The sequence below is a fragment of the Lepidochelys olivacea genome (assembly GCF_965140295.1).
Source record: "Lepidochelys olivacea isolate rLepOli2 genome assembly, chromosome: 13".
In the NCBI taxonomy this organism is placed as follows: Eukaryota; Metazoa; Chordata; order Testudines; family Cheloniidae; genus Lepidochelys; species Lepidochelys olivacea.
The window spans coordinates 25,547,877-26,113,323 of NC_140423.1; the positions used below are offsets into that span (position 1 = coordinate 25,547,877).

Consider the following 565,447-nt stretch of genomic DNA (forward strand, 5'->3'; position numbering starts at 1 on the left):
TCATACCGTCACCTGCTAAAGTGAAAATACTACTCCCAGAATCCACCTGTGCTCTGTGCACAGCCTCTGCCAGGGATCAAATTGTGATACCCGTCTGTCTGGCAAACTTTTCAAGCATTGTCCTGTATATGTAGGGATGGTCTGACCAATGGGTGAAATGTGACATCTTTCTAACCACACACAACCAATGCCACATAACAGGGGCCTAAGCCAAAGCTCGCTGAAGTCAACAAGAGGGTTGGCTTCAGTGGGATTTGGATCAGGCTCCAGTTAAAGAGCAGAGGATACATTCTCCAGCTGAAACCACAGGGGCTTTTGAGGTTGGCTGGAACAAACTCTATGGCCAGGGAATTAAAGCTAAACGTGGACAGTTCCAGGTGTTGATTTGCACGTCCCTAGCCTTGTGAACAAAATGCATGTGTGCACATACTTGATTTATTCACTCCCCAAACCCCACACAGCTCCTTATTTGCTCCCCACTCGCCATGTGTCTACCCCCATCCCACTGCACGTGCACCACTGCAACAAGGGTAAATGCAAGAGAAATGCCTGCGACCCAGAACTGGGAGAAATTTGTGACCATTTTCTTGCCAAAATTCATTGTATGCTATTAATTACTATTATAGTAGTTCCCAATCATTACTGTTCCCCTCTTGTGCAAACACAGGTAAGACACAACCCCTGCCATGAAGTGCTGACAATCTAAAGAAGGCTGTATCCCTTTCTTTGTCTGCCTGGTCTGTTTAGACTGCAAGCACTTTGGGGCAGGGACCAGCTCTTAGTGTGTACCCATTCAGTGCCCAGCCCAATGGGGCCCTGATCTCAGCTGGGGTCTCTAGGTGCTGCTGCAATACAAGTTGTTGTTGTTATTATTATTAATAATAATAATAGTTAACAATTAATGCAAGTTTTGGTTGTGTGAGACCTTACACACACACACACACATTTTGAAACACTATAGATCCCTGTTAGGGAAGTTTCCAAAAGACTTTTTTGCATGTACTTGGTGCAGACAGCTATGAAGCTGTAGTATCCTTGCTTGGTGCGTGCTGTCCCTTTCCATTTCTAAGAACTCTGCCTGGGGCAGCCATTGTGTTCTCAGAGTTGGTTCCAGCTGTTAGAGAGGAAGAACACATCCCGTGCTCTCAGTTGCTGTTTTCCTTAACTTAGAATAGGTCATTCAGATTGAAAGTATATGGTTGTATATGGAAAACATAAGATTTGCACTTGTACTTCACACTGCTGCTGTTATTCTCTTCTGATCGTGCTGGGGTGGGGGGAAAGCAGCATCAAAGGATAAAGGGAAAATCTGGTATGAAAACAGAAATATTTTTTGTTTTTAGGCTACAAACAAGGTGTCGCAGACAACGAAGTTCAATGAAAAAAATGCTTGGCCTTGGAAGTGACTTTTTCAAGGTCCCAGAAAAGGTTTTATTTGATCTGGGTGAATGTCATATTCCAGAGTGAGGGGAACAGCTCCTCACTGGTCTACATTGCACCCTGGAATGTGACATTCCTTGTCACTTCCTGCCCTGAAGCTGGGGATGCATCACGATGCTTTGCTGCTGTAGCTCCCACCTGGGCCACTTACAGGTCACACCCTGAGTGTCTGTGTGTAGCAGCAGCCTGTCAGCACTCTCTGCCTTTCACCAGCCTGGGTTACCACTTGCAGGGAGAACCCAACACACTCCCAGTCCTGGATCTCCCGCCACCCCCAAAACAAAACAAAACATGGGTTCTGCACTGTCCAGCCATCTCCTGGACAGTCCAGATATTGGAGGTCTGTTGCCCCTGTAAAACAACACTGGATTAGTTTTGACTAAAGAATAAATCAAGTTTAATTACAAAAAGAGAGGTTTTAAGTGAGTACAAGTATAAGGCATTCAAGTCAGAAATGGTTACAAGAGAAATAAAGTTAAAATGCTTTCTAGTAAATAAAACTTAACAAACTTAGACTTGGTTCAAGGTAAAATTGTTACCACATGCTCCCAGTAACCAAATTTCAGGTCAGGATCTATTCCAAAGTCACATGGCTGCTTCTTGTGTTGTCTTAGGTGAAAGAGAGAGATATCATGTTTTGCCCCTCACTTTTATAGCCCAGTCCCCCTTGAAATGCATTTTCCCAAAGTCACCCCTAGATAAAGTTCATTCCTGCTGTGAGGTTGGACTCATGGAGTCTTGTGGTGAAAGCAGTTCCATGCTGATGTTTGCTAAAATGCATATCTGTTTTTTCTCCCTTCCTTGCCAAAGAATGGTCATTTGACAGGTAATTGCTCTTCAACTTTGATGACACCTAGCTAGAGACTTCAGCTTAACTTGTTTCTCAAAGATAAAGGACTATCCACTCCCCAGACTTGTCTGGTAGCCACATTTGTCATAATTTCAGCTTATGTTCATAACTTTATAATGTTGCTAAATACATTTCACCATGATAATATTGACCAGTGAGGCATTAATTTACAAATGATACCTCACAAGGCATAATTTATACAAAGATCATTATATCATGCCATAGTGCATTGGGCGTGAACACAGGGTGCATTTGGTCACAGTGGAATATGTGCAACCAAAGGGATTTATTTTTTTCCATGCTAAATCTGCCTCCTTTTGCCTTTTTGAATCAGGAGCAATTTCACACAAATTTAAAATGTCCTGTTCCAGAAAAAAAGGTGCAAAATACTTACTGGATATTTGCATAAAACCACAAAAAGCAAATTTCACAGCCAACTTTTGAAAACAACCAAAGTGCACAAAACCCACCAGGTCTAGTGACTGCAGTGTAAGACTGAGAGGCAGGAGATCCTGCATTATACAGTTACATTCCCACTGTCACCAATGAGAGACTGTCCATATAGCACATTGCTCCCCTATGTACTGGAAATGAAACTTGGAGAGGGGAAGTGACTTATCCAGGAGCACACAACCAGTTCTACTTAGATCCAGGAGCAGAATCCAGGTCTGATGGCTCCTGGCATGATGGGTAATCCATTAGATGACCATGCATCCCAGGTAAATTGCTTTAAAAGCCAGACAATTCAATGTTTCCATTTGTAAGAGGTGGGAATGATATTTACCACAGGCAAAATCTGAAGATATACTGGATTGAAGACATTCACAGTCAGTGTTATCCCCATTTTACAAATGAATACACAGAGAGGGTGGGTCAGGCATTGGGCTGCCTACTAAGAGACCAGCATCTCAGTCTTGATGCTGACCTGCTGTGTGACCTTGGGCAGGTCCCTGCACTGCTGTGTACAACAGTTTCCTCACCTGCGGTAAAGAGAGTCGCCTATTCTGTAAAGAATGAGGTTTGGAAAGAGTTCCATGAGTGAGGCCATAACTTGGGAGTTTACATATGCTGAAGAGCCAGCAGGGCGTGCAATCAAAGTTGAGTTTTAGGTCCCACAAAAAACTGTGGCAACATTTCATCTACTAGACTGCTGCAGAGATGGATAGACTGGGAAAAAATTAGAGGCCAAATTTTCAACAGGTCTCCTTAGTATCAAAAATCTGATTGTGCGCACGAAACCCCCCCATTCGTGCCTGTGGATTGAGTAAGTGGGTGCTCAGTTACTGCATCCACCTGCCCAAAGTGCACCAGCTGATCTATCCAGAAACATACAATGAAGATGGCTCTTCAATTGTCAGGAATTCCACTGTTGCATTTATACAAGGGACTAAGCGATTTCAAATGTGGCCTCTGCATCAGTGCCAAGTGCCTATGGTCAGATGAAGCAGAAATTCATGGTTGCCTGCAAATCTTTCACTTAATCCCTCCCTCCCTCTCAATGTCTCCTTATGGTTCCAGCACCCGGCCCCTGGAGATTGTACAAGTGAAACAGGAAGGAACAGAAACTCAGAGGGTGCAAATCTACTGGCTTCAACAGTGCAATGCCAGTTTCCACCTGCTGAGGTTCTGCCCCTATGTCTGTAATGCTGTGCACACAATGCAGCTAAACAAAACTACCCAGTGGACTGTCCTGCCCCACCCCCCCCACCCCCGCTGCACTGAATAAACATCTGGCCTAGATCTAACCCTTGCCTAGGCTTTCTCCATTGCACTGTATCAGAGTCCATCCTGGAGCCCGTCTGGGTGCTGGGCAGAAAAAATATCCACCTTCAGGCTGCCTGGAGGCAGATGATAGGGTTGTAGTCACCCCAGAGCTAGCCAGCTCCTGCACAGTACACTGGAAATTGACTAGGTGATCCATGGGGCAAGTAAGTAACCTGGAACTGACCTGGTAAGCTGTGGGAGTGCATAAACCCAGTGGCCTGCCTAGAGTTGTAAATCTGCCTGCGCATGTCTTTCCTGTTGCTTCTCCGTGGGTGAAATTGACCCTGTGCAGAGGGCCAGCATAAGGCCTCGGCACTGCTGCTTCAGCCCATAGAGTTGCACAGGGGTGTTGGTCTCTGTGATCTTCAGGAGCATCATGAGCAGCAGACTGAGCACCGAGCAGGCACGTCTTTCCTGCAACAGAACAAAGATGGAAGTGCCTGGGAGGGGGCATGGGGACAGTTTTCTGTCTCTAAACATTCCAGGAGCTCCTCCAGCGGCTTTGTTGCCTGGCTATGGTTCAGGGCACAGGAGGGGAAGCCCGGGCAGCAAAGCCATTTCCACAGGGTTTGCCATGGGAGTAGCAGCCAGTACACTCGAGTGGGATGAAATGAGGCTGGAAATGGAATAATCTCCCCTTTGCCCCTTGGGGTGGGGCTAACGAAGCAAACAGAGAACCTCAGAGGGAACCTTATTGTGAGCAGAGATGGGGTCGGAGCAAACCCCAGACCCAAGCAGCCTGGGGTTTTTTGGGGGTGGGGTGAGGGGTTGAAATCATACCATGGATCTGAATTTTTGCAGCTTGAGCCTCTCTCTGATTCCAAGGAGCTTCCCCAAAGGGCATTCTGTCCCCTCCCCCATCAGTCAACAAAGCTGGAACTGAGCGATGAGGGGATCGCTCATGGTAAAGTGCAGGATCAAACACCTGCAAGTGTGGAAGTTTCTCTGAAGCTTCTTGGGTTGCACCATTGATTGGGCTGCAGTTTTCTGGGGAGAGACTCCCTCCCAGCCCTTCCCCTTCCAGGAATGGGAGTCAGGACTCCTGGGTTCTGTTCTCAACTCTGCCACTGCACTAACACAACCCCCAAACCCCATAGCTGATCACTCCAGGGGTAAAATCAAAACCTGTATCTGCGCTATTTCAGCCATTCCTTATCTAAGAACATAAGAATGGCCATACTGGGTCAGACCAATGGTCCATCTAGCCCAGGATCCTGTCTTCTGACAGCGGCCAATGCCAGGTGCGTCAGAGGGAATGAACAGAACAGGTCATCATTGAGTGATCCATTCCCTGTCATCCACTCCCAGCTTCTGGCAGTCAGAGGTTTAGGAATAGCCAGAGCACAGGGTGCACCCCTGCCCATCTTGGCTAATAGCCATTGATGAACCTATCCTCCATGAACTTGTCTAGTTCTTTTTTGAACCCTGTTATAGTTTTGGCCTTCACAACCTCCTCTGGCAAAGAGTTCCACACGTTGACACTGCATTGTGTGAAAAAATATTTCCTTTTGTTTGTTTTAAACCTGCTGCCTATTAATTTCATTGGGTTACCTCTAGTTCTTGTGTTATGAGAAGGAGTAAATAACACTTCCTGATTCACTGTCTCCACATCTCCCTCTTAGTGGTTTCTCTTACAAGCTGAAAAGTCCCAGTCTTTTTAATCTCTCCTCATATGGAAGCTGTTCCATCCCCCTCATCATTTTTGCTGCCCTTCGCTTTAGCTTTTCCAATTCTAATGTATATTTTTTGAGTTGGGGAGACCAGAACTGCACACAATACTCAAGGTATGGGCAGACTATGGATTTCTATAGTGGCATTGTGATATTTTCTGTCTTATTATCTATCCCTTTCCTAATGGTTCCTAACATTGTTAGCTTTTTTGATGGCCACTGCACATTGAGTGGATTTTTCAGAGAACTATCCACAATGACTCCAAGATCTCTTTCTTGAGTGGTAACAGCTAATTTAGACCCCATCATTTTATATGTACAGTTGGGATTATGTTTTCCAATGTGTATTACTTTGTATTTATCAACATTGTATGTCATCTGCCATTTTGTTGCCCAGTCACCCAGTTTTGTGAGATCCCTTTGTAACTCTTTGCAGTCTGCCCGGGTCTTAACTATCTTGAGTAATTTTGTATCATCTGCAAATTTTGCCACCTTACTGTTTACCCCTTTTTCCAGATCATTTATGAATATGTTGAACAGGTCTCCCTACAGCCCTTTTAGGGACACCACTATTTACCTCTTTCCATTCTAAAAACTCACCATTTATTCCTGTCCTTTTTATCCTATTATTTAACCAGTTACTGATCCAGGAGAGGCCCTTCCCTCTTATCCCATGACTGCTTACTCTGCAATGCAGTGAAACAAAATACCCCAGAAAAGTGTAATGTTTGAAATCCAGATTCAATTTTCAAGTGACTCGGATCCTTTGTTGCTTCTGGTGCAATATGATGATGTGAGAATCCTCTTGCAAGAAACAGAGAGACATGGCCTTTAAATAGAAAACATTGTCATTGGTTTTTGTGTGTCTGTGGGTGTAACAAACCCAAGATTCTAGATGAATATTTGTGCTTTAAAAGGCTGGATGGTTTGGAGGATATAACGGTGAGCGATTGACTCTTTCACCTCTGGGATGCTCTGTGAATCCAGCAATGACAAAAAGTTACTATCATCCAGTGATTGCTCATTGAAGTGAACAAAATAATCGTAGATTGCCACAGTTCAGGGGTGAGCTGCACCCATGATCTCTCACCTAGTCTCTCCATAGGCCCTGATGTTAAATGATGGGCCGCGCTCTTTCTAGAATGGAGCTCCATGGTCTCAGGCTCCGGCCCTGCTCTGTGCAGGGAGGGTGCAGTCCTGTGACCCAGTGCAGCTTGTGTACCTTGTGGCTGCCAGGGAAGGACAAGGCTGATGAGCAGCCAGTAAACTCAAAATGACTCCCACTGTCCAGCCCGCCTTCCATGCATCCTTCCCTCCTCAGGCTGGTTTGGGTTTCCTGCCTTCACAGCCATATTCCCTCACCACTCGTTCCCCTTGCATGAACAGGAGCACAACACATGGCCCTTGCACGCTATGGAAGTAGGAAGGTGTTTGGCATTTGGAGCCCAGCTCCTTGCATGTGGTTGGGCCGAGATCATGCCACCCGCTGGGCTCCTTTCTAGCTGTGCTGTGGGAATTCATCCCTGTGAGATGAGGCTAAAAACTGCAGTTTAAGGAGCTTGTGGTCACTGAGCTTCATCCAGCCCGGGGCCAGGGTCTGTGGCCTTCGGAGGGGTGTGAAATGAATCAGGGCTCTCGGACCAATCCCCGGTGGCCGTGTCCACAAACAACCTCACCACCGTTGCCAGCACTGATTGGCTCCCTTGTGGACAGGCTCAGGAGTGAGAACAAGGACTCAGTGGGTGCAGGAGCTGAACTCTCCCATCCCTAGGCACAGCCCTTGCAGTGCAAGAGAGAGGCACGTTGGTAGGGGGGTGGCACGGCTACTACCTCTTCTGAGATTAATCAAGGAACGTAGGTCTAGCGGGTTGTCAGTCTGGCCCCTTTTACCAGCATTACATTCACTGATCCTTTACTGAGACGGCCTGGGCCTGGCATTTCCCTGCCCCTGTCCCTCGGGAAGCCAATCCCATCCAGGCACAGTGAGCGCTTGAATGCTACCAAACTCCAGTTCTCTATGTGCTTACAAACATTTCCCAGCTTACAAACAAGTGCTTACAAACTGGCACGAACACAGTCTGCTCTGTGTCCCCCTCTAGTGGCGGGACCACCTCCAGCACTGTGACAGCTGGCCTATTAGCTCAGGCCACTGTGACCCCGGGATCACTCCCTGCAGCTGACCCAGTCGGGAGCATTGCTACAAGTCCAGTGATGACACCACATGTGCGACTGTGGAAAGGGGGTGCTTATTGAAAGGAGGTGCTGTAAACCCCCACAGCCCTAATCCTGGGAACACATGGCACTGGTGCCCTGCATCTGTATTTGTTCATTACCTTCCATTGCTGGTATTCACAGAGCAGCTCCCAGTGCCGGAAGTGCACGTTACTCTTCCATCCCTCTCTCTGCAAGCTGCTGCAGCTGCTAATTGCATGGGTTTTTCTGGGTGATGCTTTCGTCCTGTTTCTGCTTCCCTTGCCAGGGGCAATCAGTGAGGGCCTCTTTTCCTGTTCCACTTTGCTGTACATTATCTACTGCTGCTAGCCTTCATGTTCCGCTCATATCAGCAATACCATATTATGTACACAGGAGAGCCAGGCAGCATGGAGCTATTAATGCCCCAAAGGAGGAGACCTGGGTTCTAATTCCTGCCTCTGTCACTGCCTTGCTTCATGACCATGGGTGAGTCATCCCTCACTCCTACTCCTGTGCCTCAGTTTCCCCATCTGTAATTAGGGATAACAACACTTCTACCTTCCTCAGAAGGGTGTTGGGAAGCTTAGTGATTGTAAGAGGCGTTGAGAGCCACAGGGAAAGGCAACAAATTATTTGGCTTCTTGTGACATAAAACTCACCTGTATTTTAAGAAGAAAACATGGCCCATGGTATCTCATCTCACATTTCTGCCAGGTCTGGGAGAGTAGGGTTCCCAGGCAAAATGGGAATAGGTGGCATCCTCCCCGTTCTGCTTATCTCATAGTGGTGTGGAGGAGAGGATCTGATAGTGAATACAAGAACTGAGCCTTCTTCCCCCTGCCAGCTCCCTCCCACCCCCAGGCTCCCTTGCGTCCCACACAGCACTTCTTTGGAGAACTGGCTATTCTCCAAAGAATATTAGGACAGATATTAGGACAGATATGTCCCTGCTGGAACACCATTATGGCAGAAATGCACCTGGCCCCAAGGGTCCAGGCTGAGAGGTTCATGGCTTCCTGGACTCCTGATTACAACAGGGCTTGTTCCTATCAATTCTTGTCTGTGGCTGTCAGTGGCTTTTTCATTTCCCAAGATGCTCTGCTAAGCAAGAGCAAACTGCCTTTCACAATTAAATGAGGTCAGAGATGTGCTCTAGAAATACAGCTTTTAATACAGATTTTAGAGACAGGTTAAAGGCTGCTCTACTCATCCTGGCTTCAGTTTGGATCAGCATCAGTTTATTCTGATTGGGAGGGTGCTGGGGAGGTCAGCAGTGACCCTCTACCCTCTCCCTACCACCCAGAACTCTTCTTTTACCAAGACTCACAGGTGAGACATGCCTCTTTAATGAGAGATACAACACACAGCAGTTCAGCCAGCTCCAGCTGGCAGTCCCAAAGCCCCCACTTGAAGATTGAGCTTGAGATCAGTAATGTCCAGGAATGAGATAACACTCGGTTCCCACCCAGGCAATGCTGAAGCAGAAAGAGGAAGGCTGGTCTGGTGGTTAATGCAGTAGACTGGGACTCACAAGATTGGGGTTCAGTTTCTAGCTCTGCTACCAATTCCTTGTGTGACCTTGGGCAAGCCTCTTAATCTCTCTCTGGATTCTGTCAAAGAGAGACATGCCTTTATTCAAGAAGGAAGTTGATAAATAAGAGAGGGTTCAGCAAAGAACCATGCAAATGATTCAAGGATTGGAAAACCTGCCTTCTAATGATAGACTCAAGGAGCTCAATCTATTTAGTTTACCAAAAAGAAGATTAAGGGATGACTTAATTACAGCCAGTAATTATCTAGGTGGGGAACAAATATTTAATAATGGCTCTTCACTCTAGCAGAGAAAGGTGTAACACGATCCAATGGCTGGAAGTTGAAGCTAGCAAATTCAGGCTGGAAATGAGGTGTTAATTTTTAACAGTGAGAGAGGGATTAACCACTGGAACAATTTACCCAGGCTCGGGGTTGATTCTCCAGCACTAGCCACATTTAAATCAAGAGCAGATGTTTTTCTCTGCTCTGAGGCAGGCAGGTCTCTGGGCTGTGTGATACAGGAGGTCAGACTAGATGATCACAATGGCCCCTTCTCGCTTTGGAATCTGAATAGTTTGTCCATCTCGCTTGTTTGGATTGTAAGCCCTTCAGGGCTAGGACGGCGCAACTGGTGGGTGGGCTTGCCAGCCAGGGGGTGGAAATATGGTGCCAAGCCTCACTCCTTTAAGAAGCCCGCAGGATAGGGCCTTAAAAGAGTCACAAACACAAAAAGCAAATCAATTGACAACACTGCATCCCAGAGGATTCCCCCCTCTTTAGCCAGCCAGGAGTGGGGGAAAGTGCCCCCTTCCCTTACTGGTATACAGTAACTCCTTGCTTAACGGTGTAGTTCTGTTCCTAAAAAATGCTACTTTAAGCGAAACAATGTTAAGCAAATCCAATTTCCCCATAAGAATTAATCTGGTGAAAAAAAATTTCCTTGGAACCTGACACCCCCCACCCCCCATTTACATTAATACACACACACACACACACACAGTATAAGTTTTAAACAAACAACGTAATACTGTGCACAGCAATGATGATTGTGCAGCTTGGTTGAGGAGGAGTCAACGGGTGGGATATTCCCCAGGGAATGCCTTACTGCTAAGTGATGAAGGAGCACTCGGCTGAGCCCTCAAGGGTTAACATGTTAATGTAGCCTCACACTCTACAAGGCAGCACAAATGGAGGGAGGAGACCCAGCATGGCAGAGAGAGACAGACAGAGACACACAGTGTGTATGTGAGAGAGAGACACACACCCCCTGTGTGTGAGAGAGACGCACATTGCCCCTTTAAATACGCTGACCCCACTCTAAGTACCGTGCCTTTTTAAGTAGATCAGCTGCCAGCTCCCTCCGTCCTGAGAGCCCTGTCCTGTCGTCGTCCCCCCATCCCCCGCTCTGTGGAGATGAAGTACAGAAGTGGGGGGAGGGGGACAACCCTGACATTAGCACCCCTCTTCCCACCCACCCCCCCGCAAGCAGGAGGCTCCCGGGAGCAGCCCCAAGGCAGAGGGCAGGAGCAGCACCTGGCAGTGGTGGGAGGGTCAGCTGAACTGCTGGCAATTGCTAGCCTGCTGGGTGGCTGCTGCACAGGGAACTTAGGGGAGCTGATGGGGGGCTGCTGGTCCACCCTGGCTCCAAGCCCCCCACCCCCAGCTCGCTCCAAAGGGCTGCTCTTGCTGCAGGCAATGGACAAAGCAGGCGTCTGCCAAACGACCTTCTAAGGGAGCATTGCACAACTTGAAACGAGCGTGTTCCCTAATTGATTGGCACCGTAACAACGTTAAAGCAGAGGGCATTAAGTGAGGAGCTACCGTATTCTGCCCTGAGCAGCCCTGTGACCAGCCAAGGCCCTTCCACTCATTCCAGGCTTCAGTGCCTTTCCCTTGTCCCCCATTCACTGTGGGTACATCTACACCGCAGCGGGAGTTCGCGCACTAAAGACAGTGGTGTGGCCACAGGTGGTGGCTCAGGCTAACCCCTGAATATGGACTTGGGATGGGATTGTGCTTGGACAGCAGCCGCCTGTTCCGTCGCAGCCACGCTGCTATTTTTAGCACACCTGCTCCATAGAAGCTAGTGCGTGTCCATCTCCCTGAGCTGGAAATTACACTGTGTGCATGTATGGCACCAGTGTGATGGAGACCCTGATCTTACTTGGGGCTTCTAGGAGCTGCTGTAATAACCAGTTCATGGCTGGATCCCACTTTCTAGTTGATTTTTAATAGCAGATCTATGCAAGCTCTGAGCTCGGCAATTCAGCACCCTCCCCACCCCTTGCCGCCCTCCGTCCCTCCCTCCTTCGTGCCCACATCTTCTCCCATAAGAGGATTCAGAGCTAGAAGCTTGACACCGTGATGTCTCCTGGACTCGCGGGTGTAGAGCAGAGTTTAGGAGGGGAGCATTCGGTGGGATGATGAGAATGCCATATCTTCTATCAGCTAGTGGTAAGAAAGAAGGCTCAGTATGAGTAGGGTTTTAACAGTACTAAGCCACTAAGTCCTGACACCAATGGCTTGACATTAGCCAGCAGGGGCTTCTCTCTTGCCTATGAGTTGAAAGGTAAGGATCCTAGTCTAGTAAATCTGATCCAGAGGGTTTCAGAGATCTGCCGTAAACACCCCCTACCACCAGGAGGCTCCTGAGCACCCCAGAGCCAGTTCAGGACTCATTACCTACCCACTCTGCCTTGTGGTTTCACTGGATTCCGTGCTCGTGAATCGTCACAAGTGGACAGCGCTAGGCGTGCCGTCAGCTCCTAGGACTTCTCTATTGAGCGACAGGGCAGGCAGCAGAGGTGTCCTGCCAGCTGGTCCTATCCCAGAGCTGGAGGCCCTCCACTAAGGATACTAGTGCAGCTGAGTCTCCACGGTCCGTTCAATCTTTGGTCTCTCTGCTGAGGTTGAGCACCAGACTGCCAGTCAGTGCTAAACGCAATGTGCTCACCTGCCCACTGCGCTGAGATTCCCCAACTCCTCTTATACCATGGGAACAACTTTGGGCCACTGCGAAGTTTGGCTGCATTTGAACCAAGCGGGCAAAAGTCTCCAGATCTCATTCTCCCGAGCAGTTCCACTTCCTTCCGAACAGCAAATGCTATGGAATTGGAAGCAGATGTCCAAATTCCATAGGGGGCAAGCTGTCATGTGGACCAAACACCAGCGCTCCCGTTCTACATAACCTGGGCTACATTGTATCATGTGCAAGATCCTTTGGGGTATAAAGTCCCTATGCTGTCTTCTGAGTACCAGTACATTGGTGGCAGCACCTGTTCTCCCTCCCCTGGAGGTGTGTGTGTGTGACACACACACTATTGCGTAAGGAACACCAGAAGCAGAGGCCCTGCTTGATCATTCAGCTTGCACACCAGACTGGAGACACTGTTCTAATTAAAATATCTGTACAGCACAAACAGCGATGACTTGGCCCGCGCCGAAGGTTTCCCAGGTTAGCCAAGCCCCCGCTACCGTAGGCTCTGAGACGTCCAGATGCATTTGGGAGCTTGGCTGAGAAGCTAGGATTACCACCGACGCTATTCAGGGTTTTTCAGCTGATCTCTCTCAACCTCCATGAATCTTGTTTCCTGTTGGGACCTGTGGATCAGAACAGTGCTGCTTCTTACACTGGGGCAGCAAAGAACCCATCAGGATTTCTGTTCCAACCCCGTTTTCACAGAAAGCAGCAAATCCTAGGTGCACCAGTCATGGAAAGGCCAGACTCTGACCAGACAGACCAGACTGAGTGGCATAGGGACCCAGGTGCATTGCATTGCACCTTGCATCTTGGGACTGTTCTCCCCTCTGGTGTGTACCCCTCTGGTGTGTACTGTGTGTCCGAGGTGAGTGGGAGCCCGTAGTAGTTAACGCACTAAGCCCTGGTATTAAGATAAAAGAACTGCAAAGTTTATTGAAGGAGGCCAACTGGCTGGAGGTCTGACAGCAGCACAGCCCTCTTCCCCAACACTCCTCCTGCGTGAGCATGCACAGGGCACTGTGTAAAACCTGGCTTGGACTCTGCAAAGGCAGCATTTCCAGGTCTCTCCACCCAAGTCCTAGTCCAGAAGAGCACAGGATCCTTGACACGTTTCAGAGCTGAAGTGAGGAGCAGAGAGTCCGAGGATGAGCCTTGTGACTGTGAGCCTGCAAAGAGGCGTCTTCTCTCCGGAACTCCCTGCCCCAATACATGGAAGAACTTACTGCTTCTCCTTATGTCAAATCTCGGCTTTCGTTGGCCTGATGGGCCATAGGCTGAGTTGTGGCCTCTCCATCCTCACATGGAGAGCACCCCCTCCCTGTGGATCTGCCAGTGTCTGAGGGAGCCAGCTGTTTGTGGGGCATTGCTCCCTTAACTGCAGAACCCAGGGAGCAACCCACGGGGAGACTTGGGCCCGCATCGTCTCCAACCTGAGGGGGAATGTGAGTCAGGGGAGTCCAGCTCCCCTTCCTCCACTAAATGCAGACCAGGGAATGAAGACAGGCTGGACATGGAGTAAATGCCTGTTTGCCTCTTGTGAAATGCCTCAGGGCCATTCAACAGAGGGAGATTGACAGGCCCCGGATGAAGCATCCATCTACCTTGGCCTCTGCTGCCAAAACCTTCCTGCAGACATTAAATACTAAAAGCTGCTCAGTACAAAGCCTGACGTGCCCCTCTCCGCTGGCACTAGAGGGGCCTCGTCAGGCAGCTGGGACTCATCAGGACGCCTCTCTTGGGTCTTGGTAACATGCCCCCGAGCAGAATGAAACAACAACCTCATCTTCATCAGCGAAGGACATGGGGGAGGGGGCGAAGCACAGCTCTGTGGAACAGGAGAGCTCTCTCCAGAGCAGCGATTTCCCTCCGTGCTGCAGGATGCTATACTGGACACAGACATATGCTTTCTACAGAATAGCTTCACTGCCTCAAACTCTGATCATTTGTGGCCTATGATTGTTCAGACCTGAGCCCTGCCCTCCAGGGCCAATTAAGGCTACCAAACTGCTGTGACACCGTGTCCCCTTGAAACACTGCCCCACCCTCAAGGAGGACAGATCGAGGGAGGTGATTATTCCCCTCTATTTGGCACCGGTGAGGCCACATCTGGAGCATTGCATCCAGTTTTGCCCCCCTTCTCCCCCACTACAGAAAGGATGTGGACAAATTGGAGAGAGTCCAGCAGAGGGCAACAAAAATTATTAGGGAGCCGGGGCACATGACTTATGAAGAGAGGCTGAGGGAACTGGGCTTATTTAGTTTGCAGAAGAGAAGAATGAGGGGGGATTTGATAGCAGCCTTCAACTACCTGAAGGGGGGTTCCAAAGAGGATGGAGCTCGGCTGTTCTCAGTGGTGGCAGATGACAGAACAAGGAGCAATGGTCTGAAGTTGCAGTGGGGGAGGTCTAGATTGGATATTAGGAAGCACTATTTCACTAGGAGGGTGGTAAAGCACTGGAACGGGTTACCTAGGGGGGTGGTGGAATCTCCATCCTTAGAGGTTTTCAAGGTCAGGCTTGACAAACTCTGGCTGGGATGATTTAGTTGGTGGTGTTCCTGCTTTGAGCAGGGGGTTGGACTAGATGACCTCCTGAGGTCTCTTCCAACCCTAATCTTCTATGAATCTCTGATCAACTCGGCAGGATGGCAGAGAGGGGGCACAGCCATGTTCCCACTGTGCTGGGGAGGCTTGTACCTTCGGGCCGCTGGCATGAAGCGGTCTCCACGGTCATGCAGGGATTGGGATTGTGCCTGGGTATAAGATGGACAAGGGTCCTATCCGCGCTCCTCATGCACACACATTAGGGTTAACTGTACCGCAGCAGTGCACGAGTCCATTGCGCTGGGGCCTATGCAAATGCACAGTGAAAGATAGTCCCTGCCTTGGAGGGCTTCCAATTGTAATAGCTAAGATGGGTAGAGTGTGGGAGGGGAAACAGAGGCACAAAGGGGGGCAATGACCTGCGCAAGGCCACGCAGCAGAGCAGTGGCAGAGTCGGGAATGGATCCAAGTTTCCTGAGTCCCACATGCATCCCTATCTGCTGCCTCTGCCTCTTACTATTCACAAAGTGCTTTGAGATCCTCAGTTCACAGGTCCCACTTATTGTGTCACAGCCAGAGAGATGCCCTCGAGTTGCGCGTTAGACCCTGCTTCGCCCAGCCAAAGAGAAATCTGTGACAAGGGGCAGAGATGAGCTCCCCCCTTTGGCAGCTGCATGGAGAAATTCAGCCATGTGGGCTCTCCTGTCTCCTGTAGTGAATTGCCCTATGCTTTCAGAGAAATGGCCTAAGCTCTGCTTTATAGCGAGTCTTGGTGAGACTCCAGTAAAAGGACCCTGTGAGATCAGCCCCTTGCACCTACACATCCCCCTTTCCTGCATGTCCCCTTTGCTCCAGCGTCCTGACGAAAAGGCTGCTTTACTGCAGGGCCAGCTGGACAGGCGGAGAGCTGCACTGTGGTCTGCCCTGCCTCCTGCATCCACCCCAGAGTTCCCGAGACCTTTGGAGCAGGTGATGCTGTTTGAAGCAGAGGGGACATGCTCTGCTGGTCAGATCAGGCTGAGCTACAGGGGAGAGCCTTGCCTGGACTTGAACAGCTTTCCCAGGAATAGCTGATGTGGGAAAAATCGCCAGGTCATTTCCAAGGGGCATTGTTTTGAACTCAGTGGCACTTTACGGTATTATGTTAGTGCTTTGCGGGCTCAGCTGAGCTCAGAGCTCCATTGTGGAAGGTGCTGTACATACCTGTGGGAAGAGATGGTCACTGTTGTAGAGAGCTTGCAGTGTAAGTAGACTAGCTAGAGGCACAGAGAAGTTAAAAGATTTCCCAAGGATGCAGAGAGAGCCTGTAGCAGCATTCAGGAATTGAACCCAAAGTTCCAGCATTGCAGGTTAGCCTCTAGCTGCCCAGCTACTGCTCCTCTCTAATCCAGCATGATGTACGCGGCCTGTACTTGCTGCGTGCCCATGAGCAAGGGGCTCAGGATTTGGCTTTATACTGGTAGTCGATTCTTTCGATAGGTTGGTTCCTTTCACAGCTTTCTGGGACAAAGCTCTTTCCATTTGTGGCGATAGGGTCTGGATGGTTGATTTGCTTAGCTGATACAAGACCATTCCTGTGGCATGTTGGATTTCGATGGGCATTTCTCAGAATTTCCTTGGTGCTGTTCTTCACAAGCTAACTGACCTTCTCCCCGCCATGCTCATTCTCATGTCAGCTGAAACACACATGAGAGTCTGCTGTCTGTCTCATATTTGATTGCTTTTCTTTTGACTTGCATTCGCTTCTGATCCATGCAATCCAGCCCTTGATTGTAAGGCAGCTGTCTAGACAAAACCTCTCACTGACACACATTAAACAAACCAGATGTGAGACAACAAACGTGGACTGATCCCAAAATGGCTCTGCCTCTCCCCAATGGTTAATTCCTAGATTGTCAGAAATGTCAATACAAGTCTTTGTATAGTGTCCTTTTGTCCAGGAACAAGATAGCAGCCAAGGAAATGATGAATAACAGAATAAGGTGTTTTTCTCCATTAGATTACTCCCCCTCCCCCAACAACTCCTGTTTAATGGCAGTAACACTGACAAATCTCTGAATACACTGACAGGATGGTGAATCATTAGCTAGGCAGATACAATACTGATACAGACAGACAACAGCTAGGCAGGTACAAGGTTAGCTAGACAGAGAATTAATAGGTGCAGTCGTTGCTCGGTAGGTGGAAACATATTAAAGATGCTTTCATGGTTCATTTGTGGTGCAATAAATAAGGATCTCACCAGGAGGGGGAAGAGAGCATCTCTCTGTGGGCTGCCGGAATGTGAGTGATACATCTTTGGTAGGATCTGTTTGGAGGGTCAGTGAGGTCCCAGATTAATAAAGTCGATGCCTTTTCTCTCCTGAATGCCTGAACCTGACCATATTAAACAGAGAAAGAAGATCCAAAGAGGTGAGTATTGGTATCTGCAGAAGTGGAATAATTTTTAATTGTGAAATTTCATGCAAACATTTTTGCCATTTCAGGGATTTTTATTCTTTAAATTTGGGCTGTTCCCTGAAGTTCTGCAAAATGGATATTTCCATACTGAGAACATGTGAAAATGTACATTTTTACCTTTTTCTGGTAAATGGGGAAACAGGACCATTTCTGAGCACAAATATTTGCAACGTTTGACAACTCTGTCATGAAAACAGGACAATACTTGCATTCATAATAAGGAATGAAAAAACTCAGAGAGCATTTTTCTATTTCATTCTAAACATTTCTCACTTCTCAAGTGGAAAGGAGAGATGTACAGAAATACAGGGGAGAGGAGGGTAAGAGAGAAGAGATGGATAGTGATCTGAAGAAAAAGAGAAATATGTGGATGGGTAGACATAGGAGAGAGCATGCTACAGGGGTAGTCTGAGAGATAGAGACAGGGTGTACCGTAGAGATGGTGAGCAGGGACAGAGGAATATGAGGGATGATGAACTAAGCTTTAGCAGAAGACTTCTTTGTCAAGCATAGGGAAAAGATTTCCCCTTACATAAGAGCCAAATCCTGTCTATCCTTCTAAATACTGATTGAATGGGATCCCCATCACCAGTACCATCTGATTGGATCAGGTCAGGAATCAGGGCTTTAATTTCCTGCACAGTTTAAAGACCATTCCCTGGCAGAAGGAGTCAAGGGAGAGCAGTGGAAATGAAAACCGGTCTGGGAGTTTCAGTGAAGGTCTGTTTACTCTTAGCGTAGTCGCTGCGTTCCATGAACGATGAATCCCTTCAAAGATGCTTCCAGCCACAAATAACAAAGGGCAGGAAAAAAGCAACTTCTGCAGCACTCCTGTTTATTGAATGATTTCCCCATGACGCACAGGAGCCGATACGTTGTTCAAGAAATGGGTTTCTAGTTTCTAGCTCATTCTGCTGCCAAAAGGCTAATTAGGAGAAAGGTGTGTGTGTGCGGGGGGGGGGGGGGATCTTTGAAATCCTGTGAGGAAGGCTTGGTAAAGTGGAGAGGAGCTAAGATTGCCTCAGATGAAGAATACCTCATTTATAACTGACAGGGTGGAAGATCATACGGCTGGATTGATTCATTACCCTCAGGAAAATACCATAGGAGGGCTGTCTGCAATTCTCATGCTTGAGGCCAAGGGGGAAATGGTCTGATGGCCCAGGTTGACTGCTATTTCTTTTCTTCATTGATTTGTCTTGTCTCTGTATATTGTATTTGTCTTATAATTTGCTGCTTTTTCTTGTAATGTGATATTGTTACTGTAAGGCCTGCAACATGGCAATGAACATCTCGGTCATCTTCAACCTCTCAGCAGCTTACAAGATTTGATCCAGTCGCTCTTCCTGCAGGTGTTGGTAGGTACCTAGGCACTGCAATAGCCTTGAGATGCTCTTTGTAATGGGATATATGGCTCGGAGTCAGTGTATTGTTGGCATCTCCCCATCTCTCTCAATGCTCTCATATGTATGTGGAACAGCAGGGTGGAGGGGGGCATTGTGGGACTCTACAGGGTCTTTGAGAAAGAAGAACAGTCGTCCATCACCTCTCTATGGGTCCCTGCTGAAGTGAACGAGCAGAGCCATTGTAGTTCTGCATGGTCTGCTCCAGTACAGCAGGTCAGCAGAATTAGGTTCCTAAGAGAGAAGGGGAGGCAGAAGGGCCTAGGACGACAGAGGAGCAACAGCCCCCTGCCAGCCTGCCTCCAGGGGACGGTAGGAAGACTGCAATGCCTGGAGCTTAAGGGCTGGTTGATTCGTTTTATGTTAGGTTGATGGACTGGCTTAATGTGAGTTGAATGGAGGAGGGACAGTTTAGCGAAAGTGGGGTGCACCCACAATCTTGGACATGGCCTCATTTTCCGGATGGGGGAACACAGTTGGACACATTCTGCTCTGTTACACATAGGGTGGCCGGGGGGGGGGGGGTCTAGTTTTCAACCACAAAGTCTGGTCTAAAAGGGTACCTGACAGTGTCCAGTCAGATCTAGTGACTGGACACCCAAAGTCCAGTTACTGCAGGTGAGGGAGGTGGGGAGGCACCAAGTCATCACCCGTGCTAGCCCCTACTTATCCGGGGCCACTTCCTCTCTGCATCTGGCAGCTGCAGCTCTCAGCCCCGGCTCTGCGTACGAGTCCCTCCTGACCCACACAGAAAGGGGGAGAGAGAGGAAGAGTAGCGAGAGATGTGGGAGAGGGGGAAGAGGAGTGAACAGGAGGTGGGGCCTCAGGAGGAAGGGTTGGGGTAGGGGCAGGGCCTCAGGGGAGAGGCAGGACAGGGGTGAGGCCTCGGGGAAGGAACAGGGCATGGGAGGTTCTGGTACTCCAGCTGGAGTGTCCGGTTTTTACACATTACAAAGTTTGCAACCCTAGTTACATAATTAAACTGCAACTGGCTCCGTGGACATGATGAGTTTCTTGAGATTTACATCCCGACTGATAGAACTGATAGCTGTAGCCTCTAGAGCTAGATTTAGCATTTATTTTACCTAGCAGTATCACAAGAAACGTACAGGCCTGTATCCTGTAGGATGTTGGCTTCAGCAGTTAGCATAAGGCTCAAGGCCTTTGAACTTTGGCACAGATAAATGGCCCAACAGTCACCCCTGAGTCTTGGGGAACTGGGAATAGAATATTTGAGGGGGAAGTTTTGTATATAATGACACCAGGCAGCCACAGGAATATGAACTAACACCAGCTTTTGGATATTTTAGGATAGGAACATCTGCAGATGTCTTCCCACAAGACTGCCATGGCAACGAATTGACAGATATGATAATAAGTTGAGATACTTAATATACTAACTTATAGGAGAAGGGCACCCAAACATTAGTACGGGGAGGAAATACAAATAAGGAAAGGGGGAAAAATCCCTACTGAATATGCATTAGGCATAGTGACGTCAGCAAAACATATCATAAGAGTTGTATCCCAGCCCGTGTGTTGGAGGACAGAGAGGTGTCGCCCTTAGGAGGCACCAGGATGACCACTGGTGATGGTGAGGAAGGTGATGAGGAAGATAACCTGTTAGGTTGTTCTGCAGGGGATGGTGTATGTGGATGTTCAGATTGTCATGGAGTTCACTCACCAGAATGGCGCCTCTGGCTGGCCATTATGGGAATTAGCTCTCTCAGCTGGTGCATCCTCTCCTGGTAGTGCCTCTCCCATCGTCGTCTCCACCTGCAGACCTGCCTAAGTCCAAATCCTGCAGTGTCCTCTTCATCACTCAGCCCTTGGGTCATGTTTTCCCGCTTCTGATAGGAGTACCTCAGTTCTATAGTCTAGCCACTTCCCCGGTGATGAGTGGAGGGGACCCGGGCCTGCCCACTACTCCAGGTCCCAGCCCAGAGACCCTGTGGATAACAGCCTCTTGCTGCAACTCTCAGACTTCCTTCGCTACTGCTTAAGTTCCTTGGGCCACTTCCCTGTGGCCCCAGTACCACCTTCTCCATCTTCTCAGGGTCTTGAGTCTGCAAGTCCAGCAGCCAGCCAGGAGCTCCCTCCTGCTCCCTGCTGGCAGCTGCTCTGACAAGGTAATCCTATTCTCTTAGCCTTTCAGGGACTCAGTCCTCACTCCCTGAGCACCCAGCAGCCATTGACCCTTCTCTGCCCTGCAGATCTCTTTTATGTGAGTCCACTGGGCCCTGATTGGTTGCTCCATGTAGCCTCACTCTGATTGGCTGCCCCCTGTGCAAACTCCCTAGGCTGCTTTTAACCCCTTTCTTGCCGGTGTGGGGTGAACACCCCATCATACAGATTTACATTCTGTATTATCTCTCTCTACCTTGCTGGATTAGAGTGTTTGTGACTTTGCTAAATGTATTAATAAAACTATTACAAATACAGAAAAGTTCCTAAAATGTGAGTGCTGCAACCATGCACATCAGGGTTCCCAGTCAAACAGTAATTTTAATAATGCTGGGCCTGATATAGGACAAGACCTGTCAAACCTCAAAGTGATAATTGGGAATTTTTAAGTAATCAATATAATTAATACACAATCCATAGATCAGGCCACATAGTAGAACCTGGCCAAGAGAATTTAAATGACTCGCCCAAAGTCACACCACAGGTCAGTGGCAAATCTGGAGTTAGAACTCCAGCCTTGTTCTCAGTCTCCTATATCACACTGCCTGCCAGAATTAGAAGCCAGGGATGCTCGGGTCAATGGCCATAGAGGTTTCTAGGGGCCAGAAGTTTGGTATTATTTTGTTAATATTTGTATTGCAGACATGCCTGGAGGACTCAGCCCCATCCTGTTAGGCACCGTGCAAACACCTAACAAAGAGAGGTCCCTGCTCAAAAGACCTCACAATTGAAGTTTGAGGACTAGTCTACACTAGAAGTACTACACAGCCCAGCTGCGCTGCTGCAGCACGTCTGGTGAAGGTGCTCTGTGCCAGTGGGAGAGCTCTCTCCCATCGGCGTAATTACTCCCCCTCCGTGAGAGGCGGAAGCTAGGTCAGCGGGCGAGTGTTTCCCACTGACATAGCGCTGGTGTGGACAGTGCTTAGGTCGCTGTAACTTGTGTCGCTCACAAACCCCTGGGTGATGTAAGTTACATCGATTTAAGCGGTAGTGTGGGCCTGCCCTGAGATGACAAGTAGGTGTTGGGTACAAAGGAACAGTGAGACAGTTATGACCAGCGGAATAAGCAGCGGTCACAAGACGCTGGCTGCCTGGCCGCTGTCAGGCTGATGATGTGCAGGGCTCCTGGCATAGATGGGTTTTAAGGAGACATGTAAAAAAGAAGAATGCTGGGGCATCGTGGAAGGGTCTCAGCTCCGACTTACACCCCAGAAGCGTCACAGTGGGAGATGCCAGGTGCAGAGCCCTTTTGAAAATCTGCCCCTACTGTGGGTGCGGAGCCCTTGACAATCTGACCCAAGCTCTTTTGAAAACCTGGCTCCATATCACGTAATGTCTCTTGACTGCTCCACACCAAGAGAAAGAGGCCTTGTTTCTGAGAGTGTGGGGGGGGGTGGGGGTGGGGGGGTGATACCATGTTCTTCAAAGCCGGCATTTCTAGCCAGAATCATCAAACGCTGATTGAAATTGCTTTAGATTCTGCAAAATGACAAATCTCCAGGGAGAAACATTGGGCCAGTCTTGGGACTGACAGCGGACTAGGTCTGATGCCACCCTCTTTTGGCTTAACCTTAGTGAGCTACCTGCCAGTACACAATGGAAAGGTTTGCCCTCCTGTAGGCTAGGCTTGCTAATGGATTTGTTTGGAAAGTGGTCTGTCCATTCCATCTCTGGTGCACCAGGCAGTGGAAGAAAAAAAGGCACGGGCATCAGTGCTAGCAAAAGGTAGCCTGGAGAGCACCGAGCTTTGTAACCCTTCCCGTGTACCTGGCACTATATGGAACGCAGCACGCAAGTGATGCACAGAGGCAACAGAAAGGGAGTGTGGTCTGAAGCAAAAGAGGCGTGGCCAAGCTGTAATTTGCTGCACACACTCTCTCTGAAGTCACATCACCATAGCGAACAATGGGGGCAGAGGCCCGTACTTAGTACGTCCTGCAATCTGCGGCCGTAATGGCCAACTTGCCCTATTTGGGCCAGCTGTCACTGAGCAGCCAGGATAGTGCTTGTGACGAGGTGTGTGCCCCACGCTGGCAGAGAGAGAGAGTTAACTGGAGCCCGAGGGCAGTTAGTGCGCCTGGTTACCCTTGGAGGGTGGGCCAGGCCCAATTTAGGGTTAGGCCCATCTAGGGAAGAGCTCGGTGTCTGAGTTAGGGAGGAGCAGGGGACTAATAAGGATAGGACGTCAGGGCAGTAGAAAGGAAGTAGAAGGCAGAGGGGGAGGGTATGCCTCAGGATCCTCTCTAGGGTTGCCAACTTTCTAATGGCACAAAACCCGAACACCGTTGCCCTGCTCCCTGCCCCTTCTCCAAGGCCCTGCCCCCACTCACTCCATCCCCCCTTCTCTCTGTCGCTTGCTTTCCCCCACCCTCGCTCGCTTTCAGGGGGCTGGGGCGTGGAAGGGGGTGAGGGCTCTGGTGGGGGTGCGGGCTCTGGGGTGGGTCTGGGGATGAGGGATTCAGGGTGCGGGAGGGGGCTCCAGGCTGGGGCAAGGGGCTCGGGTGCGGGTGAGGGCTCCAGCTGGGGGTGCAGGCTTTGGGGTGGGGCTGGGGATGAGGGGGTTGGGGTGCAAGAGGCGGCTCTGGGCTGGGCTGAGGGGTTTAGAGTGGGGATGGCTGGGGGTTGGGGTGCGGGTGGTGGTGCGGGAGTTAGGGTGCAGGCGGGGGTTCCGACCTGGGGCAGGGGGGTTGGGGTGCGGGCTCCGGCCGAGCGGTGCTTACCTCAGGTGGCTCCTGGTTAGTGGCACAGTGGGGCTCCCTGCCTGCCCTGGCTCCGCGCAGCTCCCAGAAGCAGCCGGCATGTCCGGCCCTTAGGAGGAGATGCAGCCAGGTGGCTCTGTGTGGTGCATACTGCCCACCAGCTCCGCCCCCGCAGCTCCCATTGGCCGTGGTTCCTGGCCAACGAGGGTAGGGGCAGCATGCGGAGAGGCAGGTAGGGAGCATGCCTTGGGGATGCAGGGACATGCTGGCTGCTTCCGGGAGCTGTGCGGAGCCAGGGCAGGTAGTGAGCCTGCCTTAGCCCCGATGCACCACCAACCGGACTTTTAATGGCCCTGTTAGCAGTGCCGATCGGCACCATCAGGAACCCTTTTCAACCAGCCATTCCAGTCAAAAACTGGACGCCTGGCAACCCTAATCTCTCCTGAGAAGGGAGCTCCGGCAAAAGGCCAGGAGAGAGACTGGGAAAGGACAGGAGTGCAGCGAGTTCCTGTTGTGAGCCTTGGTAAAGGGGCCAGACACCAGGGAGGCAGGGTTTTAGGAGATCACGATCCTGTGGGAGGCAGACAAGGAGCCAGGCCTATGGGAGGTGGCGCTTTGTGCCAGAGCAGGAACAATGCTGTACAGCCAGGGAAGGGGTGAAGAGGATGGGGGGAGGGGATGGTGCGTGGTGAACCCTGGGAGAAAGGGCTAGAGACAGGCTGAGGTACAAAATACCCAAGGAGAACAGAAAGCAAGGAATGTGAGAGAGCAGACTTTAGATAGCTGCTTGTTATAGGGTCCTTGGATGGATCCCAAAATAGAAAGAGGGCCTGGGTTCCTTTAACACCCACCAAGGAAGGTGGCGTGAAAGCCGCTGATATAAGGGGTGTAAGGACCGCTGAGTCTAGAATAAGACCTGGTGTAAGGTCATTGTACTATTGTTTTGTGGGACTCTCTTTTACTCTAGGAGAACATGACCTGGCTGGAGGCCTGAATCAGGAGAAGCAGCAGCCCAGTGCAGAGCTGGAACTGATGTTGGCAGGGGGGAGCCAGAGGAGGACAGCCTGCTCTGCCGTGCCCAGCCACAAAGGGGCACACTGGCTGCAGAGCCACTCTTCTGCAATGTTACATTTCTATGGACAATTCTAGTCACTCATGTTCGAGAACGACTAATTCCCACCGGAACAGGTGCAGGGAAAGGCTCTGCATTTCCCTGCCCATCCTAACAGCCTAGCTTATGAGAGGAGACAAGGCACAGCAAAATGCAGCCTCTCGCTCAGGGTACACCTCAGGGAGGGAGAAGAGTTATTGAAGCTGAAGGACAATGTTGGCAGAAGAACAAATGGGAATAAACTGGCCAGGAACAATAGGCTGGGAATGTGAAGCAGGTTTCTAATCATCAAAGAGGGAGGCTTGGGCACAGCCTCCGGATAGCAGGAGCGGGGGCAGACAACCTGACTCGTTTTAAGATGGAGCTTGGTATATTTATTAACAGGATTATATGACTGAGTGTCCTGCAGTAGCAGGAGCCTAGACTTGATGACCCGGGAGGCCCCTTCCAGTCCAAGCGTACATGCCACTTGTAACCTGTCACCATGGCTATCTTCCCCACTGGCTTAGTGCTGCTCTGATCTCATAGGTAAGATGGGCTCCTGATAAGCTCTAAGCCCTGTTCTCAGTGATGTGCCCTGGGCCACAGTAATGGCCACCAATGGCGTCCTCTCCGCTGGTGCGGTGCAGGTGCAGATGCAGCCAGCAGTGGGGTGGCATTATAGCAGGCTTAGCAGCTTATCCAACCCATTAGGTCCGACTGCCTCTGTTGGTGTGGGTAGCAGCCCACAGTGTTTGCTCAAGGTCTTGTCGCGCTGCCAGGTAGCATTTGGCATGCGGTGCTACACAATTGTGTTGTTTCCATAGTGTTACGAGCACAGGCACCAGACCATTCAGCCCGCTGCACCTTCTGCTGCCTGTGAATGCCTGGAGGCTAGCAGATGCCACAGCAGCAGCTTGTTAGGAGCCAAAAAGGACTCTGATTTTTACAGCCGGACACTAACAGGGTGTTTGGGCCTAGGCCCATCGTCAGACCCAGCTGGGAAGGTGTCAGGTGATCCCTATAAGGGGCAGAGATTGCTCAGTTGGAGGAGAGCTACGAGAGGAGAGTTGGCTCCTGTGACTGGCCTGGGTGCAGAGTCAAAGGCTTCTGACCCCTGCAGCCTGTGTGGGTTGGGGAATAGCTTTGTTTTGTGTTTGTTTGAATGAATAACCCGGACCCTGAGGGGAGGTCATGAAAGAGACTTGGCTGTGGTGTTAGACCTTCCTGGGCTGCAGGGAGAGAGGCCAGCAGGCCTACACGTGGTGGAGAATGTAGCACTGATTGTCCCCTAGAGCTGAGGGGAAATTGAGGCAGCAGGGGCCAAAGTGACAGCAGGTAGGGATTGTCTGGCGGGCCACCCCATGGGGCGTTTTGTACAAATGGGAAAAGCGGAGGACATGCTATAGCCGATGGCGGTGGCACAGCAGCAATGGGAGCAGACAGAAGCAGACCTAGGCAACTCTTCTGCCACTCATGGAGAGCCGACAGCAGCAGCAAGAGGCAGTTTGGTGCTCAACAACAAGAGCGGTTCCCGCTGGTCCTGGGGAGGATAGCTCAGGCCGGCTACTGGGTTGGTGAAGCTGGACCCAGATGACCCTGAGGCCTTCCTCCAAACTTTGAGAGCATGACCACTGCTGCCAGCTGGGAGGAGTTGACTTGGGCGACCAGGGTGGCATCATTGCTGATGGGAGATGCCTGGGCAGCGGACTGAGCCTTGAGTGATGAACAGGGTGGCTCAAATCCTAAGGTAAACGCTGCCATTTTAGACAGACTGCTCTATTGAAACCATTATATTTTTGTCCCAAGTGGCTAGTCAGAAAATATTTGTTACAGGAAATTGGCCTCAGGCTGATCGCTGAATGCACCTGCCATGGGCCCTGGAGAGAGGCAGTTACCTCAGGAACCTCGTTCCATGCTATTGTTCCTTTCACAAGTCTGTCTGACTGAGACGTTCCTTGCTTAGACACCAGCTCAGAAAACTGAGGTTTCAGGCCTGTCAGTTACATAAGCACACATGACTTCAGCCAGACCTGAAGACATCTCACCTGTCACTTCTTGCACACTTAAAGAGCAGGTGGGAACTGGAGGCTTTGCCCACTTGAGACTGAATGGCACTTTGTGCAAGAATTGGGGGCACTAACCTGGTCCCAGAGTCCTGATCAAATGTCAACTTGAGTATCTGCATTCTGCATTCTCCAGTTCTTGCTGCATTGCTGTCTGGAACTATATTCTCCATTTTTTATCTTAAACTGTTTGCAATCCAACAGCGGCTGTCTCCCACCCCAGAGGTAGGTGCAGTGATTTATGTATCATTTGTAAAGTGCTTTGTGATCCTCTACAAATTTAGGGTATTGTTACAATTTTGTCTACCTTTGAAAGTAACTAAAATCCTTTAACCTTCTGTCTTACAGTAACTGGGCCAGATTCTGCTCTTTTCTGTGCAGGGATAGCTCCATGCAGTCAGGGAATTAATCTGGGTTTACACCGATCTGAATGAGAATAGAATTGGACCCAGCATTCAATCATTGCTAACGTAGTTATTGCATTAATTAAAGTAAACATTCTCCAGCCCGCACACTGCGTGAACAAACAACAAATGAGCCAGGATGAGACACGTGGCATTAATTGAATCTCAAGTGCTCTGGTGACATAATAAAAAACTGTTTACGATGTCACAGAACCCCCAGTGCAATTATTTCCTTCTTTCTCAGAACAGCTAGTCTATTGTTCTCTGCACTCCAAGTGATGCTAGGGTGACCAGGTGCCGTCCAAAGACCTGCAGCGCCACCAAGACAAAGGTGTTGCTGTGGGGCTTTGTGTTGGACTCCCCACAGAGAGCTGCACTCTCAGCACAGGAGCCCTACTGCACAGCAGAGATGGGCAGAGGCCAGCAGGCCATTTTCCATTCAGCTGGCTTTTGTTCATATATATGCTAAGCAGGTAGTTGCTGGCTGGGATACGTAAGCCATTCATCTTACCTTGGCTGGGTAGCAATCCATTTCCCTCTGTTGTTTTCAAGGGCTTATGCCAGAAGTCTAGGCTGTTTGTGGAGTTGGGAAAATGCTGATGTGCTATACAGGACCACTCTATGAATCTAGTAATTAGCGCTCACAGCCCCCAGCCAGATGCACACTGCATTCCTCAGCCAGAAATACCCCCTCCACCCCCAACACACCCTCCAGTGCCACCCACAAACATCCTAGAAACTTCCAAGTGCCAGTGGTGTGTTTATTTTTAAAAGGCAAGTGAATGTCCGGTACTAAACTCCAATATAAACTGGGATATGGTTATAATAGCTTTATGGAGGAGGCCTCTGTGATGTTGCACTCTATATGATTTTATGAAAATATGCTAATGAGTGAATATAAAGTAACAGGAATACGCTTCATGCAAAAGGTCTCTTGTAAGGTATCGTTACAAAGCTTATAATCTACTGAGTGTGGTCATCCTATTTGTACAAATGTATCACTCTTGTATCTGAAGCTAGATATATGAAATATAACTCTGAGGTCCTATTGTAGTTATGCAAAGTGTGGGCCATTAATGGTGGTTTGGAATCTTGATGGCTCCCACTAACCAGGACAATTGTCTGTAGATGTTTCTGTTTTACTTGTAAGTCTTCCTGTATACCTGTGGGCTGGCGAGTGGGTAATGAAGTCTTACAGTGACATGTGATCATGTCACCTGAACTGGAATCCATCTTTAACCTGGTGCTTTTCCATTTAGAAGGAGGGGTGGGAACCCAGAGGGACAACGGATTCCTGCCTTGTGCAAAAGATATATAAGTGGGTGGAACAGAACAAAGAGGCGGCAATCATGAGAAATCCCCTAGCTACCACCTGAGCTGGAACAAGGGCTGTACGAGGGGAAAGTGCCCAGACTAGGAAGGAATCCAGTCTGTGAAAGAAATTTATTGAAACATCTCTGAGAGTAAATTTTATCTGTATTCAGTTTTATTACTGTATTAGGTTTAGACTTGTGTGTTTTATTTTATTTTACTTGATAATTCACTTTGTTCTGTCTGTTACTACTTGGAACCACTTAAACCCTACTTTCTGTATTTAATAAAATCACTTTTTATTTATTAATTAACCCAGAGTGTGTATTAATACTTGGGGGGGGGGCAAACAGCTATGCATATCTCTCTATCAGTGTTATAGAGGGCAAACAATTTTTGAATTTACCCTGTATAAGCTTTATACAGGGTAAAATGGATTTATTTGGAGTTTGGACCCCATTGAGAGTTGAGCATCTGAGTGTTAAAGACATGAACATTTCTTAAGCTGCTTTCAATTAAGCAGCAGACTAGTGGGTCTGGCTCAAAGTAGGCAGGGCACTGAAGTCCCAAGCTGCCAGGGCAGGAAAGCAGGGGAAGAAGTATTCTCGGCACATTAGTTGGCAGTTCCCAAGGGGGTTTCTATGATCCAACCCATCACAGCCTCTATACAACTATTTCCTCCTTGTTGTTTCTTTAAATTATATTAAATTAAGTTAAACTACCATTTTTCATAAATGCTCTGGGATACATTGGGGATCTGTGTGTCTTAGGTACTTACCTGGCCCTCATGACTGTAGCCTCCGAGCACCTCACAATCACCCATGTATTTATTCTTACAACACCCCATGAGGTAGGGAAGTGCGAGGATCCCCTTTCTACAGATGGAGAACAGAAGCAGAGAGGCTAAGGGACTTGTACAAAGTCACAGAGGATGTCTGTGGCAGAGCAGAACTTGACCCATGTCTCCCAAGTTCTAGGCTAATGTCCTAACCACTGGACCATCCCTCTTTCCACCTTCCCCCACCCCTCCACCTTGAATCTGGAGAAATTAGCATGACTAAACTCTTACTGCTGATACCTACAAAGGAGAGACCGGTGCAGAAGGCTAGAATCCCAGAGCACTCCCCTGGGCTTCCCTCTGTCCTCCCACTGACACTAGTGTAGAAGTAGTGTTAGAAATGAATGAGGATCCCCCTGGCCAGTAGTTCATTCTTGATGTGCATCTGGAATGTCAAACTTTTCCCTTTTCCTTCTCCTCTGCTGCATGTGCCTCACTGGTTGAGTCTGTGTGCTGAAACGTGCCCCCTTCCAAGGTGATATGGCCTACGTTAAAGCGTGGCAGCGCTTTGGGCTGCTGGGAGGAGACCCAGGTATAACATGGGCATGGTGATGGGAGCTCTTACTGGTGGTGAGGAAAGCTGTGATCTGGAGTGGAGCGGGGAGGGCACTGGGGTTCTCCTGGGCCCTGCAGCTTGAGGGCTTCTTTACACCTATGCAGAGTAGGTGAATGGGGAGTAACAGTTCTACTTTCCATCGGTGTGAAAGATTGCACGAGGGACATCCGTTTCACCCCAGTGGAGCTCCAAAAATCAACGTGGCAAGCATCTCTCTGCAAGCACGAGAGGCTGAAATGTGAACACTGGTGATGTCTGGCTATGGGAGAGGAGCTGAGCCATGGTGGAAGGGAGGAATTAATGCGGCACAGTAACACCTGGCTGTCACCTATACAGGAAGGACCAATGGAGTGGAAAGGTGGGGAAGAAGCCATACAACTCAAAGATCCCAAAGGATCTAATGACATGCCATTCCTGACTAAGGAGGACTGAGCAGTAGGGATACAAATCCTAAATCGTAAGAGTCCAAATAGAGCAAGGTTACGTTAACCAGCCTCTGGATGCGGACAATGATAGTGTGTGGAACTAGTAAGAAAACGAGTTTTTATTTTGCAGGAGCCACTTGGCTAAAGGTTATAAGGACACAGATACAGACATATGACCGTCTGAAGCTGGCCAGGGCAAAGTTTTTCCCAGCAGAAACGAATCGGGTGAAATTTGTGAATAGTTTGACCAAAAAAAGCTGTTTCGGTGAATAAACTGTTCATCTGAAACTTGTCAGCCAGCTCTGCTAAAGACAAAAGTAAGGGAATTAAGGCTGGGCTTTTCAAAAGCCAATAGGATTTAGGCACCCAAATCCCATTGAATTTCAGTGGGATCTGGGCATCTAATTCTCTGAAGTTCTTTTGATGATCCCAGCCTAAACTCCTTAACCTCAGCATGGTGGCTACTTAACCATGCCCTAAGAGAGCCAAAGAAGGCATGCATGCCCCTACACCAAAGGGCAAGGATTAAACAACCAGTTTCAAGAAGTTATTCAAATCAGCATTAGTGCTGATGGGGACCATAGTATAGTCAAGATTTATGTGGCTTCTGGCATTTTTATGATTCTGTGTTTAAAAAAAAAAAAGTTGGATAAGAAAGAAACTGGGAGCAAGAGATTTCGTTACCTGAGAACTGCCCGTGGTGCTGACACCCATTCAGCAGAACTGACGGCTGCAATGGTAGGTAGCTTCTTTTGTAATTTTCCCAAGCATAGACAAGACTTCACAACACCCAGTCCTGGACAGTCCCAAAAGCAGCATTAATGGCAGCCTTTGAAAACTTAAGTGTTGTCCTTTGAAAACTTAAGTGCTGTCCTTCATGCCTGCTGCCCTCCTGGCTAAAGGAAATGTTGCTAAAAGAGCCAGCCATGATGTGAGTAAGGAAAGGAAGAGTTAAATGATAGGAAAAGGCTGCTTCAAGATACAGGTCCTGATCCAGAGCCATTTGATGTCAATGGAAAGCTTCAATGGGCTTTGGATCAGGCCATAGTGCCAGGTGATACCTCTAGCGAAGATACTGGGGTTGGGGTAAGAATGAATGGGGAAAATAGTCTCAGCAGAAGCAAAAAGCACAGCTGGGCTGCCTTCTTTAATCCACCCGATCCCCTACAGGTGGCTCCAGCCGTCAGTAAATTTACAGACTGTCAGTAAAGGCAAAAAAAAAAAAGCGGGGCGGGGGGGGGGAAAGACGGTCAATAAAAATGGCAAGATAATTTAGAAAAGTCTTGTTTTGCTGCCCCTGGCCTTAGTCTGATCAGTCTCTTTAATACAGAATCTGGATTTATGGGCTTTTTTATATTTTTTGCTGGTTGAAATGACGGCTTCTGTAAAAACGGACAGAGATGACTAGAAACAGAAGTTGTACAAGTCTGCAATTAATTTGATTAGGCAAGGAGTTAAAGTCATCTCTCCAAGCTACAGGTCTGCTCCAGCGCTCACTGGAGTCAATGGAAATCCTTTCTCTGCCTTCAGCGGGCGTTGACTCAGGCCCTATAAAGGGGAAATCACTTCAGGACTAATAGAAAGTCCTCTAGGGAAAGGGAACTCATGAGCACATGCATGAATCACACGCACCCCCAGGATGTTCAGTACCCTACAGGTGCCATTGGGGAACATAGAATGCTCTAAGGCATTCCTCCTATGTAGAAAGATTAGACCAGCCCCAAAGAGATCAGGTGTCTGCATTTAGAGGGGGAGCTGTATGGCCCAGAATGGATTCATGTAGGAAGATATTATTAGCCCTGTATAAAGGCTCATCTACTCAGGGAATTTCCAGGGAAGTCAGTGTGAAATAGCTAGGGTGTGAATTTAAGGTGAAACAGCTATTCCACACTAACTCCCCCATAGTCACTTTTATTCCACTTTAGTGTAACTCATTTCCAAAGAGGATTAACTTACCTATACCAGGCTTTTTCGGCGTGAAGACAAGCCTTAAGTGCTTCTAGGCTGCGATTTTCATAAGATCCTAAAAGATGTATGCTCCCAGCTCCCATGGAATTCCAATGGGATTTGAGCACCTAACTCCCTTAGTCTCCTTTAAAAATCCCATTCTTAAATACAGATCTATAATCAACGTCCTCTTTTTTAAAAAATCTGTCATTTTAAAGTGACTATTGTCAGTAACTTTTTATGGTAGGTGACAGAGTGAGTGTACTTGCATCTTTCCTGGTTCAAAGTGGCCCAGCTTATGGACAACCCAAGGAATCTATCCTGGGTGCCAAATTCTCCATTGCTCTTCACCTTGTCTGTTACCATTTGGATTTGGTAGAATTTCCCACCCACTTTGCACTGGTGTAAATAGCTGCACGTGGTGCAGAGCAATGGAGAATCAGACCTTGTGTCTCCGTATCCTGTTTAAAGAGGATATTGCAAGAGGGATCTCCCCCATGGGGATGTACCCAGGCCCCGGCTCTCCTTTAAGGGCCACATTGTGAGTTGCAGCAGTCAGCCCCTCTCCACCATTGCAAGAGTGACTCTGTTGGCTTCTTTTGCCATGTAGGACTGTGAACGGAATGGCCATTCAAACTCAAGGGTCCACAGAGGCCTGATTTCATTAATTTTCTCTCCTCCCCTCTCCTCTCTCTGCAGGGAAATCCCTGATCTCTCCTAGAGCTCCTGGTGGGGATGTTTATTTAGAAATCTAGGCACACAAAGCAGTAGGACCAGCCATGAGACAGAACCAAGCCTGTTGCTATTCCAGCAGGCATCCCATCAGGCTCTGAGTTGAAGCCTTTCCTCTCTCTCATTCGTCCTTGTGGACCCTTTTGCCATACTGAGGAACTCTGGAGTTACTGAAGTGGCTACCCACCTGGCTCCCAGGACAAACCAATCCGGGTAAGCAAGAGTTGGTGTGTGCAGGACTGACCCTAGGTTTGGTGGGGCCCATGTAGGTCTCTCCCTGCCTGCGGCTGGACAATTTTCCCATGTCCCTTCTTGCCAGTCTCTGATTCCCACTTAGACTGTTGTGACCCCACCTTTGCCCCACACCTGTTTGAGGCTCTGCAGCCCCCACAAGGGCTGAGAAGGAAAGAATGGAACCGAAACACCTCTTTCCCAGGCAGAGTGGGGAGCCCACTCTGCAGTCAGCTTGGTGCTCTGGCTGGCAGACACCGGGTGTAGACATGCTGCAGGCCCAAGCAGAAATAAGGGGCCCTGTGTAGCCCTACTGGTTGTATGACAGGGCTAAGGCCAGCCCTGCTTGTGTGTGTGCATGTGTATGCATGTTTGGAGCACAGCCAATGGCAACCTTTAGCCTATGTCACCTATGTAGTTGCAGTGGGCCCCACACTTTCAGGAGGCGTGTGACAACTGACAGCTCTGTGACTCCTAAATTATGATGTAGGATTAGGATACTTCTTTGGTCTTTATAGATAATAATACTTCTTCCCACTGTAACAGACACACCAGGGCCCAAATGTGCTTTCATGAAATATAGTGTCCTGATCCTGCTGAGTTCTGTTAACCATATTCCCTGGGATATTGAATTAAAGTGGTTATGGTCCCTAGCACCCAGCTTCCCTGTAACCCTCACAATCTCACTTAGCTCCTCCCCATTGATAAGAGGTCAGTCAAGGCTGGCTTCTTCCCTGTTTGATTTACTACTTATGGGTCATGAAGTTATTCTCCAATCTCTGTGATGCCTGGTTGCTGTATAGAATCATAGAAACATAGAATCATAGAAGATTAGGGCTGGAAGAGACCTCAGGAGGTCATCTAGTTCAACCCCCTGCTCAAAGCAGGACCAATCCCAAGTAAATCATCCCAGCCAGGGCTTTGTCAAACTGAGCCTTAAAACCTCTAAGGATGGAGATTCCACCACCTCCCTAGGTAACCCATTCCAGTGCTTCACCACCCTCCTAGTGAAATAGTTTTTCCTAATATCCAACCTAGACCTCCCCCACTGCAACTTGAGACCACTGCTCCTCGTTCTGTCCTCTGCCACCACTGAGAACAGTTTAGCTCCATCCTCTTTGGAACCCCCCTTCAGGTAGTTGAAGGCTGCTATCAAATCCCCCCCTCACTCTTCTCTTCTGCAGACTAAATAAGCCCAGTTTCCTCAGCCTCTCCTCATAAGTCATATGCCCCAGCCCCCTAATCATTTTTGTTGCCCTCCGCTGGACTGTCTCCAATTTGTCCACATCCTTTCTGTAGTGGGGGGCACAAAACTGGACACAATACTGCAGATGTGGCCTCACCAGTGCCAGAGGGGAATAACCACTTCCCTCAATCTACAGGCAATGCTCCTACTAATGCAGCCCAATAGGCCATTAGCCTTCTTGGCAACAAGGGCACACTGCTGACTCATATCCAGCTTTTCGTCCACTGTAATCCCCAGGTCCTTTTCTGCAGAACTGCCGCTTAGCCAGTTGGTCCCCAGCCTCCCAGCATGGGATTCTTCAGTCCTAAGTGCAGGATTCTGTACTTGTCCTTCTTGAACCTCACCCCATAGCTGTCTGAAGTCCCCCTTTCCCCCCGCATGAGTGCATTAGTGGGTTATTTCAGTGTAGTTGGTACAGGGAATTTTAATTCTCCTTGAGTTCTTATGGGCTTAACAGATCCTCACTGTGGTTTCCCCTTTTCTTTTTCCCTTAACCCAGCTTTTTCAGCATTGGTTTGTGTCACACTGGCATTGTAGACACTTCTGACAGGCAGCAGCACCCCTTCATCTCTTCCTTCCTTTCTATCCTTCCTATGGAGATCTCACCCATCAGTGTTAGCACTCCAGTTGTGAGAATCATCCCACGAAGCCAAATGCTTTGTGATACGCCAAGTACATTATATAACAACACCCACTACAACTCTTTTGTCTACTGTGGCAGCCAAGACACAAAACTCCAACAAGTTCGTTAAAGGGACATTGTTAAAATGAAAATCATGTCTTTAAAAGAGAGCGGTTCTAACCCATGTTGCAAAGAACCCATGCTGGCTACTGAAATAGATAGAATTGTAAAAATCTAATTCTCTCCACCCTTTATGTTAAGTTTTTTTGCACCTGATTCACCTTAGACTCAGCAGTTGTGCTGGTCAGTTATGCTTTGTTCATCGTTGGTTTCACTCTCCGCTAGGAGAATGCTGCAGGGTTTGGGTTTACAGCATTATAAGGGAATAGTTATTTGGCTTCCTTCTCCTCCTGTGTCAGCACCTTATTCCAAGCTGTCTTCATGCCTGGAACATTGCACCGGTCCCTTCTTGCCAAGTCACTACACGCTCCTTGTTCAAATTCCTCATCAAAGCTCACCTCTGGTGTGCTACTGGGTGATAAGAAGTGAGTTAATTCATCCCCTCCCTTAAAAAAAATAAATTCATTTAACGGAACTATCCGGATGTGCACTTGCAAATGGTCACCATTTCCTGGTCACTTTATTATTAACCATTGTCTTGTCTCACTGCATCTCCCCATGCTGTTCCCCTTGCTCATTGAACTGTGTCTCAAATTGACCCCTGACCCTGGAGCTGGATCCATACTGATGTCCCACATGGTAGCAGGGATCTGATTGCAGGATACTTCCCCGGTTCAGGAAAGCATCACTATTTAGGACAGCCCTTAAATACATGCTTAAGTCCTTTCTTGAACTGGGACCTTCAACTGTGAGACCTTTGGGACAGGGACTGTGAGTACAATGTTCAAAAGTGCCTCAGTGAGTTAGTCGCCTAAGTCCCATTGACTTAGTCTCCTAAATAACTTAAAGAAAAGGAGTACTTGTGACACCTTAGAGACTAACAAATTTATTTGAGCACAAACTTTCGTGAGCTACAGCTCATCCAATGAAGTGAGCTGTAGCTCATGAAAGCTTATGCTCAGATGAATTTGTTAGTCTCTAAAGTGCCACAAGTACTCCTTTTCTTTTTGCAAATACAGACTAACACGGCTGCTACTCTGAAACCTAAATAACTTAGGCACTTGTGAACATTTTACCACATCTCTTTATTTGCTCTTTCAAAAGTGACTGATGAGCATGCTTCTGAATGCTGTAAAAATAATATGGGACCCCCAACATGGCAAAGAGATGATTAGCTGTAATGAAGAACATGGTGTGAGAGCCATGGCAATTTCCTGCAATATCCTGGACAAACCTTATTGAATTAAGTTAATGGATCATTGTGGGCCAGGGATTGTATTCAATTCCAAGGGAGAGGGGGAACACAACCCTCCAGGAACTAAGATCAGTGAGGGATGGTGAGGCAAATTTGCTCAGGTTGTATCATCTCTGGAGAGCTACCACCACCTGGAGAGGCTCACATATACTGGTTCAGAGTGGATTCTCTAAAAAACCAACAGACAAGAAAGGACTTTTGGATGAATAGCCTGAATTTAAACTGCTTCAGGGCCTGCTTTCTGATCCAGCAAATGGGCAGGCACTTCTGTCCGAAGGGCAGGCCCCAATCCTTAGGGAAAGGTTGGAAGGACTGACACTAACTACAGCCCCTATGGAGATGGGAGGCTGATCTCTAGTGAGCTTATTAGCATGCATGTAGGTTCTTTTATTGTCTTTAATAGGTTTTCTCTGTAATGCTTTAAGAATAAATGTACTTACTTAGAAAAGGCTGTGTGGTAACATAAAACTGTGGGCAATTCCGCTGTTTATAGCCTCTGAAGAGAAAAGCAAAGCTGGCCTGTTTAGGCCTTCTGACTTGCTGGGGAACTCACAATGTAAGTAGGGAACCTGGAAAATACCCCTGTCCGGAGGGAGAAAGATGCCTACATCTACATTCTCCCCCCAAGAGAGGTAAAGGAGAACCAAAAGCCTTTGAGTGGGTGTCCTTGCTGGACTGCAGAGGGGGAATACAGGTACATATGCCCTGACCTGTGATATCTAGTTTTAACTGAATTTTAAGATGGAGATTAAACACAATTTCAGTTAGGTTTTTATAATGCCTGTAAGTTAAATTTTGGACCTAGCCTAACCAGCCACTGACATTGTCCCCTTACAACAGGCCATAACATAAGAATGGCCATACAGGGTCAGACCAATAGTCCGTCTAGCCCAAGATCTTGTCTTCTGACAGTGGCTGGTACCAGATGCTTCAGAGGGAGTGAACAGTACAGGGAGCTTTACGAGTGATTCAGTCCCTGTCCTCCATTCCCAGTTTCTGGCAGTCAGAAGTTTAGGGACACCCAGAGCATGCGGTTGCATCTCTGACCATCTTGGCTAATAGCCATTGATGGATCTATCTTCCATGAACTTAACTCATTATTTTATTATATTTTTGGCCTTCACAACATCCCTTGGCAATGAGATCCACAGGTTGATTTTGCATTATGTGAAGAAATACTTCCTTTTGTTTGTTTTAAACCTGCTGTCTATTAATTTCATTAGGTGACCTTAGTTCTTGTATTATGTGAAGGGGTAAATAACAATTTTTCTCCACACCATTCATGATTTTATAGACCTCTATCACATCGCTCCCACTGGCTTAGTTGTCTTTTTCCCAAGATGACCAGTCCCAGTCTTTTTAATCTCTCCTTGTGTGGAAAATGTTCCATCCCTCAAATATTTTTTGTTGCTCTTCTCTGTACCTTTTCCATTTCTAATATATCTTTTTGGAGATGGGGTAACCAGAACTGCATGCAGTATTCAAGATGTGGGCGTACCATGAATTTATATGGTCGTGTTATGATTTTTTCTGTCCTATTATCTATCCCTTTCCTGGTGGTTCCTAACATTCTGTTCACTTTTTTGACTGCGACTGCACATTGAGCAGATATTTTCAGAGAACTATCTATGATAACTCCAAGATCTCTTTCTTGAATGGTAAAAGCTAATGTAGACCCCATCATTTTGTATGTATAGTTGGGATTATGTTTTTCAATGTATATTACTTTGGACTTATCAACATTAAATTCCATCTGCCATTTTGTTACCCTGTTATGTGAGATCTCTTTGTAGCTCCTCACTGTCTGCTTTGGACCTAACTATCTTGAGTAATTTTGTATTGTCTGCAAACTTTGTAACCTCACTGTTTACCCTTTTTCCAGATCATTTATGAATATGTGGAACAGCACTGGTGCCAGTACTGATTCTTGGGGGACTGCCCTATTTACATCTCTCCATTGTGAAAACTCATCATTTATTCCTACCTTTTGTTTCCTATCTTTTAACCAGTTACTGATCCATGAAAGGACCTTCCCTCTTATCCCATGACTGCTTAGTTTGCTTAAGAGCCATTGGTGAGGGACCTTGTCAAAGGCTTTCTGAAAATCCAAGTATACAATATTCACTGGATCACTCTTGTCCACATGTTTGTTGACCTCTTCAAAGAATTCTAATAGATTGGTGAGGCATGATTTCCCTTTACAAAAGCCACATTGGCTCTTTTCCAACCTACTGTGTTCATCTATGTATCTGATAATTCTATTCTTTACTATAGTTTCAACCAAGTTACTTGATACTGAAGTTAGGTTTACTGTCCTGAAATTGCCATGATCAACTCTCAAGACTTTTTTAAAAAGTGTCACTTTAGTTATCCACTAGTCATCTGATTCAGAGGCTGATTTAAGCATTAGATTACATACCACAGTTAATTCTGCAATTTCATATTTGAGTTCCTTCAGAACTCTTGGGTGAATACCATCTGGCCCTGGTGACTTATTGCTGTTCAATTTATCCATTTGTTCCAAAACCTCCTCTATTGACACTTCAGTCAGGGACAGTTCCCCATATTTGTTACCTAAAAAGAATGGCTCGGGTGTGGGAATCTCCCTCACATCCTCTACAGTGAAGACCATTGCAAAGGATTCATTTAGCTTCTCTGCAATGGTTTCCTTAAGTGCCCCACTGATTGTTTGTTTGGCAGGACCTTGCTTCTGAACTACTTAAATTCTTTTTTTGCTGTTAGTTTTTGTGTCTTTAGCTAGTTGCTCCTCAAATTCTTTTTTGGTCTGTCTAATTATACTTTTACGCTTGACTTGCCAGAATTTATATTCCTTTCTATTTTCCTCAGTAGGATTTGACGTCCAATTTTTAAAAGATATCTTTTTGTCTCTAGCCATCTCTTTTACTTCGTTGCTTAGCCATGGTGGTATTTTTTTTGGTCCACTTACTGTTTTTTTTAAAATTAGGGGTAGACATTTAGTTTGAGACTCTATTATGGTGTTTTTTAAAAAGTTTCCATACAACTTGCAGGCATTTCACTCTTGTAAGTGTTCCTTTTAATTTCCATTTAACTAGCCTCCTCATTGTTGTGTAGTTTCCCTTTTTGAAGTTAAATGTTTGTGTTGGATTTCATTGGTATTTCCCCCCTAAAGGAATGTTACATTTAATTACATTATGGTCACTATTACCTAGTGGTTCAGCTATAGTCACTTCTTGGACCAGATCATGTGCACCACTTAGGACTAAATCAAGAATTGCCTCTCCCCTTGTGGGTTCCAGGACTAGCTGTTCCAAGAAGTGACTGGTGTACAGAAATTTTTATCTCTGCATCCCGTCCTGAGGTGATGTGTTCCCAGTCAATATGGGGATAGTTGAAATCCCCCATTATTATTGGATTTTCTGTTTTTGTAGACTCTCTAATCTTCCACAACATTTCACAATCGCCATCACCATCCTGGTCAGGTGGTCAGTAGTACATTCCTACTGCTATACCCTTACTATTCAGACATGGAATTTCTATCCATAGAGATTGCATGGTACTGTTTTGATTCATTTAAGATTTTTGTTATCTTTGACTGTATGCTTTCTTTCTTTCACATATAGTGCCACTCCCCGACCAACATGGCCAACTTTGTGATTCCTATATATTTTGTACCCTGACATTACTGCATCCCATTGATTACCATTGTTCCCACAAGTTTCTGTTATATCAATATCCTCATTTAATACCAGGCACTCAAGGTCACCCATCTTAGTATTTAGACTTCTAACATATGTATACAAGCACTTATAACATTTGTCAATATTGTCTGCCTTCATGTGATGTAACTGAATGGGACTCATTTTCATTTGACTGTTTCTCTTCCATTCCTACCTCTCTCCTCTTTATTAGGATATAGAGAATCACTGCTAACAGATCCTCCCCCACGGGATGTCTGTCTGAACTGTGTGCTCTTCTGCACCTGTCAGATTTTCCTCCAGGCCTTAGTTTAAAAACTCCTCTATGACCTTTTTAATTTTACATGGCAGTGATGTGGTACCATTGTGGTACCATCCTTCCTGTATAGGCTCCTTCTTTCTCCAAAGGTTCCACAGCTCCTAATAAACCTAAATCCCTCCTCCAATCACCATCATCTCATCCACGCATTGAGACCCTGCAGTTCTGCCTGACTGGCCCTGCTCATGGAACTGGAAGCATGTCAGAGAAAGGCCCTCGTCTCCTAAACCCTTGCCTCAGGGTAATGCTTAGTTTCTTTCTCCATGCTTTAAATAATATTGTATTCTTTTATTTGTAATTGAGTTAGTAAACTAGCTGTACTGGATCTGCAGAGGTTTCTAGGCATGGAAATAGCTCGGCTGCATTTGCCAAGGTTCTCCTGTGTTGCACTTTTACGGTCTCTTCATTTTGTTAATTGAACTCTGAAACACAAACCTGTCTGTCTTTGGCTGGAGATTGGGCCAATCCACATTGTTGTATCAAACTTACCTGAACTTCGAGTTATGTTTGGATTGCAGGATTTGAGCTGGGCTCGTTTCTAGTTTTATCCACTCTGTATCAATTAGGTCTCTGTGCTGTCCTTGAAGGGGCTGTTATTTACCAGTCTTTGAATTTAGAAAGTAGCAGAGATGAAAAGAGCTGTGGAATTACTGGTTGGGCAAAAAGGGAGCTGGGTCAGAGTGGACTGGACACAGACTGGTATACAGACCAGGAGGGCAAGAGCCGTGTCAGTAGGACCACAGATCCTATGGGGACAGGTTTGCTATACACAGACCTAGCTAGCCAGAGAAAACAGGCTGCGAGGAGTAGAACGTTTGTGTTGCTTCCATTAGTGGTATTTGTATCACACACACACCTCTTTGCCTTCAGTCTTATCTAGTCTAATGTCATTGTGGTCACTAGATCCCCAGAGAATCCCCCCCGCCAACTGCACCCTCAGTCCTTATACAGCATCAGTGCTTTAATGCCTAGGAGGAGCTCTGCAGTAGCCTCGTGCTATGCAGGCCGTTCCACCGCCTCAGCGGGAGAGCCATCCTGCGCTATCTCTAGACACATCTTGCTTACCCTGAGCTTTGGCAGAGCTCCCAGACAACAGCCAAACAATGTAAATGCCCTCCTGCTCAAAGCCCCAGCCTTCTCCTAGCCTTCTTGTTCCTAATCGGTGCTGCCTAAATGCCCCAGAGGTGTGGGACCCTTGGCAAAAGCCACCTGAGTCCCTTTATTGTTCTGATCTCCTATCCTAACTCTGCAGTGTTAGCTAAGCTAACTCACTGCCATTAATCTCAATTCCATCCCACCTCTCCTTCTGCTTTCTTGGGGCTGTCCCTCCATGTAGCTGGGGGGGGGGGGGGAGCTCTGCCTGTATAACATCTAGGACCCCCCTGCTCCCCAGTGTGTTCAGGAGGGTTGCCAGAGTATAAGTTGAGCCCAGGTGGTTTGGACGCTACATCAGCTCAGTCATGTCTCTGTTGTTCCATTGAGCTCACATTTGTGCAAAAAACAAAGCACTCCATCCTGGTGACATGACTGCCCATGTGCCCTGTGTCAGTGTCCAAGGTAGGCAGCTCCTCTCCCCTTTGCTGCATCACCCCACTTCTCCCAGGCTACTAACCAGCTGATCTATCCTGTCACTTTGAGATCTTGATCCCCCATTCATATCCTCCCCTTACATTGTACGGCACATGGGCAAACACTTGGCCAGGTCACTTTTCATGTTGACAATCAGTGTTTGTTCCCATATGGCGGAGATGTCCCACGTCATCCCCACCAACCTGCCTACCCCCTGTTCTGCACGAGTTGGTTCCAATAGTCCATCCCTTTAGGGATAGTCTATATTTAACTACAGACATAAAATCTACATTAAAAGAATGTTGTTTAGGTTGCAGAGTCAAGCACTCCAAGGTTAGGAAATGTTAGAATTGGGGTTGCCTGTGCAATGTTAATTCAACGCTCTTGTGCATATAAATTAGGACAACAGTCTTTAATTATATTTTTTTTCACAGGACCCCTGCCTTGTTCAGTGCACAGGATGGGCTCAGGGGCTGAAGCAGGGTTGTGGAGTGAAGGGGGCTGTTGTCTGTATGACCCCGTCTCATCTGCTGTAGACGTTGGAAGGCATGTAGTGAATGAGGCAAGGGCTTGCAGGAAGATAAAGGACCGTCTCCTGGTTAAAGCAGTTGAATGCTGCTCTGGAGAACTGAGTTCTGATCCTGGCTAACCTACAGGCCCCCTGTGTGGTGATGAGAATGCCACTTAAAATTTTCACAAGTGGCCACTAACGGCGTGTATTTCATTTCCTGGGTGCCCAACCGGAGATGTCTGAGGCCTGATTTTCACAAGGTGTTGAATACACATGACGGTAGTTGAAGTCAACAGAAGCTGTTCATTCTCTATGCCTCTGGCAGTAAAGCAGCGTGATCTGGAGGAAGGCCAGGGAGCTTAGGCCCTATGTTCTAAGCCTGGCTGTGCTGCTCATTTACTATATGGCCTTAAGCAGTCACTTTGTCATTCTGCCTCAGTTTCCCCCTTTGTAAAATGAGGATAATACTCTGCTTTCTTGCATCAGAGTTGTAAAGATAAATTCATTAATGTGTGGGAAACATTTGGTTGTACATTGCTGCAGAAAAATCCATGAAGAAATCAATAATTCCACAATGTGTGTGTGGTTTGGATGGTGTGCAATAAATAAGGCAAGGACAACACAATGAATGAGGAGGAGAAAAATAAACATTGAACAGCTGCCTCATCCACTGAGCAATGTCCATCCTGTGGAGCAAACAGCAGGTGAGCATGTAATTAAGTATTACATATGCCTATTCAAAAGAGGGCAGAGTTGAGATTGAATGGGAAACAAGGGGTTGTAAAGGTTCAGATTTATTAATGCCAGTCAGTAGAAATGAGTTGAGAAGTTCTGGTTCCCAGTGCAGTGCATATTCCCAAAGGGTACTTTGGTGGGAGGATGATCTCTTTTGTCCTTGTTCCATTGGGATTTTGACTTCCCTGTGGCATGCCGCAATGAGACACTGAGGCTCTGCTTGTGCAGTGGGTTAGAGTGATAAGTATTTTTGTCATACACCTAGAAGCCAACGATGCTGCACAAACTGGGAGTGGCAATCTTTGACAGCTTAGCATCAACTCAAGCAAATCTGGGCAGATTTTTATGAGACCTGAAAAAGACACGTCCTTGACCCCAGAAGCATCCATCTCCGAACACCAAGGTCCTGTTGCTAACCAGGGAGGGGTTAGAGCACTTCAAGAAAAGGGTGCAATCATTTTTTATAATGGAATGGGCCAGGCAACCTAAATATAGAGGTGGCTATTGTTTATCTCTAAATGGCCATAGTAGAGTCTGTATGTCTGTGTGTGTGTGTGTGTGTGTGTGTCCACACGTGCTCAGTTCCATGGTATTGCTAAGTGAGCTGGGTGACACTTTTCATAAAAAACTTTTCTGGCGAAAAATGCAGATTTGGTGACATGAAACGCTTGGTGAATTTGGGTTGGTTTTGCCAAATTGTTCAGCTAAAAAAAAAACCAAAGAACCCTTAAAAAAAATTTAAATATGAAACATTTCAATTTTTTCGGTTTCAAAATTTCCTTAACTTAATTTTTTTTAAAAATCAACATTTAAAAATGGGTAAAATTGAAATAAAAATATGAAACATTCTGTTGGGCCTGAAATGAAATTCTCTTGGATTTTTTGATTTGCTGAAAAATTTGAAAAAAAAAATTCTGTTCTATCCAAATTTTTGATTTTTGATATTTCAGGATTACCAGTGAACCAAAAAATCTGTTCTTTTCACAGCTCTAATGACTAATTCCTTTGCCGCTAGCTGCTCCACTCCACTACCCCTGCTGTGCTTCTCTTTGTTAACAAACCACTGAAACCGACTCATGTTTCTGGCACGGAGAATATGATCCCCTGAGCAGCACAGCCAGTCCCTTTTCTGCCTGGAGGGCAGGCTGAGCCGCAATCATGCCTTTATTCTCATTCCCTCACCTATCAGGGTGGACACCAAGAGCTGTAGGGATGCAGAAGAGGCAGGAGGACAGAGAAAGCCCTGCTCTCCAGAAGCCAAAAGGAGCAGGACTGGCTGGTACCAAGGCTGGGTGCTAGGTGCTCTCTTGCCTTTAACTGAGATGAAATGCGTTCTGCATCTGTGGCAGAAAGTTGCCTTTTGAAGAAGCCCGCACTGTCGAATTCTATTCCTGTCGCTGTAATGCCTCGAGGCCGCAGTCTCCATTTCCAACAAATAACCTTCTGAATGTTCAGTTTCCAAAGAAAAGCCATTTGGAGATGATAGGCAGTTAGGGAGGGTTTTTCCAACTCTGAGGTAGCATTTGTCCCCTAAGGCTCAACAAAGAGATCCAGCCACCTTTGAAACACTGGGGAAAAAATTGCTCATTCTGGGAGAGTGTTTTCAGTGCATGGACAGCGCTGCATGTGTGTGTTGATTACTTTTTCTTGCTTGATTATTCCCCCTTAGGACTGAGCGAAAGCCAAATGGTCAATTCAGTATTCATGGCTCTGAGGGCAGTTGTGCTTTTGCTGAATCCAGACTGAAACTGCTACAGGAAAGAAAATATCTGTAGATTTCCATTATTCTTAGAGATTGGAGCCTTCCTTAGGAAAACCAGGTTCTCAGTTTGAGAAACGCTGGCCTAAAGCAATAACACTAAGAACCGTGTCTGTAATGGCTTCCAGCCCAGGATCTCAAAGCATCAGCAATCTCTATCTGGATTGCTCCATGTAGCACCCGAGTGTTTCTTGGTCAGGCATACAAAGTGGCCTCCCAAACTAGAGGACACTTTTGCAAATGTAGGACTAAGTGACTTACCCAAGATCAAAGAGTGAGTCTGTGGCAGAACCAGGAATTAGGACCAAGATCTCCTGACTCCCAGACCTGTGCTTTAACCATAAGCTGCCCAACTGTTCAACTCTGAAAAAACTGCTCTCTGCACATACTCATATGTTCTCCCAGAACTGGAAAGCATCATGTGAGGGATGTGGGGTGTAGGGTTTGGCCTATGTGAAATGAGCGAGTAGTCTTAATCCCTTTCTGAGCTAGAGAGATGGGCATGGTACAGTAAAGCCACCATTGCAAATGGGTAACAAGAGTGAGGCCAACTGAGGCTCCGTCTGCTGGAGCACTTGGGGAACTGCCCTTCCCGGAAAATAAATTCAAAGCAAAATAAAGGGACTCTTCACCCCAGTGCTGGGCCCCCGACACAGCTGCAGATGCATGCAAAGGAGCCACGTTGGGGCAGCCACTCCAGGGCACCATGGAGAGCTCAGTCCAGGAGGACTTCACCAACTAGCCCAGCAACAGCACTGAGGCCTGGTCTACACCTTAAACTTAGGCTGACCCAGCTACATCGCTCGGGGCTGTGAAACATTCCCATCCCTGAGCGATGTACTTAAACCAACCCAAGCCATAGCATAAACACCACTAGGTTGGCCTAGCTGCCGCCTCTTGAGGGGGTGGATTTACTACAGCGACAGAAAACCCCCTTCCATTGCTGCTGCAAGCATCTATGCTACCCCTAAAACATTGCCACAGACAGGCAGCTGACGGCCAGGTTCCTCCAGGTCAGTAGTTGGGCATGCGAACTGAGCAGTGCCTGGGGGAAGCTTGCACTGTGGTATGAAGAAGGTGGAAAGGAAGGTGCTGTGGTTAAGGGAGGCGATGAGATGACAAAAGATTGGAGTAGGGCAGCCTGATGCAGTGCCAAGGCTGCCTGGGGAATGTGGGTTCAGTTCCTGGTTCGGCCACAGATCACTTGTGTGATCGGGGGCAAGTTCCTCTCTGTAAAATTGGGGTGATAAGTGGGTTGGTGGCTTGCAGTCTGTAGAGTGCTTTGAGATCTCCAGAGGGAAGGTGCTATAAAAGCACCAAATATTCTCTCCCTCCCTTATCAGAAGGACCGCCAGTCTGCGGGGCCGCCAACACGGCACCTGGCACCGACTTCACTTCCCATTGTTAAAACCCGACAGACAACGCAGAACGATAATTGCTCTTGGCATGGAATTTTTCATGCCAGAGCTCACCTCTGAGTGGTGATTTTCCTTTGCAGCCGGCGAGCTATACACCTCTAAAAATAAAGGAGTGTAGCGGGAACATCGACACAGCCTCTAGCAGGGCCTGGCTGCTGCCTGCCTCTTTATATAACCTGCAGCTTCTTCCTGATAACTTATTGAGTGCTTCAGCAGTTCGGGTGTGTTCACTTGGTGTGTGATTCAAGCAACCAGTGGCTGGATAATGCAATGTTCAGTGGCAGCTTGGGCCCAGCTCTGCTCCCTGTCCTAGTTTCCTGGTGTAAAATTCCAGAGTCCTCTTGCAGATCCAGGTCTGGTTTTGGGGGCAGCCTTCCTCCTTTTTTTTTTTTTTTTTTTTTTTGCATCTCTTCCCCCCCCCCTCTCTGCACTGTACTCCCAAGGGGCTCTCAGCACTGCTGCAGCATCACTAACAACCTCAATACAGGGAAAGAGAGGCGGAAGGGGGGGGGGGGAGAAAATCTGAATGAATGGGCATCACATCAGTGCTCGTCATAGGGAGAACGGAGACTGCTGCATAAGGGGGAAAGAGGAGGATTCCTTCCAAAAGGGAAGAGGACAAAAAAAATAAAATAAAATAAAAAAGGAGAGAACTGCCACAGCCGTTATCCTGGGCTCCAGCCAAAGCCTTCTGTGGACAAGTGCTACCTGGGCAAGGAATAGCTCCTTTGTGAGCCACTGCTACTGCCCCCCCCCCCCCCCACGGAGAGCCAGGTGAGACCTAAGCTGCCTTTATTTTTCATTCCTAGCAAGGGGCATCCTGGTGGGGGGTGATGTGATGGAAAAAGCATGCAGGGCCTGGAGACTAAGGGGCTTGTCTCCGCCGGAGGGGGGTGTTGCTTGGGGTAACAAAGCATGTAACAGAGAGATGTCGCTGCTGTTAACATCTCCCTTTGGAGGGGGCTGGGGGGGAAGGGGGAGCAGCCCCCCATTCTCCTTCATGCGGGATTGCAGGTGGAGATGATTCATGGGCTATTTGCGGGCTGTTTGCTTGGATTGGGATCTAGCCCCGGCCAGTTTTTAGGGCTCTCTAGGGAACTAATCAACTCCTAAGTCCTTGAAATGTACCTGCCTGCTCCCCTGGAGTGTCTTGTGTTTGCCCAAATTGTGTGTGTGTTGGGGTGGGGAGGAAGTTGTCATCAAAATGGCACGATCCCTGCACAGCTTTGGTGGTGGGATGATGAGGATTTATTATGCTTCTTTTGCACTGTATAGTCTGTTGGGTTTTATCTTGGCTCAGGTTCAAGCCCATTGACTTAACCCCAGTCCCTGAAAGCAGGTAGCTGTGGCCACAGGCTGGGAGTCGTTAGTTCTGCTGGTGGAAGGAGATGGAGGCTGAATAGTCAAGGCTATATTCCTGCATATACTCCTGCTACATAGCCAAGGCTATATTGCGTAAAGTCATAGCAGGGGCTTTGATTTCTCAATGCAGCTGCAATCAGAGTAGATAATTGCAGATAGAGAAATGTGTGGCGTAGCGGGAGAAACCCTAGGGTATTTGCCACATGGCAGAAAAGCCTCATGTACTGTGCCTTCTGCCTGTTCTTCCCCACTGAGCCTGCAAGAAGGCATGAGAACTGCCCTCCATCCTGCTTCAAAGGTCTGAGATGTTTAGGCCTTCTAATGCAGGATCGTAGCGTGCGTGATCAACAACTGAACGTGTATATGTTTACATGAGAGCAATTGAGTATGTGTGTGTGCGCGCGTGTGCAAATGTGGTGGAGTGACTGAGCATGTGTGAAGCGCGTGTGTGATGAGCGACTGACTGCACAAAGTATGTGTGTGTGCAGGCGTGCAAATGCGATGAGCAGCTGAGTGTGTGCAGAGGAGCATGCCTGTGTCTGCCCACTCCAGATTTCAGGTGTTCTGCCGGCACTGCAAGAGGAGCCCTGAACGCCCCCCCCACACACACTCCCCAAATGAATCGTGGAGCTGGGGGATGAATTGGGAGAGGAGGAGGTGTTTGAAGCAAGCTCATGCTCCCATGCTTGCGGGGGCTTGGCTGGGGGTAACCTTGGAGCGACATGACAAGCACACAGCCTTTCACGGGACTCCCAGCGCGTACTGGAGTAGGAGGGGAGAGGTGGGGATGGAAAACCTGAAGGAGCGAGACTTAAAGCCTCGAAGGAAACCTGTTCTCTTGAAACGTTTCAAGAGAGGTGGGTGGCGAGTGCCAAGCTAAGCAAAGGCGCAGGGGGATGATGGAAGTACAGAGCTGCTATTGCCTGGCCTTGCTTGCTCGCATGCTTTCTCCTCCCAACATGCTTCGTTTGCAGGCTGAGTGGAGCTCAGGTTCTCCGTACTGCAGCATGCCATGAGCTCACCATGTGTGCTAGCAGCAGGAGCCCAGCTATTGTGCTAAAGCAGCTGACAGGGGCAGCAAAAGAGAACAAACTATTTCCTGTCCGCTTCCTTCTCCTGTTTGTTTTATTCTCTTGTATTCTTGTGGCTGGGCTGGATAGCAAACACACGTGCCGTGCCATAAAGGTGCCAGCAGCCGGTGCTGTGGGGAAAGTGCTCTCCTGGGCGGGGAAGGTGGGCGGCAAGGTTTGAAGGTGGTCTGAGACGCTCACAAATCCTAGCAGAGGAGGGTATTGGAGTCTCAACCTAAGATGGATAATGTCTAACCATGGAGTTAGTCTTGGCCGGCATACACCCAGGATTGCTTTGTGGCCTGTTTGGTGCCCTTCATCCCAACCTCTCTGGGCTCTGTGAAGCTGGCAGAAGGGACCAGGAACTGCAGGGAAGTAAAGTGGACGGACTTGCTGGAAGCAAAGCCCAGCGGGCATCCCTCACCCTGGAGGGAAGGCAAGAGAAAGGGAATTCTCTCCGTGTAAGAACATGAGCTCCAGACAGAGCCTGAGGCTGTCCTCCTAGGTGTGGATTTGGGACCAGTTTGGTTCTAAGGGTTTGGGGTTGTGAAATTGTTGTTTATATTTCAGTGGCATATAGAGACCACAGCCAAGCCCCAGGCCACACTGTGCTAGGCGCAGTGCAAAGACAGCAGGAGAAACAGGCATTGCCCCTAAGAGTTTGCCATCTAAACCAGAAGACAGACAAAGTCTGGAAGAAAGGAGCTACCTCGCTGCCCGTTTTGTAATTGGGGAACACAGGTACCGAGACTTGCCCAGAGTCACACAGAGAGCATGGGACAGAGCCAGGAATTGAACCCAGCGCTCTTGAGTTGTAGGCCAGTCCCTTAACTGCCATTCTAAAAGGTGAAAACGGGAATTTCACTTCTCACCCCATGGAAGCAAATGGCAAAAACATACAAGGGAGCATGCTGGGGAAGCAGCAGGATCAAGTAATCTCAGAATAGTTACTTAATAATCGCAAGTCCTTCTGAAATTGCCTCTCCTGGCATGAAACATGACAACAGCAGAACTAACATACAAGCATCACTCTGGGAGGGTATATGCCAGCTGATCATGTAATCCTGCTGCCGTGAAAGGCCTCTGGGTTAGTTTTTTTGTAGTGCTGTCAGGGAAGTGGACTGGGTGATGGAAGAGGTCTTTTCCACATCCAGGGCCAGAACCTCAGCTGGTGTAAATCAGAATACTTCCACTGACTTCAGTGGAGTTATGTTGATTTACGCCAGTAGAAGGTCTGTCCCTTTAACTCCCCTGGGTGTTTTTGTACACAATGTACCAGACACAGCCATGAAATGGAGACTTTGAAGTGCTTAAGGAATTAACTAGTTCAGGGTGAAATTCATGCCTGTGGACAGGGCTAACGTGAGATTTATGTACCCCTGAATTCTGACAGACTGGTGCTGGCCCCTGTGCACAGGGGTGAATTTCATCCTGGGAGAATAAATTTCCTGTGCACCAAAAAATTCAGACCAAACAGACATTAGGAGCAATGTGATAGGTTGATTTGACACCTGAGTGCATTCTGAGCGACGTTTTCTCATGTTAACCCATTGTGCATCTTTGCATATGTGCAAATAACAGCACAGGGGTTTTGGAAATGAGCATAAGGGGCCCACATGAATGTGTCTGCAATCGGCTTCTGCTGAGCACTGATTTGATATCGTGGCCTTCCAAGTTAAATAGGCAACACTGGGGGCCCGGATGCATGTGGCATTCTGCTTTCCCGACGTGCATGGAACTTCCATTGGCACTGGCATGAGGAGAGCAGGATACTGAAATGAAGATGCCTGTGAGGAATGTTTTCACCACAACGTGCCTTTTCAGATGTGTGAGCGTAGGATTTAGCTGCACAGGGGTCATTAGCTTGTGCATAGTGGTGTCAGCACCAGGGACTGTAGCATCTGTTCTCCAGACGCTCCTGCTGACTTCTTATTTGCTTTTTGGATGCTATTCAAGGTGTTGACTTTGATCTATAAATTCTGCATGGTTTCTGTTCTAACTGCCTTCAAGACGAGCTCTGTCCCCAGACACCATTACTACTGCTGTAGTCAGTGGAAGTGGTCTGGTTAACTGCCCCAATAGTGAAATACTGGGGGGCTCAGGGCAGGATGTTTTCAATAGATAGCCCTTAACTTTGGGTTTTCTCCCCCTTGATGGCCTGTTGATCTTCTAGGCATGGTGTAAAGTGAATTTATTCACTCTGGGCAAGGCTGTGTAGCTGGCCCTACTCATTGTGAGTAAAGGTGTCACGGTCTGACCCTCAGGCTTTTGCCAGAAGAAGCCGGGGTGAGCAAAGGGAGCTATTTTGAGTAGGGAGCACATGATCAACTGGAGCATTAATGCAAATAAAGATGTAATTACTCTGGATATTGCTGTTTGTGCTGGAGCTCTGAGGAGTCCAGGTAAACTCTAAATATGAGCCCCATTTCAAGGTGCTGTGTGCTCATGAAAGTGAGTAACAGAGAATGTAAAGCCTTGTTTAAAAAAATTCTTGGTTTGTACGCTTTCAGATGGCTCCTATCACATAGTCCTGTTCAGCTGATTGATCCTAGGAATCCACTGGCTGCTGCATCCAAACCATGACATTTTGCAGTGCGTTTATTTGCATTTGATGCTTTGTAAATGCTTCCCACTGTCTTATTTTGCAGCTCAGCTGGGTGCCTCCATGGATACAATCTCTGGTTACTAGACTGAGAGAATAACAAAACCTAATGAACTCCATGTGTGGCTTTGTATTATAGTTTGTACCCAGAAGAAAACAAACATAGGGCCCATATCTGAACTCTGACTCATCCGGGTGTTACTCAGGGTTTGTCTATACTTAAAACGCAACAGCAGCCTCTGTTGTACTTCTGTGTACTCTACTTACGCTGATGGGAAGGATTCTCCGTCGGTGTAGATAATCGGAAGGCAGTAGCTAGGTTGACGGAAGAATTCTTCTGTCAAGCTAGCGCTGTCTTCACTGGGACTTAGTTGGCTTAACTACACTGCTCAGGAGTGTGTATTTTTCACATCCCTTACTGATGTGGTTTAAACTGACCTAATTTTCTAGTGTAGACCAAGCTTTAGGGAAAGCTCCCAATGGACCAGACCCTGAGGCTTAGACTCTGTTTTTACTCAGACAAGCTTCCATTGAGCTCTTACTGACTTCATTGGGAGTTGGTTTAAGCATGGAGCGTAGACTGATGGCCCATTTGCTTCAATGGGAGTTTTCCCTGAGTAAGGGCTATCGGGCTAGGCTCACAGTGACTCCATAGGAAACTTCCCAGTTCCTGAGAGAGTGAATTACAGCATCCAGAATTATTAGAGGAGAAGTCTGGCTCCTCTAGGTCTGACTCTCTGTGTCATCTTGCAGAGAGCTCCAAAATAGCTTCTGAAACCATATGTTTATCTAGGTATGTCCCAGGTGAGGCGCTAAATGGAAATTCTCCTGTATTTCCTAGATTACCAAGATGCCTCTGTATGCAGAGTATGGCTTTCTGATCCTTCAAAGAGTCCATCCTCATCGTCCATAAACCTTGATGCCATGTGTCTCAACTGTCCCACATTTTGAGGGGCACCACTTCTCTTGGTCCCAAAGCTATGAAAGCTATGAGAGCGATCATTCAGTCTATGTGAATCCGATGACCCAGTCACGCCCACCATTGCAAATTATTGATATTAATAATAAAGACTCTTGAAACTGAGCTTATGGAAAGTTATCCCCCTGCAGGAAGTTTTCTGCTGTAATAATGCTTGTGTTTCGTTCATGATGGGCCTTTGTCATGCAGCACATCCCACACGTGGGCCTGGGCAGGGATGCTCGGAACACTGTAGCTGCTGAAACGTGTTTGCAGACGCTTTCCTGCTTTTAATTTATAAGTTAAGGGCAGGATTATCAAAAGCACTGGGCGTCGGTTTAACGCTGCTCGCATTGACATCAAGGGGAAAATGCCCAATGAGAGCCGGGCTAGGCCAGTACTGAGAGCTTTTGAAAACCCCATCTGTAGAGTGTGCAATAAAAATAAAAAATGCCGTGGCCGTTACTCTCAACGTGTCTTGGCAAGGTGAGCGCTACTCGCACAATCTCCTTGGGGAGATGACAATGGATGGCGGTAAGGGTGGCTCCGACCATTCTCCCCTCTATTTACAAAGCGCAGAGATGGCAGCTGGTACATGCGCAGGCAGATCTGTCCCCGCCGCTTGTAACATTCTGCATGAGCCCCTGTTTATACGTATTTACCCTCACAGACGGGCAGGGGCTTGGGGTAACGTGTTCGAGAAATGCTCCCTCTCCATCTCCCAAGCCTCAGTGTCTTTGTCTCCAGCAGCAGCTCGTGTTTGTAAGTACGCTTGGTAAAGGAGCACGCCCTGGAGCCCATCTGGTTCATCGCATTCAGTATCCTTCCTTTGACAGTGGCCAAACAATAGTGGATGTTTCAGAGGAAAGAAGCCTCCCTTCCATCACAGCATTGCATGTGGCCATTGTGCCATGCCAAACGAGTGAGAAGAGTTTCCTCCTGACTTCTGCAGGGGACTCTCTGCTCCCAGCATAGGCGGGGGTGGGGGGAGGGTGCTGTTTGCTGATTTCTGAGCCCTGTCGTTCTGGAGGCAGTGGGCCCAACTCTTTGCTGTTACACCACTGTAAATCTGCACTGGTGTCACTGCAGTTGGATTTATTCCAGTGTAACTGAAAGCAGAATTTTCCCTTGTGACTTCCTGGGTCCTCTAAGATGCCTTTGAATAAGGAGCATTTATAGGAAAGAATCCATCCTCCCGGCCTGTGACCCTCTTGACCTTGATTCCCCCTGCCCACTTTCCTGCCCTGGAAGAGGCCTAGCTGTGAAAATCGCTAGGAGAGCTCTGCTGTGCTTGATTTAGTATCCAGGTCACATCCTTGCTTTTCTTCCGGTGAAGGAGCTGTACCGTGAGCTCCAAAGCCATTACATGCTTCTCCCCTCCTGTGATAACACTGTCCTGACTTTTATGTCATGCTTTTGAAAGCAATGAATTACATCCCACTACGGTACGGTGAGCCGAGGGACACGTACGAATTACATACCTCCATGCTCTGCTCTGTTACAAGAGCTATGCCTGCGAGCAACATCCACCTGGCCCCATCAACTTGGGCAGCAATACAGATTAGACACAGAGCAGCAGGGACACTATCAGCCAATAGTACTCTTGTTGGCTCCTTTATCACCCATCTGAATGGGGAAGTTGTCTCCTTCTTGAATGCATTTAGAGGGTCCCAGCAGTTGATGGCACTTGTAGCTATTGCGTCATTGTTCCCCTCCCTGACGTCAGGTGTTCAGCATGGGATAGCCCCACCTTTCCATGTTTCCCTTGGAGGTAGTATTCTCCCAGGCTCCCATCCACTCTGAGCAAAGCCTGCCCCACTCCTCAGGACTGCAATGGAACAGAGAAAGGGGAGCTCTCGCTGCTCAATGGGCTCCCACCTCCTAAATGGGCTCCCTGTGCTGGGAGGTGAGGGTGATTTGGAGGGTCAGTTCAGGTTGGATAAGCAGCATCAGGACACTTAGCCTGCTGCTTATTCTGGACATTCAGATTGGTCTGAAAAATCTTGTGAGTTGTTTCTCAGGAGATTTCTAGTATCACTGGGTTATTGTAACCAAACCGACTAGCCCATCCCTGCTCGGGAATATTCATACGCCAACCGGGAAACCTGGCAGCCATGGAACTTGGAACGAGAGCCCTCTGCTCATCCCAGAGGAGTCTTGCTTTGCACTAAATCAGCCTCTAGGATGAGTGTGTCTTCCACTCTGCACTGGCAGTGCCCATGAAGGTGTCTGCATAGCCAGCTAGCCAGGCCAGCACGACTGCCACCTAGGAAATGCCCCAACTAGCTTGTAATGGTTCCCACCATCTCTTCTCCACACTCACTCCTACCACAGTAAGTCCCGCCCCTCCCTCCTCCTACCCTCCCCATTACACAGTCCTTGGCCTCAGCTCTTGTTTGATTCCCTTCTAAGTTTTGCTTGGAGCTGAAAACAGCCAGGTGGCTGCTCACAGAATGGTTGTCCCATCCTGAAGCAGCCTTTCGGCAGTTCATGCTCATGAGATCTCCTGACCAATGGGAGAGACCCAGGACATCCCAATAGCTTGGGCTGACCCTGAGCTTTGCGGAAGTGTCCACATTTCTGGTTGCTTATCTAAACCCCACGGAGGCTGCCAGCGTGGCAGAACTTGTGCTTGGCAAGCCTGGCTCCTGCCATCTCTCTCAGCAAAGCAGCATCCCAGGAGATATTTATAGGTTCACTGATGTTATTCCCCTGCCAAGCTATTACTGAAATAGGCTCTGAGTGTGTCATAGGAGAGAGAATTTTAATGGCACAGTTTCTTTACCATGGGGAATGGAATTTACACTTCCTTGCTAACTAGTTCCTTAATCCAACTCGTCTTTCCCATGGGCTGACACTAGGAAGGCTTGGAGGGAAAGGATGGTCCCGTGGTTAGGGTGCTAGCTTGGGCTGTGGAAAAGCCTGATCTGACATACTCCCTGTGTGACCTTGGGCCATTCACTTAAGGTACGTCTCCACTGCAATCTCAGGTAGGCTGCGGTGCCCAGGTGGGCCCTGAAGCTTTCTCCTTCAGCATGAACTAGCAATGTATCTACCCCGGCAAGGCTTGTACAGCCTCTCCCCGTGTCTTCACTGCTATTTTTAGTTGTGCTAACGACATTAAAGCTAGCCTGCCCCTCTGATTGCAGTGCAGATGCATCCCGAGTCTCTCAGTGACAGCTTTCCAGGGGGATAATAGCATTGCCCTACCTCATCGGAATATTGTCAGGATAAATAGGCTAGAGTGAGGTGATGAGATACGGTGGTGATGGGGGCCATATAAGTTCCTAAGAGAGTGTTTCAGGGACTAAGCCAGGCACAGTAATCTATGGCAACATCCACACTGCGTTGCAACTGGGTTTTTAACTGCCATTTGGGTGGACAGCATTGCTCCTAACTGGCTGGTCCCTTCGTGGAGTGATATGCCTCTTCAACCAGCTGTGCTGTGGTGGAGTGACTAGCTGGGCCTTGACACCTCCTGTGGTTATCCCAGAGTCGTAGCTGCTCTTGCACAAGACATTTGCTAGTGGTTTGATCAGGGATTGGGGGGGATCGCTGCTGAAGCAGCTGCTGACTAGTTATGAGACTTTGGTCAAGTGACTGCAACTTTCTGGGCCTCAGTTTCCTAGTCTGTAAAATGGGGGTATTGACCTGCCTCTCTGGAGTGACTGGAGTAGAACTGGTTGGGAAGTTTTCGGCAAGACATTTTTTCGTCAGAACATGCTGCTTCATTGCAACTGCAGCTGTGCATGGGGAAGGGCCGGTGCAGCAACCTGCTCATTCCAAAGACCAGTTGCGATGGTATCAGCCCCTTTTCTTTCAGTGTCCCCGTTCTGACATGTTTGAAACTGAAAATCTTGTTTTCTTTATTCACAATGACGTTTTGTTCTAAAGTTTAAGCTAATTGTGGTACAAAAATCCCCAAAGGTTGAAATCAAAAAGGGACGTTTTGATTGACCGCAGCTGGATTTTTTTCCTGATTGTCTCTGTGTGAATGTTTTTGGGATTTCAGCTCTTTGTCCTGATTTGGGATGGGAACATTTTCTAAATCTCAAAAAGTTTCCCAGGACAGGAAAATCATTTCCTACCCAGCTCTAGCTTTGAGGCCTGCTGTTTGTGCAGTATTTGGAGCTCTCTGCACAGTGTTTGTACAAAGGCAGGCCTGGCTTTGCTTCTGTTAGCCCCCACATGGTACTGAGTACCCAGCCTCAAGGTATTTACATTGTCACGGCACATGGCTCTTTGCAGCTGCAGATGTCCTCCCCTCTGGTCCCCTTCTCTCCTGTTGCCATGAGCCATAGGACTGAGATGAGCCTGGGTCCAGGTGACAAACGGAGTGTTTCCTCTCCAGAGGCAGAGTGGGGTGTGTCAGGGTTCCCTCCCCACTCTGAACTCTGGGGTACAGGTGTGGGGACCTGCATGAAAAACCTCCTAAGCTTATTTTTACCAGCTTAGGTTAAAAACTTTCCCAAGGCACAAACTTTGCCTTGTCCTTGAACAGTATGCTGCCACCACCAAGTGATTTAGACAAAGAACAGGGAAAGGACCACTTGGAGTTCCTATTTCCCCAAAATATCCCCCCAAGCCCTTACACCCCGTTTCCTGGGGAGGCTTGAGAATAAACAAGGTGAGCACAAACCAGCCTTGGATTTTTAAGACCCCAAAAACCCAATCAGTTTCTTAAAAATCAGAACTTTATTAGAAGAACAAAAAAAAAAAAAATAAGAGAACAACTCTGTAAGATCAGAATGGAAGATAATCTCACAGGCAGTCAGATTCAAAACATAGAGAATCCCTCTAGGCAAAATCTTAAGTTACAAAAAGACACAAAAACAGGAATACACATTCCCTCCAGCACAGTGAATTCACAAGCCAAAACAAAGAAAACCTAACACATTTTCTAGCTAGATTACTTACTAACTTTACAGGAGTTGGAGAGCTTGCATCCTTGATCTGTTCCCAGCAAAGGTATCACACAGACAGACAAAAGCCTTTCCCCCCCACCTCCAGATATGAAAGTATCTTGTCCCCTCATTGGCCATTTTGGGTCAGGTGCCAGCAGGGTTACCGTAGTTTCTTAACCCTTTACGGGTGAAAGGATTTTACCTCTGGCCAGGAGGGATTTTATAGCACTGTATACAGAAAGGTGGTTACCCTTCCCTTTATATTTATGACAGGGTAGAACCGAGAGGGGGAAACAGTGGCCAGAGGAGGCGCAATGCCATGTGTGCAGAGGGGCTTGTCTATGCTGGGGAACGCCCTCTGTTGCTAACACGATGTCAGACCTGGCCGGGCTCAGGGCAGACAGACAGATAGACAGACAGTGTGTGGAATCCTGCCGGCCGGCGGTGACTAATCTGCAGGTGTGTGGCTCAGCCATCACCAGCTGCCGCCATTCCAAGCACAGCAGTCATTCTCTGCAGTGAGTGTGCGCTGGGGCCCTTTCCCAGGCAGAGCAGCCTGAGGGACCGAGCACAGCGGGGTTCTGACCTGTGACGGGGCTTCTTGGGGCTCCAGTAACCCAAGTAATAAATCTGAGGAGCAGATGGAGCAGTACGGAGACTCATTTTGTGACGCCTTCCTGGCCCGCGTGCTCCAAAGCTCCCTCTCCCACACCACAGAGGGCCGGGCACATGGAATACCCTTCGCCAGGCTGTGTATCTTCAAGGCATTGGGACAGTGGAACTTGAACGGCACTGTGGGCCCTCTCAACAGAGGTCAGATGGAGATGGGTGACAAGCCAGGAGCTCTTCCTTCCGCCTCTGATCACTCTGCCTTGCTCCTCCATGTAGCTGAGAGGAGCCGGAGAGGGACACTGCCTCCTTTGAGCCTGGCTGCTGCTTCAGTGTCTCCCCCGCCCCGCACAGGAGATGCACAGGTGTAATGCAAACTCCTGCTCCCCGCTCCCTCCCGTCTGTAGTACCTCCACTCCGTCTGCCTGCGCCACACGCCTTCCCATTGCTTTCTGCCAGCAGCTGCTGAGTGATGGGCCCGCTCACTCCCTGCCTCCCAGCACCCAGTCCTGTTAGCATCGCTTATCAACGCGGCAGCCAGTAACTTTGGAGGCAGATTGAAAACTGGGAATGGATGTGCTAAAGAAAAATGTCCTTCCCACGCAGCCCGGCCTGTCTTCCTCCCCCGGCCAGTGCTCACGTTTGGGAGCTGAGTACTGGCATTTCTGGCTCTGTGGGAACGCTAGGGAGCAAATGCAATGCAGATGGGGCCATCTGAAGACTGAAAGGTGGGTGACAATGGGGACGGGCGGGCTCAGGGGACTGGGAAAGAGAGATGGAACCTGTAGCTCTAGGGGAGGGGTTCCCAGACTTACACGTGGTGCACGCACCAGTTTAATGGCTGATGGTCTCCTGGAGACCGATCCTCCCATTTGGGGTTGGGCAGGCTCCTCCTCCCCTCCCGGGTGTGCCTTTTGCAGCTGCAGCAATTGCTTAGGTGGAACCAACACTAGGGAAGGATCTAGTATAGGATCAACTGTTGTTACTGTGATACCGGTTTGGCCTGGCCCCACGCTGGGCCAGACTCTGCTGACATATTTTCGCTGAAGTCAGCAAGTTACAGCAGCAGAGAACTTGGTCTGCTGTCTCCCATCCCCCTTTGTTCCATCTGTTCCCCCTGCTCCTGCCTCTGTCACCTGGCCCACTTCTCCCCTCTGTGCACCTGCGTCCCCGGCACTCAGTTCCCTTCTCTCCTGCACGCCTGCCTGGCCACCCCTTCTTTCCTGCACATATTGCCCAGCTACCTCATTCCTGCCTGGACATGGTATCTATAGACTCTGAGAGCAACTCTTGTGCCCTATCCTCCTCTTAGGAAGTAGTATCCCCTAGTAGCAAGGCCAGCTCCTCCTCCTCCTTTCTGGCGGCAGTGAGGAGCCTGGACAACTACAGAAGCAATTGGAAACAAGGAGGAGCGGTATCACACTGTAACCAACCAGTGCTCCATGGGTCGCAGTTTGGGAACCACTGCTCTAGCTTGGTGGCTCTCAATCTTTCCAGACTATAGTACCCCTTGCAGGAGTCTTTGTCTTGCATACCCCCAAGTTTCACCTCACTTAAAAACTACTTGCTTACAAAATCAGACATGAAAATACAAAAGAGTCACAGCACACAGGTACTGAACAATTGCTCATGTTCTCATTTTTACCCTATATTTATAAAATAAACCAACTGGAATATAAATACTGTACTTACATTTCGGTGTATAGTATATAGAGCAGTATAAACAAGTCATTGTATGAAATTTTAGTTTGTACTGACTTCGCTACTGCTTTTTATGTAGCCTGTTGTAAAACTAGGCAAATATTTAGATGAGTTGATGTCTCTCCTGGAAGACCTCTGCGTACCCCAGAGGTAGGCGTATGCCTGGCTGAGAACCACTGCTCTAGCTCATCTGTTCACATACGCTGCTGATGTGAAGTTCCTAATGGCCATGGGGTCTGATCCAAATGCCAGTGAAATTAAGAGGAGTCTTTCCATGGACTTCAATGGGATTGGGCCCATAGTGTGCAGTAAAGTGACAACAACAAAGTCTTGATGGTTTCTGATTTGTCCGTATTTGCACACAACCGTGCCTCTGCACTGAAATACAAACAGAGTCTGCACATTGTGGCTGACCTTCAATCATATTCTCTGTGTGATTTAGTAGAGCTCTTAAAAAAAATTGTTCAAAATTTTTTTGTGGTTGAAATGTGGCCTTTAAAAATAACATTTTTGGGTGGACCTTTTTTCATTTGTTGGAAATTTTTCAGTTTTTCAACCAAAATGCCCCAAAACTGAGGAACCAAATTTTGGGCGGTTGTTTTTGTTCCCTTTCCCAATCTTTATCCTTTGTCCATTTTGCCACTACAAAGTGGTTGGAGGAAGAAAAAGAAAAGGGTGGAGGAGGGGGGAGGACTAAAAACAAAACCAGAAACATTTATTTGGATTTGTCAAACTTGAGAAACTTTGAAATTTGTCACTAAACCAACTTGCCCTTTTTCACCCTGCTCTGGTATTGAGTTACATTGTTACAAACAGCCCAATATATCTGAAGGTATCTACACTCTGATTGATTTAGAAGGATCCGCTTTGGGCCCCTGAGATAGCAGAGACCAACATATGGATGCCAAATGCTAAGACTGCCCAAGTACTCCTACGTTTTCAGATGGTGAAATCCTGGTTCCATTGAAGCCAACAGTCAAACTCTCCTTGACTTCCATGGGGCTAGGAGGTCATCCGTAGTCTTCTGCTGAGCAGCTTCATTCTCAGTCACAAGATCTTTAAGTCTTTCTCGCCCAGAATAAATGTTTTTCAATTCCTGTAATTTTATAGCTGGTTGGCTTCAACCCCGACCACCGTGGTTCTTCTGCTGTGTTGCCAGGCCGGGGTACTGAGTGGTGATGGAGCAGCATGCTGTTGAGATGGCGTGTAGCTGTTGCAGTGCATTCAGAGAGGTGTCAGCCTGCAGTCACATCTGCTAGGTAGGGGCCCCTTTCCAGTAGCTCATTGTGAATGTCCAGTGAGGACAGGGCCCATCCCAATTGGGGAGTAGCAGGGTGGGGAATGATGCTGAATTGAAAGAGTCATTCCCTTTCTCCTACAAAAAGGGACTGACTCACTGTTCTCCTGTGCTGTCATAAACAGATGGATGGTTTAATCACCTAGCAACCACACTAACGTCAGGTGTGGAGCAGTTCCCAAACTATTCAGATCTCACAATTCCTTCCTAACAGCAGCAGCAGGGTCCTTGGTGAATCACAAACTGATTCCCAGGCCCATTTAAATACACACTGCAACCCCCCGTAATTATACTGGAGGCACAGAGGGTAACGCAGCATGCCTCACCCTTCCCAAAATACAATGGGGGCCTTGGGGTGTATTTCCTGTATTGCAGTTGGAGCCCTAGTGGATAGTAACCTCCCCCCCCCGCCCCCTGCTAAAAGCCAACAACTGGGGCCCACTGAAATGCAGCTGGATGTGGGGAGGAAAGTCCACTGCTAGGCACTTGGTGGTTTAGAGGGTCAGCCTCAACAAACTACCCAGGGACCTCCCAAAATATAGGGGTGTGATAGGAGGAGACCCCAATAGCACAGCAGGCATTTGGAGGGTTGCCAACTTCTCCATAGCACCGTGGGGTCTTTGGAGGGGATCTCATGCCCATGAACGATGGGGTTGTTAGAGGGGATCCCCATAACAGAGAGGAATCGTTGAGAGGACCTCATGTCCAATAACAGTAGGATCTTTGGAGGCGATCCCCACGACCCAGTGTGGTCTGGAAGGGGGTCTCAAGCTGGGTAACACAGGATTCCCTTCTCTCCCTGCACAACTATGGAGCCAGCCCCAAAGTGCCCTGGTTTCTTCACTGTCTAGTCACCTGACATGGGCTCCTTCCAAGGGAGGGCCTAGCCCCAGCAATTAGTGTCTGTGTGTGTTTGTTTCCTTGTGCCCCTTCGCTGCCAGGGAAGCAGAGGCCCTTGTTAGAATTCGTTTCTTTTGTCTGCCCCCGGGGGAGTGAGGTGCCAGCTCTGAGTCCCCTGGGAGCGGCACAGTGGTCCTGCTCTCGCTCCCTTCCTCTCCAGTGACCCTTGCTGCTGTTAATGAATGAATGATGGGGCCGTTTAGCAGCAGTGCTGGCTGAATCCTTCTCCCACCCTCCTTCCCACACGTGCACAGCACTGCGGGGACAGGCCACAGGGACATTTAGCCACGGTCATTCTTGGGCTAGGGAGCGCTCTCACGAACTGACAGGAGCTGGCCTAGTTACACTCAAAGCAGCACGTGTGCTGTGAACGAAAACGCCCCCTAGCCAGTGAAATGCCTGTGCTCTGCACGGCGGAGGCTGGAAACCAACACAGCAGCAACCACACACATCCCAGTGCTTGGAGCGCCTTTTCCCTTCTCCTTGAGATGGATCTCTCTGTTTAAGCCCCAGGATCGCATGTGAAGCCCCATTTCAGTCAGAGTGCGTGAGGAGTGTTGAATCCAGGAGTGGCGGGGGAGAGTACTGCTCAGCTGGGTCTGGAGACACAGGACCAAAGGGAAGTGAGTCTGTTGAGCTCAACCAGTGAACATGTTTGAAACGTAACAAAAGCATCACTCCGCTCAATGGCATTGTCACGATGTGCTCAGGAGAGGCCCGGAGCTGGAACAGTGGCTGGCATTGCGGGTCAGGGTTCAGGTGCATCAACTGAGCTGCGTGCGAGACCCGCAATGGAACAGCAGCACAGGCTGGAGTTCAGAAGTGAAATGAGCTGGCAGGGCGGCGTTATGGCCGTGGACCGAAACAGAGAGCCCAGGCGCCGACTCCATAGGTGCTCTGGGCCTGGAGCACCCATGGGAAAAAAATAGTAAGTGCTCGGCACCCACCAGCTCCTGCTCTTCGGCGTCACCCCCAGTCAGCTGTTTGGCGTTGCCCCCCAGTTAGCTGATCAGGGCGCCAGCAAACAGGCCTGCGGGAGGGTGGAGAGCGGTGAGTGGATGGGGACCTTGGGGAGGGGGCGGAGCCGGGGCAGGAAGAGGTGGAGTGACAGCGGGGCCTTGGGGAGCGGTGGAGTGGGGGCAGGGCCTTGGCACACCCCTGGGGAAAAGAAAAACTCAGCACCTATGAGTGAGAGACTGTGTGTGGACACAACAGTGGGCTAGCCTGGGGTGCTGCAGGCTGGAACGGAGACACGCTGGTCGTGCTGCACATGGGGAGCTTGCATGGTACCTACCCGCGAGGACTGGTGCTATCCATCCCTTCCTGTCCTTAACTCCGCTAACCGGTGCAAATTCAAAATACACGTCTCAGAGATGGGCAAAGAGAGTAGCATCTGAGCCTCCCTTGCACTCAAAGAGAGTCTCACCAGGGCAGAGAAAATGGTGGGTTACCCTTTGTTATTCTTTTGCACTTGGCTTCTGTCAGAACTCCCACCGATGTCCACGTGGCCTCGTCTGCATTCGGAGACATGACTCACCACCCGTGCAGCTGCAGTGCAGGACTGTCCCTAGTGCTGTCTGACGGGGTCATCCGTGGCACTCTGCCCAAAGCCCTGGGCTGCTGCAGCCAGCGACGTGGGGTGGTTGGAGCGGGTCTCCCTAGCAGGACACAGGACGGGGAAGAGTTTCTTATGAATGGTTTTAAATGATAACGTGAGCGTCAGTTGGGATCGGCACTACAGCAGAAACCACAATGGGATTAGCAATGAGAGTCTGCGAAAGGAGGACACCCACCCACCCAAGTTCCTCTTTGTGAGCTGGGGAGCTGATATCATTATCCACCACCCTGTGTTCTGTGCAGCGTCCTAAGAAACCCCTGTGCTGGTGCTGGTCCAAAGGCAGAGAGCAAGTCCTGTGGTAGCTGGCTGCTTGTAACACTGAAGGTTATAGATTTTCAGCCGAGTTGTACATCCCCTGTTACCACATGCCTTCACTGGGCACAGCTGTTCCTAGAAGTGCGGCAGCAGCCCTGCTTCTGGAGGCACAAGGGCGCACTCCAGGAGGTGTACGCTGTGTTCACTGGGCATTTGGTGCCACAACAAAAGCCCTTGATGAGGTCTTAAAAGCAACGTGTTGCCCTACTCTGGGAATCCACGTGCTGCTGCCGCAGCCACTCAATCGCAGGGAGCAGACAGAGCCACATGCAAGGCTGCTTTTCCCAGAGCAGGACAGTCCCAGAGGTACCTAGGTTCAGCCAACCTGCATGTCTGGGATTCGTTGGCCACTGGCTGTCAGTCACCGCCCGCCAAGTTCCAGTTGTGGGATGCAGACCCAGAGTGACAGATAAAAGGTTAATAACAGAATAGGGAGGTTCGAATTCCAGGCTGCTGGTCCAGTGTGAGGATGTTTCCTCTGCTCCCCATTTTATGATTCTGCATTTCCGATGGACGCTCTTAACAATAGTGCATAGGAGGTCAGTGCCCTGAGTGAAATGGCACTGCCCAGCTCTGAGCTTCAGTGGCTGCGGGAGCCAACAGGGACAGGGTAAAAGGGATCTTGTGTTTGCAGAAGATCCATAAAGCGTGCAGGAGCAAGTCCATGCAGTGTTTGTTGCAAAGCAGCAGAATGCTGGGCTGACTCCTGAAATAAATGGGGAGCCAGTGGAAGGGTGAGAAGATGTGGTGATACTTTATATAAATAAGTAAAGACTGTTAATGTCATTAGCAAAGTATCCCAAATTCACCCCTGTTGCATTTTTATTGCACTGTTTCTCCTAGTCCATATTACTGTCTTTTGGGGTGACTCCGGTGGTGCTGATGCATGGAGTAGCCTTGCTTAGCCTTGTACACATTATGTGGGTGGTGCAAAAGCCCTTGGCTGGCTCTGACCCAGCCTGGATCTATTCTGTGTCTGTGCCAAGGCTTTTCTTTAAACCCATTGTGATTTCTGGTTGGTAACTTGTTGACTGATTAATGGCCACAAAGTAATCCATTCTCAAGCCTATGCACTAAGTGGCAATCGATTGATTTCTGCCCCAAAGCTTCCTGCATATCCCAGAGTGGTTGCATTTGAATGCTGGGTCTCTCCTGGATTGGTCCATGCAAAACAAAGATGCTCCCTGGCTATCCTGGGCCTCCCTCATTGGGTTCCCAATTCAGAGCTGAATGAATGCACAGCAGACCCCCCTGCCCCGCTCCTCCCAGCAGCAGGGAGAGGAAAGGAGGGGAGAAACTGAGGAATGCCAACTTTTCCAAAGCACAAATACCTTCCCTCCAGGCCCTTTCATCAGTTCAGATTTACTCTTAAATATTCCCTACTGGAGGGAATATTTGCTTATTTATTGGCCCTAAAATGCACCTCATTTTCTGTGTGGCACCACAGAGACCAAACTTTAGTAGAGGGGCTCTCGACCTTTTTCTGTCTGAGGCCTGCCTAATATGCTATAAAAACTCCACGGCCCACCTGTGCCACCACAACTGGGTTTCTGCATAGAAAAGCCAGGGCCAGGGTTAGGAAGCAGGGCAATTGCCCGGGGCTCCGTGCCACAGCAGGCCCCGCAAAGCTAAGTTGCTCAGGCTTCAACTTCAGCCCCAGGTGGCAGAGCTCAGGGTCCCGGGCTTCATCTCTGCACAGCGGGGCTTTGGCTTTCTGCCCTGGGCTCCAGTGAGTCTAACACTGGCCCTGCTTGGTAGACCCCCTGAAACCTGCTCATAGCCCACCATGGGGCCCCGGACCCCTGGTTGAGAACTGCTGCTTTAGCAGATCACCCACAGCACCAGCCTTTTGCAGGTTTTACCACTTGGGAGATAATGACCTTAAACCTGAATCCTTCATGACCACGTGCAAATGTGCCATAGGCCTCAAATTACTGACTCCTTGGCTTAGGGTTGCATAAGCCCACACAGTGCCTCTTCTGGAGCGGGACTGTCTTGAGGCCTTCGGTCTTCTCCAGGGCTCCTGCCCAGTGTAGCTGAAATATTCAGTAGCAGGGGGCATCTCTTAAAGAGACAACAGCTTAGCTGATGGGCCTACGATCTCACTGATGGTATTATGCTCATCTGAGTCTGGTTGGTTTTAAATATTTCCATGGTGATGAAACATTTCAGCTCTACCCCGCCCCTCTCAACATTTACTGGATTCTCTTATCTTTGCCCAAATGTGCCTTCATCCCAACCGGTGCCTCACTCTTCAGATGTGCAAATTACTGCTCCTAGAAAGATTTCGTCATGGCTGTGAGGAATGGCAGCCGGCCAGTTGCGCCTCTAGGTATCTGGTTCTGATCTGAGCCCAGTTGGAAGTGATCCCACATTATTACCAGCTGGAGGCTGGTTGGCACAAGTTGATGGGCTAGGTTCTGTTTCTGGGCGGAGGAGGGGAGCTGGTCATCATCATTAGTGGCACTGTTGTTGGCAGTCTCAGGAGACAGACCAAGGACCGAAGGAGCCATGGAGTCTGTTACACTCTCGCCTCTTGATACATTACCGCCAGATCAGGGGTGAGGCACACAGGTGGGGCAGCAAGGAAGAGGGAAGCTTGGGTTGCTGCTGTCTGCATTGTACCTCATCTGTGGATAGTTATAGCCCTGCAATGGAGAACTGAGTGCTGTGGGCCTGATTCAGGCTCGCCATATGGAAACAGGCCATGGTGAAGGAGGCCATGGCATGGGGTGTGTTCTAGGGTCAGGAGCAGGAGTGGCTGGAGGTTCATACTCCCTGGCCATGCTGTGCTTTTGCAGTATTCTAGAGGGCCTTGGCAGCATGGATGCAAATTAGGGCAGGCTTCATTGGCTGATGGGAGAAGGCGCCAGCTGCCTCCCCTCTGTCCCTGCACCAGCAAAGAAGTGAATTTGGGCCCGTGAGCTTTTGCGCTAGGTCAGTGTGAAGTTACTTCGCAAAAGGCCCTTCTGCAATGGCGAGGAGGTTAGGAAAATCCAACGCCTCTCACCTGCCCCCTGGCTGAGGCTCTTGCAGCTGTGCAGTAAAGTGTGAAGCGGAACTGGCTGCAGGAAGATCAGGGGTGCAAGGTTGTTCAGCCATGGAAGGCAACATGTCTGGGGCCAAGCTGTAGCTCTGAGGAGCCCCTCTTCAGCAGGTCACCTGGCAATGTCCCATTGCTCATCCGTGGCACAAGTAATTCCTGGAATGCAGCTCCCTCTTCTTCAGCACCCCTCCCAGCATTCATTAAGCTCTCCTCCTACCAAGCAGAAGAGGGGCCCACAATTTATGCCCGGATCAGATCCCCTTTAAACCCCAAATGGGTGAGACCGCAGGCCAGGCCCGGAAGCACCCGCGGAGCATGGAGTTCTTCCCTGGCAGAACAGGCTGCTGTTTTCCTTCAGACATTTGAATTGTCAGTGTTGTTCCTGTTCTTTACGCTGGGCCCTCCTCTGCTTCGGGAGTGGGGGATAGGGACATAGCAGTGTAGAGAGGGGTTGTTTGTTCCTTATGCTACTTGGAGGTGTAGGTTCTACAGAGACACCAAGGGTGAAATCCCCGCCGTTGTGGAGGGCCGGCCCAGGCCTGGGCATTACTTAAGTCCTACTTCGTAGGGACTTAACTGGTGCCCAAGCTTTGTCTGGGAGCATTGCAGGGGAGGGGGTTTTCACCGGCACCCAAGATCCTTTCTAGCTGCGGACGTCATGGAGTTATCCCAGCTTTGAATTAGGCTCTGATTTGCCTGTTTTCACCCGGAAAGCCCAACTCCTCCTCTAGCTGCTTTTCAGAGCAGAAATTGCTGCACGAGCAGCCACATCCTGGGATCGCTCCCAGGCAGATTCTTTCAGGATCACTTACATTGCATCCTTCAGGGCCAATGCCTTGCAGCCTGCACTGTGCCCCTGAGTGAGCCCTAACCAGCGATTATCTTAGCTGTCTCCCCTCCTTTGATCCCTGCTCGATCCTTCTTGCTCCGGCTGCTGACCTCCTGCTCACTTCCTTTACTCTGGAAGTGTACTTTTACTTTTGCACTTTATTTTTGGTGCTGAAGGCTTTATGTTGGAGTGTGGTATCTAACCTATCATTTAAATCAGCTTCTGCACCAGATGACTGGCAGATAGCTAAAGTGACCTCAATTTTTTTAAAAGGCTCCAGAGGCGATCCCGGCAATTACAGGCTGCTAAACCTAATTTTAATACCAGGCAAATTGGTTGAAACTATAGTAAAGAACAGAATTATCTGACACACAGATGAACACAATATGATGGGGAAGAGTCAGCAAGCTTTTGTAAAGGGACATCATGCCTCACTAATCTACTAGAATTCTTTCGGGAGGGGGGTCAACAAGCATGTGGACAAGGGTGATCCAGCAGATATGGTGTACTTAGTTTTTCAGAAAGCCTTTGACAAGGTCTCATCAAAGGCTTTTAAGCAAAGTAAGCTGTCATGGGATAAGAGGGAAGGTCCTCTCATTGGATCAGTAACTGGTTAAAAGATAAGAAACAGAGGGTAGGAATAAATGGTCAGTTTTCAGAATGGAGTGTCCCCCAAGGGTCTGTACTGGGCCCAGTCCTATTCAACATATTTATAAATGATCTGGAAAAGGGGTAAACAGTGAGGTGGCAAAATTTGCAGATGCTACTAAATTACTCAAGATAGTTAAGTCCAAAACTGACTGCAAAGAGTTACAAAGGGATCTCACAAAACAATGTGATTGGGCAACAAAATGACAGATGAAATTCAATGTTGATAAATGCAAAGTAATGCACACTGGAAAATATAGTCCCAACTATACATACAAAATGATGGGGTCTAAATGGTTACCACTCAAGAAAAGATCTTGGAGTCATGGTGGAGAGTTCTCTGAAAACATCCACTCACTGTGCAGTGGGACTCTAAAAAGCTAACAATGTGAGGAACCGTTAGGAAAGGGATAGATAATAAGACAGAAAATATCATAATGCCTCTCTATAAATCCATGGTATGCCCACATCTTGAATACTGCATGCAGTTCTGGTTGTCCCATCTCAAAAAAGATAAATTGGGATTGAAAAAGGTTCAGAGAAAGGCAATAAAAATGATGAGGGGGCTGGAACAGCTTCCATGAGGAGAGATTAGAAAGACTTGGACTTTTCAGCTTGGAAAAGAAACGACTGAGGGGGGATATGGTAGAGGTCTATAAAATCTAGACTGGTGCGGAGAAAGTGAATCAGGAAGTGTTATTTACTCATTCATGTAACACAGGAACTAGGGATCACTCAATGAAATTAATAGGCAGCAGGGCTAAAACAAACAAAACAATGGTCAATCTGTGGAACTCTTTGCCCGGGGATGTTGTGGAGGCCAAAACTATAACACAGTTCAAAAAAGAACTAGATAAGATAATTGAGGATAGGTCCATCAATGGCTCTTGGCAAGGACGGTCAGGGATGCAACACCATGCTTTGAGTTTGCCAGAAGTTGGGGGTGTACGACAGGGAATGGATCACCTGATGATGACCTGTTCTGTTCATTCCCTCTGAAGCACCTGGCACTGGCCACTGTCAGAAGACAGGATACTTGGCTACATGGACTGTTCGTCTGACCTAGTATGGCCGTTCTTATGAAATTATCCACCATTGCCTTTGCTGATAAGAGCTGAGATTACTTGACACTCACTAGGCTGCACGCAGTTCCCATGTATGCCTCTCTGATACTCCATCACTCTTGAGGATTACTCTGGATTTATACTGGAGAAACTGAGAGTAGAATCTGTCCAGTTCCTGTGCCAGATACGGGGCATCCATTGCCACTCAGCTCACAGGAGTTCAGGAGGCTAGTCTCGAAGGGTACATCTACGCTGCAATTAGACACCCGTGGCTGGCCTATGCCAGCTGACTGAGGCTTGCGGGGCTCAGGCTAAGGGGCTGTTTAATTGCAGTGGAGACGTTCTGACTTTTGGACCCCACGAGGTGGGAGGATCCCAGAGCTCAGGCTGCAGTCCGAGTCTGCACGTCTACACCACAGTTAAACAGCCCTTAGCCTGAGCCACAGTCAACTGGCACAGGCCAGCCGTGGGTGTGTAACCTCAGTGTAGCCAGACCCAAGGACTCTATCTTGACAGCTATCCTTTCCCTAAATATCTGTCAATATTGTATTGCCTGTCTCTAGCTTTGGCTGAATTGGGTTGCATTTGGCACATCTCAAAGTATGTCTATTCTGCAAGCATGAGGGGTGACTGCAGCTCAGGGGGACAGTAGCGGGGTGGTCACCTGCTCCGGCCTTAAAGGGCTTAAAACAGCCCAGGAGAGGGCTGTGGCTGGGAGCAAGCAGTTCCCAGGCTGATTGGGGAAAGCAGGCTCAGCTGTGGCCACTTCCCAGTCAGGGCTCAGCTGGCCCTTATAAAAGGGCAGTGGGCCAGGAGCAGCTGCTCTCTCTCTGCCTTAGGAGTAGGAGTCGGAGTCGGAGTCGGGCTGCTGGGGAGTGTACCTAGGCACCCAAGGTGGAGCAGGGCTGGGGGAAGGCCAGAGGAGCTGGGGAGCTCTGGCCTGGAAACCCTGCAGGCCTAGTGGAAGGCCAAAAGGGGTACTGGGGTTGCAGGGGGCAGCCCACAGGTAGGCAGAGGCAGCAGGTCCAAACCCCCTTTGTTGGTGATGTGTGGCTTATGTACTGCAGTCTGCCCCAGTGAACGGGGGCTAGATGGTGACTGGGCAGTAGCCATATACTGAGGTGAGGTGGGGATAAGGGGTTGGGGGTTCCTCTGGGAGGGGGAGACCCAGAGACTGTGGGGGCACTGCCAGGGGACAGCACCCCAGGGAGAGGGGGTCTGGGAGGGACATGGGGGGCCAGCGGCAAGCGGGACACCGGCCTGCAGTGGGTGTGCAGGATGCTGGAATGCTAATTTCCTGAGAGACCAGCAGGAGGCGCCGCAGGGGTGAGTCCTACCCCATTACATGGACATACCTGAGCTAGCTTTAATCTAGTTAGCTTGGGTGCAGACCAGTGAAGTCATGGCAGCGAAGTCATGTGAATAATTACCCAAGCTCCTGGGTGGGCTGGTACAGTCTGTGCTGAAGCACGTAACTTCCCCAGAAACCAGTCTCCAAGATGGCTAGATTAAAGCCAACTTGGGTATGTGTACCTGATCTTCAGTCACACCTCATGGCTGCAGTGTAGCCATATCAGGTCACACAGTAAAAGGGTCTTGAGGATGCAGTTCTCCAGTCGCGTTGTGGCGAGCCTGGACATTTCCACTAGTTTTCTGCTCTCTCCTGCACACAGCGTGGCTTTTGATGGAGTTCTATCACACAGTCTGAGGCAAAGAGGAGTCAATTCTCAGCTGTGACTGAGATCTGCTAGATACAGTGTGTATGTGGTGGTGGTTTTAAAGGGAGTCAGATGCAGCTGCCTGATTGTCTACTGGGCTTCTGCCATAGTGCAGCCTGTCAGACAGCTGGGGGCTGGCTGGGATACAGCTTCCTCTCCTTGACCCTGAGGCACCCCTGCCTTTCTGCTCCCTTTGCACTGCCTGAGTCTCCCAAAGGGAATGGAGTAGGCCAGTAAATCTGGCCCAGGGCATTCCCTGGAAGAATGGAAGCTGCAGTGTGACACCCCAAGACACGAGAAAGCACTGAGGAATGTGTCTGACTTGAAGTTCAGCAGCCAGTCTTGCAGTTTTGCCCCCCTAAGAGATTTGGTGATTAGAGAGGCTGGGGGCAGGGATGGGGAGGTACATGAGTGTTTGCTGAAAGACTGAGTTAATTCTGGAAAAAGCCACAGGAACCTGCCAAGCGGCGGAAGAGGCAAAATTACCGAGGCAGCATCTGAATACAGAAGATGCCAAGGTAATAGGAGTCTTACAAATACTGGACCTAAGATAATCAAGAAAGCATGCGAGGTACTGCACAGCGGGCACACCGGAGGCATAGAAAAGGAAGAGGCGTACTGAACAGTCAGTGCAAAGAAGAGCCGACGGCCAGACTAGACAACTGTGGGGACTGGGGGAGTGAATAATGCATCGGGGCACTGTCCAGCATCCAGGCATCAGTGCAGATTTTGCCACTGCTTGCAACCATTTGTTCTCCAAGGTGGATAAAACGAACCGGTGAGTGGCGTGAAGGAATCCAGGCTAGTTGCAGTGATGTGCGTGGGATCCAGGCATCACCCACAATGGTCTATTGCATTTAACAGGGATGGCCCACAAGGTGCAGACAAGAGTGCTGAAAGCCACATACTCCCAGCACGACTCTGGTGCAATCTGACAAAGACACCTCTGCTAGTGAAGCAGACAAAGGCCTCCATGTTTACACAGTGGGCAGATGCAATCTCACTCTAATAAGCAGACATACCTTTGTTGTTGTTACAAGGACAGAACACCTATAGAGGGCCGGGAGACAAGCCAAGGGTTGGATCTGATAGGCAAGTGCTTTGCTATACAGCAAGATCTGACAGATTGTCACAACTTCACTAGAGAAATGTGAGGATGTGCTGAAAGGGCTGGAAGGCTACCATTGACCCATACGACAAAGGGAGATGCACAGTCTAGCATATGTGCACCTTGAGGGAAACTGAGGAAAAAACAGTGATGGCTCACATCAATGGATGGAACTGGACAAGCTGAGGAATCTACAAACTGGAGGCAAAGCTTTGGCAATACTGAAGCTCTAGGAGAAGCATGAAAACTGCTGGACAAAGTTGTTCCGAACTTTTGAGACTACTTTGATCCAGGAAGTAATGTGACTTGGGAAAGACACGTTGTCTTTACAAGAAACCAAGGGCCAGGTGAGCCAATTGATCATTCAGGGACAGATCCATTAATTCAGAGGGAGAATTTAATTATTTATTATTTATCCATTTATATCATTTGAGTGAGTCAAGTCATAGCCTAGACACCCAGAGCTTAATTTTGAAAGGTCTACACTCACTCTGCTACAGCAGCACAATAGCGCTTCAGTGTAGACCCTACCTACACTGATAGGAAGTATTCTATCATTGAGCAAGCGTTGTCTACACCAGGGGTTAGGTTGGCTTAATAACACTGCTCTGAGGGGTGGATTTTTCACACCTCTGAGCGACATAATTAAGACGACTTAATTTTCTAGTGTAGACCAGGCCTGTGTCAAAAAGTTTTAATGGGGGGACGTTTCTTGAACTACATTGGTTGGTAAAAGCACTTCTTTGGCTGATGTACACATGGCCTCAGTTGATGAGTTTCACTTGCAGGGGACCTCTGAAGTCACAATCCTGTTAGCTCTCCAGTCATCCATAGACTCTTCCAGTGGGGATGGAGTCAGGAAGAAACTCAGGGAAGACCAGGCCTGAATATTCAATGTGGAATAAGCAAGAAAAAACCCTTCCAAAACAAAATAGAATTAAATGAAGTAAAAAAGAGGAATTAAAGATTACAAATAAAGGAAAAGACATTATTTCAGGCCTCTACAGAGGCCATTTTTTCCCCCTTTGCAAATCACCTTGAATAAGGGAGAACGACTTGTCCATTGCCAAGAAATGTGCAGGAGAGACCTTGCTAGTTCCTGAATCCCTGACATGTTTCTTGCCATAGAAATTGGAACGAGATATATCCCTTACTGCCAGTTTCTCTCGTCATTCCTCAGCCCACCAGGCCCCAATATTAAGAGAGTCTGATAGAATCTAAATGCCTCGGACCACTGACAGCGAGAGTGAGATATTTCTTAAACGCAGGCAGATACTCTGTGAGGCAACTGTTTGACTTTGATACTGCCTGCCACAAAGCTGTAGTCTGGCTATTGCAGTCTCTCCCTCAATCACCCTGGAGGAGATAAAATTGGACTCGATTGTCCTCCCATCAGGGTAGGCAGAAGCAGGTCTCTGACTTAGCTTTCAGTCAGTCCTGCTCAGTCATGATGGGTGGTCTATTTCCTCCCTCCTTTCAGAGCATGTCAGTGTTCAAGTTGCGTGAGTCTCTTCAGCCCCCTCTCAGTCCCACTGTCTGGGATCAGTGGAAATAGATCATTGCTGGGAAGTCGCCCAGGGAGATTTGGTACCCGCTGCCAGGAGAGAGGAACATACATAAGATAGAAGGGAGGAGAAAAGTTCAGGGACAGGGAGGGAGTGTTGGCTAGTGGGTAGAGCATGCGACTGGTCACCAGACCTCCTGGGTTCTATTCCCAGCTTTGCCACCAACTCTCAGTGTAGTTTGGGACAAGTCACCTACCTTCTTTGGGCCTGACTGGGTCAACTGAGGATAATAATTCCTCCTCCCTTGCTATTGCTTCACTCTACATCTGCCCCTTCCACACTGCCCTGTCCCCGTATTCATTCCGTTTAACTGATGCCTGCGAACTAAACCCAATCAAAAATAAATAAAGGAGCATTTGCTGCCATCCCATTGTTCATTCTGCTTGCACATTCTACCCCCATCCTGTGTCTGGCTTATCCATTTAGATTGTAAGCTCTATGGGCCAGGGCCAACTACCATTCTGTGTTTGTACCGCACCCAGCACAATGGGCCCCCCTTCTTGGTTGGCCCTTGGGCACTGCCATAAAAAAGATGAATAATAAAGATATTAGAGGGCTTTGTAAATGAGAGCCAGATTTCCAAAAGAGCGCAGCATGTTGGGTGCATATTGGGTACCGAGCTCGTTTGGAAATCTGGCCTTTAATGCTCGCAGTTGCACTACATAACCAGAGAATCATGGGCACACGGCTGGGGCATATCTACCATAGGGTTTTATACTGCTGCCCAAGTAGCTGAGTGCTTTCCAAGTACAATCAATAGCAACAGCAAAGTCCTGGGTGGACTATAAGATGGATAGAACACTGGATAGATTGTCAGACTCAACGGGTAGTGATCAACGGCTCGATGTCTAGTTGGCAGCTGGTATCAAGCAGAGTGCCCTAGGGGTCGGTCCTGTGGCCAGTTTTGTTCATCTTTATTAATGATCTGGATGATGGGATTAATTGCACCCTCAGCAAGTTCGCAGATGACACTAAGCTGGGGGGAGAGGTAGATAAGCTGGAAGGTGGGGATAGGGTCTAGAGTGACCTAGACAAATTGGAGGATTGGGCCAAAAGAAATCTGATAGGGTTCAACACAGACAAGTGCAGAGTCCTGCACTTAGGAAGGAAGAAACCCATGCACCGCTACAGGCTGGGGACCGACTGGCTAAGCAGGAATTCTGCAGAAAAGGACCTGGGGATTACAGTGGACGAGAAGCTGGATATGAGTCAACAATGTGCCCTTGTTGCCAAGAAGGCCAACGGCATATTGGGTTGTATTCGTAGGAGCATTGCCAGCCGATCAAGGGAAATGTTGATAATTCCTCTCTATTCGGCACTGGTAGGCCACACCTGGAGTATTGCGTCCAATTTTGGGCCCCCCACTACAGAAGGGATGTGGAAAAATTGGAGAGAGTCCAACGGAGGGCAACAAAAATGATTAGGGGGCTGGGGCACATGATTTATAAGGAGAGGCTGAGGGAGCTGGGCTTATTTAGTCTGCAGAAGAGAAGAGTGAGGGGGGATTTGATAGCAGTCTTCAACTACGTGAAGGGAGGTTGCAAAGAGGATGGAACTAGGATGTTCTCAGTGGTGGCACATGACAGAACAAGAAGCAATGGTCTGAAGTTGCAGTGGGGGAGGTCTAGGATGGACATTAGGAAACACTATTTCATGAGGAGTGTGGTGAAGCACTGGAATGGGTTACCTAGGGAGGTGGTGGAATCTCCATCCTTAGAGGTTTTTAAGTCCCACTTGACAAAGCCCTGGCTGGGATGATTTAGTTGGTGGTTTTCCTGCTTTGTGCAGTGGGTTGGACTAGATGACCTCCTGAGGTCTCTTCCAACCCTAACCTTCTATGATTCTATGACTTCATGCAGTCTCTGGCTGTTTTCTCTTTTTGGTGTCAAATTTCCGCCTGGGGTATGAGGGGTTTATGTTGGGTTATGAGGGGTTTGTTCATTGGTTGATGGATCTGTTGATTGTTTTTTGAGGGGTGTGTGAGAGTTATCAGGGGTGTCCATGGTATTGGGGACGTTCTTGCAGTGACATTCCTGTTTTAGAGTGTCTCCTAAAGATGGGACTGGATTTGCCTAATCTCCTCTGGAAGCTTGTCAGGTAGCCAAGTTCTCGTCCCAGAGAAAGGGGCAGAGTTTCAGAGTGAGTTGTGATGAAAGAAGGGCTCTGAGGTTTTGCATCTCTTTGATGAATGGAGGCTGTGCACCTCCACCTTAGTTCTTCAAAGCGATGTCCCCTTCAGACCAGCATCACGTCAGTTTTACCTGGGTTCAGCTTGACCCATCTGCTTGTCACCCAAGAGCTGATCTCCTGGAGGCATTCTGAAGCTTTGCCGTGGTGGCGGTTGCATTGGTGGAGAATGAAGTTTACACTTGAGTGCTGTCGGCATCCTATTGGCAGCTAAGCCCGTGGCATCTCACAAGCTCTCCCCATGCCCTCATGTAGCTATTGAAGAGGAACAGGGATAGTCTGGATCCCTGTGGGACCCCACAGGTGAGGGCCTTTGGCAAGGAGCAGCACCACCTCTCTAAGTTCTGCTGGAGAGGAATGATCAGGGCCATGGGACTGCCTACCTCTGCTGTGTCATGTAGGCATGATAGTAGTACCTTGTGGTCCACTGTGTCAAAGGCTGCAGAGGGGTCCAGGAGTCTGAGCGTGGAGATCTTACCTGTACCCATGGCCATGAGGAAGTCATCTTTTAGTGCCACTAGAGACGTCTCTGTGCTGTGACCCAGTCTGAGCCCTGATTTTGAGACATCTGGGATGTTGGCTGATGTTACATGCTGTTGGAGCTTGGTGGTTATTCCTTTCATTATTACTTTGCCTAGGAACAGGAGGTGGAGACAAGATGGTGGTTTGGACAGATCCTCAGGGTCAAGTGATAGTTTGCCCAGTCACCAGGAAACCATCGCGTTGTTCCAGGAGCTTGGCAGATGTGCTTCTCTGAAGGAGGCATTAACAATTTCCATACAAAGCGGGTTGTGTTTGTAAAGTGTCTGAGATACTCTGATGACAGGCGTTAAGTGCAAGGATTATTATTACTATTCCCAGTTCTCCATAGTTAAGGGAAATACCCTCCCCTCCAAAATACCCATTCTTCAGACGGAGCCCAGCTCACAAGCCTGGTGTTGGAATAGCCAGTAGCAAGGAAGCACAGTTCCCAGAGCGGTGCAGCTGACGGTTTTCATGATGCCAGTGCACAATGAAACTGGAGCCGTGTTCTCACCTCCTTCAGCCCAAACACAGGGGTGAAGGAATCAATTGCTACAAACCATAGAACTTCAAGCAGGAAAAAAACTAATGGATCATGTCATGTCCACCGTCCCTTGTCTATTGCATGACTGCAAGCTCCTGACAGCCTTGGCTATTCCACAGTCTATTAGCTGTCACTGTGAGGACGCATTTCAGCCACACTTTTTTTTTTTTTTTGGTATTTAATGAATCTCTGTAGTTCCTGGTTCTAGCCCCCTGGATTGCTGCTTCTAGTGTTCTCAGGTATGTGTAGTATCTCCTCAGCCCTCTGTATTCAATTAGCGTTTGATGCAACAACCACCCTGACCCATTCTGCTCCTTGGTATCTTCATGAGCTCGTAGGTGAGGCTCAGAGGAGGCCCTTAGCACCTTGCAGAACCCAGCTCCCATTGATCAGCCAAGTACATTCACATGGGGCCTGATTATCCATTGTCCTGCGCTTGGTATCATCCCATTTGTCATGCAGATTGGGGCAAGACTGCACGTATCTGTGCAGTGCCTGGCAGAATGGAGTCCTGAGCCCTTGACCATTATAACTGGCTGCCCCCACAATAGAAAATATAGATAACAATTGATGCCGGTGCAAAAGGGGGGGGCGTTAAAATACATGCTGATCAGAATGGGAGTGATTTACACCCACTTTGCCTTAGTGTGAATGACACCACCAGGCTCAGGACAGTGGCGAATTAGCCTCTTTGTTTGGTCCTTTGAATCATTCAGTAGCCAGACCCGTCTCTGTTCTCTTCCAAGGACAAAAAATTGTTTGGGGGAAGAAAGAGCATTAGAAAGAGCCTGGAGGGGGAAAGAGTTGTGCAACTTGGGAAAGACTGTAAATTCGGGCTTTCGAATCCCCCAGGAACTGATGTTATTGCTGGTGAAATGCAGGCGACCTTGCCTCCTGGATCCATCCAATATCTCTGGGCTTTGGGAGCAGCATGAAGATGGGATTTGTCTCCCTTGCCTGAGATGGCCCTGCTTAGCAGACTTTAATTTGGTTAAATAAATATAAAGCAATGGCAGTGGGGCTGGGAGCCAGCTTGCCTGGAGGCATCCCAAGCCCAGTGTTGTCGGTCCCTGCCCACAGCTCCCCTGTGGAGAACTAAGCCTCAGCTCCTGAGCCTTCTCTGAGCTGGAGAGCAGAGGGACACAGGGGCACTTGGGTGGCCTCGTGGATCCATGGTTAATCTCTTGGAAAGCATATGCAGAGCCACAATGCTGTGCACTAATGACACCTAAATGCCTTCTGAACAGTTTCTAAATGGCTGTTAACAGTGGCTGTCATATCTCCCATTCCTAATTAGTAGATCAGACAGTAATTTATAATCTTTTGAATAGGCAGATTTCAGCGTCTAGCACTGTAAATTGGTCTGGACTTGAGCTGCATAAACACGAGCCAGAGTTGCCCTGTTGGGCCTGGCTTTCAGGTGGGGTGAAGTGGAGGGCATGCTGCATAAAACACTTTATTTTCCAGGCAGGAACTTCCTCCTGCAATCTGCCTGGCTCCTTTTGCCTTCCCAAGTAATTCTCAGATCTTGTAATGTGGGCTGGTAACATATTTTCCTCTTGTGTACAATTTAATTGATATTACTTAGTATGTATGTAGCATATTTCATCGATCCATCTCAAAGCGCATTATAAAAGGGGGTGTAAAACCATGTGATTTAAGGGCACAGAATATTGCTTTGTCATGTGTAGATCTGAAAGGTCGTTATAAACATTAATTTATTAAGGCCTTCAACTTGCACCAGTGGCTGGGAAATGTTGTTTCAATTTTATATCGGGACAAAGGGAGTGAAGTGACTTCCTCAAGGGCACACAGTGATCCATCTGGGGGGCAGAGATGGGGAATAGTATTCAGGAGGCCTGTCTCTCACCACCGTGCTCCAACTACCAGACCACTATCTCTCCAAGAAAGTGGAAGACTAATAACGCTGGCTTAGGTCAGGCACGAGGCAGCTTGGCATAGTGGGATCTGAAACACTAAATCATAGTTGCCACTGGCATGTTACATGACTCTGAATAGGAGGGGGTGTCTGTGCAACTGTGAATGGGGAGGGGGTGGGGCCTATGTGATCATGAATGGGGGGAGGGTCAGTGTGACTGTGAATGGAGAAGGGGTGGGGTCATGAATGGGAGGGGCTGGGGTCCGTGTGACTGTGAATGGAGAGAGGCTGGAGACCATGCGATCGTGAATGGGAGGGGAGGCAGGTCCCTGTGATTATGACTGGGAGGAAGGGTGGTGCCCACAAGACAGTATTTATTAAACTAAGGTCCACATCATAAAAATGCATCAGAGATCCCCGAAGTAGATCACATGGCTTCAACCCAGCCCAGGTCGGTTGTAACTGAAAGTCATTACCATCCAACAGGTGCTCAGTGGCCTGCATGTAATGAACCAGTGGCCTCTCTCCTGTCACAGGTAGAGAGGTATTCACATAGACAAAAATTCCAACATCCTGGCTGATACTAACTGGCTTTCTAGTTCTCCCCCTCAGTGGAGAGGCCACGGACTGAAAGGTCTTCTCACCTGCAAGCCCTAGCCAGGGGAATCACTTGGGTGGGATGTAGTGGGAGTGCCTCATTGCTTGGTTCTCTGCATTAAATAAGAAGGGACCTGAAGCTGTCTTCAAACCAAACCCAAATTAACCTTTTACCCCCACAAAGTTCTGATCCTTATCCAAATTGTACCTGAGCCTGTTGAGACTACAAAACGGGGCTGGACATCGCCAGACAGGGAAATCCTTGCACTTTCTAGGACCTTTTTTTTTCTTCAGAGAAGCTGCAAATCCTTTTGTAGTATTTGGTCTTGGCCAGAGGTTCAGAAAGGCTACAAATAAACACTATTTGGGGAGAGAGATGGAGTGGGGGGACGTGGAGGGATTTGAAAGAAATTAATGGGGAATAAAGAAAAATTGTTTCCAAACCCCAGATAAGGTTCAAGTTCAGCTTGAGTTTGGGGCAAAAGTTTGGGCTGTTTCTCCTTCATCCAAACTGGCTCATCCATCCTTGCTCAGCAGCCAAGCATAGAAAAGCGAGTTGAACCTGGGGATTGCAAATGCCATTCAGCAGCAGGCTGGGCCCATTGCATTGCTTTTGGCTTAAGCCCTTCCAGCATACTGACCGTGGAAGGATGCCTATATTATTGAACAACATTCTCCAGTTATCTGGGACTATCTTATGAGAATGCATGTGTGGTATTGAATGTTGAATTCCAACAGGTGCTTTTCCTTATGGATTTCAGTTATCCTGTAATTTCTTCACTGCCCCAGTCCTGCCTCTGAGGATATCTTTTACATTTCCTATCGATGGTGCCGTGATAATAGCTCTTACGTGAAAAGACACCCCCCCCCCAACACTGGGAATGTGCTGCTAACACGGGAAGGGGGGAAGAATTTGGCCTGTCGAGCCATGATTGTTCTCAGAGGAGCAAAGAGCCAGGCCCAGCAATGCAGCACCAACCTTCCCTACAATGTAGTTGTGATTCCAGGAGCCCCTCAAGGCCAGCTGGCAGAGGGCCCCCGTATGCTGTAGTTCAGATCAGCCCTGACACACTCGTTGCCCCAGCATATTGTTGTCATAATATAGAGGTGTCACGTAAGGTACCATATGTAAACCGAAGACACACTGATCCCAAAAATCATGACGTGACATCTGTACGGGTGGTGTACAAAGAGTTATGAGGTTTGTGCTGGGTGGTGTACAAAAAGTTATGGGTTTGTAAAATATGTTTGGGAGGCAAAGCATAAAACCCAGCCTGCCCGAGACAAAGGAATGTGTATTTACCTGTCTGACCGACTTTGTACTGGCAGAGGACAATGGAAGGATATTTACCTATAAGGTAAACAAAGTCATCAAGCTAAACATGCAGGGGAGAAGATCATTTAAGAATCATGCTGGGGGACAGAATCTGCACCCCAGGAAGTTCTTTGTGGCTCTAGAGGCAGAGACAATGGACAGTGCGTAATATAAGGGGAGCAAAAAGCATTCTAGTTATCCATCACTGAGGAGACTTAGGGTATATCTACTCTGCAATTAAAAACCATGACTGGCCCATGCCAGCTGACTCAGGTTTGCGGGGCTTGGGCTCGGGCTCAGGGGCTGTTTAATTGTGGTGTAGATGTTCAGGCTTGGGATGGAGCCTGGGCTCTGTGAGCGGGGAAGGTCCCGCAGCTTAGGTGGCAGCCTGGGCCCAAATGTCTACACCACAGTTAGACAGTTGCTTAGCCCGAGCCCTGTGAGCCTGAGTCAGCTGGCATGGGCCACCCATGGGAATCTCATTGCAGTATAGATGTACCCACACAGGGTACAGCACCCTGTGAAAGTTGGATCTCCCAGTCTGGAGGACTGGGGATGCTGATAACTTGATGTAATTAAGAAAATTGCTTAGGCAATTAAAATTTGCTAAAATTAAGTTTTAATCACTAGACTATTGTGTATTGATGTGTTTTATTTATAACCATAACTGTCTCTCTTATTCTTGCTTTATATCACTGGTCTTTGTTAATGAACTTATTTTTGTTTTAATTACAAAACCAGCTTAGTGCTGTGTAGTAAAGTGAAGTGTTGAGTCTTCAGCTAACGTAACACGCTGAGCTGTGCTCTGTCCCTTTGGAGGCAGCGAACGTAATAATTTCTGTGAGCGTCCAGTGAGAGGGACTGGACACTGCAGGCAGACAGCTCCAGGGAACTCAGGAACTGGGGTTCTCTGGATGTTACCTGCCAGGCAAGGTTTAACAGTAGTGTAATGTGATACAACTTCAAGATCTGATCCTGCAAACACTTACCAGACATGGTGCTTACCAGGGGTGGTGGGTGAAGCTTCCCATTGGGGAGGCTAGCCCCCTGCCCCTTCTGCCCATGGCCCAGCCCCTGACCCCATCCCATTCTGCACCTTCCCCACAGCCCCGCCACTGTTCTGCCTATGGCCCCTCCCCATTCCACCTCTTCCCCGTAAGCCCACCTCCTTCTGCCTCCACTCTGCCTCTTCCACCCTGAGGCCCCCACCCCTGAGGCACACTTCAGATTGCAGGTGCTGTGCAGAAGCCTCCCACACTGAGTGAGGAGGGACTATTGCCAGATAAACAGTGGGAGAGATGCTCTTAAAAATAAAGGATGAAATTCTGGTTCCATTGATGTCAGAAGGAAAACTCCCATTGACTTCAACAGAGTCTGGACTTCACCGAAGCAGGGCGATTCTGACCTGGATTCTGAAATGGCTGGGGAGCTAGTGACGTTGTCTGAGGATTATTATTATTTATTTTGCTTTGCGGGAACAGCTGAAGGACCCAGTTGGGATCAGGGCCCCATTATGCTAGGTGCTGTCCATACACTTAGAAGAGACAGACCCTGCTCCAAAGAGCTGGGCCGGGGCGAAGGATGTGTGAGAAGGTTGGCAAGCAGGGATTCTGCACGAGCTGGAGAATGGAGAGCTGGGGCCCAGGGGGGCCGTCATGAAGGGGTTGCAGCTGTCAAGATGTGGGGAGCTAAAGGGATGGTGAGGACTTGAGCAGAGGGGGCACTGAGTCACTGGCAACCTGGATGGTGTTGGGAGGTGGGGCCAGGCAGATCTGCTGAAGTAAGAGACATGGGTGGACAGGGACAGTTCAGTGTCGAGGGTCAAACCAAGCTCATGGATGGGGGGTAAGTGAAAACTTTGACATGGGTGGAAAATAGAGGAGCTGTGTCTACGGAGGCTCTTCTGTCTGACATTTACCTGAAGGTAGAGTCACACTTTGCATTCAGGTGCCATTTAGAAAGGCTTACAAAGGGTTAACGGATGATTATACAGATGGTACAAGTAGAGCGGGTTGGGAATTTTCCAACAGAGTTTCTGGGGCAGGTTCCCAGGGTCCACAGCTTCAAGGCAGCTCCACCTTGTGGACTGTCCCCAGGGCTGGGGACCCCAGAGCTTCCAGACCCCTGGGCGAGCTTGGTCCCCATGCTGCCCCATCCCCAAACCAGAATGAAACCAATTCAATTCCAAAAGTCTGACTTCCCCATGTTTTGGCCAGTTCTAAGCATGTTACAGACACGGCTGGTACATGATATAGATGGTTATAAGGCTGGGTTATAAGCAACTTAATGACCTGTTGCACTCTATAACAATAGATGAACTGTTTATTACAAAATCCATTAACCCTTTATAAACTGTTTATAAATGAAACCTCAACTTCAGCTGTGCCTGAAAGAAGAGTAGGTGAAGTTTCAAGTTCTGCAAGGCAGAGAGAGTGGACAGAGAGGAGACATCAGAGGAGAAGAACATGGACAGTGGAGTTCATTAGCACAGAAGAAGGAGCTAAGGTTACAAGGAGAGGCGCGATGACCAGCAGGGAGAAGGGAGATGGAAAGAGCCGAGGTTCAAGAACTGAGTCCTTTGCGACCTCCCAGGGAAAGGATCTTGATGCAGAGGAGGAGCAACTATCAGTGACTTCAAGGAACACTTCACTTTTCAATTGCATTTCTCCAACCTTTAAAATAAATGGTTTATAATAGCATCAGTGACTCATTCAGAGCTCTTTACTCACCAGTTAATGACTGAGCAGAGTTTCAAGGGCTCTTAGCTACTCTGGCTTAAATAAACTCATCCTTTCGCCCAGATTTCCATTAATATTCTTCTTTCATCCAATCTGAGCTGTTCCTGATCTCTCCAGAGGGTGGTGAGCAGTTCCCTGCAGTACTTTGCATTCCAGACAGGCCTGCTGCAAAGCTCTGATCCTGGGCACGGGAACTATGGTGTCCAACTTCTCTGCCACCACAAAACCCTGACAGCCCCCTTGATACTTCTGAGGGGCTCCTCCGCTGGAGATCAGTGGACTGCTGCAGTGCTTGCCAGTTCCTGCATCAGAGCTGCAGTAGGCCGTGTCCTTTATGTGAAGACTGGACTAGCAACCTGCAGTGTTCTCACACTCAGGTTGAGCCATTGCTTCTTGCAAACGGGATCTCCGTAATCTCCTGTGGTGGACATGTTGCCACACGCGGTCTGGACACTCAGCCAGCAGATGCAGTTAGAGGGAGTTGACAGTATGGTATACAAAGCGTGTGAAGAAAGCACCACTTCCCATCCCACAGTCTCCATAGAATACGCACCCTCCTGGTCAGTTAAACACTGCACAGTATGCTGAGCTGCGTGTGGCTTAGGCCTGCCCAGACTCAGGGGAGCGACTGCTTTCATTTCTTTTAAAAAGAAAAGGGAGTAGAAAAATGAGAGCCGAGAAAACAAACTCCCTGCAGACCAAAGAAGCCAGGAACCCAGAGGAGCTTTTCCTTCGAGCATCAGGAAATGAATAAGTGGAAAAAGAACACAGAGGCATGGAGGAGCAGCAGCAGGAGGGCCTGGGAAGGGAACAGGAGAGGCAGGAGACCTAGGAGGAAATCCTGGCTCAACTGAAGTCAGTGGAAGCTCTGGATTAATAAGGACTTGAGTCTTGAGGGGATGGATGGCCCAGGGGCTAAAAATGGACTCCCAAAGACTGTCACTGCTAGTTCAAAGCCAGCCTCGACTGGTAGTGACTAGAGATTGTATTGCTGTGAGTATCTTATGTGGAATGAGTCTGGTGGTTTCCATCCAGTTCCCAGGAGACAGGTATCCCCATCACAGTTACCCCCGCTGCTGAAGGCACTCTCAGTGGAGGGGCTTGGGACTGAATGGACAGGGGAGAAGAAAGTCCCTTCTCAGCCAGAGAGTTGCCCCTCTGGAGGAGGAATGAGCCACTCTGGTGGGAGAACTGCATGCGCTGTTCCTGCCCTGTACCATACCTGTTCCATGGACAAATTGAGGGCTTTCATCTCCAGTGCTGTCAGACTAAAACTCTGACCCTCTGGAGGTTTGCTCATCCCTCAAGAGCCCCTGCACACAAACCCTCGCGCCCAGGCCATCCCCTTTTGTAGGGGCGGTGGAGAAGAGCACATGTCGCCCATTGAGTCAAGGAAAGATTTCAGAGTCACACCCTGCAGGCTGGAACGGGGGCTCCGCCAGGGCAAGCTTTCCCACTTCATCCCGCGAGGGAGCCTCAGCCCTGACCTGGGGAGATCACCCCTGCCGCCAAAAGGATATTTCATTCACCGCTCAGCTTCTCTGCTGAACCTGGCCAGCCAGGGGGCCCATCAGCGATCGGTGGGCAGGTGTTTCATGTGAACTCTGGCTCCCCTAATCAGCGTAGCGCAGTGGGGAATAACTCACTCGCTAGTTCCCAGCAGGCTGCCTGACTCGTTCCTCTTCGCTGAGCATGATTACAAGCTGTGGTGTGTCACTCCTGTCACACCCACCTTCCCCTCCACCTGGCACAGCCTGGGCTGTTAGCCCACTGCGCGGTACTCGAGCGGTGAATCAGAAAGCCGGGGTGAGAGAGAGCTTGAGAGGTATTCGAGAGACAAAAGGCCTTGCTGTCACTGGCTTCACCCTTCCCCCGCACCTTGCCCACTCGCCCTTCAACGCTTACCCTTGTGACAGCCTGAAACCACAGATGGACGTGTAAGGCCTGGCTACATGCAGACTTTGCACTGGTCTGACAAGAATCATGGGTAGAAACTGGTTTCAGAATGGTAGCCATGTTAGTCTGTATCACCAAAAACAAGGAGGAGTCCTTGTGGCACCTTAGAGACTAACAAATTTTATCTGAGCATAAGGTTTCTTGATGAAGTGGGTTTGAAACTGGTTTAGGCAAACCAGTGCCCAAATCAGTGTGGACACTTTTCAGCTTATTAGCATCCTACACTGAGTTCGCTTAAGTTGATTCCTTATGGATTTAAGCTAAACCAAAATAAGCTACTCTTAAACAAAAACAAGCGTGTCCACACAGGGTTTAGTGCCATTTTACCTGAAGTGATTTAAGTTAAACTGATGCAACTTTCTTATGTAGATAAAGCAATGGGTTATGCTTAGGCCTTGTGGCAGGTAGCAGACACAATTGCGAGTCTAAATCATACAGATGGTTGGGAGAGGAAGGGGCGTCAGTGGTTAGGGCATAATGTAGGTCTTGGAAGACCCGGGATCAATTTTCTGCTCCACCACAGATTTCCTGTGTGACTTGGGCAAGTCACTTAGCCCCTCAGTTCCCCCTCTGTATGATGCGGATAGTAGCATTGCCCTACCTTACAGGGGCATTGTTAGTTATGTGATACAGCATGGCCAGAGGGCAGCCGGAGAGTGTTAGAAGGGAGCCTTATTCCCTATAGCGGGAAGAAAGTTTGCTATAGATTAATTAAAGCACCTAAAGCCAATTAGAGCACCTGAAGCCAGTCACCTGATAAAACCCCCCTGCTTCAATCACAAGAGGTGGAGTTGAAGCAGAGTGGATTGGTGTTAGAGCAGAAATCAGTTTGGAGGGGAGCAGAGGAGTGTTTGGAGAAGTGCTGTGGTGAGCTAAGAAGACCAAGATAAAGGGACACCTGGTAAAGGGATACCTGGTTTGTGCAGAGGGAGGGCAGGAAGCCCCACAAGCTGAAGGGTAGGAGAGGGAAGTAGCCCAGGGGAAGGAACCGCTGGTTCAAGTGGTTTACCGCTATTCCTAGGGCTCCTGGGCTGGGACCCGGAGGAGAGGGCGGGCCCGGGTCTCTCCCTCTCCACTCCCCTCCTCGAGGACACTAGTGGGGCAGTTAATACCCCAGTTCAGGGGCAAGAAACGGTGCCCTCAAACCTCCCCCCCCCACCCCAAGAAGAGAAAGCGTGAGACCCATCATAGTAGTGCCGGCAATTTGCCACAATATCAATACAGTAAAGGTTCTGAGGTGCTCAGATACTAGGGTGATTGGGGGGGCATAGATGGATGATAGATAGGTGTCCAGAACTAGAGCCCTGCTTTATACAGCACTTCAAACACAGGCCTTTACCTCCTGAGCTAAACAAGTACCCTATATCCTAGCTGCTAGTACTAATAGCAGATCCCTTACTTAGAGAAAGGATAATACCATACGTACATACACCCCAACCACTGCATCACACATGATTACACCACAGCAGACCAAATTCCCTGGCTTCTCTTGAACTTAAACTCCTTAGGACAAACAATTTCCTCAGCGTTCGAGCTAATGAAGAGCCAGAGAGCTCAGTCCGTGCTGAGCAGGGTTTGTGTTTTTGTGAGGGAGGCCGAGAGAGACTTAGCATACTATAGTGTCCGAGAGGATGATAGATCTGGGACTCCCGGTCCCTCCCACTGATTGCGAGGTGCAAAGCAGAGGAAATCTTAAAATAAAGAGGATGTACAGAAAATGGATTCTTGCAAATCAGCCCTACAGGTTTGGTAATGCTGGCAGGAAGCTTAGGTACAAAGGAACGGATGAAGATAGAGGGGGGGGATTTTCAAATGTGCCTAAGTAACTTAGGAGGACAGATGCCATATCAGTGGGATTTATATTCCTAAGTCCCACTGGCACTTTTGAAAATCTCACCCATGATCAATATGACATACAAGCCCATTGGCTGTGAGAGTTCATCCATCCCTGGGTGTCTCTAGAGGTCATGTTCTCTGAAGGCTGGAAAGAAAGAGATCTGCCACATGGTATTCCCTCTGCTGATCTCTTTTCCTACCCCCCCCCCGCCCCATGCTGTACCTGGGATAATCCCTTGCTGCAGCTCCCAGGAGTTACCCTAGCAGGTTGATTTAAAATGACCCCATCAGTTGTATGCTCTGACACGCACACAGGAAGCGACATCACCTGGCTGGATTAAAAGGCTCCCCCTCTCCCTCTACACTGTTAAGAATTACATCTCACCCTTTCCAGCTTTGTTTACACAAAGGGATTGTTACCAAAAAATGTTCCCTCGTTGCTAATGTGAGGAAACTGAGGCACAGGGACGTTGTGGGTAAGATTTTCAAAAAATGGCCTGTAATTTTGAGTGCCCGCTTTGAGACAGCTTGCTCTCTCAAAATGGGCATCCCAAATGTGACATGCCCAAGATTAAAGCCACTTTTGAAAACCTTGGGCCTATGTAGCCAGCCCAAGGTCCAACAGCAAACTATCGGCAGAGTCAGGAATGAATGAATCCTGGGTCCCTATAGGTCACATGGTGGACCTGTCCCTTTTAAGAGGCAGCAAGGTCCACAACACCTGTGGTGTGCGAGGAGACAGAGGAAGACCTGGTGAGTCAGCGGGGCAGGTGCGAGCTGTCTGAAACCCAGGGGAACGGGACGTAACCAGGAGCTGCGTGGGAAAGCTGAGTTTGGAAAGAGAGGAGGAGCTTGGAGGAAAGCTGCTCGTGAGAACTGACCAAAGCTGGAGACCCCTGAGGAGCGGAAGGGTTGGGCAGTGGTCCAGAGGAGGAAGGGAAGATCCAGCTTGCTCAGGGGGGCTGAGCCCAGAAACAAGAAGGGGGGGTCCCCTGATCAGGGGTAGGACTCACAGGCAGGGAGGCCCGTAGGAGTGGAACATAGCAGAAGGGGGAACCCTCGGGTTGATGACCTGAGTGCAGAGCCTTGGGAAGACTGGTCACTCTCAGGCGAGAGGCCTGGGGCAAGGGCTAAAGGAAGTGGGATCCAAGTGCTGCTACTGACTCTCACGTGGGTGACTTGTTGGTGCTGTCCCGGGAGAGGGGAATGAGAAAAACCTGCTGTGTGTTTGTTTATTGTGGTGACTGGAAAATGATCTTATTACAAGGCTTGGAGGAAGTACTGAATAGGTGAATAAATTATGCCGAGAGGAGGGCTTTGTATCAGATTCTGAGGGACTATGTTCCTTTAGTGGGCAGAAGAAAGGGGAAACTGAGGCATGCACACTTGTCTTGCTATGGTCTACCACTGGAGAGTGCTCCTGGATGGCTGCCTTATGATACTATACCCATGATAACCACAAGACGACCCTGTCTTCTTAAAAGCCCGGAATGGGGTGCGGAAGGAAGGAGGGAGAGATCAAAAGGAGTCAAGGGAATGAGCTAGAAGGAGGCTTTCATGGTTCAAGGAGAGGATGAAGGGACTGGGAATGGCAAGGCCTTGTGGTACAGAATTAGAAACCAATATTAATCAATTTCACTCCCGCTCCTGGGCATCTGTGCCAGTGTCTCTGGTGGCCAGACCCCACAGCAGCTCAGTGAGTTGAAAATGGTTCCTATTTGTAGACCAAGCCACATGTGGTGGGGTCTGGGTCAGAACTCCACAGGTGTGCAGGGATCCTGCGAAACTGCTGCTGAGCCTGCAATTGAAAAGCTCCCTTGAATTCACATCTGTATTGCAGGAAACAACTGGGCTTCTAATGAGACCAAAGCAGACAAAGACACAAGCTTCCACTCTCCAGGTTTTTTTACATGTCCAGCTTTGCTAATGTGGCCAGGAAAGGGAGAAAGATTCAACCACTCACTCCATCCTGACCACCTCACTTGAATTGTGACAGTTGCTAGATGGCTTTGTTACTTCCCTGAAGACGACCTATATCAGTACGGGTCAATAACCCAAAAGCACAAAGGCATAAAATTTAAGAGGACAATTAACCATCCCACCCTTTCCTAGTTCTGCTATTCCCTTCATGTCTAAGTCAGAGGAAGCAACTAACGTGGTTTGGTTTTCTATGTCCAGTGATCACAGGCTGGTAAGGAATCCTGTAAGGAGACAGACAGGCATCACATCTAGGCATTGGGGCTACAGGCATTTCCAAAGTCATAGTAGCTGTGTGCTTTGCTTAGTGTGTTAATCCTCTAACAAAAAGAGGGATGGCCCGTGTTCATGGATGAGCAGACCTGGCGACCATGACAGTTGCTTGGTTCCTATTGGCTAGAATCTGGGAACAGCATAAACATGATAAAATGTTGCAACCATTGATTTGTTTTTGCCTGTATGCCGTCATCTGGGACACATCACTGTGCAGAAGACCCGAAAGCCAGCGGTGCTCAGACAAAGAAAGCAGCTTCCGGAAGTCAGTAGAACAGAGTCACTGTTCTGATTTCTGTCATTCCTTAGGAATTGTTACTTTGTTTAAGAAAAGTTAAGCCATTGGGGAAGGCCGTCCAAGAGGGTGGTTTATTATTCTCAGGGGTTAAAACAGACTGAAAAGAGAGGGGGAGCTCTCAGCACACCAGGCAGGGGTGGATCTCGGGGTAACTAACCAATCCGCTGTGCTGATTGTAGGAGCAACTAGGCGGGGGAGCTCTCCATACTCAGCAGCACCAATCCAGGGGGAAGGGAAGCTCAGCTTTAAGAAGAGCTGTGAGTAGCTCCTTCCTTCCCATGTTTCCTGACTTTAACCCCTCATTGGTCAACATTCCACATTGGTAATGTGTTGTGCCAGATCTTCAGATGTAGTCTGTTTTAGTGTCTTTTAATGTGATCTAGCTGCTGGAATTGGAAATAAGGAGGAAGGAGCCGGCACCATGTGAGCAGACAGCTCTCCCTAGAGCACCCATGATCCAGGGATATCAGTTCCAGAACCTTTGATCCAGCTGTTGAAGTCCCCTTCACCCCTTATAGCCACATCTAGTAGCTAAGCAGAAGGGTTGGCAGCCCGTGATCTTGAGGTGAGGAGACCACTCAGCTTCGGGCCTTCCTCTGGCTAAGATCACAGGTTTATGCAACCCTGGAGAGCTATAATTGTGGGGAAGGAAACCAAAGCAATGAATGAAAGGGTGAGGAGGAATTTCCCACTAAAGGGGAAGAGGACTAAACATTCCCATTTAAAGGGGAAATGGTCACTTGTGTGAGGAATTGATTTAGAATATATTATAGCTTTTCATTTTTCTTCCTAAAATACCAGATCTGGGATAGAGAGCTGGCTCTGTGTGTGTGTGTGTGTGTGTGTAATATTTTATCTTGACATCAAAAGGAAAATGGGACATTTCTCTTTCTATGTAGGGAAGAAAGGACACTGTCGGCTGTTCAGAAAGGAAAGGCTATTATTGAAGATTTTCAAACACCTCCTGGGAAGGAGAATAGGAAATGAGGACAGAGAGCAGAGATTGAAATTATGCTGGGAAGCCACAGAATCAAATTGTCTCGTGGCCTTTTCATGTCCCCTCCTTTATTAAATTGAGAGCAAGATAACCTCTCCTTGCATTTTTTTTTAAATGAAAACTGTGCATGAGTGACAAGGGGAGAACCTTGGAGAGTTTAGATCTAGCTGGTGGGGGGAAAAAACCTTTCTACCCATTTCACACAAAGCTTGACTGCATCTGGGCTTAGGGTTAAGGAAACACGGAAGCCCCCACCCCTGGCACCAATGAGTGGGTGGCCCATTTAAATCAACCCTGGATATGGGCTTTGTGGTGCAGGATGAAAGGGAGTTTCTCTGTGGGCTAGAGGAGAGGGAAGCAGTCTTGATTCCAGGTCAGGGCTGATGGACACTGGGAGGAGTTGTGATCTCACCGTATGAGTAAAAGGCTGGGAGTCAGGAACTCCTGGGGGAACTGGCCAGTTGGGTCTCTTTTCCCCATTTGTAACATTGAGTTCCTAATACTTAGGTGCCTGTCTCAGATGCGGTGAGGTGGGGGCTGATTAGCAAGTATTTCTTTAGGCCTTTAAATATAAGATAATTAATAATAATCACCAATGATTTCCCAGCTACAAAGGAAACCCCAAAGTCCCAGTTTTAGCTTGAGCAGGGGCAAGGCGAACGGAGGGTTGTGCCAGATTCAGCAAATACCCAAGCAGCACTTCCCTTGATTTCCAGTGCGTTTACACACGGGTGCCCCGCTGAGGGTGAACTGAACAGCAAACCCAGCAGGATGGTGCAGCCACATGCTAACCAGCTGCAGCCATATGCTAAGCGCGAAGCACTGGGTACCGAGGCAGGATAGCCTTCCATGTGCACCCTCTGTGGCTTTGGAGACTGAGACGCTTTGAGAAACAAATGGAACCAAAGTTGCCCAGAACGTCCAGGTGAGGCATAAGGGCCAGAAAGCACAAAGCAGGTGCTTCAAAGAGCAGTGCCAGGAGCAAGGGGCCATTCGCACCCTGGACTTTTATTTCCTTTGAAAGTCTGGAGACCTCAGCTCACGTCCTCACTCATCCCAGGTGAAGAGAGTCTAGTGGCTTCTCCCTGATCCTCAGTGGACATCAAAAGGTTTGCGCTGTGTATGCACCTGAGACCCGGCATGCTGCAGGCCTGGGATGAGGTGCATCAGCCTAGCTGGCAGTAGGTGAGGGTTGGGAAGGACTGGAATAGGAGAGGAGGTTGTGGGTCAAAATGGGGTCCATTGGCAGAGCTGCTGGAAGCAGCAGTTTAGCAGGGGTGCTAAAGGGCAGGATTGAGGTGCACTGAGGAAATTGTGTTAGGGTGTCAGGATGGTAACAGCCAGTGTGGAGAAGGTGGGGGAGGTGGCTGTTACTCATGGCCAGTACATTGTCGATTTCAGCCTCGCACTGCGCTGTGCGATCAGGGACCAGAGCCGCAGCCCCTGCTCCTTCATGCAGATCAGCACCGGGGATGAACCATAAGGAGACGCTTTGATATGTTACAAATCCCATCAGCTGGGGACATGATCCATCACTTTAAATTGCCTCTCAAGACGGGGAGACATTCCTCGTGGAAGGACAAAACTCTTTCCAGTGACGTTTCTATGGCAATCCCGAGGAGGCTTAGATCTGCGAAATCCTCCTCTTTTTTTTTGCATAACAATGTGGAAATCCCTGGAAATCCCTGAAACCTGAGGTCTGGTCCTCATCAACTCTGGGGATTTGAGTGCAGACCTCAAAGCCAGGTCACTCCACTCCCCTTAGTTCTAACCTTGAATGGTGCTATCTGGGTCAGGGCAATATTTGAGCCCCCTAGACTATTTTGTTCCCTGGTTCAGATTCTCCTCTTGGGGGGTAGTGTTGGACTTTTCCAATGGTTTCACCAGGACCCCAGTCAGGGGCTAGGTCCCCAGGTGTGTGAGTCAGCATCACGCCATTGCAGTTTACACCAGTCGAAGATCTGGGCCTAGAAGTGCCAATGCAGTGTATCCTGGTTGCATCCATTCCCCGCTCCCCAACTCCCTGCCCTGAGCCCCCCGCTTTGCTGCCTACAAACCCTGCCTCTGAAAATTCACTTGTAAATACAGCAGAGTGAGCAAGAACAGAGAGCCCTGAGAGGGACGAGAAGGGCAATCCCATGCAACAAGCTGAAACCTGTGTGTGAATATAGGGAAGGTTTAGGGTGACCAGATGTCCTAATTTTATAGGGACAGTCCCGATTTCTTTTTCTTATATAGGCTCCTATTACCCCCCACCCCCGTCCTGATTTTTCACACTTGCTGTCTGGTCACCCTAGGAAGGCTTCTGCACCTGTTACCACTGTTCGGGAGACCCAGAGGCGTCGATAGCTCCATTTTGTTCTTCTCAAAACTATCTTTTAAAAAAGTTAACGTAGAGCTGACATGCTGCCAGCCTTAGGGAGCCTTGGCCTCTGTACACAACCCTGGCTGTGCAAGTGTGTGCCACCCTCACCCTGTCAGCATGCCTCAAGCCCTGCCCTGGAGGGAACATGTCTAAGGCATGAGAATCTACCTACGAGACTCCCCATTACCGTAGAATTGGAGTGCCTCCCAGCCCCCCCGGGAGGTAGGGCAGTGCTGTTATCCCTGTGGTGGGCAAACTACAGCCCACGGGCCGGATCCAGCCCCTCAGGGCTTTGGATCCGGCCTGTGGGATTGCCCCCCTGGTGCCGCAGGCCCTGCGCAGCTCTCAGAAGTGGCCAGCACCACGTCCCTGCAGCACGGGGTGGGGGGGCAGAGGGCTCCGTGCGTTGCCTTTGCTTCAGGCACCACCCCCCACAGCTCCCATTGGCCGGGAATGGGGAACCGTGGCCAATGGAAGCTTTGGGGGAGGTACCTGGAGGTGTGGCAAGGGCAGCACGCGGAGCCCTGTGCCCCCCATCCCCCGCAGGAGCTACCTTGGCCCTGGTGTGCGCGACTGCCACCCCGGAGCTGCTTTAGGTAAGCAGTGCCGGGCTGGAGCCCGCCCCCCTCCTACACCCCACCCCCCAACCCCCTGCTCTGAGCTCCCTGCCTGCACTCCAACCCCCTGCTCTGAGCCCCCTGCTGCACCCTGCACTCCTGTGCACCCCAACCCCCTTCCCTGAGCCCCGTCATACACCCCACACCCCTTCTCTGCCACAATCCCTTACCCTGAGCCCGTTCCTGCACACCACAACCCCTCCCGCACCCCAACCCCCTGCCCCAGCCCTGCATACAATTTCCCCACCCAGATGTGGTCCTCGGCCCAAAAAGTTTGCCCACCCCTGTGTTATCCCCACGGTACGCATGGGGAATGGAAGCTACCAGGGACTTGCCCCAGGTCACCCAGCAGGATAGTGGCAGAACTGGGGCTAGAAGTCAGGTCTCTGAAGTCCTCAGCCAGTGCCCTACCTACAATGAACGTACACTCTTTTCAAGCCCTGCCCCCAAATGCTAATGAGGAGCCCTCTCCTCTGCATACACTGTTTGTATTCCAACACCTTCCATGGGCCTCTCCCAGCTCTTCTCTTCAGCACCTTCGGGTACCCAGGCTCTCGTCCTCCATTTCCCCCACCTGGCGGGGCCCCTTGCTCTCTCCCTTCAGTAGGGCTCTCCCTTTCTTCCCTCCTCTGTGGGGGGGATTGGCCCTGCCTTCCTCTCCCCACAGCAGGTCTCTGTCACTGGTCCCTGGGCTGCCTTTTCTTCTGTCCCCTCGTGGGAGGGTTGCTGAGGGTTTGTGGGGACTCGGCTGTTCCCCTTTTTTGTTCCCCATGCACCTTCTATTCTCTCCCACCCATCAGCCCCCCACAGGAGCTGATGCAGAGGGAAAGGCCAGCCCTCCTCCTCATCTGCCTCCACTGTGCCAACTGCTTGCAGCTGAGCCTTCTCCACCCAGCTGTCCCCACTTGTGGCTGGAGGCCGAATGGTCAGCATGGTGGAGGAGCCAGCTGAGCTGCTGCCAGGCAGCTGAGTGGCCGACAGGGAGCTTACCATGGCTCTGGTGCTGGTAGCTGCTGCCAATCCGATGCAAGTTCCCTCCAAACATCGGGGGACCCAGAGCTCCGGGGTGCATGAGCCATGAAGTTCCAGCGTGTTATGGCAGGGAGCAGGGATAAGTCTGGGTCATCACTGTGACAAACTCTCCCTCTCAGCTCCCGGTGATGGCATGAAGGTACAAACCTCTCTGTATGTGCAGCTGTCTGCTCAGCCATATGGTCTGTTCTTTGCCCTCTGCCAGCGATTCCTGTTTTGTTGAACCCCCCTGGTCCCCCGATGTGTCTCATTCTAACAGCTGAAGGAAGAACAGCAGCGGCTGCAGCTTATCCCCTTCTTTCTCTCTCATTGGGTCTGTGATTCTCGGTGATGAAATAAAAGGATGCAAGTTCCCTCCCTGGTTCGGGTGTCCATGCAAACACAAGTGGGGTGGGGTTTTGTCAAATTTTGGAGACCTAGACATTTGTCCCAGGATTAGAACCTTATATCTGCTGTTGCCTAGTCCTTCATCCAAGTCATTTAGCCTCTCCATGCCTCAGTTTCCCAGTAATGTGAGACATATAAGTAGAAACTGCTGTTAAACCCAAGCTGTGGGAACAGAGTTCAGGCTGCTTTGTCTCCTAGACCTCTCTGCTCACTCCATCAGACCTTTTGGCTAGTCAGGGAGGCTCTGCCCTCCCTGTCAGAAATTTGCTGGTGGGAAGCCTTGGCTGAAAGTATATTTGGTATGTCCCTGACATCCCAAGAGTGAAAAACCTTTGCAGGAGGGTGAGGGGGGGGTCACTAGTTGTTGCAAGGATGAAAAAAATACCAGTATTTCAGACATTTCACAAAAAGGCAACATTTGCCTAAAAACATTTTTTCCCAGTATGACGAATTAGGTGGGTGAAGGGGGAATTGCTTTTAAACGACTTGGATTTAAACTATACCCATTTGTAATGAGTGGGGTGCAGATCAGCACAGCTCACTGAGGTCAGTGTCAGTTTACACCAGATGAGGTTCTGGCCTCCTTTTCTGTTCATGATTTGGAATCTCAAACAGTTGGGGTGGGGGTTGAAAGGAGGGTTCACCATTAAAATGGTTTCCTTCAGCTCCCCAGGGCAACTGCAAACCCCCAATGTCTCCTTGGGTTTGAAGCCCCCCCCTCATTCCCCATTGTTCCCAGGTTTCTCAGTAGATGGACTGTGATTGCTTCAGCCCAGTGCTCCCATTATATGCAAGAGGAAGAGTTGATCTGAACAAAGTACTAAAATAAATTTGCCAGGTTCAGCAGATGGAGGAAACAGTGTGGTAAAACATCCAAATAATGGCAGGAACCCACAGCGCGCTCTCACAACAGCTGCTTTGCAGCATTCCTCCTTGTCCACATGTTTCCAGCTCTCTCTCTCTCCCCCGATCTATCTGTGTGTCTAATTTGGGCATTCTGAACATACGAACAGCTGGACTTGAATGCCTCCTGGACTGTTAGGAGGTGAAGGCAGTACCATATGCCACAAAAGGTAGTTTTCCCCTTGGATGTGAAATAAGGATTCAGATTTGCTGATGGACCTTAGTAATGATGAGCATGTTAATGATCCACCTGCTGGTAACATACAGGCAAACTGAGAGATGCATGTTGGTTGATTTGCTAGAATTTTGATGTTCAAGGGTGAAATCAATTAGTAGAACGCATCAGTATCTATACATTAACTTATTTCTGCAGGAACATCTATCTATCTAGCTATCTATATTAGCATAGCACCTTGGACCTGGAATCCAGCTGGAGCAGGAATCCATTGGGCAGGTGCTCTGCAAACACAGAACAAAAAGCGAGTCCCTGCCCTAAAGAACTCTGAATCTGTTGTGAATGTGGTTTAGCTTAAAGGAATTCTGCTGTACCTGCTTTCTCATGGGAACCTAATATATTCTGCCTGGTTAAGACCCAAATATCTGTGGGAAAGTAAGTCCTTGTCCATCAACAAGGGATCTATCAAGATTTATCCAGTGAAGAGCGTGCCTTTTGTTCATTTCTATCTTCCCTGGAAGCTGTACTTCCTTCTCAGGGTCTGCAACACAGAGAACCGCCACCAGGTTTGCTGTCATGGTTCGCAATGTCCCCAGAGCCCTGGGGGAAAAGTACAATCAGGTGTGTTTCATCTTTCCACTGGAGAAAGAAAATTATACCGAGGAATATGAGCCATCAGACCTGAATTCTCCCTGGGCCATTGGGAGATGAAAGTCACGTAAGGTGTCAGTTGAAAGGAAATTTCCCCTGCATTTGCAGTAAGGCCTGGATTTGACCAGGGACCTTGATCGCACAATAACTGTGATGTTCTGAACACTCATGTCCCAGACGGTGGGACCATAATATAGTCCCCAGAGTCTGAGATGCTGAGCTCTTTCATCTCCCACTGACTTCAAGGGGGGTTGAGGGAGCGCTGCATCTGGTGGTGTTGGGGCCTTCATTTGTACAACTTCCATAATAGCGGCTGGGCTGGGATTTCCCTGCTCTGCTGGGGGAAGGGAACGCACAGGAGGTGAGCGGGCGGGGATTGAGAGGAGGCTGAGGAAGGAAAGATGCATCCCCCCTTCAATTGCTGGATGCAGCTCCCTGGCTCACCATGCTCCCGAGCACAGTGCTTGGTTTGATTTGCTAAGGAGAAGGTCTTTAAGCTGGGTTGTTCAAAGGTGCCTGGGGGAATTAGGTGCCCAAGTCCCACAGCATTTTGGTGGGATTTGGGCACCTCCCTTATGCCCCTTCGCAAATCACAGCTTAGCTCACAGCCACAGTTTGGGGGCTTTAGCACCTCTCTCCCTCCTGGGTTTTGCATGTTGGTTTCCTGAGGGCAGAAGCATCTTGGGACCATTGCCTCGCAGAGATGGGATCTTTCTGTCTTGGCCTGAGGGGAAGGAGGAGCAGATTCCATCTGCCCAGAGAGACCTTTGGTTCTTGCTGGTGATTTTTGTTTTTAGTTGATGTTCTTTTCTTTCGAAGCCACTCTCCCCCATCTGTTCATCACATCTTTGCTGTACCCTGCCCTGCTGGGGCCATTCTTGGTAGAGCAGAGACAGGTGTGTGTTTGCCTAGGTCTTCTCATGCTGGGGCTTAATTGCTGAGTGGTTTTGTTGGGAGGGCGCTGAGCGAGAGGGCAGGCAGATCCAGCCTGACTAGGAGAAAATCCTGCCAAGCCAAATCCTAGCATGGCAAATCCCCCGTTTGCTCTCACCTCCTTTAGGTGTTTAAGCCTGTCTAACTCTAGTCCTCCTCTAATCTAGTCCCATCGAGCCTAGGCTAGCATGACTGCCTGCCTACTCAGTCCAGTCTAGCATCATCTGATCTAATTAATCTGTTCTAATCTTTGTGCTCCCATCCCTGGGGTATCTAGGCACTGACTTGATCCTGAAATCCTGCCCCAATTGCAACTCCTGCAGTGACTCCCAACATCTCCTCAGCATCCCACTCCTTCCACCGCCTGGGGGATCTGTCCCTCCCTGCTCCAGAGAAAGTGACCACTACAGTCGGGTGTGATCCACAAGCCAAGGAGACTCCAGCAGCGGTCCAGCCTTCCTGTAGGCAGCAGGGGATGCTGGGCTAGCAGCATGGGACGAGCTCTAGCCACCCACTCCAGCCCAGTAGCAGCTGGAGAGCTAGGGGGCCAAATTCTGTTCTCAGTTACACTGGCACAACCAGGAGCATTTCCATTGACTTCAGTAGGGCCACTCTGGATTTACGCTAGCGTGGATGAAAGCAGGATCCAACCCGCTGTGTTTTTACCCAATTAACCATACTGTTGTTTTAAATCTTTGATTGTCGTGTTCCTCTCTGGCGCTGCCCGTATTGCCATCCCCCTCCTTACTTCCTGTCTCGCTGCAAGTGCTGGCCGTTATTCGATGGAGTGCTGCAATGGGCACACTCAGGCACTGCAGCTTGCTGTGTCAGCAGCTAGCTGCCTGGTGGAAGGCACAATCAAACATCGGCTACAGCAAGGAGCAAGCAGCTGGTCAGACTAAGCACAAACGGTCTCTCCTGGAGCGGCTGCTACTGCATTAGGAGGCTGGCTGGCGGGCTGAATCCCGGCACGTCGTGTCCTGCTGGGTGGATCGCACTGCAGTGAAATGGAGGGAATTGATCCTGGATTCCTTACACGGGCAAAATGCCACTTGAAATCAATGAGAGATTTGCCTGAGTAAGGAGTGCCGGTGAGAGGATCCTGGCACGAGTGCTCCAGTGGGTGGATCGTGGGGCACTCAGATGCTGGGAGTCCAAATCCAGGCACTAGTGCTGTGGCACGGATCCTGACTCCTGCACCAACACACACAGTTTGTGCTGTGCTCAGTAGCTCAGAGTCCGAGTCCTGGCACTGGTTCTCTGGGCCATGGATCCTGCTGCACAGAGCTTGACCCTAACCAGCAGCTGTGTCACTTCAGAGCTCCTCCTACCCAGACACCATTCTTCTGGGAATGCTAAATAACCCTCGTAACATCCATGCACAGGGCCTTGAAGGCCCAATGCCATCCTAGTTTAGCTTCTGTTGAGCTAGAGGAGCTTTTGGGAGGGGGGCGGGGGGGTTAGGTGTTCGATCCAGTTCAGATCTGCAGTATGGAAATGGCCGTTTGTGAGACACAGGGAAGGTGAGGCTGTTTCGGCGAAGGCTGAATGGTTTGGGGGCCTGTTGCAGACTCCTGCCTGGGATAGGGCTGTGGCGTGCTTGAGGTGTGACCGTCACTTGGGAGCCTTACATGGATCATGCTTGTGAAGCAGAGACGGCTTCTTAGAAAGGCCTTGGCTTATTGCCGTTCTCTCCTCACGGGCTGGGACTCCACTTGTCCAGTGTGATGAGATCGTGTGCCCTCGTCAAAGCACTGATTTCTTTTCCTTCCCTAGCCTCTCTCACTGGGGTTTGAAAGGAAGATCAGTCTCCTGTCCCAGATGAAAGCAGGGGGACAGAAATGTAGGAGGAAAGGGAGCCATCTGGGACTGAGTTTCGGTTGAAACTGGACCGCACTAAGTCTTGGCCTAAGCACGGGGGGAAGGGCCTACCCTACACGGCTATTTCTAGCCCTGTAGTGCAAGCCCAAGTCAGTTGACCTGGGCTCTGAAATTTGCTGCTGAAGGGGAGGAGAGGGGGATTGGTTTGGGGGTTTCTTTTGACGAACCCTAAGCCTGGGCTCTGATTCAGGTTTGAGCCCAAGCTCCCCTTCTGTCCATACACAAATCAGTCCAACTCTGGTCAGCAAGCACTCGAGAGCAGGGGTGGGGTCAGAGCCCAAGTCCCACTGCGACTTTGGTCCAAGCCCTGTCATTTTGTAGTGTGGATGCAGATCAAGCTGCAGACCCAAGTCAGAAGGTCTGTGCAGTTCAGTGTGGACACATTAGTACAGCTCTGAGACCTGGATCCAGCCATTGTAAAATCAGGTTTATAATCCAGTGTGATGCCCATGTGTGGGCTTGGAAACATGCAGTGCACAAACCAGATCCACAGACCGGCCAGGCGGGGCAGGGTTGAGGGGTGCCGGAGCCATTCCAGAGAGGTGGGGTGGGGTCGAGGTGTGCCAGAGCCATGCTGGAGAGGCAGGGCGGGGTTGAGGGGTGGCGGAGCCGTACCAGAAAGGCGGAGCAGGGTCGAGGGGTGCCAGAGCCATACTGGAGAGGTGGGGTGGGGTCAAGGTGTACCAGATCCATACCAGAGAGGTGGGGTGGGGTTGAGGTGTGCCAGAGCTGTACTGGAGAGGCGGGGCAGGGTCAAGGGGTGCTGGATCCATACCGGAGAGCTGGGGGTGGGGTGAGGTTGAGGGTGCTGGAGCCACACTGGAGAGGTGGGGTGGGGCAAGGGGCGCTGGAATCATACCTGGGGGAGGTTGAGGGGTGCCGGAGCCATACCGGAGAGGTGGGGTGGGGTTGAGGGGTGCCGGAGCCATACCGGAGAGGCAGGGCAGGGCAAGGGGCGCCGGAGTCGTACCAGAGAGTGGGGCAGGGTGAACCTGGGCTCTACTTGATCTACTGTCTGACCTATAGTTGTGGCACTTGCTTTGTTATGGTCTATGTGCCCAGGGCTTTCTTTTGTAATAAATTAAGCCACAAAAGCCATTTGTACTCAAAAGACTGGACTATTTCCGGGGGCTCTGAAGGAGGGATAGTGAGGCTGGCACACCTGGCGTGCCCCAGCCTGCCACAGGAGAGCACTCCAGGTGGGGGGCACCTTATGACAGTGCCACTTTCTCATCCATCACCAGTGATTCCCTTTTCATCTGCTTTGTGGGTCTCCCTGTTTGAATCCAGCTGTCTCCTGCTTTACAAATACTCTTTCCTCAGTTACTCGCCCAAGCTGCAGGACCTTCCATTCATCACTGGAGTGCGAAAGAAAGATTGGCACTGAGGAGTCCACTGGGCCTGGCAACTTCACTGAATAACACAGCGTTCCGGAAGATCACTCATTTCCTCCCCAGGAAGGCCCCACCATTCAGCCCTGGCTCTTGTCTTCCTCCTGCATGTGCCAAGCAGCTTACGTTTTTGTGACGCCTGGACCCAGTTCAGGTGTTTTGCTGGTGAGGGCCATGCTGGGTAAATTCCAGCCTGACTTCCCCTGACCATGTGATGTGGAATCTGGTTCAGCCTGTGTTTGGTAAAGGAGCAGCCTGTATCATAGTCCAAGCTGTAAAGTCATCCTATATCCTCTGAGCCCACTGCAGCCCTCACTGGGACAGATCCAGAGGCAACACCTTATTGAGAACTGTCAGAAGGACAGTGGGGAGGAAGGGTAAGTTCTGAGGTTTCTCAGGCTTGGGTTTCTCTGGAGCACTAAGTCCTAAGCTACAGGCTGAAAACAGAAACTAAGAGTATGCCTCCACTGCAGTTAGACACCCGTGGCTGGCCCGGGACAGATGACTTGGGCTCACGGGGCTCGGGCTAAGGGGCTGTTTAACTGTGGTATAGACGACCAGGCTCGGGCTGGAGGCCGGGCTGTAGGACCCTGCAAGATAGGAGGATCCCAGAGCTTGGGATGCGACTGAGCCTAATGGCCACACCACAATTAAACAGCCCCTTAGATCCCGGGCCAGCCGTGGATGTCTAAGTACAGTGTAGACAGACCCTAAGAGCCTGGCCCTGCTCCCACTGAGGATGCTGGCAAAAATTTCCATTGGCTTCCATGGCAGCAGGCCAGGCCTAAGCCCAGATTTTGATCTCGGTTACACTGGGGTAACCCAAATGATTTCAGTGGTTTACACCTGTTGCAAAGGAGCGTACTACACCTTTAAAGGCAACTGGGTCAGCCTGGGATGTAATCAAGGAGGTGCCACCCTCCCTACAGCTGGGCTACGTAAACAGCTACAGGCAGCCGAGCAAAAGAGAAGTGGGAGTCGAAGCTCTGTAGGTGGCAGTAAGTAATGGTTGGTTCATCTCAGGCTCCAGACCAGCCTAACCAGAGGCTCACTTTGTGGGCTTTAAGTTGTGAAGCAGGGTCCTGAGGTGAGGCCCTTGTGAGCTGTTTATTGTGCTTGCTCCTGTCCTGAAATCTTATTGAACAAGGGACATGCTGTTTTGTTAGTCTGTGTTGGCTGCTCCTGGCTCTAGGCTGCTAAAGTGGACCTACTGCTGCCCCCATAGGGGAAGATGAAGGTGGGGCGCACCTGCAGTACCATGCCAGGCTGCTCTGTAACCCACACATCTTCTGGGTGTGGTGGTCTGTCCCATCTAGTGGCACCAAGACCACTTAAAGAGAGAGAGAGCTAAATGAGTCTGCTTTACAGCCAGTTAGCTTTTAGTTCATGCGGTAGAGGCTCCTGCACTAATCTCCAAAGGTCCCAGCTTTGATCCCACCCGCCGACATCTGGGGTCTGTCAGCATTACACCTGCAAGGGTAGTGATCAACGACTCAGTGTCTAGTTGGCAGCCGGTATCAAGCGGAGTGCCCCAGAAGTCAGTCCTAGGGCTGGTTTTGTTCAACATTTTCATTAATGATCTGGATGATGGGATGGATTGCACCCTTAGTAAGTTCGCAAATGATACTAAGCTGGGGGGAGAGGTAGATACCCTGGAGGGTAGGGTTAGGGTCCAGAGTGACCTAGACAAATTGGAGGATTGGGCTAAAAGAAATCTGATGAGGTTTGACAAGTGCAGAGCACTTAGGATGGAAGAATCCCATGCACCGCTACAGGCTGGGGACCGACTGGCTAAGCGGCAGTTTTGCAGAAAAGGACCTGGGGATTACAGTGGACAAGAAGCTGGATATGAGTCAGCAGTGTATCCTCATTGCCAAGAAGGCTAACGGCCTATTGGGCCGCATTAGTAGGAGCCTTGCCAGCAGATCGAGGGAAGTGATTATTCCCCTCTATTTGGCACTGGTGAGGCCACATCTGGAGTATTGCGTGCAGTTTTGGGGAATTACAGAAGGGATGTGGACAAATCGGAGAGAGTCCAGCGGAGGGCAACGGAAATGATTAGGGGGCTGGGGCACATGGCTTTCCAGGAGAGACTGAGGGAACTGGGCTTGTTTAGGCAATGTCTACACTGCCACTTTCAGCGCTAAAACTATCGTTGGTGAGGGGTGTGAATAAACCACCCCCCCGAGCGACAAAATGTTGGCACTGAAAAGCCCCAGTATAGACAGCGCTTTAGTGAGGGGAGCCGCGCTCCTGGCGATAAAGCTACCACCCCTCGTTTGGGATGGTTATTTTTGATCGCTGGGAGAGCTGTCCCCTGGCGATAAAGTGTAACTACACTGCCCACCTCACAGTGCTGCTGCGGCCGCAGAACAAGGAGCAATGGTCTGAGGTTGCAGTGGGGGAGGTCTAGGTTGGATATTAGGAAACACTATTTCACAAGGAGGGTGGTGAAGCACTGGAATGGGTTACCTAGGGAGGTGGTGGAACCTCTATCCTTAGAGGTTTTTAAGGCCCGCTTGACAAAGCCCTGGCTGGGATGATTTAGTTGGGATTGGTCCTGCTTTGAGCAGGGGGTTGGACTAGAACCTCCTGAGGTCTCTTCCAACCCTAATCTTCTATGATTTACATGTATGTAACCCAGAGTCAGTCTGCCCCTCAAGGCCCAGTCCTGCATGGTGCTAAGAGCCCTTGACTCATAGGGGATCAGGGCCCCCCATGCCCTGCAGAATCAACCCCTAAGTGACGGCTGAGGAGCGTGTCTGTTGTTGGCTCAGGGTAGAGGCTGGTAGGGACGCAGTCCTGCTCCCAAGGGAGGTAGTGGAAGCTTGTCACTGACTTTGGGGGGAGAGATGGGGCCCTTGGTGTGGAAAAAGCAATGTAACGACAGCATTGTCCTACAAGGAGACATGCTAGGTGACGTGGAGGCAGGGGTGGTGAACAGGACAAGGCATCCCTTGTGGAATAAAAGAGCCGATCTCAGAACCAGCCCTTCTTACCCTGCACTCCTTGCAATGAGATGCTCTGACAGAAAAGACACCCCGTCTCCATGCTCGGCTTTGAGCCTTCCACTGTGAGATGCCGAGGCTTCACAGAACACACTGAATGGGGATCCAGTCTCTTTACCGTTCCAGTGGATTCACCAGAGGCTCCAGGAGCAGGATTGGTACTTGAAAAGAGGCAGCTTACAGGTGCCAGGAGCTGGTGCTCCTGCATCTCAGATCACAAGTCTTCCCCAACCAGTGCTCTTGCACTAATCCCCACAGCAATGCCTGCTGGGAGAGGCTGGGACTAGATTAGCTATGGTTGGCTGCTCCTGCCCCATTTGCAACATTTGGTCTTGAAAACTCAGCACAGGTTAAATTGCAGCAGGGCAGGTCTGTGTCTATGTACTTTGCTCTTTCTAATGTGGGCGTGGTATAAGAGGCTTATTGAATGCATAGGAAAGAAGCGAACGGGTGTTCATAGCGTGAGCTGGGAGGGCCAGTGGAAGCAGAAGGGGGCTGATAGTTTTTTGTGTGTCCATCTCCCATGCACTCTCTGAGGTGGGGGCATATTTCAGATCCTTTTGGAACCCCTCCTACTCCTTCCAGGGTGCTATTCTCCGAGGCAGCAATCTCCTTGCTCTTATTCCCATGAGGATTGATACAGTGTCATTTAGGGGCCTGGGAACTTCACAGGCAAATAAGGAAGGGGGTCGGTTTCGGCCAAAGTGGGAGTAACTCCACTGAACCAGAGCTGGATGGGGCCCCAGTACCTTGCCTTGCTCATGAGGAATTAGTATTTGTCCAGAGAACTAGAGCCATTTGTTTTTTCTAGTGCTCCTGGCCAAGCTGGAGCCCTGTAGGTGACGGTCCCAGGAGAGGGAGGCCTGGGGCTGATGGAGGGGATGGAGTTTGGGGAAGTAGGATAGTCTGTTTAGCCTGTAAGCCCTTTGGGGCAGGGACTGTCTCTCAGTGAGTGTCAGTACAGTGCTTCCTACCATGCTTGAGGCCTCTGGATTATACCTCACTACAGACAGGGCATAATAATGAGGGGGCAAGCACAGTCCTGGGGGGAGGTGACAGAGAGCTGGCTAGATGGGGTATGAGGGGAGGAGGGTAGGGTTTGCTGCAGTGGGGCAGTGAGGTTTCTCCTTAGAGAAGCTGGGGTTTGGGAGCCTAGACTCAGGCTGAGCATGTTGCTCCTTGCCTTGGTCTCAGGCTGTGCCTGTGCACTGGGGTGCTTAGAACGCCGCCCCATATTGTGGGGATCTAGCTGCAAAGGCTCTTCATAAAACACCAGGGCGTGCGGGCCAGGGGAGCCTTAGCCTTCGCGATGGAGAACCGAGGAGCTGCTGTGTCAACCAGCCATCCTGGGAAGAGAAGCTCTCCTGCTTCCCATCACTTCTTGCTGCTTTGGCAAAGCAGGAGGTGGTGAAGAAGGCACTCTGATTCCAAGAGCAAGAACTAAAGCTATGGGGCTAGGCACCAGCTGGGAGGCAAAGGGAAGTGTCAGAAGATGACTGGTCCCTTTAAGGGGTGATGGGCCCTGCCCCACCTGTGGCTCAGTTGGCTCTCCTCCCCAGGTGGGGAAAATCAGTGCTCCATAGCAATAGGTGGCTAAATCAGCCCTGCCCGGGAGATTAAAGAGAAGCCTCCTGGGAGACAGAGGAGGAGAGAGAGTGGGACAGACAGCTTGCAAGGGGGAAAGACAGAGTTAACAGGAGCTCGCCCAGAATAGATGAGTGATGATTATAGCTAGCCTAAATTCCCCCTCCCCGCCCCTAGAAGGAGGGCTCTGGGAAACCAGTGTTGGACTTGAGAGGCTAATGTCTAATTGATATGCTGTAAGAGACTTAACCAATGAAACTCTCACAGGGGGAGTCTCCATTTAAACTATTCTGCTTGGGAGGGGTGTCTGGGGGGAGGGATAGCTCAGTGGTTTGAGCATTGGCTTGCTAAACCCAGGGTTGTGAGTTCAATCTTTGAGGGGGCTATTCAGGGATCTGGGGCAAAAATTGGGGATTAGTCCTGCTTTGAGCAGGGGGTTGGACTAGATGACCCCCTGAGATCCCTTCCAACCCTGAGATTCTATGATATTCTAAGAGCTAGCCAGGGCAGTAGAGGGCAGCGCACCGGCCAGGCCAAGCCATGCCACAAGGGGTATCCGGAGGAGTGGTTGTCTGTCACAGGTGGCAGTGTTTCCCATTGGACTGGCAGCTCACAGCCCCTCAGGGTAGGTAAACCAGACCCGTGTCCCTTCATCCTCCCCAGGTGTCAGCAAACACACTAGGTGCCTGCTCAGTAACGCCAAGTGCCTGTTCAGGCCTGTTGGAAGGGTGGACTGGGGGTGAGGGCAGCCCGAGATGCAGCGAGTGGCTGGGGACCCAATGTAGGACAGAGGTTATAACAGAACGAATTTGCTCCCTTAAGAAATGGTGAGAGTTCTGGGGGTGAGAGGAGGAGGAGACAGACCCCTGCGCATGTGGGTCCAGGGTGTGTCTGAGAGAGGGGTGAAGACCACCCTTCCTTGTGTGGGGTGGAGGGGGTGTTGGGAATGTGAGGGGGCAGAGAGGGCCCTGGGGTGATCAGTGCAGCTACACCTCCCATGCTGGGTTTGCTTTATGACCCCTCTGACTCTTGTTTTCCATTCTCCTCCCCAGCTCGAGGACAGCAGCTGGCCCTGTTGTAGCAGCCAGTGCCTCGCTCGCCGCCCACTCCGGGGACCCCACACGGTGACCATGTGGACATGCACAACCTGCAGGCTGTGAACGAGAGCGGGACCCTGGTGTGAGGTAGGCACCCCCTGCAGAGTCCCTCAGGCTGTGAGCGATTCCTGTTAGTTGGGGGCACGGCATCCACGGCCAGCTGGGGAGTGTGATCCCCAGCACAGCAGCACAAACCGAACCAGACACACGGTGCCATTGACCCAGGTGTTTCCAGCACCTGGATGGCTTCTCTGTGGGGAAGAGGGTTAAAGTGATTGCTGGTTATTCTCCCTTCCCCCACGACTGGAAATGCAACCCCCACATGCCATCCTCCTGCTATCTCTTGCCCGTAGCATAGCAAGGAGTTTTGAGGGACTGAGCCGGAGCACAGCCCGACCAGCACCCTCAGGGCATTGCCTAGGAAACCGGCAGGCAAAAGCATTGGGTTCAAATGTCAGGAGATGCCAACTGAAGTGCTGCTCTGAAGATGATGGGCCTATATAAATAGCTGCTGCATTGGTGGGGGAGTCTGGATCAGGAAAGGAGGAGTATGCATGGGTCAAAGAGGAGAGAGCAGATGGGTCTTCTAATGAGCTCATCATTGGGGTGTCCGTGTGCTAGATCTACATCTGAAGGGATCTGCTGTGGGATGTGTGAAGCCAGGAAGGCTGCAGTAATCCTGCAAGTTGGGGCCTGTTTCTGCTCTGCATGCAGTGGCTAGGCTGCCCACACCAAGACAGCCCCCGGCAGGGTATATGGCTTGGCTGCATGAACTTGCTGGCCGTGGTGGGACGAGGCCTAGAGAGTGGCGCCGTGAAGGGTGTGGTGAGCAAGAGGGGGTTGTGCTGGTGAGGGCTCTGTGTTCCTGGTGGCTGTGCCGTGGGGGGCGGGGGTGGCCATCCATTTCCTGGTGGAGCAGAGCACCGGGAGCAGCGGGGTCTGTGCTCAGCATGTGGTAGCATGGCCCCGTTTCTGCTGGGCACCCAGCTCTCCTGCTCCCGCCGTGCAAGGTGGAAGCCGGGGCCCAGAGTTCAAATTCTACACCTTTGCGCACGCTGTTGGCTGGATACCAAGGTGCCTGTCTCCCTTCCCCTCCCGCCCCCCCCGGATACCAGTGGCCTGCCAAGGAGCTGTGTGAAATCCCAGCCAGGCCATCTCTTCCCCGAGGGGAAAAGCAGGATGCTTTGGCTTCTCTAGCTGCACAGACTGCTCTGTGCTGGGCAGGTGGGTCCAAGGTTCCTGAGCACTCTGCCCCTCCCATGTTGCTAAATGGGGTGAGGCCTCTGGTGATGTGGAGGAGGGCCCTGGTATGCAGTGGTTATGAACCACTGTGGTGCCACCATCTGCCAGTTGAGTTGCACCCTCAGATGACCAAACAGAGCCGTGTGCTTTAGACGTGTATCTGGGGGACTGAGATGGTGTCTGGGTGTGGGAAATGGTTGGTAACAGCAGCCTCCAGCAGGGTCATTACAAAAAGCCCCGTGAGCCCGTCTTTCTAATGTTGCAGCCCACTCAGCCTTGTTGCTTGCGTTTTCCTCCGTTTCCCAAGGATCAATGCGATCGCTCCTATAATGTAGAACAAAGCCTGGGGAACTGTACGAGGAAGCCCACTAACAACGTATTCTGTCCCGGAGCCTGTGAGATCCATACAGAGGCGCGGTGATGATGGGATCTACATGATGGGATCAATAGGCCTTACAGAGCCTGATAAGGAGCATTCATTAGTCGTGCTTTTCCAAGGGCTAGCGAAGGAAATAAAGAGGAGGAAAAATGACATCTACAAAACAGACTCAAAGCCTCCAAATTAACCTCCTGCCATGTGGCAAAACCAGCTCCAGGCAACCCCAAGTATTCCAGGACTCCAAAAATCATGAGTGCCTCAAAAATAATGAAATTTAAAAAAAAATAATATATGGTGGGTTTTTTGGTTGCCTACATAGTTGCTGTGCCTTCAGGGTGGACGTGAATCACATTTTCAGGTTTTTCTCTGCAAACACGTAGACTAGTGTTATGAATTACACCTTGTAGGACACGCACACCAATGCTGCGAATTATACCTGATAGGACACGCACAGTTCGAATCTAGGCTGAGGCACAGAAACAAAGTCCACAACTGCAGAGTTCCCAAAAGACACAAAGTTTATTACGCTCGAGCGTGGTGCCCCCCTGCTAGCCAGGGGGGGGACCCTGAATACAGATTATACAAAGGTTATATACTTTTTAGCAAAGCATGTTGCCCTCGGGCATCGGAAACCTTAGCCAATAAACAAACCCTTGTCTTATCTACCACCTATCCCTGCTTGGTGCATTCCTCATGCTATACCAGTATGTTAATTACACAGCATGGTCCTAAAGCCATGCATCAGTAACTTTTATTATCAGAATGGGAGGCCTCACATCAAGGCCAAGAGACAGGGAGTTAGAGACTAACAAAAACCAGATACTGGGAGTGAAGGCAGGCTGGAGACAAGGAGGAGGATTTTCACAGGGATTCAGTATCTAAGGATCACTCCTCCTGGTGTATGATGTGCTAGCATTTAAACAATGGTGGGACCCAAACCAAAATGGAGTCACATGTGCTCACTTTTCCTTAACACTAGAAACTTACTCTTTTTAATAAAAGCTGAGATTCTCATCTCTGGAGGCTTGGGTTTTAAGATGAGCAGTAAAAATGGCAAGACTTGTGCTAACATCGCAAGAGTTGGCAGCGCTGAACAAGACGCTGCCTTGTATGCAGGTGAGATGCCCAATTACTTCATCCCAGAAAGCGGAGAACAATTTAGATCTGCATCCTTGACAGCAAATTGCTTCTTCAGCAGTTATAACCTCTCATCACATTTTCCTGAGCTATCACTGCAGGAGAATCTATGGCATTTTGCACAGAATTACTTTTTTTTGCCCACCGCCTGTGCCAGTAAAAGGACTTATTTGTAGTCCCACAGTGTCATTTAAAATGATTAACAGGGTGTGTGTGTGTCTTTTATAGCAAGTGTAGTGTTAATGTATTGGATGGTTCCTTTTTCTTTTTTTGCCTGCCAACTGTGACATTGAAATTGTGGGAAGGTCCTTTGGAAAGATTCTTTTATGTGGCTGAGGGAAATGGGTTCCAAAGAAGCAGGGAGTATTGGGTGTCTGACTAAGGAACTGGGCCTAAGCACCATCACAAACCTTGCCATCTTCTGCTCCGAGGTCCAGGCCTGCTTCTTGGACCCATGCTCTCTGCTATAAATCCAGAGTGATGTGGACCGAAACCCCAAAACACCCTGCCAAACCAGTCCTCCAGTGGGGAGCGGACGTGAAAGAATGAACCACCTGTGACTGACATTAGTCCCATTGCTTAATGCACTGCTTGAAGGCGCTCAGATAGGGTGGTGTTCAAGGTGGATAAGAACCTGTGTAGAATGGTAGCAGTCTAATTGTGCCATCAGCAACAGAATGGATGAGACCAAATTCAGAGTGTGACCGGGAGAACTCCTAAAGTCTTGTCTGTCCCCAAGTCTTGCTTGAGCCTGCTTCCTGTTCGATACTGTGCGGTCCCTGATGGTGCTGTGCCACATTTGTCATGCTTTCCATAGCCCAAGAGCAAAAGCTGTCTCTTCAGTTGAAAATGACTTTTATTTTAAACAAAGGGAAATCCACAAGAAAGAACAAAAGCTAAGTCTCCATAAGAGAGAACGCAGTGTGCTGCTCTCCTCTGGAACAGGCTGCAACAGCAGTGAGAAAGTGGTAGCAGGGCAGAGAAATGTAAAGCACAATGGGGTGGGGAACACTGCTGCCTGTTGCAGATCTGGAACAAGAGGGCGGGCGGGAGGGGGGCGGGAATGTTACCTGGGAACGTCCATTAGCTGACTGAGAGACTGCAGGGTAGTTCGTGGATGTTTGTCACAGTACAGGGGCTTGAGCATGGGTCTGAGGACAGAAGTAAGGGAAAGAAAATATGAGGGGGTAGGGTTAAGTGGAGGACACACCAGATTTTCCTCCCAGGGTTTTTAATTCTACCCAATGGGTTGGAATTCATAGAATCATAGAAAATCAGGGTAGGAAGGGACCTCAGGAGGTCATCTAGTCCAACCCCCTGCTCGAGCAGGACCAATCCCCAATGAAATCATCCTAGCCAGGGCTTTGTCAAGCCTGACCTTAAAAACCTCTAAGGAAGGAGATTCCACCACCTCCCTAAGTAACGCATTCCCGTCCTTCACCACCCTCCTAGTGAAAAAGTTTTTCCTACTGACTCCTTTGCTCCTGCTGGTACCTTTCAGATGGGAACAAAATGCAGGTACTATGGGACAGGGAGGATCTTCACAAGCTACCCTAGTTACCAACCTCAGCATGCAGTGTAATGGTTGGAGAGTGGAGAGCACGGGCCCTGCAGGAGGCTGGGGTGACTCGCAGCCACGCATCTGCTTGCGGGTAGTCTCCGTCTTCTCCCCCTCCCCCCTGTAATCACACATACGTCTCTTCCCCTTAATTGCAGTTGCTTGATTTGTCTCTGGCTTTTTTTTTTTATTTAGTTGACAAATATTTGGTTCAAAGCGTTTTAATTATCCTCTTGGGATGTGTTTAATTTATTCATTAACGCAGAAATTGGAGCTGTCGCTTTCACTTTATTTTACTATATTTTTCCCCTTTTAAAAAAAACTTCAGCAAATAAATCTGTTTGACCAGCCCCTCACTCCCAGCCTCCCTGAGACCTCCTCTGTCTGGCTGCTCTAGCGCCCCGGGGAGATGAAGTCTCACTCGTGAGGTTGGGAGTGTCTTTTTTTGGCAGGCAGAGGCCACTGCAAATTGGAAGGTGAATCATGTCACTGGTTTGTGCCAAGCCCCCACTCGAGAGCCAGCATAGAAACTGGGAGCCAGGTGCCAAATGTCCTGGCGTGCGGCTCACAGCCTTGCAAGAGAGCCAGAGCTGCCCACTGGCTCTTGCGGACAAAGCCAGCACGTAAGATGCTGCCTCCCCTTCATCCCGCAATGTCACATGACAGCAGGTAGCTGGGGGGAGGCGGGGGAATAAAGCCATACTCCTGGTCCCCTTCTGGTCTTCTGGGACTCACCGGACAGCTGCCAGCAGTAGAGGGAAGCAAAGGGGAAGCAGGTGGCGGGGGCAGGGTGGGGGTTGGAACTAAGGTCATGTCTACACTAGGAAAGTACTCCGATTTTACAGAAGTCGATTTTTGGGAACGGATGGTATAAACTCGAGTGCATGTGTCCACATTAAGCACATTAAGTCGGAGGTGTGCGTCCACAGTACGTGGCAAGCGTCGATATTCCGAGCAGTGTACTGTGGGTAGCTATCCCACTGTCCCTGCTGCCCATTGGAATTCTGGGCTGAGCTCCCAATGCCTGATGGGGCCAAAAATTTGTCGTGGGTGGTTATGGGTAAATGTCATCAGTCAACCCTCCCTCCCTCCGTGAAAGCAACAGCAGACAATCATTTCGCGCCCTTTTCCCTGGATTGCCCGAGCAGACGCCATAGCATGGCAAGCCTGGACCCCGTTCAGCTCACTGCAGCAGTTATGACCATTGTAAACACCTCATGCATTATCGTGCAGTTTATGCAGAAACAGCACCTGAAAAACCAGGCAAGGAGGCAACGGCAATGTGGTGATGAGGACATGAACACAGATTTCTCTAAAACCGCGGTCCTCTGCAATTTGGAGATCATGGTGTTACTGGGGCAGGCTCATATTGTGGAACGCCGATTCTGGGCCCGGGAAAAGCACAGAGTGGTGGCACTGCATAGTGTTGCAGGTTTGGGGTGATTCCCAGTGGCTCCAAAACTTTCGCATGCGTAAGGGCACTTTCATGGAACTTTGTGACTTGCTTCCCCCTGCCCTGAAGTGCAAGAATACCAAGATAAGAGCAGCCCTCACAGTTCACAAGTGAGTGGCAATATCCCTGTGGAAGCTTGCAACGCCAGACAGCTACCGGTCAGTGGGTAATCAATTTGGAGGGGGCAAATCTACTGTGGAGGTTGCTGTGATGCAAGTAGCCAACGCAATCATTGAGCTGCTGCTATCAAGGGTAGTGACTCTGGGAAATGTGCAGGTCATAGTGGATGGCTTTGCTGCAATGGGATTCCCTAACTGTGCTGGGGCTACAGACGGAACCCATATCCCTATCTTGGGACCGGAGCACCAGGGCAGCCATAAACCGCAAGGGGTACTTTTCAATGGTGCTGAGAGCACTGGTGGATCATAAGGGACGTTTCACCAACATCAACGTGGGATGGTCGGTAAAGGTTCATGACGCTCGCATCTTCAGGAACTCTGGTCTGTTTAAACAGCTGCAGGAAGGGATTTACTTCCTAGACCAGAAAATAACTGTTGGGGATGTTGAAATGCCTACAGCTATCCTTAGGGACCCAGCCTACCCCTTAATGCCCTGGCTCATGAAGCCGTACACAGGCACCCTGGACAGTAGTCAGGAGCTGTTCAACTACAGGCTGAGCAAGTGCAGAAAGGTGGTAGAATGTGCATTTGGACGTTTAAAGGCGCGCTGGCGCAGTTTACTGACTCACTCAGACCTCAGCGAAACCAATATTCCCATTGTTATTGCTGCTTGCTGTGTACTCCATAGTCTCTGTGAGAGTAAGGGGGAGATGTTTATGGTGGGGTGGGAGGTTGAGGCAAATCGCCTGGCCGCTGGATATGACCAGCCAGACACCAGGGCGGTTAGAAGAGCAAAGCAGGAAGCGCGGCGCATCAGAGAAGCTTTGAAAACCAGTTTCATGACTGGCCAGGGTACTGTGTGACACTTCTATTCATTTCTCCTTGATGAAAACCCGCCCCCTTGGTTGCCTCTACATTCCCTGTAAGCCACCTGCCCTCCCCCCTTCGATCACAGCTTGCTTGTAAAGGAAATAAAGTCACTATCGTTTAAAAAACATGTATTAATTGATTATAAAAATAGGGAGATAACGCACAAGGTAGCCTGGGTGGGGTGTGGGAGGAGGGGAGGAGTGAAGGAAAAGGCCACTTTAAAACTTGTTGAGTGCCAGCCTTCTGTTGCTTGGGCTGTGCACTGGGGTGGAGCGGTTGGGTGCCCGGAGCCTCTCTCCTCGCATTCTTGGGCGTCTGGGTGAGGACGATGGAACTTGGGGAGGAGGGAGGGTGGTTAAACAGGGGCTGCAGCGACAGTCTGTGATCCTGCTGCCGTTCCTGAACCTCCACCAGGCGCCAGATCATGTCCGTTTGATCCCGCAGTAGCCTCAGTGTTGCCTCCTGCCTCCTCTGATCTTCCTGCTGCCACCTCTCCTCACGTTCATCGGCCACTTTCCTGTACGCTGCTATTGTGTCCCTCCACGCATTCTGCTGAGCTCTGTCAGTGCCGGACGACTGCATGAGCTCAGAGAACATTTCGCTGTGCGTGCGTTTTTTTCACCACCTTATCTGAGATAGCCTTTGGGACAGAGGAGGGAGGGTTGAAACATTTGCAGCTGCTGGAGGACAAAAGGGAATGAAGTATTTTAAAAGATACATTTTACAGAATAATGGCTATACTCTTTCACGGTGAACAACGCTATTCACATTACATAGCACATATGATTTTGGTGCAAGGTCGCATTTTGCATCTTATAGTGAGTGCCTGCGGCTTTGGTGTTAGAGATCACACATGCAGGGCCAGGCAACAGAATTTGGATTGCAGGTGGCCATGATAAGCCATAGTCTTTCGGCTTCTGCAACCTTCATAACAGCAGCACCCTCCTCTCCCATACCAAGCAAAGCACGTTGAGTTGGCCATTTAGTGCTGCGGTTTTCCTGTTAACGTGTTAACTAACTCCCGCTCCTCTTCCCCCTCACCCCCCGCTATCCAATTCTCTGGGACGATTGCTTTACCCCTCACCCCACCGTGTGGCTGGTATCAGGGAAGATCCCTGCTAACCAAATGCGAACAGCTCAGCACCAATGCCCCCCCCCCGCCCCACAACACCACGTGGCTAACTGCGGGGAGGATTTCTTTTCGGCCACAAGCAAACAGCCCAGTAGGAACGGCCACCTCTGAATGTCCCCTTAATTAAATTCCCCTATTTCAACCAGGTTACCATGAATGATATCACTCTCCTAAGGATAACACAGAGAGATAAAGAACGGATGTTGCTTGAATACCAGCAAACACTGGGACCATACGCTGCCAGGGTTTGTCATGCAATGATACCAGATTACTTGCTACTAGCATGGCGTGGTAAAGTGTCCTACCATGGAGGATGGAATAAGGCTGCTCTTCCCAGAAACCTTCTGCAAAGGCTTTTAGAGTACCTCTAGGAGAGCTTCCTGGAGATGACCCTAGATGATTTCCGCTCCATCCCCAGACACGTTAATAGACTTTTCCAGTAGCTGTACTGGCCATGAAAGCATCCCAAGTCCTCAGGGCTACTTAATCATTAAAAACCGCTTGCTTTTATAACATATATTATATTTAAAAAGGTACACCCACCAGAGGTCCCTTCTCCGGCTTCGTTGGGTTTGGAGGGTATTTCAGTCAGGGTGATAAAAAGATCCTGGCTGTCGGGGAGAACGGTGTGCTGTGTATGCTCCTCAAGCTCGTCGTCCTCCTCCTCCTCATCTTCCCCGTCCGCAAAATCCTCAGGCATGGCAGAGAGTACCCCATCATTGGAGTCCATGGACAGGGGTGGGGTAGTGGTGGCGGCCTCCCCTAGAATTGCATGCAGCTCCGCGTAGAAGCGGCATGTCTGGGGCTCTGTCCTGGAGCGTCCATTTGATTCTTTGGTTTTCTGGTACGCTTGTCTGAGCTCCTTAAGTTTCACGCAGAACTGTGTTGCGTCCCTGCTGTAGCCTCTGTCCCTCATGGCCTCTGAGATTTTTTTAAATGTTTTGGCATTTCGTCTTTTGGAACGTAGTTCTGATAGCACGGATTCCTCTCCCCATACAGCGATCAGATCCAGTACCTCCCGTTTGGTCCATGCTGGAGCTCTTTTTCGATTCTGGGACTGCATGGTCTCCTGTGCTGATGAGCTCTGCCTGGTCACCTGTGCTGATGAGCTCACCTGGCCAAACAGGAAATGAGATTCAAAAGTTCCCGGGGCTTTTCCTGTACACCTGGCCAGTGCATCCAAGTTCAGAGTGCTGTCCAGAGCGGTCACAATGGTGCACTGTGGGATAGCACCCGGAGGCCAATGCCTTCGAATTGTGTCCACACTAACCCTAATTCGAAACAGCGATGTTGATTTCAGCGCTAATCCCCTCCTTGGGGAGGACTACAGAAATTGGTTTTAAGAGCCCTTTATGTCGGAAAAAATGGCTTTGTTGTGTGGACGGGTGCAGGGTTAATTCAATGTAATGCTGCTAAATCCAACATAAACTCGTAGTGTAGACCAGGCCAGAGAGAGCAGAGCACTTACAGGGCTTGATCTTTCCCCTAACTCTGAGCTGCCACCCAACCTGTGACTCTGCTGCCTTCCCCCACCTCTGATCTGCAACCTCATTGACTTCAGGGGAGCTGCTCCACGCGTGAAGGTAGGGCTAGCGGAGAAGGGCAGACAGGCGACCTTCCTCCCCTGCCGTAACCAGCCAGCAGCCTGCCCCTTCCTAGTGTGCCTGACCCTAGAGAAAGGCTCGTACTGCAAAGCTAGGGATTAGGAGCAGAACTGGTCCAGAGATCCCCAGGCCTGCTCCTGAGAGCGGCTCTCCTGGAGGTCGATGGCTCTCTCTCTCTGCAGCGGCTGCTGATTAGCAAACACTCTCCCCAGAGCTGCATGCATTCCTGCCGACGACCTCAATCCGACTGGTGCGCCGACGGAGAAGAAACCAAAAAGAGCCAGCCCGTAGGGTGCACCGAATGGAGCTGGGCAAACAAATGGGATTGATGTGATTGCACGGCTTTGTGGTCAGCTCTAGGAAATAGAGCCCACAAGTCTGGCCACCCCTCCCTCTCTTCTCATGAGTAGGCACCACAGGGGAAGAATTGTCTCCCAGAACTTTAGGTGACTATCACAATGTGGGTCTTAAAAGAACAGCAGAGAGGCAAACCCAGGCTCCTAAGTCCCTGCACACTGGTTCTGTGGTTCCTGTGAATGGCCGAAGAGATGCAGGAGCTGAGGGAGGGGAAGTGCAATGGAGTGGTCTGTTTTGGTCTTTCCTGGCTCTAGTCTTTCATGCTATATGTGCAGATACATACAGGTTTCTCTCACTTCTTCCAAGCACTGCGCTTGAGTCTCCATTACAGCAAGGCTCTGATACTGCCCCGGAAGCCTAAAGGGGCCTTGAAATGGGCAGAAATGCCCTCCTAAGAGTAACCCCTGTGCAGCCAGCGCTGCTGTCAGCCCAAGTGTAAGGGGCGGATTAGGGGCACGTAATATGCTGAGCTGCAGCTCTCCTCTGCTTCTCAGGGCACAGTGGGGGCCAGGCAAAGTAACATGAAGGTTACAGCAGCCCTGAGACTGCTGTAATTTTCAGCAGGAGCCACGACGGCCCCTGCTCAGCCCCAGACAATAGGCCATGCACAGAGGGCTTGAAGCCACCTCCACCTGCCTGCTCCATCTGTAGTCATAGGAACAGAGTGACGGAGGGTTGTCAATGGGAAAGGTGCTCTCTGCATAACGTTCCCTCGGTCACAGCACAGGTTCCCCCTTGGGCGGCTCAGCTCTGTGGGTGGTGAAGTGATGGCACAGCTGGCCTCAAGGAGGGCTAGGTGCTGAGAGGGGGGGCTCCCTGATTGCCAGCACCCCCCACGTGCTGGTAGGTGCTTGGGAGTGACTGATCTGTGGCTGGGTGTCAGGCGGGCAGCCATGTGGGACACAGTTTTGGGGTGAGCCCTAATGTGGCTGTACAGGAGGGAAGTGGGGGATAAAGCTTTTTCCTCTTCCCGGTTGCGTCTGCGCAGATGGCAGCTGGGGCTCCAGGAGGGGTGTGGGAGGAGTTGGGCACCCGATACTCACCCCTACCAAGGAAATGGGCAGAGCTAGGGTTGCCAACTTTCCAATCGCACAAAACTGAACACCCCTGCCCCGCCCCTTCTCCAAGGCCCTGCCCCCACCCACTCCATCCCCCTCCCTGTGTCGCTCGCTCTCCCCCACCCTCACTCACTTTCACCGGGCTGGGATAGGGGGTTGGGGTACAGGAGGGGGGTGAGGGCTCTGGCTGGGGGTGTGGGCTCTGGGGTGGGGCCGGGGATGAGGGGTGCAGAAGAGGGCTCCAGGCTAGGACAGGGGGTTGGGGTGTGAGGGGTGGGTATGGGCTCTGGCCTGGGGGGTGCAGGCTCCAGGTGGGACAAGAAATGAGTGGTTCAGGGTGAGGGAGAGGGCTCTGGGCTGGAGCAGAGGGTTGTGGGGGTGAGGACTCCGGCTGTGGGTGCAGGCTCTGGGGTGGGGCCAGAGATGAGGGGTTTGGGGTGCAGGAGGGGACTGGTGCATGGGGTTGGGGCATGCAGGCTCCAGCAGGGAGTTCGGATGCAGGAGGGGACTCTGGGCTGGGGCAGGGGGTTGGGGTGTGGGAGATGGTTCCCGACCAATGGGAGCTGCGGAGCTGACCCTCAGGACAGGGGCTGCGCATGGAGCCTCCCTGGATGCCCATGCATCTAGAGGTTGCAGGGACCTGGTGGCTGCTTCCGGGAGCTGCGCGGAGCTAGGGCAGGTAGGGAGCTTGCCTTAGCCCTGGGTCCTCACTGTGCCACCAACTGGACTTTTAACTTCCTGGTTGGCTGTGCCAACCGGAGCCACCAGAGTCCCTTTTTGACCAGGCATTCTGGTCAAAAACCAGATGCCTGGCAACTCTAGGCAGAGCAAGGGCTGGTGTTACCCCACCCCCATGCACCAACCACCAGAGATCTCCTGGCATGAGTGGGAGGGAAGCCACATCCTAATTAGGGGAGATGTAATTACTTGCCCCCCGGAGCAGGGCGGGGTTAGGGCTCTGCTGCTCCTCCTGTTTGGCCAGAGGCTGCAGCTAGGGTCTTGGGCCCAGATCCTCTGAAGTATTTTGGTGGCTGATTCCTATTGATTTCAGTGGGAGACAGGCACCTAGGTATGTTGCGGCTCAGGGCCTTCTCACTCAGCCACTACGCCGATTGTGTGTCAATTATGCACTCGCTGAGTTAATAATGAAGCGGAGCAGAGAGAGACAGAGGCTAAGAGATACAGGCCAGGGCGATGAGAGATCTGTTCGGTTAGGTCAGAAATGAGAAGGAGAGGTGAGGCAGGGAGCTCCGTCGGGCCTGTGGAGGAGGAGAAGGCTCCCATGCCATAAGTGGTGAGGTGTTTGCAGCGGGGTAGAGGAGCAGCCAGAGCTAGGTAATGGAGCAGGAGGCAGGGGCTGAAATGAGCTCTTGGTCCCGTTTCCTCTCCTTGGTGTTTCTGTTGTGGGCTCCCTGCAAGCTGCTCCAGAGAGAAAAGGCTTTGCAGCCCTGTCTGGCATCACGCTACAACAGCTTCCCTGAGCGAGGATAGCCAGTCACGTCAAATCTGGGGTGAAGGGCCAGACAAATAACGATAGTGTGTATACACCAAACACCTTTCATTGGAGGGGCTGAAAACATGTTACAATGTACCCACATTTGTATCAGTCCTGTGGAGAAACTGAGGCCCCATTAGATGCCTGCACATCACACCAAACTGAGTGTGTAAGGGACTTGCCCAAGGCATCATTCTGAGCTACTGAGAAAGCCTTGATTAAAACCCAGGTTTTCTGCCGCCAAGCCAGGTTCTCTCACCACCAGACCATGCTGCTGCCCCTGGCCAAATGCACCAGAATGAGAGCCCCAGACTGGTTCTCTGTGTGACACTGTGATTTGAATGAGCCCAAGGGGGAAGCTGCTGCATTAGCCTGGTGCTTCATCACATTTCCTGCGTCCAGCTGAAAACGAGAACCTCGTGTTGTGCCCTGAGAGACTTTGAGCTTTTAATGAACACTCTGGAGCAATCCACTGGCACCGTGGGCTGGGGAAGAGTGCGTTGTTAGCCACGGTGTGGCCCTACAAGCATCCTGCTGCTGCAGAGCTGGGTGGGATGGGCACGGGGGGGGGGGCACACCTTATTAGTGCTTGTGGTCTGGCTAGCCCCTGTTGCCAATAGCAGCATGCCCACTGGGGATGGGAAGTCTCTCCGAATCCTCCTCCGCTGGAGCCATGGAGCGCTGGTGGCACTGGTAATGGGGCCCTCTTCCCAGCACTCCCTTGAGTGCTCGGCTGGATTCCTGCTGGGGTGCACAGGACTGGGGTGGGGCCCTAGCCCTTCTTCCATCCCTCATGCTAACAAGGCAGGTTTGGGTATAAGACTCAGTATTTTAGGGTAGGAACTTTCTTGGCTGCGTCAGCTAGGCTGGAGGGCTGTGTAGCGCTGACTCAGTAATGTGCCCGGGTTACTTCAGGGGCTGCCCGGAGAGAGGTGATTCCAAAGCCGTGGTGTGAAATCAGGAAAGGTCTCCTAGGACTGAGGTGGAGAAAACCACTGGCCACTGATCCGCAAAGCATCAACCCTTGCACCCCACTGGACTACCCATGTGGTTGTATTAGGTAGGATTAAAACATAGACTATAAACCCTCATGCATCACAGCATAAGGCAACCGCTAATGGAGAAGGGATAGCTATGGCAAGTTATGCTACAGTTGGTTCATTATGAGGAGTTTTTTGCACCTTCCTCTGAAGTGCTGTATATTCATTGTTGGAGGCAGGGTAGTGGAGTAAAGCTGCTGGTGTGATTGTATATGGCAAATCCATTGTTCCTTATGGGAGTTTGCCTGAGTAGAGGCTTAGTGAAAATTAAATAAGGGCTCAGGAGTATAGAAACTTCATTGCCCACACTGCTCACTCCCAAAGCAATATTAATATTCTTCCTAGATGCAATGACCAGCACTGAATGCAACACTCCAGACAGTGGCTTATATCGGGGTCCAACACTAGAGCACATTTTCTTTCCTGTATAGAAGCCTAACACGCAGGCAAAGCTTTCCCAGCCTGATGGATGGGGATACTGATAGTTGTCTGGCTGCGCTGTGTGATAAATAACAATCTAGACAGGTGGAGGGATTTGGATTGCATATAAAAAACTTGATGGATGGATGGATGGATGGTTTTTTTAACAAGATGGGCAGAATAAATTCTGATAAGTGAAAGTGATGGCTGCGTTTGAAATGATGGTGTGGGCTGGATTGGGAGACAGATTTGCATGGCTAGATTTGATAGGAAGGATAAGCTGGAGGGATAGATTAGATAAGGTAAAATAGATTAGGTAGATTATCCAGACCCCTCAAGACCGAGTCATGCTTTTGTTGAGAGCATCTAAAGAAACAGGTGCATTAAATCCAGGACTAGCCCATCAGTTCCACCTTCTGACTGACAGTGAAGGAATATGCCATTAACAGAAAGCTGGAGAACGCACCTGCCTGTCAATCACTACATTTGTTTTCTACACCATGAACATGGTGTCCTCTGCTGGCAGAGACCCAAGTGCAGTCCTGCCATGTATAACTCAGCACAGGTGGCCTGTTGGTGTTGGTTCCTGTTGAAAGAGAGAGAGAATAAGGACTTGCCTTGGAGCCATGTTCCTCAGTCTCCTCCAGTGAAGAGCAGTCCCTGCTGCTGGGGGTTGCTGCCTGTGTTCTCCTGCTGCATTTTCCAGCAGAGTCCATTTCATGCTTGCTCTCAGGTCTTACTCTCTTTTGATAACTCTGTTTCACCTTGAGCTCCCATTAGCAGGAACAGGCCCATTCTGAGACAGTCAAATCTAATGAAAAGCCTGACAGAAAGTCTCTCCTGCTCACTGCATAACCAATTTATATCCTTTGGCTGGGAGGAGTTACAGAGAACGTTGTTCCATTTCTATGTCCCAGTTTTATTTGTCCCTGATCAGGATGGAATTTGGGAAGGATGGCTCCTTTGGGGACAGCACCCTGGTTGCCAGATGTTGATCCAAACTGGACCACCTTGAACTTTCAGTATGGAACTGGATCCAGATTTCACAGTTTTGGCCCATCTTTAGTCACCATAGGGCAGAAATTTCCAAAGGGCTTAGCACCCACACCTTCCACTTACACACCAAAACAAGTGGCCAGCTATTCAGAGTTTGTCAGTATGTTGGGTGTAGCTCAGCTTCTGAGCTCTCAGAAAAATCTGGCCCTGGTTGTCAGTATTGAAGGTTTGACAGTCTGGCTCTGGGCTCTTTGGGAAATTTGCCCCTCCCTGTTTGCTGGTTTTGAATATTTCAGAGGTTCTCCAAGTGCATCACAAACATTATTTATCTGTGAACGCATCTATTAACTACCGTGACTGTATCTAGGTAACGGTCACGGTTTTGCTTTCCATGTCAGGGTAGACAAACCCTGCACCAGATAGGAAAGGGTTAAAGAGCAGCCCCGGGTTCAATTAGCCCCGCCCACTACACCTGTTCTGAGTGTTGGATTTAGAAGAGGAAATTCCAGCAGGAGAGGGCTAGCAGGGGAGGAGAGCAGACAGGCTACTCCTGTGTGGGGCAGACCACAGATGTAGGAGGAGCGTGGCCTGCTGGAGCCCTGGGGAGGAGGGTAGGCTGAGCCCAGATGTTTGACTGAGAAGAGCCACAGAGCCAGTTGCTAAGACAGGCTATTGTAGCTGGGGCCTGTCCACTAGGAAGCGGGTGACTGAGCCTGGCTGGACTGAGGAGTCTTTTGTTTGTACATTTATTGGATTTGGGCTCAGGGACGCCGTTACCCCAGAAGGGGCTGAATGCATTAAAGTGGCTTGGATCATTGTGGGCACACTGAAGCAGAGCTTCCGCATTGCCATGCCCAGCTACAACGGCATGTGCTGGGATGGCAATTCTGTGATAGCCCTGCCCTTTAGCATGATTCCTGCTGGAGGTGGCTGCAGTTCTGTGTTCAATACAGAGGTAGCACGTTGCAGTGAGAGACATGCATGCTGTGCTCTCTCTTGCAGAGACTTTATTTTTGTTGTTTCCCCGTCATCTAAAATAGACGTCGTTCGGACTGGAAGTGCCTGTGTGTGGCAAAACATACAACTACATTCCCTGTGCAATAAAGAGGTGTTATCCTCGTTTTGTCGGTTGGGAAACTGAAGCACAGGGAGGTGAAGTGAGTTCCCCAAGGTGTCTCAGTGAATAAGTGGCAGAGAATTGAGAACAAAACCCAATAATCCTGACTCCGGTTCCCTACTTCAGTCCCTGGAGCACACATAGGTCCCAATCCTCTCGGTGAGCCTCGGCTATGTAGATCCAGTTGTAGAATCGGGGCCTTACTCATAATGGACCAGATCCTGCCACCCTCACTCACATTGAGAAGCACCTGGCTCTGCAAGTCGGCCCATTGATTTTGAGCATTGGGCAGGATTGAGCCCAGTAGCACGGAGATGGTGATGTGGACCCACTGTGTTTCCGTGGTATTTAATCCCTTCGCTCCTACACCTCCAGCCATGCTTTGCCCACACCTGTTAGAGGAACTTCCACTGCCCTTAGTGGATCATGGTACCATTGACTTTCCTACTTGGTTCCCACTGTTCCTGGGATCATTTACTTCATGGTTGAAGATAGAGTCAATGAGGCTGGACCTAAGGCGTCGCTGTCCCTCATGCCTTCTCTCCCCTGTAGTATCCGTGTAACCTGGGCTGGATAGAGTTTCTAGCACCATCCTATTCATTGTGATGGATCAGGAGCCTTCTCTCACCAGCACAGGCCAGCTTCAGGATGTGTGTGAGGAGGAAGAGAGAAGCTGAAGGCAATATTTCTGTAACCCTCCCCCATCCCCATTCTTATCACACTACCTGGAGTTCTGTTTTCCCTTCTCTTTCGCAGAGCACTGCGGTATAATGCTATCAGCTCAAATACTGTACGAAGGGATTTGCAGCACAGAGAAAAGCAGCCCACACGCTCAGGAGTGGCTGGTGGGAGGAGAGAGGAGCCGGAGCACAGCTGCTCTGCTTGGCACCCTCTCACCAGACCTGCCGGAAAAAGACTCTGGTTTTGCTGTGTTTTGTTCAGTGTGTTCACCTTCCGTTCCCCTTGGGGCTGCCTGGGCCAGCAGGACTTGGACCCACTGCAGCATGCCCCGGGGCAGTTCCTGAGACCGAATGCAGTGTAAGCCAGGCGAGTGGGTGGATGAATCTGAATCCTTGTGCCCCTTATGTACATTTGAAGAGACAGTGTTGCCTAGTGGCTAGAGGACTGGCACTTGGAAGGCCTGGGTTCTATTCCCAGTTCTGCCACTGGCCTGCTGAGGGACCATGGGCATGTCACATCACTGCTCTGTTCCTCAGTTTCCCCATCTATAAAATGAGAACACATTTTGAGAACTATGGGTGATAAGCAATATATGAAAGTTAGGTATTAGTATTGTATTGTATTATCTGGACTACAGCCTCCTAGAAGATTGGTGGCACAGTGGTTAGCACTTGGAGCAATAAAATGCTGGACTGGGGGGATAGGAGTCGCTGATTAAAACTCCATCACTGCATTGAAGGTAATCTCCAAGGCAAAAAATAGCTAGAAGAAAGGACAGGAGTCCTGTAGAGAAAAGCCGGCTCAGGAGGGTGCTTGGGGCTAACATCTGCCTTTGGTTATTTATTGCTTAAGTTAGGAACAAAGATGAACCCCAGGAAGGGGATTGAGTGTATGGGTATGCGGCGGGTATGAGTCCCAACATATAAACCTTCACAAAGTGTGTTTCATCCTGATGTATAGATGGAATTCCCTTCACCCAGCACTGAAATACAGCTGTCTCTAGGTGCAAAGTGACAGCTGTGTAAGAGCGCACAGCAACTCACCAGTTATTGAGCGGGGAAAATGAAAAACGGTTCCTCTAGTTGAAAATATAGGGGGAAATTAGCTGGTCTGAAATCCCAAACTGGCATTTGGCCAAGACCCCCGGAACTAAAAATCCCTACTCTTGTCGTGAGTGCCATGGGATTCTAATGGCCGGGAGTAGGCAGGGCCTCTGCTCCCCCAGCACCATGCTGCCACTCTGGTTCAGTTCTGAGTTCAAAGGGAAAGCACCACCTGCTGGCCCCTCAGGATCATGTAGGCAGCTGGGGAGGATGGCTGAATATAGACCCAGGACCTCTGCAGATTCCACATGCATGTCTTTGTTTGTCCCTTGTGGGTTTTTTGTACATTTCACTGTAGAATTCACAGGCGATAATGCAATTGAGTGAAGCTAGCCTTCACGGCAGTCCTTCAGTGCCCATTCCCAGGGCTCTCTGCCTTCCAGTCCTTGCTGGGGGGCTAGATATATGGTCTGTAGCCAAGAGATGACCTGGGTGCTCTGGCTAAGTATTCACAACCCTGTGGTCTCATCTGTGGCAGGGCTGAGAAGATTTAACCTTCCTTGTGAGTGAGCTTCTCTTGGTGAGGCTCGGGTGGAGGACAGTCAGCCATTTCCTAGCCTGTGACTCCAGGACAGGTTGCACCTCCAAGCATCCAACTGGAAGAACTCATAGGACATCTCTCTGTTGCTGGGAGGCAGGAGGCTGCCCAGCCAGCTGAAAGGAGCCCCCTAGCATAGAGATCAGGCTGTTACTGGGTTTTGCTGCAAAGCCAGGGTGATGAACAGGGAGGATCTAGCCCGGTGTTTTCCCAGCCAAACCAAAATGCTTTCCCTTAAGCAGACACTCAAGAAGTGATGCAGCGGGGTCCAGTGGTCATGGCTGGGAGTCAGGAGCTCTGATTGAGCCACTGGCTTGCTGGGTGACCATGGGCAAGTCATTTTGCCTCCCTGTACTTGTTTCCCCGTCTGTAAAATCGGGGTTTGGGGGAATGATCCGCTCCTTCCTTTGCTGAGTTCTGGGAGATCTGTGGATGGGAAACACTGCAGAGTGCAGTACTGCTACGTTCTGTGGACTTGGTCCTGGCAGGCAGACTGAGGGTCCTGATGGAACAGCAGCACTGACCTCGGGTGATGAGGGAGTGGGGGGAGGAATGTAGGGATAACAAACGTTGCCCAGAAAATCCCCAAGCTGATGTATTCCAAAGGGGTGGCACATTTACTTTTCAGAACTATTTTATATTTAGCCTCCCCAGCATAAGTCCTCTCTGCCAGGGGTGGCCCAGCAATATCCACAGAGAGGGCAACACCCCAGAGGCAGGGAAATCACCCCAACTCCAAACAATGGTTTGGAGGCAGAAACTGAACCAGGAGCTCCCAAGAACGACCCCTCCAGCCTTTTTGCTGGGGCTGTGGTGAGGAGCTCCCTTTCTGCACTGTGAAGAGTCAGTTATTCTGCATCTGCAGCTGTGTGGTAGGTAGATCCATTCCTAGCTGTGCTTTCCCCACCTGAAGGAACCAGGCTCAACTGCTGGGGCCGGGGGGGGGGGGTGCTTCCATTGCCTTTTGCATGGCTGCCTACTGCAGGCTGCCACAAGCCATCACACACCGGGTTAAACACCACGTTTGCTTGGCCCAGGCCCTGATGAGACCCAGAAAGGGTGGAACAGGAATCTAGTCTCACAATGATGGGAGCTGAGGAGGTCAGGGGAATGGTCCAAGCCCTTCCACCATCCTCATTACCATCCTAATCATGACACAAACCCTGAATCCCTGCTATCAGCGACAGAAACAGAGGGAGCACTTCCGATCCCATCTTCCAAGCCATTGAGACTTGGGAGGAGCCATGTGGGTCCTTGTGTTTCTTGAGAAACTAGCATCGACACTTGTAAGACTGCCATGGATAGTCGGGCTGCTTTTGATGGCCAACCTTGGAACTCCTTGCCAGAGGATGTTGGGAAGGCCAAGACTTTAACAGGTTCAAAAATAGAGCTAGATAAGTTCATGGAGGATCGGTCCATCAATGGCTATAAGCCAGGATAGGCAGAGATGGTGTCCTGAGCCTCTGTTTGCCAGAAGCTGGGAATGGGCAACAGGGGATGGCTCACTTGATGATTAACTGTTGTGTTGATTCCCTCTGGGGCACCGATCATTTGCCACTGTCAGAAGACAAGATGCTGGGCTAGATGGACCTTTGGTCTGATGGAATATGGCCGTTCTTATGTTCTTAACTGCAGAAGTCACTGTGTTGAGTGAGTGTATACTGAAACACTTGGGTTTTGTCACTTCTAACAACTAAGCAATAAATGTGCTTTCAAAAACCCACTGTTTCTTAACATCTGATAACTAGCAGATGGCATCTCAACTAAGTAAACTTAGGAAGTAAAGTCTGCCATCGGATGGTGGATAAGATGGTTAGCAGAAACCATTTGTGATGGGAGCTGATAATATTTCACACACTGCATTTCAGCCCTAAAGATTGCAGAGCACTTTATAAACTATTATAAAATTATAAACAGAGGAAGAAACACACCTTTTGGGATCACCTTCTCCATCACACAACAGCAAAGTCACATGATCTGGGTGGGGCTGTGGAGAACACTATTGTATCCTGTTGAAATTACAGGGGGAAATCAGCGATACAGGATGCTGTTACTGAAACACAGTCCTGCCAGGACACTTGAAAAATGCCATGAGATCTTCAATGGACACAGGTGGTTAGATGATGAGTGATTATGGAATGAGAACTTATGGAACCCCCATTACCTCCTCACGCCCAGCTACGGCACAGGTTTCGCACTGGCTCAGAGAGAAACGTGCCACTTACTAACAATACCCGCATCGGTTCCTGCAGTATGGCATTGAAGTTGTGCGATCCCCAAACTGGGGGGTCGGTTTGCTCAGATACAAGGGCTGCTCCAACTTATGGCCACCTCCCTGCAGCACCTCTGGGTTGCTCTGCCATCCGGTATCCCTGTAGCATTGAGCAGTCCTGCACAACCCCTCCGACCACGCCCCATGCTCCCTTGTGCCGGAGGCTACATACATGTTGCTCCTGCACTGGGGGAATTCTCACCCAGCCTACAGCACCCCCTAAATCTCTTTGGAGTGGTGCGTAGGGGAAGGGGGCCAGTGTGTTTTATAGTACAAGGCACCATTCTATTGGATTCTTATGGCCTAAAACCAGTTTAATTTAAAGTCATCTCAGATGATAAAGTTATCCCAGCCAGTAAGGGGAGGGACTCACTCAACCACTGCAACCCTCTCAGAACTGGAGCCACCTGGGAGGTGGCTGGATAGATGTATTTTCGCACACGCAGTAATCTGCTAATGTAAAAGTCTCAGCACCAGCATCACCACTCAGGAACATTGTGGGCTGGGACACGTTGGGGAAGATTTTAGCTCCATAGAAGAAATTTGGCAGCTTGGGACAGATATAATCATCCTCCTCCCATATGCTAGATTCTATTTAAAAGGAAATTGTCCCCAACTTCTTCCGACCAGCGCACTGACATTTCCAAAGGAAGCTTAAATATGCTCCCAAGTAGAGTTAGAAATAAATTTGGCATCGGCTGCCGAAACTTCAGCTTGAGCACAATACGGGTGATTTTTCGCTTAATGATCATGTGAATAGCTTGCAGCTGACAAGCACCTTTCACGCCGCAGGCTCCCAAATGCTGTCCTTACAAGGCTGGCTTCTCCGGGTGCTCTAATGCAGCTGCCTCTGGGCTGGAATGCAGCATTTGGGTGGCATGTTCAGCAGCACTCATCACGAGCAAGTGAAGAATGCCCTCTCCAGCTGACACCGCAGGGCAAATGCAGGCAGCGAGAATGTAATGCCCTATGTCAGGATTTGGCTGGGACTCCAGGAACAACAGCCTTCCTTGCGACAATCAGTTGTGATGAAAAGACACCAATGTCTGCAGCATAGCACCCTCCTGGGGCACTAGGTCAGTAAGGCTTCAGCCGGAAGAGCACCTCTTACAGAGTCACAAGAACCACTTTCTCCAGTGCCCTGGCTCTGCCTTGGATGGCTCCCATCCAAACGCTGAGCCAGTCCAAGCCTGCGAGACCCCAAGCAGACCCAGATTTGGTGGGAATATGATTGCAAGTCTTTACACGCCACATTTTCAAAGAAGTCTCTACTTTGCTTACCAGGCTGGTTGCCAGCTTGTGTCTGAGGCCGTGAGCTGACTCCCATTGAGACCAAAGGCTTATCAGTTCATGGGGCTTGGATCTGGGCCCCACCTGGGGTTTACCTTTCCTGATCCTCCCCCTCCGTTCTTGGCTGTCCCCGTCCTCCAGGACTCAGGCTGGTTTAAACCAGTGTGTGGCACTGAGATGGAAGGAGCAGACAGGCACAAACTCTGCCACCTCTGCCCTGCCATATGATCATACATGTTTCATGGGAAGAGCTGGAACAGTCTCCTCTTTCTCAGGCACCAAACCCACCCCACTTCCCTTCTCCTCCAGATCCCTCCTCAAAGCACGCTGCTGCCCAGAAGCCTTTCCAACAGCGGCCCCTGCAAGATTCCTGTCCCTCTCAGCCCCAAATCAGCACCCCAGAGCCTAAACAGGCTACATTCTGCAGTCACCCGGGCTCCCAGCTATATGGCGAGCAGCCCAGGAGTAGATTACAGATGAGGAGCAGAGGGGGTGGATACACTGGTGCCTTGTGCATTCCGGAGGTGCATTTGGGAACTGATCCAAAGCTCATTGAAATCTATCAAAAAAACTCTCATTGACCAGCAGGCTTTGGATCAGGCCCCTGATAGGTACCACTCCCCTGGAAGAGGAACATGGCCCTCCTTGCTCCATATCAGTGGCAGACAGAGCTGGTGTGAGTGGACCCAGAGCACCCAGCATACTCCTGGTGCTGTGTACACTATACGTGATAGTCTGAGCTGGTAGCCCAACAATACCTGAGCACCTAGCACCTCTCAAGGATCGGGGCTGCACTGTGCTAGGTGCTGTACAGAGACATCCCTGCCCCAGATTACCTGCAATCTAGGTCTAGCACACATTAGATGGACAAAACAGACACATGGAGGTGAGTAGAAAGGACAACGTACCACTAAGGCAAGCAGAAAAGCAGGGGTCCCAGCTCCCGCCGAGTCTAATCAGTGTCCATGACTCTGGTCCAACAGTGTCCATAACCCATCTCTGGGTTACCCACATTTAGAATATAAAGGGAAATCCGAAAAAGCAAAACCCGGGGCTGCAGCCCTGGGAACTGAAAGCTCCTAGATTTAAGATGAATGCTATCTCCCATGATTGTTTCTCCACTCGTATTTATGGGAAACGAACGCACCACTTTGCAAGCAGCTCATGAGAATACCAGGAGGGCTCTGCTCTCCAGCAGCCAAACAAATGCTTGCAGTGTCTTCAGCCAGCTCCTCGTTTTGGTTTAAACAAACGAATTCCCCCCAAGGAGGTTACTGTGTGTGCTGCTCCTTTTAGCATTCTCTTGGCCCCGTATCTTCCTTGTGCATTTAACAAGCTTTCCCCTGAGTATTGGGGGTGGGAGAAGGGACTGGCTGGTGGGGATGGGGGAGGTTTCAAAGGGCAAAGTTGTTAGCAGGAGGAATTAAAATGGGGATGGTTTCCTGGCCTTTAGAGAGTTCGCAGCTTCACTTCCCATCCCAGACCGTGCATGCATGTGTGTTCATCTCCAGCTCGCCTCCCGGTGCCCCCACAGCCAGACCCCATTCATTAGTTTCAGACCCTAGGCTGAGTCACCTCCCTGCCCCAGCTTCTTCTAGATCCCTGAGTTCTTAGTGAGACCTGGGGAAGGCCACCCCAACAAAAGGGAACCACTGTGGGACGTTGCCTGCGGGATTCACTTCCCAGGAGGAGAGAAATGCAAACACTGTAGTTGTTTGATCCAAAGGTGGATATTTCTAGTTGTGCTTGCTAGATAAAGGGGTGGAGGGAGAGAGGCCATTCTTGTACCTCTGGGTGTAAACTGCAGGACTGGTGGGATCCAAGAGGAATCCACCTCCACTCTCCCCGTTGTCAGCTTTGCACAAGCAGGCAGGTACATGAGGGAGAGGACAGGTGGCTTTGTGGAGCACAGTCCTAGGTGTCAGGAGAGCTGGGTTCTGTTCCCAGCTCTGTCACTGACTCACTAGGTGATCCTGGGCAAGTCACTTTCCTGCTCTGTGCCACTGTGTTAAATGGAGACAAAGCCACCTACCCCACAGGGGTGCTGAGGCTTAATGACTTGATGCTGACAGGGCTTTTTTAGATCCACAGATGAAAGATGCTAAATAGGCAATGCCCCCCTGGCTATATGTCTGCATTGGGGAACACTCTGTATTAGGAACTTTAACTAACACAGCTTAGGGTGGACAAACACAGTCAGGTTTAAGAACACGTTAGCTAGCTGTGGCTAGCCCTGTGGAGCAGCTGTTGGGCTTCCAGGGACACCAAACCAGCCTAGAGCGCTTCACTAAACTCAGGCAAAGTTGCAGTTTCATGTGGAGGTGCTTGGAAGCCATCACCCATTTAGTGGATGGACCCTCCCTCGTTGTCTGCGCCCACCATCCTGGACAGGCCATGGGCCATGCTGCAGCCACCCCACGCCCCGATAACGACATGCTGATGTGACCAATAAACAAACAGCACCATGAAGGAGTGGGACTGGTTCCAGAGTCATAGGCCGATCGCACGCACACACGGAGGAATCTGCTTTGATCTCCTTCTCTTGGCGCAGCATCTCCCTCTTTCCTTCTGCTCTTGAGGGACATCCGGCTGAGAGCCGAAGAAGAAAGCAGGTTGAATGCATATGGTAGGATTAGCACTTTATCTCTGCCTCCGAGCTATACATGTGTTCCGGCGTTGTCTGTGCCATTAGCTTCGTTAGAGCCGCAAGAGTGGTGGATTAAATCCAGTGAGCTGTGCAATGAATCTCATTGCTTGAGTCAGTTCTAAGGATTATTGCGAATTATGTAGATCAGAATTAAACTGCAATCCTGACAGGGCCCAGTGTCTCCAGGGAAAAACACTGTAACTTTGCCACTCCAGAGGTTTACTCTGATCTAGTTAGATGCTCAAACAGAGTCTTGTTAGGCCCCCAGCCATCGGGCTGTAAACACCCAGAGTTACTGCCTTCTTCTGTTGAGCTTTGTAGAGCCTATGTAAACAACCAGTCACAGATCAGGGTGGGGGAGGAAAGGGAGCTGTGATGTGTCCTTTCCACTGCTATGCTGTCAAAAGGTAGTAGCAAGGAATGGCTGGAAGACCAGGGAGACAAGGGAACCACGCACAGTGGTCTCACTGGCAGGAGGTGTCTGGGCTTGCAACTGATTAGATTCACATTCTGCAGGAGTTGAAAGTGCCTCATTTAACTGATACATGGAGATTGTTTCCTTCCCCTGGCCTGCTGAAATGCAGCCATCTCTGGGGAGGAAGGCAGCAGCCAATGGAAGTGTTAGGACAGGAAAGCAGAGGAGAACAACTTGACCAGTTGGGTGGAGGGGGGATTCATGGAGTCAGAACGTACCGACCCAAGCTGGGGCTTGGGCAAGAAATCAGGATTAAGTTCCTGCCCTCTCTTAGGGTAAGTGGCCTGGGAACATTAGTGATCACCAGTGACCCAGACCTGTGTTGTGTCTCTCTGTAAAATGCTATTCTGTGCAGCTTCTTATATCGTGCCCATCACCATGGTCTCTGGCCACCTACCTGCAGAGCACCCCATAATAGTATCCAGGTGCAGCACGGGAAGAGCACTCCCTTTGAAAAAAAACAAAAAAACCACCTGCTGCACACTGAGATTTCTTCTAAGGTCTCCTTTCCATATTTTGACTTAACCTAACACTGCTTAGCTTGCAGTGTCTCAGAGGGTCACAGCATTAATGGTGGTATAACTACAGGGGCTGTTACAAAGCAGACCTGCAACCTGTTCAGGGTGTAGAAGTGGGAGAAAAAATTGTTAGCTCCATGATCGGTCCAGTAAAAGGGAGGGCCTGACACATGAGTTCATACGTTCCTGTCTGGTCCCATTCCAGAATGAGGCATGGCCTAGCACATGAGTTGGTACCTTCCTGTCTGGTCCCATCCAGAATGAGGCATGGCCTGGTGCGTGAGTTGCAGAGACTGCGGTGGGACATCAAGGGCTGCTGCCTTTGCATGTGCTTAAAGTCAGTGCTGGATTGTACCTTCGGCACATCTCTCAGATCCTGCTTCGCTGAGGAGCCCTTGGCAGGCGGATGGGCTGTCGTTCACTCGCTGTCTCACCCTCTCCGGCTCTCACTGATATTTGACTCCACTGTCACTCTCTTGTGTTTTTGTTGCAAAAAAAGAGAGGGGGAAAAAGGGAGGGGGGAATTCTCCTGAGTTTTATCTCCAAAGACATTTGTTGAAAGCTTCTTATATTTCACATTCCGCAGCCCCAGCTGCATGTAAGTGCTATGCACCTTGAGGACTTTTCTGTCAGGACTTTGTTCTCCCCATTTCCTTTGATGTGCTGACCTGAGACAGGCAGGTGGAGGTGGGAGCTTTCCCTGTATGCATGAGTGCTGGTGTTCAAGTATATGAAGTTACCGTTCGTTCATAATAGCTGGAAGAGAAATGTGGGTGGGGCAAAATTTTATCCATCCCGAAGCTGGCCTTTGGTTTTGCCTGGTCACTTCTGCCCCGGGAGAGAGGCATCAGCAAACCTAATGATGCATGGAAAACAAGCCCACTTCTGCATGGGAAGTGGGTAGTGGGGTGGCCAGCTGCCCCATTTGTGCATGCCCATTAGAAGCATGCCCATTGTTGCAGGTGCAGGAGAGGAGGCTATTATGTCAGCAGGGAAAGAGGCGCGTTGCAGATTCAGGGTGAGTTAACAAGGACAACACCAATGCTACATCTGCACTTGGAACCAGGGGTGTGATTTCCAGCTCGAGTAGACATACTCACGCTAGCTCTCATCAAGCTGGCATGCTAAACATAATAGCGTAGCATGAGGAGCAGGGAGCAGCGGCATAGGCCAGCTGCCCTGAGTACAAAGCCATCTGAACCCTGTGGGTATGTGCTCACGTGGCTGGCCTGAGTCACTGCCCATGCTACCCTCAGCTCCCCTGCTATTTTTAGCACACTAGCTCAAGCCGAGCTAGCATGTGTCTGTCTACCTGAGCTGGGAAGCACAGTCCCAGGTGCAGCACAGAAGTACCCTAACACAGAGGAGGAGACGGAGTGGTGGGGTAGACACAAGTAAGGTCATAGAGGGGTCAGGTTCTAAAAAAGACAGACCTCCCCCCAAAGACACACCATACGTTCTCACTCTATTGGCCAGGGCTGAAAGTGTGCTCCTTAATCTCGAAACCTCTCACATGCATGAAGCCGGTTGGTTTGAGTCCAGACAGTTCTGCCCTAGACCTCTAGGCCCGATTGCTTCTGCAGAGCACTTCTCTGGAGCTGGGCCTGATGCAAAGTCCATTGAAGCCAATAGAAGGATGCACATTAACTTCAGTGGACTCTGGATCAGGTCTCATGTCTTCCACCCAGTATCTGACTGGATCAGATTTCCATCTCCTCCACATTGGTGTAAATCCAGCAACCATGAGGAGCCACAAATGTCCCATTCCCTTCCCTGGTGATATCCCACTCGGGATACAACAAACATTTCCGGGGATCAGAATTTAGTCATTTTGCCACCACCAGGGAAGGACACCAACCCACTGTCGTTCATCATTGAAAAAGCAGCAGCTTCTCCCCTCTGGGTATTTCTGAGAACTGCTAGAAGTCTGTAAGCTGACATGTTCCCTTACTGCAGTTCAGCCCCACCTCCATCACATATAAATACCAGTTCATTATGGGGCTTGCTCATGGGTGCTGAACTGTCTGTGCTGTTCTCTTACTGTCAGGCTGCTCATGAAAGCTGGGTTGGACACATTGGTATGTTACACCATGAGTTCGGGGATGCACATCCTACTGTGTTACCGTACGGTTGCCCAGGCAGGCTTAGCTGTACATACTAGTTTATTGTAGGTTTACTCAAGTTCACTGGCCTGTACACACTGGATTATTATAAGGTTTTTTGTAAGTTGTGCAAATGTTGTGTACACTGTTATTGTAGGGTTGCGACCGCACCCGGGGCTGTGCACCAGCTCTGTTATTGTAGGGTTGCCTAGGAGAGCTTTGCTGCATACCCTAGTCCATTATTACGGGGTTATTCGTAAGCGGTGAGCCATGTGTGTTGGTTTGTCGTTGTTGGTTTGTCGTTGTAGGGTGGCTCACAAGTGCTTGGTTGCCAGCATTTACAGACTCTTTAATGAAATAAAAGAATGCTGCAACACTGGTTTGGTAAAACAGCCACACCCAGAGTTGAAGAACGACAAAGACTCTACTAACAGAGCAAAAAAAAAGTCCTGGCTCAACAACCTTGATGACAGCCTTTTAAGAATCTAATTCACATTATACCTGGGTATTCCCAAACCGTATGGAGAGCCATGCCAACTAATTATGCTCTCATGAGCCCCATTTTAAAAGTCTGCCTTCGTTGAGTCTAGTTTATAGGCACTTAAACTGGCCTTGAGTAAATACTTAGAACAGATCCAATTTAAATTTGGCACTTAAAAAAAAAAGAGATGATGACAGCTGGGCACCCTGCCTGTAGTCGTTAGATCCCCTTCAGGTACTGAATGAAATCGAGAGGGGTTGAGCTGGGGGCATTGTGCCACTAGGCACAGAAAGAGTTAAAGTCTCCTGTAGGAACCTGTAGTTGCAAAGCGGTGCTGTACTGAGCTGCAGCGAGTGCACTGTCTTCCCGCACCACTGCAGCCTCCCCTCCCCCCCCCCCCCCCCAGAGCGCTGCTGCTGGGCTGGACAGTAGGAGCGTTAAGTGGCAAGTGCTGCTGAATCATAAAACCAAAGGGGTCTGAGTATTGCCCAGAGAAACCCAAACATGTTCACGACCCTTTTTATTCACTGCTTCACTGCAACAGATCCATCCAGATTAAATGAAGAGTGAAGTTTCCCTGGTATTGTTTAGTTGTTGCTGATGTTCTTTTTAGTATCAGGCTATAAGCTGCCTGCTGTAGCTAAGGGTTCAAGCTCTTTTATTCCCTGTATCCCTGAACAGTGTTGGCGTAAGGCAGCTGTTTGGAAATATATACAACACTTGGTACTTCTGTGGCATCTTCCATCCAGGGATTTCAAAGAGCTTTACAGCCCTTCTGTCGTGTAGCTCGGTATCATCATCCCCATTCTGCAGATGGGGAAACTAAGGCACAGTGTGGGGGCGGGGAATTGACTTGCCCAAGGTCACCCAGCAAATCTGTGGCCCACCCAGGAATAGAATACAGGCCTCCTGCCTCTCCACCATCTTCACTAGCCACAAAACTTTCATTTGCACCTAGCTGTCACTTGTTGTGTCACTGAGTTATCATCATGGGAAGCAATGAGTCTTGGTATTGACACAGAGCATCACCGCTCTCAGAATAAGAATTTCTGGCACTTTAGTAGCACCATCCATGGAAAGATGCCAAGGTGCCTTACTAAGGTTATAATTATATCCCGTCACCTCACTGCGCTGCTGTGAACCATGGATTCAGGCTCCCACAGAAGATCCCCTGGTTAGTATTCAGTGAGCAGAAGGGATAGGGGGATGGGAGGGAGAGGGATAGCTCAGTGGTTTGAGCATTGGCCTGCTAAACCCAGGGTTGTGAGTTCAATCCTTGAGGGGGCCATTTAGGGATCTGGGGCAAAAATTGGGGATTGGTCCTGCTTTGAGCAGGGGGTTGGACTAGATGACCTCCTGAGGTCCCTTCCAACCCTGATATTCTATGATTCTATGATAGAGGGAATCAATACAAGAGGCAATAGTACAAAAGCTCAGAATGAGGGTGGAGCACTTCTAGTTCGGAATGGTTTCTTTGGCATCAGACACAGAAACGCTGGGCCTGACTCTGCTCTCAGTGCCACTGATGTCAATTCAGAGTAGCCCACTGGACTTCATTATGAATGAGGGCAGCAGCTGGCACAATATCTCTGTGTTTCTGGGCAGGACGTGGCTGCCCACAAAGAGGATGACACTAAACCATGTTCCCGTTGAAAGCACCAACAAACGTCCATAGATTCTCCCAGGCCTCACCCAGACCAGATATTGTGATGGGACCGATGCCTCATCCCAGACTCCGATATCGGTCCCAAGAAAAGGCTCCAGTGTGGATTGCGGTGACTGTGCCCATGTGCAGGCTGGACCTGCCTCCCTCAGTGTGGCAGTAGGCTCTGTTCATCAGGGGTATTGTTAACTTCTGTACATAAAAGAGGCGGGGAAAACAGAACCCAGGACAGGCACACCTCAGGGAAAAAAGTCTCTGGTCTTGGTTAATTTGAAAAGTCCATGAACAAACGGGTGACAGACGTAGTGTCGCCATGACAACCCCCACAGCTGGCTAGAAAGGAATGAAAGGGCAACCCACTTCCATGAAGTGTCAGCACACTTGCTTTAATCTAGTGCTAGTAACTTGATAATTACAGGCGCACATGAAAATGTTCAGATCCAAACGTGTTCTCATGTTGAGCCCTTTGGAGATAAACTAATGCAGGAATAATAATCCAAAAAGCTTTTCTTCCAGTGGATCTTTTCTTCCTGGCTTCCTTCAGTTTGCTGCCCCATGGTCATTTTTCTTCCATGAATTTTAATGGTGAAATCCCATCTGTATGTTCTTCAAAGGGTTTGGCTGGAGGAGGATACAGTCTGTCAAGCTGGCACATGGGGCTTTTGTATCTGTGTGTTTGGTAAACTGGTGGTTTGCAAAGAATGTTCTGGGCACCGTTCCAAGTAAATTAGCTACTCTAGGTGTAAAACAATGAATGGCAGGTTTATGTGAGATTTACAACATGGACATGTCTCATATTAAGGACCAGAGTCAGATCTCAGATACCCTGGTGTAAATCCAGAGTAACTCCTTCCGCTTGAACAGGGCTACTCTAGATTTTCACAAGAGTAGCGGAGACCAGAATCTGGTCCCATTATCTTTACTTTTGGACCTTAATTACTAAAGGGACATTGTGAGTGTAAAAGTATCACCCTTTTGTCTGAAGGTCTTTCATATGTTGTTATTAAAAGAAAACTCAAGAGAGTCATGTATCTAAAAGGGCTTAAAGGAAAATCTATTCTCTCTCTCTCTCTCTCTCTCTCTCTCTTTTTTTTTTTCAGTGAGCTTCCATTGTGCATTTGACAGCACTTTCTGTCCTGCCAATAGTTAGTGTTGTTTGTGTGGATTTTTCACAGGACAACAGGGGATAGACATTTATATACATATATATAGGCACATACATCTGTAAAACCAACATGGCAGGTGTAGGGATGGAAATTACTTTTAATTCCTTTTTTTTTTTTAATTGACTAGATTTCTTTTGCTGGTGTCCCTTCCAAGATCCTGGGACAGACGTCTCATGGAGGCTTGCCATGTTGCTCCAAGGTCATCCCAAAAGAGGTCTGAGTGTCTGGTGTGCTACAAGAGCTGCCCAAGGGGGGTTAATATTGGCTGAGCCAGATGTCTATGCACATGAGCCTTTTGGTTCTTGCAGGCTGGAGTTTTCAAAGGAGGCTTAGGGAGTTAAGTGCTCATCTTGTGTTGAAATCCAGTGTGATTTGGGTGCCTAAGTCCCTTAGGATCCTTTGAAAATCCCAGCCTTAGTAGCTAAACTGCTGGCAATGCAATTAGAAGGCTCCAGACTAAGGTGACTTTAGAGATGGGCTTGAAGCCCAAAATCTTGGACTTTGGAAAAATTCTGATTCAGCCCTATGTCTGTCCAGTAGTCATGGTTGATGTCTGACTTCAGCAGCTGAAAGGTGGGGAACACTGGCTGGGCCAGTCACCATCATACCCTGCTATGTTGGCACAGTAGCTTGACCCATCGCCCTACACTATTCCTTCCCTAAATCTAGCTGATCAGGCTCTGAACTCTTCTGATGACTGTGCCATAAGACAGGCAAAGTGTTCTGCTACCTCCTCAGCCCTATAGTAAAAGTCTCTCTTGATAGTTAGGCTGCGCTCTTCCCTCTCTCTGCTCCGGCATCATCTCTCCTCACCTTGCTGCTAGTGCCGAAATAACTCCTTCCCCTTCTTCATATGATTGCCCTTTAGATATTTATATAGTGTTATCCTGTGCCCCTTAGGCATATTTTTCTAGGCTACACAAATTAAATTCCCTTAGTCTCTCCTCATAAGTCAGCCTCTCTAGTCCTTCCATCGTTTCAGTTGCTCTGCTTTTTTCTGTCTGTATGATGCCAAGCTGAAAACCACATTGAGTATTCTAGGTGCATGCCTACAATCACACTATCCAAATGGCACTATAACCTGTGTTGTCCTTCTGTTTACATGCCTCTAGCTCAGCCTTTAAGTGGGCCAGCATCAGACTGCAAACTTGTAGTCGCTTTATCATCCATCTGCGTGGCTGCTTTGTAAATAAAGATCCATTCCCTCCCTCCCTCTGCCTGCATCCACACCATACATTATCCTTCTTGCACTATAGGATCTCAGTGTCAGTCCTTTGCAGGGTAAGGTGACAATAACCAACGCAATCCATTATGGCTGTGGGAGTTTTCCATTTCTTGGCGCTCGCATATGCTCTTTTGTATGGCGATTGTTTGTGTGTGAGAAAGCCTGCTGCCATGTGTGGCTGGAGAGCGATATCATCCTGGGGCATGCAGACCGCTTTTGGATTGATCACTGCTCTCAGTCCAGTCTCTTAGGGGGAAACACCCACCGCATTCCCCATAAAGTCCTCGGTGAGATTGCTACAACGATAACAAAGTGCAGCAGCCCAGAGCCACCCTGTTTGCCCACAATAGGATGGTTTGGGGACCAATATGTTCCATGGCACTTATTTCCACCATGCACACTCCCCAGAATGTCTGCTGCTGAGGGCACCATGCACCCAAGATGGTCAGCTGCATTCCTGGGGCTGTGGTGCACCATGAGGGTAAGTGAGCCAGGCACCTGCCTAGCTCTCAAGGGAGCTAGTTCTATATTCTTCCCTGCTCCCATATGAGTGTGCTGGGTTGGGAGGTGGCAGAGGAAGATGCTCTCAATGCCTTCCACCCACCCATGGATCCTGGCAACACAGACACTGTTACCAGGGATTATAATTAGAATGAAGCCATCTGTCTTCTCTCTCCTTGTCTTTGGTCACATCAGTTAGTCTTTAGCTGTGACGGTTTCTGAACAAACCTTCAAAACATGATCCAAATGTAACCAGTTCAACAATGTCTGCCTGAGTTTGCAGAGAGCCTGAAACAATAGCTCTGCAGTCTAAACTGCTCCATTCATATCCATGAGTGCTAACTCTGATGTCAGTGGTGATGCATTAAATGTCAACATTGTTCAGCAAACCACATAAGAAAAGGAGAGAATGATTATCTTATGAAAATATACTCCAGTGTTTCCCAAAGGATAGGATGCCCCGTCATGGGGCAGGGGGCATGAAGGACTAGCTGAGGGGGCTGTGGAAGGTGTTTAAATTAAGATGTGTCCATCTATGGTAGCATGTGGCAGGGCGGTGGGGGGAAGGGATGAGTGTATGTGATCGGTTTCTAAAGGGTGAGGAGCTGCTAAGCATTTTGGAAAGACTGCTTTAAAGAATTCCCGTGGGTGAGATTATATAGTGAAAGTTCAATGGAAACTGATTTGTCCAGAATTTGTAAATGAACCAGTTACTAAAAATGACTGTAATTAAAATGCATGTTCTGTCTATCTTGGACATCTGTGAGCCACCCACCACTGTAGCAGGAGCACTGAGACATTTTGTGCTAAGGACCTGGCTAGTGGGCTAGGAACGTAGAGGAAGGAAAGTTTGTTAACAATTAATCTTAATCTCTGTAATGTTATGTGGCAGGAGTGAAGGGACTGTCACTGTTGGTTGTGTTCTTAGCCTGGACAGTAACAAGCATCTAACAGAGATTAAACAGATGCACTGAGCAACGACATTTTGTTTTATTCATATTTCCCCCCCTAAAATTAAATCCCAGTCCCAGCAATGCTTGCTGTTTTAAAGCTAACTTTATAATTCATGCAGATAATATCCCAGTGATCCTATAGGGCAGATTAGCTGGAATATATAATCAATCCTACAATATAAAGGGCCATATGCAACCTGCAAATACACTGGTGCATATGCCAGTCTCACTTTGTGTCCGAGGGCCCAAAGAATAAGCTATTGATGGAGGTTTGTTGCAACCCTTGGGCTTCTCTCATGCAGAATGGTTTCTGTAATCCAGTCTTCTACATTGTAAATTATCAGGAATCTCATGCTCTGGGGTCTTTTATCATTATGGCCCATATACACACGTGGGCATACACACACACACACTTTTTTAAAAAAAAGTTTGCAAATAGGCTGCAGTGGAAATTTTGTGCTGACCTGTCCAAAGTGCTGAAACAGTTTCTGGTGACATGTGAGGAGCTGTCTGTGGTCCTGCAAAGCTGAGGTAGGCACTGCTCTGCTGATAAAGCCTCGTACAAGAGGAAATGCACTTAATCTCAGGCTGTTGGATTTGAAACTATCATGTTGACACTGAGTCATATGATTGGCAGTTTTCATTCTGTAGATGTTTTGGATTGTGAAGGGATCGACAAACTTCTTTATTGACCTCCCTGTTTGTTGTTGTTATTAAGTAGCACCTAGGAACCCAGTCATGGACCAGGACCCCATTGTGAACAAAAAGATAGTCCCTGCCACACTGAGCTTACAAACTTGTGAAAATAAATAGAGATTTCCCTGTCACATGGAATAATTAAGGCCTCTGATGCCACTGTCCCCTCCTGTCTCCTTTAATTTGCTGTTACTTTTGAATGCCTCTGATATTCATTGGGTATCATTGGATATTATCTACTGCTTGGACCAAGTGACTAGTTCAAGGACTTCATTGGCCCCTGCCTCTGACTTGCTGTTGTGACCTCAGTCAGGTCACTTAATCTCTCTTGTGCCTCAGTTTGCTCCTCTTTGACTCCGAGACAATAACAGTCCCCTGCCTCACAAGAGGGAGGGCTTGAGGGTAATGAATTCGTCCCTGTAACCCGTTCTGCACACCTGGGGTAGGTTGGTCAGATTCTTGCTGATTACCTTTCTAAAGATCATAATGCTAATAAGGGAGGTCAAGGTTTTCAAAAATAGGAGTCTAAAGTTAGGCCCTAAATTCATAATTGGGCACCTGGCTGATTTCCCAAGATGCTGAGCCCTTTACAGCTCCCACTAAGGTCAGGAAGCCTCACCCACTTCAGTTTCCCATCACCCTCTCTGTTTGAACTCCATTGCTTCTCAGTGATTTGCACTGCAAGTAATAAGCAATCAGTACTGCTGCACACACACGGGAGGAGCAGTGGGTGAATGTGCCGCACATCCGCCAGTCCAGAGGAGGAGCTTGGTTATTACGTCCTCAGTACTCACCATCCTTCCCTCTCTGCTTTGCCTCATCTGGCCTTAGAAAATGTGCTTTATATTCATATAAGTAACATTTTACAGCAAGGCAGGCTGTATGGTATATTCAGTACATCCCCTTGAGGGCTGTAATGCTTAGATCTGATTCTGGTTGTTGGTCTTGGTATGCGGGGGCTGGGTGGTGGGGAGGCCGGTGATATACTGGGGGTCAGATTGGATGACCTGGTGGGCCCTTATGGCCTTAACCTCTATGACTCTGGGAAAGGATTATAGTTGTGATGCAGGAAGACATTTAAGACCATGCTTAGTTTTAAGCTTATTTTGATGTCTGTGGAATCTCAGTGCATGGTGAAGTGCTCTGTTGACCTGGGGAAGATCCTACTGGAATTATGAGACCAGGAGGCAATGGCTAGTGTCAGTGCATGGCACTGAAAGCGAGGACTTCTGGGTCCTACTTCTGGCAGCACCAATGACCTACTGAATGACCTTGAGCAAGTCAGTTCTCCTCTCTGTGCCTAGGTTTCCTTATCTGTACGATAGTGATCACCACACTGACCTACCTCTTGGAGCAGATGGGAAGGTTCATTTGTCTGTAAAGAGGTTTGAGCTGCTCAGATGGACAGTGCTAGAGAGATGTAAAGTATTAGTGATCTTAGACTGTAAACTCCTCACAACAGGGACTGTTTCTTTGTTATATGTTTGTACAGGGCCTACCACAATGGGCCGTGGGGTGTTACCATAATAATTAAAATTAATAATCTATTGAATTCCTTACACATTTATTTTATTTTTCCTGCCCGGTATTTATGCTTTAAGAATATAAATATTGTTGGGATTTTCTCCTTTTAAGTCATTCCAGGAAAAACACCCTGAATATCTGCTTTGCCTTAATGCTTATCTGACATCCACTAGTTGTTTGGTCACATCTTATTTGACATGTTCTCTCAATGGCTTTTTTACAAATTCAATTATGTGGAGCTTGGAGGGCTTTGACTGCTGGGAAGCAAAGAGTTACTTCTCTGAGGTCTGTGCAAGCCTTCTTCGGAAGTGGAGGAGGAAGAAGCGAGAGATTAATTTCGAAGCAAAAAAATTGCTGTTTGCATTGACAAGGTTGGCTGAAAAAGGAAATCAGTAAAACATTGGAAACCCAGCTGCTGAGGGGAAGATAGAGTATCAAAGTAGCACATGTAGGCCTTGGAATATAAGGGTTATGGGAAGATTAGACTATAGACTGTGAAGGGATGTAGATGATACCTTTTAAAACTCATTTGGGCTGTTTCTGATCTCTCTTACACTGGGATCATTCCGCTGATTTCAGTAGAGCAACTGCTAATTTGCACCAGAGATCTGAATCCAGGGCATTGGCTTTGGAGCTGACTGAGTTGTGGGGTTTGCAGTACAGCCTGGCTAGGTATTTATTTTGGCACTTGTAAGTTTCTGCTCAGTGGACAGGAGTGGTGGAATTTTTTTAAAGCTTTTGCAAAGCCCACGGCATCAACAGGAAATGTATGTTATGAGAGCAACTTGGTTGAAGGTTGACAGAGCTCAGTTCCTCTCTGCGCTGATGCAGCGGTGGCAAGCTGAGAATAATCAGCCGGCTTGGGCTCTCTGCGGAGTGCAGTTGGATAAGTACAACATCAGCAGAAACTCTGCCTGAAAGGAAAAATCCCAGACAAAGACAATTGGTCTCCAGCACTTTGAATAGCATGATTTCCCTTTCCCCTGTCTTTATTCAGACATAAGGGGTTCCGGAAAGGAGGGGAGAGTGCATTGCTAGGCGAGCGCGAGAGAGCCAGCAGATTTTCTGCAAGACTGGCAAAGGATAATTAGGAGTTTGGTTGCTACAATCTGATATTCCCCACCCCACCCCAGTCTGTACAGTCACAGCAAATGAACATCTCTCTGCTCCCTGAAGTATTCCATCTCCCTGGGTGGATCATATCTCCCAGACTTCTGTGCAATGGTCTCTAGCCCCTTGCACAAAAGGAGTGGGGGGCTCAGATCACTTGGCTGCACTATCCCCCTTTCATGTGGATCCTGCCAAAGCCTCTCTGCTGCTCCAGGGATTTGGGGTGAGAGGACAGAGATGCAAGGAATTGGGCAGGTTAGTGGAGAAGTGGCCAGGACAGGGGTGCAGAGGTGGTTGGGAAGAAAGGCTTTTTCCTCCCTCCAGTTACACAGAGGGGCTTGTATTATCTTAGCCAGTGCAGTGGGGATTTGCCTTTAGAAAGGGTTCCTGCTATCAGTAACCAGATGGTGCCGCCCAGAGCTAGAGCTTCTATGGGGTTCTGCAGCCTGTCCCATGGGAGGTCAAGCACTTCCTCCCAGTTCCTCCCCCAAACAGAATGAGCTGAGGGGCTCCCCTAATTCCTAGATTCCAAGGCCAGAAGGGACCACTGTGATCATCTAGAGAGACCCTTGTATAGCACAGGCCACAGGGGAAAATCACTCCTGCTTGAATGAAAGCATCTCTCTTAAGAAAACATCCAGTCTTGGTTTTTAAAATTGCCAGTAATGGTGAATCTACCTCAACCCTTGGCAATTTGTTCCAATGGTTAATTATACTCACTGTTAAAACTTCACACCTTATTTTCCCCCTGAATTTGTCTAGCTTCATCTTCCAGCCATTGGATCATGTGAGGCCTTTGCTAGGGTGAAGAGTCCATCATCAAAAAGCGGTTCCCTGTGTAGGTATTTACAGACTGGGATCATATCGCCCCTTAACCTTCTCTTTGTTAAGCCAAATAGATAGAGCTGCTTGAGTCAATGACTGGAAATGCTTTGAGATCCTCCTGCAAAAGTTGCTATATCAGTACAAATTTTAACAACACTGAACCCTTGTACAGCCCAGTCTCATTGGACCTGATCGACCCAGGTCCTGGGAATTCCTCGGCACTTTCTTTGTTTCCCTGCTTTCTGTTTGGGCTCCGCATGTACCATCACATAGACTTACGATCACAGATTCAGATCTTTTGCCAATCAATAGACAGCTGCCCCAGGACACCTGCACTAACAGCTTTTGCTGTACAATTGTCGGATTAGGGTTTGTTTTTTATTCATTCATTTAGATGGCGTTCTCATTCTTTGTGTGCAGTTTGCTGTGCTAAAACGGATGCCACAACAACAGCATTGATGCATTTACATTGAAAGATTGAAAGATAGAAAGATCAATTATTTAAAAGGTTTGGGATGAATTAATTGGTGAGCCAGATTAAAGGCGAGAGAGGTTAATTTGTGAGAGAGGCTAAAAGCGACTTTAAGAAAGCCAGGAATGAAAGTGTCAGAGGAATTATTGTCTCTGTACTAAGTAGCTTAATGCTGGTGTATTGCATCTGTTTATGTGCTTTGCTTTGTAAAAGTTCACCTGCCAGGCCTATAAGCACATGCACACTTCAAGTGACACGTGTCCATAGGCTGATCCTTTTCAACCCACCCACACTGAAACTTTCCCATTGCTCTCTCCCACCCACCCAAGCCACCTCCACTACCGAAAGGTTCAGAAGAGAGGTAGGCTTTAGAGCAATGGGCCTCAACCCTGCTCTGATCACCACGCATAGACCTTGAAGACCCTGCAAGAGGCCAAGTACTCCAGCCCTGACCCAACAAAGCCTTTAATTTCCGGAATAGTCCCACTGGCATCAGTGTCCCAGTATGTTTGCTAAATCGTGGCCAGAGGGCTCAGCACTCTGCAGGATTGAGCCCATCCAGGGCCCACTAGACCTCAGCTGGGTTCTGCGTGGGTGCAGGTGTCCACCCAGGTAGATCAGATGGCAGGAGCAGAGCCATAGGCGGTCTTTGCAAATAGGCCCAATTCCCAGCCCCATAGAAATCAATAGCAAAACTCCCCATTGACTTGAGCTGGGATTGTAGCTGCTTCAGTTGTTGCACTGTGAAGGCTGTTGCAGCCGACAAAAGCAGGCAGATAGTAGATCAGTCATCTAGTATGGCAATCCCATGATCATTTCAGAAAACTCCTATTTTAACACTCTCCCCAGGAGGTTTGGTGCCATGATTACATACTCTAATAACAAGTGTCGATCATAATCTTTTATGAGATAAAAGGCCCTCCTGTCACCCTGCAGCATCTCTTCCATATTTGATGGTGCTTCAGTCTGTGATTGCAGCACCTTTTGAAAGGATGGACATGCCAAGGTGTGGTTACAAGAGACAACTGAACAAACAGAAGGACTCACTGGCAACTCTCAGGACACGTGCAGATGATCCAAGATGAGGTTAATGCTGATGGTATTGGCCAGGGTATCCTTCAGAGACACAAACTATCATACACTGAAGCCAATTAAATTTTACAGGCATCAAAAATTTTATCTTTAATGTCCTTTGCAAAAACCATGAGTCTCTGTTAAATATTTTATTTCCCTCCAAGCAAAGACGGTTTGGAATATTTAAAGAGAATGCCAGCTCCTTCGTTCAGTTCAAACCCAAGTTGCGGGCATCTGCTTTCAGCACAGAGCTCTCACTCTCTCCCTCTCTCACATTATCATCAGCATGGCAAGATGAGCACAAGACCAGCCAGCTTGTTTCTCTGCTCAGTGTGCCCTATTAGACAATTTGTAGAAAATGCCTCTGTGGATAATGAGAGAGAGTTTTGCTGGATGCAGGAACATTTGCAGGGGGCGGAGAAAAAGGCAGATGAGAAGGTCACTGCTCTTTGCAGAGTCTTCGTTTCTACCTAGAGGAAAGCAGCTGCTATTCCCTTGGTCATTTGGAGAGTATGTTTGCACCATTGATGCCTTGCTTTGTTCAGTGCACTTGGTTGATCCTTTCTGCTCCACTCAGACAGTGGAAGCATCAGAAAGAGGGTTTTGAAAACCCCATGTTAATCGCTGTTTATGGGAAACCATTGTCATTTAGAAGTTCAATATGTGGAAGTTTAGATAGGGGAGAACCCCTCTATGCTTGCTAAGGCAGGGGAAAAGTTTTCAGTGGTTTCATAGCCCTCTGCTTCTTACCTGGAAAATGTTAGATCTGGGAAGATAAATGTAGAGGAAATGGATTTTAGAAAGCAGAACAAGTCAGGATTCCACAGTACGTCTTAGCTCAGTGAAGCTTTGCCATGTTAGAACGGGTTTGCTGTGAAGCAAAATGGTTGTGCAGCAGAATGATATTGCTATAAAATCTCAGCAGACAGCCCAGAAAAGTCCACACTGGGCATGAGGCAATTCAAATAGCATAAAAATGTCTCCACAGCCAATAAAGCAGGTAGACCAACAAGGTTTGTATTGGCTGAGAATAAACCAGGAGGAGGCCAGTGGAATCTCAGTATGTTTCACCTAGAATAATTCAAAGTCCAAGTGTCTTTAGCATTCCAGAGCCCCATGATCTTTGGGAATCACATAGGGTCAGTTTCCAATAGCCTTACTTATGCAGAATTGCACTTTCTCCAGATAGCACCTCCCTGCATGATCATAGAATCATAGAATATCGGGGTTGGAAGAGTGACCTCAGGAGGTCATCTAGTCCAACCTCCTGCTCAAAGCAGGACCAATCCCCAACTAAATCATCCCAGCCAAGGCTTTGTCAAGCCTGACCTTAAAAACTTCTAAGGAAGGAGATTCCACCACCTCCCTAGGTAACCCGTTCCAGTGCTTCACCACCCTCCTAGTCAGTGATGTCAGTGGAGTAAGGGACCACTAAACTGGAGTAAGGATATTAGCATCCAGCCCATCCCTTCAAAAAACAAATTTGAAGTGAATGCATTGAAAGTCATTGACTTGACAGCCCAGGAGACAGAAGTCAGCCTAAATCAGGACAGGTAAGATGCATGGGTAGAAGCAGGGCAAGTTTCCCCTACTCCCTTAGCATCCCCCTGGAGGGGTCACCTCTAGGAAAGAAAGCTGAGTTCAGTTTCTATTATCCATGGCCTGTTTGCTGGGACTGCCAACAAGGGGGCTAATCGGTGCCACTGGATTTTTGTGTTACAGGCTCCTGTCCCCTTAGAACTGGACATCAAATGCATTTCATACAGGCAGCCAAAAGCCGTCACCACCTTCGGCTGGATTTCAGCAAGTGACCTAGGACGAAAGAGTCCATGGCTAGCCATCCCCACACAGGCCAAAATCCTTCATGTAAGGGGAGGCACAAGGGTTCCAGCCTTCATCACAGCCTAAAGGATAGAACGAAATCTGCACAGGAGTTCCACAGCTTCTAAGACTAGATTTCTGTTCCGCCCCTGCCCCCAGGGCCCTCTGGAGCTCCTCTCTACAAAGCTCAGTCACTCTGCTTAGTTTTCCAGCTGAATTATATAGCTCTAATAGTCTGAGTCCTTCCCATGTTCCAGACAGGCTCTCCTTGCCTTCCCTTCTGGCAGTTGCAATCAGCGGGCGTGCATCAGCTGACAGTCAGGGGTGCCAGTGGCCAGGTGTTCTCAGCAGAGTCCCTTGATTCTGGCACTCATCCACCCCCACCCTTACCCCCAGCTTGTTCAACAAAGCCAGAGATGATCATGTGAGGCTGAACTGTTCACTCTGGCTTTTGTACGATCAGGATGGATCCTGCTGGGACTGGGCTGGAGCCTCTCCTTCAGTTGGTAACGTGGTCGTCTGAAGTTGGATGGGCTCCCAGAGGTTGAAATGGATGCACTTTAATAAGCAAGGAGTGGTAGGACTAATGAAATCAATCATCTAAACACATGGTTAATGCCAAGTAGGTAGCACAAGTCAGTGCAACATGAATGTCAACCACTTGCGTAGAACGTGCGGTTTCAGGTCACTCTCTAATTGGTAGATTACTGTGTCTGGGTTCTTAACCAAGTGAATGTAAACAGCGGGACATTTATTCTCCTACCACGAAGCAACTGGCAGAGGCATTAAGCTTTGTGCATTGTTTATGATTTTTTTGCTAGTAACTTATTTTTTGGCACGCTAGGATGGCGCTTGTGAAAACAGCCATCGAGACGTTAAAAAGCAATGCGCTGACTTGGAGGAGACATTCAATATCCTTATTAAAAAGCTGAGGTACCAGAGCAATAATAATACTTGGCGCATGGAGAGTCCCTTTCATCTCCCAAGTACAAGTCACTTTACAAGTGCTAATGAATTATGCCTCACAACCGCAGTGTGCAGAGCCAAGCAAACATTATTCACCTGGTCCCTCAATACAAATGTTACACAGTAATAACCACTGGGTTAATTTTGCTGCTGCTTCTGCCATGGAATACCTGTGAGCTGATTGCAGTTTCCTTTGATTTATCCAGTGTTGAAGGTCAATATTTTTAACGCAGAAGGAATGGCAAACTGTTCTCTGTGAATATTCAATAGTCAAGCTGTGTTTGGGTCAGATAAGCCACATGGCATTGTTTCAGTTCCCTGACTGGGGCTCTGATTCAGCAAAGCACTTAGGCTCAGATCCTCAAAGCTATTTTGGTACCTAACTCCCATTGAAATCATAGTTAGATGCCTAAATGCCTTTGTAGATCTGGGCCTTAGACTCATATCCTGCAAAGTGCTGAGCACTTTGATCCCAGTCCTGCAAACCACTTAAACACCTGCTTAATTTTAAACATGAGTATCGCTGGTTCTGTCAATGGGACTACTTACCTTCCTAAAAAGAATGCGTGTGCTTAAGAGCACAGCTGGATCTGGGTTAGAGTGTGCTTTGCAGGCTTCAGCCCTAAAGCATATGATTAATTTTAACTGTGTGAGCAGTCCCAAGTGATGCCAATGGGATCGTTCACATGCTTAAAGTTAAGCATGTGTTTAAGTGCTTTGTTAAGTCAAGGTCTGGATGAGTCCACAATTGCTTCTGGAGTCAGCTCTCACTGAGAGAGACTATTTGCTTTCCAGGAAGCTTGGCATGTGCTTTTGAAATTCACTCTTCAGGAACACTCATGCCATGGCTGAAACTCAGCGGCACAAATATCTGCGGAAAGCAAACACAACCAGGGCACCAGAACAACCATAGCAAAACGGCCAATTTTTTATAGTGCAAAGGAGCATAGGAATTGCCAGTCTGTCTCAGACTCACCATTTATGTAGCCCAATATCCTGGCTCAGATAATGCCCAGCACCAGACGATTCAGAGGAAAGTGCAAGAACCCTGCCATAGAGAGAAATGGGATAATCAGTCCCCATGAAGTTCTCATCCCAATCCCTAATAGTTGGAGATTGGCTTTAACTCTGAAGTGTGAGGTTTTCCTTCCAAAACTATGTTTTTGCATTAAATGTTACAACTCTAGATAGTCTAGCATTTCTTCTTGTATTCTTACAAATATCATTGTTAGAGCTGTGCAAAATACAGGAAACCAATTTTGCCAAAAAAATTAAAAATGGTTTCCATTTCACAGGGCTCGAAATGAACCCATTTTATACTTCTCCTGACCTTTTTGGTGATATTTCTTACCAAAGCTGAAATCATTTTCTAAAGCCAGTTTTCAGTTAAAAAATAGTTTTAAAAAAATTTTGAATCACAATTTTGTTAACGATTTTGGTAAAAAAAAAACAAAAAAACAATGCCATTGTGCAATTTTGTGAAAAACAGAAGATATCAATTTTTTTGCAAAAAGTTTTTTGTTTTTTTTAAAGGCCATTTTATGATGAAAGCACTTTCCAGATGACAAATTTTGACCAACTCTAACAATTGTCCCTGTTTTACAGGGAAACTGAGGCATGGAAAAGTTATGCAATTTGTGACAATTCACATCATAAGACAGGACACGGTTGTAATAATACTAATGTCTAGCTTATATAGCACTTTTCATCAGTAGATGACTCCGAGCCCTGCTTGTCAAAATGCATAAGTAATAACCATCAACCTTCGAGGGCTGTACAGGACTCTAATTCCTATAAGGTCACCAGGAGTCGGGAGTAGGAGCAACAAATATGGGGCTGTCAAAAATTCAACTGGCCTTACGGATAAAGAAGAGGACTGAGAGTCAAGAGAGCTGCGTTCTGGTCCTGCTCTGCCAGTGCCCTGCTATGTGACCGTAAGCAAGTCATTTAGCATCAGGTTCTTCATCTCCATATAGGGATAATAGGCCAAATTAGCTCCTGGTGGAAGCCCATCTTTGCCAGTGGCGAGGCTGGGAAGAGTTATTCATCATGCTTGTAAAGGGCATAGAGAGCTGCAGCTGGAAGGCTCTATAGACATGCAAAAAATCATGGGCTAGGCTGAGCCTGGCCCTTGTGTGCATGGGCAGTGTAGGCAGAACTAGGAGTCTTTTACCCTCCTTGTCCGACCCCTGCTGCACTGAGCATAAGACAGGACTGCATCTTCCTAGGACCCTCTAGGGCACGACCTTGCGGCCCCTGGCTAACACGTACTGGGGAGCACGTGCTGCATGCTTTAGAGCTCTGCGCCTGCTTGAGGTACACTCCCTCCTAGAGCTTGTGGCAGGGCAGAGCAGCTCCACAGCACCCCTCGTGGGCACCAGTAATGTCAAGGCACAATCTGGCCTTGTGTTGTTTATGAATATTTTAGTTCATCACCCTGTGCTGCATAGTGAGAACAGGTGCTGGAGGGAGAGGCAGCTTGACTGGCTCATAGAGAAAGTAAAGGACAGCTCAGTGGGGAGAACGTGTGGGACGTTGCCCACTCGTGCCATGTCTGAACACTGCCCTAAGGACTCCACCTCCTGGCCTGTGCTATTCCAGTCTGTATCCTTAAGAGTTCCCAGGCAATTGTGCTTGTTCTTTATTCCAGGCAATGGATGTTTGCTGGTCTCTTGGGTGGTCACTTTATGCTGGCTTCACTGCAGGTACATAGCTGAAATGTCCCTGGCTTTAAAGCCACAGAGATCCAGAGATACTCTCTTTACCGCAGAGGCTGGGGCTATGTCCTCAAATTGTGCCAATCCCCAGCCACCATGGGGAAATTATCAGAACACCAGATCTCTGCAGTTCTCAGATACTGGGCTTGGAGGCCTTCCTTCCCCTAGGGGCATTGTGCTGTGTTGCCATCAGAAGATGTGCATTAGAAGCTGTGGAGGGGACTGTGTGGGAATGAATATTGCCCATTGCAGCAGTACCTTCCATCCATGTTTCTTCTGGGAATCCAGGGGTCTTTTAGGGGGATATGCCAGACAGCACAGCTGATCCTGATGCTATTCCTTGCCACCACCCCGCAGAGCTGGTGTGGGCACAGTCTTGATGGAGGAAGGGAAGGCTGCTTCCTTTAGTTTTAGGGTGTTCCCCCGCCCCGACTCCTGTTTATTATTTCCCCTTCAGGCTGCATTATGGACTGGCTCCTGGGGCCCACATGCTGTTGTCTGCATTGTGTGTTGCCCTTTGGAAAGAGTCAAGAGCCAATGCCAAAGGTGTTCAAAATGTAGGTGGTCCCCTCCGCTCTCCCCCCTAAAACAGACAGACGGTAATCTCATATTGCACAGGGAGTTCCCCTTCATTCTGGTTTCCATGGTGTACATTTTGGTAATAATTACAAGGATGCTGCAGATAAGCGCATTGCTAAACTGTATGTCTGAATGGGGAGGCCAGTGTGTTCAGCGCTACCAACGATCGCAGTGACAAACGCATGAAAATAAATCTTCTGTTGCAGCACGAATCTAAGGAAAATGACAGTTGCCGCCATTTTGGCTTGCAAAAGAGGGAAGATACATGGCTGCCCATGCATGGCAGCTGCCATTTTTCTCTCCATGATCTTTAAAATGCAGGCACCCCAGGAAAGACTGGAGCACTGATAGCATTCCTGAAAACTCTCCAAGAGGAATTACTTGAGATGAGAAAGTTCAAATTACATCTGAGCTCCAGCTGCAAAACACCAAGGTTTAGATCTGGAAACAGTCCCTCCCCTCCATTTCCGACCATCAAACCTGGAAGGCAAGGTAGATAGGGTACCAGTTTGGTCCTCAGCTGCTATCCAAATACTTCTTACCTTTGCAGTGTATTTGCATAATTGCTGAGTCATAATAGTAATGTCAACGTGGAGTCCGATTATTGCAATATAAACAGGTAGAGGTTATGGAGGTATTAACAAGGACCTCATAGCTAAGCTCCTTCTCATGCATATCCTAAATGCTGTGACTAAAAATCCTAGATCTCACCATATAAAATGATGATAATGCTCACTGTGTGACCTTGGGCAAGTGTCTCCCCTCTCTGTGCCTCAGTTTCTCCATCTGTAAAATAAGGGTAATGATATTCACTTTGACTTTGTAAGGCACTTTGAGATCTACAGATGAGAATGCAGTATATGAAAATGGTATCAGTGCTGTTATTAACAACACCCAGGATGCCCGTGGTCACAGGAGATCAGAGTTAAGAACGTTCATTTGAGTAAGATTGTGAGAAATGGAACATGCAGAGTGGGGCGCCTATCTGTTGGAGCTCAAAGGGAGCGTGTGTGGAGTTAGAGAATATGTGCAGGCATGTCAGTGCGAGGGGTGGTGCAGTGAGGGGAGTTAGAGAGAGTGTCGGTGGGAGGGGGGTGAAAAGCAGGGTGTGAGAGAAGTTAGCAAGGGTGTCCATAGGAGGATGGTGTAAGGCAGGGTGTGAGAGGAGTTAGAGAGTGTGTCAGTGGACGGTGTAAGGCAGGGTGTGAGAGGAGTTAGCAAGGGTGTCCTTGGGAGGAGGGTGTAAAGCAGGGTGTGAGGGAAGTTAGCGAGGGTGTCCATGGGAAGACGGTGTAAGGCAGGGTGTGAGGGGAGTTAGAGAGTGTGTCAGTGGGCAGTGTAAGGCAGGGTATGAGGGGAATTAGCAAGTGTGTCGGTGGGAGGAGGGTGTAAAGCAGGGTGTGAGGGGAGTTAGCGAGTGTGTCCATGGGAGGATGGTGTAAGGCAGAGTGTGAGGGGAGTTAGAGAGTGTGTCAGTGGGCAGTGTAAGGCAGGGTATGAGGGGAGTTAGCAAGTGTGTTGGTGGGAGGAGGGTGTAAAGCAGGGTGTGAGGGGAGTTAGCGAGTGTGTCCATGGGAGGATGGTGTAAGGCAGGGTGTGAGGGGAGTAAGAGAGTGTGTCAGTGGGCAGTGTAAGGCAGGGTGTGAGAGGAGTTAGCAAGGGTGTCGGTGGGAGGAGGGTGTAAAGTAGGGTGTGAGGGGAGTTAGCGAGTGTCCGTGGGAGGATGGTGTAAGGCAGGGTGTGAGGGGAGTTAGCAAGCGTGTTGGTGGGAGGGGTGATGTGAGGCAGGGTGTGATGGGAGTTAGTGAGCGCGTTGGTGTGGTGGGTGGTGTAAGGCAGGGTGTGAGGGGAGTTAGAGAGTGTGTCAGTGGGCAGTGTAAGGCAGGGTATGAGGGGAGTTAGCAAGTGTGTCGGTGGGAGGAGGGTGTAAAGCAGGGTGTGAGGGGAGTTAGCGAGTGTGTCCATGGGAGGATGGTGTAAGGCAGGGTGTGAGGGGAGTTAGCAAGCGTGTTGGTGGGAGGGGTGATGTGAGGCAGGGTGTGATGGGAGTTAGTGAGCGCGTTGGTGCGGTGGGTGGTGTAAGGCAGGGTGTGAGTGGGATTAGCGAGAGTGTCGGTGGCAGGGTGGTGTAAGGCAGGGTGTGAGGGGAGTTAGTGAACATGGTGGGGGGGCACCGGGGGGCAGGGTATGTGAGGGGTTAGCGAGTGTGTCGGTGGGAGGTGCAGTGGGAGGCACGGTTTCACGAGCAAGGGGTCAGGTCCCATGCTGCAGCTGGATGATGTCTGTGTGGGGCCTGAAATTCTTTGTTTTACATTTTTACTTAACAATGTTGCGTATAAAAATATGCCAATCACTGTACAGGGTTTTCTTTTACATTTCCTGACCCTTGGGACAGCTAGAGCTCCTGCGATCTCTCCCACATGCCCAGCAGAGGGCAGGGTCTGAGGTGGGCACATCCTGTGGTACCCGCTACTCCCGGCCGGGGTCACCGTGGCTCCAGCACTAAGAGCAGGCGAGCGTCTCTCCTCCACTGCCCCACCTGCGGGTACCCAGCTGGGGTGGAGACTTTGGGCAAGGAGGAGTAGCAGTCATGAGTCAGAAAGCCTTGTTGGTAGAGAAGGGGACAGAATGGCAATGGGGGACCTCAAGGAGGAGGAAACCCAGAGGGAGACAGTCTCAGCAGTGAAAAGGCTGTGGGGAGCACCTGCTATGGCACTCTACCTCCCCACCCATTCTGTCCCTCCCGTGGAGTCCCTGTGCCCTCGGGAATTTCACAACCTACGCTCCAGTTCCAGTCTGAGTTCGTCAGCAAGCACCACACACAGAAACAAGCTCCCCATCTTACTCAAACACATCAAGATTAAGTTTGCAGTATGCTCTATTCCACAAACAGTTGATCTATATGAATATTGGACCAGAGCTTCAGCTCCATTGACTTCAGTGGAGTGACGCTGCCTTACACCAGGTGAGGATCTGGCCCATTGCCATTAGCATATGGGAGCCTGGAGCTTGAGGCCATTTGCTTTGCAGAAATGGGGCCTGATGATAAAAACTTCTAGATCCACTGGTGTAAAGAATGATCTGGGTGTTAGGGTTGCCTTATCTGGTGATTACCAGGGTCACTTTTACTGACTGCATTCAGGAAAAGCGATTGAGAAACAGGAACTGTATGTTAACCAACATATATATGCATGTGTGTGTGTGCATGCAGGCACACATGGACACACATTAGGAGGGTGACATAAGATTCATGACAGGAGAAAATACTGCAGGGGTTGATAGATCCACTTGGAGTAGGAAACTGTCCTGGATCCTGTAAGTATCGACCATTCTCAAGCTCGGATGAATGAATAGGCTAAATGTTTCCTGTATTCAAAAGCAATCATCAGGGAACAGCACATTGCATTAATCAGGTCAGTGCTGGCAGGACCATTATAAAATATTATAATATGTAGCTGGATGATTTCCACTCAGGTTCAGTGTCAATGGAACGAGATCTGAGGGGGGGGGGGTGTTTTTGTCAATGCATAAAGAAAGAAAGACACCAGGTACTGTTTTGTTTCCTGATGAAAAAAGACTTGGCAAAGAGGGATTATTTCACTTGTTAATGCACTTTTGAAATGAGTCATGTGTATAGCAGCACTGTTTCCAAAAACTTAATTGAAAGTTCTGGTATGTTGTTGTAAGGAGAGAACCATATGCTATGGAAAGACATGAGTTGTTTTTTATAGTCCAAAAAGATTATAGTGGCATAAAACCCCAACTGTTCTGGTGCTGCCTTCAGACAGCATAAATAAATCTAAGCATTCCTACAGTAAGAAGGAAAAAAGGGGCTGATTATAAAAATACAAATTCAATCTACGGTTTGACATTATGTCACTGGATAACCATTGTCTACTAATATATTTAACGTGCAGGTGTCTGCAGGAATCTTGCCCACTCTTGTGTTGTCTTTTGTAATTGAATTGGTGTTAAAAGTTAGCTGTTTCTGACATGCACAGAGCCCTGGCAATCCTGATCGCTACTCTGGAAATCCTATTTGTTCATTATACCCCATTCATCGTCTTTTATTATTATTTGCAAAGCTATCACTGTGCTGGAGAATGAAGCCTATGAATAACACACTGGGAAACAAATCAGCATAGAGACGCCAACCAAAGGCTGCTCTGTGAGCTTAGCAATGACTCGGAGGAGCCAGGTGCATGCAAACGAGGCTCCTGGGTTTCTAGGAGCTGTATTTCCTCCATTGGACTTTGTTCTAGCATCATATCTAATTGGGCGAAAGAAGACTTGTTAAAATATCATCTGGAAAATGGTTAACATGAGGCAAAATATCAAAATGATACCAATGGAAATAAAGATTTAATTGTCTAAAGAGAACAGTTTGGCTTGTCAGGAGTACTTGTGCAATGCCGTTCAAAGTAGTCCTGTTTCATCCGCTCAAGGTGCCCCAAGGACAGTGTTTTCCAGAGAGTTAATGTCACTTTTATTGCAGTTATAGTGAAACTTATTTATTCAGCTATGAAATATTAGGCAAAATTATAATGTTGCTGAGGGGGTGGGAGGGGGGTGGAGTTTGGTCCTGGTGCATAGTTCACATACCCTTAGAAATGCAATAGTTTTATTGCAAACGCACCTGTCTCTGCTGTTACCTTGGCCCCAAATCAACAATCCAGGTCCCTATTCAGCAAAGTACTTAAGTATGTACCTAAAGTTAAAGATGTGCTTAAATCCCACTGATTTCCATGAGACTTGAGTATATTCAAGTTAAGTGTGCTTTGCTGAATATGGATGGACTTAGGGTTTAATGCTTTCCTGAACTGGGATTGTGTTGTGTATTGTCTAAATCCTAGATTCGGAGTTCTCAGGGACAGAAGCAGTCTCTGTGTTGTTTGTTTGCTCAGTGCCTAGTACAAGATAGCCTGTTGGGAGTCCTTAAGTGCTAATGCAATAGAAATAATGATGAAGTAATAGCCCAGATGAAGACTGATTTCTTCCAGAAACTCAGCCTTTCTGTAATTCTGCATCTTCATCATTTGCACATGCACCATATGCTACAGTGGCATGTGTCAAAAGATAAATTGTGTGTGGTGGGATAATGTATTATGTGTAACTTGGACACTGGCTTCCTATCACCAATTTATATCTTTAATTTCCCTTTGTATTACTTATCATTTAAGAAAAATCTCCTCAGCCATCTTTCTTGGAGCCAAGTTCAAAGAACTTAATCAGAGGTCTGCAAACAGAAATAAAATCAAAGGTTCAAAAGGGAGTCTAAGTCAAGTGTATCAAATTTCAAGTGTTGTGATAGAATGAATGTGAGTCGCTGCTTTCAACACAGCATAGATGTTAGCCTGGGGACATAAACCCAAAGATAAAGATAAACAAATTTTCAGCAGCAACATGGAAACGTTTTACATTGAAAAAATGTTTCAAATGGCTGGCTGGGCTAGAGTGCTAAAGCAAAGGCACTGAGATCGTTTGAGAAGCAGTTTGCTACTGTCCTAAGAGAATTTGTATGAAATCTGGTGGGATCCAAAAGTATGCTGTCATTTCCTTCTGTCACGACAATGGAGGGATCTAACTTGAAGCAAAATGTTGATTTTTCTCTACCTTTTGACTTTACAAAGCAACATCATGGGGCTAAAAGTTCATCCCAAGGGGACTGATCTTGCCAGATGCTGAGTTGCTTCAGTGCCCAGTGAAGTCAATGGGAGTTGAGGGACCTCAGCCCTTGACAGGATGTGCTCAGAAGCTTGTCAAATCAAGTGCCAAGAGATTACCTGAGTCAATTAAAGGTTTGTGTAAGCAACTGAATTCTTTTCTTATCATAGTGCAGTCACTGCTGTGATCCAAGAAGCTGTTATCAAGGCCTCCGAAATTTAGCTTTCTATTTAAACCTGCAATTATAGTGACTTCTACAGAAAGGGTCTTGCTCTGTTGATAAAGTGTGACTATCTCAGTCTTTGTTCACAGCCCAGAATCAGGAAAGGCATCTTTTATATCATTAACCGCCCAGAAAAGAGCTCTGTGCTATGCATTAAATCACTAAAAACCACATTCAAGTAACACTGAAGCTATGACACATCCACAGATGCAAGACTGTTCAGAACCGAGGCTGACACTACAGGCTGCCATTACATCCTTGAGATTTACCTATTATGCCTAGATCTTACCTCAGTCATGGTAGTTAAGGTTGCATGTTGTTTTGTATTGCCTAGACGTGCCAGGCGGGGGGGCAGGGAAGGGGGGAGAGAGAGGAAGGAGGAGGGAAAAGGCAGGGAGCGGGTGATCTGGGTGTCCTTCAGCCTACTAGAGTACTTTAAATATTTAAATTCTTTTGTATCTTGAAAATTGGAATCTTTTTCTCTCCTCTGTTACGCTGTCAACTTTTGAACAGAGGAAAAACGTATTTTTCTGTACAGTTGACACAAAGATGCATGGGGACATGTGAGAGTGTTGCTGGGAGAGAGATTGGATTCACCAATGTACTCTGAACAACTGGAGAAGCAATAACAACTTAAGGACCATGTGGGAAATGCGTGTCCTCTATACCCAGACTGAATATTGTAAATCACTTGATGGGTCTTTTATTCCCATATGTATATATATATAGAACTTCATGAGTCATTACAGTGTGCAGGGATAGTATAATAATAATCATCCACAGGAGGATATCATGCTGAATGCATGTCCATTAGCTACCTTTGAGATCTCACGATGGGATAAATGCTTATAGCTGCTGAGCACCTACAAGTCCCATCAATTACAGTGAGTTACAGGTGCTCAGCACCTCTTAGGATTTGGCCCTGTTTCTGCATTATTAAAACAGCTGTTTTAAAGTGCCCCCAAATACCTAATCTATGTTAAGGACTAAATATCTACCTGCTACCTTCTGTTGTCATATGCAAAGTTGATTAGAAGTAGCTGAAATGCAAAATGGCTTATGAAATGAAGCAGCCCCTTTAATCTTTCTCCTTCCAGGTGAAAGTCAGGCCTGTGAAGAGGGCTCATGCCAGTGCTATCTATGTACCACTTAAATTTCAAGCCTGCTGCCTCCCCAGGTCTCTGGCAGGACAGAACAATGAAAAGTCCTCTAGCAATCATTGTTGTGGGATCCACCTAAACAAATGTATGCACTGCACTCCCTCTTCTGGCTAGGCACCAAATTTGAAGACCAAACCTTAGTTCCAGACCTAGGTGTATTCTGGAAGACATGAATTACACATATATTAAAGGAAACAAACAGAAAGAAGCCACACTAGCTTGGGCTCTGCTAGAAACTGGCATGGAAGCAAGACATAAGTGGTGCACAGCCCTTGTGGGAGACCTCATCATAGGGGTAAATTTCACCATAGAATTAAGAACAAAAACTTTTTGTGCTTTTTGTGTTTTTAAAATAATTTCTAATGGTGTTAAAAAAAATTCACTGCTGTACTGATCCCTGGGTCACATTCTACTCTGTTGTACAGATATAAAACTGGAGTAACTCTGACTCTTACCCCAGACTTAAACCTGAGAGCAGAATGCTTCCTCTTTCTGTGCCACATTTCAGTGCTTGTTATTCCAGTGGAGTTATGAACTCTGTGCTTCTGTTTCAGAGGGTGTTGTGGTGATGTGAATGGGAGGCTTTGAATTCTGAATTCTGCACCGTGTCTCCTCTGTTCTGTCAGCAACTAGAAAGACTCAGTTGAAATTATTGACCTAACATTTCTGGAGGGAAAGAAATCATTTACATCATTATGGAGACACAAGTGTAGAGTTAACCTTCGCTTGCTGCTTTGAAAGGTAGAGTTTGCAGAGCTGTGTGATAGGTTAATGCTGCATTGAGAGCTGTCCGAGGTGCTGAAGGACAGCTCACTGTAATCCAAGAGTAAACTAATGACTTGGTTAAGCTTTCAGTTTGTTAAAAGGCTATTGCAAAGCTCCACTATACAGTTTTAAAATAGACCATTAAAAAGTTTGCTAGGGAATAATAATTTACTAGTGTTATCTTGCCTCTTTCTTCCTTGGCTTGGTTAGCACTTACGCTTTCTGGAGTGCAAAACCAAATAATGGGTTCAGAAACTTGAAGTAATATCTGATTAAAAGGGTACTGTCAAGTTCATATGTTATAGTTTCTTGTTCCATTTATTATTTGTAATATCTCCCACAAGAGCTTCAAAATCAATATTACAAATACATTTCTGTCCTTACCACATTTTCCATCCTTCCACCTGTGTTTCTTTCTGTTTTCTTACTTGTTTCCATACCAGTGTGGTTGCAGTCAGCACGAATGTCCATGACTCTGGGATTGAGGTTCATTGTTTAAACTTTTACTTCCTAGGTAGAAGAGGAGTGTATAATTGTTTGGGTGACTCCCACAAAAGTGGATGCGACAGGACTTTTAATTTATTTTGCCTCTGTTCTGTAGAAGACTTGAGGAGGGAATCTAACTAGTGCCAGTGAAAAATATTTAGAAAATCTGATAAATTCCAAACACTGATCAGATAGATAGCAGGGTATGTATCGGTTCAACAGAGAGATAGATAAGCATAGGACATTTTTCTGAACTGCTGAGCTAGGAGTTGATTACCTGTGTAATATCATGCTGTTGGGTAATTTACAGCACGAGCACACGTTTATTCCAATATTGTAGGATACAGTAGCATAATTCTCAGGATCCTTATTGGCAACAGTAGTAAATATAGAGTATCACACGTTACCCTTAACACCATCAACGTGGCAAACAGACGTCGATTACCATTGTACTGGGCCACAGTATCAGCATTTTTTAAAGCTGTGGGGCCACTTCCTCAGCTGAGTAAAACAGTGAAGAGCCACTGAAGTGATGGATCTGTCAGTTCTTTCACAGGATGAGGTGGCTCAGGAGACTGATAGTGGATACTGCACCATCTAACCTCTAGATCACTAGCTTGAACCTCATCCAGGCTGGGAATGATTGAAAGGCTTTACTATCTCGTGGCTGTTCACTGGCTAGTGGGCGATAAGTTACTTATGCCAGTCTAGTTCCCAGCAGACAGGACGCACATCGCAAAGACCCTGATGACAAGTGACATTAATTGGTGTTCTCAGCAGAAATACCAAGTAATTAATGGGTTTGGAGAATGAGCAGGTCTTTCCTCTCCAGATGCGCTCCCACAGCTAAGGGGTAAACTAGAGTGGGAGGGGTAGGAGTGGAAATTAGCCAGGCTATGCCAGCCTCCGTGGATAAACAGAGGATACTGAGCTTCTTTGTAAAGCGCTTTGAGGTCTACTGGTGAAAAGTGCTAGATCAGAGATAGGATACATAGCTAACATTTAATTATTATTATTATTATTATTATTATTTTATTGTTTTATTTTATTATTACCTCCCCTACTGCATGTGCAGTTTGGTTGCCCACATAAGTGGCCAGTTAGATATCTAGCTGCCAATTTGCATGCACAATTACCCAATTTGTCTGTGTAGTCGGGTTGACTGCATGGCTCACACCTTTTGGAAATGTACCTATATTTAATACATACAGTTCAGGAGCATTTCCTCACAAGTGTGAGGAAAACACTAGTATGGAACAATAAGCATTTCCACAGCTGACCAGCCATTTACATCACTTGATCTTCATCAACACCTTTGTCAACTACATGTGCTTGTTCTCCCCTCTTCACAATCTGCTTGGTCTAGGAGGATTAATTAATAGGTTTGGTGCCTGGGAAAAGCAGCATGTGGTGCAGGAGAGTAACAGGAATTATTTTTAAGCCTCTTGAAATGTAAATGGGGCTCACTCTCCTTTGACATAATTAAACTCTAATAATCCTCCTAAAGTAATGAAATGTAACTTCCTTGTCTGGAGGAAAAATGCTAAAGAAACCCACCACAGTTAGTAGCATTTAACTTCAGAAAGGGAAACTACACAAAAATGAGGAAGCTAGTTGAACGGAGTTTAAAAGGAACAGCCACAAGGCTGAAATGCCTGCAAACTGCATGAAGATTATTTAAAAACACCATACTAGAGGTTCAAACTAAATGTGGACCCCAAATAAAAAAAACAGTAAGAGTACCAAACAAATGCCACCATGGCTAAACAGCAGAATAAAGGAGGTGGTTAGAGGTAAAAAGGCATCCTATAAAAATTGGAAGTCAAATATTAGTGAGGAAAATAGAAAGGAGAGTAAACTCTGGCAAAACAAGTGAAAAAGTATAATAAGGCAGGCCAAGAAAGAATTTTAAGAGCAACTAGTGAAAGACACAAAAACTAACAGCAATTTTTTTAAGTACTTCAGAAGCAGGACCCCTGTCAAACAGCCAATAGGCCGCTGGATGACGGAGGTGCTAAAAGGAGCACTCACGGGAGCCAAGGCAATTGTAGAAAAGAGAATGAATTCTTTGCATTTGTCTTCACTGCAGAGGATGTGGGGGAGATTCCCACACCTGAGCCATTCTTTGTAGATGGCAAATCTGAAGAACTGTCCCAGATTGAGGTGTCAACAGAGGAGGTTTAGAACAAATTGATAAATTAAAACCACCAGAACCAAATGGTATTCACCCAAGAAGGAACTCAAATGTGAAATTGCAGAACTACTAACTGTGGTGTGTAACTATTGCTTAAATCAGTCTCTGTATCAGATGACTGGAGAGTAGCTAATTTAAAGCTGGGTTTTTTTAAAAGTCTCCAGAGGTGATCTAGGCAGTTACAGTCTGGTAAACCTAACTTAAGTACCAGGCAAATTGTTTGAAACTGTAGTAAAGAATAGAATTATCAGACACATAGATGAACACAGTAGGTTGGGAGAGAGCCAACATGGCTTTTGTAAAGAGAAATCATGCCTCACCAATCTACTAGAATTCTTTGGGGGGGGTCAACAAGCATGTGGACAAGGGTGATCCAGCAGATATGGTGTACTTAGTTTTTCAGAAAGCCTTTGACAAGGTCCCTCATGAAAGGTTCTTAAGCAAAGTAAGTTGTCATGGGATAAGAGGAAAGGTCCTCTCATGAATCAGTAACTGGTTAAAAGATAGGAAACAAAGGGTAGGAATAAATGGTCATTTTTCACAAAGGAGAGAGGTAAATAGCAGAGTCCCCAAAGAATCTATACAGGGATGTGCACTGTTCAACATATTCATGAATGATCTAGGAAAGTGGGTAAACAGTGAGGTGGCAAAATTTGCAGATGATACAAAATTACTCAAAATGTTAAGTCCAAAGTTGACTGCGAAGAGTTACAAATGGATCTCACTAAACTGGGTGACTGAGCAACAAAAGGTTGGAACCTCAGGGGCTGCAGTGGAAGGGGTTGGATTTGCCCCATAATACTTAGGCTCGGTGAGGAACAGGATGGAGACTAAACTAGCATGAGGAAGGATTAACCAGTAGGCCAGCTTGGTGAGCATTGGAGACAGAAGGGCAGAAGACCCATTTGTGAAGAAAGGTCCAAGTCCAGTGCCTTTGTCCCACTTCCACCCTAGTATTTATGCTTGCCAGTAAATTCTTTGTGTTCAGAGAGCTGGCTGAAATCCTGCCATCAGTTACACCCAGGCCACCCCACTGCAGAAGGACAAAAGTTGACCAAATGACTGTTGCCTTGAGCCTTCTGATATGTTTGTTTCTGTTGGTGACCAAAGGGGAGATATGGATTCCTCAGGTGGCTTTAAAGCCCATAGAACAGGGATAGAAGGGAGCTTTTGGCTAAGAATGCAATCCTGTACGTGCTTCCAACTTGACCAATAAGTAGAAGACCAGTGCTGCGAATCAGAAGATGGGTAAGAATAAAAGACGGATATAAGCAAATGGAAGGAGTATGGGAAATAAGCAAGCTGGACTAGAAGTGATACTAAATGACTGAGTATGATCCAGGGCAAAGAGATGAAACTTGAGGGGGTGTCTCTCACAACTGGAATATCATCTTTGATGGCAAAAGCAGAGCCAGGAGAGCTAGAAAGGGAAGAAATCCACTTTCTATGTCAGAAATATTTACACAGCCTGTGAGATAGTCTAAATAATGGGGAAGGTCATGTGGGCGAGGATACAGGAAAAGTTAAAAAAAGAACTGGATAAATTCATAGAGAACAGGTTTGTCAATGGCTGTTAGCCAAGGTGGTCAGGGATACAACCCCATGCTCAGGATGTCCCTAGCTGTCTGACTACCAGAAGCCAGGAGTGGAAGCCAGGGGTGGATCACTCCGTAATTGCCCTGTTCTGCACACTCCCCCAACTGTTGGAGGGGGGATACTGGGCAAGATAGACCAGGGTCTGACCCAGTATGGCAGCTCTTCTGTTCTAGATGACAAATAGGTGTAAAGCTAGAGTGAGCAGACTTTCCAGACATCCCCACAGCACTGACAGATAGAATAGATGAAAAATCCAAGGAGCTTGAAACTGCAGGATACTGTAGCTGCAAGGACCCTAAGGGAATTAGATGCACAGATCCCTGTGAAATTCAATGGAAATTGGTGCCTAATTCCCTTAGATTCCGTTGATAATCTCAATTTTTATTCCTGGGGGGAATGTTAATTCACAAGGCATCACAAATACAGCTAAACCTGGATAATCAAAAGGTTCCAAAATTAGCTTTTGATCTGGACAGCAGATAATTCAGCTAGAGTAGAAGTCATCCTCGGTCTTTTTCTTACGAGTTAAGAGGATCTAATTGAGGAGACAAGCGAAGCGGAGAAGCTATGTGCTACTGGCCAAAAGCTTCTTGAACTCAAAATGGAAAAGAAGGGGTTTCTGAGAACTTTGTGGTACAAAGTTGTTGGAGTTCAGGAAGACAATGGTGAGGGAATTAAGAAACCTACTGTTCATGGTGCAGTGGAGCAGGCATAAGAACTAACCTGTGTGAAGAAGAACAGGGAATACTAAAAAGCACCGCAATGAAGACATAATGCAATACAAGGTCACTGAAAAAGCAAAAAGCAAAAGAACAAGAACCAGCCACTGCAGGTCCCTGAGGGAGTGTTCTGAGATCTGAGGGGTAAATAATCTCTGTGTATTAGACATGAAAAAGTGAGGAGAGGAGCCATAGAGGGGAAAGATAAGGGTAGAGCACAGAAAGTCAAATGGTTTAATGCTTGCCAAAGGGCTGTGGGTAATTAGAAGGGTTTTTACAAGCATATCAAGAGGAAAGAAATACGGCCTGTGCAATAGATTCCCAAAGAAAGGGGTGGAAGCCACATTACTTGAATCATTTAATGCTGAACAAGACAAAGTGCTGGAGAATGTACTGTAGGGATCGGTCCTGCACCAGGCCTTGGGGATGAGCTTTATAGGATGTAATAGGTCTTTTCCATCTCTAGCTTCTGTGGGCCAAAATCTGCACTTGGGGCATGTCTACACATACAGCATTGCAGCAGTGCCTCTGCATTATGTCTGGTGGAGACACTCTATACTGATGGAAGACAGCTTTCCCATCAGCATAATAAAACCACCTCCGCAAGCAGCAGAAGCTATGTCAGCAGGAGAAGCTCTCCCGCCAACATGGTGCTGAGCATATGAGCGCTTCTGTCGGTGTAACTGTGTTGCTCAGGAGAGTGGTTTATTCACACCCCAGAGCGACATAAGTTCTGTCAACATAAGCTGTAGTGTAGACATAGCCTGGCTTATACCCTCTGATGTCAGTGCAGTTGTGTGGGGTGGTTTTGGCCCCATGATTCTCCGAGAAGCAATTACATTATAAGGCACACCAGCCTGGGGATGGGAAATATAGATTGAAAGGCAGCCAGAATGCCAATGTGTCTGTCCCACTGAGGAGGAGTCTGAGGGTAGCAAACTTTGGGATTCCCATCCCAGTTGGCTCCACCATCTTCACCGATGAGCCAGTTTATGCTTCTTAAAAAGCACTGGGCCACACCCTGAGGTCTTCACATGGTCTTTATCCAGCCAAACTCCCATGGAAGCCAGTGAGAATTTGCACAGTCAGGATCTCAGATTTGGTCCATTGGCTTCATTAGGGGCCTGATCCAAAATCCACTGAAGTCAGTGGGAGTCTTTCTATTGGCTTAAATGACCTGTGGATCAGACCCTAAAGCCAGCCACAGCATGAAGCCAAAAGTTACACATGGCAGGTCTACTCCCCTGAGAACGGTTCAGTCCATGTCCCTTGCATTTTCTCTGCCTCTTTGCACAATTAACCCATCACTGTTCTACAATGCACTGAGTGAACAGAGCACTGGTGCCTCTAACCTGAGGTCTGCCACTAACCCTTTCATGTTTTATTTCACCTGTGGATCTGCATTACCCCCTAGAACAACCAAACAAGTTCATATGCACTGGCTTGCTTTTTAATAGGCACTACTGGAAAAAATGTGTATCCCAGCCTACAGGGGAGCCAAAAAATCCTCTAAGACCGTCCAATCAGCCCCTGTATCTAGGCTAGCTTCGCTCAAGTGGTTGATGGCTTTGCAGTAGCCCCATAAAAAGCAAGTGACTATGTCATTACCTTGTATGGCTTTCTGAGAAATCTGAGGAACTGGCACTGCTGTTTGAAGAATTTGAAAAGGGCAAGCATGGGCCTTCCTTTCCCGGCTGCACGCTGCATGGGAGTCCGAGGCAGTGGGCCTAATTCTCCCCCACTTTGCACCTTGTGTTGTCATCTGCACCTGTGCAATGAAAGAGGGAAAGGCTAGCGTTCTGATCTGGCAGGATTTCACACCCTGGTGCGGTGGTGTAAGTGACAACCCACGGCATACGGCCGGAAAAAATCAGATCGAGAGGCTTTGCTTAAGCAACAGCCCAGGACCAAACCATACGCTTAACTGAAAGCAGATGAGCCATCCCATCCCAGTTCCGCAAAGCACATGCTTCCGTTTTACAATGTGACCAGATCCTATTGACTCCAATAGCATTTAAGCATGTGCTATAAATGAAGGACTGGCTTAACTGCTTTGTTGAACAGGGATGGACTTAAGCATCTATTTAAATGCTTTGCTGAATTGGCCTAGAGTCTGCGTGCCTAGGTGCCAACTTCTGCTGGTGCTGGTGGGTGCTTGACCCCTCTCTGCCCCTGGCCCCGCCCTGACTCCACCCCTGCCCCCCCCCCCGCGCCCCCATTCCAACCCCTTCCCCAATCCCTGCCCCAGCCCCACCTCTTCCCTGCCTCCTCCCCTGAACACGCCACGTTCCCGCTCCTCTCGCCTTCCTCCCAGAGCTTGCTACAGCTGTTTGGCGGCGGCCGGCAAGCGCTGGGAGGTAGGCAGAAGAGCAGGGATGCGGTGCATGCAGGGGAGGAGGTGGAGGCGGAGGTGAGGCGGGGCAGGGAGCTGGCTGCCGGTGGGTGCAGAGCACCCACTATTTTTTTTCCATGAGTGCTCCAGCCCCAGAGCACCCATGAAGTTGGCTCCTATGCCTGCATGGTTAACAACTGCTTGTCAGGAGAGTTATTAACAGATGGTCTGGGCACTGTCGTAAGGAAGCTCACAACAGAGAGAGTCCCATAGTGAGGACAAAAGAAAAGTAGAAGCAGAGAAGATGGTACAATATGAGGGAGGGAGAAATATAAGCCTAGTTTTAAACAGAGCCCCAAAAATAGGAAAAGAGTTTTAATTAAGCAGTTTATCTTTCTTAACAATCATCCCAATCTCATCTGCGAGCCAGCCCCTCTCCAGAGACATCTGTCTTGGATCTCAGAGAGCTTTGCTTGCTTGTTTGTTTGTTTTGCCTTGCGTCATTAAATCAGTTGCCCAGACAGAAAAGATCCAATGGAACAGAGCGTGGCTGGGAACTCAACAGCAGTTGTTCTCGTCTGCGCGTTGAACAATAGCCGCAGTGGCCAGTGACACTCAGACAGTGAGCAAAGTGGCCAGGGCTGCAGGGGCACCATTTAGGGGGGGCAGGGGGCTCCTGCCCCTCCCCAAGTTTCGTACCGGAGGTCTGTTCACAGCGCACGCTCTAGCCCCAGACGGAGCTCAACTGCAACACAGCTTGAGTGTGGAGTGTGAGTTCTGTGCTGCTCCCAGCTTCCGCCCGTGGGGCAGGGAGTTTGTTTATAAACAGAGGCAGGGTGATTAAGATCACGAAAGGCTTGTCATTAAATTAAATTAAGGATTGTTAGATGATCATGAAAGCATTGCCAGGCACTCCAGTTAAAAGATAGGAAACAAAGGGTAAGAATACATGCTCAGATTTCAGAATGGAGAGAAATAAATAGTGGTATCCTCCAGGGGCTATACTGGGACTAGTGCTGTTAAACATATTCATAAATAATCTGGAAAAGGGGTAAACATTGAGCTAGAAAAATTTGCAGATGATACAATATTACTCAAAAAGAAAAGGAGGACTTGTGGCACCTTAGAGACTAACAAATTTATTTGAGCATAAGCTTTCGTGAGCTACAGCTCACTTCATCGGATGCATGCAGTGGAAAATAGAGTGGGGAGATTTATATACACAGAGAACATGAAACAATGAGTGTTACCATACACACTGTAACAAGAGTGATCAGGTAAGGTGAGCTATTACCAGCAGGAGAGCAGGGTAGGGGGACCTTTTGTAGTGATAATCAAGGTGGGCCATTTCCAGCGGTTGACAAGAACATGTGAGGAACGGGGTGGGGTGGGTGGGGAAATAGTTTTACTTTGTGTAATGACACATCTGCTCTCAGTCTTTATTCAAGCCTAAATTAATTGTATCCAGTTTGCAAATTAATTCCAATTCAGCAGTCTCTCGTTGGAGTCTGTTTTTGAAGTTTTTTGGTTGAAGAATTGCCACTTTTAGGTCTGTTATCGAGTGACCAAAGAGATTGAAGTGTTCTCCGACTGGTTTTTGAATGTTATAATTCTTGACGTCTGATTGGTGTCCATTTATTCTTTTACGTAGAGACTGTCCAGTTTGGCCAATGCACATTCCCCCCCTCCCCCTACTGTTCCTCACACGTTCTTGTCAACTGCTGGAAATGGCTCACCTTGATTATCACTACAAAAGGTTCCCCGCTCCCACACCCGCTCTCCTGCTGGTAATAGCTCACCTTACCTGATCACTCTTGTTACAGTGTGTATGGTAACACCCATTGTTTCATGTTCTCAGTGTATATAAATCTCCCCACTGTATTTTCCACTGAATGCATCCGATGAGGTGAGCTGTAGCTCACGAAAGCTTATGCGCAAATAAATTGGTTAGTCTCTAAGGTGCCACAAGTCCTCCTTTTCTTTTTGCGGATACAGACTAACACGGCTGCTACTCTGAAACCTGTCAATATTACTCAAGATAGTTAAATCCAAAGCTGACTGCAAAGAGTTACAAAGGGATCTCACAAAACTGGGTGATGGGGTAACAAAATGGTAGCTGAAATTCAGTGTTGACAAAGGCAAAGTAATACACATGGCAAAATATAATCCCACCTATACATACAAAATGATGAGGTCTAAATTAGCTGTTACTCGTCAAGAAAGAGATTTTGGAGTCATTGTGGATAGTTCTCTGAAAACATCTGCTCAGTGTGCAGCAGCAGTCAAAAAAGCGAACAGAATACTGGGAACCATTAGGAAAGGGATAGAGAATAAAACAGAAAATATCATTTTGCATCTATATAAATCCATGGTACGCCCACATCTTGAATGCTGCATGCAGATCTGGTCACCCTATCTCAAAAAAGATATATTGGATCTGAAAAAAGTACAGAGAACGGCAACAGAAATGCTGAGGGGTATGGAACAGCTTCTGTCTGAGGAGAGATTAAAAAGACTGGGACTTTTCAGCTTGGAAAAGAGATGGCTAAGGGGGGTTATGATAGAGGTCTAGAAAAGCATGAGTGGTGTGGAGAAAATGAATAAGGAAGTGTTATTTACTCCTTCACATAATATAACAACTAGGGGGTCACCCAATAAAATCAATAGGCTACAGATTTAAAACAAACAACGCACAGTCAACCTCTGGAACTCTTTGCCAGAGGATGTTGTGAAGGCCAAAACTATACCAGGGTTCAAAAAAGAATTAGATAAGTTCATGGAGGATAGGTCCATCAATGGCTCTTAGCCAGGATGGGCAGGGATGCAACAGCATGTTCTGAGTGTCCCTAGCCTCTGTTTGCCAGAAGCTGGGAGTGGGCGACAGGTAGGGTGACCAGATCACAACAGTAAAATATCAGGACACATTGGGGTGCTGTTGGCTCTGCCCACAGCCCAGCCCCGCTCCTCTCAAGCTCTGCCCCCACTCTGCCCCAGGTCCCGCCCCCTCCCCGCTCTGCCGCCCCCCGCCACCACAATCTTCCTCATCACCCAGCCCACCACTGGCTTGCTGCATCCTGCCTCAGTCCCCCACCCACCACGCCTCGCCTCCTCTCACCCCCCCCCGCACCTACCACTCACCTCCTTACTCCACCGCCAGCCTCCCGCTGCCTGCTGTTGGCTCGCTGCTTGCCTCCTCACCTCCCCCCGCCCCAGCCTGCCACTCACCTACTCACCCCATCCCACTTGCCTCCTTACCTGAATGTCAGGACAAATGGGGTCATGATTGTACATCGGTCAGGACGCAGGACAAAGGGTTAAATATCGGGACAGTCCTGATTTTATCAGGACATCTGGTCACCCTAGCAACAGGGGATGAACACAGTTGCCAACTTTCATGCAGTAAATCAGCACCCCAACTTTCACAATAAGCCAAAAAACAAGCTAATCCCATTTCAAAACAAAGCCAAAACAAGCTAATGTTTAAGAATCCCAACACTCTACTAGATCCCCCTTGGTATGCAGTCTGGGACTGTGGTGGGCCCGCTGTGCACCCCTAGCTCTCTCCCCCTTTGCCCCTGCTTGCCGGGAGCCAATCAAAAAAAAGAAGCAACAAGCTACAAGCCAAAAACTAGCCAACAAGCAACTCACAAGCCAATTAAGCCAAAAACAAGCCCAATTTCTGCATTTTTTTTTTGTGGGTTTGGCATGTCTGGGGATGAATCACTTGATGATTCCCTGTTCTGTTCATTCCCTCTGAAGCACCTGGCACTGATCACTGTCGGAAGACAGGACACTGGGTTAGATGGACCATTGGTCTTACCGAGTATGGCCATTCTGATGTTCTTATATGTAACCCCGATATATCTGCCCCCCGCTGTAACCCAATAGACCTCAATCCCCACCCAGAGCTGAGATTTAACCAAGGAATCCTGAGGGGGTCTCTCTCTCTACAGAGTTAGTAACAAAGTAAGAATGTACATTAACATTTTAAACCTAACCAGGGTCCCTTAAATGACTTGCCACAAGATGTCAGAACATGGTTAGTATTAGAACTGAGTGGGTCTAATATGTATTTAATTTTTTTTCTTTTATATAGGTATTAGATACAGTGCTCCTGTCAGCTAACTGATAACTCATCTGCCAAAAACCTAGAGTTTTCAGGTGCCTAAGTGGCCCCTGGATTCACGGTTAAAGTTGCCTCTCCTCCCCCGACACCAAAATTTGAAATGGCACCCCCTGCAGGGCTGAGGAGGAATGTGTGTGTTGGAGGAGGCATGGCATGAGGAGGAGGCTGGGGCTGCTAACCATCTGGAGTGTCAATCAGCCAGGGTGGTGGTAGAGCATCCCTAGCAATGAAGCTGCTGCAGCATGGGCTGCACAACCATGCCTGGGGCCCTGGGCGTGTATTCAAGCGGCTCGCCAATATGCCGTTATGCTGCCGTCACACCTCGGACTGCAGTGTAGACAGGCCCTTAGACGTGCATCCAACATACACAAAACAGCAAGGATGTGAAATTACAGCAACGCTTTAGCTAGTGTGCGATATTACTGCTGGGACAGGGGTTGGTCCTTTCTATTCGTCAAGAAGGGATGAGCTAGAAACGTAAGGCACAGTGAGGAATATATAGTTTAACTACTAGGCAAAGCTCTATACTGTATCCATGGAACCGATCCTGAGAGGTGGTGGAATGAATGGGAGTTGCGGCTGTGCAGCCCCTCACAGGGTCAGGCCCCACGTGGACAGCTAAGCAGGACGGAGTGGGACTACAATCTCTGGAGAAAGACCGTGCTCAGGATAACTTGGGCACAGTGTGATCAGACTTGCCATAGTGGGGAGGGGAGGACTAGGGGGGCCATTCCCACTCAGATGACCACGGTCAAGGTCCTGTAAGATGCTGCGTGCCCTCCCATTCAACTCCAATGAGAAATGAAGGTGCTGAGCACTTTATAGGATCAGGACCTCTGTGTCTAAATGGCAAATGATTCGTGCTTCTCAGATTTGCTCATTGCAAATCATGAAGTGACATAGAATCATAGAATATCAGGGTTGGAAGGGACCTCAGGAGTGGGGTAAGGGGGAGTGATCCTTTGACACTAGTGATTGCTAAAGCTACCAGGGCCAGATTCTGCTCTCAGTTCCACTGGTGCATGTCTGGAGTAACTCCACTGACTTCAGTGGAATTACTCTTCGTTGGCTGTGGGCCCTTATTTTTAATTTCATGGTCCATGCGTTCATGTGGAATTGTGTTGGAATACTTATGGAAGCACATATGATTTTCCCATTAAGGCCAAATGAATTCATTAGGCTCGGTGGTACCGCGACGCACACAGAATGAATTGGTAATGATGGGGCTCTTAAAATAATGTGCTACCAAGCAAAGCCCCCTCACAGAGGGGAGTTCATTGACTCAGTGGGCCTGTAGCATTGCCAAGCAAGCAGCAAACCTTTCAAAGCGCTGTGTTCTCGCTCCCTCCCTCTCGTTCTTCACCTTGGCTTCTATTTTTTTTACAAATTGTAATTGAAATATATTGAATGAAGGCTGCGTGGTCTGAACATCTCCTCACTAAAGGCAGAAATGGCACCTTTTCCCTGTTCCCAGGCAGATGGGGAAATATATTGTGGAGGGCATGTTGCAAGACGATAGTTATTAATTTTTTTTCTCTCTCCCAAGCTGTAGATTAAATGGTGGTGGGAGAAAGAAATACAACTTCATCCAAGCAATCAATTTCTGCTTGAGATCTGTCATCAATAGCCCTTTTTTCCAAGGGGCTGTTTGACAGTCAGGCTCATGGGGGTGATTCTCCTTTCACTTTGGGAGTTATGGGTCAGCTAGGAAGTCTGGCTTTCCCACCCACCCTCCCCTGCTCCAGAGTTTAGGGGGCTGTTGCAGGCTCCAGCTAAGGAGCATGTGGAATTGTGCTGCTAGGGAAAAACTTTCCCCTTTGCCAACGTGAGGAAATTTTCTAAACAAATTTGGGACTGGGGAGCTGCTGCTACTCAATGTTTGCAACATAAGCCTGGGGCTGAAACCGAGCCAGGTTTACCTGGGATGGAACATCGCACTGTCATCACTAGAGTCGGCTTAGGCAGGAATTTGGTCCATTCCTTTTTCATCTTCCTTGGCATTGCAAAGCAGAGTTAGATGTCCCTGCTTCCTTTGTGACTGTCCTATGCCCTGGCCTGGAACATAGACTATTGTAGAGATGGAAGCAGACGCAAAGGGCCATGCCTCTCATCCATGACTCTCATCCCTTTGGGCTCCTTCCAAACTTTGAAAGGAGTTGGAACCCAAATCTGGAGCCAGATCTGCTGCAGCTGTCCCCTCTATAACAAGACGAATCAAAATCCCAGATCTGAGCACCTTGGGCATTTGAAATCCAGGTCCAGAGCTGAATCCAGACATTGTTGCTTCAGCCCATCATTGTCTTTGACTTCCTAACTCACGCCCAAGTCCTTTTTGGTTTCAGAGTGGTAGCCATGTTAGTCTGTATCAGCAAAAAAACCGAGGAGTACCTGTGACACCTTAGAGACAAACAAATTTATTTGAGCATGAACTTTCATGGGCTAAAACCCACTTCATCGGATGTATGCAGTGGAAAATACAGTAGGAAGATATAGATATACACACAGAGAACATGGAAAAATGGGTGTTGCCATACACACTATAATGAGAGTGATCAATTAAGGTGAGCTGTTATCAGCAGGAGAAAAAAACCTTTTGTCATGATAATCAGGATGGCCCATTTCCAACAGTTGACAAGAAGGTGAGAGTAACAGTGGCGAGGGTGGAGGGGGGAATAAGCATGGGAAAATAGTTTTACTTTGTGTAATGACCCAAGTCCTTTCTACAGCCATAGCACTTGCTCCTCTGTAGTGCCCAGAGTAAGGGTATGCATGAGGGGTCCCAACATGGGCCTTTTGGGAGAGCCAGCATTGGGACCCTGTCCCGTTCTGAGATGTTCAGCACTCAGCTGGGAACTGATTGGATACAGATTCAGGCAGCTTTCTCTTCCCCCTCTGCTCCTCCTCTCTGCCCTGAGCTCCCATAGACAAGTCCGGTGCCCCCCTTCCTAACCGAGCTCCCCAAAGGTTGCTGAACACTGCTTTATGTGAAAGGGCGAAAGCTTTGGCATTACAGAGCTGGGCACGCACTGGCCAACACTTCTGGAGCAGACAGAATTAAGAGAACTCTGATCAGTGAGTCGGAAGCAGACCCTGATGTCTGTCATGTGCCACTGCAGATTAGCCTGGCTCCCTACCCCATCCCAGGACCCCAGTATTCCCCCTGCATAGCCTGAGCAGAATTAGTGGGCAGAGCACTAAAGTGTGACAGTGGATTGGTATGTCCCTAGCACTTCATAGCTCTTGTCATTCATTTGATGCGCTCCGTGGAATTACACCCACAGGACTTGGGGCGTTGGCCTTCTCATTAGCTTCAGGGTTTTGATCCTTCCCAGGCCCTACATTTGACCTTCGCTCAAACTGTCTTGCAGCTTTTCTCCTCCATATTCCCTGTGGGATTTCTTCCACGTTAACCTTTTCTACTTGATGTGAAGCCTGCTCCTCCACCATAGAAGTCAGCGGGAGATTTCCTGTTTACCTAAGTTAGCGCAGGACGGGGGCCCCTAGTTGCTCCATTGTCTTTGGAAAGTGAGTTCCCAGACTTCCCACCCCAACGCCTTTCCCCATTTCTCTATGTCATCCAGCGTTGTTCATAGTGATCAGTCCTCCAGGAGTCATGCCCAGCGCACAGTTCGACTGTACATGGCAGAGAGGGAGCCGTGCCCAGCCCCACTGCACACTCTACTCTCGCAGCTTTAGCTGATCTGCTAGGACTAAAATGGGTTGTGGGAATAAGCTCTTCCCGTGGCTCCAGAGCTTATGGTTTTATTTCCCCCCTTGCTAATACCCAGTCCCTCTGGCTGCAACGTGGAATACGTCTGCCACTGTCTGATACTGAGCTACTGGTAGGCCAGGGACTGGAACTCAGGACCTTCTGCTCCCAAACACAGATCTCCACCAAACTCAGCTAAGGAGGCCTTCTGGGAATGCCTCTCTTGCCTTTTCTTATTCCTCATTAGGACACAAGCTGCATGCCAGGCTCTCAACCGGACTGGCCTAGCTCTGCAAAACCAGTGCCCGCTGTTCTCTTCAGATCTGGCCCATATGATTTGAACAGAGCAGCCAACTTAGTCACAACGGAGAGACCAGCTGAAAGGCCAGGGGGATCACTCCCCTGGAGGGGCATGTTGGGGAGAAGGAGGTTACTTACTTGCCCTAATCAGAAGTTGTGCAAGGGCTGGGTTTTCTTGGAGTCAGTTATTATCTCCTGAGAACAGTTCCAGCCTCGACTACCCAGTGCACTAGTCTTTCACTTCCCAAGGACAAGCCTGCTTTGGCTCACAGCAAAGTGAGCTTGGAAGTGCCAGACTATATCCACCTGACCCTCGCCACCACACAGGTCAGCACCCTTGGTTCTTCCTGCACTGGAGAGGGTGACGACTGGAACAGCAGATGTCACTGCAGGTCAGGGAAGACATGGATTGACAGGGCTGCTTAGGGGCTCAGGAATGAAATTGCAGGGGGATGTGGATTGAAACTGAGGTGCATTGCAGAGGTCGGTGGTGGCCGAGGAGCAGGATAACGGGATGGTACAGGTTAGATTGGCAGAGCTGAATAGCAGGGGAGCTGCAGAGCAAGAGTGAGCTGCACTGGCAGAGCTGATGGGCGAAGGGAGCTTGGAGCGTCTCTCTCACAAACTCGGGCTCTGGCCAGTGCTTATTGTCCCGCACTTCCATGGAGATGAACATTTGGGCAGAGGCATATGTTTGCTACCAGGCTCAGCATCTTGCTTGTGGAGCTACCTGTTTCCGAAGGATGAAGGTTGGAAGTGAAGTCAAGGTGTTGGCTGTGAGCATGCAGGGGGCATTTCCCCTTCTCTTCCCCATCCTCTTCTGAGGCGAGAGAGCCTTTCAGTGCCAGCCAGCATTGTTTGTGAGGAGATGCAGTGCCAAATGCCAGGCCAGGTCTGGAGGGCGCAGCTTGCTTCTTTCTGCCTCTGATGAAGATAAATGAGCATGGTTATTTCAGCATCAGAAAAGAAACATCTGCACTGGAGCCCTAATCAAAAGGCAGGTAGCAGCTAATGTAATTACTGTCTGCATTTGTCAATAGCCAATTAAAAACGGTTAGGCTATATGCGCTCTTTTTTGCATAGGTAAGAAGGCAGCTGGGCTCTTCGGTGCGCAGGGCTTGGCTGTCATATTGGAAACTCATCACATTCAGAAGGATAAATTAAGTGGAGATTAAGGCCATGTCCACACTACAGAGTTAAATTGACTTAAGCTGCTTTAATTACAGCGGATGTGCACACCCACACAATGCTCCTTGTGTCGGCAGAGCGCGCCCACAGACGGTGCTCTTGTATTGACAGAGAGAGAGCACTGCATCGTGGGTAGCTATCCCACTGTGCAACTCGTCACACTCTGCCTCTGGGAACTCTTAAGAAACGAGACATTGTCCGGGCTTTTCCTCTCTCTCTCTCTGTCCCCGCAGCATCTAGTCTGCTGGCTCCTCTGGACGAAGGATGCCCCCACCTCTTTGTCCTGGAAAGGACATACAGGTCCAGTGTTCCAAGTGGGCTAATACCACCAAGTGCTATCTTCCATAGCGGCTGGTCTGCCCTCTGGCTTTGCTGAGTCAAATCACCGTCCTGGGTGTTGCTTGTCTTCACTGAGGGCACTCAGCAGCCTGCAGAAGATGGCACAAGCACTGTGTACCTGAGAGGTACTGAGAACCCTTCCTCTCCCATTGAAGTCAGTGGCATTGTAGGTGCTCAGAGCCTGTCTCACCTTCTCTAGGTTGTCTTAACTCTGTGTTTCACTCCTGTCTACATTCGAAACCTTGTCCCTTGGAGGCTTCACCTCTGCTGCTTCCAATGTTTGTCTTTTAGGAAGAGCTTGTATCGATCCCATTGACTGAGTGAGACATCCTCTCCAGCCTGTGTGCTGCAGAGCAGGGGGAAATGCGCTTTTCTCTGCTGTAGCCCTTCCCTTACTCAGCCCCGGGAAATGGCTGGCCAGGGTTGAAAGGAAAGTGATTAAAGGGGCGTGACATTGGATCCCTCTTCCTCTCACACGTGCACACTCATTTGTTTTTTTCATTCTGCTCCTGTGTTTCCGGGTCCCTTTTTTTGCCATGCATGAAATTAACAGATGTTCTTAGATAAGCACAGATGTACAGGAAGTGAAGCCAGCTAACATCAGTGTGTGTGTGTGTGTGTGTGTTTTCACCTTTTCTGCCTCTCCCCAAAATTATATGCTCAATTACTGACAGAAATACAGTAACAGAGACGGTTGTTTATGGTCAGGATCAGACAGCGATGATGCAGTGTGGCCAGTCTCATGGTTTCACTGCGATTCTCCTGTTATTAGCTATTTTTCCTAAAGCCTCAGCTCCTGGAGTCACGTGGCTGGGCGAGAATTTCAGCTTCCTTTCTTGTTTTTTAAAAAGAAGTTTCTAGCTCTTGTGGTGGCAGAGAAAAGCTTGGAAATGTGACCTGAGTGCACCTGAAAGCATGAAAACGTGACCCCTAATGGTGTAATCATGAGAAGGGAAATGGAAAGAACTCCAGATTTTTTAACGTTTATAATCTCCTGATTATTAAGCCAATCTTATGATTTTTGGGAGGGCTTTGTCACAGTTCCAGGGCAACTGCACCTCGGAGCCCTTTGTGGCCTTCTTGAGGGTACTTCGACCCAGGTCTCAGGCCTTGGGGCAGGAACTCATGTTCCTCTCCCTCCAGACCAGGAATTAGGGTGCAATTCCCTTTTGAATTCACTGTCCGTATCTGACCTTAGTCCAGTCCCAGCCATTCTGCTCTCTCCCAGAGGCTGCGACGGTGTCTACCAGTGACCAGCCTTCACAGAGCACAGTGCATTTACTTAGGACAAGGATTACAGAGAAACCATTGTGGAAAACAATAGGCAGTCTAGACACACACCTAGCTTACCAGTGTCGCCCATCTTCCACATGGTCCCCAAAGCCTTCAAACCCTGCCAGCAGACTTTTGCGCTCTTGGTTAAAGTCTCATGTCAGTTTGTGGATCAAGTGAGGGTCTCCTGAGTCAGAGTTGGCTGACTCTGTATATCATTCTTCCTCCTTTGTTTGCTGGACCGTCTGAACCAGTTTATAAAATTCCCCACAATGGGTGGTGCTTCTCCTGAACTGTTTACCTGGCCTAGCTTTTGCTTTAATTATCCCCCAACTGATTTTAGTTCCTGGGGAAAGCTCAGTATCCCTCTCCGTAGAACCAGAATACCATCCCTGGCTCCCAAAGATACATATCACATTTATAGATCTAATAGTCTGAGGATATTCTGTGAGCTCATAGTGGCTGGCACATGTCAATATGATAGTCTGTGAAGAAGGCACCCCACTTCTAAGGTCTCATATCTGTCACCTCTCCCCCACTGAAAGCGAAAGAAATTAACTCTTTCACACCCGGCAGTTAACAGTACAATGTGAGCAGGGAAACTGAGTCACGTGCATTCCTTCTTCAAAATTATTCAGACGTATCCCAGTTCTCCTGAGGCCTGACTCCTGCTTTTGGAGCACTTGGGGTTGGCAATGCTGCTGTGCCATTTTGTGTGACATGCCTGCTTGGCTGAGCCAGAAGTGCTGCTGTGGTGGGGTTGGGGTGCAACCGGGAAGCGCTTCAGTATGTCTGCTCTTTATGGGGGTGTGCCATGACAAGCAGAGGTGGGGGAGTAGAAATTTCACCAAAAATGCCTTGTGGGGGGAGGCTCTGAAATTATTTATGAATTCAGGTTGAATTTGGCAAATAGTTTCAGCTTGGGGGGGGAACCTGTGGGGGAAAAAAATCAGAACTGTCAGAGTGGTTCGTTTCAACCTTTTTGACGTATATTATTTCAACATTTTAGTTTTGAAACAGCGTTTTTGAAATGAAATGCCAGTGTGAATTGACATTTCGTTTAGGAAATGTTACTTCGAGTTGACATTTGAAACGTTTTGTTCACCCTGGATGGCATTTTTTTGTGTGTGTGTTTTGTTTTTGTTTCATCAAGAAAAAAATGAAAAAATTCCATTTTGGTTTGAAATGAAACACCCTCTGGGGGGGATTTTTTTGGTTCGGCCAGCGAACTGGGCAAATCAGTTCTTTGCTCACTTCTGACAACCATTTTGGTAACGGTCTGGGACAGAACCAGGCTTTCCAGTTCTGAAGCCATGAGCCTCCACAGTTCAAGCTGGGTGCAGGGAGGAAGCTCGCTGCAAATGGAGGGCAGATGGATAGGAGGGGGAATGAGAGGCAGTACGAGACTCAGCGGGGGGACAGCTCCCAGCTGGGAAGGAGGGTCCCAAGGGTTTCTACTGGCTCACAGGCAGGTTCCAACCCCTCTGGATCCCACTTTTGCCCCTGCGCTGTGACAGATTTCTGTTACCAATCTGCCTGAGGCGTCAGGTGATCAGGCTGAGGCCACAGGATCATTAAAGGAGGAGATGACGGAACACACCAAGTGTCGAAGTTTTAAAGCTTTATTGATAAAATAATAAAATAACAGCAGAGCGTGATGGGTGTCCACCACGTCACTCAGAGGAAGGAAGAAAGCGTTAATGCCCCAAGCCCTAATCCACTTCCATACTCACACCCGTACTACCCAAGGCTGGCCAGGCCTGGGTGTAACGTAAGAAGAAGAGGGGGAGGGGTGGACGGGAGTTCTGTCCTGTGTGCACAGGTTGTCCAGGGTTTGCTGCCAATCTCCAAATTACTCCAGCTCTTAGGAGAGTTTTAAGTCCTGGGTTCCTTTGGGAGTGTTCCATTCCGTGACCTCTGTTCCTGGTGCTCTTTGTGCCAGTCCAAACCGGTTTTCTGTGGTCTTCTTCGCTTTCCCAAAACACAATGGCTCCAGGGACACGAAGCTCTGCTCCCCCCCACTCGTCGTCTCACCTGTGTTTTCCATCTCTGTAGCCCTGGTTTTCTCATGGCTGGCTGTGACTGGGTGAGAGATAAACTTCTCGTATAGCGCTGTGACCTTGGACTGGGGCCAGCGTCTTATCGTTGGACTGAGCTTGCTAGCTGCAGTGTTGAGTTAACCCGTTCTCTGATCTCTTTCTCCTTCCCCCTTTGGCCTCTTGCTGCGTGCAAAAGAATCTTCCACTCCCCGTTCACACATTTGCCCCTCCCCAAAATGCTTTGCGATGCTTGCAACAGCGTTAGCAACATGCAGTGCTGATCTGCCTTCCCCAGGGGAACCCCTGAGGTTGTGACACTGCCCCCCCAAATAAGCATAGACCCCCCCATAATATTTCCACAGTGAGGTGCCAGCCCCCTTTCTCCCACCTCACACCATGTCCATCACCTCTGGCTCAAGCTAAAGGAAAGAACCTTAGAGCTGAGAATTATACCAGACACATCTCCTCTCGATTGGACACACTGGGGGACAAGTAACACACAGACCAGTGGGTTACGCATATGTGCATCTCTCTTTCCCTCTGCATATGTGTATGAGAGAGAGAGTGTCTGTTCCCACTGGCCTAAGAGTGAGCACACAATTTTCCAGAGCTGGTTGGTGTATTAAGGAGTGGAATAACTGGAATCAAAAGCAGCTTATCTTCTGCCTTACCCGCTCCCTAAATGCAGTGCCAGAGTTTTGCATGTCAATTAAAGGCCTTCTGAGCCTGAATGCCAGGTTCATGGTAGTTCCTGAGAGCCCTGATCCTCACTGAACCCAGATGTAATTATCCATTGGATTTGCAATGAAGCAGAAGCAGGAAGTGGTGTTGGTGACTGAGTGGATGGCACGCTTCCCTCTCCCTCATCAGTGACCCATCTTGATGGTGGGGTGCTGTGCTGCTGGACGTACCATCTTTCAGAGGAACTGTAAAACCCAGCTGCTGACCATTTGTGGCCATTAAAAACCCCATGGTGCTTTTCACAAAGAGAAACAATCAACCCCAGTGTCCTGGGTGAATTCCACTGGCATACCCCGGCCCACCTAGAATTCCCCCCTGTAGGTCCAACTGAATCATTCTTTGCTTTCTGCCTAAACTGCTGCATGCCGTTGGTACAAACACTTGAAACACTCTGTTGCCTTCCACCCCAGAGCTGGCTGCATCTCAGTGAAGGGGAAATTGATGTTTCCTTGTATCATTTGTAGTTAGTTTGAACAGTATTTGGGGATCAAGCAGTGCTACAAATATTTTAAACGACCTTGTTTTGTATTATTATTATTTATTTTATGACCGAGTTCCTCACCTTCACTTTTATCCCCCACCTCAGAGAAGGGGCGGGTGCTGTGAACTGGGTGAGGGCCGAAATGGCTCTGTGAAATTTAGAAGCAACGTGGTCTTGTTCTGCCCCTGATCCTGCACTCCCTAATCGGGCAAATCTTCCACTGCTGTCAAAGCACTTGTGGACGTCACTGGGACTTCTGTCTAAGTCCCATGTGCAGCAAAACTCAGGAGCACGTTTAAGCCCTTTGCTGAACCAGTTTCGATGTCAGAAAGGCAGAATTGGGCCCCAAATGAGTCTAGGGCTTCTAAAGTCTTCCCGGCCCCTGGCATGTATTTATGCATGTGCATGCACGCTTCTGTCTGTCTGTCACACACAGGCACCCTCCGGTCAATCCTGACATTCACCCACCTCTTTCAATGTCAGCCTCCATGGAAACATCTCTGGGCATCCACCCGCCACTCCTCATGCCCTGTGCACAAACATCTGTTTGGATGTTGGCTTTAAATCACGCTATCTGAGCTGTTGACAGATGAAGGCCAGTGGGCACAGATGCCCAGGATACTGCCCAGGAGCCGAGAACTGCGGCAGCAGATCATTTCAGAGCCATGCGCCAGCCTGCCCCCTTCCTCCCCTTTTAGCCTCCCTAATCAGCAAGGAGAAGGCTGGCCGTCTTAACAGGCAGCCAGGCCCTGATGGGACTTGCCAGTAAAGGGGTGGGGAACCCTCTCAGGCAGTTGCATTACTCCAAGTAACACTGAACCTGCATTTCTGCTCAGGGTTAAACATTCAACCAGAGAGTCCCCAAGCTCAGCCCTGGAATGGGAGGAAGGATCTAGTGGGTAGGATGCTGGGACCGGGGGGGGCTGAAGTTTAATTCCTAGTTCAGCCACAGTCTTCCTACATGACCTTGAGTAAGTCACTTCACCAGCCACAGACCCCCTTTCCCCACCTGTAAAATGGGGGTAGCACTTCCTACCTCCCAGGGGTGTAGTGAGGGTAAAATCCACCAGCGAGTGTGAAGCGCTCAGCTATTCTGCGGGGGAGAGCCAGATTAATTCCTAGACAGACAGATCTGGGCTTAGAGGTGTTTGAATTTGGGAACAGGCCTATTATTGAGGTGGACAAAAAAAACATAAGACTTGCCATACTGGGTCACACCAATGGTCCATCTAGTCCGGTATCCTGTCTTCTGACAGTGGCTGCTGCCAGATGCTTCAGATGGAATGAACAGGACAGGGCAATAATATCGACTGATCCATCCCCTGTCATCCAGTCCCAGCTTCTGGCAGTCAGAGGCTTAGGACACCCAGACCATGGGGTTTTGTCCCTGACTATCTTGGCTAAAAGCCATTGATGGACCTGTCCTCCATGAACTTAGCTAATTTTTTTAACCCAATTATACTTTTGGCCTTCACAACATCCTGTGACAATGAGTTCCACAGGTTGCCTATGCGTTGTATGAAGAAGTGCTTCCTTATGTTTGTTTGAAACCTGCTGTCCATGTCAGGTGTGCAGTCAGCAGTCTCATCATACAGCTTGTCTTCAGATGCAACCATGTGTTTCTAATAATACATCCTCAGCCCATGTTGGCTCAATTGATGATATTTTACACGTAACTGTGAGCAGCACAAAATGCCCCAGTGATGTGGGCAGGGATCGATTTATTATCCTCACAACATGTAAGTCCATTAACAAATAACATCAGGTGCCAAAATCAGCTTCTCTGGTGCTGTTTTCAGGGCCAGTTGTGCCAGTTCAGCTACTTGGCTTTAGCTTTTACATGTATACACGCACACACCAACCAGCCAACCTAAGAGCCTCTAAAGAACTAATAGTAATTTCACCATGGCACAACACAGATATTGTTCTTCTGAATGTCCTACATGCAGACAACCACAAGAAAAAGAGCAATGAAAATGTAAGAGGTACACATTAAACCCAGCAGATTGTATCTCTTTTGCATGCATTATACGTTTCGTCTGGTGTGTTGCACTTGTATGTAAAATACATATAACCAGACAGGTTTCTGCAGCATATTTCTTAACTAGAGATAGGTCTGAGCCCATCAGCAGAAACTACTATACCGATTAAGCGAAAGCGTGCTGTGCTTTTGCAATGTGGACAAATGTCTGTTAGGGACTAAGCTGAGACCAATAAACTCATTTCACGTGTGAGCCAGCTTAGAATTACACTTTGACCTTGAGATGAATGAGGAATGTAATACCCCCACTGCACTCCCTTTTGGAACACTAGAGAACTCATTTTATACAGTGTCACATTGGTCTGATCTGTATGTGTGGTGATTTACTGCACTTTTCAGAATACTGTATCCCTTTCAGGAGTCTGATTTGTCTTGCATACCCCAAGTTCCACCTCACATAAAAACTACTTGCTTACAAAATCAGACATAAAAATTCCAAAGTGTCACAGCACACAGGTACTGAATAATTGCTGACTTTCTCATTTTGTCTTTATGAAATTTTAGTTTGTACGGACTTCACTAGGATTTTTATGTAGCCTGTTGTAAAACTAGGCAAATATTTAGATGAGTTGATGTACCCCGAGGAAGACCTCTGTGTACCCAAAGGGTATGTGTACCCTTGGTTGAGAACCACTAATTTATTGTAATAACCCCTAGAAATGCCAACCAGGATCAGGGGCTTGTTGTGTCAGGCCCTGTACAATCCATAGTAAGAGACGGTTCCTGTCCCAAAGATCCTACAGTCTATCCCGACCAAACAGACCAAGGAAGTATTATGATGCTCAATTTACAGCTGGGGTGCTGAGGCTCAGAGCGATGAAGTAACTTACCCAAGATCTTACAGATGCTCTCCTGACTCCCAATCGAGTGCTTTGACTACACAACCATCCTGCTACACTGTATCAAGCCTGTAAAAGCTATGCAGCGTGTGGGAAATGGGACTTGGCCATACAAAGGGAATGGCGTTGACATAAGTGGATGTCGCGCTATTTTCCAGAGCTAGTGTCTGCAGACACCACTCTTGTTGACTTCAAAGGAAGCCTTGTCTGCATGAGGCACGCGGGACCAGTCCTGCAGTAGGTAACTGCCCAGGGGACTCTGACCTACTGACACACACTAGAATCTGCGCCTGTTTTGTGTCTCACCTCTCTGGTCATTTCTGAATCATTCACCATTAGAGAGTACTCTCCCCCCTTCCCCGCCCCCACACTCTCTACTCGCAGAGCCAGCGCCGTGCCATTGAGCAGCAGCCCCACGAGTGGATGAGCAGCCACGTAAATGGAAGGTGATGGTGGCACAGAGGTTACCATCCAGCACTAACAAAGCTCGTTAATGCGACTGGTATCTCCAGGCATACGCCTTGGGTTTCTTTTAAGCATACGAGGATGGCTTGAAACGCTGAAAAGAGGTTTTGTTATCAAGCGCCTTGGAGCATTTCCTTCAGAGGAGGAGAAATCTCACTTCCCCAGTCCGCCTCTTTCCCTCTCTGGGTCCCCTCCGTGGATTCCTGGCTCTGTGCTCTCTCTTTCTTGGTTCCGCTTTCTCTCGTGCCCTCTCTCTTGGTTTCCTCTCAGGGAGACGTGCCAGCCTTCTCAGCATCTCTGTGTAGGTGTAAAAGGAAGAGCTAATAGAATGTCTTGTGAAGTGTTGTGGATGGACTGCACCCAAGACAAGGGGCTGGATCCCAAGCCTTTGGAGACTCTGGAAAGACTTTGGATCAGGCCCTAGTTGAACAAAGCAGGTGTGAATGTGTGCTGGGCAGATGTCAGCACACTAGAAGGTGCTGGGTGGGGAGGGAGAGAGGAGAACGACAAACCGGTGGTGTTATGACAGCTGGTGAGTTAGCGTGGGGGTTATTTTCTCCAGCCACAAAAAGCAGCTAGACACTTTCGGTCCCGACAGCCTTTCTTGGATTAAGGGGAAACAGCAAAACAAGAAAGGACAAATGTCCAGCATGCATGCAGTATTGCTAGCTCCAGGTGTTCCAAAATCACGAGTCAGGTCCCCAAGCATCATGAGATTAGCTTCAAAATGATGAAGTTTTTTAAATAAATAAATGTGGGGTTCTTTTTGTCTGCCTTTGAGATTTTGAGACTTTTGGGGTCACACTTTCTAGTTTTACTCTGCAACCATGAGCTCTGGAAGCGTACTATATTTTTAAATGAAAGCTAAAATTCTTGTGTAACCACTTGATTCCAGGAGATGGGGCTTTGTAAACCTACCAAATACCATGAGACGATAAAATTGCAAGAGTTGGCAGTGCTGTCTCCTCTGACAGTCTGCGCTGAGCACTGAGAACAAAATGACTGCTGAGCACTGCACCCGGAGAAAGTGCTTGGGAATTTCCTGGGGAAGTACACAGAAAGCAAGAGGCCCCAAAACTTCATTGCAATGCTGCAAGCTTGAATAGCAAGCTCCGTGAGATCCTACTGAGTCCCTCCTTACTTCAGCCAAAAGACAAGAGATAGCCGGGAGTTAAACTGAACTGGTCATGAGGGCTCCTGTGATTTGAGATTACTAAAGTGTGGTTTGTTACCCAGTGAATAACATTTAACCTGATTTACGTAAACCAGTTGATAAGGTGACTAGTAAGAGACAGGTGGAGGATCCCATCTTGATCATAAACCCTGTATTAGCTCATCCGGAATGTTTAAAAGACCCTTAGGCCAAGATCCACAAGGGTATTTTGGAGCCTACGTCCCAATGATTCCATGGGACTTATCCCTTCCCTGGCTGTGTGATGTACACACCAACTCCATGGTTAAAGTCTAGGTGAGTCACTCCAGCCAGTTTACACCAGCTGAGGATACAGTGCTTTTATTTGCAAAAATATTGGTGAATCCGTTTATTGTTATTTTCTTTTTTTAAAGTATTCAGCATGCTTTGCCTGCAGTCATGTTAGTGCCGTGTGGGGACTACACGGTGTTCTAGAAATCTTTTGTAAGGACCCTAAGGCAAGCAGGTATTTTTGAATTTAAATGCTGGATCAGAAGGAGCATGAGAGAGAGAGAGAGAGCTGCTTTTCTGGGAGAAGTTTGGGAGAAGGGAGATAGATGGCTTGTAAACTTCTTACCCTGCTTGGGAGTTCAGTGCCTTGGGCTTGTTTCAGCAGAATGTAATGTCCCTTGTTCTCCCAGGATCTAGTGTTGCTTATGATAATCCTCCTTTATGGCTGTAAGAGTTTCTTTGGCATTGTGTGTTTGTTGCTGTCCATAAATATTAAATACTGTTACTGGAAGTCTGTTCTCTGGTTTGGGGGCTCAGCTACTACCTGGCAGCTTATCCAGCCCCAGAGAGAGAATCCCTGGTGGAAAAGCACAAATCTGCAGATCTGTGGGCCTAGAAATCACACTGTCCTAGTGTCTGGGAACAAGCCTCTTCAGGTCCACAGCATGTGAGCTAAGGGTGGGACTTTCAAGTGCTCAGCATTGACCTGGTCCTACTCCCACTGAGGCCAGTGGGAGCAGAGACAGGCCAAGGCTGTGGGCTGGCACTGGGCAGGATGTGGATCTGCGACATTGAAAACTAGTCTTGACGAAGCACGTAGCTCCAGTGCAGTAGGGAAGCATCCTGCGTTGGCCTCAGGCAGATGGACTGGATGGGCCCTAATCAGTCCCTTTTTCTCTTTCTAACTTTTATGAGGCTATGACAGTCACCTGTGCAGCCACTATACCTAGATCCACTGGCCCTGTGAGTGGGTGCACTGGTTCCCAATCAGTTCAGGCAACTGTACCAATTTCCCAGGCTAAGGCCCACTGCCAACCGTCAGCTCTCCCCTCTCTGACCCCTCCTGGAGCTCAGGCTGCTCCGGATACCAGCTTGTCATTGCCAGGTAGGGTGTGCATGAAGGATCAAAGGAGGGGGGTGCTGGGACACACCAGCACCCAGTCTAGAAGCTCATTGTTAAGATAAGGAGGAGGAGTTTGGAGGAGCAGTCACGTAAGTGCTGCAGTACCGGGGCTTGTCTACAATGTGTTAGTGCTCAGAAACCACTGGCTTGGTGGCGGCTCGTTGCATATGCCAGTGGGGATGTAGAGCACCTCAGAAGCAATGATCTCAAGCCCTGAGGGGCAAGGCCAGGAAAACCTCATATTCTTGACTGTTGAACTCTCCGGTTAGCACAAAGAATGAGGTTGCTGGGCTCTGGAGGGAGCCATGTCCAGTCCTCCACGCTGGCAGACAGATTCCTGAGTAGGAGGGAAGGAGAAAATGACAGGGATCACCTAAGATCTGATGGGAGCTGGGCATTGCCCCCCTAAAACCTGCTCTTTTCCATAGCGCAGGTGGGCTTATCCTTCTCTACTGCAGCTGAGACCAACATGGCTTCCTTCCTTGCTTCTGCCTCAGCGCCACTGTGACCAGCCAGACTGTGTGCAGTGCATAGTAGATTGTCAGGTAACTACTTAGAGCATGTCCAACAGAGGGAGCTCACACACTAGTTTTTGGTGGGTCCCACAAAAATGATGATCACTGGTTTGGGTTTTAACAGCAGAGGGGTAGGTTTGGATTGTGTTTTTTTAAAATAAGGCATATTTAAAAATACAAAGAAGAAACCAGAGTTTTTGGGACTCCAGTGGGGCCACTTTTGTGTATTGGACTGATTATACAGTGCGGGAGGCAGGGGACCTGTGTCCCCTTGCTGAATCTAGTCCTGACCAACTGGGTGACCTTGGGCAAATCACTCCACCTTTCTGTGCCTCGGTTTCCCTCTCTGTAAAAGGGGAGACTGGTTATTACTCACGTGTGTGAAGTGCTTTAAGTGCTCCAGGTGACAAGTGCTGAGACCTACTGTAACAATCAGAAGTAGCTACTATTAGCATCCCAAACAACTTGAGTGAATGAGCTCCCCAGAGCCATGTGACTGGCTTTTTGATTTTGTGCCAGTGAAAGATGCCTGACGTCCAGGGTGCGTGGTGCCCTATATGAAATGACCTGAGGAGTTTCCCTTCTGTTCAGAGTGGACGGATGGCCACGTGGCCTGGACGGCAAACTGGCTGCTTTGTTGGGAGTCTCAGAAGGGGTCCAGGGTAGAATGGTGCGTTCTCTCCTCTCTCTACAGCAGTTCTGTGCATAAAGAGAGGATTCAGTCTGCAGGGCTTTCATCAGCACTTCCATTTCCAGACCAGCAGGAAATTGGCTTCACTTGGAGGGAGAGCTATTGTGCTTTCCTGGTTCCTAATCAGAGGGAGCGTATAGCGCTCCTCAGCTTTTCCCCATCCCACCCACAATCCCACATATGAACAGCCTTCTTCTGATAAGATCCACAAACCTTTGCACTGGTTCCCATTACACTTATTATTATCCTTAGAATTTGGATTGTGTTAGGAGCTAAGAGCCCCAGTCATGCAACAGGATGCCATTGTGCTAGGTGCTGTACAAACGTGGCTGGGGGGAGAAAGTCCCTGCCCCAAAGAAGTCAGATTGTGAGCTGGGCAGAGATGACACCGCAGGACTGGGCACAGTGGGTTGTGGGGCACTCCTGGTTAGAGTGGAAATCCTCATTCCACGTAACCAAGCAAACTATAGCTTTGGCAGTCTTAAACATTCCTTAATCAAGATGAGTCACCATTCTGTTAAGAGACTGTGATGATGGACTGAATTGCTTAAAGGTTACCAGGGAAGGAGAACATTGTTACCTCTATGGCTTTCCAGTGCCATAAGGAAAGCCTGAAAAGTTGTCTGTTTAAAACAAAAATTGGGTTTTCTTTTCGTTTGGGTTTTTTCTTTAGAAATAGCAGGAATGTCGAGTTTCATCTTCCCTGTTTTTGTGAAGGGATTCCTTGGAGGCCCGGAGAGTTATCAGCCATTAACTTAAAGAGCAGAGACACTGAGCCTTTCCCAAAGAGAATTTTCTCCAGGGAGTTTGCCAGGAGTTTGAGTTAAATAGCTATTGACAAAAACAAACAAAAAAGCCTTTTAAATGATCTCACTCAAAATTTCTCCCCTTCTCAATGGCTCAGATTGCCTCTTGATGTCATAATCCCACTAATTCTCTAGTCACCCACAGAGCCTTTCAGCCAAACAGCCTATATGAGCCCTGATATTCTTAATGCTTTAAAAATACAAGAGTAAAGAAAACACTAGTGCAATATAAACCCATTCTGGTCACTATGTTTCGTTCGGGGAAAAAGGGAAATCCCAAGAACAGGGTATTTCACAGTTGTTTAAATATAACAGTGGAGAATGATTAACAAACAGCAGCAAACTGCCCGTTTGACAGCCCAGAGTAGAACTGGCCATTCAGAGGCATCGGGAAGCCATTCATGCAACAGCGGGTTTAAACACAGCTGAGTTAGAAAACACTGGTTTTTAATAGTATTTTCCCTACAGCTTGGAAAGTGTCTGGTTTCCCATTGTTGGTTGCAGTGTCGTTGTAGCCGTGTTGGTCCCAAGATATTAGAGAGACGAGGTGGGTGAGGTAATAACTTGTATTGGACTAGCTTCTGTTGGTGAGAGAGACAAGCTTTTGAGCTCACACAGAGCTCTTGCTCAGGTCTTCTGAAGCCTTGTGTAGCTCGAAAGCTTGTCTCGCTCACCAACAGAAGTTGGACCCATAAAAGATATTACCTCGTTCACTGGTTTCCCATGCACCTCAATCCAGAGCTGCATTCCCTTAGTTCTACTCTCTGGGTACCTGGTTGGGAAGCACTGTTACTGGCTCTGAAACCCCGCATTGTTGGGTCTGCGTGTTCTTAGTTAGGTCCTGTAACTCTCGCGCCGGGGTAGCATCACGTACTTAGTGACTTCAATGGGACCGTTTACCTGAGGAAGGGACGCAGAATCAGGCCCTTTGGTAGTGATCTGAGCACCAAATCACGTAAGTCCTCTCACTGGCAAGCTCCCACTGACTTTGATGTGGTCCCACTGAATCCAGATTTGGCCCTGGAGTGTTTGAGCCATTCACTGCATCTCCCTGTCACCTACTGGGTGTTTGTGGTATTTGTTTCTCTATTTCGCAATGGGCGGCCTGGAGTAACTACATTTTCTGATGACCAGGATGAAACAGCAAGGGCCATCTGCAGCCCTGGAGCTTAGGATATTTTTGCTCTCACAAGAGCTATGGCTTTTTCTCTGCTCGAGCATCACTCAAAAACTCCTGTCCCAGAGGCTGGTGTTCTGTAGTGGGATGTGGGACTGGGAAGACCCCTTCAGCATTTTAGAATGCTCTGGGTTCTCTGTTTCCACATGCTGGATCCAGCATCTCATCACCTGGCAACGGTCCTTTCCTAGCAACAGAGGAAAGAAGCAAGGGGGTGAGAAAGAAAGAGAGAGAGAGGGTTGCAGCTGAGGAACAGAAAGAGTAGGCGGCTGTCACTGCACAGGCATCAGTATGGACCCAAAGGTATGTGTGACTCGTGGACAAAGCTGTGTATGTTCTTCAGGGAAAAGGCAGGTTAATTGTATTTATTGCAGGAAAATACCCGTGCCCTAAAACCACTGCCCATTTCCCATGACAGTAAAGGAACATACACTAGGGTGGTGAAGCAGCATCGCCAACCCTGTGAGCAGACTTGCAACGGTGTCCGGGCTAGAGCCCGCATACAGCCTGACACCTGTGTGCACAGTGCTGGCTCCGTATGCTCTCAGCATCGTGTGCCCTGTCTCTTGGGGAACCAGCCAGCCAGCCAGAAGCTGGGGTGAAGTGGGAGGAAGCTAGAGAGCGAAATGCAAGTGCTCACTTCTAAAGCACCCACTCTACAGGATGGAATGGCAGACGCCTCGGAGCTGGAGGGCCACCACTCCTGGGGGGACGTGCGAGGTAGCTGCTGGAGATGGGGAAAATGCAGCACCATGTACTGCAGAGCTGGAGAGTTTTCATCAGGAAAAGCAGGCAGATGGAGTCCTCTACAAGATGTGGCTGGAAGAGAGGGGGCCAAAATGTTGTCTGCAGCTTAGTCACTGGTGATGATTGCATGAAGGGGTGGGAGGAGCTGTATCCCAGTGATGAATGGTTTCACTATGGCTCAGCCTGCACTGAAGTTTACAGTGATGAAGTGCTCAAACCTGTCACAGTGACAATGCAAACGACGGCATCAGATTTCCTGCTGGAGCCTGGCGAGCATGGCTGCTTCTGCCAGACAGACTTGCCAGCAAGCCCAGGCTGGTGGTGACATCCTGCTTTGCTGGGAATGGCCTGAAATGACAGAGAGAAAATTTTGGTGCAAAGTTTAATGCCAACATTTGCATTGCTCCAGCCAGGGAAGCACAGGGACTTGCCCCCTAGAGGGCAGTGTGGCTGGTATGCACCTCATGCCCAGGTGGGATTTCCTCACTGAGATCCCTCAGGAATGTCTCATCTCATTAGATTTGATACAGCTGAGCCAAGGTGTCCGTATGCATGATCAGTACGACCTCTGATGGGCCCATCCGACTCTCCTCCTTGCCACATCTCTTTCAGGAAGGCTGCTGCCCACTACTCCTTCTCTCGCTGTGGGCAGCTAAGTGCAAAGATCCCAGCAGATTCAACAGCAGCTCCCCTGACACTGATTGGTGCTTGAGGTGCGTGCTCCCTCTCATGTTTGTGCTTTAATGTCTAATGTGCCCAGGCTGGTTACCATGGGTATTTGCCTGCTGAAGTGTAAGTGAGTCACCACACACAGAGAGCATCACCTTGGCTTGTCTCTGCCCTTGTTCTATTTTAAGCTGCTTTGGTTTGTGTTTCCAGTTACATTTTCCATGTCTTTGTGATGGCTGTACCTGTTGAATGCAGGCTCCTGGGCTGGGCCACAGTATTTTAAGCGGTGAGCCTTTAACTGTGAGTGAGATGCCCTCTGAGTCTCTTCAAAACCCATCACGAGCATATTTCCCCACCCTGTGTTGAGGACACCTTTTGAGCTAGCTGAGGAACATCAAATTCATTGGGAGCAGAGGGATGAATTCCATGTTTAAGGATGCCGTGTGGGCCGGGATGTAAACCCAGGGTGACGTACCTCTCCTAATACCTAGCAATACATTGATCTCAGTGGAAGCATTGCACTGAGGTCAAGGGAGGGTCACAGCCTTTGTGGAGCAACTAAGCTTTTTCTTCTTTACTATTGGTCACATTCAGAAAATACTCTCTCCCCCTGTCGGGCAACTGCTACTTCTGCCCTGTGTTTCTCTCCCTTCCCCCAACTTCCTTTCTGTCTCCTGCCTTCTGTCCCCCTGCTTTTCCTTCCCTACAGCAGTTCCTCCTCCCTTTCCCCCTTCCTTGCTATAAAATGGTCAGCAATGAAATAGTTAATGTTTACCCCAGTGCAATCAAGAGGGGACTGGAGAGTTCTCACCTCTGAGTCATTGTTCCAGGCAGGCTGCAGACTCAGGCAGACCTCCATGCATTCGGTGTCACTCAGATCACATTCAGAAGGTTTTCTCTGCAACCATGAGGGCTGGATGCCTACTTTTGAATGAAAGCTGAGATTTTTCCCAAACTGAGCCTGTCCCATGAGTCACACAAATACAGCACATGGGCTGGATTTTTAATTCCTCAGAGCTAGACACAGGAACACTAGATAAACAGTGAGAGTAGAGAATTGGAGTGGGATGCCCAAGCTGGTGGCAGGGTGGGTTGCTCTGGGGACTGGTAATAGTGTGTGAAAGTGTTGGAAAGGCAGCCTGGTCCAGCGGGTAAAGCACTGGTCTGGGCATCAGGAGAACTGTCTGTGCTGGCTTCACCACTGATCTGCTGTGTGAGCTTGGACAAGACACCCCATTGTTTGCCCTCCCACCCTGGTCTGTCTCATCTATTTAGATTGCATGCTCTTTGGGGCAGGGACTGAGTCTGACTATGTGTATAAGCAGCCCCAGTTTGGGCGGTTCTGAGATCAGGCCCTAGCAGGCAAGTGTCTCTGTCACAAGACCCACCATGTCAGTTGATGGTGTTGGCCCCTCTCAGAAGGAAGGGTACGGACCGAGCAGGCATGGAGGTGGAAGTGGAACCATTGCACATCCTTGGTGGGGGACCAGGCTGGGTCTGATGCATTTCATCAGGGTAGCAGGCAGGAAGCTTGCTTTGTGGTTGAACAAAGGACTACAGTTGGCAGCACCATCAAACTGGCATCTTCCATCAGCATGAAATTCACCTAAAAAAAGTAATCAGCCCACACGGTCCATTAAGAGACCCAGTGTGTGACTTGGGGGCCTCTTGAAAATAATGAGATCTGGGAGATCCCTTGAAGCAGTGGGGTTTGAAATGCAAGGAGTTGCTACCTGAGCCATTTCTTTGCATTATTATTTCTGGACAGTATGTCACTGTTCAGTGCAGACATCTAGTGCATGCCCAGAAATGGGGTGCTCCTGGACTGTGGCACGGCAAGAGAAAGTTCACCGGAAGTTCATGTTTGACCCAAATCATCCTGCCTGTGTTGGGGTTTCATTGCAGAGGTTCTAGCGGGACCCCAACATTGACACTTGCCTGGCACAAGTCTCCGCCTGCATCTCTTTCCGTGCAAACTCAAAAACCAAACCGCCCAAAGTACCCTTCAGGGGTACTGTGATTCCCAGCCCACTCCTGGCTAGGACAGCCTGTCTCCCTGAAATGCACCTCATGCACAGGGGCTTCATAAAAGCTGTGTGCCACTTAAACCCTCACAATTGGACCTAAGTTGTGCATAGGCCTTGTGCTGGCTCTCTGCATGAGGGGCATTTCACCACAGCAGAGGGAGGTGGGGCTGACCTGCTGGAAGCAATCCACCCCTGGTTTAAAATGGGCACCGCTGCACTTGGCTCCCAGCTGCTACTGCCACCTGAGCTGAATCTAAACCCTGGGTAGGAATTAACCTCTGAAACCACAGGTAGTTGGCTGGCTCAGGGCGGCCTCTGATGGGGACAAAGCTAGACCAGGGTGTGCCAGGGCTTCAGCGTCACATGCAGGGGATACCGGTAGACCTGTACCTCTCGTCACGACCCAAGGAAGGTAGGCTGAATGCCTGCACATTGCACTGACATGTGACAGAGCAAACTCCTGAGCTGATTGCACAGCCCCTTGTGGCACCCTTGGAGTTAATGATCCCATGGCAGCTGGGTGGTCAGTGAGAGGCCATGGGAGCAATGTAAGTGTATCAGTGGCCTGGTACCAAAAGGCGCTGGGTCTTGTATGGTAACAGGAATGGATTCTCCAGGAATTGGCTCCACCTAAGCCCACGAGCTGAAAAAAGATATACATGGCTCCATTCAGTGGGACTATTCCCATCCTTTCAGTTCACCACCTGTGTATGTCTATGCAGGGTCAGGGCTACAGTTTGCTTGGTCTGCTGTATGCAAGGGATCTCTCCAAGTTCCTACATGTGCACCCAGTCATATAGATCCTTGTAGCAACTGAAGAAAACCATGTCCAGCGAAAATCAATGTGAAGATTGTAAGATCCTCTGTGCGGGGACTACGTACAGCCTTTGTACTGCACCTCGCACAATGGGGCTCTGATCCCCCACTGTGGCCTCTGGGCTCTACTACAGTATAAATACTCCACCGTAATAATTACAGGCATGAAGGGCTACCATATATGAAGCAATTAAAAAGACTAGGGTGAAATCCGGACCCCACGGAAGTCAGTGAGCCTTTTGGCATCGACTTCAATAAGGCCAGAATTTCACCACAGAAGTATTTTGCTTAGAAAAAGAGGAGCTGGGATAGAGGAACATGAACTAATGAATGGTGCAGAGAAAGCTGCTTTCCCTGAATATGGATGATACAATTTGCAGGTGACACTAAACTTGGTGGAGTCGTAAGGAATGATGGGGGCAGGTCAGTTATATAGACCGACCTGGATCACTTGGTAAGGTAGTTCATTTGAACACCGTGTGTTTTAACACAGCTAAATGCAAGGTCAGACATCTAGGAAACGGCATGCTCAACCGGGGGCCCCGCCCTTAGCATGAAGGAGTCATGTCTGTGCTTGCAGTGAATCAGCTCCCTGAAACAAACAGCCTCTGGCAGCACCAGTACTGACACCCAGGCCTCACCCCTCTGTACAGGTTAGTGATAGGCACACACCAATCCCCAAGTTCTCGGACTGTTCCCTGCATTGTCTAGCCTTTGATCCACTTGGCACTCGCAGAATTAACAGGTCTGCTTTTCCCAAAGGAACAGTACACACCAGCTTGTAAGTGTCAACTTGGGACCAGCATTTTGCTTAACATCACAGCACAGAAATATTTATAGTGGCAACAAGAATAAGTTTATTATCAAAGATTCAAGTGATAGTGAGTAAGAATATTGGAAACAAATGATTACATGTAAAACAAAATCATAACACGCTTTCTAGAGACTGAACTTAACTGACAGGTTAACCTCCAACTAAAAAAAGAAAGATCTCATCACCAAAGTCCTCTGCAGTGTTTTCAACCAAGGTTGGCTGAGACCCTACTTTCACGGATGCAAATGTGCTCTGTTTACTTCCTAGGTGCCGGGTTCCAGGGCATCATCTTTGCCTTCTAGAAATACCCGCAAAGTTCATTGTCTTTCCTCAGAAACAGGATACTGCCTCAGGGCTTGTTTTTTTCCTGTGTGCACCATTCCTGTTGACTTCACATCTCTTCATTAACGTTTGACATTGTATGTAAATGGGCATCCATTGGGGTAGCTTACACTGCTTAATTTACATCCCAACAGAGAGAGACAGTTTCTTACCTCCTGTCTGGAGGAGAATCTGTTTTTCACCTTTGCTGGTGACTAATACTTTGATGCAGACGTTAAGAACATGTTTATTCACAGAAGTCCTTACACAGTATCTGTACATACATCTCACAATGATCTGAATGACCAGTATGACCCCAACTTTCTTTTGAGACCTTCCAGGACATACTCTGGTGAACATGAATGTACTCACCAGACTCAGGAGTTTTCTGTAACTCCTCAGCCTCCCCCCCTTCCCCTTGTAGGTTGGCATGATGAGTTTCTGGGGTCATGGGAACAAAGAATGTAGGTCATACAAGATGGAGGACTGTATCCAGGGAAGCCGTAATACTGAAAAGGACTTAGGTGTCTGTAGATAACCAGTTGAACATGAGCTTCCTTTGCGATGCTCTAGCTAAGAGGATGAACACAGTGCTTGGTTGTATAAGCAGGGGATTACTAAGTCAGAGGAGGGAGGTAGTGTTACCGCTGTGTAAGATTTGTACAGGATACTGTCCAATTCTGATGTCCACATTTTGAAAAAGAATGTTGAAAAATGGGAAAGGGTCAGTAAAGAGCTACGGGAATGATTTTCAGTGATGATAATTGAAATTTACGGATAAGCAAAGTAAGAAAAATGCTGCTTGAAAACTTATTAGCATTTGACCTACAGATATTTACTTTGTATATTTTGACGTGTGATGTTGACAATTGGTGTTTTAACAGTTTACAAAGCTTTAACTTTTAGAATCTCAACGTCTACTGTCATGAAATAATTAATCCTTGACCCCATTGTGTGTCCCCTGTAATTTACACAAGTGTGAAAATTTAAATTTTAAGCTTCTGGTGATCTAAATATAGACTCACATTACTGTGTAGCTAGTTCAGGATATTTTCTGTGTGTGTGTGTGTGTGTGTGTGAAGAACTACAAGTTTCTTGAGACTAGTAAGCTTTTTTGTGCTTCACAGTATCAATTTTGGTTATTTGAAGAATTATTGTGTATTGATTTTAAACAATTTAACATGTTTTGTATACTGTCTGGGATGATGTACACTGTAGGTCTGATCCTGCAGTCCTTACTTTGAATCTTTCAAAGTCTCGTTATAGAGAGACCATTAAGAAGTTCAATTTATTTACTTTAGCCAAGAGAAGGTTAAGAAGTGTCTTGATTGCAGTCTACAAGCAACTTCATAGGGAAGAGTTTTCTTGAGAGTAGATGGCTCTTTAATCTAGCAAAAAGGGCATAATGAGATCCAGTGGTTGGAGACTGAAGCTAGACACGTTTAGATGAGAAATAAGATGTGTTTTTTAATTGTGAGGGTAATTAAGCATTGGAACAACTTCCTGAGGGATGTAGTAGAATCTCCCGTGCTCACAGTCTTTTAATGAAGACTGGATATCTTTCTAAAAGTGTTGGTCTAGTGCAAACAGACATTATGGGCTTGCTACAGAAATTATTGGGTTGGTTTTCTGGCCTGTGCTTGGGAGGTCAGACTAGATGATCATGATGATCTCTTCTCGCCTTACAATGTATGAATCTATGAAAACCTGTGGAACTCACCGCCACAGTATATTATTCTGGAAAACCACTTAGCGCATTTCAAAGAAGATTAGACAGTTATACAGGTAGCAGCAGCTGCTGCAGTTACAGTTCCTGGAATAAAATTACAAGGGCTATTAATCCTCATGCTTCAGGACATAAGATGATCACCAGCTGCGTCAGGAAGACATTCCCTTTGCATACGCAGCATGGGATTGCACAATTAGATGATTATGGGAGCTTTATGTCTTCAGTGGCAGCATCTGGCATTGGTCACAGTCAGAGATAGGAAACGCGACACCAAGCTAGATGGCCCATTGATCTGTTCTGGTACAGCAAAGTCTGTGTTGGAGGGAATGTCGGTGATTAAAATGGCCCTTCAAAGGCTCAGAGGCCATGTTCTGTTATTGCTACATGAATCTTACAGTTACACGATGACTGTGAGAGAGTAATAATAAATTGTACCAATAATGAGATGTAATTACAATTATGATTATTATGTTCTAATTAGGGTGTTTGTTATAAAATGGCAGAGAAGACAGGGCAGTAATAGCATTGGTAAATTTATTCCCAGTGCCTCTGCGCATCCTGCAGAAATAAGGCAGCAAAAGGACCAAACCAGAACCCCCTTTTTTACATTTGTTAGGCATAAAAGGGTTTCAAGGCTCAGCAGGCTTCCCTTGACTCTGGTACCATAGAAGTTAGAGCTGAAAGCGATCTGCTAGATCAGGGGTGGCCAACCAGAGCCTGAGAAGGAGCCAGAATTCACCAGTGTACATTGCCAAAGAGCCACAATAATACGTCAGCAGCCCCCCATGTTGGAAAGTTAGTGTCTGTAGCTCCAGCCCCAGAGTCAGCACCTATGCAAGGAGCTGCATATTAACCTCTGAAGAGCCGCATGTGGCTCCGGAGCCACAGGTTGGACACCCCTGTACTAGATCTTCTGGCCTATCCCCTGCCAGTTCCTGTCTTCACAGGGCATCCATCCTTGACTTGGAGCTCACTCCTTTTCTGGTTTTAGAAACCTAAGCCCCTTGCTACAGGTTTCAGGCCACAATGCTTTTCCTTGAAGAAAACCAGTGATGAACCAAAGCCAATTAGCAGCCACTGCCTCAGAGGGTGCCACAAAACCTTTCTGATAGGAGCACAAAATGTGCCACCCTAGATCAACCATTGTCCTGTCCAGTCCAGAGTCTCTGGTGCCTCAGAACCAGGCAGATAAACCCTCCTAATGCTCCACCCAGCTGTGCCATGCTGTGCAGGGTAGGAAATTTCTTCCCTGTCACCTGGGGGCAATTAACTTCAGCTCCAGAGAATGGGATCTCAATGTCCACTCCTTGGCTTGTGTAAGTACTGTACAGATGGTCATCCCATGGGCCAGCCCTTTGACAAACCCAGTGTTTGACTCAGCTTGTATCTGTGTTATATCTGTAATTACCTCTGGAGGGACATAGGTCACCCAGAGTGGGGTGGGTGGTCTCCTGCTCAGCACACACACCTACAGTCCCTGTCCTGGGGTGGGTGGGATCATGCTGCATCGCGAGCTTAGAGGGAGCAAGACGATGCCTGGTCAGACTGCTTTCGGCCTTCTCCTGGGGGAGAACTGACTAGGCCCATTTCTGCCACAAGTGCGAGATGCTCCTGTGCTCTAAGGGGTGTCAATGAGGTTGGTCTGCCAAGCAGGCCTGTGATGCATAAAGCCAGCTCAGACCCGTAGCCTGAGTCATTGCCTTCACGGGAGATGCCCCATCCTGGTGTAAGTGTGAAGTCAAAAGCACTGCACTCCCTTGCGTTGTGCCTGAATCTGGCCCTGAACCTTTTAGGGCTCACGTTGTCCCTGGGCCTGAGCTCTACTCCATACAAAGGACAGGGAGATCTGGCAGGAAGCTGGTTACAAGTCCTTGTCTCTGCTCCAGCCCAGTCCTGGCATCTGGTACAGCAGCCCAGGAGCTAATGGACCCTATCCCCATGGAAGTTTGGCAGTGTGGAGCATCCCTTCAGCATACCCTCACTGTGTCCCTCAGCCTCCCCACTCCCTGTGTTGGGTGAGGAGTGGCTGGTACAGGAACTGCCACTGCCAGGTTTAGAGCATTCTTTGCTGGCTGCTTATAGCTGAAATCCAGCCCCTTGGCATGCCCTGAGTGGCACAAAGGGGCTGGATCATACTGGAGAATCTGGCCTGTCTTTATTTCACAAACATGGAGTTTGGATTCTTTAGAAAGTATTCATTAAAATAACAGAGAGTGTTTTTTTACCTATTGCAGCGCATGCTCTGGCCATCTTCTGGCTAATTGGGGAAGGGGTGGGGGCATCATCTCTTGTGAACTCTGCATAGCAAAACTGCGCCCCGGCTTTTCAGCTCTCAGCTCTCTTGGTTACCCTGCTGGTGCTGAGGGCAACCCCTGTACCTGAGCAGAGCCTGCCACCAAAGGGACAAGCTCCTGATTAAATTCACAATCACAATTATACTTAAGAAACAGGTTTCAGAGTAGCAGCCGTGTTAGTCTGTATTCGCAAAAAGAAAAGGAGGACTTGTGGCACCTTAGAGACTAACCAATTTATTTGAGCATAAGCTTTCGTGAGCTACAACTCACTTCATCAGATGCATACTGTGGAAAATACAGTGGGTAGAGGAAGTGAGGTGTAGCTCACGAAAGCTTATGCTCAAATAAATTGGTTAGTCTCTAAGGTGCCACAAGTCCTCCTTTTCTACTTAAGAAACAAACTCCCTTGTTTACATGTTTCCCTGTTTCCTGCTACCATACAGGCAGAGGGGCTGCTAGATGACAGCAGTGTTAAAGGAGAAAAAGAGAAGAGGGACTCAGGGAAGAGAAGGCTATTGCAGGGAAGTTAATGAATTCTTTTATCAGACTTCACTGAAAAGCATGGGGGTGAGGGAGAGTCCCATATCACTGCTATTCTTTTGGGGCGACAGATCTGAAGTACTATCTCAAACTGATGCCAATAGAAGATGTTTTAGAACAAAGTGATAAACTAAAAAGTAATAAGTCACCCAGACCAGATGGTATTCACTCAAGAGTTCTGAAGGAGCTCAAATACAAACTTGCAAAACTCCTAACTACAGTATGCAACCTTATCACTGAAATCAACCTCTGTACCGGATGACTGGAGGGTAGCTAATGTAATGCTGATCTTCAGAAAGGTCTCCAGCGGTGATTCTGGCAATTGCAGGCCTAAGTTCAGTACTAGGTAAATTGGTAGAAACTAAGGTAAAGAGCAGAATTATCACACATATAGATGAACACAATATGTTGAGGAAAAGTCAACACAGCTTTTGTAAAGGGAAATCATGCCTCACCAATCTATTAGAATTCTTTGAGGGAGTCAACAAGCATGTGGATAAGGGTGATCCAGTCAATATAGTGTACTTAGATATTCAGAAAGCCTGTGACAAGGTTCCTCACCAAAGGCTCTTAAGGAAACTAAGTAGCTATAGTATAGGAGGAAAGGTCCTTCTCATGGTTCAGTAACTGGTTGAAGGATAAGAGACAAAGGGTAGGAATAAATGGCCATTTTCACAATGGAGAGGGGGAAATAGTGGTGTTCCCCAGGGGTCTGTACTGGGACCAGTGCTGTTCAACATATTCATAATGGGAAAAGGGGTAAACAGTGAGGTGGCAAAGTTTGCATATGATACAAAATCATTCAAGATAGTAAAGTCCAAAGCTGACTGTGAGGAGTTACAGAGGTGTGTGACTGGACAACAAAATGGCAAATGAAATTCAATATTGATAAATGCAAAGTAATGCACCTTGAAAAACATAATCCCAACTATACATATACAATGATGGATTCTAAATTAGCTGTTACCACTCAAGAAAGACATCTTGGAGTCACTGTGGATACTTCTCTGAAAATGTCTACTTCATGCACAGTAGTGGTCAAAAAGCTTTAGCATTATTTAGGAACTATTAAGAAAAGGATAGAAAAGAACACAGAAAATATCATAATGCCGTTATATAAATACATGGTGAGCCCACATCTTGAATACTGTGTCCAATTCTGGTCACTCCATCTCATAAAGAATATAGTGGAACTGGAGAAGGTTCAGAGGACAGCAAAGATGATCAAGCATATGGAATGGCTTCCATATGAGTGGGGACTAAAAAGCTTATGGTTGTTCATCTTAGTACAGAGACAACAAAGAGGGGATTTTAGAGAGGTCTATAAAATCACGAATGATGTGGAAAAAGTGACCAGAGAAGTGTTATTTATCCTTTCACACAATTCAAAAACCAGGGGTGAGCTGATGAAATGAATATGCAGCAGGTTTAATACAAACAAGCAGTGCTCTTTCACACCTTGCACAATTATCCTGTGGAATTCATTGCCATGTGGTGCTCTGATGGCAAAAAGTATAACTGGGTTCAGAGAAGAACTGGATATGTTCATGGAGGATAGGTCCACCAATAGCTATTGGCCAAGAGGATCAGGGATGCAACTCCATGCTTGGGAGGACACTGAACCTCTGACTGCCCGAAGCTGGGAGTGGAAGATGTGGGAGGATCATTCTATAATTGCCCTGTTCTGGACACTCCCCCTGAAGCTCTGGTATAGGCCACTGTCGGAAAACAGGACACTGGATTAGGGGGACCATGATCTGACCCAGTAGGGCAGCTCTTATGTTCTTAAAGGGAATTTTATAAGGGAGACTCATGTCTGTATTGGTGCAGCGTGCACTTGCATCTAGCCAGGGTTCCCGAGAGCCGGTGCAGCCCCAGCACAGGCTAAGGCAGCCCAAGTTGGAGTCTGGTTTCAATGACCCCTGCAGAACGTTGCCAGGTCTGGCCTGGCCATCCTCCTAGCCTACCCATCCTTCCTCTGGCCCACTCCCAGAATTGCTGCGTTTCTCATCCAACCTGCCCCCAGAACACCCTAGTTCAGCACCTGGATGGAGAGATCCCTTGCGCCAACTTATTCCCAGAGGGTGTGACTTATGGCTGCCCTATGGTCCCCAGCTGGCGTAAAAGAGACACACGTCAGCAATTAATAGGCCCTACATCTGCCTTCTGTGTGACCAGTAGCACCAGAACCTGGTGCCAGGGTCTATTGGATACCTGCATAATTCCAGTGCCTCACCTCCTGAGAGGGCCAGGTATCTTGCAGACCTGCAGGAGCCTGTACAGGCAACATAGCCTAATAGTCAAGAGCAGTGGAATAGGTATCAGGACTCCTGGGCTCTGTTCCTAGCTCTCAGTGACTCATTCTCTGAGCTTGGGCAAGGCCCTTCCTATCTCTGGGTATGTCTACACTGTAATCAGAGGTGTGACTGCAGTTTGTGTTCACATGGGTGAGCCAGCCTTGATCTAGCCGAGCTTGAAGAACAATAGCAGTGAAACTGCAGTGGCCTGGATGGCAGCATGGGCCAGCCACCTAAGTACCCATCCAGGATCCTGGGTGGGGTTATGCAGCCCATACTGCTGCCTCTTCGCTAGTGTTGTTAATCGAGCTAGCTAGATCAAAGCTAGCACAGGTATGTCTACGCGTGCAGTTACACCTCTGACTGCCGCCCGGATCCATCCTCCATAAACTGGAACAGTGATACTTACCAGCATGAAGGGGAGCTTGGGGGGGGGCGTTCATTAATTAAATTTAGTAAAACACTTTGCGAGCCTTGGATGAAAGGTGCAATGTAAGTGCAAAGTAGTAGTCGTAGCGGTATACCAGATATCCGCCCAGCTTGAATAGACCATCAGACAGCAGGAGCCTTCTCTTTGCACATTGCCTGGTTTGGAATGTCAGAACATGCCTGCTGGACATCTATCTAATCTAGCTCCCCTCTCCCTGTGGTATCTCAGCGCCTTGCAGATTTATTCATGCGAACACTGAGAGAAATTTGGATTCTGTCATCGTTCTGGAAGAAGCTGTGTTCCCCCTGCAATGCTTCCTCCATAATGACGCCGCCTTTTGTTTCTATAACGACATGACTTCCTACATGAACCATAGCAGGTTTCTACTCTACTTCTGCAGTTTTAGAAAGCTGGGAACAGAACGCTTCTCCTCATTTTAACTAGATGGGGGAAAGAAGCACAGAGAGCTGAAATGACTTGCCCAAGGTTACACAGCAAGGCAAGGTAGAAATAGATACCTGGTCTCCTCACTCCTAGCCCAGAGCTGTCTCCACTGGACAAGTTGCCTCTTAAAGTCAAGGTGGGACTAACAAAATATAATTAAAACCACTTAGATTGCAAGCTCTCTTAAGGGGGGGGACTGTCTTTAGGTCTGTGTTTGCACAGCTCCTTGCACAATGGTCCATGACTGGGCATCATAGACGCTGCTGCAATACAAATTACAATAATTAATAATAATTAACTGGAAGGAGGGAATAAGGGACAAACACCCACACAGCAGCCACCCTGCCTCCAGAAGAATTTATCTCCAGTCTTTTTTCAGATATTGGGAGTCTATGCAGATCACGAGCATTTCTGGGTCTGGCCATCAGAGCACAAATCAGGCAGTTGTGCAGGGGACCCGTCAGGGGCTATGTAGATAACCCATTCCGCTCTGCTCAAGGGCTGGTGGCGACAGGGACTAAAATTGTTTCCACTCTCCCCATCGACATCATCCCCTGCGCTGTACTTCCACCAGCTTCTGACCAGTGTCAGAGCAGGCAGCCAACAATCCCATCAGGACAGCAGGCAAGAACCTATGCAGATGGGGGTGGAGGGCGAGGAGAGAGAAAGGAGGACTCTGCTTCTCACCACAGTGCAGGAGCCACATAAACGGCCTTTGGCAGGTGTTATGAGGACTGTCTTAGCAGCGCTGTCTCCCTTTGTTTCCCATGGATCTAACCAAATTGGGGGGAGCTGCAGCAGGTCATGAGATGAGGAGCAGTTAACATGTCTTATCCCACCGAGAAAGGCCAGCCTGTTAAACTCGCTAAGGAGTCTCGTGACCACTCACAACAGAGAAGCTGCCTCACTTCTGTTTCCGTTCCATGCTGGGTGTTGAGCTGCTACTATTCCGGATTTGAGGGGGTGGGGGACAGTTGTCTCCTTTGGGAAAGTGGCCTATGGGAGAGTCCCACGCAGCAAACACATCTGAAAGAGCAGGGGGCTCCTAACACACAAATAGCAGGGGCCTGATTCTGCCCACCACAGCCTATGGGTGACTCTCCTGAAGTCAGTGGTGCCTACACCACTGATTCTCAGTTACTCTGTTCCTGCACGTGGGACAGGGCTTGAAGAGGGGCGGAGGGAGAGCAGAGGTGGCTTTAAGCCATGCTAACACTGCCTGGGCCTGCCCCTTGAGGAGTCATCTACACCAGTGGTTGTCAAAGCCGGTCCGCCGCTTGTGCAGAGAAAGCCCCTGGCGGGCCTGACTGGTTTGTTTACCTACCGCATCCGCAGGTTCGGTCAACTGCGGCTCCCACTCCAGGCCAATGGGGGCTGCGGGAAGTGCGGCCAGCCCGTCCCTTGGCCTGCGCCACTTCCCGCAGCCCCCATTGGTCTGGAGCGGCGAACCGCGGCCAGTGGGTGCCGCAATTGGCTGAACCTGCAGGAGCAGCAGGTAAACAAACCGGTCCAGCACACCTGGAGCTTTTCATAGATTCATAGATATTAAGGTCAGAAGGGACCACCATGATCATCTAGTTTGACCTCCTGCACAATGCAGGCCACAGAATCTCACCTATCCACTCCTGCAATAAACCTCTCACCTATGTCTGAGCTACTGAAGTCCTCAAATCTTGGTTTAAAGACGTCAAGGTGCAGAGAATCCTCCAGCAAGTGACCCATGTCCCATGCTACAGAGGAAGGCAAAAAAACCCCAGGGCCTCTTCCAATCTGCTCTGGAGGAAAATTCCTTCCCAACCCCAAATATGGCGATCAGCTAAACCCTGAGCATGTGGGCAAGATTCACCAGCCAGATACCCAGGAAAGAATTATCTGTAGTAACTCAGATCCCACCGCATCTAACAAGCGGCGGACCGGCTTTGAGAACCACTGATCTACACTGTGCAAAGTTGGTGTAAAACACTCTGGTGTGAATGGCTTTGCTAGGGGTTGGGCAACAGAGAATCAGACCCCTTGAATTCTGGGGCCATGCAGGACCTGCCCAGCCCCCAGCCCTCAGGGCTGCTCTAACCTACACTCTGCTTCCCATGGCCCCTTATGGACCCTGGAAAACAGAGCAAACAGGGAGTAGCTATGGCTCAGTGCACCCATCCATGCTGCTCATCCACCCCCCACAGCAGAAGCTGGCCGTGGGGCTGGCATAGAACCCTCCCACCAGCTCCACACTAGCCAGGGAGACCCCTGTGCCAGGGGCATTCTCAGAGGTCTCATTTTGGTCCCTTCATGTTGCCAGAGCAGCATAACGGGGCCTTTGTGTAACTGAGGGTCTGGGCTGAGATGCTCGGAGGTGATATTGGAACAGTTTCTCTGACCTTGCCTTGGTCAGCCTCTGTTGTGGTGGTGTCTGAGCAAAGCCTCCTATCAAATAGTGGGGCAACATGCACCGTCTGTGATCATAGAATATCAGGGTTGGAAGGAACCTCAGGACGTCATCTAGTCCAACCCCCTGCTCAAAAGCAGGACCCATCCCCAATTAAATCATCCCAGCCAGGGCTTTGTCAAGCCTGACCTTAAAAACTTCTAAGGAAGGAGATTCCACCACCTCCCTAGGCAACGCATTCCAGTGTTTCACCACCCTCCTAGTGAAAAAGTTTTTCCTAATATCCAACCTAAACCTCCCCCACTGCAACTTGAGACCATTACTCCTTGTCCTGTCCTCTTCTACCACTGAGAATAGTCTAGAACCATCCTCTCTGGAACCACCTCTCAGGTAGTTGAAAGCAGCTATCAAATCCCCCCTCATTCTTCTCTTCTGCAGACTAAACAATCCCAGTTCCCTCAGCCTCTCCTCATAAGTCATGTGTTCCAGACCCCTAATCATTTTTGTTGCCCTTCACTGGACTCTCTCCAATTTATCCACATCCTTCTTGTAGTGTGGGGCCCAAAACTGGACACACTACTCCAGATGAGGCCTCACCAATGTCAAATAGAGGGGGACGATCATGTCCCTCGATCTGCTCGCTATGCCCCTACTTATACATCCCAAAATGCCATTGGCCTTCTTGGCAACAAGGGCACACTGCTGACTCATATCCAGCTTCTCGTCCACTGTCACCCCTAGGTCCTTTTCTGCAGAACTGCTGCCTAGCCATTCGGTCCCTAGTCTGTAGCTGTGCATTGGGTTCTTCCGTCCTAAGTGCAGGACCCTGCACTTATCCTTATTGAACCTCATCAGATTTCTTTTGGCCCAATCCTCCAATTTGTCTAGGTCCCTCTGTATCCTATCCCTGCCCTCCAGCATATCTACCACTCCTCCCAGTTTAGTATCATCGGCAAATTTGCTGAGAGTGCAATCCACACCATCCTCCAGATCATTTATGAAGATATTGAACAAAACCGGCCCCAGGACCGACCCCTGGGGCACTCCACTTGACACCGGCTGCCAACTAGACATGGAGCCATTGATCACTACCCGTTGAGCCCGACAATCTAGCCAACTTTCTACCCACCTTACAGTGCATTCATCCAGCCCATACTTCTTTAACTTGCTGACAAGAATACTGTGGGAGACCGTGTCAAAAGCTTTGCTAGTCAAGATACAATACATCCACTGCTTTCCCTTCATCCACAGAACCAGTAATCTCATCATAGAAGGCGATTAGATTAGTCAGGCATGACCTTCCCTTGGTGAATCCATGCTGACTGTTCCTGATCACTTTCCTCTCATGTAAGTGCTTCAGGATTGATTCTTTGAGGACCTGCTCCATGATTTTTCCGGGGACTGAAATGAGGCTGACTGGCCTGTAGTTCCCAGGATCCTCCTTCTTCCCTTTTTTAAAGATTGGCACTACATTAGCCTTTTTCCAGTCATCCGGGACTTCCCCCGTTCACCACGAGTTTTCAAAGATAATGGCCAATGGCTCTGCAATCACAGCCGCCAGTTCCTTTAGCACTCTCGGATGCAACTCGTCCGGCCCCATGGACTTGTGCATGTCCAGCTTTTCTAAATAGTCCCTAACCACCTCTATCTCCACAGAGGGCTGGCCATCTATTCCCCATGTTGTGATGCCCAGCTCAGCAGTCTGGGAGCTGACCTCGTTCGTGAAGACAGAGGCAAAAAAAGCATTGAGTACATTAGCTTTTTCCACATCCTCTGTCACTAGGTTGCCTCCCTCATTCAGTAAGGGGCCCACACTTTCCTTGGCTTTCTTCTTGTTGCCAACATACCTGAAGAAACCCTTCTTGTTACTCTTGACATCTCTCGCTAGCTGCAGCTCCAGGTGTGATTTGGCCCTCCTAATTTCATTCCTACATGCCCGAGCAATATTTGTATACTCTTCCCTGGTCATATGTCCAACCTTCCACTTCTTGTAAGCTTCTTTTTTATGCTTAAGATCCGCTAGGATTTCACCGTTAAGCCAAGCTGGTCGCCTGCCATATTTACTATTCTTTCGACACATCGGGATGGTTTGTTCCTGTAACCTCAACAGGGATTCCTTGAAATACAGCCAGCTCTCCTGGACTCCTTTCCCCTTCATGTTAGTCCCCCAGGGGATCCTACCCATCCGTTCCCTGAGGAAGTCGAAGTCTGCTTTCCTGAAGTCCAGGGTCTGTATCCTGCTGCTTACCTTTCTTCCCTGTGTCAGGATCCTGAACTCAACCAACTCATGGTCACTGTCTCCCAGATTCCCGTCCACTTTTGCTTCCCCCACTAATTCTTCCCAGTTTGTGAGCAGCAGGTCAAGAAAAGCTCCCCCCCAGTTGGCTCCTCTAGCACTTGCACCAGGAAATTGTCCCCTATGCTTTCCAAAAACTTCCTGGATTGTCTATGCACCGTTGTATTGCTCTCCCAGCAGATATCAGGAAAATTAAAGTCACCCATGAGAACCAGGGCATGCGATCTAGTAGCTTCCGCGAGCTGCCGGAAGAAAGCCTCATCCTGATCTGCAGACATAGCAGGCAGGGTCGGGAGGCAGAACAACTGGCTGAAGCAGTGCAGAGCGCATCCACTCCATGATAGTCCAAAGCCTCTGAGGAGCTAGAATGTGCACCTGATGGTTGATCTCTGTAGTGTACCCAGCAGTCCATTGTATGACTGCTAAATCCAGGCCAGGATTTACAAAAGACACTGGGCAATGCAGTCAGTCCATGCGCTAGGGAGCCCAGAAGAGAGAACTGTAGGGTCCTGGCTGTGTCCAGCAGCCTGAATAGCACATCCCCTTTATAGACCTGATCCAAAGCCCGGTGCAATTAGTCTTTCTCCTGACTTCAGTGGGTGTTGGATCAGGCCCTGTCACCATTACATCAGAGCCTGGCTCTCCTCTCCTGTAAGAGACACCCCAGTCTCCAGGCTGAGCAAGGCTTGTCGGCTTTGTTAGCAGCGTTTTGCTGGGGCTCTTCAAATCCAATTATAAAGATCTGGAAGACGAGCCCTTTGGTGAAGCCCGCTTGGCTCTTGGATCACGCTGGCTGACTCCATCCACTTACCAGGATTACCAGGATCTCTCTCTGCATCACAAAATACTGTTCTGCTAACAGGCATCAGGTCTGTACTGAGGGACGGTTCTGGGGCAGGCGAGCAGGGCAGCTGCCCTGGGTGCCAGACTGCAGTGCTGCTCTTTTTTTGGTATTTTAGTTTGCTGTGATTGGCTGGCTGTTTTTGCTCGGCTGATTGGCAATGGGAGGATGGGTTTTGGGGATTTCTTGGCTCAGCTGCTTGGGGAAGGGCACTCAAAACATTTTTTGCCCTAACCAGCAAAATGGCTAGGGCTGTTCCTGCTTGTACATACATTCTGATGATTAGAAACTAACGGGTGCCATATACCAGCTGCTGCATTCTAACCCAGCAGACATATCCACGCAGAACTCCGTACTCCTCTGGCACTTTTGGGGTGGGGGTTACTGACCTTATTTGTATTCCACTACTGGATCCGACTTGTAGACCTGTCTGTCTGACTCGTCTTTCTAATCCAGCCATCCCATCTATCTGTTCTGTCTAACTACCTATCCAGCCTTTCTATCTGATCTATTTACCTATCCAATCTATCTGATTTAGCTATTCATCCTGTCTATCTGTTCCCTCCAACCTGTTCTATTTCATTTCAAATATAAGGGTAATTGGCCTGGGCACTTTTACAATATTTAAAAACCCGCAGTCTGAAGTACAGAACTATCATAAAGATCTTGCCTCGGTGTATATATGTATCTATCAAACTATCTATCATTCATATTTGTTCCTAAAATGGAACTTGTAATTCTTCTCTTCCTCCCAGAGGGCTTTGGGAGGATTAATTAGTTAATGTTGGTACAGTGCTTTGAAGATAAGTGCTAAGTATAATTATTATAGTAGTGGGAATGGATTTTTTCATCTCGTCTCCATTCTTTTTGCTCACCTAATGTTAACAATGTACCCCTCTGCCATCCCATGTGGTGTAGTGTGCGGGTGCACTGGTGGAGAGTACAGTATGCCATGCTGAAGAGAGTGGTGGAGATCTGATAATACAGCTCTGTTGGCAAGCCTTAGTTTGAATAAACCATGGAGGCTGACTTCTGCTTCTCCAGATCCTGACATACTGGCTGCCTGATTGATATGGACAGTGAGGCACACCCAGATGGATCAGAGAGCTGGATGGAGACATTGAATAGGCACTCACATTGAGTCTAAGTCCCGGGAGCATTAAAGAGGGAATAAAACTTGACAGGGTGTGAGGTTGCGCTGAGGTTGTAATGAGATGTGTTCGCTCCTCATCTGCTTTGTAAAGCATGAACTCGGAGCACGTCCAGCACCAAATGTGTACATCTTCGCAAGAATGTACACCATGTTAATAGACTTTCTAAACAAACTCTGAGAGTGGATTTGTGCTAACAACAGAGCTCTGTTCTGTATAACATCAAGCTAAGGAGAGAAAGAGGTACGGGAGAGGGATATTCTGGGTGCAGGAATCTTCATGGCTAACACTTAAAATACCTCTCTGTCTAAACGCTGCCTCACACAATATTCCTTAACTGTCTCTCTTTCTTTTCCAGCCCTGTTTATGCACAGCAATACTCACTGTGCTAAGGAATTGTGCATACTTCATAGAGACGATCAAACTATTTGCTATGTGCATAATGAATGTCACCCCTGTTTAGGTTAATGAATCGTCTGTGAACTGATCCCAGTTTCCTTTTAACTGATTAGGCTTGTATAGGGTCACCTGTCACTGTGGCTGTGATGCTGGCAGACCAGGTGCCAGCTCATGTCAAGGTCCCCATGTCCTCCCTGAACACAGTCTGGCTCCCCTGTGTGTAGCGTTGTTAAAATAGGGATTAGAATGATAAGAGCATGTTTAGTGTTTAGACTTTAGTTAATGTTTGTGAGTTGCCGCCTGAATTAATCTCACTTGTAGTGTCTGTATCCCATATTGTAAGGTAATATTTAAGTATTTGTGTTATTAGCCTCTGTGACATTGCAACTCACCAGGCAGCAGAGAGACATTAACTAGTGTGAAGCGCTGATCTCCAACAGAAGGTATTACGTCCTGGCCAGGAAGAAAAGCCCATCAACACTAGACAGACTATTGTGGAACATTAAAGAGGGCAAAAGACTTTGTAGCTCTGCTCTTCCCCTCATGAAGATGAATCGTTCATGTGGATTCCTCCATCAGCTGAGTTTGTAGCTTAGAGCATGGGAGGGGGATAAAACCTCCTAACAAGAAGGAACTGGATCTCTGTGCTGCTTGGTTTTCTAGGCATAAGCAATGGCTCCCCAATCTTGAATCGCTGCAGTTTCACTGTCTTTGGATCTGACGCTGAACTTTGATTCATTCTCAAACCTAAACAGACCTGGTCTGTACCTTGTACAGAGCTGAATCTTGACAATGGCGTCGGAGTAGAATTGTCTGCTCAATAGTTGAATAAATCATTTTGGGCCCATAGGATGTTTGTAAACTGTTTTTTGTTGACCCTTTGTTGTTGATTACCTAAGGTAGGGACGTGGTTTTCTACTCATATAATTACACTGGTACAACCCCTAGTATGGATGCAGCTATTCTGTGTTATAGCTTAGTCCCCTTCCCATATCGGAATAAGATAAACTAGAATAAGCACTTTTATACCAGCATTAACTGCTTCCACCTGTATGGTTAAAGCAGTGCAACTTTTATGTATAAGCAAGGCCTTATGCTGTGCCCTGATTGGATGCATGGCAGGAGACATAGGAACAGGACCTTTTGTGGCATGAGTTTTCATGCTGAAATGCATAGAACATGGAGGATTTGGGAATGTGGTGCCCAAATCTGAATAATCTGACCCCACGAATCAGAGTGAGCAAACTATTCTGCTGTGGAAAATATTCACCCAGCAACTTGTTTCCTGTTCACTATGATGCACACACAAAATGGATCAATCAGAGATTGATTTGCTTTTGTATTGAGAGGGGCCTGGCCCAAGAAGCTGGAGATGAAACACTCCAGTCTGGGGAGAAGTTGGGAAAGTCTGGTTCTGAATCCCGCTCTGAACTTTGTGGCTTAGGCTCAGGTGCTGCAGTGATGGGTGCCGATATAAGAATGCAGATAGTCTGGTAGATCTCTGTGACTGTATTGTACTTTCTGGATTATTTTTCCCCATAGAAAAACTTCCCTTTCACTTGAGGTTTAACAGTCACTGCAATTGACATTTGCACAGTGTGAAGTAATGCAACGAAGTACAGAGTTCAGATCTCACCCTGGCTTTGACTTTCCCCAGAGATCTAGGGGGTGGCATCTGGATTTTGATGTGGGCTCATGCAAAGGATTCAGGCTTCAGCTTCACTGTAATCTGGAGACAGGCCAGACCTGGTACTTCACATCTGTACACTTCTGGAATGTGGGTGATTGGAGTGGGGCATTGGATCCACACCAGGATGGGACTTCATTTCTGGTCTGCCATTCCGATACTGGTTCAGTGCTATCAACCATAGTCAAGTGGGCTCCTCGGTAGACTGTGCGCATTTGATGATGTTGATGACTCAGATGTGGATGGAACCTTGGGAAATTTCAACTCCCGGCAGTGAGACTTTCATGAGAACAGCTGATCTCACGGGATCTCAGACATTTGGGGCTGCGCTCTCAAGAAAGCAGCTCATGAGGTTTCACTGTTTTTGGATCAGATGCTGAACTCTGATTCATTCTCAAACCAAAACAGCCCTGGTCTGCACCTTGTACAGATCAGAACCTAAACACTGGCCCCTCAAACTATCTGTGCTGAGAATGGAGATTTCCCATCTTTGAGCCTCCTGTAGAGGGTTGGGGGCTCCACTGTATTTGGTTTTAGTGCATTGTCTTTGACGGGGTCCTAGCATATATGATAAGATATATATCCAGGAATCACTCAAGCCATCATTAGTGGGTCGAATTTTATCACACTGTGTTTGTGTTGAAAAATGGCTCTTTTTTTTCCAAACAATAGAAAAATTATCAACATTTTCAGGTTTTTGTGACATTTTCTGCAATATTTTTACCATAGTATTTATCAGTCATTTTCCACAATGATCTACATCTTTTATTTGCTGAGAACTGCATTTCTAAATACAAAACTGAGCACTGATTCCTTACAAGTCAGTGAACAAAAGATTTCCAAAAAAATTCTATTAAAATGTAGTGGAAAATTTCACACACAACCGAGAAAACAGCTCCATTTCAAACCCTGCAAAATGGAAACACCTGTCAAATTCCAAAATCCTTCACAAAACCAATTTCTGATCGACACCACCCACCACTGAAATGCAGTGGAACATGGCAGCTGTTTATATTACCAGCTGAAAATAAAGGAACCATTTATCATAAGTGGGCAGAACTTAATCACCTGAACGGGAATTTGCCCAGGGTTCTGAGAGGGGAGGTGACCCCAACTTGGGGGCAAGAGAGAGAGTGTTCTTTCTGGCAGTGTCAGCACCTCCAGGTTGACTGGGTGGGAAGTCAGCAACAGATGAGCTCCAGCCTTGTGAAGGCCAAGAAATGTTTATCATAGCTAATAATATTAATTAAGGAGTAATCGGGCTGGCAGAGATTTATTCACAGGCTATTAGCTAGAAACTGGTTTTACACAGCTTGGAAATTGAAAATTGGCCTCCTTGTTCATTTCCTCTCAGCTCTAAAGGGATCGATAATTATTGCACTAACCTGAATGAACTACCAGGCAAGCTGTCACCTCAGTGAGCACCCCCACCCTAGCCTGTCCCTCCCTGCCAGGACAGGGATTATCTCTGCCAGTCAAAATATCACGGGGCCTGATCCTCTGCTCCCCTGCGCTGGATCCATCAGGAGTAACTCCGGTGACTTGACTTACAACCAGTAGGAGGGGGAATCCAGACTGAAGAGGCCGATTAAACCACCCAGTCTTTTTCCTGGGCCAGTGCAGGACTGCTCTTCACAGTCTGTGTCCCTGTGCCCTGTCCCACAGAGGTTTAATTGCCCTAACGAAGGGAATACCCTAACGAAGGGGATACCCTGCCTTTCCCTTGAGCGATGGCTCCACAGCTGGATCCACCTCACTGCTTGGAAATTTCTCTTAATGTTCCGGCTAATTTTCCTTGTTCTTGATTCCATCCATTTACCTCATTCCTCACCTGGAATAATTAATTCCCCTCCATGCTAGACCCTTCACTATGCCCCCCGTTGCACTCCCTGCCCCCCCAGTCAGCAACGCCTTCCTCCTCCCCGCTAGCCAGTCAGCAAGTCTTGGACCACGACCCACTCCCTGCTCTTGTTTGCCTCCCACATCCAAGCCTGGCAGTTCCCATCAGCTCGACTTGCACAACACCTCTGAGTCACTGTCCTTCCCCTTGGTTGGTGCCAGCAACCGCCTAGAGCTCACCTGGGCCATGGCTTGCCCTGGCTCCTAGAACTGCTTCCTGCTTCTCCCCTGGGCTGCTCAGAAAGCTGCTCCCTTTGCTGCCAGACTTCCTGATGCCATTATTGGCTGCCCCTCACTGCAGCTTCTTGTCCTCATCTCCCAAGCTCTACCCAGCCCCACTCCCCACATTTCCTCTGTGCTCTCCCCCATTTCTGGCTTCCCCTACGTAAAAGAGAAGGCCGGATTTCTGGCTGCCTTCCTTGCACCTTAGTCCCCCTCTCCTGTTCCCTTGCTGCGCTGCTCCCCCATTTCCTCATCGTGCCACCATTTCTCTCCAATCGGGTTTCAGGCAGTTGCCCTCGCCTCAGTCAGGAGAGGGTGTGGCAGGGCTGGGGAGGGGCAGGTCTTGAAGGGGAGGACAACAATTTGAACTCACGCTATGGGGAAGGGGTTTGAGCCAGTGGGGAGGGAGGTGACGTGGCCAGAGCGATGGGCAAGGGAGATTATCTGTGCTTGAATGCATAAGAGGCTCAGGTGGCAAGGGGGGTATGAGGGAGGCAGAGGTCGCTGCCATCAAAGCATAAAATGTGGGGGCCTGGATGAGTGAGTTAGTTTTTGGGACAGAAACGAATTGAAGGATCTTAGGTTAGGAAGGAAGAAGTGGCAGGATTTGGATGCAGTCTGGATGTGCAGAGCAAGGGAGAATGAGTGAAGCAAATGTTGTAAAAGGCAGCCCCTGGTACAGTATATTAGTGAGATCCATCAGGGTGTGAGGAAGTCTTCTGGGGGAGAGGGAGGGAAGCTCCATCGCGTGGGACGTTTAAAACTGGGCGGGCCAAAGCACTCAAAGATGTACTGTAGGGGACAGTCCTGCACTAGCAGGGGGCAGATTCGATGTCTTAAGACCAAGCCTGGTTTTCTTGAGTGGTCAAGATGCCTGTGGAAGTCAGTGAGAGATCTGGGTGCACAAGGAATGCAGGACTGGGGCCCTCACCGCTGCTTCTCGGGTGGCTTCCATCTGAGAGGGCGTGTGCTCCAGTGGAGCAGGGCATCTGGAGAGTGAGGTTCTATTCCTGTCTGTGCTACTGAGCTGCTAAATCACTTCCCTGCTCTGTGCCTCAGTTTCCCAGCCTGTACACTTGGGATAATGGTACCGTCCCTTGAAATCTGTGGGCGAACCATGCCAGGTGTGAGCTGAGTGTTGTTATTGGCTCCAGAGCATATGGTGCAGAGTGCTCTTTTCCCAGCCCTGTTCACACCCTAGCTACCTGATGACATATTGTCTTCATTCTGGATTCACAAAGATTCTCTGTCTCTCTCCCTCACTTTCCCCCTGCCCACCCACGCTTCACCCAGCTGACCTGGATCCACAGCTGTTGGTGGCTTTTGGAGCTCCTCCTGAGCCAAATGGACCCACAGGGGCAACCCAAGTTGTTGTCCCTTGTCTAAGAGCTTGCATCCTCCCCGGCAGTGAGCTGCTGCAAGCCCAGGATGAAACCGTGCCCCTTCCCCTCTCCTTTCCTTTCCCTATGTTCAGTAGCACTGCGGACGCAGGAAGGCAGGCTGTGCAAAAGGAGTTCAGGCTCTGGTGGAAGCAGCAGATGTCTGGAACAGGACCAGGGGGATGTACATGATGTCTGGCCTAACGTTGGGGGCAGCCCATTCCATCTGCTCCACAAGTCAGCAAGCTGATTGGACGGCAGCAGAGTGCTGCAGGGGAGGAAGGATGCAGGGGAGGGAAGCAGGAGCATGCTGGCTTTTGGGAAGCTGTTACCCCTTTATGTGCAGGGGGCCTGCAAACCAAATCCATGGTGCAGTGCACCAAAATCCTCTGCCTAGTGCAGGGGTGGGCAAACTTTTTGGCCTGAGGGCCACATCTGGGTATGGATATTGCCTGGCGGGCCATGAATGCTCACGAAATTGGGGGCTGGGATGCAGGAGGGGGTCAGGGCTCTGGCTGGGGGTGCGGGCTTTGGCGTGGGGCCAGAAATGAGGACTTCAGAGTGTCGGGGGGGAGGGCTCTGGGCTGGGGCAGGGGGTTAGGATGCAGGGAGGGTGAGGGCTCCAGCTGCGGGTGCAGGCTCTGGAGATGAGGGGTTTGGGGTGCAGGAGGGTGCTCCGGGCTGGGACTGAGGGGTTTGGAGGGCAGGAGGGGGATCAGGGCTAGGGCAGGGGGTTGGGGTGTGGGAGGAGGTCAGGGGTGCAGGGTGGGGCGGCGCTTACCTCAAGCACCTCCAGGAAGCAGCGGCGTGTCCCCCCTCCAGCTCCTACACAGTGGCGTGGCACCAGCCAGGCGGCTCTGCACACTACCCTGTCTGCCCCTGCAGCTTCCATTGTCCACGGTTCCCGACCAATGGAAGCTGTGGGGGTGGCATGTGGAGCCCCCTGGCTGCCCCTACACGTAGGAGCCGGAGATGGGACATGCTGCTGCTTTCAAGAGCCGCGTGGAGCGGGGCAAGCCCCAAACCCTGGCAGGAGCTTGAGGGCTGGATTAAAACATCTGATGGGCTGGACGCAGCCCGTGGGCCATAGTTTGCCCACCCCTGGCCTAGTGCCAGAGGAGGAAGCAGCCCTGCAGAACTCTGGCCTGCTCTTCTCTACATACAAATCTGCTTTCTTTAGAAGGCTACTCCTGTTAGAAAGGGGAGAGAGCCACGGTTAATTTTCATGAGCATTATAAATAGGACACTTCTTTTCATGGGTATTGCCTTCAACCAGGGGCCAGGTTCTCAGACCCTGCATAAAGAGACAGAGCTTTGCTGCTGACTCACTCTAGGGGTCCTACTAGTTCCAAGCCAGGAGTATAAAAGGGTTTTAATGTCTCTGTGAGGTAGAAGGGAACCAAAAGTGGGGTAAAGATCCTGCAGAGGAAAAATCTCTGGGGGAAACTTAGGCTGAACTTTATATTTTGTTGTTGGTTAAGTCCCAGGCAGGCAAGTCCCAAGAAGGCAATAAGTTTGGATCAGATCCCAAAGTATTTCTGTCAGACATCTGTTGTTAACCATAGAATCGCACTGGTAACCTGGGAGAGAGAAGGATGATCTAAAGAGTCGCTGAAATGAAATGTTTTGGGGCCTGAATATTTGCAGAGGATCTTCCTGAGCTGTGGCGCGTTTAAAATCTCTCAGCTCCCCGGTGAATCAGTTGTCTCCCAAGGAAGCGAAGGGAGTCCCATCCCTTGGACTGTTGAAAAATAGAATGAATCAACCCCTAGGAAAAAGTGCTGTATCAGCCCCTGCATGATGGACTGGATGGGACCTAACAGGTCTCTTCAACCTGTAATATCTGTGACTCCATCTCCCATTTGTTCCCTGAGAGCTGATTCACCACTGCAGGTTTGCACGGTTGATGCTGAGATCAAAGGAGCTTTGCCTCTGTCATACTGGAGTAACACAGTGGTGAAGCAGAGCAGACCCCAGGTTTCCAGAACTCGCCGTGCGTGCCCTGTAACAGGAGTTTGCTAACAGGGATCCATCATTCAGTGAGTCCTCTTTAGAGTTAGTAGATCCTCAGTGGCTACACTCAGGTTGATTTCAGACACGATCCTGTTAATAGCACGTCTTGTTTCACAGCCAGGCACATCTTTTTCCTCATTTCCTTTCCCAGTGTTTGTGCACAGACGGAAGTTGTCTCCCTTGGGCTGCCTCCTCCTCCCGCAGTCCGTTGTTTCAGACATCTTGGTTGGTCCCTAGGAGAGGGGTGGGGTTGTTTTCCAACACGCTGTAGTTGGGGCTTGACAGCAAGAGGAGGCTGCTGAGACACGGGAGGGTTTCACCTGGTGAATGAAAACTTTGGTGAGCAAATGAGGAAAGAAACATTGAAGCTGTGGAGATTTAAATATTAGGCCATTTAAATATTAGGCCAGATCTTATATGATTATTTCTTGGAAGCCTACTTTGAATCTGGTCACACGCCTCCTGGGGCAGTAGCTCCTCACTGGAGACAGCTCACAGGACATTCAGCACCAAATAAGGGACTTCTCTTAGAAGGATAGGTAGGGTGGTGACTTCACACTTCTCCTCAGTTAGTCTCAAAGCACTTTACAAAGCAGGTCAGTGTCATTTCCCCCATTTTACAGATGGGGAAACTGAGGCACAGAGGCAGTGCTATGACTTGCCTGAGATCACCCAGCAGATCAGTGGCAGAGCCAGGAATGGAACCCAAGTACTGGGTACTCAAGGCTCTTTCATCTGGTAGCAAAAGGCAGAACAAGAAACAAAAGTGGCTGCAAGCCAAAGCCAGCCAAATTCAGAGTAGAAGTAAGGCGCACATTTCTAATACTCAGGGCGATCAACCTTGGACAAATTGCCAAGGGAGGTGGGGGATACTCCAACCCATGAAGTCTTCCAGTCCAGACTGGATGCCGTCCAGGCAGATCCGTTTTAGCCAAGCACAAATTGTTGGACTCCATCCAGCAGTAACTGGGTGACATTTCTTGGCCTGTGATATACAGGAGGTCAGACTAGATGATCTGATGATCCCTTCTGGCCTTAAACTCTATGAATCTATACCCGGGTCACCTGAGTCCCAGTCCAGTGCTCTATCCACTAGGAACCTTTAGGACAGCTGATGAAAATAATGGGTGAAATCCAGGTCCCACAGAAGTCAATGGCAAAAATCTCATTAACTTCAGTGGAGTTACACCAGCTGAGGATCTGGCCCTACATTTTTGATAAATGTGTGTGAAATAGGGGCTCCTCAGTAAGTTACCTTCCCGTTTCACCTGAGTGACCAGATAGGGTGAAACCTTGGCCCTATTGAAGTCAATGGGAGCTTTGCCCCTGACTTCGATGGGGCCAGGATTTCACCCATAGTCTTTATCAGAAGCCCTCAAGGTCACCAAGCTTGGAGTCAGCTGGAATAAGGAAGGGATCAGGGTCCAGAGTCAAAGACCCTCCATCAAGAACTCCCTGCTGATCGCTCACATGAACTCAGCTACGGGCTATTGCTTGAGCACCTCCGTGGCTGAGTAAGAGGAGAAGGGGCACATGGACCCAAACCACAAAGATCAGCAAACCCCTTGAGAGCATGATACCTGCCTGTTGTTTGCTCACAGAAATGGGTGTTTCCATATGCAGGATAGATATTTGCATAAATGAGTACCTGACTGGCAGTTGCAGGTACAGTTTAGCTGCCAGTCTTTGAAAATATGGCTTTGGAGAACTGAGGGCCTGATTCTTCTCTCTCACCTGTTTTTTGCTGGCCCAGCTCCATCTATTACACAGGTGCTACTCCTGATTTACACCATCACGAGACAGATCAGCATGAGGCCCCCTAACCACAGGGCTAAGAGGAGCACAGCGGATGAGTTTGTTGATGCCGTGCAAATATAAAAGCCCCATCTCTCCAAGAACTCTCCACTGAATCTGAGTAAGTGGAGAGCCCCCAGTGAATAGAGCTTTGATCTGATAATGGTTCTGTGCATTACTCCTCTCTGCAACTAATCTGATAGGGGAGCAAAGAGGAATATGACCAGCACTACCCCAGTGGGCACTTATCTATTGCATGTTTAACAAAGGCCTGTCAATACACCCTGCTGTGCTGAGTGAGTGCTATACAGTGATGTCCATTCACTGCAAAGTGCTCATTGCTGAGAGGTCACTAACATATCACCCACATGGGGAAAAGTGTATCATGACATACGACTATTATTTTCCATACATTTGCTTTTTGGAGCTTGTCACATAATCATTTGCTGGCAGGGTCTGATCCCACATTCTTTGTGCACCCCAAAGCCCCTGCTGACGTTGGGGTGTTTGGATCCAGGCTTTTGGTCCAACCCAAAGTGGAGACCGAGGTAAGATGGCCTTGTATGTATCCAGGAAATAAAGGAGCATTGTATGAAAGAGACAGGACACAGCTTGAGCACCTGATTTCTGTGCAGATTGGCAAAAAGAGAGATTATGAAGGGCCACTACCCCATAATGTTTTGCTAAATTTGTGTCACCCCATGTGCAATTATTTCTTGGAAACATGCTTTTTATCTGATCACATGCATCCTAGGACAGCCCTCACTGGATGCAGATTATAGGACATTAGGAACCACAGAAGTGTCTTCTCTCAAAAGAATCAATGGGGCGGTTGCTTTCCTATGAGTCAGTGGCAAAGTCTGGAGCCAGATCCAGATCTGCTTTTCCAGAGTGTAGAAGCTTTCAGAAAAAAGCCTCTGGTTTCACAGAGCAGCTCATTGAGAAGCACTGCTCAGCATGCAGTAACATTCCAACAGGACAGACGGGAGCAGAAGGAATGAAATGGAGAACTGTACGGGAAAAAATGATAATGCCATTGTATAATCCAGCGCGGGACCTCCCCTGGAATATGGCACGCAGCTGTGTCACTGGGTCTCAAAAAAGAGAGAGCAGGAATAGGGGCGGGGGGTCAGAGGTGATTGGCTCATGGAAAGATTCCCACATAAAGGCTGGGACTAGTTAGTTTAGTGAGCAGACAAATGAGAGGGGGGTTATGGGAGAGACTGTGGAACAAGGAATGGCCCAGAGGAGTAAATCAGGCTCCATGGTTTACTCTGTCTCAGAGTACAAGAACAAGGTGGTGTCGGGTTACCCTGAAAGAGGAAAAAAGGCAAACTGATAAAGGGAAATCTGGTTTTATACAACGGATAATTAACCTGTGGGACTCAGAGCCACAGGATATCACAAGAGCTTAGTAGGGTTCCAAAAAGGATCAGATAGTTATATGGAAAAAAAAGAACATTCGCAGTTGGGGAGGGAATCTTTTATTGGACTAACTTCTGTTGGTGAGAGAGACAAACTCATGCTCTTTAAGCAGCCTTTGTGTGACCAATATTTCCAGTCTCATGCTAGTGGGCAGTGGGGATGGGTATGCCATGCGCAGTGGGGATGGGTGCGCCATGCGCAGTGGGGAGGGATGCAGCAGCCAGAGGGGATGGACACTATGTGCGGTGGAGAGAGATACAGTAAGACTGGATGCTGCATCCAGTGGGGTTGGACAGTGTGCATGGTGAGGGGTTCAATGGGGATAGATGCTGTGGGAAGTGTACAGTGGGGTTGGACGCTGTGTGCAGTGGCCAGTGGAGATGGACGCTGTGCACAGTGAAAAGGCCAGGGATGCCATGGGCAGTGGGGTTGAACACTGTGTGCAGTAGGGATGGATGCTGTGTGCAGTGAAGAGGGATGCAATGAGCATGGATGACACGGGTAGTAGGGCAGGATGCTGTGTGCAGTGAAGAGGGGTGCAGTGGGCATGGATTCTGGGTGCAGTGGGGTTGAACGCTGTGTGCAATAGGGATGGATGCTGTGTGCAGTGAAGAGGGATGCAATGAGCATGGATGACACGGGTAGTAGGGCAGGATGCTGTGTGCAGTGAAGAAGGGTGCAGTGGGCATGGATAATGTGGGCAGTGAGGTTGAATACTGTGTGCAGTGGGATGGACACTGTTCTCAGTGGGCAGTGGAACTGGACCCTGCACACATGGGGATGGATGCTGTGTGCAGTGGGCAGTGGAACTGGACCCTGCACGCAGTGGGGATGGACGTTGTGTGCAGTGGAATGGACACTGTGCCCAATGGGCAGTGGAACTGGACCCTGCACACACTGGGGATGGATGCTGTGTATGTTTCCATTACTGTACAATGGAGCCCCATCGTCCCCAGTCAGGATATGGATTTGTGCCAGAGAGTGCACATGAAGCCTTCCTCCCTTGTGCCCCCATATAAGGACCAAGGGCAATGCCTTTGCCTGTGCTTCGGGAGTGCAAGGACTGCAAGAAGCCCCCAGAAGCACATGCCACCCCAAAGCAGGAAGGGAGGGGCATGGCCAGGACCCCAGCCACCCTCCATGCTACACAGTATTGCCGGATGGCTGAGTAAGGGAATGCATGCAGCACCCTTTGGAGGGACAGTACAGTGTGTACACTCCCCCTGAATGCCCGCTAGCACTAAAAGGGGTCATACAATCTTTCAGGGATACAGCCCCATGCTCCAAGTGTCTCTAAATCTCTGACCGACAGAAGCTGGGCCTGGAGGACAAATCATCTCCCAAGAGCTGGCCCTTCCCTAAGAGTTCCAAGATCCAGATGGGCTGGATACAGCAAGGGGACAGTCTTTCATGCTGTGTTTTGGCCCTTCCCCTCCTGAGACCCTACTGAAGTCAGTAAGAAGATAGGATCAGGCACCTGGCCGGAATGACACATTATTTCCATGCATACATTTTATGGATTCCATCCCAGAGATACAAGAGCAGAAAGCTTGGCTCCCTTGACGTTTATCCTTTGCTTATTGTGTCTGCAGAAATTTGGATCCAAGGTCCAGATGGCTGGCCTGAGTCCCAAAAACCAGCTTCCCAGCATCTTCAGCGTGTTTGGACTGCCCCACAGAGTCCACTTAAATAAATTCCTGATAAAGACCTAAGATGCAGCCCCTCAGGGTACTAGTTTCATACCAAACTGGCAAATGCAGCAAAAATCCCTTCTCCAAAGAGTTGTTCACCAAAGAAAACAATTGTTACGCTAATTAAAAGCAGCTGATTAAAGGAGTAAAAGGGAATAACTCGTCTTGTTAAAGGAAGACACCTGCAGAACTGCTGTTGCTATCAGAGGAATGGTGTCTCATACCACAGAATGAAGATTGCACCTGCTCATCAAAGGAATAGATGCAAATGCCATACGAAGCACTGCAATGCAATTTTAATCAATGCAACACAAAGCACCGCAAAACAATGAAAGACAGTCGATATAGCATCACACAAATCAATGAACTACAATACAACACCAAACAATACAACACAACACAAATCAGCGAAACACAACACACTGCCAAACAATGAACTGCCAAAGAAGGCAAAGTGATATAATACAGCACCAGTCAGAGCAATGCAACGCCCCACAAACCAATTGGCTGCGGTACAAATCAAGTACAGCAGAAGGCAGTTGAGAATCAGACCCTTATTTTTTGTCACTAGAGTCAACAGATCTGACACTGAACACACATACACATGTGCACACACACGTTTGCAGGGTAGCAATGCACTTTAAGAGTTAACGTTTTGGCCTAACCTTGTAGATTCTGCTTTGGCTCCAGTCACGTCATCACGGATGGCTTCACGGTGCTGTTAGCCTCTGGCCTCCTTGTGAAGAAGCAGCTGGGATCCTCATGAGATCAAAGACTGGGCTGGGAGCACAGAAGAGAGACGTACCTCCATGTGTCTCAAGTGCTGCCTTGCTCCATACATCTCCCTGATCGGAGGAGAAGGGGATTATCCCATGTGCCACTCGGGGGACTTTACTGTCTCCAAGGCTTCCTCAATGCACTGCGAGGTTAATTTGCCTCTTAACAGTGCAGCGGGTCCTTGGGGAGGGAGGGGAAAGGCAGAGGGAGTGGAAAGAGGGTAAAGAGATTCTCTAGGGAAACAGCTTTTGTGAGCCGGAGCAGTGAGCCGCTTCCTGACACACTGAACTCAGGAGCTGCTGCTGGCGGAGGGAGATAAATGCCGATATGGATGTGGGCCTGCGGCCTCTTTGCTGTGAGGTAGGGTGAGCATATTTCCCAAAGGGAAAACAGGACACAGTGGTGGGTCTAGCCCAAGGCCCCTTCCCTCCCAGGGCTGACCCAAGCCCCACTTCCTGTGCGGGGCTGGCATTGCCGCTCCCCCCACGCACACATGTTCCGCCACACCCCACCTTTTCGATAAAAGTGAGCATTTGTCCTGTTTGCTCTTGCCAACTGATCAAGTTGGCAAGCGCAAATGGGACAAATGCCCACTTTTGCCAAAAAGGGCAGGATGGCCAGGACGGGGCTTATAAAAGGGATTGTCCTGGCCAAAAATGGACATATGGTCACCCTACTCTGAGGCAACCTGTGAGCTGAAATGGTCCCCCCTGCTTCTTACCACCGCCCAGCTCCAGAGAGGGATGCCAGACAGTTGCCTGTTTCTCGCAGGTGCAGGTGAATGGCAGAGCAGCGGGGAAATGAGGTAGGAACTAGAGATGAGAAACAACAGGAAGGAGACCAACACATAGGGCTTTTCTGCACTAAGGAGATTAGTACCCTCTTGCTGCAGGGATGCTGCCGCACTTGCTCCCAATGGGCGCGGCACTAGTGTAGACATGGCCCTGTGCCATGAAAACCTGCGTGGAGTCCCTGCACTGCTGCTGAAAAGTGGGGACTAATTATCCTAGTGTCGATACACCAAAGGAGGGGTCAGGCAATGGTGGGAAGGGAGGCTATGCGGAGCAGAGCAAGGTCTGGGCAGACACAGGTCAGGAGAGGTTTCAGAGTAGCAGCCGTGTTAGTCTGTCCCTTGAGGACAGGGGAGGGGAGTCTGTTCCCTGGGAAAAGGTTCCTATTCAGACCCCCTCCCACCCCCCCAGGGGCAGCTACATGTGACTTTACAGTCATGTTTCAGCAAGTGCTCACTCACCCCACTGTAAATTCTAACCTGGACAGGATACCGGTGTTCGGTCCTGATCAGCCTAGGGTTAAACCAGCCAAGAACAAACACTTGTGACAGACACCTCCCTGTCTTCCCTTTCTGCACTGCTCAGAGGTTCTCCAGGGAAAGAGTAAAGAGCTTCCCTGTGCAAACTTTCTGATCATTGCAGAGAGCAAAAAAACAAGGTGTCTTACAAGAATCTCAGTGAAAGAATAGCCCCGGACACATTCAAAACAAGGCATTCCCATGCACTGCCCATCCGCTTTCCCTGGTGATGCCCCAGTCATGGTAGAGTCAACATCCACTTGCTTGAGACCCCAGGAGAGTGGCAGGGGTGTCTGATTGTGAGGATATGACAGCATTATTGATAATGCTTTGGCACCTATACATCATCCAGGGATCTCAACATTCTCACCCAGCAGCAGTGTAACAGAGTTAGAAGGAAGGTGTGTCCACCCCGGCTGTCGGATGCTGAGACTTACAGCCATACAGCCAGGCGACAGAAGCAGCTTCTCAGTTTGAACTCGTGCTTAAAGTGAAGATGTGCTGGAGAGCTTTGCTGGACTGGGTTCTCTATGCTGTTGTATTTTAGTTTCTAGAACCGCAGGGGAACGTTTAGATCCAAAAATGGAAGTAATAATGAAAGCTACCGTAGCTTTTTGGGAATCCCATTTCTATACAAAATCTAAAGTTGGGAGCCTAAACTCCCCAATGCCTACCCCGTTATAATCACCATGTGTAGGGTGACCATATTTTCCCAAAAGGAGAAACAGGACACCCCTGCCCCACCCCCGCCCCTCCGCTGCTACCCCTGCCACCACCCCACGCATGGGGCTGCCCGAGCCCTCCCTGCCTCCTGCCCATGCGGGACCAGACTGAGATCCCTCTTCCCACTGGTGACCGGGGCCTGCCTGAGGCCCCCTCACAGCACCCTTTCCCTCTCCCCCCGCATGCGGGGCTGATCCATGACCCCGCACTGCCTATATGGGGGCCTGGTCCTCTGAGCCCCCCTCTCCCCTCTGCTGCCTGTTTATGGGGCTGATCCTCTGAGCACCCCTCTCCCCTCTGCTGCCTGTTTATGGCTGATCCTCTGAGCACCCCTCTCCCCTCTGCTGCCTGTTTATGGGGCTGATCCTCTGAGCACCCCCGCTGCCTGCCCGTGACTCCCCTCATGCAGGGCTGGTCCAAGGCCACCCTTCCCCCCCCACTTCGTGTTCAGGGCTGGTCCTCCAAGCTCACCCAGTGGCCCCCTTCGTGTGCGGGGCTGGTCCTCCAAGGCTGCCTGCCCATGGGGCTGGTGGTCCTTTCCCCTCAACACACATTTGTGTGCAGGGCTGCCCGACGCCCCCCTCTCCTCCCTGCAAGCAGGGCAGGCCGGCCAGCCCAAACTGCTCTCCCTAGCCCTCCTTCCATGCAGGGCTGGCTTAGCCACTCTTCCACACACACAGGTTCCTCCATGCCCTGTTAGGGGTTCCACCCCACTTTTTTTACAAAAAAAAATTGCTCTTGCAAGAGTAAATGAGACATATACCCAGTTTTGTCAAAAAAAATCAGGGCGGCTGGGACAGGGCCTAAAAAAGGGACTGTCCCAACCAAAATAGGACATATGGTCACCCTAACCATGTGTGAGTTTCCTGTCAGCAGCCACTACGAGAATGGATCTCATTTGTGACTCAAGAAGTCAGGGAGTCCAATGGAAGGAGCTGTAAATCAGTTTTCAGACTGTGTCAGCCATATATGGTCTGAGATCAGTAGCACACATGTAATGTTTACATTGTAATATAGCAGTTCTCAGCTTGGGGTGCCGAACATCCGGAGGGGTCACAAACAGGTGTCAGAAGTCATGACTCCCCGGCCTTCCTATACGGCTAGATGGGAAGGGGGTCCCAGCTTGAGGGGAGCAGGATCCCGGAAAGGAAAAAGCGGAGAACCACTGAAAGCTTCCTGTTTATATGACCATGCTCTCCTGCTACTAGATGTGCATGAAAGCAGAATGCACACTGCTCTGAAATCTCTGGCTATGGACTCTCACACTGTTATGTCATAAATGTGACTCTTTCTGGGTGAGGCTGGGAGCTATGATTTAAAGAAATAAAAAAACCCCTAACACTTCCGTACCGTTCTCTGCACTGAGACCAACAGAAATGGAGGGAACTGGGATTGTTTAGCCTGCAGAAGAGAAGAATGAGGGGGGATTTGATAGCTGCTTTCAACTACCTGAAAGGGGGTTCCAAAGAAGATGGATCTAGACTGTTCTCAGTGGTAGCTGATGACAGAACAAGGAGTAATGGTCTCAAGTTGCAGTGAGGGAGGTTTAGGTTGGATATTAGGAAAAACTTTTTCACGAGGAGGGTGGATTACCTAGGGAGGTGGTGGAATCTCCTTCCTTAGATATTTTTAAGGTCAGGCTTGACAAAGCCCTGGCTGGGATGATTTAGTTGGGGATTGGTCCTGCTTTGAGCAGGGGCTTGGACTAGATGACCTCCTGAGGTCGCTTCCAACCCTGATATTCTATGATTCTGTGATTCTATGAATTGGTGTAACTGTGAGCTCCCTGCAACTCCCCAACAGCCTGTGCTCCAATAGCATTTCCTACAGAAATATAGGAATGCTGCAGCGGAGAACTATACCACAATTCCCTCAGAGCCAGCACCCTTGCACCATCCCCCCGGGACGGCCGCTGAGATTAGCCAGGGGCAGGGGCATTCTCACACTGTTCTTTATAGTACTTTGTTTCCTGGCACCAGGGCACTGGCTTTCATTCCCCTTCTGTCCACGGGGCTTGGCTGTGCGGGGCTGTTGTTGCTGTTTTGTATTGCTCTTTATTTGTGACACTCTGAATGCTATTTTAAGAAAATGAATCATGTCTTTATGATACCATAAATCTGGACTGTCTCCTGGAAGACGTAGCCAAGAAATCAAGGGACCTGGATTTCAGTCTGATTGCGCAACTCTGGTATATTAATATCCCAGGGAAGAGAAGAGAATTGGTTTCAGGACCCCAACAGGCCTTGGCCGTGCCAGCCTTCCTACAGGCGAGTTTTTGGAGAGACAGCTGCCTGCATTACTCCGACTACTTTCTCAGGGGCATACTGTTCCAGGCGCTGTCAGATACCCTGACCGTGGCCAGAGCTGGGATTTCATTGAGACTGTTTGTCACTATAGAGCTCAAAGTGGTCTCCAGAGGCCTCCCCTGTGACACAGTCTTCAGACTAAAGCACTGGAGAAAGTAAATACCATTTTTCAGCAATCAGGCACAAAAATGCTACCCTGTATTTGTCCTTTATTCCTTTCTCTTATAATCAATAGCAGAGTCATTCAGAGGGGACAATATTTGCTTTATAGGAGACTTAGTAAATAGCTTTACCCTTTATTGCTGTAATGATTCCCACTGGGAGAGGCAGGGATGGGATTAGCTAAGACCTCTCTCGAGCTAATGCTCTTGCAGCACTACCTGTGCCGATTTCTCCTACGGAAGGCTGGGACCAGAGACACCTGTGAGCACCTCCGGAGCCGATCTAACTCCAACCCCTTTCCCTGCCATGCACGTCCAGCCGCGCCACAGCCGCTATTCCCATTCCACTTCCTAGAACACCTCCAGCAGCCACCAGCACTCCTGCACTGATTCGTACAGCGACACTGACTGGGAGAAGCTGGAACTGGATTAGCTGTGAGCTCCTCCCCAGCCAGTGCTCCTGCACCATTACCTGCAGTCGGGGAATCTCATAAGAATTGTCTAGCACTAGCATGGGGGCTCCCCAATTGCCTCTCTTCAGTGATTGCTGTCCCACAATACCACCTACCCCAAGTAAAACAACTGTTTAAAAGATGCTGCAACCTTTCCAGTTTGCCAGCAAAGAGCTGCAAGAGTGATTCACAGTCTGGAAAACTGCTTTACCAGGAGAGATTCAAAAAACTCAATCTATTTCGTTTCTCCAAAAGAAGGTTAAAAGGTGACTTGATTACAGTCCAAGTACCTACGTGGGTGAATTTTTCTGCAAGTAGAAAGTCAGGCTGGATGGCTGTAGGAGGGTGGTCCTGTTGGGTTCTGGGAAGTGGGTGGGCACAAGCCCACCCACAGCTAAAGGACCCTCTCCCAGCCTATGGGGAGGATCCACTGAGCCCAGGACACAAGTAAGTATAGGGGACAACAGAAAAAATAACGAGGACAAGTGTGAAGGTCAGAGGGTCAAAAGTAGGGAACTTGAAGGGGACACTGAGCAGAAAACCCCAGACAGCACCCACTGTGTCTCAAAGGTGTCAAGGGAGCCAGCGAACGCCGCCCTGAGGAACGGAAATAGGCCCCACAGTCACAAAGAACCTCCTCAGCCAACATCCTCTCCCTTGCAGAAAGGTGGTGGAGGGCTGATACGTTAGCCCAGAGGTTCTCAAACTGGGGGTCATGACCCTTCAGGGGGTTGTGAGGTTATCATGTGGGGGGGGGTCACAAGGTGTCAGCCTCCATCCCCAGCCCTGCTTCACCTTCAGCATTTATAATAGTGTTAAATATAAAAACGTGTTTTTAATGTATAAGGGAGGGCGCACTGAGAGGCTTGCTGTGCGAAAGGGGGCACCAGTACAAATGATTGAGAACCACGGTCCTAGAATGTTGAAGGCTCTTTTTTCCCCACAAGCTGAGAAGGGGTTACCTCAGGTCAATTAGGGACACCTGCATCCAATTAAGGGCTGCCTGAGACCTTCTAAAACCCCTCCTCTGGTGAGAGAAAGGAAAGAGAGAGAGAGAAGCTGCTGCCAGGCTAGTGGCAGCAAGGAAATTAGCTGCTCCAGGGTGAGAGGCTGTGCTCCTTCCCATAGGGAAACAGCCAAACCTGAGTGTCTGCTAGGGGAAGGACTGACACCCCAGAGTAAAGAACAGGACAACACCCTGCCCCAGCGAGGAGGCAGGGAAAGGTATCCCCCTTTGTTTTTGTGAGACTGTTTCCTTTTTGTTTGGTGGAGGATCACCCCTGAGGCCAACCCCGAGGCTTACCCTGAAAATACGGCCAGAGGAGCACATGGGGGGGAAGACAAACACTGTCCAGAGAGAGGCTGATTTACCCCAGGCCCGCCACTGCCAGAGGGGGAAGTGCTAAGTCTGGCGAGATGAAGGAGGTGCCTTGACACATTATGTACGGACAGAGGGGAGAGGTGAATGTTGTATTTTGAATTGAACCCACTGCAGGGCTAAGCTCCCACCCACGGTGTATGATCCTAACCCATTTCATGCAATGCGTAGCCACTTGTCTTCTCTCTGCAGGGGTTACCTTCCTCCCACAATGTTCCAACCCAAGCTCAAAGACATTTTTCACATATTGAAATGGCTTGATGACTTAATTCAGTCACTTTCTTTCATTTCTTCCCATTGCAGCCATAGCTAGCATGGGTCTGATTGTGAAAAATTGATGAACGGGAGGTTGCTTTGCTTGATTCTCCGGCATGAGGAACTCTGTTTTCCTTTCACATTTAATGAGAAGTAGAGACAGGGAATTTGCTGAGGTTCTTTTGAAGTTTGGAGAAGAAGCACTGAAGTCTCCAGCTGCTTCTTAGCTAGTTGTTTTCTCCTTCCTCCAAGGCTCTCTGGACTGAAATCTGCCTCTCAAACCATTAAAATTTCATGGCACTTTCACCAGCCCCCTTGTTTCATACAGCACAGTAGGTGTGCATGGTTCTCATAGAAAGCTTCCTGGGGGGCCTTTCAGCCCAAAAGATCCCAAAGCACTTTGCAAGCTTTGGGATAAGTCATGGCCTAAAGCCAGAGCCCAGCAGGAAAGGGCAGCGGCTGACTGGGCACAACTGAACCTTTATAAATGCAGAAGTCCCTTCACCTACCATTTAGGTGCAGCCACCTCTGAGGAGTAACGCTGAACAGGAATGGTGATTGTCTTCCACTGGTTAATCCCTCCCCATAAGGCCAACGAGATCATGCTTCATTTCCATTGTGAGCACTAAGGTTAGATGATGTGGGATATAGACTGCTAGGGACAGGCCATTCCCCCTTCTTCTAGGGTGGTAGTTGGAGACACATGAATAATGTGTTTATTGTGTATTTATTCTTTTGGCTGGCAACTGACATCAGTTAAAACAATCTGGAGGGTCCTTTGGAATAAAAGACTCAGGGGTGCAATCCTGCTCCCTCTGACATCACTAGCAGAACTCCTATTGGCTACAGCTGGGTCGGGTTTGGGCAGTCCCTATCAAACCTGCCCCACTCCCCCATTATTGAAAATAGCCTCTGGGCTAATTGGAAGCTCACCGAATCTGGGCTGCAGCTTGCCAGACTTCAGCTATGGCGGGGTGCTGGCAAACCTGGTATCTGGAAGAGGGAGCCCTCTCTGCCCCCCGTGGATCATAATGACGAGAGGTGAGCTGCCGTGTAACTGGATCCTAATCATTTAAAGGATGCCACCCACATCTTGAACCACTCTTGGATGTGAACTGGTGACCCCTGCAGAGCACAAATGGCATGTGCTCCTCATCCCAGCTTGCTCCACTCCAGGGACAAGCCACTGCATGCAGTTTCCTGGTGCTTTCAGCACCGTGCAGTGACCTGACCTTTAAAAAGGGGTGGATCACCCTGGGAGTTCTTCCTCAGACTGGAACAATCACAGCCTTCAGGCGTGGCATGCCACCACTGCCACCTGGAAATCCGGGAGCTATGGAGGACTCAGTCTGACCCCCAAGGCTGGGAAGTGTTTTCGCAAAGGTTAAACATGCACCTTCCGTATCACAAACATTCACGGTCCCCGCTCCCACCCCCTCAGCCCAACAGCTGTTGGGTGAGCAGGCAGATTTGGAGAGCAGAAATGAGGGGGTTTGAGGGGAAAAGTACAGTTGGTTGCTAATATAACCCAGGCACAGTTGTTAATTTGCATTTCCTTGGGGCGGTGATGCTGAAATTAAAGGTAATTATAGCACTGCTATACTTGTGCAACTGCAGCATGCAAAGACAAAGGCAACCTTACAAACAATAGGCTCTTCCTTCAGAGTCTCAATGGAGCATTTATTTTAAGAAAACTCCAAGGTGAGTGGAAGGATGGGGCCCCATCCCCTGTCACAGCTGTGCTAAGCTCTGCTGGTGGCACCGGTGAGGCTGTAGCTGATGGATGCTGGAGGGCAGCAGTGGTGAGGGATGCTGGTTATCGATGGATGTGACTGGGGATGGGTGTCAGTGGCATTTGTGATGGATGCTCATGGCTGCCGTGACAAAGGTGGTGGTCATGCTGGCTGCATTGCTTGACAGCCTCAGTGGATGCTGATCAGGAAGGATGCTGGTAGCAAGGTTGATGGATGCCAGTGGTGGTGTGAATGGAGGTTGGTAGTAGCAAGGGATAATGGTGACTTTGCTAATGGAGGCTGGTAGCATTAGAGATGTATGCTAATGGCATTCGTGCAGAATGCCGGGAACATTGCTCCTGGATCCTGGTAGCAGTAGGAAGGGATACTGGTGGTGTTAATGGGTGCTACCACCGTTTCACTTCTAGGTCACCTGTTCAAATCTAACTTTATCCCCTAGTGGCTCAAATCATTTCTGTCTGTGGTGCCTGGTCAGTGGTGTTTATTAAATGAATAGATGGTGTCAATGCAGCTCCTGCCAGATTGACACTGCAGAACAAAGGCCTCATTCCTTTTGTTATGCCTGCTGGTACTGCTGTTGTTGGTTAGTGAGAAGTGCGCACCAGCTGTCAGCACTAACTGATATCCTTGCTGGCAGTCTTAGCAGAGAGGCCCAGGAGGGTATGGGCCATGGAGACAGAACATCCCTGGGTCTCCAAAAAGTGGTCGCTCCAAAACAGAGAGGGGAGGCATATTTGGTGGAGTTGCCTGGGATATCATTCTCAAGAGCTCTCAATCCAGCCCCTTGCACCAGCATGCAATAAAAAGGAGAGGGTTGGTTGAAATGTCAGACAGGCGAGATGGTCAGGTGACCTTTAAAAGACAATGGGACTGTCTTACCTAAATGACAATGACTGGACTCTACTGGGCAGCAGCAACATGCCATAAGAACGGCCATACTGGGTCAAACCAAAGGTCCATCTAGCCCAGTATCCTGTCGTCCGACAGTGGCCAATACCAGGTGCCCCAGAGGGAATGAACAGAAAATCAGAGGTTAGGGACACACGTGATTCCAAAGCATCATAACATTCCTCTAGTCATTTCTGCTTCTAACTTGGGCTTGCACAGAGTTTCTACGTGGGTGAGGACAGCATACAAGAATGGGGTGAGGAGGAAAGATCAGGGCTGGATTTAGTGGGAAAGTCTGTCTATTGATCTGTATTAGGATTTTGTACTGGCACCCATCACCATAGTATCTGGACTCCTCCCAAATACTGTCATCTTAACCCCACCTCCTCTATGCTATCTAAGGCCACGTCTCTGCTACAGACTTTGGTCCATTGCATGAAACAGTAAGATTTCAGTCCCTATTCCATGGGTAGGAGTGTAGGGCAATGGCATTGAATATTGGCACTTTTCTCCAGGCAATGGTGATTTTAGCTGATACTTCACTCCTGAAGGTAACAAAGGCACAGAGAGCACAGTCACTGCTCGCATCTGAAGCTGCCTGAGCTCATATGCCATTAGCCTGTTTACTGCAATGGTGCCAGCCAAAGTTATCAGAGTGGCAGGGGAAAATGTCCCACCATGGAGGGAGATATAAGACAGACAGCCCTAGAAACCTTCAGAAGAGGAATGCAGAGTATCTCCATGAAAGCTTCATCAAGATCTCTCGAGGATAAAAGGGACATTCCTATGCACATAAAACTGAGCTCTGCATGCCCCTCCCACCCCACTTAACCCAGCAGATGTCAACTCTTCCTCTGTTTGTTGTACCACTACCTCTTCTCATACAAGGGAAGCAGTGAAAGGTCAATACCTGTGTCTTGTGAATATGGGGGCTGGCTGGCTGGCATCTTTCCATGGTAAACATGATAAGGATAAATTTGTGCACGCAGTTACCCGAGGTCCCTCCCCTTTCATCAGGTTCATCCGCGCTCGTCTGGCAGGACTGGTTAAACTGTAGTAGAGACCGAAATGACTGAGTCCCCCCACTCCTGCCTGTTCACAGCAGGGGGGTCTCAGTCCCTGGCTTCTCTAAGGTATCCACAGTGGCCTGTAGGGTGCTGGTGGGGTCTTTGTCAAGTATGGAATGCAGTTCGTTGTAGAAGTGGCAGATCTGCAGGCCGCCACCAGCTCTACTGTGGCACTCCCTGGCTTTCTGCAATCCCTGGCAAAGTTTCTTTGCTTCATGGGGCACTGGTGCTGATCCCTGTTGTACTCCTTTGCCTGTACCCCCCACAATCTGCTAGTAGATGGTCCTGTTTCCAGGACCAATACCTCCCGTCTCCTCCAAGCAGGAATGTGTTTAGTGCGTGGAGCTGGCGTGGTTGGTTGGGTAGTGATACATAACAAAGGTGAGCTGCTAGATGTGCTTTCCAAAGTGGGCAATCAGGAAAAGGCATTTCAAAAACACGTGGGGAGGGGTTAAAGAGGGGAGAGGGTGGCTTCGAGTGTCTATAACCCCTGGGTAGTAGCGTTTAAACTTGTGACCAGAGCACTCACTGTCACCAGGAATGAGGCACTGTGGGACGGCTTCTGGAGGACTTCTAGGATTGAGACTGGTCACAGTGTGTACACACACACTGTGTCAACTTCAGCGGACTGACCATGGCTCTAAGCCAGTTTCGGGAGATGGTTTTATTGTGTCACTGTAATGGGGTGTTTACATCCGCTAGAGACAACTTTGAACGTAGACACATGCACGCATAGGTCAACACAAGTCACCTTGTGTCAACCTAACTTTGTAGGGCAGACCAGGCCTATGCTACAGGGCTTTCACTCCTTGGACCAGGTTTTTAGGAAGGTGTTGAGCATATCTGGAAGGAATCCTGCCCATATTATATATATATGGTCAATTCTGTAGCAGGTTTCCCCCTCTTTGTGATGTTTGTAAGTCAGCCATGAGCCAGTTACCCCAGGAAAAAAACGTCTCATGCTGTATGGTAACAGGAGGAAAAAACTGAATTAGGTGGATCCATTTGCAAAGTGCAAACACCCAGATAATTTCTGTGCCAGGAGGGTTGCCCTATAGACTGTTCCACTGGAAACCTGGCTGTCCAGCTCCCCTTTCTAATGATAAAAATGCCATTATCTTATCTAGCGCACGTTTGTTCTTCCTCTTCTTACCAAACAGATTAATCTGAACCAAATCCCTAGCTCCAAACCACCACCAAATTGGGTGGAGTTAATATGCTGATCTGGCCTTCCACTTGGTCCTTTGCTGTTGAAACAGCCCCAAGGCTCTTTTAAAAAAACCTTGGGCTTTTGGGAAGTTCTGTTCCAGATCCTGATGCTTCTTGGTCCCATCAATGTTAGTGAAGGGGAAGCAATAGCAACAAAATCACAAGACAGTTTTGTCAAATAGCACAGTGGCACCAGAATGGTCAGCCACTGATATTTGTATTGTCTGATTCTCAACAGAAGAGCACTGGCTACCCACTGGTATCATTTCTACATATGCCTAGTCCAACAAGAACAGTGGAAAGACTTCAATATCTTCCTTGTTCTTATACCACTCCTGTAGCACCAAACAGTGGAAACACACCCAGAAAATAGTTTTGAAAGTATCTGATATAAACTCAAGAGTGTTTAATCTGACTGATAAAGAAACTTGGGCTCCCTTCTCTGTTTCAACATTCGGGTTTTGAATGAACTTATCAAACACTGGCTATTTTTAACATTCATTTGTTTATTGTTTGTGTCAGGACTACTTCCCCCACTCCCTGTTGGCAGCGGCGGCAGCTGCTGAATTATAGTGGAAAACCACAAAGTTAGATTGTGTTCCAGTAGGACGTAGTAATACTGAACAAGTAGGCTTCAGTTGTGTTAGGAGCTGCCCTAAAGAGTTCAAAATCTTTATAGACAAGGTAGATTAAAGGTGGGAGGGGACACAAAAGTGACTTGCCCATGGTCAGACACAACTAGTGGCAGAGTCAGGAATGGAATCCTGATCTCCTACGCCACAGCTTTAGCCACAAGCCTGTCCTTCCTTCCCAGCGCTTAAGAAAGAGAGATCCTGTTTCCATGCAAATTGTCCCCAGTAATCAGAAAGCAGCAAAAGCAGCGACTAGGCGACAGACCTAGGCAAGAGCCATTCCTGACTAGGGTTGAGAGCTGGCGGAATGACTCGGCAGAAAAAAAAACACAGCTGCAATCAGCAAAGGCTTTTCCCAAGGGATACATTGTATAACAAAAAAAGCAAAATAAATTCTCATAAGCAGAAGAGGACAAAACTCCCAGTGGTGGGGTTCGAGCCAGTTTCATGACTTGAGACAAATTCACCTTCCTATCTCTCCCAAGCAGCCAGTGTATACTCTGAGCTGCCGAGCGAGGGCATACTGAGTGCAGCTGGTTGGGAACAGTTTGAGGAACACATCAATTCTGATTAAACTTTTTTCAAGAAGGTTTCTCTAGTCCAGCATCAAATTTCTGCTCAGAGAGACCCACCCCAGAATAGCCAAAAACCTGGGGGTCAGGGCACGACCTGTGATCTCGGGCACAGATTCCAGCTGTGCCTCTGCCTGATTCTCTAGCCCAAGGAATATTTAATATGCCTTTGCTCTGAATCAGGCAGAGTTGGGCCTTGAATCTTTCTTGCACACTCTAGATAAGTGCCCTCTCCACCAGGTATTGGCTATTCTGCACGGAGTTTCTCGCTCAGATTTTTTTCATGAAAAATTTAGAAGGGTCTTGGTTTCATTCCAATGAGGAACTAAACGAAATCTTGAAAAGCTGTGCAAGCCAGAATTTTTGTTTTCCATCTAGCCCTAAGTCTGAGTTGAGTTAGCCCCGGTGCAGCAAGCACCAAGCATTGCTTCTGCATCTCTTTTTTATTGTTTTTATATAAAATATAAACACACAGCTAAACCAAATCTATAAAAATAGACATTCACAGGATGGAAATACCATATAAATAACAAAATTCAATCTTCGTTATTTGTAAAACCAACCAACAAAACCCTGAACTTGTAGAGGTCATGCAGGGCATCAGCTGTTAAAGTGATTAACTAGATAAATAAATGAGAACATAACCTGTGAGTACTAGAGACTAATATACACTAACCTGCAAAAGTATGCATGTGTGACCAGAGATCCTCATTTTTTCCAAGCATCTCTATTTGATGAAGTCATTTTTTCCATTAATGCAGAAGTGGAGAGCTCACTAAACCAGTCTGTACGAGGGAGGAATTGCAGATTTCCATTCTCCCAGAATAACTCTTTTTGCTACAGTCGCAGGGGAGGTACTCCCCACCATGGGGTGTCAGGTCATGTGTGGTCAAAGAAAGGGAAGAGGCTGTACTGCCGCCGGTTAGGGCCCATGCTGATGACGCTTACTATAAAACATGGTTGTACGGCCTAATGGCCAGAGTCAATAGAACAATGCTTCTGCTCTGGGCAGTGTGGCCTAATGGCTGAAGTCAATAGGGCAGCCCTTCCCCAGTGTGGCCTAATGGTCAGAGTCAATAGAGCAACCCTTCCGCTCAGGGCAGCATGAGTCAATAAAGAAGCCCCTTACAGACAGGATAGCATGGCCAAATGGCCAGAGTCAATAAAGTTGCACTCCTCCATGGGATTGTGTAGCCTATTGGCCCATTGGAGAAGTGGGGTGCTACTGCAGGGTGCGTGGTGCCCAGGGTAGGGGGACTTCAGGCTCTCCCTGCTCCTCTAAGCCCCACCCCAGGGCCCTGGCATTGGCAGGGTTACTCACCACCGAGTCAGTGGGGATCCTCTTGAAACACACTGACTGGTTCCCCAGTTCACCCAGCGGAACAAGGTCTAAGTCCCCTGGGCTGCTTCCTACCCTTTCTTTGCCAGCGATGGTCCACGGTTCCCATGGACCTCTGGGGTCCTCGGGAAGTGTAGCTCCTGATGGCGCAGCCTCCTCTCTGGGTTCATCAGGCAGCCTGGAATTTGTCTGGAGCTCTGCGAGCCTTGGCTTGGGTGGTCAGGAGCTGTAGCAGCAACCTGGTGAGAGCCTACAATCTGCATCCTCTCCCTTCAGCAGCCTGCCCAAACTGAGCTGAGCTGAGCTGCTTCCTTTTATATCTTGGCTCCAGCTGAGCGTGCCCAGCAGAGGCAAAAGGGTGTGGCTTCCTCAGCCTGCAATGCACAGTTAACTCTTGCAGGGCCAGGGCAGGGTAGGTGCACCCCATCACAGCCACTAAAATAGTTACTGCAATCCATTTCTTAATGTTAATTGGTAATACCAACTTATCCAGCACCCCTAAAATACACAGGCTTGAAGAAGGAAAATTAGCAACATATCAAGTTTTGGAAAGAGCACTAAATATGGTGGTCCAGAACACATGCATTTTTTGACAAGTATAGAGGATGTGTTGCCAAACTAGCCTTAAACTAGCATTCTAGAGACCAATAATACCTGTTTAACATCTTGTTCTGGAAGGACAGCTAGAATAAGGAACTTGAAGTGCCTGTCACATTAAGCCAGATCGCCTTCCAGTTGTGATAATAAAGCTAAATTCTTTTCCCCATTTTTCTTTGAGACTGATATTGAGAGGGTAATGCAAAATGTTAAGCCACCTATAAATAATTCCTACAAAAATGACTTTAGTGTCCATATTTCTTAACATTTTCTAGAGGTGAGAGAGTTGAAACAGACCACTTGTCCGCTATCCTTGCATGAATCCTTGAGTATAGGCACTGAAAGAAGGAACTGTGAGATTTTTGTTGCATATGTAATCAAAGGAGGCCAGTCTATCATCTTGTATTATATCTTTAACTTTTTTAATCCTTTTTCTATCCAAATTATCTGAAGCGTAGCGTTGGCCTGGATCCTGAGGTATGGGTTATTCCATAGTGGTATGAGAAGAGAATTAAGCATTAAGCATTTTAACGTGTTGCAGGATGCCCTGTGTAGATGCAAAGATTGGATTTTTCCTTAAGGGTGTGGGTAGCTTCTTAAGGTATATAAAAGAAGAGAGGGACCCAAATGGCATAGCTAAGTCTTTTCTATCTCAAACCACGCTGGTATGTATGCAGAGCAACTGGAGGGGAACCACTTTACATTATGACTCATTTGGAATGCTAGATAATGTAGATACAAATATGGCAACCACAGGATTTTTTTAATGGTCTGGTGTAACAAGTAAGGTTGTTTTTTATCCCATATAAATTGCATGATATGCCTATTTAATCGAGCAGAAAGCAAGAGAGAGACCTTGAAAGGCAAAGGCTAATGATATAAGTCATTTGGAGGCAGATATTCATTTTGGCTATTTCTGTTCTTCCCAGTAAGGATCGAGAAAGGAGATGCCATCTCTCTACATCTTTGGAAATTTCTTTTAATATATAGTACATATTTATAAAACAATTTTGGGAAGATTAGGACAAATTTTAACACCTAGATTAGTTATTTCCTTGCATATTATGAGATTGATGAGGATGGATTCTTCAAAAGTACAAAAATGTCATCAGCATATAAATTGATTTTATATTCTTTCTTGTTTATAGTCACACCTTCAGTGGCTGAATGCTGACATATGTACATTGCCAGTGGTTCAAGAATGACATTAAAAGGGGGTGGGCTGCCAGAGGGGACAGCTCTGTTATGTCCCTCTTTCTAGTTGAAATGTGAGCAAAATAATTCCATTAGTTGATACTGAAGCGAAGGGAGAGTTGTATAATATGCTGACCCAATTCAGGAATATTGGTCCAAATCCCAAGATTTTTAGGACAGCCACTAGATAAGGCGATTCAACCCTATCAAAGATGTTCTCTGCATCTAAAGATAAGGCTATAGAGGGAATATCTGACAGCTTAACTTGATGGATCAAGTGCGAAATTTTTCTTGTATTAGCAGCAGCCACTCTTCTTTTAATTAAACCAACCTGACCTGTGCCTGTAATTGATGATGTGATCAGTCATGTGGCTAGCATCTTTGCAATTATTTTGCAATCTGTTTTCAATAGAGATATAGGGTGGTAGTCCCCACATTTGCAACCATCTTTGTTCTTCTTCAACATTAAAGTAAACAAAGTAATCATGTCATAAGTCCTGGTTCCTTTTTGGAATGTTTCAGTGAAGACCTTTGAAAGAATAGAAGATAGTTGATTATGAAATGTGCCTGAAAGCCATTCATCCTCGGGACCTTTGCTAGAACTCATATTTGTATAGCCTGTTCGATCTCTTGTGCTGTGGTTGCTTTGTCCATAAACAACACTTGTTCTGAAGTTAGGGTGTTAAAAGGCAGGCCTTCAACAAAATGATCAAATTTATTAGCATCAAATTGGTTGTCTGATTTATATCCAGCTTTATAGAATTGCTTAAATTGATGATTTATATCTATTGGTTCCAGGATGGCACTCCCATCTTCTTGTAATAAGGAAGAAATACTGTTGATGGTTAGTTCCATTTTAAGTCTTCTGGCAAGTAGTTTACCTGCTTTCTCACCCCATTCATAATGTCTTTGTTTGACCCTGCTGAGTGAAAATGGGACTTGGCTGAATAAGCATTCATTATATTTGCATTTGGCGTTGATTGGGGAATGTAGGTGGTTTTCATTGTTTGGGTCAATTTTACGCTGTCTCTGCAACTCATCTATTTCTGTGTGCAGAGAATCTAGTAATTTGAGTCTTTCTCTCTTCTTTCGGGAGGCATTCTTTAAGCATTCACCCCTTATGGTAGCTTTCAGAGCTTCCCAAAAGACGGTATCTGAGAATTGTGGAACAAAGCTTTGCACCTTTTAGTAGCACAGTGTTTAGCTTCCACCTAGAAGATATTAATGAGGTATAACCAGTGTTGATGGTAAGTATCATTGGAGCATGATCTGAAATTAACATATTATTAATAGCTGCTTCTAGGCATGCTTGAATCAGTTCTGAAGGCACAACAAAAAAGTCAATTCTGGAGTAAGATGAATGTAGTGTAGAGAAACATGTATAGTCACGCTCTTTGGGGTATCTTAGCTTCCATGTCTCTAACACAATCCCTCAGAGGCAGAGCTGGTGAAGAGATTCTGTCTAGCAGTGCAAGTTGTGATGCTTAGTGTAGATAATACTTCAGTCAGTAGACGGTGCTGTAAACCCCAGCTTAGTGTCATACTATTACTCTAGGCATTGCAGTGATATACAGTTATTGTTATTGCTTAGTTCCAAAGGAGATTAACAGAAGAGTTCAATCTAGCTGGTTATCTACTAGAAGATTATATAAGTGAATATTACCATATCTACCAGGATACATAGGAAAACAAACTGATGTTTAAATTCGCTGTGGTTTGCTTCTCTTGATGAAGAAACCATTCTGTTATTTTTGGTCTCAGTCTTTCAAGTGTCTACCAAGCATTAGAGGCACGTTTTGCAAAGTCTTGTGGTGCCTGCTAAATCCATAGTGAAGGTGGATGGGGACTTGATGCTGTATCTGACATTAGTTCCCCTCAGGATTTGCTTTATGCCATTGAATGCAGCCCTCTTTTTGTTACGCTCAGCTGAGAAGTCAGGAAAAAGAGAAATGTTGTGGCCTTTGTGCATAGAGGTTTCAGCTTTTCTGGCAGCATTCATTAACATTACTTTATTACTGAACATCAGCAGCTTGAAGATGATGGGTCTGGGCCGGCCAGACTCCTGCCTTCTAGTGTGAGGCATTAGATGGGCCCTTTCAATATCCACTAGGGGCAGCTGGGTGTCCAATTTAAATATGTCATGGAGCAGCTTCTGAAGAAGCTGATAATCTCCTCCTCTAGACCCTCAGCAAAGCCCAAGAGGCGAAGGTTGTTTCTTCAAGATCTGTTTTCTAAGTCATCGTGTTTTTCTTCTGGTTTGTCTAGTCTAAGCTTTAATGAGCCAGTTTCTTCTTTAAGTTCCCTGGTTTCAATAGCCATCTTTTGTAGCTTACTTTCTAAGTGAGCCATTTGGGATTTTATATCATATACATCTTTAGAGAGCACATGAATATCTTTGGAGATTGAATCCAGTTGGTCTGTGAGGAATTCTTCCAGGGCCTGGGCGAGGTTCTGCTGTGGCCTTGCAGTTTCCCCCTTCAGCTGCTGCGATGACGCAGGCTGAGGTCTTTTGTTGCCTTTCATTTTCATATTGGAATCCATAGTCAACAGCTTGAAGTTTATCCAGGGGATTAATTTAAACCTGTTTGACAGAAGCTTATTGCCAATTTGCTAGGAACATAATTACTAGAGACAAATCAATACATGGGGAGTGCAGTGGCCTGGGACTCAGCAGCCATCTTCCTTACAGGTACCATGTGAGCCCGACCCCCCCTCACCCACACACACCTTTTCACAGGATGTTTTTCAGCATTTTCCATGTGTTTTTGGTTGGGCTGTAAATAAAGAGGGACCAATTCTCAGCCTGGTGTCAATCAGCGTAGCGCCATGGAAGTCAGTAGATTTACACAGACTGACATCAGCAGGTGGTCAGGCCCGGACGGTACAGAGAGGAAATGCCACCACGTTCTCTTACATGTAATGACATTTCTCCCTTTTCTCTTTGAATCCTAGATCTTCATGCAGGACATCTCTGGAACGCAGACGAGTCGGAAGAGTGCTGGACGCTGAGTCAGGTCTGTCCCTGAAGCTCAGCGAGACGTGAGAGGTACGGTATGGCCCAGGTCTGCAGTTTGAGCTATTCCGTCAGAAACAGCAGAAGGGTCGGGGAGAGGGAGCTGTTGCAACCTGCCTGGTTTAGTGCTGGTACCAGGGAAGGCAGGACTGGGGTTATGCGGGGAGCTGTGGAAATGGGAGGCTGAAATGTGTTTCAGTAGCGACCCTCCCTTCCTCTAGCTGAGGAACTATGTAAATCACCAGTCACTATAATAAAGTCCTGAAATCTACTATAAATTGCTCTAGCAATGTGGCATCTGTGTGCTGACCTAGTTTGAGACAAAGGAAGTTCTCCACAGCATCTGAGCGCACCAGAGGCTGCTGGAAGGCAGGCTCTGTGATTGATTAGAATTTGCTTCTATTAGCTATGAATAATGCTGTATAGATTTTCCGTGCCCGCTTCCCCTCTCACAGGGACCCTTGTGAAAACAAGACTCATGCCATAACATAAAATCTATCCCAAAACTGTGGGGCCCATTCTGCATCCCTAATGAGGTTAGCTAGCATCAGATCCGCAGCAGTAAAAAGGCAATGCCCATGGAGAAACAGGGAAACTAGTCGCATCATCAGTTATGAAGCTACTAGCTAGGGGAAATGAACTGACTTTGCTTTCCCGTGCGGGTGGGGACACAGGGCTGAGATGTGCAGGGTGGATGGATGGGTGGAGCCTGAAGGAGCCACAAGGGCAGTCCAGCAACCACAGCAAACCTCTGCAAAGCTGGATAGTGCTTCCCAGTCACAGGCAGCGAGGTCTAGCAATCTGGGAACTGGGGGCTTCTCCATGCAGTACAGCAGTGTGCACTAGAGGGCTGCCAAGTCCGAAGTACACCAGCATGCTGCTCACTGACTGGCCCATGCAGACCCTGCTGGTGCAAGCTAAAAGTTTCCCAGGGCACGTTAACATAGTGCACCAGCAGGGTCTGCACAAGCCCGGTAATATACAACATGGTGCACTTTAATGCACATTGCTGCACCACTTAGCAGCCCTTTGTGAGTGCTTACTAGTGAAATCTCCTTGCTCAGGTCCCTGGAAAATACCAGAGACATTGGGCCCGATTCGCTGCTCATTTCCCCCTGGGTAAGTCAGGAGTGGCCCCACTGACATCAACAGCATCATACCACGTACATGAGAGCAGATCCAGAGCTGCTATGTGTATGTCTCACTGGTTCAGGGAAAGCATGTAGAATGGAGCCACTGCTTCTGAAAAAACACTTCATAGTGTCTTCTGCTAACCTTCCTGAACACCTGGGGTAGATGAATGGGCTGACTCTGCACCCTGGCTGCAGAGGAACATGCAGACCCTGAACCAGTGTCCCAACCCTCCTTCCTAGGCTTTGGCTTTACTGGTGACTCAGTAACCATAACACAACTCAGCCCTCAGCCTGAGTTTAGCTGTCTCAGAGGTTTCCCTCCAGGACTTCTCCTGTCCTAGCTTCCTACTTCCTTCTCCCCAGAGCCCTACTCCCACCTTTTATATCACAAGTGGTGATCACAAGCCTCACCTGCCACAATGAGTCAACAGGAATCACCCAGAAGTTTTATGTGAGATTCTAAGAAAGTGGATCTAGGAGCCCTACCACCCCATTACGGGCAAATTCAGCCAGTCAGCAGATCAAATCCAGCCAGGCTACCCACCCCAGTTTGAAATCTGATGTTCAGAACGCACCACAAACCAGGGCATCCCAACAGTGCAAAAAAATCATGCCCAACTTCAGTGAATATTCTGCTGATGCAAGAAAAACATCCTTCAAATCCATCGCATGGTCATGGAAGCTCCGCACACTCAAAACAGACACATGTTGAGTGCTTTGAGTCTTCCGTTTGTTCTGGACCAGAGTTCCGTGTGGTTTTGCAGAGTGTATGCCATCCATTTGAACAGTCTACCTCAAGGCTTATGGAATTATACCAACCAGTTAAAATCAGTTCCAGTCCTGACTTCTTTCATTACTGATTCTTCTGAGCAATTAAATACACAGGAGTTTGTAGCTGACCTATTGCTGGTGTGTCCTTTGATGTGCTGGAGAGCCTAGTTAAGTTTCCAAGTTTAACAGTGTTGTAGGTCTCACACAACCCTTCCTCTCCAGTTCATCAGTGCTCCGTCTTTCATTTTCAAATCTCTTTTTTCATATCTCCTTTTTTTCCCCTCTCTGTTCTGATCTGACCTACTTAACATGTTCCCCCCTCCAGAGGAGATGACATCTCCTGGGGAACTTTGAGAAACATGCTATTTAGGGACAATCAAATAGATAGGATCATTTCTGGCTTTTTTGTTCCCTCAGATTTTATTTTATTACCAGAGACATTTGTATGAAAATAGGTTCCCCCTTTCTTAAGAGTTCATCTGCTCCTGCAGCTTTCTCAACACCTGAAGTCAAAATCCTTTGTCAGATTGCAACCACGTATTTCCACAGCAACCAGCTTTGGTGGCACTTAAGCTCCTAAAGATCCAAGATTATTCTTTCCATCCTACATGATGGTATCAGTCAAAGTCACCACCACCACAATTGATTGCAATTGGCAGTCCAAGCTTGAATGGCTTTTGGGCACTGAGCCACCCTTTCACAAAGGATGAAATGCAATGTGCGGAAGGCCAGTGCGCCACTTTAAGTTCCAGGTGGGCCCTATTGTGGGGACTTGAGTGGTGTTTAGACCTCTGCATGGGAGATAATTTCACTGTTATGTTTTAAACCCCTAGTGTAGACAGGGAAAGTTACATTTTAGCCAATGTTAGCGGGTAGAGGGGAAATCGAGGCTCTCCTCAAGGTAATCTCTGCCGGGTTAGCGGTGAAGTACACTGAACATAAGAATGTAAGAACAGCCATAGTGGGTCAGACCAAAGGTCCATCTAGCCCAGTATCCTGTCTCTGACAGTGGCCAATGCCAAGTGCCCCAGGGGGAATGAACAGAACAGGTCATCATCAAGTGATCCATCCCCCTGTCGCCCATTCCCAGCTTCTGGCAAACAGAGGCTAGGGACACCATCCCTGCCCATCTTGGCTAATAGCCATTGATGGACCTATACTCCATGAATTTATCTAGTTCTTTTTTGAACTCTGTTATAGTCTTGGCCTTCACAACATCCTCTGGCAAAGAGTTCCACAGGTTGACTATGTGTTTTGTCTGTTTTAAACCTCCTTTTGTCTGTTTTAAACCTCCTGCCTATTAATTTCATTTGGTGACCCCTAGTTCATGTGTTATGAGGAGTAAATAATACTTCCTTATTTACTTTCTCCACACCGGTCATGATTTTATAGACCTCTGTCATATTCCCCCTTAGTAGTCTCTTTTCCAAGCTGAAAAGTCCCAGTCTTATTAATCTCACCTTATACGGCAGCTGATCCCTACCCCTAATCATTTTGTTGCCCTTTTCTGAACCTTTTCCAATTCCAATATAGGGGAAACTTGCCCTCCTGCGGGACTCACCATTCAAATTGTGTGGACAGCTTTAATAAGCACAACAAAATATCACTGTGACACAAAACCTCTAGGGCATTTAAATCATCAGCACAGTCTGCCCTTGCCCCCCCGCTGGGGGGCAAGGGGAAGTAAGAAATCCTCTTATATCCCTGTCTGGCTGCCTTGGGTTTGAGCAGGCCGGGATCAGCAGGTGTTGCATGGCTGCTCCCCGCCTCGGAGCATGTGAGTGGGGAGGGGGGAGGAGGCAGAGATCGTCTATCTCCCCCCCCCCATGCCTCCTTAGCGCAGATGGTAGTGCATCAGTCTTGTACTTTGAGGGCCTGAGCCTCAGAGGGGGAGGGGGAGGTTCTCTGTCCTATGTTGTGCAGGTGGTCAGACAAGATGATCATAATGGTCCTGGTGGCCTTCAAGCCCAGGACTCTGCGTCCCAGCCAGCCGACCTGTGTTACCCCAGCATGGGTCGTAACATCCTGCATTGTCCTTGTTCCTCACCGGTGTGACTTTGTGCCTTCTCCACAGGGCTGGAAGGGAGCTACCAACGGCCTGATGCCTTTTGTCAGCCTGCATAGCGCCCCGTCTCTGCCTCCCACGAGCATAGCTATCTGGTTTATTTGTAGCTGCTCTTGTTGCCTTTCCCCAGCCCCTCCCCCCAAAAAACCACGTGTGATTGTGAAACAAATGCCACATCTTGCTTCTTAAATCCATTGCTGCTGAGCAGGATGTCATGCCTAGAAGGAATCTGTGTTGATTTTAAAAAGTAGCGAAGCAAAGGAGTTTCATAAGAACATAAGAGCTGCCATACTGGGTCAGACCATGGGCCATTTAGTCCCGTGTCCTGTCTTCTGGCAGTGACCCATACTAGTGCTTCAGGGGGAGTGTATAGAACAGGGCAGTTTTGGAATGGTTCCACCCATCTTCCACTCCCGGTTTCGGACAGTCAGAGGTTTTAGGGTTGCCCCAAGCATGGGCTTGCGTCCCTGACCATCTGGGCTAATAGTTATCGATGGACCTATCCTCCAGGAACTTATCCCATTCTTTTTCTGAACCTAGTTATATTTTTAGTCCTCACAACATCTCATACACACACACACAAAAACAAGAGAAAACGCCCCGGATGCTAGGGGGAACTGTACAGCAAGATAATGAGCGGCTGGAGGAAAACCTGTTGTATAATGAATTGTTATAAGTTAGACATTTTCTATTTTTATCCCTGTGATTAGATTCTGAACTCTTTGACTCATCATTAATTTATTGCCGTGGAAGCAGGCTGCAGCCTCATTGAATTCTGCGCAGTGTTCTAGGCTAATTTGGGGAGCCTTGAAATCATTCGTGTAGGCAGACCTACGTCACCTATGCCACCGCATGTGGTCTTTTTAATTTTGGGGGGTCAGGGTGGGTAGCGTTCCTTATGCCAGTTGGCAAGTTGTTTGTTCCTTATCTAGCTATTTATTAATATGCTGCCAGGTTGCTATATATAAAAGCCGCCCCCTCGTGGTAGCAGTCCAAATGGAGGATTTCGGCATGGCTACCGCCGGGCAATTATGGGCATATGAGACCAAGGCACGGCCAGTACAGTGTGCACACACATCCCGAATTGGTGACTGCCCCCTGTTAAGGAGACCAGATTGTTCATGGATTTAGATTATGTTCATTTTTCCTCATTGTCTTCATGGGGACCCAATGGTACCATGGTGCATTAGATTATTTATGTGGCACTAGCCATGGTACCTGGGCACCCTACCTGACTTCACATAAAACACTGAAGAGCTGCCAAAGAGACTAAATGCCAGGTCCCCCCTGCAGCCTTTCCATTTTACCAGGAGCTAATCTATTGGGGATGCCAAGGCAAACAGCTGCTTTGCACAGCTCTTTCAGAACATGGCCGTGTTCGTGCTTACTGGTATTTCTGCATGGAGCAAAACCCAGAGGCTGCCAATAAAACTCAGCCACCAGCACCCAGGAACATCATCAAACCAAAGAGAATGAAAGACAAGAGCTGAGAAAAAGGTATACGGAGGGAAGAGGGACATAGTGTCATACAGACAGCCAGGGAAGGGGTGGGGCAGAGAGGGAAGGACAGAGGCACAGGCAGACATGGGAAGATAATGGCTCAGAATAAGATCCACTTCGGAAGGCTGCAGGGAAGCTGAAATCTTTCTGAAGTCCAAGTTTTTCCACATAGGGGCAGGGATCCGGAGCACACTCAGCTCTCCGTCCTGGTGCAGCCTGCTGTGTTCACAGCACAGAATGTGGGATCAAGAGATAGGCCAAGGGTGCACTGCCTGGGAGACTTGTGATGAGTGTTTATGTGTGGTGTAAGGATGCTCGGCTGGCTCCCCTAGGTATTGGCCCAGCCAGTCTGAAGCCTTCAATTAACCTCAGGAAAACAACAGAGGTGAAAAGCAAAGGGCTGAAATATGAAGTCCTGTCAGAGAGTTATTCCAGTAAAACCTTTGCAGCTAAACTGTCCCCACTACCATGCAGATTTGATCCCCAGCCTGCAGGTAGCCAAGAGCAGCGTCCACCTCCCCAGCCCAGAAAGCCACAGAACACTGCAGGGCTAGGACTGGGCCACCGGCCCAGCCGAGCTCTCCAAAGCACCAAACTCATGCAGCTGTTCGTATAGTTGGAGCCCAATCCTGTGCGGTCCTGAGCCTCACCAATTCCCAGGGAAGTCTGCCCCTTACATCAATAATAGTAACAGTAATACTGACATAGCACTAGTCATCCATAGACCTCAAAGCGCTTTACAGCGGAGATCATTAGGGTTCTCCCCATTTTACAGCTGGGGAAACTGAGGAATGGAGTGGTGACGTGACTACGACTTACGCATGCGTACTCACAGATGTTCTTATCCTTAGCCCCTCCACAGACCTCTGGAAACACTCACGCACACAGAAACCTGCACAGACACACAACATCCAGCAGCCCTCTGCAACTCACCCACAAAACTACACCCATGCATGCATCCCTCCACATATGCACTTAGCCGCATCCAGCCACACAGCCCATTACAGTCAGACACCCTCAAAACCACAAGTACACCTCCACTCACCCACCCCATCCTCATCCAGCCGCGTGGACATTCCCGTCCTCCCCACCACCCCGCCCCACACACATACAGACATGTCCCTAGCCAGGCATCCTCATACACATCTGAAAGCTGATGTGCCTAGATGAAAGGCTCAGCTTTCTGCATGCCTCACAAGCCTGATTAAAAAAAAAATCTGACTAGCTGTCTGACCCCTGGTCCTGAATTACATTGCAGGACACTTTAAAAATAAGTACCAGATGATTTTAAAGTGGTGGAATTATTACGGGATTGGACAAGGGCTGGCAAGCTCTTCCAGATGCCAGGAGCATGTATTTAGACTCCTTATTCATTTTGACTCAGTCCTTACTGAGTAAGAGCCTCCGGATTTGCTTCTTCCTCATTTACGGGTGAAAAGGTTTCTAGGTGTGTTTTGGGTAGTGTTTAATCCAGCAGCTAAGGAGTTGCTGTTTTAGACTTCATGTTCATGGGCTACATTGGGCCCTTTCTGCTCGCTGGAAGAGTCCCCAGACAGCAAAAACAGGTACATCATAGGGACTTTTGCTTGCTTGAAGCCGTCTGTTTAATTAGCCCCAGTCTGTTACAGGCGAGAGAGACAGCAGAGCGGTTCAAGCATTGCTAGTGAGACGTGTGCTGGCTTCTCAACAACTGATTAGGTTGCTGGTTAGTCCACTGCCTCCTTGGGATCTCTGCTTCATAAAATGAGTCACTGTGCCAAGGGAATCCAAGGGGGGGCGTGGGATCCTTCCAAACAGAGACGTCCCGTCATGCCACATGCCATGAGCCTCTTCAGTCAGGAGGAGTAGCGGTGGCTGGGCGGGGCCCATGTGCCATCAGAGGCATTGTAGCTCAGTGGGCCTTTTATCAATGACAAATTCCATTTTCCTTGCTGAAAAAGAAATGCTAGCACTGGCCAAGCAGGGAGAGGGAATTATATCCAGGTTAAAGGGCCAGCTGTGGGGAGGGAGGAATGGAGGAGGGAAATGCTGCCAAAGCTTTGCATCCCAAAGACACAGCAGGGCCCACTGACCAGATGGTCCTGGCTGCAGAACCTCCTTCTCCCACCGCAGGAAATTGAGTTGGAGAGAGCTGCTGCACAAGCTGCAGAAATAAACCCTGCTGCCTCCCCGTAGTTCCTGATTTGGTTATTGCATTTGGATTTTGCACGCATGTCCCATTTGGTCCTTCCTTCTGCCAGGCTCTCAACTCACTGCTGCTCTTCCCAGCAGCCTGCCCGAGTCAGGGGCGACTGGACTGGGAAGGGAGGGAGATGTCAGGGGTAGGAGTGAGCCAGCAGCAGGCCACACAGACATATTGCTGGGGGCACCAGCAGCCTGCAGAACTTACAATTGCCTTTAAGGACATTCCAGATATATATACATGCACATATACTTAGAGTCCAGTCCTGCAAGGTGCTGCAACTCCCACTGAAGTCATTGTACTGTGCAAATTCCAAAAAGAGTCCAAATTGCAAACCCGTAACTGGGCCCAAACTTTCTAACAGTAGCACTAAGAAAAGTCTGAGCCACTCCATTCATTTCAGTGATGTATTAACTCTGAACCCTAACGGCAGTGGACTGCATGCCAGCATTGTTGACTATTTGCTAGAAGTGTGCAGTTATTCTGGGATTGTGAGTGGGGCCTGGGTGCCGTCAATTGCTTTCCAACCTGCCTCTGGCGTGGATGGGAAGGTATATGAGTATACACATTTAAATGGCCTGCATCAATGTTATCACCCTCGTGGGTGCTCAGAGATTGCATTGAATATTCTCTTAGAATTGCCTCGTGTTGGGGATATGCAAATGCCTGCAGGAACTGAGCAGGCGCTGGTTGACGTAAGGGCCAAGCAAACAGTTTTGTAACTGACTCTGAGCCAAGAGTTTATTCCCAGTGTGAACACACAAACCCCTCCTGTGAGCTTGTGCGAGAGACAATGCCTCAGTGACTAAAGGAACAGCCCGTCAGTCAGCCAGGTGTCCTCTACTAAGTGCTGTTCTTGAGGGCTTAGCGAGGTTATGAGTGCAAGAGGTGCTCAATGGCCTTCCCAGCCCTGCAGCAGCTGGGCCTGATGATGGTGCTCTCCTTTCTCAATACCCTTCCTCTGTGAAATAAGTAGCTGCTCTTGTAGTCTCCTGCGAGTCCGCTAGGGCCTTCAGTACTCAGCCCTGCTTTGCTAATCCACTCTGCTTACCTGGCAGGCAAACCCCTGTCAGCTGGAATGTTCTCACATGACGCTATACAGACCTGGTTTGGATTAGCTCAGCCAGGCCGGAAGATTAATCCTTTTATTTCTGCCCTCCCTGCTGCTAGGGCTGACTCCTCTGGGGCTGCACCAGCCTAAGGAAGAGCAGACATTGTCCCCACATCTGATCAGTCTCCATTAGAATGAATGGCTTCCCTGGCATCTAGTCTCTCTTTCCTTTGTGTACAGCAAAGGTGATGGATTTGGATGTATTCAAAGGCTTTATTGTATCCCGCAATTCCCATGGCTATCACAAGAATAAAAACCAGCAGTTCACAGTGACAGACAAGGCTGTGGGAATAAAACGGCTCCAGCTCGAGTGCCCTCTTATGGCAAGCAACACTGTATTTGGGGTCCTGAATGAGGGCACTCAGCTTGTAACCGAGCCCAAAGGCCCTCGCTGCAGGAATGGCTGCTGTATAAGAGCGAGACTCTGAGGGTTTGCCTGTGCCGCAGCCCGAGGTGTGAGTGCAGCGTGTAGACAGACTTGAACTAGCTTTGATCCGGCTAGCGCAGGAGCTGGTAGCAGTGCAGCTGCAGCAGCCTGGGCTTCAGCGGGGACTGTCCAAGCCTGCCCAGGGTGCTGGGTGTTACTCGGGCAGCTAGTCTACGCTGAAGCCCGTGCTGCCAAGCGCTATGGGTACCCGAGCTGCTAGGTCGAAGCTAGCTCAGGGAGATCTCCACCTGCTGCGTCACCCCTCCAATTGCAGTGCAGGCATAGCCAGTGCAGAGAGAGAGCAGGAGACTGTCGGTCGGAGCTCCTGTGCTGGCTGGGTGAGTGTGTCTTGACACTTCCACCAACAGCCCCTCACGCGTGTGGGAAGGATCCTGTCCTAGGAAGTAGCTGTGAGCAGGCTCAGGGTGGGGGGTGGGCCGCCTCCCTAAGGAGAAAGCAAAACTGTAGTGTATAGCAACGCCGACAGTGTAGGGGGAACTGACTTGTAATCTCTGCCAGAAATCAGATGTGGTTCCGTTGCTTTCTGAGCATCATTCCAGGGTTTCAGCCTGAGTTAGAGAGCCAGCTAGGGGCTCTGGCCAGAGCCACTGGCTCCCCGTTCATTTCAAAATTGCCCTCCTTGTATAACTAGGCTCAGAAGAATTAGATTTGTACCAGTCTATGTCAGTAAGTATCGATTGCACCATGCACACACACAAACCAGCAGAAAAATATTTCCATTCATGATAATCGATAGGCAAAGTAAGAAAAATGCAGCTTGAGAACTTATCAGAGTTTGATTTGAGGATGCTTCCTTCGTATATTTTTGACATTTGATCATTTGTGTTTGAATGGTTATGAAGCTTTAGCTTTCTGAATTGCAACATCTACTGTAATTAATTATTGCCTGACCCCCCTCATTGTCTGACACGCCCATAATTTCCTGTAACTGAACATTTAAATTGATAACAAAATTTAAAACTAAACCTTGATGCTTCTTATTCATCAAAATTGTAACAAAGTAAAAATCAAAATTCTGCCAAGCTTCGTTCTAACCCTCCAGCCCACTGCACCGGCCTCACCTTCCCTCTGCCCCCCTCACCTGGCAAGCACTGCCCCCTCCCCACACCTGTGTCCCTTTACCGCATTATCAGTGGATAATGTTTGGGTGCCAAAGCTGCATTTTTTGATTGAAAAAGTTTTGCCCAAAAATTTTTGCCGCAGCTTCTGCCAGCTGGAACATCAACTCTGTGCCTCTACATTCCTTTCCATATTGCAGCTGAGCCTTTCCTTCTTTCTCGTCCTTACCCAGTTCCCTTTCCCACTGCTGCCCTGAGTCTGAATTTAAGGCTGTTACTGTTTTATTTAATACTGAGACGCAGTGCCTGTGGCAGACGGATAATAGCAAGTGAAGCTGATATTGTGCTATATGGCTCATATATTGGCTAAACATGCAACAACTGAAGTCTCTCACAATACTAATCAGCAGATTTCTGCCTGAAATATTGATTCCTTTTCGCTGGATCATAAAAAGCACATTTACTGTCAATATCAAGAGAAATCCCATTAGAGGCAAATCAACATCTGCATTAAGTTTCCCTTAGGGAATATCCTCCAGGGCAATATTATGGAAGCTGCTCAATTGCAATCAGGTCCTGTTATAGCCAATAAATATATAGATCTGGCTAGCGCTTTCGATTATGTTCTTAATGCTTATATAATTGTAGTGGGAGCTCAGTACAGAGAGTTCTTCATTTCGTTCTCAATGTCAGCCCTGCTTGAGCCATCGGCCCTGTGCGGGACTATGGGGTTGAGTAGAGCTGAGGGGCCAGACAGCAGAAGGAACCCTATTGGGGGACTGCAGCCATCTGAATGCCACAAAGCCGTGCTCTCTGGTGGATCTCTGGAGGGGCAGGTTGATGTGTACTTAGAGAGTGGCTGGGCTTTGCTAGGTGGTCCACGGGTCCCTGGTGTACCTGGCCCATCTGTTCTCACCCCACGGGCAAGGGAGGAAGCTGTCTCCTCCCCACTAGAGCTGGGCAAAAATTATGGGGCAAATCTTTTTAAATAAAAAAAATGCAGCTTTGGCACCACCCAAACATTTCCTGAATTTGTGTCGGTTTCACCGCGTTGCTTGTTTTTAAAACAAAATTTTTAAAAAGTCAGAAAGTTTTTATTTGTTTTGGTTTGAAACAACTTTTTGCTTTGAAATGTCCTGTCATTTTGATTTGAAAATGTTTTAAAATCCTCAGAGTCAAAAAACAAATATTTCATTGGACCCAAAGCCATTTTTTTAACTTCTTGAGTCACTGAAAATTTTGACAATTTTTGTTTTTGTTTGTGATCCAAAGCAAATTTTCTTTTTAGTTTTTTTTTAAATGGCCAACGAACTAAATAATCCCTTGTTCTCCCATGCACCCCCACCTCTTTGGCCCCATATGTCCCTGCACCCCCTCCCCCTGTTCCCATGTGCACTTGCACCCCCCACTCAGCCACTTCCGCACCCCTGTCACCCATTCCCCTTTGGCCCTGCACCCATACCCCACCCCTGGTGTCCCTGCAACCTCAATCCCATTCAGCCCCTGCCCCAGTCTGTCCCACTGACTAGCCCTTCTGAACCCCAGTCTATGTGACCCCCCCAACATCCCCATGTGTCCCAGTCTGTCCATCCCCCTGATATCCCAAGCCTCCATACCTGGCCCCACATGTAGGGCACTGTGAGGAATGCAGCCTCCCCTCCTCCCTATCAGTTGCTGCCTGCTGTGACCAGTGAGCCAGTTGCCCTCTGTTCTGGTGCCAGAACAGCTCCTGGTGGGAGAAAGGCATAATTGCAGCACCTTTCTGACAGAATGTATTTTCTGCAGAGAGAAAAATCTGCGGGGGACATGAATTCTGCACATGCGCAGTGGCGCAGAAGTCTCCCAGAGTAATGAGAGCGCCAAAGGGAGATTGTGTATGTATTTTGCAGTGTGCCTCTGTGCATATGAAAGAGAAGAAGAGTGTGTGTGAGAGAGAGGGAATGGGTTGATCTGAGTGTGGGTCTGAGTGCACCCCAGAGCCTGATCTCCTGCCCAAGTGGGCAAAAGCCCCTCCAGGACAATCTCCCAAGCTCTGCTTTCCCAACCCTGCTGGGCTGAATAGTGCTTGCTTTGTAGCTTGGCTGTTGTCCCCCACCCCCTGCCCAACTGGATGTGATTGTGGAATCAGTCTGATTAAAGAGGCTGCTTAGACTAGCTGGACTTGGTACCACATGACATTTCGACTAAAAACCTAGAACAATATAACATGAACATGGTCCACATTGAATGGATTAAAGGTTGGCTAACTGATAGGTCTCAAAATATACGTAAATGGAGACTTTTCATCAAATGTGTGTGTTTCCAGTGGGGTCCTGCGGGGATCATCGGTTCTTGGCACAACGCTAGTGAACTTTTTTTATCGATGACCTGGAAGAAAACATAAAATTATCACTGATAAAGTTTGCAGATGACACAGAAGTTGGCGGGGGGGGGGGAATAATGAAGAGGACAGGTCACTACTACAGAGTGACTTGGATCACTTGGTAAGCTGGGTGCAAGCAAACAATATGTGTTTTAATAGGGCTAAATATAAATGTACACATCTAAGAAGAAGGAATGTAGGCCATACCTATGTAGGCAGCAGCAACTTTGAAAAAGATTTGGAGGGCTTGTGTTGGATAACCAGCTAAACAGAAGCTTCCAATGTGACGCTGTGGCAGAAAGGGCTAATATTAGTCTGGGACGCATAAAGAGGGGAATTTTGAGTAGGAATAGAGAGGTTATTTTTTCCCTCTGTATTTGGCACTGGACTGCTGCTGGGATCCTGTGTTCAGTTCTGGTGCCCACAATTTGAGAAGGGTGTTGACTAATTGGAGAGGGGTCAGAGAGGAGCCACAAGAATGCTTAAAGGATTAGAAAATATGCCGTATAGTGATAGATCAAGGAGCTCAATCTGCTTAGTTTAACAAAATGAAGGTTAAGGGGTGGCTTGATTACAGACTATAAGTATCTACATGGGGAACAAATATTTAATACTGGGCTCTCCATCCTAACAGAGAAAAGTATAACATGATCCAATGGCTGGCAGTTAAACTAGACCAATTCAGACTGGAAATAAAGTGTAAATTTTTAACAGTGAGGGTAATTAACCATTGGAACAACTTACCAAGGGTTGTGGTGGAGTCTCGATCACTGGCAACTTTAAAATCAAGATTGGCTGTTTTTCTAAAAGCTCTGCTCTGGGAATTATTTGGGGGCAGGTCTCTGGCCTGTGTTATACAGGAGATCAGACTAGATGATCTCAGTGATCCCTTCTGGCTTTGGAATAGATGAATCTATGAACAGGAGGCTGAGAGAGCCAGTGCAGCCCCTGCTGCAGTTCTCAGCAACCCCAGTGGGGACGGGATAGCCAGGCCCCTCTTTGAACCCCATCTTCTGCTAGGCAGTTGGTGCTGCGGGAAGTGTTCCAGGGCAGGCAGGTGCAGTTCAGGACAGGCTGTCAGTGAGGGCAGGGTGAGGGGGATTGCTCTGATTCTTCACCATGTATCCTCCCGTCCTCTGCCTAGCAGCTTCAAACACATCACGCCTCTTTGTTGGGTAAGCTGGACCCTTGGAAGGAGTTCCATGCATGAGATGGGTGCTGACCCGTGAATGTCTGGAGAGCAGTCTGTGGGCAGACAGAAAATAAAAGAATCAAAATTCAGCTCAAGAATGGAGTTGAGGCTGCAGCTGACAGTGAGGGGTTGTGGTTGTGAATGACAGCGAGGGGCTGCAGCTGACGGTGCTGGGCTGCAGTTGTGACCAGCAGTGAGGGGCTGTGGCTGCGGCTGGCAGTGAGGGGCTGCGGCTGACAGTGAGGGGCTGCGGTTGTGACCAGCAGTGAGGGGCTGCGGCTGACAGTGCTGAGCTGCAGTTGTGACTGACAGCGAGGGGCTGCGGCTGACGGTGCTGGGCTGCAGTTCTGACCAGCAGTGAGGGGCTGTGGCTGCGGCTGACAGTGAGGGGCTGTGGTTGTGACCAGCAGTGAGGGGCTACGGCTGACAGTGCTGAGCTGCAGTTGTGACTGACAGCGAGGGGCTGCGGCTGACGGTGCTGGGCTGAGGTTGTGACCAGCAGTGAGGGGCTGTGGCTGTGACTGACAGTGAGGGGCTGCAGCTGACAATGAGGGGCTGCAGTTGTGACCAGCAGTGAGGGGCTGCGGCTGACAGTGCAGAGCTGCAGTTGTGACTGACAGAGAGGGTCTGTGGCTGTGACTGACAGCAAGGGCTGTGACTGACTTGGATCTGAACTTTATCTGCTTCCCCTAGAGCCAGTGAGCTCCAGCTGGAAGTCTCACAAGAATATGTATGTTTCTGACCCTCACCTGGCTCAAAGCTCTGTTTGGGAACACAGCACTGCTCCTTCTGCTGCGGGCTGGGAAAGCTCCCACTCCACTACTCACGCATGCTGTACCAGTTCTGGGTGCACACAGGGCCCCGGGGTTGGCAGTGCTACGGAAGAGTAATGTATTAAAACCCCACATGTGGTAGGAGGACGGCACCAGGGCAGAGAGGCACCTCGCTACCATCTGCCCTTAGCATGAGGAAGCCTGGTCTGTGCCTGCCAGGGGTCAGCTCCCTGTTACCACCAGCCACACACAGCACAAGCCCTCCCCCGTAGGCCTGACAGGCCCTGCTGTCCCTCCGCAGGTTAGTGACAGCCCCCCTCCAACCCTCGAGCCTGCCGAATGTCCTCTGGTGTATCAGTGCCTGGTCCCTGGCCACTTGCAGCGTTCACCAATCCGCTCTGTCAAGGAAGCGGCTCAGCACAGCTTCCCAGGGTCACCTCAGGTCACTGCTCCACCTAACACATGGCGCTTGGATTTGTTTAGAGTGAAATCAAGTTGAGGCGTATTTAACAAAGCTGAGGGAGTCGAGTAACGGCAGATAGGAGCATTGGAAACAAATGGTTCCTATAAAATCAAACCATCACACGCATTCTAGAGCCTGGACTTAATTGACAAGATAATCTCATGTCTAGTAAAGCCTTGCTCACCCCAGATCCTTGCAGTGGTTTACAGCTAGGCTGGCTATGACCCTCCCTTTGTGCCCCCAAAGCACACTGTCAGTTTGCCTCCTAGGTGAAGGACTCAGTATGTCTCTTTGCATTCCAAGATATACCAGACACCTTTTGTCTTTATTCCTAACCAGGGCACCCCCATAACCAGGGCACCGAGAGATACTTTGCAATCTCTCAGTCAGCGTCGGGCTCAGTATGCAAAAGACAAATGGTGTGAGGCAGACAACATGCAGACAGCCAGACAGGGAGAGCGATGTCAGTTACCTCCTGCCTGAAAGGAAGATCTCTGAGGTACATCACCTCCTGGTGACTTGCCTTAACGCCAAGACCTTCAGGAGATAATTTCAGTGTTGATACATAACTCCATAAATATTATCCATACATATATCTCACAATGCTTATGATGACTAGGGGGTACTGGCTTTCGGTAGAGACCTCACCTGCCACCCTTTGCTGAACTATTATGCAGCTATCTGACCTAGCGGATCCCTCTAAAACTATGTGCACACCCAGGGCCCCCTGCAGGTCAGGGGGCTGTGGGTCCAGAGTGAGGAGTATTGGGAGAGCTGGGGGTCAGGAGGGAGGTAAATTGGCAGAGCTGGGGGAGGTAGGGCTGCAAGTCAGGACTGGGGGGCATTGGCAGAGCTGGGGGAGGTGGCAAACATATCACATGGCCCCCTCACTTTCATTAATAATTAATTCACTCCAGAGTTTCAGGTACAGTCACTGGTCACATCCATACTGAGCCAGGAAAGGAGCAGCTGGCTAGGCCTGGCTAGGCCAGGTCACAAAACAAGCCATAGTGCCCTCTTTTCCCCAGCTACGGTGCTGAGCAGCCCTCCCCACAGGGAGCCAGTTGGGGGCTGCCCAGACTCAGTGACCTGCTGTCACTTGTCCCTCTCGTGAATAGGTACGTTCAGTTGCTTCTCCCCTTGGCCAGACTCCTGCTGCATCTTACCTCACTTCATCCCTGCTGATGTGTTCCAGAATGCAGGTGGAAACCGCCCCTGATGGAGATGGGGCCGAGATCCTCTCGGGAGACTGAAAGGAAACAAACCCCACCATCCTGCCCCCTTCTCCATGGCAGGAAGTGACTGCAGCTGCTCAGCTCAGATGGAGTGATAATGGAGTGAAACATTTGCTCCACAGGAGTTCACATGTCCCTTTCCCGTGTCCTGAGTTTGCTGTGCTCAGAGGGCAGGAAGGGACTTTCCAAAGCACTGGCCCCTTAAAAATAAGAGCTTGGGATGGCTGGATGGCTCAAGGCACTGGTAAAGGGACAAGCAGGCTTCCACAGTGCGACCCAACTCCACCCAGTGCGCAGCAGAGACTAAAAGTCATAGCCACCTGATAGCTGCTGGCTGATCTTTAGTAGAAATCTCATTGCCTGAGTCATCTTAATGAAACACTCACTGCTGGGAACAAGCAGCCATTGGCCCCTGGCACGCACTAGATAGAGCCCAATCAGCCTTTTCCATCTCTAGGCTCTAGGGGTATGTCTACGCTGCAATAGAAGACCCATGGCACGGACACTTGGTGCCCGGGTCAATTGACATGGGCTCGTGGGGCTCAGGCTGATGTTCGGGGCCCCCCATGGGGTCTCAGAGCCCGGGCTCCAGCCTGAAGCTGAGCCTGTTTCAATTGGCCTTTGAGTGTTGGAGGCACAGGTTTACATTACAGAGTAGACATCCACTAGGCTGTGAGATAGTTGAGAGTCTCAGTTCAGTTCCAGGTTGCCAGGTGTCCACATCACAAAACCCACCATCCCCCCAGCACTAGTCAACATAGAGGCCAAGGACAGAATGGGCCATGGGGATTGAATTAGCCTCTCCCCACCAGAGGTGATCTTGTTATGCTTATAAGAAGCACATGGGATCTTTTTCAGGGGAAAAGGCAACATGCCGCGTTTATTGAAGACACAGCAATTAGCGTATGCATTCAATCTCACACATACACTCTCTCCCACCAGTCGATGTTATAGTTACCCGTCCAGAGTCCGGATCAATCTAGTGGCCAGCTAGGTTGATCACGTGTAGGCCATTCCTTTCTGCTATTCAAAAAGGGTGGCTGGCAGGATATAGTCAAATCATACATTAATACATTTAATACATGCTACATTAATATCTTATTATTCTTTATCCTTCATTCTAAATTATACAAAATACAAACATAAAACCCTACTACTACAATCTCCCCATATCAGAACTAAGGCATGACAGCAGGACCACCTGGAGGAAGCTAGCTCTGTCTCTGCTCCTAGTGTGAGCGTAGGCCTGAGATCTCCAGGGTGATCCGTCCAGCAAACATCAAGAGCACTAATAGAAACAATGTAACAGTAAAAAAATCAGAGCTTTGCTTCTCCAGCAGCACAGGGGGACTGTCAAGGGGGATGGACCCCTTTAAGGGGCGTCAGGCCCCAGAAATCCCTCTGGCCCACCTGTAAGCAAACTGCCTGGGTGACAGCTAACTGACTAATGAGCACCTGAGTCTGATAAAAGTTGACCAATGGTCACTTGGCGGGAGGTGCTCGTAGAGAGAGGAGCTCCTAGAGGCTAGCAGAACATAGCTGGCTGCTAGCCTCTCCAGGCTGGTGAGTGAAAGGATTGGATAGAAGGGGCTTGCAGGGAAGAAGCTGACTGAGAACTATGACTGGCCTAAATTGTAACCAAGCCCCAGGCAGAGGGCAGGACCGTGAGTCTGTTTTGGAACCCCACTCTGGGGGAAGGACTGGGGTCTCCTGAATGCAGGAGAGGATGCTTTCACCGTTAGCCCCAGGGCCAGAAGAAGCACTGTCTTTGAGAGGCTAAGGAGGAGGGTGTTTATGTTCTGTGAAAGGCGTTAATAAGTGAGCGTGCTGGGTCTGAGCGAATGACTGCAGGCACCACGAAGGAGCTGAGGCCATGCTGGAGGACAGGTCCCTCTCACAGGGACATGGAGGGATGTAGTTTCCCTCTGGTGTGGATGTGACATCCTTGCCCCATGGTCAGGTGCTGAACTGGAGTCTCTCCATGGGGTTACCCTACTTCTGGGTTTTCCTGGACATTTCCTCTTTTGTGATCCTCTGCTCTGGTGGATTTCTCAAATGAGAAGAAATGTCTGGGAATTTTTGTGGTGCAGACGTTGCAGCTCAGAAAGAGCTGGCTCTGTGCCCCGATTGGTCCCTCCACTACCTACAGTTGCTAGATCCTGCCCACCAAGGCCTCAGCTCCCTGCCCTGGGGAGGGGGTCCCCTAGGAAGGCACTGATGGACAGCTGGTGCTGTGTCCTGGGCCTGCGCCAGCTGCCCTGCCACTGTGACAAGGAGCAACAGTGCCCCCACCTCAAGAGTGAGGCTCCAGGTATCCCCTCCAGGACCCGCCAAACATAGGCGTAGTTTGACTTCTGTATTTGGGTGTGTGGCTTTGGACAGGCCAACAGGGCCATGGGGGGGGGGGAGAGAAATTCTGTGCCTGCCCACAGGGGTGCCATTTTAGATTTGGGGGGAGGCAACTTCAACTGTGATTCCAGGGGCTACTTAGGCAACTGAAAACTGTAGTGTTTTTGCAGATAATAACTTAAAAATATCTGACAGGAGCATTGTATCTAATTTCTATATCAAGAAAGAAAATTAAAGAAATATTAGACCCACTCAGCTTTAATACTAACATGTTCTGACTTTTTGTGGCAAGTCACTTATGGGACACTGGTTAGGTTTAAAATTGTAATGTATATTCTTACTTAGATACTCTTACTAAAGTCAGAAAGGACTATTATGATCATCTAGTCTGACCTCTTGAACATTGCAGGCCACAGAACCTCACCAATTCTCTGCAGTAATAGACCCCTAAACTCTGGCTGAGTAACTGAAGTCCTCAGATCAAGGTTTAAAGAGTTCAAGTTACAGAGAATTCACCATTTACACTAGTTTAAACCTGCAAGTGACCCCCATGCAGCAGAAGAAGGTGAAAAAACCCCAGGGTCTCTGCCAATCTGACCCCAAATATGATGATCAGTTAGACTGTGAGCATGTGGGCAAGACCCACCAGGAAGATACCTAGGAAATAATTCTCTGTAGTAACTCCGAGCCCTCCCCATCTAGTGACCCATCTCCAGCCATTGTGGGGTTTTGCTACAGGTAGTTGCTGATGGGCCAAGTGCCATTGTAGGCAGTCTCATCCTACCATCCCCTCCGTAAATTTATCAAGCTCAGTCTTGAAACCAGTTAGATTTTTGCCCCCACTGGTATTTTCCCTCCCTGGATTTATCCCTCTCATGTATTTATAGAGAGCAATCATATCTCCCCTTAGCCTTCTTTGAATTAGGCTAAACAAGCCAAGGTCTCTGAGTCTCCTCTCATGAGATAGGTTTTCCATTCCTCAGATCATCCTAGTAGCCCTTCTCTGCACCTGTTCCAGTTTGAATTCATCTTTCTTAAACATGGAAGAAAAGAATTGCACACAATACTCCAGATGAGGTCTCACCAGTGCCTTGTATAATGGTACTAACACTTCCCTGTCTCTACTGGAAACACCTCGGCTGTTACAGCCTAGAACTGCATTAGCCTTTTTCACAGCCGCATCACATTGACGGCTCATACTCATCCTGTGATCAACCATTACACCCAACTCTATCTCCTCCTCTGTCACTTCCAACTGATAAGTCCCCAGCTTATAGCAAAAATTCTTGTGGTTAGTCCCTAAATGCATGACTTTGGACTTTGCACTATTAAATATCATCCCATTTCTATTACTCCAGTTTACAAGGTCATCCAGATCTTCTTGTATGATATTCTGGTCCTCCTCCATATTGGCAATACCTCCCAATTTTGTCATCTGCAAATTTTATTAGCACACTCCCACTTTTTGTGCCACCGTCAGTAATAAAAAATGTTAAATAAGATTGGTCCCAAGAGTGATCACTGAGGAACTCCACTAGTAACCACCCTATAGCCTGACAGTTCACCTTTCAGTATGACCTCTTGTAGGCTTCCCTTTAACTAGGTCTTTATCCACCTTTCAATTCTCACATTAATCCCCATCTTCTCCAATTTAACTAATAATTTCTCATGTGGAACTGTATCAAATGCCTTACTGACATCCAGCTAGATTAGGTCTACTGCATTTCCTTTGTCTAAAAAATCAGTTATGGTCTCAAAGAAAGATATTAGTAACTTTGTTATCACCTCTTGAATATAACAATTGAAACAATTGTAGAAAAATCTACAATTACTTTCTATCATTTAGGCTACTTGCTTTCCGCAGTTTCACCAAGCTTGGAACAGATCATTTAACTTTAGGAAATATCATAACAGCCCTTTCTTATCTTAATCACCTGTTAATAAATAAAATTCTGACTCCCTGCCTCAGGGGCACAAGCAGCAGCATGTCTCCTCTGCAGAACTCATTACATTTGGGGGTGCAATCGGGGCCATCCCTACCCATACACAAAGTACGCAGCTGCGCAGGGCACCAGGAAATTTGGGGCACCACATTTCCTGGTGCCCTGCGCGCAGCTGCATGCTGCTCCAGCCCTGCTCTGGCTCTTCCCCATGGCCCCCGCCCCTGTTCTGCCCCACCTCGCCTCTTCCCGCCCCTGCTGTGTCCCCACCCCGCTTCCACTCCACCCCTTCCCCAAGCCCCCACCCCACCTCTTCCGCCCCCTGCTCCACCCCAGCCCCGCCCCTACTCCCCTGAGGCCTGCTGCAGGGGTCGGGCCTGCACTCACGACGTGGTAAGTGGAGCAACCCAGCCCCAGCCTGCTCCGCTCCCCTGGTTCCCAGCTATGCTGCCAGTGAGTACTGGAGGGTGGGTCTCCCCTGCCCCCCAAGGCCGGGAGCCAGGGGAGCAGAGTGGAGTGGGTTGGGGCCGGGGGGCAGTTCCCCCCCCTCGTGGAGGCCTGGGGCCCCACAGAGACCCCTGCAGGGGGCTGTGTAGGGCACCGAAATGGCTAGGGACAGCCCTGGGTGCAATGCCTTCCTATGTCCCCCCAACTCCACCTATGCCGCCAAATACCCTTCCCAGTACTCACACACACCTCCAGCACCCCTAACTGTACCCCCTCCTCCAACTCCTCCTCCTTTTCCCCTGCAGTGTCCTCTTTTGGGGAACCTAAAAGATGGGAACTTGTCTGTCCACCAGGCTGGAGCAGGAGTTACTAAAGGTAATGTGTCCTTTCCATCCCTGGCACAGTGGAACTGGGTCCTCCTGGGCAGGAGAGTGGCCACGCTGCAGCTGGGTTTAATTTCAGCCTGCTGCAGACTATGTTGTCTCATTATGCTTCAGGGACAAGGGCAGCAAGGAATCAGGCTGGAGGTTGCACTATCAGGAGTAAAGTCCTAATCCCTCTGAGCTCCTAAAATTCCTGCAGCTCAGATGGGCTGGGCCTGGAGCGAGAGAGGGAGAAATCAAGGACATCCAGAGTACAGAAATCCCCTGGAGGAGCTGGAAACCAAGTGCACTGAGCCTTTCACTCCCCAAGGGACCCTACAGCCTGGTCTGTCTCTTGCCCTTGGGTCCCCATGCTGGTTCCAAAGCAGATCTGACTACCTCCTTGTGCTGGGAGCAGGGGCACCTGCAAGTAGGTGGCTATTACATGCAGATAGACCAGGGGTTCTCAAACTGGGGGTCATGACCTCTCAGAGGGTCACAAGGTTATTACGTGGGGGTCGTGAGCTGTCAGCCTCCACCCCCAAGCCCCGCTTCACCTCCAGTATTGCTAATAGTGTTAAATATAAAAAAAAATTTAATGTATAAGGGGGAGTCACACTCAGAGGCTTGCTGTTGTGAAAGGAGTCGCCAGTACAAATGTTTGAGACCCACTGAGATAGACCAAGCTTGAAAAACTCCAGTCCAGGATTTCTCTGTGACCATCACAGGTGAAAAGTGTTAGCTAAGGAGTACCTTTGCTGGGCATCCCACGGCTTTCCAGTCCTTTAAAAGGGGATGCAGAAACCTAACCCGGATTCCCATTCCTGCCAGGGATTGGCTCCAGGTGGCACAGTCCTGCTGGACCCACCTGAAGATATGGAGTTTGGGGAGGAGGATGAAATCTCCCGAAACACAGGACTGGGCTCTTGCTTTAAAGGAGCAATGCAAACCTGTAGCAGCAAGTGGGAGGAGAATCTGAGGCAGAATGAGGGGAACAATTTCTGACCCAGGCAGGGTAATGCCATTTCTGTCCTGCCTGGTGTTGTGAAGAACCAGACCCCAGAGTTTCCTGCAGGCAGCGGACCCAGTGCACAGGTGATGCGTGAGATCATGTGATAAGTTCGACTCCCTTTCCTTCCTTCTCAGCCCTACTCACACCCAGGTGTCGGGACAGGACTCTAAGCCGGTGGAGGCACATGCTGAGGAGCTGGAACAAGGTGTAAATTAAAACAGGGAGAGGGCTACTACTTTCCCTGCCACCTAGCCCCTCCTGGGAGCAGCACATCTCTCTTCAGCACCTCCACTTACCCTTGCGCTGGGTCAGACACAGAGGTCATGTGTGGGGGAGTGTCCATTACACTCCTGCTCTGCGTGTGAGTCCAAGATATTGTAACAAGCACAGCGAGGAGGCTGAAAGAAGGTTAAAGTAACAGCAGCTTAGTCTCATGCGGACTCCTCTCTCTACTTGGCCTTGTGTGTGTCTAGCTACATCTATAAAATTGCTGTGTGAGTATATCATGGCCATTTCGCTGTACTGTGCACGACGTGATGTCGCTATAACGCACAGTGTATCGATGCGATGTGGGCAGAGCGTGTCCTTGGAAAGATTAGAGTTTTATCAGTAAATATTGATTTCACTGTATACACACAAATCAACAAAAATATTTCGATGGGTAATAGAAACGTACAGATGGAAAGGGAAGAAAAATGCTGCTTAAGAACGAATTAGTGTTTGATTTAAGGCTATTTCCTTTGTATATTTTGACGTGTGACGTTGACCATGGATTTTAATGGTTATAAAACTAACTTTCTGAATCTGTCTCCTGTCATTAAATAACTGTCTGACACCCCCCCCCCCCAATGTCTTGCAAGTATGAAAATTTAAATAGATAAAAATTGGGGAAAAAATGCTTGAAAATAAACATCAATATTATCCATCAATTATTTTAAAAAAACCCTAATTCTGCCATGCCTACATGCACTGTGTGATGTGGCTAGAGTATATATACCCCCATCACGTCATGCACAGTGAATATACACTATGCCTAGCGCATTATATGAGGAGCGTGGAGTATGTATGTACTCTATATAACACTATGACTCAAGTTTGATTCTCAGGTACATGAGGGGAGGAGGGTACGTGAATCTGGAGCAACACCATTGAAGTGCCCCCTATGAGAGATGAGTTCAGAGGGAAAGCCATGTGATGCCGCACTGCTAGATGGTGTGATAAACTCTGGCGCAAGAGCCCACATGGGTTGCAGATAAGGGAGTTTGCCATGCAGTTCACTCTCTCTATTCCTGGTGCCTCTAAAAAACACACTGCAAATGACGAGCCCTAGCCCTAGCCTTCACCTACCGTATATTAACATTTAAGAAAATCTTTCTTCTGTGAGCCATGGGGGGGAGCGATTGGGGTAAAATAATGCTGTATTAAAGGTTGACATTTCTCTATCCCTAGTGCTACCCATCCCTCCCCGGTTGGTGGAGAGTGTCATAAAGCCAGAGCTGTGCATTTCACCCCATTCCCGTCAGAGTTTCTGCTTCAGTTCACCATAGATTGCTGCTTCTCCTGCCCTCTCCTAACATGTGTGTGATTTATTTCCTTAGGAAAGCTCTGCACTTAGGCAGCAGCTGTCTGTCAGTGGGGCTCCTGCTCTTACCCAGCTGTACAGCTGGCTTTGACTGAGGCCAAGGAGCTTAAGCGACTGACCGAAGGTCACCCACAGAGCCAGGGACTCAGGATGGGATTAGAACCGAAAGATTCTCCAAGATCCTAGCTGCTAACCATTAGGCTGCCTTGCCTCATAACATGCTCCACAAGGGCAGCTTACGTGTGATGCGCTTGCTTGCAGCATAGGAAACGCCCAGGTTCAGATCTAGCCTCCAGTTTCCCAGTCCCCTTTATATATCTTCCTGGAGGGGGAGGAGAATGGCCCTCCTACTGGCTTGGCAGTCCCCAGGTCACGGGGGGAGGGCTGGCAGGATGAGCCATGCTCATTGGTCTGCTAGGAGCCCTCATAAAACCCAGAAAGCCAGGAAAGTGCTTTATATGGGGAAACAGACTAGTTGGGCATCTTTCCTGCAGAGGGGCTGGGCCATCTGCTGCCTTGCAGACAAAAAGTGGTTTGGCAATGGAGTGTGAGCAATATGGGGAGGTGGCTGAGACATTAAATAAAACCCCAGAAGAGCTGGGCTAGAGGGAAATCCTAGTCTGTACGAGGGGCTAGGGGCCAAATCCTCAGCTGCTGTAAAATGTTGGAGCTCCAGGGAAGTCAGTGGAGTTCCATCCCTGGATAATAGGACCCCACTGATGCTATTTTTAGCCTTGTCCTACAAGATAGAGCTCAGCATTGGCACTCAGGAGACCTGGGTTCTCGGCCTGGCTCTGCCACTGGCCTGTTGGGTGGCCCTGGGCATGGAGTGGATGGGTGGACCATCAAGCTCACTGCCCCACCTCTGGCTGTGGACAATACCTGCTACCTCAGGAGAAGGCAGGTGTCACATGCCCATAATGCACCTGGCCAATCACACACACAGGGGAATTAATTCTTCTCTGATTGCCTCAAGCAATTAGCTTTCACCCAGAGCAGCAGGAGATTTGATTGCTATTATCTTAACATGAATAGCTGAAAACGTTCTTGCTAATGTAGGATCCTGTCGTCTGTTATTCTCTCTGTTCTATGCATATGCATTGGCACATCCATTTGGCTGGGCCACAACCTGACTGTATAATTTATTCTCCTCAACTGTCCTTGGCCTTTATGCCTATCCAATTGTCTGAGCTGAGGCTGCACTGCCTCTTCCTGTCACTTCTCCAGCATGCTCCTGTCCCTGGTCTATCATTGCCCTTCCAGCACATGAGAGAGTGTCCCCATCTGCTGAGATGCTCCAGAGCATCTGACGCACCAATCTGCAAAACAATGTGATGGGGTAGGAAAAGGAGCCAAATGAAAGCTGGTGAAAGCCAAGGTTTTTAGGGATGCTAATAAAAGATAATCTCGCCTTTTGTATTTCTGCAAGCCATGCCTGGGTTGTCATCAACGCACCACCCTTGCTGCTCAAGCAGCTCTGCATATGGTGACAGGCTGGCTCCAGGCTTGCAAAATAGACAGGTAACATTATCTTTCATTAGTGACACAAGCAATTCCTTAAAGGTGCCTGAGTGGAAAGAGGAATGGATGCTTGGCCATTCATCGAATGTTTTCCGTATAGCCACACTGCCCATCTTCTCTCCACTCCCACCCACAGTCAGCTCTAGTGGCTGAACACGAGGTTCCCTGGAAAGACAGATCCATTGAGGTTCAAGTGAGCTCTCCGGGCAATGTCAGAACCCTCTGTTTTATAGGGCTGGGGTAAAGTGACTTTCACTGCAGGGACAAGTCTTAACTGGTCGTTTGCTTCTAATCTATGGCTCAAAATGCTCCAAACACGATCATTAAATACACCTGCCTGCCCACTAAAATAGGCTGAAGGTGGGAGGGATTGACTGGCGTTGCCATAGGGTAGGCTTAACCATCTTTGCTATGAGGTGAGATCATCTGCCTGTGTGGGGTGTTCAATCGGCCTCACCTCCAAGGATCAACTAGAGTCACACTAGAGGGTGAACAGCTGAATTTACAGTACTGGGGGGTCAACTGGCTCTGCCAAGGGGTCAGCTGGAGTTGCCAAGGAGTGCGATCAAACGGCATCACTGTTGGGATGATCAGCAGGATTCCCTCTGGGGAGGGATCAGCTGGACTGCCACTGGGTGGGAATCATATGGATTCAAATGGAGGCCAGAGATCAGTTTGATCTCAGCTGGTGAATAAGGTACGGTGCTTTCTCTCTGATTGAAGAAGATCTTTCTTCTGAGAGCAATGAGGGGTAAAAGGATGCTGTTTTAACAGTGCGCGTTTAAATAACCAAGTTTCCTTAGCTATGTTAGGAATCCCATCTTTGAGTGTTAGCATTGAAACACTTATTAAAAATCTCATTTGCTTTTCAGCATTAATACAATTTTTTCTCAGCATGGCAAGGGAAACTGGCTAGTCAGTTGCTATGATTATTTCATAATTTGCTGCCCACTGAATCAATTCCACTTTGAATCAGTTTCACTTTCAAGATCCCATGCATGAGGAGGGAGAGTTTAAGTCAGACAGCGGGTGTGTTTCAGGGCTGGGTGCAGAACCCAGTGGTCCCGATTACCAGGCCTGTGCTTCAGCTACTAGCCCATATTACCGGCTGGGATTTTTGATTCTGTTTCCCAATGTAACAGGGTCTTCATTTCCAGAAAAATCTGGCAAATTATAGCCCTGACCCTGAAGCAAAGCAGCCCAAGCAATGGTGATCTAGCCTGGCAGCGGGGACCTCAACCTTGAAGCTGTGACTGAACAACAAAAGACTTCTCAGGCCAGGCCCATGAGTGTCTCAGTAAAACCACTGTTCTGGTCATATGTGTTGCAGCATTTTCCTCAGGGGTACAGGCTAACATGGACATAAACCTGGGCACTTGTCCGAGAAGAGACGTTTGCCATCCCATCACATTACCATAGCTCCGTGCAACACACACATCCGGTCCATCGTCCCCATTAAGAGGTCTGATAACCACGGAAACACAAATGGCCACATGACAGACAGCCAATCTGATCCTCAGCTCATTTCCCTCGACTCCAGCAAGGCCCGGGCACAGTATTTGACAGGTTTTTATTCAGCCCCCTAAAATAATGGGACAGGCGCCCATGATTTGCTGACAGTCCAACTGCTAAGCTGGGGACCGAGTGCTATTAAATGAAGCCACGCAGAGGCCAAAAAATAGCAGCCTGCTTGTATTAAGTAGTTTGAATTTGAGCTCTGGGGTCTACACGGCTCTTAAATGTGGCTAGGGAATGTTAATCATCCCTTTTTCCTGTTCTAACCCTAACACCTCAGCCTGACCGTTCTTCCACATCTCAGCCTCCCATGTGCCATCTCTTCCTGCTCCCTTCTTCTGCTCGTTGTGTCCTGCCTCCCATCCCTTTCTCCTCCTCCTCTCCTGACTCTCTCAGCTCTATAATAACCTTCATTGTCTTGGCTTTTAGAACTTGCAAGGCACTGGCTCGGATGCTTTGGGAAGGAGCAGGGTGGAAACGCTTAAAGGGATAGAGAGAGCCTGGGGAGAGCTTTCCTTTCAGTGATGTGTGCGTGTTTCTTGTCTCTGTGGCTGCAGGATCATCTCCAGAGGGAGAGGGACCAAAGGGAGAACTAGCAGGAAGGCTCCTCGGTGTCACCCGTGAAGTGATGCTGTAGGAAACCCGGGACCATGAAGGGGTTAGGAGATAACAGAAGCCGCCACCTCTCCGATAACCTGGACTCCCCTCAGGACTCTCTTTATGCAGCCCAAGACAGGAACCCTTACCTCCTCAGTCCCACTGACTCCTACCCCGTGGACCCCCGGTTTCCAGCCCAGAATTCCCTCCATAGTGACTGTCTGCTCCCACTCAACAACCAGATTTCCAACAGCAGCACTTTCCCCCGGATCCATTACAACTCCCACTTCGAGGTCCCAGACGAGAACCCCTTCCCGAGCCATGCCCAAGCCACTAAGATCAACCGCCTCCCCGCAAACCTCTTAGACCAATTTGAGAAGCAGCTGCCCATCCACCGGGACGGCTTCAGCACCCTCCAGTTCCAGAGGAGTGACTCCAAGCACCGGAGCGAGAGCCCCGGGCGCATCCGACACCTGGTGCACTCCGTCCAGAAGCTCTTTGCCAAGTCGCAGTCCCTGGAGGGCCCCACCAAGGGCAGCGTGAATGGCAAGAAGGGAACGGAGGACCCGAAGCAGAACCGAAGGAGCAAGAGCAAAGACCGGGCAAAGACCACCGAGACCAAACGCAGGCCCAGGTCCAACATATCAGGCTGGTGGAGCTCGGATGACAACTTAGACAGCGACACCTGCAGCTATCGCAATCCAATGGGCCTCATGACCCTGGGCAGGCAACCTGACCACAGCCAGCCTAGGTACTTCATGCACGCGTATAACACCATCAGTGAGCACATGCTGAAATCCTCCAAGAGCAATAACGACCTCAAGGTCACCCCCTGCACCAATATCCCCATCAGCAACGAGTCCAACTACATCAAACGGGGCTCCTGGTCCACGCTCACCCTTAGCCATGCCCGGGAAGTGTGCCAAAAGGCTTCTGCCACCATCGACAAAGCCCTGCTGAAATCCAAGTCCTGCCAGCAAGACTTAGCCTATCATTACTTGCAGGTGGGTGCCGCACTGGGGTTTGCTTCTGCTCTCTGATGGGGGTGATGTTCCACGTGGTAAGGAGGGCTCTGGCTCGGTGAGCCCTGGGTAGGGTGACCAGATGTCTCAATTTTATAGGGACAGTCCCGATATTCAGGGCTGTTTCTTATATGGGTGCCTATTACCCTCCACTCCCTGTCTTGATTTTTCACATTTGCTATCTGGTCACCCTAGCCCTGGGGCACTGCTTTGGTCTGACCAAAAAATTAATCCACTCCTGCTACTCTATCCATCAGCACAAGTCATTCTGATTTCTCCCCTCCCACTTTATAACAGCATAATTTACAGAGCAGCCCGTGGAGGTGTTACCGGGGGAATAAACAGCAACTGCAGGTGAAGTCTGAGTCAAATACTCCACCGGCCTCTCAAAGCATACCTGCAAAGGGCATTGGAGCAGCCATGTGTGCCCATGGTGCCCCAAGATTGCTTGCCTGGAAGGGGGTGGCTCCCTCGGCTGATTCAGGTGCACCTGCCCAATATCTTTTTCATGCCGAAGGCCCATTGCAAATGTGACTCTTCAGAGCAAAGCTCTTGTTCCCAGGAAAATGACCCAGTTCTATGCTCGGTTCATTAGGATGCACCTATCCCTAAAACTAACTTGATGTGTTTTGTGTCTGTACAGCATCTAGTCCAGTGGGTGCTGGGTGCAGGAGTGGGGCTGCTGCTCGGTCCTACTGCAATACAATGAAAATAATTTACCACAAGCCAAATGTTCCATAAAGGGGCATCTGATTTGTGCCCACAATGACACACCTGTTCAGGACCAGCACTATAAACCACTGGTTCACTATGTGGTGTGTGTTTCCCTAAGTGGCTAATCCACATAAAAAGATAAAAGCCTACTGCTACCACCAGTTAGTCCTCTAGTGGTAGCAGCTGATAATTTAATGTTGCAGGGTCTCTGGTTCAAATTGTGCTGGATCATTGCATAAGTATGTTTAGACACAGGTCGATATTTCAACAGGCTCCACTTAAGAACACAAAACCTAACGCATGCTTAGACAGGGGAATAAAAATAAATGGCTAGGCCTGGGGGCGTAATCAGCTGGGCAGTGTTTGTAAATCACAGAGTGCATTTTTAACACAGAGGCATCAGTGGCTCTTCTGGCAGTGGGTTTGTGGTGTTCAAGGCAGATTAATTATTGAAAAGCAGCCTGCTCCTCAAGTCTTGCTTTCCACTTCCCGCAAATCAAATTACTGAGGAATTTATTGGATCAGGAATGTCGGTAGTTGTTTTCCTTTGTGTTAAAGTGTTACCAGGTTAAACAGGCAGCCACAAAATACTCCAAGCCACCCAACACTAAATACACAACATGGGAAAAGCCAGAGTGCAGATGAGAGCAGAATGAAATAACAGAGAGAAATGAAAACCACTCCAACACACCAGGGTTCCCAGCCACCAGCCTTGTTGAAGTCAGCTGGCCAGATCTTCCAGGCCCTTCCTAAGTTATTACCGCTTCACTGGAAGTTTGGCCTGCGAGAGGATCTCAGGGTAAAAGGACGCATTACTTTGTGAAATAAATAATGAACCGCTCCTGGGTTGTGGCCACAACTGTGTCCCCAGCCCAGATCCTCGGCTGGTATAAATCGGTGCCGCTCCACTGAAACTGTTAGAGTCGCAGCAGCTGGGACATGGTTCCTTAGTCCCACTCCAATCTGCGTAGGCAGCTGCCCAGGGCACAGAATCTTTAGGGCTACACCTGGCAGGATAGTTTCAGGGCATTGCTGTCCCTGCAAGTGTATGAGCAGCAGCAGCCAGGGCCACATCCCACCAGCCAGCGTGCACCAAGGGGCTGCTCCTTGAACTGCTAGGTAGTATCAGCCTAGGATCGGGGGTTTACTCCCCACACTTTCTATGGAAATGAAATTCGTGGGCTGAATCTGACTTTGACACGAGAGAGACCGGGACCTCACACCAAGGGGGGCTCAGAGCAGAGGTGTAGTTCAAAAGCTGTTACCAAACTGTGCTCTGTAAGTTCACTGGCAAACTTGGCTGAGCATGGAGTGGCCTTGGGCCATCTGTGTGGGTTCAGGTGGCAGTAGGTGAGACTTGGTGGTTATGTGCATTCCCCCCCACACTTGCTGCCCAAAGCCAGGCAAAGCCTAGTGGTTTGGGCTGAGTTTCCCTTTGGGCTTTTAGAGTTCCAACCGCAAATTCCAAGCATAACCCTCTGCAAAGCCAACCCAGAGAAAGAGTCTGCTTCAAGCCCTGAGCACTCAACCGGCCAATTTCTGTACAGCCCTCTCAGGGAGATCTAGTGGGCGGGAGAGGGTCGCGTCCCCCATGTAACCTAGATGAATAGCTAAGTGAGCAGCAGTGCCAAGAGCCCCGTCTAGTCATTCTCAGCCAGAAAAGGTCATGCATTGAACACCAAAAGGCAGGGAGGAGCATCCTCGGTCAAGGACATGTGCAAAATCCAAACAGACCCTACTGTCCGGTTTGCTACTGAGTGCCCTGCCCTCGTGTGCCTCCCTCCAGTGGCTGGGGAGTGGTGCGGTGACTGAGGTGACATAACCCTGGCTCCCAAAGGAGCTCTGTGTGCCCCGAACTCAGGCCGGAAGGCAGCTGAGCTGTGCAGGAGTCGTGGTTAAAACTGGAAATGGGCCCGAGGAGCAAAGTCAGGCTCCAGAGTCCAGACACAGAGCCAATCTTCCCCACAGCTCGAGGGTGTGCAGGTCTGGGTCTTGGGCTCAAGAGGGTCTTCAGAGGAGAAATTTCAATCCTGAGCTATCTGCTCCAAAAACTAAGGAGCAGTTACTGGGGGGAGGGGCAGGAAACAGTGTGGCTACACCAAGCCCCTACCCTGAGCACCGGCACAGGCCTGGTTTGAGCACTGAAAAAGGTCACTGAATTTTTTTAAACCCTCCCCTTTCCCTTCAATTCGGCATGTTATGCTCTGCGCTGCCAGGCTCGGACACAGGGCCCCCAAACACTAGGAGCCCGGCCTGGAGTCATTCACAGCCTGGCCAGAAGGGCCTCAAAGTCTCACCAGGAAGCTAGTCTTCCTGAGGGTTCAAGCCCCAAAGGCTTTGGGTGAGGGTCAGCTCCACAGCCATGTTGCCAGGTGTTCCTCTGGCCCTTCAGAGCTTTTACCCAGCTGCCGGTGCCTGATCTCGCTCCCATCAAAGTCCATGGGACTCTTCCGATGGGCGCTGGAGTGGGCCCTGGGTGAGACCTGTGGATGAGAGCTACGTCATCGGCCTCACACTGAAGAGGTGACGAATAAGTTGCCAGGTGCAGAGGGATGGTCCCTGATGACTGATTCCTACCTGTTGCCCCTTCTCTCCCCTCCCCTTCTAGCTAGGAGGACTGTAGTAAAGTGGTCATCAAGGGGTTAATGGGGTGACTCAGAATACTATGGGCTAGAGCTCTGCTATGCTCTACCTCTCTCTTACTTCGTGTTTAGGAGGGGGGGTGTTTCCCCCCACCCTGACATGACTGCATGCAGCAGCAGGTTCCCATCTTGCAGCACTGTAAGTAGAGAGTGTTTCTTGTGCACCTGGCTGTCCCGTTACAAGAAGGACTCTGTGTACGGGGAAGGAGGCGGGCGTGGGGGCGGGAACTGAAGAAGCTTTACTGCAATGAGAGGCGTCAGAAGCCATAAAGCTGCTGAGCAGGCAGTGAACATTGACTGCAAGTGTCCAAAGCGAGGGGCTGCGTGTTGCTGTTGGTCTGGGCTCGGTGGCATGCAAGTGCGGGTCGATCAGCAGCTTCAGTGCCCCGCGCCCTGGGGCCGCGATAACATCGATGGGCCCAGATGAAGCAGGAAGCTCCCAAGCCAATCAGAAGCTGCAGCCAGCACTTCTCCAGCCTCTTTTATTTATGAACGCTCAGTGGCAGTTATGTGCCTCTTCCCCTCCCCCACCCCATTGAGCTTGCTTCATGCCTTTGTGAAATGATGGCAGGTTGCCAGGATTACTGGGTATGGCTCTCCCAGAATAACCAGCCTGACCATCAGAATGGTTCCCACAGCACTCAAATGCCCAGCATCCCAGACAACCGTGTGCACAGCCCAGGGGTTAGAGCACTGCCCGGGAGCCAGGGGAGCTCTTCTGTAGACTGGCTGTATGACCCTGGGCCAGTCCCTCTCCCTGCTTGCCCGTGGGCATAAAGCATGTAGTGACTGAGAGGTAGGCTGGCAGTGCGGAGGATTCCTCAGTAAGGATCCCGAAGGGCTTGACGGACTCTCCGACCAGGGGATATATCCTGTCCTCAGCTGAGCCAGGAAGGGTTAAACTCATAGGGACTGCATTAGCCACCAAGCCTGGAGGGGAGCTGACCACTGGGGAAGGTGGGACCTGACAAAGCACGTCAGCTTCACCTTGGACAGAGAGCTGCTTGTGAGTAGAAGGTGCCAAGCTTCCTCCCAGAGACAGAGTCTGGGACTGGAGCATGGGGCTGGGAGCAGGTGTCCGTCCTCCTTCTCTCCCTACCAGGGGAGAGCTGGGGCTCCGTGGCTGCCCTCCATGCGGTGGCAGAAAGCCTAAGAGAGGGGCATGCTTGGCTGTGTGGGTGGGGTAGTCAGGTGGCCCTGATAAAGAGGGGGCCTGGTGACTCTTGCTGAGAAGCAGCCCATTTAGAGACCATTCAGCTGATACTTTGTTCCTGTGGTTCCCTCCGATCCCCCCATTATAGCAGGGCCCTTGGTATGGAAGCAGCAGCTTCATATCGTAGGAGTTTATCTCCTTGGGGTGTATTAAGCACTAGGCCCCTGGGGCCTCGTTTTAGTACCCCTAGTGTCATGCAGCCCTTTGCCCTCTCCCACACTTAGCAGACCTGCAAGTGGCTACCCAGCCCTGCCCTTTGGCTTGCCAACTTTCTATTGGCACAAAACCGAACACCCTAGCCCCGCCCCTTCTCTGAGGCCCTGCCCCTTCCCCAAGGCCCCACCCCCCCCACTCCCTGCATTCCCCCTCCTTCAGTGGCTCGCTCTCTCTCACCCTCACTCACTTCCACTGGGCTGGGGCAGAGGGTTGGGGTGTGGGAGCGGGGGGGCTCTAAATGTGGGTGCGGGTTCCGGGGTGAGGCCAGAAATGAGGGGTTCAGGATGCAGGAGGGGGCTCTGGACTGGGGCAGGGAGTTGGAGTGCCGGGGGGGTGAGGGCTCTGGCTGGGAGTGAAGGCTCTGGAGTGGGACTGGGAATGAGGAGTAGGGGTGCAGGAGGGGGCTCCAGGCTGGGGATGAGGTCAAGGAATTCAGAATGCAGGAATTCAGCTGAACCGGTGCTCGGAGCAGGGGCAGCACGCACCCGTGGAGCCTTCTGCCTGACCCCGCCGAGGAGCCGGACCTGCTGGCTGCTTCCGAGGTGCAGAGCAGTGCCCCAGGACAAGTAGGGACTAGCACGACTTGGCTCCACAGCACAGCTGACCGGACTTTTAATGGCCCAGTTGGTGGTGCTGGCCAGAGACACCAAGGTCCCTTTTCGACCGGGTGTTCCTGCCGAAAACCGGACACCTGGTCACCCTACCTGCCCGCCGCAACCAGGCTGCGCCCTCTTTGTGTCTTCCTGCTTGTTCCCCACAGGAAGCCTGGGCCATTCTCTTCACCTGTGTGTGGTGCATGTACATATATGCATCTGAATGCTTGTGTGTGCACACGGATGTGCATGCTTATATTTGCATGCATGCGTGTTTGTGTCTGGGCATGTGTTCCTTTGAACGTATACGCGCATGCCATTGTCTATGTGATGCGTCCCTTTGTCTGTATGCATGTTTGCACCTGCACGTGTGTTTGTGTGCGTGCTTCTGTGTGTGTAAACATGGCAGGGATGCACGAGTGGGAGCGCATGTTTGTGTGGGTGGTGTACGTGCACTTTCAGAATTGCTGGTTGTCCCTAAAACTCCTCCATCTATCTGGCTCTAGCTGAAGCAATGGTCACAGAGTGGCTCTTCTGTATATGCCCACATCCTGGAAGGTGGATTTTCCACTTCGCTGCCTTTCCCTTTATGTTAACGCTCTGTTTGTTTGGGTGATTAGGGAATGCTTTTGGCAGACTCATGGCAGGGGAGCCCTCTGCAGTGTTCAAAGCCCCCTCCCCCCTCCACTCATTATCCTTTGGCTAAGAATGGGGGACTATTTGCCCGAGAAACAGAATACAGCTGCTGAATGGCTGTAGTGGTGCTGGCACACGTCCGCTTGCCCCGGCGCTCTGCAGGGATAGGGTCACGAGCGCCGGGATAGGGTTTCAGCCAGCAGTCAAGATCTGAGGCTGCAGTTTACAAGGGAGAATAGCGTTTGTGTGACCCCCCTCTCTGGGGTCTCGGGGTCAGAGAGAGCCACGTCCAGGGGAAGCCAAATAATGGCAAAGAAGTGGAAAAGAAACTAAGGTGACACCATAAATCCCATGGGAGTTCCCTTTACTTACATGGGGCCCTGCTCTCCAGGGAGTCCGTGGGCGTTTGCCACTCCCGCTTGTCACTGGGATCAGGATTTGCCTGATACCTGGATCCTGACTGAACCCCTGTTCCTGTCAATGGCAAAACCTCTCCAGACTGCAGTGGGAGCAGGGATGGGCCCGTGGTAAATTGCAGACAGTGCTGGGGTATGTACAAGGTGAGGGGCAATAGAAATGTTAATATTTTTGAAAAAACCTAGCACCCTTCTGTCTAAGACCTCACAGCCACCCCTGGGTGGTGTGTGCATTATCATCCCCTGCTGGGAGAACATCCCCTTCAGGCTGCTCTAATTCATGCACAGGCCACAGGTTACTTGCAGGCTTAAACTAGTGTAACTGGTGGATTCTCTGTATGTTGAAGTCTTTAAATCATGATGTGAGGATATCAGTGACTCAGCCAGAGGTTAGAGATCTGTTACAGGAGTGGGTGGGTTCTGTGACCTGCAACCTGCAGGAGGTTAGACTAGATGATCATGATGGTCTCTTCTGACCTTAAGTCTATGAGTTTATGTCAGAGGCTATGTCAGAGTCTACGTCACTGACCTCTGGAGAGTTACTCCTGATTTACTCCAGTATAAGTGATAGGAGCATCAGCCCTGCTTTTCATATTGACATGGAAGCAGAAGACAAGATGGTGTAACAGAGAAACAGAACCCCAATGAATACCGTCTTGTTTGTCCCACGCAGGTGTGTGTGCTGGTTTAGGGCACTGGAGTTCTGTTTCCTTATCATGTTTTCTTTAACACCAGAGGCTGCACCTAGGGGCCAGATTCTCAGCTGTTGTCAGTCAGCGTAGGTTTCGGTGGTGCTGCATCCGTTTACATCAGCTGAGGATCTGGGACTGGATCTTCATCCATGTCTCAAGGGAGCAGAGCTTTAGAGGCCGTGAGCCAGGTGTTTAAAGGAATTTGGATGCAGACAGTTGCCCAGTGGGATTCTCAAAACCACCTGCGGTGCCTAGGCGTGTTTGAAAATCCCACTTGGCACCTCGCTGAATCTTGAGGTGCCTAAATCCTTTTAAAAACCTGCCACTCTGCCAATGAGTGATATCTGGGAATCTGAGCAGGAGCTTTCTATCAGCCTTGTGCAGTCACTAACAACTAAAACTGTTTGTTCCACTCTGGTGCATCAAATTCAACCGATTTCCATCAAAAGAGCTTTTTGCCTTTGATGCCCCTCAATTGGTTGTTTGAGCACCTCACGATGGCTTTGAACTTTGCATCTGGATTTCTGCTTTTGCAGGACACAGAGTAGTGTGGGGGGAGAGGGGGAGAGAAGTGACAGAAAACGTGGCTAGAAGTGGATGGTTGCTGCAGCGTGTCCATTAGTTTCTCATCAGTGAAGTTGATGGAGATTGTCGATAGGACAGTGCTTCATGGTAAATATATTGTGTTGGTGTTCTGGCACTGATGGTTTTTCACATGGCTTTGGCAAAGGACTGCCCCAGAAAAGAGATATTGGGGCAGTTGGCATCTCAGAATATCCAACACCCTGCTTCATACGTGGCCATGTTAGCTTGCACTGCACAAGCCTAGCTAGCAGCCGATTCTGACACAGCATGATGTAGTGCTTAGACCAGGGACCTGGGCATAGGGAGACCTGAGTTCTTGTCTCTACCCTACCACTGAACCTGTAGGATGAATCTGGGTGAGTCACATAGGTCAAGATTTTCCAGTGGTTTGTGACGGTGCGAGTCCAGTACATCCTAGAGGGGGTTCAGAAAGTGCTGAGCAGCTGCCTTTGTAAATTCAGGCCTCTTTAAGGTGTCTTAGGTTGAGCACCCAAAATCACAAGTCAGTTTGGAAAATCATGGCTTTAACCTCTCTGTGCTGCAGCTCCCACCTGTAAAGTGGGGCCAGCAATCCTTCCTTTCTCCCAGCCTTTGCCTTACCCAGCTGGGATGCTCTCGGAGGCAGGGACCATCTCTCACGGTGTATATGTACCAAGGACTATAGAGCTCTGATCTTGGTTGGGACCTCAAGTCCCTACATTCAGGGGCCTGCATTTGTCCATCAGGGAGGGTGATTAGCTGCCTCTTTGCATGGGCCCTCCTCTGCTTTGCATTCCCACCGTGTGTCCAGGGCAGGTAGCAAGCCTAGAAAGCAGCATTTCCATTTCCCCAGCTGGGTCTCGGACTCCCTCTGCTCCCGACCCACCTGCCCCGCGGTGGGCCCGGAGCTGTGCACACTGGTGCCGTAAGTGCTGTCAGTGCCAGGCGGGTGAGTGCTCCTGACGTGCAATTAACAAGGTGAGGACAAGGCAGGCAGAGAAATCCAATCTCCAGTCAGACGTGACTCGGAGGTGGCTGGTGTAAAAGTGCTTCCAGAAGCCTTTTGTCACCTTCATTAGGAAAGGCCAAAGCCAATCACCCCGGCAGTGATTTGAGGAGAATAGGGCTGTTATTAGGGTGATCTGTCACCAGAGCCAGCTCGCCATCCCCAGGGACATGCAGCAGCTAGCAGCAGCATGTTCCAGAGACAGTGGCCACTCCCCAATAGCCTCTCTGCCCTGTGGTCTGTTTGGACGGCCATCCTGCTCTGAGGCGCACACTCCAAGCCGGAGCACGCAGCTGGAGTGCAGGTCACAGAGGCAAAGCACCTCCTGACGCTGAGCTAACAATTGAGGCTGGGGCGGGTGACACACAAACCTGTCCCCACTGGAGGTTTGCACTGAGTGTGTCACGAGTGTGGGGAGTTGGGCAGCCTCAGCCTGGACTCCAGCAGGGATTCGGCACAGAGCCCAATGCTGTGGCAGCAGCTGATCACCTCCCCTTCGGGAGGCAACATACCAAACAGCTGGATGAACCCAGTGGGCCAGTGGGTTTTGCAGGGAACTGACAGAGAGAGGGCCAGGGAGTCTCAGGAAGGCCAAGAAACCTGGAACCAAACCCCACCCAAAAGTGAGGGCCTGGAGAGGCCTCTACTCCCCAGTGGTGTTTGTCACCGCTGTAAAGCCCCACAGGTTTGACCTCATCTGGCACAAATGGTGCCGTCTCTCTGGCTCTGGGCCTCTGCCTCTCTGATGGGGAGAGACCCAGCGTGGAATAACCGCCAGGGCCCACTCACCCCCTCAGGGAGTTGGGCCTGGCCGGGCTGGATTTCATGGGAGTTTTGCCAGTGACTTTGCTGGGATTTCAGCCAGAGCCCCCAGTAGAAGCTGTAGGGGCACCTCAGGGGGCATTATCCAGCCCAGCCCTCCCAATGATATGGGCCCAATGCAGCCTTCTGCATTGACACACTGTGCTGGGCCCCAGGTACCCTTTGCCCAGATGTAAAGAGACACGCCAGGAATTAGACTGCGTACGAGTGATAATAGTACCCCATAACATTGGCCCCTGTCAAGGTTCCTTCCCCACTCTGAACTCTAGGGTACAGATGTGGGGACCTGCATGAAAACCCCCTAAGCTTACTTTTACCAGCTTAGATTAAAACTTCCCCAAGGTACAAATTATTTTACCTTTTGCCCTTGGACTTTATTGCTGCCACCACCAAGCGTCTAACAAATATATAGAAGGGAAAGAGCCCGCTTGGAAACGTCTTTCCCCCCAAAAAATCCTCCCAAACCCTACACCCCCTTTCCTGGGGAAGGCTTGATAAAAATCCTCACCAATTTGCATAGGTGAACACAGACCCAAACCCTGGGATCTTAAGAACAATGAAAAAGCAATCAGGTTCTTAAAAGAAGAATTTTAATTGAAAAAAAGTAAAAGAATCACCTCTGTAAAAAGCAGGATGGTAATACCTTACAGGGTAATCAGATTCAAAACATAGAGAATCCTTCTAGGCAAAACCTTCAGTTACAAAAAGACACAAAAACAGGAATATCCATTCCATTCAGCACAGCTTATTTTCTCAGCCATTTAAACAAAGTAGAATCTAACGCATATCTAGCTAGATTGCTTACTAAGTTCTAAGACTCCATTTCTTTTCTGTCCCCGGCAAAAGCATCACACAGGTAGAGAGAGCCTTTGTTTCTCCCCACCTCCAGCTTTGAAAATATCTTGTCTCCTCATTGGTCATTTTGGTCAGGTGCCAGTGAGGTTATCCTAGCTTCTTAACCCTTTACAGGGTGAAAGGGTTTTTCCTCTGGCCAGGAGGGATTTTAAAGGTGTTTATCCTTCCCTTTATATTTATGACAGCCCCATAACACTCTCCACCCTCCTGCGCCAGGCATAGGCCACTTGCTAACTGCCAGGGGCAGGCAGCAGTGCCACAAGGTCAGCTTAGTGCATCCTGGGCCATTTGGAGCTTTCCTGCATCTTCCCTCTTCTCGAAGGCAGCTGGTCTTTGGACACCCGATCTAAATGAGATGGACCATTGGACTGATCTGCTCTGACAATTCCTGTGTCCCTACCTCGGGTCTCTTTCCCCCTTAAGCTTGTTGCTCTCCATAAGGCCCCTGAATTCCCACCTGCTACCCAAAGGGGACACTCCAGGACTCAGTCTGGTTGTCTCTTTTCTCAGTGAAAAAAGATAGCGAGCCTGGCAAGCCGCCTGACTAGGAACCCGGCTGCTTGTGGTCACAAAGCAAAGTGAGAAAATGCCAACAGAGTAGCAATGCTGCTCGAGCAAATGGCATCCGCGCTTGGTTAAAACAGCAGCTCTGAAACCTTCCTGTACTTGGACCCCCACCCCAGCATCCTCCCCTCCTGTTTAGCAATATGGGGAGGACGGGGTGGCCGTGACCCCCGATACCTGTTTGTGGCCCCACATTGGGAACTCCTGTGTCACAGGTATTGATTAGCGCACACAAACATCCCTAGGGGATTTCAAGAGAAAAGCTCATTCTCCTGGAACTAGGCTTTTGGATTGGACGATGCAAACGAGAAAAGGAGAGTGGCTTCAGATTAGCCCTTCGGTTTGACAGCACTTAGCCATGATACCGCACTCGGCATTTCTAGTCACTGAGCAAACATTAACTGCTTAATCCTCCCCGCAGCCTGGAGGTAGGTAAATCGGACTCACCCTTCTGCAGAGGCGGAATCACCAGCTCTGGTGAAGTGACTTGCCCAAGGCCAATGGCAGCACTTCACTACTCTCCAGTGCTGGTCCCAACCCAGCAGCTTCCAGCAGCAGCAATGCTGCAGGGCTTGAGAAGGTTACAGTCACGCACATTTCCGTAAGGAAGAGCTGGAGTCCGAACTCGGGAGTCCCTGGCTCCTTGGCCCATGTCCAGACTATTCTTTATTACATTGTGGTAGCATGTAGCAGCCCCCCCCATAACACTAGAGCCCCATTGTCCTGGGTGCTGCAAGTACACACGGTAAGAGACAGTCCCTCTTGCACAAAGAGCTTTCAATCTAAAGGAAAGAGACAGACAAAGGGTGGGGAAAATGTTACAGGTGAGGAACTGAGACACAGAGTGACTTGCCCAAGGTGATGCAGGAAGTCTGTGGTACAGCAGGAAATTGAACCCAGGTGTCCTAAGTCCAAGGCCAGTGCCTTATCCACAGGACCACCCTTCTCTGTCTAGTAAGCCCCTAGCTTTCCTTATTAGAAGGTTTTGACAGCCATCAGGAGCTCTCAGGACCAATTCATCCTCCCTTACCCCCATTGATTTCAGTGGGACTGTTTGTCTAGTAAGGGATTAATCAACCTTAAGATGGTAGAACTGAGCCTTTCAGCTGGAAATCTGTGAGCTTGTTAGGGGATATTAGAAATTGAGATCCCCTAAGCCAATGGCCTTTATTCTCCTTGTATCTGTCTCATCTCAGGTTTTAGTCCACTGACAGCTCTGTGAATCAAGCCTTACTTGACAATTCAGGGCTGTTGGTGAAGATCTCTACAGCCCTGTACCCAGTTCCATAGCAAGAGAGCGTCACTCCATTAAATCAGTGGCCAGGAAATGCAGTATTCAGAAAAGCAACCTATTTTTTCTGCCCAGGTGCAATTCACCCCCGTGCTGCGGGCCCGGCACAATCTCTGCACCCCATACTAGCTCAATCAGGCTCCGGTGGGACTCAGAAGGTGCTGGCCTGTTGCACCAGGGTGAATCTCATCTGCAGGGCGGGGCCAGCCTGCAGCATTTTCTGCCTCAGGAAGTCGGGTAGCTGGGCTTAAGGAGGGGCTGGCTAACTGGCATAATGCTACATGCTAAGATATGCGTCATCAAACTTCATGCTTCATGCCATAAGGTGATGACTCTAGGAGTCCGGAAGGACTTGCTTTGCCCATACACAACATAGCATAGCCGGCCAGGTGCATATTAGTATGAGGGGTTTTCTCCATTCCTCTGATGCATCAGCTATTAGCCATGGCTGGAGCCAGGATACCAGACTTCAGGGGCCAGCTATGGTTCCTCCAACTCCCAGGTTCCTCTTCCCCCCAGAGGTTCCTTCCTTCCTTCCTAGACACAGGTGCTGCATTGTTCTTCCAGGTGCCTCAGGGAGAGTGGAACAATACGCTGTCTCGGGACAAAGACAACGAGATCCCGTGCCGGCGCATGCGGAGTGGGAGCTACATCAAAGCCATGGGGGACGACGACAGTGAAGATTCAGAAACCAGCCCCAAACCTTCCCCGAAAACTGCGGCTCGGAGGCAGAGTTACCTCAAGGCCACCCAACAGTCCCTGAGTGAGCAGAGCACCGCACACAGGTAACCAGCTCAGGGCTCCTTTGCACCCAGGGGCAATCCCAGGGTGGTCCATGGAGTTCTGACGATGGCATCCACATCTAACCTGGCGCATTGCATGCTGGGCCTTCCAAAATCCATGTTGAAGATGGGTCGGGGTGCCATCTCCTTCATTTTTTTCCAGCTGAGTGTGACCTTCAGCCTCATGGGAAGTTATCAATGCTGCCTTCATTTGGGCAGCGGTTGGGCACCCTGGGAGGGGCAGGTTGGGAAGCAGGGAGTGAGACGAGGATAAAAATGGGGAAGACGAAGATAAGGTGGAGGAATGGAGCATTGTTCCCCAGTGATTCTAAACTAACCCTAAGTGTGTGAAATTGCACAGGATCTCTGTCCCCAAGGCGTGTTGGTTCAGAGAGTAGGAATAAGACATAGGGACAGGTCCTGAGGCAGTGTATTTTGGCGGTGTACCTTGCCTTCAGTGGAGCTACACGGGTTTACACCTAAGAGGATCTGACTTTTAAAGAGGAGTGAAGCTTAAACAAGGCGAAGCTGCTTAGACATGGAAGATGACTTGTAGCAGGGTGTCTCCCAGCATGGCCACATGTTCACATTCATATGCCGGCCTTTGGATCCCAGAATCCCTTTTCACTGTGGCACCTCCTTTGATGTGCTACTGTAGCTAATCTGAAGGATTCTTGGGAGCATCTGTAAGTAAAAGGCACCCACAACAACTTGCATGGGATGGGATAGGGGACCGGGTGGGTTGCCAAGCTGGATGGAGGACAACAGCAAGAAAAGATGAGACCAGGAGAGGGGAGCCAAGGCCAAGTATTCGGGGTGGGGAGGTACCAGCTATCTGGGACCCAAACAGAAAGTGAAGCAACTGGAGTGTAGCAAGGGAGAGTGAGATGTAAGAAGGTCCCACCTGTATATGGAGTAGGTGCTGCTACATACACCCTGTAAACAGCTGCTCCCTCAGCAGCCCGTGTGCTCTCCCCTGACTAGCTGTCCTGGTGCTGATTCCCTGAGCCCTTTAACAGCACTGGATTGAAATTCACAGAGGAGACAAAAAGTGGGAGACACTGCCAACTCCAGTGAGGACAGACAGCGAGCACAAAGGGATCAGGAGGGGGTAGACGTGGAGACAGAAAATTAACTGAATGTGATTCGGCTTGGAATAATACAAGCTAATATGTCCGGGGGGAAGTAATCAGAGACGCCAGCAGGGCAGGGAGCGCTGGGGAGCAGCAATGTGCAGAGACCTCGGCGCAGTAGTGGATTGCAAATTAGATGCAGCTTTACCGCGTGATACGGCGGGAACAAGAATGCGGTTTGGAGGGTGGCATTGTGAGAGCATCTGGTCACCAAACAGGGAGGTAACAGCCCCTGACCAGCTCTTGGCTTGGCTCTCCTCTTACTACACCGCTGTGAACCCAGTGACTTCCGTACGGGTTCTCCTGATTCACAGCAACGTAGGAGAGGAGAATCAGACCCTGCACAGCTCTGGGGCGTCCGGCCCTTGGGTATCGCATTCATCTCTGCATGCCTCAGTCCCAGGAAAAAGAGGACAAACTGGGGGGAGTTCAGCAATGCCGTGACTCAGAGGCGAGATCAAGAGTGGAATGGCAAGAGAGGTGTTTTCCGTAAGGCCACCCAGGAGCAGGGAGGAGTTATATGGAGGCACAGGATGACACTGAACCAAGGAAAGTGTTGCCTGGCTCTCAGGCAGTGAGCTCTGTCAGGCTGCGCTCGAGTGTCCCGAGGGGAGCGGTGCAAGACCTATCACTTGGGGTGGGTAAGCCAAAGCACTAGAAAACGTGCTCTAGGGACCATTAGAGAGACAAGGTGGAGGCAGTGATATCTTTTGTTGGACCAGCTTCTGTTGGGGGGAGAGACAAGGTTTCGAGCCACAGAGCTCTTCTTCAGGGCTGGGCATCACAGGGACCGGACCGGCTATGACTACACTGCACTATAGAGACCCCGTGCACTGGCCCTAGGTGACTGGACTAGAGGGGGGTGAATAGGGGCTTGTCTACACTGCGGGTTGGGTCAGTGTAATTTGTGTCACACGGGGTGTGAATAAGCCACCCCCTGCGTGACATAAGTTACACCGACCTAAGCACCAGCAGGGACAGCTCTACCCCCTCTGGTGGAGGAGGAGTGGTTATGCCAGCGGAAGAGCGTTTTCACCAGACGAGCTACAGTGGCCCAGCTGCACCGGGACAGCTGTTGCACTTCTAGTGTAGACTAGCCCTGGGTCTGTTCCCTCTCCAGCGCCTGTACCTGAGTGAATAAAGTCACATGTCCCACGTTCTGTCCTGTGCCTAGCTCTGTACTTCTGACCTTTGCCCTGCTCCCTCATTCCCAAGTGGGCAAGAGAAATGGGAGGTTCTGGGCACAAACTGAACGTATCCAAACTCAATAAAACACCCCACCCAGGCGAAGGGCTGCCACGGGACTAACTGGTGAATAAAGGAATCCACCCCTCTCTTAGCAACCGTGTGAGGCCGAACGCCATCTGCTGGCTGCTCTGCCTTGCTTTTCCATCACCTCCAGTTATTTTTAGGTACCTCCTGTTTAGAGTCCTGTCACTTATCAGGAGTGGGCCATTCAGATCCAGACTGGCCAACAAGCATAAATAGCACCTGCTGCTGATCCTGCCCATTCAGGGATTCTCACCAGCTTTGGGGAAACCTTCCCTGAGTTGCCCATTAAAACTGGCCTGTGTTTGGTGAAAATGTCAATGGACGAGACTGTTTATCTGCAGCAAGACCAGCGGGTTGAGTCTCCAGTCTTGGCCAACCTAAAGGGGGATCTGACCTGCAGTACTGCGGTATAGGGGTGGAGTCCAAGTAGAAACAGGGAGATGAGGAACCTCAGTATCTTGATAGATTGAATGGAGGTGCAGAACAATGAGTCAGGTCTCCTGGGTTCTAATCTCAGCTCTGCTACAGACTCACTGTGTGATCCTGGGCAAAGCACTTGCTCACATTCTGCCTCAGTTTCCCCAATGGAAAAATAGTCTTAGTAGTATTGACCTACCTTATGGGGGGCGGGGGGAGTGTGGATCAAGTGCATGGGGATCCTGGAGTGGAAGGCACTATGCATTTGCAAAATGCTGCTGCTAATTCTCCTGACTGCTCCTACCCATCACACTACTCCTGCTCCAGCAAAGAGAGGTATCCGTGTTCCCCAAACAGCTGGAGAGAGCCCCCTTGGGCAGAGTCATCTCAGCAGTTTGGTGAAAGTGCCAAACACTGTCGAGCAGAGGGTAAGGGACACCTCTTCCTGTAGGCCACCTGAGCTCAGCCAGTGGGTTCCCATTGTCTGAGCTGAGCTGTCTTGGGCAGAGCCCTCATCTGGAGCTTGCCTCCTCTGTTGGTCCAAGGCTGTTAACTTCCAGGGCACAGCGTGAAGTCAAACCCTGCTGTCCACACTCAGGCAAGCCCCTCCGTGGGAGATTTGCCTAAGGAAGCACTGACTGAGTAAACCACCCATCAGTTTGGGCCCAGCTCTCTCTCCTGGTAGGCGGTCGGCCTGGGTAGGTGGTGGGGAGTGTTGGAGGGGAACCGTGAGGGGGGCAATGTTGCTGTTACTTTTTATTGGTGCATCTGACAAGCCTAAAGACAGTGTAAGGGGACAGTATTACACCCTAGGACTAAAGTAAACCCTGTGGCCTCCATTCCCAGCGCATTTCCCTCGCAATCTGTTTGGAAACAGGATGAGTGAAGAGTGATGGATAAACAGCCACAGGATCCTTCCTTACTCATGCCCATCAGCACCTCTATTAGTTGGCTGGACACAAAGACTTGCCAAAGTACCCTGCTGGGGGGCTGGGCTATTCATCAGAGCTCTGACCAGAAGAGAGGGGATTACGCTGACCTCCATGACAAACGATCACATCAGGACGAGGGGCATCGGGGCCAGATCCAAAGCTCATTAGAGTCAATGAGAAAACTCTTGTTGATGTCAGAGGGCTTTGGACTGGGCCCTCAATGGCAAGGTTGGTCATGGACTCCAGTGGGTGTAGGTCCAGGCCCAGTTTGTTTCCTGGATCCTTGAAGAGGCCCTGAGTTACGTGCTGGTGGCTGCACAGAGGCCTGCAGGTTGAACCCAGCTGCCCGCTTTCCCAGGCCTGCAGCAGAGTGTCCTGCATTGCAGGCTCTGGGGGTCACTGCGTGGCACTGCCCACAATCAGCCATCCAGAAGCGGCACTAGGTGTTCCTTTAAAATATGGCCCATGAGAGTCTCTTAGCAAGATGAGTTTGGGGAGGGACCTCTGCGCTTCCGCTTCCCCGCAGCTTCAGCATACCCAGCAGTGCCTGAGGTGCAATTCTGTGGAGCAGTATTGCCACCCAGTGGCCATCCAGAGTTATCCTGCCCAGGTGTATATGTCTGTATAAACCAACGTCCCAAGAGAGTCCCTGTGGAACAATTTTGCCAGAGGATGCTGGGAAGGCCAAGACTATAATAGGGTTCAAAAAATAATTGGATAAGTTCACGGAGGATAGGTCCATCAATGGCTGTTAGCCAGGATGGGTAGGGAGAGTGTCCCACCCTAGCCTTTGTTTGCCAGAAGCTGGCAATGGGCAACAGGGGGTGGATCACTTGATGATGACCTGTTCTGTTCATTCCCTCTGGGGCACCTGGCATTGCCACTGTCGGAAGACAGGATACTGAGCTAGATGGACCTTTGATCTGACCCTGTATGGCCGTTCTTCTGTTGTTAAGAGATAACCCAGTGTTCCTGAATCATCCCAGGGGCTGCCCAGGTTAGGCACAGATTCGTTCCAACACCGTCTATATGGTATGGCAAGGGGAATTTATTCATCATGGATCAGTGGCTCAGAGAAATCAGAATTAATTTGAAACGGATATTTACCAGCACCTGAATTAGCCTACCACACCTGTGGCATGGCCTAGCATGTCTGGGATATGGCCTAGGACATGTATAACATGGCCTCGCATGTATGTGGCAGGAGTAGAGACGCTGCTGTACCTGCTGTTTTCCCTGTCTCCTGCATAAATGAGTCACCTTCCCCCAAACCACATCCCATCCCATACCTGAAAAGCAGAAAGGAGGACCCTCCCCCTCCCCTCACCCGCTCTTGTTCCTTCCTAGGAACTGAGATGAACACAGATAAATAAGCTGTTGCCCTGTTTCATGATTGCTCCTTCCTAGGTTCAGCTCTCACACTGGAGGGGTGAAATCCTCGTGAGTAGCCAATGCGTGTCCAGCAATGCCAACCCCAAACATTCAGAAATCATGACTCAGTGCCCCAAAATCATGAGGTGGGAGGTGTCTTTAGAATTTGCCTCATGGTGTTGGAGCCTTTAGGGGTCACGTTTTCAAGCTTTTCTCTGCAGCCACAAAGGCTAGAGATGAAAACTGAAAGGGTCAGCTCATAACCTAGGGCTTTAAGAAAAACCACCAATGTTGCAAGTCTTGCAACAAAATCACAAGAGTGAGCAACACTGTGTGTCCCCATGCAATGATCATGAGAGCCAATATAATGCTAGAGGTGGATAGATCCGAGAATGTCCATGATATCCTCTACCCCATCAAAGCAACAGAGTATCGTTTCATGTAGGCAAACACCTCCCAGTATCCAAACTTGGATCTGAGCCCTGACTCCTGGGCAGGGCACAGGTTGCAAGAAGACTGTCATAAAAGAGCGTCGATAAGCAATGTGCGTGGCGTTGGGTAACTGTGGTGCCACAGGGCCCATTTTATCCTGTGTGTTACAGCAGTCCCTCGCAGTGCCAGATGAGCTCACGGCCCCCTTGTGCTAGGTGCCCTGCACACACACAGTGAGGCCCTGCCCAGAAGAGTTGTGCTCAGGAATTTCATAGAATAAGCCATTTTCCATCAACCCCCCTTTTTCTGACCAGTCCCAGTTGCAGTCTACAGGCAGAGAAGAGGCCCAGAGCTGGGAGGTGACTTGCCTAGGTCAGCAGTAACACAGCTAGGAAAAGACCCCAGGTTCCCTGACTCCCAGGCTCACTCCCTAGCCACTGGCCCACACTGCCTTTGTGTCTGATGCTTGCTGTTCATGCTGTGCCCCAGAGGAGTGGAGGAGAGTCCAGAGTGGCAGTCAGTGCGTAGGCTAACCCCCATCACTGTGCTTGGTTAATTTGGGGGACAGGGACACAGACGGGAGGGAGGTCTGGCATCCATCCTCTCCCCCCACCCTTCCATTTCAGCATGCTGAAAGGCCTCACATCTGTGCCAGCCATGGATCTGTCTTCCCTAACTCAGCATAGCCAAGCCTCAGGCAGCTCTCAAAAGCTCAGCAAGGTGCTTTCCTTCTACTCCTGTCCTCCCAGCACTGAATATGGGGCTGAGCCCTGCATTCTTGGGCCTGATTGGCTTCTGGATTTCCTTGCACTGCATAAATGAGCCCAGCGGAGGGTGCCAGAGGGTGACGTCTGCCTGAGCACTTGCCCTTTCCTGCAGATGGAAGGCTTGGCTAGTTGCCTTGAGGGTTATTTGCCAACCCCCACGGCTGCCTCTCTCATCTCCTGCTAGCCTGGGGCTTCCTCTCAGTCTCTCTCTCCCTTTGCCCTGCAGGAGCCTGGACCGCCTGGACTCTGTCGAGATCCTCTTACCTCCAAAGTTCCCAAGTTGGGAGGAAGAATACAACCAGCTCACTGACAACATCGATGAGTCCAGCTGCATCAGCCAGGTGAGCGTGAGCAGCATCAGTTCCACCCAGAGCCAGCCGCAACAGGGCGGGCAGGACGCAGGTAGGGGTGGTCCCAGAGGAAGAGGAAGGGGATTGGTAGGCGGAAGGAGACAGTAGGGTGGGTGATGGGAAGGGATTTTCCTTTGCGCCACAAAATCAAGCAGGGTGCATGCAGCTGATGGGAAGCTACTCTCTTTCAGCATTGCCAGCGCACCCAAATTCAGGCATGTAACCCCCCAGCAAACAGCTCTGCTAATGCACTGGAATCCTGATCTGTAGTAGCCCCCTGGTTCCAGTCCTGGGCCTCCACACAGCTCTGCCAATGCCGCTGAATTCAGACCCAGCTACCCAGTGGGATTTCAGTCCTGGGGCCCACCACAGCCCTGTAAATGGACATTAATGATGAAATACCATCATTACAATGCTGCCCTAGGCCTTGGCATCTGCACATCTCTGCCAATCCAGCTCAGGGCTTGTCTACACACAGAGTTGCACTGGTTTAGCTAAAGGTGTGATGTTGCAGCGATTGAATTAAACCAGTGCTGCTTTGAGTGGGAACACTGTGCAGCACTTCAAACCTGGTTTATATCCATTTAGCTTGCAAATTAACCGGTGCAGCCTATGCCGAAGTGAGCCCAGTTTACACAGATGTAAGAGTGTCTGCACACAGCACTGCATGGCTTTAACTCAGTTGGTGCTGTGAGAGATGTGAGACCTTGGAAGTGAGGAAACTTCTATTATAGTGAGATGTGCTAGATGCCATAGCCACCGGGATTAGTAATAAACTTTTGTATCTGGAAATGGTATCTATATCTTTGGGAGATGTTGTATTCTAGCTCCATTAGGGAGGGCTACCAAACATCCTCCAGGAACCAAAATCAGTGGGGGTTAATTACTGCAAATCCCTGGAGCTGTTCCCTCTTCTGGGAAGTACCACTGACTGGGAGAACTGCAGAGACTGCTTCAGACTGGTTCAAGAGGACCAGGAGACAAAGAAAAAGCTTGTGATGAAAAGGGCTAGCCTGAACTGACTGGGGGTGGGGGGCTCTTTCTGAGCCACAGACTGACATGAGACTGTAACCAAGAGGGCAAACCCCTGCTGGAAGGGTTTGAAAAACTGGAAGCCTCCTAGGGTCTCCCTGTGGAAGATGGGTAACCCCTGGTAAGCACAGCATGCATGTAGACTGTTGTTTTATTCTCTGTTTTCTCTGTAATGCTTTTGTCCTAAAATAAATGTACTGTGCTTTGTGAAAGCTGGGAACCATTGTCATTGTCCCGGGGAGAGAGTGAGCGGCAGCCACTGGACCAAGGTTAGGCCTGCTGGGATAAGCACAGTGAATTGCAGGGGCACGGCAAGCTTAAAGTCCCAGTGTGAAGGGAGAGGGACGTGGGTCGCCACCTATAGAGGGGGGATGGCTGGAGGCCTGAGTTCTAACGGGGTGTCCTTGAGCACACAATGAAACCCTGGAACTCGTGCAACTTTGTGTGCAGGCCAGGTCTAAATGGGTGGGCTCCTTCACCAGCCCAGGAAAGAGTAAGTGCTCTGCCTCAGGACAGGTCTGCACTACAGACTTGCATCAGTGCAGCCGCACTGATGCTGCTACGCCACTGTCATGCTTCGGGTGAAGATGCTCTAAACGGAGGGGAGAGAGCTCTCCCGTCAGCTCCACCTCCGGGAGAGGTGGTAGCTGTGTCGGGGAGAGAAGCTCTCCCACCTACACAGCACTGTCTACATGGAGAGTTACGGTCACTATAACTACGTCCTTCAGGAGGGTGGATTTTTCACACCCTTGAGTGACTTAGCTATAGCCAAGTGTGTAGTGCAGGCCCTCGCCTCAGGACACAACTCATTATCTCAGCCCTTAGAAAGAGGACACCCCCTTCCCTTAAATCCCTTGCTGGAGATTAGACAGGCAGGTAGCCCTTATCCCTTTCCAGACTGTTTTACCCAGTCACACCAGGCCTCCATCAGTAACAGCAGACCGTGTCTCTCTACACACATGCACACACAGACACACACACATCATGCTTCTCCTGAGCCTGCCCTGCTCACACACTGCCAAGTTTGCCATAGCATGTGCTGGGTGAAGGCAGCCTGGTGTGGTGATTCGAGCCTGGGGCTGGACATCAGGCAATCAGAGTTCTGTTCCCAGTCACTAGTGGGTGCCAGAGAGCAAGACAGGCCAACACTCTAAACACTCAAATCCAGGTGTTCAGATTCAGGATTGTAGTTCCTTTACCTCTCAGTTTCTCTATCTGTAAAATGGGGATAGTTCTTTGTAAAGCACTTTGAGATCCTCAAGGAAAGATGCTAAATAGATGTCAAACATTATCCACCAGGGAGTATTTATTACAGTTAATTATTATTCTTTTTTCAGAGTAGCAGCTGTGTTAGTCTGTATCCGCAAAAAGAAAAGGAGGACTTGTGGCATCTTAGAGACTCACAAATTTATTTGAGCATAAGCTTTCATGAGCTACAGCTCACTTCATCGGATCTTCATCATACTTTGTAGATCACCAACAACGTGCTGGGTGTTTGGCTATCCGGACACTTGGCTATCCGGACACTTTGGCTATCCGGACACATCCGGACTAGGGACCAGCACACTCATTTCATATGTGAACTAATCTCTGGGGATGTCTACACTGCAGCTCAGGCAGACATATCTGCATTAGCTCTGACTGAGATTGCGCCTTAAAAAGAGAAGAGCAGCCATGGTGGGGTGAGCAGTGGGACGGGCTAGCCACTCTGAGTGTGTACCTAGTAGTGTCTTGGACAGGGCTGCCCTTGTGGCAGCTAGCCTCTCCTGGCACTTATGTCGCTGCAGCTATTTTTATCGGACTAGCTAGATCAGAGCTAGCAGGGATATGTCTGTTCAATATCTTCATCAATGATTTGGATAATGGCATAGAGAGTACGCTTCTAAAGTGTACAGACAATACCAAGCTGGGAGGGGTTGCAAGCGCTTTGGAAGAAAATTCAAAATGATCTGGACAAACTGAAGAAAGGGTCTGAAGTAAATAGGATGAAATTCAATAAGGACAAATGCAAAGTACTCCACTTAGGAAGGAACAATCAATTGCACACATACAAAATGGGAAATGACTGCCTAGGAAGCAGTACTGCAGAAAGGGATCTGGGGGTCATAGTGGATCTCAAGCTAAATATGAGTCAACAGTGTAACACTGTTGCAAAAAACCCCAAACATCATTCTGGCATGTATTAACAGGAGTGTTGTAAACAAGACACAAGAATTAATTCTTCCTCTCTACTCCATGCTGATAACTAGAGTACAGTGTCCAGTTCTGGGTGTCACATTTCAGGAAAGATGTGGACAAATTGGAGAAAATCCAGAGAAGAGCAACAAAAATGATTAAAGGTCTAGAAAACATGACCTATGAGGGAAGATTGAAAAAATTGGGTTTGTTTAGTCTGGAGAAGAGAAGACTGAAGGGGGGACATAATAACAGTTTTCAACTACATACAAGGTTGTTACAAGGAGGGAGAAAAAATGTTCTTGTTAACTTCTGAGGATGGGACAAGAAGCAATGGGCTTTAATTGCAGCACGGGAGGTTTAGGCTGGACATTAGGAAAAACTTCAGTGTCAGGATAGTTAAGCACCAGAAGAAATTGCCTAGGGAGGCTGTAGAATCTCTGTCATTGGAGGTTTTTAAGAACAGGTTAGACAAACACCTGTCTGAATGGTCTAGCTATTACGGAGTCCTGCCTTGAGTGCAGGGGACTGGACTTAATGACCTTCCAATCCTACACTTCTATGGTTCTGAGTTGGAGACTGCACCTTCCAACTCCAGTACAGCCATACCCTATGTTTGAACCCAGATCTCTAGTGGGAACAGCTGGGGCAGAGGGAATACTTAGCTTGTGCTCAACCTCAGACTAAGAGTACTGTCTAAAATCTCAACCCCAGCTCCCAATTAAGTCAATGGGAGACTTTCCCTGGCCTTCACTAGGAGTTGATCCAGACACTAAGTATGAATGATCTCTGAGATGTGCGGGGGGATTCACTTCTATTTCAATAGCTTTATTGGCATGACAAAGGGTACCAATGTTACCAAAGGGAACACACCAAGTGTCTTGATCAAACTCAGCCCTGGTGTAACTCTGCTGCTTCACTGGAGTTCGACCTGCCTAAACAAGGGCTGACTTTGTCCCTCTGAACTTGAGATGTGTTTTGCAGCAGTGATGGGATTCCGTAGACCATTGACCCACCCACCAAGTGACAGCAAGAACTGATGCTAATGCAGGACTTGTCCCAGCCTGTCCATCTTGTGTGTCTGGCCATGTGTGATTCGGTGGCAGGTTGTGAGGCCATTTGTGATGTTGCCTGTTGTCCTCCCAAAGTTGAGCACAGTTTTTCTTCCTCTCTTTGACCGTTTCTAAGAGCTCCCCAAAGCATTTTTCATACTTTGTCCAGTGAAGCAGACAACAGTTTCTCTCCATTCCAGTGTCTCTCATGTCATGCTGATTTGCAAGGCTGCCAACTAGCCAACAGAGATGAGCCCAAGTCACCGAGTTTTATGCAGATTTGGATATATATCCAAACTTCCCTAAAGTCTGAGGCTCTGCAGGTTTTGGTTTCTGGTTCGGCCCTTTCTAGCTATGGGTACAGACAGCCAAGTTCTGATCTGAGAATGATCCAGACCCGAATCTTTCCAAATTCGGAACATCCACATTTTGCAGCTGACCCCATCTGTGTAACGGGCCAAACCAAAGCCCCAGATCTGACCCCTCTTAACTGTGGGGAGATTCTGAATCCAGATTCTCACAGTGATGCATCTTGTAGTTAGGTATCTGCCGGAGACAATATTCTGAGTAGGGTCTCAGATCCTGTGGTAATGGGCACAACATACGAATAGACTAGAATAGAGGAACCAGCATTTTGTGTCTTTGCAGCGTTCACTCCAGCAGGCAGCATGTTTTGTTTTTAAGGTGAAGCAAATACTGTTTGGCTTTGAATAGGATTGGTTGTGTCGTGGCACCGTTGTTGTGATATTGGGGGGTTAGTGCAGCCAGGCCAGGCTGTGGTAACTCTGGTTCAGTGGTGGTAGTGTGGGCATAGACCAGGCTCAGGCTGTTGTATAGCCTTGTTCTGAGCAGGGTTAGGTGATAAGCTGATTAAAATACCCTCTCCCTGTCTACACCAGTGCTCCCACTCTTGCTAGCGCCAGTGGAGCTGAGCTGATCCCAGAGCAGAGGCAGCAGATGGGCTGCGAATGCTCGGGGCAGACACAAGTTGGTAAGAATGGAGTGTCTCCTCATCCAATTGCTGGTTTGCATCTGGCAGAGCTTTGGGGTGGAGGGAGAATCTGAAGTGTTGGCTGAGCTGGTGCCAGAAGCTGAGCCTTCGTGCACATGTTGCAATCAGCTGTGGGAATGGTCCTGACTCTACTCCTGTGTGCAGAGAGTTCCTGTGGATGCTGGCCTGTCGGTGCAGGTTGTCTGCTGGGATTTTGTCCAGTTTGTTACAGTCACTGGTAGTTGTTGGGCCTTCAGCATTTGCATCTGTGTATTATGATCAACTAAATGTGTCCAGCGGCTTCTTTGTGGCCTGGAAGAATCCTGTGGAGCTTTGTCTTGTTGTATCTGTGCAGCCATCTTAGCAGCCAGCAAGGAGGGGGCAGATTCTGCTATTCTGACACTTCAAGGGGTCTCCAGATAGGTGGCAACAGAGAGGGTAGCAGCTGCAGTTCTCGGGGGGAACATCTGTTTGTCCCCCACTGTCTGCAGTTCCTGTGGAATGACTCTGTGTTTAACAAGGCCCCGGGTCTTGTGCTTTAACCTTCTCCAACTCTTTCTTCCAGATATTTGGACAGTCCTCATTTATCCCACAGATATTTACACACGGAGAGCAGGTACCGTCCCTCTGACATTTTCCTGTCGCCCCCTGTGGATGTTTTTTTCTGTTGCCTTCTATGGATGTCTCCCCCTGGACCAGTTTAATAAAGGCCGTGTGTCTGAGGGTGCAGCATGTCATAAGAAATTGTATCAGGGAGTGGCCTGTAGGGAGGGGTAGAGAAATGTTGCGGGGGGGATGGGGGGAGACGCAATAAATGTTCTGCAGAAGCCTCTGGTGTCAGGACAGGGAGTGAAATATTTGCTACACTGAAGCCACTAATGCATCTTCAGAGAAAGTCTCTTTGTGTTCCTTGGTCACAACCCTTTAGCCAGTCGTTTGACACGATAAAAGCTTTGGGACATGAGCAGGGCATGTACTGTCTGGTGCTTGCATGATCCTGGTGTCCTGGATTTGACTGAGCCAAAATGATCAGCATTCAAATCTCCAGCCTGGATCTTCCCAGCCTAGCTTGCTTTGGAGCTCAGATGGGAGCCAAGCAGCATCCATGAGATTGCGTGTGTACTTGGGAGTGTGCTTCTGTGCATGTGAAAGACTACAAGAGTGTATGTGTGAGAGAGGGAATGGGTGTGGCTGAGTGTAGGTGTGAGAACACCCCAGAGTCTCATCTCCCACTCAACCTTTCTGATCCAGCTCCCGCTGAGGTCAGTGGGGCTCCAGTGAAAATTGATCAGACCCCTGGAGATCAGGGTTGGGGGCACTTTGAATAACTCCCGGGAGACATTGGAAAAAGGGTGAGAAAGAGCAGACAGCTGGGCATGGAGGTAAATTACAGAGGTGGGGCTAAGAGAGAGATAATTATTATTCTTGCAGTCAGATCAGAACACCTCTTTGACTAATCACTTATCTGTATTTACTGGTATGTTTATTAATTTCAGTCCAGCTCTTATTTCATCTGAACCCCTCCTTAGTTAAAATCTGACATGATTATCTGCTTCTAGGGCAAGCATATGCCAGCCTGGGATAGACCCAGGGCATACAGGAAGCAGGGGAAGCTGGGAAGGAGCTGGAGTGATGAATTGGGAAGCAGAGAATGGAGCAGCCTTCAGAGAGGTTGCACTGCCTGCTCTCTGGGTCCCTGCCTTCTACCTGACTATTCACAGCCATTCATTTAGCCATTGATGGCCTGGCTGAGGTCTTCACTACAGGGGTACTCAGGGATGTAGGATCAAACTGATCACTGGATTTGGGGTCAGGAAGGGACTCCCCCACAGGGCACATTGGTAGGAACCTCAGCAGGTTTTTGAGCACTGATCAAGGAATTTAATTGTAACCCACGCCCTTCATGCCCCTGCTGAGCCACTCAGGGTGCTGTACAATAATTCATAATGCGTGGAACTTCCCTGGGACCTTCCACTGAGGATCTCAAAGCACTTTGCAGACGCCAGTGAATTAAGTCTCTCAACACCCCAGCAAGACAGGCAAATAGGTGACTTGTGTCAGGCCAAAAATCCCAGTGAATGGAAGATTTTGGCATAGAACCTGTCCCCCCGCTGGCTCTGACCACTACACCATGCTGCCTTGCTACAGATAAAATTAAATCCATGTATAAACACAACACCTTGATAAAAACTGCCCTGATAGAGCTATGCACTGGGCAAGACAGGGTTGTTTCAGGTGGTAGAAGGGAGGGAGCAGGTTCTGAATAGGAGGGCAGCTGACCCTGCCTCTCTTCCCCTGCAGACAAGGGAGGCAGAGCTGAGCGACCAGTATGAGACAGTCTGTGAATCAGCCTACACTGAAGCCGAATCAGCTGCTGTGGAGGTGCTGGATCTGCCTCTGCCCAGCTACTTCCGCTCCCGGAGCCACAGCTACCTCCGAGCCATCCAGGCAGGCTGTTCCCAGGAAGAAGACATGGCCTCCCTCCGATCCCTCTCGCCGCCTCCCGCCAGCAGCATCAGTGGCAGCAGGACGCTCCCCAGCAACAGCAGTAAGTGCCATGGGGTGTGCATGGTGGAGGAGCCTGGGGTGGCAGGGGAGCCTTGGCACTGGGACTTGGGATTGGGGAAGCATGCTCCGAATGAGACGGGAGCTGCAGGGCCAAGAACAGCTAGTGTCTGATACCCTGCTGGAATGTTGCCCCATTGGGCAGCAACTAAGTTAGCTACCTGGGGCTGCATCAAAATGGAAACAGAGCTGTCGGGTCTGGGGTTAGTTACTTCAATGCTGCTGGGTGTGCTAGGTGCAGCCAAGATGTCCTTGTTTGGTGCAACTGAGCTGTCTACGTCAACGGGTGCCCAGACACCAACGTGGCCTTAGCCACCTATTAGAGCCTTTGCCGTGACAGCCAGACTTGCTGAGTTTGCCTCATGCTCTGTACACCAGCTGGGGATTGAACCAGGGCCGTAGAAAGCCTCTGTTCTGTGTGAGGCTCTGGCTGAGCCAGTAGCAGCTGTACTAAGTCAGGGACCGCAGGGTATTGCCTGCCATTGACAGAGGTTGTGGATCCCATTGATACAGGAGCTGAAGTTAGAGATGTTCCAAGCACTGCTAATAATTGGGGATGCTTGTACCTGAGCTTCATAGATGACCCCCATTTTGTATACCATCGGACTTTGAAACCAGAGGGAGGGGTCCATTCCTTAATATACCTTGGTATATGGATCAGGTTGGGATACACTAGCCAGCAAGTTAAATCCTTCATCATCCTTATCTCCCTCCTCCTCCTCTCTCCCGTGCGCCTGACTGTCATTCACGGAGCTAGCTTGGTGCAGCAGACAGAGGGTGAAACCTTGCTCAGAGCATTCACCTTGAGACCTAAGAGGGTGAAAGTGATTTTGCCCCAGGTGTCTGTTTTCCCAAGGGGTGAGATCTCAGCGAGTCTCATGGCTACAAGGAACTGGCATTTAAACAAGATGCAGAAGCATGTGGATAATGGACGGAGTAGAGTTTAGAAGGTTTGGCCCCCCATTTCCTGGGTGATAATGGAAGAGAGATGGCATTTGTTACTAGCATGGTAACTCCTGTGGGGTCTCCCCATAGGAGCTCTGTATGGGTCACACTTAGGGCTCAGTTAAAGTGTTTCTTGTGAATATAGTACTAATGAAAGGTGAAAGATTGACAGCCCTGCAGACAAGCCCTGTATTCATCCAGCAACAGATCGGGCAGCAGCAGTGAAAGCATCCCTCATGTTACTCCACCAATGGGCCCCAGCTGTGATCCAGAGGGACCACCTTTAGTGATGGTGGGGGAGCTCAGCTTCCATGGTCCATTCAAGCCAGGGCATTCTTGACAAGGGGCCCATTAGCACTAACTGGAGATGAGGATGGTTTTGTGGTGTGGACATTTACCCACGAGGCCCTGGCCTAAGACTCATTGTCCTCCTTTCACAAAGGCCACCAGAGAGCCCTGCAAAACTCATTGGTTCCACTTCACAGGGAGATTGTGGGAACAGCAGGTTTTGAACCACCTGCCTTTGCACCCTCTGAGTCTCACTCTGAATTTCAAGGCCAAACAAGCCCTTGAACCTCCAAGTGCAGCCTTGAATTCCTATGCAGAGACATGAACCAGTCCATGTTTGCTGGGCTCAGGGCCTTGAAGATGGCAGACCTGGGCAGGGTTTGCAACACAACCCAAACTAGTGTAACTAGTAGATTCTCTGTAACACAAAGTCTTTAAATCATTATTTGAGGATTTCAGTGACTCAGGCTGAGGTCAGGGGTCTATTGTGGGAGTGGGTGGGTGAGGTTCTGTGGCCTGTGATGTGCTGACGGTCAGACTAGAACTAGATGATCATGTTGGTCCCTTCTAGCCTTAAATTCTATGAGTCCAGTAGACTAAATGCAGGTAAACTTCCCAGTTTGTTGTGAACATTTTGCATATCTCAGGATGTGGAGAGCTGGCAAAGTGAAGAGGCAGAGAAGCAGGTGACAGATTAGAGGAAGAGAGGTGGGAGTGGCTGGTGATAGCTTAGGCCTAGATCAATGGAAGTTAGGGCCTTATGTACCTTTGAGGCTAGTCCTCTGTCAAAGTCGCTTTGGCCTGGGCTGCACTGCGGGGCGGTTCGAACTAAGATACGCAACTTCCGCTACACTATTCGCGTAGCTGCAGTCGAAGTATCTTAGTTTGAGTTACCTGGCCGTCCTCACGGCGGCGAGTCGACCGTGGCGGCTCCCCCGTTGACTCCGCTTACTCCTCCTGCCGAGGTGGAGTACAGGCGTCGATTCAGGGATCGATTTATCGTGTCTAGACGAGATGCGATAAATCGATCCCCGATAGATTGATCACTACCCGCCAAGCCGGTGGGTAGTGAAGACGTACCCTTTAACCACCAGACAGCAGGGAATTTATCTGCTGTCTGAACAGGCACCAGTTCCTTCATGTCTGTGGTGAACTTTGCCTATAGAAGTGCTACATACTCAATACATGTATTATCCACTGTGTGATGGGCTGGAACCAAAGCCCCGGATACAAACATCCCTGAACAGGGGGTCAGATAGGAGCCAGATCTAACTCCAAACTTCAAGGCAACATTGAAACAACCCAAACCTTAGACTCCCAGTGCCCCGCGAATTTGGCTCATCATCGTCACTTAGCAAATAATAATACGTTCAGATCCAAATTCCTCTGCTCATCTTTATTGCTCTTGGATGCAGCATTATTGGTTCCAGACAGACCCGTCTCTATAATTACTCGTATATTTGGTGTAAATCAGGAGTAGCTCCATTACCCTGGCATATGTAAGAGACCTGACATACTTCTGATCTGTGTTGTGATTAGCAAAAGGCAATTCTCAGGTATTCCAGGAAGATTGTAATAATAATGGTTCTGTTGTCGGGCAGTCCACAGGAAGTGGCTGTGATGCTCAGACTATGTTGCACTTAGATGGCAATTTTCCTCCCAAAGGGCTTGGTATATTTTACATACAGGAATGGTTTCACTTATCACTGAAACGCAGCCAGCTCTGAGGTGATACACAGCCACTGTTAACACTACACAGCAACTCTTTAGGACAGGACAATTTAGGATAGGAAGTGAAGAATACTGAAACTAATAATGTAGGGCAAGAAGTGAGGAACACTCTATGCAGTTGAAACCACCGTGGGAATTTAGGTAGGTGGAATGCTATGAGCCACGTTGGAATTCGGCCAGATCAGCAGGAATAGCAGTCTTGCAAAAAGTGTCATGGCATGTTTAATGATTACGAGTGCACTTTGATTCTGTAGTGATGGGCCCCCTATCAAGGCAGGGTGGAAGTGACCAAGGCATCCGTTTTACATCTCATCCAAAAGGCAGCCTGCCTGGCCTGCCAGCACCGTGCTGGGGAATGGTGATTCATTCAGTACTGACTCGTGGGAAGGATGCTTATTGCACAACCGGCACCACCGGCTGCTAGGTGTGGCTAGGAGGTCTCCCATTCCGATTGTAACTGATCTTGATGCTTTTAGCTTATGACAAGCACTCCTCAAGACGGCATGGCCACGGAGATAGGCTGGAACCACACCTGTATGTGTATCAATGTCATATCACTGTCTTAGCAGAACAAGGACTAACCTGCGTCTGTTCTTAGTCAAGGAAGCGCTGATCTTGAGCACGATTCATTGCATACCTTCCTATCTTACCACCCTCCCCCTCCCCCCAAGGTCTCACTCCAAATGGAAAGGTCTGTTTCCCCAGACTGGGCTGACAGCTGTTTGCAGAGTAAGCACAACCTAATGGTGATATTTTCAAAAGTGCCCACTGTTGGCCTAACTCTGCTCCTATGGATGTCAGTGGTGCCAACTGGGCACCCTTTGGAAAATGCCACCCTACATGTTCAGGAAGATGTGGCAAACTGGGGAGGGAGTACTCCCAGGTTTCAGAGGACTATGCTATAATAGGACTGAGATTTGCAGAGAGATCAGATTATTACCACCAACATTTGCCTCTTCAATACGGAAATCGTTCAGATGTCTTGGGTGATGATGTGACCAGAGTACTTCCCCCAAAGTTTTAATTTGCCAGTGGGTTGGTGGGGGAGGGGTCAGTTTGGTACCTTTATCTCAACTTCCTTCGGAACACCCAAAAGTGTGTGTATCTCTTTAAATCCCTTGACGCAATGGCATCTCGGTCGTGCCTCTCAGCTGTTCCTGGGTAACTGGGAGCACAGTCGGTTTGGTTCCTTTGCCCCCCCACTCACCCACCCACCCCCAGCACACTTGCTGTTGTCATTCTCCATTGCCTCACAAAGTTCAGGGTGCGTCACGTTGTTTGGCATGGCAGACAGCAGTGTTGTCTGCAGACAGAAGTTCCGGATTTTGTGGCTTTTCAGTTTCTAGATTTGGCTTGTCACTTTGGCAGTGGGAAACAGCAACATCCGCTGCTCAGCTTTGCAGAAAGGAGAGAGTCGGCTGTTCTGAGATGCTAGTTCTGGTCCTCCCAAGTGGTGGCCACAGCACATGCTCTGGGCGTGTGTCCGGGTTCCGTCCCCACTCTGAACTCTGGGGTACAGATGTGGGGACCCACATGAAAGACCCCCAAGCTTATTTCTACCAGCTTAGGTTAAAAACTTCCCCAAGGCACAAATCCTTCTTTGTCCTTGGATGGATACTGCTGCCACCACCAAGTGAGTTAGACAAAGATTCAGGAAAAGGACCACTTGGAGTTTCTGTTTCCCTAAAATATCCCCCCAAGCCCTTTCACCCCCTTTCCTGGAGAGGCTTGAGAATAATATATCAACCAAATAGGTAAACCAGATTCTTAAAAAAACAGAACTTTATTATAAAGGGAAAAAAAGTAAAAGAAGCCCTCTGTAAAATCAGGATGGACAGCATGCAAGGAAGCGTTTTGGGAACACAGGATAGGGGATGAGATTCCTAGATGCTAACAGCACCTGACCATGTACAGCAGGATCAGAAACCTGAAATAACCAGAGGGCCTACCACTGGCACTTGGGGCGTGGTCATCCCCGAGGCCCGCAGTCATGCCAGCCAGGGTCCTGTAGCATGCAGGAGCACTAGAAGACTGCAGTATTGACAAGAACCTACAGCAGTGCTGGGACCATGCAGGAGCATACAGTAATTCCAGCCCCGGGATTCTGCAGTAACACTAAGAACAGCCAGCAATGCCAGACCCCTGCATTAACATATGCCAAACTATGGTAACACAGAGAGCCAGCAGCAATCCCTTCTGTTAATGAGGAACTTGAAGGGCAGCCTAGTAACAGCGGTGATGGGCGAGCCTGGCAGCTGCCATGCCCACTAGCCCACGGAGACAAGCGCACAGTCCCTTTCCTGCTTCTCTTCTTCTTCGCTTGTCTATCGCTCCGCAGCTGCACGCAGCACTTCCCCTAGCGAGTAATGACAGTCCCTGCTCCGAAGAGATTACAGGTGATACCAATCAAGGTGAGACAGGGCCCTGGAAGAGATAACAGGGACGGGTGGGATAAAGAGAGGAAGGTTATGGGGCTTAGGGTGACCAGATGTCCCGATTTTATAGGGACAGTCCCAATTTTCAGGGCTTTTTCTTATATGGGCACCTATTACCCTCCACACTCTGTCCCGATTTTTCATATTTGTTGTCGGGTCACCCTAATGGAGCTGCTGGGTTGCTTCCCACATTGCATGCTCCCCTTCCAGGCCCTGCACATCTCCACTCCTGCCTGCACCCCTCCCCCAGCCCTGCTTATCTCTGCGTCTGCTCTCCTTATTGCTCCCCTTAGGTTATCGCCTTCTCAGCTTCCCGCCTTCTCAGCTTCCCACCTTCTCTCATGCCCCTCTGTTTGCCTGGAGCTTGCCGCTCCCTGTGAGCCCAGCCTGCTGCCTCTCCTCCTTCAAACCTGCCAGCACCATCTCCTCCCCCAAAGCGAGCCTGACACTGGTCTCAGCACTGCTGTATATCAGGATGAACTCCACTGACATCTGTGGGCATCACAGTGGTGCTTCCCAGTGGTGGGGCTTGCACTGGGTCCCCCGGATTAATTGGCTCTGTTTCTATGTCTGCTGGCGGGGGCACCTAGAGCCTTGGACAGGTTCCTCTTAACCAGGTTGTATCAACCTAAATCAGTGACTAAGACTAGTGTATGGGACTCAGAGTCAGGCACAGTGTCTATGCCATGCTGAACCTTACCTGTCATCTGTGTACACTGCTGGGCTGAGTTAGACTAGTTGAGTGAGCCTAAATCTCCTCTCACTTGGGCCAGGGTGACACTGATGTGAGTCCAGGAATGGCCCTGCTTTGCACCAGTGTAGGTGGGAGGAGAAGCAGGCCTCCTGTCTGTATGGGTGTGCTGTGAAGTGTTGTGTACATCAGCAGAGCTGTATCAGGGATGGCCATGAAAACACCCATTCACTCACACCTCTGACTCAAGGCCCTTGGTTCTGGGATTGGGGGTGATTTGGGAAAGAGGGAGATAAGGGAATATAAGTGATGTCGGGGAGCCAAACTTTAAAATTGAACAGCATCACTGAGCCTCAGTCCCCAGCTGATTAAAGCCTGCGTGCTCTCCCTCCTGCCTGATTTCATGGAGTACTCGCAGCTTTCCACCTGTTGGGTAGGTGTGTGCATGGGCGTGGGCGTGTGTGTGTGTGTGAGTGTGTTGGGAGTGGGGGTGAGGTTTGGCAGCCATCACACCTTTGATCAGATGTACCACTCCAGTTCCTCCTGCAAATGCATGTGTCAGTTGCACATTACATGGCAATTAGCTCACATTTCACAGCCAGCAAGAGAGATGATGAGCTACCCTTGATCTAGCCTCAAACAGTGTCTCTGTGCCTTGCAAAGCGTGAGATGAACAAAGCCCTGGTGAAAGCTATTCAGCTAATTGCCAGGAGTTCTGCCGACCGCCATTCTGGATGCTTTGCTATAACAAAGAGCTCCCTCTCATTCCCAGCCCTAGTTCCCTCTCATTAGGAGCAGAGCTGGGCAATTGCATGCCCAATATTCCTCTGCTGAACAGCAGAGAGAGCCATGTTCAGAGAGGGCTGCCAAATGTTTCTGTCTGGGGGGCGGAGGAAGATTTTCTTTGACAGTTACCTGACAAGGTGAAATCCCAGTTCCACGGACTCCATCTCCTCATCAAACACCTGAAACAGCACAAAGAACCTGGACAAAAGGAACTTCCCACCTGCCCGCTCTCAGAACTCCCAACCCTGTGAAAGGAAACACACATGCCTTCAGCCTTCCTGCCACAGGAGCAAAAGCCACTGATGGACTATGGCAAATACACCTACTGAGAGTAATTAAACCTGCTTTTGCCAGGCCTTCTGGGTTACAGCTTCATAAGCCTAGCCAAAAGGAGGGGTCTTCTAGAATAACAGTGGGGTAATTCTATTTATGGCAACATCATTTGGTGGGAATAATGTCCTGGCCTGGTCCATGAAGGTAGACTCCCGGGGAACCCTGGCATCATCGACTTTTCCAGGACAGGTTTCAGAGTAGCAGCCATGTTAGTCTGTATTCGCAAAAAGAAAAGGAGTACTTGTGGCACCTTAGAGACTAACAAATTTATTTGAGCATAAGCTTTCGTGAGCTACAGCTCACTTCATTGGATGCATTCAGTGGAAAATACAGTGGGGAGATTTATATACACAGAGAACATGAAACAATGGGTGTTACCATACACACTGTAACGAGAGTGATCACTTAAGGTGATCTATTACCAGCCTGAGGGGGGGGGGGAACCTTTTATAGTGATAATCAAGGTGGGCCATTTCCAGCAGTTGACAAGAACGTCTGAGGAACAGTGGCGGGGGTGGGGGGAGAATAAACATGGGGAAATAGTTTTACTTTGTGTAATGACCCATCCACTCCCAGTCTCTATTCAAGCCTAAGTTAATTGTATCCAGTTTGCAAATTAATTCCAGTTCAGCAGTCTCTCGTTGGAGTCTGTTTTTGAAGTTTTTTTGTTGAAGAATTGTCACTTTTAAGTCTCTAATCAAGTGACTAGAGAGATTGATTGTTCACCTGCACATCCACCAATGTGATATATGCCATCATGAGCCAGCAATGCCCCTCTGCCATGTACATTGGTCAAACTGGAATGTCTCTACGTAATAGAATAAATGGACACAAATCAGACGTCAAGAATTATAACATTCAAAAACCAGTCTGAGAACACTTCAATCTCTTTGGTCACTCGATTACAGACCTAAAAGTGGCAATTCTTCAACAAAAAACCTTCAAAAACAGACTCCAACTAGAGACTGCTGAACTGGAATTAATTTGCAAACTGGATACAATTAACTTAGGCTTGAATAGAGACTGGGAGTGGATGGGTCATTACACAAAGTAAAACTATTTCCCCATGTTTATTCTCCCCCCACCCCCGCCACTGTTCCTCAGACATTCTTGTCAACTGCTGGAAATGGCCCACCTTGATTATCACTATAAAAGGTTCCCCCCCATCCCTCAGGCTGGTAATAGATCACCTTAAGTGATCACTCTGGTTACAGTGTGTATGGTAACACCCATTGTTTCATGTTCTCTGTGTATATAAATCTCCCCACTGTATTTTCCACAGTATGCATCCGATGAAGTGGGGCTGTAGCTCACGAAAGCTTATGCTCAAATAAATTTGTTAGTCTCTAAGGTGCCACAAGTCCTCCTTTTCTTTTTTCCAGGACAGCCCATCCTGGTGTCCGTAAATCGTCCTCTGTAGTCCACCAGAGCCTGCGTAATAATGGAGTAGTGCCCTTTTTGGTGTGCATGCTCCTTGAGAAGGGCAAGCAAGGGGCTCTGGCACAACTTGGAAACCCCATTCTCTCAAAACCAGCAGTTACTTCAAGGATATTGATTATACCAGCCACCTCTGGGTAAATCACATGCCTGAACGCGTCAGAAACCTCCACCACAGTCAACTTTCCAGCACCTAACTGGTTAGCAATGGATCTGTAGCAGTGTGGGGTAATCAGCTTCCAGAGATGGTTATAGCAACCTGCTTCTGAATGGGCCAGGCCACCCTCACGGGTGTGTCATGACTCTGGAGGCTCTGAGCAAGCTGCTCATAAAGCTCCAGAAATGTAGCTTTCTTCATGTGAAAGTTCCTTCCTGGGCCCACTGCTGGTGGTCCCAGGTCCACATGATGATGTGATCCCACCAGTCTGTGCTTGTGACCCTGCTCCAGAAGCACTGGGCTATGTAGGGGCCTGCTGAGCATCCATGAGGTGACAGGAGGCAGAATTAAGGGATCTTCCCTTCCTGGCCTGTCTGGGTATATAATGGGGGTCCCCTAATCCCTCTCATTTGAGGAATCAAAAGTGAGAAGCAGCTGTACTGTGCACACTCATCAGAGAGCGCAGTTCAGCAGCTGTCGGTGAAAGACTGAAGCTCAGGAGCAGAGACCATAGCAGCCCCATTACTACTCATATCAACCAGAGCTGACCCATGCCAGCCTTCAAAGGGAGAAATTATTTTTCCCTTCAGATTTTCTTCTTCTTGTTGACCTAGATTTCACGTTCCAGAAATACCTTTCTCTGGCATACCAGCAGAAAGGGATTAGGTTTTGTGTGTGTGTGTGTGAGAGAGAGAGCGAGAGAGAGAGAGAGCAATTTATGTCCCATGCTGTGTGTGTATAAGGGACACAGAGAGGTCTGTATGTTCCATGCTGTGTGTGTAGAAGAATGAGATCTGTGTGTATTTTTATGTATATTTTTCTCTCTTGTCCCCTTTCCCTATGATGGTGGAAACTAGGCTAGCAATAACTGTGCTCTAAACGCTCCCTTTCCCCAGGAAGTCAATAGCATTGTTCTGTTGCATAGTTAAAATGGCGCTTTCAGCCATCAACAAAAAAATCTCTGTCCCCCCGGGTCAGTGAAACCAAGTTCGAACTGCACTTTGCTTTCACGGTTTCAGTCTTAGTGTGGACTGGACCTCTATTTGAGAACATTTTCTCCTTGGTGCTCTGTGTCCGTGTGGGTGTTTCTGGGACCCCAGCATCCTGGCTGGTACGTGGTCTGGAGCAGTGGGGGGGAAAATGCGTAACTTACACAGAATCCCCTGCAAATGGTAACAAGTTGCAGTCAACAGGGGACTCTGCATTGCACCCCCAGGCACAGACAGTATCAGTTCAGCATGCAGAGTAGCTGCCCACAGAAGGAGCACACGCAGGGAAAAGTGGTTGTGGCCACAGGATCCAGGCCAGCACTGCATGTTTGCCCCAGCAGTGTGCGCATTGCAGACAGGATGGAAATGAAGCAGTTGGGGACACTTTACGTTAGATGTTATAACTATGGGAGACTGGTGCCCCTGGAGAGTGGAAGCCACAGAGGGATCAGAGGCTCAGACAGTAGTATAACATCCCAGGACCTTCTATACGAGGAGAGATCATAAAGTCTGGGACTGTTCTGCTTAGAAAAGAGATGACTAAGGGGAGTGATGATAGAGATCTATAAAATCATGAATGCTGTGGAGAAAGTGAATAAGGAAGTGTTGTTTACCCCTTCACATAGCACTAGACCTAGAGATCACCCAATGAAATGAATAGACAGCAGGTTTAAAACAAACATAAGAAAGTACTTCTTCACACAACGCACTGTCAACCTGTGGAACTTGTTGCCAGGGGATGTTGTGAAGGCCAAAAGTATAACTGGTTCAAAATGGAACGAGATAAGTTCATGGAGGATGGGTGGGTCCATCAATGGCTATTAGCCAGGATGATCAGGGACACAACACCATGTTCTGGATGTCCCTAAGCCTCTGACTGTGAGAAGCTAGGACTGGAGGACAGGGGATGGATCATGGATAAATTGCCCTGTGTTGTTCATTCCCTCTGAAGGCACTGGAACTGGCTACTCTAGATGGGATACTGGGCTAGATGAAACGTTGTGAATGTGGCCATTCTTATGGAGCCTCCAGGGGGTCTGCAGGGCTAACACGCCTGGAGATAGAGTAGCCTTTATGGCTGTTTTGCCAGGCTCACAGTTGCAGTACACGTAAGTTGCACTTATGTGTCACTTTGATGCAGCTCACTGTGCTGTTGAGCTGCTCTCAGTCTCTTCCTGACTGCTACCGCCAGGCCATGCTGCCTCCTGACCAATGCAGTTACCAGCAGGGGCAGAGTCCGAGCCTGCTATTCACCACTCCCCGCTGCTGGTCACAGGCTGGCCTGGGTCCCGCTCGTGATGTTCCATGTTGTTGCTGTGCCCCTTGAACTGGTCTCCGAGATTGTGGTATGAGCTGCCTTCCCTTTCACCTTCTAACAGCAGTGAGCACGGGGCTGCTTGTGCCTGCACCATTCCACACTGTTTGGGAGGTGGCTGGTCCGAGGTGCTGCGCGCACCCTTTATGGGCATGTTTGTGGCTTCTGCACTTACCTCATGTAATTCTACCTCTGCTCTCAGCATGCACGTTCCTTTCTGTCTGTGTGTCCCCCCTGCTGCTGTGGGTAGATGGGTCTTTCTCTCTGTTCCCCTGTGCCAGATTCTCTCTTGTGATCTGGCCTCATTACACTGCCTTAGTGGCACAAAGGAGCTGGAAAGCAACTGGATCTCCTCAGCGACTGCGGGGCCAGCACTACCAGCTCCTACGCCACCCCCTCCTGCAGGGGTCATGTGGGAAGGGACTTGACCTCACCGCAGTTGCACTCTGCCTCTTCTCAACTGGGTAGAGGCCCTTAAGGGCCATGGCCTGCTGGCATTGTGTAAAGCAGCCCCAGTGCTGCTCTGCTGTACACTGGGGCCAAGAGATCTGGGCTGCCAGAATCAGGGAGCCACAACTGGCTTCTGTGCAGCCTTCCTCTGAGCTGTGCCCAACTTCCGTCTCTGTGTCTCCTCTTTGGGGCCTCTCTGCTATGGCACTGCCATGATTGTACTTTGCACTTACAGGCACCTAAGAAAACCAAATGTGCCTGCTATGAAATGCTAAAGTTCATAGAGTCTGATCGTACTGGGAAATTCATGCAAGTACCTCCCAGTTCATTCAGCAGGAGCTGAGTGCATGCATCTCCCAGGGTCGTAAGGCTGAATGGGAATTACTCTTCGTGAGTCTGTCCCGTGCATACACGTGTTTTTCTCTCCCTTGCTCTGTCCTCTCTCTCCCGCTGGGCTGTTTCTCTCTCTTGCTTCAGTGCCTTCCTGTTGCTTTTTTCCATCTGATGAGTCACTGTCTGAGTATCAATAAGGACTCAGAAAGAGAACAAGTTAGATATTTTAAAAGCCAGACAGAGCCCTGTGTATGTAACAATCCCTCCACCAGGGGTCATTCTGAATTTCTAGGATCTGCACCTGTCTCATAGGCAGGAAGCAATTGAATCGACATGTGCTTTGTTTTCCTTGGCAAACTGTAGTGAGGTGCTGGAGCTGCTAGGATCACACTCAGATCCAAAGTTGTGTGGTTCAGGTCTGGATCTGAGCCTCTGCAGAGCTCAGAAAAGGGTGGCTGGGTCCTAGGCAGGGTTCTCCTTTGGGCCCATCTTCCTATTTGGCTTTTGATACGCGCTCAGACACATCAATAATGATTCCATTGCTGGAAATCAGAAAGCATGTCCAAAGTACAGATCCTATCTCACTAATGCCTGCCTTGAATAGGAAGTGTCTGAGTCGAGTGGGGGCAGTTACCAATGGACTCTCTGATTTCTCTTCACTTCGAAAGCCAGTTTGCTCATCTCTGCAGAGAGTAGTGCAATCAAAGTCATAAATAAATCAGAGCTCTCAAGGACTTATTGTAACAGCAAGTAATTCAAGCAGTACACACACTCCCTGCCTGGGCAATCCAGGGAACCAGACTACCTGTGGAGCCAGAATCCCATGACAGGCAAGACCTCCTGTAAACAAGCTTGTCAAGGCAGAGCTGCTGCTCACACAACCATGGTCACTAGCATGGCAGCCTAGGAACATAGTCGCAGCCATCCTGGTCAGACTGTGGCATGGGTGTAGTCAGAAAATCATCTGGTCTTGCAAGGGCATTACCTTGATGATCAAACAGACCTTCCCCATCTACTAGGATCCTACCAGCCTCAGCACATAGATTTTCATTTCTCAGGAGCAGTTGCAGCAGAGCCAGGACAGGAGCAGCTAGACGCCCAGATTTGGACCCTACCGAGGTGGAACTCTCTGTTCCAGGAGTCCCAGACTCCAGTGGTTAGTGAGTCTGTTCCCAAGGGGGCTGTTTGGGTTTTCATGGTTCAGTTCTCCTCCTGGGTGAGCGAGGCTTATGTGTGGGTTGATTTGGGTCAGCCATTGTGTTCCTGGAAGGGCTGGAAGCTTGTTTTATGGATTCCCTTCCTCCCACTCCATCAATCCTAACTGTAACCTCATGTTTCAGGGCTGCATCTCAGAGGGTTTAATGTAAAACCAGGGCCACATGTGACTGCAGGTGGTGTCAAGTCAAATGAGAATTAAGCTAAATTCTCCCCCCATGACGGAGGCCTCCTTGGATGGAGGTGCACGGGAGGGAGAAGCAGTGAACACAAAGACCCAGACACTTCCACTTTCCTTTCCTTTCCTGTCTGTCTGTCTCTCCTCTAGAGAAAGACTTTCCTCTATGCCAGAACTTGAAAGGCCAGACCCTGCTCTCAGTTACACCACCATAAACCAGGAGTAACCCCATTCTTCTTACTGGAGTTGCTCTAGATTTACACCACTGCAGCTGTGAGCAGAATCCAGACCCCCAGTGTGAGCATGAAGTCCAGCATCAAGTGTGACCTGAATCTGGCCCTGCACAAAAAGCCACGAGTAGAAACACAGGTCTGACCGAGTCCCAAAAGTCTGTGCCTGTCTCTCAAAAGAGGAGAGTAGTGAGGAAATCTTGCAGGGAGTTGGGCCATCCCCAGCAGAACTCAGCCCTTCCCACTGAGAAATCTTGGGATTATATATCCCCTCCCCCATCCGTGGGGAAAGGAGCAGCTTGAGAAGAATGGGTCTTGGAAGCGGCCCCTCAGCCAAAAAGCCTTTTGTGTGTGTGCAAGATTCTCTGGGCGAAGAGTCGTGCTGAGGAAGTTGTCACCATGGCACCCCGCTCTTTGTCACTCACTGGAGCTGTCAGCTCAGTGCGCCTGAGCTTGGCTGGCAGCTCCGGGACAATTCGTCTCGGCTGCAGAGCTGGGGTGGGAAAGGCAGTTTTTGTTTGGCAGAATTTCACCTCCAAACTCCCAATTTTGTTTGCAGTGATCTGTGTCCCGCTCTCTCCCCAAACCCACTGAACCCCCAAGGAAGAGCTGTTTTTGGAAGCCATCTTCGCACATTTTCCCATCCCAAATGTGATACAGAACGCCTTGAACATCAAGCCAGTTTGTGTGTCGTGACGACTGTCCTGCACCTCAGTCAGTGTGTGCATGCAGAGCGGTGACACTTTCCCTCTGCCCTCCCCAGTCTGCACGGAGCCTCCTTGCAAGTGCCTCAGTTCTCGTGAGCGTGGGCTCCAGTTCCAGGCAGTATCCCACTTCCAGATGCCATGCTGCTTCTCTCCCTCCTCGCTCTCTTACTTACGGGTGTATTTTCCTGCACCACAGACCATGGCATAAGCCCAGCCAGGCTGTGGAGTGAGGTGTATGTAACCAGGTGCCGTGTGCCCAAGCGGATGAGACCTGGGGTCAACTCTAAGTTAGTTAAGGCCAGAGGTTCCCAAGCCGGGGTTCATGGAGCACTTGCCAGTGATCCACTGGGAGCTGGCTGGTTACATGTTGCCGGGTTTCCAGGTAAGAGTAACAGAATATATGGAAGGGGGAGAAAAAACAGACACTGGGGTTAACACTATTCACAAAGGACAAGACTTACAGCCCTGAAGTGTTAAACGTCCACTAAACACTGCGCTAATCTGACTGCTCCATGTAAGAAAATGTTGCCATGGAGATGATCTGAGAGAGGTGTGAATGTGAAGGGTTGGATCCACAAGACAGTCTATTAACATATGTTCCACATTGTGAAAAAGTTTGGGAAGAGCCTGTTTGGGCAAAGTTTAAGGACTGGATGGAATATCAGAGAGGTTAATAGGATTTAATTAATCAGTAATTGTTTCTCACCCTTTCTCCTGTTTCTTTGTTCACATTTACCTACACTTTGGTCCAGATTCTGAAAGATATTTAGGCTCCTAACAGCCATTGAAATCAGTGGAAGTTAGGAGTCTAAATACATTTTAGGATCTGAGCCGTAGACTGTAAACTATTCAGGGCGGGGATTTGGTTGGTGATCTCCTTGAACGATGGAGGATGATCAAGAGTCCATGCTGTCCTTTCTAGATCTGTCTGCTGTCTTTGATACCACTAATCATGAGGTTTTATTGACATATCTGTGTGTCACCCTCCTTGTCCGTCCTGCCCTCAATACCTGTAGTCACCAGCAAATATAGATGGAGTTACTTGAGTGGTTGGGTTCTCTCCTATCTTAAGATAGTGTTGGGCATTTACTCCTGTGGCATCAGTGACCCCTATGGGGTGCCAGAATGGCCCGGTTTGTCATTCCTCCTGTTCAACATATGTACAAGGACATTGGGAGAGTTAATGAGGTGATACAGGCAGCAGTGTATTCAGTATGCTTGATGACACCCTGTTCTATGTCTCCATCACTCCTGTCCCAGCCAGTGCGGTGGAACAAATGATCCAGTGTCTATGTGAGCTTGGGGCTTGGAGAAGATTAGCTGGGTACAATTCAGTCTGGATAAAATGGAGATAATGTTAGTAGGTTTGGGGAAGCACCTAAAAGAGCAGAAGCTTACTGTAGTGCCATTGACTGAAGGAGTGTATCTGCCATTTGCATCCTTTGTTCAGATCCTGGGTTATTTCTTTCTGGGCCACCAGGGGTCAGTTGGAGCCAGGAGTGCTCTTCACCATATGCATCCTCTTCTTGCTCATGAAGGGACCTTAACCACAATCATCCATCCTTTGTTACTTTGAAGCTAGATTCCTCTAATGTGCTCTCTTAATGCTACACCTTGACATCATTGAGAATGTGCAGCTAATGCAAAATGCAGCTGCCCACTTATAAAGTGGAATTTCAAACCAGGAAGATATGACACCAGTGCTCTGGGAGCTGCATGGGCTGCCAATGTTTCCAGGTGGTGCTGGTTTTAACCTACAAATCCCTACATGGTTTCAACCTGGGAGAGCAACTTTCTCTCCATGCTATAAAGCACAACTGAGATTGGCAGAGGTCTTGAACTGGACCCCTTTGTTATAAATGAGAAGGAAGGGAGGTGCCATAAAGGCCCCTTGACTTTGCTCCCACAGAGCCCAGGACGGCTAACTTTCTGGGCACACTGTCTGCAGAGCCCATTTATTTTCGCCAGTTTGGGAGGTAGCTGGACAATCAGCTGCTATTAGGTAGGTAATAATTCTTAGCTCTTATCTAGTACAGCACTCAAAGCATTTCACACTATCCCCGTGAGGCAGGGCAGTGCTGTTGTCCCCTATTGTTGTCCAACTTCACAGGAAGTTGATGGTGGAGCAGGGAATTGAACACATATCTCTTGGGTCCTAGGTTTGGGCCCTAACCACTGGATTGTTCGGCTGTTGGTGAGAATGTTGCACTGGTAATTCACTAACTACTGTAAGATCTCAGCTGTTTGTGTGTAATATGGGGTCCTCCCCTTCTTAATATATCAGCAGTACCTAGAGCAGGGCCAGGCCAGAGTCATTAACCTCTCAGTGACCCAGTAATGCATGGAATAAATACAGATGAAGGGCAAGTGACATAATCCCTGATTTCCCCTGCCAGCAGCCACTGCTGAATGTGGTCTGAAAAAAGGGGGAGGGGGATCTACCATAATTGGGATCAAAGCGTGCCCCTTGGCCACCTGGCTCCCCGTTTAGTTTTGGTTTGCTGGGTCTAGGACAACCTCCCACCCCCCTTCTCCCACACGCACATTAAGCGCTGCTGGCAGCAAGGCCACTGGAGCACCCAAGCCCAGTTCCCCATCTAGCAGCCAGACAGTTGGGGACCAGCTGACCCTGCCTTGGGGACACCAGAGGACCTGTGCTTTTTGGGGGGAGGTTGTGTTTGGGGGCCCTGAAGCCCAGGGGCTTTGTTGCCACACCAGGCGGTGGACCAGCTCCCTGTTCTGGGACCCCCGAGCCCCCCACTGGCAGCCCAGCCCCAGGGCAGAGCGAGGGTGGGGGGAGGCCTCAGGTCGGACTGCCCGGTGAGCACGTGCGGGAGTCCAGCTGGATCCGGCGTGACGTCTCCGCCCCCAACAGCGCCGGGCTCGGGGGCGTGGCCATCCCGGCTACCCCGGAGCCCCGCCCTGGGGCGGTGCACAGCTGCCGCGGCGGGGCGAGGCAAAGGGAGGTAGCGAGCCAGGCCCGTGCGGCTCTGCCCTTGCCCTGCCGCCCCCCGCCTTGCCCGGGCCCGCGAGCAGAGCGACTCCCCCCTCGGCTGCCGTGGCCCGTCCGCCGCCCCCCGCAGGAGGGAAGAGCCGCCGCCGCCGCCCCTGCTTTGTGTCTCCCATGGCTTTGTGTCTGGAGCTGTGCAAGCGATGTGAGTGCGGGGCTCGCCGGCCGGGGTTCCCCGGGGCTGGGGGCCGGGCCCCCGGGTGCGACGCGCCGCCCCAGGCGGGGGGCTTTGGGTTTGGACCCTGAGCCGCTCCGCTGGCTGGAGCGGCGCTGGGGAAGCGGGGTTGCTTTGTGTGGCGTGGCGCCTTGGGGGGCGGGGGACGGACCCCAGCCTTGCCGCGCGGCTCTGCGCTTAACAGCGAGGGGCTGCTGGGCCGGGTTGGTGTTTTCCCTGCGATGTTCCGACCCGGCCCTGGTCGCCCGGATCCGGGCAGGATGTGAGCTCATTGGCCTATATTTGTACTGTGCCGTCCCAAGCTCGGCCGAGATGGATTTTTCTCGCTCCGAGTAATGACATTCGGATGCGCGGTGCTCGCTCGCCTTTGCCTGGGTTACGCGGCGAGTTTCGCCCTCCCGCTGCCAGCTGGGGCGGCTGGGTCTGTCAGTGCTCAGGCCGTTGCTGTCCGGCCGGGTCCCTTGTAAGGTAACTGCTGCAGGGTCACCTGGAATGAATACAGGTTTTCTTTTGAATGGGAAACCTCTGAAATGGGTTCCTGTCACTTGACACAGGAGGTAAGGTTTAAAAAGGGGGGATATATTTTTACAAAAGCAGAGGACAGTAGTTCCTGGTTTCCCTTATGGAAAAGTCAGACCGGCTCCAATCAGTATGAAAACAATAGGCTCCTATAAAAACTGAGTATGTTTCTATAGACACTAAGAGAATGAGCTCTTTATATACAGGTCTTAGAAACTGTCTCTATTAAATCCCCTAAGTGAAGTTTGTGGGATTATTGTAGGGTTACAATCTATAGAACTCTTCCAGGGTGATATCACTCTGGCTCTGCACATCTATTCTAATTAGTGTTTTGCTGTATAACTAAGGCATGATGAAGTCTGTACACACAAAGGGGCCGTGGTGTATGTGAGGCTTGGATAGCTGGCTAAGTACATCCCACATGGGACTGTATTGCCTTCTGTTTTGATTTAGTTTCTCTTCTTTTCCCCTCGCCCATATATCTCCCTGAACAATCTTGCTTCAGGGAGATATATGGATGTTGTGAAGGCCAAGACTATAACAGGGTTCAAAAAAGAACTAGATACATTTATGGAGGATAGGTCAATCAATGGCTATTAGCCAGGATGGGCAGGGATGGTGTCCCTAGCTTCTGTTTGCCAGACACTAGGAATGAGCAACAGGGAAGGGATCACCTGTTCATTCCAGCCGGGGCACCTGGCATTGGCCAGGTCGGAAGACAGGATACTGGGCTAGATGGACCTTTGGTCTGACCCAGTAGGGCCGTTCTTAGGTTGCTTACAGGGGTAGTTACTATGGATGGGCAAGTGAGCCTAAGGCTTAATCTTGTCCCTCCTACCCTATTATCTGGGTGGGGATGTTATGAAAATGTGTCTTGAGCAGTTTAAGATCTCTCACACACACACCCCCGTCCCTGAGCAGAAGATACTTCACATTTTTGGTTGGAATCCTGTGTTTTCTTCTGAACTGACCCATTCCTCCCCCAAACTAGGAGAGACCAAGAAATAAATTGTCTACAGTGCACAGGGTGAGAAGCCAGGCTGTGTGCCGGGGAGACTTGCCAGAGCCTATGCAAAAAGCATCCTTTTCCCCAAGTATGCTATTTTCGGCTCAAGGCTTTGTGGCCACCATATGGCCTTACTGTCACATTGATGGAATAACAAGAGCGTCAGCCGAGTGGTGAATCCACCAGTGTCTCCCCAACTCACCTGTGCATTGCGATGCCAACTCCTCTGCTGCTGGGTTCGGGATGCCCTGCATGGCATTCCATAATGCTGCTTCTATCAGGGCCTCCTGTTTGCAGGGGTGGGTGACAGTACTTCCCCAGGTAAGGGACATGAGAAACTGAGAGAGCTTTACAATGCTATAGAGTTTGTTACTTCAGGATGTCTGTCTGTACTCTCCTTGTATTTGTAGAATACAAGAACTAATACCCAGACTCATCAACAGCATGAAGAAGAAATGCATTAGTTTACTACTTCTGCTATAGATATTGGACTAGTTCAGACATGGTGAAGCCCGAAGCTAGGCTAAAGCTTTGCCAGCTGTGTGTTCTGATTTCCGTGCATCTCGTGAGCTAAGCAGGGTCATGCCAGTCAATATTGCAGGATACCAGATTAATACTAAAGATCTCTTAGGGGTATATAGGTGCTGCAGAAGGGATATTGTTGTTTTATTAGGTTGCACTCTTCCCTGGAGGACCCTGGTTGCTGTTGGAAGTGCTGTTTTGGGTTTGGTTTGTTTGGGGGCAGGATGGGTGATGGATGAAACATAAAAGTTGAGGCCTTGAGTGCTTGTGGCTGTTAAGGCCTATGACTGTTAGCAGTGTTCTGGCCAGAGGGGGTAACAGATTTACCAATTGCGAATTCTGCCTTCAGGTTTCAGAGTAACAGCCGTGTTAGTCTGTATTCGCAAAAAGAAAAGGAGGACTTGAGTCTCTAAGGTGCCACAAGTACTCCTTTTCTTTCTGCCTTCAGAGTCACTTGTGTATGATTTTTATTTCTTTCTTAAACTATTTGGTGTTGCTGTACAATGTCATGCAGGAACTATGTTCCACCAAAGAGGTGACTGACTACTTGAGTGGAGTATGTGGGGTGGGTGAGGGAATTATTCCTTGCTATAGTCAGTTTGTAAAGCTCACTGTCCTTCTGCTTGAAAAGCACTGTGGAAATTTGCCAATTATTTGCATCTCGATAGCTGTTTCCATTCCAGAATTCCAAAGCACTGAAATACTAATGAGTTAAGCCTCACAATGTCCCTTCAGGTAGAGGAAGTATAATTATCCTTATTTTACAAGTTGGAGAAGCGGACTTGTAAGTAGCTTGCCCAAGGTCACACAGGAAGTCTGACTGAGGCAAGAATGGAACTCTGATGTCCTGACTTCCAGTCCAAAATCTGCCTACAAAGAGGTAACATGCAATTTTGGAGTCTTGAAAATGCACCTGTCCTTTAGGAAGCAATGAGCCAGATCTTCAGCTTGTGTAAACTGCACTAATAGACAGGTGTGTTCCCACCAATATGCCAAAAATCCACTAGATCTCTAACCAGATTAGGAACAGATTCTAACCCCTCCCCCTGACCCCCCATGCAGTCCCGCTCTTTTCAGTTTAACTGTTGGCAGAGTAAGTGCTAAATGTAAGTGAGGGTCGTAGGATCTGGCCCTTAGAAGTCTCTGCGATATGGAGAACACTGCAAATGTAATATTTAGCCACTGACTAAGGGCAACACTGCCTGTCCCTACTGAGGTCAACAGGTGGCTTCAATATTCTTCTTAAGAAGGGTTGAGTTGTGATTTTGAAGCCACAGTTTCTGGACATGAAAGGGAAAAATTTCAGCTGTCCACAAACTGGCAAAAATCATTATACCCTTCCCCTTTTACCATCCAACCACAACTTACATTAGCTTGTGTGACCAGGTGCATGTCAGATAGTTAGACAAACCATTACCCACTTTTTGCATGTAATTTTGCTCGCTTTTTTTAAGGCCATTTCTGACAATTTAACCCAAGTTTATTTGTCTGCTTCTTCAATCCTGCATGCACAATGTATGTGAGACCTGCTGCTTGGTGGCGCTCACTGCTGGCTTGTTCGTACCGCCAGAGCAATGTACTTTAAAGTTGCTTTTAACGTAGAATAAATAACAATTGTGAGGCATTTCCAGATTGCAGTTGTACTCCTGAGAGAATTATGCACCAAAAAAAAAAAAATTATGCGCACAATATTTTAAAATTCTGCAAATTTTATTTGTCAGTACATAAATGTGGCTCCAGCATGGCAGTGGGGGAACACAACTGTCACTAGGATCAAGGGGGCAGCGTTCAGCATCAGAGTCAAGACTCAGCCTTCTTCAGCTGGGCAGCTCTGCGCTTGCAGAAATGAGGGGGAGGTAGTGACACATAACCCCATGTGCCCCCTATGCCTTGCCTCTGTTTGGAGGGGGGCAGTCCCCCCCCAAAAAAAACTGTGCCCATGGTCTCCCCCTGCACCGCTCGTGTGGCTTTCCTGCCGTTTTTGTCAGGGAAGCACTGGAATTCTGCAGGGGAACCCGTTTTCTGCAGGCGCGCAGTCACGCAGAATCCCCCCAGGAGTAACACCAGCTTGGCTTCCATAGGTTTTTCTGTTGTCCATGCTTCACTCAAATGTATGTCACCCAGGCAGTTTGGATCACATTGTTAATATGATGGAGAATGGTATATTTTCCTCATGACAGTGCCCATTTACCTGTCTGCAGAGGTGAGATTTCAGAACCAAATTGCAGTAAGGCTTCTCCCCCCCATACACACCCTTTCATCTGATGCTTTCTGCTCTTAAACGGCTGCAGATTTTTCCTGGGTTGAGGCTGTGTAATTGGATTCAGTGCAGTGCAAGTTACAGTAACATATGTGAGCTAGGAGGATTAGGGTTGTGTAGACGGGTGGCCTTCTTGAAGAAAAATCCACTTTAATTTCTGCCAGGAAAAGTTGTCAGTACACGGTCTGTCAAAGCAGATTTTACAAAATTATCGATAAGTATAATTGCAGTTCCCTCTGAAAGCAGATTAGAGTCCATGCTGTCAGGATCAAGTTCTACAACGGGTTGTAATCAAGACAGTGATGAACTCTGGTTTGCTCTTCAGGAAGATACTGAAAAATGGGCTCCTCTCTGCAACCTGTACCCTGGCTCACATCATTTTTAAAAAAAATCAGATTGGGGGTGGAAATTTAATGTGTTTGCTTAAATGGTGTGTGTGTGTGTTTTTTAAATTGTTTAATCTGCAAGTCCACACAGCGTGGGAATGCTGTCAAGACTGGTGGGATCAGCCAGATTAATGACTTGTAGGCACTTTGTCCCCAATGATTGCATTTAAGTCTCCGTACGGTCCTCTTGAGTGGCCCCTCAGATATGCCAATAAGGATGTGCCAAAAAGATGTGCCCTTCTTGCTACAGACTTCCTGGGTGACCTTGAGCAAGTCACTCCCTCTCTGCCTCACGTCTCCGTTTTACAGACGGGGGTAATAGCACTGTCCTGCCTCACAGGGCTGATGTAGGGATAAATGCAATAAAGATTGCAAAGTGCGTGGATACTACAGCAATGGTAGCCATATGGAGATAACAGGACCCATGGGGGGGATGAGGCGGAAAGCAGAATGGCACACATCCATATGGATTGGAATGGTTTGCAATGCAAGGATGGTGAGGAGGTAGGAAAGCTTTTGCTCTGAGCTAATATAGCTGTGTCCTAATTGAAAAGGACATATTACCTTTAAAGCTTCCTAGTGCAGCCTTTCCCAGACGGGTGTTGTGACCCCGAGACATGCATGCTGATGAGCAAGAGGTGGCTGCATGCTCCTGGCCGCCCCCAACTCGCTGCACTGTGTGCTGCACGCTGAGAGGCACTGGGATTCATCAGCACACGTGGCACAGTGAGCTGGCCGCAGCTGCTGCTGCGCCAACCCTATGGGTAGGAAGAGAGGAGCCCACCAGATCTGAACCCCGGGGCTTGGGTTCTTTTCCGATCTGAAGCCAACATTCGTAGTCAGGTAGTGTCTCGTTGCAGGGCTCTGTGTCAGACCCCTGGGGAGTGTGTTAACAGAGGTGAGCCCAAAGAGGGTCATGGCATACAGAAGTCTGGGACTCACTGCCCTAGTGGAATTGCATGCTCATTCCAATGAGTGCAGTTCACAGCCCCAAGGATACAGCAGCATCTCATGGATGGGAGGGACAGGATTTTGACAATCCAGAGATAACTCTGGATGCAGGCTGAGGCATTAGCAGTGCACTGGGGTTCTCGCTCACAGACTGAGTAACAGAGCCTGTGGTGCCTCATGTCATCTAAGCTGTGACCTATAGAACAGTGACACTTGTAGCTTTTGACACTTACAGAATAGACTTCACTTCAGGCTAGGAAAAGACTGATATTTCTCGTGGCTTAGGGTAGGTCTGATTGACTCACTAAGGAGGAGAGAGCGATTTGACTCCCATTTTTTTCTTAATCCTCCTTTGTAAAGCATTTAAATAATTCAGAGGCAGTTATCAGAGGGAAATAGCAAAAAGTTTTGCTGCCTCTCCCTCCTTCCCTTGCATTTTTGCTGTTAGCCTTGGTCTGTAATGCAGTACAAAGGATAATGATGTAGCGGTGGCTTTTCAGAGTCACTGGTGCCTGTGCTGTGATGCAGCGGGAAGCATTGTCTTAGAACTGCATCAACCAAAATACCATTGCCTGCCCTGCTGCTCCTTCCTCTTATCAGCCAGTGCACACAGGAACTTAGTTATTCTCGTTACCCTGTTGGCGTTCTGTGGGTTAAGCCTGTCAGTTCTCTTTATGTCCCCAGCTGGATGGTGAAAAATCTGACTAGATTGACCTTCACAGCCTGAGGAAGTCACAGGCATTCTCAAAAAAATCGAAGCGCAAACAGCGTTAGGATGTCTAAAGAATGGGGTATAGAAATAATTAGTGTTGTAATGCCATGATACCAATTGGTGGTATGCACATTCATCTGGAACACTAGGTAAAGTGTTCAAGAATACCTACATGCTTAAATCACGTAAGCCCCGTTTTCATTCTGTCAATAGGATTTAGCCACCTAGGTGGCTAACTTGCTTATTAAACTACCCCCTGTCTTTGGTCCCCTTGCCCTGTCTCAATGGATCTGGAAAAAATAGATTGGAGAAAGGCAAAGGCCCTTCTGTATGAGGAGAGTTGGAAGACTGGGTCTCTTGGTTTAGAGAGGAGATGAAGAGACATGAAAGAGATATACAGAATGAAGGGTATAGAGAGGGTAAATTAGACACTCCTTTTCCTCATGTTATGACAGAGGGTAAATAGGGGATGTTAATGAAACTGAAAGGCAACATACTTCATATTAATGAAAGGAAATGATTTTGCACAATGTCATAAGATATCCGTGAGGCCAAGAGTTTAGGATTCAAAAAGGGATTAGACATTTATATGGTTACTTATGTGGTAGCACCTAAGGATTCCAGTCGTGGATCACAGTCCCATTGTGCTAGCCACTGTACAAACTTAGAAGGGATGTAAATCCTCATACTTCAGGACATAAAGCCACCACTTCTTGCCTGAGATTGGGAAGAGATTTTCCACAACAGACAAGTTATTCCATAATTGTCCCATATGAAGATTCATGTACCAGAAGCTTCAGGGGAAGGCCACTGTCGGAGACAGGATGATGGACTAGAGGGAGCACTGATAGGGTATGGTAATTGCTATGTTCATGTGTTAATATACAGTGCACTACTGTGTGTGACTCCTCTTAGAAAGAAAACGAGTACTTGTGGCACCTTAGAGACTAACCAATTTATTTGAGCATAAGCTTTTGGATGAAGTGAGCTGTAGCTCACGAAAGCTTATGCTCAAATAAATTGGTTAGTCTCTAAGGTGCCACAAGTACTCGTTTTCTTTTTGCGAATACAGACTAACACGGCTGTTACTCTGAAACTCTTCTTAGAGTTAGTCCTCCCGTAAGAAAAGAGTTGGGCTTTTCTAGGGGGACCTGTAATAGAGGGGCTGCCACCTCATGGCCAAAGATAGCTTCTGCATCCCCCTGCCTGCGTTTTCCCTCTCTTCGCCAGGCAACAGAGATCCACCTCGCTCTCCCCTTCTGCATTCTGCACCATGTGTGACATGGCAGGGTTTCTCCCCAGCTTAACAACACTCACTGCAATGCCCAGGCTCCTTTTAAGTATGTTTCTTTGTCCAAATATAAGCCCATAATAGACTAAAACAGTCCTTCAGCTCACCCTTTGTCCTGGAATTTCACCGCCTCCCCTCCGAGGGGTCTTTAGTAATCCTGCTTCTTGCAGCTTCCCAGTCTTAGCCAGCTCCCTTCTCTCAGCCAGTTCTCATTCAGCCAGCTCTGCTTCCCTTCTGGAACACCTGCCAGAGGGCCGCTTCCCAGAACACCTGGCCTCTTATTCCTGGGCATCACTCTTCTGTGGTTCCTCTCTCCAGGCACAACCTGCCCCAATCACTCCTCTTCCTGTCCTCTGACATGCATTTATAGGCCCACGGAGTAGCCCTGCCTCCTTTAATTGTCTCTGTTGCCCCCACCTGCTCAGACAAAGGGGCACTGAACCTGGCCTATTCACAGGGACCAGCTACCCTGTGATCGGACTCCTTATCTTTTCCGTGTAGGAAACTTCACTTCTTCCCAGCTTGCCACCTCTGCTCAGACATGAGGCCCTGAGTCACAGTCATGTCCTCCTTGCTCATGAAGCCTGTAAAGAGCCCTGTGGAGCTCATCAGTGCTGCAGATTTACTGGCTGGACTGACACAACACTCCTGTCCCCTCCAGTGTGATCTCTTTCACTCCTGGTCTGCATTCTGTCCCCTTTATGCTGCTACTCTGAGCAGTGTAGCTCCCTGGACAACATAGAGCTGGCATAATCCCTTGCAGCTTCTAGAAGTGTACCAGGGACAAAAGGGGAGATTCTGGGGATGGGCAGGACCATAGCTAGAGCATTCTGGGAGTGGAGTATCCAGTAGGCTGTGGAAAGCTTTGACAGCAACCCCAGGGATTGCTGTAATCTTACGCTGCGGCCTGGGCAGGCCCAGAATTCAGGAGGCATAAAATGGTTTAAAGCCACATCTACCCTGGATTGCACTTTCTGAGCTTCCCCCTCTACAACAATCTCAGCTCTTTCCAACTTGGGGTTTAATTCTGAAGTTCTTGGCACTTGCAGCTCTAATTGAAGTAACGTTGCAGGTGTTCAGGGCCTCTTGGGAGCAAAAGCCTGGGCACAAGGAAACTAGCTGGGGTCTGCCAAATGGCAGCACATTGTACTGGCACCTAGCATTGCTGCTTCATCAGCAAGCCAACCCATTGTGTGGGGAGCAGCATGGGTCATGCATAGTAACAGGCTCAGCTTTATGCTTTGCACCAGGTTCTGATGTTTGTTGGGAAGTATAGTTGCAAAGTGCCAGTAAAATCTCTTCATGGATTATGGAGATTTCCACAGCTAATTATGGGCATTAAGTATTACACTGCATGTTAACATTTATTGTTCTTGTGCCAGTATGCTTACGAGCGATGCCAAGGCCAAAAAAACACTCCTGATTACTAAGTAGAGACTGCTAAAGTAAGCTCTTACAATCCACTCTGTCCAGAGTAGATGGCATTCTGGCTCCCCAATGCAGTAACAACTTTGAATGGCTTGTGCAAGTGAGATCCCTGTAAAAGTGGAGAGGCAATCGTTGCATGTGTGAGCTCCTTAATCCTCTATATACAGGACAGGTATAGCAATGTTGTTAGCGCAAATTTCCGCTCTCCTGCCCTGCCCATCTACCTGAACACCAGGACTACCTTTAAGTAAGTGTAGGACTGCCCTTGCTGCTAAGCCTGCAAGCAATGGTACAAAATGCATGCTGTTTATGAAGTGGACACCTGTCCACCAGGAACTGGCCTGAGACTCAAACGTGAAGTGGCCACTAACTAATCACCAAATGGAAACTAGGGCACCAAAGAATGAGACATTAGCTCTTTAGCTGATGGCATATCTTGTGCTTTGTTTTTTTTTTCATTTTATGGCTCTCGGGATTTAGAATCATTATCAATGAATGTCCATGATGACTAGATAAATGAAGAAATACACAAGCCCTAGAACGAAACTTCCGCTTCATTTTAATGTAGTAAGCACAGTAAAGTACAGTCTATTGTGCAAATATTTAAGACTGTTTTCTGATGTAAACTCTTTCTGTGCACAAAGGACACTAAATCCAATGGAAACTGTAGGATACCTAGACTCTCAGATCATAATTGAACAAGCTGGAATTTTGGCCAGGGAACTCTTGTGAAAAGTGCCAGGGAATCCTCTGATCACACAGTGATCAGAGTCTTGAGTTTTATGTCTTGGCTAAAATACAGATGGCATCTTACACATCTCAAAATACCAATATTGTCCTACTTCTAGCCTCCCTGCAAATATCTTATTTTGTTGACACGCTAGAGTTGCACCATATGGGTAATACAATTTCCAGTTTTCATGCTTATACAACTACAACATTCTAATAACCCTGTAAACATAGATGAGTTAATTAAATCCCCACTCTGAGTAAATGCTCTTGTCTGGGAATTGTACATATTGTACCATTCATTCTTCTGCTATGCTACATTGAGTATGCTTCCATTTAGAAAGTTAAAAATAGGGACTTAAAATAGGTTAACATCCTTTAAACTAGCATTTTCCTTGCTATATCCTAGTAGTGTCTTTAGGCTATATTGTGAAAATACCTAGAATGTTTGACTTGATGCCTCTGAAGCATTCTGTACCATGCCAGTTGCAACTTCAGCACACCCCTCCATCATATAGAATGCCACACTTGTAAATATTTGACGGCCAGACTTCAGTGGCCTTTAGCTCTAACCCTATATATGTTACAAGAACAAAAAATGAAGAGGTGTATAGGTCGTTCATCAAACCCAGACTGTTTCTCTTAAGGATTTTTTTTAACATACAACTTAAAAAGGCATATGTTATGGGCCCCAAAATTAATACTCCACTAGCCAATTACCATCTGGTGCTCCTGAACAATAAAACTGTCATGCTATATTTGACCACTAATTAAAAGAATAAAATGAGATCCTACCCTGTATAAATGGAGGGATTGTGTATGACCGTATCAAAAGCTGGATAAGAGGTGTAATAAATCCCTGCACTGACCAACTCGGGTGTGTAGAACGGGTTCACTTGAACCTCGGCAGTGAGGTGGCTGTTGAGCCTGATTTACGTGCCCCGGGGGTCCCTAAGCTTTACTCCAGTCAGGATTGTTGTGCCAGGTGCTGTACACTGGGGCCTGCTCTATGTGGATATCCCACAAAACCCCCTTCCACTTCTTGCGGTACTGTTCATAGGGCCGGGGCTCCTGTGAGAAGGGCACCCCCTGCCATCTGCCTCCCTCTCTGGCTGCTAGGCATTTTGTGCCCTCTGTCCTCTCTGCTGCCCCCAGCCGGGCCCCTCCTGCCTGGTCCCAACAGGGCTGTGCGGATAGAGGGGGGCAGTGCTGGGGGCGGGGGTTCATGCCAGCGTCCCTAAAATGTGCAGGCGTGAGGGAGGGGCTTCTCCAGGCTACATTTTCTCACCCCCCCCCCCCCAAAAAAAGCGTGTGGGATTTTTCTCTCCCCTCATCCCCGGGCTTAGGTCCATTCCCCCCTCCCCCCCGCCGCCGGGCCCGGCTCACATCCCGCCCTCCCCTTGAGGGACCCTGGGCCCCCCGCCCCCTTCCGCGCTTTCCGGCCGGGGGTCGGGGAGGGAGTTTACAGCAGGCCGCAAAACGAGGTGAGCGGCGCCCCGCCCGCCGGGGACGGGCTGCCTGGCTCGGGCCCGGCGCCGCCTGGGCCCCGCGCTCTCCGGCTGGCCCGCGGCGGGGGCGGGCAGTAGGGGAGAGGTCGGCAGCGTGTTCGCTGCTTCCCCCCCTCCCCTCCTCTCCTCTTTCCCGGGGCCCGAGCGGGGAGGGGAGCAGAGGCCGCCCCCGGGTCCTCCCGGCCCCGCCTCCCGTTCCTGTTCGCCCGGCGCGGAGCGCAGCCAGCCCCGCTCCGGCCTGGAGACGGCCCTGCGGACCGCGGGTGAGAGCGCGTGTGGGTTCCCTCCGGCCTCTCCCCGCGGGGGGAAGAAACGAAGGCCCGGGGGGGGGGGGGCTACATCCTCACGCCCCTCCGGCCTCTGTGTATGGGGGAAAGAAGCGTACATCTCCCCCCCCACCGGCCCGTGGGGGGGGGGGGTAGCGCCCATTCCCCTGACCCCTGTGCGTTGGGGGGGGGGCGGCAGAGTTTGGCAGCCTAAACACACCCCTGATCCCTCTGTATGTGCCGAGGGGGGAGCCTGGACACACACACCCGGCTCCTCCGTGCAGGGGGAGGGAGCGTACATCCCTCCCCCGCCCGCCGCTCTGCATGTGCAGGGGGTAGCGGATGTCCGTCTGTCCGCCCCCCCCCCCCGGTGCGTGTGGGGAGGGAGTAGCCTACACACACCACCGGCTCCTCTGTGCGGGGGTGGGAAGGGAGGGTTGGTAGTCTACACACCCCACTTTTGACCCCTCTGGGTGTGGGGGTAGCCTACTCCCCGTTTGACTTCTCTGTATGAGTTGGGGGTGGGCGCGGGTGCCTACACTACCTGTGTTTGCATCATGCTCATCTGGAGCGTGCTGTTGCTGTGCAAAAACTCCTGGGAAAAGGGAGAATGGGTGGTGGTTGCAAAACCGAAGGGTATACCCTAATAGGTAGTGAGTGTGTTTGTGTTTCAAGAGGGTAGCTTGGGAGGTGTGAAACTCTTAGGTTGGCAGCAGTTGAGACTATGAAGATAGTAAATGTTTATGGGTAAAACTTCTTTTAGCCAGGAAGTATTTATTAGGACTTCAGGAATACTGAGTTAAGAATGTTGGCGTTGAGACGTATTGTTGCTTTATCACTGGTTTCCCTGGATGTTTTTTATAAGAACTTGTTTAGTGAATCCCATAACCAGATATTTCTAAAAACACAGTGTGTTGCTGTCCCTGTGAGGCAACCCAAATTTGTCATCTGGATTCTATCACATTTATAGAAGTTTCAAAAGATGCCTAGAGGGTTATAATTTTCAGTTCCTTAAAATTATCTTTTGACATTTTTTCTTTAGTGCAGTCTTATATCTTATTTGTATGTGAAATATATATCAAATTACTTTGAGCTATGTTTTTTGATTTATCAAATGCTTTCTTACTTGTAAGTGGTGTCACTTGCACACTACACATAGCAGTAACAGTGGTAGAGAAAATTTTAAAAAATGTAATTATGTAGGATTAAAAACTGCTTTGATCATTGACTCTTCTTGTTAACTTTGCTTCTTGAGCCTGGAATAGATGATGTCCATTTACAGATTGTCAAATGCACCATAATCCGTTTTTAATCCAATATACTGTTCAATGTGATGTGATTATTAAAATCTCATAAATATGTGATTAAATACATGATGCATTGGTTGAAACACTGTTTAGTTTGATCTTTACAATAAGAGTAGGGATTTGTCTGTTTGGTTTTTTAGGTGGTTGTCCTTACATTGCTCTGCTATTTTTTCCTCTCTGATAGCTTGAAGGGACACTGTCACCGCAACTAATTTTTCCAGTTTATGAGAAGTGGTTTTGGATACTACACCTGCCTCTGTATCCTCCTGTCAAGTTATGTAGTCTCTTGCTTTCTTTTTTGGCCCATTATTTTTCTCTTGTTGTAAAGAGATCCAAAGGCTGTTATCTATACTAGCAAAACTCAGACCCATAAACTTCTTGTAGTGGTGGAAGCTACACTACAGGAAGGGCTCAGACATTTTACCACTGGTGCAAATCCCCAGCATAAATGTTTCAAACCAGGGTAAGCCTACCAGTGCAAGTCCCTTATTACACTGATGCAACTCATCTGCACTGAGAGTTTGGGTTGGACTAGGTAACATGGTGACAAACACTAGAGACCTGCCTGTAACAATAGTTTCTACCAACTACTCTGTTGCTACCAACAACAGACCTACCCTAGTGGTGAATAAGGTATCTGGTACTTTTCTTACTAGCTTTGATGAAATCAAAAACAGACTATACAGGGAAAATTGTGAAAATGACTACATACAAAGGGCTGTCAGATATGCAAAGTAATCAAGCTTGGAAATTTGAGAATATTTTTTTCTGTCTCATCTATAGTTATCTTGATGTTACTTGCAATAAGGTAACAAAATCTTCAAAGGAAGTTATTATTTGATGTTATTAAGTTGATGGTATTTCTTTAAAGCACTGAGGCCAATTCTGCTTCCCCCATAAGTTTACATGTCCCATTGAAGTGAATGAGCAAAATTCTGTGTTCAGTTACACGGCTGTAAGTACGACATGACTTCATTGAAGTCAGCAAAGTGGTGGCATATTTACAGTTGTTAAACTTAGCAAAACTTGAGCTAATGAGTTGCATTCTTGAGTTATAGGACAGAATTGGGCCAATTGTTTATGAAGGCTGATGTTGACGACTGTAAGCTTTGAAGTAATCTTTATATTGAGATTGCTTTCTTCTGACAGTTCAGTTTGTCTGTGCTCCCACCTTGAGTCTAAGGGGCTGTGAATGTCTCATGAAATAATGAGGGAGGAAAGGATATAGCTTCTGTATCCCTTTACTTCTGGTTTCCCTAGAACAAATTTGTAGAGGCTGATAGAGAAAAATAAACACCCGGACTTCTCTGTTTTCCTCTCTGTGTACTTTTCACTTGCACATAAGCTTTTCCTGATTCCTGAATGTTAAATTGTGTCCAGTTCAGTGCTATGAAGTACTTGTGATGAGTTACCTGCACCCACCTCCGGGGCGCCACCTGATGTACTGGGGTACCACTGAGCTTGCCTGACCCACCAGCCTGGGTTTCCTTTACACTGTGCTGCTGTGACAGGCTCTCAAGCCCCCTTCCTGCGGACACACCCAGCTGCAATTTTACACAGATGCTGAGATCAGCTCTGCATGAGAAAGCTCAGCTAAAGGACTGCGCAGCATTCAAGTGCACACCCCCTCTGGAGTGTAAACCCAGAATTGTATCGTCTTGCGCTGCACAGAGAACTGTACGGTGTAAGCTCATAAATTTTGCTTGCTCCCTCCCTCAGTGTGGACGAAGATAAGCACAGCTTTTTGCCCCCGAGTTATGAATTCCACAAATTTAGTTTTAGAGAGAACTAAAACAAGTTTATTAACTAAAAAAGATAGATTTTGAGTGATTATAAGGGTTAGCAAACAGATCAAAGCAGATGACCCAGCAAATAAAACAAAAATGCAATATAAGCTTAAGATACTACCGAAACTGGTTTCTCACCCTAAATGTTGATTTAGGCAGATTGCAGAAGTTCTTGAAGGCAAGCTGTTCTTGCTTGCAGCTTAAAACTCCAGGTATTTTTCACAGGCCAGACACCTTTTCCAGCCTGGACTCACCTCTCTCTCTCTGCGCCCCTCCCTCCCCCCTTGTCTTTGTTTCTTAGATGTTCACAGCAGTCATCTTGGGTAAGGATTCAGTGAAGAACAACCATTGATCATGTCACTCCCCTGCCCTAAATAGGTATTACATATGGCAGGAATCCTTTGTTTTCCAAAAACAGCTAGGAAAACTTGTGGCACCTTAGAGACTAGCAAATTTATTTGGGATGATTCTCTCCCCCCGCCCAAAAAAACAAACTGGTATTCTGTCATGGAGTCCAGTACTAGGTGACATGATCACATGACCCTGCAGTGTCAAAGCAGCAATGAGTCAAAGGCTGTTTGTAGCATCCCAGGAAAGCTTCTCAGTAAGGTGGGAGATTAGCCTTTTCAAAGATCCGTTGTTTTCCCTAATGGTCCATTGACTAGTTCCCAGCTAGCCAGCCAGACTGATTGCGTTTTGTCTGGTGGGCATTCCCCGGGTGCAAACACTTTTGTAGTCAGAATGTATAGTTCAATATTCCTAACTTTAGATAGAAAAATGACACGTGCATACAAATAAGATAATCATATTCAGCAAATCATAACCTTTCCAAAGATATCTCACGTGCCTTATCTTGCACAAAATACATTATAATTGACACAATCATATCATAATATTACTATAAAAAATATGGGAAGCAGTTAAGTCCCAGGCAGACTGTGAAGAGCTATAAAAGGACCTCTCAAAACTGGGTGACTGGGCAACAAAATGGCAGATGAAATTCAATGTTGATAAATGCAAAGTAATGCACATTGGAAAACACAATCCCAACTATACATATAAAATGATGGGGTCTAAATTAGCTGTTACCACTCAAGAAAGAGATCTTGGAGTCATTGTGGATAGTTCTCTGAAAACATCCACTCAATGTGCAGCAGCAGTCAAAAAAGTGAACAGAATGTTGGGAATCATTGAGAAAGGGATAGGTAATAGGACAGAAAATATCATATTGCCTCTATGTAAATCCATGGTATGCCCATTTCTTGAATACTGAGTGCAGATGTGGTCGCCCCATCTCCAAAAAGATATATTAGAATTGGAAAAGGTTCAGAAAAGGGCAACCAAAATTATTAGGGATACGGAATGGCTTCCGTATGAGGAAAGACTAATAAGACTGGGACTTTTCAGCTTGGAAAAGAGACGACTAAGGGGGGATGTGACCGAGGTCTATAAAATCATGACTGGCACGGAGAAAGTAAATAAGAAGGAAGTATTATTTATTCTATCTCCTAGCACAAAAACTAGGAGGCACCAAATGAAATTAATAGGCAGCAGGTTTAAAACAAACAAAAGGAAGTATTTTTTCACACAGTGCATAGTCAGCCTGTGGAACTCCTTGCCAGAGGATGTTCTGAAGGCCAAGACTATAACAGGGTTAAAAAAAAAACTAGGTAAATTCATGGAGGATTGGTCCATCAATGGTTATTAGCCAGGATGGGCAGGGATGGTGTCCCTAGCCTCTGTTTGCCAGAAGCTGGGAATGAGCAACAGGGAATGGATTACCTGTTCATTTCCTCTGGGACACCTGGCATTGGCCGCTGTCGGGAGGCATGATATTGGGCTAGATGGACCTTTGGTCTGACCCAGTATGGCCATTCTTATGTTCAGTGTCACAGCAATATTTCCTAACTGTTTTGGTATTCTGAAACTTGTTTTGTGTGTAGACTGCGGCTATGTCTACACTAGAGAGCTTACAGTGGTGCAGCTGTATTATTTCTCATGTAGCTGCTCTATGCCAATGGAGAGAGCTCTCCCATTGACATAATTAATCCAGCCCCAAGGAGCGGCAGTAAGCGATGTTGGCAGGAGAAGCTCTCCTGCCGACGCAGTGTTGTGCACGCTACCACTTATGCCAGCTTAATTTATGTTGTTGCGTGGGGTGGAATATTCACAACCCTGAGCAACATACACTTTGCTGGCATAGGCTATGTCTGCGCTGCCACTTATGTCCCTCTTCAGGAGAGTAAAGAATAGTTCAGATGATGGTTGTGATGGCCTCCTTTTGTACTGCTAAAAATCTATGTATACATGTGTCAAGGTTCCTCCCCCACTCTGAACTCTAGGGTACAGATGTGGGGACCTGCATGAAAAACCTCCTAAGCTTATCTTTACCAGCTTAGGTCAAAACTTCCCCAAGGTACAAAATATTACACCCGTTATCCTTGGACTGGCCGCTACCACCACCAAACTAATACTGGTTACTGGGGAAGAGCTGTTTGGACGCGTCCTTCCCCCCAAAATACTTCCCAAAACCTTGCACCCCACTTCCTGGACAAGGTTTGGTAAAAAGCCTCACCAATTTGCCTAGGTGACTACAGACCCAGACCCTTGGATATTAAGAACAATGAACAATCCTCCCAACACTTGCACCCCCCCTTTCCTGGGAAATGTTGGATAAAAAGCCTCACCAATTTGCATAGGTGACCACAGACCCAAACCCTTGGATCTGAGAACAATGAAAAAGCATTCAGTTTTTTACAAGAAGACTTTTAATAAAAAATAGAAGTAAATAGAAATAAAGAAATCCCCTCTGTAAAATCAGGATGGTAGATATCTTACAGGGTAATTAGATTCAAAAACATAGAGAACCCCTCTAGGCAAAACCTTAAGTTACAAAAAAGATACACAGACAGAAATAGTTATTCTATTCAGCACAATTCTTTTCTCAGCCATTTAAAGAAATCATAATCTAACACATACCTAGCTAGATTACTTACTAAAAGTTCTAAGACTCCATTCCTGGTCTATCCCCAGCAAAGACCAGCATACAGACAGACACAGACCCTTTGTTTCTCTCCCTCCTCCCAGCTTTTGAAAGTATCTTGTCTCCTCATTGGTCATTTTGGTCAGGTGCCAGCGAGGTTACCTTTAGCTTCTTAACCCTTTACAGGTGAGAGGAGCTTTCCCCTGGCCAGGAGGGATTTCAAAGGGGTTTACCCTTCCCTTTATATTTATGACAACATGTATTTGAGGAAGAAATGTCAGGTATTGATTGTGGCTTGAAAAATCCCTCCCCTCATACGTGCCCAGAAGGGGCAGTCAGGTTCATCCATGTTTCACAGGGAAAGACCTCAGGGCAGCTCAGATTATTGCAGCATGCAGAATCATGGCACATGCCCCTGAACATGACAGCTTGAGTGAGTGTGGTTGCTATTATGTGAGCTGGGCTAACTGAAGAGGCGTAAATCAAATGTAGGTAATCCAAGTTAACTCCACAGTGAAGACATAGCTTGGGCTTACACAACTGTTTCTGCAATACTTAAGCAATTTGTTTAAAAAAAAAAATGAATCCAAAAAATTAGAAAACCCCCTGAATGTAACTAGTGCTGCTTTGCTGAATCTGTAGTGTAGACAGTCTGAAGAGAGAGTAGCCTAAATCCTGACCACAGTATGCACCCTCAGCAGCCAGGCTGTTCTGTGGGATGTTGGATTCGGTTTTGTTTTTAGCCTTGCTGGGCCTTGCCCTGGCCACTCTGAAGCAATAGAGCTGCTTCTCCTCCCTTCGGGTTGGAGAAACTTCCTCATTATTGGCATGTGCACTATGTGGATTAGGGTAGTGGCACAGCCATGTGTCCTTCCCTCGTATTTCTGAGGCCTCATATCCTCTGCTTAGGATTCCCAAATCTTGCCCTACCTCCTGTGTAGCAGAACTGCACCAGTTCCTCTACAGGGCCAAATCTATGCTGGTGAAATGGCACTGCATCCTAACATCCTTTTAACCCACACAGTTGCTACCAGAGGTGCACAGGCTCATGCAACTTTTAGAATTGCTGTTGCTCTGAGCATCCACTGTTGCCTGACTCTGCATTAGTTTGTTGACAGGGCAGTCTCCTGGAGTAGCAACTACACCAATGCAGTTGTTCCTCCCAGTGCAAACTAGAATATTCCTGCCCACTCTTCAGTACCGATTTTGCCAGCTCTGGGCATTAGCTCTACCTGTAAAGCTGACTGCATGAGGCTTGGCTGCTCTTGGCTTACCTACCTTTCCCCCACCTATTGAGGACAGACCTGAGGGCAGCTGAGGCAGTACTTAACTGCTTTCAGCTTGATCTGGCCTCATCACCTCTGAAATCTTTACCCACAGAATAGCATTGAAGGAACACAAAGGTAATATAAAATGTAGAAAACACTCTCTCTAATCCACAAGCCCACTAATGTTTGCGGAGAGTGCTACGTGTAGGTGCGGTGCGTTGTATACAAGATGCTTGCAACAGTGTAGAAGTAGTCAATGGGCCAGATTCTCTGTTCATATAAATTGGCATAACTCTGTTGAAGTCATGCCAATTTACACCAGATGAGAATCTGTCCAGCGTGTCCATCTTAGATTTCCACTCAAAACTGTTGTATACATGGAACTTCTGTGTGGAATCAACCATCTTCCTGTTTCAGAGTAGCAGCCATGTTAGTCTGTATTTGCAAAAAGAAAACTTAGTTAGTCTCTAAGGTGCCACAAGTACTCATGTTCCTGTTGTGTACCCTCAAAGGGTTTTTTTAAAATATTTCTCCTGTGCTTTCTTTATGATGGAAAGTGTGCAGGAGGTCAGACTAGATGATCATAATGGTCCCTTCTGACCTAAATATCTATGAATAAGAGGATCCTGGCTTGAGCTAAGAGAAAACAATGGCTACTTCCTGGTCCTGGACACCTGCTCTTCATGGAGTCAGACTGAAGCTAATGGTGTAATTAAAATGACTGGTTTCCATTATAGGGTGTTTTATTTTTATGTTAAGCCAAGGTTTGATTTTTTTGTAAAGGACATGGGCAAAAGTTAAATATAATGTATTTATTGTTGAAACCATTAAGCTATCATGTACTCTCTGTAATATCTTCTCTCATTGCTGTCAGTTACCAAGGTCTTGGTGCCCTAAGAGAGCTTTCTTTCTTTCTAACTGCCTTTTCCTGTTTGATTCAGTCCTGTCAGTCTGTCGTCATGGAAACAATTGTGATGTCAAACTTGTGGCATCAGTGAATGAATCAGACAGGAGGCTGGTTGGGCAGCAAAGCTTCTGTTTATTTCCCCCACTGTTGGGAATTGATGGATGGAGAGAGAGTACAAAATGGATCAATGGAGTTCAAATAAAGTGTGAAGTTTTTAAATTTGTTTAAGTTATGACTCTAGTTTTAAGGCCTTCTGTGGAGGGGAAGAAGGTTTGAAATAGTTACATTGCGCTTACTTTGGAAACCGTGTTCGCTGCCCTTTAAGTTTCTGTTGAAATCACATTTAAAGGAGAACGTGGCAGGAAGCCCAAAATCCTTAAGAACCAAATACTGGTTCGCTCAACCTGTTAACTATTTGTTTGATGAAAAGTATGTTAGGCTGCATTCCAGCTATAGTAGTTGGATACAGTACGTGATTGACTTCAGCTTTTTTAGAGACAAACAGCAGATCTTTGATACTTGTTGAGGGACAAAGGACACCACAGTTGTTAAGTAGTTTGCAGGGTGGCTTTTTGTTACCTTCTCTTCATTGTAGAAGGATTTCCATCTCCCCTGTGGTAATGCTTACCCACACAGTGTAGAAGCCATGCTGTCAAGGTACCTGTGATGTGATCTGAGGTCACAGATACTAACGTGATTTAACTTGCTGCATGTCATAATGGATGAGCTGAATAGAGATGGGAATGGTAGCGGTGAACTTGCTTATTGCTATACTGTTTACAAATTACTCTTACAACTGTGGATTGGTTAGAGATTGCGGAAATCATTTCTTTTGTAAAACATTTTCTTACCACTTTCTGAAATGTCTCAACTTGTTATGGTCAAGACGTTAAGCTAAATGTGTTCTGTTTCCATTACTGGTCATACTTAGAGTTTATCTATTGCTAACTTATGCACCGCTGGCCCACATTGTGTATTGTGATCAAACATCTAAGGGACTAAAATTAGACTAGTTAAATGGAACCGTCAAAAAGTTTTTTGACAGTTTTTCATCGGAAAACACGCTTTTGTCAAAGTTGAAACATTTTATGAAATGCTGCTTTCAACAAACTTTTCAATAGTCCAAGTGGTTTTTTGTTTTTTTTACTTCCTTTCTCATTTGGTTTTGTGAATGGGAATGATTGGGTCAGCAGCTGTGCTGCCTCACTGAGCAGGCATCATATGGGTAGCCAAGAAAAGCCAGCCATCAGATGCTTTTCCCTCAGGGACTCCTGGAGGTTTCCTTACCCAAGATTTCAAGGTCTGTCCATGCTCCCCAAACCTCCTTCCACCTGAAGGGGTTATTGCCTGGACCTCTGTGGCAAGGAATTGAAGTCTGTGGTTCTGTTGGCTTACTATGCAGCATCCCCTCTTCCTTTCCTTTGCAGTCACAGGAATCTTAGGTGAATGCTTTCTCTGAAACTGGGATGGGTTGGATTCCATAAGCAATAATGCACAGTAATAGTGAAGACAACTGAGCTAGCAGCTGTGCATTCTCTGCACACTGAGCCAGTGGTGTGCACAGTAGCTTGGAAATGCATATCCTAGTTGTCATAAAGGGAAGGCTAAACACCTTTAAATCCCTCATGGGGCCAGGGAAAAAACCCTTTCACCTATAAAGGGTTAAGAAGCTAAGATAACCTCGCTGGCACCTGACCCAAAATGACCAATGAGGAGACAAGATACTTTCAAAGCTGGGGGGGGGGGAAACAAAGGGTTCTCTCTGTCTGTGTTGTCTTTTACCAGAGCAGGAATGCAGGTCTTAACTCCTGTAAAGGGTTAATAAGCAATCTAGTTAGATATGCGTTAGATTCTGTTTTGTTTAAATGGCTGATAAAATAAGTTGTGCTGAATGGAATGTATATTTCTGTTTTTGTGTCTTTTTTTGATTACCCTGTAAGGTATTTACCATCCTGATTTTACAGAGGTGATTCTTTTACTTTTTCTTCTATTAAAATTCTTCTTTTAGGAACCTGATTGCTTTTTCATTGTTCTTAAGATCCAAGGGTTTGGGTCTGTGTTCACCTATGCAAATTGGTGAGGATTTTTTATCAAGCCTTCCCCAGGAAAGGGGGTGTAGGGCTTGGGGGGATTTTGGAGGGAAAAGACGTTTCCAAGTGGGCTCTTTCCCTGTTGTTTTTGTTAGACGCTTGGTGGTGGCAGCAATAAGGTCCAGGGACAAAAAGTAAATCAGTTTGTACCTTGGGGAAGTTTTAACCTAAGTTGCTAAAAATAAGCTTAGGGGGTTTTCATGCAGGTCCCCACATGTGTACCTTAGAGTTCAGAGTGGGGAAGGAACCTTGACACTAGTGAAGCCTTCTAGAAATCATTGTATTTTGGCTTCAAAAAAACTGGCCCGTGGTTTGTCTTGAGATGAAAGGTGTAGAAATCTAAAATCATCAGAGAAATGTTTTTAAATCGGAGGAAGCGTCACCTGCTATACAGCAGGCAGCCTCAGAACTTAGAGGCATTAGGGAACACATGGGGTATTGGCTTCACTTTATAGTGCAGAGTGACTCTGTAGAACAGGAAATGACTGTCCTGCCGAAAGGTAGACAAATAGAAATCAGTACAACTTGCTCTATGTATCTCTTCATTGAGGTTCCAGGCATTCATTCATTGAGAGCTGGTATGAGACTGTGACGGTACTTAGAGTAACTTGTTGACACACAAACTGAACAAGTATCTGGCTTCTAGTGTTGTGAAAATCAACCCTTTTTCTATCTGTCTTACACTGTCCTTTGTGATAAAGATTCTGCAGCTAGTGATGTCTGATCCTGCAGTGCTAATAATAGTATACACTTGTTTGAATGTAAGCAAATAGTTCTCAAACACAGAGCAGAGATCTGGTATAACAAGGTACGATTTTACATTCCTAAGTGAACAATGTTGTAGACCAACGGTAAAATTTTTCAAAAGCAATCATGTTTGAAAATTTTACCACAGGCTGTCTTTTAGCTATGCTGCAAAAAGACTTCCTAATGAAAGGCAAGCAAATCGGTTAAATAGATTCTGGTGGACTGTTTAACCTCCATTCAGTAACTAAGGGTCAGTGAAGGGCAAAAGGGAATGACCCAAAACAAAGCTGAGAACTCTTCTTCCTAGGATGACAAATGTTGTCCTGGAAGGACAATATGTCATCTAGCATTACAAATATCAGGGCAGGTCTGCACTTGTCCAGTTTTTGCAGTTGAGCACCATTTCTTAAGTCTGGAAACCTGCTTAATAGAGGGACAAATGGAAGGGAAAGTTCAAAATTGCTAGGGTAGGCACCGGATTGTCTTCATTTTTCAGATTTCCTTGGCTTATTACCACTGATGCAGCTTTAACAGTGGGAGCATTAGTCGACAAATGGTACATGTGGTGGGATTATTTTTTTAACCACCATATCATTTGCACCTGGTGCCACACTCTCAATAGCGCAAAAATAGGCGTTTTAAAAAAGGCTGGTATGGACACAGCCTAAGAATATTGTCAATTGGGTTTCTGTTTTCACACTTCTCGTACAAAAACCACCTGAAGCAAAACACTTGAATAGGTTTTTCATAGTGAGATTACCTGGCACTTCAGTTGTTGGTGGGGTTGAAAGTTGGTTGTGGAAGGGGGTGCCTGGTAGACCCCATAGATTCCCCGTGTATATTGGGAGCTTGTCCCTCTCATGAGGCAGTACAATTTATATCCTTCACAGAAAACAATTTTGTAATAATTGACATTTTTAAAAAAACAAGTGCACACTCTAAACTCTAGTTACCAATAGCTGAAGGCTTTTAAAATAGTCAATGACAGCCTCCTAAATCCTCCATCCAGTTTCCTTCCATCACTCTGGCTGATGAGAAGCAGGCTGCCTTCTTCCCCTCCCCCAAGTATGCCACAAATGTGCATAAGGAGAGAAGTGAGGGCAGGCTTGAATCCTTGAACTTTCTTTCCAAAGAAGGCAGCTATTGTCTTCACCTTGGGGAAGGGGCTTCCTGTATCTCCTACCCAGCCTCTGACCTTGCATCCTGTCAGGGATTCAGGGCCAAGAACTTGGGAGTAACAGGAGAGTGGGGAGAGGAGAGTAATTTCTGTGACTCCTTGCCAGATAACACAGTTGGCGTCACAGAAGAATCTGTGTAAAATTACTCTTGGGTCCTAGAGCATGTGTGATCAGAGTGATATCCGCAGTTTCTGGTTGGAAGAAGATACTGATGACACTGCTCCTATATTGGTCCATTTCCATGGTTATCCCACAGCTTTCCCAAATAGATATTGGGCAAAAGATCATTCTTTGAAACTGTACTTACGGGCTCAACACCCTATAAAGAATTCCAAAGGCTACCCTTGTTGCTGTTCGTTTGGACAGTGTATTCATTTGTATATCGTACATCTAGACAAATCATTGTGTTAAAGAAAACTATTGCCAGGACCAGTAGAATATTGATGAAACTTGTAAAAACAAAATTTTCTGCACATCTGCCCACAGTGTGGTAATCGTTCAAAGTCACTGTCGTGTTACGTTCTATATCTTTTAAAGCAGTGAAGATCAGCAGCTAGGGGTCTCTGTGTAACTATCATCTGGCTGCAAAGCAAGAGACTGAAGTTTAAGTTTGGACTCTGTCTTTAATGTTATATATCCATTAAGTATCTGCTTACAGGGAGTTCTTGTGACTCCACATCAGTAGAGGGCACGTGCTTGTGTACACATGAATGCAGAGTCAGGGGACTTGTACAGAAGTTCTTTTAAAAGAAGAGCCATGTTCCCATCCTCATTATTTCCAGGAGAAACTAGAATTTCTGCTTTATTTCAGGATGAGGTTTCAGAAAAACTTCCATCTAAGGGAGAGGGATCAATGGGAAAAATCTCATGTAAAAGAACAAGTGAACAAAGGGTGCATCCTAGGGAAATGTGGTGATGGGGAAGAAGGGAAGAAAGAAAATTAACTTTGTGTAAAGTTAAGTTCTCAAGTCCATATTAAGTGTTGAACACTGAGCATCTCTCACTTCCAAAAAACAGGCTGCTTATTTAGGCACCTAAACATATACTCTGTAACCTGTTAAGCACCCACGGCTGAATTTTGGCCAGTGGTCCAGATTATCATAGTTACACCAGGGCTGAATCTGGCTCAGTGTCTTAAATGCCATGACTCTAGCTGAGCACGGATTTCTTAGACTTTAGTGGATTAACTGTTACTGAAATGTTTCCATCTAGGCTTCAAGTTCCTCACTTGATTGAGAAGTGGTGGGTACTTGCTGCAGGTCTTGTTAGGCTGTGCACCATCTCTTGCAGGGTTCACTAACAAGTGCAAGGAGAGGAAGGGGAACTGTAACTTCATAACCTCAAATGCTTTATTTCTTTTATAAATGCTTAATCTTTCTGCAGTTTCCCTGCAGAATCTGAAATTGTGGCTTCTGCTGTTTATTCCCATCCTCCGTTTCTTCCTTCGGTCACCACTGGCTCTGTCAGATAGACAGCAGCTCAACTCCTGTATCTCTGCTGGGGCAGTAAGCACTTCTCAAAGTAACAATGGGACATGATAGCTTGAAACTTGTCTCTCATAAGGGATAAGTCAGGGTGGAGGCCAGCTTTAAATTGCTGATACTACTATTACTACATCCTATTACTGTTTGCACTTGTAACTTTCACACACAAACAAGCCCAATAGAAACTAATAAGCAGTCTGGTATTAAAATGCATGCAGATTGCATTCTAGATGCAAAATGGAAAGGAAGTGTCAAATATTTCATAGTCCTTCTGAGGTTTCATGCATCTAAAGTAAAGGAACATAAACCCAAGGCAAACTCAGTCATTCTGGTAAGAGCTACTGAACTAAACTATAAAAAAAAATTTCTCGTCAGTAATCTAACAGAATAACAAGGGGATTCTATGATTAAGATCTTTGACCCCTGAACTGCAAGCGATCTCAGCCCTCACGCTATCTTTGAATGTTATCTTTTGTAGCTTCTTGTCATTTTCTATTCAGAAGTGACTCCGAAATAAAACGTAGGCCAGACTGTTGAAGGAGTGAATCTCTTCAAAAACATGGTTGTTCCTATCAAGTGAGTAGAAATTCAGAACAGAAAACTTAGGGCCAGATTTCTAAGGTGATATCAATGGAGTTAGATACTGAAATACATTTAAAAATCTGGCTCTTAGTTCCAAATAGCAGTACCTCTTGGCAGTCTGTCAATACTTTCCTCTGAATTTTGGTTATTCATTTGTAGTAAAGTTTTCAAGGTTGCATTGGTTGAAAGACAAGCTCCGGGTTCCTACACTCTAACCTCAGAGTCACCTGACATGACTGAACGGTATCACTAACTTTCTTCTAAGTTTAGATTGTTGCAAGATGTCTTCATGAAAGCTTTTGCTAGAAAGTTTTTTTTAAAAAATCTACAAAAGTAAATTTAGTTCATATTTTTTTTCTGCACCGGAGTAAGCAGTTTACTGATTTGCCTTTTTTCATTATGTATTCCTCCTTTAAGATGACCATTTCTGGTGTAATCTTTCTAGGCACTTCTGCCTCCATCGTTGTGGTGTCTGAGCTCCTCCTCTGAGCAATGCAGTGTGGTGACAGTAGAATGGGAAGGATTTTTTATAATTACTTTTAGGGGATAGAATGGGGACTTAATGTTTTTTCCAGAGAAAAGCAGGATCTGTGTTTTAGAGGAGAGTGGTACTAGAATTCTTGTCATATTGAAATATATAATGGTACTTAAGCTGCTTCCACATAAATATTAATATCTAGGCTGTTTAATACCCATACCCCATCTTCCTGATCCACAAGGACAAAGACCACAAATTGTGCAAATCTTCTCCTCTAGACTATTTTGTTCTCCATTTGCTGTTGGAAACATCTGTGACCCTTTTCACACATGCTGCCACACTTCTAGGCACTTCAAACAAGTGTGATTTCTTGCTGTGTGGTGCGCAGTGATGTATCTAAGTAACATCTTCAGCCAAGGACTGAGCAATACTGCATGTGTGCTGGAGAGCAGGGAAGGGCAGAGAGACAAAGATAGTTACAGCACAGTTAAGTGGCCGTCGTAGGGATAGAATGAAAGAGGTATGGGGTTATGAGCGTCTCTGAAAATCTTTTGATTATTCTAGTAGTCCTACCTTTCCAGTTCTTAGGTTTTAGCTGTCTTGCTGCAGAAATGAGAACTCTTGTTCTTCTGCTCCCTTCACCCCAAAAGAAACACTCCGTAAAGAGAACAGGAAATATTTTTGTTTTCACAGGTGTGGTCAACAGTAGACTGCTGTGGATTTCTGTCCTGTGCACACTACCTTGTGTAGCTTAATACTGTCCTTAGCTCTCTTCTCACTAAATGATCAGCACAAAGACTTTAGTGCTTCTTAAATTTGTTTCTTTATGTACATCTTCTTTCTTTTGTCCCCAGTTCTCTAAAATGTTCCCAGTAGTAACCTCTGCATGTGAAAGGTACTATGTTAACGATTAATAGTATTGGATTGAGTGGGTTTTGTATGCAGAATGACTCACATTTATTTTTGAGGTAGGGACACATTGCAGTGCCACATCCCATCAGCTGTGTGATGTGGTAGGGAAAACCTCCAAAGTCAAATTTGGCCAACCAAGACTTGTAAGTATCTTGGGAGCTATTTGGCTCTACAGGGAGCACTTCTGAGAGAGTAGCCTTAAAGGGCATGTAAACTTCCCAGTTGAAGGAAGGGTGTCCATGGTGGAGAGATGGAGCTGCTTTTGGGTGGTATGGTAAGAGGGAGCAATAGACAATGCTGGCACTTTAGAGGGAGGTAGCACACCAAAAATTCCTCTAGATGTATTGATGTAAGATGTTGGCCTGGCAGACTTATGGAAATGTACAGACTGTAATGATGCAAGCTGATGAAAGCTCATGATTATGTAACCCTGGGAGTGCTTTGCCTTTACCTTTCAGGGCTTCCTAATCGTAACATTCCCAGGAGTCGATGATTTGTAAATTGATGCTTATCTAATTACTAAGTGTAGTTACTGCAAAATACTTTGTTGATTTAACAAAATCAGCAATAATGCATCTTGGCTATGGCTAAACTAGCTGTCAGCAGAATGGCAAAATTAAAAAATACTGTAGTCTTGATTGGACTCACTGAACATTAAATCTCGCCAAATGAGGGTAAATCCATCCTCATCATCATCATCCATTCATTGTACTCAACAACTGAACATACCCTCATATCTCAATGTCTGTACTTTGACCCGTTAACCTTTTACCTCCAATTGGGGATATTGCAGATTATGTATTCTTTACGCCATCTAATCCTAAACCGAACTTTGCACCCCTTGATAATCTGTACCTTATTCCCTGATAACCAGAAACTTCTACGATTAAACTCTGTACCATTTTTTTTATTTTAACATCTTAATAAAATTGTTAAATTCAGTGTGTGAGTGGGCACAGCATTAGTGTGTCAAGCTTTAAAAATATTAATTAATTTCAAAAAGTAATGAAATGTATAATGTGTCTCGATCAGTGGAGAAAACAGACTGTCCCTAACTCACTGTATAAAAATTGGATTAATTCTCAGTCTGTCATGTGGGAGCTGTAACTTAGCTCTAAGTATATAAACATAGTCCTATAAAAAATGCTCCATTCTGGGGGCAGGCACTAATAAATTACGCTGCCTTTAAGGGCCACTTTTTCTGTGAAGGTCAGTCTGTCTTTAATTTATGTTGTTAACATCCCAAATTTTCTTACTCGTGGTGGTGGGCCTTTTTAAAAAAGAAAAACTTGACATTACGAATATTGTTTGGTTTTTCACATAGGAAGAATAATCTTTTCTCACTTTCACTGCCATCCACCCTGCCCCCAAACACTCTGCTTCAGTTTAGCTGCTGGCTGGCCACATCTCTATTCAATGACATGTTCTGACTGAAATTCCTGCCTCAGCTTGTAGCTGAGTGAGTAATCTTCCCAGACAAGAGTAACAGTTCCAGCAGACAGCTGTGTAATGAGAATGCAAGGAACCCGTTCCCTAAGCAACCAAGTATGTGGGCTGCTGCTAGGCAACAACCATCTGGAACCCAGTTTGTGTTTCCTGGAATGTACCAGCCCATTTGGCTGGCTAAGAATTAACATACAGTTGTAGCTGAGAGTGGAAGAAAAGACAACTTCAGCATTTTAGCAGGTTCATGTGATTCTAAGGCAATAGAAATTAGACAAACAATGGTCTTTGCAGGTTTTTTTCTCCTGGTTTATTCATTTCTCCGCAGTGATATTTTTTGGTGGTAAATGCCCTCTACTACTAATATTGCAAAGGGTTTTTCAGCTGGAGATTGTCAGTGACTGGGTAGGAGATTTTTTTCCCCCTTAATTTCTCCTCTTAGAAAAACAAAGTCCCATTGCATGCACTCCAGTCTTGATTTTACCTCTAATAGATTAGGAATACTTCATATGGGTTCCTCTTTTTGGAAATATTGGTCTCTTCTCAGTCTGCTTTTGCAATAAAGTTTAAATCACATCTGCTAGTCCGTTGACACAAGTGATTGAGGTTGACTCATTCCTGCCCCACTGGTCTTTCTACCTTAATCTTGGCTGAGATTTAAGCATAACTTTCCTCTTCTGAGGAGGGACACCATTCTGAAGTGTTAACCATCGGTTATGATGTATCTTTGTTCAGTTAGTCAGTGGTTGGTAACTCAAATTTTTCTTTTTAATTATCTCTTAACTCTAGCTGTGACAGCTAGATCCTAGAGATTCGTTTGTTCTTTTCTCTCTGAAGGTTTCTGTTAATTTAAGAAATTTGACGTAAATAAAACTCCTGATATTGTCTCACAGAAAGGATGGTCCAATGGTTAGGGCACTAGCCTACGACTCAGGAGATCCAGCTCCAATTCCCTACTCCCTCAGACTTCCTGTGTGACCTGGCCTAAGTGACTTGCTCCACTTCTACACTACCACTTATTTCAGCAAAACTGTGTCGCTCAGGGTTGTGAAAAAACACACATCCCTGAACGACATAAGTTTTGCTGGCATAAGTGGGAGTGTGCGAAGTGCCATGTTGATGGGAGAGCTTCTTCCGCCAACATAGCTACCACCCTTTGTTGAGGTGATTTTCTTATGCTGACGGAAGAGCTCTCTCCTGTGGGCATAGTGCAGCTACACAAGCGACTTTACAGCGGCACAGCCGCATCAGTACAGCTGTTCCACTGTAAGCTTGCTAGTGTAGACGTGGCCTTAGTGTGTCTGTGGTTCAGTTTCCCATCTGTAAAATGGAGATAATATCACTTAATAAAACCCTTGTGCGGTAGGGAGGATAAATACATTAAAGATTCAGGTTCTCGACTAGTACAGCGATTGTTAGTGTATAAGTATTCTAGATTGATAAGAAACAAGATGTGTTAAATCCTTAATCAAACTGGCCTGACAAGGACAAACCTTCATTTCCCCCTGCTGTACACTTCTCTCAAGCAGACCGATCCCTTTGGGGTACCCCAGGTGAATGCTGTGAGACTTGATAGTAACTCTGGAAATCACTGCAACAGATGGCTGACATCCCAACTGGCAATATAAATTGCTGAGACTTTGAATTTTCATCCTAAAACCAGCCTGGCAATTGAGCAACAATTGGCGTGAACAGGACTAACTGCTTGAAAGCAAGTGAGATGCTCAGGGCCAACAATTTTCCTTTATTCCTCCAACCTCAGGCAGTCTTCAAAATGTCTGGCATGGCTGGGACTTTCAAAGGGTGGCATTTTCAAAAGTCTTCAGTGTTGATCTGTCCATATTGAAGTCAATGGGAGCTTTATCACAACTTTGGAAGCAGGGTTAGGCTATCACTCAGGGCTTTTGAAAATGCACTAAGGGAGTCCAGCACATGACTCCCTTAAGCTCTTCTGAAAATCCCAGCTGGTTCATCTCCAAAGCAGACTCTATGGAAACAGTGCTGCGTTCCTAGTCTGCAAGGTAGTTTCTTTTTTCTTCTCATGGTGAAGGAGAGTGATTGGAGGGTAACTTAACTGAGCTATATTTTCAAGCCTTAAGCCTGTTTCTCAGTGCTTTAACAGCAGCTTGGATGCATGGTTGTGGAGAGAAAGAAGGGCAAGAGGCAGATTGTCACATGGTGAGCATTAGTCCTAACGGTCACAAGTCTGAGATTATGTTGATGAAGGTCTTCATGGAAACAACAGCACGACTGTTTGTAGGATTGGGACTTTTGCTAGTTTTCTTCATTGTGACAGGTTTTGTCTTCAGAATTTTTCAGGCTAGTTCCCAATCTGAGTGGCACCAGCAGTTCGGATCTTAACTATTTCATTAGCTTCAGCATTCGTTTTATGGCCTGTGTGTTAGAATAAGAGCTGTACTGTTGTCATGGCACTGTTTGCCACTGGGTTCAGGCTTACTTTATAATCAACAGAGTTTCTGTTGCCCTGTCGAGCCAAAAAGCATTGACTTTTGTGTACTGCTTGCATTACTACGAAAAGCAGATGGGTTATACAGCACTTGGATACATTGATGATGGGTGTAGAGAGAAAACTAAAGATCAACAGAATAGATAAAGAATATATACAGGTCTTCTCAGATCTGACACCCCTCAGCTATTGGTTTCTAGACTGCTAGCCATATGAAGACTGTATACATATTATTCAATGTTCATAGCTAAGGCTGCAAGTTTGTCACGGATTCCATGACCTCTGTAACTTCTGCCACAGCCAGTGTACCTGGCTCAGGGGCAGCTCAGGCAGCACCTGCACCAGGTGCACCGGCTGCTGCTGGGGCAGTCTTGGGCCCCCGCAGCATGCCCCACCCCCCCAGGAACCGCAGAGGCAGCATGCAGTGCAGAGCTGCCTGGCCATGCCTCCACCTAGCAGCTGAGCGAGGGGGAGGGGCTCCACTTTCCGGGAGCCCACCAGGTAAGCGCTGCCCAGAGCCCACCTCACCCTGTCGCATGCCCCAACCCTCTGCCACCTCACACACCCCAACTCTGCTGGTGCGGGGAGGCACAGAGCCAGGTAGGGAGCCTGCTGGCCCCACCAAGCCCCCCTGCACTAGCGAGGGTCCTGGGCCGCATGCTACGGCATGCTCCCTCCCCCCTAGCAGCCAGGCCGCCCTCCTGCAGCACCTCCTCTGCTCTCCTTCCCCTCCCTCCCCCCCGCCCCCCTGGCATTTTATTCACTGGTATTTTTAGTAAAAGTCATGGACAGGTCACAGGCTGTGAAATTTTGTTTACTGCCCGCGACCTGTCCATGACTTTTACTAAAAATTAAAAATTTACTGTGATTAAAACATAGCCTTATTCATAGCCTCCAAAAGGCTATTTTACTTCAGTCTTATTTCCCCAGAATATGTCCTTCTCTGGGACAACCAATGAGCAGCTTTCTTCAGAGATGCTTCATAGTTGTCCTGGAGCACGGAGTGGTTCAGTTCTGAAAACCTGTACAGTGAACTCTTTCTTCTGGAGTCACTTTATAATATTCTCCACCTCCAGAGCTCTCTTCTTCAGCACCTTTCCCCTCACCCCCCTGTAAATGAGTCCTGGTACTTTTCCTTCCCATTTCCCCAATCCCAGTCCTACTAACCTATTACACTTTAATGTTGTGGATCAGATCAAGAAAAACTAAGTCAGCAACATTGCTTGATAATATTAGGATAGATCTGTGCTTACTGATAGACTCTGCTCTTGTTCCCCAGCACTTTACAGTCTTGGGCAAAAAGCTTCCACAGTCCCCTGCAGAATAACTATGGAATTCCATTGGCTTTGTTTTGGAGACAGCTGTTTTCTGTTGGAGCTAAAAGATTTGGGGGGAAGGGAGCAACACTGCAGTTGGAATAAGAATATGGGGAAGGCTGGAAGTCCTTTGTTGTATTTCTTTGAAGTCAGGAAAGAGGGATGGACTGCTCTGTGGGAATATGTAAATTGCCAAAAGCAGTATATGCACAGTTTTGGGGGATTTAGATTTTTGTTGCTAAATGTCAGTAAACATCTATTTCACTGTACAAAACAATGAAGAAATCTTTCCACTGATAATAGTCAAAATTTACAGCTAGGCAGAGTAAGTAAAATGCTGCTTGAGAACCTACAAGAGCTTGATTTAAGGATATTTACTTCATATATTTTGACATGTGAATCTGACATTTTGTGTTCTAATGGTTTTGAAGCTTTAACTTTTTGAATCTCAGCTCAGCTGTTAAATAATTATCTGACCTCTGTAAGTTTCCAAAACTGTGAAAATAGATCCAAATAAAAAAAATTCTTTAACCTCATAATTGTGCAAGTTGTACAAAATTAATTGGTAAAAATAAAATGCTTAAAAACAAACATCTATATTATCTGTCAATTATAAAAAGTAAAATTCTACCAACCCATCATATGCACAGTGCTGCCAATGCTTTAATATTTCTGGTATGGCCCTTCTCTGTGGTTTATTGTTAATCCTCCTGGGAGGCCAAATGGTTAGCAAGTCCGACAGAAGACACTGAATGCATAATGGCAGAAAGAAAATGGGGGAGGTCCTAGAAAGAACTCGGAATAACAGCAGATACAAAATAGCACTGCAGTGAGGCAGGGAGCTCATCTTTCAATCTTGTTCCTTTCGATCTGCTAAATCAAATAAGGGGGTGAAAATGTGTTAGCCTTCTAACACCGCCTTCCCCCTGTTGGAAAGGTTTGCACTAAAACAGCTGCACCCAGCCTCATGTAAGCTGCAGGTTCAATTTGATATGGGTGTGGATGGAAATGTACTACTGCGTGCATATGTGATGCCAAACGTTCTTCGGCTGCTTCCACTTGCTGTAAAATGTGGTGATCTGGGTCCTTACCTAAAACGTTATAGGGAGTCTATAAATTGTGAGCAAGTAGTTTGGCATTTGTGGAGACTTTAGTATGAGAGACTTTAGTACAGGCTGTAAAGATGAAAAACTTATCTCTTGCTCAGGGCCATTTGGGTCACAGATAAGTATTCTGCTGATGTGTTAGAATTCCAATTAATGCTTGGGGGTTTGTTCTCTAAACTGCATTGTAAGCTGCAGCATGCACAGTGGCTCCTTTGTAAAATGAAATTGCCCCCTCACTTCCAGAAAGCACCTCGTAAGCTTTGGGTGCTACCCCACTCTAAATAACAAGGAACCATTGTTTTTTAAAATGTTTGGTTAAAATTCTTAGAAAATCTAAGTTGGGGGACACCAAGAAAACCTCAGCAGACTTAAATTATAGCTTTCTCTGCGCCACTACTTTATGTACCATGCTACTAAGAAATTAGGGATATTCCAAATTAACCCAGCTGTGCTCTGCTGTGTATGTTGGAGGTAGCTACATTTTCCTCAGCTTTCAAAGCCTTTGCCAAGGTGTTGTGGGGCCAAGGTACATGGTCAATTTCCTGTTACAGTAAGGAGTTGCATTGCTAAAAACAGTCCATATCATTTGAAAATGTATTGCTTGTCCTTTTCTATAGTGTTGGTGTAGTGCGTGAGTTTCAAGGCCTAAAAATTGTCAGAACTAGTGTGTCAGGCAAGTTGGGAACTCTGTTTGTTGTGCGTTTTGGTTATCATGTAGGTTTCTACAGTCTAGTGAGCAGTTGTCCCTTTATTTTATTTATATCCTTTGTAACTAACATGCTAGCTTGTTAAAGTGGTTTTTTTTTAATTATAAGTTTTACTTTTCTACTAATTTTATTTGCTTTTCTACTAACTTTACTACTGTCAGCTTTGGGCAAAGAAGATATCCTAGTCAGCTTCTACTTCTTCTGCACTAGTATAATGCTGCCATGTCTTGGGTTGCAAACACTTAATGGGGGAAATGGCTTAAATATAAACAAAAACGTAAAACTTTTATGAACGGTAAAAACCTTGCAAAACCTAAATTTTGGGCATTGATTGTTCAGTTGGACATTTGCTGTTAGGCAGACAGCCTTGACTAATGTTTGGGGTTTTTTAATTGGGTGGGTGAGAGCAGGGGTTCTCCACATGCTGAATTTCCCTTTTTCGCTTGTGGAGAGGTTCTGTTGCATTGTTTTCCTTCATATTGTTTGCTGACACACGTTCTCTCTGTTACTGGGTGTGGTTTGGATTTTTAGCTTATGAAGAATTTAAAGTCATATGGGTGTGGAGAACTGTTGGCATAGTTTTCTGGCAGTAGTTCTGCAATATCTTTTGGTAGCTGATGTGTCACATTGACATTATTGAATGGTCCCATCTATAAACGCAGCAGCTGCAATTGCAACCTGTGAGCAAATGGCAGAGTCTAGAGGAAGGTTACCTGTAAGGGTAGAACTGGGATATACTTGTGGAACAGTGGGTAGGGAACCTCAGGGCTGAATAAGCAAAGAGAAGAAATTTCTTCATCTTTTTCCTTATATGCCTCTTTCCAGAAAGTTTAACAGAAACTTAGATGGATCACTTATTTAAAGTGGCTTGGAGAATTACAGGCTTTCCCAAATTATTTTCTGTTCTCTCAGCAAATGGAGACAATTCCACAAAACCATGCATACTCTAGGGAAACAGTTGCACAAAATTTCCTACCATTGCTAACACTGATTCAGCTCCACTGCTGATAACACTGAGAGCCTTGTGTTGACAAGCCTTTTTAGCATTGTCAGGTAGATCTGCTCCAAGCGCTGTTAAATTTTAGGCTTAAAGTAATGGTAACCCATCTACACTAGAGGTCCCAAAGATTCAAAATATTGGTGGAACTGAACCAGTGTAGTCTTTGCAACTTCGCAGTTTTTCAGAAACTTCCCACAGTTGCTAAGGCTTGACTGACTGACTGAGCTAGTGTAAACATGTTTTCCTGTGCAAGAATTGGGACTCTCCCTTAAGCTTCTGGGGCCGTGGGAAGAAGGCTACAGAACAGAAGGTCTTGAGCGAGTGGTGGGCTGAAGGACAACCACTGACATGAGGAAGAGGGACCTTTGCAAGAGAAGTGCTCTCTCCTTAGATGTCAGAGCCTAGATTTTCATTGTGTTGCATCTGTGCCTTGGTGTCTAGCAATCGTGTTCCCAGTCATCTTTGTATAATTGAACCTCTAAATAAAAAAAACCTCATCCACCTGTATGTGAAAAAGTTTTATGGGAAATGACTTTCTTTCTCTCCTCAAGAGACCAGCAAATTAAAAAAGTGAGCGCTGTCTGCCTGTCTTTAGTAGTTTACACAGAATTAATACATTTCAAACTAAATTCAGTTTTCCTCTGTGTCACTTTGTTTAACCCAGTGGTTCCCAAACTGTGGGACACACCCTCCCCAGGGGGGCACAGAGGAATGTTCGGTGCAGTGGGGCCCAGGCCAGCTCCCAACAGGGGGAGGAGGGAGCTCCACCCAGCCCGCTCTGCTCCCAGCCTGGCCCCCAGCTCCGACCCCAGGCCAAGCTCCACTGCTGAGGAAGGCTTGGCTGTGCAGTACCTCCCCTTGGAGGGGAGGTGCAGACAGATTCCATTACTGGAGGGCGGGGGGACCACAAGAAAAGTTTGGGCACCGTTAATTTAACCTAAGCCGGACCTTCTCTGTATTGGAATTTACCAATGGTCTTCAGCCTCCTTGCATTTCTTGAATGGGGATTATTTACTTTGTGTGGATCTTCTGTCCTCTTATTCCCTTTTCAGTGTTAAAATAATAAGCAGTAAAGCAAAGGTCTGTTGAGTGCTCCTCATCCCATCCCGTAATATAAGAATAAGAGGGCATTACATGAAACTAAAAGGCAGCAAATTTTAAAACAACAAAAGGCAATGCATTTTTATGCAACACATAACTAACTGGTGGAACTGCTGCTGCAAGATAGTCTTGAAATGATTAGCATGGAGTAAACACAATTAACTGGCTAGTTTTAGTAAGTGTTTTGAAAATTAAATGCATAAAGAATGTCAAGTGTTTGTCTTCGATTATGTTGCAGGATATAAAATTGTGAGGTCTTCAATTCCATATTTAGAGCAGTGACTCTCAACCTTTCAGAAGTGTGATTTGCCTTCATATCCCACATTTCACTTCACTTAAAAACTCTGATTTTAGCTTCAGCCCCACACAGCAAGGCTCAGGCTTTGGCTTTCTGCCCTGGGCCCCAGCAAGTCTAACGCTGGTCCTGGCAACCCCATTAAAATGATCACAGTTTGAGAACCACTGAATAGCATAAACAAGTCATTGTATGAAATTTTCGTTTGTTCTGACTTCGCTAGAGCTTTTTATATAGCCTGTTGTAAAACTAGGCAAATATCTGGATGAGTTGATGTACCCCCTGGAGGACCTCTGCATACCCCATGGGTACACGTACCCCTGATTGAGAACCACTGACTTAAAGCACTGGCATGGGTAAGGAAGAAATTTATCTAGTGACATAATTCTGCCCAGCTAATCCCTCTGTGTGTATGTCGGGGGGAGGAAGGGGGTTGGTTTGGGATTTTTTGTACGGGAAATGGAGTAACAGAAGGATTATACTTTTCTTCTTGTGATCTTGCTTTGGTCAGTGAAAGTTAACATTTGCCTAATAACTAGTGATAAAGCCAAAAGACCAGTTCTGGGCAGCAGCAGGGAAACTTACAATTCCTGCTGTTCCTTGGAGAAAACTATCTGCAAGCTTAAAATGACAGTGCATCAGTTTATACTTGGACTATAAACTAACCTTCCAAATTTCTTTAAAAGCTTTCACAACCAAAAAAGGTTCAAAAGCTTTAGTTCCACAGAAGTTGAATGCTCACATAGGCTGGCCTCCAGCTCTTTTGCATCCGTCATTTAACACTGCTCAGAGCACATCTGATGACATGGCAGTAAAAAATGCTGTCAGACACTTTAAAACTAGTGCGCTCATTGATGTGCACATCAGTAGTGTAGCAATGCTGAGAACTCTTACAGTCCTCAGTGCGTACAAGGCCTTTGTGGTGGTGAAAGACTCGTGGTATATGTCACTGGACAAAAGAGCAGCCCAGTGGACTGCTTTGGGAAGGATTTTTTTATTGCAGAGCCCCTATATTTTTAGGGAAGGTGTATTTTTAGGGAAGGCATATTTTTAAATTGCTGTGAAGCATATTTGAAAGTGAGAGGGCAAAGTGGTGGTGTGAATAGGACTGGAATTTGCATAGTCACCTTTAGACTAGCGGGCTGCGAAGTGGAGTTGTTCTGCAATATCTGTACCTTTGTCAACATGATATAATGCATACAACTTTCTCACTGTTGCTCCCACCTGTGGTGCAATGATAGGAACACTCATGTCAACCCATCACTGGTCTCTCTTAAGAGATGTTTGTGTAGCATGGCAGTGTCAGTGCTGGAAACTTTTTGAGGTCTATATACTTGTACTTCCATGTTGGCTACTGTCATGGGGTATGTCTACACTACACTATAGCTGTATCAATGTAGTGCCTTAAAGTAGACGCTTCCTATGTCAGTCAAGGGGGGTTTCCATTCAATGTAGTTAATCCAGATCTCCAAGAGGCGGTAGCTTCTGTCAATCTAGCCGTGTCTACACAAGGGATTAGGTCAGCTTCAGTATGGTGTACAGGACACAGACTTTTTCACAGCCCTGTATGATGTAGTTTAGTTGATCTGATTTATAAATGTAGAACTGGCCATGTTCCAAGTGTGTCTCCCCCACCCCAGTCTAGTGGCTAGTCCCAATTCTGGGTTTACAGTTGCGCCGGGCCCACGCTTAGAGGGGACTCCAGCACCCAGACCGTGGCCCTGCTCCACTTGAGCCCCACTCCAAGTTCCCACCTGTCGCTTGCTCCTCTTCCCCTCGAGGCCCCGCCCACCACTCGCATGGGGGAGAGGAGCGAGCGGCAGGCAGGGGGGAAGAGGTCATGCAGGGGTGGGGCCTTAGGGAGTGGGGGGGGGGCTAAAAAAGGTTAATCCAGCCCTAGCTAGTCCCCAGATAAGTTGTCTACTGATGCCAGCCAATAGTTACTTCTTTAGATTCTGTCTACAGTACAAACATCTATCTGTCCTGGGTATGAAGAGGTGTGATCCCTGACCAACAGAGCTGTATTGGCAAAAGCCCCTAGTGTAGATATAGCTCTATTGATCAAACAGCACTTTTTCTGGTGTACCTTATTTTGCTTGCAGGGAAGAACAGTTTTGCTGATGTAAGTTGTCCATACTAGGAGTTCTTTGCTGGTATAGCACATGGTGTCCCTGTCCAGACAAAGCGCTCCAAGTGTAACCATGGCTTTAAGTCTGGTTATAGTGGTCTGTGACTTCAGTGCTAAAAGTCCCTAGGTTCATTCCTGGCTGATGATTTGTGATGGGGTCATTGGAGCTGCAACAGCAAGAGATTTCCCAAAACGTGTAGACAAGTGAACTACTACAAACATTGAAGAGTGAAACAAACTACAGTAATATGTCTATCTGGATAACACTCAAGGTGCAATGTATGGTTCCCCATGAGTGCTAATGGCTTCTAGCTAAGTGGTCCACACTCCTTGGTCCCTTTGTCAGCATCCTTCCTCTGTCAAGGCAGCCAAATAAATCACTTCCTCCTTCTGTGACAGGGGTGACTCATGGCTGGGACAGAGCCAGCTCATCACTGCTCTGAATGAAAGCATCACTTTGGTGTGTGTGTAAGGGGTGGGGGGAGTTAGATATTAGCATAAACTCTCATGTTGTGTCTGTAAAGCAGAAACTGTGTAGTAAACAAACCGTGCACAGCCTTAGAATGAGGGAATTAATTCTGTCACGTGGACGATGCTGTTTTTAAAGGACAGCTGTCCTTTTTTAATTGGTTCCCTCAACTCTCTCACTTCCTTGCTTTTTTCCTCTCTCCCCATCCTCCTCTGCAAACTATCGAGTTGTTGGCACACTTAAGTTTAGCTTTAGGGGCAAGCTGAACTTTTGACACTGCAAACCTTTTACAATTTGGAAAACCTGCTGTGGGCAGAGGACTGTGCTAACATTTTTCTGGCAGTGGTTACTGTGTGTCTGGTACGCTTATTGACCATAGCTCCAGGGATTCTAGTCTGTGAAGCATTTTTTAACAGGCATAAAGGGGTCACATTGGGGACAGCAGTACGGTACTCTTTCAAATTCCACCCGTGTGAGTTCTCAAATTGTGCAAGTGTTTAAAATATGATCATGCCGCTCTGTCTTCCCCTCCAGTGGAGCTTCAGTGTGCTTTTAGGCGCTGCTAGGCTAGTTGAGCCTGGGTCTTCCTCTTTTCCTGTGGGGATGCTAGTGGTGTCTCTCCTAAATGCCACGGTACCAAAAAGAGTCATTCCCAGTAAAATGTGCAGATCTGTGACCCACCATGCTTTCTGCTTGAGGAATGAAATTAACAATGTGGACACCTGATTCTGATACCAGGTAATAAAAATGGAGCAGCTCGTTGAGATGAAAGGGGCAGTACTATCACTTTCAGGTACCTGCCTGGTTCCATTACCACAGCATCTGAGCACTTCACAATTTTTAATACATTAGATCGCATCTCTACTATATCATTCCAGGCTTCCTGCAGACTTCTGTGCATAGACATCGCTGAATCAGTTGTTTGGTTCACAATTAAGATTTTCTCCAACTGAAACTTCTAGAGACGTAATTTTTTTTAATGAAAGCTGAGATTCTGAAGAATAAGGTAGCTGCTTGAGAGGTGCCAATATGCCGTATTGCTGCATGCCAGCTGAATTAGAGCCCTGTCTGTTTCCCAAAATGAAGATTCATGTCTAAAAGTTACCTTTAGGTAGGCTTTGAAGTATTAGATTTTTATCAGTAAATGTTGGTAAATGTCTGTTTAACCGTACACACAAACCACTGAAAAAATATTTCCATTGATGACCATTGAAATGTAGATAGGCAAAGTAAGGAAAATGCTGCTTGAGAACTTATTAGAGTTTGATTAAAGGATGATCACTCTGTATATTTTGACATGTGATGTTGACAATTGGTGTTTTCACTGTTATAAAACGTTAACTTTTTTTAAATCAGTACCTACTGTCATTAAATTGTCTGAATCTTCCCCCCATAATTTCCTACAACTGTGAAAATGTAAATCTCTAAAAATAGAAAAAAAGCCTAAAATAAACATCAATGTCTGTCAAATATATATAATATTATATAATAGTAATATTAAAAATCAAATTCTACTAAGCCTAACTTTAGGGTATAGAGTTGAATTACATCCCTCTGCCCCAGCTTGCTTTAAAGTCTGCACTGAAAACTACTTTTGGAAGGATGGTTAGGAACTGAAAATATCAGACTTAAAATGCCACTAGAAGTTCCAGTAATAGTTACTGCAGATGGGCCTGGGAGTGGCTGTGGCTAGCTAACTTAAGTATGTATCTCATTCCTCAGTGTTTCTCCTAAGATTTCACATATGGGGCACTCGTCAGCCCTGCCAAAGAAAATTGTGATTCCATCTGAAAAGAGATGAACATATTGGTGTGAATCCCTGCAGTGTGGGATAGCATATTTTAAATTGAAGCTCTCATGGGTGGTATGATCTGACACTTCACTCCTTTAAATCCTTGATGTTTGTGGGTGTCTAACAGTTAAAAGCACATGTCTGGATACTGGATTTTCTTAGAAATGTTCTGATTTTTTTTTTTTAAAAAAAAAACCCTTCTTTTTTTAACCAGGTGGGAAATGTTCTTGTAGACCTCGGGCCCTTGTGGGGTAGGAAGACTTCTGAGTTAGGGGGGGCATTAGTGAATGCCAGAAACCCAGCACAAATCTCTTGCAGAGAAAGTAACATAAATGCTTGTTCCCTTACAAGATGTTACACATCAAATACCCTTAAATCATGATGGCAAATTGGGAACATCCTTGAGAACCTAGGGCATCTGCAAAACATGTTTTTGAATCTTTAAGGTGCTCTTTTTCAGAGAATTGTATATGCTTTGCTGTAGTATAGGAAGAATTGAGTGTTTCTTCTGTTAAGTCCTTAGAAGAGGGTCCCATGGCACTCTTTGGGGGGAGGAGGGAGAGACTTTGCTCTTTCTCCATCCTCACATCTTTAGTTTTGCTTATGTACAATGTTTTTTTAACCTCTGTGTATAGTTGCTGTGTGCTACTACTGTATTTCATATAGGTGGCTGCATACAGTCATGGATTAGATGACTTCTGTTTTTTGGGAATTACATTGGGGTCCTCCTGAATGAAAGCTGTATGGTATAGTATGAAAATAGAGGGGTTTACAACCTTCAGAGCAGCCTTATGTTTGTTCCTGGACTTCTAAGTAAACATTTCACTTTTTGTTGAAAACCTCTTACTGGGGCTATGTCCTCTCCTTTGAAAAGGACACTATCAGGGTTGGCAAATGTAAACTTGGAGTAGCTTTGGTTTATTTTATGTGCGTGTGTGTGTGTACACTATTATTTCTATTTCAACAGTGCCCAAGGATCCCAGATGGGGGATTAGGCCCCTTCTATTAGGTGCTGTACAAACAAATAATACAGGGCCAGTCCCCCTCCAGAGAGAGCACATTCTTGGGTTTATACAGTATGAAGCAGTGGCGTAAGTGATACGGGTAGAGACAGCTGTGTTTGCATAAAGTCACTCAGATTGGTCACAGGCTGGTGGATCCCTAAACACTATCCCTCTGATCTGCTTTCCTGTTTGACCTAGGACAGGGTATTGACACTTACAAAACTGGTGCAGGCAGAATGGAAACCTATATGTAACACGCACCTATTGTGTCATAAGTTTTAACACCATGCACTGGTGAGCTGTTACCCAGCTGGGAAGCTGAGATTTTTATGTGTATTGCAGCTCTTGTTTTAGAAGGGTTTGTTATATTCATATAGGAAATGTGCTAACTACTTAAAATATTGGAGAGGGAATGACCGAGCTCTATAATATTCAGGTTAGGCTAGCTTCTTGGCCTGTCCCCCTGACATTCCCTTCATGGTGTAGTTTATGGGGCCCTATATATGGCAACCACTCTTCTTTTTCTTCCATTGAAGGCTGAGGAAAGTGATGTCCTTCTTTACAAAGAAAAGCAAGGTAGTTGGTAACAGAGAAGAAACCTAATACAGGCCCTGGCAACAGAGAATGTAGGTCAAGACATTGTAGGCTGATGTAATTATTGTGGGTGTACCCAGAGGAAATTAAACCCACTGTGCTGTGTGTCTGTGAGAGGAGAGATTACAAATAAATGACAGCTGGGCCCCTCCCTTTTTAATGCACTCCTCTTAGGAGGTGGGATAATGTTGCTGATCTTATTAAGGTGGAAATAGCCACTCTCCATAGTTATTTAATTCAAGGAAATGAATAAATGGGATTTGAAGAAATGGACTTTGGGTGTCTTGCATAGTTGCTTTTAGTAACATCTGCTGCTTGGAATTGTTTTGAGCCTGACCTTCAGTTTATATATGTGAAGAGATAGGGATGGGAGGAGGAGGAAGGCTGCTTCTCTAATAATCTCTCTTTGGTTTGGATGGACTTGTTTTTTGTGTTTGGGTGGTTTTTTTTCTTTTCTCCTGCTCTGCTTGTTGACTCTTTAGCTACACTTTCTTTTACTGTTACCGTGTTGCTCTCTGGAGTTGCTGTCACCTCTAATTGGGAGTTGTGGTGCCTAGAGTGACATGCTGATTAATATTTCATCTTTGATCTTAGCTAGGCTTGTAAGAACATATACAAACAGTCTCAGTTTTGCCCATATAAAGACAAAAATCACACCAGCTCCACATCTCATTTGCATCTGTTTTAGAAGCAAGAATGTATCATCTTCCTCAGTAGAGGCTGTACCAGTGAGGGGGAGGAAACAATTTTACAGTGCTAGTCACAGAGAATTGGAAGGGCCATCTCCTTCTGGCCATTGATCACTTGTACATAAGAATACATCCAGTGAAGTGAGCTGTAGCTCACGAAAGCTTATGCTCAAATTTGTTGGTCTCTAAGGTGCCACAAGTCCTCCTTTTCTTTTTGCAGATACAGACTAACACGGCTGCTACTCTGAAACTTTGTATATGAGAGTAAGTTCTGCCCAGAGTGTAGTAAGGTGGGGGAATCCCAGGTACCTTGTTGACATCCATATGTCGCAAGAATGAGGTGATAGGTGGGGTCTTGGGTAATAAATAAATAAATCATATCTCACATTTGAAAGGTCTGTGAATTTCAGAGTTGTTCAATCACTGGTTCCTTTGGCCTCCCCCCATTTAATGTCAAAGTCACTGTATTGAAGATCAATAAATGGTTAGAACAAACATAAGTGGGAAGAGATGCAGAATTTAAAACTCATTCTGCACAACTACTTAGCCAAGTGCCACTGGTGTACTGGAAATTTATGGTGAAAGCCAGAAGATTAAGGGTGCCTCTAGCCCCAGTTTTCAGAGTAGCAGCCATGTTAGTCTGTATTCGCAAAAAGAAATGGAGTACTTGTGGCACCTTAGAGACTAACCAATTTATTTCAGCATATGGGTACCCATTGTTTCATGTTCTCTATGTATATAAATCTCCCCACTGTATTTTTCCACTGAATGCATCCAATGAAGTGAGCTGTAGCTCACGAAAGCTTATGCTCAAATAAATTTGTTAGTCTCTAAGGTGCCACAAGTACTCCTTTTCTTCTAGCCCCAGTGTGTTCACACTATAGCAGGAGTGCTAGACTTTCTCACAGGCTTCAGCTGTGTATATATTTCTCCCTTCTTTCAGCTCCCTGTGAGGTAGATTGTTAATCAGCAGTACTTGGAGTGCAGTCTGTAATTTGACTTGCAAGCAAGGCTAGATCTGAATCATCCGCATGTAATTAACAGGAAACAAGCAGATACAGCGAGTAAAGGCTGAGACAACTGTAGGGAGGCAGGTTACATGCATGATGAAGCTACTGTGAGTGGCTGACTGCGTATACTGTAGAAAATCTTTGCAATGCAGACTTGGTGGCAGACTTCTGTTATATTTCTAAGGAAGTTTAGCACATCACACATTCCACACACAAATATAGATACACTAAACTTGCTCCCAGACAGTTTTTATTTAAAAAAAAACAAAACAAAAAACGAATCTGCTAATGGGAGATACTTAGATGTCTCTTCATACCTGCTGCGAATATATATGATACAGTGGCTGGCACTGGACTGAGACCCATAAGTCTGGGTCAGTTCTTAGTTTTGGCAGTGGCTTACTGGGTAACCTTGGACAAATCGCTTAAATCTGCCTGAGTTTTTTTTCTCTGTAAAATGAGAATGATACTTGTCTATTTAGTAAAGCACATTGAGAGCTAGAGATGAAAACCACTATATAAAAGCTAGACAAACTCTGTGTAACTGTTTATATAAATATGCTTCAGTGACTAGACTTGTATATTGTCACGTAACAAAACAGCGCGTTCAACTTCTTTACAAATTCCAAGTCCAAAATTCCCTCGCACAAGCTGTTGTGCCTTGATCTGTGCCAGTTTGTTGCCATCATCCACCAACAGCGCTGGCTTCATGTCAGGGATGCACTATAAATGTATCTTCTTCAATCCTTCAGGATGCACGGTGCTTATAAAATACAATATAGCATGGCATTACGCACTGCTGCAGGTGAATGGGCACAGTGACCACTCTCTCATTTAAGCAAGACACAAAGGATAGAGTGGTTATACCCTTCTCCCCTATTACCTGTAGGTTTCAGGAGCCCTAGGGACTTTGACCCCCTAATCCGAGAAGCCATGTATTAAAGCAGTTGTTTCAAGTCTGTATGTAGATTCAGGTAGGTGCTATGATTCACGTATTCAAATCCATCTCCACAGCCATGAGGGGCAGGGGATTCAAACCTAGTACCACTGACCACGGGGGGGTGGGCGGGGTTGCTGCTGCAAACCCTAACCATGGAATGTTCAGAATTTTCATTGGAAATAAATTTTTTTTTGCTATAGCTTTTTGGTGGGGGGAGAGGCCGGTGGGGCACAGCCCGTTTTAAATTCACATCTGGTTTATTGCAACTTAGACCTTGAAGCACTGTGCTAGTGCAGAGGTTCCCAACCTTTTTTTGCTTGTTCCCCTTTGGAGATCCATGTCCCATGCACATGCCTCTCCCATTGTCCTTCGGTGACCGTGGTGAGGAGGGGTGCCCAGTACCTCCGGGGGGCTGGGTAGTCACCATGTAGGAGATGAGAGCCTTCCACTCCCTGCCATGGTAGGGTGTCTCCACAGCTGAGACCCTACCTGTCTCACTTCCTCCCCACCCCACCCCATGCAGGAGAAGCGAACCATGCTGCACTCCATGAGTACTGGCCCCCTCCTGACCTTGGCCCTTCTGTGCAGCCCCACCTACTTCCCCCATGCAGGTTCTGTGTGGCAGGGGAAGTGGATGGGCCTCTGTGCACCAGAAAATTAGATGTATGTATGTTTGTTTGTTTTTTTGTTTCCTTCAGATGTTTGTGAGTTGAATGGGGGGGATGCATACAGCAGAAAAGAAACCAAGTGACAAATCACTCATGGAAAGTCTTTGTATTACCTTACAAATTATGGGTTTGGTGCTCTTAAAAGAATCAAATAATAAAAAATTAAAACTCAGAGTAATGGCCATTGTCCCTTGAGGTCACTGAGAAATGGGCAGGTGATCCACTATGACTGTGCTGGCTCTGTAAACAGGAACAACAAAGCTAACATCCTGCGGTGCCTATTGTGTTCTTTACAGCAGCAGCAGTTTAGATCTATTTAAATAGAAAATAAAACACTGGTTGTGATCCTGGCAGCTTAGCCTTGAACAAAGGCATGTTGCAGGCAAGTCATGGAATGGTGCTGTGAAGAATAAGGACCTCTGAAAATATTGGTTAGGTAGTGTTGGATATTTTTTTAAAAAGCTCATGCACTTTAGCCTTTAACAAGCAATCAGCATGCTGTCCCTTAGGAATTGAGAAAATTATAAAGGTTAGGCATAGACTGTGTTCAGAATCTTAAAGGCAAAAACTAAAATTGGCTGAGGGTGAGCCAGTAGATATTGGCAAAGACTGGCTGGAAACAGCAGATGAATTCAAATAGAAGATGTCAACTTCTGAGTGTTTTTCATTCTAAAAATAGCTCTGTCAGGAAAGCTATAAAAGCCCAAAGACCCCCTTCCGCCAATCAATTGTTAACTACAGCGTGGCCAAGGCCATGTGTATATGTACAGCACTGCAGCTCAGCTGCACCACATCTGGTGAAGACCCTCTCTGTTGATGGGAGAGAGCTCTCCCATAAGCATAAAAAACCCACCTCCATGAGTCGCAGAAGTTGTGTTGGTGGGAGAAGCTCTCCTGCCAACATAGCACTGTGCACACGAGCACTTATGTTGGTGTAATTTATGTCGCACAGGGGTGGTTAATTCACACCCCTTAGCGACATTTATGCCGGCATAGGCTGTAGTGTAGACCTAGCCTACAAATTCTAGTAACTTGTTTAGCTAGGACTCAAAAGCAAAAAATACCTTTGAATGGGAAGATTACAATGCTGCAAACCAGAAATCTTGCTGTAGAAACATTTTCATCACTGTTCTTGCTCTTTGCCTGGGACTGTTCTTAGTTTTTTTTAACTAATACATTCTGCCAGCAGTGCAGAGAGCTGATGAGGACCCTTTAAGCATCATGATTCCCAGTCCTAGTTACACTGTCCTATCTTGCAGTTTGCCCCAGACTCAGCATCTCCCTGACAGAAATTAACTTGGCCTGTAAACAGTTCCGCAGTGTTATGTTATCGCTGCAAAACAATCTGCAATTTAAAATCATTTCATATTTGTGCTGCCATAGCGCCTAGAGGCTCCCACCAGAGAGCTGTTGTGCTAGGCACTATACGCACACAGCCAAAAGATGGTAAGTCCTCTTCCTTTGTAAATGCTCCGCTCTAGCTAGATTGAGATGATATAACAGCAGTGAGCTCATTTTTGGGTGGAGAGCTGGCAGCAGCTGAAACAACTTTGCTGGATGAGGGTGTGCAGGGAGGGGGAGAAGAGGGAGGAGGGGAATGTCTGCAGTGGGGAGGGGATCCCACTGGCATTGTCTTGTTCAGAATTGAGCCACCCTTTCTGGGATGGGCCCGTTAACCAGTTGACATGAAACGCTTCTTGAAGCATGATGAAGTGGGCATGTTTCTGCAAGTGACCAAGCACCACCTTTGTTTTGATTTGTGAAATTACTTAACCATTCCAAAAAATGCTCTCCAGTGTCTTCTAAATGTTGCTGAATATCAGAGCTATGAAATTTACTTGACTAAAATTGCTGTAGTTTAATTTAGCATAAATTGAGGGAGGGAAAGATGCTGGCTTAGAGACTAAGATCTAACTATTTACTTTGCAGTTTACTTTCTTTTAGCCTCTGCTTGACAACATAGATTTTGCTCCGTTTGCTGCAGGGGTGGGAATTGCTTGTTCTAAGGTTCTGCAAAGTACTTGAGTATGTTTAACTTTTAATCGTATTGTTTCCCTGAATATCCTCTGTTGCCCTTGACTCCCTGATTCATTTCCAGTTGTTTGTTCTGCTTTTACTATTGAATTCACAACCTCTTTATAGCATTACTTATTCTCCATTGATGTCCGCATTCTGAGTATCTTCCTACTCACTTTCTATAGACTTCCTTTCCCTGTGAAGTCTTGCATTCACTGTCCCACACATCAAGACCAGTTCCTTTGGTGATCACTGGGAACAAGATTGAGAGGAAATACCAACCTTCAAAATGAATCTACAGGGCACCCAAAACAGTGTCCTTGCAGCCTGTGGAAGCTGGACTACTGGGCCTCATGTTTGTCTACTTTGATAACCCCAAATAAAATGTTTTCCCAGTGCAGGTTTCCCTCCCCTGCATGTTCCTGTTCTGTACACAAATAGTGACTGGTTTGCAGAAGTCCAACACCCTCTTTTGTTTTGCTTACAAGTAAGGATTAACATCAGTAGGCTAGTAATTGATTTACTGTCCCAATCACACTGAAGCATGGTAGGCTGAAACAGCAGCCAGAAAATGATCAGTACTCTTTGGATACGTTCACAGCCCAGCAGTAAAACAGGAGCTACTCATTGTAATGTTGCTGTAATCCAGGCTATGTCATAGGACCCCACTGTTACGATAGCAGATGACCTCATCTAAGTTAAAGTACCTGGTTAAACTTAAGCAACTTTTTAATAGTATTACTAGTGTTGTATCTAGCTCCAGAAGGATGAAGAGTCTGCATGGGAGAGACCCAGGTATTTAGGAAAGGGGTTATAGTAGTATTACTGTCAGGCTGGGTGGGAAAAGCCCGGCAGGATGGCTTCTGCTTGTCCCAAACTTAGGCCAGGTCTGCATTAGAAACTTTTGTCAGTATAGCCATATTTGTTAGGGGTGTAACTTCTCTTACAATATTTCTATACCAGAAGAAGTCGTAGCATAGGCACAGTTTATAGCAGCATAAAAGAACTTCTGTGGGTATAGCTTATTTCACTTGTAAGCTACTTAGGCGAAAGCACTTCCTTGCCAGTGTAAGCTGCATCTATGCAGGAACTTCTGCCAGTATAGAATTGTTGGCAAAACTTTTCTAGTGTAGACCTGGTCACAGCAAAATAATGGTTTGTCACATAATCATCTACAGCAACGGTTCTCAAACTGTGGGTCAGGACCCCAAAGTGGGTTAGGACCCCATTGTAATGGGTTCTCCAGGACTGGCATTAGACTTGCTGGGGCCCAGGGCCAAAGCCTGAGCCCCAAAACCTGGGGCTGAAGCCAAAGCCTAAGACCCAGCACCTGGGTCTCAGGCTTTGGTTTTGGCCCCACCTGAGGTGGTAGAGCTCAGGCGGGGTCAGGCTTCGGTCCCCACTCCTCGGGTGGTGTAGTAATTGTTGTTGTCACAAGGGAATCACGGTGCAATGAAGTTTGAGAACCCCGGTATACAGAAACTGCCAGGAATTTAAAGGAGGTGACTGGAGAATAAAATCTGCCCTTCCAGCAGGGTATCTAAAAACACTTGAAACAAAACATGCAGGTTCTCCTATACTGACTGCATGCTACTCCAGTCTCCACAACGAAGGCTGCCCACTGGCCCATCTTTACTGGGTGCCACCATGCAAAGGCATGAGTGCTGATTTAGGCTATTTCTGTCCCACTGGTTAATTCTCTGGTATTGTCCTGTTGCTATCTTTCAGTGCCATTCGGCACTTAGTTTGGGTGACTTAGTGGGAATAAACTAACTGGCTGAAGGATGGTCACATGGTTACTTTTGGTTTGCAGAAGTGGAAAGCTGGACCTCTTGTACTCGGCCTTGGGAAAATGTTTCTTAGCGATTGTTAAATTCCCACACCTACTACCGCTAGTAGATTTTTACTGTCACAGCTGGGGTGTGCGCGAGAGATGCTATTAGGAAGACTGTTAACATGAAAAGCCTTGTCCTGATTTGAATTTGGACATAACTGTGTGCCTTTAACACGTTAAAATGATCAAGTTATAACCTTGGGGCGTCCTAAGGCACACAGTTATGTCTACACTAGGCTACTAACAGCTTCAGAATCCTAGTCTAAGCTCCTAAATGGTTAGAGCAGCAAAGTAGTCTTGCCTCCTGTGTGAGGTTCTGCAAGGATTCCGGCTCTCTTCTAGCGGTTGTAGTGTACACCTACATCTCTTGTTTGGACATACCAAAGCCTGACTGGTACATACAGTATCTCCTGGGTGTCTTGTGTTTTAAGTCTTTTTCTATGTCAGATTTGCTGAATGCTGACATGTGGATGGCCACTGACTAATTTATTTCTAGGACTCTTCTTTATTCCGAACCACTGTACTGGCATGTGTTGTGGGATGGTGGTGTTTTATCCTCGTGAATCCAAGATGACTTTCAGTTCCCTGAACTGAGCTGCATGCTGGGGAAGATGCTGGATACCTGTTTCCAACTCTCAAATCAGTCATGGCAAATAATGTACTGTGCACTCAGAGCCAGACTTGTAAAGGTATTTAGGGACCTAAATACGTAGATAGGCCCTTCTGAAAATCCTGGCATCTCTGCATCTTTAGGCACCTAAATACCTTTAAAGATTAAAAACCAACCCTTCAGGGTTTGTAAAGTGCTTTGTGACCATTATAGCTACTGCCTGCTGGAAGAAACCCTTATGGCCTCTTTCCCTTTTATAGGAACAAACGCCAGCCTGGTCCGGATACAGAAACTTGTCAACTGATGGGAACAAAGAACTGAGCGATTTGGCTTTACCAAGACATTAAACACGATTTAAAAAAAAAAAAATCAGGGTTCCACAGAACTTCTGCTTTGTGGTGGCCTTTCCCTGTCAAACACTCTAGCAGTTTGGCAGGATCTTCTTTACTACGTTTCCACCTTCCCGGCTCTCTCACATCATGTTGTTTCTCTTGAACTTTATTGCAGGATAGTGCTGGCTTCCATCCCCCTCCCCCCCCTTTAAATGCTTTGGTGTGGGTCACTCAGTGCAAGCTGTTGGCATTAGATTGGTGTTTCTGCATTTCTTCAAATTTCTACTTGGAGATTTCTCCTGAATATTATTATTGACCTGCTTTTTCTTTTTCTTTTACTGTATCTCTGTCCCGTTCTCTTCAATTCTATTCTCTTGCTCCTTCCCACCTCCGCTGTTGCAGGTTCATCATGCCTAGTGGCATATAAAAAGACACCTCCCCCCGTCCCACCTCGGACCACCTCAAAGCCGTTCATCTCTGTCACCGTGCAGAGCAGCACTGAATCAGCCCAGGACACCTACCTGGATAGCCAGGACCACAAGAGCGACGTCAACAGCCAGTCGGGACTGAGTAATTCTTCAGACAGCTTAGACAGTACCAGAACACCCAGTGTGACAAGAGGCAGCCTTGTGACTCCAGCCAGAGATGCTCCAGAGTTACCCCAGAAAAATGCAACCTTGAAAAGTGACAAAGGAACTCTGACAAGTGAAGAGCCTAAGGTGGAGAATATCCCCAAAAGGAAGCTGTCGTCTATAGGAATACAAGTATGGAATAGTTTGTACTCCGTTGTGTAACAGAGAATGTTCTTAAATGTTCTTAACTTATCTGTTTAGCATGTGTATTGTAATTAAACATGCAGCTGAACCCCCCCAAATAGCTAAAGAAATTAACCATTTTGTAGAACAATCATCCAGTGCACTCAGAGGTGAAATACAACAAAATGTTGCTATAACAGGAATGTGTTACAAAATAAAAATGTCATAAAATAATGGAGCTCTGTTAAATGGGTAATTCTCTTTAAAGGGGCTTCTTGCCAAAAGTACATATGCACAAATGCTAGAGTTTGTGCGCCATGGACTGTATTTTCAGGTCAGTCTGCATACTGTCAATACTGTCAAGCTTCATTTAAAATTCCAACTCTTCTATTCCAGAACTGTAAGCATGTTTGGGGCTGTAATGATTATGGCACCATGGATCTGATGCAGTCTACCTATGGGAGTGCCCCTCCTTCACCCCTGTTGGCTCTCTGAGAACTTCTGTTGCTGAAAGCAAACAGAAAATACAAACTAATGAAAACCAGTTGCTAGCTTTATAGCCCAGTGAAAACTGCTCAGGGAGAAGAGTGTGTATCCAAGCTTTGTCCTGCAAGGGCTTCTTTTGGAGAAGTTTAATAAATTTAAAAAAAACAAACAAAAAAAACTACTAATCTATTTGCCTTTTGCTTGTGGACAACCTTTCAAATGCAGGTGGCTAAGCTTTATGTTCATCTGTTGTATCCACAAGCGCCTGCTGAACGTCACCTTATGACATGCTGAAGTAGTAACCTTCCCACTTGCTAGTTTAAATGCAAAACATGTGGGTTCGGCAGGTGTGACTATGGGTTTGAAAGTGCAGTTTAAAACCCATCTTCTATAGCATCAGGCTTCCCAGTTTTCTTCATCCTGTAGAAACAACCCTTTATCCAACGTAATATGCATCTCGATATAACCAGGTTAAATTCTTCTGTGTTGAAGCCATACCCAAAGCAAACAAGTTAGTCCTTGCTTACCATCTTGTCCACAGTTAATCATTCTGAATGCCATGGAAGTTCGGCAGTGCAAACTGTACCTTCAACATGAGGTTTTACTTTGGGTTGTGAATTGTTCTGCTGCTGAAATCTAGCTGGCAGAAAGAAAAGGAGTACTTGTGGCACCTTAGAGACGAACAGCTCACTTCATCCAATGTCACTTTGATATTGATTCTTCCCCACAGAAATAGTGGGAATTGGAGCAAACAATGGTGCGGGAGAGGGGTAGAGGAAGAATTCCCTTTTTAAAGAGTCTGACCGTTTTGACCTGCTCCCCCTGACCCTATTCTTGGGTTGAGGTTCTCATGCTGTGACCTACCCTACCTCCAGTACCTGGGTTTCACCTACGGCTGCAACTAACTCCTTAGGGCTTCCATGTTGTTCTTGGGTGGGCAGAGGGAAAGTTGATGAGAGGATACTAGGCTTCAGAAAGTTTGAGAGCCCCTGTTCTAGGGATGCCGCTTTGACAGTCAAGCTGCTGCCCTCTCTTGAGCCTCAGAACGGCCATCTGCCTGCCTGCCTTGTACATGCAGCTGCTCTGAGGCACCAAAACCCTTCGCCTACGTGTTTCTATTGTGGCAGTTGATAAAGCCAGATCCAGAGTGGCTGTCTGATTACTGCAGGGCTAGGGATAAACTCCAATGTCCTCAGCAGATTGGGGCACTGGTGACTTCTCCTTAGGCTAGCAGTATTGTGCCATCCATCCTAAAACAGCCTTTGAATTGGTTTACAGCATCTGTATGCTCTGTGTGTGGTTGCAACTCTCTTGTTCTACTAACATGAATTCTAGCAGCAAGTTTTTGTTTGTTTTTGTTTGTTTGTTTGTTTTTTGTTTTTGTTTAATAAGGTTGACTGCCTTCAGCCGGTGGCAAAGGAGGAGCCCCCTACGCCAACCACCAAATTCCAGTCCATCGGAGTACAGGTAGAGGACGAGTGGCGGTAAGTGAAAGACGCAGGCTCTTTTATTTTATCCCTTTAAACTGCACTTTGCCAATTACCTGAGACCCATGTCTCAATACTAACTGTGCTGAGCAGCAGCATGTACTTTTATCAAAAAAAGTACTTGCTCTGTAATGTAAACAGCTAAATCAATGGGCGCTTGAAATAAAAACCGAACCCAAGATGTAATTAGAGATGCACGTCAGTCATTTCGTCTGAATGGCCTAGTGCAGTAAGCAGGCAGCCTTATAATTTTGGCTGTCTGCATGTGCGGTGTGGGTATTTGTGTTTAAGGCGGTGGGGCTGAGGGGGAACAAGGCTCAGCTGCAGGCACCGTAAACAAACCCGTTGCATTGTGTACCAGTGTGTGAATCCGGCCAGTTGGAGGGCTCCCCTTCATTCTCTTGCTCCTGCTCTTTCTGCAGAAACAGCCATTCTCGCAGTATGTCCTCCAAACAGGACGCCGATTCCGATGCACAGGAACCGAATCACTCAAGCTGTAAATCGTCGGAGAGAAGCCTTGCTGATTGTCCCCCGCGCCACAACTCCGTCAGCGTTGATGCCAGTACCAGGCAACCAGCCAAGCCCTCCCAGTTCAAGAGAAATCTCTCCTATGGAGATAGTAGTGACCCAGCCCTAGAGCCTTCCTCTCTCCCTCCTCCAGACCCTTGGCTTGAGACGTCCTCCAACTCACCATCAGAACCAACACAACCAGGAGCCTGCAGGCGGGATGGGTACTGGTTTCTGAAACTGCTGCAGGCAGAAACAGAAAGGTTAGAAGGATGGTGCCGTCAGATGGACCAGGAGACCAAAGAGAACAATCTCTCTGAAGAAGGTGGGTGTTGAGAACTGCATGGCACTCGGGAGGAACATGGGGGTGTAACTGGAATGGGGAAAACTTATTTGTAGTGGCCTGATAAACTTGTGGTGGGATAAAATTTAAGAAAACAAGAATTGAAGCTGAGTAACTGGAGAATGTTCCTGGCAGCGAGGGTAGGTTTTCACTGGGATAAAAAACCCCCGTCTGGGCTGGGTCAGCTGTCTCAGGCTGCGGGGCTAAAACCCCTGCGAGAGCGGAGATACCTTGAGACTTGCTACCGTGTGGAACACCCTGACAAAGGAAAGGGGTGGTGCTGGCCAGGAAGGGACTAGATGGGATAAGTGTTAGTCTGATTCTAGAATCACACGGAGCAGGCACAGAGTGAGGTTACTTAGGAAAGTAAATGTGGGTGGTATTGCTACAGTGGGCATGATCTTTACCTAGGGCTGGGTTGTAACGCCGCAAGCTGCACTGCCCTAGGAGTGACTCAGACACAAATCACTGCTCCGTTGTTTGGGAGGTATGGGATGGCTTACATCATCCCATTTACTCTTCATTTCCCCTCCCCCAGCGTCCATGCGTCAGGCCAGCTGTTCTGGCTGGCAAGTTGGACAAGCAGGGCAGGGCTGTTCCTACTCTTAGACCTTCCTCACCTGGTTGCTTGCAGGGGCAGTATCAGGGACCAGCTTTGCTCTCCCCCCCATGGCAGGAGCTGTGCTCTGAGCAGCCCTTACTCATTTGAGCAAGGGAGTAATAGGGGATGGGGTCCATCTAGCCCTTAGTAAATATTTCCCAGCAAATTCTTTAATGCTGAACTAAGTCTGAAAGTGTGTTTGGAGAGTCCAGCTCATGCCCAGCAAACCAGACCCAAATACTAAAAACAGTTAAAGCCCAGAAAATGAATAGGTAAAGGATCTGTCATTGAGCTCCTCACTGCCATATGATCCTGCAGTGCATTTGAGAGTTCTTGCTTTGTCTTCAGCTGAACCTCCAGTAGTAAAAACCCCAAACGCCTCTATTGGTGGCAAGAGAGGACAATGTTTCCACACCTAAGAGCACCGCTGAGCACTCTGAGGAAGAGTCTTTAAATCCTGGGACTTCAACACTTCGTTCTGCTAAATATTTATGAACTGCTCAATGTTTAAACCTTTCTGTGAAAAGAGATGGTTGATTTGCCCTCCTCATGATCCTCTTGTATTTTGGAAGAGTGGGTTAAGGTCTGTCTGACTGCATGTGCCTGCAGGTCAGGGGCATTGCACATTCAATGGTGGCTCGCCTATAGATTGTGCCTTAAAGGCTTGTCATCCAACCTTGCTGTAGGCTCTAATCTAATGATTTTAGTGCCCTCTGTTTTAGGAAGCATCGCGCTATAGATATCAATAGTACTGTGTGCAAATTGGACAATAAGTGAAGCAATCTATCACAGCTGGAATGCGGCTTCCCTTCTCTGTAGAATTAGGGGTCTCTGGAATTCACTTTCTCTAAATACATATTGGGGAAGAGGGGTTCTAGAGGATATCAAACTGGCTTCTAGGGACAAGTCTATGGTACAAAACAAAAAACCTGCAGCAGGTGAGTCTCAGAATCCGGGTCAGCTGACTTGGACTTGCGGTCTCACACTATGGGACTGAAAATAGCAGTGTAGATGTTTAGGCTCAGGTAGCTCCGGCCCAACCCCCAAACATCTACACTGCTGTTTTTAGCCCCGTAGCTCGAGCCCAAGTCAGTTGACCGGACTCTGAGACTTGCTGCACAGGTCTCTCTTTGCAGTGTAAAGCATACCCAAAAACGATTCCTCTGCCTAGGAACTTCAGTAAAACTCTACTGCAAAAACAGAATCTTGTGGCAGCGTGGCTGTCTGCCATCCTTGATGGGTCTCTTGGCAGTAGAACAAGGGAAAACAAAGTATACAGAGACCTAGGGGCAATGCATCCATTTGTAACAATAGATCGTTCGTGACATGGCTTGTTTAAAACATGAGTGTAAAACACAATTTTGCTCGTAGAACGAGTATAAGCCAATGTGTATAAATGCTAGGAAGCATCTTAACGTTTTGAAAAATTCTTGTTTGCTACATTCAGATGTTTTTATTTCGTATCTAACGTCTCAAATTTCTTTTTCTTTCTTTAGTCTTAGGGAAAGTCCTCAGCGCAGTGGGCAGCGCACAGTTACTAATGTCACAAAAGTTCCAGCAGTTCCGGGGCCTCTGTGAGCAAAACTTGGTGAGTAGAAGTAACTTTGTAAAATGGCAGTAGTCTAACCACAGCTCTGTACTGCTAAGCTGAAGCAGCTCTGTGTATAATACAACCGGGCTGTTTCCTGGTGCTAAAGATGGATGATGCTTTTTAAAATAAAAACTAAGTGGGTCTCACAAGCTATGCGGTAACAGGAGGCTGACTTTCTTTACATGCACTTACTGTCAGTGTAGCAACCGAAGAGGGGTAGCTTGGGCACCTCACACATTTTCTTGTTGTATGTGTGCAACATTAAAGCCATGTTCTGCCCTGGGATGCCTGCTCGTGATTCTCACTGATATCAGTGGTAGCCAAGCACACCTATTGGGAGGCATAATTTGGCTCGAGTATTTATCAGAGAGGATTGAAACAAATGTCTGTCTGTAATTTGCTCGAGGCTTGAATCCTGGTCGGCTGCAGAGAGATTCTGCATTCCGAATGCCTGCTTGAGCCATGTATTTTATTATTCTGAAATATTTTTTAAGATGAACTGCAAAGGGTTAGCCAAAAATGAAGTGTTTATAAAAAGCCCCCAAATCCTCTCAGAATACGCTTACCCTGCATGGCTGATGGAACCATCCCCACAGTACTGATTCCAGTTGCTTGTAAAATGCTGTGTGTGACTCAGACTTCTTCAAATGTGGCGAAGTTGCTTGTCCTGGCTTAGGTCTCAACAGGACCAACTTAAAATTTTTAAAATGTATTTTTAGATTTATCCGAGGGTGAAAGCCCTTCTGATGTTTAAGGAACACTTCAGTCAGGGCTCAGTAGCTTTTATTGAAACCTTCTGGGGAAAATAATTTAGCCTTCAGGGTGAGGTATGAGTCAAACTGCAGCCCCAGTGGACATTTCTTGGAAAAGTTTTATGGGCCATGAAAATAGGGGGTAGTGCTGAATGACTGCTTTTGGTTGTGCTGATAGCTGTAATGACATTTGCACTGGCAGAGAATCCAGGGGCCAGACTTTCTGGAAAGCTCAGCATGTTGGGTGCATGCTGAGTATGGAGATCTTTTAAAAATCTGACACCAGATGTGTGTGCTGAGCACTCTGAAAACCAGGTCCATGTGTAGAGCTCAGATTCTTCAGGGACCCAACTCCAGTTCACTTGGAACAGCTAGCTGTTTGGAGAAACTTCTGTCATCTATTTAGAATCTTTCAAACCAGTTGTGGGTTACTGTTAAACTCCCACAGTTCCATTTCAGAGAGAATGTGTTTTACTTCTGACCAAGTTCTAGCAGAAACAAACAGCTTGTTTGTATTTCTGTGTATCAAGTGGCACTCAGGTTCTAAGGCTTTATCCCATTTGGTCTGATTATGGTTTGTCCAGTTCTGTTGTTTCAAGTATTACCATAGCATCTGGATGCCTAAAAAAGAAACCACAAATTTTCTGGTCTCTGAACTCAAACTTAGGACTTCTGGTATGGTAGCTCTGCGGGATTAGCACTAGGCTAAGCAGCCGTCTTTCTTCCTGCTACCAACATGTACTTGGATTCTAGACTGGGTCTCTCCTGTGGTAAATGTTGTCAGGGTTGGCCATGACCAAGGCATTGTAAGTGACATCTGTCTGTCTACGGGAGACAGAACTTTCTCTGGGGCTGATCAGAAGCTGTGGAATGAACTCCCCCAAGTACTAAGGAACAGCATAAACATCACCACCTTCACTCCAAGTGCAAGGCACAATTTTTTGTCTGTCTTCTGTAATGTAAACATATAGCAACATGTATATTTTTGAAAATCCCTATCAAAACAAGATATTCCACTGCACACACGTCTCTCCTGGAAAGAGAATGAGAGTGGGGGGAAAAAAGACCGATATGTAGTCACATTGCTTATTGCACTGTTGGAATGTGCTCATACTATGCTGATGGGTACAGTACAAGAACCTATAGAGAAGAGAACATGCACTGTGTGGTGAAGATGAGACATTTTGGTTGTCCTCTTCCTATGGATACTTTAGAGAAATGTCTGCAGTTTCAGTCCCAGCCAGTAGATGTCGACATGAGCTGAGAATTGCAAAGGGTAAAAGTGTAATGTAGCACAGACTACTGTAATTTCATGACTTCGGTGACATGCTGTTTCTGATTTTCTTGTTGATACCCTCTCCCTTGCAGAACCCCAATGCCAATCCCAGACCCACAGCCCAGGACCTGGCTGGGTTTTGGGATCTCTTGCAGTTGTCCATTGAAGACATCAGCATGAAATTTGATGAGCTCTACCACCTAAAGGCTAACAGCTGGCAACTGGCAGAAACACCGGAGAAGAAGGTGAGCATGGGGCAGTTCAGAGAGGCCAAACTATTGTGCACTCTGCTGAGTCAGCAATAGCCCTTCTGTTGTAGCTCTGTGTTCTTAAACTACCATTTCATGGATTAGATTTCTGAAACTGCTGCTGTCTTCTGCTTGCTGCGTACTCTCTACCTTTTCTTAATGCATGTAATCATAATAATGTTTCCTGCATGTTCAAAAGCAGAAAAGATTACCCCTACATGTAATCTCCTGTGAGGTGCATCAAGAAGATTCCTATAGAATAAATTAAAATGAGTTTTAGAAACTCCTTAAACCTTCAGGGGAAAAGTGTTTGGGGGGGTCAAGGGTAGATGAGTAAATAGCACACATTTACATAGCGGGAGGTGACAGGCTCTTTGTTAAATGGATGTTGGATAAAGAGGCTAAGTTTTTACTGAATAGGCTGTAATCAGTACCTGTGAGAACCATGTCACTTTAAACCAATGTGTGTGCTTTATTTCTATGCCTACATCAGTTCTGCAATGTGGGGGGACATGAGTTGCAGCTCACTATGTATTATAAAGCTTATATTGCACACTGTAGGTCTGCCTCTTAAAGTCCAGCTGTGTTAATCTTCTCAATGTGCTCTGACCCATCATTAAGCCCTAGGAGCAACCTTCAAACCCATATCTGCTTCCTGGGGTGGGATTCTGTGCCACCAGAGAGTGAGACTAAATGCATTGTCTGTTAAATGGAAAGCAGAGAGTAAAAACTGTATGTAACAGAAGTGTCTTGGACCAGAATCCTTTCTCCTCATTCACTTGATGCTCCGTTGCTGAAAGGCATATCCCCCTTTGGGCCACAAACCATTCCCTCTCCTTGTTGTCTCAGAAGCGAGAGAACTTTTGTATGAGCATTTTTATTTTATGTTTTGTCTGTCTTCTTACTGTCTCTTAAAGGAAGAGAAGAAACCACCCCCTCCAGTGCCAAAGAAGCCAGCCAAGCCCAAAACCCCACTGAACCGGGACAAAGCCTCTGACTCTGTGGATAAGCAACGCCAGGAAGCTCGCAAGCGTCTCATGGCAGCCAAGCGGGCTGCTTCTGTCCGGCAGAATTCTGCCACGGAGAGCGCGGACAGCATTGAAATCTATGTCCCTGAGGCACAGACCCGCCTTTGAGCAAAGGGGAAGAGGAAGGAAACACATGTTTTTCTAAATCATTAAAGAGGAAAAAAAATTCTCTCTGAACTTAGTGTGATTTATTCAGTCTAGAGACGCTGAGCCAACCTGGCAAAGGGCTCCCAATTCGGCTTTTTTTCTCTCAGCTTTAAGTAATGAAGATTTTAAAAAAATTCCACACACAACAAGAACAAAAATTCCCCCTCTTGTTTTCTCTCACTGGCTATGGTGTTGCTGAACAGACTGAAAAGACTCCTGGAAGCCCCAGCCCCTCAGACTTGGAACTTCAATCTTTTTACTTGTTCAATCTAATGAGAATTATTAGCTTGTTTACAAGAAGAGGACGACAAAAAAATGAAGCCTTGAGCACTTGCCATGCTGTGTTCTTTCTCCTTCTCCTCAGCTCTGTTCTTCCTTATCCTTAGGGTTTTTTTCTTCTACCTCTTATTCTACCCTGTCCACCCCCTCTCTCCCACTTTTTGCATGGCTTTGTTTACTGTGTTAGAAATAACCTCTCTTCCACAGAGCTCCCGAAGAGAACATCTGTTCAGCCTGTACTGTTGTTGCACTCTGCTAGCAAGCAGCCTTTCTTTCTTTTTCCTTTAGTGGGGGGGAGGGTAGAGGGGCAAAGTGCAGGGGCAGGGCAGCAGGGTTCACATATCGATGTATTTGTTTGAAACGGAAGGAGGAAAAGCTCTGTGGAATGTAATGCAGAGTCCTTAATGCAGCCTGGAAGCAAATGTGTGCAATAAGATGGTGATGGGTGCAGCGCTTCGTTGTCTGATTCCAAAAGAAAGAGGGCCCCACTCCAGGCACAGGATGGGAGCTGGAAGGATGATGTGGTGGAACAATGTGACCCCTGTACATACACACACACACGCACACATACACTTATTTTGTCCCCTTCTACACATTTTATTTTCCTGAGAATCACTTGTTATAAAAGCAGTTGCTACACAGTGGAGACCTGTTGGAAGGGGGAGGAAGAGGGTAATGATAGGGTATTTCAGGGTGGAGGACTGGGTTCCCTACAAAAAGAAGGGGGAGGGTGGCTAATGGCAGGCTGGCAGCCGGCCTACCTGTATGTATGTGTACATATGCACATATACACTTACTAGGATCTGTATATTTAATGCATACACACGTATACATACCCATACACACGTGCAAGTGGTGTATTAAAAGCACCTCAGTGAGAGTGGATGTATGTATAGCATATATTTTTACATGTACTATATCTAGATGTGTGTAAAAGTGTGTGTAAAAATATATACCCTGTGTGTAATCAGATTATTTTTCCTTGTATCCCGTGCTTTTTTTGGTGGGGAGGGAGGGGTTGCTAAATATTTTGATCCTTTTTAGCTCCTTCTTCCGCCTCACTCCTCCTCTTCAGTTTAGCTTCTTGGAGTCGGGACTGAATGCCAGCAGCGCGTTCTTTTCCACCCTCCCCAAAAGGAACACTTGCCCCCAAGTTAAGCAATCATGTTGTTTGAGTGGGGAGATCTTGTCTGTTTCATGTGGGGGAAATCCCAGAGGAATTTAAATCAGGGTGTTGGTGATCAAAAAGGAGAAAAAAATAAAATAAAAAGCTAAATCCTATCTAAGTGAACACTGTATACTGTGTTTATGCATATATAGTATGAAAGATTTCTCCTCCTACCATATAAATCTCGTAGCCTGCAATGACCATAAACAGTGGCTCAAATCTAGCATTGGCTTTTAACTTTATGGGTAGAAGATGTTGACTTGCTGGATTTTTTTTTTAAATAAGGCTTTTTAGAGTTTCTTAGCATTCTAAAACTAGGAACATGTAGAATGTGAGTTCATCTTAATCACGTTTCCAAAGGTACCCAGACTGCTGGGGTACTCTCCCCAAAGCAGTTGAGCAGTTGTTTTCTGGGCTCAGTGTTAGGGGCTGTAGCCTGTTTTGCTGAGCTGAAAAACCTCTTTAAATGGCGTGGGGACCATTCACACTGCCTCAGTCAATCATACCTGGTCTACTGCCCAAAGAGTTCCAAGCATATTCCCTGGGTTCTGGCCAGGCACAGTGAAGCAGGGCATGTATAATGGGTTTATGGTGGGTAAGATATATTGTCAGTGTCTCAAGCCATGGTAGATAATCAGAAGCAAGTGTATGCCTCTCTGCCAGACTTTTGTTATATCAGTATCTCCTTACTTTCCTGCAGGAATAAGGTTTAATAGAGCAAGGACAGTTGGCTGATAAAACAAAATTCAAAACTAACCTCAGTTTATAGCTCTGATATTTCCCCCCTTTAAAAAAAAAAAAAAGACCATATTCTTGGTTTTTGTTTTTTTTAATGGGCTTCTTAACCTCTAGGGCACAGTTGAGTTGTTTAAACGACATGGACGTGACTTCTCTGTAATATCTGTGAACTGATGCACTAGACTGTGGGTCTGTAGACGTACTGTATGTGTGTGATTGTGTACTAGTGTATTTCAGTGTTCACTTCAAGGGTTTGAATGCAATCTAAGTCTCCCATTTCTCCAGCATACCTCGTAACCCCTTGAGAGCCGGTCAACAGTTGGGGAGATGTAATTTGCACATGCAAATTATTTTTTTTTCCCCCCTAATAGGGTGACGTGGTAGCAACAGACCTACCTCCTGATCTAGAGCTAATAGCACAGTCATTGACATTGAAATAGGCTTCTGACCATGAAAGGGGATGTTATCACCACCTCGATTATTCTTGAGTCCAGGAATTAAATTTGGTTTTAGGTGTTATGAAGATACGATCCAGCTGGCCTCCTAGGCTCAAGTCATTTTGATTTATTCAAAGGGCAGCAATACATCAAACCTAATAAATAAACTCTCTCCTTGTGCCTCCCACAGCCCTGTGCTGATCCTTGTCATTTTGACTATAAACGCTGGGAGGCGGGCAACTTTGTTTCATCTTGGGAGTGGTTCTGGTCCATTCAGTGCAGAAACAGTTCCGTTTCAGGTGTCCTTACCGCTTGACCACTCTCATTTTCCCCAGTCAGCCCCCAAATGGAAAGTAGGTACAACCTCTGTTCTCAAGGTAGTGGGAAAAGAGGAAAGACTGTTCCCAACCTCTAGTTTAAGATCAGCCTAATAATATAGCAATAGTGTTAATAATTTGGGGGGTGGAGGGGAGGGAGAAGGAATAATGCTGAGTATTTTTCCCTTTCACAGACGGAGCTTCTTGTTTTTAGTAGTCTAAGGAGATTCTCGAAGGAAACAGCCACAACTGAAGTGATTGGAATTACAGGAAATCTATAGTGGTTATGAAAATCCTAAACCTAAACCCTATTTCTTGAAACTGTGCTTAATAGAGGTTTCTATAGCTCTAATTATCTAATACTATGTGGATGTGATTTTTTTTAATTGTACATACAGTGCTACAATTAACATGATCTTGTTCTTAAATCTTGAATTGTGCGAAACTTCCTGCAATGATCTAGTCTCCTTTACTTCACTTTAGCTCCAGGGCAGAAGTAAGGAGCTGTCTAGCCCCATGTTTGTTAATCTTCCCTAAGTTGTTTTTTTAAAATGTGACTTGAATTCCACAGGAAGCCTTATATCTAGACTGATGCCCAACACTTTGTAATGCGAACCTTGCTGCCATTGTAGACTAGTAAAAAGATGGCACCTTGCTGGTGCCCTTTTGCTTTTGTCTCTTGCACTTTGTGACTTCCAATCTACGCATCAGCTTCCTAGGGTGGGTCCATATGCATAGGAAAACCTACAATGGCAGGGAGTCATACTCTAACACAGGAGGATTAATGGTTTGCTGCAGTCTGCACAGGTGACCAAACAAGTTATAAATTGGCCTGAGCTGCTGTTATGTTGGTTGTATTACAGTAGCGCTTAAGCCCCAAGCAAGGATCAGGGCCTTAGTTCGCTAGGTGCCATAGAGGTACATTCCCTTCCGTAGAGAGCTTGCTCACTATGATTATGATAACATGCAAAACAGTGTCTGACCCAGCCTTGGAATAGCTCAATGGTTTGAGCATTGGCCTGCTAAACCCAGGGTTGTGAGTTCAATCCTTGAGGGGGCCGTTTAGGGATCTGGGGCAAAAATTGGGGATTGGTCCTGCTTTGAGAAAGTGGGGGAGGGATAGAGCAAGTGGGGGAGGGATAGCTCAGTGGTTTGAGCATTGGCCTGCTAAACCCAGGGTTGTGAGCTCAATCCTTGAGGGGGCCATTTAGGGATCTGGGGCAAAAATTGGGGATTGGCCCTGCTTTGAGCAGGGGGTTGGACTAGATGACCTCCTGAGGTCCCTTCCAACCCTGATACTCTGTGATTCTGTGAGTGGGTAGAAGCATAAGGTGATGGTAAATGAAAGATGCAGTGTATAATGAGCAGTAGTCTACCTACCATCTGCCAAGCCATGGTCCAAAAGAGTTTTCTAGGCATTGTGGGAGAGGAAAGTCATATGAAGGAGGATGTGGCTGTTGTGATTCTCTACCGTAGCAAACTTTTCAGTGTAAGTGGGGCCCTTCTGTTGGTAAAGAAGCTAGCAGTCTGGTTACTGGGCACTCCTACTTCGTGTAGACTGAAGATCTGGCTTCACAAGAGCGCTCTGTTTTAAAGGGTGAAAGTATCCTCCTGCCTGTTACTTCCCACTGCCTAAAGAGGTAGTCTTTATTTAATGTGTTTGGGGAGGGAAACAGTAATATACTATGTATGGTTTGTTAGATACCCTTTCTTGTATGTTCTGATGTATAATCTCGCTCTCTACTTGGCTGTAGCGTATGGGACTCACTCAAGGCTGCTTCTACAAGCTTCTGTGATCATAGTGTGCTTTGGTAGGTCCCTCTCTTATGCCGCTACAAATTGGGTGCACTCTGAAACGAAAGCAGCAACAAATACATTTTTTTAAAAAAATGCTCTAGCAGTAACAAAGTGCATTTCTAAAATGTAACGATGGCACGTGTAAGCTGGTATATATCTACAAGCAAAGCTCTGGGTCTTACACCTGTTTGCGTCTGCCAAGCTTGGACAAGGCATAATGGTGGGATGGCAAAGAGGGATCAAAGGTTCCATGCCTTCATCTGCTCTTTTGCCCTTAACTCACTTCCCTGCTGCCAGATACGTGCTTGTTAATGCCCTCCTGAAGTTAGAGAACCGACTGTGCCACACGGTTTAAGAAAACCTCTCCCTGTGTGGAAAAATAGGACAGTCAGTGGAATGTGACTCAAAGCTTCTGGAGTGCTTAGATACATGGCATGTCATCCTAAGCACTGTGCCCCAGTGGTGAAAATGACCTGGCCGACCTACTAGATGATGTCCTTGCATTTGGAGGTTTTTAGACTAGAAAATGCAGGTCTCTTCCAGCTTGATCCTGGTCCATTTCTTGCATTTTAGACTTGGTGTTACGTAGACTTGCGAACGGCTACTTTAGAGAACAGAAAGGCTTCTCCAAGTTCAAATTGAATCTCTACATATGCCATTTAGAATAAATGAATAAAACTCTGGTAATTATATGGATATGGTAATCAGCTTTTTTCCAATGCGCATGGCCACTCTAATGGTATTACATTATTACTTGGAGCTCCTTTCTGTTTTATCAGTAGGAGTGTGCGCGTATATCTTGGCTCTTGTTCTCTGGCCTTTTGTACTAGCAGAATCGGTAGGGTTAGGGGACGTGGTGAGTTTCTGTGCCACAGCTTTCACCATGGGGCTGATGGCTATGGTTCCTGGTCTAATTCTATCTGTGTGATCACTCTCCTGTGTAAAGATCTCACCCATGTCTTCAACCCCAGTGGTGCCAGAAGCACATGGTATTGAGGTAGTTACATCAGAGTATGCTGAAGATAATTGCTGGGTGGTGAGCACTGTGGAGTTTATATGAATATATTCCCAGCTTTTAAAAGCACAAGTGCTAATTAGGTGGAGGTGTACTCAGACCCTTGGTCAAAATATGATGGACAGTGCAGAATGGTAAGACATCAAGAAGGCTAAACAATCCTACAAAGGTTTTCATGTGCTGATCCCTGTGAGTATTCGTAGTGGCTGTGCATGCACTCTGCACCCAGGACCAGAAATTTTTCAATAGCAGTGTCTGTTGATCCATGCCTTCACCGCCTTGTGTTTGCAACCAAGGACATAGGAGGTGGCATGGACCGACCGCCTCTCGAGTTTCTTTTTAACACTATCGTGTCACCAGAGGACCTATGAGCCACTGAGAAAATGCCAGTGCATGCAGTCTGGCAGGCACACCCACCCCACCACTATTGCCTCTGTAGATTCAGCAGTCTACCAAGGGGATGTTCAAGAGCTATCAACCAATCCACACATCATGACTCTCCCCCACCTCTTGGTGGCTGCCTGGCACATTTCCTTCTGATGAGGCAGTTTGACATCAAACAAATGGGGTTTTTAGACATCATTGCATCCAGCAATATGATCAAATTCCTTCCCTATGCCACCCAAAACTCATTTCCCTGTCCCTATTCAGGGACTCCTCTCCCAAAAGCATTCTCAAACAGGAGCTGGACTCTCCAATTCATTTAGGGGCTAGGGAGCCAGTACCTCCTCATTACAAGGGGAGGGACTTTAACTCCAAATACTTCCTAATCCCCCAAAAGAAGAGGGGCTGGAGACCCATCCTGGACCTAAGGTAGGTGAATGACTTCATCTGCCCCTCAAGATTCAGGATAGTTGTCCTCGGCAACACAATCCCCTCCCTGAACAAAGGTGACTTTTTGCAGGTCTCAGTTTGAAAGATGCCTACAGTATTTTCATATAGACCTTCACTCAGTGCACAGGAGATTCCTGGGTTTTACGGTGGACCTAGAGCATTTCCAAAACAAGGTGTTCCCCTTCAGCCTTTCAGAGGCCCCGAGGGTTTTTACCAACATCATGGCTGTGAGGGCAATGCACCTTTGTATCCCTGTATTTCTCTACCTAGACAACTGGCTGTTCATGGGACGATCGTATCAGGAGGTACAGGTAGCAGTCACCACCTTACTTGACCTGTGTCACTCCTTGGGGCTTCTGGGAAATCTAGGAAAGTCAGCTTTAACACCCACAACTACTATAAAATTGTTTGGAGCAAATCTAGACTCTCTCCGAGACGGGCTACTTACCTCAAGACAGGTTTGCCACAGTGACAGACTTCATTATTCAACTTTTGGCTCAGCCCTCAGCTGACAATCCATCTGCATCCGCCTCTGCTTTGATCTTGTGGAATCCCCTCCCCCCTCAGTCTGGCCGGGCTCATTGTACCAGAGCTCAGGCTGCCTCTGTGGCTCACCTGCAAGGAACCCCACTCTTGGAGAGCTGTAGAGCAGCCACCTGGGGCTCCATTCATTTACCAGGTTTCAGAGTAGCAGCCGTGTTAGTCTGTATCCGCAAAAAGAAAAGGAGGACTTGTGGCACCTTAGAGACTAACAATTTATTTGAGCATAAGCTTTCATGAGCTACAGCTCACTTCATCGGATGCATTCCTGTAGCTCACGAAAGCTTATGCTCAAATTTGTTACCCTCTAAGGTGCCACAAGTCCTCCTATTCATTTACCAGGCACTATGCCTTGATTTAAGCTTCGCCGGGGATGCTTCCTTAAGGTTCAGCAATCCTCCAAACTGGGGTGCAGAGCACATCCTCCCACTGGCCTCAATTAATACAACTTAGGAGTCACCCAGAGTGAATTATCCATGGGGACCAGGGCTTCAAAAAGAAAAGAAGGTTACTTCTCTTATGGTAAGTGGAGTTCTTAGAGATATGCAGTCCCTGTGGATATTCATGTCCTGTCCTCCTTCCTCTGCTCTGATTCTATCAGGTTGGTGGTAAAGTAGGAACTGGAGAGGTGGTCAGTCCGCGCCATCCCCGTGCCCTCGGATGGGGGAGTAAGGAAGTGAAAGGCGCAGGTACAGACCACTGGGCCCAGCTATTGAAAAATGTCTGGTCCTGGGTGCTTGAAACACATACCTACTCACTGTGAATATCTACAGGAACCACACCTCTTGAAGAACTGCAGTTACTGACAGGTAAGTAACCTTCCTTTCTTCTTTGAGTGCTGGTCCCTTCCTTTGTGATAGTGTAACTTCAACTGAAAATAGCGTCGTTTGCTTTTTGTCTCAACACTAATAATCACCAGTTCCTGCACCATCCTTTACTTTCTTGTCTCCTGCTTATGGCAGGGCAACATGTAGCTGAGTTAAGTCATCGAGCCTGTAATTACATCTATCCTCCCACACCGAGGGGGATCTTATCAAGTAATACGGTGAAAATAAACTAGAAGGTAGATTTTTATTAAATACAGTTAAGATAAAAAAATTTCTTAACCCGAAAGGTCGGACATTCAAAGACAGAGGATAATCAGGGAGGCTGCTTAAAAATGAGCCACAAGCTATGGCTATCCTCTATAGAAACACAGCTTCTTTCTCTTTCTCTCTCTCAAGGTAGAGGAGTTTCAGGTTAAAACAGTATTGCTTTTTTTCAATTTGTTCATACACACAGAATCCAAGAAATGTAGGACTGGAAGGGCCATCAATGTCCTGAGGCAGGACCAAGTAACCCCCTAGACCATCCCTGGCAGACGTTTGTCCACCCTGTTTCTAAAAACCTCTAGTGACAGGCTTCCAAGGGAGCTTGTGGAATCCCTATTTCAGTGCTTAACTATCCTTGTTAGAAAGTTTGTTTCCTAATATCTAACCTGAATTTCCCATGCTGCAGATTACTGATTACTTGCCCTACTTTCAGTGGACATGAACAGTTGATCACAGCCCTCTTCATAATAGTTAACATATTTGAAGATTTCAGAGTAACAGCCGTGTTAGTCTGTATTCGCAAAAAGAAAAGGAGTACTTGTGGCACCTTAGAGACTAACCAATTTATTTGAGCATAAGCTTTCGTGAGCTACAGCTCACTTCATCGGATGCATACTGTGGACAGTGTAGAAGATCTTTTTATACACACAAACCCAGGAACCTATCCTTGCAACAAAGCCTGTTGCCAACTGTGCCCACATATCTATTCAGGGGACACCATCACAGGGCCTACTAACATCAGCCACACTATCAGAGGCTCGTTCACCTGCACATCCACCAATGTGATCTATGCCATCATGTGCCAGCAATGCCCCTCTGCCATGTACATTGGTCAAACTGGACAGTCTCTACGTAAAAGAATAAATGGACACAAATCAGATGTCAAGAATTATAACATTCATAAACCAGTCGGAGAACACTTCAATCTCTCTGGTCAAGCGATTACAACAGTGAAAGTTGCGATATTACAACAAAAAAACTTCAAATCCAGACTCCAGCGAGAGACTGGTGAATTGGAATTCATTTGCAAATTGGATACAATTAACTTAGGTTTGAATAGAGACTGGGAGTGGCTAAGTCATTATGCAAGGTAACCTATTTCCCCTTGTTTTTTCCTACTTCCTCCCCTCAGACGTTCTTGTTAAACCCTGGATTTGTGCTGGAAATGGCCCAACTTGATTATCATACACATTGTAAGGAGAGTGATCACTTTAGATAAGCTATTACCAGCAGGAGAGTGGGGTGGGGGGAGGTATTTTTTCATCTTTTGTGTGTATAAAAAGATCTTCTACATTTTCCACAGTATGCATCCAATGAAGTGAGCTGTAGCTCACGAAAGCTTATGCTCAAATAAATTGGTTAGTCTCTAAGGTGCCACAAGTACCCCTTTTATATTTGAAGATGGTCATCGGGTCCTCACTCAGTCTTGTCTCAAGACTAAACATGCCCAGTTTCTTTTAACCTTTCCTCATAGGTCAGGTTTTGTATCACTTTTTTTTGTTGCTCTTCTCTGGATTGTCTCTAGTTTGTCCACATCTTAAGTGTGGTGCCCAGAATCGGACACAGTATTCCAGGTGAGGCCTCACCAGCACCAAGTAGAGTAGGACAATTGCCTCCTGTATCTTCCATACAACACCCCAGTAAATACACCCCAGAATGACATTAGCCTTTTTTTTTGGCAAATACATCACATGTGGCTCATATTCAATTTGCTCCTCCTAGATGCTCTTCAGCAGTACTACTGCCTAGACCAGGGGTGAGCAAACTTTTTGGCCTGAGGGCCACAACTGGGTATGGAAATTGTATGGTGGACCATGAATGCTCACAAAATTACCAAGGTGGGGGGAGGGGGACTCACGGGGTGTGGCACAGTGGGGGGAGGGGAGGGCTCTACAGGAGCAGTACTGGGGACTCCTAGGCCAGCAGGGACACCAAGGCAGCCATACCAACCACCACCACAGGCCGAGGCACCGTAGCTGGGACAGGTGCGGCCCCTGGGCAGTTTCGAGAGTGGGGTCATAGGAGACTGGGAGGGTCTGGGCTGCAATGATTGGCTGATGAGGAATGAGGTGAGTCTCTTGGAGGAGTGGTGCCTCAGGGATTGGTCCATGAAGGAGCTTGCAGCTCCTAATTGGACTTGATTAGGGGCGGTGTCCTGTGATGCTGCTGGCCATGATCATTGGCTAGTTTGGGCGGACACTGGAGCAAGGAGGCTGATGCTTTGGGGATTGCATGTGCTGCCGTCTAGGGGCGGGGTTCCAATTCCGGAAATAGCGTGGTGAAATCTGGGTAAGCAGGGCCGGTCACGCCTGCGCAGCGTGGCTCTACGTGTGGGAAGATGGTGCTCATCAAGGAATTGTGAGTCGGGGGCTGGGGAGCGCTGGATGGGCAGCGCGGGGCCAGCCCCCGACCCCGCTCTCTGGCAAGAGCTCGACGGCCAGATTAAAAGGTCTGATGGGCCATAGTTTGCTCACCCCTGGCCTGGATGGTGGTTCCCCATTTTGTAGTTGTGCATTTGATTTTTCTTTCTGAAGTATAGCACTTTGCACTGGACTTTACTGGATTTCATCTTGTTCATTTCAGACCAATTCTCCAATTTATTTATGCTCAATTTATTCCTAATACTGGGAGCCACGTTTTCCAAAGAACTCAATGTCCATTGTGCACCAAATGTTCTGAGTTCTTCTGCAAAGCTGGCCCTTACTAATCAGGAGTCCAGTGAGAGTTCTTGGATCAGGGCCCCGATTGTCATCTCTGAGATACAGAGCAGTTGGTTGCCTTCCTTTATTTACCCCTGTCAGGCCAGTGCCTCCATCTTGTCTGGTCTCTCCCTTTCAACACCGGACAAAAACAGACGCTCCAAGGGGAGGTGTAACACCCTCTATCCTAGTGAGTATGTGATTAAAGAAGAAAAATCTGCCTGACCTCTTACGTAGAATTGCCAACTCTGACTGCAGCTATTCTGGGAGATTCCTTCCACCCCACCCCACCCCCCCAACATGACATAATGTCATTTTCTTAAAACAGCCCATTAAAATCTCCTGCATTGCTTTCACTAGTCACCGGGACTCCCTCCAGGAGTGCGAGAGGAAGGAGTTCAAAGTGCTAGTGGAGGAAGGGGCAGCGGCCACTAGGGCGTCCCTGCAGGCAGCCTCGGATGCTGCGGACACGGCCGCACGATCAGTGGCCTCCGCGGTGTCCATGGGATGGGCGTCACGGCTCCTGCTCTCTGGGCTGTCCCAGCACGGCACAGTCTTCCATGCAGGATCTCCCGTTTGACAGGAAAGCTCTGTTTGCGGAGGAAACAGATACAAGGCTGCACGGCATGAAAGACTCCTGCGCGACCCTCCAGACTCTGGGCCTCTGTGTCCCGGCTCCGGCAAAACCTAAGTTCAAGCTGCAGCAGACTCCCATCCAGGCTGCCCTCCCAAAGTATGAGGCTTCCCATAAGAAGCAGCGGGACTATAAGAGACTCCCTCAGAGGCAGCCTCAGCCTGCCCCCGAGCCTGGGGCCTCCAAGGGCAAGCAGGCGGGGAAAAGGCGTTTTTGACGGGACGCTTAGGGGCACCCCAGCAGTCCTCATCAGGGATCCACCCCCAATAAAGCTCCCCTTCTCCAATTGGTTGTGAGCTTTCCTCCCGGAATGGTCACGACTAACCTCGGACCAATGGGTCCTCAACACCATCTCCCAGGGTTACACCCTCCAGTTTACTTCCTCCCTGCCCAAGCACCCCCCAGGGGAACCCTCACATGAAGCTCTGCTCAAGCAGGAGGTGGGGCAGCTCCTAGGTCTAGGAGAGATAGAGGCGGTGCCCGAGGAGTTCATGGGCAAGGGGTATTACTCCTGTTGTTTTCTTATCCCACAGGGGGGCTCAGGCCCATCCTGGACCTCCGAGGTCTGAACCAGTACATGGTGAAGCTCAAGTTCCGCATGGTCTCCTGGGCCTCCATCATCCCCACCCTGGATCCCAGGGACTGGTACGCTGCCCTCGATCTATAGGATGTGTACTTCCACATCCACATATTCGAGGGGCACAGGCCCTTCCTCCATTTCATGGTGGGACAGAATCATTACCAATTCACGGTCCTCCCGTTTGGTCTGATCTCTGCCCCCAGGGTGTTTACAAAATGCAAGCCAGTGGTAGCAGCCTACCTCAGACAGCAGGGGGTCCAGATATTTCCCTATCTGGACAATTGGCTTGTCAGGGGCACCTCCTGATTGCAGGTGAGGGATCACGTGGTGCTACTCCTGTCCATGTGCACCACCTTGGGCCTGTTGGTAAACAACACCAAGTCCAGACTCAGCAAAACCGGCAATGCCCCTGGTTCTGCTCCAGGGGGGACCTGGGGAGGGGCGCTATCTCAGATGCCTTTCTCCTGTCCTGGTCAGGCCAGCTTCTCTACGCCTTTCCCCTGTTCCTTCTAATCAGGAGGGTCCTGGAGAAGATAAAGATGAACAAGGCCCGGGTCCTCTTGATTGCCCCGGCATGGCCCAGGCAGCATTGGTATGGGACCCTCACGGGCCTGGCAGTAGCTCTGCCTTGGCCGTTGCTGCTCCGCCTGGACCTGCTCTCTCAGGACCAGGGCTACCTCCTCCACCCCAACCTGGCAGCTTTTCACCTCGCCGCGTCGCTGCTCAGTGGCTAGGTGGAGAGGAAAGGACGTGCTCAGAGCAGGTTCAGCATGTCATCCTCGAAAGCAGACAGCCCTCCACTTGCCGCACTTATTTGGCGAAGTGGTCCTGGTTTTCTAGGTGGGCGGCAGACCAGGGTGTCTCCCCGGTGACCGCCCTGATCCAGCTTATCCTTGATTACCTCCTCCACTTGAGAGCCCAGGGTCTGGCACCCTCGTCAGTCAAGGTGCACCTGGCAGCCCTGTCGGTCTTCCATCCACTGGTGCAGGGGAACACGGTATTTTCTCATGCTATGACTGGCCGGTTCCTTAAGGATTTGGACCATCTTTTTCTGTATTCTAGACCCCCCTGGTCCCGCAGTGGGACCTAAACCTGGTGTTGGCTTGTCTCATGGGGCCCCCATTTGAACCGCTGGCCACATGCTCCTGGTCTCACCTCTCATGGAAGGTGGCCTTCCTGGTTACAATCACGTTGGCCAGGCAAGTCTCGGAGCTCAGGGCCCAAGCTGCTGTACATAGTCCTTTCATAAAGACAAGGTCCAGCTCTGCCCACACCCTGCATTCCTCCCGAAGGTGGTCTCCGCCTACCACATGGGTCAGGACTTTTTTCTACCGGTCCTCTGCCCCAAGCCTCATGCATCCAGTGAGGAGCGCCGTCTCCACGCGCTCAATGTGTGGCGGGCTCTCGCCTTCTACCTCGAGTGGACCAAGCCATTCAGAAAGTCCCTGTAACTGTTCGTCGCCTCGGCCAAGCGTGCAAGGGGCCAGCCGATTTCCACTCAGCAGCTTTCCAATCGGATCACTTCGTGCATCCATTCCTGTTACGAGCTGGCGGGGATCCCCCCGCTGCCCATTGTGAGGGCACACTCGACTCGGGCTCAGACCTCGTCAGCTGCCTTCGTGGCCCACATCCCCATCCAGGATATCTGTAGGGCCGTCATGTGGTCTTCAGTTCACACATTCACCTCACGCTATGTGATCGTTTCCCAAACCAGGGCCGACGCTGGGTTCGGCAGGGCTGTCCTCCGTCCTGGGAACTTGTGAACTCCTACCCACCTCCAACGGATATAGCTTGGAATCACCTATTGTGGAATACACATGAGCAATCACTCGAAGAAGAAAAGACGGTTACCATTTCCGTAACTGATGTTCTTTGAGATGCGCTGCTCATGTCTATTCTATATCCCACCCTCCTTCCCCTCCGTCGGAGTTGTCTGGCAAGAAGGAACTGAGGGTGGGGGAAGCGCGCAGCTCCCCTTATACCGCACCAGGCAGGCGCCACTCCAGGGGTTGTGGGGGCGCTCCCCCCATGGGTACTGCTGGGGAAAAACCACCGGTGCACGTGGCGAGCACACACACCTATTGTGGAATAGACATGAGCAACACATCTCCAGGAACACCAGTTACGGAAAAGGTAACTGTCTTATTTGAAGAGCCATCACTTGGCTTCTTCTTGAAACCTGACCGGGGATAATCTGTAGCAAACACAGGTACATGAAAATAATATTCAACTCCCTCCCCTGTCCTCCCACCACCACCCTCAACAGCTGCTGCTCCAAGCAGGGAGCATCAGAAGCAGCTTACAGGCTGCACCCTATCTGCCCCATGCACGCTTCCTTTGGAAAGCATGGTGCCCCACGGAGGACCCCAAAGACAGACACCTCTGGCATGCATTCTGCTGGAATGGTACCGGACGGGAATGTCCTTTGTGAAATCGCTAAACATGGAAGAACAACTGATTTATAGTTGCTTGGCAACAGTCCATCCCTTTATCCACCATTTTCCCCTCCACCATATAGCAAATAAAGGATTCGTGGGGCTTGAGGTTAATCCCTGCTCTAATTCCATTCAGCTGCTGCCTCATTCCATGCACAGGCTGGACCAGGGTGTGGAGGAAGGAGGCTGTTGTCCCCAGGATACCCAGCTTCATTTGGGGTAGAAACTGGCACTATTTGCAGGTACTGAGATAATTGGGTCTAGGCCTGCCCAAAGCTAGAGCCCTGCCCCTCCTCCCCCAACTGAGGGGGAGGAGCCATTAGATGCAGGCTGCAACTAAATACTGGGGACACCAAATGGGGAAAAAAACAGGGACAGGAATGAGGTCAAAGGTTGAGAATCAGGGATCCAGAGCGGGAGCCTGCGCAGACACCCCCGCCCTCCCCTCGCCAAGGGCCCACTACTCTTCAAAGGCTTGGAGAGTGAGTAGTGACCGAGGCAGGGAATTACAGGAAGAGACAAGCTGGTCTTATGGGTAAGGCACTGGAATGCTGCCATGGAGAACTGGATTCTATCCCTGCATGTGCCACAGCCCCTGGGCAAGTCATTTAAACCAAACTATTTGTTTTCTGCATGTCTGACTTGAGACTTGGGGGGCCTGATTTCCAGACATGCTGCTCGGTCACAGCTGTAACGGAGGTCAGCGGGAGGGCTGGGCTGAATATATGAAGTGCTAGGTAATGCTAAGTATGCTGAAAAATCAAGCCCTGTGTGGCTCAAATTAGACCTCTACAATTAGCTTGCACTTATGACCACTGTGAAGTTCATCTCTGTGCCTCAGATCACCTGGTGTAAAATGGGACCAATAAGGCCACCTCACTCAGCAGGGTGCTGTAAAGACACGCTCCTTAATGTTTGGAGAGAGACATAAGATACTCCGATAGAGCACTGTAGCAAAGCGCATGAGGCAATCACTAATTCTGTATTTAAGGCAAGGTTTGAATGGCATGCTGTCCGTAAGACCTGGGACCACCCACTGAATGAAGAGAATAAAGAGAAATATGAGCACTGTCCATTCTGTGCACTGAAAGAAGCAGGAGGCTTGGGGGGGGGGGGAATATGTGCTCATGTAACATGAAAGCCTGTAGCATAATGCATACTCACAAGGGAGCAGAGTTAAGGTTGTGCAGGCCCATCCTTAATTTGGGCCTTTCCTAATTTTTAAATTTTCTTAAAGATTATTTAATAACCGTAAGATTATAATGAGTGTGTGAGCATCTGGTTAAACAAATAGTCTAAAGTGTAATTTATAAACCCTAAGGTGCTATGTATTTTAATAACAACACAATCTCTGAGCAGCTGCTAATGAAGGTTTGTTCGCCTCAGTAAGAGATCATAGTGTGCTAGAATGAGGTCCCAGACTTTTGGTGAAATTCACCTTCAGACAGAGGACATGTGCACAATTTAATCCCGTGTCAGCCCTATTTTGAGGACTTCAGCGGGACCTAAGTGGTACATAGGCCGGCCTAGTTTCCATGCCTGGGGGCTGAGGCTGGCTGCATGACCGCGATGCTTAGGACACACACTTCCTTTGTCAGAAAGGCCTCATTGGAAATCTTGAGCAGTTGCCAAATTCAGCATCTTAAAAGGCCCCCTCGAACATGGCCACCTTTGAAGCAGAAGCCAAGGCTGCACTGATTCCGTCAGTCAAGCTGCCGCCCCACCCTTCCCGCTGTCACCTCCCTCAGTGTTCCCTGCAGATGAAAGCAAATGTCTGATTTCTTTGTGTGCTGGCCTGGCACGAACGTGCCATCGCGCTGTACAGAGCAGCCGCCTTGTGCGCTGACTGCGGCCGGCATGTGATGCATCAGCAGGACCGTAATGAGGGCAATTACGAACCAAGGCAGCAGTAGCTGGAGGGGCAGGGCCAGGAGGCTGAAGGAGAGCAATGAAGGGACCCTAGCTTGCAGAGCTTTGGAAGCCTGGGCAGGACGCCGTCTGGAAGGGCTGGGGTGGCAGTTTTCGTAAGGAAAGCCCAGGAGGTGCTGGAGCTGGGGTATGAGGCATGTTGTTGGACTGAGGTTGGAGACTGTCAGTGTACACTGGATGAGAGAGACCGGGACTGGTTGGGGCTTTCAAGAACTATTTTTGCTACATGGGATAGTAAATCAGCCTCAGCTAGGGGGTAATATTGCCCCCCCCCCCTTCTTGCATTGGCATCTTTAAGGATCCTATGAAGGGACACTAAGATGGTTACCTGGTATTATTGCACCCAGCCACGAGGGGGCACTTGGAGGCCAGGTGGAATTGTGACTGCTCTGATACTTGCATGTAGGACTCGAACAGCTGAGTGCTGTGGCCACTGCTGCTAGCCCATGGGAAGGAGGAGCACGAGGGTAAAGTCTGAGCCTCACTAGGCAAGCGGAGCCTGAAAGCTGTTTGGGGCTGATCCCCCTTTGATACAGGAGTCTCACTACCCTGATTTTTGCCTGGGGCTTCAGCCACACTAGGATTTCAGCGGGTTGTGGAGGCGGGACAGCCGTCCCCCAGGGGTGGAGATTGTTTGCGCCTGTACAGCTTACCCAGTCCCAGACTTTGAGGGTGAAGAGGTAGAGGGGGTGTGGGGGTCAGCACTGAGTCTGAAGGCAGAGCACCCCCTACTGAGCTACCCCAATCCCAGCCTGTAGCACAACAGGCCACCGGTTAGAGCACTTTCCTGGGCTGCAGGAGGCCTCAGTTCAATTTTTCCATCACCATTAAAACAAAAAGTCCTATAGTGGTCTGTGTGACCCTACGCAAGTCCCTTAGCTGCTCTGTGCCTTGGTTTCCCGCGCAATGGGGCTATTAGCACTGCCCTTGCTCCCGGGGGCGCATGAAGGTAAATGCACTAAGGATTGTGAGGTGGTGAGGGCCACATAAGTACCAGAGCTAGCTTGTCCCTAGTGCCATGCTGGTGCTTTAAAGTGGTGGCACTGAGTGTTCAGGGACCAGAGGCTATAGAAGGGCTGCACACACCTTAGCTGGGGCAGTTCTGCTCTGAGCCCCAGAGACAGCAGACGGTGGAACCCTCTAGGGGGCAAGGCCTGGGGGAAGGGGCAGGGCTAGGGTATTCGGTTTTAAGGGATTAGAAAGCTGGCAACCATAACTTTCCCTCAGAATAGTTTGTCTAACAGAAAATTGGGTTTTTGACACCATGAATTTTTTGGCAGGAAGCGGCTGCTCATGATGGAACCGTTGTTCTTTTGGCCTAAGACTTTAGTCCATGGAAATTGTAAAGTTTTTTTGTGTTTTCATCAAACACTTCCACAGGGGCAAAGAAGATTCAGACCAGCTCTACTCTGTACTGGCTGAAACTAGCCCACTTCCTCACCCCAAACCTGCACCTGGAGTCTTTTCTAGGATTACCAACCCTCCAGGAGTCGCCAGGAATTAAAGATCGATCGTTAATTAAAGATTATCCTGTGATGAAACCTCCAGGAATATGTCCAACCAAAATTAGCAAGCCTAGTCCTTTCCATAACAGGAGAGGTTACAAGGGGGCGTGTGGGGCATTGTCAGTGAGAACGTGGGGGGCACAATCACCCTGTGCCGCACCTCTTCGGCAGGAGTGGCTGTATCTCAGGGACACCTGCTGATGCCGCAGGAGCAGTCCTCTGTACCCCCAGGAGAGAGAAGACATGGAAGGGCTCAATCCCCCCCCTCCCCTGCTGTACCACTGCTCCCAAGCAGCTACGCTCGCCCAACCTTTGGGCCTCCTGCCCGCCAACCCCTCTGCTGCTCATCCCAGTTTACTACCTCAACCCTGGGGGACACTAACCCTCACACATTTGGTGGGGCCGGGGGCAGAGCCGGGGAGAGAGCTCTGTCGTACGAAGGTGAAACCTTTCAGGCATTCCCCTGCATTGTCTCTAGCGGTGGTAGACAGGACGATGGGTCAGGTCAGTCCCACCCTCAGATGATCAAACTGGGTCAGAGCCTGTTCGGAGTAGCCACTGCCTGCTTGAAAAATGTCCCTGTTTCTGAAGTCCATAGGGCAGCTCCCTGGAGCTCAGTCCAGGCTTTTACCCAGCGCTAGACCTTAGCTGAGGCGGCCACAGCAGAGGCCTGTTCTGGTAGGGCTGTGCTGCAATCCTTCTTGAACTAGGACCCCTGGCACCCACCGCCAAGCAGAGAGCTGATGGTTTGCAAGGCACCAAGAGTGAACAGTTACTTACCCTACAGTATTTGCTCTGCCAGATAGTTTGTCCACTTGGCTCCCCTGCCCTGCTCACCCTCCCTCCTACTGCGCAGGCCTCTGGCTTTGGGATTCTGCCCTGCTGCAGGAGCTGCAGCGGTTGGGCCCCCTCTGCATTTTGTGCCCTTGCCTGGGGGAAGAGGGCAGTCTTTAATTTGGTCTTGACCAGGCCAGAGGACAGGTTCGGCCCTCCTGAGCTGTGTTATGTGGCCTTAGCTAAGGGTCAATAACCAGTAATGACATCATCCCTTGTTTGTTACAGTGTATAAAAAGCAAGAGTTTCTAGGGGGTTCTTTGTCAGAGCTTTTCCTTCCCCCTCTGGAGTCACGCCATGGTGGGAAGGTGTCGCCCAGGCCTGGATTTTGACCAGTGCTGTAACCGTGGTGTTGCTAGGGTATAGCAGATGAGAGTGTATGCGTATCTTGCTATTATGGATGTAACGAACACCACGTGTCCTTTGGCCTAACAAAGGCCATGCCTGCGTGGAAACCTTAATAAACTCAGTAGGGGCATTATTTCCAACCCAGTCTGTAAATGCACTATCCTTTTATAGCTGGAAGGCCTGGGGCATTTCACAAGAGAAGGGTAGCAGCTGAAGCGAGGTCACTGTGGGATATTTGGCCATGTCAGAAGCCTGCTCTACAATCTGGCATATTTGGCTCTCTGCTCAAGTGCTGCACGGTAATGGACTAACAGGCCTGCCGCAGGGCGTGGCCAAAAGGAAAGCACCCCCCATCCAACTTCCTGCTCCCTGACTGGCCCCCAGGACCCCCTGCCCCTTAGCCAACCCCCCCGGCCCCCGTAGCATGCCGCTCAGAGCAGCATGTCTGGGAGCTGCGCCGGAGCCAGACATGCTGCCATGCTGCCCTGCATGAGCGCGTAGCCCGGCCGCCCAGAGCACTGCCCACACGGCGGCGTGGCTGCGGGAGGGGCCGAGGGCTAGCCTCCCGGGCCAGGAGCTCAGGGGCCTGGCAGGATGGTCCCACAGGCTGGATGTGGCCTGCAGGCCGTAGTTTGTCCACCTCTGTGCTAATGCCTTCTAACACAAACATAAATTACAGCCACTTGCTCAGTGACTGAGATCAGATGAACGCTGCCCCCTAGTGCACCACATATGTTATGTTCAGTGGACACCAAGAGATTTTTTCCAGCCAAGTCTCATAGACCAGTGGTTCTCAAACTACTGTACTGGTGACCCCTTTCACATAGCAAGCCTCTGAGTGCAACCCCCCCCCCCCCTTATAAATTAAAAACACTTGTTTATATATTTAATACCATTATAAATGCTGGAGGCAAAGCGGGGTTTGGGGTGGAGGCTGACAGCTCGCGACCCCCTATGTAATAACCTCGCGACTCCCTGAGGGGGTCCCAACCCCCAGTTTGCGAACCCCTGTCATAGACTCATAGCCTTTGAGGCCAGAAGGGACCATTATTATCATCTAGTCTGACCTCCTGCACAACACAGCCACAGAATCTCACCCACCCACTCCTGTAACAAACCCCTGACCTATGTCTGAGCTATTGAAGTCCTCAACTTGTGGTTTAAAGACTTCAAGGTGGAGAGAATCCGCCAGCAAGTGATCTCCCCACCCCCGTGCCCCATGCTGCAGAGTAAGGCGAAAAACCCTACAGGGCCAATCTGCCCTGGAGGAAAATTCCTTCCCAACTCCAAATATGGCAAACAGCTAAACCCTGAGCATGTGGGCAAGACTCACCAGCCAGACACCCAGGAAAGAATGCTCTGTAGTAACTCAGATCCCACCCTATCTAGTGTCCCATCACTGGTCATTAGGCATATTTACCACTAATAGTCAAAGATAAATTAATTGCCAAAATTAGGCTATTCCATCATACCATCCCCTCCGTAAATTTATCAAGCTTCATCTTGAAGCCAGATATGTCTTTTGCTTCCACTGCTCCCCTTGGAAGGCTATTCCAGACCTTCACTCCTCTGATGGTTAGAAACCTTCATCTAATTTCAAGTCTAAACTGCCTGATGGCCAGTTTATATCCATTTGTTCTTGTGTCCACATTGGTACTGAGCTTAAATAATTCCTTTCCCTCCCTGGTATTTATCCCTCTGATATATTTATAGAGAGCAATCATATGTTCCCTCAGCCATCTTTTGGTTAGGCTACACAAGCCAAACTCTTTGAGGCTCCTTTCGTAAAACAGGTTTTCCATTCCTCGGATCATCCTAGTAGCCCTTCTCTGTATCTGTTCCAGTTTGAATTCATCTTTCTTAAACATGGGAGACCAGAACTGCACACACTATTCCAGGTGAGGTCTCACCAGTGCCTTGTATAACAGTACTAACACCGCCTTATCTCTACTGGAAATACCTCGCCTGATGCAGCCCAAGACTGCATTAGCTTTTTTCACAGCCATATCACATTGCCGGCTCATAGTCATCCTGTGATCAACCAATACACCGAGGTCCTTCTCCTCCTCTGTTTCTGCCAAGTGATCCGTCCTCAGTTCGTAACAAAAATTCTTATTATTCATCCCTAAATGCATGACCTAGCACTTTTCACTATTAAATTTCAACCTATTATTCCAATTTATAAGTCATCCAGATCTTCCTGTATGATATCCCTGTCCCTCTCTGTCTTGGCAATAACTCCCAGCTTTGTGGCATCCGCAAACTTTATTAGCACATTTCCACTTTTTTGTGCCAAGGTCAGTAATAAAAAGATTAAATAAGATTGGTCCCAAACCCAATCCCTGAGGAACTCCACTAGTACCCTCCTTCCAGCCTGACAGTTCACCTTTAAGTATGACCAGTTGTAGTCTCCCCTTTAACCAGTTCCTTATCCACCTTTCAATTTTCATATTGCTCCCCCATCTATTCCAATTTAGCTAATAATTCCCCATGTGGAACTGTATCAAATGCCTTACTGAAATCACAGTAAATTAGATCCACTGCATTTCCTTTGTCTGAAAAATCTGTTACTTTCCCAAAGAAGGCGATCAGGTTGATTTGGCACAATCTACCTTTTGTAAAACCATGTTGTATTTTGTCCCAATTACCATTGACCTCAATGGCCTTAATTACTTTCTCCTTCAATTTTTTTTCCAAGATCTTGCATACTACAGATGTCAAACTAACAGGCCTGTAGTTACCTGGATCACTTTTTTTTCCCTTTCTTAAAAATAGGAACTATGTTAGCAATTCTCCAGTCATACAGTACAACCCCTTTACAGATTCATTAAAAATTCTTGCTAATGGGCGTGCAATTTTCATGTGCCAGTTCCTTTAATATTCTTGGATGAAGATTATCTGACCTCCACCCCCGCCAATTTAGTCCCATTAAGCTGTTCAAGTTTGGCTTCTACTGCGGATGTGGTAATATCTAGCTCCATAGCCTCATTCCCATTTGTCATCCTACCATTAGGTACTAGTTTTCCAAGCAGCAGTACAGATAGCCTCACTTTAGTGGGAGAAGCCACTGCCATGGGAGTGGGGGTAAGTGAGCAGTAGATGTCTGCAGGTAGGCTGTAGGATGCCTTTTACACACCTCCCTGCCTTATGTAGCTGCTTGTATCCCATGCTCTGGGGCTGTATAGAGCAGGGTGTGACATGTCGGTAGAAAGCAGTCCCTACAGGCCTACAGCTAAGTCACCCCCGGCTGGAAAGATCATTCCAGCCAACACATCTGCCAGGCTCCAGGGGCTAAAGCCAGGGAAAGCCTGGTGCAGTGGGGGTCAGGAAGAAGAGGCGCACCTCATGACCCTGTGCCCTGAGCCTGCCATTCTGCCTTGTTTAATTCCTGACATGTTCATCATTTCCCCCCTGCTATCGCTGCCTAGGCAGCAGGTCCTTCTCCTCCTCTGTCCTGCCCCAGAGCCGCCTCTGCCCCCAGCCATAAGCTCAGCTCCAGACTGCATCCCTGGGTGAATTAGTGCTGCTGGCCCTGCCTTTGCCCCTGCCCCAGCTTCTGGTGCTCAGTCCTCTCGCCTCTTCCTTTCCACTCACCGCCATGCCATCTTTATTACTGCCATCTCTCTCCAGGGCCCGCTCAGCTCCAGCATTGGATCACAGCCAGGGTATCAAAAATGCTGCTCCTGCAGGACCTTGGGGATGTTGAGCCAGTGGGGAGAGCCCCCCTGGCCTATCTGCTACATAGTTCCCTCCCCCTGGAAGCGTTCATTGCCTCTGCCCCCACAAGCCTCCTAGAATCCCCCCAACCTCTACCCCCAATGCTACCCCTAGGTATTATTAGTGATTTTTAAGAATCCTTAAACTGAACTGAATTAAGATCAGTTTAATTCTGAATCAGAGCATCCACACAGGGATTTAACTAATCTTCTTTAACGTCATGCCTTTAGTTAAATCAGCATAAGTGTCCCAACTGTCCCTGTATAGCCAAGCCCTAAAAGTCAATGCTGCTGTCTCTTAATTTCAGGCTGAGGGAGGTGCCTCTTCCCCACTGGAGAAAAGCCCTTTAGGCTGTGGCTGATGGAGAGAAACAAAATGATCACGTGCTGATTACTAGATTCCAGGGGGAAGCACCCGTCTCTGTCCACATCTGCCCTGGACCCAGAACAGCCAGAACTAACAGAGCTACGGGGAGCACAAGGCAGGTATGTAGGGCAGAACCCAGGGTTATACACTACTGTTAGTTCAGCACAGGACAGAAGGATGGATGCTGTTATATGCACAATAGGCTGGTTCACAGCTACCTTAGAAACAAGACCGATTAAATCACTCTGCAGCAGTCCAGGTGATGAATCAGGGTGCATTCACTATAAGCCCCTAGGCAGATTATCCAGGTAGGAGCTCACACCTGCGGTGGAGGTGTGTATTTATAAGCCAGTTGACCTTGGCCCAGGCATCAGTCAGTTCCAGGTAACTGAAAGCCAAGGGAAACCCCCTTCATCCATCCAGAAAGGGGGAAGCAGAGAAAAGAGAACCCCAACCCTAGCTAGGTTGTTACCATTTCCCTTTTGTCTCAGTGGGAGGCTGTAGTGCTGCATTTCTGCCAGCATGGGGGCTGAGGCTACACCCCAGCCACATCCAGGTCCAATCCCTGTGGGGCCAAGATGGCATCTTCCAGCAGCAACAGTGCTGGCCCTGCTTCCCTGTCCTGGACCTAGTGGGCAGCGTTCTAAGGCAAGTGGGGACCTGGGATATTGCGCAGGAGAATGGAAAAAGGGCAGCTCTATGCATGCCCTCACTGCCTGTTTCTCCTCTCTCTCTACCAGGCCCCAGCCCTGGAGTTCCTGGGGCAGAGAGAGGTTGCTGGGGTTGGAGGAAGCTGGATAATGATATTGTCACAGTGACTCACAGGTTCAGCTCGCTTTAGGCCCTTTTCCTGGCCCCCAGTAGCTTCATGTGCCATTCAGAGCCACAGCAGAGCGACAAACAATAGAACCCTCTTACCCCCAGCTGCCAAGGGCCTGGGGGCGGGCGCGGTCTGCCAGCTTTAGCTATGAGAGCGGACACAGCCACAGGCGAGCAAGCTAATCACTTTGGCTCCTACTTCAGCAATGGAGGCAACAGGTTTCTACCAGGCTTACCAAGAGCAAGACGGGCCCCCTGCCAGACCTTTTCCCACCATGGCAATGAGGCCAGGAAAGAAGCCAGCTCACCTCCCAGGAGAAGCATGCAGGCCTGGCAGTTAGAATGGTGCAAATTCAGGACATTTGATATGGAAGACAGAGGATAATATGAACCAATGCCCATTTTATTAGGTTACTTTTCAGATCTGAGCTGCATTTTAACCCTGAATCCTGCTTGTTAAAGTTGCAGCAGTTCAGCACAAGATTTTGGATCACCTGGCCTACCCTTAGCCCTGATTTATAAATACTGGATTTAATAAGCGGCTAGAAACCTAGAAAACAAGACACAGCACACCCATTATGTATTTTTTTTTTTAAAAAAACACCTTTATTTAACAAGAAAACCCAAAAAGTTATTTACAGTAGTTTTTTGCTCCATAAATTTCATTCAGAGGATTCTTCCCTCCCCTTTGTTGCTTCAATCTCCACAAACATCCAAGCCCAACCAGGAGGGGCTTCACCATCAAGATGCCAAACAGGATACCGCTGTGTGGTGCCCATGCTGGATGGAGCAGTGCATTATGGGAATTGCAGTTCTCTTCCCCCCCCCGCCCCCCTTCTATTATATACACCAGCCCCAATGCTTCTCAGCCCAGTCCCAGGAAGTTTGATCCTCTAGAATGGGGCAGAGAGGAAGGAAAACAAGAAGGTGAGAACTCTCCACCCCCCCCCCCCCCAAGAAGCCAATGGTAAAGCCTTTCCCTTCTAGGATGGCCAGGAGATTGTGAGCAAAGCAAGGTTCGCATCCTCCATCCAGGAACAGATGGGACGGGCACGGGGGGAAAGAAGGGGGAAAGAGTAGAAGAGAGAGAAAAAAAAAAAAAAGCCTAAATTGATCACTTTTGTTCCTAAAAAAAAAAAAAACAAAAAAAACCAACCCCCAACACCACACAGCTCTGCAGGGAACATCACTATGAATAGAAACCCAGGCTGGGCAGCTGCCTGGAGCACTGCAGCATTACCTCCTCTGGGAAAGGAATCTGTCAGGACAGAGTCAGGGTGCTTTCCCTGCCCTGCACCACGTGTGGTCCTTTGTACCAGCACACAGTGGGTGTGAGACACTAATCAAACCAGAATGGGAACATCTTATACCCACTGTTAAGGACCGCACACACGGTGTAGGGTAACAGGAAGTCAGATCTCTTGACTTATCTACAGGACATGGGAAGGGATTTCTCCCAACTGCTACAAGTTGCATTGCTCCTTCTCATGGCCCCATTTTGGTCTAAGCAAAAGGTTATTTAAAAAGATGTGTGTGGGGGGGGAATTCCCTGATAAGCCACCACTTTTCCCTTTATCGCCCCAAATCCCACAATGTACTGCTCTCCTTCCACTGCCCACAAGTTCCCATCTGCATGAGCATCAGGCACGGATGCCAGTCGTATCCTGCTGACATTAACATCACTATTCATGCAACATAATAATTAGGCTAACAACCTAGGATTAGTGTTTCTCAAGATAGATATATAGGTACGTATATATCGCTATTTAACTTACATTTACAGTGAAACAGCAATATTAAACACGGGGATGTTCATTCAACCCATGTTGTTCCCATTTCTGCAGGCTCCAAGAGTTACAATTCAAATGAAAGGTGCATGGCCTGTAACTCACAGCTATTTGGATTCATAACTGCTCCGCGTGCAGGTTGTGGCCCACACCACCCCACCCCACCCCCAACCCTATACTCCCGTTGGCAACTGCAACTATTCACAGGGCTACGTAGGATTTTTGTTTTGCTTTTGTGGTTGTGGCCACAGAAGAGATTGCAGGCTCAAAGCGCACGAGAGACCCTGCTCTGCGCAACAAGCCAGCTGGCCACGGGAGGTCACCATTGCTTCACCAGTATGGAGGGAACTACATTCAGCACGATGAAAGCGATTTCCAACCTGCACGTAGGCAGTTTGTTGTTAGTACATCACTAGCTTCACCAAGACTCTGCTTTCCAGGGAATGCCTCATGCAGGCTGCGAATGTTACAACAGCAAGAGAACAAGCAGGCAGTCCACGCCCACAAAGATTCCCTCTTCTGCTGGAAAGAGGGTATTTATAAAAGAAAAAAAAAGTACAAGTTATTTCACAGTCAAGATTAATCTCCAACCCCATTCAAATGCCCTTTCCTCTGCTCTTGGTCGGTATCCTCCCAGGACATCAGTACATTCCTGTCTTCCTCCCATGATAGGAAGTGCACATCTTCAGCAGGAATGCACGAGAAACGGTGAAGTGTTTCCCAAAGGAAAAAGAGTCAATCAAGAAATGTTTTCAGCATATAAGATTGCTGAACAGCACCTCAGAGATTTTACTGGCAACAACAACATTAGGGGTTTTTGTTTGTTTCAATGGAAAAAAAAAAAAAGCCACAGATTTAAGTTTTCCAGTTACTTTGATCTTTGCCTTTCCACAGGCTCTCCAGGGCTGCTCAAGGCTCTGCGACTAAACTCTCCGTTCACAAAATATATACAAGGCAGAAACAAAGAAGTGGGCCAGAGAGGTTTAGGGGAAAGTCTTTTCCTCCTGGGTGTTCAAAACCCAGATGGTTTCTCTCCCCTTTAGATGTAGTTTTGGCTGGACACTTCGTCTGTTTTTCTCCCATAAAGTCAGCAGGTTTTACACAGCAAAATAGTCATCTAGTAAGAGGTCAGCCAGCTACAAAGCTCTCGCTCCACATCAGCCACTAAGATCCTTCCAAGGAGCCAGGCCTCCCTCCTTTAGGCACCTGAAGAGAGGTGATGTCACCAGCATGATATAAGAAACCCAGGGTGGAATCAAAGGTGCAAGGGATGCTTGACAGCTTCCGAACACCGTGACAATGAGAAGGGTCATGTGTCCCCCCAGATGAAGATACTGCAGTCCACAAGGGCTGCTTTGCGGAGGTCCGAATGCCGTCAGGCTCCTTGGGTTCCCTCCTGGTGGGAGAAGGACGTATAATGTCTGGGATGAGGATCTTCATTGCTGAGAAAAACAATAGGGGGAAAAAAACAAAACAAAACAAAAAAAACACACCTTCAGCCGGCAGAGGCCAAACCCGACAGAACCCTAGAAGACAGGAAGGGTGGGCAGACCCAGCTGGAGCCAGCACAGAGCAGGTTACTTGGAGACTGGGGCAGCCTGGGGCTCCGTGTGCCATAACGGGGGCAGCTGCCCATTCTGCCGCTGCGATTCCAGCTCAGCCGCCTTCTGCAGAGCCACCTCCACCAGCAGCTGGAAGCTGCTGAAGTCCTCTCCGAAGAGCTCGGGCGGCGTGGGGGGCGGGGTGTTAAAGAGTCCGCTGGTGGGGCTGGCCGCGTCCGTCCTGGCCAGCAGCGCCATGGTGCTGCTTGTGCTCAGCTGAGGCTTGGGGTGGAGGTCCGGCTCCGTCCTGGGGAAGGGAGCCTGCTTCTCCTGCTCAGCCCCATGGGAGCTCACCACGGTCAGGCTGCTGGCCAGCGGCTGCGTGGAGGAGCAGATCACCTGCGGGCAGACAGACATGGACATCACCTTGGGGGTGGTGGCAGCCGTAGCAGGAGCCCCAGGAGGCATCACCGGCCCCCCAGAGCCTGTGGCAGCCCCACGGGGCAGGGCCACGTCTGCGGTCTTGCCCCCTCGGCGAGAGATGGTGAACTGGTTGGGGTCCTTGCCGTCCTTGCGCAGCATGTCGGGGAGGAGCCGTCGCCGGGCATTGATGAACCAGTTACAGATCTGGGGAGACAAAACACAGCTCAGTCAGGTCGTCTGACAGTGCAGTCCTGCGGGTGAGAGGCCAAGGCACCACGGAGCCAGGCAGGACAAGAACGCCTCTTTGCGGAGGGAAAGAGAACAGCCATGACAGGGATGTGGCTGCCCTCTGGCCAGAGCCATGACACCTCCCTATCCTTCACTTCCCCCAACTCAAGCAGAGAGGTGTAAACTTCCCTTCAGCACTACCCTCAGGGAGGGCAGGCTGAGCTGCTGCCATCTGCCCTCCTTCCCTTCGAGTTGCTGATGGCCCAGGCAGGTCTGAGGTGGAGCCAGCGCTCCAGGGGGCCCAGGCTGCTCAGGGGAGCTGATTCACCTGTTTCCTGGCCAGCATAGCCCACTTTGGGGCCTGGGCCAGCTCCGTGCACAGCTGGCCTAGCAGATGGGAGGCTGTGCCTCTTTGTGCTGTTACTCTGCTGCCTCAGGGGCAGGGATTTAGGGTTCCCCCCCACAAAGACCATGTTACACTCTGGCTCATGGCAAAACTTTGATACAGGCTGAGCTGCAGACTAACCTCCGTCAATAACTCTACAGCAGCGATTCAGGACACGGTTATAACACTTGTAGCCCTGCCTCAGACAAAGCTAGAGCCCTGCTGACAAGAATGGTTCAGGATGGCTGCAGCTAACATGGCTCTGAGCCCACTGTGGGGAGAGGCTCAAGGGTCCAGTCCTGCTCCCAAAGCCAATGAGAGCTTTGCCATCCATGCCAATTGGCCCTTAGCAAACCATGTCATTCTGAAACCTGTAAGAACAAAGGTCATTTGAACCATTCTGGGAGAACCACTCACTGCAGTAATCAGATTGCACAAGTTTTCCTGTATGTCCCTCTTCAAAATAAGCAGGAGGAGGGGGGCAGTAAGGTCCAACTGGTTTGGCCCAAAAGACCAGCTGTGTCCTTGTCACCTGAACACGTCTCCTACTCTGACATACTACCCAGTCAACCCAGGGCAAAGCTGAAAGGGAGTCTTCCAAGACGCCTAACATGCTTTCCCTTGCTCCAGATCTGATCAGAAGGATGGATAGGAAGTAGAGGATGCAGCATTTGTACATGGCCAACTCCTGCCATAAGACTCACTCTAGCTCAATGGGCCCATACATCCCAGATCCGGAGACAGATTTCCCTCATGTAATGCAAGGACTTTGTTAAACAAACACAGGCAGATTAGTGTAACATTCTTGCCCGCCTGGATGCAGGTCAGCAACACTCAGGCATGGAAGAGACACTCCTCCACATGACTGCTGTTAGGGCAATCACAATCCAAGACTCGCCTGCTAATACAATGTTGACAATGTGGCTTTTAACAGTTATAAAGCTTTAACTTTTTCAATCTCAATGTCGACAATCAATGAATAATTGTCTCCCCCCCATATTTCCCATCGTTGTGAAGATTTAAATAGATCAGAGTTCTTAAAAACAAACCGATATTATCATATTACCATATTACCATAAAACTTGAATTCTGGCAAGTCTATTTATACGATGCCTTTCATCCCAGCACACTTCTCAAAATGTATATATGTAGGAATCATTTCACACGGACCACTGAAATATGGCCATCTCTGGGGTGAAGTGCAGAGGCTGTTAACTGTGCATAGCAACTCTACAGCTAAGAAGAAGTAGTAAGGATTTGTTTGCTATTTAGGGTTTCCATTTCTTTACAGAAAGATGGCCCTTTCCACCCTTGATCTAATTAATACTACAGTGCACTATAAAAGTGGTACTAACATATTACCATTTATTTTGCCAACCAGCAGAATTATGGTCAAACTCTCAAAGGAGCATTCAAAAATATGTGCACTAACTGAGCAAGGCTCATGGGTAGATGTTTGCAAGCCCCTTGGAAATGCAGCTGCCATTTATTCAATTTGCTCTGCAATGTATATCAAGATCTAAAACAATAAAAAGCTAGATGAAAATCACTGTGTTCTACATAGAAAGCAATTAGAAGAGTATGAAGCAAAATGACTGATCTCTTCCGAATCAACAGCTGTGCAAAATATACCGCCAAGGACAGAAAAGTTACTGCAACTTGGATCACTATTATCAAGAGCTCTGTTTTTTTGTGACTTTCAGACAATAGTTTGCATCTGACACTTTTACAAAAGTCACTATTTCATGCCACACAGGCCCTAATCTTGCAAGCTGTGTGAGAGCTCTCTCTGAAGTTCTGCATGTGGAAGGCTTCAAGGATCAGACAATGTCTCTAGATTCTAGTCTGATTTTCTTAAAGGGGCACTGTCACAAAAATCATAGGCCCCATCCTATCCTGTGCTCCCACTTAAGTCATAGCAGGACTGGGACCCATCATTTAACACCCACACTTCTTAAAGGCTATAAGCAATGATGTAGAGTATTCAACAGAAAAAGCCTTTAAATAAAAAAATACCAAAAACCTATTGACTTTGTACCATTCATCTTGTTTGTTTTCCTTTATACATATAACTCAGTGTGGATAACACAACTAGAGAGGGGAGTTTTCTCTCTGCTTTACCAGGATAATTGCAGGCAACAGATTAGGGCCAGATCCTCAGCTGACGTAAATCTACAGCACTCTTCTGAGATCACTGGGGCTCTGCTAAGTAACAGCAGCTGAGGATCTGACCCCTAACAAGGTAATTAGAGTGGTTATGTTCGGTTTCTAGTCAGCTGCCCTCTGTGTGTTGGACACTGGCACTAGGCTGTGGTGTGCCTGGATTCACACCATACAGCAGTGGTCCCCAACCTTTCTAGTGGGAATAGCACATTGGTATTCCCAGAAGACTGTGGCGGGTGCCAAAATGCCGCAGCCAATTAAGATGCATCACCTCTGAAATGCCACCGGGGGGTTCTCTGGCAGCCACACTTGGCAGCGGGGTGTCCTGCAGGTGCACAAAAATGCCCGGCGGACAGCGCTTTGGGGACCCCTGCCATACAGCATGGCTTGGATTAGACAAAACACACTTCAAGCAAGCATTAGTATCCAGTAGGTTTTGTAACTAACCAGCTAACGCAGGGACCAACCTTAACTACCCCGTTCCCCTTTAAAGGGTAACCCCCAGCTTATTTTTAAGTAAGGCCAGTGGTTTCCCTAGCACCAGTTCTTTTGCTATTCACCATTACAGCACACAGAGAGGTGGGAGCTTGGCAATCACTGACGGTTTCAGCACTTCACACTACTGGCCCCAGACAAGCCAAAAGCAAGAGCTCCCACTGAGGTCCCTGGGAGTTACAAGTGCTCAGTACCTCTCAGAATCAGGCCCCATTATGGATGGCTGGGGTGTGTGTACACACACACACTTCTATGGAGTAGGCCTGTTGGGTTCCTCTAGATTTGTTTGTTTGTTTGGGGGATGGGTAAGGAAGGAGCCGGTGGGGGGTGTTAAGTCAATTTCAAACTCACAGGCAACAAAGCTTTTGTTGAATCTGCAGGTTTCCTGGGACCAGGCACAAGAGTCTTATCTACTTTGCAAAAAGTTGAGATACATGGCTTCCTGGTTTCCCTGGAGACCGAGCACTGCTGCTCTCACATTCCTTGTCTGCCAGCCACTGGCCCCCTGCTCTGAGAGATGGTGGACAGAAATATATAATCACATGCACTGGACTGGGTGGTGGCTGGTACTTAACCCGATTTTTAAGAGACTCTAAGAGCCTGGGCGACTGGCAGCGGTTCAAATGGAAATGTCAAGTCTGAACCTCCAATGCCACCTCTGGGGTGCATTCAGGGCTTAGTACATTTCGTTTTCTCTGTGATTGCAAAGAGAGAGGTTTGCTCAGATCCTCCCCACACCCTGAGTCACTGCCATCACACCACGATGTGACGGGTGCTACCTCAGAGCTCCCCCCGCCATGGAAGGCTGGGGGAAGAAGAGCCACTGGAAGTGACAATGTTAGTACACAAGGCACTGCTTTGGGGCACTTATGCACTATTTGATACCCTTTGTATTATTATTATGCCTACATCCCAAACTTATCATCAACTTTGTCTGCACCAGATAATGGATAGCCACTGGCCCAAGCACCACTGAGCCAGCTCCATAGCTCTCTAGCATCACCAGAGCAGCTGCAGCGTTCCCAAAATGAAAGGGAAGACAAGTTTAGAGAGAGTCACATGCTGAGTGTATGTCTGCCCTGCTGCTGGGGGGTGGGGGGGTGGGTCAGTCAGCCGTAACAAAATACACGGCCAGATTGTCCAAGTGTTGTGCACAAGCTGCCTACACAATTATCACAAGTGCATGTGCAAAGCAAGTCACTGTGCACATCCAAATGTACAGTTAGGACATCCAGTCACGTGACCGTGCCCTGAAATTAGGTGATAACTGGCACCTGGTTTATTTGAAAAATCTGGCCTTTCAGTTTTTAAATAAGAATAAAAAACAACCAGCAACAACAAAAATCACCTTTCAGACTTGAGAACCTTGAACTTCTAGGTTCTGTTCGCCAGCAAGTTGTAAGTGAGACAGAAAACAAATAATGACAGGTTTCAGAGTAACAGCCATGTTAGTCTGTATTCGCAAAAAGAAAAGGAGGACTTGTGGCACCTTAGAGACTAACCAATTTATTTGAGCATAAGCTTTCGTGAGCCACAGCTCACTTGCATCCGATGAAGTGGGGCTGTGGCTCACGAAAGCTTATGCTCAAATAAATTGGTTAGTCTCTAAGGTGCCACAAGTCCTCCTTTTCTTTCTTAAAACAAATAATATTAGCCGAGTCTTTATAGGAACAGCAGCAAGACAGAGCTTAACAGCATAATCTTGGCTTCTGATCTTCCACTTCGGCAGGGTCAGGCCTTATCGGCAAGTAGCTGGGAGACATGGAAGGAAGACCAGAGCACTACAGAAGGAGTGGGGGCTATTTGGCAGGTGGCACTTTTCCTCTAAGCCAGCACCAGTACACTGGCTCCAAGGAGCCCTATGCTACTGGAGATGCCATCTTCAAAATACTCTGCAAAAATCACAGTTAATCATCACTTGCTGCCATGAAGGATCCCCAGCGCTTTTCACCAGAGTTGGGATATTGAAGGCCAGCACACTGGCCAGATTCCTGGTGGGGGACTTACACTCTGTCCACATTACAAGGAAAACCCCCATCACCATCCTTTGGTTTCTTCTCTCTTTGTCCTACAGGGTTGGGGTGGGGGGGTGGCGTGGCTGGAGGGAGGACCTAGCAGTACAACTCCTGCTGTGATCAAGAGTATTCTCCACACAACGGGAGGGGTATGACTAGGACCGCACCATTCGCGAGGGGAGGGGTGTTCCCCAGCATAATTGGGGTATAGGCAGCTTCGCATGTCAGAATGTCCTGTAGTCTGCTGCTCATCCTGCAGCACAGGTAAGGGAAGGTGGGGGGGGGAAGAACCTGCGTCCACCACTGGTTGTAGCACAGGCCAGCCTCTCTGGGCCTGGCATACGGAAGCTGCAGCCAGCTCAGCCTCTGCCCCAACAGAGTGATCCTTCCCAGAGCCCCTCACCACCCAGACCCTGCTGAGCCGGGTGCTGTCAGGACATCTCTAGAGAGGCCAAACTGACAGGGCTGGAGTGGGCACATCCCACAATCTAGCAGCACTCAAACTCACCTTGCAGAATGCCCCCTCCCCACCCCCACCGGTAGGGATATGGTTTGCCACAGAACGCACAAATCAAGACTTCCAGGGGGCAAGAAGAGGGAAGTCTCTCAGAGCATCACAGTCCAGAGAATACTCATGATGCTGGGACATGTCCGAGCTGGAGTTCCACGGCAAGAAAAGGAAAGTGTGGGGCGAAAGAGCCCCACAGAGACAGGTCAGCCCTGAATGTGCTTAAATATCACCCAGCAATGGGCTTTAGCTCTGTTGGATCACAGGATTGGGGCCCCTCCCCATCTACAGCCCCATCCCATTTAAGTTTGGGGGCTGGCAGCTAGCATGCCTTAGCTGATCTCAATTGCCATCATACCACACAGGGAGACAGGAAACAGGGAGGGACCCAGTCAAACCCAGCACCTTGAACTGCACCCCAAGATGGCTAAGAAATCAGTGCTGAGTGCAGAAGAGGCATTAATGCCCCAGCCTCCTCCTGCACTAGCCAACATTTGCCTTCAGATGTGCCTCATGTGAATCACTCTGCAGTGACCCTGCGGGAGTGACCAAGGCATGGGTCCCCCTGGCACAGCCCACATTCAAAAAGAGGCATCGTAATCTTCCAGCCTTGCACAGATGGATGGAGAATTGCTCTGGGATGCTGCTGCTCCCCATGCCAGCTTCCCCAGACTAGGTTACTGGGACAAAACCATCACACTCATTCTGATATCCGAGTCTCTGGAGTAGCACTCTGCCCACAGTAACTCCCCAGCTGTGCTGCACCCTCTTCTAATGCAGTGGGTTCAGATTCAGACCAGGTGTGAGTGGGGGTCACTGCACAACCCTCCAGTGGAGCTGCTGCTGCAACTAAAGTCTAATCACATTTCACCTGTCTCCTCTAGTAAATCCAGCAATTTTTCAAAGGCACTATTTGATAGGAGTACAGGTAGCAGCATCTGCCCTTTAACTTAGCACTCATGAGAGCAATAGTCCAGTAGCACTCACTAGAAAAACCTTATAAACAAATAGGAATAAGACCCCAAGACAATTTTTGTAAGAGTAGAGGTTACACCCTGTCCAAAAGGCCAACCCCGCCCCCCTTACAGTTTTGCATTGTGGTTGCACTCCACTGCCACAGAACTGGGCAGCAGGTGTTGGGGTTATGGATCACTCTGGGGTCTTTCAGGAGGAAAGGTGCTGTACATGTAAAAATAGCTTTGCTGCTTAACCTCTCTGCCTCAGTTTACTGCCGTAAAATGCCCCCCCCCCCCCAATACCTACAACCTGTCTCACGGGAGTGGTGCCACGTTTAAAGCATTAGAGTACGCAATGCTCTTGGAGATCTTCAAACGAGTTCTCCTTGCACAATACAAATGCAAAGCACTTTTCTGCCAAATATTTTTAGGCAGGGCCAGGTCCCAACCCCCATGTGCCATGCATTTAAACCCCCTCCGGTCACCAGAAATACATCCTCTTGGGGGGATAGGAAAGGTTGAGAGAAGCTCTCACCTGCAGCACAGAGAGGTTGGTCTGTCCAGACAGACTGAGTTTCTCTTGCTCAGATGGATATGCATTGAACCTATGCTCATACAGCCAGTCTCGGAGGATCTTCACCGATTCCTTCGGGAGGTTCCCCCTTCTTTTCCTCTTATTCGACTGCAACAGGTCCAGAGAGGCAGTCCCATCATCTTCTCCGAGGTCACTGTCTGACATGGTGGAGCTGCCTGCAGACCGCTCCTGGTTAAAGCCTAGCAGAGGGAAAACAAAACAAGGCACAGGTTATGCCGCATTCCATTTTGTGACTGGCCTGATGCAAAGGGGTTAAATTAACAAGCAGTCCCTCAGCTGAGCCCTGTTTTGGGCAGAAGCCCAACCTTGAGAGTGGCTCAAAGATCAAGATGAAGCCATCATGTTCAATCTAGTCCCATGCAGACCCCAAACAGCAACTCAAAGGCACTGCACCGCCATCTCCTCCTTTAGAGGGGTTTATTGCCTTGTATTCCCCACAGTAACCGGTTCACATTTATAATATAACCCCCTTAGAGGCCAAAATGTGAAATAAACAGAAGTTACAGGGTGCTCTGTACAACAGACCATTTGTTCAGAAGCCTAACATTAGTCCCCAAGGCCCTGATCCTGCAGATTTCACGTGCTTCAAGCTAAGCATGGGCTTAACACTCCCATTCCCCTGGAACAACTCAGTGTATTAAGGAGTTAAGCACACCTGTAAACTTTTGCAGGATCAGGGCCCAGCACTGGCCGCTTTAAGAAAACAACACAAAGCCAACCATGCATTATGAGTGTCTGGACTCCAAGGAATGTGCCAAACTTGTGTTAGTCAGCCTCACAATTCAAAGTTGTGACAGCAGTTAGAAGAAATACCCTTTGATCTTGCATATAATTCGAGGTAAGACTTTGAATATAAATCTAAACCCCTCTGCCTACCCTGCAAAGTGTTTACAGAAGCCCATTGTCACCCCCTGAGCGTGTTAGCCCTCGGCAGAGCGCAGACATGAGAACGCTCAAAGTCATTTCTTGGTTTGCTTTAAACAAAAAAAAGTCTCCAAGCTCATTTGCTACTCTCCCTCCCCCGTGCAGCTGCAGACATCTTCGTTAATTGATACACAACCCAATGGGCAAAATTCAAACTGCCCTAAGGTTGATTCCTCCAGTTAGCTCATTACCCTTCCCGGCCATGTGGCAGAGTTGGTCTGGAGATGGCATTCAAAACCGCGGCGCTGCTCTCTGCTCCCCAACACGCACGCACACCACAAAGCAGATTCAAGTCCACTGCCATGCAAGCCCCTTCCTCCCTTCAAGAGGAGAAAATGGCAAAGCTGTCTCCCTAATTGGAAAAGCAAATGGATCCCTGGCCGGCTCCTGCCTGCAGCCCTGAGTGGCCCAGGGACCACGGGGAGCTGCTGGCTACGTGAGAGACAGAGAGGCCCTCTGCTGTGCTCCGCTTCAAGGCGCTCTGTAACTGAGCCGGGATGGAGGAGGGTCTGCTGGTTCCCTTTGGCCCTGAGCTGCCCCGGGGAAGCGCGACCCAGCCCGAGGAGAAATCCAAAACACCCAGGGGGGCGGGGGGTTAATCGCAGTAGCAGATTTAAAACACGCTGGTTTGATCTAAGTTCTGCCCAGCCCCTCCACATGCAAAACCCCAAACACTCTGCAAAGCCGGGTTTCCAAAAGTCCAACATCTTCTCCAGCCAGCGGCCGCGCCCCCGCACAAAGGGAGTGCGAGTGGACACACCAGCCCGGGCAGCTCCCGACCGGCGAGACCCTTCAGACCCCCCCCCAGAAACTTCTCTCCTCCGCTTGGATTCAAAAGAAAGAGACACACACAAAAAGGAGAAATCACGTGTCCCAAGTAAAGTTCCCCCTCTGGGTAAGAGACCAAAAAAAGCAGCCAAAGCAAAATCAAATCCCCCTTTTTCTTCAAAACCTGAGTTTATAAACGAACCCCCAGCTCTGGGTGCGGGGAGGGGGCTGGCTAGTTTGGAAAGTTGCGGGTTGAATCCGGGTGCAAGGCGGGGGGCGGGGAATTCCCCCTTTCTTTAAATCCCTGCCTCTCTCACACACACACACACACACACACAAAACAAACTGGGACTCCATGTTTTCTGCCTGTTACATCTGCGATCTTACCCCCAGACCTCCTCTTTCTCCTCGGCCCTTCCATGGCATGGGGAGGGGCTCCCCCGGGTCCAGCTGCACCCCTCCCTCGGTAAAAAAAAAGGGGGGGATTCCCCCCCAAAAAACCAAAAAAACACGCCCAGAGGGGAGCAGAGCTCGGAGGGCGAGGCAGAGAGACACGGAGAAAGTTTCTCTGTCTCTTTCCCGGAGTGACAGATGCCTAGACAGAGTTCTCTTTGTTCCAAAAGAAACAGGAACTTGCGCGGTTTCCCCCCCCCCACACACACACACCACCTAACCTCCACCCCCCCTTTCTCCAACACCCCCCCAGCTGTCACTTTACAAGCTCAGCAAACAACAAAAATTCCCCGCAAACATGGATTGCTGAGTTAAGACGGGGCTGGGGCGAGAGATTTGGAGATCCAGAGGGGATAAAAAATCCGCAAAGAGGAAAAAATACCCTGGTGGTTTTTTTCCTGGAAGGGGGGGTGTGTGCAAGAGGATCATTCATTCGGGGGAAAGCAAGGCAGGGGGAGGCATGCGGTCGGGTTTGCTGGTCCTCCTGAAATGTTGCAAGAAGTGTGATCAAACAAAAGATTCCTCCCCCCTCCCCGCTCTCCATAGTTCAGTGCTTTGAAGGTATTTTTTCCCCTCCTCTCCCCCCAGTGCCTTTTCTTTTCAGGGCGATACAGGAGTTTCTGCAGAGTTTGGTGGCTTCCTCCAAACCACGAGGATGGGGGGGGGGGGTTGCTGCCCCCCCCCCCCGGCAACCAGTACATGGGAGCCGGATGGGCAAGCCACGCTTCGCCAAGCACAAAGTTTTCCCGAAAGACACTCAACTTCCCAGACTTACTTTTCCTCGTCGGTTTCATGTCCCCGCCCGGGTTCAGTCCAGCTCTGGGCCGGAGGGGAGTCCGCGCAGCTGATGGGTGCTCCTGGCTCGGGGAGGAGAGTTGCCCCCCTCTCCCTTTGTGTAGCCTGCGGAGGCTTTTAAAGAGGAGGGGTCTGGGGCTGTTGGTTGGGTCTTTAATACCTGACACGCTGCCTGACAGCTCCGGCTGGAAGCCACCTCTGGGGCTTGACGTCAGATCCCCCCTTCCCAGGGCTGGTTCACAGTTTTAGGGGCAGCAAAGCAACCGCAGGCAGTTCGCCCCCCATGAGATCTGAAATGTGGGGGAGGGGAGAGGAGGAAGGGTGGGTGGTACACGGCAGAGAATCTCCTCCTCCCCTCTCTCTGGAGAATGCAGAGGGCAAGTTGCCTCCTCTAGCCTGTCAGAGAGGAACCACCAGCCCACTCGTGTAGCCGCTGCTGCCCAAGCCTCGGTGCAGAACATTATACAGATAAAACCCAGCAGAAGAGCAGTGTAAGCACACGAGGTCTGATTGTTAGCGGGCGCCTGCGAATCCGGACTAACTGCACTGGAGCCAACCCATGTAAACGAGCTTGAGAGGAGGAGCTCACAAGGTTCCGATAATACCTGTGTTTTTGGTGCTTAGTTTATGCAAATCGTGGGCAATTTTCAAGCTGTATATATTGGGTTGTTTTTAATGGAAAACATTTCTTCCCAAAGCATGCTCCAAACTTTTCAACCCAGATTTTCCTCCCATCACTTCTCGGTTGGGAGGAGGCGGTCTCCTTCAGGCCCCGATTCAGGAATGCACATGCTTCATTTTAAGCCCCACAGCAGTCCCCCTGACTTCAAGACCATTACCCGTGTGCTTAAAATGAAGCCCATGCATAACTGTTTGCAGCAGCAAGGCATTTAAAGCAGGAGAAGCTGACAGCAGCAAAACTGCATCACACAGCTTCCTTCATCTCTAGGCCTATGAAGGCCCCAACCTGCAAGGGAATCCATGCGACTCTTTTGATGTCACTGGGGAGCTGGGTGGAGCAGCAGGTTGCTGTGTTTCAGGAGTAAGGCCTAACTTCTCAACAACAAATTCAGGGACAGAATCTTGCAAAAGAAAGTTGAGTAAAATCTCTCTCTGTAAAAACAGACCTTTTTCTTTAACTGAATAGTAAAAACCTGGCCTTCGGGGGTTAGCTTTGTCACTTTATATCCATTAACATGGAAAATCAGAGCTCTGTGTACATCCCTGGATTGCATTAAAATTAAAGGACTTTTGAAAAGAAAGACCAGTGGCAGGGAGTCATTAGCAAAGCTGGGGTGGAGATGATTTTCTTTTTGTAAAGACTCAAGAGTAGGCACTTGTTAGCCATGGATGTTTGACAGGATTATGGAATGGAATGTGGATATGAGACCTTTGGATCTCACTTCGGCCGGAGATCTGTGACAGCCATCACGGGACCTGCAATGCCCACATTCTCTCCCTGGCCCAGGAGGAGGTGGGTAGGACGGGCGAGCTTTGGTGTTGCATTCCGATGGGGATGGCGTGGAGGGGCTGATTCATTCTAGTTATGCTGTCCCTGGGTTATTTGATTTGTTACTGGGATAAATGATGAGTCTGTTTAATTACTGCGATATTTTTAAAAGATTATCAAGGGCCCCCAGAGTATTGAATGGGCATTCTCTTATGGTAGCTTAATAAAAAAATAAATAGAGACCCAAAGGTAAAGCGATCACTGCAAGTTTTGCTATGCCTTGCGACAGCAGTCAGATTAAGGCCATATCTACACTTAAAACGCTACAGTGGCCCCGCTGCAGCTGTGTTGCTGAAGCACCTCAGTGTAGACACTTACTACAGCGATGGCGGGGGTGGAGGGGTGTCTCTCGTCGGTGTCGTTAACCCACCTCCCGAAGATATTGACTGAAGAATTCTTCCGTTGACCTAGTCCTGTCTGTACCATGGTTAGGTCGGTTTAATTGCATCTCACAGGGGTGTGGATTTTTCACACACCTGAGAGACGTAGCTCTGCCAGTGTAACTCTCCAGTGTAGAGCAGCCCAAAGGAAGACGTATGTTTTGACAGGCTACACACATGGATCGTCATAACCTCATCTACCAAGATACAAGACCATCTCCACACAATACTATTCTGCTATGCAAGCAGAAGTTCTCCTTTAGCCTAGGGCCCAGATCTTCGGGTCAGGCGCCTAACTCCCATTGTGCCTATATACCTTTGAGGATCTGGGCCTAAATTGCTTGTACCCTTTGAACCAGGAGGCCTGGGATTCTATCCCTGCTCTTGTACTAGGTGTCCAGTGGCCAGCATAGCAACTATGTTGAAGTCCTGGATGGTCAGAGGTTTTGTTACATTATCATTTGCCACCTTCCTGCCACTCAGCAAAAAAGAGAACCAGCGATGGTCTGAGTTCCCTGCATGGTACACCCACTGGGACATCTCAGAACTGTAGCGGGCTGTTTAGAGCTCAGTTTAGATTGAGGGGGCTGACCACAGCAGCAGCAGCGTGAGACTGACCTCAGTGGTTTGGGGCCTAATCCTGCACAATGTTGCTCCCCTCCGTGGCGCTCAACACCTGGCAGGATCGGGCTCGTTAGGGAAAGAGTAAAATGGACAAGCCGTAAACTTGCAGCTGTTTCTGAAGGTCTGGTTCAAAGCTTGTTCAGGGCAGCAGCTCATGTAAAGCCAACCCTGCACTTTTGAGGACAGTGGGGTTTTGCCATTGGTTTCAGTGGGAACAAGATCGAGGCCCGGCCCCCAGTCTGGAGTTTGGCTGCCTAGGGATGTGCAAACTGAGCTGATTGTCCTGAATGTGCTGCTGACTGGTCAGTCTGGGAGTGGGGAAGGTGCTGAGTGATTCACTGAGGGCTACACAGAGAAGGTCTGGAAGGGGAACCAGAAGATAGCAAAAGCCTTCTCCTGAGGAGTCCTAGTGAGTCAGGGAGGGCGGTGATGGGCAGTGACCGGCAGAGGGGAGAGAAGGAAATTCCAGCTGTTGCATCGCATCACAAAAAAAAGTCCCTAGAAATGTAAAGTCCTGAAACATAAAGTTGTGTTGTAACTAGGACAGCTTGTCTCTCAAGTGGGAGGTGGTTGTTCTCTTCTTCTGTTGACCGAGCTACTGCCTCTCAGAGAGATGGGTTAGCAAAGTGATGGAAAAACCCCTTCGGCCAGCATAGGAAGCCTTTACCCTACGGTGCTACAGCAGCACAGCTGTAGTGCGGTAGCTTAGGGCAGTGGTTGGTGTGCAGGGAAAGTCCCGGGTGGGCCGGCCGGTTTGTTTACCTGCCGCGTCCGCAGGTTCGGCCGATCACGGCTCCCACTGGCTGTGGTTCGCCGCTCCAGGCCAATGTGGGCTGCGGGAAGCGGCGCGGGCCAAGGGACATGCTGGCCGCCCTTTCCACAGCCCCCGTTGGCCTGGAGCGGCGAACTGAGCCCAGTGGGAGCCGCGATCGGCCGAACCTGTGGACACGGCAGGTAAACAAACCGGTCCGACCCGCCAGGGGCTTTCCCTGAACAAGCAGCGGACCGGCTTTGAGAGCCACTGGCTTAGGGTATGTCTACATTGGCAGAGTTACAGCACTGGCAGTTACGGTGCCGCTCAGAGAGCGCTGAAGGGAAACCGCTGTTGTGTGTTCACACTGTCAGCTGCCTGCTCAATCGCGTGTTCACACTTGCGGCGGTATTCGGAGCAGTGCACTCTGGGCAGCTATCCCACCGAGCACCTCTTCCTCTTCTGTCTCTAAGAGCTGTGGGAAGGCGGAGGGGATCACGGGGCATCCTGGGTCCTGTCCCAGTGCATTGCTTCGCATCCCAGCAGTCCCTGTGCTTCCGTCCGCATTTGGCGCCATCTTTCAACGGTTTGTGTACTGCGCGCTCTGCCTCTTCGGGCTGCGGGAATGGATCCGGCACTGCTGACCAATATGCTGCTTGCTCTGACCCACACGTCATGAGTGGCAGTGGAGTTATTCCTTAAACTGCAAAGGCAAGAGGAGTTCGACATTGATCTCGCAACGTGTACTAGCTAGACACGAAATTGCTTGTGCTGACCACAGTGGAACGCCGCTTTTGGGCTCGGGAAACAAGCACTGAGTGATGGGATCACATCGTCATGCACGTCTGGGATGATGAGCAGTGGCTGCAGAACTTTCGCATGAGGAAAGCCACATTCATGGGACTGTGCAATGAGCTCGCCCCAGCCCTGTGGTGCAAGGACACGAGAATGAGAGCTGCCCTGTCACTGGAGAAGCACGTGGCAATTGCACTGTGGAAGCTGGATACTCCAGACTGCTACTGCTTGGTCACTAACCAGTTTGGAGTGGGAAAGTTGACCATTGGACTCATGTTGACGGAAGTGTCAGGGCTGTTAATTACATCCTGCTCCGAAAGACCGTGACTCTGGGCAACGTGCGTGACATTGTGGATGGCTTTGCACAAATGGGCTTCCTGAACTGCGGAGGGGTAACAGATGCATATTCCAATTCTGGCACAAAGCCACCAAGTACATTAATTGGAAGGGGTATTTCTCTATGGTTCTCCAGGTGCTTGTGGATCACCATGGGTGTTTCGTGGACATTAACGCAGGCTGGTCTGGAAAGGTACATGACACACACATCTTTCGGAACACTGGCCTGTTCAGGAAGCTGCAAGCAGGAACTTTCTTCACGGTCCAGAAGATCACTGTAGGGGAAGTCGAAATGCCCATTGTGATCCTCAGAGACTCTGCCTTAATGCCATGGCTTATGAAGCTATACACGGGGCACCTTGACAGCAGCAAGGAGTGGTTCAACAACAGGATGAGCACGTGCAGAATGACTGTGGAGTGTGCTTTTGACCATTTAAAAGCCCGCTGGTGCTGCCTATATGGGAGGCTGGACCTGGCCGATGACAATATTCCTATGCTTATAGCCGCATGCTCTACGCTCCATAATATTTGTGAAGGGAAGGGTCAAAGCTTCACTGAGGGCTGGACCACTGAGGTCAGTGCCTGGAGGCTGAATTTCAACAGCCAGAAACTAGGGCTATTAGAGGGGTGCAGTGCGGAGCCATAAGGATCAGGGATGCCTTGAGGCAGCAATTTGAAGCTGAAATTCACTAATATTTGTTGCTATCCTCAGGAGTGCAGTGCTTGTAATGCCAGGAGGTGACTGTGATTGGTGCAGACGATGCACTATGAAGGTTTAAGAATATTGCCTGTTGGTTTGCAGGGCTCTGTTTGCTTTCAATTAATGGGATAAAGATTGCTTTCAAACCAAAACAATTCTTTTATTAAAAAGCAACAACCAGAGGAGAGAGACAAACAAAAGAACACTGTGGGGGATGGGGGAAGGGAGGGTTCCAGGAGGAGGTGGTGTCCTGAGACAGTTAAAATTTGTGTATGTCCAGGTATCATATGCAACCTTGTCCTTTGGAGTACAGTGCAGCAGGTACTGTACTTCAGCAGGGCTAAACTGCAGAGCAACGGGTTTTGAGTGCAGTGGGTCCTGGGAGTCTGCAGGGCTGGACTGTGATGGGCAGGAGTGGAATACAGCAGGTACAGACTGGAGCCAGGAGGTTGATAAGAGTGTGTTGGCGGTGTCTGGGGGGCGCATGGGAAAGAGTTTTGCGACAGCAGCTGCAGGGGAGGGCAGGTGCGGAGCTGCTTGGTTTGCAATGCTAGTAGGGCCTGGAGCATGTCCACTTGGCGCACCATAACTTTTAAGAGCCGCTCCGTGACTTCGTTCTTGCATGCCGTGTTGTCCTTTTGGTCCCTCTTCTCACTGTCCCACCACTCCTTCAGTTCTTGTTTTTCAGCCACAGAGTGCATCATAACCTCATGCAGAAAGTCCTCTTTAGTTCTTTGTGGCTGCTTTCTAATTCTGTAAAGCAGTTCAGTTGGCGATAACAAAGAGGGAGGCTGGGCTCCCAAGGTCATATCTGTGAAGCCAAAATGCAACATTTTACAGAAGCAGTATTGTTTGCAACACAGAGACCACTGATTCAGTGATTTAAAACACAGCCACTATTCACATACCTGTCACTAACTGGCTGACCCCAGGCAAGCATACATGAGCCACAAGACCCCCTCAAATGATGTGTGACCGCAGGGGCAGGGGAAATCAGTGTTCCAGGACCATACTGTACACTGGGCACACGGCTCTTGGGGAGAGCCTGCACTGTGGGGGGGCCTTATAATCATTACTGTCCCCACATTTTGCACAGGCTGTGTTCATTATGGAAGATATCTCGCTGGTGAGGGTGAGCAGGGATTCAAGGGAGGGTCTTCTCCAAGACTGTGGCTTCTGCCCTGGCCCTTATGCGGCTCACCTGTGTGCAGCAATGGTCCTGTCCCCCCCTCCCAGTGACAGCAGAGTGGTGCGGGAAAGTTACCCTTAATGGGGCAAGAAACAAAGCAGCTCTGCCAAAGAACCTGCAGCAGTGGATTGCCCAGTATCTCCATGAGAGTTTCATGGAGATCTCTGAGGCAGATTCCCATGAAGTGAGGGAGTCCATCAACACCCTGTTCCACCGCTCAGACTAGGTGGTACATGCATCATACAGACACGAGCCTGCTTTCTGCAACCCTCCTGCCTCCGACAACTCACCTCAGCGATTCTCAAAATCACAGCCACTTACCAAGGGCCTCCTCTCCTGTTTGCCCTTCACCAAGCTCCGACTGTTGTGACTGGCTAGCCTCCTCTGGGGTAGAGAAGAGCTCCTGGCTGCATGCATCTCTGACCTCCGAGTCTTCCTCTGCCTTTGGGTCCCCTCACCCTCCACATCCTTGTCCAAGATTTCCTCCTCCTGGCTCGGTCCACTCTTGACTGGCACGTGAGCCACTGAAGTATCCACAGTGGCCTTCGCCGTGGAGGTGGGGTCGCCACCGAGTATCACGTCCAGCTCTTTGTAGAAGCGGCAGCTCCTGGGTGCAGCACCGGAGCGGTGGTTTGCCTCCCGCGCCTTGTGGCAGGCGTTCCACAGCTCCTTCCCTTTGACCCTGCACTGCAGTGCGTCCCGGTCACGGCCCCTGTCTGTCCTGCGTTGTGAAATCTGTCCGTAGGTCTCAGAATCATACGGGTATAAAGCTACTTTCGTGAATAAGCACATTTATACTGGTATAACTGCATCCACACCAGGGGATTGTACTGCTGTAACTATACCCCTGTAGCTGAAGCAGCACAATTTTGGTGTGTGGACAAGGCCGTAAGTCCCCCCGAACCATCTCTTGTAGCAGGCACAGTCCCATGTTTCTAATCACCGCACTGGTTTTCTCTTTAGCTGGCAGGTTTCAGAGTAACAGCCGTGTTAGTCTGTATTTGCAAAAAGAAAAGGAGTACTTGTGGCACCTTAGAGACTAACCAATTTATTTGAGAATAAGCTTTCGTGAGCTACAGCTCACTTCATCGGATGCATACTGTGGAAACTGCAGAAGACATTATATACACAGAGACCATGAAACAATACCTCCTCCCACCCCACTCTCTTGCTGGTAATAGCTTATCTAAAGTGATCACTCTCCTTACAATGAGTATGATAATCAAGTTGGGCCATTTCCAGCACAAATCCAGGTTTTCTCACCCTCCGCCCCCCCCCCCCCACACACACACAAACTCACTCTCCTGCTGGTAATAGCCCATCCAAAGTGACCACTCTCTTTACAATGTGTTTGATAATCAAGGTAGGCCATTTCCAGCACAAATCCAGGTTTTCTCACCCCCTGCCCCTTTTTCCAAAAACCACACACACAAACTCACTCTCCTGCTGGTAATAGCTTATCCAAAGTGACCACTCTCCTTACAATGCAAACGACCCTCCCCCAGCTATTTTGTTTTCTAAATTGAATCAGACCTGGAGAAAAATTAGAGGCGAAATTTTCAGCCACCCAAAGATGTCTGTCTGACTAGCCGTGGCAAAAGCCTCCTGAGGTCTACCTAGCCCTTACCACAATCATGTGAGCTCCAGCCAGCAGAACTTTTGACAGAAGGTAGGATGGGAAAATCTAGGTAGGAAGGAAGAAGCTTTTGAAAATCTCAGTGGCGGCCTGTCTGCATTTTAGGTGCCTAAATACCTCTAAAAATCTGACCCAAAGTGGCTAGGTTGAGAGCTTTTGCTTATTATTAATAACCCATTACGTGGACCCTGTAGGCACTCCTATAATTCAGTTCAGGGTCCTAGGCACTTTGAAGGAGATGTTTAACGCATACCTCATTGACTTGCAATGGGATTTAGGGTCCTAAGTCACTTAGAACTGTTGAAAATGTCACCCAGGCACCCAGCTGCCAATTCTGCCTTTGAAAATTATCAGCTCCAAAAGCCGGGTGTCTACGTGCTGCACGGGCAAGGAGAAGAAGACAGGAATCTCAGTCGGATGAAAAAATATAAGGAGTGTCACAAAGGCAAGCTGAGCTGCACCTTTGTTACTGAGTGATGGAGAATATGAGGTAGAGTTGGGGCAGGGCTTGTGCTTCTGTAGACTCTCACTGAGTGGCATGTTCACCAGTGGACGTGTCAGAGTTTCCTGTTCAGAGGAGAGGGCAGAAGGAGGGTCTTTTCCAAAGCATGTTGGTAAAGAGCCATGAAGATTCAATCTTTTCCCAGGGTTCCAGGGTGGCACAGAATATAAATCTTCAGGCTGGATTTTCTTTAAAGGATGTTGCTGCTTTTTCAGGGTCCTCCTGATGAAACCAGCAGGCTACTGCCTTGAGCCCAGCTTTGCAGAAAACAGTCTCCAGTAAACAATAGCACCTCCCACACCCTGTCTACCTCAGTGCAAAGCCTAATGAGGCTCATTGAAATGCGAATGCCCTTAAGACCAGGCAATTGAAGAAACAATCAACCAGCTGGGTCAAGGGGCACCTGAAAAGGGATATTGGAGAGGGACACTGGCTGGGCTGCAGCATCCTTAGGGTCTTGTCCACTCTGGGCCTACTGGAACCCGTAACTCCCCACTGGTGATAGCAACAGGCGTGGGGAGCTGTAGTGGAGGGAGGACCTGGGCATATTTACTGAGAGCAGGTCTCTGTACAGTGTTTAAAAGGTCAGCCGCTATGAGAGCCTACCCTGACCTGCTGTGTGAGTTTGGGCAAGGCAGTCACTGAACCTGTGTGCCTCAGTTTCCCCTCCCGCCCTTTGTTGGTCCTGCTCGTTTAGACTGTGTCTACACTGCAGCGGCAGCCGCACTGCTGTAGTGAAGACACTTGCTTCAGCAGGGGAAGGGTCTTTCTCGTCACTGTAGTTAATCCACCCCCCTCAACAGGCGGTAGCCAGGTTGACTGAAGAATAACTCTTGATGGGGGGTGTGGGGACACAATTTAAAAGTTCAGGAGGGGGCATGTGACCACCCCACATGTCGCCTCTGGACTGAGGAGCAGCCGCAGAGCCAGGAGTGCCAGGGCAGCAGCAAATGAACACCTCGGGGAGCATCTCACGGCAGCCAGGCCAGGGCCAGCTCCAGGAGGCATCACTGGCTGGCACTGGGCGCCGTCGGAGGAGAGGCAAGAGCGTGTTGGGGGCGCACTTCAGATTTCTGCCACCTGCCTTGCCAGGGGAGTGCCCGGAAGTGCAGGGGCAGCCCGGCTAAGGGAACGTGACAGGGAGGGCTGCTAGGGGGCCAACCAGCTCTCACAGTGTGGAGAGCCAGGGGCCCAAGTGGGCCGCACAGCTCCCACCGACTTCTGATCCACCGGCTCCTGGCAGGCGGAGATGGTTTTTAAACTGTCGGGGACGCCTCAGTTTGAAAAGTTCTGTGCTAAATGGAAGGCAGAAATCTGAGGGGGCATGTTACCCCATGTGCCTGCACTGCACCCCGTTTTCCCACCCCAGCGGCTTTGTGCCCTGGGGGGCTGCCCCACTTGCCCCGCCCTGGTTACGGCCCTGTCCAGGGCAGCCCCACAAAGAGAAAAGGCTTGTTTTCTGGTTCTGTTTCAGATCTGGCTGAAATCTCGTCAGAACGGTCCAAGACAGCAGAACTGTTGCAGGGGAATCTGACCTTGCAAGATCTGACTTGGCGGAGACCTTGCTAGATCAGCTAGAGCCAGGAAATTTCCACGATTCGGGGGCAGACATCTCCTAAGAGCAGCTAGCAGCATTTCGGCTCTGTTGAATCCAATCCTGAACCCGAGTCACAATTCCCCCTTGAACCAAAATCCTCTCCTCTCCCCCTAACCTAGCTCTGCCTCTCGGCACTGCCTGGGCCCACATTTTATACCCCTCTTCGTTTCCTGGCTCCAGCTACAGCAGGGGCCAGGGTGACAGAAAGCTCATGAGAAGGCCTGTCCACATGTGACAACTGGACCAGGTTTGCAGCCAGAGGTTCAGAGACATGGGAATCAAAGTGACTTACCCAAGCTTTCTGAGAGCCTCCTCCCATGCCACAGCCATGATGGGATTGATCAAATGTTTTCCCCGGTTCTGTTTGCTCATTCATTTTGTGTGTACTGAGGAGCTGGGAGATCATGGCCCCCTGAGAGCTCCCTGTTTGCTTTCTGACCTCCTGAGGATAGGGGGAGATTGGGCTCCAGACTTAAGTGATTGAGGAGTTAATGAGTGACTTTAGGCCTGAGGTGGAAAGGTGAGAGGCAAAAGAGCGTTGAAGGGGTAAGGAAGAGCCCATCCAAACTTGGCAGCATCGCTCCATAAACTCCTCAGGGGTGCCTGTATGGCTGGCACAGACGCCAAACATTGAATGGCAATTAATAGGGGTGTTTGGGAGGGGAAATGGGCACAGATTTAGCTCCCTCTGAAAAGCCTTGGGAGCAGCTGGTCTTTATTATAACATGAGGACAGAAAGAGAAAAGTGTTTAAAAAGTAATGGGTACCTGGCAGGAATAGGGCAGGTTGGCACCTGTGTTCTTTGTACACACCAGCTGGCATCGGAATGCTAGGACTAGCGTACAGGGAGGGAAATGGGGCACATCAAGTAACACCATAGAAATCCTGGGGCCCGGGGAGTGTTTGAGATGAACAGCATGGAGGAATGGTAACTAGTTGAAATAAATAGAGGCAGATGGCATGGAGTGTGGGCAGCTTGATTATTGTTTATTGTTGTTATTTAAGTGCAGACAATATGCTCTGCACTAGGTAGGACATAAAAGGAACCTGGCCCCGCCCTAGACAGCTTATAACCCACCTTGATGACTGGCTTGTAAACAGCCAGGGGTATTTCAAGATGACAGCATCCTAGGGCTTTGAGGAGTGGGTCACAGTGCCATCGGCCAATGAGAATGCTCTTGGGCTCCCATTGGCTGCTAGCACTAGTGACAGGCAGAGCGGCTGGGAGGTGTAAGTTGGGTGCGGTGTAGTCACTGCACTAGGAGCTCTGCATATCGGAGTCAGGAGAGCTCTAGTGGCAGCCCTGTGCCTGTGACTTGAGTCAAGTGACTCCACTTCTGGGCCCTGTTTGGATTGTAAGGGCTTTCATCAGGATCTTTTCCAGGAAAAAGATCAGACCCCATCGTTATCCATTGCTGGTTACAGCGGTGGGAAAAGTAACACAAAAAGGGCTCGGGCATTTTTACAGCTCTGTGGGTTAGATACCACAGGGGGGAAATGCATGCACCCTGTCTACACTACAGCCTCACGGAGGCTACTGGTATTGGTAAAATAGGAGGTGGAACTTCCCATTCTAGATACACCTAACGAGATTATGATTTATAAAGCCCCCTGAATGTGTAGGGCACATTACAGAGAAGGGACACAATGTCCTTGCCCTAAGAGTGCACAGTCTACAAGATGAGAGCCAATCTGTCCACCTAGGTTTTAATCGAGTCTCTGTCACCATGGGAGCTGAGCACCTCTAGAAAAAGATGGATGCAAGTTTGGAGAGGGAAGCTCAGGGAAACAGCAATAAGATCATACAATTGCTTTCATTACTAACGCTCCCTCTTGGTCCCCCATTACCAAAGTAACTAAGTGACTCACCATCTACTGTGTTTATCCTGACCATTTATCTATTATCCTGGTTGATAGACACCTGGGGAACTGAGCCATGGACATCTATTTTTGTACTGCTTTAACGATATCAGTTTAGGCCTGATCTGCACACCGTTTTAGGCTGGTATAAAGATGTCAGTTCGGGATGTGATATAAAGCTCATGTTCTGAAATGTCTAGGAGTAAGCTATCCTGATATAAGTACCCTTTAGTCTAGTGCAGCTAATGCATTAGGGGTTGTACTGATTTAACTCTATCCAGATCAAAATCATGCCCCAAATCAAAATAGTGAAATCAGTACAGAAACTCAGGCCTAAGGGTATGTCTACACTACAAAATTAGGTTGATTTTATAGAAGTCAATTTTTAGAAATCAATTTTTTACAGTCGATTGCGTATGTCCACACTAAGCGCATTAAGTAGGCGGAGTGCGTCCTTACTACCGTGGCTAGCATCAACTTATGGAGCAGTGCAATGTGGGTAGCTATCCCACAGTTCCCACAGTCTCCACCGCCCATTGGAATTCCAGGTTAAGCTCCCAATGCCTGATGGGGCAAAAACATTGTCGTGGGTGGTTTTGGGTACATGTCGTCAGTCGCCCCTCCCTCCATGAAAGCAATGGCAGATAATTGTTTCATGCCTTTTTTCTGTGTAGACACCATACCACGGCAAGCATGGAGCCCGCTCAGCTCAGCTCACCATCACTGCTGCTGTTGTGTCCTGGATGCTGCTGTCAGCAGATGGTGCATTACAACTGCTAACCGTCATCATCCACCTCTTCCGCTGCAACTCTGCTCTCCTGCAGCTTGGGGGATCTGTTCTGGTCCTCCTGGGTGCTGCTAACCGTCGTCATCCACTGCTTCTGCTGCAACTGTGCTCTCCTGCTCTCCTGCAGACGCCATACCACAGGAAGCATGGAGCCCACTCAACTCACCGTCACTGCTGTTGTGAGCATTGTAAACACCTTGCGTGTTATCCTGGAGTATATGCAGAACCGGGCTAAGAGATGCCAGCACAAGGAGGATTTTTGATGAGGACATGGACACAGACATTCCTGAAAGCATGGGCTGTGGCAATTGGGACATCATGGCAGCAGTGGGGCTGGTTGATACAGTGAAACGCTGATTCTGGGCCCGGCAAACAAGCATGGATTGGTGGGACCACATAGTGTTGGAGGTATGGGATGATTCACAGAGGCTGTGAAACTTTCGCATGCGTAAGGCCACTTTCCTGGAACTCTGTGAGTTGCTTTCCCCCACCCTGAAACACAGGAATACCAAGATCAGAGCTGCCCTGGCCTTTGAGAAGCAAGTGGCGATAGCCCTTTGGAAACTTGCAATGCCTGACTGCTGCCGTTCAGTCGGGAATCAATATGGAGTGGGCAAATCTACTGTGGAGGCTGCTGTGATCCAAGTAGCCAATGCAATCATTGACGTTCTGTTATCAAGGGTAGTGACTCTGGGAAATGTGTAGGTCATACTGAATAGCTTTGCTGCAATGGAGTTCCCTAACTGTGGTGGGGCGATAGACAGAACGCATATCCCCATCTTGGCACTGGATCACCTTGCCAACCAGTACATAAACCGCAAGGGGTACTTCTCAATGGTGCTGCAAGCACTGGTGGATCACAAGGGACGTTTCACCGACATCAGTGTGGGATGGCCGGGAAAGGTGCATGATGCTCGCATATTTAGGAACTCCGGGCTGTTTGAGCCGCTGCAAGAAGGGATTTACTTCCCAGACCACAAAATTACCATTGGGGATGTTGAAATGCCAATAGTTATCCTTGGGGACCCAGCCTACCCCTTGCTCCCATGGTTCATGAAGCCTTACACAGGCAGCCTGGACAGTAGTAAGGAGCAGTTCAACCATAGGCTGAGCAAGTGCAGAATGGTGGTAGAAAGAAAAAGAGGACTTGTGGCACCTTAGAGACTAACAAATTTATTTGAACATAAGCTTTTGTGAGCTACAGTGGTAGAATGTGCCTTTGGACGTTTAAAAGCTCGCTGGCACTGTTTGCTGACTAGGTCAGACCTCAGCGCAACCAACATTCCCATTGTTATTGCTGCTTGCTGTGTGCTCCATAATATCTGTGAGAGTAGGGGGGAGACGTTTATAATGGGGTGGGAGGTTGAGGCAAATTGCCTGGTGTCCGATTTTGAGCAGCCAGACACCAGGGCAGTTAGAAGAGCACAGCTGGGTGCACTGCGCATCAGAGAGGCTTTGAAAACCAGTTTCATGACTGGCCAGGCTACGATGTGACCATTGTGTGTGTTTCTCCTTGATGCAAACCTGCCCCCCTTGGTTGATTTTAATTCCCTGTAACCAAACCACCCTCCCTCTCTCCTTCAAAATAAAGTAACTATTGTTTTGAAACCATGCATTCTTTCTTTATTCATTAAAAAAAAGTGAGATAACTGACAAGGTAGCCCATGTGGGGTGGGATGGTGGAGGAGGGAAGGACAAGGCCACATTGCTTTTTGTAGCCACAGCACAAATTAAACCGTTTGAATGACAGCCTTCTGTTGCTTGGGCCATCCTCTGGAGTGGAGTGGCTCGGTGCCCGGAGCCTCCCCCCCATGTTTTTGGGTGTCTGGGTGAGGAGGATATGGAACTTGGGGAGGAGGTCAGGCAGTAATACAATGGGTGCAGCGGGGGTCTGTGCTCCTGTTGGCTTTCCTGCAGCTGCTCCAGATGCTTCATCATGTCCGTTTGCTCCCCCATTAGCCTTAGCATCATCTCCTGCCTCCTCTCTTTACGCTCCTGCCTCCACTCTTCATGCTCACGTAATGCTTTCCTGGCCTCTAACACTGAATGCCTCCATGCATTCAGCTGTGCCCTATCAGTCCGGGAGGACTGCATGAGCTCAGAAAACATGTCATCGCAAGTGCGTTTTTTTCGCCTTCTAATCTGCAATAACCTCAGGGACAGAGATGCTAGGGGGAGCATAGAAACATTTGCATCTGGGGGGGAGATAAAAAAGGAGAGTAAAAGTTTAATATGATACATTTCTAAGAACAAAAGGGAGACACTTTCACAGTGAATCAAGCAATTCACAGCAGACAGCACATGTACTTTAAGTACAAGGTCGCATTTTGCCTTTTATATTGACCGCCTGCCGGTATGGTGACACATCACACATGGCTGGGCAACAGAATTTGGTTTCCAGGCAGCCATGGTAAGGAACAGGGTACGCGGGGTTGGCTTCTTACGCATAACATGTGGGAATGGTTTCAAACTGCAGCGCCATCCTTTCCCATAGCAAGCAATGGGTTGGGTTTCACATTTTAAAGGAGGGGCTGTGGTTTTCGGGTGGATGCGCAGCACACACCTCCCTCGCCCCACCACGTGGCTATTCTCTGGGATGATTCCTTCACCCCTCCCACCACCGCATGGCTATTCTCCGGGATGATCCCTTTAGCCAAGCACAAACAGCCCAGCATGAATGGGGTCCTTTTACTGTTCCCTTACAAAAATTCCCCTATTTCAACCAGGTGACCATGAATGATATCACTCTCCTGAGGCTAACACAGAAAGATATAGACCGAATGTTGCTTGAATGTGACCAAAACCCAGAACCATTCGCTGCCATGCTTTGTGCTGCAGTGATTCCAGACTACGTGCTACTGGCTTGCTGTGGTAAAGTGTCCTACCATGGAGGACGAAATAAGGCAGCCCGCCCCAGAAACCTTCTGCAAAGGTTTGCAGAGTACCTCCAGGAGAGCTTCATGGAGATGTCCTTGGAGGATTCCCGCTCCATCCCCAGACATGTGAACAGACTTTTCCAGTAGCTGTACTGGCTGCGAATGCATCCCAATTCTTCAGGGCAAATCAGACATTAAACACTGTTGTTTTTAAACCCTGTACTGTAGTTACAAATGTGCACTTACCAGAGCTGCCTTCTCCGGCTTCAGGGTCAGGGATTCGGAGGGTATTGGCTCCAGGGTGATGAAAAGGTCCTGGCTGCCAGGGAGAATGGATTCGCCGCTTGCCTGCTGTGCATTCTCCTTCTCCTCCTCCTCTTCCTCATCCACAAAATCTTCCTTCCTGTTGCGTGAGACTCCCCCCTTGCAGGTGTCCACGGACTGTGGTGGGGTAGTGGTAGGGTCCCCCCCTAGAATAGCATGCAGCTGATCATAGAAGCGGCATGTATGGGGGTCTGACCCGGAGCACCCGTTTGCCTCCTTTGTCTTTTGGTAGGCTTGCCTGAGCTCCTTGACTTTCACGCAGCACTGCTGTGTGTCCCTGTTGTAGCCTCTCTCCATCATGCCCTGTGAGATTTTGGCAAATATATTTGCATTTCTTCTTTTTGATCGGAGTTCGGCCTGCATAGATTCTTCTCCCCATACAGCAATCAGATCCAGTGTCTCCCTCTCGGTCCATGATGGAGCTCGTTTGCGATTCTGGGGGGACTGCATGGTCACCTGTGCTGCTGAGCTCGCCACACTGACCAAACAGGAAATGAAATTCAAAATTTCCCAGGGCTTTTCCTGTGTACCTGGCTAGTGCATCGGAGTTCAAAGTGCTGTCCAGAGCGGTCACATTGGAGCACTCTGGGATAGCTCCTGGAGGGCAATGCCGTTGATTTGCGTCCGCACAACCCCAAATTCAACTCAGCAAGGTCAATTTTAGCACTACTCCCCTCGCCGGGGAGGAGTACAGAAGTTGATTTTAAGAGCCCTTTAAGTCGACGGAATAGGGTTGGTTGTGTGGATGCATCCATTTTAAAATCGACCTAACGTGACTAAATTCAATCTAACCCCGTAGTGTAGACTAGGGCTAAATGACTTGCCCAGGGTCACCCAGGAAGCTGCGAACTAATCCCATATATACTAAGCAGCGTCCTGACCACTGGACCATCCATCCTCAGTAGGAAGATTACAGAACTAGTGTATTTGTAATGGTACCATTCCTAAGAGGGGTGGGCCCAGGCTTGTAACCCTGCTGGCAGTAGTGAATTTCGGGAAGTGTGCTAGAGGGCAGAGCTGTGGTGGATCAGGTTAGGTAGGGGATTCCAGGTAGACGGTGGGTGCATGGACAGTGACTCACAGACAGCAGTGGGAGAACAGAATGAAAGGGTGTGATGTGCTGAGCATGTCCGTACCGAGCACAGAAAGGAACCCTCGCTCAGTGGCCACAGGAGGCGTCCACAGCTGTGTGACTGAAGCGGGACTGCGGGACAGAACAGAGGTGAATCAGTCTGACAGTGAGCTGCTTGGATTGCAGCACCATTCAGACACTGTGTTGGAGGGTATTTCAGAACCTCGACTCAGTCCTGCCAGTGGGGCATTTCCAACCTATGGCCTTGTCTGTACACATAAATCGCACTTTAAGGGGCAGTCCACATTTATATTTTACTGGTATAACTATGTCAGTAGGGGCGTGGTTTCTTTGGTCCTCGTGGTTATACTGGGAAAAGCCCTAGTGTAGACACAGTTAAACCAGTACAAAGGTGCCTGATGCCGGTAGAACTTATTTAAATTCTTGGCCACATTAGGGGTATGTCTACACTGCAGCGGAAGGTGTAATTTCCAGCTCTGCTCAAGCTAGCCTGCTAACAATATCAGTGTGGCCATGCAGGTACAGGCAGAGGCTTGGGCTAGCCCCCGAGTAAGTATGTAGGATCTCAGACCTGGTCTACACCAGGGGTCCTCAACCTTTTTCTTCCTCAGGCCCCCCACAACATGCTATAAAAACACCAGGGCCCAGCATGGAGGGGGGGGCCCAGGCAGAGGTGTAGTTTGACTTCTAGTTTGGGTGGGCAGGGGCCAGTGGGGCTCGAGCCAGCTCCGCAAGGCACGGTCCAGGGAGGGAGTGCCACCTCCACCCCCTGACTCACCTCAGCAGGCCACCCACCCTGTCTGGGTTGGGGCGGGGGATGGGGACGCAACCAAAAATTATAACTCAAAGGTGGGAGGCTCAGCTCAAAAAGTTTGAAAACAGCTCAGGGTGCAGGCAGGGGGTAGCTCAGGGTGCAGGGAGTGGGGGAGCTAGGGGCTGTGTGCAGGCAGGAGGGTAGCTCAGGGTGCAGGGAGGGGGTAGCTAGGGGCTGTGTGCGGGTAGGGGGTAGCTCAGGGTGCAGGGAGAGGGGTAGCTAGGGGCTGTATGCAGGCAGGGGGTAGCTCAGGATGCAGGGAGGGGGTTGCTAGGGGCTGTGTGCGGGCAGGGGGTAGCTCAGGGTGCAGGGAGAGGGGTATTAGGGGCTGTGTGCCAGGAGGGCTCCCCTGTGGTCCCTGTTCCCCCAGGGCTCTGCCAGCCATGGAGCCGGGTCTCCCCATCCAGGAGGCTCTTACCGGCTGCCTCTGCGCTGCTGCGGGAGAGAAGGGGGCTGGGAGCTGAGGAGCAGTTTCAACCTGGGGCACCAGGAGGAGACAAGGGAACCCTGCAGCTGCCTGCTCCATGGCACCAACCAGAGCAGCAGCTGCCCTGCACTGGCCGGCTCTGGCTTCCTGCCTCCAATCTGGCCAGGGAGAGATGGAGTTGGGGGGGGGGAACACCCCCATGTCCCCCCAACTCAGCCCATGGGCTAAGGGCTTCTGCTGCATTGGGAGCACCAGCACCCAGGGCTCCAGAATTCAGCCCCGTGGCTCCTGGCTTTAGCCCAGCGCAGGGTGCTGAGGATTGGGGCTTTAGCCCCGCAAAGGGTGCTGGGGATCAGGGCTTCAGCCCCATGGCTCCTGACTTTAGCCCTGAGGGAGGTACTGGGGCTCAGGCTCTGGATTTTAGCCACGGGGCCCTGCAGCCCCCCTGTTGGGAACTGCTGGTCTACGCTACAGAGTTAGGTCAATGTAAGGCAGTTTATGTCTACCTAATTATGTCAGTGTCCACACTAAGGCCTGCTCCCACCGATGTAAATGCCCTCCTCCGCGAGAGGCGTAGGGCCTATGTTGGTGCAGGTAGGGCGATGCAGTGTCGCTGTAGATGCTGCCAGTTACTTACATCAGCTGTTCTCTGTCATTCTTGTCAATTTCACAGCTCCGCTTGGGCTGTCAGCCAGGGATAGGTGGGGGGCTCCAGCCAGAGCCCAGCTGTCCCCTCCCCAGCTCCTGGATCCTGGCTCCCTGATCCCAGCCAGCTGCTGCCCACTGCCTGGGCTCCCCACTTGGAGCCGGGCTGCCCCTGGGTTCCCGGCTCCCTGCTGAGCTGCTGCCTGAGCTCCTTCTTCTCCCTGCTCTCCCTCAGTGCAGCTGGGCTCCCAGCAGGGAGCTACGCGAAGCTGAAGGCCCAGGCTTTCCCCGCCACCCCTCTTAAGTCAGTGGAAGCGCTCCTGCTGAGGACGCGCACCAACAGAAGGAGGGCAGCATGGACATGAACCACCGCAGCGAATACAGTGGTGGCTGTAAGTCGACCTAACATAGGTCGACTTAAGTTTGTAGTGTAGACGTGCCCTCAGTTGCACTTGGGTGGCTAGCCAAAGTCGACACCCAGGTCACTCCAGCCACACGGCTTTTTTTAGTGAAGTAGCTTGAGCCGAGCTAGCATGTGTACATCTACCGGAGCTGGGAATTACACCTTCCGGCTGTAGTGCAGACGTAGCTTTGAGGTGTTTTGCTGGTTTACTATACCAGTATTGTTAAAGCAGCAAAGCCTTCTAGTGTAGACAAGCCTGACCTAAATCATTGCAGTTTAAATGGTGTAAACTTCCAATGTAGACACAGTTAAATCAGTTTACACCTGGTTTCAATCAATTTAATTTATTGAATTAAGTTAAATGGATTTAAACCAGGTGTAAACTGATTTAAGTGTGTCACAGAAGGGGTTTGCTATGGCCAAACTAAATTCATTGTTAACCTGGTGCAACCTTTGAGTACAGACAATGCCTAATAAGAGCTAGATGTTATTATTATCATCATCATTTCAGTTCATTCATTAGCTACCCCAACTAGCTGTGTCCATGAATTTTGTATAGATCCCAGAGGGAAACATGCACTACCATTTTCAAAGCAGTTTCCCTTGCAAGGAAACCTGCTTAAAAAGGTGCTTTGCAGAACGTTATGTTTTAATCAAGCACCTGAAGAGTTAATGAGTTCTAAAGAGGAAGCCTATGGACTAAATTCATATGTGCTACTGTATTCCGATTGGCTACAAGCACCCAGGGACATTCAAAGGTTGCATTGTTGTAACATATAATCTACATTGCGCCTGTGTATAAGCCTGCAAGAAAAGCTGAGAAAAATTTTGTTTTTTAAGCTGTTCTGAGGCTGGTTAGGCTGCTCTTTTGATCTCTTTCTACTTAAGAATGACCATACTGGGTCAGTGGTTCATCTAACCCGATATCCTGTCTTCTGACAGTGGCCAGTGCCAGATGCTTCAGAGGGAATGAAAAGAACAGGGCAATTTCAAGTGATCCATCCCCTGTTGTCCAGTCCCAGTTTCTGCCTGTCATAGGTTTAGGGACACTCAGAGCATGGGGGTTGCATCCCTGACCATCTCGGTTAATAGCCTTTAATGGACCTAGCCTCCATGAAGTTATCAAATTCTCTTTTGAACCCAGTTATGCTTTTGGCCTCCATCACATCACATGACAATGAATGCCACAGGTTGACGGTGCGTTGTGTGAAGAAATACTTCCTTTTGTTTGTTTTAGACCTGCTGCCTATTCATTTCATCGGGTGACCCCTAGTTCTTGTGTTATGTGAAGGGGTAAATAACACTTCCTGATTCACTGTCTCTGCACCCATCATGATTTTATAGTCCTCCATCGTATCCCCCCCTTAGTCGTCTCTTTTCTAAACTGAACGGCCCCAGTCTTTTAAATCTCTTGTCATATGGAAGCTGTTCCAGAGCCCTAATCATTTTTGTTGCCCTTCTCTGTACCCTTTCCAATTATAATATATGGTTTTTGAGATGGGGTGACCAGAGCTGTACACAATATTCAAGATGGGCAGACCATAGATTTATATAGTGGTGTTATGATCTTTTCTGTCCCTTTTATATTATCTATCCCAGGGGTTCTCAAACTTCATTGCCTCACGACCCCTTTCTGATAACAAAAATTACTACATGACCCCAGGATGAGGGATTGAAGCCTGAGCTCGCCCAAGCCCTGCTGCCCCCAGTAGGCAGGTGCTGGGGTAAAGCAGCAGCCCAAGGGCTTCAGCCCTAGGCGGGAGGCCTGTAACCCTGGGCCCTGCCACCCAGGGCTGAAGCTCTCGGGCTTTGGCTTTGGGCCCGGTCAGTGGGGCTTGTGTTTCAGCCCTGTGCCCCAGCAAGCCTAACACCAGCCCTGGCAACCCCATTAAAATGGTGTCTCGACCCACTGTTTGAGAATTGCTGATCTATCCTTTCCTAATGGTCCCTAACATTCTGTTCACTTTTTTGGCTGCCGCTGCACATTGAGTAGATATTTTCAGAGAACTATCCACAATGACTCCAAGACCTTTCTTGAGTGGCAACAGCTAATTTAGACCCCATCATTTTGCATGTATAGTTGGGATTATTTTTTTCCAATGTGCATTACTTTGTGCTTATCATCACTGAATTTAATTTGCCACTTTGTTGTCCAGTCATCCAATTTAGTGAGATCCCTTTGTTCTTGCAGATCTTTTTCTGTGTGGAGATGGTAAATTAACCATTTGCCTAAAGAAAGCCACATGAGCGCTTTGTAATTAAAAACATAATGTTTTGGATGAACCAACCTGCCCTTGGATTGACTGTAAAATATTTGCTTTGGTTTTGGTGTATGTGACAGCTATGCCTGGATAAATGTGATCTCAGAAGTTACTATGGAACAGTGTCCAATCCTCATGCTATCTTCATCCACTGGGAGTTTTTTCTGAGGATATAACTTTTTTATGTTGTGTTTCATGGGTTGAGAATATTGTCACTCTAGTGTCTGGGTGGAGTGAGGGAATGGGAGGAGATTTCCTGCTTTGGGATGCTCCTGTAGTTGAATTAGGTTACTTTATAATTAGCTGTTTCTGGGAGGCAGTGTGGTGCAGGCGTTAGAAACTAGGAGCTGGGAATTTGTGTTCCATTGCCAGTTATGGCACTGACTGTGATCGTCTGTAAATCCTTTGACTTCTTTGTGCCTCAGTTTCCCCTCTATAAAATCAAGTTGACACATACCTGCTTCAAGGGTACACAAAAACGGAGGCACCTAAAATCAGGGGACACTTTGTAAAATTTGGGCCTAAATTTCTAGCTTTCTGAGTGCAACCCAGAATGGAAATAGAATGACTATGTTCCATGTAGACAATCTAAAAAACAGTAGCTCTGAGATGTGTTAATTATCTCGTTCATATCAACAGAGTGTCAAAGGGACAGCATCACCTTGAAATCTAGTCAATTTAATAAATGAGTTCAAAGTATTTCAGGTACTAAACCAGCTCTGCAGCCCCGACCAATTGTTGTGGTTTTACAATCACATTTTCTTAATTTTTAAATAAGTGTTTTTCACTCCCCCAAGGAAACTTACCCTACAAGCGGAACAGTGAAACTGACTATACATAAAGGGAGTGTCTAAAATTTTTGCCACTTTAACTAAACCAGTGTAGTTAAGGCACTAAAAAAACCCTTGTACGAATGCCTTTGAAGTGCTTATATTAGTATAGTTTAGTTCAGTTGAAGACTATACTGGTATAACTGTTTCCACACTAGGACTTATATCAATATAAGTAGCAGTAAAAAAATCACACACACCCTCAACAAACATAGTTATAGTAGTAAAACTTTTCTAGTGTAGACCAGGCCAAAGTGCTGTCAAATGCACTAAATAAACAAACTGGGGGTGGGGGGGGGAAGAAATATTCTTCCTTCTAATCCCTTTCAGTTCTAAGGGTTTTCAAGGGTTATTTGTATCAACAGTGGGAACAATGCTATCAACAGAAGTGAGGTTATTTTCAGTTGACTGTGTCTTTAGCTCAGATGCCTGATTTTTAAACGTCAATATTTTTAACTCCCTGTCTCTGTTAATTTTAGCACAAACCTCCAGCTAATGGGCTTATCTGGTGCTGTTGGACGCAGCAGCGAAGACAGGAGGACATATAGCTAGCCTCCATCTGCACTACAGTTATACCCAAGTTGGGGACATGGTTACAACAGTTTAAAAACTGTAGATTATACAGGACCTAGCTACGTCCCAGTAAAGTGAGCTGTAACCATTCAGGCCCATGTATGTTAGGGTGATGGACACAATATGGAAACCTGGGTGGGAATGGGGTTGTCTGGGGTTTAACCTAGGTTCTGGCAACCCACTATTTACAGCTACGGTCCCTCATTTAACTCTTGCAACCAGGTCCTGTGACAGGCCGCAGTGTAGGCAGGGCCTAACAAGATGCACTGCTCTCAGTGGTGAAGTCCTTGCCTGCCCGGTTCTCAGGGCCACCCTCTGCTCAAGTTATACTCTCTGCCGAGAGAAGAGGTGAGAGTGAAGCGCTCAGCTCTGGGACTTATTTGCGGAGGAAAGAGTGAAGGAATAAAAAATAAAAGTTCTCTCTGGCCAGTTTTTACCTCTAGCCACTAGTGGCCCCCCTTGGGGCTGCTCCTGTGCTCTTGGCTTTCTGCTACCCCGCAGGGCACAGCAGCGTGGGGAGCCACAGATACCAGGGGGAGGAGGAGCAGGGGCAGGGCTGATCAGGGAAGAAGAGGATCTTGATTTTCCCTTTGTGGCCTCCCCAAAATATCCAGTTTAGGGTCCCACAGCAGGAGGGTGCACGGCCCAGCACAGACTCCCATGCTGCTTCTGGAGGTGGAACCACAGTGCATTTATTATTCCTTATTCTTAGTGCTGCAATAGCACCCGTAGTGTAGGCAGGGCCATAGTAAGAGACAGCCCCTTGTCTAGCGTGTACCAACTCCTGGCCACTCTGACCAGCTGCCTGTCTCTTTGAGCAGAGAGGACAAAACAATAGTCTTTGTTATTAAGGGGGGGGCTTCTGGGTGAAATTTGCAAGCTGTGCAATGGAGCAATATTGAGCTGGAAGTAGATTTGCAAAGTGATTGGTGGTGAGAGGGATATGGAGAATTCCTGTGCCCTGGAAATGTCGGGGTCCCGAGAAGCACACGCAAGGAGCTGGTGAAGACGCGTGTGAAGTGTGAGGTAAAAATGTCATGAATTGGAATAGCCTGAAAGTGACGGGATTTATCAAAATCAATATAAACCAGGCTAAAGTCAATCTAAGCGCACCCCCAAAGGGGTTTGTGCTAGTTTAACTCAATCAGTGTAAAAAAGGAATTGAGCTAAAATGGTGCAATTCTGACTATAGACAAGGCTCGAGTTCGTGCACATGCTCACACACAGAGATACCTGTGGGGAAGAACCTCTCAGAAATGAACCCTTTCTGCCCCTCCCCCACACCTGGGCCCATGAGTCAGCAATCAGTCCCAGGGAGCCTGCGGGGTCCTTTCATGAGCAGGTCAAAAGAAGGAGTGTTTGTTCAAGGGAATGCCTGTGCCTTTCAGTTGATGCCCATGGGGATTGTCCTGGGCAGGCACTTCTGTGCTTGGGCTAATCCACATCCCGGCATCTCATGGCACTGCAGGCTGGGTAACACGTCCTTCTGCACTCCAGCATCTGCGTAGGTGCAGTGCTGAAACCTCCAGCAGGTTTCTGGCTAATCTAACGTGGAACAACTCTGCTTCGTTAAAAGGAGGAGATCCCCAGGAGCTCCCCAAGCATGTAAAGTGAACTTTGTTTTTAAAGTTGTAGTTCCATCCCTTAGACCCTGTCTACACAACTCCAGCTGGGCCAGGAGACCAAGTTACAACATTGTCGTCTCCTAGGTTGGCAACCATATGACTTCATTTTGTGGGACCCAAAGCTCTGGACATGTTGAAGGCTTCAGCATGCTGCAGAGATGCTGTTAAAACAGAGCTGGGGTTTCTCTACACTTCAAGTCTCTGGGGTCACAAACTGGTGATGTGTAGTGTGGAAGGGGACTTAAGTCCAGATCTTGCAAGGCCATTAACATGTTAATTGTCCCAGGGAAGTTAATGGGACTCATCATGTGCATAAGTCCTTGCAGGTCCAGGGTCTTAATTGCTGAAAGGAAGAGAGCTGTAGTTATTTTAACAGGAGTTACTGACATCACCTGATTCTTGTCTTCTTACAGCTTGAGCTCATGCTGCTATTGCAAAGACCAAGAGGTGCAAAAGAACATTTGCCTGCTAAACACTTGTGGCTCCCATCCCTTCAGGATACCCACCCACAATTTGTAGCAGAGGTCCAGAGGAGGCCAGATCTAGAGTTCAATGCCCACAAGCTGTGATCTGGCATCTCAAGGCAGCTGTGTTTAGTGAGAGCTTTTCATGTGGATTCTATCATCACTGTTGTCAGATTATTCCCTGTGAGCCCTGTGCTTCACCATGCCTCAGAAAATAATCTCCCTATGGTTTGCAAGAACAGTTAGGGTGTATTCTCTGTTACTATGGGGAACTGTCATGCAAGAGGAGATAGAATGCGTCTTCTCCCTGTGGGGCAAACAGTCAGGGCTATCTACGTTCATATATCGGGCATGCATCCAGTGCTTACTTTATGCCAGGACTTGCCAGGGCTGAGACCCGGCACCTCTAGGCCTGGCAGTTCATAGCCCCAGGATCTCTGGGCTTGTTGCATCAGTTATGAATGTAAAAAAATTGCTTTTTCATTACAAATTAAGGACTGCATGCATGCATCCATCCAGGCTGACACACTAGTGCCTATCACCTTAGCATCCAGTTTATAGACCATTGTTGGACATTAACAAGGCGTTTGCTATTGCAAATATTCTAGCAGGTCTGAAACCATGGACACTGAAATAGAGCTTAAGATAGAGGCGTCTAATTGGCTGGGTGGCAGGTGCAGCACTTAGGAACCCTCATAGCTGTAGAGATGGGTCTGTGTCTCACAGCCAGTTTTCAGCACGCCTTGGTGACTCTTGATTTAAACTGGCAGCTTTTCAAATCAGCTCCCTGTGTTTAAAAACGGCCTCTCCTCTGCAATGGGCTGTGTGTTGTACAGGGAGTGACCAGCTCCATCGGTTGACAAGGGTGGACCTCGCAACTTAAGCTGCAAGAGCAAAAATGTGGGGTGAATGTTCAGAAGACGTTCACAGCTAGAGTACAGAAGCAACTCTGCCACAGAACACGCTGCCATGAGGGGAGGTGAAGCTGACGTTGTTGGTGTAAGTCATGGGCAGACCCATCTCTCCAGGACAGCACAGGATTGAGGCTGCCAACTGGGGCACAGCGTTGGGAGGACGCAGTGGATGACCCATCAGAGCGGGCTCTTCCAACCCGGCTGATGCTACAGATGACTGCTTAGGACAAGTTAATCAAGGACAGAAATGTACCATGTGCCATAAAACAAGAAGATGACCTGGTAAATAAGGTAACTGTGCACATGCACTCATTGGTATTATATCTTTTATATTTTATAAGTAATTTCAATTTTCTGAATCCCTTAAATCACAGATTCTAAAGCCACAAAACACAATTATTCAAATAGGAAACATTTTTTTTTTAAAAAGAGGGGGCAGTTGTATATTTCTTTCCTTGTCAATGTTCTTAGGATCTGGATTTGTACTGGATAATAACTGCTGGAAAATGAATGGAGATGGTCTATATGGGTTTATGATCCGCTGCATGTTACGTAATATACCCTGGGAATCAGGCTGGGTAATATCTGAGGGTATGTGTGTAAGGAGAGGGGGGTGATCAAAGCTTGTGTGTCAGGGTGAAAAATGGCTGTCTAGTGGAATGCAGGAAGTTTTCTACTTTACATACCCAGCATGGCACAGCTGGTGAGGTGTGTCCTGGGTAGGTCCCACCTGCCTCTCAAGCCCTGGATATTGGCCGAGATGGGAGGCAGGACCTGGGATTGGATGGATCAAGGCTCATATCCATTCTGGCAAATCCCATGTTCTGCTGTCTCTTGAGTCCAAGTGTAGCGCGCACATCGGGAACTTCCATTCGTTCATTCCAGTGGGTGACAGACCCATACTGATGGCAGCAGCTGTGACTGGCTTAATGTGGAGAGGGCTCTTGTCTTATGGACTGCAACACTGGAGAAAGTCAGCTCTGAAATGGCAGGCTAGCTGCTGGGGATTATGGGTAAACATGGTCAACAAGGTAAAATGCAGAGCAGGATTTTATTGTTCCTCATTGAGAGGGGCTAATTAGATGCACAAATGTTAATCCCCAGCAGAATGGTTTGACCACCCTTAGCTGGTGTGATTGCAAGATCTCTGCATGGCAAAGCCACCCGCCGGAATGCCTTGTGTGCATGCTCCATCTGCCATGCAGCCCTGACCACCACGACCACCAGCACCACCCAGTAGAGGGACCCCTACCCCTCCCAGTCCACCCCACTGCAAGGACAGGCTGGAGCGTGGCAGGGAAAATACACAGGGGTCCACGTGCTCTGCTATTCTCAGATGAAAGGTGCTATCTAAGTGCAAATTATTATGAGTGCAGAATGGGGCCAGGCAGGCAGGGCCAGGGCAAGGAGGGATTCCCAGTGGGTTAGAAGAACAGAACTTGTAGCTCCAGTATAAGCCAGCTCTGATATAAAGGGAGAGAGTTGGGGTGGCGTCGCTGGGAAGAGAGTCAATGGCCAGGGGGTAGGCAGCAACCTCAACAGGCCCCCTCAGGGGTTTACACTCTGGATGGCCATGGATCATATGCACATTGCCAGATGCTACAGCACTGGTGAGCTGAGCCCATGGTAACTATCCCCCTTTCCTCTGGTCACCTCCTCCACACAGCACTTGAATTCAGGAGGTCAGATCTTTGGGGGAATGGGAGCCATCTGGACTGACCTGCTGCGAACAGGATCGACTGAGGCTAGGAATGGTTGACATGCTCCAAGGGCTGAGGGACGGGAGTGTGAAGATTCATCTTCTCCTGGGAGGGGCATTTGTGAGGGGGCCAGCTCGTCCCTAATGCAGAGCAGGGTTAACTCCTCATGGCATGTGCTTTAAGGCATTTTCCATGGGGTTGGCCCGCTGGGACTCTGGGCCAGAGGCAGCACGGGTGCTCAGGGAGGAGGGGCACAGCATGTGTACAGAAGGTGGGACGGGCGCCTCCCGGCTCTAGTCGTCTTTGTCTTTGGCTCCGTGCTTGAGGATGCGGGTGAACTCTACGTAGTTGAAGTTGCCTTTCTTGTCGATGGGGGCCTCTCGGTACATCTCGTCCACCTCCTCGTCTGTGAACCTGTCCCCCATGGTGGTGAGCAGCTCGCGCAAATGGTCTTCGTGAATGAAACCTGCAAGGGGGCAATGAATGGCAGGGAAGAGGAAAGACAAAGGAGGTGGAGTTAATGCAGCTGGAGTGCCCGAGTGAATGGAGCTGGGGAACAGAACTCTGAACTGGCTCCTGGGAAGCACTGGCCAGGGAGAGCCCGGGATGACCTAGCACCGGGAGAATGGGGTGTTTCTAAAGAGACTGGTCCAAGGATTTGGCAGCCCTTGCTACATGGTGTCGCGATTCCAGGGACCCAGGACACTGGGCTGCAAATGTTAACAGTGGCACCGCCAGGGGACGAGAGCTGCCGTGAACAGGTGGCCGGAGATTCAAATCTGAGCCCCTTAGGAACAGGATGGCCTCTTCCCAGTCAGCGCAGTATGCAAAGCGACCCTGGAGGCCACAGAGAGTGGGATAGTGCCCGCACCCGGGATTCACACTGCCAGGGGGATTCGTGAGGGGCTGAAGGGGAGAGCGTGGGTCTCAGAAGGAGCTCAGTGGATCAGCATCCCCTGCAGGAAGGGTATCCCTCAGCAGACAGCATTTTCTGAGTCAGTGGTTCTGTGATCCTGCAGCCTGGACAGTGCCCCTCAATCGCAGCTCTCGGGACCCCCCGTTATTCCCTTCCCAGGTGGATCTGAGCAAAGGCAGCATCATGCCTTTGTTCTGCAGACAAACCAAGGGAGGACAAGGATGCTGGGTCCCACTCTATGAGCTTGCCAGGCTTTTGAACTAGAGCAAAAGGCTCCTCCTTCGGGCTGGGCATTGGATGGGCCCCAGAAAACTGGCTTAGGCCCGGATCCTCAATGATACGTAGGAGCCTCTCTCCCTTCTGGGCCCTCAGCCCCGGGTTAAAGGCAGCCACCCTGGCCAGCCCCACACTGGGAGCCAGGCACTGGGGGAGCAATGCTGCCTGCTCCACTGGCTGGCTCAGCCCAGCATCCCTGGCTGGCGTGGGGCTGACTGAGCAGCCAGCCTGGCCCCCGTTACCATACCTGTCGCGTCCTCGTCGAAGCAGGCAAAGGCATTGCGGATGACGTCTTCTGGGTCGGTGCCGTTCAGCTTCTCTCCGAACATGGTGAGGAACATGGTGAAGTTGATGGGACCCGGCGCCTCGCTCATCATGCCCTCCAGGTACTCGTCAGTGGGGTTCTTCCCTGCCATACAGAACCAGCGCAGGGTGAGCCGCTGCACTCCTATGCCTGCTCAGCTGAGGGGCTCTGGGTACTTGAAACATGACTAAAGCCTCATGACACATGGGAATGATTGTTCCCCATTTTACAGGTGGGGAAACTGAGGTACGGAAGTGAAGCAACTGGTCCAAGATCACCCAGCAAGTCAGTGACAGAGCCAGGACTAGAACCCAGGAGTCCTGATTCCCAGGTCCCTGTTCTAATCACTAGATTAGACCCAAACCCAAGGCAAGCGCATGGCTCGGGGACACCAAAATCGCTCTTTGGGAGGCAGAAATGAGGCCCACAGCCCAGCTGTTCGCTGGTCAGAAATGTCAGCATGGAGGGGCCAGGATCTCACTGGATCTTTCTGGGTAGTCAGACAAACGGGGACCTTAAGCAGCTGGTCCCGTTGGCCCTCAGCCTGCATTCCGGGTGCATCTGGAGGATCCCCCAGTCTGTATCTTCTCTGCCCCCCCTGTTCTAAACCCCATGTGTCCTGACTGGACAAAAGCAGCAGGTAAGTTCATAGATTCATAGATATTTAGGTCAGAAGGGACCATTATGATCATCTAGTCTGACCTCCTGCACAACGCAGGCCACAGAATTTCACCCACCACTCCTACAAAAAAAACCTCACACCTGTGCTATTGAAGTCCTCAAATCGTAGTTTAAAGACTTCAAGGAGCAGAGAATCCTCCAGCAAGTGACCCGTGCCCCATGCTACAGAGGAAGGCGAAAAACCTCCAGGGCCTCTTCCAATCTGCCCTGGAGGAAAATTCCTTCCCGTCCCCAAATATGGCGATCAGCTAAACCCTGAGCACATGGGCAAGATTCATCAGCCAGATACTACAGAAAATTCTTTCCTGGGTAACTCAGATCTCACCCCATCTAATAGCCCATCACAGGCCATTGGGCCTATTTAAGTTCTTCAAAAGCACCCGAGTCCCATCTTCCAAAGTGACTGAGGCACTCAGCAGCCTGGGTCTCACTGGAAGTCAATGGCCCAGATCCTCAAAGGTATTAAGGCACCCAGCTCCCTAACGCCCGTGAGGATCTGGGCCTTAGGTCCTTCTGAAAACATTATGGGTTCGCCTTTCTCGCTGAGTATCCCGGCCAGCTGAGTAGTGCAAAGAAGTGCTCATGAATATTTGTCTTCACTTCTAAATGGGCTCGCTTCGGCCATGTTCACACACCCGGGGCATCCATTTGTCACAATCAGAAGGCTGAATTGTGCCAGCACGTGTGTCCCTGCAGTGCCAGCATTCCACTTGCTTTCCAGCAGGGTTCACCACAGATACAGGACCATAAGGGTTCCCGCCAGCCCGCTCAAGGACATGGACCGCATGACCGCCGACAGCCTGAGGGCTGGAGCGCTGGCATGCAAATTCCGAACGGCTGGCCTCCGGGGAAGCTAAATTCCTGACACGTGTCCCCCAGGAAGTTTGATTAACCTGCAGAGTGGAGAGAATCCCAGTCTGCCCCTGCCTGCTGCCCAGAGAGAGGGGCAACCTTGTCTGACAATCTATTCCTCACCCAGACCCCTTCATTCAGCTCTTCCCATTCCATCAGACCGCTTTTCCCTCAGCGGGTGCCGGCCTGTACAGCTCAGTGCCCTCTGGTGGGTGCAGCTGCAAACAGCTCTCTTTGTGTCCGGCTTCAAAACACACGTTTTACAGTCTGAGCCCAGCCCCTCTTCCCCTCACTTTTGTGTGCAGTTAGGTGGGGAATGGGGGGAGCTCTGCCTCCTGGCTGCACTAGGACTTCAGAACAGGTTTGGTAGCCAGGTCAATAATTGACAGACCTCCTGGGTAGTGGGGGGGACTGCGGAGGCAGGAAGGAAAGAGGAGAGAGGAGGTTGAAATCTACCTGGCCTGCAGCTAAGCAGAAAGAACTTTGGGTGGGGGAACTTGGCAAAACTTGCAAGTCAAAACGAGCTGGAGCCTTGGGCTCTGCTCCTATCCCCAGAGAGCCTTTTTTGTGCTGGCTGACCTGCTAAACAAGCCAGGGCAGCGCTGGCTGGGAATCTCAGTCACACACGTACACCTTTCCGAAAGCTCTGGAGAGCAGCGTCTCCAAAGAAAACAGTCCCATAACCCTCCTTCCTCTCCGGCTCAGGCTGTTGTGGCTGTGAACTTTAGTGCTCGGGCGGAGCGGAGAAGTAATGAACAATAGGGTACAAACAGTAATAATACTTTGTGCTTACGCAGACCTTTTCGCCCATGGATCTCAGTGCAGTTTACTAAGGAGGCAGGGGAATCATTGTCCCCCTTCTACAGATGGGGAAACTGAGGTACAGAAGGGAAGGGATTTGCTCAAGGATACACAGCAACTTGATGGCAGAGCTGGGAATAGAAACCCAGGTCTCCTCACCCGGTGTCCTGGAAATACCCACCACTGCGATTTCTTGTGGAGTATTGGCATTTCCTTTATTGTTAGCTGAATGCAAGCAATTGGGGGAGGGAGGAGGAGGAGTATTAGCTCTTCCAAAGACCTTCAGAACATGGCCCAAGGCAATGCTGTTTTCCTGCAGCCTTGTCTACATTATGTTTTGCCACTTTAATTATAGTAAAAGGGGAAAAAAACCCCAAAATCCAAGTGTGGGTGCAATTATACTGTTATTAAAGTGCTTAGACCAGTGTAGCTTACTGCAGTTCAGCAAAGCCGGCATAAAGAGCCTCATACCACTATCACTATGCTAGAGCTTTACTGGCATAACTGTGCTGGCAAAAACACACGTGTGTGTGCCGCCCGCCTCTGCCCAACAGAGCCATGCCAGTAAAACTTTTCAAGTGTTGACTGGGCCTGCGTCTGCCCACAGACAAACAGCTGGGAGGTGGGGCCTGCTCCTTCCACACCAAAGGGATGTGAACATGGGTCTAACTGAGAAGTAGCTGCATTAACTATTTCAGTGCTGGCACTTTAAGGAGAAGCCTCCAGTTATTACGCTCCCCCCATGTGGTTAGGTTGATTTGAAAGGATGGTCCATAGGGATGAATGGTTTAGCACATATTTGGTGGGGCGGGGGGTGGGCCTTAACACAGGACAAAGGAAGGGGGAAGGGGAAGACATTCAAGGGCAAAACCCAGTGGGAGGGGGATAGGAAGGAAGCTCTTTGGGGAGCTGTCTGTGCAGCACCAACCACAGTGGGGCCCAACCTGTAGGCCTCTGGACACTACTGCAGTAGAAACGTAAACCATAATCAGCCACTTTCTATATGCCCTGGGAGGGGAGAGACCCCTGCAGCATGTGGTGAGATTTCCAGGGCACTGGCTCTATACCACAGCCAGAATATTTGTATTTCAGCCTACCTGGCTTCTCTCTTACAGCCCAGAGCCCTGTCTGCCCTGCAGCTTGACCCGTGCTAGCAACAAGCGGGAATCAGGACCCATAAGGTATTAGCATGGCCTGGGGGCTGCATTTACACACACTTCTTTGGGACAGGGATGGGAAACCCTGTGCCAATGAGGGCTCTGCTGTGCCCCAGAGATACTGGCCCCCACCCCAGGGTGCTGCCACTCAGCCTCAGGGTTCTTGCAAGGGAAGTCAGGTGATTTGCAGCCCAGACTGGCCTCAGTGACCAATGACCCCCTCTGGGCCACAACCAGGGAGCCAATGTAGTCAGGGCAGATCCTAGAGTAAACCAAACCCAGGGACAGTCTTTAGAGCCACCGTGGCTCAGACTGTGCTATAAACAGTCGGGCCTCGGGTCCGTGGGAGGCAGGGAGCGGAGCTTTGAGTCACAACCCGTCCAGCCCCGCCGGTGGAAGAGGGAGGGAGAGATCACGAGTGCTGGACTAACACAACCAAAGGGGTGGGTAAAAGGTTTTGTCTGGCCCTGGGGGGCAGCACCCTGGGGTGGCCTCAAATAGATTTCAATAGCTGGGTGCGGATTCAGAACTCGGCACATTTCCCTGCATAGAGGGGACTGTGACAGGGATTGGGCTGGAGTGTTTTCCCACCCCTACTCCTGAGGGTCTCTCCCTGGAGAGGGTGATGGTGCCCGAAGTGGAGCAGCCGAACAACAGGGTTCACCTACATAACCCACAACGAACAGGTAGCTGTCACCCCCCAGTGGCCAGCGTGTGTATAGCAGTTTGATTCTGCTCTGTTAGCTCAAGGAGTAAAGGCTCCTGCTTTCAGACCCAGAGGTCCCGTGTTTGATTCCCAAAGACACACCAACCCAGGGACAGTGTTACCTCTGCAGGGGAGTATTCTGCACCAACGTAGCTGTACCAGTACAGATTCCTTGTGCAGACACACTGCAGCAGTGTGAAAAGTGACAAGTCACTTTTTTCACCTGTGTTGCTCACCTGCACTAGGGATTTGCACGGGTGGAGCAGTGTTAGTGTTGCTTCCCCAGCGCAAAGGGTTCCTGGGATAGACAAGCCCCAGCCTTTACTGAACTGTGCTGCCAGTTTCCCTGAGGGGATCGTTTATTTAAATAGGAGGGTGAAGCAGAAGAGAGGGCTGAAGAGGACAGAGACCTTCAACATAGAGTAACTGTCAAATACCTATAGGAGGAAAGGGCTACTCCCCGTTCCCCAAGCACAGTCCCTGTGGCCTACCAGCTGACCAGTGCAGGCACCCTGTTGGATTGGCACTTGTTACCTAGAGACGCCAGCATGTCATGCAGATCCTCCTTGTCGATGAAGCCATCGCGGTTCTGGTCAATCATGTTGAAAGCCTCCTTGAACTCCTGGATTTGCGACTGGTCAAACATGGCAAAGACATTGGAAGTAGCACGCTGGGGGCGCTTCTTGGTGGTTTTGGCCTTGGCTCTCTTGCTGGACATCTTGGCAGCTGGTGATCTACCTCCTGAGTGAGACAGGGAAAGCAGAAAGGAGACTGACCAACCAGGGGAACAGACAGACTCAACAGGAATGGAGTGGAGCAATCTATCTGAGTGATTTCAGCAGGGGCAGGGCTGGGAGACAGGCCAAGTGGGTTCTGTTCCTGATTTGGCTGCTGGCCTTGCAATCAGACCAGTCATTTAACAGTTTCCCCATCTGTAAAATGGGGATAATCATATTTCCCTAACTTTCATCACACAGGAGGGGGGTGATTTAATTAATTAGCTGGTAAATCATCCTGTGATCCTTGCAAAGTGATGATTGTAGGGGAAGCTAGGGGTGACTACTCCCTTAGATTCAGTTTTGCTGTAATTGGTGCATGGATGCAAGAGCAAACACCTGTTTCCTCCCCCCCGAAGAAGACCCTGAATTCCGACACTGACCCCAGCAGGTAAAACAGTCCCTTGTGAATTTCAGCGGCTCATGCCTCTTTGTGTTGCAAAATGGGGTTCCCCCTGACCATCTGTCTCCTTATAGCTCTGGGGTGGGGTGGGGCTGAAGCTGTTTTCTGTGGTTGCATGGGGGGGTGGTATGGAAGAGGGTGAGCTCCACTGCTCTTGTATGTGGCAGGGAAGTTTAGTTATTGTGATGTATTGGAAATTGTTAAAATGACAAGACATCACTTTAAATTGTAAGGGGTTTCCGGGTCCTGCTTGCAGCCCAGGGGTCTCTGAGGGAAGCCATGTGGTGGTCTGGGTTTCCTGGTGCAGTCTGCAGAGAGTCAGCGTGGAGGTGAGTGGTGGCTCTCTGCGCTGTCTCGCTCTGGTTTTGGTTCGTGTGCCTTAGGATTCTAAATTCTAAGAAATGACGTCGTGCTACGGTGCAACCTTCCGACAAGAGTATTTATGATTTTTTCTCTGTGTGCCGTGAAGGTGAACAGCCACAGCCTGATGTGAGGTTCCTACAGGGCAGCGAACGGGAGATAAGTTTCCCCGTGGTTGCACCAGCACCAGTCCGAGCCCTGGTAGCAGCGCTCCTTTCGGTAGGCCCCAGGGCCGTCTGAGCTGACGCTGAGCAGGGCTAATGGTGACAGCACTGTGAGGAGCCGGGACTAGCATGCCCGCCTCTAGGCCCTACAGCTGCTGACGCACAGGCGGAGCCGCTCCTCTGCCTGCATCGACACTGGCCTTTTTCTAGGCCTTTTCCAGAGTCCGCTCTTACACTGACCCACCCACGCTCCCTCCATGTAAGACATTAAGAATGTGAGAAGAGAAAAATACTCCAGGAAGCGAGCTAGCAGCCTTCTCGGCCGAGATCTGCCCCTGCAGCCGCTTCTGGTGTGCAGTCACCAGGCCACCAGCTGTACCCGCTGGTCTCAGACTCCAAACTGTCCTTTGGGGCCTTTCTCTTTAGCCCAGTCTGCAGAGAGAGGCTTCTAGCTGAGCATCCAGCAGCTCCATCCAGGGCTGCCTCCAGGCACCAGCTTTCCAAGCAGGTGCTCGGGGCGGCTTTTAGAATGGGGCGGCCGTCCGTGTCCCGCGGCGGCAATTCGGCGGCAGCTCCGTTGCTGTTGTGGAGGCGGCGATTCGGCGGTGGCTGCTTGGGGCGGCAAAATTGGTAGAGCCCCTCCCCCCCCCCCCGGCTCCGCCATGGGGACCCGCCTCCCCTGCTACAGCAGCTTGCTAGGGGCTGTGAGGGTCCTGGATCAAGTCTCAAGTGTCATGGGGCTTATGTGACAAATCCCCCATCGCCCCTCCAGGGAGGGACTCCACGCTATGGGCACTTGGAGTGTGCCAGACTTTGCCCCACTTGCTGCGGGTGTAAGCTCGGTGTAACTCCACCACCCCTAGTGTATGTGCCTGAAAGCAGAATTTGGCCCATCCTTAACCAGAAGAGCCCTGTGCAATAGACAAGCATCTCTCAGGATACTGGGGAGAGGGGGGCTCCCTGGTCAGAGGGGGCCCAGCAGATGGCGTGCTGCAGAGCTGCCTGTTACTGACCCCAGTCCCCTGAGCCCAAGGGCAACCCCTCAGGTCAAGCAGAGTGTCCCCGTCTTTAGGATTCTTGCACGGAAGGGGTTATAGATGTGCAGAGAGTTCCCAATACCAGGGCAAGAGCCCGGCCATCCTCCCCTCCATCACAAAGCCTTGCAGTGATCTGCTTGCCTTGTACACTTTAAACACACAAAGAAAGGCTCACAAACGAAGACCTGGGCTCTAGGCTGCCTTCCCAGTGCAGGCCCTGTTAGGAACAAGCAGGAAGTTGGTTATCTGCTCCTTGCAGATTCCTAGCATTCCACTCCCCGCCCCCTGCCCTCTTTGTTTCGCCAGAAAGCCGTTTGCAGAGCTGGGCTCACCCCCGCAGCAGCAGCTTGTGACCTAGGGCTAGGGGGTTCCAGCACACTGAGCTGTAATCTGGGGCAGGGGACGGGGCTCTGATTTACACCCAGGATGGCCTAATGAGCATATCCAGCAGCCCCGTGCAGGAGAGCAGCAGCCACTCTTGCATGGGTGGGCTCTGTCACGGCAGGGAGAGGGTTAACAGTTACAGATCTCAGAGCACCTGGCCCTGAGCTCACTCACGCTGCCCCCATCCCCTCCCCTAGCAAGGCCACGAGACTCAGCTCAGAGAACAGCCGCTCTGTCTCCCAGCTCCTAAGCAGGGTGCGGCATTGCAGCCTGCAGGGGAGAGGCCTGGCCCCTTCATGCCAGCACCTTTGCTGAGCATTTGCCATGGGGGCTGCTGATACCATCATGCCAGGCCTGCTTTCTAAACCCCAGCAAGTCTCCTAGCAACTCCCCTGGCTGGGGATTGCCCCCAGCCAGGTGCCTGCCCATCATTCCTGCACGGGTCACGTGACTCGCTATCCTGTTACTGTATCAGCTGGGTGGGAACAGGCTGCTCTCCCCAGATCTTCAGTAGGTGAACAGTCCGCAGTCCGCTACATAGTTGAATATTTTTTCCCTGTAGCCTGGTTGTGGCTCTTCCTCTGATCATCTGCTTAGGGATTTAATTGCTCTGGTAAGTTCCAGTCACATCACCTGCTTGGTATGCCCTAATGGTGCAACGCATCTTGCTGCTGGATGGACTACCCACCTACCTGGTCCATTTCACCTGGTCAGTTACCGCCCAAGGGCTCAGTTCAGGGTACCATCATCAGCCCACCCTAACTGACTGATTCCCACATGGCTGCACCTCACCTGCCAACTGAGGGACTCGAGTCATCATTGCCCCTTTCATAGAATCATAGAATATCAGGGTTGGAAGGGACCTCAGGAGGTCATCTAGTCCAACCCCCTGCTCAAAGCAGGACCAATCCCCAATTTTTGCCCTGATCCCTAAATGGCCCCCTCAAGGATTGAACTCACAACCCTGGGTTTAGCAGGCCAATGCTCAAACCACTGAGCTATCCCTTTTCAGGCTCCTGCACAGGGGAGGTAGGACAGGTGTCACCTGCCTCTCCAGGGAAAAATCCTTCGTTCCGGGGGGCCCATGCATTTCCTCCACCGAGAGCTGTGGGTGGGTGCAGGAATCATGGCCAGGGAATACCAGCACCCCGCAGCGGCTGTTGTAACAAGAGTGGGAGTTACTGTGGCTGCCAAATGAACTCACATGGGCCATGATAAAAGACACACACACCCTATCATTTGAGGGTGAGCACTTCTCACAAAGCAACCGCTCCATAAACCTCTCAGTCCTCGGCCGCAAAGGAAACCCGCACAGCACTGTCAAAAGAGCTTAAACTCATTACTCTGCTGCTGGGGTGCGGGAAGGTCAATGATCCCAAAGGTCACAGGAACTTCCTGACCCCTGGAGGTTTCTACCTTCATGTCTGCACACAAACTTGCAGTGGTTTGGTTACAGGTGTGGTTTTAAACTGACTCTGTTATACTGAAAAGGGTTTGGTGCTAGTTTAAGAGTGTCGTATATCCGCTTAGCACATGTCTTCCCTATTGACTTCAGCTAAACTGCAGTAAGCCACTCTTAAACCGGGACATGAGCATCTACCCAGGACCTGGCACCTATTTAACTGACCTAATTTTTATACAAATTCACCTACTAACCAGTGCAGCATTCTTGTGTAGACAAGGCCTTGGGGCGGCTGCTAGGCCTGTACAGCAGGAGCAAACACTAGGCCCACGGCAATAGCAAGTTCAAAGCCCAGCTGCCTAATGCAGCAAGAGGGCTCCAGGAGAGGCTCATTCAGTCAATCTCATAGCAGCTGGAGGTAGAGACTTAGTTTAAGGCTGCGACAGCCTCTCACTACATGCAGGTAACAGCCCACAGCTAGGGATGAATCCACTGTTATGTTTGCCACAGGATGGCACTGATGAGTCACAACTGCTTCCTCTCCCTCACCCGTCATCGCAGGAGACCGTAACCCGGTAATGTTACTAACCGATTAGTTGCAATAATACCAGGCACTTATATTGTGCTTCACACAGCTGAGTCCTCCCAACACCTCTGGGGAAGTAGGTTGGTCTCATCACCCCATTTTGCAGCAAGTGCGTTTTACCCCCATTTTGCAGATGGGAAAACTGAGGCAGAGGCGGGAGCCCATATTTCCAAGCATTCCCTCATTCTGGGTGCCCAAACTGAGTTGTCAAGGATCTGATTTTCAGAGGTGCTGTGCACCCACAACTGCCATTGTCTTCAGCGGGAGACTAGGGTGCTTCTCTGAAAGCCAGACCGCTTCCTTTAAGATGTCTCAAGTGGGGCACCCAGAGTTAATGCAGATGGTTAGCCCCACATTTCCAAGCAACTTGCCTAGCATAACTCAACAACCAGCAGGAGAGACAGGATGAGAACTGGGGGCCTCCTGGTTCCGAGCCCCTTGTGCATGGATCTGTGCCTCAGGCCTGCTGGCTGATCAAGTTCAGAATGTCCTAGTGGTTAAAGCACAGAACTGGGAGTCAGAAGATCTGCATGCTGTTTATAGCCTTCCATGCGATGACCTTGGGCAAGTCACATCATTGCTCTGTGCCTCAGTTTCTCCATCAGTGAAGCGTGGATGTTAGCACGCACCTGCTGTGCGGGGGGAGGTGTGAGGCTGAATTCATGCCTGTTTGGAAAGTGCTTTAAGCTCCATGGGGGGAAGTGTAGAGTATTGTTATGATTGGTGTGTGCCCCCTATGCCAGGCTGGGGAACACGCCCACCTGCATTCCTGGCTTATGTGGCATGGGTCACAAAGCAGTTAAGGCACCATGTCATGTTGCATTAGGCTGCACGATGCCGCTCAGTGCTATGTGCCAGAAAACACACCCCGGCTGTTTTGGCCACCTCATGTGAGCTGTTCTGGGAAAGGCCATCCACGCTTTGCAACTGGGGCATTGCTACGGACAAACCTAACAAGGCCTTTGGGACAACCATAGGACCAGGATCTCCTCAGAGTCTGCAAGCCAAGGTTGGACAGGATGCACCCAGAGCAGGAGAGCCTGTCCCCACGTGATGGACTGGCATGTGGGCACCCTTCTCTTGCCTTTCCTGCCATGCCGTGGCACAGCTGCCGCTGCCTAGCCCCTCACTCCTGTTTTTTCTTCTCTCATTCTATTTTCTTTCTCCTCCTCCGTTTGTGGTGTATTTCCCCCTTTCTTTCTTCTTTCGCGGCTCCTGTTCCCCTTCCCTTTCCCAGCGAAGCTGCATTGGTGGGGGGCGCGAGGGCAGTCAGGGTGCAGGGGTGTGAACCACACCATGGAGCCTGAAAGCGCTCCCCGCTGCCTGGCCCTTGCCTCACACGAGCATCCTTTGGGAGCAGCCTCCTCTCGCTGGAGCTGCGTTGGCCAGAGACGGCCCCACCGACGTGGCGCAACAGGCCTCTGAGCCCCAACCGCTGTTTTACCGCCGTTACTTCTCTGCACCCCAGTACCTACTGACATGGCTAGGGTGCCCCTGAGTATTGCATTGGGGCAGGGCTGTTGTGACTGCAGCAATCTCCTGCTGCTGCTTCCCTGAACCCATCTGCTCATCCTGCCTCTTACCACCGTGCTCTGGTGCTCTTGCCCCTTATATCTGCTACATGAAGAGCACCCGTTATTGCCCCGGGCCCCAGCTCTAGACTGAGGAAACGCTACAAGAGACCTTAGTGTTTGGACAGCCTGGGGAGGGCTCCGACCAGGGAAATGGTACTGCGAGTTAGCCCCTTTTAGAGGAATGACACATTTAAGTGCCAATCCGGTAACACAGCTTCCCTCCGAGAGGTGCCGGCTCATCTCTGGCCTGGGGGCTGCCCTGTGCCCGCTGCGACGTGGGGGTATGTTTCTCGGTGCCAGATCACTGACTGCAGGGAGAAGACATGGAGCACCTAACAGTGACTTCCCAGGAGAAGCTCTCTGCCCTCTGGCTGGGCACTGGGGAATACACTCCTACTATAGACATGTGTTCACCCACAATGCCAAGAGCTGCAGGGGCCGGGGGGTGGGGGGGGCAGCGGGAAGTGTACCAGGAGCCCTTCTCCATGGGGCAAGCTGGAGGAAGCGCAGTAGCATTTACAGACTATCCTGCATTCCTGCAGCTAACGATCTGGGGCTCACAAATGGAGGTAACCCCTTCCCCTTTCCTTATTCCGCCCTCCCCACTGGTTGTCGTCACCTCGGGATGTGGTGCCCAGCACGGGGCCTGACTCTGCAGCTCTCACTTACAATGAGCAATGCATTGCACTCGAGGGACTATGTAGGCAAGCGGGTGCTAATCAGTGGGAGGAAAGGTGTAGGAATAGGGCTCCCTTGAGTGGCAAACTCCTTGGCTGCGGTCATCCCTTAGCACCATGCAAATCTATGGCGCAGAATGAATAAGGGACAGTAACCAAGTCCTCCCAGCTGCCACCTTGGTCCACTCAGATTCCTCCTAGAACACTTGCTCCTCCCCCGAGGCCCACGGGGAGATGATAACATAACTGAAGCACTAACATGTTCACATCTGATCTCCTCCTTCCTCATCCCACCCTCTTCCCAACGCTTGATGCCCCTGCTCGTCATGCCCCAGTTAGATTGTCAGGCGCTTTGTGGCACGGACAGTGTCGATCTGCATGTCTTGGAGAGCACCCAGGACATGCTGGGTCCCTGTAACAATAACTGGAGGTCCAGATGGCTGCAGAAACTCCAGTCTGCCAACAGGAGAGTTCAACTGAGGTGCACGAATCACCTGGGGCCTGATCTACAGCCTGATGAAGTCACTGGAAAGGCTTCTGTTGCCTATGACGGGCTTTGGACCAGGCCTGTACAACACCTTAAAAATACACTGCAAAAAGTAGCAAAAGGCTAGGAAAATAAACACCGGTTGTGCTCTAACCTTGTGAATTAACATTATCCAAATATTTTCCCTGCACCCTTGGTGCTTTGGGGACAAAAGAACAACTTGGATTGTTTTCCCTGCTCGATGGTTATCGTTATGTTGCTGGAACGTGGTTTTGATGGCACAGATTTTTGTTGCTCAGGGGCCTTAGACCAAAATGTTCCCTGGCAGAATGCTCAATATCTGGGCCTGGCTTGGCTTACTCACAACATTCTAGCTTTTTAAAACAACACCATAAGTCTCCATAGAGCTATTTAAATGAAATTCCTGGAGGGTTTTTGCAAACAGACCCACCTAATAAATGATGTGGCTGAGCAGGGAAAGATCAAGTAGCTTACCTCAACTGCACTTCAGAGCATCTAAACCGTTGCAGTCAATGGGACTCTGTCATCCCAGCTACCCTAGGAAGTTGAGCCTGCTATTGGCAATGGTAATTAATAATGGGTTCTCCTGAACCAGTGCTGGAAACAGCTTCATGCATGCAGGAAATTGGCAGAAGACCATTCTTCTGTACTGGTGTTGAAAACCTGGTGCCATCTGGGTGAGTAGTTCTAAGCATCACATAGCATAAACGGGTCAATTTCCTAAAGCAGGAGGGGTGTGATGGCAGGGAAGTGCCATTTGTCTGGCTTGTTCTTGGACTGTGTCAACACATCCATGCAGCAATGAGATTTTCAACAGCCCTCTTTTGGCATGTCCACATGCCGCCCAACTGTGTCTGTACCAATATTCTTGGGGACTCTTTTCCTAGTGTCCAGCACTGTGTCTGGGAGCAGGGACTTTTGAGTCATTTCCAAACACCCTGTGCTGCAGAGTTAAGGGGACCAGATGAACTGGTGTAGCCGTAAACCCTGTGGCTTCCCATTCACTATGGGGAAAAACTGAAGTAGATGCCACCCACTAAGCCAGACCTGAACAAAAGCCCTCATCCCAGGTATTGTGCCCAGTGGGTACAAGCAGCACTTGCTAATCATCTGGGACAACTGTGATGTCCAGACTTCAAAGAAGGGCTTGTAATTGGTGGGGTATTATTTACAATAGAGTACCTTCTCACCCAGTGTGAATGCTGGACAGGGGAAGCCTAACTTGTTCCAAAGTCGCCACTGATTATGGGTGCCCAGTTTGAGGCTTGAAAATAGGCAAGTCATGTCGGCCAAATGGTAGGGAAGGATCGAAAACCCATTGACGTTAAAGGGCGACTTTCCACTGACTTCAGTGGCCTTTGGGTCAAGCCATATGTCAGCAGCTGAGTGGGATTAGAACGCAGACGTCTCCAGCCCTATGCATAATCCGCTTGACCATGCTTCCTCTGTGAGCAGCACTTCCAAAGCACTGTATCTAGCCATCATTCTCTTCTCTTTTGTGGGAGCTTCGCTCCCTCTGCAGTATGTTATCTCTGTCTCAATAGTAGGGCCCCCCGCTGGAGCAACCCATGGAGACGTTGCTCCTAATATTACTAGGACCGAGCATTCCAACTCCAGGAGCTAGAGCCTCAAAAGCTTGTAAATTAGTTTCTAAGAGCAGTAGTGAAGATCTCAGCTATCTGAATACTCAGTGTCTGCTTATTGGCATAGTCCAAATGTGCAACGTTATTGCTTTGCTGGGGTTGTTAATAGTTAATTGCACTGCAGAGAGACTTAGAGGCCTCAGCCAAGATGGAGGCCCCATGACGCTGGGGCATTGTGTTTGTACAGCACCTAAAGAGCTTACAGTGACTCTAAACAAACAAAACAGCCGGATGGATGCGGGAGGTGCGTGTGTGAAACAGGCACCAAGGAGGCCAAAATATGATGGCGACATCTGGTCTAAATTGCCAAGCCCCTGAGCTGAGCATTCCTCCTATGGGGATCAGCAATTTAATGGTGAACAATCTTAGTGTTTCAGAGGTAAAGTTAATAAGTGGGCTGCAGTGTTAATGTGTCATTGTGATGAATGAGAGAGCAGGGGAGTTCACACCTCTGAGAGCCACTGTGTCAGTAGGCCTGGCTATAGAGTCTGCCATGTGTACTCCCATTTTCTGTCGTCCCTGGTTATATTGTAGCTCAATGGCTACAAGGTCCCTTTCAGGAAAGCGGTTTGATATTTGCAGTCAGGTGTACAGGTCCTCTAGGGAGCCAAGGTGGAGGTCTCTCTAGGATCACAAACACCCACAAAGGTAGGAGGGGGAGGAGAAGAAAGCCACCAGCAGTAATTCAGTTGCTTCCCCCCCTCTGCTTTGATGATGCGAGGAGGAAGGTAGCTGGGGTTGGACCTGGACCCACTCAAGCCTTGTCTACACTAGAGAAATGTTGCAAACCTTTCCCACTTCTGCCAGCGCTGGCTCAGCTCCACCAGTGCAAGCAACACTCAGAGCCCCAGGGTAGGTGGCCTAGTGGCTGCCACTGGTGGATTTAACACCAAGTCATCTAACCCAGCTCAGAATAGCTCTACTGTCAATCAAAGCAGTGCCTAGCCTACACTATGGCGCCAGCCACTGCTACCACTTCTGGGGCTGCAACGGTGGGAAATTCAAAGGGCAAAACTTCTAGTGTAGACACAGCCTTGGGGCGGGAGGTCTATTCTACCAGAGTTTCTATTTGTGGAGTGGATGGGACAACACAGTTATGGGAGAGGGTGGGTTTGGGGTGCAGTCTAACAACCCAGCTGGACTGAGCTGTAATACCAACCAAGCTGCCCTGATCCTATCACTGTGTCATCCCATCGGTGCTACAAACAAAGAGGGATGTTAGAACATGGGCACCCCTAGCACTGCAAGGCAGCTGTGCCCTGCTACCGTGAGACTTGGAGTGTAGATGGCCCACAGATATAGGCATATAGGCCAAGATTTTCAAGCGGCTAGTGAGGTTGTGTGCCCAATGTGAAACACCTTAAACACCTGCTTTTCTGTGGGCAGCTTCTCAGCTCTTCTGGGAAACGAGGCCTCTGTAAGGAGCCTCAGGCCGGGCTCCCTTTTGAAAATGTTGACCGTGGGCTTCCAGCAGTTTGGGGCCTGCATGCAGCACTCTGCACGTCGCTGCTGACAGCCCCTCTCTTTCTGCTGCCACATGCTGCTGAAAGCTCCTTTCCGCCTGGCTAGGCTGGACAGTCGGCATCTAAAGCCAGTGGAAGGCGGGGTTTGTTTTCTGCTAACTTTCCACTGGGCTTCATGGGGTAGTGAGGATAAATAACCAAATGACCGGGATGACCCAAGCTTAGGTTCTTGCCGTGTAAGTGACACTTTCGGCTAAGTGTTGGGGGAAACAATCCGGTCTCTTACTAAAACCCAGTCAAACTCTCAGCAGATCAATGAAGTTTGTGGCCAGAATGTTCAAAACCAGGACCAAGCAGTATTTTGTCAGATCGGCCATAGTGAGCAAGCCCCATTGCTGCCCTAGGTCTGAGCCACCCACTCTAACAGGGTTGTAAAGCGTAATGACAAGTAACTTCAGGTAACAGAGGGGTCACCAGATGTCATGCTGCAGGGCACTGAGTTGCACGGTGGCAGGGAGCACTATCCCCAAAGCTGCATGGTGGGGGATTCCTGTTGTCCTTTGAAACTTCAGATATCGGCAGTGGGGACCAGGTGTGACCTGCTGGGGCACATGAGATGTGCTTCTTTTCCCATCATGCTTTGCTGACTGCTCCAGTGAGACACCTCTCACAGACCCAACTAGGACGGTATTTGGGCACCAAGATGATCCCCCCTCATTCCCTGCCTTATTTTTTTTTTTAAACCAGCCGTTTCCTCTCCTTCCCCAGCTACTGATGCCACAATCTGCCCTCACTGTGGCAAACGACTGTGACATCAGCCACAGCAACGTGGCGTCGCTGAGAGAGTGTCTTCACTGGGTGATTGGCACCAGGGCTAGCCTGGCCTGGGTGTGAGCAGCCACACTGCAAAGTCTGTCTGGAGCGACTGTGTCCTCACTGGTGCTGTGCTCCCGTGTGTGTGTCAGCCAGGGCTTCTGGGGGCCTCTCCCACATTTCTTTGTGCTGCAGTGAGCTGAGCCATTCTCTGACACTTTCCCAGCGAACTGTGGGAGATCCTGTCTGTCCTCTGGGCACACAGGGAATTGTGGGAAGGCACAGGAGCACACCCAGCCCTCCAACGATTTAGCCTGCATCCACACTGCAAAGCAGGCGGGTTACCAGCTCTGAGCGAAAGCAGGACCCAGGCTCTAACTCACCCCCCGCCGGGTCAGCTAGCTCAGGTTGAAAGCACCATCGAACTTGGGTAAGAGGGTTTTGTGTGTGGAGAGAAGAGGGTTAGGGGCAACACCAAGGTAAGAGCCCAGGCTAACTATGCAGTGAGAATCAGGAGGAGGCAGGGTAGGAAGATGAAGGCGTTCAAAGCAGGCTGTGTGGATGCATGGGATGAGTGCAGGATTGAGCAGCTGGACCCCAAAAACCTAATCCCAGCTCGTTGTGTAGCCCCAGGTCAGGATGTGACCCCTCTCTGTGGCTCAGTAAAACGGGGTGATGGTAGAGAAATTACTACTGTGTAGGCAGCACTTTAAAGGTACAAAATACAGCTAACCCCAGCTTGCAGGCTGCCAGCCCCACTCGGGGAAGGAAACTCAGGGCAGATTAATGGGGTTGCTGATAAAATAATACACCAGTCAAAGCTTGCCAGAGCGTGACTGTGGCTCTTTCATAATCCACACAAACGGTGTCTTCAGAGGGCCCGATCATCCTTGCTGCAGGGAGTGTCACCTGATAGAAGCCACCCCAGAAATCAACAGGAACTCCTCACCAGGAACGCCACTGCCCTTGCCACCCCCCTCCCTTGGGGATCCTTGCTGTACGAAAGCCCATTGGGACCCTTCGCCTTCTACGATCCTTGTGTGGGATGCCACAATCGGATTCCAGCTGAGCACAAAATAGACCAGTCTGGGCTTTTCCTGTGCCTGTTTCATAAGGAACAGCCCCCACAGTCCCAGCGCCAGCTGAGCAGGAGGCATCTGCGCTACGGTCAATTCTTTTTGAATAAAGAAGGAGAGGGCCCCGACTACCTTTTCTGTGCACTCATGCAGCCAGCTCCTGGGCAAGACCTTTGGGAGCCAAGAACCAAAGCTGGATTTCTGTGCCCACCTCATGAGGGTCTGGGTGTAGTACCTGGGAGCAGGGAGATGGGTGTGTGCTATTGGCCACTCTCCGAACAGTCTGAAATAACCTTTTATATGTTCCTTTTAAAGCTCTGGAAGGCAAACGGTTTGCCCTGGGTTTTAAGGGAGGGGCTTCTGTTGACCTCGTCCTTGCCATGCAGAAGATCCTGAACTTGGATTTTTATTCCCTCCTTGAAGAAATACTGGGGCTACGCCCAGGGAGGGGAACCTGGCCCAGGCAAATGAGAGAGAGGGCTGATTTGGAACGGTGCTTAATTTATAATGAAAGAGGTGCCGGGGCTCAAGCAACCTTTTTTACTTTCATAACTGATGTGGCAAGCCCAGAGGTGCCGGGGCTGTGACCGGCCAGGCCCAGAGGTGCCGGGGCTGTGACCGGCCAGGCCCAGAGCCCTGGTACAGATTAAGCACTGATTTGGGAGCACAGCGAGATATTTAGCTCCTCCCACTGGCGATAGAAAATGCCAACAGCAATGGGTAAAGAATTTAAATGCCCAAGGAAACACAGCCATCTTTGGTAACCAGTGACTGTTCACTCCTGGAGCTGTCTCATACACTGGCCAACACTATCCCTGCCTCCTCTTCCTCCCAGGGTTACATGTTACAGAGCCTTCTCAATGCTATTTTAACACCCCTCTAACATTCCGCAAATACAGATACTCTGCAAGGGGCCCGATGGTGGAAAGCACCTGGGACTAGGAAGCCGCCTGATCTCGGGTTCTGAGGGGCATTGTCTGAACAGGAGAAAAGTTACCCCAGGCGTGGTGGACGCTACTAGCACTCCAGCAGCATAGCTGCAGCAACGCCGCAAGACACTTGCCGTGGAGCGAAGGGGTTTTTCCCGTCGCTGCAGTAAATCCACCTCCTCGAGGAGGGGTAGCTAAGCTGATGGAAAAATCCTTCCAGTGACCTACCTGTGCCTACACAGGACGTTGGGTCGACCTAACTTCACTGCTCAGCGTGCAATGTTTTTCAGAGCCCTAAGCAGCTTAGCTAGATTGTCTGAAGTTTTAGGTGTAGATCAGGCTTTAGGGTTGAGAGAGCAAAAGGGAGGTAAATGAAGTTTTTCTTACTCAAGAGAATTTATTGCTTCAGGCAGGGGTGGACTAGGGTTTTGTGGGGCCCCTGGGCCAGAGCAAGCTAGGGCCCCTCCCCACCCCTTGCTCCTGCAGTCATTCCCTCCTCCCTCCCTCCCCCCCCCCCAGCATGCTCCTGCTGGGGAAATGGAATCAGGGCCTGGGGGCTTGCCCTGCTCCGCCCATCAGGCGCTCCAGCTGGGGAGTGGGGTCGGGGTGCAGGGGCACCCATTTTTCCAGGGGCCCCCAAATGCCTGGGGCCCCTGGGCAAGGCCCCGTTGCCCCAGTGGCTAATCCACCACTAACATCAGATCACTCAATAGAGCACTAAGGAGATCTCTAAGATCACTAGGGGATCACCTGAGAGAGGGCAGTATACATGTTTGCCAGGATCTTGTCTTGTGCCATCTGCAGAAGGACATGGGAGAAAACAACATTCCAGACAAAAATGAATCTTGCCCAAGAAACCCAGAGGCAGGCCCCGACAGCAAGCTCAGAGCAGGGAAGCAGACGGAAAAGCCCAGCTTCTTTCAGTGCATTGCAGTGTGCTCACAACAGCTCTGATTCCAGGCCCGGTTTTGCTTATATGAGATTGACGCTTCCTGGGAGAAGCCCCCCTGACTAATAGAGCGCTCCGCGGTCCCCAAGAGAGAGCACAGTCAACACCTGCCAAGGCCGCGAGTCAGCCGTTCAGTAACCACGGCTGTGTCCCGCTCATCTCATCTCTGTTACGGCTACGGGGCCAGGCTGCGCAGCCTTTACTTACTCTGGCAAGTAGTTACTCCCAAACACAGTGCCACTGATGTCAGTGGGACTGTCTGGGGGAGCCAAGTGCTCCGCAGGGTAAGGGCCCTGCTGTGAGAGTGGAGAGCTCCTCCTGTTACTGTCACTGTCTCCCTCCTGTCACATCCCAGCGGTGACGGTGCTGCCTGGGTTCGCCCGCCTGTTCTCGCTCCCTGGGGACGCCTGCCAGGGTTCTTTGCTGCCATAACAGGTGTTGGTAGGCAAACACCCCGCCACGGCAGCACCCAAGACCATACACCTGCCCCGCAAAGCACACCTTGCTTCAACATCTTGCCTGAGGAAAGGTAAGAGGTTAAGCAGCTGGAATACAGATCTGGAGGTTTCCTTCCCTTCTCATGCAGGCTCAGACAGGACTCCATGGAATGTGAATCTCTCTACCGGGCAACTGGCATTGTGAGAAGACAACCAGCAGAGTGTCTGTACTCCTCAAGTTCCCATCCCCTGCTGAGGGCTCTGCTCCAGGGTGTTGCCCACGTCCCAGACCATGCCAGCTGTATAAGAACTCAGACATAGGTTGGGTTTATTTCCTTCCATGCATGTGTATTTGCTCCCTAGACTGATAAACAATTAGCCACGGCACAGATGCATTTCCTCCCATGTAACTTCTGACAGCACAGTGGGCAGCCTTCTTATCTGACTCCAACTTTCTTTCCTTTTCTGCAGTGAAATGCTAAAAGCACCAGGAACCCTCTGCCAAAATACCCCTTCCTGTGATGGAGGACAAGTACTCGCACAACCCATTTCAGGATATCAGAGTCAATTTCAGCAAAGAGGGTGTTCTTGACTGGATCCCACTTCTTTCCCTGAGAGGTTCTGATGCTACAGAGCTCTGGTCTTGGTCCACTAAGTTGCGTTCATCCCTAAAACTGCTGGAAGCTTTTAACTTGAGACCGGAAAATGTAAGCGCTCAGTTTTCTGGGAATCTTCCCGCACCCTCTGATTTAATCCGTGACACACCTTAGCTGCCCCCAGGAAACCACACCACATGGAAAGTGAATCAATGGAAAAAGCTCTTACCTGTGTCAGAAACAGTTAAAAACCCAGAGATCCCAAAGGCGTTTCTGACTCCTGCAAATAGAAGAAATTAACTAGCTGTTTTAATCTCCCTGGCTGGAAGGAGCTGGGTCATATGGGAAAGGCAGCCAATGGAGAATGGAGCTTACCTAAATTGTTCCCACCCACCCCCAAGGATTTGGCCATACAAGGCAAAAGAATGCTGCGAGCCTGTGGCAGCAGCCCAGCTGTAGGACGCTGGAGTTTGGGATATGAGAACAAGAGTGGAGGGGGGGAAAGAGGGCTCCAGGGAAAGAGATGATTCTGCCTTATATAGATGAAATGCTGACGGAAAAAGCAGCAGAGGGCCTGCAGGCAGCCTGGTGAGCAATGCTCTGCAGTGAGAGCCCAACTCCTGGGGGGAGATGCAGCTTCCTTTATAAGGGGCTTGCAAGGAGAACTTCAGGTTGTTTTTTTGGTACGGGACTTTTAAACAAAGGTCCAAAAATAAAAGGACGTGCTGCTCGGAGAGGTATTTCCAGTGTATAGATAGCGTGCAGGGTCTTCCAGCTGTTTCCTTGCACAGTAAAGGTGCTGTTGAGAAAAGGTCAGGTTTATATTAGCCCCACAGCTAGTGCTCCGGCTCCGTTACCTGCAGTGACTCTTGCTGGGAGACACTGGGAGTGGAGTAGCTGCGAGCTTCCCCATAGATAAGATTCCTGGTGTCTATCGGGAGTTAAAGCACCAAGTCCTCTAAGCCTAGGGTGGCCACTCTCGCATTCCCGGACGTTCCAGGAATGACATGGGTCCTCCCCAGCCAGCATGACACCCCCTCCCCCATGGCATGACCTCACACACACACAGTGCATGCAAAGTTACGCTAGTGGGGGCGGCAGAGCAGCGTGCTCTTTCAAATGGTGTCCCCCATCCGATACCGGACAACACCATGTCCACTTTTATCTGAGTACTGGGTGGGGACAAGCTACCCAAAAAAAAGACTGTCCATGTTAAAACCAGATGGGTGACCTCCCTATCTGACCCTGGGGCCTCAAGCGACCTGGGGTCTCTTCCTAGTTCTGCCACTGGCTTTCTGGGTGACCTAGGGCATGTCACTGTATTGCTCTGTGCCTCAGTTTCCCCATCTATAAAATGGCAATGATGCTTTGTAAAGCACTCAGAGATCTATTGATGAAGAGTGCGGTATAAGAGGTAGGTATTCTCATTATTACATAACACAGTGGTCAAAATGCTGGCTGTTGCCAGTGCCTTGTCTATATTCGTGCTGGAACTGCTGGTACCTCCAGGGGAGCTGAACCACTGAGGCTAACAATGGGAAATCTGGAGCAAAGAAACCTGGTGTAGAAAAGGCTTTTGCAGACTGTTAGAAAGTTTTTTGCTCCCTAGCAGGTCAGCAGCCTGTCTTTATTTGCGATATATAGCTCTCCATGTTCATGCTGGTCTATGAGAGGATCGATGATCTAGTGGATAGGGCACAGGACTGGGGCTCAGAAGATCCACGTACCATTTGTGGCTCAGCCACTCACTTTCTGTGAAACCATGGGCAAATCACTTAAACTAGCCTGTGCCTCGGTTTCCCCATCTCTACAAAGGGGATAATATTTTCCTGCATTGTACAGATGTGAAGATAAAATCCATTAATGAGTGAGAGACACTACAGTGAAGAATGCTACTTAAGTACGTAGAGGTACATAAATACACCTTATTTATGTGCACGTGTTTCCCCATTAATAGCTGCGCTAAACACCTGGTTCAGCTATAGACTCCTCTAAAACTGCACTGATGCCCCTGTTTGAAATGTCTGGATCTGAAAGCTTCTCATGCTTGAGTTAACGGACCAGCTGTGTTAGCTTGATGACAGTACTAGACTCATAAACAGGCTTGGCAGAATTCATTTTTAAAATAATTGTGATAGATATTGATGTTTATTTTTAAGCATTTCCCCCCAATTTTTATCGATATAATTTTTCATAGTTTTTTTAATTGTATCCATTTAAATTTTCACAGTTGCAGGAAATGATGTGGGGAGGAGGTTAGACAATAATTATTTAATGAGAGTAGATGTTGAGATTAAAAAAGTTAAAACTTTATAACAACTACAACACAAATTGTCAACATCACATGGCAAAATATACAAAGTTAACATCCTTAAATCAAACTCTGATAGGTTCTCAAGGTTCTCATTTTTCTTACTTTGCCTATCTGTAAATTTCAATTATTATAGATGGAAATATCTTTTCACTGGGCACACTTTGAAATTGACATTTATCAACATTTACCAATAAAAACCTAATCCTTCCAGGCCTACTCATAAACCTCTTGTAGTGACCTGACCACTAGAGGAGGTTGGGGGGGTCTGCAGGGGGGGGGGCGGCAGAATGTGGGGGACCCTCAGTGGAACAGGAGCTGGCCTCACCCCCGGGGAAGGGGCAGAAAGAGGTGGGCCGCGGGTGGAAGGGGTGGAACAGGGATGGGGCTGCATGTGGAATGGGGGGCACTTGCTGTGGCTCAGGGCCCCAGGAAACCTTAATCTGCCTCTGACAACTTGGTCCTGGTGCTATGTATTTCCAGTCCATGTGCAATGTTATTACGGGCCCATGTCCCCTCTGAGGAGTGCTGTGCTGTCCAGGCCTCCAAGGCATCTCTTGGGGAGCGCTAAAGAAGTCCTGCCCCAGTGGAGCTGATTTTGGTGTGTTTTCCCATTGCACTGCAGGCTCCATCACTCCTGTTTACAGCTCAGGGAAACTGGCAGGGTGTGCGAAGCTGGTGGTTAGTGGACTCAGATCCAGATGGCAGCAGCTTGTCACCCACATTCCCTTCCTGTTGGCTGGCTTGCTCTGCTGCAGCCCCAGCCGTTCAACCCGAGAGACTGGGTTACATTTTGAAAGTGAGGAATGTGGGGTCCGATCCTGCAAACGCCCACAGTGAGGGGTACGGCCACTGAGATGGCACCAGGTGGTTTTGCTGGATCAGGCCTCTTGGTTTTGATCCTGCCAGCTGCAGGTCTCTCCATTCCCTTTGACTCTGATGGAAGTGGAGGATGCTCAGCGCCTCATAGGACCAGAATTAGAGCGGAAGAAAAATGTGGGGAGCCAAGGGGGACATGCTATTGAGATTTGGTTTGTTTGGGGGTTTTTTAGATTCCTTCCCCCCCGCTCCCAACTTTGAAACTGACATCAATGCTACTCTGTCTGTCTGCCGCAAGCCCACCCATGCACTGTTGGATCAGAGCCGTAAGACTATAAACTCTCTGGCGTAGGGACTGTCTCTCATGATGTGTCTCTGCAGTGCCTAGTGCAACAGGACCCTCTCGCAGTTGGGGCTTCTTGGTGCTGCCTTGATGCAAATACTTGAGAATAGTCAGGTTTCAGAGTAGCAGCCGTGTCAGTCTGTATTCGCAAAAAGAAAAGGAGTACTTGTGGCACCTTAGAGACTAACCAATTTATTTGAGCATAAGCTTCCGATGAAGTGGGCTGTAGCTCACGAAAGCTCATGCTCAAATAAATTGGTTAGTCTCTAAGGTGCCACAAGTCCTCCTTTTCTTTTTGAGAATAGTATAGCACTGTTGACACTGCCAGGGGAATTTTAGAGAAGCAAAAATGCAGTTACCTAAATAAATAGGGATTTGGATAGGACACTGTGCTCAGCACTTTTACTCTTGTGTAAAAAACCGAACAAAAACCAAACCATTTTCTCTTCAATGAGCAGTGATGGGGGCCTGTGTTTTATGTCTCAGACAAAAGACACCATCTCCAGCACACAGGGCCAGTGATTCAGGGCTGACTGAATCGCAGGGAAGAGCCCTGCTCACTGACTCACTACAACCACTTCCTGCCAAACCCTGGGTTTTCTTTGGAGGCTTCCTAGCCAGGAAATGACAAGGCCTGATGTTGAATCCCTTGCGAAGTCTGACAGGACTGCTGCCCGAGGGGGCAGGCTTTGGATGGCTCATGCCCCATATGGTGAAGCTGCTGCTAAAGAAAAGCAAACAGATTCTTTTCGGCTTCATTCAAAGCACAAGGAACTGCGGAGAGGGAAAGCAGATGACAAATGAAAACAATTCAGTGCTCTGCTCGACAGTATCCTTTCCCATGAAAGAGACCTGGCTGGAAGATGAGCCAGGCTTCACAGATGGACGGCCCCCAGGAGAAGCATCAATGAAACACAAGCCTGAGGAGTTCCAGGAAATGTTGCCCTTAAATGTCAATGGTTCTGCAGTGTGGGGGACTGATGCAGGAAGAGCCAGAGGGTGGTTAGTCATTATTATCCGTTGGCTCAGGCCAGCGACTCAGAGATCCAGACTTTATCTCTCTCCACTGCAGAGCCTCGGTTACATTTGAGCTCTGTCCTGTGGTTGTTCTATAACATTAGCTTTTGGCTTTAAAAACATCATAGGGAAAATGAAAATCAATGCTGACACCTACTGGTCATTCTGAGACATCCTGTTGCTTCTCGTGAAGCCAGGGCAGCCAGAAAAGACCAAAGGCATCACTCCAACAACATATCCATGGACTTCCTGGGGAGTTTTACAGAAGTAAGGATTTAAGGACTGGGCCTACAGGGCCACTTTTCCTCTCTGATCTGCACAGAAGGTACCCTGGTCTCCAGGCTACAAGTCTGACGGCTTTGACTTCAGTTGCAAAATATAGAGTAGTGAAAGGCCAGAGTCAGGAGGGTGATGGGCCAATGTCATGGAGAGGCAGTGTGGGCTAGTGGATAGAGCAATGGACTGGAACTCAGGAGAAATGGGTTCTATTGCTGGCTCTGCTACTGTCCTGCAGGGTGACTGTGGGCAAGTCACTTTGCCTCCCAGTGCCTCAGTTTCCCCATCTCTAAAATGGGGATAATGGTACTGACCTGCTACGAGATCTACTGATAGGCAGTGCACTGCACACGCTGGAGCCTTACATTAGCGCTTGTGCATCTCCACAGGTGGTAGCCAGGGAGGTGGGAGAACGAGTGTAGAGAAGTCACCAGCATTTGTATTACCATGTCGCCAAACCCTGCTCAGGGCAGACCTAGGTGACACAGGGGTAAAGCTCATGCAGCCACTTCAGGCCCATCCACACTACAGGTGAAAAACACAATGTAAGAGCTGGGGATTATTACTGCTGCTGCTTCTGGTGGAGCTGCAGTACTGTTAGTGAACTGAGGGGTGTGTGTGTGCAAACGTGCAGGGAAAGGGGTGCCCCCAAAACAGACCAATGCACATAAGACCTGAGCAGTCCCATCAGTTATTAAACTGTGCCTAGCTCAGAGAAGATGGGCAGGTGGCTTGGAGGGCCTCTCTGATGCTGAGACAGACAGGAAGACGAGTAAGAGGCGAGCATAAGAATACCCTGGAGCCTGAGGCCTCCTGCATTCCAGGGGTTCTATGCTGGTCTAACTCCTCTGACATCAGTGGCGTGATCCCACTGTGCTGTGGCAAATCAGGCCCCGGGTTCACAGTTTGGCCTGGCCTTTTATATCCTTGTCTTCCTCCCCCTGAACAAATGGTGGATGGACAAAAAGAACCACAAAGAAAGCAAACAAATGGTGCAGTATTGACGTTTAGCATTCCAGCTGGGTAAGGTTGGGTGCTCAGCACCTCAGTATCTATAGAGGGCCCCTCAACAGAGTATCCAGGCGTTAAATACAGGGGTTCAGATTTGCATAGCATTCTCTATAGAGGACCTCAGAGGGTTCTGCTCTTCACCTCTCGCATGGACTGGGAGGCTTTGGTTCCTGTGGGTCAGGTATGGGGAGTGTTGGAAGTACCTTGTCTCTGTTCAGGTGGGAAAGCCATTGTGGACAGGTGCATTTATATCTATCTATTAGAGACCAGGATGACACTTGTGTAGGGGCAGGTTATCACACATCTGCCTCCAATGGAGTTCTTGCACCTTCCTCTGCAGTGTCTGGTACTAGCCACTGTCAGAGGCAGGATACTGGGCTAGATGGACCTTGGATCTGATCCAGTCTGGCAATTCCTATATTTAGCAGTGTGCACTGAGGACAGATCATTTTTGGTTCTGTCTCACCTTCCCACCCCAGGTAGCTTGTTCTACAGCTGCGCACCCTACGCATAACATACTTTACGGCTGGTGAATTCAAACACAAAACTCTTTCTGTTCATCTCTCAAGGACGCTACAAAGGGAAGCAAATATCTCAGTTATGTGCACCTGTTTACTGTAAAATGTAGGTATACTTTGGGCTCCTGGCAAGTGGCCGATGCAGCCTTGGCACACTCTGTCCTTCCCCCCCTTAATCCTAAATCATCAAAGAGCTTCTGACATGTTCCAGTTTGTATTATTGCAGCTCCTTCAGCACACAGAGGCCATCACACAGAATGCAGGGGGATGGTTTTAATTTGCCTGAAACTGTAGGAAGATCAGCTTTCTCATTTCTTTTATATTTGGCATTTTAACAGAACCTGAAAGCAGTGTTGTTTTTATAGATTCATTGAGTTTAAGGTGAGGCGGGACCGTTAGATTGTCTAAACTGACCTTCTCTATAACACAGGCCATTAAATTTCACCCAGTTATCCCTGTATTGAGCTTAATACCTTGTGTTTGGCTAAAGCATCCTCCAGAAAGTCATTCAATCTTGATTTGAAGACATCAAGTGCTGTATAATCTGCCACTTCCCTTGGGAGTTTGTTTCAGTGATTAATGAGCGTCACTGTTAAAAATGTGCCTAATTTCTCATTTGAGTTTGTCCGGCTTCAGCTTTCAGCTATTGGTTCTTGATATGCCTTTTGCTGAGAGATTAGAGCCCTTTAGTACCCCAGTGTTTCCTTCTCATCAAGGTACTGCTACACTGTAATCCAGTCACCTTTCAATCTTCTTTTTGATAAAATAAACAGACTAAGCTCTTGACATCTCTCACTATAAGGCATTTTTTCCAACCATTGAATCACCTCTGTGGCTCTTTTCTGCACTCTCCCCAATTTTTCAACATCCTTTTAAGAACGTAGACACTAGAACTGTATGTAATATTCCAGCATTGGTCTCGCCACCGCTGGATACAGAGGTAAAATCACCTCCCTCTTCCCACTCACTCCTCCCCTGTTCATACCTCCATGGAGCGTGTTAACCCTTTTTGCCTCAACGGCGCAGTGGGGTCTCATGTTCTGTTACTAGTCCACTATTGCTTCCTCATTCTTTTTCCGAGTCACTGCTTTCCAGGAGACAGTCCTGCATTTAGTAGGTGTGGCCTGTAGCCCTGGTTCCTAGGTGGGAAACTCTGCATTTTGGTTGCACTGAAATGCATTTTGTTTGAACGGGCCCAGCTTACCCAGCGATCCAGATCACTCTGTATGACTGCCCCGTCCTCCTCATTATTTACCACTCCACCAATCTTTGTGTCATCCATGAATTTTTCCAGCAGTGACTTTATATGTACTCCAGATCACTAATGAAAATGTTGACTAGCATCAGGCCTAGTACTGATCTCTGCAGAACTCCCTTAGAAAACCCCCATTTGATGATGATTCCCCATTGACATCCCCTTTTTGAGATCTGTCAGTTAGCCAGTTCTTAATCCATTTAATTGATCTGTATGGCAGAGGTATAGCCAGCTTCCTTCTCACTGCGTGAGCTATAGTTTAAGCAAATACTGCAGACTCCACGGTATCTTTTTACTCTAATGACTGCATGTCGGATCCCAGCTGAAAGAAATTCCCAGGGTGAGACAGCAGAGCAGTTAGCAGAACAGGCAGCTAAAGATGTAAATTTCCTGCCATCTAGCGGACAAATGGGTTCTGCTCGATAGTAGTAATGCACAGGTCACATGGGCCTGATTCTCCCCACAGTGGGAGAGTAACTCCCAGCAGTCAACCAGGCAGATGTGTGTCATCATCTCCATTTAACAGATCAGGAATCAGAGGTACAGAGACTCTATGTCTTGCCCAAAGTCACAATGTAAGCAATTGGCAGAATTAAGAATAAAACTCAGCTCTCCTGACTCCTAGTCCTCTGATTTAACCCCAAGACCATTTAGACCAGTTGGACATTTTGTTGAGTTAGACTGGTAGGCCTGCTAAAAACAGGGAGGATAATCTCATGGCCAAGGTGCCAGACTGGAACTCAGGAAATCTGGATTCCATTCCTTGGCCTGCCACAGATTGTGTGTGTCCTTCGTGCCTCCCAGGAGTGCTGTGAGGTGCTCAGACATTATGGTGATGAGTGTCATATAAGCAGATCAATGGAAGAACCATATACATTTCTCTCTCCAGCCATATAGTTTATAAACATATTGCATGCTCCATTATGGGCCAAAAAGCAAGCTTAATGGGGTCCCTCTCCTCCCCAAACCTAGTAAGCCTTAACAACAGCAAAGATGCGATGCATGTGAAGCCCTCTGAGCTAGCTCAGCTGCTCTCATTGGTCACCAAATTATGGTTTGCTGGAGCTGAAAAGCATACTTAGATGCTTCAGGGCCAGATCACATCCCCAATCAGCCCTTAAGGTTTGACATTTGGATTCAGGTATCAGAGAGACACCTCTCTGTTAAAGGGTTTGTCTTGACTAGGAAAAGTGGTTGAGTCTGGACCGGGCTTAGCTGCCATGTGCTAGCTCAGTCAGAACTAAACTTGTCCATTTTCCTTTTGTAGATGCAAGGTAACACTTTGTCACTTGCAGTTACCCTGCATCTCTACTAGGAAAAGAGGTCAAATTCAGGTGAGGACTAGCATGTCTGAGTAGCATATCTGAGCTAAACCTGACATAAACTCAAGCACTTTTCCTAGTCAAGACAAACCCAAACCATGCAAGTCTGGTCTGTGGCTGTGGACATAGCTTTCAGCTCAGATGTAAATCTGCAATCCCTCTCCACCCGACAATTTCTATCAGCCTCTTTTATGACTGCCTGAGGATGCAGAGTACATCCTAAAGAGAATCTTCAGTTGAATCAACCATAATATAGGTCAGCCAAGGACGGTTTATTATTCCCACATTATTCCACTGGGATGCAGTTAAAGTGATTCCCAGCTCACTTTCTCAAGAAATACAACTGATCTAGGCTTAATGCTGTTGCTTTCGTAAAGCAGGAATATTATATAATAATGGCCAAGTTATTAGGACCCAATTGATATTCCGGTTATTGCTTTAATTGCAGATACAACCAGCAGCATGATTTCTGGAGCTGGAATGTGCCTTGCAGGCCTCAGATTGATTGCATGGGTGTCTGATTGAATTAACTGGGACACAGACAGAACTCCTTTTGACTCACCCCACATTTTCTATTTTAAAGGACATTCCTTCTTGAGTGCCTCAAGTCCTGTATTCAATAAGGACCTACTAAGAAACATTTGATCAGATTAAATGCGTGTCATTTCAAGTAACAGTCATGTAACAGACCATACACGGTGATATACATGCAGGATTTTGTAATACGAATAAACATTGTGGGGAGCTGTCCCCTAAAAAATTTTCTCCACACATGTGATCCTCATCACCTTAGTACCTGAGTGCCTCACCATCATTAAGAGATTTTATCCTTGCAATATCCCAGTAAGATAGGGAAGTGCTATCTGGATTTTACAGCAACTTGCTTAAGGTCACACAAGAAGTCTATGGTTGAGCTAGGAATGGAAGGCAGGTATCTTGAGTGCTCAAATCACTAAACCATCCTTCTTAATACCTCAGAATAAGCCTGGTCCAGTGTTTTTCATACAGTTGTCCTCTTTTTCCTCTGATAGCCTGTCCGAGGTGTCATCTGTTGGAAGACACATCATACTGGGAGCCTGATTGCTTGTGGTTCTTCAGAACCCCTGGGTACTTTATGTCAAAACTGGAGTGTTAATGCAGATGCCTTGCCCTTGATTTGTAGGAAACTACATTCTGCTTCTCCAAATTACCCAACAGTGTAAATCAACTATGGGGCCTCTCCTGAATGTCCTATAGCGGCTGCAGAGGGAAGACAATGTGGCCTAATGTTTAGACTGTAGGACTGGGAGTCAGCACTGCTGTATTCTATTACCAGTTCTGCCAGTGGCTGTGTGTAACTTTGGGCAAATAACTTTTTCTCTGTGCCTCAGAGTCTATCTGTAAAACAGGAATAAATAATACTGTCATGGTTCAGGGCAACTGCACTTGTATTTCCCCCTTGTGGTCCAGCAAGGACATCCACTCTATACTCCCGGTTCCTCAGCCACCACCTCTCTTAGCCAGAGATCCACATCTCTCTCCCTCCTGATAGGGATATTTCCAGGGTGCACAGTTCCCGGCCTAGAGGGCGAGTACCCCAGCAAGTCAGACTGTCTAAATGGCAAGTGTCTGCACTTTGTTTTCTCTCCAGAGGTTATAAACAGTGTAATTGCCCACAGTTAAAAGCCCTGTCTAAGCAAGCATATTTATTCTTAAGGTGAAAGCCTTACAGAGAAAACAATAAAATAAATTACAGACATGCTAATAAGCTTACTGGGGATCATCCCCAACTCCAACAAGAGCTCTGGTAGGTGATCAGTCATTCAAACCTTTGTGGTTACAACTTCATAACAGGTTTCAGAGTAGCAGCCGTGTTAGTCTGTATTCGCAAAAAGAAAAGGAGTACTTCTGGCACCTTAGAGACTAACCAATTTATTTGAGCATAAGCTTTCATGAGCTACAGCTCAATTCATCGGATGCATGCTTTTTTATCAGAACAAGAACACATATGCATAAGTTAAGGGGCGGCGAGTTATATGGGCCCGTGAGTTATATGGGCTCCAGCAAATTCAGGGCCCAAGGGGCCCGGATCCAACAGTGTTCAGGGCTGGGTCTCTCCCCAGCCCTCGCCTGCCACCCCCACATGCCTGCCACCCCCACGTGCCTCCCCCGAGTATCCCTGCCTGCCTGGGGCAGCGGGCGTCTGCCCCCTACAGTTCCGCACTGTGCTCCCTCGCTGCTGCGGCCGGTTACAAGGGAGTGCTGCTGGGGGCAGGCTGAGGCGCCTGTGGAGGGAAGAGGGGAGGAGGCGCATGGCAGCCACCCACACACCCCAGCAGGCGACTCCGAGTTGACTCCGGGGGCGGGGGAAGGGTTATCCTGGCTGGACCTCCTGAGCAGCAGCCTGGGGTGGCTTGGGTGAGTGTCGTGCTGGGGAGGGCCAGGGAGGGGACCCTCTCCCCCTCAGAACTCACTGCTGCCAGCAGGGAGAGAGCTGGGGGGAGTCCTCTCTGGCCCCCAGCCCTGTGGTAGCCTGTCTGCTGCACTCCAAACTCCTCATCCCCGGTACTGCCCCATGCCCTGCACCCCCTCCCACAGCCCAACCCCGAGCCTGCACCCAGCACCCAAACTCCCTCCCAGAGCCTTAGGTAGGTGTGTGTGTGTCGGGATGGAACTTGGACCCATTCTGGGCACCACCAAAAATTATACAAACCTGCTGCTCCTGCATAGGTTAACCTTTCCTTTATATAGCTTGGGTCTTTGATAGGGTTGCCAACTCCTCAGGATTGTCCTGGAGTCTCCAGGAATTAAAGATTAATCTTTAATTAAAGATTATGTCATGTGATAAAACCTCCAGAAATACGTCTAACCAAAACTGGCAACCCAATTTTGATCGTCTTTGATTGTCAGAGACCATGACTAGGTAATCAGTCAGACAGTAGTTCTCTTCTCAGAGCGTAGCTTTAAAAGGTTGGGTCTGGAGGTGAGAATTTGCATTTTCCTCCGCTCAGATATTTCCTAGGAAAGCCACTTAATTTTGTTTTTCCTAAAAGTTCCCTCTTGCATGGCACATTGTTTAAAACAGTCCCTTGAAGCTCTGAACACTTCCCAAGGTATACACTGGCCACATGTCTCGCCTAGGGAATTTACGTGCAATCCCACAATAATACATAAATTTTGCATTTATAATGCCATGGACACCAAAGCTATTTAAACTTAATTCAATATGATCTCTTAATGATATTGCCATATCTCTCACAAATACTTCCTCCCCACCTCCCAGGCAAATGACTGGTGCTGCCTGTCCTGTGAGCACCCCCTTACAAAAGGTCTCTGTTGGGAGGGACGGTTGGTGTCTATGAATTGGCAAGGATGGTGTCCCTAGCCATAGGTGCCAGCTTCCCCTCTGCCAGGTGTAGGGTGACCAGACAGCAAGTGTGAGAAATCGGGACAGGGTGGAGGTGTAATAGGCACCTATATAAGACAAAGCTCCAAATATTGGGACTGTCCCTATAAAATCGGGATATCTGGTCACCCTAGCCCAGTGGGTGCTTGACCCCCACCCCCGTCCCTGCCCCGCCTCTTCCCGCCCCTGCACTGCCTTCGCCCCACCCCCATTCCACCCCTTCCCCAAAGTCCCTGCCCCATCCTGCCCCCATTCCACCCCCTTCTCCCGAGTCCCTGCCCCTGCCCTGCCTCTTCTCCACCTCCTCCCCTGAGCGTGCCGTGTCCCCGCTCCTCCACCTCCCTCCCAGAAAGTCCTAAGCACTGCCAAACAGCTGTTAGATGGCGGGAAGTGGGGACATGGCATGCTGGCGGGGGGAGGGGGAGAAGGAGGCAAGGAGTGGGGAGCTTGGCTGCCCTGGGTTAATTTTTGCCCATGGGTGCTCCAGCCCCAGAGCACCCACGGAGTCGGCACCTATGTCCCTAGCCTCTGTTTGCCAGAAGCTGGGAATGGGCAACAGGGGATGGATCACTAGATGATTACCTGTTCTGTTCATTCCCTCTGGGGCACCTGGCATTGGACACTGTCAGAAGACAGGATACTGGGCTAGAAGGACCATTGGTCTGACCCAGTATGGCCCATCTTCTGTTCTTACCTGAATTGAGGCTTGGAGGGGAGCGGAGGGGAGGCGCTAGAGGCTGGCAGAGGTAGTAGTGATCTGAGAAGCTGCTGTGGGGGGTTAACGTGTGGCTACGCCCCACCCCAGAGGGGGCAGCTCCCCAGTGTGGAGTACAGCTCCCCTGGAGGGATCAGAGAGCATGGGAAGCTCAGGAGGGACTGTGGGCTCAGTGGTTTGAGCATTGGCCTGCTAAACCCAGGGTTGTTAGTTCAATCCTTGAGGGGGCCATTTAGGAAGGTGGGGCAAAAACTGGGGACTGGTCCTGCTTTGAGAAGGGGGCTGGACTAGATGAACTCCTATGGTCCCTATTCTATGATTATATTCTATGATCTGCCCCTTATGCCCCTGCAGCTCCCCTCCTCCCTCTGGCAGAAGGCCCCCTCCGCTCTTTCCCGAAGCCCCGCCCCATTCTGCAGCTCGTCTCTCAGGTCCCACCCTCCAGGGAATAGCAGCAACGCTTTTCAGAATGACCCCTCCCTCTTGCCGTAGGGAAGGAGACGGCCCCTCCCCATCGTGCGACAGGGGGCGGTCCGGCTTCAGCCCCGCCCCTCCCCTCCCCGGCAGGGATTGGTGTGATTGGCTGAGCGCAAAAGCCGGCCGTCACGTGCGCTGCTTCCCTTGCAGTGACCGCGGGGCCTGAGGGTGGCGGGGCGGCCTGTGCTGGGGCCTGGGGAAGATGAGCGGCGCCCGGCGGAAGGAAGAGCCGCCGCCGTCGCACCCGCAGCAGCACCTGGTGGCCAACGGCGGCGGCGCGTTGCGCGGCTCGGTGTGGGGCAAGGCGCTGCGGAGCGACTCCGCCTGGGAGGACAAGGTGCGGCCGGGGCCCGCGCGGGGTGGCCCGGCCTGGCTGGGCGGGGAGAGAGGGGGCGGTGCTCGTCTCCCCACGTCGCTGAGGGGGGCTGCCGCCGCCCGCTGGGGGTCGCCCGTGGGCGCTGGGCGGGTGGGGGCTGCTGCCGCCGCCCGCTGGGGGTCGCCCGTGGGCGCTGGGCGGGTGGGGGGGGGGCTGCTGCCGCCGCCCGCTGGGGGTCGCCCGTGGGCGCTGGGCGGGTGGGGGGGGGGCTGCTGCCGCCGCCCGCTGGGGGTCGCCCGTGGGCGCTGGGCGGGTTGGGGGGGGCTTGCTGCCGCCGCCCGCTGGGGGTCGCCCGTGGGCGCTGGGCGGGTGGGGGGGGGGGCTGCTGCCGCCGCCCGCTGGGGGTCGCCCGTGGGCGCTGGGCGGGTGGGGAGGGGGCTGCTGCCGCCGCCCGCTGGGGGTCGCCCGTGGGCGCTGGGCGGGTGGGGGGGGGGGCTTGCTGCCGCCGCCCGCTGGGGGTCGCCCGTGGGCGCTGGGCGGGTGGGGGGGGGCTTGCTGCCGCCGCCCGCTGGGGGTCGCCCGTGGGCGCTGGGCGGGTGGGGAGGGGGCTGCTGCCGCCGCCCGCTGGGGGTCGCCCGTGGGCGCTGGGCGGGTGGGGGGGGGGCTGCTGCCGCCGCCCGCTGGGGGTCGCCCGTGGGCGCTGGGCGGGTGGGGGGGGGGCTGCTGCCGCCGCCCGCTGGGGGTCGCCCGTGGGCGCTGGGCGGGTGGGGGGGGGCTTGCTGCCGCCGCCCGCTGGGGGTCGCCCGTGGGCGCTGGGCGGGTGGGGGGGGGGCTGCTGCCGCCGCCCGCTGGGGGTCGCCCGTGGGCGCTGGGCGGGTGGGGGGGGGGCTGCTGCCGCCGCCCGCTGGGGGTCGCCCGTGGGCGCTGGGCGGGTGGGGGGGGGGCTGCTGCCGCCGCCCGCTGGGGGTCGCCCGTGGGCGCTGGGCGGGTGGGGGGGGGGCTGCTGCCGCCGCCCGCTGGGGGTCGCCCGTGGGCGCTGGGCGGGTGGGGGGGGGGGGGCTGCTGCCGCCGCCCGCTGGGGGTCGCCCGTGGGCGCTGGGCGGGTGGGGGGGGGGGGCTGCTGCCGCCGCCCGCTGGGGGTCGCCCGTGGGCGCTGGGCGGGTGGGGGGGGGGCTGCTGCCGCCGCCCGCTGGGGGTCGCCCGTGGGCGCTGGGCGGGTGGGGGGGGGGGGGCTGCTGCCGCCGCCCGCTGGGGGTCGCCCGTGGGCGCTGGGCGGGTGGGGGGGGGGCTGCTGCCGCCGCCCGCTGGGGGTCGCCCGTGGGCGCTGGGCGGGTGGGGGGGGGGGCTGCTGCCGCCGCCCGCTGGGGGTCGCCCGTGGGCGCTGGGCGGGTGGGGGGGGGGGCTGCTGCCGCCGCCCGCTGGGGGTCGCCCGTGGGCGCTGGGCGGGTGGGGGGGGGGCTGCTGCCGCCGCCCGCTGGGGGTCGCCCGTGGGCGCTGGGCGGGTGGGGGGGGGGCTGCTGCCGCCGCCCGCTGGGGGTCGCCCGTGGGCGCTGGGCGGGTGGGGGGGGGGCTGCTGCCGCCTCCCGCTGGGGGTCGCCTGTGGGCGCTGGGCGGGTTGAGGATACTTGTAGCCCCATGAGCTGGGGAAGCCTTTGTTTTTTAATCTGGCATTTTTTTTGGCACATCCTCAGAAACTCTATTTTGAGTATTTTTCAGAAATCAGACTAGTCATTTCTTCCCGGTGAGACGAAGGCACAGAGACTTGAGGTGAAATTGCAGTGCTCTGTGTTGGAGACAGTCTATGTGCTGATTTTGTAACTTTTCTTTAATAATTAGAGCTATAAAACTTCCCATGGAAGCAGCTAAAGGCATTTTCCAACCGACCCTGCTCTTTAGGACACCATGAATTAATTTGTGCTCATTTAGGCCGGGTCTATGCTTTGAGCTTATATTGGTATAACTACGTTGCTCAGAGGTGTGAAAAGTCCACAGCCCTGAATGATGCAGTTATACCAACCTAACCAGTGCTGTCGATGGGAGGGCTTTTGTCCACATAACTACCACCTCTCATGGAGGTGGATTAACTGTGTTGACAGGAGAAGCTCTGCCATTGGCATAGCAGCATCTTCACTTAAACACTACAGTGGCACAGCTGCACCATTTTAAGTGTAGACCTGTCCTTACCTGTATCAGTGAGCCATGTCTGATGAATGGTGTGAGCTGGGAGGAAGCTGAGATTTTAGAATGATCTAGAAGCAGGTAGAGGATGCTTACTGAATAGGGCACCTAACATCACACACATACAAGCAATCTCATGTTTTGCATGCATAAAAAGGGAAGGAAGGAAATTGTTAAAAGAAAATCTCTCCATACACGTCTGTTGTAATGAGATGTAGTTGTAGCCATATCAGTCCTATGATATTAGAGAGAGAGGGTGGGTGAGGTAAGATCTTTTATTGAACCAACTTCTGTTGGTAAGAGAGACAAGCATTTGAACCACACAGACATGAAGAAGAACTCTGTGAGGCTTGAAAGTTTGTCTCTCTCACCAACAGAAGTTGCAATAAATCTTTCAATAAAAGATATTACCTCTCCCACCATGTCTTTCACAACGAGAGGCATATGTGGGAACGTGTTAAGTATTGCATGGTGGTCTAGACTAGTTCTGAAGCATGCAATGTTAGTAAAAAAAAATGTCAGTGGCTAGTCTACACTGGCCCTTCTACTGGTGCTGATAATGCTACAGCAGTGCTAAAAGAACAGAGGGTGGATTTCAGAAAACTTCTACCATAGATGTAGCCTCTAGTGCAGGGGTGGGCAAACTTTTTGGCACAAGGGCCACATTGGGATTGCGCAGCTGTATGGAGGGCTGGGTAGGGAAGGCTGTGCCTCCCCAAACAGCCTGGCCCCTGCCCCCTATCCACCCCCTTCCACTTCCTGCCCCCCTCAGAACCCCTGACCCATCCACCCCCCCTGCTCCTTGACCCCTGACTGCCCTGTCCCAGAACCCCCTCCCCCAGCTGCCCCGGGACCCTACCCCCTCCCTAACCCCCCCTACTCCCTGTCCCCTGACTGCCATGACCCCTATCCCCGTCCCCGCCCCCGGGACGCCACCCCCTATCCAACTCCCCCTGTTCCCTGACTGCCCGCCCCCTGTCCCAGAACCTCTGCCCCATCCAACTACCTCTGGGGACCCCCTACCCCATATGCAACCCCGCTCCCCACCCCCTTACCATACTGGAGCCAGCCACACCGCTGCACTGCTGGACAGGAGTGGCAGGCCAGAGCGCTGCCTGTGCAGCGGCATGATGTGGGGGGGGGGCAGCCAGGGGGGACGGCGGGGCGGCCAGGGGCTAGCCTCCCCAGCAAGGGGCTCAGGGGCCGGGCAGAATGGTCCCGCGGGCCGTAGTTTGCCCACCTTTGCACTAGTGCTTGCGGTGGACTTGTCTTGGCTTAAAAATGCTTGCTGCAGTAGTGGAATATTGGCAAACCCTGCTAGTGGAGAGATGGCATGTACTAGGAAAAGTTGCTTTGTCAGTATAGCTTAAACCAGTTACCTGAACAGGGTGGTCTGTACAGGCAAAAGGGCTTCTTTGCTGGTAGGCCTGTGTCTACATTAGGATATAGCTATGTCAGTTGAAGTGGTGAAAAAGTTGCACTCCTGACTGGCATAGCTGTACTGGCAAATTTTTAAACTGTAGACCAGACCTAAGGCTAGGTGAGTTTCATTTGGTCATATATATCACCTCTACTACAGAAATAGACGGTTCCCCTGTAATTTTATGTAAAACAAGTCATTTAATCTTTCTCTGCATTAATTCCCTATCTGTAGTAAATGAGAGTAATACCTTCCTACCTCACAGGAGTGCTGTGAGAATGAACTTATTATCTGTGAGGTGCTCAGATACTATGGCGTTGATATAAGTAGATCTCCAGCTTCCTTTTGCTTCGCGCTCTGTCTGTACATCAGGCTAGTCTTACTGTCACCTTGTGAGTGTCCCAAGTGAATACAACTCCATATTCTCAGTGCAGTTACCCCTTTTATGTCAATCATTTGTTTAGACTACTGGTTTAAAAGGGTTATTTGCTCCTGTTGTTCAGATCTTAGCATGTAACTGGTTACAAATGTTCAGTGTGAGTTCTACAACTTACGTATTTATAGAGGACCAAAGTCTGCTCTGTTACACCAGTATAAATCCAGAGTAACTACACTGACCACAGTGGACTCTGGATTATACAAAGATAACTAAGGGCTTGTCTACGCTACCGCGTGGGGTCTATCTAAGATATGCAACTTCAGCTACGTGAATAGCGTAGCTGAAGTCGACGTACTTAGATCTACTTACCACAGTGTCTTCACTGCGGTAAGTTGACAGCTGACGCTCTCCCATCGACTCCACTTGCGCTCCTCATTCTACTGGAGTACCGGAGTTGACAGGAGAGTGCTCCGCAGTCGATTTTAGATTGACCCCCGCTGGATCAATCGCTGCCTGCCAAACCGGCGGGTAGTGTAGACAAGCCCTAAGAGCAGGATTCAGCTCATTGACTCTGTTTTTAAATTTAAATCAGATTTCTACCTGCACAATCCAAAAATCAAAACGAGGAATAAACATTTGGATGTTTCCTTTGATTGTCTCTTGTAAGATGATGGTCATCCAGGTGGGCTATTTGGGGAGTAGCACAGCATAACTGGTGAGGCTGAGGGCAGGTCTACACTACCACTGCCGGTCAATCTAAGCTGCGCAATTTGTGTTATGTTAGTAGCGTGACTTAATTGACGCAGCTTAGATCTACTTACTGCAGGGTTCACACTACACTATGTCGAGGGGAGATGCTCTCCCGCCGATATTGCTTCCGCCTCTCATTGAGGTGGAATACAGAAATTGATGGGAGAGCGTTCTTTCATCAACTGAGCTTGTCTTCACTAGACCTGCTAAATTGATGCTGCCAGAGTGTCTGTCACGCTGTCATGGCTTAACTCTTCTGCAAATTTTTTCAATTATAAATGTCATGACTGCTCAATAATTGGTTGTGGTTTTCTTTCATTAAGCTTTAATTAAAACAACTCATTAAGGCCTGGATTCTGCAAAATGGATACATGTACCATAAATTGTTCTACTGAAGTCACTGGGACTACTTGCATGTGTAAATTAAGTTCATGCATATGTGTTTGCAGAGTCAGAGCTGTGATCTTCCAAATGGGAGCAGAGCATAAATAATGCAGGGCTGCCGCTGTAACTCCGAGAGCAGTTATTTTCTGTTTTTGTAAAGTTGTATTTGGAGATGACAGAAAACCTGTAAAACCATGTAATTTAGGCATGTTACCCATTCCTATTAAAATAAGCCTTTGTATCATTTTATATTAAAAATCAGTATTTTTTCCATTTGAATCAGATACTTTTTTTAGCAATTTAAAAAAAATAACAATACATTTGGAAGAATGTGGGCTGTGATTTTTAGCTAGAATTGTGACATTTTTGCATTTCTTGCTATAAACAAGCTGTGACTCGGAGCGCTTTGTGGTAACAGCGCAGTCAGCAGGGCAATGGCTTGAGTTTTCAGTGCTGTCCGTCATCGTGCACATAAAAGGCCTTCTCTGAGGTGCCACTGCCAACATGGCAAAGGAATCATTAGCGCTCCTGAGGATGCTGCCACGGTTGAGTCACCTGAGCATCTTTCTTCTGTGTGCAAATGTTTTTTAAAAAAAAAAAAATACTCTGAACATGATAGAAGGTGAATTGATTATGAAGATTGCATCATTCGAATAAGAAATATTGAGCTTTTTGGAAAAATTGACTTCAGTATAATATCAGTGCATGGAGAGAGGATGTTACTGCATTATTTCACCTGACTGGCTTCAAACAAGTTGAGATGCTGGGAAGTGTGGAAAACCAAACGACCTTTTACAACCCCATAGGACAGAATTTGGCCTACAGAATTTTTATTAAGTTATGGTAGTGCATCCTGTCTTTAGTGAAGTTGCAAAGGTGTATTTGAGAGCAGAATTGAATTTTGATTTGAAGCATGTGGCAGAATAGGATACAAGCATTCATAGCTTCATAAAGTCTACAAGGAGAACAGGAATAGAAAGTTACACATTACTGTCACTCAGCTATGACTCTGAATACAGACATGGGATGCAGTTTTCGTACCAGTAGGTGCCATTTTTAGTCTCTTTGGAATAGAATTGAATTTTAAACAATGCTTTTTTCATAACTGATTCCCCCCCCCTTTTTTTTAACAGTCCCGTGGAGACTCAAAATCAAAATCTTTCCTTGCTGATGATGGTTTTTTTATCTCCATGATTCATACACACCTGTTTGTCATTTGTGGTTGCTTGAGAGTGCTGATTTGCTGGCAACAGTTGTTTGTGGGTGATGGGGAAAGAATTCAAGAATGATGTAGGCTTTTACAAGTGGTAAAGAATATAAATAGCTGAAAAGTTGGAGCTATGAACATTTTTAGTATCTAATTCTAAAACAAATGGACTAAATATCTGTTCTCTGTGTGTCCCACTAGTGGGAGAACTGTAAACTGAAGCCAGAACTTAGAAAAGGGGGTGGGGGGGATCCATCTATTGCCATTAGATACTTTCAGATACTTTATAGTTTCTTAAAATATTTTTTCTTTTGAAAAGCAATCTGTGTTCAGTGCCTTGATTTTTTCCAAGTTAGTTGCATGAGGGGTTCTTATAAATGTTTTATCTAAACTAGATATTATATGTGAGATATCAAACTTTGCTGTTTTTTCTCTCTCTTCAGGATGAGTTTTTAGACGTGATCTACTGGTTCCGACAGATCATTGCAGTTATTTTGGGAGTCATCTGGGGCGTAGTTCCGCTGAAGGGATTTGTGGGAATAGCAATGTAAGGTTTCTTTCCTCTTATCTGACATGTATTTATTTATTTTTTTTCAGATGTGGCGGTCACAATAACTCTAGGCCATTTTAAAACAGCAAAGCAATGGGGTGCTGGAAATGCATTAAAGTCTGACATTTCCTTTAAATACTGTTTCATAGTCCAAAGGATAAATCATGTGACCTCATGAGCCAATTGGTACCTGTAACTCTTTCCCTCCATCCCCCATTCTGAATAGTTCTTTTTTTGCTTTAAAAACCTCTTGGAATTACTGGAAAAATGTCCAACTTCTGTCTTTTAGAGCAGTGATTCTGAATATTTTCCATACCATGATGACTTTTCCCCATACTGGGACCCCCTGTCCCGTGTAACTGGGATCCGTATGGGAAAGGCAGGGTGGTTATGACCCCGATAATTGTTTGCAGCGTCCAGTTGAGTACCCTTGTTGTACAGTGTGTTCTGTACAATCCCACGAAGGGTGTTTATTCCTTTTGAAATCAAAAAAGTGTCTCCAAAACAGTAGAAAATGTAAATTGTAACAAGCAAAACATCATTCTTGGGGGTCTTCTGCTGTTCTCTCATGAGAGATACTATTTTACCAAAACGTGTACCTTTAATATCATTGTAAGGGGAAGGGGCATCGAAAATTAACTTTTTTTAAAAAGAAAAATTATATCCATGCATATATATAGTAAAACCTGTAATCTGGCTAGATGTATGGGATCCTTGTTCCCTTTTTAGCAAAGATATCACAGTGTTATAGTGAGCACACTAATTAATTAAAATGTTATAACAGGGTTTGGAAAATTTACCAGCCACCTATGAGTTAAAGGACAAAGCCTGCTAGACAGAAGTAAATGCAGAAGATGGGAGGGGCACCAGGGGCGGTGCTCTAGGTGTTGAAGCAGGGTAGTACTAGGATTTTATATGGGGTGCTGTCCCTCAGTTCTGATGGGGGACTCTGTATTTCTATCTGCCTGTGACTAGTTGATGTCTTGAAAACTTAGCTTTACTCCCCTCTAGGTGCTGGAAGGGAAGTTTTCTGTCTCCTCCCCTCTCTCAGCACATCTTAGGTGCTGCAAGAAGGCAAGGGGGAGAGAAGGTAGTCTCTGGTTCTCTACACTTTCAGACTGTTTTTGACCATGGGGCAGGGCGTGGGTGGGTCGGTCTTCTCCAGTTCCTGCTTCTGCTGGTGCTCGTATTTTTCCCAGCAGCAGCAGTGTGACATTGATACAATTTTGGAGAGTTGCATTGTTGCTCACATGGTTCATAACAGTAGCACTGAACCTGACTAGTCTTGTTAATACCATTGTGAAACCGCATGGGAAAGCTCTGAGCAGCAGAGACATTGAGGCTGTTTGCAGACTCGGGAAGAAAATGCTACATTGTTTTGCATCTTGAAGATCATCTTCACAACTCTTAGGGCTAGAAACACTTTGTTTTACTGGAAATTTACTTAAATTCTGCAGAAATTGAGGGGTAAGAGCCCCAGGGAAAGCTTTATATTAACCACTGAAGAACTGTTTTTTCAGTCCCTGTTATAAATAGTTAAAACTAAACTACAGTTACAATAGATGAGAAATACACTGTTCTTGCTTCTGTTCACTTACTATTTTAGTGTGTCTTCCATCTGTTTGTGTAAATGAGTTCGTGTGGAAGGTTATAAAAGTAACTGAAGCTGATATTTGGTGAACAGTGGAGTCTTCCACACTGGGGAGCTTGTGTTTAACAGTTTCTTAATGTGCCAGAAACATTTAATGCAACTACGATTATTGTAGGTTCTCTGGCAAATGTTGTGCATGTTCTCTTTTAAGAGCAACATGGAAGGCAAGAGTCCTGAGTGTATCTGGCACAGAGCTCCAGTCTTTTTCCACCCTTATCCTTTCATCCCACACAACTTTTCTTGCAAGAAGTGCACTGTTTGAAGGCAAGTTTTCACTTCCCAGGTTATCCCAATCCTGAGTCTCTTGAGGCCAGATTTAACTCTGCACTGGAGCTTATGTGATCTCTGGGACAGGCTGATGGTTGCCCGAAGTTACACCCTAGCTGTGGTGGCCCTTAGCGCTTGCCAGAAGCACAGAATGTGCCCAGGCCACATCAGATCCCCCCTCTGGCCTGTCCATGCCTGTCTCCGTGCTGTACCTGGCTGTAGTGACCCCCTTCACACTAGTTTAGGAGGCAATAAAGTGCGGTTCCAGGAAAACAGCAGGTTGGGCCCTGGGTGTTTTAGGGTGAGATGAGTTCTGTTAGGCTTGGGTTTACTTTACTAAACTCAACTGGTGCTAAGACAGAGAGGCTGATAGTGTATTTAAGTCCTTGGGTTTTAGCTTTTATGCTGGTGATCTCCTGAGCATTTAAGAACCAATTCCTGCCTCTAGGGCCACAAATCTGTGCTCTACTGTCAGTGTGTGATGGTGGTAATCTTAGGTTTGGATAAGAACTTGTTCCCTGCTACAACTATATGAAGCCAGACTGTACATGTACTTGTAGATCCAGCACTTGACAGGCTGGGGAAAAAGTGGGTAGAGTTAACATTCCCTGCACTGGAGAGAGTCCGCTCTTGTATGCTTTCTTTTCAGAAGGCGGAAGAATTTGAACTGAAGCCTCTAGCAAGCTGGGGACAGGAGGAGAACATCCTACTCCTTGGCTGTAATGTTGATTAGATCATTAGACGGTTTTATCCTGTAATATCTTTGTCCCCAGATTCTGCCTGATCAACGCTGGCGTCCTATACCTCTATTTTAGTAGCTTTCAGCAGATAGACGAGGAGGAGTATGGAGGCACATGGGAGTTAACGAAAGAAGGATTCATGACATCGTTTGCACTGTTTTTGGTAATTCCCTCCCTTCCTCCCCGCTTCCTTTCCAGTTGTTCCAGTTACTGCCTGTGGAGTAGTAGTGATGAGATGAGATGTGAGTGAGTAGGAACGCACCATGGAATCCTAGGTAAGGGAGGGATAAGGGGCAGAAACTTCACAGCAAGGGGAAAGGCTGCACGTTAGCAGTTGTAAGGTCAGTTTATTCTGAGTGTTCCCCCTCTCCAGCATACAGGTGACACAAAGCTAGGGGAGGTTGCCAACACTTTGGAGGATAGAGTTAAAATTCAGAGGGATCTTGATAAATTGTAAAACTGGACTGTAGACGACAAAATGAATCCAACAAAGAAATGTAAGGTGTTACGCTTAAGGAAGAAAAACCCAATGCACAAATACAGAAGGATAACTGGCTTGGCGGCAGCACAGCTGAGAAGGATCTGGGGATTGTGGTGGATCACAACCTCAACACGAGTCAGCAATGTGATGCTGTTGCAAAAGAAGCAAATGCAATTTTAGGTTGCAAGTCACAGGAGGTGATAATACTGCTCTACTCAGTGCTGGTTAGGCCTCGGCTGGAGTACAGTGTCCAGTTTTGGTCACCAGTGTATAGAAAGAATGTAGAGAAACTGGAAAGGATCCAGAGGTGAGCAGCAAAGATCAAAGGGATGGAATGCCAGCTATAGGGATGGAATGCCAGCCATATGAGCAAAGGCTGTAGGAACTAGGTATCTTTAGTATGGAAAAGGCTGCCATAAAAAAGATGGAGAAAAGTTGTTCTTGCCACAGAGGGCAGGACAAGAGGCAATGGGTTCAAACCACAGCAGATTTAGATTAAATCTCAAGAAACATTTCCTAACTGTAAGAACAGTAGGACAATGGAACAGACTGTCTGGGGAGGTTGTGGAAGCTCTTCCATTGGAGGTTTTCAAAAGGAGGCTGGGTAGCCATCTGTCTTGGATGGTGTAGACACAACAAATCCTGCATCTTGGCAGGGGGGTTGACTAGACCCTTCTAACCCTGTGGTTCTATGATGATGGCAGTGCAACTATTTTTAAAATCTGCTCCCCATTTCCATCAGGGTGTAATCTAGAGCATTGGCATGTGTTATATTGAATTCACTGCTCTTATCTTTCAGGGTCTTTGCTATGACTTGGTAATACTGCACTTTTAAAATTTTTCTTTGCACCTCTTCCCCCCACCCCCCCGCCCCTGAAAAAAAAAGTACCTGTGATCCCATTTGCGGCTGTTTTGAAGCTGCATAGATTCTTTGGTGGCACTTCAGTCTGGGGCAAGCCAATCAGATGGCAGACTGCACTTGTCTGTGGTATGTGACATTCCTTATAGCTGTCTGCAGTGGCCCCAAAGTTGAAATTGAGTTTCCTGTCAAGTAAAGTGGCCTCTTGTTGAGAACAGTGAGGGATTTTTGATGGTAAAAATGACTCGCCCCATGAAGTTGCAGCTTGGATTCTGTTTGTGGTTGTGCCTTTAGCACCACTCACAGTACTAGCAGGGCTCATGGAAAAATTCATCCTTTTTTGTGATAAGAGGGAGGGCAGTAAATGTTTGAAACTTTTCCACAGGGGCTTGATTAACCTTCACTTTCTCTCCTTGTTTGTCCCCTCTTCAGGTTGTTTGGATAATCTTTTACACTGCCATCCACTACGACTGACAGCCTGCAGCCCTTGCCTCCCATTCCGGTCTTCAATAAATCCAGGAACATTTTAATAAATCAGAGCCTGTAATGGACTGGTGGGAGATGAAAATCAGCCACCTTTTTGTACCAGTGGTCCGAGGAGCCTGGAACAGCCCCAGCTCCCCTAACAGAGAAGCCAGTCTGTCTTGATTTTATACAAGTGTTGCTTATTGGAACTTTTTAAAAAGCCATCACAATTTTTGAAAGCCGTTCAAGACTATTCAACTTTTGAACTTTTTCCATGACTTTATTCAATAACTGTAACAACCTCCTGTGTGCTAAAGGGTGAATCTATTAATTTAATTTGTGTAAGTTACCTCACCCTCTGGATGAAATCTGTCATTAAATTGTGACTTGTCTTCCATTGTTGTCCTTCAGACATAGTTTTAAAACAGCAGTCACTAAGTTACTTTCAGTGGAGAACACTGCAGCATTCAAGTAGTACATGGAGTTCAATGATTGCCCTTGGCTTCTTTGAAGATAATTAAAGATGTGATTTATTTGAGTAAAATGACTATTGTTACCATATTTTTTAAATTAAGAATCATTTGTTCACCAGAATTTTCAAATGCTCTTGGCTAAAAACATGGATTTTTTAAATAATTTTGCTGGGGAGAGTTAGTCATCTGCTTTGGGAATGTTTAACTTGTAAACAGTGTTCATCATGTTTAGGACCTTCATCATGTTTCTGCTAGCCCAGAGGGCTACTAACTCCGTTCCCGGAGCCTACCTCAGAGTTCAGTAGTCTAGACGGACAAAATAATTCCAGAGGCATACTTTTAAATGTCTGAGTTTAACTGCTTAAAATCTTAATTTTTTTCTGTGGTGTATATATAAGTTAACGGGGTTCAAATTCTGTTTATTGACAAATGCAGGAGACTAAAAATAAGTACAATTGAGGCAGCTAATGTCATAGATGCAGAATTATGAACTCTTTTAAAAGAGGCATTTTCCCAGGAGCAGATGGCCTCCAGATTTCAGTGTTGATCTCTTCATGATACTGAGCAAAGCACCATCTAAACCAGATATTGCTGAGCTATCCCGTCAGTTTAGAGCTACTCCTGAGTGTTGCCATAGAGGTAAGCTGGGGGCTGTTTACTTCTCTAAAATGCTTAAGTATATATCTTTTCACAACTTGTATTGACAGCAGTAACATGCACAGTGCTGCCTACGCAGTTATCTCCAGGAAGCAGTGCCACCATGTGGTTTGGTTGTAGAATCATCCCTGCTGTTCTAACCTATAGTTCACATAAACTTGGGGAAGGTTTGTACCAAGATTGCCTTATGATGAGAACTTGACCTACTTTTAATATTCTCTTGTTGAAATCCTACATTGTTTCCTTGTCCCTCTCTTCTGAAAGCTCAAGAGCCCAGAATTCTTATGTTTGCATATAAAGTTAGGCACCTAAATAACAGTTTTCAGTGCGGAAAGTAGGAAAGTTTCCCATGCATTTCCCCCAAAACTTTAATAGGGAGGATATCTACTTTGGGAAGGGAGAGATGGTTAACTACTAGGTCCCTGCGAGCTGTGGAAAAAGAGGAGCTGAGGCTTGCTGCTATTGCAGTCTGAGTTGCCAGCTTAAAAAGTGAATGATCTCATGCAGACTCCTAAACATGCTGCTCTCTTGTGTGTGTAAGATTTAAACCCTGCTATGATTTTCTCCTCCTCAGCTGTAAGCATTAATTTCCTTTGAGAAATGACCTGTCCACTAGTTTTAAGTTATTCTTTGCTATCATCAGTTTGTGCGTTTCCTTAATTATCCCCACCCATCAATAAAATAAACCATTGTATACTTGAAAGCAATCTATTAAATAATGTCACCTGACTAACCAGTTGTGTGGCTTCTATCCTCTGTCTTCTGAGTATTACAGAATGTTGGGAGCATGGGGCTTTTTTAATACCCTGTTTTGTGACCACTAATCTTGATCTGGAGCCCACGGTGTATAATTTGTCTCTTGGATCTGTGTCTCAGATCTGTGTCGACATATACCCTCCAGAGGGGCAAGGCAGCCGCTGGGATTTAAAAGCTCATCTTCACTGGTAATGAAACGAGAACTGACCACTTCCCTCACTGCAAGCCTTGCATCCCTGTAGCATACCGGTTCTTGTGCTGTGGTTGGCAAGCTCTGGTGGCGCTTTGGAGCTGGGCACAGAAGCGCTGTGGGAGCCCTGCAGGCTGGGTTCTCTGTAAGTTTGCCCCAGGTTTGTGCATTTTCTTTGTGACTCGGTGCATTGCTGTAAAACTTGCGAAGTGTAAATTGGTGCATAGCTATTGTTGACCCATGAACTGTCCCTTTTTATCATCCTGAGTGGAGAAGATAGGAGCTGGAGAGAATGACTCTGCCCATCTCCTTACCTTGCTGTTGGACTGAGTGAGATCTGAAGTACTTCATCTGGCCCCCATCACTTTGGTACCAGAGCACCTCCCAGTCTCTAGTGTATGTATCCTCACAACACCCCAATGAGGTAGAGCCATGCTATTACCCTTACATGGCAACTGACTTTGGAACACCCAAGAACTGGCCAGTGAATGCTCATGGTAAAAGTGAGGTAAACATAGGAAGGGATTTTTATGAAGTCTTCTGGTTTGACTTTTCAAAGTGAAATAGATACAGAAACATGATGTGCAAAAATACAACCATGATTGAGACAGATACAGTCCCGTGTGTTCAAACCCCAGTGGACTGAAATGTATTGATAGGGTTATTCCTTTCAAGAAGGGGAGATGCTTGGGGACAGTATCTGCAATCTGTCTTGATGCAGTGCTCTCCAATGGTTAGAGCTAGAAGGCAGACCTGCTAGGTCCTATTGCCAACTCTTGATTATTAAAAGCTCATTTTTGGTGCAGTTCAGGGTGTAAGGATGGAGAAGCCTTCCCCAAGAAGCTTACCACCCAAAAGTTGAAAGATGGATAAGAATGCCCTGAGTGACCCAGAGGATGGTGTGGAGGGAGATGGAAGTGGGGTATGTCTTGAGAATTCAGGAGAGATTTAAAGGAAGAAGTGTGGTGGCCCGGAGCACAGGGCAAGGTGGGTCAGTCTGGGCATAGGGGACAGCCTGGAAAAGATCATGAATCTCAGAGTGGGAGAAGGAAAAGGAGGAGCTCGGTGATGGGCAGTAGTAGTGAAAAGAGAGCATATGTTGGTCAGTGAAACAATATGAAAGCTGGGCAGCACTGTGCAGTGTCTTAGAGGTCAGGGATGTTATCGCTGATTTAGTAGGTGATGAGGAGGCAGTGGAGGAGAGCAGCACGGTCTGAGTAGCCAGCAATGAAGCGGATTTCAGCTGCTGCAGTTGGATGGAGGAGGAGGAGGCGGAGGCGTATCCTAGTCTAGGTAGTAAATAACTCAGGTGACTGCTCATTTAAGGATGAGTGAGGCAGAGATGTGTTAGCGAGATGTTGTTGTGGAGAGGTTTGACAACAGCCTGGATCTGTGCACAGAGAGGATTTAAAAATAACCGCGTGAATGTGAGCCTGGCGAGCAAGGAGGTTGGTGGATTGACAATTGTAGCCAGACAGACAGCCCCCCCCCTCTCAGACCAGCATTGCTGGAAACACAGGAGGAAGCCGGAACAGGGCACTTAACATATATTCCAGCACAGCCTTTGAAGCTGTGAAAGCACAGGTGTGCTGCTACAATGTGCCTCTGGGAACAGATACGACGATTAAGCTCACAGCAGGCAGAGGCCCTGTGACAGACATGGCTCTTAGCCCCTACTAAATAGCGTGATGCACACACACCAACATCCTAGGTGGGAAAATATTTACCCTGATAAAAGAAATGTCCAGTAGTCGAAACTTATTGTTTCTCTCCCTTGCAAGTGTAAACTACTCTTGCGAAAGCTGGTGTCACCCAGACAGACCAGCCTCAATTTGGCATAAGAAAGGAGAAAGAGAATAAAGGAGTACAGAGGTATAAGTAGGGGACCTACAGCACCATGATTTTTGAGTGCTTTTCACTATCTATCTGCTGGTCAGATAAGTGACAGCCTCCCAAGGCTTCTGCAGCTAAGAGGGTCCCTACGCCTTGTCCCTTATTCGTCTTTCTGCGGAATTGAGTGACCGATCCTGGCTTGGCACCGCTGGAATCGAGAGATGCAAGGAGGGTAAGAAGCACCCACACCTGATCTCCTATCTTTAGTGTACACATATTTTGAAATAGAGCTCTATACTTTGTTTTTCTTTTCTTTGGGATTGTGGCTTCCGTTTTGTAACTTGCTTGTGTGTGTAACATCTCTACATTTAAATAAGTAGGCACTAGCAATTTTGTAACCACATGATTAGAATCTAGCTTAATAAATTTTGGTAACCATTTATGCATAAGCCTGACTTGTTTTCTCTGGTTTACTGTAAAGCAGCCAACACAATTAAAGAACCTCAGCCATTTTGGCTCTAAAGCCTGGCCATTAGGTGAGAGTACTAAGAGCCTAGCGTTGAGTTGTGCCGCCTCCACGGGGCAAACTCTTGGGGCACCTGTCAGTCAATCCTGGCTGCCCGCTGCGAAGGAGCTCTGAGCTCTAGCAGTTAAAGTCACGGGTGGTTAGGACCTTGGGGCATCTGTCAGCCTAGCCTGGGCTGCCCGCCGCGAAGGGGCAGTGTGTCCTAGCGGTTAAAGTCACGGATGGTATAAACGGGCATAGCTGGCACCTCACCAAACATCCTTGGCCGTCGGCTAACAACAATGCAGAGGGCTTAGGAGCAATCAGGAGCCCTGTTCTAGCTGTGTGGTGTTGGAGGAAGAGGTAGGAGGGTGTGGTGGAGACAGGAAAGGAGCCTGGGGAGAAGCTGGAGTAGAGAGGGAGGCTGGAGAAGTGGGAACAGAGGCTGTGGAACTGAGGCCAGTCACTGTAGGCCAGTTTGGGCACCGAATGGTCAAATGAAATAAATAGCACCTAGCTCCCTGACAGAGTACCTGCAGAACCCAGCAAAACTCGACTGTTTAGCACCTCTGGGGAGTCTGGTGTCTTCTAGATAGGTGCCCACCTTTAAGAACCCCAGTTTGGAAAATGTTGGCCTTAGCCTCTGTGCCTTGAAAATGGAGCTAAGGCTGTGTCTACGCTGCCACTTACATTAGTATAACTTATTATTAGTATAACTATTACCAGCAGGAGAGTGAGTTTGTGTGTGGGGGGGTGGAGGGTGAGAGAGCCTGGATTTGTGCTGGAAATGGCCCAACTTGATGATCACTTTAGATAAGCTATTACCAGCAGGAGAGTGGGGTGGGAGGAGGTATTGTTTCATGGTCTCTGTGTATATAATGTCTTCTGCAGTTTCCACAGCATGCATCCGATGAAGTGAGCTGTAGTTCACGAAAGCTCATGCTCAGATAAATTGGTTAGTCTCTAAGGTGCCACAAGTCCTCCTTTTCTTTTTGCGAATACAGACTAACACGGCTGTTACTCTGAAACCAGTATAACTTATGTGACTCAGCGGGGTGAATAAGCCATCCCCCTTGAGCGACGTAAGTTACATCAACCTAAGCGCCAGTGTGGACAGCACTATGGTGGTGAGAGAGCTTCTCCCACCAACGTAGCTATGGCCACTCATTGTGGGTGGATTAATTATGTCAACGGGAGAGCTCTCTCCTGTCAGCTTAGAGCAGCTGCACTAGAGAGCTTACAGTGGTGCGGCTGTAAACTCTAGTGTAGCCATAGCCTAATGGTCTCCTTTGTATCACTGAGGTTCTCTGGGGAAAGGCAGTCTGTAAAGGGCAGCACTGTTTGTGGTGGTGACACAAAGTGGAGTGGGTCTGAGTGGGAGATGGATTTTTATACTCCAAATAGCAGAAGGTCAGCAGTCCCTGATTCTGCACCCTGGGCCTATAACACAGGAGCAAGAGGTGGTATAAATTTACAGAGCACTTAATATGGAACCAATAAATGTATCTGCCACGCTACCCAGCAGCCACTTGATGTCAGAGACTTGCAGGCAGGAGCACACTGCCAACACTGCCTCAGCTGGAAGCAGAGTTAAGGGGAGAATAAAGACCTTTCCAGCTACTGACAACCAAGCTGTGGGCAGCAGGAATGAGATGCTGAGTTTGTGGAAGTGAGTCTCCCGAGCCCCGACTGGCTCTCTGCATTCCAGCTTCAAGCCAGCCCTAATAAACGCAGCCAGGAACTGGGATGAGTCTTTAGGCCAAAGGAATGAATCGCTCTGCCAGTTGCATGGCCATGGGATTGTGCCTCTGCAGAAGGCAGCAGATGGTTGGTGGGAGGGAAGGAGAGTGTCCGACATCTGGGCCCAACTGAGCTTCTGCCATGAGATGAAATCAGGTGACTTCCTCCCACTCAGCCAAGCGTGCTGGCTGGGATGTGGAAATTTGCAGGGATGGAAAGCCAAGTGTAAAATCTATTAACCCTTCCAGGGTGGCATTTTCGAGCCAGCAGCAAAGCAAACAGCCCTGGTCCGTGCAAATTATATAGTAAGGAGCTGTGCTGAGGAAGTGGCATTGCCAGGCACATTATCAGTGAGTAACAACCATACCAAGAGGGTGGCGGTGAGACACTGCCCCATGGCATAGCTCTGCTTTAGGTAAACACGTGATTACAGTAGGTTCACCCCAGGGTAAATCTATTGACTTCACTGCTTTTGTAGCAGAGATGTATCTGGCCCATGTTTGGCTGTGCTTCTAATGCCAATACAATGAGCTGTGTTGGTTCAGCCTGGGAGGTGGCTGGGGGCAGGAAGCTATAAGGCTATAAATTTCCCTTCCTGGGATTTGCAGCTCAGTGCTGGCACCTTTGCCAGGTAAGCTTCTAACCTGCTCCCATTTCTGCCCTTGAACAATGTCACAGCTCAGTTAGAGATGTAGTTCTTGCTGTGATGGGCCTTTCCAGACATTCTCTGGCTACTGAAGAGCACAAACTGAACTCCGCTGAGCAATGGAAGACTTGCATCCCCCATTAATAAATGATCCTGAGCACCTCATCAGTGATCTGAGTATCACACAGCCGTGTACAAAGAAGGGCAAAGAGCAGCAGCAGTTCCATTTCAGGATGGAGAAACCAAGACGTGGCTAACTTAAGTGACTTCCTCAAGACCAAGCAGCTGGATGTTCGACCCTGTCTTGTTTCCAAAAGCAACTGATGCCCTAGATTAATAAACTGCAAAATTCAATGGAGACCTGCCCTGTATTTAAAGTCATCCCCATAAGTGCAGGAATCACTCCTGTAACATCAGGTAGTGTGGCCTACGGGAGAGAGCACTGGACTGGGACTCAGGAGCCCCATAAACATGAATTTAGCCCATAGTGTTTAAGTGACTCAGCCAGGATTAATGAGAGACAAAGCCAGGTTAGAACACAGCACTTATAGAATCATAGAATATCAGGGTTGGAAGGGACCTCAGGAGGTCATCTAGTCCAACCCCCTGCTCAAAGCAGGACCAATCCCCAATTTTTGCCCCAGAACCCTACCCCCTCAAGGATTGAGCTCACAACCCTGGGTTTAGCAGGCCAATGCTCAAACCACTGAGCTGTCCCTCCCTTCCAGCTTCCCAGTCCCATGCTGCTTTGCTTCAGCATGAGTCTACACCATGTGTTGGCTCAATGTTGGCAGGAGTTCAGCTTGCATTGTTGTTAATGGGAGCTGCAGCTGCTTGTGCCAGGGCTGAATTTGGCCTGATGTCATACTCAAAAGGCGCAGCACTAAAATTATTCCTGCTACAGAAAGCACCCCTCTCCAACTCCATATCGCTTTAGGTAGAAGTGAACGAACTGTCCTTCCAACGATTGACCAAATGAAGACCATACCCAAGTCTGGTACGAAAGGGAATTCAATGGCCTGTTTGTGGTGGTCACAGATCCCACTGCGTAAACAATTGGGACTCCAGCCAAAACCCAAGCCGCAGGAGTTGCCTTCAGAATGCAAAAGGCCCTTCTAATTGTGAAGCATAAATCTGTTTTACAACATAGTCTTTGTGTGTTTCAGCTTAGTAGGGCTATAATGCTGCTGATCTCTCACAAACTCAGAAGTGAATTGCTGGCCCTGCTACGCTTTCATTGCTATTTTCTCCCATGACTATTCTACGTTCTATTCTATGTAGGTTCTTAGACTGCCCTCCTCACTGTAGTACCTGTAGCCCCATGAAACAAAGTCTGGTAGCAATAAGTGAAAGACCACCTTGATTTCGGGATAGTTGTCTGAACAAGCAGTGTGTAAGGTACATGCACGTGAAACATCTCCGAAGAATCTCCTTGAAAACTCTTCCACCTGCTTGAGATCCATGGTGGCAAACTCTTCTGGAGTTGAGGCCAGGTTGAGGGCAGGCCTGTACCAGGGGATGCTGATTGCTTTCTCATCCCCTAAAGGGGGAGACAGGCTAAGCTAACAGGAAGGGGAACGCTCTCGTTGCAAAAGCTGAAAGGCACTAGTGACAGTTGGAGAAGCACCCTGAAGGCTGCAAAGTCTATTTTTGCTCCTTAGAGGGGGTGTTTGTGGTAGGGGAATGGGTGCATGCAGAGAGCAAGGTGACTTACAGCTGGTACAAGAGTGCTCAGTGTCTGTATAGATGTAGAGTTCATAGGTAAGGTGCCAGTAGATGGTTCTCTAGAATATACAGCACAGCTCCTGGGTTCTGTAGGGCCAATTAAACGTGTCCTTGTGTATCACAAATTGCTTCCTCTGACAGCTGTGTGTATCTGCTTCTAACTGCCATTAGCAATGTCTTGGATGGGTTCCAGGGGATTGGCAATGAGCAGAGCAACATGTAAATACCGCTAAAAACCTGGGTCTATGTGCATTAACTAGCAGGAACAGCAGACTCCAACTTCAGATCTGGATCAGCGGGGGACGAAGACACAGACACCCTTCAAGTGGATGACCCCAGCATGCTCAGTGAAACAGCAAGAACAAATCCCCTGCTAATAAATGTGTGATCCAATCCTTGGCAATGCAAGCTATAGCCTTCCTGCAACACATGAGTAAAAATGGTACCTCTGTTGCCTAGTCTGCCACTAAGACTCACTTCCCACATCTACGGTAGACAGCAGCCCTTGTTCTAAAATCAGTAGCCTTTGTGTGTGGACTGGGGTGAAACTTTTTTCTGATGAATCGTAAATTGCATTTTGGGGGGGAATGAAGCTATTTGTGAATTTGGAAACTTTGGGAATGTCCATTTTGAAATTATATTTTCCAATCTATTTGAACAGACGTCCAAAATGTTTCATTGACAACTTCTTTGATTTTTCTTTTGGGACAGGAAAACTCAGTTTTGGTTCAAAACTGACCTTTTTTCAGCTATTTTGGTTCAGACACCAAAAGAAAAATCAATTATTCACTCGAGTCCATGTGTATTAATAGGGTGGGAAGAGCAAGAAAAGGTGGGGGCAATTCTGGATTAGCAAACAAAGCAAACCTGGCTTTTAGCAAGGGTTTGACAGCCAGGTTGTCCCCTAGGAGTGTTTTGAAGAATTCCTCTGGCTCTAAAAACTGAAATGGGCATCAGACCAGCAATGGGGCCTTGTCAGTATTTCAGAGTCCAATCCAGCATGAGACATGCTGAAGCGCATGGCACTGTTGCCCCAACATCAGACACCAGCATTAAAACCTTTGCTTTGTCCTATGAAACCTAGGAACTGTGCAAAATGTTCTTGAGCATCACCGACTGGCACCTTAACTGTATATCTAATCACTCCTGTAACAGGTGGTGATAAAATCTGCCTGTTTTCTTTCTCTCTCTTTTAAAAACACTCCTCTCGTGCAAATGAGCCTTTCGAATGAGCACCATTGCAGTGTCTTATGCTATAGTCCCAGCTAGTTCACAGGAGACCACAGCATGAAGAAGATCCAGAGAAAAGCTGGAGTACGAAAGGACTTGCCAAGCTATGATACTGTGGGCTATTTATGAAGTTACACCAAAACACCACTCAGTTTAGCAGTAGTATGTCAGATCTCACTGTCCTGCCTCCATTGTATATAAGAAATCTCTGTGGTACTATGTGAAATGTGTTGCCCTTTTAATGCAGGGTTGTTGTAGCCTTGTTGGTCCCAGGATATTAGAGAGGCAAAGTGGGCGAGGCAGTATCTTTTATTGGGCTAACTTCTGTTGCTGAGGGAAATGAGCTTACCCAGAGCTCTTAAACAGGAGTTAAGTAGCACATAGACTTTATGCTGGCCCTCCACATTGGGGTTAATTTCCTCCTGGTGATGGAGGCTCCTGAAGACCTCAGGATGCAGCAGTCATTTTGATACATCTCTACTACTGCTCAACAGTCTAGGAAGAGGGAGAAGATTGCTACTGTCTTCTTGCTTGGAGCACAGATGCTGCATTCCTCCCAATGGGTGCCAGTCAGTTTCACTATAGGTCATAGTAAATTTTGAGTTAATTTCACGTCAGGTTCTCCCACCCCAGCAGACCCTGCGAAGTCTGAGCTGCAAACACTGGACCATAGGGTTTATTTGTTTCACAAAAACTCTTCTTGTAGAAATGTTCCCCCTCCCCCGAACATTTTGACTGTTTCTTGTAATAATTTATTTTTGCAGAACCTGAAGTTGTGGCCAGATTTGACTAGACATTGTCCCATTCAGGTTTCAAATAACCAACCAAAAGGATTGTTTTAAAGCCAACCTACCCTTTTAAGCTGTGATTGCAGAAAGCACCTGGCAGGCGTAGTGTGACCATAGCTGTTCCATCCTGTGAGACAGGATGCTGATGTACATCTTGCATAAGCTGCATGCATCAGAAGAGCCCTGGTGGAATCCCCACTATGAAGGAGTTACAGTAGTAAAGCCTCTTAAGTTCTCGGTGCTTTGCCTGGAAGCTAGGCACAGTGATCCCAGAAGAGAAAATGCTCCTTATACAGTATGAGATGCAGTCCCAGTCTATAAACAGGTGAGCATCCATTAAGAAAAAGTGCCAGCCTCAAAAGGCCCAAATTTTTGCTTCTCTGAATCAAAATTTCAAACTTTGTGCAATGGGGCACATGCAAAAGGAAGGCTCTTAAGAAACCTCGTCTTTGTGCATGCAAAGAGAGGATTTTATAGGTGCAAGGGGTGCATGGACATCTCTAGGTGAATAGCTGAATCCAGATGTGAAATGCAAGCACTGCTTAACGTGGCTTTGACTTTGTGGATTGTATTTCATTCTCTCCCTCTCTCCCTCCCCACCTCTGTTTACTTTTTTTAAATCTCAGCTTACATTTACGGAAAGTACAATATCCCCAGTTTTCCAGGCCTTTTATGGGATCTGTGCATACTTCAGACCAAGAAAGATGTGAAGGGAGCTATTCTGCTTCCCCTCTAATATTACAACCTTTCATGCAGATGCTGCAACATATTCCTTCCTCTACCCATTTCCATTCAATTCATTGGATGGGATTTTGGGCTTCCTTCAGAAATGCATTTTCTGTCTCCCTTCCCTCACCCTGCTCCTTTTTATATGTGAATTTAATGCAGGTGAAAGGTGCTGATGCCTTGTAAACTGTACCCTTCTGTCCACCCACTAGGTACAGGATGGACAGTGGCAGGGCAAGCCTGGCACCAGCAACATACCTCAATCCTGAGCTGCAAGGAGCACCAAGAGGGGGAGTCCAGGCTCTGTAGTTCATTCAGTCCATGGCCTCTTTCTGAGACTGACAAGAAGTGCGTGATTTTTGTGATGCTGATGTCTGTCTGCTAAGAAATGAACTGAGGAACCCCCCCCCCACTCCCACACAAAAACAGGTTATTTCCCATGGAGGCCACTCAGCAACCATCCTATTGTAAATTCAACCTGGCTTCTACAACCACTTAGGCATGTGCTTAAATTCCACTATTAACTTGCATAAAGTGTTTGTAGGATTGGAGCCTTATCGTGCAAGGTCTTCAAGGCAGGAACTGTGTCTTCCTATTTGTTTGTACAGCACCTGGCACAACGGGACCTTGATCCTGAGCAGAGACTTTGGGTGATACCATAAAACAAATAATAAAAAGAATACATGTTTCATTCACTATTTGACCTACGTTGCAGATGAAAGGCTCTTTATCTCACTCCCAGTCCTGAGCCATCTGGGCCTTTTGGGATACACTTAAAGGCTATTTAAATCCCACCATGACAATGAAATTTCCCCTCTCCAATTATTATGCAAATCCTGTGGAGTCTGACAGGGTAGTAGAACCTGTTTTGATGTAACCCACAATACAAAACATTCTGGTCAATTAATTCAGTGGGAGTTTTGCATACTGTGCACATGAATGATTGTAATAAGTAGCAGCCATAATCATAATTTACATGGGGATACATAGGCTAGTTTATGTTGCTCAGTCATAAAATGCAATGTGCAGTTATTGTGCATACCCATTAGCCTCTGATCGCTTACATAACCATGCCATTTCAGTTTAGGCTCGTCATGTGTGGGGCTTAACTATAAAAGAATCCAATCTCAGTCATGGAGCTACTAATTTGCAACATTTTATTATTAAAAATGTAGATTAAAATATTCAGATGGGTAAAAAGAGATTAAACAAGAGCTGGTCAAAGAGAGACAAATTTTCTTGACCTTTGTTGTGGAAAAAATGTTTTAGCAAACTCTAGCTGAAATTCTAGATTTGTTCCCCTTCTGGATGTAAAAGTTGACAGCTGTGGGCTGCTCGCTGTCTGCGATGCTGATCAGGAGGGGTCACATTTCCAAACACATTTGCTAAGATGAACCCCAGAACAGAACTTGCTTGTGCAAACAGTCACTTTAACCGTGCATCAGATATGTGAAACAAGCAGCGGTGGAGAAGCAACTGTGCACCGTCCACATGCCACTGAATGTGTGCATGGGAACGTCTGTGTGCACGCACACCTCTTGTCTGTTTTGTGATAATGTGTTGGTGTTGGAAGTACAATTTAGGAGCTGGTGCGTTAAAATGTGGCCCTATGTGTACATTCCACGCATCTTTAGGCTTCTTTGGCCAGAAGGAACTGTACTGCAACACTGGGCCTCAAAGTGAAGTTCCATATTGAAAGGTGTGTGGCCCAAGTGGCTAGGCTGGCTGCTCAGATATGCGGGAGCATTGCAGGCTGGGGCCCATAGGCTCAGTGGCCATATGTCTGTACTGAAGATGTGAGAAGCCACAGCCTGCCCCAGGCCTAACCTTCCTGAATGGGGAAAGGATAAATAGATATTGTTATGCTGGAAAGTGCTTACAGCTGCCATCAGGTGAGTCTCTGATCACTAGTCTAGACAATCACAGCCCAGTTAAAGTCAATAGGTGTGCTAAGCACTCTTCTTTCAGACTCAGTGGAAGCAGCAAGGAAGCCCCTTTATGTAGAAAGAGATCTGGAAACAAAAGAAGCTACCGCCCAAGGCAATGGGCCAGGGGGCAAGGCCTGAGCAGAAGGTAAGATATATGGGCTGTGGGGTTCCCTGATTGCAAACACAGAGGCTGTGGGGTTGTTTGGCAGGCTGTATGGGTGAGAGGAAAGCCAGCTACGAGCCAGAGAAGCAGACAGACAGATCTCCTTGAGCATGGAATACTTTGGAAAGGCAGGCTTGGGGATTTCTGAGCAAGGGAACTGCGTGCTGCTGTTTGGTTCTACTGCGTTCAGGGAACCAGGCTGGTGTGTCTATCCTTTGTCCATAAACAGGATTGCACCAAACAACATACCTGGGGCACCATAATGGAAACAACCCCGCATGGCTAGCAGCTTGGGCCAGAAAGACACAACCATATGGCTCCTTTTGGAAGGGCGGGAAGGACAAGTTCAGCTAATTACACTGTTACCCACTGCCTGAGGCCTGTACAAAGGCTGAGCCGGGCCGTTCGGTAACACACTTCTACCAGGGCAGCTCCCCTAAGGCAGGTGCAGACTGTGCCCACAGCGGTACTGAGGGGTCACATCTGCTTAGCCCGGACTGACATCCTGGCACCAGTGCAGTCACGGGCAGAACTCCCCCTAACTGCAAAGGGCCTAGGGTTCACCAGCCTGGTTAGCCACCCAGCACAAGGGGCAGGTAGACACCCAGCTCCCTTGCACCCTCCATGGCCCCTGACTCCTGGTGGTGTCTTTGGCTGGGGAGGGGGAGGGATAGCTCAGTGGTTTGAGCATTGGCCTGCTAAACCCAGGGTTGTGAGTTCAATCCTTGAGGGGGCCATTTAGGGATCTGGGTCAAAAAAATTGGGGATTGTGCCTGCTTTGAGCAGTTGGACTAGATGATCTCCTGAGGTCCCTTCCAACCCTGATAGTCTATGAGAGGGTGCAGAAACGGGGGTGATCGTGCCTTGGATGCCCCTGGTCCAGGAACAGGGGCGCTGCTCCCATGCAAGGATAATAGCTGGATTCCAGGCTAGGGGCAGCTGTATCTCCCCTCTCCCGGGGCAGGGGCATCCCTGCCAGGTGAAGAGGCTGGGGGATCCCCGCTCCCCGGGGGATCCTCCCTCACAGGTGCGAGAGCCCCCCACCCCCGGGGCCTTTCCCTTGCAGAGGCGGATCCCGGGCACCTGTTGTCCCTGCGCTACGCAGCCGGGGGCCGGGCGCCCGCTCCTCCCTCCCCTCCCTGCCGCTGGCCTCAGTCACTTCCGGAGCGGGGCTGAGCCGGGCCGAGCCGAGCCGAGCCGGGCCGAGCCGGGGCAGGATGGCGGCGGCGGCCGCGGAGAAGGAGGCGAGCCAGCAGAGCACCCTGGGCGCCTACTCGCCCGTGGACTACATGAGCATCACCAGCTTCCCCCGCCTGCCCGAGGAGGAGCCGGCCGGCGCGGCGGCCGAGGGCTGCCTGCGCTCCAGGAAGGAGGAGGACGCGTTCCTGGGCGAGCAGGACACGGGTGAGAGGAGCCGGCCGGCAGCCCCCGGCGCCCCCTCCCCTCGGCCCAGCATCCTTCCGCGCCTCCGGTCCCTCCCTCCCGGCCGCCTCCTGCATCCCTCCCGCGCCGCGCCGCCTCTCTCCAGCCAGCCCGGCAGCCGCCCCTGCTTTGCTCCCTGCATCCCGGCTGCCCGCCCTTCGCTGCAGCTCCCGCCCCGCCGGCCCTCCCTGCAGCCACCCGCTCCAGGACCGGCCCTTCCCCCGCACGCCTCCAGCCGGGGCTGCCCTTCACCGGGTTCTGTATCCAGCTTCGCCCACCCGCACCCCCCCATTGCACCAAGCCGTGCACCCCTCGCTATCCCCGTCTGCAGCCCGCCCCCTGCCTGCACGCCCGCCTCCTCGGCCGCTGCTGCCTCCTTCCCCCCTTCCCTATTTTCTGCTTCTTCCGATCCCTTCCTTTCCTCAGACCCTTCCCTCATTCCTGCCTCCATCTCTCCTCTCCCTGCCCCTTCTCACTGCTGGCCCCCTCCCTCGCCCCCACTCCTCTCTGGGCCTGGCTCCCAAAGACTCCAGCACTCCCATCGCAGCTGCTCCAAATCTGGACCAGGCAGCCCACCCCTCACTAGCCCCCTCAGTTTCCCAGTTTCAGGTCTCTTGAAAGCCCCTGGCCCTGGTTCCACTCAGGATTCACTCTTGGAGCCTTTTGGGGAACGGGGTTGGGTGTTCTTTCACCCACTGTCTTCGGGGTGTGGCTGGCTGGTCTTTCCCCTGCCCTTCAGGGATCTGCCAAGGGGACCACCCCTTTCCTTCTCTCAATTCACACAGGACTTGGCATTCTTCAGTGGCTGGGCTGTTGATCTTCCCTCACCTTGCAGGGCAGATTGGCCAGAGCCTGTGGGAGTCCTACGCCCTTGGGGGTAGGATTTCCCTGTGCAGTGGGGAATCTCCTCATGCAGGGAGGGAAGCTCTCAGAACGCAGGCAAAACCCAGCTACTGGGGAGTGGGGCTCTCTCTGACACAAGGCAGGCCCAAACCTGCCTCCCAGTGCTAGCCAGAACATGGCAGATACTGCCCAGATCCACCCAGTGATCACTTCTTTTCTTGTGGCTGTCTCCCAAGATGGTTGAAGTACAGCTTGGTCTTGTACTGTAGACAAGACTGAACTACGTCCTTGATCCATGCTGAGTCCTTGGAAATGGTTTGGGGTCATAATTAAAACACAGTTATGTCCTGTTACTCACTTTCCCAAAAAATACCACACTGGGGCGTGTCGCTCACTCTCAGAATCTTCTAGAATTTAGGCAACTGAGTCTGACATTTCAGCCTTTCCCAGGGGAACACCTCATCTGCTTTTGTGTTACCCTGCCCTCAACTCCCCTCACTCTTACCAGCCCCTCCACTTAGTTCATTACTGCCCTGCATTATCCCTTCATCCAAACATCCTCATACCCATTGATCAGCCCATCTCCCCCTCTCATTCACAGCAAGCACATGGAATGTCACTACCCTTTTTATTCTTAATTATTAGTATTCCCTATATCTTATTAGGCTCAGGAGGATCTTGCTAAGATCTTGTGTCATCATCTTTACCATCGTCTGCCCTCTTTCCCCACTTTAGTTTGCTGGGGTCTCCAGTTTGGTAGTGTAATAGCAGCTGCAAAGACACACAGACACTTGCAAAGAGCTGTGAATTGTTCCTGTCAACTGCCTGGTTTTAATAAAATTGGTTGGGTTTTAAATTATTCTTGATTAACTCTTTTTAAAAAATTGTTTCCTTACAGATGATCAAAGTCATATTTTTCTCCAATGGATCCAAATTCACTCCCTCCACCTGCCCCAGCGCCGCCTCTGTGACTGTCCCCTGCCCCACGCACACCCCAGCTCCAACTCATGTCTAAGTGAAACCAAGTGGTATAGAGACTGTAGGTCAGATTCATCCCCAGTGTAACTATAGAGAGTTCTATAGACTCTGTTGACGTTAGTAGATTTACGCTAGGGATTAATTTGGCCCCTAGTCCATTAATACCTTCCTGATGTGACAACGATCCATGTAACTAGCTGTTGCTTCCCTCCCTCAGACCAGCAAAGTATTTGATTCCCAGTGATGACTGGACAGTATCAGATGGTCAGGGCTGCTACCACTGAGTCACCAGACTGAGAACAAATACTGTACATGCATCTCTCTGTCAAGGCAAGGACTGTTTTGTATAGCTCCCAGTCAAGTCTTTGACCCACTGACTTTGAGGACTGAAAGCTAATTTGCAAGGGGTCATGGTTTTTACCTTTTAATTTCCTTGATCACGTTCTAATAAATGACTAAGTTTTCATAATCCATTTTCATTTCATGCCATTCCATGTCACTTTCACTTTCAGGCCCAAGAGAGAAATGTCTCCTTTGTTACTTTACCTTGGAGTCTATGGGAAAGATTTTCCAAAAACTTTAGGTATGTCATTGTGTGTGCAAAATGCAAGCACAATTTCATGCGTCACCTATGTAGTGAGGTTCCACAGGGGTCTGTCCTGGGTCCAATGCTATTCAGTATTTTCATTAATAATTTGGATGATGGAGTGGAGAGTATGCTGATAAAATTTGCGGATGACGCTAAGCTGGGAGGGGTTGCTAGCACTTTGTGAGGACAGGATTCAACATGACCTTTACAAATTGGAGCACTGGTCTGAAATCAACATGATGACATTCAATAAAGACAAACGGAAAGTGCTACTCCTAGAAAGGCAAAATGAAATATACAGCTACAAAATGGGGAATAACTGGCTGGGCAGTAACACTGCAGAAAAAGATCTTGGGGTTATAAGTGGGTCACAAATCACATATGAGCCACCAGTGTGATGCAGCTGTGAAAAAGGCTAACATCATTGTGGGATGTATTAATAGGAGCATTGTATGTAAGACAAAGGAGGTAATTGTCCTGCTCTACTCAGCACTGGTGAGGCCTCAGCTGGAGTTCTGTGTCCCGTTTGGGTGTCACATGTTAGGAAAGATGTGGACAAATTGGAAAGAGTCCCGAGAAGGGCAACCAAAATGACAATGGTTTAGAAAACCTGACTTCTGAGGGAAGGTTAAAAAACCAAGCATGTTTAGTCTTGAGAAAAGAAGACTGGGGGGGACCTGATCACTGTCTTCAAATAAGGTAAGGGCTGTTATGAAGAGGAGGGTGATGAATTGTTCTCCAGGGCCACTGAAGGTAGGATAAGAAGTAATCAGCTTAACTGCAACAAGGGATATTTAAGTTAGATATTAGGAAAAACTTTCTAACTAAAAAAACAAAGAGTCTGGTGGCACCTTAAAGACTAACAGATTTATTTGGGCATAAGCTTTCGTGGGTAAAAAACGCTTTAAAGTGGGGTTTTTTTACTCATGAAAGCTTATGCCCAAATAAATCTATTAGTCTTTAAGGTGCCGCTGGACTCCTCGTTGTTTTTGTGGATACAGACTAACACGGCTACCCCTCTGATTTCTAACTAAAAGGGAGTTAAATACTGGAATAGGCTTCCATGGGAGGTTGTGGAGGTTTTTAAGAACAGGTTAGACAAACACCTGTCAGGGATGGTCTCTAGGTATACTTGGTCCTGCCTCAGTACAGGGGGCCGGTCTAGATGACCTCTTGAGGCCCCTTCCAGCCCTACAGTTCTATGATTTGATGTATGCCATTATCGTGATGGTGCATGCAAATCTGGCTATTTGTGTGCACAGGTACTGAATTTCCCCACCACGCTGCAGTAGTTTCATGCAGAAATCTGTTACACAATTGCGCAGCTGACATTTTTGAATGTTTCATGGTCCTACTCCCGTATTCCATTGTATAAATGAAAATCTAAAAGCTTACATGAGTGTAACATCAAGTGGCTTTGAAAAATCTACTTGTACACTCACCAGTGTCAACTAGGAGACATTATTTGGAAGATTGAGGAAGTGCTAATCTAGGTCTTCGTTGTCTGCCCAATCTAAGCTCTCATTTAATAAAAAATTGTATTCCCTGTGGTTGTGAAGAGCACCTTCCAGCGAGAATCAGATGGAACCAGACGAGCGCTGTCTTTCTGAGCCTATAGACAGGCCACTCCAGTGCGGGGAATGAGGAGGGTTGGATTCTAACTGAGGTATTTATATGGCCCCCCATTACCACATTATCTGAGCACTTCTCAATCATTAATGTGTTTATCCTCACAGCATCCCTGTGAGGCAGGGCATTGCTGTTATCCCCCTTTCACAGATAGGAAATTGAGGCCGAATGACTTGCCCAGTTTCACACAGGAAGTCTGTGGCAGAGCAAGAAATTGAACCCAGCTCATGGGCTAATGCCCAAACCACTGGAGTGTTCTTTCTCTCAGGCGGCTGTTCCCAGCTCTGCCATGGACATCCCGTGTGACATGACTGGCCCAAGGTCATCTCTCTATTCTCTGGTTTCCCCATCGCTACACTGGGGTACAAGTGCATCCCTGCCTGCAAGCTGTGTTTTGAGGCTGAATTCATTAATGCCTGTGAAGGTCTCTGAGATCCTTGGATAGCAGGCACTGTGCACCCGCCCAGTATTTGGATTATTTGCCTGTCACTATATTAATGTACAGGGCCAAACAAGGATTAAAAGCTCCAGGGCGACACAGGGTTTAGAGCTCTGAGCGGTGTAGGGACAGGCCAATACTGTATGGGCTAAAGAAGTGGTTCTCAAACTTTTTGTATTGGTAACGCCTTTCACGCAGCATGCCTCTGAGTGGGACCCCCCCTTATAAATTAAAAACACATTCATGCAGTTTATTCAGCAGCTGAAGAGCTGAATTAATCAAACCCTCTAATGCTGTGTCAGTCTCAGGGCCGGCCTTAGGAAAAATGGCACTCTGGGCAAATTTCTATTTTGGTGTCCTTTCTTTGGAGGAGGAGCGGGGCTGGAGGTGAACGGTGGTAAGGGTGGATCTGGGCTGTTGGGGCTCTGGGCTCTCAGCCCCATGCATGGCTGGGCTTGGGGCTGGCAGCTCATGACCCCCACGTAACCACCTCGGGACCCCCTGAGGGGTCACAAACCCCAGTTTGAGAACTCCTGGGCTAAAGGGTGGTTACACCAGGCCGTACCTGTTGGAGGGTGCTGCTCTTGCAGCAGCTTTTCCCTACATTCACCTTCAACTTCCTCTGAACACTGGCTCCCCGTGGACCCTTCCTCGGGACCAGCCCCACAGCCTGGCTCTCTCAGACTGACCCATGACAGATGCCAAAGCCCCACCAGTTGCTGAAATTCCCCTGACTGACAAGTGCTCAAATCCCATTTTTCAGCTGCAAAACCCTCCCACATTCACCTGCCTACCTCTCCTCCCAACTCCTGAGTGTATAATACGTGGGGTATCAAAGTGTGCCTGGGGCCCCAAGGAACAAATGACCCGCCCTGGTGTAACTGTTTGCTTTGGAAGTCTCCACAGGGGGTGTCTTCCCAAGTGATGGGCAATGTTTGAGCAGGGGTAGGAGGAGCACCAAGAGCCTGGGTTTTACTGGGGAAAGAATGGGGCATGTGTTGAGCTCTGTCATCCCAACTATAGGCATGGCTGAGGTCTAATTTTCAGTCCCGCAGTCTCAGTTCCAGAGCTCTATAGTAGTACAAGAGAAGCGTGGCTTAGCATTGAGATTGGAGACATCCACGGTTTTGCACAGAGATTCCTGCTGCTTTTATTCTCCAAGTAAGAGAGCATTGGTAGTTGTCATTTGATTTTCTTGCTATAGATGAATGTGGTGCTGGTGGAACTGAGAGAAGTGTGAATGCTGGCTGGAGCCAGGGGATGTGCACAATTTGCCCCCCACTTTTGCCCCAGCTCTGCAAAAGTAATTACCTCCCCTGCTAGTCCAGTTGTGGGCCCCCCCATACAGTTCAGCTTATCCTGACCTATGCCCTTCTACTCTTCCAATTCTGGGCTTCCACCTGGCTCTGCCAAAACACTCCAATCCTGACCTGCAGCATCTTTTGATGTTCCAGTCTTGGGCCTCTTCCCATCGCCCCAGCCTATACGCAGCCACTGCCCGCCCTGACTGCCCTGTCCAACTTGAGCTCCTGTTGAGAAGAGGCACCCAGCTGTGTTGCACTGTGTGGGGTTTCTTTGCTGTGGACCAACATCCACTGGGGACTCAGATGAGAACATCAAACACAGTTTCATGGGTGACCTGAGGCAGGATTGCAGCCCTGGTCTCTAGAGGTGAAATGCAGGGGGAGGGTTTTGACTGAGTTACTGTCTGGTATTATTAATGAGTCATGTCTTGGTTGAAGGTTGTATAGGTGCCTAGTCCTTAGAGCAATGGCGCCCAGCCTTATTACACAGGAGGGCCACATAAACCTAAGCACCACCTTGTGGGGGCCAAATGGATTCTACATATTTCAATAAGATTTAAAGTCACCTGTACTGATTATTAGTTTGTTTGTCTTGTTTTGTATGTATTTAGATAGGTTGTTTCTATGTGCAGTATTGTCTATTTAAAAACAAATAAAGAAATGAGTGCATAAAATGTGTATCAATTATAGAAAACAGGAAAAATGATGTAAACAGTCCCACAAAAAGCTAATGAATTGGCTGTTAGTATATTGTGTCAAAGCAGGCTGGGACCTTATGAAATGCTCTGGTGGGCTGTGTATGGCTTACGGGCTGTAGGTTGCATGCCTCCCCCACCCTCGCCTTAGGGGATAAGGGTGCTTTTATAAGTTGGTAAATAAATACAGCGGGCCAAGCTTGATCTCTTATGCTTTGCCCTGGCAGTGCCCTGACTCCTGAGTTGCTCCAGAGTAAATGAGATTGGTGTAAGAAGTTATAACTTTATTAACTCCAGTGCAGATACTCCTGATTTAGTGCAGTGTAACTGAGATTAGAATTGGGGCCCATGCTGACCCCAGTGGAGTTGCACCTGTTTAGCCCAGGTCTCAATTTGGCCTAGTGGTTTTTAAATGTCAGAAATGAGACAGGACCTGGAAAACTCATAACTGCTGCTTTCCCTAGGAGCACGTGGGAGGAGGCTGGTAAAGACATGAAGAGGTTAATTGGGGCCTTTCATCTCCACCTGTTCAGCTTGGCTAGTGAGCCAAGCCCACCAGTGAGGACAGGGGAATGTGTCCTTAGTACAGGATGAGCAGGGACAGCCTAATGTTAGCTCCGGACTATTCCTGCTCCCCTGACAAATGGGGCTGAAGATGAGGCAGAGACCAGGCTGCCAGCAGTCATGCTCCCTCTTAGCTGATTGAGTTAGGTACTGACTGGAGCTGAGGTATATTATTATTATGTATTTTATTAATCATTTATATTACAGTGGTGCCCAAACACCCCAGTCAGGATGAGGGCCCTCATTGGGCTAGGTGCTGTACAATCATATAGGAAGAGACAGGCCTTGCCTCAGAGTTTACAAGCTGCATTGGCAAGACTGACCTACAGTACCAGACAGATAACAGCCGAGTGAAATAAAAGGGCAGAGGGACACAACTTGTTACGTTTGGTTTTATTTTATTATTTTCCAGATCATCCCTCAACCCCATTCCCTCCCCTCTCTTGGGCTGCCCCAGCCAACCTGCTAAAATATTGCTGATGCAGGGTCCCCTCATCCCAATCTGCTCACCCCGCAGAAATAGCATTAGGCTCAAGAGGAAAAATAGCTACAATTTTACAGACTGACAAAGAATGTCTCAGGGCTCCTGGCCTACTCCCCCAGGGGCAAGGGGGCAGAGGCCCCTCTTGGCCAGTCCCTTCCCCCTGCAGTGACTGGTGGCAGCTCTGTGCCTCTCTCTCTTTTCCAGGGAGATGGTGTGGAACCTGCTGCCCCTTGGGTTAATAAAAATGATGACTAGTTGCAGATAGTACTCAGCTGCAGGAGGCCTGCTGATCACATATTCGAACCAAGAGCCAATCATTTTAATTGTGAACCACCAAATCCCATTAATATGCAGCCTTTTTACCACAGGGCGAGAGAACAGCTCTTCTCTTCCATCCACAGTCTCCTCTCCCCACCCCCCCATCTCTGGGCCTGACTCTCCTCTCACACTAGTGCAAACCAGGAGTGATCCCATTTGAATCAATGGTGTTTCACTGATGAAAGCCTGGTATAAGTGGGAGGAGAATCTGACCTTATGTATAATTAATTATCATCATCATCAATAAGCAGTACTCACCTATATTTGCCAGGGGCATTTCTTGCTGCTTTTTGCAGCACTCAGCAACTCCCGATTTCGTTGTACAGAGATGGAAAAATAAGGGACGTCCCTTGTAATAAGGGACTGTTGGCAACCCTAGCTGCACCTGAGCTCTGACGATGCCAGCATTTGCAACTCAAGAGGAACTTGCTTCACCTGAACAAGAGAGGAAGCACAGGGAAGACGACTGTAACAGCTCTAATACCCACTGCCCCCAGAACCACCCGGAGGGACAGGAACAAGAGAGCACTGAAAGGTCCCACTCTTAGATGACCATAGACAATTGGATTGGGTGTGATAGGCCCATGTAATTAATCTCAGCCAATCACTGGCTAGGACATGGTAAAAAAATTTAAAAAGGCAGCCAATGGTGACTAAGTGGTAAATAATGTGGTCAGCCTTGGAATGGTGTAAAATTTCCATTGGGCACATGACCTCATCTCAGCCAACTGGAGTGTGTTTGAGCAGGGAATGCTGGTGACAGCACACCTCTCATAAATCTCTATTTGAAGCAGGATTTAAATAGCAGCTGAGTCCGGCCCATGTCCCAAGTGGCTATTTTAACTCCCAGGTAATGCCCTCTGTGCAGGCTCTTCTCACAATCATCAACTCTGGGAAAATAACAGATGAAGAAAATATAGATCTGAAGAACCTTGAACAGTAAGGTAAATTGTTTTCAAAGTCACGTGGAAGTGATGTGCACTTTGTTTGCTGTTCTGGCCTTTTCCTCCCAGTTAAATCCTGGCAGTGGGACACATGACTGCCTTCTGTTGACTGTATCATTTCTGATATTGTAATTACATTGAGTCACCAGATTTTGCATTTCTCCTCGTCATTGTTCAAAAGCCTTAAGTAGTGGGAAAGTGAAACAGTCTCCTTGCTTCCTGAATGCCTTTAGATTTAGTTGAGTTGCTGTGAACCGCTAATGTACCATATAGACAGACAGACAGGTAGATAGAGTTTCCCTACTCCCACTTTGCCAGCCTTTGATCACAGTAATTATAATGTTGGTGCCTACTATTTTGATGTGGGTATGTTTGATTGAGTTGCTTTACCTTAAGCACAGAGCCCAAGTAATGTCAATGGGTTTTTGGTCTTAACTGCATCTTCTGCAGCATTTCTGAGACTGATCTGCAAGCAGAATAACATGGGATCTGTGTTACAACCAAGCCCAAAAGGGCACTAATCATGGGTTCATTGCTGGAAATGTTGGTGTCCTCAGTCTGTCCATCCATCTGCTGCATCAGGAAAAATTCAGACATCTTAGCTGTCTAAATCTCACTGTTTCCAGGGAAAAGTCCCCTTAAGGCTAACAAGTGTTAAAGGAAGGTAGGAGTAGAACAACCCAAAGCAGTATGTGAGCCAGAAAAATCTATTGAAAGCTCAATAGGGAAGATAATAGCTTTGTTGGAACAGGTACAGGTGTAATACTAGTGCAGTGTATGCACTGGAATAAGAACCCAAGCTTCCTCAATACCTAACCCTCATTCCCTTTCCTTCCTGCCTCTGAAGATCCAGATTCTTTCCTGAAATCAGCTCGCCTCCAGCGCCTGCCGTCATCTTCATCGGAGATGGGCAGTCAGGATGTCTCGCCGCTGCGGGAGACCAGCAAAGACCCATTCTCTGCAGACTGCAGCTGCCGCCAGGATGGACTGACGGTGATCATCACAGCCTGCTTAACCTTTGCGATGGGAGTCACGGTGGCCCTGATCATGCAGATCTACTTTGGGGACCCACAGGTAAGCGGAGGGTTTTTTTTTTTGTTTTTTTTTTTTTTAAAAAGGACGATAATCTAGCTATGGGAACAATTGCCTGCTGGGAACTACAGCTTCCTCCTTTGCGCTTATCAGTTAAGAAACCCAGCAAATGCTGGTAATGTCAAAAAGGGACTGTAGAATTGAGACTGGGAGCCTCCATACCGATTCCCTCTCAGTGATTCCACATCAAATCAGAACCGTTTACACAGCAAAAGCTTTTTCTACCAGCCAATGCTGTAAACTCCCTGCAGGATCTGAGAATCAAGCTGGGTACTCTCTGCTTTTGCATCATCGCTGCAGGCAGAGATTCTGCAACCAGATTTATCTGTGAGGTTTTGATGATGATGCACTGGAGAGAACAGAATCCAGCTCATCCTGCCCTGGCTGGCTCTGTGGTTCAAGCAGGAGAAAAACCCAAACCTGAATAAATGCAGCGAGCAGCTCTATTATTAAGGCAGAGTGCACCATTGGTACATAGTCACTTTTCTGACAATCACAGGGCAAAATGATAGTGTTGCTGGTCTGTATATTGTGTGGCACATCTGTCATTGAGGGGTATAATTCTTAACTGGGATTAGGCAGTGTAATGGTTTAAATGACAGTGGAACCCCCTGCTATTCCCTGCCCGTGTCTCATTTTACATACGGGCGGTCTCGCCCCACTTCACTGCAAGGGTTTCACAGGAAAGGCAGCACTGTTGTGCAGGCCCATTTTACTGAGACTTTATTGCTTTGACAAAATAGGCTTGTCAAGGTTCCCTCCCCACTCTGAACTCTAGGGTACAAATGTGGGGACCTGCATGAAAACCCCTAAGTTTATTTTTACCAGCTTAGGTTAAAACTTTCCCAAAGTACAAACTATTTTACCATTTGCCCTTGGACTTTATTGCTGCCACCACCAAGCGTCTAACAAATATATAACAGGGAAAGAGCCCGCTTGGAAACGTCTTTCTCCCCAAACCCTACACCCCCTTTCCTGGGGAAGGCGTTATAAAGATCCTCACCAATTTGCATAGGTGAGCACAGACCCAAACCTTTGGATCTTAAGAACAATGAAAAAGCAATCAGGTTCTTAAAAGAAGAATTTTAATTGAAGAAAAAAAGGAAAAGAATCACCTCTGTAAAAGCAGGATGGTAAATACCTTACAGGGTAATCAGATTCAAAACATAGAGAATCCCTCTATTCAAAACCTTAAGTTACAAAAAGACAGAAAACAGGAATATCCATTCCATTCAGTGCAGCTTATTTTCTCAGCCATTTAAACAAAACAGAATCTAACGCATATCTAGCTAGATTACTTACTAAGTTCTAAGACTCCATTCCTTTTCTGTTCCCGGCAGAAGCATCACACAGATAGAGAGAGCCTTCATTTCTCCCCCCCTCCAGCTTTTAAAGTATCTTGTCTCCTCATTGGTCATTTTGGTCAGGTGCCAGCGAGGTTATCCTAGCTTCTTAACCCTTTACAGGTGAAAGGGATTTTCCTCTGGCCAGGGGGGATTTTAAAGGTGTTTACCCTTCCCTTTATATTTATGACAAGGCTACAGAACATTTACTAGTGTGCTGTCATGTCAGGTAACTGGGGTGTGTGTGTGTCGCAAACAGGTGTCAGGGGGTCTTGACCACGCTGTCCTCCCCATACTGCTCAATGAGAGGGGAGGTCCTGGCTAGATGTCCTGGGGCAGGTCTCAGAGTGGGAAAGGAGCAGCCTTGCTCTTTCAATTATTTGGACTCTTGCTGATGCTCAAAGTTCACTTGCAATAGATATCTGTTTAGATAGCAGTCTGTCTAACCACTTGTCTGTCTGTCTGTCGTGTATTTTTAGAGTGCCCACAGTTAGAGTACTGTACCTAGGTGCTGAACATAGTAAAAGCAAACTGTTTCCTGATCACCCTTGACAAATAGCCAGGACATGCTGTGGGGGTTGTGTTTAGGTGTGTGCAGAGGGATGAGGAGACCTGCTATAGGGGTTGTGTTTAGGTGTGTGTGTGGGGATGGGAGCCCTGCTGTAGGGGTTTTATTTAGGTGCAGGGGGATGATGGGAGGGGAGGGGGCTGCTGTGGGGATTGTGTTTAGGTGTGTGCAGGGGGATGGGGGGCCTTGCTGCAGGGGTTGTGTTTAGGTGCCTGGAGGTGATGGGGGGGCTCTGCTGTGGGGATTGTGTCTAGGTGTGGGGGGGGAAATGAGGGCCGGGGTGCGGGGGTTGTGTTTAGGTGTGTGTAGGAAGATAGGGGCCCTGCTGCGGGGATTGTGTTTAGGTGTGTGGGGGGGGATGGGGGCCCTGCTATCGGGGTTGTGTTTAGGTGTGTGTGTGGGGGAGGATGGGGACCCTGCTATGGGGTTGTGTTTAGGTGTGTGGGTGGGATGAAGGCTGTGCTGTGGGGGTTGCTTGTGGTGTCTGCCTTTGTGTTTTCTTAAAAGTTTTTATGGGATTTTGAAAACGTACAAAACATGAAGAGGTTTGAGTAGAACAAAGAGGCTAGCTGTTCTCAGCCCTGTCCAGGTGCCATTTGTGATCGTGACATAACATGGTATACCTAGGGCTAGAGCGTGGCTGTAGGAATGATCTGCTGCATTAGAACATTTGGCCAGGGGGCACTTCACCGGTAGCAGTGGCTGGAGGCCTTTTGTCTCCAGGCAGTCTTAGCTCCAGCCCGAGGAGTGGCGTAGTCGGGAATCCAGCTGCTCAGCAATTCACAGGTCAAAACCAACCCCTTGAATTGCACCCAGACACAATCCATCTTCTGCTGCCCATGTTCGTTCTGGGCCCCAGACCAGGCCCTGCCGTGGGCTTGACTGAAAGTGTGGGAAATGCTCCTTCTGCTAGCAGATGGCACTGCCTTTCTCCTACAGTACCGCATGGCTTTGCTTCTCCTAGATATTCCACCAGGGTGCTGTGGTCACCGACGCTGCCCGCTGCACGGCGCTGGGCATCGAGGTGCTCAACAAGCAGGGATCCTCCGTGGACGCAGCCATCGCCGCAGCTCTGTGCGCAGGAATAATCAACCCCCACACATCCGGCATTGGCGGGTAGGTGCAAACCAGTCGCTGTGCTCCCCTTTGCTGAGAGGGCCTGCTCGGTGTGGCGGCATGCTGAGGGGGCAGAACCAGGAGGGCACTGGGTCTGGGCAATGGGGCCAGTGTTGGGTCAGGAGTCTGTTCAGGCAGGTGGTGCAGGGTTCCTCTCTGTGTTGCAGCCCAGGGCTACCCTGTGCTCCGGGGATGGGCACAGGAGGAATTGGGATCACAAAGTGTCATTTGACTCAGTGCTTCTTGCCTCCTTTGTGCACCTGCCGGCTGGAAATGGGGAAGGCTTTCACTACATCCTCATTGCAGGGATGGAGCCCGATGAGCCCTTCGCAGCCCTGAAAGTAGGGGAGAGGCTACAAAGATCCTTCTCCTCTGTGTACCTCCCTACTGGCTGGTAATGCTCTGTCCTTAGAATCATAGAATCTCAGGGTGGGAAGGGACTTCGGGAGGTCATCTAGTCCAACCCTCTGCTCAAAGCAGGACCAGTCCCCAGTTTTGCCCCAGATCCCTAAACGGCCCCCTCAAGGACTGAACTCACAACCCTGGGTTTAGCAGGCCAATGCTCAAACCACGGAGCTATCCCTCCCTGCTTGCTCTTCCTGCGCAAAAGGACTGCTCAAGGCTAGTGCTGATGGTGATATTAGCCTCCCCAAAGGGAGAGGGCTATGGCCTTACCCCCTCTGCAGCAGCCAGCAGAGCCGGGGGAGTGTGGGGAGAGTTTTTGGGAGCCAATCTGACACATGCTCCCCTGAGTCATGCATGCTGCTTCTAGGATCTCCTGCTGCGGAGGTTTGCCATTGCACCCCCGCCCCCCAACACAGTTAGTAGCTTTACAGATGCAATCTAGTCCTTAGTCTAAACTGTCATGCTGGCTGCTGGTAGGGAGGCAAGGGTGGCTACCAAATCATTGTGACAGTGGTAGACCAGATCCTTTCTCCCATCCTTCTGGCAGCTTTGCATTACTAAGGTGGGCCAGTGGCAGGAGAGAGGCATGGCTGGAGAGTGCTGCATTCTGGTGATCCAGGACCAGTTGAAGGGTCCCCAGAAGGTTATTCCAGCAAGCACAAGCTAGAGCAGCCCTGAGCCTGCTCTAGCATGTGTAGGGGTGGATCTGGCCTCCAGGATCGGCAGAGGTTAAAAGGTGGTGGAATGCTCCCTAATCCCCAACCCCAGGTATGCTGAGTGGATCTGTCCTGGTGTTTTTGGAGAACTGAATAAGATTTGTTACACCTGTAAATCATGGCCCTGTTACAACAGCAGCAGCAGCAGCATGTACTGTATGGGGGTTCCCTCAACTCATGGTGGGGCAAAGTGAATGTAAGGAGATCTAAACTGGAGGAATGTGCAGAGTGAGGGGGCTGGAGGAAAGTGCCAACTGCACCATCTTGGACTCCATGTGACCCCCGTACCCCTGAGTCTAGCCTACTGTCTGGAGCTGCTGCCTCCCTTTGATGTCCGTTTCGAAAGATGTTATGCAAGTGAGACTTGAACCTTCCACTCGCCAGGACACCAGGAAGTCCCAGGGAATGTTACATAAATGCTGTCACCTGATAATGTCTCATCAACTCGGATTTGAGAATCTTTTGTTGTAAGTGGAAACCCCGGTTTGATCCCAAAGCCTGTTACTAAATCTCTGTTTAGGATTAAAAAACAAAACAAAACAAACCACAAATGGATGGACTACTTGGGAATGGATTTAGGAAATGTGCAATTTACCCAAGACTTCCAAGGCACAGAGTTCCAGTGTTCTAATTGGGGATTAAAGCATCAAGTGAACAACTAAATTTTAAACCGACATGCACAAATAATTAGCAAATGGAACAATGTACCATGGGATGTGGATTCCCCATCACTTGCAGTCTTTCAATCAAAATTAGTTGCCTTTCTAAAATATGCACTAGTCCAACCAGAAGCTTTAGGGATCAATGCAGGAATCACTTGGTGAAATCTATGGTCTGTGTTGTGGAGGAAGTCAGACTAGGCTGGTCTTTGAATCTATGAGCAGTAATGAATAATCTCACTTTCAAAAAAAACCTTCAACATTTTGGATTCCGAAGGTGTTTTTAGTTTCAGTGCTGCTGGTCCTGTGTTCATCACCTTCCTCTCTAATATCTCACACCTTTCTTCCTGATTTCCCCCCCACCCCACACACCAGGTTTTATTTGTTAAACTTTTAGATGTATTGTAATGGTTTCTAATGCATGGTAGATTGTGCCCATTATGACATGTGGCCCTCTGAGTACTTGGGTCACTAAATGTAAAATGATTCCTGTAATCTCAGCTGCAGCAGAACAGGCCACATTGTACACACAGAAGCATAATTTCCTAGGATGACACAAGCCCATTCTTGATCTAAATGTTTATTCTGGAGCTCGAGTATGGTAGAGATTATAAATAAGTCATTTCTCGGATGAAACTGATTTCTATTGGGTCATATAAACAGTTAGGACACACAGAGTTGCTATATTGGTGTAAAGGGAAGGTTGTATTAAAGGAACCTGGTAAAACCCATAGCTGAACAAGTTCCTGTAATAACTCCATCGCAAAGTGGAGTTGCATTGTTGTTTGTATAGCCATAGAAGCCAAGGAGCGGGCCCCAGTGTGCTAGGATCTATGCACACACATAGGAGAGACAGTCCCTGCCCCAAAGAGCTTACCATTGAAACAGAGAAGACAGGCAGAGAACGGGAGAAAGGAAGTGCTGCCCTCTCTGTTTTACAGAGAGGGCACTGAGACACAGATCTGGGGTCTCAGCCAAGATCGCACAGGAAGTCTGTGACAGAGCTGGGAAGTCAACTGAGGTCTCGTGAATCCCAGTCCAGGCCTTCACACCAAACCCTGCTTTTCCCTGTGGGCATCTGCCAAGGACATTGGGATTTTCCCTGTTCTGTAAATAATTAAGAGTGACAAATAATTGTGGTTTGCGTGTGTTGTGCAGAGCTGATAACGGTGATGCTTAACAAACAACCAGTCATTATCAGAGTTAATAAGGATTCCAGAACAAGTTAGAAATAGGCTCATGAAGTACCTTTTAGATCTGGATTTCGTACACCCCCATGTCTGAGCTGATGTGTTTGGAGCCAGTGTTTTGCTCTGGCCCACTATAAAAATAGGGCCGTTTGCAAAATGTGGGCCTTGCTTTAGATTTCAAATACACCCCCTCTCCAGGATTTTAGCTTGTGCTCACCTGTAGATCAAATGTACTCAGTTTACAAATCCGAGATCAGAGATCGGGATCTGAAATGCAGATTGAGCTCTTTCCGCCTCTTATATCATCACCGGTGATAAAGATTCTGTCACTGGCATCAGCTAACAGGTTAGGTGAAGTTGCACAGAACCGAACAGCCTCCAAGTCACTCTCCCCTGGCTGTGAGGGCTGTGCCTGCCTGCCAGGAGTAAATGCTTGTGTGCACCCATGAAGTCAGCAGATAGGACCCAGTGTGCAGGGAGCAGAAGAGTTGAACAGCTGAGTAAGAGGATGCCATTTGTACAAGCTCAGTGGCACCAAACCCCAGATCTCTGTGCTCTCCTCATGTACCCACAGAGGGCATTTGGTGGTACGGGTGGGGTACAGGCTCAGGGCTGCATTAGTAAGTGCTCGGGGAGTCCAGTGGACAGCAAGGTGCTCTGTATGCCCAAGGCGCTCTCTCTTTGCAGCGGGGGAGTGATGCTGGTCCACGACATCCGGAAGAACAAGAGTCAGGTGATTGACTTCCGAGAGACAGCCCCCTTTGGGATCCAGGAGGAAGGCCTTCAGAAGGCCTGGGAGCTGAAGGTGGGCCAGAGAACCTTTATATTTTCTTTCGTGGGGCTTCCTTGCTAATGTTCCCATGTCTTCTCCTTCTATTCCCCACTAACCCCGATTCCCAGCAATAATGTATGTGCAGCGAGCGGTGGGATGCCTGTTACTCAGAGGGGAATTTAGCCCTGTTGAAAGGTGCTGGCGTATCAAATCCCCTCTTCATAGAACAGGTACAAACACAGGTCAAGCATCCTCACCCCCACACTGCTCCTCAGTCCGACTCTGGAGCCGTTTGTTCCAGGGCTGAGAGGGGAGTTGGGTCTCCATGGCCCGCTCTCCTGAGCCTGCCAACAGCAAGGGAGGGTTTGGCAGTTCTGATGTTGGTTTTTGTAACTGCCCACAAAGAGCTCTATGTTTTTGTCCACTAGGAGCTGAATGGAGACTCACTCACTTGATCTACACAGGCCACAGAACACTTATGTGATGACGACCGTCTTTCCATTATTGAGCCAGTCCAGATTAGCCCTGATGGCCTAGAGGGGAAATATTTCATGTGTAACGTAGAAATCCCTTGAGCCAGCAAGTCTGACTGGAAATGAGTAAACTGAGCCATTCTTGGGGATAAGGGAAATTAAGTAAGAACAGTCTACTTCAGAAAGTGAGATACAAAGGAGATAGGAGCCTGAGGGTATGTCTACATGGCAAAAACCCGGGTGGTAGAGAGTCTCAGAGCCTGGGTCTACAGATTTGGACTCACACTATGGAGTTGAGAATAGCCATGTAGACATATGGGCCTGGGCTCTGAAGCCCAAGGAGGGGTTTGGGTTTCAGAGCCTGAGCTCCAGCCTGAGCGTGAATGTCTACATGGCTATTTTTAGCACCATAGCACAAGCATCGTGAGCCAGAGGCTGTAGACCCAGGCTCTGTGACTCACTGCTCTGGGATTTTTTTTTTTGCTCCCATGTTGACATACTTTTAGAAATATTCAAAATGATAGACAGATAAATAGCAAAGGCTACATGTCATGGGACTGAGTTCATCCCATTGGCTTCATTGGGGTTACATCAGGAATGAAGTTGCCCCACTTTGTTCCCAAAGGCTTTTACTCCTTAACTGTGTTGTCACCAAGCCTTGTATCTAAATTTCTGGCATCTTTAGCGTCTTTCACTTTGTATGGAAAATATGCTGGGACCCCTCTGTGTGATGAGCGATGGCCTCTCCGTTATGGTAATTGGAGATGGTGTCCTTAGGGCGATTTGACTCTTCCTTTCTGTGCTTTCTTTTGTCCAGCCGGGTCTCCTGGTGGGGGTGCCAGGCATGATACAAGGGATGCACAAGGCACATCAGTTACATGGGAGGTAAGAATATTTCATATGGTTTAGCTCTGCACAGAGTGCACTCTACTGAAAGGTGTTGCAGGATAAAACACCCACTTATTCCAGCTCGTCAGCTGCTCATGCTGTAATCTCCAGTCAGTGGCGGATTCAGCTCTCGTGTGGGTTCCATGGCCAAAGATCTTGCTGTTGGCAGGGCCCTGTAAGCTCTGCCCCAGCTCACCATGGCACAGGACTCTCTTGATGTTCTTGGATAGGCTATTGATTCACTTTTCTTTGGAACATGTTGTTTACCAGGTCTCTCCCTTTGAAGTGCAGCACTTTTATAGCACTTTTTGTCCCTAGTGCACTTTACAAACACTGGCTGGGGTTTTCAGAATTTCACACATGCAATCACAGGACTGATTTGCATGTGCAGTTATCACAGATGTGTCTTCTGCAGTCGCATGTCTGTGGCCCAGTTTTCAGATGACCCGAGCACTTCAACTCTCATTGAATTCAGTGGCAGCTAAGGGCACTTGAGCCCTGTGAAAACCAGACCACAAACTCAGATAAAAGTCTAATTAACTAATAGAACAGATTGATTTTGTTTCCCCCCCACAAAAGAATGTTTGGCCAAAACAAAACATTTCATTTTGGTTGACGTTTTCTGGGTTTTTGACAAAGAAATGAAAATTGAAAAGTTTGGGATCCATCCATTTCTCTTTGCCATTTGCAGGGGAAAAAGAACCGAGGAACTGAGTATAAAACGAAAAAAATGTAACTTTTCAAAAACTGTTTTTTTTCTGATTTTCATTTTCTCAAAAAATTCTGCAAAAATTTTCAAATGAAATTGTTTCCCCGCTTTGTTCAAAAATGTTCATGGAAAGCATTGTGTTTTCTGATCAGCTCTACTCAATTAATCCTCGCATCCACCCCTGTATAGTAGATCAATAGTATTACCTCCATTTTATAGATGGAGCATGGAGGGGAGGTGTTAAGTGACTTCCCAAGGCTACCGAGGGGTGCAGTGTCTCAGTTCTGTTCTCTGGCTGCAACAAAGAGACTTCCAACAAAACATATTCTGACTGTACCCCTGTCCTAGCCCCAGTGCTAGTCCCCTGAAGACAGCTCTGCTTTTACTATGCTCCATTTCAAATGCAGATTTCTCTTTGTGTTTTCTCTTCGCCAGACTCCCATGGTCAGAACTGTTGGGCCTTACTGCAAATATTGCTCAGGATGGATTCAATGTCACGCATGACTTGGGTGAGCGCCTTAACGCAGCAAAAGGGTCCTATGTGATGTATGCCAGGAAGTTTTTCCTCCTGCATATGTTAAGGAAGAAGGGGACTGCATTTATGTGTTTGGAATGTGAATGGGGGTTAACTTCCAGAAATTTACTGCTCTTCAGACAGGGAAATGCACTGTGTCAGGGTTAGAAATCAAGCTAGACCCGAACAGCAGAGAATGAAAGATCCAGAGTGGATCTTTCCGAGGTGGACTCTTTGGTTTGGGCTGATCTCTAGTTAGAAATAGTGTGTTGGAAACATGGAGTCAGATCCTGCACTATTGGAGTCTCTGGGAGTTCTCCCATTGTTAGTGCAGGCGGGTGTAATGCAAATCCATGTATCTGTCTGATCTAATCTGTCTTGTTACTGAGGCACCTCTCACCCTAATGTTCAAACACATCTTTCCCATAACTTTTCAGTGTGGACGCTCCTAGGCTAGCATTAGACTTCTCCTGAACTGAAGCTGGAGTCCTGATTCACTTTACACTGGCACGTTCACTAGAACAGGGCCCCTCTCCTGGGGAGGCTGCAGGTGGCCAGACTGTGTCAAAAAGGGTCTGTCTACACTGCAATTAGACATCCACGGCTGGCCCGTGCCAGCTGGCTTGGACTTGTGGGGCTCAGGCTGTGGGGCCGTTTAATTGCAGTGTAGATCTTTGGGCTCAGGCTGTAGCCTGAGCTCTGGGACCCTCCCACCTCGCAGGGTCCTAGAGTCCGAATGTCTCCACTGCAATTAAACAGCCCTGCAGCCGGAGCTCCATGAGTCTGAGTCAGTGAACACGCGCCAGCCACAGGTTTGTAGCTGCAGTGTAGACATACCCAAAGAAAGCTGACCTGCTGGAATAGAGCATGATTAGGGTTATGGAACAACTTCGATCTGAGGAGAGATTAAAAAGACTGGGACTTTTCAGCTTGGAAGAGAGACGACGAAGCGGGGATATGCTAGAGGTCTATACAGTCTTGAGTGGTGTGAAGAAAATGAATCAGGAAGTGTTATTTACTCCTTCACATAACCCAAGAAGTAGGGGTCACCCAATGAAATTAATAGGCAGCAGGTTTAAAACAAACTGAAGGAAATACTACTTCACACAACAAACACACAGTCAACCTGTGGATCTCATTGACGGGATGTTGTGAAGGCCAAGACTATAACTGGGCTCCAAAAAGAACTGGACAAGTTCATGGAGGATAGGTCCACCAATGGCTATTGGCCAGGATGGGCGGAGATGCAACACCATGCTTTGACATGTCGCTAGCCTCTATTTACCAGAAGCTGGGCATGGATGATGGGATGGATCACTCAATGATTACCTGTCCTGTTCATTCCCTTCTGAAGCATCTGGTATTGGCCACTGGCAGAAGACAAGACACTGGGCTAGAAGGACCATTGGTCTGATCCGGTATGGCCGTTCTTATGAGCATTGGTAGCAGGCAGGGACTGCACTTATACTGGGCATTCCTATGGTGCCTCTAGCAGTAGAGTTCTTAGTACAGGGGTGGGCAAACTTTTTGGACCGAGGGCCACATTGCGGTTGCAAAACTGTGTATGGAGGGCCGGGTAGGGAAGGCTGTGCCTCCCCAAACAGCCTGGCCTCCACTCCCGTATCTGCCCCCTCCCACTTCCCGCCCCCTGACTGCCCCCCTCAGAACCCCACACTCATCCAGCCCCCCTGCTCCTTGTCCCCTGACCTCCCCCTCCCAGGACTCCCTGCCCCTATCCAACCCCCCCTGCTCCTTGTCCCCTGACTGCCCTGCCCCCTATCCACACGTCCACCCCCTAACAGGCCCCCCGGGACTCCTACGCCTTTCCAACCCCCCCCCATTCCCCATCCCCTGACTGCCCCCCCCAGAACCTCCACTCCATCCAACTGCCCCCTGACTGCCCCCCAGGATCCACCGCCCCCGGCCCCCTTACCATGCCACTCAGAGCGGCATGTCTGGCAGCCGTGCCGCCCGGCCGGAGCCAGACATGCTGCTGCGCTGCCCTGCAGGAGCGCGCAGCCCCGCCGCCCAGAGCGCTGCCTGCATGGCGGCTTAGCTGTGGGGGAGGGGGGGCAGCAGGGGAGGGGCCGGGGGCTAGCCTCCCCAGCGGGGCGCTCAAGGGCCTGGCAGGATGGTCCTGTGGGCCGGATGTGGCCCGCGGGCAGTAGTTTGGCCACCTCTGTCTTAGTGGATGGAGGTCAAGGTGCAACAGGCCAGGCTAGGAGAGCAAGAAGCAAATTAGACCTTCTAGTGCCAGGCACAGTGCGTGTGGCTCTACTAGACCAACTCCAGGCGGGGGACTTGCACACTTACGCTTGCCTTTATGTTCATGCCTCAAACACTCTCCGCGCGCAATGTGGGAAATTGCAGGATGTGCACTGAAGCGTGCACAAAAAATGCAGACCGGTGTGTCTTTCCCAAAGACACACAGCAAATCCATGGCAGATCCAGCAATGCAATCCTGACCCCTAATCCAAATCTCACACTATAGCCACAAGACAACCCATCTTCTACTGTCGACTGGTCACATGATGGTCCTATTGCCCTCATGATCCATGACTATCTGTCACTTTTCAAAGAGGGCAATGGATGGGAATCCCACTCACGTTCATGCATGCACGCGCGCACACCCCCCCGCCCTCTTAACAAACCAGCGAGCAGAACTATACAGGCTGCAGATGCATCATTGGCGGCCATCTTCTTCAGCTGGTCTCTGGGGATGATCTGAATGTCCTAGGTGGTTTCATCCTGTAATACTGCTGTTACCTTTCTTGCTACAGCCAGAGCTATCACTGAACTGAAGGAGCTGAACTACTCTGACAAATTCAGAGAGACTTTCCTTCCAGACGGCCAGCCTTTGTTGCCTGGAATGTTTGTGAGGCGACTTGATCTAGCCACCATTTTGGATCTGGTTGGCTCAGAAGGGGCCTCGGCCTTCTATGGTGGAAACCTGACCCAGGAGATCATTTCTGAGGTGAGCTATGTCTGTACTTACCTGCACATGGATTATTGCATAGTTAGTGCAACCTAGCACAGATAATGGTGCCACTAGCTGTTCCTTGTTTTAAATGTGGATGCATGCGGAGGGTGAGCAGTAGCTAGTTTTGACTTGAGTGATTAAAAATAAAAATTTGGCGCTCAGTTTTTCTCCCTCCTGTGTGTAACTCCCTTGATTTCAGTGGAGCAAATCCTACTTAAACCAGGATAAGTGACCAATGAAGCAGCACCATCACCTATGAAAATGAAATCTACTCTTTCCTTTATTGAAATGTCCCAGAGAAACACAAGAAAGGATCTAATTCTCTTAAATTTTATACGTTTTTACAATCATGTCTGTAGAACCCCATTAATCCCTATTACATTTGATAGGACTAGTCTGTAAGGATTGAATGGTTAAAGTTTTGGAGGAAATTTAGGTCCTAGGAAAAGTGCTGGAAAGCCTTAGAGAACAGTCCTCCATTTGGCCACTAAATGGGGCTACTAACTCTTTGCACACCAAAAAGCTATCGGATGGTAATGATTTTCAGTCAGTAACAGCTTTATGTGAACTGGGGACCTTGAGGTGAAAGTCCTCACCCATGAAGACGCCATTCCCTGAACCTTTTCAAAGCATCTGAATCAGAGTCACAACCACAGTTAATGTAGCCAAATTTTCCCTGGGGACCACTGATGTGGTTTTCTGTAAGTTACTGCTCAGAGAAGTGCCCGTGCTACCCAGGCCTTTGGCCACACTCTCAATTCATTACTCAGCTGCTCTGCGTTAGTTTTGATATGTTAGTAACTTCTAAAGACCGGAGATTCCAGGAGTCCTAAAAATACAGGCTTGATTTATAAAGAAGGGAGCCTTACCTTTTGGTTAGAACACTGAACTATGAGTCAGGAATTCTGGGTTTTCTCCTGGCCTTGCCATTGCCTCACTGTGTGACCCTGCGCAAGTCACTTAGGCACCAACTTTCAAAAGTGGCCTCTAATTTTAGGTGCCCCTAACTTTATATATATATACGGCCTGACCTACCTCGGACACCTGCATCCCCAGCTGAGATCAATGGGATGTATAAATGCTTAGCACCTCTGGAAATCAGACCAGAGGGTCTAACGTTGCACAACCAAAATTAGGGGGCTGTCTTGAAAATATGGGGCTTAATCGCTCTGTGCCTCAGTTTCTCCATCTGTAAAAGGGGGATGGTAATCAGGGCTGTTGTGATGTTTAACTAATGCTTTGGGATTCTCAACGAACAGCACTAGGGAAGCAGCATGTATTATTATTTGCCAGTCTGATACACAAACAAGTGGTCAGGATAGCCTGTGGTCTCAGAGCCTGTCCTCAATGACTCATTCAGTTATTCAGCCACCATCTTGGACTGCTCTGAGCTGCGTTCTACGTGCTGTAAGGAGGCTACCATGTTCAGAAAGTTCTCTGTTGCCCCCTCTGGTTTGGCAGTGCCACAGTGGGAAGGGAGGTCTGAAGAAAAGGAACAAAGATGAAAAGTTCCAGTTTCTAAGTGACTTCATGTTTAAAATTGGTGCACTTCAGTGCTAACTTACACCACATATTATGGGATTGCCCTGTGATCTGTCTTTTCTGGACTGAGGTAAATAGGGAAATGCCTTTCTCTCCACCCCAGTGGAAATGCAGGCTGGCCATACCATCCTAGGCCTAACCAATCCATCTTGGAACCTCAAATCCTTGGAAAAAAATGTGGGCTGCATAGAGCTCTGATCAGAGCCAAATGTTTAACTCCACCTGGTGGAAGTCCTAAGTGCACCCACCTATCGCAGAACGGTACTCTGACTTGGGGAGCCTGGCGGCAATGGAACCAATAACGGTTTGCCGTAGACACAAGCAAGATAAGTGTATGGATGTAGGGTCCCCTTTTCTGGAAGTATCAGAATAATCAATTAAATTGCCCGTCAGCAGGGCTCCGTGTCTGTCACGGAGGTTGCGGAAGTCACGGTTCCGTGACTTTCTGTGACCGACGTGACTTCTGCAGCAGCCAGTGTGGCTGACCCCAGGGCCGCCCAAGCAGCTGGTTCCGGGGCCATGTACACTGGCTGCTGCTTGGACAGCCCTGGGCAGCTGGCCCCAGTGACCCACCCTAGTAGTGGCCAGTGCGGCTGGCCCTGGGGACCACCCTAGCACCCACCCCAGCAGCGGCCTCCCAGCCCTTCCCACAGCAGCAGCCCCCCAGGGCACCTCTCTCAGTAGTGTCCTCCGCATGCCCCCAGGCAGCAGCACCCGCCCCCCCCACCCTGGCCAAGATTTAGTCAGGGGTATAGTATAAGTCATGGATAAGTCAGGGCTGTGAATTTTTGTTTATTGCCCATGACCTGTCCATGACTTTTACTAAAAATATCTATGACTAAATCGTAGCCGTACCCATCAGGTAACCTTGTGTTTTGTAAAAAGAACAGGAGTACTTGTGGCACCTTAGAGACTAACAAATTTATTAGAGCATGGGCTTTCGTGGGCTACAGCCCACTTCATCAGATGCATAGAATGGAACATATAGTAAGAAGATATATATATATATATACACATACAGAGAAGGTGGAAGTTGCCATGCCACAAGTACTCTTGTTTTTTTTGTGGATAGAGACTAACACGGCTGTTACTCTGAAACCTGTCCTTGTGTTTTGTAGTGCTCCCTGAGATCATAGTTCCAATGTATCCCCTCCTTCTCTCCCTTTCCCCCCTCTCCTCTCTGTCCTATCATTCCTCTCCTATCTTCTTTTACTTAGTTATTGGGCTTTTCTTAGGTCTTTTTCTTCCTCTTCCTTTTCCCGAAAAGGAATAATTCTGGAGATTAACATATGATCTTTCTTTACATAGAACTCCAGACTGGGGCTGAATTGCAAAATAACCATTGTTTCGCAATATAGCAAATCTATTTAACCCATCAAAGATTGTTTGTTATATTTTACTCTTTGCCTTTAGTAATGAAGATGCTTGATCTTACCTATCTTGTTTTAAAATCTGATATTGACTCTCTACTCCAGGTTAGATAGCTTTCTTATCTTTGCTATTTTTTGTTATCTTTTGTCATCCGTGTTAAAATAAGCGCTAAAGAATAAAGCACACGCACAAAAGCTGCACTTCCAGATTTCACTGGAGAGTGGTGATCCTATCCATATGACCCTGAAAGTTATTCCTTCCCAGGGTTACATTCATTTTGCAAGTGCTCCCAAAATGCCATGGCCTGAGTGTGAAAAGCTGCTGTTTGTAGAGTAATCACATAGAACTTGCAACAAGTTCTTGGGCCTTTCTCTATATCCGCAAGAAGGGGGAACAGCTCACATCTCTATGCTGTGCTAATCCCTGTTTTGTTACCCCCCCTCCCCACAACACTGTGCTGCTGCGGAAGTGCAAAGAAGTGGCTGCCAGGCAAAGAAAGGGAGCTCTGTAAACAGGAGTAAAGCAAAGGATTGGGAGCACAGAAAAATATGCCAGGCAATAGAGTTAAGCTCCTAGTTAAAGCCTACTCTGCACAGAAGAGCAAAGTGCTGAGTGCACAGATAAGCTTAATGTGGTTTGTTGTTCTGATTGAACAAACAACATTTAAGATGTGCAGTCGGGTAAATCTGCAAGACACTGGATCCCTTTTTCCCCTCCTAATGCAGAAAGGCACAGGTGGGAAGAGTGTTGTTCTGGGAACTGGATATGACCTCTGTTTGTTTATCAGATGCCTGCTCCCCTTTGCATATCATTCACACTCCTTTTGCCTGATGAGCAGCTGCTGTACTCAGTTTTATGCTGATGTAATTCCACTGGGCTAGAACCTCAGCTGGTGCGAATCAGTGGCCAAGTGATTTCAGTGGCGCTACTGGAGTGTAACACAGTTGAATTAGGGCCTTTATCTTTTGGGATGTATCTCTTGCTTTGTGCAGGGAGTGGGGATTAAAACTATGGACCGCATTTTCAAAGGGGGCAAGCGCAGGTGGGAATTTGCACCTCTTGGGCAGACGAGATGATGCTTATACATGCAGCGCTGCATGTGAGTGCAAACCCTGACTTGCACGTGCCCTTCTGGCTATTTGTGCTCTAGGTGAACATGCCCCGCATGGGAAAGCATTAACTCTCCTGCTCCTGTGCTTCATCTGTTAGTGGCTCCACCTGAGACGGCATCCTCTCGCTACGTTGAGTGCTTCATTATGAAAAACCAGATCCCAGAACTGCACAGTCTGCTTAGTCTGATTTTTGGGGTGGAGAACCAAAGCACTAGCTAGAGCAGCCATGGGCCTGAGTCTCGGACCGCATCCTACGGTGGTGTCACTCCATTGACTTCAGTGGAGTTACTCTCATTTATACTGATGTAAGTGAAGGGAGTTGGTGTGTGTCGTTGGAAAAGACCGAGGGTTTTTGTGAGTACACGCACTCAGACTTTAAGGCCAGATTCATCTGCTCTGACCTTCTGTAAAACACAGGTCATGGAATTTCATACAATCACTCCTGTAGTGAAGGGAGCTGTCCCTCCCTTCCCTGTCGGTAAGCCCTCTTGAGCCCAAAAATTTGTACTTGAACTAGAGCATATCTTCAAGAAAGGCATCTGGTCTTGAGTCAAAGATGCCAAGTGATGGAGCATCCATCACATCTCTTGCCTTTCTGTCTTTTGTACTGACTGTGATGGGTTTCCCTGAGGTACAACCTGGAACTGGGGTACCGTGGAACCCTCTGGCATACCAGCCTGGGCTCCCTTACTCACTGTGATGCTGTGACAAGCTGCAGACTGCTTCCGGTCCTGCATTTACACAAACCTTTACACGGGCAGGGGCACACCCAGCTGCACTTCTATGAAGGCTTCTCCCCCAGCTCCACAGCCTGGGACCCCAGAGCTGTACTGTCTTGCCCTGGTCAAAAGCCTGACCAGTATAAGTTTATTACCCAGTCTGCCCCTCCCTCAAAGTAGAGAGGACAAAGCACCAGTTTTTGTTCCTGAGCAGATTCCCTTAAGCACTTCAAGCAAATCACACTGTTGTAGATAAAATATAAAACAGATTTATTAACTACAGAAAGATAGATTTTAAGTTATTATAAGTAGTGAATGTACAGATCAAAGCAGATTACCTAAGAAATAAACAAAAACATAATCCAAGCTTTATAAAGTAGATAGGATTTGAATCAAGCAGTGTCTCACCCTGTTAGCTATATAAGCAGATTATAGCTTTTGCATACACAGACAGGAATTCTTCTGTCCCGCCTGGGACTCTTATTCCCCCAGTTCAGTCTTTGTTCCTCAGGTGTTTTCAGGTGTTGGGTTGCAGGGCGAGTAAGGCCAAGTGATGATGTCACTTCCCCCTTTTATATGTTTCTCCAGCTTGCTGGAAAGATCTTTTGCTGAGATATGAGTCAAACAGTCTCCATTTGGCTCTGTGCTATCTCTGAGAGGTTTCCATTGTACACAGTTCCGGGGGGTAATCCTTGTAAGTGTTTGTGTTCTCCTCAATGGGCCATTCACATTGTTTGGCCTTTTTATTGTTGTAACTGAAAGGCTGCTCATGGGTGTTCCCAACCTCACAACATGTTTCAGTGGCACATACAGAGCCAAACGTCATAACTTCCTATGCAATGAGAGCACTTACAATTTAACAGGATGTTAATGTTCAACAGATTGAAACTTTTAAAATGATATCTCACAAGGCATATTTTGTACAAACATAATAATTATACCACCATGGTGACTATGGGGCGCAGAGTATCACATTGACATGGCCTCCATGGCAGTATTATCCGTGCACCTCACAATATTTAATCTGTTTAGCTTCACACCACGCCAAGGGGGTAGGGCAGTGCTATTATCTCCATTTTACAGATGTGGGATTGAAGTTCAGAGAAGCTAAGTGACTTGGCCCAGGTCACACAGGAAGTCTGTGGCAGAGCAGGGAATTGAATCCGGGTTTCCCAAGTCCTAGTGCCCTAACCACTGGACCAGCCTTCCTCACCTTGACAATCTGTTCCGATCACCTTCACTGTTTAAAAAAATTGCATTTTCTTCCCAGAACCAAAACCCCACATCCAGACACTTCCAAGCAGAACCAGAGCTGAACATTTCAGGTCATGCCTGTCTCTGCAGTAGTTCTGAGGCATAATTCATTAATATTTGTCAAGCACTTTGAGATCCGCAGATGAAAAGCACTAGAGAAGAGCCAAGTATCCTCATTATAATAATGTTACTGCAGAGGTATCTAACGGGCTCCAGGGCTGAGATGCAGGCCTCATTACTCCATGGAATAGCTTTGTCTAAGTGATATATGCAACAAGCAATCGGTAGGAGGAGTTAAAAACAAAAGGAGCCAGATGTTCCTCTTTCACTGGCATTGCTATAGAGAAGAGGAGACTGGGAAATAAACAGGAAAAGAACCAAGGATGAAAGGAGAGAGAACTCTCTTATGCTGCAAGGAACCTGGGGGAAAGGTCTCTTTTGAAGAATGAGTAAGAAAAGTGCATGCTCCAGAAAACGTGAGAAGGAATACTAAAGGCAATGGGGCAGATTCATCCCTTGGGTCACCCCATGGAAGTCTGCAGAGCTGTAGCAGTGCCTGTCACCCCGTCATGCCATAGAGAGAGATGCAGAGCTGTTTCATAGTGTCCATCACATGGGCATGCTATGGGGGCTGGGCTACAGAACTTCTCAATGTGTTGACACTGGGGCATAGGGGGAGGGACCACAGAGGTTTTTAGTCATAAAGGATGGGATTTTCAAAGGAAACCTAAGGCAGTTAGGCACTCAGATCCCATTGAAATTCAATGGGCTCCTAACTCCCTTAGGCTCTGAACACCACAGCCAAAAATCATAATAAGAGGTGAACTGGTGTTTAACCAAAGTCGGAAGACAATGTTGTTTGCTGGGGTGGCAGGCTGACTGCAATAACTCATTGACTCGGCTGCTTTGGTTTGCTTTGCCTTGCCCTTTTGTTCAGGTCCACAACTATGGGGGAGTTCTGTTAGAAGAAGACTTCAGTAACTACAACGCCCTAGTGGAGAATCCAGTCCACACGGTGTATCAAGGTAAAGTGTCCTGACAGCCCTGCCTCTCCGATGCACAGGCTGCTACATCCTATGGCAAGTGGTAGCATCAATTAGCAACTATAAATCTGAACTGCCCCCCAAACTAGAGGAGAAATGAGTGTGAGGCAGCAAAGCCCGCTGAGCTGTAACCCCCGTCAAACTACAGGCTTGTGTCCGCAGGGTACAGGATCCACCTAGGGCATTAAGACTGTCCCAGTCACCTTCCTGCTGCAAACTAGTGACTGTGATGCATCTCGGTAAGTTAAGGATGCTTCCAGCATTTGACATAGGTTCATGTTTTCCTGGACAGAACAAGCCCGTATACTCTGATCTTTGCTTGTGAAATATTAGCAAGCCCTCAGATAGCTTTGGGACTTGTGAAAGCAAGTGATGACATTTTGATGTAACGTCATCACACAGAGCCGCAACTTGACCACGTGTTGATGCCATATCGTATCCTGATGTAAGCCAGGCCATGTCATAGCCCATGAATTTTGTATAGCTTGCAAATGGCCCTTAAAGGTGGTCTGCAAAGGGGAAAAACACAGGGTTATGCCCTTTTGAGCCTCTTTATGGTGGATAGAGAAGGCCTGAAGAATAATATTTTTTCCTGTTTTTCATTTATTGTAAAAATAACAGAACTGTGAAATCTGGTCATTCTGTTTTGCTGGCAGTCTTTCTTGGAGGGGCCACACATCCCTTAACTTCCTCATCCTTTAATTGCAGAGGAAGGGTGTTGAATCTTTAACAAATGACCCTTTCTTCTTTTTCTGCTCATTCGGGCATTTGAGACACAGGTTTCTTAACAAAAACAAACAAAAGGTAAAGGGCCAGATTCTCAGCTAGTATAGATCAGTGTATCTTCATTGGAGTCCATGGGGTTACATTGGTTTGCAGCAACTGGCAACCTGACTCAAAGAGTTTTAAACAAAATGAATACAAATCCCTTCCCTCACACTCAGTTGTCTTTTACTTCCTTGGGTCTGTGAGGGCATAAACCTACAGGTTCAGGAGTCACCCAGAGTGTCTTTCACAACCTCACCCCATAACATAGACAAGATTTGAATGTCTGATATAAGAAACAAGCAGGAAAAAATCCTTCCAGGTCGTCTTTATCCATCAAAAAGGAGAAAAATGTGTCATTATCCTATTGGAATAGGGTGGCTGCTACCCAAGTACTCCCTGGTGGCCAAGTGATCACTCTGTAGCCCCCTGCCTCTCATTCTGCTAGCTCAGTTTCCTTTCTGGAATACCAGCCCCAAGGCTACCTCCCCAGGAACCCACCACCAGAGTTAGCGCCACTCCTCTGTGATTCCTCTCCCCCGGGCACAATCTACCCCAGTTGCTTCTCCTCTTCCTACCCTCTGACTGGCCTTTAGAGCACAGGTGTAGCTCTGTCCCCTGTCTCAGTTGGGCTCACCTGCTCTGACACAGGGGAGCTGGGCCTGGTCTACTCACAGGGACCAGCTACCCTGGGACACCTGTCTTTTAAGAAATCTTTTTCAAATCTCCTATAATTACCTTCCTACATTTGAAATTATTGTTTTCCTTTCCTTGGATGACAGCTCACAGTAAAGTGTTAAAGATAGAACAGTCCTATAAAACCTTGACAAAGTAGCTTCTAATGTGAGTAACTGTATTCCTCTCCTCTCACCTTGACAGGTCACCTTGTTCTCAGCCCTCCACCTCCACATGCGGGTCCTGCACTGATCACAGCTCTAAATATCCTGGAGGGCTTTAATATCACAAGCCAGGTAACCAGGGAAAATACCCTCCATTGGATAGCAGAGGTAAGACTGGGCTAACCACTTGGCTAAGTTTTCTGTGTTGATGTAAAAAGGCTTTATTTGCCTAAAGATTGTGCAGAGAATTTACATAGGTAACTCCTGCTGGCGTTTATGGGAAAACAGCCTGCTAAGATTTAAATCTGGGCTTTGACGTTGTACCAGACACATGCAGCTACTGAGTCTCTTGATTATCTGAGCCCCTTTTGCTTGAACAAAACTCCTTGCAAAGGAGCAGCTATATTGCCATTTATTTCCTGTATGCAGTCATTGCCACAGCTGAGGACAGTCCTGTCTATTTCCTCATTGTTAGATCAGTGTGACGAGCCACTTAGTTATTGACTTTAACAGAGGACTCTTAGCAGATGGCGGTATAATAGCCTGTGTGCTTCATGTTTGTGACTGGGATTTGGAAGTCAAGAGGAAAGCCTATGCCATTCAATCCTTCCCAGGTTTACAGTGAGCCCAGTGCCTGCTGGATAGGACTTCGGGAGTTTTAGTGAGCACTGTGTTGACCAGGGGTTCTCAAAGTGGGGGTCGGGACCCCTGAGGGGGTCACAAGGTTATTACATGGGGGGTCACAAGCTGTCAGCCTCCATCCCAAACCCTGCTTTGCCTCCAGCATTTATAATAGTGTTAAATATATTAAAAAGTGTTATTAATATATAAGGGGGGGGTCGCACTCAGAGGCTTGCTATGTGAAAGGGGTCACCAGTACAAAAGTTGGAGAACCACTGGTGTAGATAGATACCCGTACAGGATGGAATTCACCACCTTGCAAAGGGCCCTCCTTACTATTTAAGACCTGTATAAGTCTTGAGCAAGGTCTGAAGCATTTGGCTTTTAAGGCAGGGTGTAAGTGAGATTTGCATCCAGACTCAGTGCCTTGAACTGAGGAGGAAGCAGTAACCAGAGACGTAACAGGTATTTGGAGTAAAATAAGCTGATGTAAATAGACAATATTCAAAGTGCAGCTATAGTCAGAGAAGTAACTCAGTGAACACAACAGTGGGTGATTTTCAAAAACCTTTTTTAAGGCTTTGCAGTTTACCTTTAAAACACAGCTATTCTAATATTGGTGGCAATGCAAAGACTTTGGGGGCCTGATTTTTAAAGGGGCCTTAATTTGTTCCAGTGGTACCAACTCTGGCAATTTTATTGTGAGTCTAGCAATATTTGGTGTGGGTTTATTTTTCCTTAGAGCCCAGGTTCTGAAGTCATGTGATCATTTGAGAACCTCAGCTGTCATTTTTTAAAAATAAATTCTAGCCCTCATACTTGTGGAGAAAAGCCTGAAAATGTGACCCGAGTGCACCCCAAGACCACCAAACCCAGAGCACAAATAAAAAGAACCAATGTTTATTATTTTTAAAATGTCATGGTTTTTAAGCCAATCTCCTGATTTTGGGGGCTTGAGTCATGTTTTTTGAGTGCTTGGGGTTGCCAATATTGTTGGTCTCCCTTTTTATGACTGCAGTTTGCCCCTGCAAATAATTGCAGTTTCGTATGCAGCCACACAGACACCTAACTACCTGATCTGTGAGCACAGATGTCTACAACACACCTGTTGGTATTGGGGCCTTAAAGCAAATTGCAGAGTTGCTAAGCTGTTGGCTGAGGTTCTGTGCTGCACCCACTGGAAATGCAGCACAGAAGGTGCAGGCCAGGTGCAGCAGAAGGAAAAGTTCCTTTAAGTAAGGCTTGCCAGCTGGGCCTTAGCTGTCCTGTGTCCTGCCTGTTCTGGGGGAGCTGGGGGAATTCATTTCTGGGCGCCTAAGGGGCTTTTACAACCCTTGCCCTTGGCTGCTAGCTCGCACAAAGGAAAATCCCTCCCATAGTGTCTTGACTAGTGGAAAGCAGCAGTTTTCCAACTGTGAACTTTTTGTATTGTACATCAGAAGATAAATTATGACTCATAAAGAGGAATTGTTTAGGCACCACACATGACAAAACATAATAGACATTTTGGCTATAAATCTAAAGGATTAAGCAGTGACTTGAACCTAGAATGAAAGCAACACCAACTTGAAACTGAAATCTCCCAATAAATTGTCTTAGTCCCCTGCCCATTTGACTGAAAAGCACGTTTGTTCTTGTAACTCTGCCTTTGGCAATGGATCATAAAGCTGTCATGATCCTAAGAAGCTGTCAATCAACCTGAGTCAAATCACAACAGTTGTGGAAGGGTGTCACGGAGTCCCTGGGCAATGCTCTGGAACTGCTCCCTACGAAGCCAGTCAGGACCCTGGTGAAGTCTCCTCTTTGTGGACAGACTGTCTTCAGGGCAAAAAGCTCACACGGCTTCCACCTTCCTGGGTCTGACCTCGGAGCATTTAGCATCTTCTTCCCCTCCGTGCGCTTCCCACAGCGAGTCCGCCCAGGCCGGGTCCTGGGGAAGCCAGAGGGTCCTGCACCCCAACTTCTCAGTCAGATGTGACTCTCAGCCAGCCAGTAAAACAGAGGTTTATTAGATGACAGGAACATGGTCTAAAACAGAGCTTGTAGGTACAGAGAACAGGACCTCTCAGCCGGGTCCATTTTGGGGGGCAGTGAGCCAGACAACCACGTCTGCACTTCACTCCACATCCCCAGCCAGCCCAAACTGAAGCTCTCTCCAGCCCCTCCTCACCTTTGTCCCTTTCCCGGGCCAGGAGGTCACCTGATCTCTTTGTCTCCAACCTTCAGTTGGCACCTTTGCAGAGGAGGGGCCCAGGCCATCAGTTGCCAGGAAGACAGGGCGTCGGCCATTCTCTCTGCAGACCCCTGCACACACCTGCCCTCTAGGGCCCTGCAACAGTCACACACCCTTATCCCACCACTTAGATACTTAAGAACTCCATATGGGAAACTGAGGCACCCCCACAGTATTCAGAGAAAACATTAAGAACATTCCCCCTTCATCACAAAGGGAACAAAATGTGCATGTACACTAGCTGTGGGCTAACACTTCTCCCTCCTTTCTGTAGTTAATTGAAACCAGCTTATCAATCTAAACTGCATTTTAAAACGTGGGTGGATAAGTTGGCTCTTGGTGGCACATCTTCTTTGCCCATGTGTGAAAGCTTGGCCTACCTGGCAAGCTTCTGTATTCGTGAAGATGTCCTGTCTCTGGGGCGGTGGGTATAAGAGGCACCTGGGCCATAAAACCGTGCCCGCGCTTTGCCCCGAGGCCCCGCTTCAAGTCGTCCTCTTCCTCTATGGCACTGCCTGCATTGCTCCTCTTCCCCAAAGGACTGTCCCCCACCCAGCACTTGCACCTCTCCGCCCCCTGCCCACCAAAGAGCAGTAGTTGGGGGGACCTTGGGGGTGGGGCAGAGAGGTGCGAGCGGTGGGTGGGGGGCACTTGGGGGAGGGGGTGGAGAGGCACGGCAGGGGGACTTTGGGGGAGAGGGCTGAGTGGGAGTGGGGCCTGGGGTGGCATGGGGGTGGAGCGTGGGCAGAGCCTCGGAGGAGGAGGCCAAGCTGGGGGAGGGCCTCAGGGCAGAGCGGGGGGGGGGGTCATGGTCCAGGCATCAGTGGGCCCCCCCACACACTTCTAGGGAGCTTCCGGTGCTCATGCCCAGGCTCCCCAAATGCAGGAGTCACGCACCGCCCATGCATGTCTCCATTGTTCTTTTAAAATGCTGGCCCTTTAAATGTTCTGGGGTTAAAATTTTCCATTCAAGCCACGTGGGTGATATATAATTAGAAATAGTGGTAGCAAAAAAAGAAAAGAATTCCTGTTTTGTGGCAATGGGATGCTGGTGGAACTGTGCATTAAGAGCATGTGCTGCTCCTGCAGCAGGAGTCTCACGGGAATCCGGCATGATATTTGGTGTTGTGATGAGTGCACCACGAAGTGGTGATTACCAGCTGGAAGATAGAGGGAAGGTAACAGATCTAATGGTTGTGTTTCTTACACGGGAGTGTGCTAGCACAAGTCAGATGACCAGATAGTGCGTACGTACATTTCACCTTGGCCATCAACTGTACAAATGTTGTTGGGTATACCCCACTTTCATGTAATGCTGCCTGCAATGTAAAGCTCGTGTCCCTTGGTTGTCTTGTCTGTACGCTTTACTTCTGCGCATTGAGGGGTAGCAAGAAATCTTGGCTTCATACACCTGGCCTGTGGAAAGGCAGTCTTCGTCAGCTAGATCTGCCTTTGAGGCAACAACACTTTATAATACCCGTGGAAGCTTGCTGCTCAAGATGGTGGTTACTGTAGGGAGTTGGGGCAAAATGGAAGCTGGATCCGACATGCCAGAAGAGTAAGTGCCACTCTCCATCTGGACAGTGGAAGGTGAGACTTCCAGGGCCACCTAAATGTTTCTCTTTGTTTCTTTCTTTGTGTTCAATTTAGACATTAAAAATAGCACTGGACCTAGCTAACAGCTTGGGAGACCCAGTCTGTGACGCATCCGTCTACCATAGTGTAGAAGACATGGTCAGGTACGTCTGAGTCTGAGGAATGCTTTGGTGAATAAATGAATATGAATCATTGTAATAATCCTGTTGTACAATTCAATCTGGTCCTTGTTCTGTGTGTCTTTTTATGTTCCACTGATGAAAGGCTGTGCTGTATTCAGGGGTGACCAATGTATCCACTTATTTCACAGCCCGTATTCACTGGAGCAAAAACAAATTTGGGCGTTGCAATGTGGTTTCCTAATTTAGATTCTTTCTGTAACAGGCTAAACCCTGATGTTTATGATCCATTTTTAATTCTCTAAAATCCCTTCTCTGAGGCTCAGGCGGAGGCACCTAGCTCCTATCTGAGCCCATTCAGTGCCAATCAGAAGTTGTACGCAAAGGACACTGTCTGTGATCCCTCCCTCCCTCAACGCCCAGAATGACACTTCCTGTCTCCCTAATGCTGTCTGCCAAATCTGGGATTGAAACATTCTCTCTCCTATCTCAAAGCAGGTTTTAGCCATGATCAATGCAATGGTGCTGGATGCAGTTAATCTACGACTACACTTGCAGCTGCACCATGTTCAGTGCTGGTTCAGCGGCAGCCATTGCTGACCCCTATGGTCAACAATGGGTAATTTTGCTAGTGTAGACAAGGCCTTTCTGTATAACAAGAACACAGTGAAGTAAGGTCTTATTTACACATCAGACGAATCATGCTAAGGTCTGATTCCTGTTGGAGAGACATGCTACAGCTCTTCCATGAATAGGTCAAAGCACAGTGACACCATTAGGAGCTGTGCCTAAACCATGTTGTGTGTGGACATAGTTTGATCAGGAACAAACTATGCTATAACCTACTTACAAACCCATTAAAATATGGCCTAAGGGCCCAATCCCACTGCAAAGATAACTGTAACCAGGATGCAATGCTTTCGACTGGCCCCTATCAATCAAAGCCTTTCCCATTCTGCTGTAAAAGAAAGCCTGTATGCTGTACAAAGCCCTTCCTGGGGTTTGGCTTTATTAACAAAGAAATTAACAATAATACCACATAAAATTAGCTCAAACCTTCTTCCCAGACCTGACTGCTCCTAGCGTTCCTCCCTCAAGGCTGCTCAGCACACACCCTAGATCAGAGGTTGGCAAACTATGGCCCGTGGGCCACATCGGCCCGCGGGACTGTCCTGCCTGGCCCCTGAGCTTCTGGCCTGGGAGGCTAGCCCCCGGCCCCTCCCCTGCTGTCTTCCCCCCCCCCCCCCGCAGCCACGCCGCCGTGTGGGCTGTGCTCTGGGCGGCGGGGCTGCGTGCTCATGCAGGGCCGAGCGGTAGCATGTCTGACTCTGGCATGGCTCCCAGACATGCTGCTCTGAGCGGCATGGTAAGGGGGCCGGGGCCGGGGGGTTGGATAAGGGGCAGGGAGTCCTGGGGGCCAGTCAGGGAGCAGAGGGCGGTTGAATAGAGGGTGGGGTCCTGGGGGGGCGCTTAGGGGCAGGGGGTCCCAGGATGGGGCGGTCAGGGGATGGGGAATAGAGGGCGGTTGGATAGGGCAGAGGTTTGGGGGGGGCAGTCAGGGGACGGGGAGTGGGGGGGTTATACAGGGGGTGGAGTCCCGGGGGGCGGTTAGGGGCAGGGGTCCTGGGAGGGGGCGGTGAGGGGACAAGGAGTGGGGAGGGGTTGGATGGGTGGGGTGTTCTGAGGGGTGTGGGAAGTGGGAGGGGGCGGATAGGAGACGGGGGGCCAGGCCGTTTGGGGATGCACAGCCTTCCCTACCCGGCCCTCCATACAATTTCGCACCCCAATGTGGCCCTCGGGCCAAAAAGTTTGCCCACCCCTTCCCTAGATTCTCTTTCTTCAGAGGCCCTCCCACCTCATTTATAGCCAGGTGGGGTCATGAGCACAGTAATGTGTACCTCACTGAGTTAGTAGAAAATAAATTAACCTGTAGCAGAATCAACGCCTGCTAAGAAGGTGGGGTGTTCCCAGCTGGCAGGGGTTGCCGGATACATTTGATTACAAAAATCATAGTAGGGTAGCACAGCACCTTTTTTTTACAACACAACTATGTGTCAGCTGCTTTTGTGTATCCATTCTTAGGGTGTCCCGACAAAGACCCGCGGGAGTCGTCACCTTCCTTCCTTTTGACAGCCTCACATGACTATTATTTATATTGTGGTAGCACCCAGGAACCCTAATCATGGACCAGGACCCCATGGTAAAGTCATAATGATGCTCCATCATTCTCGCCCGCCACGCGTCCACTGAACCTCACTGAACTCTGGGAAACAGGGCGGGTGCTTCAGCCTACCGTCCGGCGAACGAATGGTCCGGAGCAATGACCACAGAGTTGCCTCCCCGATGTGGTGGCTGAGACGTCTCATTTCCTTCCATTTGATACGCCAGAGGAGCCTGCTTTTCACAGTGAAATTGAATAACCTCCATTCCTTCCAGGCACATCCAAGGGGCCTGTGATGAGTACTGCCCAATGGATTTATATGTTAGATGGGCCCTAAAGAGAAGATGCTCTGCTTTCTAAGCTCACTGCTTTTTCACCCCCATATCCTCTCTTGTCATTGCAGTAAATCAAAGGCAGGTTTCCTGCGTCAGCTGATTAATGACTCCCAGTCCTTCCCTTCTGGTATCAATATTCCACACTTCTCCATGGAGAGTGGCCCCCCTGCTAGCCAGGTCCTTGTTATGGGACCCGATGACTACATTGTTGCAGTTGTAAGGTAAAGGATTTAGTTTTTCAGCCCGGGTGGGTTTAGAGATGGGAGAGCAGAGAAAAGAAAGTTCATTCAGTGTAGTGATGAGAGGAATGACTCTAGAGATTGGTCATGACAGACCTATCCCCATCACCTAATGCTCACTGGTTCAGCCTAGATCCTTGGTGATTGCAAGTCATTGCCATCTATGGCTGTTCAATGGCCTATCTGAAATAACTTGGTGGTCTTAGTCTAGTTCCTAATGGAGAGGTGTTCATATCACAGATTTCCACCTCTACCTGCCATCCTTAGCAGAGCGTCCCAAGATGACGGGAGCATGAAGCCTGAAATAGCTTCTCACTTAGAGGTGACAGCTCCAGGCCTGTTGACAGGGCTGTGGAAGAATCTTGCACTGCTGCTACCCATGCTGTACCTGTTCTATAGACACACAGAGACCTTCATTGTTTGGGGTTATCAGGCTGGCACCTTTCACCATCCTTAAAAAAACCTATGGAAGATTCCCCACCAAGGTTGAAGGGGGAATCTGGGGTAGTGCTCTGACAGTACCGAGTCTTGGAGTGTTATATGAATTATTGGAAGGTTTTTCAGAGGGTTTCTTTGTCTTCCTTTTCAGTTCCCTCAATCGTCCATTTGGAAGTGGAATAATAACACCCTCTGGAATCCTTCTAAACAGTCAGATGTTGGACTTTTCCTGGCTGAATAGTACATTGAACTACTCCTCTCCTGGCCTGGTAATGAATTCCATGAATTTGAACTCTTTTGATTTTGACTATTTTTATTCTCAAATAACTTCCACACAAAAAAAAAGAGGCTATTTATACAGGCTGAGCTCTCTAGCTTTCTCTTCACTTTCCATGCTATCCAGCAGAGAAATAGAATATAGACTACAGGAGGAGGTTACCTGTATGTGTGATCTTGCTATATGAAATATCATAGTATTGCAAGGAAACCATATAGAGTCTAGCATGACTGCCATGTAGAAAGCACACTTCCCCCAGGCTGATCGCACATTATATTGATTGGAATTAAGGATTATATTTGAAAATTATTGCTCTCCAGCTTGAAAAAGTGATAAACAATGGAAACCACATCCTAAGGTCTCAGACAGAGAACAGCATTGACCACTGCTGGTCACTTCCTGTGCTAAACTGTTGGGTGGTTTTGCTATGCACTGTTAAACAGTTGCCACTTTCCACCCCAGAGGTGGCTGTATTTTAGCAGTGGGTAAAATGACTTCTGTGTATAGTTTGTAAAGGGCTTTGAGTGCCTTGGAATGAAAGGTACTAGATAAATGTAAACTAGTAAACTAGATCACTTGATGATTACCTGTTCTGTTCATTCGCTCTGGGGCACCTGGCATTGGCTGCTCTCAGAAGCCAGGGTACTAGGCTAGATGGACCTTTGGTCTGACCCAGTATGGCAATTCTTATGTTCTTATAGCAGTGAGAATGGCATCATAATCAAGCCAATAGTATTAGGGTTACTGACTCAGAAATGAAACGAGAAACAAGTTAACAAGCAATTTGGGCTATGGAAAATCTTTGTTCTGATCTGTTTACTAGTTTTGGGGGGTATTTTATTTTATTCACCAACAGAGGAATCTCATTCAGCCTGGAAAAAGACCCCTTTCCTTTTTACTGCCCACTATTGTTCGACCATCAGAAGGGATGTGTGGGACTTATCTTTGTCTGGGAGCTAACAATGGCGACAAAGCCTTGAGCAGCATTACGCAGGTCAGTTTTGAGTACTGCATCTGAGCATATTCTGAACCACCTGCAATGGGGACGGCCCAAGCTATGTTCCAGTGTTTCTTCATGTTGGCATTTGCATTCTCTGCCCCATGGGCAGCGGGTGGACCACCCCTTCGGGGAGGCTAGCCCCACAACCCTACCCCTTCCGCATGAGCCCCCACGGCCAGAGCCCTGAGCCCCTACGCCTCTCCCTTCCCCCAGCCATAGCCAGACGGAACCCCGAGCCGCCCTCCCAACCCCCGCCTCCAGAGGAGCCCGGGGCCGGCTCCAGCCTGCCAACTGATCCAAGCCCCAGCCGGAGCAGTCCCAGCCATGCCAGCCAGGCTGGGGCCAGAGCAGCTCCAGTTCAGTGTCCCACAGCTGCATGCTCTGCCCTGAGGGTTTCCTACTCCAACATGTTAGTTACCAGAACAAACATGAAATACACAATTCTTGTTTTGAAGAGGTTAGAATATTGTCCTAATGTGCATTTAGTTCTGCTTCAAGGTAACAGCCCATGGAGACTGAAGTCCTCTGGTAAAACACAGGCGGTGGTGTGATGTGGCAGATGAGTTTCACTTGAAACGATACTCCCGGTTGAGTTATCTTCAGGGCATGAATGTAGGACCTGTGGGTCTAAAAGCATGAGCTCTACTAGTTGAGCTAAAGGAGCATGTCTAATAGTCCAGTGGAAGCTGTTGGCTCATATATGGTCAGGCCACACTGTGTGAGCATAGGTTAAGCTTCCTCTTCCCCCACCTGCTGTCCCAAAGCACCTCGCATCTGATCTAGAGGGAGAGTCACCAGGGTAGAAAAGAGAGCTCTGTTTCCCCCATTCAATCTTTGTACTTTCTGCTGAGGCTACCAAGAAAAATGTTAACTGTTGTCAATGAGCAACAACTTTCTGTTGCTACTAGTCAGTCTGGATCCAAACTGGTGATCTAGAAGTGGTCAGATCAGTCCTCTGAGCCATGCAGTCCTGGTTAATTGGTAAACTAAAGCTACATTTGCTGTGGTTTGTCCATTCTTTTCACTAAGGGCTTGTCTATATGGCTAGTTAGGGTGTGAATGTACAGCACTATGGAGCTTTTCGTGCACGGTACCAAGGTCCATAAGGCTAGTTAGTTCACGACAGGCTAGTGTGGTGTACATCCACAACCTGGCTTGCTGCGCGCTAACTAGCTGTGTAGACAAGCCCTGGAACAAAGTTGTGTGCCTTCTCTGATGACGGCTCTCAGAAATATGGGAAGACAGAATCTTAGCAACCTCCATAAAGGTTTTATGACCTTCTATGACCTATTTAAAGATCATATTCTTAAAGAATTGTAGAAAATAGAACTGTTGTGTTGTGAGAACTGCAGGAGGATGGGAATGGAATTTTGGTTCTTATCCCCAACAGAAGTTCAGTTTAGCACATTCCTTCAAGAAATCCTTCCTATTGTGAGTTCTGCAAATAGCTCTTCCTAATTTATCACTTGTAATGAGACGGAGCACTTGCTGATGGCATGACTGTATATAGAACAGCACTGGATTATTAAAAGGCAAGGCAGAACTCAACTTTACTCTGAGGGACTTTACCTCATCGAAGGCATTAGTCAGAGGAAGATTAAAGCCACCCACTTGCCTCCTAATGTTCTGTCAGAAGGGTTCACTTTTTGGTCATAAAAAGACCTTTTCAGAGATTTTCCTGGAGTTTCAGCCTCATGACTCCTGCTTATTTAATGGGAACTATTTGCAAAACCTCATGCAATTCTAGAAATATATCCCTTAGGGACTAATTTTTTTAAAAAAAGGCCTCCAAAAATTTGCCTGCAGTATCTTCAGGTGCACCTATTTACATATATAAAAACATGCATTTTGTTCATGCAAAGTGGGTAATTGTGCAAAAAAAGTCTGTTTGCCTGTGTACATTGGTACATTTGAAAATGTTGGGGTTGCAAATTAGGAAGCTGCTTTGGATGCTTATTCCTTAGTGTTTGAATCAAGTTGTTAAATTTGGAGTCTTTTTCTTCTGTAGGTTTTAGTAAATGTTTTAACACTTAACAAGAACCTGAGTGAGAGTCTGTCACTGGGTCGGCTGCACCCACAGCTTCAATCCAACATCCTGCAAGTTGACAGTGAGTATGGAGATCAGCACCGATCTTGGTAGACAACATTTCTATCATGGCAAAAAAGAACGGGAATTTTCTTGTACATCTGTGTTTGCTCTGCAGTCTGCTTCAAGGAGACTGCATCTGTTTAAATGTACGATGCGGCTGGTGGGGAGAGGAAGTCCATTTCAAATTACAGTGTGATTAGGAATAAGGATTGGTGGGTAGGAGGGACAAATTTAAGGGACACAAAGTCAAATTTAAAATTCTAGCAATTTAGTCAATTTCTTTTACTCCTTCAACTTTCACCAATATGGGTGAAATTGATTGGCATTACTTATTCCATGATTCCCAAATCCTTCTTGTCATTCTTGTTGGACATGGGATCCAGCATTTTAGAACATTGTCTCATGTGCATCAAAGAAAGCAAAGGATTTGGAGATCACAGGACAAGTCACCAGTTGGTGGATTTTGTTTCTGTAGGTAAAAGCTAAAGAAATAGACAAGTTCTAATTTAATGTTTTGAATTATAAAAGGGACTGTGTGTTCCCAGCTTGGTGTGGAGTGGTTAGGATGAATCCTGGTGTGCAGAAAAGAGATGGCACGTGCCATAGAAGAGCTGTGCTCTCGTGTTATCCGTATGTCCAGTTTCAGTACAGCCCGGAGGCCTCCACGCAGAAACATCCCACAGAGCTGACAGTTTTACGCAGAAGTCTTGCTTTCTGTTCCTGTGTCTATGCATCGCCATACTTAACCATTTTAAGTCTTCATCACATGCAAACCGTGAAGTGTATATCCAAAGAGACAGTCATTATGAGCAGGCATTTTTGAGCCCCTTGTGTATAGGATAAGCAGTACTTGTACATTATGCTCAGCAATGAGATATAATAGTGACCACACTGAATTGAAACAAAACAATAATGAAGTATCATAGACATTGGAGATGGCAAAGATATATTGGGCTAACATATTATTTTCCCAACCAATTTCCCAGTTACCCCCATCCCTCTGTTGAAGAGTTTTCCATAGTCTGGTAGATCTCACCATTAGCACATTTCTCCTTTGCTTAATGTCATCCCACTCTTTCTAGCTACAGCCCTTTATTCTCACCAATTCCTCTCCTTTCTTGGTGGTCACACCCTTCAAATACTCATTTTCCCCTCCATCATCATTTGGCCAACCTGTATGTGTTCAGCGTCTTCCAGTCTTTCCTCCTAAACCATTCACCTGGCTCTTAATAATTGTTTTGCTCTTCTCTGAAGACACCTCCAGTGTACTGAGATCGTGGCACCATGTGTATCCAAATGAATGAGGCAAGACCAAGAACATGTCTTCAAACTGGCAGTCCTTTAATGTAGCCAGTCTTCATACACAGTGGTGTCTGCCTCTCCTAGAGCTAGCTACAGGCAGCGTTACCCCCCCAAATACTTTTTCTTTTACTTTCCATTCCCCGTGCCCATATCTCTGCTCACCTACAACCTAGCTGGCAGGAAGAGGAAACCCATGATAATATCTTTCTGGTTGTTATGTGCCTAGAACTCTACCAGTCTAGATGTCCTTGCAATGTTGCCAACTTTCCCAAGTTTATTGTGAGTTTCACATTATTCGGTATTTTTCTTGAAGCTCCATGTCCTAGAATCCTGTAATTATGTGAAGATCTCTGCTTTCATTAAAAAACAACACCACCCCCCTCCCCAAAGTTTCTAGCCCTCATAGTTGCAGAGAAAAGCCTGAAAATGGGACTGGAATGTAATTTAAAAGCTCAGAAACCAGAAGACAATAAAAAATATCCAAAATTTACTATTTAAAAAAACTTCATGGTTTTTTTGCGGCCTGAGTTGTGATTTTTGAATGCTTCAGGTAGATAATACTCTAAACCATACTCTTACCTACACTTTATATAGGTATAGTTACCATAAGATTTTTACTTATCTACTTAGTTTGTGATGTTGTATCCTGAGCCAATTTGCAACCACACTGCAGTATTTATATTAAAATTGTGAAAGCACAACAAATAACAAAGCAGGGGAGGTAGGTAGAGAAAGGCAGGGTTATATGAAGAGAGCTAGGGAAGAAATTGCACTGTAGTTTATAAGGCTTGTACTTCTTGGCAGCTTGCATTTTTTGTTGTGTGTCTGTCTTGCCTTTGTAACTGTGAGTTCTTGGGGCAGACACTGTCTTCTGTTCTGTGTGTGTACAGTGCGGCCTCCAACTCTGGCTGGGGCCCTTCAGCACTACTGGAATACAAATAATAAATTATAGGTGAAATTCAGGTGTGTCTCAGCTCTTAAATAATCTTGGTGTAAAAAAATATGTCTTAAATTATCAAAAACAAGAAGTGATTTGGGGGGCCCAATTTGAGACTCCTGAATGGGGCCTTGATTTTCAGAAATAGCTGAGCACCTGGAGCTCCAATTGCCTTCAACTGAAGTTGCAGGTACTTGGCTGCTTGGAAAATCAGGCCCCAGTTATCTTAAGCGGGGCACTCAAAACCTGAAGCATGCCAAGTAGGGAGCACTTTCTTGTTCCAGGCAAAGAGATTTCCACTTTGGCTTTACAGGCTCGAGAGATTCAGAGAAGCATCTCAACTTTTGACCCAAATCTCTGAACCTTCTGAAGTTCACCCATTAGTACTTTTTGCCACACAGTTTATAAGGGGCATGAAAGACTTCTCCTCTTGAGCTTAGGAAAAGGGGTGCTAGTTTCTATTGGTTATGTGAAGAATCTGAATGGTGCTGCTTCTAAACCTACTTTTAAGGTGGACTATAGCTTTCCCCATACTCCTGTTTAATTCTGATAGCCCTAATATTTTATCCCGAATTAATCCCAAAGGCCTACAGTGAAGCCTACAGTGAAGTTCTGTCTGCTGGATTTTCATTTTCTTACCCCACATTTATCTTATTGTCAATTTTTGCAATGGCAGCAGTTTATTTTCCCCTTTTCTTGAGAAGGAGCATCCTCCACATCCCTCAGTGATCCTCACATATCTCCCATTCCCACCCCCACCCTCACTCAACACTGCCTACCTTGACAATGCCCCATTAGACACTGTCTTTGCTGCTGAGAATTGGGTGTGCTCTCTTGAGACACTGCTTCTTACTAGGCCATTGAATTTGTACTCTTGTGATGCCTCTCTGCCTTCCAGATCCCTAAGAGTAGGACACTGATGGGCAGGTTCATTGGCACAATGGATTAGACATTTAAGGTAAGAACTTGGAACTCATGCAATAATGGCTTCAATTAGAATAACTTTGTCTAAAATCTTAACAGGTGAATTTCCCGAAGAAGATATTAAATTTCTTGAAGCCAGGGGTCATCAAGTAGATAAAGTCGATGTGCTTTCCCTGGTTCATGGAGCCAGGAGAACCAACAACTTCATCATTGGTGTGAAAGACCCAAGAAGCATGGATGCTGCAGGAGCAACAATATTATAGCAACCTCCATTTGGTGCGTTCATTGGATAAAGCTTTAAACAACAACAAAAATTATGTGCATGTTCTGAAATGGCCCAGAGAGGAACGAGCAGTGTTTGCTGTGGGTTTCTGCATTGTTGAATAGACCTTCTGCATTCCCCACCTCAAACAATGCAACAGTGGCTGGGAAAGCCACAACACAGCCCTTTGATTTTGTAAAAAAATAATTTGAGTTGTAATAATCTCAGTTGTTATTAAAGGAATGCAGGGAATACACTTTTACTTTGACAATGCCCCATTAGTGATTTCAGTCATTTTCAAATTAAACATTTTAATTTAACCAACAGAAACATTAGCAAAGAAGATGACAAAGAGAACAAAATATTTTGTGCCAAACAAACAATTACTGCTGTGGCTGTAATTTTCAACTCCCTCCTTTCCCTGGCTTGACACCCTTATCTCACATAAATCAATATATAATACAGATTGATGTACTGGCTCTAGGCAGTCATACATGGAACTTCAGGGATTTCTTTAATATTCCCTGTGGGTCAGCTGATTTTTACTAGCATGGATATTCCTATATCAATTCCCATTCATGCATCACTACACATCTTTAGTACCCTTATGTCTCCTTCACCCTCAATGTTTTGAATTAATTTACTGCATAGACTCACTGGGGATCTGAACTTGGAGTCAGACTACATCTACACTGGCAAAAGTGGCACCCAGAATTTACCACTAGTGCCCCCAAAAGAGGCCCACTGGGGGTGGCCACAGTGCAAGTTGTAATGTAGAAAGAGTTCGTGTAGAGTCAGGGTTTTTTTAACACTGTCTCAGCTAACCCTGCTCTGAAAACGTGAGTCCCTTGCTTGATTGAGCCCCAAATTCATGCCAACACTTCAAACCAGTGCTTAAGTTATAATGTAAGTTATAGAGATAAGACAGGAAACAAAGCAAAAACTACTTACGTAATATTTTTTAGAGTCCCCAACATCCAAGACAGGCTGAAGGAAGCATTCAGCATTTGACCTGTCAATAAAAATGAGGAAATAAACAGCGTGATCATGATCATTGCAGAGATTGATTCTGGTCACCTTTTGAGCACCTCCTTTTCTTTCCACCAGTCAGTTCTAGACAGTCACCCAGCACTTTAAGCTTTTTTAAAATGATTTTTGTCATTGTTTTCACAGCCTATCGTGTACTGGTTTCCTTCATGATGTTAATATATCTATGGCCACTGTACATACTATATATGTATGTCTGCTTATGGTTGTCTTGGTATTTCATATGATGCTTTTATGAAAAGGATTCCAGCTCTTGTCACCCCGGAGAGACCAATGAGCTGGAATCTTGTGAATACTGTTTTGTTCATATTATATCAGGGGTGGCCACACTGGCTCGCGAGCCACATGCGGCTCTTTGACTGTTATACTGCGGTTTGAGGAGCCTGCCCATTCTCTACCTACCAGACTGGGGGAGGGGAGCTTGGGACCTCTGCCTTGCAGCGGGGTGGTGAGGTATGGGTTTCTGCCCAGTGGGGAGGGGGCTTCAGCCCTGCAGAGCACACCTGCCAGGGCTCAGGGATTCAGCAGGAGCAGGGCTGAAGCCCTGAGCCCTGTCAGGCGCCTCTCGCGGGGATGAAGTCCTGGGCCCTGGCAGGCGCACCCTGTCTCTCAAACTTCTGAAGATTGTCGTATGTGGCTCAGAGGATCAGTAAGTTTGGCCATCCCTGTATTATACCTTTTTATGGCTCAAATGCGGTTTAATGACGGGAGTATGCAGTATCTTCTTCAGGGGATCAGTGAACTAACAGATTATCAAACTAATAATTCTTTGCACTTATGTAGTTTCTGTTAGCCGAGTATCTCAAAATTTTACAAACATGAACTAATAAAGTCACACAACACCCTGTTGTGGTAGGAAAGACATACCAGAGAGATCCCTTTCATGCACTACTGAAATGCAGACACCTCTAAGGTAGAACAAGGTGGCTATTAAGCAGACATGAATAAGCAAAAATATTTTCCATCACAAATCATAGAATCATAGGGTTAGAAGGGACTGCAAGGGTCATCTAGTCTAACCCCCTTATCTAGTCTAATTCCTATGACTCAGTGTGGGTCAGTCATCAGCCAAGAAGTTCTGCAGGAGAAAGGAGAAGTGCTGTAGTGAAAGCAGCATGCCGCTTTCATAACACTACGCATGGTTTGGAGCAGACTTCGTAAGGCTTACTAGGGAAGGGAGGGAGGCATTTTTGTGCCTTGATCCTCATGGGCTGAAATCTGGGATTTTTCTAGGACAGTGACAGCAATGATCTATCCCCCATATATGGAGGTTTACTGAACATGATTGTAAAACAAGTGTTCCAGGAATTGTTCTTTATAGTGCTCCAAAAGAGTGCACATTACTTAACAGCTCAGTTGGAAAGATAAAAGTCCTATGTGCCAATTGAATTCTTCTTTTCACCAGTATAGTTCTGACGCTGAGCCCTGAAGGTCCTTTTACAAGTAAAGACACTGGTTCTGATCCAACAGAGCACTTAAGTGTCCCAATGTGGAGTTTCAGTAGGATTATTCAAATGCAGTAAAATTAAAGCATTTTCCTAAGTGCTCTGCTGGATCAGGGCCTATACTGCAAAGGTGAGAAAATGAAAAGAAACAGGGAGATGGTATTATACCCAAAGGCCACATCTAACAGAAACAAAGGTCTTATGAATAGTTTCCTATTCACTCTGGTTAAAAAGTGGTATCAGGATAGCATATATTTGACAAAGAGTCACTGGTCATAGAAGCTTGGTCAGAAAATTTCTGCTAGGACCAGCATCTCTAATCTTGGTAGTCAATCTAGTATGGCAAGATCCACTGAATTTCATTCTAGTTAATTTCAGTTTAATTAATTGTACTAGAAAATGCGTACTATTTCCTCATGTAGAAATGAGACAAACATTGTGAAATTAAAGGGCCATATTCTAACCTTAGAGACAAATTCTGCTTTTAGGAATATATATGTTAATATGCAGTAATTCCATTGACTTCAGTGGAGTTACTCTCAATTTGCTACAACATGAGAGCAGAATTTGACCTGTTGTCTTTATGCAGAATTCAGCCTTGATATCACTGGGGAGCTCTCCGCAGAGAACAATAGTAAGACATGGCCCGAAGTGTTATGAAGACAGTTGACGTTACATTTTGGTAAAAAATGCCTTTACCATTTGTATCATGATCTTCGAAGTGACAGAAAAAGTAATGAGGGTCAAACTCTTTACCACCCCTTTACAATGTTGTAAAATTAGAGTAATACTCTATTGTACATCAGGAATAACGGAGATCAGAATCTGGCCGTGAGCATGGAGTCAATTAATTAATAATTTCCCACAGAAGCTCAATGCAGTTAACGAATGCAGCTTCAGAGCAACATTTCAGTGGTTTTAAATACAGTAGTGCATTTGCACTCCCAATTGTGTGAAACACAGACTGCTATGTATAAAGCTCTAAAGGTAAGGATATATACAATGGGTAAGAATGACATTAAGCAACCTGTGTATGTGTAACAATTATTTTGTTTTACCTTACATTCCCTCTTCTGTTCTGGAGAATCTGTTCTACCAGTACAGCCAGTGCTTAATTTGTAATGAAAGAGGTGCTGGGGCTCCGGTAAATTTTTTTTATATTCATAACTGGTTCAGCAAGCCCAGAGGTGCTGGGACTATGAACTGCCAAGTCTAGAGATGCAGAGCTCAGCTCAGGCACAGCTTAAGCACTGAGTACAGCCATTTGTCAATCACTGACAATTTTAAAATCAAGATTGCATGTTTTTCTAAACGATCTGCTCTATGAATTATTTTGGGGAAGTTCTCTGGCCTGTGTTACACAGGAGGTCAAACTAGATTATCACAATGGTCCCTTCTGGCCTTGGAATCTATACCTCTATGAATTTTGCCTTCCTCATTCCACCACTCAAGTCTACAAACAGTGAATGGGTCTAATTCTGATTTCACACCTGTGTAAATCGGGAGCAACTTCACTGAAATCAGTAGAGTTTATGTTGATGTAAAATGGTATAAGGGAAGTCAGAGCACCGTCAATCGGTTTTCAAAATAGCTGTGCTAATACCTTTCTTAGTGAGCTCTTGGTTCCTTGACTAAGACTGGAAAATTATGAAGCCCTTTTCCTGTATTAAGTGGCACAGCCGTTAGCTATCGGATTTGCAGTGGGGATTCTCTCTGAATTGCTGGTGGTTTTCTCTAGAACAGGTTTCAGGTAACAGCCGTGTTAGTCTGTATTCGCAAAAAGAAAAGGAGGACTTGTGGCACCTTAGAGACTAACCAATTTATTTGAGCATAAGCTTTCGTGAGCTACAGCTCACTTCAATCGGATGCATAAAAGTGGAAAATGCAGTGAGGATATTTTTATACACACAGACCATGAAAAAATGGGTGGTTTATCACGACAAAAGGTTTTCTCTCCCCCCACCCCACTCTCCTGCTGGTAATAGCTTTTAATAAGCTCGTTAACTGCATTGAGTTTATTAAAAGCTATTACCAGCAGGAGAGTGGGGTGGGGGGAGAGAAAACCTTTTGTCGTGATAAACCACCCATTTTTTCATGGTCTGTGTGTATAAAAATATCCTCACTGCATTTTCCACTTTTATGCATCCGATTGAAGTGAGCTGTAGCTCACGAAAGCTTATGCTCAAATAAATTGGTTAGTCTCTAAGGTGCCACAAGTACTCCTTTTCTTTTTTCTCTAGAACAGTTCTGCTCAAAAATGTTGTAGACTCCAAGGCCTACCCCAGAAACTGAAGAAGGATTTGGGGCCCGATTTTCCCCTCACTTACATCAGTTTCACACCAGTGCAACTCCAGGGACTTCAGTAGATTTACTCTGGGTTTACATTAGTTTGAGGGAAAGACGAATCAGGCCTCTTAAGCATAACTAGATAAAACTCATAACTTTTTCATAGAGGACAAAATTATAGCACAAATCAGCAATAAGAAGGTTGGGTTTTTTTACCTATTAAAAATCTGACTTAGTGGAAAGTGCTGTTATAGTGGGTGAATGTTTACTTTGCAATGGTTTTGAGAAAGTTCTATACATCAGCAAAGGGCTTCTCGTTGTTATAGGCCAGAGAAAAGAGCACATTGGGAGGGCCAGGGCAGCTTTCAGAAGGAGTAACAGATTGTAATGAGCCTTAAAAAAAAAAAAAAAAAGCCTCTGTGTATAGAGCAGATGAGGAGGTTCAATGGTGGCACCTCCAATAATGAGGCTATCTGCCAACAAAGAGCCCTCCACTGTTCAGCCCTTGTGCAGAAGGGAATGATTTCCACAAGGATACTTAGGAGGGAGAAAGTCCCCCAACGGCAGTAGCTTCTTGCAGGCTGAAGCCCTTCAAGATAATGAGGAAGTTCATCCAACTGAGGACAGTCCCTCAGCTTTGTGCAAATCCTCCACAAGAGGGGTCTCAGATCAGCAGCTGCAAGAACACTTCACAGAGCTGGTCCTTCTAGTATAGCCAACCAATACTGTGCCCATCACTTCGATAGCTACATGCTCAGCTTCCTTTTTCCTACCTAGACAGAAATATGTGCAGATTGGTAAGAAAGCAATTAAAATCTCATCAAAATATATCTGCCTCCCACTCCCTCTTCCCACATTTGTCCAAGAGGCCACGTACATATTCTAGACTAGGAATTGCTCTTTGTGGTTCCACTGGGGGCATGGAGAGATTAAGTTCTTAGAACAAAATTGTAACATAGTATTTCATTTTGGAAAATCCATACATGGTCATGAATACAAGTGTAACACTTTTTTTTTTTTTGAAAATACTGACCTATGAAAATGCATTGTAATCATAGCCGTGACTTTGATTGTATTGAAATCACATGTATCTGTGTATTTTTTCACATACAATGAAAAAAGGCTGAAATAAATGCAGTTTTCTTTTTGTATTATGCACTCACAATGTACTTGTTTCATCCTTTACAGTGTTCTATTGATAGATTGCATTGTATTATTTATATCACTGTAGCACCTAGAGGCCCAAAATTGAGATCGGGGCCCCATTGCACTAGGGACTCTATGTGCATTTAGTGCAGGGGTCAGCAACCTATGGCACACATGTCGATTTTCAGTGGCACACTGCCTGGGGCCTGGCCACTGGTCCCGGGGGCTCCGCTGCCGGCCTGGGATACCGGCCGCCAGCCCCCTGCCAGCCGGGGTTCCATCCACCAGCCCCACTCAGCTCGCTGCTGGCCCCGGGTCACAGCCACCAGTCCCAGGGGCTCCACTGCTGGCCTGGGGTACCAGCTGCTGCCCCCCTGCCAGCTGGGGTTCTGGCCACTGGTCCCTCTCAGCCCACTGCCGGTCCTGGGTCCTGGCCACTGGTCTGGGGGGCTCTGCTGCTGACCTGGGGTCCAGGCCACTGGCCCTGGGCTCTGCAGCTGCCCCCAGCTGTGGCCTTCTGGCCTCAGCCTGGGGCAGTGAGGGGTGCAATCAGGGCCAAGAGGGGGTGCAGCTCAGCATGGATCGCATGGATTATTATTACTGGCAGGCGAAACCTTAAATTAGAGTGAATAAACGAAGACTCGGCACACCCCTTCTGAAAGGTTGCCAACCCCGATCTAGTGAGAAACAATCCCTGCCCCAAAGAACCTAGATCTCAGTGTATTTTATAGAAGGAGCCAGCACAGGAGCCCCAGATCCAAACATCCCCAATTTGGGTCCACATTTTGAGGCTCTACTTTTTCAACTAAACTAAATAAGATTTAGTTTGCAAGGTTAATAAATGTGCACTTCTATTTCTCATATCACGAATGTCTTTCCAGTGTTGTGGTACATTTGTTTCAAATGGAAAAACAAATGGTATATGTCGACATGTTAAAGGGGATACTGCTCTTAACATTTAAAAAAAAAAAAAGAAATATTTACTCTTTTCTTACAAACAGGTGAGAAAGAGCCTCTCTTAGGACTATGCTCAAATTTCCCTCCTAGGCTACACATCCCTGTGGCTGTTCTTAAAAACACTGGGCCTGATTCTGATCTCACTCCCACCTGGGTAAATCAGGAGTAACCCTACTAAAGCCATAGGCTCAAGCAGTGCTCAGCACAGGAACAGAATGGAGGAGCCTTCGGCCACCTTTGTACTTCTTCATATTTTGGGTCCCTTTGGCTCAAATTAGAACAGCCTCAGGAGTGAAATTCAGCTACTGGGGGAAAGCGGAGGAGCAGCACTGAAGTGACACCATTGGATAGACCTATAGTAGAGAACTGAGCAGTTTGTATTTTACCTGCTCAGATACAACTGGTTAAAGGACAAATGATTCTGTTTGTCCACACTAGCCATGCTGAACCTTTTGAGAAGCCATGCATTGCAGCCCCATGAACACACTAGTGCTTTCCTAAATCAGTTCAGTTGCAATGCACTCTGGGAATCTGTCCCACAATGCACAAGTCACTGTAGAGCTGGCCTGTCTGAGCATAAAGATGTACTGTTGGGAGAGAAACAACCAGTACTGCTCCTTTCACAGCTGCCTCAGCCTGCAACCCTCCTTTAGTTCACTGACAGAAAGTCTCCTTTCTCCCTCCCCCCAAATAATTTCCCCTCTCCTCCATCTATTACTCCTTATTATTCCCCCACTTAAAATCCCTCTGACTCTGAGCCTCCTACAATGGCCCTGACTCCCACTCAAGTGTGTCTGCAACTGATGAATCACATTTGATTTGCTGGCTGCAAATATTGGTCTGACAAATTAAGGTGAAACTCAGACTGTCAACAAGACACCACAGTTGGACTGCCAGCTACAGATGCTTTCTACATAGTCCTGCATTGGGAGTCTCCCATTCAGACCAACCCACTTCACCCTGATGCCACCTCCCCCCACTCCAGCCTTAGGGAATGTTTCCCTTCACCTGCATGGAGAAGCTGATCTCTGGATTCTCTGATGGAGAACTGGTTCTTTGTCAAAAAAAGGCTGCTTAATTTTAATCGTATAGTGTTCGTGGCAGCTCCGGCATTCTTTACAGGGATATACAGCCCACAGGAAAAGGTATTTTACAGAGCCCCAATTAGACAATATACGGAAAAGCGTCATCCTCTACTCTCTACAAAGGTTCCAATTCTTTAAGATGCTAAGGGCACTCAAAACCTCACAGTTGGACTCTGATTCCATGTGCCAACTAGGGGGGGGAGCTTTTCTTGACCTGCTGCTCACAAATAAGGAAGAATTAGTGGGGGAAGCAAAAGTGGACGGGAATCTGGGAGGCAGTGACCATGAGTTGGTTGAATTCAGGATCCTGACACAGGGAAGAAAGGTAAGCAGCAGGATACAGACCCTGGACTTCAGGAAAGCAGACTTCGACTCCCTCAGGGAACAGATGGGTAGGATCCCCTGGGGGACTAACATGAAGGGGAAGGAGTCCAGGAGAGCTGGCTGTATTTCAAGGAATCCCTGTTGAGATTACAGGGACAAACCATCCCGATGAGTCGAAAGAATAGTAAATATGGCAGGCGACCAGCTTGGCTTAACGGTGAAATCCTAGAGGATCTTAAACATAAAAAAGAAGCTCACAAGAAGTGGAAGGTTGGACATATGACCAGGGAAGAGTATAAAAATATTGCTCAGGCATGTAGGAATGAAATCAGGAGGGCCAAATCGCACCTGGAGCTGCAGCTAGCAAGAGATGTCAAGAGTAACAAGATAGGTTTCCTCAAGTATGTTGGCAACAAGAAGAAAGCCAAGGAAAGTGTGGGCCCCTTACTGAATGAGGGAGGCAACCTAGTGACAGAGGATGTGGAAAAAGCTAATGTGCTCAATTCTTTTTTGCCTCTCTCTTCACTAACAAGGACAGCTCGCAGACTGCTGTGCTGGGCATCACAACATGGGGAGTAGATGGCAAGCCCTCTGTGGAGAAAGAGGTGGTTAGGGACTATTTAGAAAAGCTGGACATGCACAAATCCATGGAGCTGGACGAATTGCATCCGAGAGTGCTAAAGGAATTGGTGGCTGTGATTGCAAAGCCATTGGCCATTATCTTTGAAAACTCGTGGCGAACGGGGGAAGTCCCAGATGACTGGAAAAAGGCTAATGTAGTGCCAATCTTTAAAAAAGGGAAGAAGGAGGATCCTGGGAACTACAGGCCAGTCAGCCTCACCTCAGTCCCCGGAAAAATCATGGAGCAGGTCCTCAAAGAATCAATCCTGAAGCATTTACATGAGAGGAAAGTGATCAGGAACAGTCAGCATGGATTCACCAAGGGAAGGTCATGCCTGACTAATCTAATCGCCTTCTATAATGAGATTACCGGTTCTGTGGATGAAGGGAAAGCAGTGGATGTATTATTTCTTGACTTTAGCAAAGCTTTTGACACGGTCTCCCACAGTATTCTTGTCAGCAAGTTAAGGAAGTATGGGCTGGATGAATGCACTGTAAGGTGGGTAGAAAGTTGGCTAGATTGTCGGGCTCAACGGGTAGTGATCAATGACTCCATGTCTAGTTGGCAGCCGGTGTCAAGTGGAGTGCCCCAGGGGTCGGTCCTGGGGCCGGTTTTGTTCAATATCTTCATAAATGATCTGGAGGATGGTGTGGATTGCACTCTCAGCAAATTTGCGGATGATACTAAACTGGGAGGAGTGGTTGATACGCTGGAGGGCAGGGATAGGATACAGAGGGACCTAGACAAATTGGAGGATTGGGCCAAAAGAAATCTGATGAGGTTCAATAAGGATAAGTGCAGGGTCCTGCACTTAGGACAGAAGAACCCAATGCACAGCTACAGACTAGGGACCAAATGGCTAGGCAGCACTTCTGCGGAAAAGGACCAAGGGGTGATAGTGGACGAGAAGCTGGATATGAGTCAGCAGTGTGCCCTTGTTGCCAAGAAGGCCAATGGCATTTTGGAATGTATAAGTAGGGGTATAGCGAGCAGATCGAGGGACGTGATCGTTCACCTCTATTCGACATTGGTGAGGCCTCATCTGGAGTACTGTGTCCAGTTTTGGGCCCCGCACTACAAGAAGGATGTGGATAAATTGGAGAGAGTCCAGCGAAGGGCAACAAAAATGATTAGGGGTCTGGAACACATGATTTATGAGGAGAGGCTGAGGGAACTGGGATTGTTTAGTCTGCAGAAGAGAAGAATGAGAGGGGATTTGATAGCTGCTTTCAACTACCTGAGAGGTGGTTCCAGAGAGGATGGTTCTAGACTATTCTCAGTGGTAGAAGAGGACAGGACAAGGAGTAATGGTCTCAAGTTGCAGTGGGGGAGGTTTAGGTTGGATATTAGGAAAAACTTTTTCACTAGGAGGGTGGTGAAACACTGGAATGCATTACCTAGGGAGGTGGTAGAATCTCCTTCCTTAGAAGTTTTTAAGGTCAGGCTTGACAAAGCCCTGGCTGGGATGATTTAATTGGGGATTGGTCCTGCTTTGAGCAGGGGGTTGGACTAGATGACCTCCTGAGGTCCCTTCCAACCCTGATATTTATGATTCTATGAAGCCAGCTTGTCTACATAGACAAGTCTCCCAGGGCCAGATCATGAAGTTAGAGCACTTACATGATTAGCTCAAAGGGTAGAGTGATGACAAATCATTACATATGGTATCATACCATCAGTTAAACTCTTCCATTGAAAAATAATGCATCTGGCTAGTTATTGTTATTTATGCATTGATAATGTGTTGGGTGCTAACCTAGACACACAAATTACAACAGTATCTGCCTCAAGGAGTTTGCAACCTAGACACGAGAATACAGGGTGCAGAAGGAAACCTAGAGAAGGTAGGGGTTTTTTGATTGTTTTTTTTTTTAAAAAAAGATTATAATCTAATACTTAATTTCTTTCAGTGTGGACTGGTTTTGTGGGTTTGGTGGAGATTAGAACATGAAGAGGGGCTTCCCACATTGGGGGCAGCACAGAAGAAGGTATGAAAACAGGAGTGGTAAAAGGAGGATTTTCAGACCCTGTCATTTTCCTCCCCCACTCTGAACTCTAGGGTATAGATGTGGGGACCTGCATGAAAACCTCCTAAGCTTACTTTTACCAGCTTAGGTTAAAACTTCCCCAAGGTACAAATTAATTTTATCCTTTGTCCTTGGAATATCCACTGCCACCACCAAACTCTAACTGGGTTTACTGGGAAACGTAGTTTGGACACGTCTTTCCCCCCCAAAATCCTCCCAACCCTTGCACCCCACTTCCTGGGAAAGGTTTGGTAAAAATCCTCACCAATTTGCATAGGTGACCACAGACCCAAACCCTTGGATCTGAGAACAATGAAAAAGCATTTAGTTTTCTTACAAGAAGACTTTTAATAGAAATAGAAGTAAAGGAATCACCTCTGTAAAATCAGGATGGTAGATACCTTACAGGGTAATTAGATTCAAAACATAGAGAACTCCTCCAGGCAAAACCTTAAGTTACAAAAGGCACACAGACAAAAATAGTCATTCTATTCAGCACAGTTCTTTTCCCAGCCATTTAAAGAAATCCTAATCTAACACATACCTAGCTAGATTACTTACTAAAAGTTCTAAGACTCCATTCCTGTTCTATCCCAGGCAAAAGCAGCATACTGACAGACACAGACCCTTTGTTTCTCTCCCTCCTCCCAGCTTTTGAAAGTATCTTGTCTCCTCATTAGTCATTTTGGTCAGGTGCCAGCAAGGTTACCTTTAGCTTCTTAACCTTTTACAGGTGAGAGGATTTTTCCTCTGGCCAGGAGGGATTTTAAAGGGGTTTACCTTTCCCTTTATATTTATGACAGACCCTAAAGAGGTCCGGTCTAAATTTAAGTATTGCTGGCTTCTCAGGATTGCAAACGTTTGATGTGTAAATTGCCTTAATAGATAGGAAATTGAATAAACCAGAGCATAGGAAGCTGCTATTCTTATGAACAATATTCCAGGCAAACAGGAACTCACTGGCGTAAAATTAAATGTGCCTAAAACTCCTCTTCTTCTCAGATTCTGAATGAGGCTCCCTCCCTCTCTTCTGTTGAGATGTCAGAAGGAATCCCCTCATAGCGAGTTTTCCTTCATTTTTCAGCAGGCTGTAGGCAGACAAAGGCTGCCAGTATGACCCAGAGGAAAAAAAACAGGTACTAAAGCCCAGATCCTCAAAGGTATTTAGGTGCCTAACTCCCAAAGGCCTAGATCCTTTGATGATCAGGGCCCAAGGGACTAGATGAACAAATGTTCTCCAATGAAAAGCACCAAGAATGCACCTCCAGAAAGGGTGTTGACTTGAGCTATAAGGCCCAGATCCACAATGGTAGCTAGGTTCCCAACTTCCATTGATTTCGACAGAAGTTAGGAGCTTAAATACCTCTGCGGATCTGGGCCTAAATCCCTATTTGAGTCTTGGTTGCTTGAGAGTTCATGCAGAAGATCTGACTTCTGTTCCCAATGTCACAGACGTCCTGTATCACCTTAGCACTACTCATATGAATACAGGTTTGTAGCATTAGGCACAAAATCCTGTAGCTGCTGATCTTTCAAACTATTCTGCGGTGGTAGACCTTTCTCCTTTGCAAAGACTCACTGAAGTCACTGGCTCTCCATTCAAGTGCAGAGATCTGCCCATATGGAACAGTTTGCAGTACTGAGGACCTACTAATTAGCTCCATACACACACATTTTAAAAATCCCCATTGTGACCTTTGACAAGTCTAAGACCATGTCTACACTAGCGAGTTTACAGCGGCACAGCTGTACCAATGCAGCTGCACCACTGTAAGATCGCATGTGTAGACACTCTATGCAGGCAGGAGAGAGCTCTCTCATGGACATCATAAATTCACCTTCAGCAGCGGCAGTAGCTATGTCACAGGAGAAGCTCTCCCTCTGACTTAGCTCTGTCCACACCGGCGCTTCTGTCAGTGTAACTTATGTTGCTCAGGGGTGTGTTTTTTTTCACACCCCTGGGCGACATAGGTTATAGTGACAAAAGCGGTAATATAGACATGGCCTAAGTGTCTCAGTTTACCCATCTGTAAAACAGAGCTAACAATACTTACCCCCGAGAGATGTTGTGAGGCATGATCTAATAATGTTTATTAAGTGCTTTGAGATCCTCAGAGGGAAGCACTATCGGTATTCACATATTACTACCTACTAGTTTTCTGTAAAGGTTTCCATTTTCCTTTACAGCATGGTCCAGGAAATGCCTTCTGTTTATTTGCAGAATTGGTTACAAAACCAACAGCATCCTAAGTCATAAGGTATGAGGCAAGTCTCAGTGCCTTGGAGTTATGGGGGGCTGCTCCTCAAGTGAGATACATTTTAGGGCAGTATTTAAAACTTTTGTTGTTCCACTGAGTGGGAGGGAGATTTTCCTCTCACGTAGATATACTGTTGTTAAAGGTACAATTCTGCCATAGGGTGTGGTGTGTAGTTATCAGGGGTGCCTATAGGGTGACCAGATAGCAAGTGTGAAAAATCAGGATGGGGATGGGGGGTAATAGGAGCCCATATAAAAAAAAGTCCCAAATATCGGGACTGCTGGTAAAAAATTGGGACATCTGGTCACTCTAAGTGCCGAGCAGGATGGGTGTTCTCCTCAAGTCTCACTCATTGGTGTGGGAAGGGCTTTTAATGTGGGTTTCATTGCAAAGCCTGGCTCAGTGGGGTGAAGGGATGTATGGTGGGGTGCAGATCTCTCAGCAGGGATGGGGCGGGAATCTCTCATAATTTCAGGCTAAGTGGGTGGTGTATGGTGGGAGGGAGGGAGTTTTGGGTGAATGGAGGTGGCTGTGGAGTGGTGCTATCTCCATGGAGAAGAGGAATGATCTTCCTTCCTGCTCCTCTCCACTGTGTGGACTGAGGGGTCCTCCCAAGCAGCTGGAGGGGAGGTCCCCAACCCAAGGGATGTCTTTGATGCTGGGGGTGGGGGGAACTGTCAGGCAGTGCCCTGGGGGTGTCAGGAGTTTCTCCGAGTGGAGGGGTCAGACTGTGCCCTGGGGGTCTCAGGGGCCCACTTGAGGGGGGTCAGACTATGTTCCAGGTGGAATCTGGTGAGTCAGGTTCTCGGTGGGGGGGTCAGGCTGTGCCCTGCGGGTGTCGGGGGCACACTCAGGGGGGTCAGGGGCAGGTTGTGCCCTGGGGGTGTCTGGTGGGTCGGTCAGGTTGTCTGTGAGTGGGGTCAGGCTGTCCGGGTGGCGGGGGGCCAGGCTGTGCCCTGGGGTGTCTGGGCAGGGCGGTCAGGCTCTCAGTGCGGGGGGGTCAGGCTGTGCCCTGGGGTGTCTGGGCGGGGCGGTCAGGTTCTCAGTGGCAGGTGGGTCAGGCTGTGTGTTTTGGGGTGTCTAGGCGGGGCAGTCAAGTTCTCAGTGTGGGGGGGTCAGGCAGTGTGTTTTGGGGGTCTGGGCAGGGCGGTCAGGCTCACGGGGTGAGGTCAGGCTGTGCCCTGGAGGTGTCTGGGCGGGGCGGTCAGGTTCTCAGTGGGTGGGGCTCAGGCTGTGTGTTTTGGGGGTGTCTGGGCGGGGTGGTCAGTTTCTCAGTGGGGGGGGTTAGGCTGTGTGTTTTGTGGGTGTCTGGGTGGGCCAGTCAGGCTCACGGGGCGGGTCAGGCTGTGCCCTGGGGGTGTCTGGGCGGGGCAGTCAGGTTCTCAGTGGGGGGGGCAGGCTGTGTGTTTTGGGGGCGTCTGGGTGGGGCGGTCAGGTTCTCAGTGGGTGGGGTTTAGGCTATGTGTTTTGGGGGTCTCTGGGCAGGGTGGTCGGGCTCATGGGGTGGGTCAGACTGTGCCTTGGGGGTGTCTGGGCGGGGCGGTCATACTCTCAGTGGGGGTGGGGTCAGGCTGTGTGTTTTGGGGGTGTCTGGGCGGGGCGGTCAGGTTCTCAGCGGGGAAGGGGGTCAGGGTGTGTGTTTTGGGGGCATCTGGGTGGGGCGGTCAGGTTCTCAGTGGGTGGGGTTTAGGCTATGTGTTTTGGGGGTCTCTGGGCAGGGCGGTCAGGCTCATGGGGTAGGTCAGACTGTGCCTTGGGGGTGTCTGGGCGGGGCGGTCAGGCTCTCAGTGGGGGTGGGGTCAGGCTGTGTGTTTTGGGGGTGTCTGGGCGGGGCGGTCAGGTTCTCAGCGGGGGAGGGGGTCAGGCTGTGTGTTTTGGGGTGTCTGGGCGGGGCGGTCAGGTTCTCAGCGGGGGAGGGGGTCAGGCTGTGTGTTTTGGGGGTGTCTGGGCGGGGCAGTCAGGTTCTCAGTGGGTGGGGTTTAGGCTGTGTGTTTTGGGGGTGTCTGGGCGGGGCGGTCAGGTTCTCAGAGGGGGAGGGGGTCAGGCTGTGTGTTTTGGGGTGTCTGGGCGGGGCGGTCAGGTTCTCAGCGGGGGAGGGGGTCAGGCTGTGTGCTTTGGGGGTGACTGGGCAGGGTGATCAGATTCTCAGTGGGTGGGGTTTAGGCTGTGTGTTTTGGGGGTGTCTGGGTGGGGCAGTCAGGTTCTCAGTGGGTGGGGTTTAGGCTGTGTGTTTTGGGGGTCTCTGGGCAGGGCGGTCAGGTTCTCAGCGGGGGAGGGGTCAGGCTGTGTGTTTTGGGGTGTCTGGGCGGGGCGGTCAGGTTCTCAGCGGGGGAGGGGGTCAGGCTGTGTGTTTTGGGGGTGTCTGGGCGGGGCGGTCAGGTTCTCAGCGGGGGAGGGGGTCAGGCTGTGTGCTTTGGGGGTGACTGGGCGGGGCGGTCAGGTTCTCAGCGGGGGAGGGGGTCAGGCTGTGTGCTTTGGGGTGTCTGGGCGGGGCGGTCAGGTTCTCAGCGGGGGAGGGGGTCAGGCTGTGTGTTTTGGGGGTGTCTGGGCGGGGCGGTCAGGTTCTCAGTGGGGGTGGGGTCAGGCTGTGTGTTTTGGGGGTGTCTGGGCGGGGCGGTCAGGTTCTCAGCGGGGGAGGGGGTCAGGCTGTGTGTTTTGGGGGTGTCTGGGCGGGGTGATCAGATTCTCAGTGGGGGTGGGGTCAGGCTATGTGTTTTGGGGGTGACTGGGCGGGGCGGTCAGGTTCTCAGCGGGGGAGGGGGTCAGGCTGTGTGTTTTGGGGGTGACTGGGCGGGGTGATCAGATTCTCAGTGGGGGTGGGGTCAGGCTATGTGTTTTGGGGGTGACTGGGCGGGGCGGTCAGGTTCTCAGCGGGAGAGGGGGTCAGGCTGTGTGTTTTGGGGTGTCTGGGCGGGGCGGTCAGGTTCTCAGGGGGGGAGGGGGTCAGGCTGTGTGTTTTGGGGTGTCTGGGCGGGGCGGTCAGGTTCTCAGCGGGGGAGGGGGTCAGGCTGTGTGTTTTGGGGGTGTCTGGGCGGGGCAGTCAGGTTCTCAGTGGGTGGGGTTTAGGCTGTGTGTTTTGGGGGTGTCTGGGCGGGGCGGTCAGGTTCTCAGAGGGGGAGGGGGTCAGGCTGTGTGTTTTGGGGTGTCTGGGCGGGGCGGTCAGGTTCTCAGCGGGGGAGGGGGTCAGGCTGTGTGCTTTGGGGGTGACTGGGCAGGGTGATCAGATTCTCAGTGGGTGGGGTTTAGGCTGTGTGTTTTGGGGGTGTCTGGGTGGGGCAGTCAGGTTCTCAGTGGGTGGGGTTTAGGCTGTGTGTTTTGGGGGTCTCTGGGCAGGGCGGTCAGGTTCTCAGCGGGGGAGGGGTCAGGCTGTGTGTTTTGGGAGTGACTGGGCGGGGCGGTCAGGTTCTCAGGGGGGGAGGGGGTCAGGCTGTGTGTTTTGGGGTGTCTGGGCGGGGCGGTCAGGTTCTC

General features: G+C 48.5%; 5 protein-coding genes across 13 annotated transcripts; 3 read left to right on the plus strand and 2 right to left on the minus strand.

Annotated features, from left to right (window-relative positions):
* Positions 1–106,992: 106,992 nt before the first annotated feature.
* DLGAP4 (DLG associated protein 4) lies at positions 106,993–377,875 on the plus strand. Of its 4 annotated transcripts, XM_084645809.1 has the most exons (13): positions 106,993–107,093; positions 242,667–242,760; positions 270,306–271,349; positions 284,159–284,376; positions 290,924–291,038; positions 296,863–296,913; positions 298,599–298,845; positions 367,492–367,853; positions 369,723–369,814; positions 370,240–370,649; positions 372,765–372,856; positions 374,980–375,132; positions 376,053–377,875. In XM_084645809.1, the coding sequence occupies exons 3-13, from the start codon at positions 270,399–270,401 to the stop codon at positions 376,269–376,271; spliced, it is 2,910 nt and encodes a 969-aa protein (XP_084501935.1). In that variant the 5' UTR covers positions 106,993–107,093; positions 242,667–242,760; positions 270,306–270,398; the 3' UTR covers positions 376,272–377,875. The 4 variants fall into 4 exon arrangements, with proteins under 4 accessions (XP_084501935.1, XP_084501936.1, XP_084501937.1 ...); XM_084645810.1 differs by lacking the exon at positions 296,863–296,913 and having other exon boundaries at positions 106,994–107,093; positions 376,053–377,561; XM_084645811.1 differs by lacking the exons at positions 106,993–107,093; positions 242,667–242,760; positions 270,306–271,349; ... (2 more) ...; positions 296,863–296,913; positions 298,599–298,845 and adding an exon at positions 316,021–316,237 and having other exon boundaries at positions 376,053–377,561.
* A 23,109-nt stretch (positions 377,876–400,984) lies between these two features.
* TGIF2 (TGFB induced factor homeobox 2) lies at positions 400,985–414,707 on the minus strand. 5 transcript variants are annotated; one of them, XM_084646474.1, is made up of 3 exons: positions 414,589–414,707; positions 411,429–411,667; positions 400,985–404,347 (listed from the first exon to the last, which is right to left on the minus strand). In XM_084646474.1, the coding sequence occupies exons 2-3, from the start codon at positions 411,630–411,632 to the stop codon at positions 403,757–403,759; spliced, it is 795 nt and encodes a 264-aa protein (XP_084502600.1). In that variant the 5' UTR covers positions 411,633–411,667; positions 414,589–414,707; the 3' UTR covers positions 400,985–403,756. The 5 variants fall into 5 exon arrangements, with proteins under 5 accessions (XP_084502600.1, XP_084502599.1, XP_084502601.1 ...); XM_084646473.1 differs by having other exon boundaries at positions 414,409–414,704; XM_084646475.1 differs by lacking the exon at positions 414,589–414,707 and adding an exon at positions 414,016–414,172.
* Positions 414,708–441,376: 26,669 nt separating this feature from the next.
* On the minus strand, positions 441,377–463,876 carry MYL9 (myosin light chain 9). The gene is made up of 4 exons (XM_084645557.1): positions 463,744–463,876; positions 448,272–448,478; positions 443,484–443,645; positions 441,377–442,510 (listed from the first exon to the last, which is right to left on the minus strand). The coding sequence occupies exons 2-4, from the start codon at positions 448,453–448,455 to the stop codon at positions 442,338–442,340; spliced, it is 519 nt and encodes a 172-aa protein (XP_084501683.1). The 5' UTR covers positions 448,456–448,478; positions 463,744–463,876; the 3' UTR covers positions 441,377–442,337.
* A 13,214-nt stretch (positions 463,877–477,090) lies between these two features.
* RAB5IF (RAB5 interacting factor) lies at positions 477,091–490,474 on the plus strand. The gene is made up of 4 exons (XM_084645813.1): positions 477,091–477,300; positions 484,041–484,144; positions 486,839–486,968; positions 488,578–490,474. Exons 1-4 carry the CDS (start codon positions 477,166–477,168, stop codon positions 488,617–488,619), a joined length of 411 nt encoding a protein of 136 aa, XP_084501939.1. The 5' UTR covers positions 477,091–477,165; the 3' UTR covers positions 488,620–490,474.
* Positions 490,475–503,145: 12,671 nt separating this feature from the next.
* GGT7 (gamma-glutamyltransferase 7) lies at positions 503,146–553,098 on the plus strand. 2 transcript variants are annotated; one of them, XM_084645768.1, is made up of 15 exons: positions 503,146–503,374; positions 513,027–513,253; positions 516,147–516,298; positions 519,956–520,073; positions 521,331–521,398; positions 522,546–522,619; positions 525,405–525,598; positions 532,540–532,627; positions 534,290–534,417; positions 538,754–538,842; positions 541,383–541,535; positions 542,143–542,260; positions 543,125–543,262; positions 545,277–545,376; positions 548,620–553,098. In XM_084645768.1, exons 1-15 carry the CDS (start codon positions 503,188–503,190, stop codon positions 548,781–548,783), a joined length of 1,998 nt encoding a protein of 665 aa, XP_084501894.1. In that variant the 5' UTR covers positions 503,146–503,187; the 3' UTR covers positions 548,784–553,098. The 2 variants fall into 2 exon arrangements, with proteins under 2 accessions (XP_084501894.1, XP_084501895.1); XM_084645769.1 differs by lacking the exon at positions 503,146–503,374 and adding an exon at positions 512,049–512,179.
* The last annotated feature ends 12,349 nt before the right edge of the window (positions 553,099–565,447 follow it).

What these genes read in the sequence shown, in the direction of transcription:
- DLGAP4 (XM_084645809.1), top strand. Translation starts at nt 270,399, where the DNA reads ATGAAGGGGTTAGGAGATAACAGAAGCCGCCACCTCTCCGATAACCTG. An exon ending in TATTTACACACGGAGAGCAG is followed by an intron (nt 296,914 to 298,598) that starts GTACCGTCCCTC and finishes CTTCCCCTGCAG; the next exon opens with ACAAGGGAGGCAGAGCTGAG. An exon ending in TGTCGTCTATAGGAATACAA is followed by an intron (nt 367,854 to 369,722) that starts GTATGGAATAGT and finishes TTGTTTAATAAG; the next exon opens with GTTGACTGCCTTCAGCCGGT.
- TGIF2 (XM_084646471.1), bottom strand. Translation starts at nt 412,643, where the DNA reads ATGCCATCTCCAGACCAACTCTGCCACATGGCCGGGAAGG. An exon ending in CTGCCACATGGCCGGGAAGG is followed by an intron (nt 411,668 to 412,603) that starts GTAATGAGCTAA and finishes TCCCTCTGCTAG; the next exon opens with GCTTTAACCAGGAGCGGTCT. An exon ending in CCAACCTCTCTGTGCTGCAG is followed by an intron (nt 404,348 to 411,428) that starts GTGAGAGCTTCT and finishes TTGTCTCCCCAG; the next exon opens with ATCTGTAACTGGTTCATCAA.
- MYL9 (XM_084645557.1), bottom strand. Translation starts at nt 448,455, where the DNA reads ATGTCCAGCAAGAGAGCCAAGGCCAAAACCACCAAGAAGCGCCCCCAG. An exon ending in TGACATGCTGGCGTCTCTAG is followed by an intron (nt 443,646 to 448,271) that starts GTAACAAGTGCC and finishes TCTGTATGGCAG; the next exon opens with GGAAGAACCCCACTGACGAG. An exon ending in CTTCGACGAGGACGCGACAG is followed by an intron (nt 442,511 to 443,483) that starts GTATGGTAACGG and finishes GCCCCCTTGCAG; the next exon opens with GTTTCATTCACGAAGACCAT.
- RAB5IF (XM_084645813.1), top strand. Translation starts at nt 477,166, where the DNA reads ATGAGCGGCGCCCGGCGGAAGGAAGAGCCGCCGCCGTCGCACCCGCAG. An exon ending in GGATTTGTGGGAATAGCAAT is followed by an intron (nt 484,145 to 486,838) that starts GTAAGGTTTCTT and finishes CTTTGTCCCCAG; the next exon opens with ATTCTGCCTGATCAACGCTG. An exon ending in CATCGTTTGCACTGTTTTTG is followed by an intron (nt 486,969 to 488,577) that starts GTAATTCCCTCC and finishes TCCCCTCTTCAG; the next exon opens with GTTGTTTGGATAATCTTTTA.
- GGT7 (XM_084645768.1), top strand. Translation starts at nt 503,188, where the DNA reads ATGGCGGCGGCGGCCGCGGAGAAGGAGGCGAGCCAGCAGAGCACCCTG. An exon ending in CCCAGGAGATCATTTCTGAG is followed by an intron (nt 525,599 to 532,539) that starts GTGAGCTATGTC and finishes CCTTTTGTTCAG; the next exon opens with GTCCACAACTATGGGGGAGT. An exon ending in ACTACTCCTCTCCTGGCCTG is followed by an intron (nt 542,261 to 543,124) that starts GTAATGAATTCC and finishes ATTCACCAACAG; the next exon opens with AGGAATCTCATTCAGCCTGG.